This window comes from Mustela erminea, chromosome 3 (assembly GCF_009829155.1).
Source record: "Mustela erminea isolate mMusErm1 chromosome 3, mMusErm1.Pri, whole genome shotgun sequence".
NCBI lineage: Eukaryota > Metazoa > Chordata > Mammalia > Carnivora > Mustelidae > Mustela > Mustela erminea.
In genome coordinates this window covers 114969925-115546640 of record NC_045616.1, presented here as the reverse complement: position 1 = coordinate 115546640, position 576716 = coordinate 114969925, and the positions used below count along the sequence as shown (strand labels likewise).

The window sequence follows — 576716 nt, the reverse complement described above, 5'->3', positions numbered from 1 at the left end:
AGTGTGTTGGAGTACTTTGGGAACATGGAGGAGATATTTAGGATTTTAAGAGCACTTTTCACATCCTCTATTCAGTATAACTCTTAAGGTGCTGAAGTGTATAATATAATTTATAACAATTCCCATCAAAAACAGCTTAAATCAAATAGATTTGATATACACTGTGTCCAGCTTCAGTTAGGTGGAATATTTGTGTGAGGAGAGCACTTTATTTCTTGAAGTTATTGAGTAAATAAGACATTGCTGTGTGCATTAGTATGCTTCCATCTCTAAGTAGTTGAATATCCGACTGGAACTGGTATACAGAAAAAGGGTGCAGCGGAAACTCAAGACGTTTCAGGTAGGGTTTGATCTATAGCTTACTGATACTACAAGGATCTCATTTCCTTCTGTGCTCCAATTTGCTTTCCATGTCCCCATAGGTCTGGCCCACTTAATGGCCACGGAATAGTGGATCGCTTCCTTATTCATGTTCAACAAGAGTTGGGTGGAGAGTAGTGAAGGGAAAGAGAGGGGATTCAGATCTCTTTCCTTAATCATTAAAAGATTCCTCAGTTTAATTGGAACAACAGTTTGTACTGTTTGTATACCCAACCCTGATACGGTAGGGATACTATAGCTGTGCCAGTAGAGATGAGGTTATATGAATTGATTTAAGCCAATTAAAGTCTACCTCTTCAGCCAGAGATTATGTTAATTCCCATGAGCCCCTTGGTAACAAACATAGAGAAATAAATGCTTGCAGTGGTAAGAGACCATATCTACAGCATTGTTTCCTAAGGTAAATATTGATCAACTGGTCTCTGAGCTCCGTAAAGTCGGGAATCATCCCTCTCTTATCCATTGCTATAGCCCCAGGACGAGGAGCAGGGGCTATTATCAGGGGAGCTTAATAATATTTACTTATTTATGAAAAAACAAAAGGATTTTTTTCTGTTTAGAGAAATGCAAAAGATTTCAATTTCATTTTTCTACTTTTTGATGCTCCCTGGTTCCTTGTTCTAGCCTAACAAGAAGCAGGAAGTATAAGCAGCCGTTGTTGCACAGGAAACATTTTCTCCTGAGATGCTAAGCACTACGTCCAAAAACCCAAGAGGGTGAAATCCATTGGAATAAGGCAAGATGAAATCACGTATTTCCCCAATCATGGATATCAAAAAGAAGAGAGAGGAGGAGAAAGAGAAGGGAAGGGGAGGGGGGGAAAGGAAAAGGAAAAGACAAAAAATAAGAAAAGGAAGGAAGCAAAGAAGAAAGGAAGAAAGAAGAAGGGAGAAAGGGGAGGAGGAAGGGAGGGAGATGGAAAGGAAGAGAGGATGGAAAGAAGGGAAGGAGGAAGTTTTAATTAGAATCTGCTTCTAGGGTGAAGACACTTGAGATAGTGGTTAGTCTATGACGTGAATTTGCTGTGTGTGTATGTGTGTGTGTGTGTGTGTGTGTTTCTTTTCCTGAGAGAGTAAACATCAAGCCTAGTCTGAGGCTTTAAAATTGACCAAAAAGCTATGAGAATGTGGATGGCAAGCTATAAATCACCCAGTCACTTGGGTGTGGATAAAAATCCCAGGCCAAATATCTGAGTGTCCACTTCATAACAGGAATAATAAGGCTATGTGAAAACATGACCCAGACCCCGGGCTATAGGTGTTGTTGTTGTTGTTGTTTTTCTAGAAGAATGCCTGGCATGTTTATATGCACATATTAGAATTGTATCCAAGGAGAGGAAAAAATAATTGACTTTCTGACTTTATAGTCTGTCATTGACTTTTAAGGTATTTCATAAAATGAAATAATAACTTCAAGATCAAGGGCATTTTCCTGTGGGTTTCATCAATTATTTCACTTTCTCTTGGCAATGGCCTCCACCCACTTCTTCCGAAATATCACCGGGCTGACATCGCACTGGAAAAACTTACTCCTTCTCTTTGCCTTCCTGAATGCGTGTTTCATACATTAAATTGTTTTAATCATTTCAGCTTTTACTAGAGTTTGGCAATTGGTGCATTGCTGAATTGTGTGTTCTCAATTTAGTGTTTTTAGAATGTATTTAAGTAAGTTCCAATGCACTTAGTCATTGCTATTCAAATGAGAGAACCATATTTCAAGGAACAGGGCTCCGGGAGAAAGATGAGGTGAGTAATGAGTGATAAGCAAAACCCATCTATCAAGACACATTGGAGGCTGAAACAGATGGTGGAGAAATGCCCCTGAGTCCATTCCCGCTTGCCCTGAAGGGCCTACCAGTTTTATTTCCAACAAACATACACCTTGGCTGGCTTCCTCTCATAGCTTCTGGCTGATGTTTCCTATTTTAAGATCTCAGAGAAGTGGGAAACTCACTCGTTTCTCAGACTTCAACTCATAAAAAAGCCAGCCCTGTGGGAAAGATAAAGGCCAAACTTAGGAGCCCCAAGCAGGTGCTGACATTTATCATTTACTGGAGGGAGGGACATTTACTGGAGGGAGGGTTGGCACCGCAGCCATCCTTAGCGCTCGTTTTCTATAGAGTGTTAGGAATAGGACAAAGGAGCAGCGACATTGAGGGCAATATTCAAAGCAAATAAAGCTTGGCCTCTTGGCCCTACTTTTATTACTCATCCTCTAGGGGCCCAGGGCAATTGTGGCCTCGTGATTGTTCAAGTTCCAATGTTGAACTGAAGTTTTTTTGAGAAATTCACTCAGCTTCTGAGATTCTAAGTCTTCACATATAAAGTGGACAGGATGAAACCAACTTCTCAAGAATGATGTGTAGCTTGCGCAAGATAATGTGCATAGAGAACCTCATAGAGCCAGTCACAGGTTAATTGTGCTTCTTGCCCAACATTTCCCCTATGCTGGCCTTTACTTGCAAAATCTGGGGAGCTAACAGTGAGCTTAAGGGTAGGGAGGCCTCTACCACAACTAGATGTCTAGGACCTAAAATTTGGAAAGTAACTCCTTAGGCAGCTTGGCAGTTTGTATCAAATCAACGGTGTAGGTCGTGAGAGCAGTCTCGTCTCTGGGAATTTATTTTAAAGAGACATTCCCCTAAGTTTGCAAGACGCACGTGTAAGGTCCCACATGGCATTGTTGTTTATAATGACAAAGAATCGCACACACCCAAATGACCATCATAGGGTACTGGTTAAATATGGTATATTCCTATAGTGAAACAGTATTCAACTTTTAAAAATGATGGAATAATTCTGTTTTTATTGCTATTAACCTTTGTCCATGTCACACTGTAAAATAAAAAGATGAGTTTACAAACCAGTATGCAATGTACAATTACATATATGAATATATATATATGCACACACACACACACACATATATATATATATATATATAGCTGTAGCCATATTTATAACTATGCAGAATCAGATAGCTACAGAGAAGTATCTGGAAGGATGTTAAACAGGATTTTAACATTGCATTATCTCAGGGTAGAGGCATCAAAGTAAATTCTACTTTTTCCTTTGTACATTTCTACTTTGTGTGAATTATTTTTAAACAATGGACCTATGCCTTGTTTAGTCCAAAACACTAAAAGTAGGTGGCCCCTAAACATTTCTGTGTTAGTTTGAAAACCTGAGCATAGATATTTCTATCTCAAGCTGTGCTTAACTGTAGCTCATCTGTACATCTATCCACTGGTATAATTGCCTAACTAGCTGGTTGTTTTCCTGCTAGATTGGAATCCTAAGACCAGGATTTTACTTTTATCCCAACCTCAAGGCCACATGCCATTGCACTAATACTCAATGAATATTTTCAATTTTTAAATCTAGAAGTATGGTGACCTGGAAATTATCCTAAATTCTGACACAGCCTGGCAGTGAGGCCATGATTGACGTGTTCTCCTGAGACGGCTCATCCCAAAACAAAACTGGAAGGATCACCGAGGTTCCTTCTATGCCTAACCCTGTGATTCTGAAACTGAACTTGTCCAATCCTCATAAATCAAGTGAAATCAAAGAAGACAACATACTTAGATCAGCTTTACAGACTCCAAAATGCTGTAAAAATGTAATGTGGGATTAAAAATTAAGAAAACAAACAAGCAATACCAGTGATAATCATAGTGACCCATTGTATGTTGAGGTTGCCTTAGAGAAAGCCAATTCCAGTAGGATCTGAATGATTTCAGATTGTCCTGCGTCTCTCCCTGCCCTCACATCTGGGCCTTAATTCCTTGTGGAGTTAACACTGATACTCACTTTGGGGATTAAAGCAGGACCTGACCTGCATCTGCTTCACATTGCCCATGCCCTAGATTGAAATGTTAAAGGACTTGGAATAAAAAAAAAAAAAAAAAAAAAAAAAAAAAAAAAAAGTTGCATTTTCAGTAACGGCTTCACAGTAACTGGGGAATTAATGTCAGCCAGGCAGTGATTTCCCAGTGGTTGGGTTTGTAGCAAAAGTCTTCAACTTTTATGTGTGGCCTGTTTGAAGTTGAAAATTGTTGTTAGACTCTCCAAAGTTGTTTGAGGTGTCACTCATCCTTCCCTTTTGTGTTGGGGCGAGGATGTGAAGCTCAGCAGCTGGGGATAGTTCTGTGACTACCACCCCCAAGGCAGGTCTCTGCCAGGGCCCAATCGAGCCCATCTCCTAGGGAATTCAAAGCTTTCGGTGCAATGCAGCTCTGCATCCGTCTACAGCCTTATCACCCACTACTCCTTTGCAGGAACTCTTCACTCCAGGAAGAGGGAGGATCTCATGGCCCCATGAATGTGCCATGCAAATGCACATGCCTGGCATTTTTATTCAACGTGCAGTTTTCCCTCCTAGAATATCGTTCTTCAGAGAGGCAATGGCACAGGGTCATAACAACAAATAATGATCGTGTAGCAACAATAATACCAGCAGCAAATGTCTTATTTAGCCTGGCTAAGGTCAGACACTTCATATAAGCTTCCCTCTTTGGATGGTCTCAATAACCCCACCAGGTAGGTACAAATATCTTTATTTTATCAATGAAGCAATCATGGCCCGGTTAGCTCAAATGAATTCACCAAGGCCATCTAATTAGTAAGTTGGGATTTGAATCCTTGAGTCTTACTCTAGAACCTGTGCTCTTTGTCCTTGTCAACACCTCGAAAAGCCCAGTTTTGACAGCAGAGAGATCTGCCTTTGAGCTCTGTCTTTGGCACTTACATCTGTGTAAACCTGATCAGGTATCTTCACCTTCAAGTCAAGTCTCTGTCACTTAAAATGTAGGGTAAATACTGTTTCCCTTGCAGGGCTGCTGAGAGAACAAGAGTTTACAAATGTCAGATGCCTAACCAATGTATGAGAACAACATCATCGACCTTGATTCATTTTCATCCTAGCCATTTCCAAGGACTGTGCTCTATTGTCTCCCCAGGGCCACTTCCGGCTACCTGAACCCAGGGCGATGGCTCCTTCCTCTTGACTTTGTATTATTCAGTAGAGGTTTTATGTTTGTCCACTGGAAAAACAAAGGGATCTGTGAGGAATCCAAAAATCTAAATCTTAAGTGTTCCTCTGCTCATCAGCCTGAAAAAAACACATATCCCAAGATCTGTGGGCCTGAGGGGACTAAGAGACATGAAACCGCACGCAGACATCTACCCATAGGGAGCAGGGTAGCAATTCCATTCATGGACTTTGAAGGCAAAGTTGAAATTCCAGGTCCTCCATGCTTGGGTGAAGCCAATAGCTCTTACTGTAAGATGGTGTCCTCAGTGCCCATTTCAATGCCCTGCTAGTTTGACATTCTTATCACAGAGGCTGAGAAGCTAAAAATGGCTTTGCCTAGACTCTGTTGCAGGTACGGCATCCACACAAGACTTGGAGACAGCCCTGACTAATGGGAGGTAGTGACTATGTTCAGAGAGAGAAAATCTTCATTGTGAAAGAAGCTTCTTTCTTTCTCAGAGAGCTGTGGTACCATTTCCAGTATCCAGTTGCTAGTGTCAGTCAGATGCACTGATAGAAGGGCAATACGGGCAATGGTATAAGTGGGTTTTTCTCCTGGGTGTGTCTGTATCCAGTTAGTAGTGTGCCAATTCTCTGTACCCTCCATACCAAAGCTCTGGCCCTCTGGGAGCTTCTAGAAACTACATATCTTTTACAGACTTAACTGTTTGAACCAGCTCTAATGGTTTCTGTTCTACTACCAAGAATCTTAACTGATACACTAGAAGTGTTATCACAGATAATTACTTAACTTCTTTGAGCCTCAGTTCTCTCTTCTGCAAAATAATAATATTAAAAACATTGCCTCAAATGAAATAGGTCATGCAAAATATTTATCACAGTATATGGGACAAATGAGCTCTCACAGAGGATAAGCAGGTAAATAGGAAATTAGAATTAGGTGTGATACATAGCCTGGGATGGTAGAATAGAACCTTGAAGTCCAAAGGAGGAACACCAAACACAGATTGTTTGGTCAGAAAAGTCTTTTTGGAAAAAATGAAACAAAAAAGCAGTGCTTAGCTTGAGATCTAAAGTATGAATCCGAGATAGTCATACTCAGATCGTATGGGGAAAGGGAAACAGAAAATGCAAAGGACCATTGAGAGAAGAAAACATACGTTGCTTAAGCAATTGAGAGAGGTTTACTATGACTGCAGGGCAGAGTGTGAGGAAGGCACCGGGAAATGATATAGGTAGACCAGATAGTGAACAACCTGGGAAACAGAGGAGTTTGGAATTCATCTGCCTTCTCCAACATCTCTTCAAAACCATTAGTCTATGGCATGCCTAATTTTGCTCCCTCAAGCCACCCTTTTGTAAGTACACATAACCTCAATCCAACCAGACACAAACCTCTGGAGGATGGAGAATGTGTTTTCTACTTCTAAAGGGGCACTGTCTTGCCTATGTAGCTTCCCCACGAACACTTAATCATTGCCCTTGGTGTTAAACAAAGTTTAATGGAGCATGTACTTTTGCATGGGATATTTTAGAAAATAGTAAATAGCTTTCTATTTAAGTAAGGACCTCTGAGCTCCACCCAACACATATGGAAAGTTTGTTCCCTTGAACTAGCATGCATTCTGTGTGGGGAGGGTGTTTACAAAGTGAAAGACTCATGGACAGGGTCTTTCTCTTTTTTGACTTTTTTCTTTCCTACTATGACATTATTTTCTAGCCAGTTGAGGTTTTTTTTTTTTTAACTTAGAAATCATACGATAAGGTTGAAAAGGTCAAGTACAAATTTGTTTATTTAATTAAGCGCTATACCCAACATGATCAAGTCCCCCCATTCCAGATCAAGAGTCACACGCTCTAACAACTGAGCCAGCCAGGCGCCCCAAATCTGTTTGTTTGTTTGTTTTTGTTTTGTGTTTGAATTTTAAGCTTTTGTTTCATAAGATGGTATTTCAGCATTCCGAAGAACACTCTAGCCTAGAGGGAGTTTCTGATTGCAGGGTGAGAAGCCAGTCTGTAATCACCCTGGTTATTGCCCTGTGGGTTTTGGAAGAAATCCTGGAAGGACTTTGTAGATGTCTGAGGAAGAATTTAGACTGGAATTAAGGGCCATTTGGTGGATAGTCATCAGGTATCTAACAAATGTTGATATTTCTTAGGCTGAAGAGGAAACAAAAATCTTTTGGTCTCCAACAGTATGCTAAAGCAAGCTCATAGCAGCCTATGAAAACTAATGATTAAGTGTTCAGAAATTGTTCAAGCCTTTGTCAAACCATTACCATAAAATCATCCACAGTGGGAGTCTTTACACCATGGGAAAAGGCAAGTGTTACAGATCAGGGCCTCTTCCCTCCCTTCCCTCTCGAAGCTGGTCTAGCCCATCTTGAGGAGTAATATTTTATATATCCAACTGCAAAGCCTGTACATGGAAGCACTGGGAGAAACTGTATGAAGGCTAAATTCCATATGAGCAACAACCATGTGTGTTTCCTTGGAGAATATGTCCCAGGACAGTGTATGACCTTGGGCCTGGCACGTAGTCAGGACTCAGTCAACACCTGTTGAAAAGATGCAGTACTGGGGGCCTGAGGACACCTCGGCAGCAGCAGTAGCTCCGCCCAAGCCAGTCCCCTACCAGAACCCTTCCTGAGCCATGCACCCTCTAGGGTCACTCAGGAAACGGGGTTGTCATATTGCTTGTGTCATTTCACTTTTTAAAGACAATTCTAATGCTCTCCATGTACTCAACAACCACAGTAGACTTTAAGATCTAGGAGGCAGGATTCGTCCAATTCATTACTTTTAACATTGCAGGTGCTCGATAAACTTATTTCTAAACAAAAGAAAAATATGTGAGGTGAACCTGATAACCACTACACTATGGAAACAACAAAAGAAAAATATGTGAATAATGACCTCATAAGAGGATACCACACTTCATGCTGTCTGATGGACATTGCTTTATTGATACCATGGTATCCCTGTGAGTAGGCAGAAATGATCCTTCCAAGCACTAAAACAGTGCTTGGCACGTGGGGGCACTAAATAGTTGTTGAGTAAATTATTAATTTATCATCTCATTTCATAGAGGCAAAAAAAAAAAAAAAAAAAAAAAAGCTTGTGGAAGTTACCCGACATAGTTCAGTTTTCATTTCCACCATTTCTATTTACATTATGTTGCCTCTATTAGTTGTCCCTTAACTTTTAAACATCCCTTATGGGCAGGTATTTTCATTCATGTTTGAGGGGATGGTGATACTGTGGCACAGAAAGTAACATGCTTGGCATCACAGAGGGATTTGAAGGTAAAGCTAGTATAAAATCTGCCTGTCCAAGGATTCTGAAGCCAGGCTGCATATCATCTAAGACTGTGCTGTATTTTACTTGCTCATTCATTCCTTCAGAAGGAGAGCAATTGATCAAAACAGACTAACAAAAAGCACCGTACCACAGCACATTCAGAAATACCTCTGAAATATTGTCACAAATCCCCCAAGTTTGTTTCTCTTGCCTGAGACACCTTAAAACATGCTGATGATAATAAAACTTGTGCTTTGCCACTTAATTTACTGAAGATTCAAGTTGAAGTTTCAAATATAAAATTACAGGAAATTACCTACTTTTTCTTTTGTGAATGGAATCTTGAGTTCTTTTAGTCATCTGAGAAGGTCTTGATTTTCCATGAATATGGAAATTCCATGATTTTTCTTTCCCTAAGACTCTAACATTTCAAAATGGCCACAAGACTCCTGTATGAATTATGAAAAGGACACAGAATTAAGCATGATGACTTTTAAATTTATGTTGTAAAATCCAGTGTTATTCCCAGCGCAGTGCCTCATTTCCGATGAAAAGCATGCTGCCAGCTTCCCACTTCTTCTGTGGACGATATCACCACTCATTTTATTAAAGCCACCAGACACTCATGGAAACATGCATGATGTCGTTTTTTAATGTGGGGGAAAGAATTTTGGAAGTGGGAGCTAGTTAACATTTCTAAAACATGTTTTTTTTATTCTTGCCTTTCCCTTTTGACCTTCCTGAGGATGCATGTGGGTGTTAAATTGTTACCAAAGGGAGGGGCCGTTGTAACTACAACGGGATCCACACACACAAAGGCACACTTTCCCACACATAGGACTTGGCTCTGTTACACGTTAATGGAATGCTGAATGGAAAAGATGCAGGGTGTTTTTGATCCGCAGAGAAATGCAGCCAGGATAGTGTCCATCATTTCTTTCTTCTTTTTTTTTTTTAAACAGCCAGATTAACATTTGGAAGGCAATGTGTGTGAGGGAGTGGGTGTCGCTGGCAAATAATTTTCCTCTCTTTTAAAAATTACAAACACAATATAGTCTGTTTGTAAGCATTAAAATAATAAAGAGGAATATAAAGTGAAAAGTAGAAGCCCCCCTTTCCCCCACCCATCTCCTCTCTCTCCCACATGCAACCATTACATCGTTTGATTTTGTCTGAGCAGAATTTTTCTCTATTAATTCAAGATCCACATACTGAGAGCCTACAATTTGGGTTAGTCATCTCATTCGAGGGTCAGAGTTTGGCACAAAAAAATGTATCTTTATACATACTATCCTACAACTTGCTTTTTTTATTTATAAAAATGTATTCTGGGTATTTTTTTTCTGTCAGAGCAGACTTCTAAACGTAGGCCATTCTTTTCAAGACATATAGAACATTTTGTTGTTTTGACTGTGCCTTATTATTATTATTTATTATTATTATTTAACTGATTCTATATTGATAAGCATTTGGATGGCTTCCGGTCATTCACTATTACTCATGGTGTCTCCTTGCATCTTTGTCTTTACACATTTGGGTAGTATTTCTCTTAAGGCTGATTTCTGGGAGCAGAATTTTTAGAGGGAGCAGACTATGAATAACCATAATGCCAGGGGGGAATGTCTCTATTTAAAAAAAGAAAGAAATTTCATTGAGCAATGCATGGCAAGACTCAGCTGCATATAAAACAAGAATGGCTCCAAGATTTGTCCCTATTGCAATGCTGTCAGGACTGGCAACTCACTAGATTCACCTGGGTCAGAAGAGTCTTTGGAACAACCTGTCTTAAACCTCCACCCTGACAAATGACATCAGAATCTCCGGTGTTAGGGTCCAGGTATATGTGTGTATTTTCTACAGTTTCTTGAGCCAGATTGGGAGCCATTGCTCCAGTGGTAGTCCGCTGATAGTGCCTTCAACATAGCAATGTGTGTGCCATTTGTATTGTCGTTCTATCCCTAAGTATCTAAATATATGTATTAAATGTTCGAGCGTATACATGTATGTATGTATGTACACTTGTACCATGTATGTTTTATGTAGTTGGAATAATAAGATTTTTCTGCCTTTTGCTTGGCTCTTTGGTACATTTGGCCTCAACCGCTCCCAGCTAGCCCAGAAACATAGTATGTGTCATGTACAGTTCTGCATGTAAATAAGGACCAGGAGGATGATCAAAGAGACAAATGGGAACTTTAATGGGGGAGTGGTGAGAAGTCCTAGATGCGATTAAAGAGAAGATAAAAGGGCCATTAAGCAACTGTGCAGAGTAATTTTTAGACTGAAAAATTGTAGACAGTCCTATATAAACAGAATCCATATAGGGCATTAACTACCAAGGTAAATGACCCTTTGTCTTCTACTGTATTTCTTCAACTTACGAAGTTTTGTTGGCAGATGGTGGAAGGAGGCAGGGTATGTGAGTAAGTGTGTGGGGGGGGAGAGTTGTCTTATACTGGATGGGGGCAGTTACTTTAAAACACCATACGTTTATAGTATAGTTTGCAACACAATAATTACATTCATATACATTATTGTATGTGACCCTTACCTCAGCCTTAGAGAGAAGCTGATGGTATCTCCATCATTTAGAAGAAACTGAGGCCGAGAGAGAAGGAATGAGGTCAGGTTCATAATACTAGCACATGGGAGAGCTGGAACAACATCGTACTTTAAATTTATGCCTAAGTTGAACTAACACCTAGACTTTCTGATTCTTAGTCTATATTCTTTATGAAAATACACAAGTGTCAGCATCGGTCAATAGAAAGTGGTAGGCACTGTGGCAATTAACTCTGAAGTGCATTCAAAGTGAAAATGCTTAAAACACTGTGTGAGAAAAAAAAAATCTTGGGCCAGAGTCAATAGACAGGCTTTCAACTGGTGACCATAATTTTAGAAAATCTAAAATTTGGCATCCTTGCCTTCATTTTGTCTAATAGAAAACTAGAGGAAGAATCTGCCTTAGAATTTGACAGCAATATTTGCTAAACACTCCAGTAAGACGTTATTAGAAGCAGATTATAAACATAGATATATGTTATCTGACATGGACACCTTCTAGAATCTTTTCCTTTTTGTGTTTCAAAAATATGTATTAAAACACTAATTTATAAGGCCACTGCCTTCCAATCTCCTTTTGTTAGAAGACCCGGACATTCCTAAGCATGGTTTTGCCAATCCTGTAATTTTTAGGAACGTAACTTCCACGGTGGTCCAGGGTTTGCTATTTTGTTGCCTGGAGAGGGAACACGTTATGACCCATTTCCTCATAAGTTTGGATCGTTTACCCAATTAGTCAGTAATCATCTTGCTGAGAACGCATAGGGCGGTATGTTGAGATGAGGGACCAGTAACTGGGAAAGTTCTGGGGTTGAGAGAGTGGGAGCAGACTGAGGTTGGAAATAGGAGGGAGAGCCAAATGAAGGCAAGGATGCCAAAATCAAGGTAGAGAATGGGCAAGGCCAGTCGGCACAGCCTAGTCCCCAGCCTGAGCTCTGAAGCTGAATTATTTTAACCTTATACAACAAAGAGGCATTTTGTATTTTTTTCTTTAGCATTTTCTTCTGTTGATTTTTCTCAACCATCACATGAATTCAGGGGGGAAGGTAGTCTTAGCTCTAATGTCGAGATTAAGAGCAGCAGAAAATGGTTCAATAAACTGCCCAAGTGCAACATTAATACTGTGGTTGAGACCAGAACTCACGGTTCTGTAGGTAGTTCTTCTGTCTATATCTCATATTTCCTATTTCAAAACTGGGTGGAGGCTGGCCCTGTGGTGGAGTCCTTCTGGCCGCAGACTCTTTAGTAAATGGAAGGACTTGTCTTGTAGGCTCACATTTGGACATTTCGGGTGCCAAGAGGAAGAGGAAGGTGTAAAGGAACTCGGCAGGTGAAAAGGAAAATGACAGATAGTGGAAGTTTTCTGTGTGAGAAGAGAAATTTGTTTCTCCCCAGACTGCTAGGGAGGGGAGAAGGGGGCAGGATATCTCCGTGGGTGTGGGTGTGGACTATGGACATGGATCCCATATTATGTTGTTAAGCAAAGCTGTTTATAATCTTTGAGGCTGTTTTAGGAATGAGATCCATGTCAGAATGCTAAAGGCAAATAAACATTTTAATGATTTTTTTAAACAGCAAATTCTGGGAACTATAGATAGGAACTTAATTTTAACCACACTCGACCAAAATTTAGGACAAGCTGTTGACTAGAGGAGCTTTGGAGCCTGAGCAAAGAATGTGGTGAATTGTAAGAGCAAACATGGGTTCACTAAGAAGGAAGTAGACAAGACTAACTTTTTCCCTTTTAAAAAAAAATGGTATTACCACATTAAGAGACCATGGGACACAAATCAAGTTGATCTGAATGTTAGCCAAGTTTTTTCAGAATTTCCTTTTGGAAAAATTGGTGGACTGCACACCAGATATTAGTTCTGATAAATTTTAAATTTGTTGAACAACTAGTGATTTTGCATTAGTCGCCATGAATTTGAATTCCATCGTATTTTGGGCTTTGGACAAGTCACTATACCTACGTCAATCGTGAAGCCCAATATGTGCAGTCACGTAGTACTCTCCAATACTATTCAAGAGAAAATCATCATGGTCAACCTAGGGCAGGGTCTCTGTTGGCATGCCACTTGATTCTGTCATGATTTGGTTCCATTTAACACGTTAGCGAGTATTTCCCTAAGTACGTGCTTATGACATTTTCAAATGCAAAAAATTTGAGGGGACTATTGATATGATGTTATCAAGAATGATTTATCAAAAAACCATCCGGGGCCACTGGGTGGCTCAGTGGGTTAAGGCCTCTGCCTTTGGCTCAGGTCATGATCCCGGGGTTCTGGGATCAGTCCGGCTCTCTCTGCTCAGTGGGGAGCCTGCTTCCTCCTCTCTCTCTGCCTGCCTCTCTGCCTACTTGTGATCTCTCTGTCAAATAAATAAATAAAATTTAAAAAAAATCATCCATAAGAATTGTAAATAAGAAAATAGATGAGAAAATGAAAAGAAATACATGTCCGGGGGAAGGTGGAAGAAATGAGACTCCCCATGCTTTCCCTCTGTGTGGAGTGAGGGCAAGTAGGTGGTGAGGGCTTTCAAGTCATCCAGCCATGCCTAGGTGGCCCAAGATGCTTTAAAGCAGAAATCTCGGCAAGCACACATTCAGCTTAAGAGTAGCAACATGACTTTGGGAAAGGAGGGGAGGAAGCCACATAATGGTGAAAAAAAAAAAAAAAGTTTTAAAGAAAGAGAGTGTAGGAAGTTGGAAAGAAGAACAGATTTTAGCAGGTGTCCTGAGGCAGATGCTTCGTAAAGGAAGAGATCAACTGCACAGAACTTTGTTTTTTTTTTTTCCCCGAGAGAGAGAAAGAGAGAGAGAGAGAGCAAGTTAGTGAGTGAGAGCCCGTTTCAGGGGGATGGACAGGGGGAGAGGGAGAGAGGGAATCTTGAGCAGGCCCCATGTTCATTATGGGGCCTGAGGCAGGACTCAATCTCACAAACTTTTTTCTTTTTGTTCTTAAGATTTTATTTATTTATTTGAAAGAGAGAGAGAGAACAAGCACAGGTGGGTAGGGGGGCAGAGGGAGAAGCAGGCTTCCCACTGAGTGAGGAACCCGACACAGCGCTCAATCCCAAGACCCTGGGATCATGACCTGAGCCAAAAGCCAAAAGCAGATGCTTAACCAACTGAGCCACCCAGGAACAACTGAACAGAACTTTTGAGAAGCGTTTTAACTGCTATTCCTTTAAAAGTAGAAACTCACAGTTAAGAAGTTTATAATATTTCTCAAGATTTTTGGAGTTAAACAGTTCTATCTTTGAACACACAGAGAACAGACTGGGCCATGTGGGGTCTCAGTTTTGGCTGGTTTAAATTATCATGGCAAGTAGCAAAACTAACTTCCACAGTGATATAAAAATGGAAGAACCTCAGGATTTCATCCTGCCCTCTTGTTTCCTCATCTTACCTCTTTTTCTAGGGTATTCTCCTTAATATCTATGAGCTTCCTACCAAGAAACATACCAATGACTACTGGCTTTATTGCTGAATCCCAAACCTGTCCTCTGAGTTCTAGCTTGGAATTCTGACAGCTAGATAGTTGGAATTCCCAAACACTTCAAGCTCTGCTCGTGCTATAAGGAAAACATCAACTCTTCACCACCTGGAGGGAAAGCCTGTAGAAAAAGAAACACTCAGTTTTCTTAACTGCAAAATGGGAAGTCTCAGTAGTGAGATCTCTAAGGCTCTTTTCAACGTTAACATTTTATGAAAAAAATGGCATAGTCTTGTTCTCCATTGTTCTAAAAAGACCAGGGTAGAAATTTACCAGGAGGCAGATTTAGATGTCAGATTAAAGTGTAGAACTTTTCCAATAGGACAGCCTCTATAGATAGTGAGGTAATTAATTCAGACCAGCTATGGGCATACTATGGGAGGGACTTCTCTCTACAAAGATTATACTGACGACTCTTGATGTCTTTTTAAACTCTAAAAATAATATGTATGTATGTATACACACACATATACATACACACATATAATATAGATTTTATATGTATATAAAATATGTATATATGCATATACATATGTTTTATATATAATTTAAGTTATATAGAATTTAAGCATTTCTTCACACTGCTATAATTATGAAAATTTCTTATATGAACTCATCCCACCTATATGGTAAATTATATAAATTCCTATCTATTTTGTTAATTCCCTTTCTGCCGGGGTGCCGGGGTGGCCCAGCTGGTTAAGCCCCTGACTTTCGGTTTCGGCTCAAGTCATGATCTCAGGGTTGTGACATCAAGCCCTGTGTTCAGCTCTGTGCTCAGTGCAGAATCCTCTTGACATTCTCTCTCCATCTTCCTCTGCTCCTCCCATTTGTACTTTCTCTCTCTCTCTCTCTTTCTCAAATAAATGAATAAATCTTTTAAAAAATTCTATTTGCTATATATTCCACCAACTTAGACATCTTAAGTTACTTCACTTCTGAATCTTTTTATAATTATACACAACAAAGTGGTTCTTTTTATTAACTATATCCCCTCTAAAAAGTTACTAATGGGGTTGATAATGCAGTTCCTACTGTAGCCTACTTTGGTACTGTAAAAAGTAAGGACATGATGCTAACCAGTCCTAGCCTGTCCCAACTAACCTTGGTCACAGGATCTCATTAATCACTATATTTTCCATAGCAACAAAATTGCACATTCAATAAAAAGCAATTGCTCTTAGCAAGAGTGAAACCCCAAGAGATGGAGGAGGAGAGCATTATTTTTTATAATAGCTAGAAGACCTAAGTTCTATTAGAAGAAAATAGAGTAGGAAAGTATAGTATAAAAAATGATGCCTTCCTTAGAGAGGGCTCCAGAGGGTAACTGGGCATGTCGGCTCTGGGAGAGATTGGACTTCCTATATCTTTCAAGGTAAGGGAAAACAGCAATGTTCAGACTCTGATGGTTGGTCCAGTTTGTCACATGGCAGTGTCTTACCCTAATAGTGCAGTGGAAAGTAATAATCATAATGAATATAGTTGAATGGAATTTATTCAGTGCCTACTGGATGTAACAATGTATTAAGCATCCATGCATACTTTATTTTATTTAATCATCATAATAATAGTCTCAGGTAAGTCCTATTTTTATCACCGTTTTTAAGTTGAGTGAACCAAGGCTTCATGGTTTGTCTGCTCTCGTAGCTGGTGGATCTCTTACTCCAAGGCCCACCTTTTCAGACAGTTAGCTATCTTGTCTTCCAAGTCCTGCACTAAAGTTGATCTCCAACAATAGAGTGCTCATTGGTCATTGGGGGAAATCATTATTAAAGGTCATTGTCTCTCCTTGAAATTCATCTGGAGATTTTATAGCTTCAGCTTAACACTCAAAAGCTCATGAAAAAGATTGAAGAGTGTCCTCAGGGGGCCAGAAACAGTAAAGTTGTAAAATATGGCCCCTAACCTAAGACTTATATAGGCTTAGCCACATACGCAACCTGATTAGAAGTAGTTTCTGTGGTCCACATTCTGAGACTTAGGAAGTAACGGAGTTAAACTGAACCCAATTAGGGAGCTTATTGTAGGATGTCCTACACACACCTGTATTGGAATCTAGCCTTCAGACACATTGGATGGACAGACATTGCACAGATGCATTGATGGATGGAGGGAAAGTTTAGATGATGGAGGGAAAGTTTATATTTCAGGGTGACTCCAAAGTTTGGGCAGGATTTGGATAGTTGGATAGTAGTTTGGATAGGGGTGAGGTGTGGGCTTCATTGGCTTGCGTCTCACTTGGCACAGAGGTATAAAACTCAGTTTGGCTACTTCAGTAATATTTTTCTGTTGAAAGAATCCAGTGAGGGAATGTTCTTCCTCTGAATTTCTCATGGCTGACTCCTCACCACTCAGTTCTCAGATCCTCTCTCAGCTCCTCAAGAACTGCCTCATCTCCACACATGAATTCACCCTGGTTCATGCCACTCTCCACTCCATTGCCCATTTCCTGTTCTTCAGATATTTGTCACTCTCTGTATCAAACATATTTATATATTTATTTATGTGTTTATTGGCCTGTCTCACTGAACAGAATGCAAGCTGTCAGGGGTCGGGGGGTTTGTCTTTCCGTCTACGAGGACATGCCCAGAGCTGCCACAGGGTGGATGCCCAGTAAATGCTGGTCCGATGCGTGCTTGAAGGAAGGAAAAAATGGTAACCACCAGGATGTTTGTTAAAAATACAAATGCCTGGCCCTAACCCTAGAGACTCTGATTCAGGGGATCATTTGGGGAGATTTAGGAAATGAGAATTTTGTGAAGCTCTTCATGGGATTCTGACATGCAACTGGGTTTCAGAATGATTACGTCAAAAAAAAAAAAAACTTTTTGCCCTCAAGCAACTTGCAGTCTTCAAGGCAGACAATATCACTGTTGAGGGAAAGAAAGACAAATACCTCCAACAATTTGATCACCACAGTCCCAAGCTTGAACTCCTTTGGCTTTCCTGAATGACAAGGGAGAAGAAGAAAGAGAAGGAAGGAAGGGAGGAAGGAAGGGAGGAAAGACAGGAAGTAGGAAGGAATGGAAGGGAGGGAAGAGAAGGAAGGAGCGGCCAAGGGAGGGGGGGAGGGCAGGCAGGCAGGCATTAAAGAAAAGAAGACATAAAGGAAATGAGAAGAAAGCAGCAAAGATAGGGTAGGATGAGTAGGTACACAATGAGACACTCCTCTCAGCAGTCTGTTAGAACAATGATAAAGAAATACGAAGGAAGGTGCCGAAGAAACAGAAGTAGCTGCCAGAAGTTAAATACACATCTGTTAAGAATGCTCTTCTCATATGCAGGGTCAGAAAAATATGTACAAATGTAGCACCTCACTGACTGACAGAAAAACCTCAGTTCTGGCACTGGGAATCTTGTTTTCTTGACAGCACTTTGTTTTAAAGCTGGAGGCAGAGAAATGTCTTATGCATGTCCTTAAACTGGAAGGCCTTTTGTTCAGGATACTTATACCATTTGCAGATAATGATGTGCATAGCAGTTTCAGCTGTCTGCATATGCATTTTTATGTTTTTTTATGACAGCTCTGCGTACTGAACTAAAAGGCCATTTAGAACTGTCAGGCACTGACAAGCATTACCCTTTACATTTACAATTCTGTTAGCGTGCATTGTCAGGTGGGCTCACCAGACTGCAGAAATGTGATTTCCTTTGAAACCTATGTATGACTTTAATTTAATACAGCAGCCTCAAAAAAGGAAAAAAAAAAAAAAAAAAAAAAAAAGGAAGAAAGAAAAAAAGACAGAGTGTGAGCCCAAGAGAGCTTTATTAAGTATTCTTTTTCCATTAATCTCCGACTTTTTTGTTTTTACAAGACCTTTCCTTTCTTCCTCATCTTCTTTCTCCCGCTTCCTCTTCCTTCTCTCTCACCATTATTTTCTCTCTTCTTCCTTCTCCTCTGTGGAGTCCTTCATGACATGCAGGAGGGCAGGCAGCCTAGGGAAATGCCTTTACCTGTCTGATCCAAGCCAGACCATCTCTTACTTTCCATATGGCCTGGGGTTAATTTTCAGTCAAACCGATTTTTAAAAGATGTTTGGCTCAGTGTATGGCTGGGCAAATAGTCAGGACCTGGAGAGTGGGAGCATGGAAAAAATCCACTTATTCCAACAAATGACTTCTCATTCCCCATTCTCACCACCACCTGTCTTTGGGAGTCCCTTTCCCTCCTCCCAGACATTTATTTCAACAGTACGAAGAGCCCTTCCCAAAAAGAACGCTGACATGGGCACTCTGAAAGTCTTGAAAGCAATATGAAACTGTGGTTTTGCCCTGTAGGATTTTACAGCCCCCCAGGGTGGCTGACTGTGTGTGCATGAAACAGAGAAGTTTCTGCTCAGACGGGGCTGAAGGGAAATACCCACAGATTTACTGCACAATGATGAAGCCTGAGCTTCAGAGAGCTCCCCTCGCTTGTCTGACCCGTATGCAGGGTGGTCGGGAGCTGATGAGAGTTCTAGACACAGATCTGAAGCTGAGTTGCAAACAGGTTGTTTTTCTTACATGAACGCTGCTGATAAATTGCTTAAAGAACTCCCGAAGGAAAAAGGGGCCCGGAATTTTCAATCTCCTTTTTGTAATCTAATTTTGTAATCTGATTTGTATTCATAATTTTGTATTCTTTATCTTATAAAGAGTTCCCCATATTGTGTAAACCTCAGATCTGATAACCTTAGACCTGACCCCAGTTCTGAGAGTAGGTCCTATACGGAGTTCAGAAAGCATGGATCAATGTGGTTTGGGCAATCAAAGTTAGAGTTTCTTTAGAAAGCTAGTCTTCACTGGGCCCTTAATTAGACCAAGGATTTAGCTAGCAGAGAGAAAAGATAGACCATCATCAGTGAATAGAAAGAGTTTCAGGAACAGTATGGAGTTTCCTCAAAAAGTTGAAAATAGAGCTACCTTATGACCCAGTAATTGCACAACTGGGTATTTACCCTAAAGATACAAACATAGTGATCCAAAGGGGCACGTGAACGCGAATGTTTAGAGCAGCAATGTCCACAATAGCCAAACTATGGAAAGAACCTAGATGTCCAACAACAGATGAATGGATAAAGAAGATGTGGCATATATATACAGTGGAATACTATGCAGCCATCAAAAGAAATGAAATCTTGCCATTTGCAACAATGTAGGTGGAACTAGAGGGTATTATGCTTAGCGAAATAAGTCAATCAGAGAAAGACAACTATCATATGATCTCCCTGTTATGAGGAAGTGGAGATGCAATTTTCAGGGGTTTGGGGGTAGGAAGGGAGGGAGACAAACCATAAGAGACTCTTAATCACACAAAACAAACTGAGGGTTGCCAGGGGGAGGGAGTAGGGAGAGGGAGGTGGGATTATGGACATTGGGGAGGGTAAGGGCTATGGTGAGTGCTGTGAAGTGTGTAAACCTGGTGATTCACAGACCTGTACCCCTGGGGCTAATAATACATTATATGTTTATTAAAAAATAATAAAAATATTGAATTATTTTTTTTTTAAAAAGAGTTTCAGGAAAATATTGGTGTACAGATAAGATTTTGAGAACTGATGTTTTCGGCAATGGACAGGTATTTATTTTTTACTTTGTAAAATTGAGATTTTATGCAAAATGTTACATGCACTGATCTTCAGTGCATGACTTGAGGAATTTTTTTGTGTGTGCCTAAAACCATGGAACCACACCCAGATCAAGAGGTAAAACATTTTCAGCTCCTCAGAAATGTCCTGGCTTCTGAGTATAAAAACCATAATTCCCTCCATCAGATTTTTCAGAAAGGCAGGGTTGGATATCCTGGGGAGTGCTAAATGTAGTATCAGGAGATCACCTTTTATCTTGACCTACTGGTAGTATGGCTATTCAAAAAAAGAATCCAACCCTCAGGGTAGGGAGATGCTTCCCCTCCTTTCTTCACCCCAATAAGTGGGAACATTCTGGCACCCTGACGGCAATGTCCAGCTTTATGAGTGGGTGGCAGAAAGTGTTATCCGTTTTCTAGAGGATGACTTGCCATTTCACGGATACCTGCCGATCGCCCCCATTCGGTCCCTATGATTTTGGGCTAAGCACTGCCTTCTAGGTGAAGTTCTTTGAAAAATTGTATTTGCCTCATTCAGTCTGTGAGGGGTGTCACATCAAGTTCCAACACCTTTCTGTGAGTTTGCTAATCAGTGGCTTTGTCCTCTGGCAGCAGAGATCCAGTGAGGCCCACAGGCAGGCTCCTGGGGAAGGGTGGATGTGAGCAAGACGGAGGGGGAACAAGGCAAGGCACCGGGAGTGCAAGGCTTCCTGTCTTCCACACCCAGAGCCGGCCTGTGAGGGAGGCTGGTTGAAGCTCCCTCCTGGAGGAGAAAAGGTAAAAAAGAAAACACAATCCATACAGTACACTCCGTCTCAGCCCCTCCTCTTCTGTCTCCTCTGTGTCACTAACCTCGAATGCCCTGCGGGAACCAATTACAGTATTCTAATGAGCGCAGTTTCCAAACCGCATTTGGCTTTGGCGGGCGTGTTACCTCCTCTTCCGCATGCTGACCAGCCACCCTCTCATCTCAGATCAACTTTCCCAACGACGAAGCCGGCCGGGTGCTTGCTAGCGGGCTGGACATCTCCCTGTAGACTCACCAGGGTCAGGGAGCCATCAGGCCAGCTGTGCGAGTACTCAGAGTTTGCAGAAAGCAAAGGACTGTGGGCCTTGTGGGCAAGGAGTAAAAACCAGTCAGGTTTGTGCCTCGAGACAGACACGGTTCACACCTGCTTGAAATAGTCTCTAGGGATCAAAATGAAAAGGCACTTAAAACAAACAAACAAAAAACAAACAAACAAACAAAAAAAAAAAACAAAAAAACACCTCCCATGACCTGGATATGATTATGGAGATACATTGTAATAATGGTGAAAGCATGGACATCAGAGTTAGAAAGCCTGACCTGAGACTAATGTCCCCATGGCTTCCTAGCTGCGTGACTTCCGGGAGGTTCCCTAATTTCTGAAACAAACTTCAGTTTCACCGCCTACGACGAGATGGGGCTAATAATAGTCCCTACTTTGTAGGGTGTTTGTAAATGTTTAAAGAATTGTGTATGCAAAGCTCTTAGCTTACCGACTAAAATGGAGCTGTTGTTAGTCTAATATAGCTGGGTCTAATACAGATGGAATAAAACACATCTAATAAAAATGAAATAACACACATCTTTATATCCAAAGATAGAATTAAAAAACATGAATTCTTGTGCCTCGCTGGCAAAGTCCTGCCCCCACCCCCTCACTCTGTCCTTGTCTCTGCGGAGGTCTGATCCCAGTAGTGTACTCAGCACTGTGGGGACACCTCTATTCCAGGTAGCTGTTACAAAGCGCATGATAGATCTCCATGGCGCTCGTACTCTCCCAGATGTTTCAACTGAGAAAGGGACATTTGTGTTCACGACATACGTGTGTAGGTGCATACGTAGGTATGAACATGCATAAAGAGGCACACACTATGATTCTCCCAGGTGAGGAGTGGGCATAATGGGAGTGGAGCAGGAAGGGAGATAATTTCACAATTTACTCTGACTATTCCTGGCTTTCACCAGATCTTTTCAAATTAGGTATAGCCAAGCTTTGCTTGTGTCATAAAAAAAGAAGTGCTACAGGTGTATTTGAGTGGTCACATGTTACATGCCATGCTATTGCTGCTGTTTGAGGTCCTCGTGGTTCCCCACACCCTGCAGGGCCTCCCTGTGGTGCCACTCCTCGCCCAGCTCCTGCAAAGGAAACCGCTACCCTTCGCCACGCTACCCCGTGTGACCACTCCTCTCCTGACTGTTCGCAAGAGACTGTCACTTAAAACCTCTGACCCTCTACCCATCGGTTGTAAGGATTCGTGAATTCCTGTAAAGCATCTTCCAAAAAGTAAGAGAGAGAGAAAGAGGGAGAGAGAGAGAGATTGTCTCCCAATTGTTTATAAAGAAAATCCAGGTTTTCCAAAGAGGTAATTTGGAAAGTGACTGTTTCCTTTGTATGGGATGTTGAGAATGTATTGAAACATTATAATCATTTCCTTCCCTTGTCCACTGGACATGGCTGCTTCCTTTTTTTTTTTTTTTTTTAAAGATTTTATTTATTTATTTGACAGAGGGAGAGAGATCACATGTGAGTAGGCAGAGTAGCAGGCCTGGGTGGGGGGTGAGAAGCAGGCTCCCTGCTGAGCAGAGAGCCCCATGCGGGGCTCGATCCCAGGACCCTGAGATCATGACCTGGGCAGAGGCTTAACCCACTGAGCCACCCAGGTGCCCCTATCTGCTTCCTTCTAATAAGCCACAGAAAGGAGAGCAATCGGCCATAAGGACCAGTGCTGGCAATTAAAGATCAAGACCAAATGCAGATAAGCCTTCTCCAGTGCCGAGCCAAGTCTGTCAGAAGCAGCAGTGGGTCTGCGGAAATCTGAAGGGATCTCCTCCTGCAGCATGCTCTCGGCAGTTTGCGCATGTGAACGACCACAAGCCTGTTAAGGTGCTTGTCATCTGCAGGGAAGAGAAGACCAAATCCACAGAGCCACGGTGTGAGCCAAGGGGGTGCTAGGGGTGAGAAGCAATCAACATTTGTTGGATGCAATGACAAATTAACTAAATAATGGAATCAGGCAGTTGCCATAGGCATCCTGTAACAAACACTTACGTTTATAAACCTTTACTTCCTCTGCTCCATCTCCCTGAAGTTCCCCTTCTCCATTTATCCAAATCCTCTTCAACTTCAAGACCCAATAAGAACGACAGGGATCATGACGATATTAAATTACTTCTAGACCCTGTACTGGAAATCACATATACATGTAATCTATCTTCATAACCCTATTCTTACTGTCAAATATCAAAGGGCAGACACTCAAAGATCCTTCAGGAATGCGGGATTCAGCCATCGGCGTCTCAGGCCCCAGGTCTGCCCGGAGAATTGAAACAGTGAGGACAGTGGCCTGGTTCTTTGTGCTTTGCACATGGTGTCTCTTTAATGTGTCTGTATTTTAAGCTGAAGGGCAGTGGCTGCGGCTTCCTTGCTTTTGTAATTCTCTCCAGCACTCTGGGACTCCTGGCCTCTGCTGAGGAGGGAAGAGCACAGAGAGATTCGTTATTGCTTTTCTGATGCTTTCGGTTACTCAGTCCTTGGGGGGTTGTAGGTAGAGAAGAGGCCTGGAATATGTGGTAGCCCTAGATAGAAGGTGTGTGATGGGGTATGATTCAAGGCAGTGAAAGTTACTCTTTCCACCCCCCAAGGCCCCACACCCCCATCTCCCTCTTCATCACAAGCTGCCAAAATACAGTGTGGAAAGGGGATGGTATCCTCAGGAGCCCGTCTATTGTGCACAAGCAGCTCCAGCCGGGTGCTCAGCCTCTCCACTGGCAAAACTGCTTCCTCACCTCCAAGATGGACATAAGAATAATTCACATCCCATAAGGTTTTGAGAGGATCCCATGAAATAATGCCTGTGTGTGAAACCTTCACACAGTGCCTGCTACAACATGGCATTTTCAAAAGGCAGTGGTTATTATTTGTATCTTTTACTTACTGAATGCCTAAAGTAAACATCAGTCTAAATTCAAACCTAGATGTTTCTAATTCCTCACTATGTTCTTTTCACATCAGCCCTGATCAATTTCAGGAGGGTTTGCCGGCACTGTGAACAGAGAACAGGAAAAGGGAAGATTAATTAAGAAACAGTTGTAAAAAAAAAAAAAAATTTTCGCTGAATATCGAATGGATGTAACATTAACATACGTAATTACTTCTCAACTTCAGAAGCTATAATATCAAAGATAAAAATCATGTCAGCTTCAATCTTTTTCTCATTGTAGATTCAGACCATTACATTAATGACTAACTTTCTGAGCTGTATAATTTTCTCTTGGAAATATACCTTTTTTTGGAGCTAAGCACAGAAGCTCCTTCCCAGGCACACCCTGGACTTGAGGGGAGGGGGCTCCCCGTGGAGGCCACTCCCCTCCCCCCCCCCCACTGCCCCATTGTGGCGGGTCACTCCCTTTGTGTGGAAACAAAGGCAATTAATCACACAGGCAGCCAAGTCTTGCCTTTGGCTGGCTGTGGAACTGGCTCCCAGCACTTCACTGGGGGCTGGGAGCCCTGGTGAGTAAGTCCATGGAGTGTGCGTGGGTTCAACACTGCCCCAGTAATTGCCAGCCTCTGGGCCTTGTCTTGCTCCTAGGGAAGAGGTCTCAGAGTGTCTGGAAACTAGGCCTTTGTTCATTTTAAACAGAGGCCCTCACTCCCGCCGCTCCTCCCTTGGCCCTTTGGCAGAACCTTCCACCAGAGTGACAAAGAACAGGGTCTGTGGAAACCAAGGTTTGTAACCCTCTCCTTGGATCTAAGTCAGTGCCTCCTTCTGCGAGGAAAGACAGGAGAGATGTCCTGGGCATGTTTGCCAAATAGGAGGCCAGCAGAACATCCTCCTAGGTTCTACCGCTTACTCAGGATCTCAGGAGAGAATTGGGACAAGAGGGAGGACCCCATTTCTCAGGCATGATATTCTGGAGCCTGTACAGTGTCAAAATTGCTGTTAAATGGATCCAGAAATTAAATGTTCTCTTTGGACAGCCCTCTGAAACAATGCACAGAATGGGAGTAAAACAAAGGTAGTTTGGCTTTTTTTCCCTCTTTTTCTTTACTTTTGGTGCCCATCCTTCCTTCAAAGCCTCTTCCCCCCACTTCCTGTCCCCTTTCCCTAAATGTCCAGCTTTGTCTCCCTAGCTGCTCAGAGCACCCCCTTCCCAAAGTGGCATCTTATCTCCCTATTCTATGTCAGGTACAAGCATTTTTTTTTTTTTTTTAACCTGTCCTCTGGTTCTTTCCTTTTATTAGCTCTGACTCAGCAAAATAATTATGGAAACATAATTTTCTACTTGTTTATCTGTTGCTCCATCACACGAAGATTCCAGTAAGTTTAAGATGGGCTCACTTGTCATTGAGGCTACATAAAATAAAGTCCACAAGACACTGGCAGTCTTTCTGGGGAGCAGCTGAAACGGAGGTTTCTAAAACGGTCTTAGTGATTCCACCTGGGAGAGCTATGCCCCGAATCCTGAGGATCTCTGCTCAGAGAAAATAAACAGTGCTCCCCCCAACCCCCAAATCAAGTCCATCCTTGACTTGGCGCAAGTGTTAAAATGAAGACCCATGTAGTGTACGACCAAATATTTAAGTTGTAACGGCAGCTAACTGTTGAACAAAATCGTTTCCCCTCCCAATTTGATGCATAGTTATTCATAACATTTAATGTTCTAGTTTAAAATTCTTAGACTTCTTAGAATTAAGCATCAGACCACGGGAAAGCAAGACTTGACCCTTGGTGCCTGGTCTCCCATTCCCACCTCTTGTCTTCACACACCCAGTGCTGTCCTACATACACTGTGAGAGGCCCCATGTCCACTATAGATACCCTGGTCTGAGTCTGTTACTCCAACAGCTTCCCCTGCTCAGGGCTTATGATGCGTATGTCTGCACAATTTTCCCACAAGAGAACAGACCAGAACAAGCCTGTTCAGGTATTGAAGGCGAGTTCAGAGTCCCTTGGACACAGATCATTCCAAGGTCGTTGGTACCCAGAGTGTGGTCTAGAAGGAGACATGGCATAGGCTTCAGATGGGCACATTCCCATGTCCTGTGGACAAGATCTAGGGAGCACCCTCTAAAGCTCAGAGCTTAAGGCAGGATTCTGCCTCCCCAAATCTTAGGACACCAACCTAACAGTCAGATAGTCCCTGTTTCATGCATGTTCTCATATGGGTAACTCTAGGTAGGATGCTCTAAGTTGTTTAACTTCAGAGATGGTTGCTTTTATAATGGCTGGTGAGGCAAATGAGTTCACATTAAGAAAGGCGATCCCTCCTGCATAGCACTGGCCAACACATTGTAAGAATTTAATAAATATATTATGGGTGAATAAATGGCCTACTAAAATCTTATAAAGGGTTTCATATATGAAAGAGTGACCAATGGTAGAAATTTCAGGCACTAATAGCAGAAGAGGAAGACTTTGATTGACCTGGAAACCTTGAGAAGAACCTGCTTATTAGAGATGACCCCTCTGTAGAGCTGAAAATAGAATCGGTTTCTGCCCATGAAGAACACATGGCTGCACCCAGATCCCAGAAAGTACACGCATGATGCAACTGAATTGAGTATTGTTAAGGCGGGATTTCTCCACTATTGACATTTGAGGTAGGATCATTCTCTGTTGGGGGCAGGGAGCAGGAGGGCAGTCCTTGTGCTTCATAGGATGTTTAGGATGTTTTCTGAGCTCCTACTTACTAGATGTCAGTAACATTGCCTCCCCCTTGTAACAACCAGAAGTGTCTTCAGACAATGACACGTTTTCCCCGGAGGGGCAAAAAAACCCCACTTTTCCTAGATCAGCATCACCTACCCTCAGCCAGCACAAACACGAAGCAGAACTCACAGCACCCAGATTCATTGTCAGAGGAAAACAAGAGTCAGGGAAAACTAAAATAATGTTGCAGCTTGCTTTGTTTCATCAGACTTTAAGATCATACAGCAAATGGAGATTTTAAGCTGAAAAATGAGAATGGAGAGTAATAATGTTTAAATCTCTTACAGCAAGAGCTTTGGTAATTTCTGTTCTTTGTTTCTTTAGTGCTAAGGAAAGAGCCAGGGTGGATGTGTTAAAATCCCAAGCCTAGAATGAGATAAACATAGGACAAGAAGGCATATGCCCAGAGCAAGTCTACTCTAGCCTCATGTAAGCTCTTTTGGGAGATTCAGGAAAAGGGTTTTGTGGTCCAGAGAGTGGGCTCCATTTCCATGGTCCATTCTCCAGGCTTTTCCCTCCTGCCCATCCTCCTGTGTCTGCTACTTCCTGTGTCAAAACAGAAAGTTGTGACTCAGTGACTTAGTGGTTTGCACATGTGTGCCCGTCATGATTTGCTGAAACCAGAACATCATGAAGTTTCGGGCTGCATGGCTATTCATACGATTTTGGGTCCCAGAAACCCTCGGGATGCAATTAGACATATTACTTGTGTTAGAAGGACAAAAATTATTTATGCATGAGACACAGTTTTGCCTTTTACCCACTTTTTCTGAGCAGGAAAGGATTATATTATTGCCGAATTAGCTTCCAGAATCTTTTTCTGCTGTTGAGAAGCTAGTTAGTAAAATGAAAGAAGGAACTAATTTAAATGATATCATAAAGAGTAAGAGTGGGTAGGGGATAGAAGAGCTACATTGCCTGTGAATCTGCAAGAATGCTTGGAAAAGAAGGAGGGAGAGAGATTTAGGGGGATAGTTGTCATACATGTGTGCTATTGATGGTCAAAAATATTTTTAAAATATTTTTAAATTTAGGTTTTTATTTTTATATTTTTAATTTAAGTTTTTAATTTTAAAAGAATTTGTAGATGTTTCATCACATATTCAGATTCTTTGGGATAGGAGATAGAAGCTCTTTAAATTAAAGCTTTGCTTCAAAATTGAGTTTTTTAAAACATTTGAATAATACAATGACAAGTCTGAGCTATTGTGGGCTCAGGGCTAACTCATGGGCTCAACTTGGAAGTGATTGATTGTAGTAACTTCTCTGTCAGACTAGCCTTCACTCCTACTGTGAGACCATTATTTCATGTCTAGCTCATCTCTTAATTTAGTTCTTTGGACAAGAGGGCTGAGGAAAGATTTGTCAGGTAATGTGTAATCCACTGTATCGTTCATTATATACAAATTCATTAAATACAAATTCATTAAACTATCATGTCATGTGACTGAGATTTGGTGACATAATGAAGAGGGGGACAAAGCTCCAACTCTCAAAGAGCTTACAGTCTTGTCTATAAATCATTTGTAATAAATACATAGGATAACCCACATATAACCTAAATGTGTATTGTCAAATAAACCCGGTATTTTCATAACAGAACTCACTCTGAAACTGTACATAACCTTCTGTAGAATCATTCAGATTTGTAGAATTTTCCAACTGAATTAGATTGGTATATATAATGTGAATAACTTTGTTAGAACTACTCAAGTCCTCACAATTTTTGGACATCTCTAAAATAACAGGACTCAGAAAGATGTTTATTACATGTTTATTACATTTTGTACTTTCCTTGCTAAATCTGATATGGCTCCAGCAATAGAAGAACACATCTTTTTCACATAATGACTCAGACTCAGAATCAACACAGTTTCAGGAGCTGGGCAGGCAGATGAGAAAATACCTCACCCTGATGCATGCCCTCCATCGTGTTTCAGCCCGATGCCACAGCAGACTCAAAGGCTTTCACTGATCTTTAAACTAACCGGGAGAAGGAGCCTTCTATCTATTTTTCCCTCTGGGTCTAGAGACATGTTATAATCCATTAACAGCCTCTCTGATTTCTCATCTAAAGCCCTTCCCTTGCCTTGGATATTGACTAACATTTTCCACTGGTCAGAAACTTTGTTTATACAGCTGATCGAGTTAACGGTTCATCTCCTCTGCTTTGTAAGCACTCCAATTCTACCATCATCATAACTAGGATTGGTTATTTTACTTGGCAGAATTATTTCAGTAATACAAGATAACCAAATTGGATTGGTGATCGATCAGTTTGTTCAGCACTTATTCCAGTAAATAAAACCAACCAGCCTCCAAATGGTTGAATTGCTGTTGCAGTAGAGACATAATGTGAATCAAAGCTTGGAGACCTCAGGGAATTTCATAAAATCCAACCCTGCAACCAGATGATTGCCCTGTAATTGTTACTGTATACCCAAGATCCATACATTTCAGTCTTTCCTGGTGGCAGTAGCTAGTTTTCTGTGTACGTGGATGAGAAATACCGCCATTTGTGAAAGTTGCCTTTGAAAACCACTAGACTCAGGGAGGATTCCAGAGACCTAAATGCTGCTGCTCCCGATAGTTAAGAGCTGCTCATTTTTCTATTTCCATTTCTGTGTAAAACGCTGATATGGAAAGATTTGGAGGGTCATTGTAACCTTTGCATTGATGAACACAGAAGATTGCCTGTTGAGTTAATAAGTGAGTTTTTTTAAAAATTAACATATAATGTATTCTTTGCCCCAGGGGTACAGGTGTGTGAATCATCAGGTTTACACATTTCACAGCACTGACAATAGCACATACCATCCCCAATGTCCATATCCCAGCCACCCCAACCTTCCTCCACACCCCCTAGCAACCCTCAGTTTGTTTCCTGAGATTAAGAGTCTCTTAAAGTTTGTAGTGAATTTGTTTTTAAATATCTTTAGTTTGAGGGGAAAAGGTGATTTAAGGAAAAAAAAAAAAACAAAAAACAAAAAAAAACAAAACCCAAAACATGATAGGAGCCTTACAATTCATTATTAAAGATATAATGGAGAATTTATCAATAACCATCAAGATATATTTTAAAAAATCCCAATTTCTAGAGAGGGTTTTGCCACTGACTTGCTATGTGAAACTGAAAATAGCTTGTTTTGTACTTCTGTTTCCAATAGAATAAAAATCATATTTATGGTTCTGTCTACATCACGATTTATCATGAAAACCAAATAGAAGATTGTATATGGAAGCACTTTCTGCAGTCTAAAAACGGTATTTAAAGCATTGAGACTGCTAACTAGGTTCCCAAATTGTGGGATGCATAGTTGATGAGATGAGAGCCATGCCTAGGTATTCAGGGGTTCACTTTAGGAAAAGGACATTAAGTGATTTTGAACCACATAGTAAGACAGTTAATCCTTTCTCAATTCTCAGTCACTCCAAGAAGCAAGTCTTAGGTGCTAGCATGTCTCAGTACTTCTTTAACACTTGCTAATCTCCCTTAAAAAGAGAGCTCAGGCATGGAGCTTTGAAGAGGCAAATGTATTTAGCTAGGTTTTAATAGCATGGTTTAGTTTTCCTTGCTTGTGTGTTTTTGTGGTAAACTCCTTAATGGCAAATGGTAATGTTTTTCCATTAGTAGCAGTAATATAAAGTTTTATTTCTATGCAACTTTAAGTGCGGGAAAAAGAAGCATTTTAAAGAAAAATATTAAGTAAATAATAGTCAAGTGATACATGAATTTGACAAAACTTGTACAAGTGAGATGAACATGTTTGAAATTTGGGAATGTATGCACTAGTAAATTTGATGCACAAGCCAAAACCTAATGCGTTTGTCTTCGAGATAGTTAACACTTTTTATGTTACTGTGGCTCATCCCTCAGCATCCTTGAACAATCCTTGCAAAAAAACACTGGGGAAAAAAGAAAGGAAATTGGAACTTTCAGCTGCCATTTTAACTTCCACTGATAAGGCCTTCCATTGAGAGAATCCAGGCACTGCAAACCCATTTACATCTTCTGAACTTTTCAACATTAAAAATTGGCCGTGTTGACTAGTGCTGAAGAGATAGCCCCCTCTCCAAGAGTCCAGTCTGTCTCACTAACCTTGGAGAGGGAGCCAGGCACACAGCAAATGACCTGGCGTATTCGGACACACATATGCAGTATATCAACCTCATTCAGAACGGGCTTCAACACTTTGATGAAATACATCTTGCTCCGTCCTCTAGAGACTGTATGAATCCACAAAAAAATGCAATTTTGAAGAAGCTGTGGGTAAACTAATTCCCTGTTTCAGAGTGTTTTCTCACCATTTTCCTCTCTCCTCTCTCTCCCTCTTTCTCCGTCTCTCTCCGTGTCTCTCTCTCCCTCTCTCGATCGGGAAGGGCATAGAAAAATCTTCAAACAGTTGTGTCAGAACAAGAAGGGCATTCTCTGCCATGGAAAATTTGTTGGTGGGTTTTAAAGATGCTATTTCTAAAAATTTATGGATGAGCTCAATTTAGAAAAAGTGGGGAAAGCACATGATGACATTCAGTCAGCTTTGGGAGCCTATTTTTTTCCATATAATGTTGTGATGAATAAAGTCCCAAAGTAATGATTTCCACTTGTTAATAAATAACTCTTGCTTGAAGTGAGGAAGTCTTGAAGGAAAAGAAATAATAATGAAAACACCACCAGGATCATCTTCATTCCTTTCAAATATGTTCAAGTCCAACCTTAGAAAAGTAATGGAACCCCCATCCCAAAATCTAACGCCACTTCTGTGAATTTTTTTAATTGATATATCTTTATTCCTCCAATCTTTTAGCCAGTATTTATATAATTATTGTCACGACGATAGATATTTGATACTTTCATAACATATTATTGCACTTTAAGGAAAACACACCCTTTTGTGCTATTCTTCCTGCCTGCCTGGGTGTAGAGCTCCTCTTTAGAGCAGATGTTCTTGGCTGTTACGAAAGGGCTTTAGAATGCTGGATTCAGATGAAGCTTGGAGGCGAGCTCCAATTATGTCATATGGTGTCAGTGCCCAAGTTACAACACTAATATAACCAGCTTTTTTATTATTTTTAATTTTTTTTTGGTTTTAATTATCCCCATGTATACTTCAGGGTTCTCATTATGGAAAGCCAGGATTAGAATTGCTATTATGTTTTTTTTGCCTGAACGGGACAGAGGATTTTTTTCAGGGTCTGATTTTAAGAGTATTGGGAATTTCTTAAAACAAACAAAACCAAAACAAAACCAAAGACCTCTCTTACTGCTGGGTCACCGATGAGGAAAAGTACATTGATCCCATAGACTTCCAATAAATTCTTATTGAATGAATTAATTGGATAAATAAGCTAAAACCACTTTCTGTCTTTTATTCAGTTCAATTATAGCCTTCCTGATTTCTCCCATTCTGATTTTGGAACCGTTCATATTGATGTTACCTGGAAAAAAAAAAATGAAACTGTGGCTCATTCGCAGAGAGGCTGTTTAATCTTTCCACATTTAGGCCAGTGCTCTTCCCACATTATTATCATCATGAATTTACCTCACATGGAGATAATGGAAATAAATTTATTGAGATTTTTTTCAGAGACTTTTTTGTTTGTTTGTTTGTTTGACTAGAAGGGGGTCAGCCAGCTATCGCCCCACATGCCAGATCCAGCCAGTTCTGTGTTTTTGTAAATAAAGTTTTATTGGAACACAACTATGTCCATTAGTTTATGTATCCTCTAAGCTTTGTCTCCACAATGCAACCAGATAGGCTGTCAAGCCTAAAATAACTACTATCTGGCATTTTACAGAAAAAAAAAAAACAAACCAAAAACCCTTAGACTAAAGGGAATTTTAGGAGTAGAGAGGAGTCTGAACAGTATTACATTCCTTAAATTCTAATTAAAGTGCTTGTTAATTCAAAGGATGGCTTTCTATTGGCTCAAAGCTATATGAGCTTGCTTTTTTTAAAAAAAGATTATTATTATTATTATTTAGAGAGAGCACACATGAGAGAATAAGGGGAAGGGCAGGGGGGTAGGAGAGAGAGAAAAAGTCTCAAGTAGACTCCCCACTGGGCATGGAGCCTGATTCAGGGCACGATTCCACAATCCATGAGATCGTGACCTGAGCCAAAATACAAGCTGGACCTCTCTGGGCTTGCCTTTATAAAAGTTTTGTTATAGCATGGAAGGCAATACATCAGTTCATTAATATTAAGTTTTTACTCTCGTTTTCAATAGTAATGAAAGGAATGATAATTGTAACAAATGCTGCCCTTTTTGACAGAGTAAGAGAATTGGTGAGGTAAAATTTGCATGTATACACCTCAGCTGCAATCTTTCATTTCAAGATTAGACCAAATGTATGAAGGCCACAAAGGAAATCAATGTGTACATTCCTTTCCCCAAGTGGTTCAGTTTCAAATGACAGTATTAGTGAATCTCAGAGAGGTTCAGAAAGTCCTCCTGTTTTCTGGAGATCAGGCCTATTACACCTGCTTAAGTGCTAAGGTATTTACTGATAGGAGTGGCAAACTTTGGTACCCTAAACATGTGAATGCTTCTGTCAGAGACTTGGCAGCTAACTTGGGGCATGCAGGGCAGAGTGGGGGAGGGCTCTTCTGCTCAGAAAATAAGTCAAGTGACAAAGGGGGATACATTTGGTTTTCTCTGCTAGTTCCCTGGCAAGCTGCTTGGATTATTTTTCTCTATTTACCACTCACCTTGGGTGAAGTCTCCTGAACAGTGAGCTTATACCCACGAGGCAGCATTTTGAACCTTGTTGGATGCAAGAGGGAGCCCTGGGCACAGCATTGGAGAGAAAAGAAAGGAGATTGGTCAGAGTAGCCAGCCACCTCACTTGAGAAAAGAGAGTAATAATTAATTACCATTTTATTTGTGTCTATTATATGCCACACTCTGAGCTAATTAAATCTGCCCCAACAATGGCAGCTAATTGAGTCTTACCCACAATCCATTATATGGTTGTAAACCAATCCAGTATATGGTTATCCACATTTAAAGATGAGGAAACTGAGGCTCAGAGAGGTTAACTGATTTGTTCAAGGTCACACAGCTGGTAAGTGGCAGAGCAGGGATTAGGTTCCAAGGACCCTATTCTTCAAAATGCTAAGTGAGGGAATTTTTGCTGAGGATTGGGTTTCATGAGTGGGTGATGTCATTCCACCCCTGACCTGGAGTTGTTCAATATAAAAACCACCTCTTCGAGGAAGTTATACTAGACGACCTCAAGCAGAAAGAATTTTTGCTGTATTAAGTCGAGGAACATTCTCCACCCTCTGTCTGATTTGGCTTTTCCCAGAAACCTGGGTCGCTCTTTGGGGTATGGAAATGCTTTCCCACTAAGAGGCAGAAGAATGCCCTACCATGAGAAGCGCAATCCGGATCACCCTGCTTTTGACAACACCAGCGTCAGGTCCAATGAGGATGTTCAGCAATCCCCAGCTTTTTAGGGGACAGAGCTGCAACTGCAGCGTGTCTGGTCAAGTACAAGACTTCCCAAGCCTCTCAGAAAACCTCTCCCTAAGAACCTATGGCCCTGCTCCTCGGGCCAACCTGTAGGGAATGCCGGCAGAGCATCGACATGGCAAAAAAGGGAATTAAAATGAGCAATGGTATAGGATAGAGGGGAAACAGAGACACACAGTTATTAGATGGAGCCAGAGGGCTTGCCTGGAGCACTGGCCAAGGAGCATGTGTGCAAATAGACTGGGCCGTGCTCACCATCACAGCATCCCAGAGAGGCTGTGGGCTGTGGCTCAGCCCTTAAACTCCGTGTTTGATTGCCAAGTCTTTTGCCTATGGCCGGGGTCTCAAGGAAGCTGCCATTTCAGAGGAACAGCCAGAATATTTTGGGGCCCCTGGAAGAAATGACAAGGAAAACTTGGGGAGAAGGGTCCTAGGAAGGACTTCTGTTCATCAGGATGGACAATTTTTTTTTTTTTCCAGAAGAAAGAAATAGATACAGACTGTCCCCTCAAATAATCATACCATGATTGCAATGTAGTGATTCTCACTTGTCATGATCAGGGGTATTTCAAGATCACCGTGTGCCAGGCAGAGCGCTCTGTGCCTTCCATGTATTATCTCATTAAATCTTCCCGGTGACCCTAAAAGGTAAATGCTATGATATGCTCATTTTGGAAAGAATTACTGAGATCCTGGGCTGCCCTGGACAACTCAGGAATCACCAACCACATGTGACTTCAGAGCACTTGAGCTATCCTGTCAATGTAATGTACACACAGATTTCAAAGACTTGGCACAAAAAGAAAAAAGGGGGAAAAAGCGAAATAGCTTTTTTAATCAATTACTTATTGAAATGAGATTTTAAATGTGTCAAACAAAATCTATTACTAAAATTTACTTAAAAATTTTTTTTTTTACTTTTTCTAATGTGGCTACTAGAAAACTTAAAATGACACACAGACCTCACAAATACGGCTCTTACTCTATTTCTCTGGGAAAACTGTGGTCTAGAGCAGAAGTCACCAAATGATGGCCCTCAGGCCAAAGTTTGGGGGAAATGTGGCCCACAGCCTGGTTTTGTACAGTGTCTAAGCTAAGAATGATAGAATGACTTTTAAGTTTTAAAGTTAATTATAAAATTAAAATGGAAACAAAAACAGCATGTGACAGAAACTATATGTGGCCTGCAAAGCCTTAAATATTTATTCCTAGCTTTTTACAGAATAAGGTTGCTGACCTGGTCTAGAGGACTGACAGAACAGGCCTCAAGGACCACAGTCTCCAGAATCTGTGCTTTATCCACTCTGGATAGTAGCTTTTACTAGACATTAGACGTTGCGTGGAATCTTTACATAGCACACCTCATTTGATGCCAAGATTAAATAATATTTAATTAATAATATTTACTAAGAATGCTCTTATAATATTACATAAGATTAGTAATATTATTATATCCATGTAACAAATGAGGAAATCAAGGCTTATAGAGATTTAATAACTTGTCTTAAATCACACAGCTAATAATTGATGGGACTGGGCTTTAAATCCACTTCTTCCTCAAGGGTACACCTGTTGGCCCTTTACTATCTTGCCCCTAAACTGGTGTTTGATGGGACTCACCTCTTCATTGGTTAGCCCTGAGTTATCTAGTCCTTGAGAGGGTGGTTTGTCTTTCCTCAGAGACCAGCATGCTATGGCCCACAGGGCAAATTTGGTCCATGTGGTTTTGTTGTTGTTGTTGTTGTTTAATAAAGTTTCATAGGACAACACAAACCCTGCCCTTTTGTTTACGTATTATCTGTGGGTTGTTTCACGATACCATAGCAGAGTTCAGTAATTGCGACACAGACTAAGCATCCCACAAAGCTGAAAACATGTATGACCTGGGCCTTTACAAAGGAAAGGTTGAGTTGAACCCCAACTAGAGCAAGGATCGCATTTGACCTACCATGCCTAAAATCGTGTGGGGTTGGTGAGCTCAGTAAACCTGGAGTGGCAAAGTGAGCACATGACTGATGATGGGGAAAGGAGGGTCAGGGCGGTCTCCTCTCCGCCTCCTAGTGCAGACCCTGCTCTCTTGGTGCGCGCACGGACTCACTCCTGACATACTGCATTCTCTCTCGTTGCGGACGTTGGCATTCTCCTATATTCTTTCTATACTTCCTTCCGCAGAACTTACTTGACCAGGGACTTGTTGATTACATTTTACCTCAAATACACAGGGAACTTAAAATTAGAGGAGAACATGCTTGGTGAAATCGAAAACACTTTGCAAACCATCTGGGATGTTCTCTTGTTCGTTCTGGAGCTGAGTGCCACTGTCCCCCATGGAGGAATGATTTTCGCAAAACCTTCTTTAGTTTCAGGACAATGGGACCCTTAACACTTAAATAAAACCAAGAGGAGTGTGCAGGACCTGTCTCACTATGGCTTTGGAAAGGAGTTGGCAACTGACTGGATGTGAAATAAAAGTAGTAATTCAGGGACATTTTGGGGAGAGCCAAGGCAAGAATTATTGTGTGATGCTGCCATGGGCCATTTCCAAACTATATAATAGCTGGGTAATATGTAACTATTACTGAGCATTTCCTATGTGCCCAGCATTTTTGTAAGCACCTTCTACACTTTACCTCAATGAATCCTCCCAGCAACCACACGAGATGGTCCTATGATTGTCCCCATTTCAATTTCAGGAAACTCAGAGTTAGGCAGCTCCAATCGTTTTCCCCAAGTCCACAGAGCTAGCAAGTGGCAGAGGACTTAGACTTAGGACTAGGTAACTCCAAGGCCTGGCCCCTTACCGTTATCCTACACCTGACTGCCCATAAGCCTCCTTAGCTAGGGCTCCCCTGGCTTGTGACCCACAACAGAGCTGGGCATATGGCAAGCAGGTAGCTAGTACTCATTTCTTCCCTTACATATTCAGAAGTAGGTATTTAAATCTACTTGATGCTAGGCACCATGGTAAGTGACAGGTATTTAATGGTGGTCTAAGAAAAATAGATTTAAAAAAAAAAAAAAAGTTTTTAATTAAAAAAAAAAAAAAAAAACAACAGACAGAGTTGAGTTTTGTACCAGTTCTATGTTTAGAGGATTCCAAACTCAGGGACGTTTTGCCCATTTTATTCCCTTCGCTTATCCATCCCATCTTACTTAGGACGATTTATGTTTCTGTCTTGTTTCTCTGTCCCTCTCGCTCTACCCCTTTCCTCCCTTTCCAAAAATCCCAGCCCTGAAACAGTGTACATATTGTGAAAAAGATTTCTTAAACCACAGGGGTGATGTAACTCCAGGCCTGTTTTTTCTCTGTCACACACACAAAATATTGGATATGAGTGAGATTTTTAAAAATTGGTTTTTAAATGTGATGAAAAGAGTGTCCTTTTCACCAGAACAAAACAACCCCTAGCACCGAAGCCTCCTTCCTGATATGGTTGACGTCCAAAGATGAGGAAATCTGTACACTGGGCCACAGCTTCCAACAAAGTATGAGGGACACGGGGAAGCGATAGGTTGGACAGAGCTTCGATGTTTAGAATGAAGCGGGAGGCTCCCTTCGGGCTCCAGAGGCCGTGGTTCAAGACACGGCCTGTATTTAGATGGGCAGAGGCCCAGAAGGCTCAGTTGCAATCCAGCTGATATGACAGGGTTTTTGCCATGGAAAGTGTTCGCATTGGAGCGTTTCTCAGCGACTCACTAGCCATCAATTACTTAAGAGTCAGATCTTGGCAAGAGGCCCCCGTTCCACAAAGTATGTCATTCTGTGTTCACAGAAATGGAGTTTACAGTCCTGCCGCTAAATTAAAACTGGTGCTTCCAAATTAAAAGCAGACAGGACAGATGTGCAGGGAAGAAACGGAGACTCACATCTTTTGTGAATCAGCTAATCATTGTGCCAGAACTTGAAATCAGCTTTTCCTGTAGAGGCCTCAACTGTACCACACCTATGTAAACCGCACTAAATGAGGTGAAATTAACATTTTACCAGATATTTCTTTCACTCCGCCATCTGGAGGAGGATAAAGAGCTCAGTGAAGCCGTGAATCCCAGGGACTCTACAACGTGGGAACGTGGGGTCAGCACCCGAGGGAGACCACATCTACCTGTCCCCCCATGTTGAGCATGATATGGAGCCATTTAAGACACAAGGAGTGGATGAAAAGCACATGAGAACAAGCGGGACACTCATAATGACACAGGGCTGAAGCACTAGCCCAAAGCCTTGGGACATGCATTCCTCAGGGGAACATGATGAAAAATGAGGCTTTCAGGACCTCTGCCTGCCCCGTTAATCTATTCACAATGTAAACATTAGCTTTAATTTATTAAGTACTTATTACATAAAATTTGAAAATTTTCAATATGATCATGTGACTCCCTGCTTAAGGGCTTTCCCTCCCACCGCTCTAAGGATAAAGACCAATATCCTTTCTTGAGTCACTAAGTCCTGTAGGGTCTAACCCCTGACTCATCTGATGCTTCTCCCCTCTCCCCGTGCTCCAGACACACTGAGTTTCTCCCATGAGCTGTGTTTTCTTGCACTACTGGTTATTCTCTCTGCTGCAGTGCCTTTATGGCCATCTTTTTTTTTTTTAAACATCTTTATTGAGAAATAATTCAAATATCATAGATTCACCCATTTAAAGTGTATAATTTAGTGGTTTCTAATATAGTCACAGAGTTGTGCAAATATCACCACAATGTATTTTACAACATGAAAAAAATATTTTATTAGTTTATTTGAGAGAGAGTGAAAGAGAGAGAGAGAGAACATGAGCATAGAGTGGGGGGGAGCCAGAGGGAGAAGCAGACTTCCTTCTGAGCAGGGAGCCCAATGTGGGGCTGGATCCCAGGATTCTGTGATCATGACCTGAGCCAAAGGCAGATGCTTAACCAACTAAGCCACCCAGGCATCCCTATTTTACAACCTTTTTTTCACCTTCAAAAGAGATGTCCTGCCCATTAAAGTTGCTTCCTAGTTCCTCCCAACCTCTCTCCACCTCCAGCCTTAGGCAATCACTGATTTACTTTGTGGTTCTATTCTGTCTCTGACTGAGGACATTTCATACTTACCATAATGTTTTTAAGGTCCATCCACATTGTACCATGTATCAATATTTTGTTCTTTTTTATTGTCAAATAATATTTCATTATATGGATAGACCACGTTTTGTTTTTCCACTCATCAATTGATGGACATTTGAGTTGTTCCCCCTTTTTGGCTGTCATGAATAATGCTACTATGAACATTTGCATACATACTTAAATATTCACATGTGGATATATGCTTTCATCTTTGGGGTTTATACCTAGGAGTGGAATTACTGGATCATACTGTAACACCACGCTTAACATTTTGTGGCAACCACTATCTTTTGATCTAACATTAACTATTACACATTATTTAAGCCTCAAAGAAGTGTCATTTCCTCATAAATGAATTCCTGTCCCTCCATTCCCTCTCGAGTACTCCAGTTACGTCTCTCTTAAAACTTACTCTATCTTTTCTTTCATTGTTTTATCCTACTAGGCTGTTGTATTATATGTGCCTAACAATTTGATAGATATCTGCCTCTCCTGCTAGACTACTTGTTAAATGGCTCTTTAGCTCATCACTTTATCCCCAGAGCTCATGCTAAGGCACCGTTGTAGCCTGCAATATGGTTCCCAATAATCCTACCTCCTGGTATTCATGTTCTTATGCAATACCTTCCCTTTGAGTGTTGACTTACTGGTTTGTTTGCATGATAAGGTGGAAATGACAACATTTTATTTGAAGAACTAAAACTCTTGACTTTCTGTCTCTGTGTGATCATTTGCTCTGGGGGAAGCCAGTGTTTGCCTCATAAGAGCACTATATAGAGGCCCACTTGGCAAGAACCAATGCATCTTACCAATAGCCATGTAACCATTTCATACCAGAAACAGGTCCACCAGCACCAGGGAAGCCATCATATGATTGTAACCCTAGTCCATGTCTTCTAGCAACCTCCTCAGGGATCCTGAGCCAAAACAACCCAGATAATTCTTTGAATTCCTGGCCCATAGGAAGTATTAGGTAATAAATATTTGTAGTTAAAGCTATGAAATTTAGCTTAATGATTATATTTATACTGCCTGTAACATACAAAGAGCTCCATAAATGATGAATGAATAAACGAATGAATGAATGTAAGAATAAGAGATGAAAGCCAAAGTTTTCTCAAAAATAAAGACATTAAGATCTTTCAGATGCAATGTTCTGAATCTGAGCTCATCATATTCCCCCATAAACTTGTCTTTCTCCTTTTGTCCCCATCTTCATGATAGCTGTCACCATCTCTCTGGAGTCCAAGGTAGCAACCTGGGCAACATCGTCAACTCTTACCCCCTCTTTGCCCCTTACTTCATCTGTGTTCAGTCCCTCTCATCTCTTTCCTGGGTTATACCCTTGTCACTGACTTTCCTCCCTCTGCTTCTATATTAATGCTGCAATGACCCTTTAAAAATAAGCCACCTTTTTCATCACCCCAATTAACAACCAAACCAATAAACACTGTTTACTAGGTCCTTCACAATCCATTCTGTGCTTTTCTCTGTAGCTTCCATATCTTACCACCCTCCATTTGAGTAGAATAAGCTTCCTCTTTTCCTGGAGCCCATTAGGACTTTCCATATGCTGTTCCCTTTACTAGAACACTGTTCTCTCCATTTTTCTTTAAAATGGCTAACTCCTACTCTCCCAGTTTAAAAAAAAGAAAGAACTGTATTAAAAGCTGCACTTACTGAACACTTCTTAGATTTAACTCTTTATATCAGAATTTCATGTAATGGCCACATCACTCCTAAATGGTACACATGCTGGCCTACAGCTTACTGGCGAGGAAATGGCAGACCAAAGAAGCTAAGAATAAGAACAGATCTATGTGACACCAAGTCAGGAAAATAAAAAACAATGTCATGCCACCACCTGTCATAGCAGAAGATTGTCTCACTCATTGAAGGGAAGTCCCAAGGCCTGAAGTCCCAGCTCCAAGGTGAAGGCTCGACTCACAAAGAACCATGTCATTTCATGTTCACATTTTTTTTTATTTCCTTTAACTATTAACTTATTTTTAAAAATGTTTTAAGGTGAAATTCATATAATATAAAATTGACCACTTTAAATTCATATAATATATAAATTGACCACATTTAGTGGCCACAATTCCGTGGCACTTAGAACATTTACAATATTATACAACCATCATTTCCATCACCAAAGTATATTAATTTATTTTGGACCTTGATTGCAGAGAGTTGAGTTAGTCACACTTCGCAGTTCATGACACATTAATACCATCATCAGGGCAAGGCTCTTTCCTTAAATCACTTATTTATGATTCCCTTTTATTCCTTATCGTGGGAGCTCTGCCCCCAACCAGGCTAACATGTCTAAAGTCTATCTTATTGTTTACCCATGCTTTGTTTAATAAAATCCTCATGCACTTCCAACTTTGATCTTCAATTTTTCCCCAACATTAAGAAAACAACAGGGGTGTACAATTCATCTGTCATTAAGGAAAAAGCTTTGTTTTGTAGAAAAAGTGCTAAATAAAGAGTCGAGAATCCTTTGTTCTAAACCAGGGGTCCACAAACTATGGCCCGAGGGCCAAAGCCAGCCCTCAGCTTGTTCTGTAAATAAAGTTTATTGGAATGCTCCAATGTTCATGTGTTTATGCATTGTCTGTGCCTGTTTTCTCCCTACAATAGCTGAGCTGAGTAGTTGTGAAGAGACTGCCTGTCCACAAAGCCTAAAATATATTTACTGTCTTGCCCGTTACAGAAAAGAGTGGCCAAGTCCTGCTCAAAACCACTGTCTGTTGCCTAAAACTCTTTGATCATTAGGCAGATCTTTGCATCTCCTGGACCTTAATGTCTAGTCCTTAAAATTGAGGCCATGGTACTAAAACTATAGTTTTTCAGTCCTCTTTTTAAATTTTCTTTTTTCTTTTTTTCTTCTATGTCCCATACAGTAGGATACATATTTTCAAACAAAATATGTATGAGAAAACCCAGTGTGCAAAATATAACAGTGAAATTTCTCTGGTAGAAGCAGAGTCCTACCTGATGGTAGGAACTCTTCTATCTTTCTATTAGTTTCTGAGATGCCATACTGATATGCGAGGGCCCTGGGGACCTCCTTAAGAAAAGCAACCCACATCCAGGGTCAATCCCTTCCATGGCATGCTGCTGTTGTATGATAGAATGGAAAGTGATGGATATAGGAGTTAAATTCCAACTTTGACATTTTCTGTGGGGCTCCAGCCAGTCACTTTAACTTCTCTGAGCCTTGGTGTCCTCACCTGCATAGGAAAATAAGGATAAATAATCCTGACATCATGCTGGTCGTGAGACTCTAAGATAATATTTCTAAAATACCTGGCACAGGAATCTACACTCTAGGAAGGGGAACTACAAAGCATAAAAAATAATATTTGTGAGAGAGAAGCCATGTATGTGTTGCTCTTTCTGTGCATGTTGGCCCTGGGTCTCCATTTAGAGTATAAGTTCCTTGAGTTCCGTGATCATTGGTGTCTTCACTTTTTGGATATTGCCACTGAGACAGAAAAGATGAGCTTTATTATTATTACTTCTAAATATCTATCCCTGTCCCAGAATGGTGTTCATAGTGCCTGGATGAGTACTTGACTTCCACCATTAGTGGTTGGCAGGCTCTAGGCTAAGACTGTGCATCTTCAGCCACATTATGCCCCAGAAGGATGATATGTCAGGCCATTGTTTTCTGCAGGTGTTTAGCTCAAATTAATAAATTTTTCAAGTTTAAGTTATTGAAGGGAAGAGACCTAAATAAGGCTTAGAAAAGGCCCACAGTGTGTGTAACCAATTCTGAAAATACATAGAAGTGAATAGCACGGGCCTTGGGAGGACAGTAGAAAGGGTTCTTCATAGGGAGTCATCCCGAGTTGAGTCAACCTTCATGTCCTACAGGACTACGGCAGTCCCCTCACCACTCTGAGCTTTAGTTTGCTCATAGGAAACAAGGCTGAGAATTCTGACTGACCTCCCAGGGTCATTGTGAGCATTAAAGCCTGATTCAATTCCTGGCAGATGGTGGGCACTCCATCAAGTCTTCCTGTAGGGGTTAGCATAGTGTCACGATCAATATGATGAGAGCAGTTTGAATATCAAAAATTGTCATGTAACACTGAAGCTGTTTCTGCCACGGTAAGAAGCATCAATATACTCAGGGTCCCCTTGAGGGTGCTGGGCACCCTGGGAGCACTGAAAGGAGGAAGAAGGCTGAGGACAGGTAGGGACACATCGACAAAGGGGACCGAAAAACATGACACCTAAGAGAATCTGGTATCCACTAATGGACCCCGAGCAGGAATGACCAGTGGTTTAATCCAAGTCAGAATTGCCGTAAATGAAGTCAGACGGACACTGAGTCGAAAGTAATAATCAGCACCAGAGCCCACAATAGGCACTAACCCTGAGCCAAGAAGTGTGCTAAGCATTCCATACATATTGTCATTTAATCTTTTTACAATGACAATGTGATTTAGGCCCTTAGCCTAATTGACTGTACTGTGGACTTCCCACAGAGTGAGACTGGGGTCCTAGAGCCAGCCCTGGCCGAAGCGCAGTGAGTGGGCACACTGTGAGCCCCTGCCGTGCGGGGGGAGGTGAGAGCTGTGTGCCTCCTTTGCCTTCTTTTCCTCTAGCCACAGGTAGACAGGGCAGTGTCAGAAGAGGGAAAGGGCCCAGATCCCTGAGTTGCCTGATAGAGAAGAAATCCCTCCCCCTGCTTGAACAAGAAATAAACTTTTATTATGCCGAACCCCTAGGCTCTCGAGGTTTATTTTTTACTGGAGCAGAGCTTGATTCATCCTGACCAAAACAGCAGCTAAGGCTTATTTAGGACTTGCTGCTAAGGACTATATATACATATGTATACTTTACATATATTTTTAACTTCATTTCATCCTCAGAGCAGACTTCTTATTTTATAGACTGTGAAAGCAGTATATATTATCAGAGAATGCACAGTGTGGACGAGGCAGACCCCAAATTTGAGCCCAGACCTTCCGATGCGAGAGCTGCCTTCTTCACCACTGCACTTAGTTGCTTCCCTACAGAAGAGAAGGATCGCTGAGAAGTTAAGGAATTTGCCCCAGATCCTGGAACTCAGAAATGGCAGCACCGTGACTCAAACCCCAGGGCTGTCTGGTTTCACATTCTGTGAAAGCTGGCACTCGTCTTTGCACTCTGGCTTTGCAGTGTGGGTCCAGGTCGGTCCAGAGCGAGCCTTCTGTGGCTTTCCCTGGTTTTTCCACTCACCGTCAGGCATGTGGGGCATGAAAATGCTTTGTGCGGTGGGAAGGGTCATGCACACGTGACGTGGGGGCACTTGCAGCATGGGTGTGGCAGGGGCAGGGGCTCTGTCTGGCTCGCCTTGCGCTCAAATCCCTGTTAACATGGGAGGCTGCAGATGCTCCTGCCCTTTCTCTGGCTGCGTCTCCCACTGTTGCGGCACTTCTCTGTGCAGGGCTTGTGGAACTCAGCAGCACCAGGATGGGCAGTCCCCCGAGAGGCCAGTAGTTCTGCTATCGACAGGTAGATTGACTTTCAAAACCACAGTGTTGGAGCCTTGGGGCACTCTGTGACTCATATTTCCTTTCTCAGTCTATAATGCCACAGAGGTTCAGAGAGACAACGGGAAAGTCAGGCACAGCCCTACCTGACTGGGTAATGAGGAGTGGACTGTGGCTCAAAGGGAAAGAAATAATAACACTAGCTAACAATCGGGGGCACATTGCCAGGCAGTGTGGGAATAATGGCATGGAATTCTCACAGTAAAACTGAGGGAGGGGTATTACCTGATCTTACAGGATAGAAAATTGAGATTCAGAGAGCTCTTGTGACCTACCCAAAGTCATACATCTAAGAGTTGGAAAATTATATTGGGTTCCTCTGGAACCAGGCATCTTAATTTGCTTGGCTCTTTCAATGTTCAATTGCCTTCTAAGTGCTTTTCTATGTGGGTTCACTTGACAGTTCTGCTACAATAAATAGTCCATTGGGGTTCCTACTTTGCAAAAAGCATTTGTAAATGTTAATTTACTTGATCCTCACAAAAATTGTGAGTAAGGGAGAATGTATCTATTTCCCAGTCAAGGACACTTGAACACAGAGAGGTAAACATCTCACCCAAGGTCACACAGTGAGCAGCAGAAGGACCTAAAATTGAGATGTTCTGAAGCCTGATCAGATGTATTCCCATAACCCCTGTCTCTTCTTGGAAGCCCAAGACTGGAACGTGGCCAAGAGCATTGGCTTAGTCATGGGGCCATCTTGGATTTGAGTCCTGCCTCAGAGCCCAAGAGCTCTGTGGACCTGTACTATATAAAGTCTTCCTGAGTCCAGGTTTCCTTGGCTAGAAAGTAAAGAATAATAGTAATACCCATCTCCTGGTTATTTTTGAGGATTCAATGTAAGTCCAAGACAGTGTTCAGGAGATAGAAGCTATTATTTTTCTTATACTATAAAATCTCTTCATCTGAATGTTGCTGTCTAGAAAAGATCACACTGAAAAAAATCCATCATGACTATGATAGAGCCTGAGACTCCTACCAGCTCATGTGTGTTTTCATGCTCTCAGATTTCCAGGGAACCTGACTTTGCCAATTTTATGGATTCCATGGGAAATCATGCCATCCGGTCCGCTCCTCTCTGGCTTCTGGCCCTTTAGGAGGAGAGGTTGGGTTTGGGCTGAATTAAAGACCCTACCTACCCGATGGATGGCTTCACTGTCTACACAGGCTTGGTTGCTGCTGTCCCTCTCAGCAGCTTCAGCTGCTTTCCTGATAACAGTGTTATTCTGTTTGGTCTTCTGGGAGTCCCACCAGCATCATTAATCAAAGCACCACGTTGCTTACTCGTACTGAAGTATCCTCACCACCTCATCAATCATAAAAGCAGCAAAGGGTGTGCTTTGGATTTCTAAGGAAAGCTCCAGACAGCAACCAAAAGGAAAAAAAATGTGAGGGGGAGGGGGAGCTTAATTATCAGCTGGTCCTCGGCCCATCACTCACGCTGGAAATGTCTTTACAGCTTTATTTGGGTTGTGTCTCTTTTTAAATCCTAGTAAACAGCCGTTAAGCTAAAAACCCTCATTGCTCGGCACAGGGAGCCCCACTGGTTTTCAAGCTATTATTTTAATAAGGCCTATTTTACAATTAAGGCACCATGGGCTTTAAATTACATATAAAATAAAATGTGGAAATTGAAGCATTAAGTGTGTGACTGCCGTTAGAGAAACAACAGCCGCTCTTTGTGGTAAAATGCTGTCTGGTGTAAAAGGAATAGAACAGAAGGCTGGGGTTATGTACCACCATGATAATAAAAAAAAAAAAACAAAAAAAAAAACAACAAAACAAAACAAAATACACACACACCATGAGAAAGGCCTGTTCAGTCTTCTCCAGGGAGGAGTTGGGGTCTTGACTAAATGGAACTACATAATAATAAGAGCAATACCATGAATATTATTGAAAGCAACACACATTTTTTGAGCACTTTGCTATGTGCCAGACACCAGCTGAGTAATGTCTCCTGCACAGTGCGGTCCCTACACAGAGTGTAACAGGGGGGCGGGGGGGTAAGGAGGAGGAGGGCATACCATTCTTCGCTCCATGACCAGGAAGGACCTGGAGGCTTGGAGAGGACACCGCCTGCTTGAGGCCTCCGTGTGGGTAAGGGACAGAGCTAAGACCTAACCCCGAGTCCCTGAGGAGGTGGTGTTGAAGGTCAAGGGGAAGAGTGAGCCAGGAGATGAGCTGTGCGAGATGAAGCAGAGTCTAAGCGTAGCCCTGCAAGGGAAACGCATTTAGGGACTTCAAAGAACTGAAGGGAGATCATTGAGGTTGCAGGGTGGTGAGAGAGAAGAGAGAAAGAGAAATGGAGGGAGGGAGAGAGAGGGAGAGGGAATGGAGCAAGACACAAGGATACGGAGGCAAGCAAGGGTCTGCCCGATCATGCTGCAGTAATAAACAGGCTTCCTTCTAAGTCTTGGGAGAACTCGAGGCAAGGAGGCTCATGCTCCCATTTTAAATAGACTACTTGGCTGCTAGTGAAAATGAATTAGAAGTGCGCAAAAAGGAAAGAAAGAAGACGAGTCAGGAGATCGTCACAATAGCCCGGTCACCCTCAAAGAGGTGCCAATGGATGTGGACACTGGATATATTCCAACTCTGCTTTGGAAGTGGAAACAGCGAGGTTATTGTCAGCCACCCATCTCTCATCCGAATCCCTGTCGTATTATGGTCTGGTCCTTGTCCTCCCAGGAGAGGTCCTGTTCCCTCCCTCCAGCAAAACTCCATGTTCTAAACCAGTCTGCCCCTTCCTTCCTGGAGGAGCCACTGGTTTCTTAAAGAGCTTTGCTGGTCTTGCCAGCTGCCAACTCCTCCCTCTTGTAAAAAAAATAAGTAAATAAACACATACATGGTACACACACATACACACACCCTCACTTTTTTTTTTTTTTTTTAAGATTTTATCTTATTTAGAGGCACCTGGGTGGCTCAGTAGGTTAAAGCCTCTGCCTTCAGCTCAGGTCATGATCCCAGGGTCCTGGGATCGAGCCCCCCATCGGGCTCTCTGCTCCGCAGGGAGCTTGCTTCCTCCTCTCTCTCTCTCTCTCTCTGCCTACCTCTCTGCCTACTTGTAATCTCTGTCTGTCAAATTAAAAAAAAAAAAAAAAGACTTTATGTTATTTATTTGAGAGAGAGAGAGTATCCAAGCAGGGAGAGGAATAGAGGGAGAGAGAGGGAGAGGGGAAGCAGACTCCCTGCTATGCACGAGCCCAATGAGGGGCTTGACTTCAAGATCCTGAGATCATGCCCTGAGCTTAAACCAAGAGTCAGATGCTTAAGCGACTGAGCTACCCAGGCGCTCGCCCACCCCTCACCACCCACCCCTACACATACACGTGTTTAAGCTACCGTCCACTCCCACCACCCTTTCCATGGTTGACATTTAAGTCCAGGGTATTCAAAAAGGGCTGGAGGGTTATTCTCCTTGTAAATGAGCTGGATACAAATCAGACCTGCTTGCCTCCGTTGGCAGCTGTCAGCAGAGGGTGATGCACTCGTTTGTCACTCATTTGTCTTTACAAAGCATCACAGCCCCACAGGCAGGAGGCATTTACAAAACAGCACTGAGGAATGGATGGTGCCTCTGCCCCAGTGGCCAAGGATACTCTGGTGGCAAGCCTTCCTCCTCCCTCAGATTAACCTTCTCTCCAAGGAACAGAGGGTGTGACCAGCTGTGTCATAGACTTGGAAGCTTTTCACTTCTTGTCCACCAAATCCAGCTCCTGGGTGGTACTGAGTCAAATTCATTAACATCTGACAGCTGTTCAGTGGCTTATGGAAAATGACTTGCAGCTTCATGGTTTGATTCCCAGTTTGGCCCTTTCACAGCTAGAAGCTCCCCTGACAACCAGGACAGAGATCCTGGGGTGGGGTGAAGGGCCTTCTGAAAGGAGTGGTTCCTTTGAACTCTGCTTATGTCTCGGTATTAACGGGAAAAATTCAGAGGCCAATGCTGGCAGAGTGGAGCTTAGAACCTTGCAAAAATGCTCAGTGTAGGGCTTTCTCTCCTAATGCCCCTGCAAGTATATTGGGAAGATTCTAAGCAGAGCTATCTACTGACTTGTTTGTCAGACCCACCTATGTAAAATCTTCCATTTGCAAGAATTGACTCTCTCATCCCCTCAGTCCACATGCTTCTTGTGGGAGAAACAATATTTTTGCAATGGGCTTTCTGCACTGCCTTCAGCTAATGGAAGACTCCCTCCCCTAGGAAAGGAGAATTAAGAGGAAGGTCTCAGTGGAGCCAGTTTCTTGAACAAAGGAAATAGAATCCTGCTGGCTGGGGAACATCAGGTTTTCCTCCAGGTAGTGTTAGGGAAATGACTGCCACCTACCACAATAGACAAACCCCAAATCTCAGTGGCTTAATACTCTAGACGTATCTTTCTCATTCACGCATGTAGGAATGCTACCCGGACACATGGCCTCCAGGTTGTCGTGGCAGGAGGAGAGAGAGCTGGAGGATCACAAGGGATGTGTTTAAGGGTCAGGTTTTAGATCATTTCCATTTGCATTCCACTAGCCTGGATGAAATCAGATGATGCAAACGTAACTACAAGAGAGGCAGAGAAATGGAGTCTGTCTGACTCCAAGGAAGAAGAAGTATTATAGTGATTACGTATTGCCTCACCACATAGGTGAACCGGAAAACAAGGAAAACCAGTCCCTAGAGAAAGGGGGAAATGAAGTAGGCACCTGCTACAAACAGCCTTGTTATAAGGAAAACCCCTTGTGTCCTGAGGCAGTTCAAGGGGTCTCTGCACCTACAGTGAGTAGCATACCAATACAGCCTTTAGCATCCATGGCACAAAAACACTTTAAAAGACTTGAAGATGACATGGCTCGAGGTCAAGGCCAACTCCTCATGGTGATAAAAAGGTGAAGTTCTACACATTTCCAACTCTGGGCTTCTAACCACAAATGACCGGGGAGGCACAGGTGTTCTGGTGCTGTGGAGGTCTGTTGGCTCACATTTAAAAAGATGAAACTTTTCATACCACCAACTGAGAGTGTCCCCTTCAAGGCAGTCAGGGTTTATTTGTTTATTTATATATTTAGAAAGAGCATACTGTTCTCTTGCAAAGGTCACATTTTTTTTTTTTTGCATTTCAGACAGAGGGCTGTAAAGCAAGAAGGAAGAGTGACTCCAAGAGCAGAGCGAAGGAAGCAAGTGCACCATCAGCATCTGGATGGTTCTATGTACAGATAGAGTAAGAGCAACCCGGGCACTGGCGTCACGGGGGTCAGGAGAACCTCACAGGCTCTTACGGCTCATCCTTAAAATCCCGTCCTAAGCACTTCATTTATTGACTTCCATCTCCGTCTTCCCAACCTCATCTTCTTGTCCTTAACATTTCATATTTAGTGATTCCTGTCAATTTCCCCAGACTCCCTCCAGTCTGTTTCTTTCTGTCCTGCTGCACCTGTCAGCTCAAATCGTCCTTGACCTCCTCTTCCTCAAGGAAAATTCCACTCACTTTCCTCCAGCCTTCTTCAAAGTCATCCCTGTGCCACCAAAGATGATCAGATCACCCCCTCTTCTGTGGCATCATAATCTTTACCGTTGCTCTGTCTTGAATTTATTTCCTTGTCAGTTGGTCTCCCCTGGCCCTGTCCAACCCCTAAACTTGAGCCTGGGCACTCCTTGAAGATGGGCTTATCTTACTTATAAACTACTTGCTATGGAGTCACCTATTGTCTGACACAGGGAAACAAGCAAGTAAATGAGTGAATGAAAGAATCTGTAAATCTTGCTCCCAGACTTGTACACACAAACTCATTGATATACTTAGTGGTATGAGAACATTAGTTCCACTGGGGAAGGGACCAGGTTTATCATGCCCATCAGTATCCCTAGTGTGTAGATTAATGCCTGGCATATAGTAGTTTCTCAGTAAATGCTTGCTGAATAAATGAGAGAACCAAAAGATCAATATACATGTGAAAAAAATTAAGTCCTTTTCAATATTACGCCTCTGATTTCTTGGAAAGTAGTCTGGGTTTTTAGATAATACTTTCCCCTGTGCCCTGTTACAGGAGGATGATAAATTGGTTTTACTTCACTTAAAACTCTGATTAGTTGGAACACCTTATTGATAAGAATTCAAATTTGGTTCCGTGGAAAAGAGCACTGTGATTGATTAGTGATGCTTGTCTTGGAAAAAGTAGAAGGAAGTGGTGACGCTCTTTCATCTGCAGACTAGAGAAAATTCCAAGGTAATACATAAGTAATACTTGATCATGTAGTCCTTGCTGGAGACGTCTGTATGAGAAATAAAGTAGGGCTGGAAAGATCAAAATGTCTACAGTTCCCAGGTAACTTGAATTTGAAAAAAAAAATGGCAAAAAGTTTTAAAAGAAATTAGTTAACAAGCTTCAGTTGTATAGGTAAATCAATCAATTTGCATTGCCACGGCACCAAAATATGAGACCGTAAAAACTAGTCATCCAATCATGCAATACACAGACTGAAGCAAGTGCTTGGGTGCCTTGGAACAAGTCACCTTGAGATTCTCTGTGGCATTACATTAGTGCCATTCATTAAGTATTTCTAATATTTCTTGGCATTACATTAGTGTTATTCGTTAAGTATTTCTAGTATTTCTTTTGCTAAGCAAATGATAGGATTGCATTTTCTCTGACTTCTTAAAGTTGGGTGTGGTGTGGTCATAAGATGCATTATTAGCCAGTGAAATGTGAGTGGAGCTGACATGGGCCTCCTTTGGGTAAAAGCCTCCAAGGGCTAGTATATGGTTTGCTCTTCTGTCCCCTTCCAGAGCAACCAGCAAAGCTCCAGATGGTAGGGACTTTTCGTCAGTCTGAATCGCTGAATGAGGACAGCACAGAGCAGAGGCTCCAGCTGATCTGCTGTGGACGTTGAACATGGAACAAGAAAGAAACCTTTGTTAACATTTTTAAGCCACTGAAATTAGGGATTTCATATTTATTGTTACAGTATAACCAAGTCTGTCCTGACAGATACATTTTCCAAATAAGGGAATTTGCAATATGCCACAGTGCAAGGTAGAGATAAGACTAGTCGCTAAGGACCAGTTACTTGGCTAAGCATCCCCTTCTCTAAACTGTGGCTTCTGTTCATCTGAAATATTTAGGAAAAGAATCAATAGAGGGAGAAATGAAAGCTCTACCTCCCACTGCTCCCCGTCATGAACCTTGTGCTCCAGCCGAACAAAGCAATGCACTGTTCTTTATAATCACCCCCAGGCTTTCTCATTTCATGCCTTTGTTCCCACTGTCCTCTCTCCTTAGAAAACCTTTCTATCACCTTGTATCCAAGTCACTCCTGTCTCCCAAGGACCAGCTACAGTGCTGACTCCTCCAAATGTATCTTCCCACACACTAGGAGTGATGTCTCCCTCTTCTGAACTCACAGAGTACTTTACCATTATCTCTCTTATTATGTTTCATTGTCTACCATAAAGATTTAGTGATGATTATGTAAAAGACGCAAGGGAGGGAGGAGGAAGGCAAAAGAGAAAGAGAAAGAAGCATATTCAGAGGACTGTGGGTGCCAAGGTAGGAACAACTTTTGCAAATTTAGGAAATCGGTCTTTGCTTCTCTATTTTGGATTTTCAGCTTCCCTGCACAAGCTACTCCTTCTCTGTGCTGCCCCATTTTTCCTGTGCCCTATCATTACCTCTTCCCAAGTATGCCTTCTGATTAGCTATGATGGGTTGATTGTTCCAATAAGATGTATTCTTGCTAACAGGGGAAGGAACCTGTGATCCCTGCTGATTAAGTTACATGTACTTCCGTTGTTCTTCCTTTCATCCCTTGGTGGTTCATGACACATGTTGATGGCAATTCTACTGTCTCTAGGATGTACAATTTGAAAAATGAAAACCTTATCTACTTTATTGGCCCTTTGGATACAAATTAATTCGCAGTGGCTGGTGCAAAATTAAAATCCTGGATCTCTTGTTCGAAAGTTACTGAGAACTTCAAGATGGCAACAACAGAACATTAAACCTAAGGTGAGGCCTTTCCAGGCATGGGGGTCCTGTATAACTGCAAAGGTTGCATACCCATGAAGTCAGCTCTCTGTGATTTGGGAGCTTTCAATGCCTTCAGATCCTACAGTGTAGGTGGTGGCCAATTCCAGTTATATGTAGATCTTCTCCAAAGAGGCAACATCTTCATCTAGCTCCTTCTATCCACTAGACATGTTCTAACCATTGCATGAAGACATTGACTGCCAGAAATCAATTATCTAAGGAGTCTGACAACCTTCAAGAATGTAGCCTGCTCCTCTTTGTTCTCTGAGAGAAAATGGGATGCATTTCAGCATCAAAGCGGCAACTTCACTCAGCTTCTTCCCATTACCCTTCAAGATGCTGCCATAGATTGAATGATTGTGTCCACCCCAAATTCCTATGTTGAAACATAATTCCCAATTTGATAATATTTAGAGGTGAGGCCTTTGGGAGGTGATTAGGTCATGAGGGTGGAACCTTCACGAATGGGATTAGTGCCCTTATAAAAGAGACCCAGAGAGTTTTCTCACCCCTTTCACCTTGTGAGGACATGGCAAGAAGAGAGCTGTCTACAAATCAGCCATCAGTCTCTCATCAAACACTGAATCCGCTGGTGCCTTGGTCTTGGACTTCCCAGCTTGGGAACTGTAAGAAACAAATTTCTGTTGCTTATAGCCATTCAACTTGTGTAATTCTTTTATAGCAGCCCAAATGGACTAAGACAGAGTCCAAGGAAGAGTTTTGAATGTCCTCATTTTCCTCTAAGAGTTTCTATGTGTTCATCTCCTAGAGCACTTATCTATTTCTTGGCAGAGTTGAAAGTTTGCCCATATCTTCTAAGAACTGTGGTCTTGATGGCCTGGGAGTATGTTTTATTTTATCTTAAAAAAATTTTTTTTTCCTACCTAAATCAAAGGGAGGTTGAGAATACTTTTAGCTTATGTTGTCTAACTCCTCTACAGTTCAATTCCACATCAAGGTAACAGAGAAACTGTGGAATATTCTCCAGTAGGGCAGGCCAGCAGGAGTTCCCAGCATGGATCTGTGATGCTTTGTGATCCACTCACAGCTTTGGAGAGTACACCACACACAGGGGAGGACTAGTCCGCTCTGTTCAAAATTCCGGGAAACACCAAAAGATTGTTACAGGACCTGGAAGTCATATTGCTATTGTCCTTGGCTTGCCTTTGACAAACTAAGTCAGTAAGTTTGGTAAGTGAGTGTTCAGGGCAGATGAGGTCAATGTGGTGGCTTCGGTCCCCGTGGGGCCAGGACCAGGAGGCTCTGCTTGGCGATCCTATTCATTTACAGTCCACATCTGCAGTGATTAGACCAGCAACCACTCTGGTGGATTGGTACCCATGTCATACCAGTTATTACATTTTACTTCCTATTATCCCTAGAACAAACCACACACCCATTTTCAATTTGGTATTTCTACTCTATACCAATGACTTAGAATTACTAGGACACTGGTGTGCTGAAGCCGGCTCAGACCAGCTTACATAACTCCTCCTGACCCCACAATCAGTGAGACAACATCAGTACAGAATCAGGCATAGTGAGAGCATTTACACCACAGAAATCAGCACACACTACAAGTCAGGGCTTGTCTGGTTTGTTTACAGAGAGCCCGCTTACTAACTTCATCACGTCACGTATGAGAGATGTGGGTCTCGTTTGCTTACTTATTCATCCATTATTTCACCATGATACAGTAAAACATTTGTTGCTATATAACTTATCCCTCATACAATGCCATTTTCAAGAGTAAGGGGATGCTATTTAAGATTGTACCAGTACAAGCCAGAGTAAATGAAGACTGTCTTGGACAATCCAGAATGTGTTGGCACCATTTTGCATTGCTTCCATGCACTGTGCTTGTTGTTGAGGATACAACAGCTACATGGGAGACATGGTTTCTACTGTTCTGACATTACTGCCTAGTGAGCTAAAAGAACACGTCGATAAATAGCATTATTTGCTGTTTCGTCTTCCATGAATAGGACCAAGAAGTTGAATCAAATACTATGAAAACAGCTATGTAAAAACAGGTTTTATCTTACTGATCTAACCTGAAGAAATTTTGAGTTATGACCACATAAAGCAATTTGGTTGTCCTAAAAAACAAACTGTAAACACTATCATGTTTCAAGTGATCACCCTAAAAGGCTGTGTATTTATCACAGTGAGGCTGCCATTACCAGAATATTCAAGTCCCAAGGATATTTTGAGAAGTTTTGATGGCAGGCAGTTTTCATCCTTGTAGTATAGATTTAACTTTTGAATTGGAGTGGAAGTCACCTGGCTTCACATTAAGTGTGATGAAGAAAGAAAGTGGCCAAGCCGGGTAGAACACTTTGGTTTAAAGCAAGGAATCCTAAGGTCATGAGATGAAGTTTACCACATGGTTACTTAAAGTGGCTTTAAAAATGGACACTAGTGGGGCACCTGGGTGGCTCAGTGGGTTAAGCCTCTGCCTTCATCCCAGGTCATGATCCCAGGGTCCTGGGATCGAGCCACGTGTCGGGCTTTCTGTTCAGCAGGGAACCTGCTTCCCTTCCTCTCTCTCTACCTGCCTCTGCCTACTTGTGATGTCTGTCTGTCAAATAAATAAATAAAATCTTTTTTAAAAAATGGACACTAGAGAAAGCTTCTAAGTTGAAGTTTTACTCAGTTCATCTGGATAAGTATTCTTTTTTATTTTTTTTTAATTAACATATAATGTATTATTTGCCCCAGGAGTACAGGTCTGTGTATCATCAGGCTTACACATTTCACAGCACTCACCATAGCACATACCTTCCCCATTGTCCCTAACCTAGCCACCCTATCCCCCCCTCAACCTCCATCAACCCTCAGGTTTTTTGTGTGAGATTAAGAGTCTCTTAGGTTTGTCTCCCTCTTGATCCCATCTTGTTTCACTTGTTCCTTCCTTACCCCCTAAAATCCCCACCCTGCCTCTCAAATTCCTCATATCAGGGAGATCATATGATATCACTTATTTCGCTCAGCATAATACCCTCTAGTTCCATCCATGTTGTTGCAAATGACAAGATTTTGTTTCTTTTGATGGCTGCATAGTATTCCATTGTGTGTGTATGGGTGTATATATATATCACCACATCTTTATCCATTCATCTGTTGAAGGACATCTAGGTTCTTTTCCATAGTTTGGCTATTGTGGACATTACTGCTATAAATATTCAGGTGCATATGCCCCTTTGGATCCTTACATTTGTATCTTTGGGGTAAATACCCAGTAGGGCGATTGCTGGGTCACAGGGTAGCTCTATTTTCAACTTTTTGAGGAACCTCCATACTGTTTTCCAGAGTGGCTGCACCAGCTTGCATTCCCACCAACAGTGTAGGAGGGTTCCCCTTGCTCCACATCCTCGCTAACATCTGCTGTTTCCTGACTTGTTAATTTTAGCCATTCTGACTGGTGTGAGGTGGTTTCTCATTGCGGTTTTGATTTGTATTTCCCTGATGCTGAGTGATATGGAGCACTTTTTCATGTGTCTGTTGGCCATCTGGATGTCTTCTTTGCAGAAATTTCTGTTCATGTCTTCTGCTCATTTCTTGATTGGATTATTTGTTCTTTGGGTGTTGAGTTTGATAAGTTCTTTATATATTTTGGATACTAGCCCTTTATCTGATATGTCATTTGTGAAATCTTCTCCCATTCTGTCAGTTGTCTGATGTTGGCAATGTTTCTAGGAAGAAGTTGCTGTGGCTGAGGTCAAAGAGGTTGTTGCCTATGTTTTCCTCAAGGATTCTGGTGATTTCTATCTCACAGTGAGGTTTTTCATCCATTTTGGGCCTAATTTTGTATGTGAAGTAAGGAAATGGTCCAGTTTCATTCTTCTGCATGTGGTTGTCCAGTTTTCCCAACATCATTTGTTGAAAAGACTGTCTTTTTTTCGTTGGACCTTATTTCCTGCTTTGTTGAAGATTAGTTGACCATAGAGTTGAGGGTCCATTTCTGGGACTCTCTATTCTGTTCCACTGGCCTATGTGTCTGTCTTTGTGCCAGTACCATACTGTCTTGATGATGACAGCTTTGTAATAGAACTTGAAGTCTAGAACTTGGGTACCACCAACTTTGGTTTTCTTTTTCAACACTCCTCTGGCTATCTGGGGTCTTTTCTGGTTCCATATAAATTTTAGGATTACTTGTTCCATTTCTTTGAAATAAATGATGGTATTTTGAAAAGGATTGCATTAAATGATTAGATTGCTTTAGATAGCATAGACATTTTCACAATATTTGCTTTTCCAATCCATGAACATGTAATGTTTTTCCTTTTTTTTTTTTTTTTTGGTGTGTGTGTGTGCCTTCCTCAATTTCTTTCATGAGTACTCTATAGTTTTCTGAGTACAGATTCTTGGCCTCTTTGGTTAGGTTTATTCCTAGGTATCTTATGGTTTGGGGTGGAATTGTAAATGGGATCAACTCCTTAATTTCTCTTTCTCCTTGTATAAAAATGCAATGGATTTTTGTGCATTGATTTTATATCCTGACACTTTACTGAATTCATGTATGAGTTCTAGCAGTTTCGAAGTGCAGTCTTTTGGGTTTTCCACATAGCATCATATCATCTGCGAAGAGTGAGAGTTTGACTTCTTTTTTGCCAGTTTGGATGCCTTTAATTTCTTTTTGTTGTCTGATTGCTGAGACTAGGACTTCTACTACTATGTTGAATAGCTGTGGTGATAGTGGACATCCCTGCCATGTTCCTGACCTTAGGGGACAAGCTCTCAGTGTTTCTCCATTGAGAATGATATTTGCTGTGGGTTTTTCATAGACAGTGTGTATGGTCTTGAGGTATGTACCCACTATCCCTACATTTTGAAGAGTTTTGATCAAGAAAGGATGCTGTACTTTGTCAAATACTTTTCCAGCATCTATTGAGAGTGTCATATGGTTCTTGTTCTCTGTTTTATTAATGTATTGTATCACATTGATTGATTTGCAGATGTTGAACCAACCTTGCAGCCCAGGAATAAATCCCATTGGTCATGGTGAATAGTCCTTTTAATGCACTGTTGGATAGTATTTTGGCCAGAAATTTTGGCTAGTATTTTGGCCAGAAATTTTGCATCTGTGTTCATCAGGGATATTGGTCTGTAATTCTCCTTTTTGAGGGGCTATTTGTCTGGTTTGGGGATCAAGGTAATGCTGGCCTCATTAAAGTGAGTTTAGCAGTTTTCCTTCCATTTCTATATTTTGGAAGAGTTTCAGGAGAATAGATATTAATTCTTCTTTAAATGTTTGGTAGAATTTCCCTGGAAAACTGTCTGGCCCTGGGCTCCTGTTTTTGGGAGATTCAATCTTCAATCTCCTTACTAGTTATGGGTCTGTTCAGCTTTTCTCTTTCTTTCTGGTTCAGTTTTTGGTAGTTTATATGTCTCTAGGAATGCATCCATTTCTTCCAGATTGTCAAATTTGCTGGCCTATAGTTGCTCATAATATATTCTTATAATTGTTTGCATTTCTTTAGAGTTGGTTGTGATCTCTCCTCTTTCATTCATGACTTTATTAAATTGAGTCCTTTCTTTTTTCATTTTGGTAAGTCTGACCAGGAGCTTATCAATCTGATTAATTCTTTCAAAGAATGAGCTTCTAGTTTTATTGATTTGTTCCACTGTTCTTTTGGTTTCTTTTTCATTGATTTTTGCTCTGATCTTTATTATTTCTCTTCTCCAGCTGGGTTTAGGCTTTCTTTGCTGTTCTTTATCCAGCTCCTTTAGGTGTAGGGTTATGTTGTGTATTTGAGACCTTTCTTGTTTCTTGAAAAAGGCTTGCATAGCTATATACTTACCTCTCAGGACTGCCTTTGCTGCATCCCAAAGATTTTGAACTGTTGTGTTTTCATTTTCATTTGTTTCCATGAATTTTTTCAATTCTTTAATTTGTTGGCTGGCCCTTTCATTCTTTAGGAGGGTGCTCTTTAGATCCATGTATTTGAGTTCTTTCTAACTTTCTTCTTGTGATTGAGTTCTAGCTTCAGAACATTGTGGTCTGAAAATATGTAGGGAGTGATTCTAGTCTTTTGGTACTGGTTGAGACCTGATTTGTGATCCAGGATGTGATTCTGGAGAGTGTTCAATATACACTAGAGAAGAATGTGTGTTCTGTTGCTTTGGGTTGGAATGTTCTGAATATATCTGTGGTGTCCATCTGGTCCAGTGTGTCATTTAAAGCTTCTATTTCCTTGTTGATCTTTTGTTTAGATGATCTGTCCATTTCAGTGAGGGGGTGTTAAACTCCACTACTATTACTGTATTATTGTTGATGTGTTTCTTTGATTTTATTATTAATTAACTTATATAATTGGCTGCTCCCATGTTAGGGGCATAGATATGTAAAATTGTTAGTTCTTCTTATTGGATAGACACTTTAAGTATGATATAGTGTCCTTCCTCATCTCTTATTATAGTCTTTGGCTTAAAACCTAATTGATCTGATATAAGGATTGCCACCCCAGCTTTCTTTTGATGTCCATTAGCATGGTAAATTGTTTTCCACACCCTCATTTTAATTCTGGAGGTGTCTTTGGTTTTAAAATGAGTCTCTTGTACACAGCATATTGAGGGATCATTTTTTAATCCATTCTGATACCCTGTGTCTTTTGATTGGGGCATTTAGCTCATTTACATTCAGGGCAACTATTGAAAGATATGAATTTAGTGCCATTGTATTGCCTGTAAGGTCACTGTTACTGCATATTGTCTCTGTTCCTTTCTGGTTTGTTACTTTTAGGCTCTGTCTTTGCTTAGAGGACCCCTTTCAATATTTCCTATAAGGCTAATTTGGTGTTTGCAAATTCTTTTAATTTTTGTTTGTCCTGGAAGCTTTTTCTCTCTCCTTCTATTTTCAATGATAGCCTAGCTGGCTATAGTATTCTTGGCTGCATATTTTTCTTGTTTAGTGCTCTGAATATATCATGCCAGTCCTTTCTGGCCTGCCAGGTCTCTGTGGGTAGGTCTGCTGCCAATCCAATATTTCTGCCATTGTATGTTACAGACCTCTTGTTCTGAGCTACTTTCAGGATTTTCCCTTTGTCACTAAGACTTGTAAGTTTTACTATTAGATGAAGGGGTGTGGACCTATTTTTATTGATTTTGATGGGGGTTCTTTGTGCCTCCTGGGTTTTGATGCTTATTCCCTTTGCCATATTAGGGAAATTCTCTACTATAATTTGCTCCAACATACCTTCTGCCCTCTCTCTCTTCCTTTTTCTTCTGGGATCCTAATTATTCTAATATTGTTTTGTCTTATGGTATCACTTATCTTTTGATTTCTCCCTCGTGGTCCAGTAGTTGTTTGTCTCTCTTTTGCTCAGCTTCTTTATTCTCCATCATTTGGTCTTCTATATCACTAATTCTCTCTTCTGCCTCATTTATCCTAGCAGTAACAGTTTCCATTTTTTTATTGCACCTCATTAATAGCTTTTAAAATTTCAACTTGGTTAGATTTTAGCTCTTTAACTAAAATTTTATTAAATTTTAAATTTTCTTAAAATCCCCAGAAATGGATTTTATTTCTCCAGAAAGGGATTCTCTAATATCTTTCATTTTTTTTTCAAGCCCAGCTAGCATGTTGATAATTGTTGTTCTGAACTCTAGTTCTGACATGTTACTAATGTCCATATTGATTAAGTCCCTATCCATTGGTACTGCCTCTTGTCCTTTTTTTTCTTTTGATATGAGTTTTTCTGTCTTGTTATTTTATTCAGATAAGAATAGATGAATGAGAGAACAAAATATTAAAAGGGTGACAAAGACCCCAGGAAAATATATGCTAACCAACTCAGAAGAGACCCGAAACCAGGGGGAAATGTAAGGGCGTGGAGGGAAGATATCTATCTATCTATCTATCTATCTATCGATTGATCTTATATATATAGATAGACAGCTATAAGATATATATAGATATATATAAATCTTATATCTATCTATCTATCTATCTATAACTAGTGAATAGAACAGAGCCATCTACTTGATTTTTGGTGTATTCTGGTCTCTTAGAGGAAACTACTTCCAAAAATTTTAAAGAAAAAAACTTTTATATATATATACATATATATGTATGTATATATATATATAATGTGTATGTATATATATACACATACATATATATGTATATATATATATACTTCTTATTTATCAGTTCCCTTTTTTAGAATCGTATTTGAATATGTATACCCATATATGGGCATGTATATACATATACACATATATATGTATATATATATACATATATATATATAGTCATATTCCATCCCTTCATCATGTTTACCCATATATGTATATATATGGGTATACATATATATGTGTGTATATATATATATATATATGTATATACATGCCCATATATGGGTATACATATATGTGTGTATATATATGGGTATACATATGTATATACACACATATATGTATATATATGGGAATACATATATATGTGTATATGTATATACATACCCATTTATATACATATATGTATATATATGGGTAAACATGAAGGGATGGAATATGACTGTAGAGATGAAAAGCAAATAAGATTCTAAAAAAGGGAACTGATAAGATAAGAAGTTGGCTGGAAAAAGAAAAAAAGAGAAGAAAATGTAATCAAGCTGGAGACTAGAACAAAGACATGCGCTATATTTAGGGTGTATTTTGATCTATTAGAAGAAATTGTGTCCCAAAATTTTAAAGAAAAAAACCCCAGATGTATACAAAAAATAAGGTTAAATACAATGAAGGGATAAAATATGACTATAACAATGGAAGTTTAAAAAAAATTTTTAAAGAAGGTGTTGATAAGATAAAACAGTTAAAAAACATTAAAATAGGAAAGAGAAAAATTTTTTAAAAATAGAATAAGAAAAAATAAAGTTAAAAAAAGTTAACTTTGAAAGACTGAAGGATCATGGGGAAAAAAACCCATGAATTCTATGTGTTTCTTTCCCTTAGCTTTGGAGTTCCAGAGTTCTCATTGATCAGTGAACTTGGTCTTGGCTGGATGTTCTTGCTGATCTTCTTCGGGAGGGGCCTATTGCCATGATTCTCAAATGCCTTTTCCTGAGGTGGAATTGCACCACCCTTGCGGGGAGCCAGGCTAAGTAATCTGCTTGGGTTCACTCTCAGTAGCTTTTGTTCCCTGAACGCTTTCTGTAGCGCTCTGGAGGGTGGGAATGAAGATGGCAGACTCCTAGTTTCTGGTCGGAGGAGCCGAGAGCTCTTGGCCCTACCCCTCAGTGTGCCACTCAGAGAAAAGTAGTCAATCTCTCCCATCTCCCTGGTCTCCAGCTGCCTTTGTGCTCACCTGACCAACTGTTTTTATCTCTGGTACATGGCCCCATTTGGAGTCTCCAAACCCAGCTGACTCCTGCAGCATTCTCCTGCACCGCTTCTCCTGAAGGAGGAAAGAAGGGGTTTCCTCGCATCTGCCACTTGTGAGGTCTCTGCCTGAAGAGTAGTGGCCTGACTGTGCCTTGGATCACGATTTAAGGTAATCCTGAGCTGAGAGCTCACTCCTCAGCTCCATCTCAGCAACAGGCTTCCCTGCTCTGATATCTGGGAGCTCTGCCACACTCAGACACCCCTGGTCTTTTTGTGACCCCACAGGTCCTGAGACCACACTGTCGCCATGACGGCTCCACCCACACTTAGCCTCTGGAGCAATGTCCTTCAGTGGAGCAGACTTCTAAAATTTTGACTTTGTGTTCCACTGCTCTCTCACTTGCTAGGAGCCAGCCCCTCCCCCCGCAGTCTATCTTCCTGTTGCTTCAGATTCACTTTTCTGCTTGTCCTACCTTCCAGAAAGTGGTCTCTTTTCTGTTCCTAGAATTGCTGCTCTTCTTCTCTTTGATCTCCTGTTGAGTTTGTAGGTGTTCAGAATGGCTTGATAAATATCTAGCGGAACTCCTGGGACCTGATGATATTTCAGTCTCCTACTCCTCTGCCATCTTGCTTCCTTGGATAAGCATTCTTAATTTTTAAAATTACCCCAAGAGCTTTTGGTACCACCTTATATAGTTCAGGTAATGAAGAAAAGCAAGGCTGCCGTGGAATGAAAAAATCCAAGTGGTCTGATATTTATGTCATAGATTTACAAAAATCTTACAGATATAAATTTTTCAGGCTACTAGAAGCATTAAAGCAGCCAGTCAGAAGTCCAAAGTACGTATGGCTAATCTTAAAACATTTCTGTGAAGAGAGAATGGTTGCTGGTTTACTGATCTTTAAATGGTGCTCCTTGTCACACAAATTCCTATTAGTAGAAACCAAGCTCAAACCCAGGTACTATCTTACATTCATTCAATCAACACAGAGTGATGGAGCAACCTCCCATATTTCAGGGCTTGGCCTTGGGTGTAGGGCAGTGAGGGAAGTCACAATGCTCCTGTTTTCTTGGAAGGCACAACTCAAAGAGATAGGCTTTATTCAAACAACATACAAATAAGAGGACGCTTTCAAGCTTCTGTGCTAAATGCCATAAAAGGCAAGTTCAGGACCCCCCTGAAAGAGTAGGATCCTCCTGAAGAAGTAAGGTTCAAGCCAGGATGTAAAGAATGAATACGAATTGACTGGTTAAAGGGAGAGAACACACACACACACACACACACACATACACACAAACACACTGCAAGAAGAGAAGCATGTGCACAGCATGTGCAGAAACTCAGGACTCATGTTAGTATCAGGGAGTCATGCTACTTTAGGGATCATGTGACCAAACTCCTCTTTTGATAAGTGAGGATGGTGGAAAGGTCAAGTCTAGAGACCAGATGTCCAGACTCTTATCATTCAGCATGTGTCTCAGAACCTTCCTCTCTCCTTGAATTCCAGATGTGTCTGGAGTGTGCAGAGAACCTAAGGGCTGGGGGGGGGGGTCAATACGTGTTGTTCTTGACATTAGCATCTGGGGCTTGCATACACATACACACACATGAACACTCATATACCCCATGTAGGCACATATATCCACATCTGTACGTGTGTAAACACTAAAGGAAAACTGAATTCCACTCCTGGCCATATTGGTACAAGTCACTATCTCCTTCTATACCTCAGTTTCCTTATCTATAAAATAGGGACAAGTCTTCTGGTCTAAAGAATGCACTGAGTTTTAAAGAGGTACCAATCTGATGATTAACATGAAATTATTAAGTAGACACAGTTCATTGGTGTATTATTATTAAGTAGCCAGAAAATTAAATGATGATTTAGAGAGAACACTTATGTGGTGACACTATGACTTCACTTCTTTCTTTGTCTTTTAGTCTGGAAATTCTTTACTCCGTATTGCCACTTGGTGCAGGCTCTAGAGATCTAGCACCGTGAGAACAGTCCCACCAGGCCAGACTCAAAGCTCTTCTAGGTAGGGTTCAGGGTCATGAGCTTTGGCATCAGAAATAACCCAGATCACTGTCCTGGCTTTGTTATTTCCAGCTCTGTTGTCCTTAGGAAAGTTTCTTAATCTATTTGAGCCTCATTTCCTCATTTGTAAAATTTAGATACTAAGATTTGTGAGATGCAGAGGCTATTTTTGGAGCCCCTGGGACCCTGACTGACACCCAACCCAGTAAGCCTTAGAAAACTGCCTTTGACAGCGCAGTGCCTTGTTTCCAGGATCAGCCTTATACATTGTCCAACACGCAGGAGTCCTGTGCATTTGTAGTGCCGGCATGGATCTGTCATTCTGTGAACTTTAAAAAGTCTTTCAGAGGTACCATTTGTAATTTCAATCTGTCCCATGTCTTCCAGTTGATTTAGTTATTTGTTCATTCATCAAACATTTATTGAGCATCTACTATGTGTCAGACACCATTCTAGGCACTTGGTATACATCGTGGACAAGATACACAAAAAGTGCCACTCTAGGAGGGAGAAGATAGATAATAAGATGTAAATACAACATATTAGTAAATTCTGTAGTATGCTAAAAGTGATGATAGTGGTAGGGAGTGAGAGAGCAGTGTAGTTGTTCAATGGGTATAAAGTTTCAATAATACAAAATGAGTACATTTCAGAGATTCTGCTTTATAATATATTTCCTCTAATTCATACAGTATTGTGCATTTCAAAGTTTGTTGAGAAGGTAGATCTCATGCTAAGCATTCTTGCCACACACACACACACAAAACCCAAACAAGCAACCAACCAAAAACCAAAAGGATACAAGGAAACTACTGGAGATGATAAATATGTCTATTACCTTAATGTGCTATTGGTGTCACAGGTATTTGAATATGTCCAAATTCATAAAATTTTATGTACTCCTTATGTGTAGTTCTTTGTATACTAATTATATCTCAATCATATATACACACTATCTATTATACATTAAATTGTTAGATAACAAACACATATCAATTATATATGAAGCTCTGTATAATGCAAGGAGCCGTGAAAAATTATCAAGAATGCCAAGGTTTGGGTAGCAAGTATACCTCCTCAGGTTGCTAAGGGTAAACTTAACTGGAAAGAGATTACTTCAGCAAAGAATTTCTTGGAGGTGAGAGATTGAGCTTTGCAGCTATCTGGGAAGTGGGGAGGACAGAGAACATTCCAGACAGAGGGAAAAGGAACATGGCTGGCATATGGGAAGAATAACAAGGAAGGCAGTATGGTGGGAGCAGTGTGAGAAGGGTGGAAAGTAGGAGAGGAGGCTGAAAAGTTTAAAGAAAACCAGATCACTGAGGGCTTTGGAAGCATTGTTTAGACTCTGGATTTTACCCTGAGTTTATTCATTTGACAAACATGTATCAGGTTTCTCTTTCACAGACAGCCGCACATTAGAAGCCATGGTGCCTGGGAAGAAGTCAGAAACTAAAAGAAATAACAATTGGTTGGTCCGTTTGCTATTAAAACTAGTGGACAATCAAGGACAGCTATTAATGCACCTTCTTTTGTTTATCTAGTCAAATATAGAGCCCTTCCTTTGATGGTTGCTGGACATAACTGAAAAAAACCAGAGAGGGTCCCTATCCACATGGAGATTTCAGTGTAACTAAGGGTCTTTCCATCTTGACACTATTAACATATTGGCCCATTTAATCCTTTGCTCTGGGTTAGGAGGGGGCCATTCTATCCATGGTGGAGAATTCATCCCTCTACCCACTAGGTGATAGTTACACTGCTCCCAGTTGTGACAGTCGAAAATGTCTCCAGACATGATAAATGACCCCAAGAGGGGGCAGGCAAAATCATCCCTAGAGAATCACTCTTCAAACTGGAAAGATGGAGTGGACTTTTGCCATTATTTTTGGCTGGTAGCAGCTAAACCTTTTCCCTGTTATTTTGCAGTCCTTCACTTTATGAGATTTAGAGACAGGCCAAGTCTTTTTCCATCTACAGAATCTAAAAATACCAGAAAGTTGCTTTCAAGACTCCCCTGTCAACAAGGGCATGCACCTAAGCTTGGTCAATCGTACGTACTTACTCCTGGTTTCATGCCCGAGGATAGAGCTGCAAAGATGCAGGAACTATGGGAAATTCTTTGGCAGTGATGGTGAGCACAGCAAAATGTACTTTGCAGGAAAGCAGAAGAAGGATGATCTCCAGGACTGCCTGGTCCAGGTGTACAAGTTCCAGACAGAGTGCTCAATGCTGAAGAAAGCACAGTCCTGCTCACACCATTTTGTGGTGGGTTGTGGTTCATCTTCCAGGATAGCAGTTTGTTGGTTCCCCCAGCGTTTTATCCTATATCCTTTCGATATATTTTTTTTTTCTGCACAAATCAGCCCTGTTTAATTTCTGTTGCTTGCCACCAAGAACTCTGTCTGAGACAGAAGATAAGACAGTCAACAAACAATAGTTGATTTCTGAAGACAGAGACCCAAGAGGGTGGGTGTCCACACCTTGGTCAGAATGAGGTATTACTGAGTAGTTGCCATTTATTTGAGTGTTCTTGTGTATTTTGATATTTTAACATCTTGCCCTCATGAGTTTTGGATTTTTTAAAAAGAGGACACAATCGAAAGTCTTAAGTGCTCACAGGCACTGCTTCAAGCCTTTCCTGAAGAGAGTCTAACAACTGGGGAGGAAGGGGACAACATGGAGACTTGGGTCATTGCCTGACCTCAGAGGTCACCACTGAATCCCGCCTACCCATAACCCCCAAACGTCTCTTGAACTACAAAATTATTGCAGTGATTTTACTTGGCCATTCTGGTGGTTTGCCTTGGACTAGTCAGTTGACCTTGTTCCTACATCTACTGGTTGATAACTGTTTGAATCTGGCCCTTCATCAAACAGATTCCATGAAAGAATTAAATCCTGATGTCTTAATGCATCCTTTGTGTGTAATGAGTGAGAGATTTATCAAATAATGACGATAGTAAGAAACATTGAGAGCCAACACCAAGCACACTCCTGTGCCAGAGACTATCGTAGGTGCTGTGCACAGACAACTCTTCCCTTAATCTTTGACTTCACAATGTAACGCAGGTACTGTTATTATCTTCATTTTCTAGTTGGGGAAACTGAGGCACTGAGTGGTTAACCAACTTGGCCAAGGTCACATGGCCAATGAAGAGTAGAGCTGGAAGACTGATGATTGATTGATTGATTGGTTGATTGATTTAGGGACACCTACTCCTTTCAACCTAGTGATTAAATCTCCTGGCCTTGAAGCCATGTGTTCAAATGCTCATTCTACTCCTTGCTAACTATGAGAACCTACTTTTAACTTCAGTTTTCTCGCTGTCAAAATAAATAAAATTGTCTAGCTTCATAGGGATATGAGGAGGTTAAATGAGTTACCACATGTAAAAATTTAGAATGGTGACAGGCGCTAAGTAGACATTCAATAAATGTTAGCCAATATTATTATTATTATTTCTTCGGACTCCAGAGCTTGTGCTCTAACTACTACCCTGTATTGCTTTTCTTGCTAGAGTCCATGTCCTCAGTTCCTTAGATGAACGGTTGAAACATATTAAACAGCTGACAAATGATGAAGAAAATGAATTAATGAATAATTGAATGAATTAGTGAAAGATGCACAAGAGGATCGGATCTGACCCTACTGGGTGGTGTTTAGAAGGGAAATACAAACTCTTATTTCTTAGGAAACAAAAACAATCACCTATGCTTACTATCATTAATAGGGCAGGCACCTTCTTTCAAAGGAAAATACCGCTTTGTCTGTAGGGAAGCCAATAGCAGGACTTCAGACCTCCCAAGCACTCAGAAGCGCTGGTCCCTCTCCTACTTTCTCTTTGCTTCTTCATTCACAGTCCCCCAGCCTGTGCTGTGAATTTCATGGCTATAGCTTATGCCAGTAAAAAGCCTTTCATCCTCTGCTAATGTGGCATTTGTTTGGTAATATGCAGGAGAGAGCATTAAAAATAAATCCAGAAATGGCATCTTATAAATTTGGATTTTCTGTTCTCATAATTTATAGGAGTTCATGTTAGAGAGCACTGTCTTATGCATAAACACAATTTCTTTGTGAGCTGATGATGGAATTTATATCAAAGGGGGTCGAACATAGACTTCATGAACTCAGCATCCGCTATTATAAGCTATTTCATGTATAACTGGAGACAAATGATCTCGCCCCCTGTTTGTCTTAACTTAAAATTCAGTTGGTTTGCTCGAATTCATTTCCAAGGCGCAGGAGTGGGGGCAGGGAACCCAAGATTTATACACCTTTAATATAATCAATTCTAAACATATCTTTAGACAAATAATTTAAAAATCTATGCATCACGAAACACCTCTATTAATTTTAGGATACACAGTTTGGTGAATTTTGATGTGATTGTGGCTTTATGTGTTTAAGATTTAAAAAGAAAAAAAAAAATCCGGCGTCTCTTTCCTTCCCCCTCAGAAAGAAATTTTAACAGGAACATTTTGAAATAAAATCCCACAAGGAAACAATCCCCTTAGACAATTAAACTGGGAGAAGTTCCCCTGAGGGCAGACCAAAAAAAAATCCGTAAAAATAATTGCTGTGCTGGGGTCTCTGCTGTATTTTGGCTGGGTGTAAGGAAAGACAGCGGGTGCCTGTGCACTCACAGAAAACACACACACACACACACACACACACACACGAGTAAGTGCGTCCCTCCACGGAGCTGGCTTGTGACACTGTTGTGTATAACTACCTGGCCACACTTGGGGCCTTTCTGGCAAACAGCAGTGATTTGGAGACTGTAGGCAATATAAAATAACAATCAGGTCATTTACAAGGTTCTGCCAAATATTAACCTTCTATCCAATTCTCCTCCAACCTTTCAGAGCCCCTAATGTGAACCAGGCCAGCTCTCACGTCGCTTTACAATATTCTGGAATGGGGGGTGGCAGCAGTGGGCGAGTGCGGGGGGCTGGTACACAGTTGTTAGAATATTTTAAGGGGGTGTGTTTATACCAAGATAATGATGTGGTTTGTTGTTTTGTTTTGTTTTAAGTGCCAGAAAGATTGTTTAATTGCCCTCCTCCTCCTTAGGGGAAACTCAAAGGTTAAGTCGTCCAAGAAAGTGGGGTTTGCGTTTGCCTTGAAGATAACAGAATTACTGGAGCTGTGGTCGAGGGTATAGGAAACTGTGGTTTAAGGCCAGGTGGCCGAGAGTGTTTTGGCAGGGAGGACTGAAGTTATGGTTTTGTGTCCGTGTTAGGGAATTGCTTTGGACGAGAGTCATGCAATACTGTGTTTAATGCCACACTTAGGAGTGCACTCAGACGGTTAATATTGTATTAATATTTATTTTTAACATAGTATAGTAATTATTTTTAGCACTTTAAAGAGATCACAGTTTGGACCGTGACCTCCACTTCTTCACTTCTCATTTTTTCAGTAACCGTCTTTGGGCCCTTACCACGAGCCAGAACACCACAGTTCACCCCTGTTACGGTCTTATTTAATCTGTATGATAACCCTGAGAGGTGTGGATACTGTTGACATCTCCATTTCAAAGATAAGAAAATGCTTTTCCCAGGTCAAAACAGCACTGAATACAGAGCTGGATACAAATTCCCCTGCCCAGCAGCCCAGCGTCATGGGCACTACGTACCTTCTGTCTTAAGAAGGCACGACCCAGCCGTGTCTGGATCTCTTCTGCAGGCATTTCTAGTCTTCGCTTTTAAATGCCAGGAGGCAGAGGCTACAGAGCTCATCTGAACCATGTCACAGAGAACTACACTCAAATCATCTGTGATCACCGAGATTCAATGGGGGAGTCATTCCCAAGTAAGCCCCTCTGAAGGATGGATTTTATTCATTGTCTCTCCCTGCTGTATAAATCCTAGCCAAGTTTTCCTTCCCCCTCTAAAGACTGATCCAACCTTCCTGCTGAAGGCCTTAGAGAACTTCAGTGCCATTTCCAGCTTGAAACTAGGCCAGGGGAAGTCTCGAACGATAACCACAACAACAAAACTGGTCTCTCTGGGTCTTCTCTGGAAATCAGTATCATCACTGGTTCAGTGGAGGTGAGGTGATATTTCTTGTCAACCAAGACACCACATCTTGCATTTAGTTGGTCTTCTTTGAACCTACGCCTGCCTTTGTGGGGTGGAAGGGGACGGGGTGGGGGCCAAATTCTTTTGCAAATGGAGTGTTAGAATAAACAGCTCTGCTTGAATGTTGGGTTGGTGTTTTAAAGCGAGGACCAATGTATGTAGTCAGGAGACCCAGTTTTAACAGCAGGGCTGTTATTTTAACAATAGGTTACCAGATCCATTGGGCAATCCAACTAAAAGCCCATATTTATTTCCCTAATTTTATAAACATTTAATAGGTCCTTATTAAACACATCAGCCAGCATGATTTAATAACACAATCAGTCTAGAAGTTTAAGAAAATTGAAAACAGGATTTGAATGTAATGCAGCCACAATTACTGGAGATTATAGGGAATCATTCCCATATGTCTCCAGTGGAGAGCTGCTAATCTCTGTTTGCGTGGAGGTGATTTCTTTTGGAACCCTGCCCAGCCTTCAACAGCACTAGTGCTGAACAAATTAGATTTGAAAGTCCCCAATTTTATGACTAAGGTAATATACTCTGTGAATTTAGAGAAACACTAAGTTCCTATTTTCACTGGCTCTCAAATGCTGGACAGAGACCTTGATTTCATTTAGTTTGGCTCCACTTAGAATATGGTCATAGGTTTGAAGGGGTCAGCATATGTTTTGGTGTGTCTTTCATAGATACGCTTACTCCTCTCCACCCATAATGCTGAGGCATTTGCATCATGGCTCAATGAATGACGGCAGATCTCAAGAATGTGCTGCAATTAGACTTGGAAGAAGGCCTGCTGTAGGGGCCTGGGGACCCACACCCCCTCCTCTCTGCTTTTGAGCTCCCACCCCATCCCCTGTCCTCTGCTCGTGGGCCCTCTGAGGGTCTTTTTGTAAGCTCAGAGAAGGACAACCTGTAAATTAGGCTTTGTTTTCCCCATCTTTCTTAGCTTTTAGGAAAAGGATGGATTCTTTGACTCTGGGTAAAACAGCAAGGGTCAGTAGGCTAAAAATTAAAGTTCTAGGGACTGCAGTGGGAGGGACAAAGCTGAAAGTAGGTTTTCTAGGAACCTGGGATAAGGCTGGGCAGTCTCTACCTTGATGTTCTCTTCCCATCTTGTCTCAGCTCTTGGTAGCACTACAAAAACAGAATAACTGTGACTTGCAGTCACTCCCAACTACTTCCTCCAGGCCCCCACATTGTAGTATTCATGACTTTAAACCTCATAGCCCGATGGGGAGGTCATCATCAATGACGCTTTAGAGAGGAGGCAGCTGAGATTCCATCAACTTCACAACCTTGCTGTGGTCTCAAAGAAGCAAGGATTCAAACCCAGAGGCCTTCGATTCCAAAGCTCCTATTCTTAATTGTTATTCGGAGCTTGCTTCCAACAGTGATGAAGAAAATGAGATGAGTACAGTGTCTTATGTGTGTATGAAGAAAAATTATGTTTTCCTAGACATCTTCCCACTTGAACCCAGAGTTCTGGTTCACAATCTCTTCCTGACTTTTTTTTCCCCCTCTTTAAAATGGTTTCTTTGGCTTTGAAGATAAGGAAGCAGCAAGAGAAGGAGGAGTCAAAGACTAGAGAAGGAATTTGGGGTAAGATTTAGAAGTGTTGCACAGCTTGCAGAGAACAAGAGGAAATGAGATGAAAATTCTTGAGTTAAGATTCATCGACCACTTACCCTGTGCCTGGCAGTGTTCTAAGCACCTTTCCTCTATTTCCTTTCATTTTAATCCCCCAACAATCCCGTACAGTAGTTCTATCCTAAATGAATCCTTACTTTAACCACATTAAAAAAGTTGTTCTGAGTTACTCATCTAGTAAGTGACAGCATGGGTCTTTACACCCCGGCGTTCTGGGTCTGGTGCCCACTCTCAACACAGTGCTCTGACAGGTGTGTATCGAGTAGCCCCTTCACTCCAAGAAATACAAGTGAGGAATTCATGTTACTTTCTGGTCAGATTTGTTTGTTGAACTGTGTTTGTTTGGCCTCCGCTGGACCCCTTTTCTGAAGGTCTCAGTAGACTTAACTAAGCAGAATGGGACGAAAACACTTATGAGCTGATTTTGCAACTCAAGCCCACAGCCTCCTCCTCATCACACACACACACACACACACACACACACACACACACACACACGCTACAGCTCACAAACACAAACAAATCCCTTACTATACATGTAGGTTATATGTGCCAAATATTAAAATAGAGTGAAGCAAAGTTAAACCCTTCAGGCAATCAAGAACACCAGAATTCTCCATTCACCCTCCATCTCAGAAAGGGATTCGATGACTGCCCTAAAGGCAGGATGTTTGAACACCCAGACATCTGCATATAGATTTTCCTTTTGTTCTTTCCTTTAATCTAGAGCAGTTGGTCCCCAAATCCAGCATGCTTTAGAATTACTGTACAGAATCGAATGCAAAACCAAGGATCTCCACTGAACGTGCAGGACCCTGGGGATCCTGCCTCCTGTGCGGACTGAGCCCACCCCAGGAGGGAGCTGGTTCGGCGGCATATGCTTAGAGGCTTTTGAGGAGTCCCAAACACTTCCTTCTCTGGAGTCCTTTCCGCCAACTCTGGGAGGTAACCTTCTGAAGCCTGGCCTGGTGAGGGGTCCTATTTACATTACCATTTCATTGGTGGTGACAAGGCACCAGGAAAAGTTCCATTTTAGTCAGATGGTGCTGTGCTCTATAAAGAACTCAAACCCAGGGGCGCCTGGGTGGCTCAATGGGTTAAAGCCTCTGCCTTCAGCTCAGGTCAGGATCCCAGGGTCCTGGGATCGAGCCCCGCATTGGGGGGGGATCTCTGCTCAGTGGGGAGCCTGCTTCCTCCTCTCTCTCTGTCTACTTGTGACCTCTCTCTGTGTGTGAAATAAATAAAAAACTTAAAAAAAAAAAAAAAAAAACTCAAACCCACCCTGAAATAGGTTCCTGGGCCACCGAGAGTAACGCAGCATCTTTTATCAACACCCAACTTTCACCATCGACGACTCAAACAGCGTTTAGAGCCACTCAAGATAGCAGCTTGAGTATTTAACAACTTTTTAGAAGAAATAAAAAAAAAATAAGTTGAACTATCTGAGAACAAATCCAACTGAGCAAATAGAGAGGCTTCTCTGTTTTCAAAAGACAATGAGTATCATCCCATTGGGTCACTAACTGTATCACTTAACCAAAGTATTCCAGTGTAGATTTTCTACCAAATCCTCGGCATTAATTCTAATTTCACAATATGGCTCCCTGGTTATATAGAGCATGACCCCCTCCAGGGCACGCCTGCCTGGCTTTGAATCCCCACCCTGCCAACCATTAGCTTTGTGTCCAAGACAAGTTGACTTCATCTCCGTTTATGTTTTCCTGTCTCTAAAATGGGAACAATAATGGAATCCAACTCTGGAGGCAACGACTTAACCATTTTTGCATGTACAGCTTAGTGGTATTAAGTCCATTTTCATAGTGTTGTATAACCATCACCACCATCCATCTCCAGAACTCATTTTATCTTGCAAAACTGAAACTCTGTACCCATGTCTTTCCTTCCCCATAGCACCTGACAACCACCATTATACTTCCTGTCTCTCTGAATTTGACTACTTCAGGTTGCTTAGGTAAGTGGAACCATCCAGTATTTGTATTTTTGTGATGGGTTTATTTCACTTAGCATACTGTCCTCAAGGTTCATCCACATTGTAGTAAGTGAGCAAATTTCTTCTTTCTTTTTAAGAGAAGACTATTCTATCGTATGTATATACTATATTTTATTTATCCATTCATCTGTTTGCAGACACTTGGGTTGCATGTACAATTTAGCTATTATAAAGCAAGACACTACGAACATGGCTGTACAAAAATCTCTTTGACACCCTGTTTTCAATTACTTGGGGGATATAGAAGAAATGGAATTGCTGGATCATATGGTAATTCTGCTTTCAATTTTTGAAGGAACTGCTCTTCTGTTTTCCACAGTAGCTCCATTGAGCACCCCCACCAACAGATCACAAGGACTCTAATTTCTCCACATTCTCACACACCCTTGTTATTTTTCTGTTTCTTTGATGGTAGCCATCTTAATGGGTGAAGTGGTATCTCATTGTGGTTTTGATTTGCATTTCCCTAATGATTAGTAATGTGAAGCGTCTTTTCATGTACTTATTGGCCATTTGTGTATTTTCTTTGGAGAAATGTCTACCCAAGTCCTCTGCCTGCATTTTAATTGGGTTGTTTGTTTTTTTGTTGGTCATTTGTAGAGAAAGACATTGTCTTCCAGAGAGTCATTTTATGGAGAAACTTTTATTTCCTTTCTTCATCAAAAAAATAAATAAAGGAAATATTCTTAACAGAGAGGAAAACAGGAACTGTGAAGTTATTTTTGCACTAGGATGACCTAAAATCTCCCTTTTCCTAGGAGTGGCTTAAATAGAGGCCTTGGGTTAGCAGGCGCAGAGAGGGCCTCTGCTTTGTGTAGCCTCCCCGGCACCCTGAGTGTCTGAGCCTGTGAGGGCCACCAGAGCACAGATGCCTCATGGGCCCCCGCACTTTCAGGTGGCCATCCAGGCCCTCTAGTAAATACTCATCACTCGGGGGACCGTAAGGGCCTGGCAGCTAACCCTTCTCCCAGCCTGGCTAACTCAGGTGGTTCAGGAATGACGTCAGTGGAACGGCATGCTCACACTAACCAAACGCTGTCCCATCCACCCTATAACAGGGGGCCCTGACTCTCTCAAGGCACCTTTTCACCTCAGACCATTGGCCTAATTGCCTTTCTTTTTGCGAGTCTTCAGATAGCTCCTAGGTGAGAAGTGAGCTGGGTCAGTGCCTGTGACAGTAACAGCCTACCCTGCTTTCCCAGCTCAGGGCTGTGATGAGAGCCCAGCAGAAACAGAAGATGGGTTTTTACTAGAACCCAAAGTCTCCCATTTCTTACACAATCTTGCTGCCTGTACTTATATTCCCAAACCCAAGGCTCACCTGGCACCATCTCCTGCTTCCATCCTTGGGGACTGGCAGGATTTCCCTCTTTGCCCTTATCAGATAGATCATTTTGAATTCCTTGCCTTTGGCTTCTTTTATTTAATGCTGTTTAATTCTATTTTACCCCTAGCCTTCTCCCCTTAATTTAATATGCATTTACTCAATCATAGGACTGGATGAGCTTGCAGTGAAACAGAAAAGAGGTCAAAATGTGAAGGGATATAGTGCACAAAGACAAATGGGTAACTTTTCCCTCCTTCTTTTTTTTTTTTTTCCATTGAGGACGAGGGCATGGGGCTGAGGACCATCAAATGTCTGGCAGGAATCTGTGAAAATAACATTCCTGTGGTAATTCCTCCTAATATGCAGTGACCTGAGAACATTTCAAGCATTTTATTTTCATGTCGGCTCCAGTAACTGAAAACAATTTAAAGAAGCAAAATATCAGGGCCAAAATTTTTCAAAGAGATTTTTTTTTTTTTCACCTCTAGCTTGAAAGCAAATTGTAACTTTCTAAGCAAGCAAACAAAAAGAGCTTTTATGCATATCTGATTAGCTCATTTCCTTTGATTTTGGCGAGTGATGTCATTTGGGCCCAGCTGTTGGTATGCTGCAAATGATTTCCCTTCCTGGTGTTTCAGCAAGCCATTTCTGCCCCTAATGGAATTACTTTGACTGGAACCCAGCATTTTTCATGGTTCACCTCTCCTATCAGCTGATACCCAGGACTCCTCTGGAAAGAATGAGCAAAGGCCGCAAAGGCATTGAAGTGCCTGGAAAACAATACTTTCATGTAGACTGTTTTCACACAGTTGGTTTTTTTCAAGGTCTGTTTCCAGTGCCTTAGCTTCTTGATTCATCCTATAAAATAATAGTGAGAGTCTGAAGTAGATGAGGGGGCTCTGAATTCAAGGGTTCTGGGTCCTTAGAAACAGAATGGACCCTGAGCTGACAGGTTAACACAACAAGGAAAGCATCAGAGCCGTGGAAAGAACCAGGCCATGCACAAGAGCACTGGCTCCCAAATTCTGCTGATCCCAGTCCAAATTCCAGTGCTTCACCTTGCTAGCTGAGTACTGGAGGGCTCGTAAGTCCCTGTAGCTTATAGGTAGAAAGCTACTAAAAGTGAGCCCAGATAACGGGAAAAGCTCTGTGTATGTGGGGCAAAGGGAATATAGAAAATCTGTACTTTATGTTCTATTTTACTATGAAACTAAAACTGTTCTAAAAAATAAAATATTTAAAAAAAAAAAAAAAAAGGTAAGCACAGAGAGTTGCTTTGACAGCAGGCCAGGAAAGTGCTCAGAACCCTATGTAGTTATGTGGTAGTCATTATCTACAGCTCTGGTTATCTAATAACCTAGTTGTTACATATCTATCCAGCTAGGCTCCTCTGCTGTGTAAGGGGTTTTCAGCCTAGGCACTGTTGATATTTTGGGCCACTTAATCCCTTGTTATGGGGGCAGGAGGTGTCCTGTGAATTGTAGGATGTTTGGCAGCATCCCAGAATCTCTGGTCTCTCCCTACCAGTGCTAGGAGTACCCCCTCCCCCATATATACTCAGTTGTAATGACCAGATACAGGTCCAGACATTGCCAAATGTCTCCTGAGGGACAAAATTGCCCCTTGCTGAGAACCCCTGTGCTAGCTTAAGGAAAAAAAACAATTGTCAGTGCATTTGATGACCTCCCTTCAATGTCAAGGTAAAAACTCCCTGAGAGTTTTGCTTACTTTTCTCTATAGTATTCAAACCCAATGGCTCAGGTTAATCTCACAACCACATTTGATTCCTTTCCCCACAATCCCCACCCCATGCCTGATTTCCAACTCTCACATCTGGAATGCACTGTCTGTCCCCAAACTCCTGTCCTAACCATTCCTAGCTTCCACCCTCACTGTCTTCAATAAGCAAGCTTCCTGATTCCTTTAAACCTTCTGAGTCATCTTCTCTTCCTGGCTTCCTAGGCTGCCACTAATTCTGCCCTGGCTCTGCAATAATTGCCTTAGAGTGAAGGATTTTAGAGGAGGAAGGGATAATGCAAACCCTGGAACCCAGTGGTCCTCTGGAGCAAATGACCAAATGAGGGCCCCAAGCGCCCAAAGGCTTGTCCAAGGTCACAGTGTGGGTTGATAGTAGAGCTGGGCTTGGAGACTTTGCCTGGCCGCCATTACCCTGGAGAGTGTCATCCTAGAAGTTGGTCTCTGTGTCCAACCTGTGCCTTCATCCACAAATAGCAGCTCCATTTGTAAACTCTTTAGCCACTGCAGACTCATCAGCTGTTCAGAGATATTCAGAAGTCTTCCCATGGGTGTTTGGTTTAAAAGAGTTCTCCTCCTCACTCTCATTGTTCACACAGTAGTCAGAGAAATGGTATAAGCACTATAGTCCTCCAAGTAGAGCCTGCACTGGAATGGCATGAAGGGCTTTTACAAACACAGATTGTGAGGCCCTGCCTCCCCAGTTTCTGATTCTGTAAGTTTGGGTTGGGCCTGGGACCTTGCCTTCCAAGGTGATACTGACATTGCCAGTCCTCACCTCCCTTGGAGCGCCTGATAGAAACGATTAAGAACATGGACTTTAGAACTGGATAGCCCTGGTGGGAGCTCCTGCTTCACCAGATGAGACAGAGTGGCTCAATCTCTTTGAGCTTGTGTTCTCATTTGAAAAATCAAGATAATTAGAAGTACTCATTAAAATGGACTGTTATTTTTCATTAAACATACTATCTTCTATTTCTGGCATTTACCCGCTCTCAGCACATGTTCTGCGCAGAGGAGTAAAAAGGGGCCAATTTCCTTCCATTTGTTTAAGCTGGTGGCTTAAGAGGAAATCACAGGTCAGCTGAGCTCAGGCAATGTGTTTCATTTGGTTTGGAACTCTGCAGAAATCACTGGGTTTCTCCACCATTTCTGTATAGTGGGCAGAATGGCCCTTCTCAGACTCCCTCCCAACCCCCAGGCCCTGTTGAACAGGTCAGAGGAGAGTAATGAGTACTTTGCAAAATATTACTTGTTAATATGATACTGTTTATTCAAGTTTATTCCTGACCCGAAGCCTCTTTCCTGATCATCCTTTGTTTCTGTCAAAATCCTGTGTGTTTTCCTTCCAGTAGGCACTTTCCTCCTCACTCTAGCCTGCATGGATAGCTCCTTTTTCTGACTTGTCTCTGTTACCTAATTGCTACTTAACTATAAGCAGCTTGCTTTGAAACGTACTTGTCTAATGAGTGCTGTCTCCACATCTCTTCTCTCCAATTAGAGTAAACATTCTTTGAGGAAATGACCTTTGCTTCCCATTTCTTTTGAATTCCCCCCAAGTGCCTGGCATCATTCTATGAACAGTCAAAAGACAAATGTTGATTGAATGTCTATTATATAGTTTGCATAGAATTAGTATCAAAGCTTCAACCAGAACGTGGGGAAAATTTTTTTCTGGCATCTTCTACATCTTTTTATTTAAAATGTAGTTCTCTTCATTGTCTAAGTTGTCAGTTCTTACATGGGAGGGATTGGTCATTGACGAACTCCTGGTCACTCAAGTTCGCTACCTACAGAAGGATAACCCCTTGGGTGAATCGATGTGTAACATATTCCTCTGGTAGTGTACTACAAAATCATTTGGCAAGAGGAAGTCACAGCCTTTGGAAATTGAAGCGTGTCTGGCTTTCAATTGCCATAACGCTTTGTGACTAAAATTATAAGAGCATTATGGTGAGTGAGTTGCCCAGCCTTCCCAATTTAAATGGACCAGCATTAAACTCTTAAAATAATAATACCCCAAGAGTACCGGGAAGTAGAGTGGAAAGGAGGGAGTTGAGAGATGAGATGAAGGCATCCAGTCCCACTAAAGTATGGCCATAAAATAAATAACAGGCTTGTTGGAGTGCCTGTGGTTCAACTCATATTCTCTCTTCCTTCCCAAATGTGCCTTACTTTAATAGCATGGGATTCTCCAAAGATAGGTTTCTTTGGGGAGAAGTTGGGAAGAAAACCATGACCATGGTCTAAAATCTTCCAGTAATCTGGAGAAGGTTCCTTGTTGTATTTTTTAGCTACTGTATGTCACTTCTGGAAAACTACCTCATCTCTTTTCATTGTATTCCTCACTCACTCATTATGGCCACATCCTCAGAGAGGACTGGGCATATCAATCCCATTTGACTACTGGTTGTGAAGAAAGATTACTCAGCAAGGGATGGGGCCCTAAAAAGAGACAACTGGGTGGAGGTGATAGGGTCATGGATTTGGAAGAGGCACTGACTCTCCTACAATGCTCTTTCAACTTGGACTAGTGACCCTCAATCATGGGTCATGGCACACGTTGGCATATGGCATCACAAGCCACTACACACAACGTACAGTACCTGTGAGTGACTTTGTCTTTATAAACCCAACTGGAATCAAAGACCTTCCAGGACAAAAGTCACTCTCATGCATATATTCTTTCTGAGTGGCATTCAACCACTGTGCCTACATATGTCTGTGGGAGTGAGCGTTGAATGTCTCATGTTGAAAGTGATTCTAAAAGACTGATAAACATCATATCAAACATTTGCATCCCTTCCTTGTGCCCCAGTATAGTATAGCAAATAAGACCTAGGTCTAGGGAATTCCTACTCTATATGGACCTAGACCAAGCTAATTAACTTTGGGAAATTTTAGATTTTTCATCTGAAAAGTAGGTAAAGAAAATCTAGCTCAAAGAGTTGTCTTCACAACAATTAAATAGGATAAAGTATGTGTTTGTACATAAAAGCCATCAAATGTTAGCAGCCATCAACATTATTATTACTTATTAATATATACCAGACCCATACTAATGGGCCTAGAACCTAATGAAAGCCTAGAACTCCTAGGTGCTATTATTTTCATCATTAATTTTCAAAAAATTGTGGAATATGACATAATTCTGACAAGCTCAGACCTTACATTAGCAGTTTTATTTTCTTTCTTTTCTGTGGATGACCGGGAAATTAGTCAGTAGAACTGTTTCTTTAGTCAGTAAGGAAACTTTTCTCATAAACTTTCTTCATTCCTTCTGTATTTTTCACCCAGGACTTCTCCTTTATCAAGAGAGCATAGATAAAGTGCTATGCTTTTGCAATAAATGTCACTATATAAGTTTCATAATTGTCAAATTCTTGCTGCATTTTGTTGTAATGCAAACCAAAGTCAGTGCAAGATGTTTACTTAAAAGATATTTGTTTTTCCCCTTTCAATCTGTGACTCAGTAGTAATGCTGAATGTTCTTAAAAACCATAAAAACTGTAAAATATGGTGAGTGTTCTCTTTGTGCCAAGCATGATATTAAGTGTTTTCTATGTGGAAGCTATTTTCATCTTCAGAGAGTAACCACATGCATTTGGTATTTACTGCTCACCCATTCTCCACCTGAGAAAACTAAAGGTCAGGAGCCATTGAATAGGTTGTCCTGAGAATGTACAAGAGCTGGGTCCATACCTGTTGGATTCCAAAACCTATGAACTTAACTTTGCAGGCTCACTCTTTAGAATTTTATTAGTAATAGTTATATGTCAGTAGTTCAACTAGCCTTCCCATCACTGAGTTTTATTCTCCTAGACTTAAGCTCTTGGAAATCAGAAACCATGTTTCATTTGTACCTTCTTTGTACTTTGTACCTACTTTGTACTTCTTTGTACCTTCCTTCTTCCTTTTGCTGTGCATAGTGAATTCTAAAAAGAAAAAAATTAAAGAAGTCTCATTAGATACTTATTGGGTGATTTTACAACCCCATCATTGTCAATTGCATCATATAATTACTGTAAATTAATTTTAAAAGCAAGTTACTGCTATTCTTTTGAGGAGATGCAAATGGATAGCATGGAAATAGTTCTCAAGTTCTTAGATCATAGAACTTTATCTGTACCCAAACCCCGCAAGGGAGCAAAAGAAGAATTTGGAGTTGCCTTTCTTCTTGATGCTTCAAACTTCATTTTCAAGGTATCGGTTGATTAACTCTCAAATTATACCATGTGTCCAATGTCCAGTAATGGGCAGCCTCTGATGTGTGAACGAATTTAATTGTGGGCCCAGATGCTACTTTCAGGAGTAATTCACTGGTGATTTGAGGAGGTGGTCCCACACCGATCAACTGGGAAGGAGAAAATTATAATGATAGGTCGAAAGCAATCACTGCCAGGGAAGAGGGTGGCTGAACTATTTCTGCCAGGATGCAGGATGTTTTATGGGATTTAAAAGAAAGGCATACTGTGTACACTTCCCTTTCTAAACATCTGTATTAGCCATATCCCCACTCTCCAAAAAATTAGAAAAGAAGCAATATGAGCCACTCAAGAAGGAGGTGGCAGCATTCTGTCTTTTTTTTTTCTTTTCTTTTTTTAAAAATTTATTTGCCAGAGAGACAGAGAGAGAGAGAGAGAGAGAGAGAGTGCACACATGCTGGGGGGAGGGACAGAGGAAGAAACAAACTCTCTGCTGAGCAAGGAGCCTGAAGCAGGACTGGATCCCAGGACCCTGGAATCATGACCTGAGCAGAAGGTAGATACTTATCTGACTGAGCCACCCAAGTGTCCTGGCTGTGTTCTGTCTTAAGTGGAAACTTAAGGTCACCTTCAAATTTTGCCCAAGCAAAACTAAAAATGTTAAGTTGTTGATTTGCAGACATAGGATCCTAGTTTTTGTTTTGTTTTGTTATTTTATTTATGATGATAACAATGTTGGTATATCCAGATTCTTTTGGTTGCAACTGACATAACTCAAATTGCTATAAGCAGTGAAACAAACAAGAAGATTTCCATAAATCTTATGTAATCAAATAGACCAGCACAGATATAACTCTACCTTGCTGGATACAAGGCTCAAAGTATGTCACCAGGAACTTGGATCTCTCTCTCCATTTCCCAGTGATCTCTCTCTAAGTGCTTGCTCTTTTGTCAGGCTCCACGTACTCATGGAATGGCTGCAATAGTTCAAGGTCCTGTGTTTGCTCTGATTCACTTCTTAAAAGGAAAAGTTGGTGGACTATTTCCAGAACTTCTAGCCAACATCTCACTACTGTGATTGGGTCATTGGCTCCTCTCCAAGCCAATCACTATGGTCAAGGCTGAGGATGTGACAAGACAATGACTTATGCCTGCGTACATGCTTCACTTCAGAAACCCATGGTTTTGGTGCTACCACAACAGATATCCATGATAAATATTAACACCCATTACCATTGACATGTATCCAGAGCTATAGATCAGGCATTACCTAATATTACCCCCACTGCCTCTCATTCATTCATTCAGAAAACATTTGTTGAAGTCCAGTCATGATGAGCAAAAACAAACATGGTCTCAACTCACAGTTCATAAAATTAATGTATGACAGGGTATGTATGACTGCATTTTAAAGATGGGGTGGGCCCCTGGGTGGCTCAGTGGGTTAAGCCTCTGCCTTCAGCTCAGGTCATGATCTCAGGGTCCTGGGATCGAGTCCCACATCGGGCTCTCTGCTCAGCGGGGAGCCTGCTTCCCCCCTCTCTCTGCCTGCCTCTCTGCTTACTTGTGATCTCTCTCTGTGTCAAATAAATAAAACCTTAAAAAAAAAAAAGATGGGGCAACTGAGACTTCCTAGAATTCTATCCATTTCAGTTATTTCAGTTCCTGATAGCATTATAATAACCAAGTGAGACACAGACCCAAACCCAAACGCAGTTACCATAAGCCCATGTCGATAACTGCTATGTTGCTCTAAAATGTTTTGCTTTGGGGAATAATCTGTCCCAGGCTAATATATGTTTGTTTGTGACCATGACCCACCTACCCTCCTGCTCCATCATGAGGATTATCTCATGATAAAGAAGAGAGGGGCAGGAAGGTCGAAGGAAGGTGTGTGCTCCCTCCACCCCATGAGTGAGTCATTATTAGAGCCTTCTGGCTTCTTAAGAAGGAGCTAAGAACTACCAGCGAGCTTTTGCGAATGTGCTTTCATTTAACATTATGTCTCTTCCATGTTTTATAAATAACAACCAATGTGGTCTCAGATAATTGGTTCTGTAAGAGCATCTTTGCAGCTCCTTTGGCAAGATCAGCATTTTCAATCTTCTCTGGCTTCCAAGAATTCGACAGGCCACCTAACACTACACATAAGGAAACGAAAGCTCGGAGAGGTTAACCGACTTGCCCAGAGTCCCTCAGCTGGTGAGAGGCAGAGCAGTGGCCTAAACCACCTATTCTTTTAATTCCTACACAACACAATTATTTCCCAAACTGCTGTCATCCCTCATGACATTTTGGTATGCTTACAACTTTACTTAAATATCTACTCTAGTCTTATTCTAAGCAACAGTATTTGTCAGTTGGTGTTACTGAGTGTATATTTTTCTAAGGTGCATTTCAATAAGCATAAAGCTATCCAAAATGTAAATATTCGCCTGTGAGTCCCTGAACAATTTCTCGTGGACCATTAGCAGTAGTGTCTGACACACTGGAAACCTGTCCTAGGCTATGCAATTTCCTCATCAGTTAGCTGGCTCACAGTTTTAGGGCCGAGACTTTGGCTTAGAGGCAGGCAATAGGCAATTTCCATGGAAAGTTGTTTTTTTCCTTCTCTCTCTCCAGGAAGAGATATAGATATATCAGCTGAATGGAGATGTGATCATTTTCAGCTCCTTCCTGTCCAGTGCCAGCCTTCCCAATCCCAAACACATCCCCACATCCTCCTCTGCTAACTTCCTGCATTTGCTTGTGGGTGAGACACACCTGCTATTTAAAGGCTTACCCAACTTTTCAAGCCCCACTAATATTTGATGGCTTTTTGTTGTTTTGCAACTTGCAGGAATTTCTGTGGTGTACTCCTTTAATGGTCATCACACAGCATTATCGTTCAAACTGAGAAGTATCTATTTTGGAGAGTGACTTTAATGACAGAGCTATTGCCACCTTCACTTTATTTTGTTTTAATTATGTTTGGCTCCCCATAAGTTTTCCTACTGATTTCTGAAGTTCTGCTACCCTCATCAGCCACTTAAGGATGAAATTCAGATCCCAAAGTGCATCTTTATTCTTAGTTACTTGGAAGCAAGGATTAGGTAGACTATCTAATACCTCTCTGTTTGAGCACAGATAATAGGTGGAAGAGAAAAGACCCATTGCATGAGCACATTCCTTCACAAAATTCAAGCTCTTAGAGGCGGCTCATTTGTTTTACCGTTTAACAGTGAAATTAAGGAAGTCTGTGTTTGTCCTCATAGTTATTCTTGGCTACCATGATGCTCGGGGAGATTGGGGCTATTGAATGCTAGTATGCCTTCTTGAGGAAAAGAAGTTGCACATTTATCTGTTTGTTTGTTTAATTTATTTATTTTCAGAAAAACAGTATTCATCATTTTTGTACCACACCCAGCGTTATTCTTTCTCATGAAAGAATCTGTCAAATTGCAAAATAGCACTTCAACTCTCCCCAGCTCCACACTGGGATGTTAACCGGGTTACAGACTGCCACTGTTAACTTCAGACGGAGTTTAGATCCGTTCGCCTACTGTACTAGACCTCAAATCGGCTGCACATTAAAATCACCTGAGATGTGGTTAATATGATGCCCAGATCGCAGACAAACACATTAAATCAGGATCTCTCAAGACAGAGCTCAGGCACCCGTCTGAACATCAGCAGTTACTCTAGTGTGCACACAGGGTGGAGAACCTCTCTTCCTCAGACCCCTGGCTTCAAAGGTCCCTGTAGTGCCATGGTTCGATGCAGTCAGGCAGGTATGGGGTTGAACCCCTAGCTGTGATGTGGGGCTATTCATTTAGCATTTCTAGGCCTTAGTTTTTCATTTATAAAATTGAGGTGATCATGGCTCTTACCTTATGAAGTTGTTTTGGGGTTCATTGAGATGAATGCATGGACAGTGCTGCCCACTTCCGCTGCAGTGACCAGCTAACTAGTCTTTCTGACTTCAATTGTCTCTTCTGCTCAATTCATATCTTATACCAATGAGTCTTTTTTAAAAAGATTTTATTTATTTATTTGACAGAGAAAGAGAGATCACAAGTAGGCAGAGAAGCAGGCAGAGAGAGGGGGGCAGCAGACTCCCTGCTGAGCAGAGAGTCCGATGTGGGGCTCGATCCCAGGACCCTGAGATCATGACCTGAGCCAAAGGCAGAGGCTTAACCCACTTAGCCACCCAGGCACCCACCAATGAGTCTTTTGAAGCATGGCACCCATGCCCACTTAGAAAGAAACAGCAGCCTTTGACATCTGGGAACTGACCTGATATATATAACTAGGACTCGGTGTTGTTAGGAGGTGGCCTGGAACTCAAAGCAGGCCATGATGTCCTTCTTTTGGACATAAACATTCTCACCAAACACTGAGAGCAGACAAGGTCACTCAGTGATCATAAGGAAGTGAGACAAAAAGCAAGGCCACCTCATAATTTTGACTAAACATGAAAACAGGTCACTGTTCAAACAAGAAAGATACCAAACACCTCCTTCCTTCAGTTGGTATGAATACCAGCTACTTCTTTACCTATTTCCAGGTTAGCCTGACTCTAGTCTTCTTTCTTTCTAGATAAAGTTTATTAAAATAATCAATTACAGAATTATACCCACTTCTTGATGTCACCTGATCCAGAGTAAACCCCTTTTCTTTCAATTCCAAGGCCAAATCCTATGATAAGTCCTTTAAAACTCTTCTTACTGAGATTTTCCATGGTTCCCAATGGTGTTCATTCTCCCCCATGGCAAAGAGTAATGAACCCAACTACATGTGTCCTCCTGGAGATCTTTGGCTGGAAGACATTGGCACCAGCCTCTTATCTGAAGTCCTGTAATCCCACTGTGATTTAAAAACTTAAGGATGGGTAACTCAACTTTATATTGCTCTGCAAAATCTTTCAGGCATTTTTCGCTCTGCTTATGTTACCTATCTGATCCCGTTTCATCATTCTCTGGTAGGGCCTTCTGGGATATTTCTCCTTCTCTCATGTTTTTTTGTTTTGTTTTGTTTTGTTTTTTGTTCTTGCTTTTGCTCATGTCATCTCTACACTTTTTTCCCTGACTACTGCCTCTGCTCGTCCATCCTGAAATAATAATAATTGAGCACTTACTGTGTTAATTAACATTAGCTAAGTTCCCAAAGATAACCGTAAATTGATTCATTAAGGCTTTGAAGGAGGTGTCATTATTATGTTCATTTTACAGATGAGGAACAGAGGTTAAAGAATATGTTCACATTCACAGTTGGTATGAGGCAGAATCAGGATTGAGAAATATATTGATTTATCTTCCTAATAAAGTTGTTATAAGGACTAATGAGATAATGCAAGTAGAAGGCTTAATGTTGTGGGCTTCCCAAAGGCATTCCTAGTGCTTAACCTGGTTTTTGAATCCCTATTTTTCTAGTGAAAACATTTCTTTTATGGTACTCCTACAACATGAGATCTGAGTAAATATTGTTGCATATACTTGATTGTATCTTGCATTAACTCATTCATGGATAGATTTCTCTTTGCCCCCAAATTCAAGCAGCCATTGGGAGCTTGTCTGAGTCATTTTTGCCTTTCTATTAAGAAAGTCACATTAATTATCTGCTTATTAATCAAAAATGATCCAAGGAGTTGTTCCCATCCTAGTGTGCTTTATTAAAGATTTATAAAATGCTAACACTCAACTATTTAAAATTGACTTGAAGATACCTCACACATAAAGGATGTTCAGGAGGCCTAATAAATAATATAATAAATGTTATAAAAAGATTTTATTATAAAATAAAAATTATTTTCAAATTATGTAAGATACATATTATAAATATTATAATATAATAAATAATATAAAGGCCTTATAAAATATTGCAAACACCCACTTCGAGAAACTGAATTTTCAGGTGGCAACTCTTTGCCAGATTAATTGATTAATTGGCTAAATGGTTCACAGCTCTCTCTTATGGGCTCAGAATTTATATAAGACAATGGGTTGTCTTCTTCTCTCTTTAATGTAGCAATCAAAAGGTAAGACCTTCTGCATTGCATACTTGCTAGGGACCAATTTAGTTTTCTGTTTTGTTCTGTTTTCTTTTAAATACGTGCTCAGAGGATGTTTTTTGATATTTGTCTTGAAGACAAGAGCTCTACCATTAGGAGCTTACACCCTTAGGGATGGACCTTGTACCTCTAAGGAAAAGGGATTTCAAATGAGGTTGAAATGTAACCATCTCCATTACACAATTTTAACGAGAGTAAGGAGCATGGAGAGAGAAAACTCCTTAGAATATCATTAGAATCCCGGGACCCTGGGTTCTGTGTGAAGACTTTGGGGAACCTAGGACTTAGAAGATTCTGAGAGGATAGATATGTCCTGGAATAGTGAACTTGTATTAGACTGCTTCCCATTTTTGTGTAACAGGAACAAAACCGTATGTGTTCATAGCCCTTCTCTTTCCCTACTCACTATGGGGCATTCTGTCTTTGTATACTCAGTGTTTCTCTCACCTTGCTTTCTGAGTTCTTGCTTTCCAAGTTCATTGGCTGAGGATCTTTTGATTTAAGCCACACAGGATAGGGCAGGGGAGAAAGCTAGGAATGGAAGTCTGGTTTGGAAAGGGATAAGATTCAATCAGGGAGAACAGAAAAGAGTGAAAGGAAGGATGGGTGGGAATGAACCCCCACCACAGTCTTGCTCTCACAGCTGGATATCACAGAAGTCCTTGATTTAGGATTTGAGAGTGAGAGAGAATTTGGGGGAGATTAGGGGTCACCAGTGTGCAGGACATAGAATAACATCAACGGGGAGAGTGTGTTTCCAGTGTGTTTTGGAGACAAATGTACACCTCTTCCTGTCCTTTGAGATTCATTAAAGATTTGAATTTTTAATGTTCGAATGGATTTTGTTGCTAACTTATGTTTCTTGATATATGATGCTGCAGTTGGACCTGGCTACTTTATAAACCCTTTATTTTGGGGTCATATATGTTAGGTTTCATTCGACCCATAAGTAAGCTTGGATCGTAATGTCATGATTAGTTCATGGCACTATGTTTGAAGAATCCTGGAGCTCAACTTGAATGCAGCTGGGAAGATAGAAGACCTCAAAACCACTTCATCTTAGGATCCTTCAAAAGAATTTGGAATGTTTATTTTGGGGAAAAGAAGTCTTGGGACCTAGAGCCATCAGAAGGCATCCCTCAAAGGGATCATCTGATGAGAGATGATGTATGTGTGTGGTTCCATAAGGGAATAGGACCAGTAAGAAAAAGATTTCTTTTCTAAGAAAAGAAGATTTTAGTCCTAAGCTAAGGGAGAACTTTCTGACAGTACTGGCCACAGATGAAACAGCAATGGTTATTTGGCGAGGCAGGGGGTAGAATATTCAATGCAATAAGTTATTCGGGGGGGATATTCAAGCACAATATTAAAAAATGTGCTAAGTGGATGAATATGAAGTCACTAATCCCCAAATTCGAATGATCATTGAAACACCTGGCCCTACCCCAAAGATTCTTTAAAAAGTAGGTCTGGGGTGCCTGGATGGCTCAGTGGGTTAAAGCCTCTGCCTTTGGCTCAGGTCATGGTCCCAGTGTTCTGGGATCAAGTCCCGCATCGGGCTCTCTGCTTGGCGGGGAGCCTACTTTCCCCTCTCTCTCTGCCTGCCTCTCTGCCTCCTTGTGATCTCTGTCTGTCAAATAAATGAATAAAATCTTAAAAAAAAATAAAAAAATAAGAAGTAGGTCTAAAGAATATATATCTTCTTCAAAACACAACACAGAGTAAATAATTCAATACAGTGGAATATTAATCAGTGATAAGAAAAAAGTACATGCTACAAAGGGGCTGAACCCCCAAAGACATTGTGCTAAATGAAGGAAGTCAGTTACAGAGACCACATATCAGATGATCCCATTTATATGAAATGCCCCAAATAGCAAATCTACAGAGAGTAGATTAGTGGTTGCTTAGGCCTGGGGGTATGGGAGGAAAATGGGGAGTGACTGCTAGTGGATATGGGATTTCTTTTAGGGTTATGAAAATGTTCTAAAGTGATTGTGGTAACAGTTTCACAACTCTGAATATATTAGAAACCATCAAATTACATACTTTAAATAGATGAAGTATATGATATATGAATTATATCTCTATTATATATATTTTTAAAAGCAGTCTAGATGACACTGTCTTTGGTGACATTTAGGAACCAAATATTAACCCCAATTTCAAATAGAATCATCTGAGTTTATTTCATAAGATACTAATACCTATGTCCCATTGCCTAAAATTCTGATTCAAATGAGACTAAAGCACCAGTTTCCAAAAAGTTTCCCACATGAATTTAATATACCACTTAGGTGAAGAATTTCAGGAACATATGAACTTTCAGGTCCTCTCTTCCTTGGGGATGCTGTGATTTCTCAAGCTTCTAATTATATTTCAGTGTTTAAGAGCATGAGTTCAGGTAACTGCACTGGCATTCAGCTCTGCTTTTCTGTTAGCTGCCTGACAATGTAAAAGTGATTTAGCCTCTTGAAGCCTCAATGTCCTCATCTGTAAAATGGATGTAATGATAGTACCTACTTCATAGAGCTTTCTAAAATACTAAATTATGTATGTAAATTACCTAATCTTGTGCTTGGCGTTTAGTAAGAACTCAGTGTTAAAGATGATGACGATGACGATGACTTTCTTGCAAGGAGACGAAATATAAATTTGGATGTGAGAGGGCCGCATGTTTCTTAAGACAATTTATGGCCAAAACACAGATCAGGTTCATACGTAGTGGGGTTTTCAGATAAAGATTGTGGGGTAAGAGAGCCAATGGAAGTAAGAAATATTCTTATGTGAATACTATAGGATTGGAAAAGCAAAGAGCTAAAGTTTCTCATTTTCATGATCTTCTTATAAGATGACATTTGGATGAGGCGAAGCATAAACATTGCAATCCTTCCTACTGGCTCTGTTAACCTGAAAAGACAGTTCCTGTTCTTGATGTCTGGGGAAGATGGGTGATATATTTGAGAAAGTCCTCCATTAGGTGTGGGTGTATTTTTAGACTGGCAATGTTTTTTTGTTTTGTTTTGTTTTGTTTAAATATATATTATCAACATACCAACATGGAAAGCCACCATGCATGAGGAAGCAAGACCCTAATTTAAGCCTTCTGGGAGATCCCAGCTCTATCACATACCCACATGTGGAGAAAATAACGCGCCACAAACTTTCTAAGACTTTATTTTCGAACTCTTAGGAAACAAGGAAGGTTGATGATGCTTAACCTGCCAGAGAATCAGTTTCTTGCTGCTCTTTTTCATTTTTAATCCCCACTCTCTTCTCCGATACCAAAAAACAAAATCAGAACTTGCTATCCTAATAGTATACTTTTGGCAGAGCTTGACTTTGGCATTGTCTTGCCAACCAGTGTCCTGATTAGTGCTTATTACTAATCATCTGTGGCTAGAAACATGACCCAGAGAGGAGAAAGACCAGGGGAACAGCATGCAGTGACATTGTTAGAATTATTCACAGTGTTTTCAGCAGGACTCACTCGACCCAAATCCACAACCACAGCAGATGCCTTAGCATGCCAAATCCCAGGCGTTGGCAGCCAGGCAAAGCAGACTTCCCTTTGCACTTGGCAAGATTCCCCTTCCCTTTTCCTGGTATCTGGAGCCCAGTGCTTGGCCAGGAGTAAAGGTGAGACAGGCTGGGGGACTAGGTTTGCTGCATCTGACAACAATGTCTTGATGCCACCTATCTGCCCAAGACACCGTAGAAAATCAAATTCCAGTGAGTAAGCCCATAGGCACACTTGGGCATAAAGGCAAGGGGCTAGGGGAATAGTCATCAGCGTACTTTGGGTTCCAATGTCTCTTTGAGTAATTTAACCTCTCAGAACTCAGGTTTTCTGATGAAATTTATTCACCCATTTATGAGATCAACAAATGCTTATTGAATAGCTACTATGTGCCAAGTCCTTAGTGTTAGAAGGAAGGCAGTTAGGTGAACAAGAGTATTAAAATTTACCACTAAACAAATGACAGAAAGTTACTAACATCTAAAACATTAACTTGGAACTGCCACTGTTGCATGCAGGAGAAACTCATAGACTAAGGTTTACCTTAGTGACTAGATATGATTATATCTTGTTTTCTTTTTTTTAAACCAAGTTTGGAGCCTAATTATTGCTGACTTTGCTAGTATTGTAATTCCTTTTTTGGGAAATATGTCTTTTAATAGTTCATTTTTTCCCCCTCTTCTTGCAAAAGTAAGAAATCCCTGTTCTTAAATTCATGTGGAAAATACAGGGAAAATGTTTTAAATCACTTATCATCTTACCACCTCAAAACAACCACTCTTAGCATTTGAGCATAGAATGTGAGATGGGAGGGCGGGAGAGAGGTTAGACCAGGAAAATATGCCTTTAAAAAAAAATCTTAGGGACGCCTGGGTGGCTCAGTTGGTTAGGCAGCTGCCTTCGGCTCAGGTCATGATCCCAGCGTCCTGGGATCAAGTCCCACATCGGGCTCCTTGCTCAGCAGGGAGCCTGCTTCTCCCTCTGCCTCTGCCTGCCATTCTGTCTGCCTGTGCTTGCTCTCTCCCCCTCTCTCTCTCTCTCTGATAAATAAATAAAATCTTTAAAAAAAAAATCTTAGGTTAATAGATCTGCTTTGTACATTGCAAATTCAGCTGCCTGAAACAAGGACAGAGAGACACCATAGGCTAATGTAAGGATTCTTTAGCAAATGCTGGTTTCTTCCCTGGGTGAAATCTTCTAAAGTAAGTAAACTTTTTTGCCAAAGTAGGAGGGTATGAGACGATTAGAAAGCAGTAGAGCACAAGATGATGGTGTCGTATTTGATATTTTCCAAGCATATTTGTTTAAAGTTGGTAAACACCTTTTCATCTCTGAAGAGAATTCTATTATCCAAGAGAGCTGTAGCTGAGTAATGAGAATGACTTTTACTTATTTATTTAATATTTTTATCCAGTGTCCATTTTGTGTCCATATCTAGATGAGGAAACTGGAAAGTATAGCGGTGTTTAGTTCCGGAGCAAATGACCTTAAGCCAGAACTACTACTCAAGTATCGTGAGTGGATGCCATAAAGAGAAACACAGGTGTTGTGAGATCCCAAGCAGGAGCCCTATCTTACCCTAGATAATGAGAGAAGTTTTTCATCATCAAGTACCCTTTAAGTTCATGAATGTGAAGGCAGGGCATTCAGTCTGGCTCATGGTGGAGACCATTCCAGCAGCCGTAATCTGGTTGGGATTTAATCCAACAGTTCAAAATCACCCCACACCAGCACTTTTGGTGACTTGCTGGATTTTGGTGCCATGAGTATGATTACACAGTAAATCTGGGAGATTACAGACCAGTGTGGTCAGTATCAGCTAACTGACCTTCCTCAGAAGAGCAGGCCACTTCCTGGAGGCCATTTGCTGGAGCCCCACCCTTCAGCATTTGATTTATGGTATCACTTTGGACCCAGTTAAGGAGATACCAGGAATCCCAGGCCATATGCATAAATGGATACAAAAAGCATCAGATAGGTTCTTTGAGTGGTTGTGGCAAAAGATTCGTCATGATTTATGCACCGTACCTCGGGCGATGTCTGATGTGAAGTCAACAACTGGAATCAAATGAATAATTCAGTACGCGGATCAATCGCATCATCTCACTTGCTATGTTATTGCTATTTTTACGTAATTGCAAAGTGAAAAATAAATTGATGTCATAAATAAACAACTGTCATTTGATATGAAATAGATCCTAGCATATTAGGGATATTCTACTTTCAGGTACTACTCTGAAGCTTTTTAGACAATTAAAGATGTGCCCTTATGTAAATATGAGGAGCAATGTCTCTACGTGCTGTTTCAATGCCAATGTTGAAAGCAAACAACGTAGAGTGATGAGGCATTTGATCTCTTCTTCAAAGGCCATTTATTTGCTGATCTTGATCTGGAGGGCATTGCTCAAAAGAAAGCTCTTAGTGTCCATTGCGTAGTGTGGTAGTACGATTGACTATGCAAAAAAAACAAAATGCTAAGATTAATACCTTTCATGTTCATTTTTAAAGTAGATAGATATGAATAGACACTGTCTAAAAGCCAGCTTTCCTTCTCCAGGACTCTTTCCTTGATTAAATGAACAGTAATTAATAATAATCCCTTGCCATATTTATCTTCTGCTTCTTCCAGGGGCACCTGGGTGGCTCAGTGGGTTAAAGCCTCTGCCTTCAGCTCAGGTCATGGTCTCAGGGTCCTGGGATCAAGCCCCACATCAGGCTCTCTGCTCGGTCGGGAGCCTGCTTCCTCCTCTCTCTCCGCCTGCCTCTCTGCCTACTTGTGATCTCTCTCTCTCTGTCAAATAAATAAACTAAAATAAAAAAAAAACCCACAACACATGGTCTAGGTGATCTCTTATCTTAGACATTAACTGTCACCTCATTGTGATCGCTGTTACAGCTAGCTTCTGCTCATAATGACACAAAAAGGATAATCAGTTTAATTAATTGCACACTTATTGGTCTTTCTATTTTTAAAGGTTTTTATTAAAGTCTTGCTTCCCTTGATAAGAAACCTTGCTTCTCAAAAGTGTGAACAGAACTTGTTTTCTCGATGGGACGTGTAAAAATATCTAACATCCAAACTCACTGTAAAAACTAGAACACATTTTTACTTATTAGCCTTTGGTCAAAAGACAAGCTCTAACTTCCTGTTTAATTTTAAAAGTATGTGTTATCAATGGAAATTAATGAATCTTCTAGAATATTATCAACTATGTATCTGCCCTTAACAGGATAGTTATACATCTTTAAACATCTTATCTCTGGAACTCTTTGAACTTCATATGAACATCAATTAGATCCACATAAATATTTGCTGATTTAGAAAAGACAGTCCCTCCAGGCCAAGCAGGCGCTCTGGATATTGTTATCTAACTGTACACGAGGTAGAGTTAGTAGTAGTATGACGAAACAAGTACAGATCATGGCAATATTCTGAGAGCACTGTCTTTTCTCTGTCTTTTAGATAACTACACTTCTCTTTTGTTCATTCTCAAAACTGAAAACACAGTGTTTTGGAAAGCCAAATATAATTTAAAATAAACTCTGGCCTTCTCCTTTCCCAGCTCAGATCTGGGAATGGACAAGACCTAAGTGGGAAAGAATTAGACCTTTTGAACTTTGAGAAGAAAAAGCTTAGGGAGTTTGAAAGCTTGTGATGTTTCTCATCCGGGGCTGGGATTACATCACTGAGTTGCTGGTGTTCTCGACTGCGTCCTTCAATACAGTCGAGCATGTTTGTGCAGCCAAATGTCATTTCATAGGAAAAATCAAACTCGATTTGGTGAGATTTCTGGAGAAGAATGAATCCAGTCTGGGCTGGAATTGACAAAGCACACCAATTATAAAAACGCTATGCAGTGCCCTGCACATGCCATTGTAATGTCTAAAGATGATTGCTTTTAGAGAAATACAATAGTTTTAGCTCAGAGGTGACAAAACGTATTCCCTTTCCCTTTTCTCTTGGTAGAGCTTCCTTTCATAAGGGAAATGAATCTCTATTATGTCCCAGTGATCAGGGAGGAAAGAGAACCTTTGCCAGAGCTGAAAGGCAGAGGAGGTTAGTGACATTGACTGAGCAAATGGAATCCTGCGACTGACAGATTCAACACTGCACATTTGAAGGAATACCATGACTTTGTAAAGTGCATGTTTATCTGAGCCTATGTTGTAGAAACCTGATACTGTTTTTCTCAGAACCAGCCTGAATGATTTTTGTTGCCTAGAGTGAGATGGCTTGCTAGATGACCCCAAGTGCCAGGGGGTCCAGGAGGGTAGGTGGGGCACTGCACCCCTTCAGAACAGTGTCACTCGCTTAGACTGCAGTATGAATGCTGCCCCCTTGAGTAAAGGTAAAGACCTCTGGAAGAGGAAGAGCAGCCCTAATGATCTCCTCATTCAGTTCTGCTCCGCTTAGCTGCTTTTCCCCTCGACCTTCCTCAATGCCAGAATCCAAAAAAGAAAAAAAAAATCGATCAGTTTTAAAGCAACAACAACATGATACATAGATCCATTGTCTAATGGTGCCTCGCTCATTGTAGATTCTCAGTAGATACTTGCTGGATGTATGATTTTTATGCTGTACGTGTCAGTGAATCTCTCTTCACCTCTCAGTCATAACTCCACGAGAGCCGGGGTCAGACCTGTCATGCTCGTCTCTGGCTTCTAGGTGCAGGCCCCAGGCAGTGGCAGACATTGAGTAAGCATCCGGTTGACATTCACTGAGTGAATTTAAAAAAAAATTATAAACCATTATCTCACAAGGTACACATAACATCCCCATTTTACATATGTGGAAACTGAGTTCTCAAAGGTAAAGTGAGGATCCCAAGAGGACTGATGCATGGTGTTGCAGCCAACCCATCCTTCTGGCTTGAGTGTCTAAATTCAGCCAGACCAGGTCAGGTTTGCCCCTTTGGACCAGTCTCTTTGGGTCCATGTATAGTCTATCACTTTTGTTTTTGTTTTTTTTTTCAAATTGATTTGGATTCTTGCATTGAGAGATGCTGAGAGAAATAGCCATACAAAACTCATCATCTAGTATGGAGATATTCTAGAGCACACAAGTAATGACCTACTTATGAAGACTCGGAGATTTCACAGTCCTCTGTGCTGGTAACATTGACTTCTCCTAAGTAACTAGTGGAATTTGGTTTTGTATTATCTTTTAGTGTTTTTGTTTGTTTGTTTGGCAGGGAGAGGTGTTTTGTTTTCATTTTCATATAGACCTCATATAGACTTTATACCTTCAGAAGGTATAAAGATTTTCCATGGTTCTTATGCCCCCACCCATGCATAATCTCCTCTACTATCAACATCCTTCACCAGAGTGGTACGTTTGTTACACTTGATGAGCCTACGTTCACACATCGTTATCGGCCAGGCCTAAAGTGTCCATTAGGGTTCATTCTTGCTGTTGTACATTCTATGGGTCTGGAAAAATGTATAATAAAATGTATCCACCATTGTAGTATCCTACAGAGTAGTTTCGCAGCTCTAAAAAATCTTCAGGGCTCCATTGATTCATCCCCCCTTCCCTGCCAATCCCTGGGACCACTGATCTTCTTACTGTCTCCACTCTTCTGTTCTATACAGAGTGTCGTAGAGTGGGAATCATACACTGTGTAGCTCCTTTAGATTGGCTTCTTTCCTTTAGTGATACGCATTTAAATTTCTTCCATGCCTTTTCCCGGCTTGATAATTCATTTCTTTGTAACACTGAATATACACCATAGTTTACTTACCCATTCACCTACTGAAGACATCTTGGCTATTTCCAGGTTTGGGCAGTCATAAATAAAGCTGCTATTAATATCTTCATGCAGGTGTTTATGTGGCTGTAAGTTTTCCACTCCTTTGGGTAAATACCAAGGAGTGGATTTCCTGGATTCTTTGGTAAGAGTATGCTTAATATTATAAGAATTGTGGGCTTTTCATTTTATGAACAATGTGCATTGTGTAACTGCAATTAATTACCTTTTTGCTTTGTCCACTTGGAAAGTCAAAACCAACTTTGAAGGCCAACTTTAGTTTTGAGTAATAATACGTGTTTCCTATACACGTGTGTTTCTGGCATCTTATAATTCCTTCTTTTCTTAGCATGATGCTTTTGTATGTTTTACTCTTATTGCATTTTAATATGCTATTGCACACTACATGTTATCTTTAGTTTTACTAAATAGAGATAAGAATCTGAGAGAGAACTCCAGTAGACACAAAGTTTGTGGGAGTGGCTAAGAGAGTAGAGAGACCCTGGGTTCAAATGCCAGCTGTACTAGTTGTATGGCCTTGAGTAAGTTACCTATCCTCAGGTTTTCACCTATAAAACAGGGTAATAATAATTTCGACCTCAAAGAATTATTGCCAGGATTAAAAGAGGTGATCAATACACAACACTATTCCAGCACCTGGGATACACGTTACATGTTATTTTATGATTTTCATGTTCCAGCCCACCTCTACACTTCCTACCCAAATCCGCTGACTATGTACCCAAACAGGGATCTTTCCACCCCACACTGTTGACATTTTGGGTCAGATCATTCTTCACAACCGTTCTGTGCATTGTAGGACGTGAGGCAGCCTTTCTGGACTCTACCTACCAGATACCACTAGCACACCCTCAGTTGTGAAACCCATGTCTCCAGACATTGCTAAATGTTCCACACGGTCAAAATCATCCCCATTGGAGACCCACTATTCTGGAAGTCTCCTGCTATATTATCAGTTGTTGGGGACCACTTTCTTGTAATTCTCTATTCTAATTCTCTAGATCGCAGATACGCAGACCAGTCCATGTACAGTTAGGTTCATTTATTTCTGAAATCCAAACTTAGTGGCTCACTTGAAATCTACTAATCATGGGGCAAACATTTACTGAGAACCAGCTAAAGAATTTTGCCCTTGAGGCAACATCATGGCAGGGGCAGTGGCGGGGGTGGTTGTTGGTGAAGGGAAGGTAGCTAAGCCATGTATGCAAACCCTTATGGCACATCCCCGTGACTGCTGAAAGCAAGTGACATGCAAATTCCTGGGGCCCATACTGCACTTTTAGATTGAAAATGCCAGACACAGGGTACCTGGGTGGCTCAGTTGGTTAAGCTTCTGCCTTCAGCTCAGGTCATGAACTCCAGGTCCTAGGATCGAGCCCCACATGATGCTCCCTGCTTAGCAGGGAATCTGCTTCTCCATTTTTCTCTGCCCCTCTGCCCTGCTTGTGTGCTCTCTCTCTCTTAAGTAAATAAATAAGATTCCCCCCAAAAAGAAAAGAAAATGACAGATACATGCTTTGAGACAGGATTTTTTTTTTGGTGAACACTTCAATTTTTGTAAAATATTATGAACATACACAAATAAAATAAGTAGGTAAAAGTTTAATGAGTCATCCTCTTGGAAAGAGGAAATTACCTAAAATTAGAAAGTGCTTAGAAAAACTGGAATATATGACAAATGTCAGAGGAGGGAGTAATTAATTTTTCTAGAACTAGGCAGATAACCTGATTCCTACTGAGGCAGTGATAACTGATAGAAGGTTAAAGTGACGTGCCTTCCTAATGCCATTTACTGTTCAACGTGGGGCCCTAACATGCTAAGTGAGAGTGTGAGTGTATGGGGATTAGGACTATAGAAGTGAAACTTGAACATGTCCCGGAAACAAACTGAAAGCCATCGGTGGGGACAGATAGAGCAGGCAATATTCCCTATAACAAACAAGAACAAAGCAAAGCACATATTAAAAGCAAACAAACAAAACAAAATGAACAAAAACAAGTTCTGGGTCCCTGATGATCTTGGGGATGCTTGCCATGGCCAACAATTACACAAAAGGAGGTAGACAGAGTCCAGTAAGCTCGGGAGGGACATTCCTAAGATGAATGACGGTGCTAGGAAATGTATGAGTTAATGAGAGCTGGAAGAAAGCTTGGCCGTATTCCTCTTAATTGTTGTTTAAAAATAAATCAAGAAAACATGACTTTGGCAAAACTTTCCTCCCCACACTTTCCTCTTTGCACTCCCAGCTTATTCACCCACACACAAACGAAACCACCTCTTCACTGTACGATCATTCAAAGGTGTCCAGAGACATTGTGGAATTTGTTGTTTTTTTTGAAGCTTGAGGCTGTAAATCACTAAAAGTGTTCAATTGTAAAAGTTTTCTCCTGGCTATTACTGTGCTTTCTAAATGTCCCATTTCTACATTCAAGTTTCTCCAAGGACAATGCACGTTAGGACATGTCGTTTCTTTCCTTTTATCAGTGAGACTATGGTCAGTTTTGAAAATGGAGAGAACATGAGAGAGAAGACGAACTTCTTTTTGAGGAAGGGCTGGCATCCGTGTTCTTGCATCAAGTTATGCTATTGAAGGTGCAGAAGACCCGTCATACCTGCTACAAATCTTTTTGCCTTCGAGCATAAAGAGCTGTATAATCCAAATCCAGGACGAGGTGAGAAGGCACTAATACAAACCAGAAATTCATTCTCAATGTGTTTTCTGAAGCTCAGCTTTGTACATTTCTATGAAAAGCCCAAAGATACTTCCCCAGTGTGTATAACAGGGTCATTTTAAGGACACGGTTGTTGGACTTCACTCTCTTGGCATCTGTTCAGGACAGCTAACAAAAGTCAGTTGTCTCCTACCTTCTCATCACCCCCTCAGCTTCGCCCCTTCCACCAACAAATCCCTATAGCAAACTCCACTTGCTGAGTGTCCGCCTATTAGCATAATGGTGTGTTTTAATTTGGAGAAAAAGCATGTGTTTCCTATAAGAAAGTTGTTTTAGGTCTTTAAATGTCTCTGTCAAACACTTTCTTTTTGTTTGGAGAAATAATTACAGATCAGTACTGTTGAAACCAAAACATCAGAGAAATTGCCTGTCCCAGTGTTTCTAATTTGGTGAATGTCTGCTCAGTGAATGACAAAAGTTTAGCTTGGCCATGCCAAGAAAAACACATCCAGTTTGACCATTGCAAATGCTGACTTGGTTATAAGAGATGGCAGTCACTGCACTTGGGTTGCTTTCCTCACATCCAAGTGGAAGAGCTCTCGTCTACACAGACAAATCTGTTCCTGAGACTCCAATGGCAGATCCCTAGTGAGACCATACTGTTGACTGTGGTTGCTGTTGGATGCCATTTTTCTCCTTTTTTTTTTTTTTTTAAAGGTGGTATCTTATGTTGGTCTACAGATACTCAAAACAACCACACTGACAACTTAGTCACTATCTCCCACTGTGAGCACTCCACCCTAGACTTTTTCAGTCCCAGACCTGGATGTGTTTTTGTCATAACTGTCATGGCTCCACTGGCTGAAGGAAAAAATACATGGTTTTGAGAGTCTCACACAGTAGCACTTAAATGGATGATATTTTCAGGGGATAAAGCTGATGTAAGTATATACACACCTATACACATATGTATGTATATAAAACGTTATTTAGAAAACTGAGAAAATTATGGGATAGAAATAAAAATCAGTCATAATCACAGTCCTGAGTATGTACTGGAGAGAGTAGGAAGTAGGTCAGGAGAAGGAACAGATGGTGATCTAGGCTCTACCTTTCCCTCTACAGTTTCTCTCCTTCCTGGTGTTTATATGACAGAATCCCAAATGAGGTTTTATATCAAGGAAAGTTTCTACTGGTGAAAAAGACAAAAATAGAGAAACCACTCTCAAGTCACACAGTGGTAGAGTATACTGACTGTGAGAATGAACAGTGCATAACTACACACAACTGCGAGAATGAACCTCACCCACTTCATGCTGAGCAAAGAAATCAGGCAAAATAGAATATTCCACTCACAGAAAGTACAAAATCAGGCAAGACAAATCTATACTATTTTAAGTCAGGATAGTGGTAATTTACCTTAGAAGTCATGATTAGAAGTGAACCTGACAGGATGTGCTTCTGAGGTTCTAGAACTGTTCTGATGGCTTGGTCCAAGTGCTTGGCTACATAGGTCTGTTCAGGTTATGAAAATGTATGGAGCTGCACTTACATGTGCACTTTTTGTATGTATATTTTACTTCAGTACAAAGGTAAACACACATACACAGAGCCAAAGGATGGCTGTTAAGATAAGGTAGTTATGTATTTTGGAAACCTATTGAGATGAAGAAGGTTTATAGAAGGTCTACTGGGAAGAGGAAGGCAGAAAGAGAAATGTAGAGACTTGGTGTATAGATATGAATGGAGCTGCCATGTGTGTCCTCTGCACTGAACCTCTGATACACCCCAATCTCTGAGGTCCCTCTTTGTTTGTTTGCTTTGTATTTTTTTAAATTAACATATAATGTATTATTTGTTTCAGAGGTACAGGCCTGTGAATCATCAGTCTTACACAATTTACAGCACTCACCATAACACATATGTCCATAACCCAGCCACCCTATCCCCCCGCACCCCTGGCAACCCTCACTTTGTTTCCTGAGATTAAGTCTCTTATGGTTTGTCTCCTTCCCGATCCCATCTTGTTTCCTTTTTCCCTCCCTTCCCCTACAACCCCCCACCCAGCCTTTTAAATTCCTCATATCAGGGAGATCATATGATAATTGTCTTTCTCTGATTACTTATTTCACTTGGAATAATACCCTCTAGTTCTATCCACATCACTGCAAATGGCTAGATTCCGTTTCTTTTGATGGCTACATAGTATTCCATTGTGTACATATACCACATCTTCTTTTTCCATTATCTGTTTATGGACATCTAAGTTCTTTCCATAGTTTAGCTATTGTGGACATTGCTGCTATAAACATTTGGGTGCACGTGCCCCTTCGGATCCCTACATTTGTATCTTTAGGGTAAATACCAAGTAGTGCAATTGCTAGGTCATAGGGTAGCTCTATTTCCAACTTTTTGAGGAACCTCCATACTGTTTTCCAGAGTGGCTGCCACTTCTTGCATTCCCACCAACAGTGTAGGAGGGTTCCCCTTTTCTAAAGGTCAATTTTTACTTACACTTTTGAATCCCAAACATACCTGTCTTTAAGATCCACAAAAGATATTTAACAAACATGTCTTGATCCATGGCTATATGCTAGACAAATAGGGCATTCAAGTAGATAAGAGATATCCTCCTCTTAAAAGTCTTGCATTAAAATTTTTGGTTTGTTAGGAAAGAGCCTAAATGCCCATCAACTGATAAAGGGATAAGGAAGATGTGGGGTGTGTGTGTGTGTGTGTGTATGGATATATACACATACACATTATGTGTATATACATATATATATATATACATAGACACACACATATGTGTATATACATATATATAATAATCATAAAAAAGAATGAAATCTTGCCATTTGGAATAACAGCTAAAGAATATTATGCTAAATGAAGGAAGTCAATCAGAGAAAGACAAATACCATATGATTTCACTCATGTGTGGAATTTAAGAAAAAAAACCAAAGGAACATGGGGGGCAAAAAGAGACAAACCAAGAAACAGACTGTTAACTATAGGGAACAGTCTGAGGATTGCTGAAGGGGAGGTAGGTGGGGAATGGATTAAGTGAGTGCTGGGTATGAAAGAGGACACTTGTGGGGCACCTGGGTGACCCAGTTGACTAAGTGTCTGACTCTTGATTTCAGTTCAGGTCACGATCTCTGGATCATGAGATGGAGCCCCGGGTTGGGCTTCCCACTGCCACTCAGCAAGGGGTCTGCTTGAGATTCTCTCTCTCTCCCACTCCCTCTACTCCAACCCCATTCATGCTCTCTGTCTCTTTCTAAAACAAACAAATAATTTTTTTTTTTTAAGGAAGGCACTTATGATGAGCACCGGGTGTTGTATGTAAGGGATGAGTCACTAAACACTCCATCTGAAACTAATACTACATTATATGTTAACTAACTGGAACTTCAATTAAAAAATTGGAGGAAAAACTTTGGTTTATTAAAGCAACAGTTGGGAAACAATCTAAATGTCCAATAATATAGGTTGTCTCATTAAATTATCTTAGATCTATATGATATAATAGTCATTAGAAACAAAGTTTCAAAGAATATTTCAATGACATATAAAATATCCCAGTATGAATGGAGAGTAAGCAGGTGAGAAAACATAGTTTACGGTGTGAGAACTAGATACTATATATAGCAAAAACAAACAAAAACAAAACACCACCAAAATCAACAACAAAAATACCCCAACCAAATAACCCTGAAAGGACATTCACCGAAGTGTTATCTAGGCATGAGACAATGGGTAATCTTCATTTATTTTTCTTATCCAAATTTCCTAAATTTGTAATCTGGAGCATGTGTTGTTTTTATAGTAAAAAACTAATTATTTTTTTTTAAACTAAGGGTTATTCAGCCTAGGAAAGGAAAATGAAATATAGGTATAAAAAGAGCAATTCAAATTCTGGTGAATACTAAGTGCCAAGTGCAAGCATGATATTAAATTGAGAGCACAAAGGGGGAGCAAATACTAAGAAGTCATCAGAGGTGGTGGGACTTCAGCAGAGTATAGTTTCTAATGTCAATGATAGACTGCATTTGGGCAAAGCTTGTCTCTGCTAAGAAACACTTTGTTAGAATTTTCAATAACCTCATGATTTAAATCCTGGTAGGTTTCCCCCCCCCCTTTTTTTTTTTTTTGCTTTTGTTTTTGTTTATTTAGAAGAGAACCTCTTAGTACAGAGAAAAACAACTTGCCTTAGATCACATGGCTAGTAAGTTTCACCATCAGTACTAGTGGAATCCCCATTTCTCTGATCCCAAAGGCTATGCTTTCCCCACCTTGCCCTCTTCCTTAGAAGGAGAAGCAAAATTCAGAAAATTTCCTTTTCTTTGTTCTCAGGCAGTATGTATGTTTGGGGGTGGGGAAAGGTGGTGGTGACAAAAATGGAACCACTCAAGCAAATAGCATTTCCTCTACCTAATAGCCTTTTTGCCTGATATTAAGTTACAGGTCAGGAAAAATGGAAAAGTTGTTTCTCTGTCTAATTCAGCATAGGAAATCATTATGCAGAGGCTCTGTTGCCTCTTTCAGAATAAAATGTAATGTGACACTTTGGGTTTAACTTTAGAATTATACAGCCAGACTTTCTGGGATTGTTGATATATCTTGTCTTCCAAATTGTCTGCACTCGATTACCTGATTGGAGATGCTCTGCTCCCAAACGGCCTGGAGTCTGTCCTGCAAGTTTCTATAGGAACGTTCTGGGCCTGTTTATCAGACACTTTGCCAGCACTACAAACTGAGGATATTTAAGAGGTGCAATGAGTTTATGCAGGTGGTAAATCTAAATCCATCAAAAATAAGTTCTCTACATCTCTGATGAGATGGATATAGAGAACGCGAGAGGTGTATGAAATGCATTGGCTCTTCTGCTTCATCCAGCTGGAGAAAATAATTAAAATTCTGTGTATTCCTCTGAATGGATATGACACTATTTGGCATATTTGGCATAGTTCAGACCAGTTCAGCTGTGAGATCTTAATTTGTGTTTAAGAGCAAACTCTCAGCTTTATTATATTTTTAAGGAGTTCCTCATACGTGTTTTCTACTGAAAGGTAGACCAGAAGGACACGCTCTGTGTCTTTTGTTTACTAAATTGCAATGTCAGGATAATAAATGCTATGGTTGGAGGATGTGTGTGTTTCATTTCTCTTAGGGAATTCTGTACTTCAAGGGCTTTTCCTCTTCCACATTGCAGATAAAATACTACATCACACTCTTGAGTGAAAGAGACACTTTCTCCTTCAAGATGCCTGTTCAGCTGTTCCACAGCTGAAGAGCTGGGAAGACTTAAATTACATTCTTTTTCCTGCCATTAAAAGAGAATGGGGGGAGGAAGGGAGGGCGGGACAAGAAACTTGCATCTGGTTCAATTTCTTTGCCAAATTCTTCATTTAATTGTTTTGTAATTTGAAGAAAACCACAAATGACAAGATGAAATTGCTAGGAATATAAATACAGAATTTAATTGTTCATGTCAGGATTTCAATTCCCAAACCATGGTAATCTGAGTTGCAGTTTTAGGACCAACAAACAAGAAAAGCATTGGAGGCTGCTGCTGAGTTTGCTGAGCCCTTATGATCCCACCCCCGCATCCCCACCAAGCTCACATACTGTCCTTAAATCAGAGAGAGGAAGAGGGAAGTGGACTTCTCTCGCCTCTGTGGCTCTGAACCCAACAGCTGGATCGAAGTTAAGGTTCCTCAAGAAAAAACCATTTCATCAAGCCCATGATCCAACATAAACCAACACCTAAGTGCTAAGCACTTCATTGATGGGCTTCTGCAAGTTCAGAGCATCCTCAATAACAATGAAGTTCTCCTAAGGAGATACCGTTGTTTTGGTTTATGACATAATCTTCCCTAGGCCAAGAAGCAATTTAGCCTAGTTGGGGTTATTCTGGATTTTAAGTTGAAAAATATGTGTTGTTCTCAGTCACGAAGCTGAATTTATTTCTCTTGTTCCACTGTCTGGGATAGTGTTACAGCTATAGGGCATGCCCAATTAATATTTGTTGAATTAATTTGGTGAAAAAAATGCACAATAGAATGAGCCCTAGAAATCTGTAAAGTAGTTGAGTAAACACATTCTTCGATTCTCTAATCTGTGTTCTTTACAAACCTTACAAAGTTTCCAAATTCTAGCTTTCCAGATCTGTATCTCATTCTGTTAAAGCTCCAGTTTTGGCTACATTAAAATCCAACAAAGTAATTGCAACTAAGACGCTATTGATTTAGAATGGTTTCATTTGCCATCCAATCCAGATAATTTTCTTTTTACCAGCCTTATTTGTAGTCAGAAAGCTCAGGGTCTATTATAGAGTCAATGGGAAACAATCTTGGGGGACAGAAGCGCCTCTGTGTGCCTATAGGCCAACTGATTGCTTTCTTAGAATGTGAGTGGTTAAAGGGGGGAATTAATTCTTAATCTTATTTCAGGGTACATTTTTATAAGGTAATTTGTAGGAGTGATTGGTTATATTATTCAGTGAAGCAATTTGAATCTTTTCTTATATAGACATATTCATAAATCATAGGACAGAAAACGAAGAGTCACAAGAGAGAAAAACCTACAATTATTCAAGTCATGTGGATGATTAGGAAAATATATGATGAAAGAGATGTATTTATGCAGATCTTTGCGAGATTTTAAAGGAAAATGACTTCTACAAATAGACTGTAACATGTTTTTTGTCAACAACAGAGAACAGGCATGCTAAGTACTTAATGAGGTATGGAAGAGTTTTAAAATGTATATAAATACTTTTTCCCTTGAGACAATTACATTCAGTTTGTCCTCTTTACGGACAACAGTGGAAAAATCCAGGTACATCTCAGTTATCCACCCGATATAATCTATACATTGAATCCTACCAATCTATCAAAAATCTTGGTTTCATCACAATAGAGCTCTTTCCCCCCTCAGTAAGGAAAATCCCTATTTTGACAGGTATACTGTTATATTTTTTTCCACAGAATTTAACTTTATTTAACAGATATCAAAGATTATAACACGATTAGAAATGAACCGTGTGGTTCTGGCTTTAATACTCAGATCAATGAAAACAATGGTGTTGTATATTCTTGAGTTATACCATGGTATTTTCCAAAGATTTTCTATAAATTTCACCATGTGGACTGTGAATAGTGATACTAATTTCATAGGTAAGGTAAATCAAAGATTACAGACTTTGATGTGTCGCCACTTATTTGCTTCTCAATTCATCCCAATGTACAATTATATTAAAAACCGTGGCTGTAAGAAATGTTACAAACACCTCCTCTCTGCAGCCTTTCCAGATTAACCCCATTAACCCACCCCTTCCCTGAGAAGTCTTCAGATAGAAATAACTAGTTTAGCTTTGGTGGTACACTTCTCTGGTAGGACAATAGTCATCTTGAGGTATCTCTCTAACCACAGAGCCATCTACTACCATATTATTCCTGGAAACTGCCTGCTTCCTTTCCCCCTCCACATGCATGGACCCCAGGAGCCATTTTCTATGATGTATGACTATACCCTAACAGGCAATTTGGGCCAAAGCTGGACATGACACAAGCAGGGTCAAATAATCCTCTTTCCTAGAAATCTGTAACTACACAGGAGAATAGAGTCAGATTATCTGTGTGGCTAGAAGTCAAACATGTAGACTCAAACTGAGAGTGACCAAATTCAACCACGTGTAACAGAGGCAGAGAAAGTGAAGAAGGAAAACAGGCATACAGAGACAGAGAGAAAGAAAAAGAGGGTTCCTTTCAACTTTCTCGTTCTAATGGCATCTTCAGGTCCAACAGTTCCTGCCCTTGATTCCTATACAAGGTTTCTACATCCCAAAACAAACTCCTTTTTTTACCTTAAACCAACTAAGACTCGATTTCAGTTACTTGCCACTCTAGTGTCTCAATGAATTCAGGTAATTTATCCTTGAGAGGTTTTTAAAATATTGATCTGATCTCCTCCATGTTCTTCTGGGACCAGCAGTCAAGCCTCCTGCTTCTTTTGGATGCTCCCATGGCCTGGTTCAGGAATCTGTCTTCAGCGTTTGCTGCCAAATGTCATGTGGGGAGGGACAGAGGGGAGAAGGTTAAGACTAATGGATTTCTCCCTATATTCTAATCTCTCTGGGGACTGGCTCAGCTCTTCTGAGCTGCTCAGCTTTCTTGGAGAGGGAGGTTCAAAAACTGTGCTCTACTTGTGTTCTTATGCTTCCAAATAACAGGTTTATATGTGAGCATGCTATATATATTTTTAACTAGGATGTTGGTGGGACTCTTCTGACAGACATCATCTGATGGCTTCAGTGCCTGCTGCCGATTATCAAAGGTTTGCTTTGCGTTGATTTGAATAGTCATCCTATGTATAGATACCAACTTTCCCTCATTATATTTCATATTTTATAGTTTGATTTTTGATTTGCTTCAATCTTGGTATTTGGAGAAATTGCATTGCTGCCTTTAGAAGGAAAGTCTTACAACCCACTTATCCGTGATGTTACCCATTGACCTTTGACTACTATTTTCACTGTGGTGGCTACGGTTTTTTTGTTTTGTTTTGTTTTTGTTTTTGTTTTTTTCTGGTGTCTTAGTGGATCAGAATTATAGATCCTTCTTTTTTTCCCCTAACTTTGTCCCATATTTTAAAGTATTCATTCTTTCCTTAGTGAACAGTCATGTTGAGATTCTAGATTAATGGTTCCCAAACTATAGAATGCACCAAAATTACCTGAAGATTTTGTTAAAACACAAATTTCTGGATCCCACATCAGAGTTTCTGATTCATTTTATCTGGGGTGGATCCTAATAACTTGTGCTTCTAGTATATTCCAAAGTGATGCTATTGTTACTAATTGGGACCATATTTTGAGAACCACTGTTGAGAACATGAAAAGAAGAGCTGTTCTTGACTTTTCCCATGTGTTACTCAAATCACCAACTTTTCATTTTCCTTAACACTACCTTAATATCATCATAGTATAGTTATTAGCTGAACCTTTTTCTAATTTTACAATATAGGTCTAGTCCTAAACCTAGAAAGTATCTAATCTTTCATACACTCCAATCTAGACATAACACAGAAATTCATCTGTCCATTTACCTGGGAACTTAATGTATTGGGCCTTGATTGCAGGATATATATCCTATTAGCTCTGCTTCTCTTGATAACCCTAATAACAGTTCCTTCTATCCTTGGTAACACCATGGTAGTTCAAGGATTTTCAATAAAATTTATCCAGGTGGGTTTGTATGGTGATTCTATATTATATAGTTATTAGCTCATTAGAAGGCAGAACATTAAAAAGAATTTGGGCTTTTCATGCCAAAGGGCCTGGATTTTAATCCTATCACCAATTTTTGTTATGCCAATTTACAGATCTTTCTTATGCTATACCATGAACGATATGGCAGAAATTATAGCACCTGACCTGCAGGTCTATAGTAAAGATTTGACATATGTACAATAAGGAATAATACGAAATCCAGCACATAGTGGATATTCAGTAAGCCACATTGGCTGTTACAGTGGTCCTGATATTATGGCTGTCTTGACTGAAGCTGTGAGAGTGTTATGCCTAACCTGGTCAATTTTTCCCTCCGTGCCTTTGTATTTACTCTTCTTTATTTCTATTTGCCCTTTCATGCCCCTCTTTTCCTTCACAACTGTGTTCCAGACTCACCTTCCTTGTCTTTCATCCTCTACTCCAGTTTGTCTCTCTACTCTCATCACCTATTCATGGCAGTATAAACCCATTTATTTGTTTATTCAATATACTCATCAAATATTTGTTGAGTGCTTACTTTATGATAGATGTTAGCCTTCAGCAACAAACAGTACCACTTGAAGTTATCATATTGGGTCAAACATTTAAGCTCTTATGTAAATAAGGGTCAAGATTAGTACTTTTAGGGGGTAGTAGTAGCTACATATAGCATGAGTATGTATTCAATAAATACTTCATGACTTGGAAGACTGCTTAGTATAGTGGGAAATATAGGGCATTTGGAACTAGATAGACCTCAGTTCAAGTCTTAGCATTATAACTGGTTACCGGTGTGACCTGAAATATATCTCCTCCACTTTATGTTCCTCCCATCAGCACCACTGACATATCTCTTATGCTTTAAGGGACAGCTCTGGGAAGCCTTCCCTGACCCCTGTCACTCCAAGTTAGTTCCTCTTCTCTGGACTTCTAGAACCCTGGGTTTCTTTTGTTAAGCTCTTATCACATCTGGAATTGCATGTCTGTCTCCAGGTCCAAGTTTTAAGCTCCTTGAAGAATAGAAAAATCATATTTGTGTTTTTATCTCCAGTCTCTGACATAGAATGCATAGTAGCTAGTGAAGGTCTAAACTGGTTCTGGTGCAATTTGCTCGCTGTCCTTTTTACATTGTCCCTTTCAGTCTATACGATTTTCATTTGCCCTGGTGCATTAGCTGATTTGAAGCACAGCTGAGACATTATTTGAGAGTTTGAACTTCCTAACTAAAGTATCCGCTCTCCAAGGACAGAGCCCCCATCCTTTCCTCCTTGTTTATGACTTCTGCTAACCCGTGCTCTGCTCTGGTCTGTGTAAATGTCCCCTGTCCATATTGTTGACCAAGTGTTGAGCAAGTAACTCTCCAAATGTTAAATCTTTTTAAGAGGTCAGCAAAATCCTTATTTTGCCATTTTCCTTGTTCTTTGAGGACAAAAGAATCCCCCTAGAATTTCTTCTATGCTGTTCACTTGCTGTCAGCCCCAGATGACCTCCTCGAAGGCACAGCCTCTGTAGGTAAAAGGTATTTGTTCATCTTTATGAATGTCAGTCTCTTGACATTCATGGTAAATAGACAAGTTCTCAGTCTCTTGACATTCATAGCAAATAGACAAATCCTTCAGTAAATGACAATGGTCCCCGGCATCACATTAAAAACTCTTGGGGATAAACACTCAAGGGTAGTCATGGTTCAGGCTCAACTTTCAAAGGCTTTGTAATGTGCTTACCTACAAAAAAAAAAAAAAAAAAAAGTCTACCGTCACTTGTTACAGCCTCAACAGCAGCATTTTTAGAGCCCTCATCTATATTTAAACTTGCTCTTGCTTAGTCAGGAGCAGAGATGTTGCCTGCCAGCATTTCCAAACAGCAAGAATGACATGGCAGCTTCCAGTATAACAAGCACAGCTCAAGAGGGCTGCTTCTTCGGTATTCCCTACTGCATTGGTATGCCACAGGATGCTGATCTTATGCACCATCCAAGTTGCCATGTTGTTGGCTTTCTTTCCAATCCTCAACAAACTCAAGAGCCCCGGGCCTCCTAAGGGGTCATTTAAGCAACAATCTCTTCATTATTCATTATTAAATTAATAAATATTTATTGGATAGTTATTTCAACTAGAGCACCTGCTACTGCTTTAGAAGCAGATGTGTATAATGGTTAAGAGCATGGACTCTGAAGCCAAATTCCCAGGGTTCAAGACTCAGATACCCCACTTATTAGCTCTGTACCTATGGGCAGCTTATTTAACCTCTCCGTCCCTCAGTTTCTCCATTAGTCAAAGGAGCATAACAATGTCTTCTTCATGGGTTGTTGCAAATATTAGGAGTTAACATCTGAAGTATTTAGAAGTGGTAATAATGCCTGTTCTTAGTTAGTATTACTACTGTGTCCCTAGACCTGAACAAGGCTTTAGAGACACAATGATGAATAAACTTGATAAAGTTCTTGCTTAAGAGTCCAATGAGAGTAAAAATAATTATACTAATTATTGCATTCAGTAATTACAAGTTTAGATAGGCATATGTTGGAAAGGATTGCAGGAAAGGAATGTGAGGGCATAATCACAAAAACACCTGCCCTGAACTTGAGTATTAGGTGTGTGTTCTACATAATCCCCAAGTATATACCGAGATTGCATGAACGGAGAGAGAGAGAGAGAGTGGTAGGACAGAAAAGAATGGAACAGGATAGCTACAAATGGTTTTTCAAACGATGTTAAAGATTTTATTCTTATCCATTTGGAAAACGGAATTCATTGAGAAATTTTAAATAATTGGGGAGCTGGTGCTTGATTTGCATTTGAAATGAGTACTCTGGCTTCACCTTAGAAAATAGATTGGAGAGGTGCCTGAAAATAGATATGATGAGACTACTTACATGACCATTTTAATGACCAAGGCAAAAGATGAAGGTGGCTTGGATTACAATGGTGTAGGTAGAGATGCAGCTGAATCAACTAGGCCCCTTCTCATGTTACCTGGTATCACCTATCCTTGAAATACCGGCTCTGCCTTTGCCCAAGGTGATGGAGTGGTTTGTTTTTGTCAACCTTCTACTTGATTCTAAATACTACCAGATAGATCCCCTAATGAAAGGGACGGGTCACCAACTGATGTTCAAATATTCAGGAATTATTTGCTAGATGCATTGGATCTTCTGATGGTGCCAAGAAGACACTCCCCCCACCAAAAAAAAAAAAAAATACATGCTCAGAGAGAAGGAAAGGAATGTTGAAAGAAATTATAAATTTTCAAAAAAACAGCGTCTAGTTTCATTGATGTGTTCCACTGTATTTCTAGTTTCTATCTCATTGATCTCTGCTCTAATCTTGATTATTTCCCTTCTTATGTGTGGGGTTGGCTTAATTTGTTGTTATTTCTCCAGTTCTTTAAGATGTAAAGAGATCTGGTGTATTCTGGATTTTTCAATTTTTTTGAGGGAGGCTTGGATGGATGGCTTGTATTTCCCCCTTAGGACTGCCTTTGCCATATTTCACAGGTTTGGACCAAAGTGTCTTCTTTCTCATTGGTTTTGTTGTCATGAAATGAAAATAAAAGTGCTCCAACAAAGTGTATAAGCCACGACTTTCCCAAGGATTCATGAGTTTTATGGGAGGTGCACAGCCCTTGGGCACCTCCACTGGAAAAGCTCATCTCCCTGGATATGGCGAGACTTTGTTCTTGCATGAAAACAGATCTTGGCTAATGTGTCACAGGCCTGTGTTGACAGTTTTCAGATAGGAAGCTTTCAAAGACTGAGGCTTGGAAAATGGGTTTTAGCCAGAGCGCCTGATGCAGGAAGAAAACATTTGGAATTAGATTAGAATCTTTGCATTTACTACCAGGAAATGAAGACAGGATAACAGCTCTTAGGGTACAACACACTGACCTGACAAGAGAGAGAAGATAATTCACCTAAATTCTGAGCATTATTGTATATTAGCTTCTTTACTTATCGGTTCTTACTTAATCTTCAGGACAACATTGGGTATTAAGTATCCTTATTTTATAAATGAAGAAACTTAAGCTCAAAAAGTTAAATGACCTGTTCAAGGACACTCAGCCTAGAAATGCAGATAACATTTGAACCTATTGCCATCTGGTTCTCAAAGCACCCCCCCACACTATATAATATCTCTGTGTTTATGGCATCATTTATTTGCCCAGGCTTGTGGTCTTAACTGGGCTTCTCTATAAGGACTTTCCCCCTTATGCCTCTCTTGAAAGCGTAAGTAGCTCCCACATATCTCTCAAGTTATGATGGACTTACATTCCAATAAACCCACTGTAAGTTGAAACTATCATAAGTTTAAAATGCATTTAATAAAATTAACCTGCTGAACGCCATAGCTTAGCCTAGTCTACCTTAAATGTGACCAAAACGCTCACATTAGCCTATAGTTGGAAAAAAGTATCAAACACAAAGCCTATTCTATAACAGAGTGTCAAATATCTCATGAAAGTTACTGAATCCTGTACTGAAGGTGAAAAACAGAGTGGCTGTATGGGTACAGAATAGTTGTAAGAGTGTTGGTTCTTTGCCCATGTGATCACACAATTCACTGGGAGCTGAGCTCATTGCCCAGCATCACAAGAAAGTATTATACCACATATCGCTGGCCTTGGAAAAGAAAACCGTACTTCAAAATATGAAGTATGGTTTCTACTCAGTGTGTATCACTTTCACACCATTGTAAAGTAAATTAAAAAAAAAAAATCAGCCAGAGACCATCAATAATGAAAAAGCAAGATAAGTAAGTAAGGTAAAATCAAGAACTCTACTAGTTTATTTCCCCAGCACCAGAGCTTAAGGGTACAAGACAAAATACTAGAAGGATGAGAAAGATATTTTATAATAAAATAGTAAAACGGGTGGGAAACATCATCTACTGGTAATTTTTCATAGCATGAATATTGGTACCATGTGCTACTTTATGAGGATCTGATGGATTTACTGAGAGAACAGTGTGATTGAAACGGGCACATCATTCCTTCTTTTTTTTTTTAAGAGAGAGAGAGAGAGAGAACTTGAGCTGTGGGGATGGAGAGGGGGAAGGACAGAGGAAGAGAGAGAATCTTAAGCAGGCTCTACGCCCAGCACAGAACTTGAGGTCAGGCTCGATCTCACAACCCTGAGATCAGGACTTGAATCAAAACCAAGAGTCAGACGTTTAAGTGGCTCAGCCACCCAGGCACCCCCACCATTCCTCTTTCCATATGGTCTCTACCTTGTGCCCCCACAGGCCTGTCTGAGCCCAGCCTCCTTTTGATAACCTTCTTGTCATCAAAATCAGTAACAGTGTTTTCCTCATTGGGGTATTAGTTGGGTTATGTGGAGTGCCAGCATTCTCTAGAAGAAGCCAACAGCTTGAGTCACAGGCAGACGCCATAATCAGATCTCTAACAGCTGTAGCAAGGATGTGCTGGCAAATTATAGTGAAACTGTAGGATCAATTGAATATACACATACATGTATATACATGTATATGCCAGTCCTTATGTCTGAATCTGAATCTCAACCTTATCCATTCCTTATGTCTGAATCTCAACCTTGATCTTTTTCTTGGTCTTTTTCCTGTTCAGCATTAATGAGGAGATCATTCTCTCTTCCTCTACTTCCATAAATTACATCCATAATTTTAGCTATTTCATTGTCTCATCTGCATTAGTGATTTAAAATTAACTTAATTTTTTATATTTAGTTTCATCCCCAACTTATGAGATTAGTAAGTATTATTTGTAGCTATATTTTTCTATAGGCATCAGAATAAACATATAAATATTTGTCCCATTCACCATCCAAATTAACTCCCCGTCAGATAGGTGATATGTGTACACTATTGGAAAAACATCTCCTACAGTGAAAAGAGACTGGCTCTGCCACTTTTAGGGCATGTGGCTGCAGTTATATTCTTTCCCTTTCCTAATATCAGTCTCCCCAGCTGCAAAATGGGCAGGCTACAACCTACCACCTAGAGCCGTTATGAGCCTTCAGTGAGAGAATCAGTTATAGCTAATATTTATTCAGTTCTACTGTGTCTCACAGACCATACCATGCCCTTGGTGTTCATGTTTATTTTTTTTTAATTAATCCTGATAGTGATCCTATGAGAAAAATACCACAATCATGTTCATTTTATAAAGGAGCATTTTAAGACTTTGGGTTGTTATGTAACATGTCCAAGGTTCCTCCTTAATCAAGTGGTAGAGTGAGAATTTTCCCAGGTTCCTGGCCCCTTACTCTGCACCATTGGTGTGTCTGGCACCATGCTGGGCACCAATAAGAGTTCGATAACCATACATGCCTTTCCAGTTGTTTGGAGATACCAACTCGTGTTGTTTCATCAAAAGTGACAGATTCTTTGTGGTCAGAGCTGCCTTCTTCTCCCCCCGGGGCCACCAGTATGATGTCACACAGAGCTGAACCTAAAGAACTGTTTGTGGTTGGGGTAACTGAAGGCTCTGTGATCCCAGTGGAATCACTTCCCACATTTGCCTTGAGGAAGATGATTTTCATATCTCTCTAGTGACTCTGGGCCAGGCTGGTTGTAAACAGAAACCACACAAACCTGAGGCACTCGCCAGCTGAGGAGTTCTGGGACTCAGGTACCCTAGTTTTTTCCATCAGCTGAAGACTTCAGTCTCCAAAAAGAAACCTTTTAGAGACATTTTCAGTTATGTACATTTTTCAGAGTGAATTAGAAATCAAGATGAAGACTTCATAGGAAAGTAGGGAAAGATTGCATCTGGAGGTGTCTGGAGGCTAAAGGCCAGTGCTGAGGTGAAGAAGCATGCTTACAGGAGAGAGACTTTGCCTCCTCCGTAATTCTGCAGAGAATTCTTCCTTAGTCTGACTATCTTCACTGCCCCGATACAACTGTCACTAACCTTTTGCGTTTTGTGATCTGATCTTATGTAAACTGTTGGCCCTCTTCCTAGGAAAATGCATGCCTATTCACACACATGAATTTGCACAAAGTTGCAGGGACTTTGAACCCTACAAAGAATCTATGGAGCTCCCCCAACTCAGGTTAATTACCGCACATGTTCTGGAGACTTGATGAGGTAATTTCCCAAAGAGGACATGCCCTTGGGGTATTTTATATGATCTAAAAAAGTTGGTGTTTGTTTCTTAGGAACTCGAGTTGTTAGTAAGCACTCCAAGTCAACAGTCTTCAGTGTTAATATTTTCATTAGAAAAGAATTACAGTGGGGCACCTGGGTGACTCAGCGGGTTAAGCTGCTGCCTTTGACTCAGGTCATGAACTGGAGTCCTGGGATCAAGCCCTGCATCAGGCTCTCTGCTCAGCAGGGAGCCTGCTTCCTCCTCTCTCTCAGCCTGCCTCTCTGCCTGCTTGTGATCTCTCTCAATAAATCTCTCTCAAATAAATAAATAAAATCTTTAAAAAAAAAAAAAAGAAAAGAAAAGAATTACAGTAACACTGGAATATCTTCCTTTGACCAATATACCGATATCCCATGTTTAATGGGATATCGGTATATTTAATGCTTTACATTTAATCGGTACATTTAATGCGTTAAATGTTTAAAGCATTTAAACAGGAAGGAAGAAAAGATAACAAAAAGAAAGAGATGGCATGTAAATTATTATCAAGATAAAACACTAAAAATCTGAGTACTTAAAAATAACTTTCCTCTGTATACACTGATGCCCAACATAGAAATGCTAACAATGATGAAAGGAAAAACCCAAGTAGCTCTTACAAGGTGCCAGGCATTAATCCACAGGCTTTAACTAGTACATATGATCTTGTTACCCCTTCTTCCATGGAAACTATAAGAAAAAATATTTTCTTATTCCTAGATGGATATACAGAAATAATCCCACTTTAGATAATCCAGGGTAGGATGGAGATTTAAATACTTCTTTAAAATGACTGAAGAATTTGCATTACTTCATTGTGCTGACACTTTATTAAGTTTCGTATCTCTAAGGACTTAAAGAGATCCACTTAACTGGTCACTTAGTGGAAGATCTGCTTAACTGGCCAAGGATTCCCAGCTCTCCAAAGTTCATCTGGCGGCAGCAAGTGGGTTAAATTTCCCAGGTCCGGCATCTTGGATAGGAATCTTGCGAAGCAAAATGTCTTGCTTACTCTCATTGTTCTCTAGGAAAAGTCTTGTTTTCCACCTCGGTTGGTATGTTGCAAACACTATCCCAGAGACACTGGGGGCCCATGGGGAATGGAATGTTGCCCATGAGCCAGATGTTTGTAAACCTTAGCTCTGAAATGTGGCACAATACCACAAACTGTCAAGTTGTGTAAGAACTAAAGCAAAGACAAAAACAGAATGTAATATTTACCAGATGAGATTTGTGTGTGTGTGTAATCTTGCTGGAATTTTGGGAGTATCCAACTCTCATACATTTCAAAACGAGCCTTGTGTCCCACCCCAACCTACCCCCACCGCTCACCCCCAGTTTTTGCCTCCTGCACAGGGAAGGAGAAAGTTATGAAAGTGAAAGGCTTCGTCTGAATAAATAATGAGCTTGATATAGCCCTAGGCAGTTAGCTATACATTGAAAGGTGTATAAGACTTTTTTGGCCCCATCTCAGAGGGAGAGTCCTGACAATATTATTTCTGGAACAGTTTTCAGAATTAATGCTAAACAATGGGATATTGTGTGCATTGGCAATTTTTACTGAGCATGAGTGGCTGAACAGTTATATAAGCTGTGTGTTCATTAGCTTGTCCAAAATTTTAAAGTGTATAAAATAAAACTGGATTTAAATGAAAATTTCCAGGCATGTGCAAGAACATAATTTTCTTCATATGACTATCGATATAATTTCACTATGTGCACACCAATAGAAGATACCTATTCCAAGGAATTTAATTTAGAAAGAATGGGAAGAGTGGGACAAATTTAAATGCATTTGAAACACAAGCCTTCTGAAGAAGCATTGGGTTATTTTGGTTTTAATTTTAAAAAGTAGTTTGAAGAGTCCCATCACAAGTTCTTACTGCCGAGGGGTATTTCTTCTACTGAGTGAGGAAGCAAGAGATTTGATTCAGTGGCTTCATTATGACGTATCTGTGAGTACTGAGCCTAAGACACCAGGTTTGTACCCTCTTACCTCTCCCCGATTACAGCTGGTTAGATCAGGGTAGACTTATGACCCAGGGGAGCCAATCCATGGATTAGGTGGTGACTAATCTAATTCTCTCTTTCTTTTGAGAAGCTGAATTGAGAGGCCCATTGCCTGAGATCAGACAAAGGCAGATCCCTAAATTAAAAGGTCACATTCAGATTGGAATTGGGTGGCCTTTTTCAGCCAGTGGCAAACTAGAGGATTAACAGAGAAAACCAATCTTCCCAGAAAAATGGAAAGTTTGATCAATTGCATAGAAAAAAAAAGGGGGTATAAGATGACACATTTCCAAAAGGAGAAACATGGTAAGCATAGATGCCTTGCAAATGGATGGTTTTCCATTTCCAGTTCATGTAAAATGCAGAAATAGGTCACTCACTTTTGTTTAAGCTAGCTTAGGTAGATGCCTTGTGGCAGCTGGAACTTACTTACATGAGTCCTTTTTATATAGATACTGTTCTCCAAAAACATTCTGATTATAATAGCAAGTTCCAGCACCATAAAGCCCAACACTCGAAGTTGCCAATTATTTCACTTATTCAAGTCAAGAAAAAGTAAAGTTTACATCTTCGCTTACAGAGATGGAGATTTCTAAAAATTTTTGTCTACGTGGTTTGTTTTTTTACAAAAGTCCCTTACACCATTGGGTAACACTGGGGTGCAGCAAAGCTGGTAAGTAGGTTTGCTAAGGAAAGCATAGTGACTGTGCTTGACACAAATCTGCATTTAATATTTGTGTGTGTGTGTGTGTGTGTGTTTTTTAGTGGAATTTGTGCCATGACACAAGGTAGGTGAGAAGATGGTAGGTTTGCAAATAAAGCTGCTAAGAGCTACGTTCCAATTCCACCCTAGATGGTTGATTTCAATTCTTTTTATCCAGCTGTGTTGAAGTAAGTGAAACTGTAAGTGTTAATAGCAAATTAAATGAAATAGATACTGTACATGTGCATTATGGGAACCATAAACTCCATAACATTAGCAGAAGATTCTAGAAGAGGAGAAAAAGATCCCCATGGTATGCTAGCGGATAATTTGAAAGAAACTACCTGACTTTCAAGTCCCACTTTTGACTAATGGAGGCTCTGATGACAAAAGATCATGCTGCCACTTTGGGAGGTCAAGATTCTAGTTTCAAATTGCAATTAAAATGGATTTCGACATCGCTAGCCCCCACCCACCTTTTCTCCAGCACCTCCCTTCCCCAACCTGGTCTCTAGATTTCTCATTTATGATGTGCCCTTCCCAAACATTAAACTGAGAAGGACGTCTTTTTTGCAAATTTGCACACACATTAACAATGAATACTACTAATTGATACTTATTATATGCCAGGAACCTTGCTAAGCACTTCATATATTTTATTTCTTTAATAGTCCCAGTAATTCTGGGTGATGGACATTTTCTTGTTCTCTTGTTTACAGGTGAGGGAAGTGATGCTTCCAGAGGTCAGGTGACATGCCCAAAGCCACACAGCTGTAAATGGTTTCCCCCCAGATCTGACTGCCTGCACCGTGTCATAAACAATGAAGCTCTTCAAATTACATGGACGTGTGCTTGAATATCTTCAAAGACTGAATCTCGGGGTTACCTCTGATATTAGTTACTTTTCCATCAATGACCAGGAACCTAGATCAGAAAGCTAGAGATTCTATAAATCAGAAAACACCACTTCTCAGCTTAGAGAGTATGCTTTTTCATCTGCTCACTACCATAAAATGACCCTGAATATTTTTTCTTATATAAAAACAAAGTCATTCTTTCTAGTAGCCTTATCTATCTCAGCACATTGACCTAACATGTAATAAATGCTTTATAGGTTTTAACTACAAAGGTTATTCAACTTCATATAAATTAATATACATACCTTTAAGACTTTATGCTCTGAGACGGTCTTACCATAAACTCCCATTTCAAGGGACCTAAGACAGATATACCTCCTGCAAAATTCTGTGCGGTAGCAAGGCTTAGACAATAAGATAACAAGAGTTCCTCCAAACAAACACAGAATTCTTTGGATTTGCCTGTTTTGTTTTGTTTTTTTCAAGAATTATTATGGTCAATAGTTGACCTATCTTAGAATAAATGGAGACTCTTTATGGAGACATATCTTTCACAACAACAAAAAGTTCTTGCCTTCTGGTTTCTAGTTCATTTTTTACCTTATACCAAGTTTTTCTCTTAAATGTAATGTTAGGATAAAATTTCCTGTCTAAAACGTGTTAAAATTTTTCGCTGAAGGAGTGAGATGAGAAGGCGTGGTATAGCAGAGGTGCTTCCTCACTGGCAATGGGACATTGGCCTTGGAGGAGACATAGGTTGCCATTCCCCGCTCCACCCCGCCCTGGGCTGTTTCCCAGTGAGGCTTAAGGTCTCACACACTACGTCCCTTCCGAGTCGAATGCTGTTGGTTTTGCTGCTGTGCTAATATAGAAATGGGAGTCACAATTACGCAAATAAATATTTGCTTAATAGAACAAATTGTTCTATTTTGGCTTCTTTAGCTGTGTTGTGTGATTTTTTTTTTCCTTTGAAAATAAACTGACATTGGAAATAAAGGAAATGTAATAATTACCATGGGAAATAGAGTTTGAAGATGCCAAAGGAGCCAAAATAGCAGTTGTGGAAAAGGGAATCAAAATCACTTGATGTTACCAACTGTACTATTAATAGGGCTCCAAGGAGAAGAAGGAATGAGTGAGTTCCCAGAGCTATTAAGATTCCATCAGCCCTTCTCTTGCTTTCAGCAGTTCTGTTGTATACCTTTGATTGTTGGCATGGATTCAAAGCGTAGAAGGATACTTCACTTGGAAACGCTCTCTCACACGAGCAAAGAAGGGTGGGGGTAAATGAATGTGTTGCCTAGAAATGGATCCTGCAACCCAGCACTCAGCCAGTGTCCATGGCTCATTCATTTACCTCTGACCCCCCCATACATACTTAACCCTGCTGCTCTCTTCTCCTCACTTCTATTTTTTTCTGTTTTCTTATTTTCTTTCTTTTTCTCTTTTTTGAAGAGAAAAACATCATCTGATCTGGCAGGAGATGACAAACTTCCAAAGTAGGTATTTCGTACTCTAATGACAAATGTTATCCTGGGGCAGCAAGCGGGGTCTGGATGTGCACACAGAATGAGTTATCGAGTTGTAACAGTGACAATGCCGGGTAACGGGAGAGCTTGGGAAAGGTCTTCCGTCAATAGCTGGGTGCATTTTCTCTTCGAAGGAGAGTCCGAGTCTGCAGGTGGGATTCTCTCGTAGCCTACTACAAAGGCTTGGGGGCACTAGTTAAGATTGCAGACCTCACCCTTATCAGAGTGGTCAGAATACAGTAATGCTAGCCTTTTCTTTGTCTTACCAAACATGAAACCCTGTCTCAAAGAAGGCAATAGGAAACGCTTTGTGATTTCTGGGCTTGGATTGAGTTTACGATGCTTCTCTGAATTCAAAGCGCCTTCCAGCTCGGAGCTACCCTATGCTCTAGGCTGTCTTGTTTTAAGTGGGATTTGGGGCAGGGAAAGGGGGTAGATTTAAAGTCCCTCCTAAGACTGTTGGGAAGGAAAAGTTTTGCTTTTTATTTTGTTTTTGGTTTATTTGGCCCATCACTCCCTGAACGGTCTTGGAGAGAGAACGCAGACTGTAAGAGAAAGGCCTGCTTATTTGGACTTGAGGAGACTGAAACCATGGGCTAGAACGGGCCATGAAATACGGTTCTGTATACAACCTCATACACACTAACATGGAAACACACACATAATACAGTGTGGGGGAAATAAAAATCGGGCCATGAGCTAACGTGTATGATACCTATGTTAAAAATTATATATGTATATACTGTGAAAAAAACATGTCTGGAAGGAAATAGACCTAAACATTAATAGAGATTGTCTTGGAATGGGTCCTTTGGAGAATTTTACAGTCTTTTCTCTTTGCTTATGTATACATATCATTCCTTTTTTTTTTTTCCCTAACACATTTGAACTTTTATTACACGTATTTTCATTTTAAAGTAAGAATTAAAAAAGCAAGATATTAATGAAAAAAAAAATAAGCAAAGATGCCAAAGCTCAGGTCCTACTCATGTCCCCTTCTGCCTGAGGAACCTCTAACTACTGTTCTCACACCTTCACATTCCCACTTATAAAACGGCGATGAACCCTGTGCCCTCCTCACAGGGTAGTTGTGAGAGCGTAATGATTTCACATCTGTAACAGTGCTTTGTAAAGTATATACTTTCTGTCACCACAGAGCTATGCTTACTAAGATTTGGCTTCCTCCCCATCTGGGAAAGCCAAGTCCCTCTTTAAGAATTTTCGGTGAGCCTTGTATGTGCCTTAGGGGGTGGTAGCTGTGTCCTGCCTCCCAGGAGGGTCTCCCATTCCCCAGAGCCCTGCCTTCTGGCTTCCATCTGGCACTTTCTGCATCACGGTGGTGGCAATGGTATGTGTAGCAGAGGCTACTCCCAGACGTTTAGTCAGAGAAGAATGGGAACTGTGTCCAAATAGCCCCAAGCCAGAACTGCAGCTACAAGGGAGAGCAAACAACCCAGAATTTAACCACCTGTGAGACCAGCCACAGAACCAGCCTGAACATGAGCATCCTCATCTGAGGAAGGGAAAGAGCCTGTCGCGGCCTCCCTGGGTGAGAAGGCGCCCTCGGGGGAGAAGGACGACTCCGCACTTGTGGGCAGCCGGGTGGGAGGAGGCACTCAGTAAGTGTCCACTGCTGCGGTGAGTCCCCCCAACAACCCCCGCTAATGACCTTGAACGCTGACTGGGGCTTTCACAAATTATTCAGTAATAGTAAGACCAGTGATCCTGTGCATCTGTTAAGGCCTGGACGTCACGTGAAGGAAATGCCCAACGTGCTGCATACTTTATGTTAATTTTCTCATCTTTTTGGTGTCTGAAATGCATGGACTTTTGCTCCTCTGAATGGTTTCAGGGCTTCATTATATTCTGCCCACAAGTGTTTTCTTGCCCCAACCCAAGAGACTTGGGGAGAAAGACCAGAGAGAGAATGGCTATTGCAGCGATGCATAAATAAGGCTGTAATCCGAACACTCTCCCTACCCAGCTCAGGGCTGACAGCTCATTCCATAGCTTCGCCCTGACTGCCAAAGTCAGAGGCCCTGTCATTCGTTGGAAACTCAGTGAGGACAGTGTTGCAGCAGAGGGCATGATAGGAGGGCCCCTGCCAAGGCCCTGGGATCTATTTGGATCCCTGCTCCTATGTGTCTTAGTGACACAGGTCTGTGCTACCTCCTAAGTGTCCTAGGAATGAGAAACAATGTTATAGAGTTTAGTGTAGTATTTAAATAGAATAGACAATATATTTTGCGTGATTATTAGTACTACTACTGTCACAAAGCTGAATTAAGGAACATGTGTGGATGGCAGTCCTTCCCTAACCTGTGCTGGGCAAACAGTCCCTCGTGTTGGGCTCTGATCACCACGGTGAGAGAGCTAACACACTGAATCTAACACACCTGGTCCTGGAGAAGACCATGGAGATGAGAGCAGCTGTGGGTCGTGTCATGGCTGGCTGTTGTAAGGATGCTTAGTCTAAAATTGAGAGGAAAAGAGACTTCTTTACAAAGAATATGAAGAGTAATAGTGAGAACTAATATGAGTGATCATTAATTATATGCCAGACCCTGTTCCAAATTCATTGCAAGGAGTAAATTTTTTGACCTTCAAAACAACCATTTGACGCTTCCCATCATCCTCATTTTACAGATAAGAAAATTGGGTCACAGGAAGGTTAAAGAACTTGCTCAAAGTCACACAGATAGTAAATTTGGGAACTGAGATTCAAAGATGGACCACCCAGTTTCAGTGTCCATGTTCTTTTTTTTTTTTTAATTTAAATTCAGTTGGCCAACATGTAGTACATCATCAGTTGCAGATGTAGAGTTCAGAAATTCATCAGTTGCCTATAACATCCAGTGCTCATCCCATCACGTGCCCTCCTTAATGCCCATCACCCAGTTACCCCAGCCCCCCTCATACCCTCCCCTCCAGCAACCCTCAATTTATTTCCTAGAGTTAAGAGTCTCTCATGGCTTGTCTCCCTCTCTGATTATTTCCTATTTAGTTTTCCCTCCCTTCCCCTTCCAACATTCATATTCTGCCCCCCATGCCATATCCACTTTCATCATCTAACAGGGTTGTCGTGAAGGAGAAATTAAATATCCTCTGTAACTACTGGGGGTCCAAATAGGACTGATCAGAGAAACTTCAGGAAGATAGATTTAATCTCAAGATTGGAAAGGTGAATGGTCAGCAGTAATTCAAAGACTGGCTGTCACATGAGGTAGTGAGTCTTATGTTATCAGAAGTATTCAGGTAGCTGTTGGACAGCCATCCAGGATGGGACCCTTTCTGAGAGGGTTCTGTATCTGGAAAAAGAGTACAAGAAATAAATCCCAAGTCTTTTCACGACATTGACATTCTCCTGTGCCTCGTGTAACATATTGTAATTGTTTTCAATAAGCATTTCAGTAAGTGAGTAACTGAATGGGGCCCCAGATTGCATCGGGTCAAAGACTTGCTTAATATGTGCAGAGCAAAAATGACCTTTTCTTCCAGATGCCTAAAGTGCTCAAGTGACTTTAGATATGTCAAACAACAATAAAGCTTTTCCTCATATTGTGATATTGTATTGGACTATTTTCTTTGTTATAATTGGATTTTAAAATCCTTGCCAACAGAGCCTTACCTCCTATAAAACCAAGCCCATATGAGAGGTCCTAAATATGGTATTAAATGATGGAGTCAATAGAAAAATACAATTCAGCTTCAGGTGAATATTCTAGATGAAGATGCCCTGGTCGAACTGCTCATTCATTAGTCTACCAAAGTTGATGATTTTGTTTAAATTAACCTTGACTATGTGCCACATGCTGCACAAAGAATGAGAGCAGTGCTGCCATCCAGAGAGGGCCTTTGCTGTAAGAAGGAATAGATAAACCCACAGTGGAGGAAGCACCAGTTATGCCCCCAGGAGCCCAACTGAACTCAGCCTGGGAAACACAGAAAGTTCCAGAACTCCAAAACAAAGACACCATCGATTCAAGACCTGGAGGCAGTTGTAGGGCCAGACATCCCAGAGGCATTTGATGAATCATGTGTCCATTGAATAAGTTGACCTGGGGGTTACGTTGCCTAGGTCAGAGGTTCTCACAATGTGTCCCCAGATGAGCAGCTTCCACATCATCCAGAAACTTGTTCAACATGAAAATTCTCAGGCCCCACCCCAGATCTGCCTGTTTTAACAAGCCCTCCAAGGGATTCAGACACACACTCAGGTGGCTCGCGCTCTCCAGCAAGCAGGCACAAATAGGATGAAGCCAAGTAAATCTCCCCTCCCTCGCGTATCTTGAATGAGGTTGTGGGTAAACACTGGTCTAGTACCATGTCTCAGGTGAGGCAAAGCTCTTCTTTCCGTGGATCCTTTGGAGAATTCTCCCAGTTTTGGAAGGGCAGATGGGCCAAGGGGCAGCATCTGGAGCAGGAATGCACTAGAAGAAGCTAGTACCTGCTGGCCCTGGTAGGCAGCACATGTGCCCTCTCCCATGATGGAACAACATGAAAAATTCCCTCTTGTTCTCACAGGGGTTAATGGCAATCTGTGGCTGATTTCACTGTGACATTCAAGAGTGGGAATCCAGGTCTGCTTCCTGAGTCTCCAAGGACAGCCCTAAGATCTGAGCTGCGAGTTTCTGGACAAACCAAGGAAATAGAAAGTGAAAACAAACATGGATGTTTATTTTCCTAACTTGCCAATTGCAAACAGAATTTTGTTTAATAAACCATGAAATGATTTACAGAGGTCTGTGTATTCTTTCCAAGTGCAGCTGGCTAATGTAGAAGAACCTTTCTCCATGGCCTTTCAGGCCATACACAATTCCCAGGCATGCCAATTTGTGTTTATTTATTGGTGAGACCTGTACATGCTCTGTGAGTCAGAGCATCGGGAATCCTACTGTCAAGTGGGTGCCATCAACCAGAACTGGCAGGGGCGAACAAGATGCTATTCATCTCAGACACTCTTCCTCCTCTCCATGGCTCTCACCACAGCCCAGGTCATCATCTGCACCAATGGATAACTACAAGTCCCTGAAATGGTCCCCCTGGATATCAACACCAGTTCTCTCCAGTCTGACCTCCACACCCAGCCAGAGTACATTTCTTTAAAAATTTGATTATGTCAACCACTTGTTTACAAGAATATCGTCACTTGTATTCTTATACAAATACTTTGCACCTGTAATTGGAATAAAACCGGTGCTTTTATTAAGGCCACCAGCCTTGCCTGTGGCCTTTCCCCCTCCCATCTCCTGTCACTGTAGCTCATTCACTCCAGTGTCCTCCCTCCTGGTTTTCAATTCATGATAATTGCTTTGTTCTTTGTCGCCTCCGGACCGTTACACCATCTTTGGCCTCTGCTGTAAATGGACTCACTTCTGCTCATCACCCAATGTTCAGTGCATTCTTAAGGTCTTATATGAACTGTACGTCCTCAGGGAACCCTTCCTTTCAGCTCCAGCAGAGCTCACAGATAAGTCAGGCCTTCATGTTACACACTGGAAACATTCCCTGGATTGGTACAGCCACCATGGAAAGCTGTGTGGAAGTTCCTCAGAAAATTAAAAATACAACTACCATACCATCTAGGAATTTCACTTGTGGGTGTTTTCCTGAAGAAATAATAATAAAAAAAAAACACACTCCTATGTTCATTGCAGCATTATTTATAATAACCAACATACTCCCATTGATAGATGAATGGATAAAGAAAATGCAGTGTGTATAGATAGACAGAATGTTACACACTATTACTCATTCATAAAAAAAAGATGAAATATTGCCATTTGCAACAACATGGACGGATCTAGAGGGTATCATGCTAGGTGAAATAGATAAAGACAAATACCATGTGATTTCACTTATCTATGGAATTTAAAATGCAAGACAAACACATAAATAAAGCAGAGACAGACTCATCGATGCAGAAAACAAACTGCTGGTTACCAGAGCAGGGTGGGGTTGGGGGCCAGGTGAAATTAGTGAAGATTAAGAGGTACAGACTACCAGTTATGACATAAGTAAGTTATAGGGATGTGATATGCGATAGGGAATATAGTCAATAATATAATGACTTTGTGTGGTGACAGACACTAACTAGACCTATTGTGGGGATCATTTTGTAATGTATAACAATATTAAATCACTATAATGTGCATCTGAAATTAATAGGATATTGCATGTCACTTATACCTCCATAAAAACAAACAAACAAACAAACAAAAAACCTCCCCAGATGACCTGCACAAACCGTTGTCAAAATTGCAAGAAAACAACGGTTTACTTGTCTTCTTTGGGACACAGCTTCAGAAGAACAATAACATTAGTAGTGTTTGGGGTTTGGGGTTCTGACTATCAAAATCAACATAAAGAAAGTGAAATGAGAATTAGATACTGAAAGATGTTAGTTTTCAGTACTTATAAGAGGCAAATACAATACAAAATATAATACAAATTATACAATATTTTATACAATACAAAAATAAAATATAGAGAATTCCTACAATCTATAAATAAAGGAAAAATAACCAAGAAAAAAAAATGAGGAAAAACCTTAATAATTTCATAGAAAGGAAATCTTGGTATAAGTTGGTATAGGAAATCTTGGTATAGGTATAGGTTATCAGTCACTGTCATTCAATAGCCACTGAATGACCCAATGGATAATCAAAGTCTTATAAGGACTCGAGATTTCTGAGCAATCTAAAGGAAGGGAGAGGGATGTGTTAGACTAGGGTGAAGACCATGCCAGCATAGACAAAGATCACATTTAGACACATTTGTAGGCAGAGGACTTGTAATTCAGAGGCCACAAAATGATGAGTGATCACTTGAGAGTGTCCGCACACAGACTCCATTGAGGTTATGGCCTCTGAGCTCAGCTTTCCAAATGGAAGGGCCGAAGTGGAGAACCCCAGCACTGTAACGCAGGATGTATCTTTTCACTTGAAGTTGGATACGTTGTTGAAAACTCTTTATGGTTTATTAAATCAATCTCTGTTTTCAGAGTTCAGAAGCAAGATGATTTCCTCTTGCCATTAGCATTTAAAGGCCTCGATTCCCGTAATATTGTGCTTTCTAGAAACCTCTCCCTTCAGCTGATCCTGAGTAAGGGGGCTCTTTGCACGGGACAGCTCTAGATTTCAGGTGAGGGTGTAGGGCAATCAATGCAGCATGAGATGCAGTTCTTTCGGGTCTTTCGTCTTATCCGTGATTACAGATTTGTTCTGGCCACAAGGAGACAAATAAAGAAAGCGATCTACTTTCAAAGAAGTATTAGTGTCTTGAGCTAAACAAAATGTCAAACCTATACCTTTTTTCAATACACATGTATACATACATGCGAGCGCGCGCGCACACACACACACACACACACACACACACACACACACGGCATAGGACCCCATGTTGCCAGAAGCTTCCACTCCAGACCCGTGACCCACCACGTGCCTCCATCACGCAACGTGATCTGACTCATCACGGAGTGTGTCTGAGCCACTGAAGATGGTGTGGGGGCCCTTTTGTTTTCTCTCCTCTCAAGTATTTTCTACTTAATGACTCGGTGTATGAAATTTACACCATTACGTAGCCTTTCTTTGGGGTAAAGAACTGCTCTTTCTATGGAGTCTTTTTGAATAACGAGTCTTTAAGATTCCATCTAACAAAATAAAAATTATGCTGCCTATCGTGATAGCAGTTTGAGTTGTACAGATCTATTCATTTATCTAAACTGGGTGGGAAAATATACTTAAGATTTGTGCATTTTTTTCCAGAAAGTTTATATCAAAAGAAAAAGTAAGCCAATATTGTACTCTAGTTAATGGTACGCATGTTGAAGTATTTGAGGGAAATTATACAGATGTCTGTAATTCGCCTTGAAATGTGTAAAAAAGCAGACGTGTTGATGGAGAAGGGGATAGGTATATGATAAAACCAGAAATAGTAAGACATGAACGGTCTAATCTAGGTGGTCTATAAGTAGAGTTCACTATAAAATTATTTCGACTTTGCTATATGGAAAACATTTCATTTTAAAAAGTTGGGGGGGGAACCTAGCCTCCTCTGTTTTCTATTAGAGAGCTCTATACATAGTGGCCACTCAGTAAATGGGAGCTGCTATTTGATTAATGAGAGGGCTAGTAGAGTGGTTTTCAACCTTGGCGGCTCTTTAGACTCAATGGGGAGGCTTTTCTAAAGCACACATGCGGGAGACCCTCCCCAAAATTCTGACTTAATTGATCAGACATGAGCATCTTTCGGTTTCATCCTCCAATATCCTTCTAGGTAGGTGGTGTTAGGAATCTCAGACATCAGGCATCAGGTGGCTGACTTGAAGGGCACATCTTGGACCCAAGCCCGCACAGAGAAAGGAGTAGGAGGAAATTCCTCCCACCACCAAGGCCTGAGATCACACCTAGACCCCTCACTTGTGTAATGTAGAGTTCTGCCTTTTTCTCTACCCAGACTATGGCTTTCCTGTTTATAATTCAAGAACTGACAAGGTAAAAATCACATATATTAGAATGAGATGTTTTGTCGAGGTGGATGGCTAAAATATGCCTTATTACTTTCGACTCTGAAAAACAGACATGATAGCGTTGATGAAAACAAAAATCTTCTTTTGTTAACTTTTATTCACCTTCATTTAATTTTTAAATATGTAGTAAACATGATTGTAGGGCTTCTCATTAACTAGGGTATCTTACAGTCATAATTTTTGATACACAACATTACTTACCAATTAGCCTGTCTTGTTCGTTTAAATTTCTTTGCTCATATTTTAATGGGAGCTAATGATGCCTTTGTTGACTTATTTAATGTTATGTAAATGTGGCTATAAACTGTGAAGGGTTTAAGCAGAAGCACTATTTTTGCTTACTCTTCAGATTTTGGAGTGTGTAGAATCCCCAGGAAACACACATATCAACACAATGAACATAAGCTACTGAGGAGACCAAATAATAATAATAATTTTTTAAAACAAGCAGTGAAGGATGTTTAAAGAATGAAATTTTTATTTTCTTCTAGGTTAATTGTTTATTTGGATATTAAAGGAGTTTCAAAGTTAACTTCAATACATTTTTTTTCCCTCTTTTTCTGCTCCCATAATCATGACATAGGTCAACATAAAACTACCTTCTAAGCTCAGGTAGGGACACCCGGGTTTAGCAGTAGCTTTCTTGTTGAGTTTCATGAACCTTGCTCTCAACAAAACTCCATTCTGCCTATGATCAGCACATAGTATTTGAATGAAGAAATGAGTGAATGAGTGAATGAGTGAATGGAAACATACATATAGATAACTCTTCCACGCCAGTGATTACTCAGTACTGTGGCCTTCACTCCTCCAACAATCTTGTCCATTCCCCCGCCTCAACCATTCACTTTTTTGTCAACTTAGACTTTGTCATTGAAAATAACCAAACACCATTTTATTTCACTTCCATGCACCCTACTGTCTTCCTACCACTTTGCAGTTTTCTAGCTTACTTCCTCAAGGGCCCCAGTTTCAACCATCTTTCCCCCCAACCAGGACCCCTGATCCATTGATCCTAATATTTTTTTTTCTCTGTCCCTTCCACCTTCAAGTTCTCTCTTCTCTCCCTTTCCAGCTTCAATTCCATAGTAAAACATAATAATCACCAGCTGGCGTACATCCTTGAATCCCTTGCTTGAGTTTAACCTGTAAAACCACAACTTTAGATAAAACAGTTCTTTTTCTACTTGGTACTTGCACCCATGCAACTGAATGTTAGTGGAAAAAATGATCTTCTGGAATTGTGACCACAAATGTTATGTGGCTCCTTTTGCTCCTGTTCTGCTGCCAATCTCCTTGATCACTTGTTATGGACTAAATTATGTTCCCACCCCCAAAATTCATATGTTGAAGCCCTATCCCTCAGTATCTAAGTGCATGACCTGACTTAGGAAGAGGGTTGTTATAATTATAATTAGTTAAGTTATGACCAGGTCATTGAAGGTGGGCCCCTATTCCAACATAACCTATGTCCTTATAAAAAGGGGAAGTTTGGACACAGACACTTACATAGGGAGAACACCAGGTGAAGATGAAGTTGAAAGATTGGGATGATGCTTCTACACTCCAAGAAACACCAAAGATTGGCAGTCTACCACCAGAAATGGATGAGTCATGGAACAGATCCTCCCTCACAGCCTCAGAAGGAACTCTCCTGGCCAATACCTTGGTCTTGGAATTCTGGTCTCCAGAACTGTGAAACACCACATTTCAGTTGCTTGAGACACCCAGTTTGTGGTACTTTGTCATGCAAACCAATATGTCATTTTATCATAGCTTCTCTAACTTCAAGTCTTTGACATCTCTTTCCTACCCTCACTCCTCTTGACAAAAGACTCTGCTTTATTTTTCACTGAGAAAAAAAATAGAAACTGTTAGGAGCTCCCACCCCCACGTATACTCAGCTGTATAAGAGCAAATACCAGCTATGCTCCTTTCTGCTGAAAGCTGGTCTAATGCACTAGATGTCATCCCCACTCACCTCCTCAAGGATGTTGCCCCAACTAATTGCTCCTTTTTTTCCTCTGTGTCAACTTCTCCCTTTCCAGTGGACCATTCTTTTTTTGTTTTTAAAGATTTTATTTATTTATTTGACAGAAAAAAAGAGATCACAAGTAGGCAAAGAGGCAGCTGGGGGGCAGGGAAAGCAGGTTCCCCACTGAGCAGAGAGCCCGATATGGGACTTGGTCCCAGGGCCCTGAGACCATGACCTGAGCTGAAGTCAGAGGCTTAACCCAATGAGCCACCCAGGTGCCCATCAGTGGATCATTCTTACAGGACTAAAAACATTCTGCTATTTCTCCTAGTTTCTCTTGAAAAAAGAATTTCTCCAAGAAAATGTCAAATATTCTTTTGACTCCCACTTTTCCCACCAATACTGGCTCCTTTTGTTGCCCTCCTTGTCAGTATAACTCCTTGAAGTAGTTACTTATATTCAGTCTTTAATTCCTCTCCTGTCCTTCTCATAAATCCACAAGACCAAGTTATTTTCCCTACCATCCCACAGAAAGTTCTTTTGTTCTTTTTGTTATCCAAAAGTCAAATCTTGGAACTTATCTTGCTTGATTTAATGGCAGCATTCAGCACAGTTGATCAATCTTCTCTCCTAAAAACAATCTCTTCACTTGTTTTGTTTGTTTGTTTTAGGGCAATATAGGATGCCATGCTTCTTAGTTTCCTTGGTTGAATCTTTGTCTTCTCCCTGATTTCTTCATTTGAGGTTTCCCTTTCTTCATTTGAGGTCTCCATCTTTGTTTTTTCTTTGTTTCTAACTATACTCATTCTCCTATATCCCCAGCAGAACGCTTTTTACCACACTTCAAACTCCAATATTAGACTGCTAATTTAACATCTCCATTTGGATGTCTGGTATTTCAAATTCAATCCATCAAAAATTAAATTATTGCTCTTCCTCATCATATCACTTCTACCTGCAGCCTTCCTGTTTCAGAAGCTGATATCTACGCTCTCTCATCTGTTCAGTTGAAAAACCAGGGGGTCTCATCCTTCACTCTACTCTTTCTCTCATATCCCTTGTCCAATCTATCAGGAAATCCTCTTGGGCTTGCCTTCACAACAGATTCAGAACCTGACCATTCATCACCACTTCCATGCTTTCCACTCTAGTTTGAACTTACAGTGGTATCTTCATGATCAACACAGAAGCAAAAGGATTCTTTTAAACTATATCAGGTCACATCACTCTAATCAGAACCCAGCAACTCCATTTCATGCAAATAAGAAATCAAAGTTCCTACAATAGCTTACAAAGCTTTAACTGACCTGTCCCTCCCATTGCTCCCCAACCTCACCCCTTGCTCATTCTTTCCCAGTCCCTTCTTCTCAGAAGTTGCTTCATAGCATATCTGGAATACTCCTCCCACCCCCCAGGGCCTTTGCACCAACGATCCCCTTTACCTGGAAAAGCCTTCCCCTGAATGTCTCCATAGCTAATTCCTTTATTTCTGCCAAATCTTAGCTCAGAACCTCACTTCCCGATGAGACCCTATTAAATATTGCAATGACTCTTCCAAAGCTCCTCATCTCTGCTAACATTCTCTTCTTTTACTTTTTTCCCATAGTACTTGTCAACTTATTGGATACATTAGTTTGCTAGGCTGCCATGACAACATAGCATAAACAGGGAGACTTAAACAACAAAAATCAATTTCCTCACTGCTCTGGAGGCTAGTAGTTCCAGATCAAGGTGTCAGTAGATTTGGTTCTCTTGAGACCTCTCTCCTTAGCCTGTAAATATCTGGCCATTCTCTCGCTGTGTCCTCACATGGTTTTTCCTCTGTACTTGTGCCTCCAGTCCCTCCCCTAAGTCCAGATTTCCTTTCCTTAGGTACCCCAAACAGATGGGATCAAGGCCCACCCTCAAGATCCTCATTTTAACTTAATCATTTATTTAAAGACTTATCTCCAAAAATGATCACTTTCCTCAAAATATACCAGGTACTAGGGCCTAAATATATGAATTTGGGTTTGGGGGGAAGGGGACATGATTTAGCCCATTACACTAGGAAATTTGCTTATTTTTTTTTAAAAGACTTTATTTATTTATTTGACAGAGATTACAAGTAGGCAGAGAGGCAGGCAGAGAGAGAAGGAAGTAAGCTCTCTGCTGAGCAGAGAGCCCGATGTGGGGCTCGATCCCAGGACCCTGGGATCATGACCTGAGCCGAAGGCAGAGGCTTTAACCCACTGAGCCACCCAGGTGCCCCGAAATTTGCTTATTCTGTTAATTATTCTCTATCTCAACATCCTGGCACCAAATTTGGGAAACTAAGCCTATGACCACAAGCACCTTGTCTGTCTTGTTCCCTCCTCTGACCTCCACACTGGGCCACGAAGACTGATACAAAGTGGGCTTCTGATAATCTGATGAGGGAATGACTAGGTGAAAAGTGCAAGTCCAGGGTATTAAGAGTTAAGAGAAATAAGGACAGGCTTTATGGGTCACTAGGATTTGGGAGACCTAGGTTGCATTTCCAGGTATGTGATCTTGAGCAAATAGTTTAATTTTGCTAAGTCCTCACCTACAGGAGTGAGGGTTCTCATCTTTCTCACCAGATGGCTTGGACGTTCAAATGTTATGTGTATGGAATTGCTTTGGGATTCTGGATTTTCATTCAAATATGAATCATTTTATTTACCTTGTCACTAATGATAGTTATAACAGTAATAATGCTTCTTACTAGTCCTTACTGTGTGGCAGACACTGTAGTAGGTGTTTTACAATTCACTACCTTAGTTAATCCTCATAGAAACCTTTGAGGTAGCTACTACCTTCTCCATTTTTCTGACTAAGAAAATTAAATAGTGTTCATTGAGCATTAAAAAGATGTATTTATTTGCTCTATACTATTTGGCAGAAATTAACTTGACCTTTAGAACTTTAAAGAAGCATATGTTTGTGGGTATGCATATGTATCTGTATTTAGGTTAGTATTAGAAGTCTATCCTTCAGATGGTTAACAGTAAAAATAAAAAATCTATATACTGGTGCTCTGTCTCATGACATTAAACTTTATAAAGTAATATGGTGTCCAGGGAATTTCAGAAATGGCAAAATGTCTGGGATTTCCTGTCCTTTTTTTTTCTTTGAACTCTTAAAAGGTAGACATTAAACTTAGAGAATTTGGAAGCACTCTTCGCCCCTCTTTAGGTAAATATAATCTACTGGCTGTCTTGACTATATATATATGTGTGTATATATATATATATATATATATATTTTTTTTTTTTTCCCTAAAGGCTGCATTCCTTTTTTGTTTTTCCAGCATTTTAGCAATTGCTAAAGGTCTGCCAAGAGGGATTATTGCTAAACCTTGTCAGAGCGAGAACCAGAGTAATTTGTGTACAGTACAGTTAAAATTACACCATTACACTTGAAGCTAATATTATCCTAATGAGTTGAAATGGGAGAAGAAGCTCGCTTAGAAAAGACTATAAGTGACTTAGCACTGGTTTCTCACTTCCAATGATAATGTTCTTCAGAACTGTGTTTTGAACACATTATTATAGATTTAAATATTTTAATATTCATTTATTCTAATTTCCCTTTTGATAGGTACCATCTCTGTGCTTGCTTTTCATCAACTCTGACTAGTGACACCACTCTATTTAATGTCTTCCTTGGCCAAATTTCTCGTGAATTGGGAACTAGATTTTAGCTGCTTGAGGTTTTAGCAGCTCCTTTGTAGCTCAACATTTAAAACTCAGATATTAGTCTAAAATCCTTTGACAAGGAATTAGTCGATCCAGAGCTTATGGAAGTGTACTGAGATATAATCTATTGGAGATATTGTCACGATTTGGCCTAAATTGCAACCTACCCCATTTTTAGCTATGTTTGAAATTGAAATAGAAATCTTTATTCTTCAGTGTCAGTTTGGAGTATATTCTAGATATCAGTAATTTCTGCACACAGGAAAAGGCAGCCCTGAAAGGAAATATGTATCTCCCTATGCTGGGCATCTACTCTACAATACCCCCTCAGTCCCCATGGTGCCTGGATTCCCACATCACTGCCTCTCATCTAGAATCAGGTTGCCTTTAGAAGGTCCCTATGAGACCTGTACCCCTGGGGATAAAAATATAAAATAAAATTAAAAAAAAAAAAGAAGGTCCTTGTGAAATGTAGATGTTATCTGGGAGGAATAATTTACGTTCCTCAGGTGTGTTGGTCAATATGAGTTACTGAGGAAATGGGACACAGGAAAGGCAAGTTTTGTTGGAAAAAGGAAATCGGAAATATAATAAGCCCAAGGCTTTCTGAGAAGGGTGGGACCATGTGGATGGTTCCATAGGGATCCCAGATACCAGGTAAGGTCTTCGAGTCCTAGGCATGAGGCATTATTGGTAGACTATGGAGAAGAGGAATAGAAGAGAGGGGAATTGATGTCCTTATGTCTGTGTCACAGGTATACAAAGGGTCACAGTCTTCCTTACACAACTGCCTTACTCAAAAAGGTACTCCTTTATCCCAGGTCTTCACTTAACTCCCTTTTTGTCAACATTCAGATCTTAACTCAAATGTCAGTTTTTTTAGAGAAGCCCTCTCAGACTATGCAGTCTGAAATGGCAGTCAGTCCCCAAATCACATGTGTTAGCTTGGGCTGTCATAACAAAATACCCTAAACTTAGTGGCTTAAACAACAGAAATTTACTTTCTCACAGATCTGGAGGCTAGAAATCCAAGATCGACATATCAGCATGGTTTAGTTCTGGTAAGGACCCTCTTCTTTTCTCCTCAGATGACTGCTTTCTTTCTGTGTCTTCATGTGGTAGAGAGAGAGAAAGGGAGGAAGGGAGAAGGGAAAGAGAGGGAGGGAGTTTGAGAAAGAGCAGAAGTGAAGGGTCTAGCATGGGGCCACTGAGCTAATGTCAAGGATGGCAAAGAAATCTGTCTCCAGAACCCTCATCCTGAACTACTACACTTAATTCCCTCAATAGCATGGAGTTCGAGATTTGGATCTAAAGATTGACTATGACCAAGTCTGTAAAGGACTGAGTCCTCAGTTGTAAGTTATTTTAGAAGGTTCAAAAAGCAAAATGGGAAAGAAGGTGAATAATATGAAGTGAGGAAGCAGAAACTTAAGGAGAGAAAGGAAAAGAGAAGAGAAACACGCCTGTAGTAGAGGGAGAAAGGGCTACAGTTGCCTTCTGTGACACTCAAGTGAATGCCCACCTCCGCTCTCACTTGGTGGTGATCAACCCTGAACCTTCCCGAGCTTTGCTCCCATGTGCAGAGTGTAGAGGATGGTGCAGTGGGGAAAGAATTTGTTTTGAAATTGGACAGATACAGGTCCTCCTCATGGCATAATGTAAGCCATGTTATCATGGTTGAGGTCTTAACTCACTGATCTTATCTTTTACCATTTATAAAAGATATTTGAAAGTTTACTGCCAATATTCAGTGAAAGTGTGTGTGTATATATATATATATATATACACACATACACACACATACACACACACATACACGTGTATATATATACATACACACACATAAAAATACACATTTCAAATATCTGAGTCTTCTTAAAGCAAAACATAGAGAAGCCAGCAAAAATAATAAAATGAATAAAATCCGAACCTGGTTAGCAATAAGCTCATAGGAACACTTGTTTCTTAATCATCTCTTCCTTTTTCATCAGGAAGCCACAAGTTGTTATACTAATTATTATAACTCTTTGGTACTTCAAGAAAATTTTAATAAGAATAAGAGAAAAATATAATTCACATTTTAAAAATATGTTTCCATGTATCCTCAGATTAAAGTAACATGATCTTATAGCTAGAAAATTGGCCTGCCGATGATCAGAACTCCCTCTGGAATTATTTTGTGACCCTAAGAACACCCATTATCTCTTCCCAAATTCAGATGCTCCCATAAATGACAAGACCTGAAATTTATGAACATGTAATGAAAGTAGTAGAAATAATGGGTATAAAAATTCCTTAGGAGGTTCCTGAGTGCCTCAGTGGGTTAAAGCCTCTGCCTTCGGCTCAGGTCATGATCCCAGGGTCCTGGGATTGAGCCCCATATCGGGCTCTCCGCTCAGCAGGGAGCCTGCTTCCCCCTCTCCCTCTGCCTGCCTCTCTGCCTACTTCTGACCTCTTTCTGTCAAATAAATAAATAAAAATCTTTTCAAAAAATTAAAAAAAAAATTGGGGGGGTGCACCTGCATGACTCAATCAGTTAAGCGTCTGCCTTCGGTTCAAGTCATGATCCTAGGGTCCTGAGATCCAGCCCAGCGCCAGGCTCTCCATTCTGTGGGGAGTCTACTTCTCCTTTTCCCTCTGCCTGCTGCTCCTTCTGCTTGTGCTCTCTCTCTCCTTCACTCTCTCTCTCCCTCTGTTAAACAAACAAATAAACTCTTTAAAAAAAAATTCCTCAGGAAAATTATTCTACAGAGTCATATGTTAGATAAGAATTCTGACAGTTTCTGTCCCCTCACCCCACTGCCCCCCCCATGACAGACACATATCTGAAAGGTGAGTTCGTCACTGTAAGCCCTGAGATGAGGGTCAGCGCCAGAGGCAGGAGGCAGAGCAATGAGACCCACAGAGAAGAGGGAAGCAGGGGCGGTTTTCCCAGGTCAGAGATCCTCCACCCTCCCGAGCTGCTGTCGGCCCCATCAGTGAGGGAGTGCTGGCAATCACTCAGCCTTCCTCATTTCTCTCCTGTCTCAGGTCAGGTGGCCTTGCCAGGGTCATCTAGAGGAGATGGTCCCATCTGGGGACGTCATGCTTACTGATACATGCACCAGACACTTGACTCCAACACTCCTCACCTCTTGTCACAGAACGCTCCCCTCATGCTTCATAGCTTTGAACTGGAGCTTGGTGACCCTCTCAAGTGGTAAGTAAAATCACGTGTGTGCGTGCGCTCCTGCGTGCTTTCCTCGGAGTTAAGTCGATCTTTTTCTTCATATCCTTCCAGGAGTTTATCATCCCCCAATTTTTTTTTAAGATTTATTTATTTATTTATTTGACAGAGATCACAAGTAGGTAGAGAGGCAGGCAGAGAGAAAGAGAGAGGAGGAAGCAGGCTCCCTGCTGGGCAGAGAACCCGATGTGGGACTCAATCCCAGGACCATGACCTGAGCTGAAGGCAGAGGCTTTAACCCACTGAGCCACCCAGGCGCCCTATCATCCCCAAATTTTAAGGACGCTCATTTTTTACATATTTCCACTGGGTGATCTCTCACACAGTTTTAACCACCATCCTTAGTGTCCTTCTCAGATGCTCACAGTGTGTCCCCACGTCCACCTCAAGCACAATGCACCATCTTCTTGGCACACCACATGTTCCTCAGCTCAGAAAATCCCACTTAGCTCATGGAGGTGCATTTGTTCATCTTCTCTCCACCATCTCTCTCCCACATGTGATCAGCCACCAACTCCGAGCAATTCTGTCTCTCAAGTTTTCCTTGAGCTAGGTTCTTTTTCTCTGCCCTAATCACCATCTCCCCAGGGCAGGCCTCACCACCTCTCACACTGACAAGTGCAACAACCGCCTTCTTCGTCTTTCTACTTTTGCCGTAAATCCGTCCCTAAGGTAGCCAGACCCTACCAGCTAACACATGGCCTGCTCACCTTTCTACTCTATTCACATGACTTGCCAGGGCATTTGGGACCAAGCCTACCTCTTCTCAAGGCAAATAAGACCCTCCCTGCTATCTGCTTCCTCAGCCTCATTCTCCCCACATCTCGATTACATGTCACACTCTAGTCAAACTGCACAACTCACAGTGTCCCCCATGGCCCTGCTGCTTCAGGTCTCTCAGAATCCTGTCCTTTCCCTTTAGAATGCTTGATGCTCTGCTTTTCCTTCAAGAGTCTGTTGTTTCATCTCCTTCCCCCAGATGTTTCCCCCGACTCTTCCCTTGTCACCTTCCTCATTCTCTCTTCACGCAGAGAGACCATTTATCTTTGTGCTGACGGAACCCTTCTGTGCACTGCCATGGTTGATGACGGACAAACCCTAGTATGTGAAGCTGTTCGTTTCATGTTTGTGCTCCCCGTGGGACTGTGAGCTCCTGAAGAACCTCAGCCACCTTGTAACCCCATGCCCACCACGGGGCCTGCCCCTTAACCAATGCTCAGTAGTGCCTATTGAATTGAAGACAATTAACTGCAAAGAAGGTAGCTGTGCTTGAAAATTAGACTTCCATATTGGCAGTGCAGTAAAGTAAAAACTAAAATAGTGGCAAAGTTACAGTTTTACTCAACTCATTGATACTTAAAATGACCTGCAAATTACTTATTTTGATTTCCAGTTTCTTAATACCCTCATCGATGTTTTCTGTAGATGCCGATATGAAATAAAAACATATCTATTTTAAAAAACCTCTTTGAGAAACAGCAAACACAAACACATCTAAGTAATCAATGACATTTCTGGTGCCATAATTTGTTCCAAGACACTTTATACCCTCCATAAGGATCTGCTCACACAGTCAATGCCAGTCTTCCAGAAATGATGGTCCAGGTTCATCTGGACATACCAATTCTGAGGTTAAGGCAGAATTCTAAGTTGGTAGGAGGAAAGTTCAGAGTAGTTCTGTGAAATGCACTTTGAAACCTATATGACCAAGGCATTGATGCCCCGGACAAAGTACCTGGACGGTACCTGGACGGTACCGTAGAAAAAATTCTCAAAGGTGGATACGCATTTTGGAGAGTCTGTGAACCCCAAGATGAACTTGGCAATTCTACCAGTAGGGCAGTTTCACAAGAGGAGATGTTCACAGCTCATATGCCCAAAGGGGATCTCTGATACTCCAGAGTTCATGAAGCACTTAAGAAAACTTTAGATTTCTTTTTGTGTGATATCTTCTTCTGTTTATGACTATTAATCCTGGTTGGTGGTGGTCATGGTGGTGATAGCGAGTGGGTGGTAGATACCAAGCTGAAGCAATCTGTTCCTCATTGACCAACTTAGGGCTCATGAGTGAGTAATCAGCATAATCTAAATACTCTACAATGAAATATTCTTTTGGGCTCAAAAAATGCTTGTTAGGTTGAAACCAATCAGTAGGAAATGGCTGGTGTTTGTTAGTGTTTGAGAGGAGAGACCAGATTCTTTGCACATTAGCATTCCAATTGGTGCCAACATAAACCTCCAGACCTCCAAGTCACAGAATGTGTTATTGTTTTCATATGAGTGAATCTGGGACAGCTTGTTAGTCCTATTTCCATCGCTCGCTTGAAAAATCGAGCCCATGTTTCCACACTCTGGTGACAGAAGTAAAAAAAACAATCCTTCTAAGGGTTGAGCACTCAGAGAAGGACATTCTTCCTCAAGCTGGTGTAGTCCTGGCTATTTTTTTCATATAATCATGGAGTTGGGAGAACACAAATGGCACGAACACCCATTTGATGGTCAGGTAAGCTGAAGGCTTTCCTCATTGGAACTCAGCCCTCACAGCGAGGGGCCCTTCCTACTTGTGGAGGAAGGTCCCCCAGGAAGGACATGATAGTTTAGGCTTGTTTGGCATTTTTCTGAGAATGCCATAAAATATTATTTTCTAATATACTGCCTATTATATAACAACAATTACCTAGCACTCTGTAGCATATTGTTTCTCTATGCAGAATCTTTGGATTCTGAGGCTTTAGGAAGAGAAATGGTAACATAACCTCCCTTTTATACTCAAGGAAAATAACACCAGTGTCTCTCCAAACCCCAAGGCACTTCCTGAAATGGTGGACCTGAGAAGAGGCCCAAGGCTTGAGGCATTGGTTTGTTCCCATCTTTCCTTTACTAGTGAATACAAGGTTAAGAGTTCAACCAGGAGGGTTCAATAACCAGAGTGTGAACCCCAGCACTTCCGTTTACTAACTGTACCCCTGAGCATGTTACCTGACCTCAAATATTAGTTTCGTAATCTGTAAAATGGCCCGATCATTATATGTGTCTCATAGGACTGTGGTGAGGATTAAATTTTTAAAAGGCATATTGAGGGATGTTGGTGAGGATGGAGTAAGTAAATAAGTATTTTGACTTCCAAAAATCATCTCCACAAAAACAATTAGAAAACTGGCAAAAATTGTCAGAGCCAATTTTGTTGTTGTTGTTGTTGTTTTTGTAGAACTCTGGGAATTAACCAAAGGCTTATAGTACTTCAGAGAACATTTACTAAAGTAAAATGACTGCAGCTCAGTAAGAGGAGAGGCTCTGTGGCATTTCTGGTTGCCGTCTTCCCATACCACACCCACCCCCCGAACTCTCTGGTAGCCTTGAAAACCCACAGCTCATAATAACAGTGAAACCCAACCCCCTGGCAGCAACTGAAGGGGGGCAATATGGCATTGGAGCTCCTTCAGACCTCATTCCCATTATTTGACCTGTCTGCTGGTTCCCTAGAAGACCTCACATGGGAGTTGTCTTTTTTTAACCTAACTGAATGCTTGCTCTGGGAAAAGTTTTTCCCCAGGGCTGTTTGTCACAAATAAATAGAGGTAATTGGGGTTTTTTTGTTTGTTTCAAATTTTTGTTTAAATTTGAGTTAGTTAACATATGGCATAATAGTCATTTCAGGAGTAGAATTTAGAGATTCATCGGTTACCCATAACACCCAGTGTCATCACAAGTTCCCGCCTTAATGCCCGTCACCCATTTAAGTCCATCCTGCTACTCACCTCCCTCCTGCAGCCCTCAGTTTGTTCTCTATAGATGAGAGTCTATATTACGGTTTGCTTCTCTCTTTTTCCCCCTCTTTTTTCATCTGTTTTGTTTCATAAATTCCACATGAGGGGAACCATATCATATTTGTCTTTCTTTGACTGACTTATGTCACTTAGCATAAGACACACTAGCTCCATCCACATTGTTGTAAATGACAGGATTTCATTCTTTTTGATGGCTGAGTAATATTCCATTATGTGTATACATATATATACATACCACATATATAATTTTATACATGCACACACATATGTATACACACACACACACTACATCTTTATCCATTCATCAGTCTATGGACATTTGGGGTCTTTCCAAAATTTAGCTATTATTGCTAAACATCAGTGTGCATGTGCCTCTTCTTTTTTTCTTCTTTTTTTAATTTTTTTTTAATTTTTATTTTCAGCATAACAGTATTCCTTGTTTTTGCACCACACCCAGTGCTCCATGCAATCCATGCCCTCTCTAATACCCACCACCTTGTTCCCTAACCTCCCACCCCCCACCCGCTTCAAACCCCTCAGATTGTTCTTCAGAGTCCATAGGCATGTGCTTCTTCTAATCAGCATTTTGGTCTCCTTCAGATAAATACCTAGTAGTGCAATTGCTAGTTCATAGGGTAGTTCTACTTCTAACTTTCTGAAGAAACGTCATACTGTTTCCCAGAATGGTTTCACCGTTTGCATTCTTACCAACAGTGTAAGAGGGTCCCCTTTCTCCACATCCTTGCCAACATCTGTTGTTTCCTGTGTTGTTAATTTTAGCCATTATGATCAGTGTGAGGTGATATCTCATTGTAGTTTTGACTTGTATTTCCCTGATGATGAGTGATGTTGAGCATCTTGTCATGTGTCTGTTAGCCATCTGTGTGTCTTCTTTGGAAAAAATGTCTGTCTTCTGCCCATTTCTAAACTGATTATTTGCATTTTGGGTGTTGAGTTTCATAAGTTCTTTATATATTTTAGACACTGACTCTTGGTCAGATATGTCACTGGCGATTATCTTCTCCAATTCTGATGGTTGCCTTTTAATTTTGTTGATTGTGTCCTTCACTGTGTGGAAACTTTAATCTTCATGAAGTCCCAATAGTTCATTTTTGCTTTTCTTTCCCTTGCCTCTGGAGACGTGTCTAGTAAAAAGTTGCTACAGCCCATGTCAAAGAGGTTGCTGTCTGTATTCTCTTCGAGGATTTTGATGGTTTCCTGTCTCACATTGAGATCTTCATCCATTTTGAATTTATTTTTGTGTATGGTGTGAGAAAGTGGTCCAGTTTCATTCTTTTACATGTCATTGTCCAGTTTTCCCAACACCATTTGTTGAAGAGACTTTTTTCCCATTGCATATTCTTCCCTGCTTTATCAAAGATTAGTTGACCCCATAGTTGTGGGTCCATTTCTGGGTTTTCCATTCTGTTCCTTTGATCTATGTGTCTATTTTTGTGCCATAGTTTTATAATATAGCTTGAAGTCTGGAATTACGATAACTTCAGCTTTGCTTTCCTTTCTCAAGATTGCTGTGGCTATTTAGGGTTTTTTTCGTGGTTCCATACATATTTTAGGATTTTTTTTTTTCTGGCTCTGTGAAAAATACTGGTGCTATTTTGATAGGGATTTCATTAAGTGTGTAGATTTCTTTAGGTAGTATAGACATTTTGACAATATTTGTTCTTCCAATCCATGATCATGGACACAACCATTTCTTTGTGTCATCTTCAAATTCTTTCATGAGTTTTCTATAGCTTTCAGAGTACAGATTTTCTACCCTTTGGGTTAGGTTTATTTCTAGGTATCTTATGTTTTTGGGTGCAATGGTAAATGGGATTGATTCCTTGACTTCTTTTTCTGCAGCTTCCTTATTGGTGTCACAATTGCCTGAAGAGCTGGATAGAGTAAACAATAGGGCACACCTCTCCTGTGCTGATAGTGGGACAGTAAATTGGTACACACCTCTAGAAAACTGTTGGTGGTATAAAAGCTGAGAATACCATGCTTTCTGACACAATTCCATTCCTAGGTACATATCTAAAAAATATGTGTACATATGTTCACAAGGAGACATGTTCTAGAATATTCATAGCAGCACTATTTATAGTAGCCTCAAACTGAGAACTACACAAACCCCCATCGAGGGTAGAAAGCATAAATAAATTGTAGTGTGTCTACACGATGGAATATTCCACAACAATGAGAATAAACAAACTATAGCTAGGCATAATAAATCAGATACATCTTATAAACATAATGTTGCATGAAAGAAGCTAGACGCAAAAGACTATATACTATGAGATTTCATTTATATAAAACAAGCAAAACCATTCTATGTTTTTGGAAGTCATAATAATCAATTTGAAGAATTATTAATGACTAAAGGGGAAAGAGGGAGAATTCTGGAGGTACTGAAATATTTTGTTTCTTGATTTGATTACACAGATTTGTTTAATTTCTGAAAATGCATCATACAATACACATAGCATGTGTGTTTCTGTGTATATGTTAAGTATATACCTTCCATTAAAAATCTTTGAGTACAAAGAAATATGCAAAGAAAAGAATATCCATAGTCCCACTAACCCATTAACCCCAAGTGACTATGGTTAATATTTTAGATTATACTCTTTTATTCAATATGTATGCATATCTGAATACATGTATTCTTTTTCTTTTTTTAAAAAGATTTTATTCATTTATTTGACAGAGCTCACAAGCACGGAGAGAGAGGGGGAAGCAGGCTCCCTGCTGAGCAGAGAGCCCGATGCGGGACTCGATCCCAGGACCCTGAGATCATGACCTGAGCCGAAGGCAGAGGCTTTAATCCACTGAGCCACCCAGGCGCCCACATGTATTCTTTTTCTTATAAAAACTGTATGCACTGTATTCTGTTTTATAACCTACTTTTCCATAGCGGTATGCTACAACCATCTTCCCATGTCAATACATAATGTCATTGCTAGAACATCTTCAATCTTGTGAATATAATTTACTTAACCAGTCCCCTATTGTTGGGCTTGGTGGTTGTTTCTAGCTTGATCTTTTATGTGAATTGTTAACATATGAATCATGATACTCATCTCTATTTTTTTTTCTAAGAATAAAATTGCTGGTTAAGGAATGTAATCATGACTCTTTTAAAGCCTTTAGTACATGTTTTAAAATCATCTTTCCGAAAAAGTTGTACAGAAACTGTACTCCAATCAGATTTTATGGAAGGACCATTTCCCTTGCCAGGACTGGGAGTTATGAATATTGTTCATATTTTCCATTTGACTGGGCCAAATAAAGTATATCTTGATATATTTTTTTAATTTTTACTACTGCAAGAGTTGGATGTTGTTTGCATATGTGTATTGGCTATTTATATTTCTTCTTTTATGAATTGCATATTCATGTACTTTTTACATGTTTAAAATATCAACCCTTTGTCCATTTCATATTTAAAGTATATTCCCAAGTCTGTTGTTTGCTTATTGATTTCTTCATACTGTTTTGGGGATACAAGCCAAATCTATCATGATTTTCCTATAAAGAATTGATTTGGTTATGTTTTTTAAGTATTGCTTTTTTTAAAATATTTAAAATACTCATCTGTCTAAAGGATGCCTTGGTAAATTGGGTAAAATAAGAATATAACGTTTTGCTTTCTAATAAATAATCATTTCTCTTCATTTATTGAATAATCTTTTTAAGGCTGACAAATTAAAGGAAGCATTTGCTTTTTTTCAAGGACTAAGGAGAGAAATTTTAGGTTAAGATCTTAGGAAACCCTAAAATTCAAAGAAGTAGGTCTCTCTGAAGATTTAATATTTTATTCAACATACTTGAAGCACAATTTTGCTTATCAGCATTCCAATTTGCTTACAAACTCCTTAGTCCATTTAGTCTTTATCTGTTGAGGATGTTAACTGTTTGCTGTCTGATATATACATCAAAATATGTTTCAACTGATTTCTCTCTTCCTGCTTGAGGTAGCAAACTTGGCAAAGATCATTTGATCTAAGTATAGATAAATTTGAACATGCCAAAGCAAATAGAGGAAGTGTTATTGTTTATTTCCTTCACAAATGGAAAGCCAGCCAGGTACCAGGTTTTGTGATGGACAGTGGGGACTGAGTGGGAAAGAAGGCGTATTTCATCCTGCCTTCCCTGAGTTTACGGTCGAGATGAGCATACTTAATACTCTGAGTTCTTTCTATGCTTAGCTATTATTATTGTGTGAGATAACTATATGGAATGCATATATGTACGTATGAATGTATTATACATGTTTAATATATATGAAATACTTACAATGAAGTATAGAAACTGCTTAAAATTTACAACAGTCATCGCATAGCATAATATGTTGACCATCAAGTATTCATCAGGCTTACAAATCTGTTTGCTTGAACACAACCTTAAAATTCATTATTCTATGCACACCTTTCTTATTTGTTGCTTGTGAATCGTAGTCACCAGCTCTTTATCCAAATCAGTCGATAGAACCACTGGTCTAGGCTCAGCTTCTTTATTGTTAGGTCGCTAATGGAAAAGAAGAAGGGGAGGAAGAGGAGGAGAACAGGAGAGGAGAGAAAAAGAAAAGAAAAAAAGGAAAAGAAAAGGGAAACTCCCAAGCTGGGGAAACATAAAAAGGGATTTATTAACTCAGGTAGATGAAAACTCATCATGCTCAGACTCAAGTACTCAGATAATACCAGGAATCTATCTCTGTAAACTTTAGCTCTGTTTTTTTTCATCCTAGGCTTTTCCTTCAGACAAGACCTTACCATGTCTTAGCAGAGAGGGCTGTCAGCTGCTCCAGGGTTTCAACCTTCTACTTTAGCCAACTCTCCAGGGAATAAGAGCACCTCTCTCCTGGTAGTTCTGGCAAATGCCCTATGTGTGTGATTCTCATTGCCCAGTAGAGATCCCCTGTGCATCCCTGAGCCAATCACTATGGCTAGAGAAGGAAGAAATGTTCTCGCTGGCCAGGTCTGTGTCACCTGCCCACACCATGACCTGAGAGTGGAAGTGATACAGTGATACAGTTTTGTCACCAGTTGGAGGATGTTTGCAGGCAAAGCAGGTACCTTAGAAAATTCCAAATAGTTGACTTGGTCAGTCTTGCTTTCCTGTCCCCAAACTGTAGAGACTACCTATAGTAAAAGTAAGAAGAGCTTTCCTATAAAGAAACTTTTGAGAGTGATTTTTTTTTTTAGCACTTTCTTTTAAGGAGGAGAGACTTGCTTCCACTTCCTCCATAACTACTAACACTGGAAAACTTGAAACATTGTTTCCTTGCATTTTGTTTTGCCATATGCCATTGACTGTCACATTTCACAAGTTAAGAAACATGTTATTTCTTTGTTTATTTTGTCAGTCTTTGGTATTCTCTGGAGAGAAATTATATATCTATGTTTCAGTGGAATAAATTTAATCTGGTTGTCTTGTTGTCTCTAGACTCGACTAACTTCTTGTCTTTCACAGTCAAAGGTTTTTCTTTTTTTCCTGACTTGGTGATCAGGTGAATCTGTTCCAGATTCTGGAAAACACAGATCTCTAAGCATACTATGCCAAAGGCTGGACATCACAGATTTCTAAGTATATCACATTAAAGACTTTCCAGTGTAGAAGGCAGTTGTCCTAGAAATTTTATTTCTTGTTCCAATTTTGTTTGAAAGTTGTCCCGTCAATATAATTATTCAACAATGCTAAAGGAGCCCTTGACCTTGTACTTTGGACTTTTCCATCATTCCAATGATACTCTACCTGCAGTTATCTTCCACATATTACATGTCCACTCTCCTACAATCCAAGTTACATTGAAGATGTGTACATTGTACATCTGGAGTTGGGGTTTGAGGAAAATCCTTAGAATGCTGGTTTTCCCAAGTAGTTTGCCTGATTTTATGGGTTGCCTTTTGGTCGATAATAAGGATCAGTTGGGTCATACTAGTTATGTTACAGAAGAGGAAAGCAGTGGACCAGCTGGATGCTTTACTCAATGTGCCACTGGAAGGTTTTTATGAAGACATTTGTTTCCTATCATGGAAAATGTAAGGAAAGTTAGATGCAGTCCTTTATGCTTAAGTTATTCTTATCTTTAGGCAGCCTTATTATTTATTTTTGGGTTATATCCTATATATTGCAAATTCTTCTCAGTCAACTATGTGTGATGTATAAACATCATACATAGTTATATAAACATCATACATAGTTATATATTGCTTGGCATATAAATTTCTCATAACTAGTAATCAAGAATATTAAAGTCTTTGCTAGCTGTCTTCAAATGATCTGGGTTCATTCCCCCTTTTTCCAAAGCTTTATTCCCCAGTGCACATTCCATGTAGCACTAGTTCTGGAGGACGCTAATGAGTGTTACCAAAAGGTGTTGGAGTCCCTTGTTCAAATACATTTGGAAAAAGCCAGATGAAAGCAAATTAAGCCTTTATAATGTCAAATGTATTGTTACCCTCCAGATGACTACATATGTTTCACACACTTAGGGGAAAGTAAGACAAGTCAGATGATCTCCTGGAACTAATGGCCCATGGAATACGACTTGGGAGGTACTCTTTCTGGAGCCATATATCCAATGCCAAAATTTCCTTGATTGCATCCTTACATTCTGATCACTGTTCCTTCTGGAAGGGCTATACAGTGGCCCTCCAGGATTCCTTGAAAGGCATCACTCAGGACATCAGTGGAGCAAAAATCAAGTCCTATGATTCATTATCTTATAATTCATCAGAAACTTGTCTCTGTTTGGATTGCACTAAATTCCCCTGGACTTCCTCTAAAGGTGTGAAATGATGAGGGTGTAGTCTGATGGGTAAGAATTTGTGGAAACTTCAAGCCTGTATAATTTTATCTAAATTAGTATATTGGAGCATCCTGACAAAATCCAGCTCTACTTTGTCTCATCTATTAAGTCATGACCAATAGGAGCAACAAGAGCCATTGTGATATCTGCCACAGATATTTTGGTAGCAGTCTCTCTCACATTGTGACGAAGCATGCTAGGAACACTGTCATAGAGTGAGTTCTTAGCAAGTTCTTATTGAGAATAATTTCTTACATGCTCTGAATTGAGATAGGTATTGGGGAAAAAGATAAAAATATATGACATGGTTCCTGGCCCCAAGGGGAAGGTAATACTAACATAAATGAATGCTTGGCAGGCAGTATAAGATAGTATATTATTAGAACCAAACTGAACGTCGAGTAGACTCTTAACATTCAGAAGGGATTAGTCCAGAGACATATTTGAATCCCCCAATATGTATAGTTTTGTCATAAAAATGCGTGGGATAAGAACAACGACACTGAGTGATGCTCATTAGATGGTCCAGCAGGAACCATAGGACCACCAGGAACCACAGCACGTTTAGGGAGAACTGGCAAATGTTTAAACCAGAAAGTTCCCTCTGTGAATGCCAGAAGTCTCCTGCAACCTTGCCAATACATATCTTCTGCATATCGAATGTTGTGAATGGCTTAGAAAGGGTTAATGGTCATTTTGGGGTATAAGTGTCTGGCTTAAATCATGAGAAATGGAAGTCAGAACAGACTCAAATATTAGTAGAATAGGAAATTAGAACAAGGGTAATCCAGGAAAGGATCAAAAGGAAATGAGGTCGGTCTGAACCCTGTCTTAGGTCAGCGGTGCTCACTGCGGAGGCACTTGCAGTAACCACCGCAGGTAAACCATGTCCTCTCCAGCTGGAGCCTCTTGTCTGTCCTCAGGCCAATTATAAATCGTGTTCTCCTCCATCACAGTTCATCAGCCAGCGTCTGCGCCCCATCTTCCAATCCATATTCTGCCCCGAGGTCCAATTCCCCACATAGTTGTACAGATTACACATTATACAAGAATTTCATATCTACGGAAGCAGAATTCACCTAGTCAATATCCGAAATTGGTAAAATTATAGTGACAACTTTTCTGCAGATGGCAGTAAAGTATTCACTTGGAACAAAGTCAGTGTATTAGAGTCATTTTCTGACCATGGAAAGAGTGTGTCTTAAAGGAAGTGGTGTCATTTTCTAATTTACATAAATGTACTCTGTGGGCAACGGACAGTCTTTGTTATGTTGCGTGGTTGGAATGGTGGACCCTTCTGGGAGAGCCAGTAGCCGAGACTCTCCAGGATCATCAAAAAACATGAAGAAAATGGAGAGCAGCCCTTTGCCTTTACGTATTGGTTGAAAGTATTTCTCAGCTTCAGTGTTGCTCCCCCACAAAGCCTGGAAGATCAAGCATCCTGTGTAACCATCTTGTGCCTAAATTGCTGTTCTCATATTGTAGATGAAGACAGAGTGTATTACCTTATCCATTAATGGTTTCATGCCTCACAAGTTATGTGCAAATGTGCATTTCTCCTTCTTTTAAATTCAACACAACTTGGGCATTCTTCTGCTCTCTTTTGGGATGATAAGAAACCTTGTAGTGAGACTGGGTTCTCAAAGTCAACAGCATCTTGCTGCTTGTAAACCTTTAAATGAGCTATTGCTTGTCAGCCCACCCTTTACCAGCCAGCGATGTCTAACATGCATATCTGTGTATTTGAGGACCACCGAGCAAAATTCTAGGTCCACTCTCCAAAAGCAGATTCAGTAAGCGACCAATCTAACAAGTTATCAAGTGACCGAACACTTTCAAACAAAGACTTTAAACCAGATCTTGAAGGGTCAGGTAGCCATTTGCTACAGGCATTTGACAGAGACCCGCCAAAGTTCAGTGGAGCCTATATCATTCTGTTCTTTGAGGCCTCTAAATTTTCAGAATGAAAACTCCTTCTATATTCTGTTAGGGGCAGTGGGCATTCTGTGAGTCCAGGATGACATAAGCGATAAAGTGAGGGTCTCTTCTAACGCCTTTTCTGAGTCGGGTCTACTGTGTTTTCAACATCTTCTAATTCAATGATTTGTTCAGCTAGCTTGATTAAGCGTGTATCTTGTGTGGAATTCAAATTTCAAATGTCTCAACCATTCAGACACAAAGGATATATATGCCTTTTATTGTTCCATGCTACTTCGCATCCCTTTTTTATTTTTCTGGGCTTGATTTGTTTTCCAAATGGTGGCTTTGTATGCATGTTAATTTTCACCAATCTATGACAACTTTCCTAGTTGCTGAAACTAAAACTTGGAAAAAAACAAATCCTCGAAGGCTGTGGAAATCATGTCACGCAATTTGAATTCTGTAAACTTTATAATTTGACAAATTGGTCGTTCACAATTGCTCATTTGGCAAATTGGTCTGTTTCCCAGGAAGCAGCTGTCCAGAGAGCTTTCCGGCACCTCGATTCCAACACACACACATCCGAGGGCCCCGTATGAAAATGAGACCCCTGCCAGATGAGCTCTACGGTGTGCGGCTGGCGGCGGGGGGCGGGCGGTGGAGGGCATGATCAGTCTGGGCCTCTTCTGCGGCTGCAGCCTGGGTCACATTCTGTGCTGCCACTGTGGCTCACCGTGAATGTGTCCAGCCTCCCTGACACTAGTCCACTTTCTTTGCTCAGCTTTCCTTGGGTCCCGCCTGCTGCCGGCCATGGCTCAGGTGCTGCTTGGTTCTCAAAGTTTGAGGGAGCTGGGCAGCTAGTCAGAACTCCTTTGTTTCACGTTGGTGAGTGGGTGTGTACTGCTTTGAGGGTGATTCCTGTTGTGTCCATTAAAAATCCTTCTTCTTAATTGCTGGGTGTCCAAGGGCTGGGTTTTCTTTTGACCCTTTCTTGTTTCTTGTCTACATGGGAGTCCGCCTGTAACATCGTAGTAAAGGAGAGCTAAGAAGCCTGTCTCTACCTGTCTCTATACCCGCTGCAGAATTAATGTGCAGTAAAGCCTCTGATTTCTGGTGGTGTTGGACCTGTGTTCACTAATCTTGAACTCTGGCTCTTCTGCAGTCACCATAACCATATATAAGGATTACTGTTTTCCCAAGGCATAAAGAAACAGCATATAATTTCCTATAAACTTGATCAAATAATTATATCTCTGGTAGTCCAGAACTTATGAGGCTTCAAAGTCCTTTTTAGTTCCCTCAATTTGGGGTTTACCGTAAAAGTATGGAAAGTGTTAAGGGCAAGTTTTAACTAAGAGGATATTGGGTGATAGAGATTTGTAAAATGTGAATTTTCCTAAAGCTATCCAATTCTTTAAAATCCCTGGTCTATTTCATTTGCGGAGAAAGGTGGTTAGTAGGCAGAACTGGGGTGGAATGGAAGATATTCTGATTTCTCACCAGAACATAAACATGACTACATTTCCAGGGCCTTTGCTCTGCCTTATTGGGTCATTCTTCTTAAGTCAGGTTATTCCTCCTAATAAACTTAAGCTACTCCTATCTTCCAAAAGGGAAAAATGCAGCCATCTTTCTGGAGGAAGAACTCAAGTTGGAGGAAATGCCTCAGACCCCCTAGAAGACACCCACACTGGGTAGATCTTAACAATTAGTTCCCGGTTTACTTGACCATGAGTTAATTGCCTTTCCCAGAAACTGAACTTGCCCAACCATTGACAGAAGGCTCAAGACCCTCTCTCCAGTCGTTGGGTGCGTTTCCAGCGAAGACCAGAGCGCCTGTGTCTCCGGATTGGCAATGTAGGCTGCGCTGCTGTCAGAAATGGCTCGGAGGAAGATGGGGGTGTGATTAGCTCTAAATGAAGTTCTAAACCACTGGTACATGAAATGAAACTATTTTTTCTCTCTCTCTTTCTTTTTCCCCTTTCTTTAACCTGAGCTGCTGATGTAAGTGGCTCTAATTTACTTTCCCCGAGAAAACAAAGCAAAATAAAAGGCGGAATGGCAAAAAGATCCCTTTGCGAAGCGTAGCGCTTCTGCTCCTGATAAAAGGGAGTCATTTGCAGCTTTCATGGTGTCAGTATTAATTTCCTAGCAGTCAAAGCCACCGCTAATTTATTTACAGAACGATCTCCTTGCCCAAGAGCCGGGACTGGGGAGGCAGCGGTTTCTAGCCTCCAGCTTTGTTTGTTGACAGGCTGATTTCCCACAAGGCCATTTCCACCTGTGTTTCTGTTGTTTTTAGTGCGTGTCTCCCTTTCTTCTCCCCCGCCGCTGCCTCCCCAATGGCTGCTGAAGGCCCTTCTCATCTCCGGTCTCTCTCATCCACTTCCTCCCTCCAGCCCCAAGGACTCCTGGCAGGGCTTTGCAGTCACTCCGCGCTTACCCAGAGTCTCTGCTGGCAAAGTCCCAGGGGGCAGTGCATTTCTTTCTTTCCTTTTCCCTCTTTTTTGTTTCAAGGACAGGATTCAAAAGAGCCTGCTACACTCGGGTTGTAGGGTGCACCTTCAGATATGCCTTCAAACAGGGGCTGAGCGATTTGAATATTTGTGCTCCTGGAAACCAGCCTGTAAAATTGTCCCCCAAAGCCCATTAAATTCTGCAAAATCGCTCCTCTTTGAGGGCTTCATTATGGAGTCCAATTTGGGGGCCCTGGCACCTCTCTGCCGAAGCACTCATCTCTAAAGATGCTTACAATGGAAATTACAGCGCGGCTGATTTGGCCTTAGCTCCTTGCATATCAAAGGCTGGGAGGGCGGGGAGGGCGGGGAGGGCGGGGAGGGACGCCTCCGCGGAGCAGTGAGATGCTTGCCGCATGCCAGAGCCAGACAGGTAATATATTGAGATGTTTAAAGCACATTTCTCCTGCATGCGCACGTGCCTGCCTCTCTGCCGTGTTAGAGCTCATCTGCAGGGCGAAATGAGAAAGAAGAAGGCCTGTTTGCAAGTTAGCGGTGGCGCTGCATGGGGACGGGGTGGGAAAGAGGCATTAGAGACCCATTTCCCAGATTATATATTGTTACCTTGTTAATTAAAAAAAAATAGAGAGACATCTATTTTTGATGTCTATTTTTTTTTATCTATGTCTGAAAAGACATCAGCTCAGCTACATAACCCACACCAACTGTTGCCACTTTGGACCTAGGAGGCACTCACCAGTTAAGAAATGTCAATCCGGGAGATGTGCCTTGCCCACCCTGCTCTCCCCTGCCCCGCACCTCCGCACAGTAGGCACAAATAATTTTGTGCCTCTTCTTTTGCAAACGCTGTTTCTCTGGATTTGGAGCACTTTATGACTTTGTTTGTGTTTGAGGGGGGTGGTGTTTAAAATATCCATTTATTTGTAAGAGGAGGGAGACCAGAAGGAAAAGCACAAAACTTTGTCCGTTTGGAACCATACAATTACGCTGTGGAAAATTATAAGGAACTGGAGGCCTCGCAGAGGGAATTTTGTTCTCTTCGGTGGCTGAGCAGAGGAGTATATGAATAAGAGCAGCGGTTTCCATCCCGAGGTAATTATGCAGTCCAAATGAAAAAAGTTTCACGTTGCTAACAAAATCTGTCTGCCTCCCCTGCTCCCCTCGAACTCCAGCGGCTTCTTTATGCAGACCATTTTCCCCCAAGTCTCTGAGAGTTGTTTGCTTACCAGGGACGTGGGACTCCTCACATCTAGAGGTTCAGCCATTTCTGAGTTCTCATTGCTGAGCTCTCGGTGACCAAAAACTCTCTTATTTATTTTGAAGGCAGAAACAATGTCATTTCATTGCCTGCGTGCATAACTCCCGGATGCCCGAAATAATTTTGCTCAAACTTCCTGCCAACTCACTTTTGGGCTGAGACTAAACAGGGAAAGTTTGGGCCCCAAAGGACAATTGTTCAGAGAAGTTGGGAGCAGGTAGAGGCAAAGCCGAGTGATGAAACTCATCTGACAATTGTCATCTGCCCTCTTTGCATCTCCGGGGCTCATTCCTCCTGGTCTCCTGGGGATGCCTCGCTTCCCTCTCCTCTCGATAATGTTAGCCATTCCCACTCCCTTCCTCCCGTCTGCCTGTCCTCTGGGATAAAGCAAACGCTTTAAGCCTGTAAACTGTATAAATTTTCTCCAAAATCAACTTGAAACTCAGTTTAAATTGGATGGCGGGCCGGCCCACAGCACAGCAGCTGTGTGCCCACAGCTTCTGAGGGTGCTCAGGAAATCAGATCGTGGAGCCCTGGGGCTCCCACGTCAGGGGACAGGAGCTTCATACATAGATTGGCCTGGAGACTGTTCCCTGTGAACCTGCAGGGCTGGGGGAGGAGGCCGGTGTTTCCCTCCCTGCCCGGTGGACGATGGCATTCAGAGTGGGAAGTTAGGAGCCAAGCCTCACGATGGAAATAAGCCCAGGCCCCCTGGAAATGGCAGAGCAGAGGCAGCTTGAAGTCCTACTCTTGGGGGTGCAAGAAATGCAAATTGCCCTTTTCCTAAAAAACTGACTTTTGCCTTCAAATTCCATTCCACTGAGGAGGCAGAAACCAAATCTCTGCGGAGCTGGGTCTTCCTCCGTCTCTCCTGCCCGAAGGGGAGTTTCAGATCTGGGCCATCAGCGGGGTTCCCAGACCTTTGGAAGGTCGGCTTCCTGATCTTGTCAACATATTTTCTGAGCTGTCGTGGCCTAGGCACCCTCTGTTGCGATGCAGGCCGGTTGCTGCTGAGGCGTCCCTATTTCTGGCTCATCCGTCAGCCCTGGCATCCGCCTGTCTGCTTCCTGACACCTGAGAGCGGGAGGTTGTTCTGCGACCAGGTTTCTCACTGCACAGAACTCCCGGGGAGGCTGTCCAGCCCTGTCTGCCTCGTTCCACACTGGCCATTCCTTTCCAGGAGCCTTGAGGCAGCCCTGAGAAAGAAGAGGACAGAGTCTTCCTCCGGGACCTCCACACTTCTGCCTCCTCAGGTGCCTGTCACCTCTCCCCTTCCCCAAATCCAGAGGAACTTTCTGGTCTCCAGGAGGAGCCCAATTCTCCGAAGCCTCCTGGGTCTATTCGTGAGACCTTCCCCAAACACTGTGTGAACATCTACAATCTTTGTTTACCTGAGGGCTTGTGGAACAGCAAAACCGGAAAGACACATTATTTTCTTTGTGTCCCATCACAACCATTTTAGGCATCGGTGACCGAGACCAGCGTGGAGGATGATAGGCAGAAGGGGTCATCTGAAAGAAAAAGAAAAATGTATGGCTACTGTTAAACCAACTCTCCTCACTTTTTCACTGTTCGTATTAGACAGCTCAAAGAGCCTGCCCTTTGCTTTGAGGTTGTTTAACTCCTTTTCTATCGGGAGCCAACGGCAGCAGTGTGCGTAGTTAATGGTGACTAGGGTCCTCTTCCTAAGCAGTTCTTTGTAAGTCTTTCAGGCCACTCATGTGGCCAGTTATAGTCTGTGGATTATCACTGCAATTGAAAACATGAGCTTTGGAATCAGACCCAGGACTGCACTTACCTAACCACTCAGGGGCCTTGTGCAAATTGAAGGAGGAGAAGGAGGAGTCACCAGCTGGTCAGAGCCTCAAGAAGTCTCTGGAAAGCATTGGAGGAGCCCTGCCTTGCTTCCTGAGCTCCACAGCCCCTGTTTTAGCATCTCTGCCTTAGAGGGGCAGCCTCTGGGAAACCCCTGCCAGTCATCAGCCCCAGCTAGCCAGTCCTGGGGAAAGTTACAGCTCCTGAGCCACTTGGGCAAGTGCTGGGCCTCAGATGCTCTACGCAAAATAGAAATTATAACCCCTGATCATTCTTCCCCGAATCCTTCCTAACACTTACATGGTAGCAGGCACCACAGCATGTGCTGAAGACACAATATTGGGGGCTGGAGACGTGGCGTCTGCCCTTGTACTACCTACATTCCCATACATACAAGCAAACAAGTAAACAGATATAAAATAAGCAGAGATTGAGCTACATACCAGAATAAAGGAACACAGGACTTTGGGCTAGGGCTTGACTGGATTAGGAAAGGGTTGAAATGTGGAAGATTCAAACAGTGCATTTGGGAAAGGGACATGCAAGCCAAGACCTAAAGGAGAGAAGGTACGAGACATACAGAGAAAAGAAATCCTTGTAGGTGGAAGGAAGGGCAAGAGTCAAGGTCCTGTTGTGGGCAAAAGCCTGGCTTCTCACTGGGATGTAGTGGCCCATGGGGCAGGGGCATGAGATGGGCTTGGAAAGAGAAGCAAGGCTTTCATTATGTAAGGCTCTGTGGCCTAGAATAGGACAGTGTTTCATTCTAACTGGTGGAAAGCTATTGAAAGTTTTCAGATCTGATTTGTGACTTATGGAGACCACACTTGCTGCTAATGGGGAGCAGGATATGAAGAGATCCAGAAACACAGTCAGGAGGCCTCGTGCAGAGCGGCACACATTTCCGAACTTTCAGACTTCTCCAAGACAGCGCAGCTCATCAGGAGAGATGAGCGCAGAGAGGAAGGAACTTGGATTAGTCTGTTTGCTAATTAATTTCTCCTGATCCTTGCAGAGAGTTCTGTCCATATACTGTGGGGTGGATCATTAAATTGACTTCAAAAGTTAGAAATTTTGAGGAACCTCCATGCTGTTTTCCAGAGTGGCTGCACCAGCTTGCATTCCCACCAACAGTGTAGGAGGGTTCCCCTTTCTCCGCATCCTCGCCAGCATCTGTCATTTCCTGACTTGTTGATTTTAGCCATTCTGACTGGTGTGAGGTGATTTGGGTATTTACCCTAAAGATACAAACATAGTGATCCAAAGGGGCACATGCACCCGAATGTTTATAGCAGCAATGTCCACAATAGCCAAACTATGGAAAGAACCTAGATGTCCATCAACAGATGAATGGATCAAGAAGATGTGGTATATATACACAATGGAATACTATGCAGCCATCAAAAGAAATGAAATCTTGCCATTTGCGACAACATGGATGGACTAGAGCATATCATGCTTAGTGAAATAAGTCAAGCAGAGAAAGACAACTATCATATGATCTCCCTGATATGAGGAAGTGGTGATGCAACATGGGGGCTTAAGTGGGTAGGAGAAGAATAAATGAAACAAGATGGGATTGGGAGGGAGACAAACCATAAGTGACTCTTAATCTCACAAAACAAACTGAGGGTTGCTGGGGGGAGGGGATTGGGGAGAAGGGGGTGGGATTATGGGCATTGGGGAGGGTATGTGCTTTGGTGAGTGCTGTGAAGTGTGTAAACCTGGTGATACACAGACCTGTACCCCTGGGGATAAAAATATATGTTTATAAAAAATAAAAAATTAAAAAAAAAAGTTAGAAATTATGTGGGCTTTCTAAAAAGGACATGCTTTAATATTTCTTGGATGTTATCTTACAAGAACATCCCCCCAGAAGAAGAGGACATTTGCCTTTTTATTCAACTCTTTGGCTTTAAAAATCACCTTGACTGGGGCACCTGAGTGGCTCAATGAGTTAAGCCTCTGCCTTCAGCTCAGGTCATGATCTCAGGGTCCTGGAATTGAGTCCTGCATTGGGCTCCCTGCTCAACAGGGAGCCTGCTTCTCCTGTTCTCCCTGCCTGTACTGTGTGTGTGTGTGTGTGTGTGTGTATCAAATAAATAAATAAAATCTTGAAAGAAAGAAAGACAGAAAGAAAGAAAACCCCTGAGAAATCTTTGTTTCCACTGCTCCAGCTGCTAGGGGAGCACAGAAAGGGAATAAGAACAACAGCTCCTACACTAGGGGTGAAGATGGAGACTTCTAGTGCCAGTTCTGCCCTTGCTCTGTGATATTAGGCACAATGCTACCCTTCTCTGAGTCTCTAATGCCATCCCTTCTGCTCCTACCAGCCTGTGATTCTTCGGCCTTTATTTAGAGCAAAGAGCAAGAGGTTGATCATTAACTGCTGATTTTTCTGAGGTAGGCTGGTAGGAAATAGTTTAGTGGTTCTCTTATAATTTTTGGGGGGGGGGTCCCTTTTCCTGAAACCCTGATAAGGTCGAGAAGCTGTGAGTTTTCAGTCCCTTCCTTCCCACCCCCTAATCCACCAGCTGAGGGTGGTCGGGGCTGATGGCCTGGGCGGGCTTGTCACTGTGCCGGCTGCCCCCAGCCCCACCCCTGCGTGTTTCTGGGACTGCGCTTGCTGGTTTCTTCGTTCTGCTGGACACCTCCAGGATAACGTGATCAATGGCGTGAGTTCTCTGGCTGTTCCCGCTGCCCACAAATCAAGCTCTTAATAGCCCAATAAAATCATGAGATTCGGGATAAAAAAGTGATTGCATTGCGCAGATGCTAATGAGGCACATATATCTGAGACAACTGACTAAAGTCTATGGAAAGAAGGTCTCGGTACAACATGCAAGGTGGCTAATTTACAAAGATGTGGAGCATTCCAGATAAGAGAATGTCACGCACCTTTACTTCAAAGAGATGTGTTTAAAATAGCCTGCTTTTCCTTACATATTTTCCCGTGAAATATTGGGACACCAAAGGAGTCGGTAGAGGCAAGATGGCTGTGATTCTCCCATCAGGGTCCTTCTGTCTACCAGGGCATAGCCAAATAACATACCAAGGTGGCAAGCCAAGGGCTTCCACTGTGTTCCTAGAGTGTGTTGTGCAGTCGATAATAAATAACTCCTAAGTTGTGTGATTACATAATGATAGCCACATTCATTCACCTGTCTATCAAAGGAGCCATATTTGAGTTTGAGCTCCTATCCCCTGGGCCCATGAAACATTAGCCCGGAGTCTTTAAAATTCCCAGCAACCCTGGGCTAAGTGCACTGGGGTGGAATGTAGTCCCTTTTGCTTAGTAATCCATTAGCTAATGGGTGTGAGCCCGTCAGTTTTCTATTTATTCCTTAAACCATTAAGGTTCACCTGCTGTGCATGAGACTACACTTGACAAAGAAGAGTGATAGTTGAAATAAAATAAATATCAAGCCTTACGAGATCTGATGGGTATTGTTTAAAATATAACGGGCTTCACGGAAAGGTAAAGGTGAACCAACTATTAGAAGTTGACACATGGCATCCTGGGCATGAGGAAACCAATGAGTCCGTTATGCTGCAGTCCACAGGCGCTCACTAGTGGAAAGCGAGTTATTTGAGAACTGTCTTCCAAGCGCTCCCCAACATTTGTCAGCAATGTCTACCTGAGTCTCTCAGAAGCCGCTCGATAAATTTCTTGGTCAACATTTTAATGGCTTCCTTTTACTCCTTAAATATAAATAATATCCCAAATGGAATCTAAGCTTGTGAGAATGACGGGCTCTTTGAGAGGAAAAGGAACTTTCCTTTTCCATCAATTCATGACTGCTATGAGCCAGGAACAGTTCTAGGCACTCAGATATGGCAATAAATAAAAATATTCACAAACAAATATGTAAAGGAGATAACTCCAGAAAGAAAAGACGGCTCTGAAGAAATTAGGGGCAACTGGGTGGCTCAGTCAGTTGTGTCTGACTCTTGGTTTCAGCTCAAGTCATGATCTCAGGGTCATGAGATCCAGCCCCAAGTCAGGCTCTGCACTGAGTGTGGAACCTGCTTGGGATTCTCTCTCTCCTCTTGCCCTCCCGACCCCCTTCTCTCTCTCTCTCTCCCTCCTTCTCTCTCTTAAAATTAAAAAAAAAAAAAAAAAAAAGTAGTGAGTGGTAGCGTCAGAGAAGATAACTAAAAGGATCTACTTTAATTGGGTATTCAAGGTCAGTTAGGTTCATATGGTCCAAGTTCTATCCAAGAACAGGAGTTGCTAAGTCAACTATTGCCACAATAATGCTGCCAGACCTAACTCATCCTGAGCAAGACATGGCCTTCCCTCGCATCATGTCCATTAACACCCCACGGGTCAAAGCAAGTCACATAGCCAGCCCAACATCAATGGGTTGGGAAACTTCACTCCATCCACATTCTGCTTCTTTGAAGTAGATTCTTAGAGAAGAGTTTTCTACAACCCCTGGCTCTGCCTTATGGGGAACTTTTCTTTCCTTTTTACTCTTTAGTCATTTCTAAAAGGACAAGACAAGGATTTCTTCCTTTAAGCAACTAGACAACATTCTCAGTCTGCTTCCTGTCTATAGAAATTTCAATAACTCAGATACTTTTTTAAATCTCTAACAGCCACAGTCTCTTCTAATTCAGGATGGCTACATAATTGCCAATGCAACTGTCTCAAAAACTCAGTGGGTTGGTTATGTATTTAATTCCAGTAAGTTCCATGCACTGAGGCCATACTTGTAATTCTTTTCAAAAATCCCATTCTCTCTAGATTTAACTGTGGTTCTTAATTTGGGCACCTCAAGCTTGTGTGTGATCTTTCTAGGAGCCTTTTGTACAGCCAAAGGATCTATTTAATCTTTTCAGAGGTCTTAACAAAGGTTGTGATGGCCACACTCTTGATTTAGATGATGCTCCTGGACTTTATCTTAATGGCCATTTTCTTGGCCTTTTCCTTCAGGCTTTATTTTACTTTGAGGATATTTTACTGGATGGAGTACAGAGATGAAAAACGGTATCATTTTCTACACAGCACATCCCAAATTTTCTGAGTTCTCTGTATTTTCTCTCAGTTGTGTGTGGAAACCAGAACATTCCTTTCTGAGTTCATCTCTTTTGTGTGGTACCTTATCAAATGCGGCTACCTACAGCCAGTTCAGCCTTTTACCTTTCCATATCCATATCTCCTCAGGCACCCCTGAGTTCAAGAAGTGCACATCTACTTTTCTAGATTATAATAGGTATTTTAATTGCATGTTTTACTCAGTGTTTCACCATCGCTGATATATATTGTCAGGGTGATTGGTGATGCTGCTTCAGGCCATGGGGCAGTGCAGTTCAGCTGTAGTCAGGGTGGGCTGGTCTAGTCCCACACTTGTGGACACTTCAGAAATGGGCTGAAGCTTCAACAGCTTCCTGGGGGAAGCTCTTGGAACAGCGAATCTGGAGGAGTGTGAGAACCATGGGATACTCTCTACTTCCCAGTCACATCTATGGCCTCCCTTTCTCGTGTCAGCTCATGCTCCATGGACCACGATAAGCCATACGACCCCGCTCAACATCAGTATGATGAGGAGGTATACAGCACTCTGCCAATTTTCTCGGGGGGGCTCTTCTGAACATGTAATCACATGCTTGCTTATTAATTTTCTTTTGTTTTTATGCTGTATTATTGTCCAGTGCCTTTTATACAGAGTTCTGAGAATGACACAAACTAGCCACTTAGATTTTTGAATGAGCGAGTAAAGAAGGGAGAAGTGGTTTCAAGAGTTTTCTTGTTCTGAATTCAAATAGGCACCTAAGAGTCCATTCTGTAACTTTGTTAACCATATCATAATTTCACCCAATCACATTTCACCTAAACCTGTAACAGTTCAATTTTTTTAAATATGAAAAGGGCATAGCAGGATCCCCCAATAAGAAATGATCTACGGGGGCACCTGGGTGGCTCAGTGGGTTAAACCTCTGCCTTCGGCTCACGTCATGATCTCGGGGTCCTGGGATCGAGCCCCACATCGGGCTCTCTGCTGAGCAGGGAGACTGCTTCCTCCTCTCTCTCTGCCTGCCTCTCTGCCTACTTGTGATCTCTGTCTGCCAAATAAATAAATAAAATCTTTTAAAAAAAAAAGAAAGAAAGAAGAAAACAGAAATGATCTACGGATGCGAACATAAAAGAAATATTTCTTGACTCTTGTTCCTGGTGTGCCCATGTGACCCACCTGTCACCTTTATCCTCTCCCATCCTGACCAGCCATGCCAAGCCCTTACCCTGCAGATGCATTGCCAGAGTTTGCTTCCTTAGGCATGTGACAATATTCAGAATAATTCTTCTTCTTTCCAGTCTGGAGCTCACTGGTACCTTTCCTGGCACTAAAGTACAATGAGGAGAAATTATTTGGGGGATAACTCTTGTTTTGACTGTGCTTATGACAAGCAGCAGTCACACATCATCTTTGGTTTGATATGGGAGCTGTTGGAAACATGTTCTTTTGTTAAAGGAGGAACCCTTTCTTTGAGGGTGACCCTTTGGATGCAGGGATACTATATAGTTAGGTTGTGAGAAGTGAGAAACACTTGCAGGAATTTTATTTTTTTAGACAAGGATGTCCATCATAATGTTACCTATAATATCAAGAAAAAAAACCTAATGTCTATCAAGTTGAGATCAGTTAGAGGTAGTATGATATATCCATCGATGTATATCTGTATCTGTCTGTCATCACACATGTACATGGCCACCCTGGAATCACAAATGCTAATATTGACAGACTAGCTAATATGCCAGGCACTGAATGATAACTCATCATGGAGCTTATTTTATTCACATCATCTTCTTAGTATCTTTCAAGAGAAATACTCCTATTGTTACTTCTTTTTTAATGGATGAGAAACTAAGGATTGGAGAACGTGAATGATTTTTTTGAAGTCACTTTCCGTCTCTACTGATTATTAAGTTAATACGTCCCATGGATCTACTGACCATTAAGTCTATATATGTCAAGGTTCGGTGGGGACCACTGTCCTCATACAAAGTTGGTGAATAATTCATTTTTAATTGAGGATAATATCCCCTGCATTACATGGTCATTGAGAATTTAACAAACAAATTTCTATAAAGTTACTAGAATATCACATCCTGTAGAAGTAGGCCCCCAACAAGGGAATGCCAACTGCCATTAGTACTATTTCCCTGTTAAGTTTTATTCTCTCTTCTAGGTTCTCCTTAAATGTAATTAAGCAAATTGGCATCTTCCTGGACATGGGGGTGAGTCATAATATTTTGTGACTGTAGGAAAAAAAATGGGGCTGAATGTGGGCCTTTTTGGTCGAACATTTTGGGCTGTGGGTGTCTCTAGGGCATCAAGAGTTGGGTAGGGGCAATCTTGGGGATTTCTGATCTTTCAACTGATAGCAGCTGCTGCGTTGAAGGGAAGTTGACCATGTCTCTAGAATTCCATGCAAGAAACTCCTAGGGCAGATGGGAGTCACGACAAAGAGGAGAGGTCTGTCTGGAAGGGTATGGAATGGCTCTGCTTGAAGAGCAACCAGGGAACCAAGCACTGAGGAGTGTTGCATAGACAGAGATGAAGGAAACAATGTTAGCACACATTTAAAAAGGAAATGAGAAAAGGAGGAGAGAAACTAAGAGGGAGGAGCATTCTGAGGGCAAGAATTGAAGGTATTAGTCCTCTGGTCTATTGTGGTCTGTTACCTTCACTTAGAATGCTCTCTCCTCTCCACTCCCAGTTCTTTCTTGCTAACTCCTGCTCCATCAGACCTTCTCTCAAGCATGAGCAGAAAGCTGCTTCTTGCTGTATGTGCTTCTGGCTTTCTATTCTTGCTTCTCCGAATGTAACAGGTCAAACATTCACAAGGAAGTATTTATGGACTCTCCCCTCCCACAGCCTGCCAAAGGGAATTACATTTGGCTAGCCCCATCTCTACCCTTTACCCAGCTTCCCTGAAGAGAAAAGATTTTCTTTTGGGGGTGGGGGGGAGACTTCACTGAAAATAATGCATTGAGAGAGATGGGGAAAGAGAGAAGGAAAAAAGAAGAATCATGCAAACTCAGAACAGGTTTTTTGTCAGATGGATTGAAGAAACCAGTATCCGAGTAAGGTGAGGAGTAAGGAAAAGGAGACTAGAAGAGAGAGAAGTTTAGTAGGTATTACTATGGACTTTACATTTAGATTGCTTTCTAATGGCCTTTAAAGGATTTAAATTTTTTTTAAAAATCCATGTGGAATTTGAGAGACAAAACAGAGGATCATAGAGAAAGAGAGGGAAAAATAAAATAAGAAGAAATCAGAGAGGGAGACAAGCCATAAGAGAATCTTAACAAAAGGGAACAAGCTGAAGGTTGCTGGAGGAGAGTTGGGTGGGGGATGGGGTAACAGGGCGACGGGCTTTAAGGAGGGCACGTGATGTGATGAGCACTGGGTGTTATGTGCAACCGATGAATTATTGAACTCTACCTCTGAAACTAATGATGTACTATATGTTGGCTAATTGAATTTAAATAAAATAAGTTTTTAAAAAAAAATCCCATCTCTTTCTACCTAAATTTGGGTGTTGAAGTAAGCTTGAATGTGCGCAGACATAGAGCCATATTCTCTCTCAGATATATTAGGGTTATAGTAATATTGCTCACAATGTGAAATTATATGTTTATGTGATTGTTTGATTCATAGTAATGGAAGAAGGAAATGTGTCTATTTAAGACACAGTCACCCCCCAACCCTTTGCACAGTGCCTGACAGAAAGAGGGCCCTGAGTAAGAATATCTCGACTAAACAATGCGTTCGAGAAAGCCAAGGCTATTGCCTGGTTCCAATTCCCTTCCCCATGCATCCCCTTCATTTTATGGCCACTACTATCCTTGCCAGGATCCTACCCAGATCTGTGCTATTGAACAAATGAACTTCATTGGGACTCCCTCCTTTCTGTTGACATTTTGTCCACTCCTTTCTGGAGTCCTAGATTCTCCTTATAGCATAATTCCCTGTACAGGGTATTTCCTGCAGAAAGCTGACCTCAGACCTCTGGTTCATTCCAGGGTTCGGAACTTTCATTCTTAATATAGAATGTGGAAATTCTACAACCGGTGGGAAAAAGTATGCCAAGTAGATAAAAATCAGTCCCACTGCAACATAACTCTCCAGAGAGAAGAGATAAAACTGCTTGATGCTTAAGTTTAAAAAAAAAAAAAAAGTAACAAAATATTTCCAGTTCCAGAAACTGAATTTTATTCCTAATGTAAATATAGAAGCCTCTGGAGAAGATCATAGTTGGGACAGGGCAGGAAAGCAAAGGGAATAGTAGTAAGGGATTTCACGATCCAGTTCCGCAGCGTCATAGCAAAGAAACCACCTGAGACATCACCCATGTCTTTAATAGTAGTGACTCCCTTCAGAAAGCGGAGTTTGATTTTGACTTCTTCCTCTTCCGCAACCCCCATGTTGCATCAGTTGCCAAATCCTGGTGGTTCTTTCTCCCAAGTCCTTCTCTATTTTTTTTTTTAATGATTGAGTATACTTGACATATAACATTGCGTACGTTTAAATTTCACAGTGTGCAATGGGTTGGTTTGCTACACTTATGTATTGCAATATAAGATTGCTATCAGAGTGTTAGTTAATAGGGCCATGGTGTCTCATAATTGCCATCTCATTTTGTAAGGAGAACAAATAAAATCTACTCCCTCGGCAACTTTGAAGTATAGGCTACTTGACTATAATCACAATGTCAAATATTTCTAATCCTATCTATTTTCTTCCTTTAACCCTCCTAGTCCAAGCTATTCATTTTTTTTTTTTTTTTTTTGGCCTGGAACATTGCTCTGGCCTGATAGGTCTTCTCCATTTACCTGTTGCCTTTCTTCAGTTCATTCTCTATGCGGCAGTGAGAATAATACTTCAAAAATATACGCTTGATCTGTTGTGTACAATGTCTACGACTCCACACTACTCACAGTGACAGTAAACGTCTGTTGTCATGTAGATAACAGGAGAGTAGAGACAAAGAAGGAAAGACAATGGGCTTGGAGGACTCCCGTCACAAGACTTGCTATGAAAGGGAGCAGGAAGACAGCAGATTGAAACCACAGTGAGGTCAAATAGTTTTTTTCTTTCTTTTAAAATGTGATCATATTGTAGGTTGCTAAGAAAGTACTACTGAAGAAGGGGAAATTGATGACTTTGGAGAGAGAGGGTAATAATTCCAGGAGCCATATTCTTGAGATGGTGAGTGATGGGAAGCATGCTAGAGTAAGCATAGACTTAAGCATGATGTGTTGGAAACATTTTACTTCTTTCGAAGTCTACCTAAAAGTGAATTCAGCTATGAGGCTCTCTCTGCAAGGCAAAAGGAGATTGAAAAAGAAAAAAAAAAAAAAAGATGTATACATTGTATACATTTTTACACTGAGTATGACCTTTGTACCGTATAGGGATTTTTTTCACAATTACATATTCCATTTTCCCATATCCTCATTCCTTTCCATTGACCTTAGGTACTTTTTTTCACATATAGCCAGCTCCAAAGGCATTGACCATGGCCTTCCATGCCCTACTTTCCGTTATCTGCTTGGAGAGTTCCTATTCACACCACTCAGGCATTCCCTCTTTGCAGTGTTCCTTGATCTCCATGGAGAGGGCAGATCACTCTGACCCTCAAATCAGGCTGTGTAAACATCTCCTTTAACAACTTGTCTTTTGGCCAGAAGCCCCAAACTAACATTCTAGAGGCTCATGGATTTTGTTTGCCCAATGCAGTGTTTTTAAAACACTATTTTTGGATGAGAGGACAACATTTACAAAAATGAAAATTTCACACCAAAAAAAAAAAAAATATTCCAATAATATATATAGCATTCTTGAAAAATGAAAGACGAGCAACACTAGGTCCAAATTCCCATATGGGAGCAACTGCCTAGAGCAAGCGAGGTGCTCAATTTCTGATTGCACCCAAGCCCACCTCCTCGGGCTTTATTAGCATAGCTCCCGTGGACAAACACAAGGCTGTGAATTTACCTCGGCGATGCTGAGCCAAGGTTTGGGCCCAATGGGCAGGAATTGTGATCGGTTTCCCTGGGCATCCTAGCTTCTAGTACAACGCTAAGAACACAGTAGGTGCTCAGGCTGTGTTCTGAGTTGAATTTCCCATGTGTCGTAGGGTCACCTTGCACAACCTTGTGCCCCCCTCACACGGCCTTTCTGTTTCCGAATGCAGGTATCCAGCCCCAAAACTCAGATTCTTATCCCTGCCTTCATCCCTGCTGCCTGAGACGCCCACCGCAGCTGCTTACGGAATCCTTCACGTCTCTGCTCGATGTCACTGTCTCTGGAAACCTTCCCCAGACCTTCAGGTTAAGTCAGATACCACTGTTAATATCCTTCCAGAGCAGTCTACACTCTCCCTCACTGCCGTTGTGGGGTTGCTGCTATTTACTGGCTTGGTTGCTTCACATTGGCTTGCCCCACTCCACTCTAAGCCCCATGGGGGCAAGCCCAGCATCCCGGCGCTCACTGTGGAATCCGCCACCCCTCCCTCAGTGGCCGGGTGCTCAGTAAACCTTCAAGGTGTGCGTGAATGAATGAATGAACAAACGCTTCCAGGAAATAGACCTTAAGGAAAGTGGAGGCCAGTGGGAAGACCTGTGGGAAGGCCAGTGGGCGTCGGCTGTTTTCCGTGGGGTGCTGTGGCATGCATGTGTCACTTGAAACTTCCTAAACTGTCTTGAGTATAGACTTGTCTGATCGGAGGCTGTGAGCACCCTGAGGGCAGATGGCCCTTATTCTTTTGTTGGATTATCTACTTCTAATACAGGGACGTGCATCTACCACTCGATTCCAGAAATGTGTATTGAATGACCAAACTAATGAGCGTAGACTCTCTTTTTAAGAAAGCGATGATAGTTTCTTTGCTTATTAACTTATTCATGCTGCTCTTTCATTACTTCAGGTTGGGCTGTGTTCCAGAGCCAAAGTGTATCAACAATGGCCACCACAAATGATCCAGACGGCGGCTGTGTGATGCCCTGTTAGTTCTGATCGTCAAGTTTCTGTGGTCCCTGGCCTATTTGCTAAGTTTTTGAAGCATTTTACAAGCATCGTTAACCTTACCTTGTCCAATAATTGCAAAAGCGGGGGAAGCATTGAAGGAACAATTGGAAAGTCTTATGATGATGATGGAGCTTAAAGTGAAATCATTTTACAAGAGAAGGTACCTACTGGGTGTCCGTGGGATGTTTGACTCCAGATAAAGTTGGTTTTATCCAACAGGGAGAGTGCCTTATCCACAAAGGATCTAAAACTATAGATCATGGAAGATTCGGAGTTCACACATGCCTCCTCATCAATGAGCCAGGGCACATAACTAATTGACCATAGGCTCACTGGGACTAATTAGCAGCTCTATGTGAAGAGCTTGGTTCAGACTTGTAGCACAGAGGATGGCATTCTAGAATGGCCAGATCCCGGACTCACAATTCAGTCACCGCAGGGAGATCGCTGTTTGGCTGGTGAAATGGTTGGGGCTCTTGGCTCCTCTGTGGGCCAGTGCGCACAGGTGCGCATCCATCTGCTGCCGGCAGAGGGCAGCAGTACGCTGTGCGTGTGCGGTTTGCATCCCAGGTTGGCAAATCCCCAAGGATTTACAGAGAAAGAGAGTGGGTGTCCCAGGACTACCCAGATTTCTTTTCTCTGGGTGTCAACACTGGTCTGAGTAATTGCAAACACAGACCTTCTACATATGTTGGACTTTGGCTCATCTGAAATTCTGAAATGAATACACAACTAGAAGCTGCCATCACAGACAGGAAGTAACTTTAATTAAATATTGTGAAAGTTGAAAAGTTTTTACAGCTTGAATTTTTGCAAAAAAAAAAAAATTATAACAATCTCTACAGTAGTTAGGTTCTCTAACAATTGAACTGTACAGTGTGTGTCTATTCAAAAAGTTTGATAAGAAGGTGAAAGGTTAGTAGATTCAGAGATGACTTTGTTAAGCTGCATCCTAGTACAATGTGAGGCCAGGGCATGTCAGGCAATCCAGTCATCCAGAAGCTGTATTTTTCCCCCAAAACTGAAATCTTAATTCTGTTTCATTTTCTTCTTAAAGCCATATTCTGTATTTAGGGGAACATCTTTTACTTGTAGAAGTTTTGTGTAGAAGAAAGAGGGTCAGAGGGCCAGAACATCTTTTCATCTAATCAATATAAATAGAGGCGACAGAACACAAATTCTACATATTTTAAAGGCTCTTTGGACTTTCCAGAAAAGTTCTAACCACTATACATGGCTGACAGACGGGTGGCGCTTATTGTCAGGGTCTGAGCCGGACTCCTCGCCGGCTGACCATTCCTTCACAAACAGTTAAGGGGCTCACCAGACAAAATATGGCTTTAAATTGTATACATCTTCAGGCCAGCGCTTACCACACGAATTCAGACAACCTTTCTGAGTACCGAGAAGCAATGCGTCCACCTTGCTTACATTTTCCAGTTTTTTTTTATTATTATTAATCATCATTATTATTATTTCTCACCTTGAAAAATCAGCCTTCCTCCCCTCCCTTCCCTCCCACAACTCCCCTCCCCCACCCGCCCCAACCCATAAAAATCGCACTCTGACAGTCTAGTGAAAACCATTGCAAAATCCATATGGGGGCATGCACAGTTGCAGCATTGTTGTAAATTTCTTGCTCTACTAGAAAAAGTTACATTGTCTTAAGGTAACAAAACAGTTCTTTTGTGCTTTTCCATTTCTTTGTTTTTTTTTTTTTTCTTTTTTCTTTTTCTTTTTTCTTAGAATGTTAGTGATGACTGACAGTTCTGGTGCACAGTTACAATGTACAAGTGAAATGAATATGATTTGCATTGTTAAGGCATCCAATCTGCTGGTTTATATTTATGTGAAAGACAGAGGAAATATACAAGCAGACTTAAGAAAGAAAGTATGTTCATTGATTTCTATGAAGTTTCTCCCCCAAATTTAATGCACAAAATGCGTCACTCCAAAGGGAGAGATTCCATGCATATTAATAGAGTAAAACAGCATTAGGGGTTTTTTTTTTTTTTTGTAAGCTTCCAAAGCAAAGGATACATTTTTTTTTTAATCTACAGAACTAAATGCTACAAGAATAATATGCTACTATTTTTTTTTTGCCATATATTGGAAAAAACTTCTTAACTTACAAATAATACAAAAATAAACAATGGCTTTTGGGTGGAAATAAAAAAAAATTGAAGCATGGTTTAAAACAAAACTAAAAATAACTATAAATGAAATGTTTAAAAATCACATTGAAACAGCTAATACAACTGTAGGTGACCAAACAAATACGCACTTTTCACATAGCAAACATACACAATAAAATAAACCGGGAGTGGGAGGAAAAGGAAGAAGGGGAAAGCAATGTACAAATTCCAAAGATAAATACATTATTTATATGGATATTTTACAAAAATCCCCTTTAAAACAAAAAGCCTTTTAATTAACTTTGCAAGTATGTGCAAGCTACAGGTAGTGAGCTTTTTTTTTTCTTTGCAAAATATGCAGTAAAATCTTTTTGTGATATTGAAAAACTGTCTTAAGACATTAAAATGTATAAATAGAACAACGACTTTGGCAAAAATCACAAAAAATCTACAGTATTTATAACTACATACAAAAACACAACAGCAAAGGAAAAAATATCAGGCAAATGCATCCTCAGAGCTTTGCTGCTTCTTTGCTATTTATTCTTACTTTTAAGAACACTTCCCAGATGGTGAGAGCAAAAAATTCCATAGAACAGAAAACTACATGTCGGAGCTCTCAACCTCCTTCTCCTTTCTCCCAGTTTTCCTTTTACTCTTGATTCCAAAGCACTTAACCTGTCGCTCTAATCTATTATGTTACAAACGGTAAGGGTCACCCATAGAGGCGCGTTATCTCAAACGGGAAATCTGAGCCTCCCGCCATGTTGCTTTTGTCCGCTTTGGGAGGATTGGTAGGAAGTCAGCATTTAGGATGAGTACACTCTACTAGAACTTGCAAATGGCGGCATGAAAGTGGGATTTTGGCTTGGTAACTGGAGGGCAGAATGTGGAACTCTGTGCCTGGACCCTGTTCCATGAAGTCTCCTAGGAGATTCGCACACAGTAGGTGTGCCATCAAGCTCTCGAGAGGCCATTGGCTTCAGAAGAAGTTGACACAAGTGAAAGAGAGAATGATATCGGGTTTAAATATGCAGTTTTAACAATCTGTCTAGAGGCACTGGATTTTGGAGTAGAAGGGGAAAATGTGATCACTTACATCACTTTTTAACTTTCCAGGCTGCATTTATTTACACAGTTACTTAAGACAACAATACAAAAGAGATAAATAAGCTTGCACTGCTAAGGGATGGCATGTTAAGTTAGATATTGAAAATGCACTGTCTGAGCTAACTACCATTTGATATGCTTTAAGGCGCAAAAGCCGACCCTTAGTTTTCTAAAAAATCTAACTGGCATTCCTATTCTGTCCCATACAAGCTTTTTTTTTTTTTTTTCTTTTTTTCTTTTTTTCTTTTTTTCCTTTTTTTTCTTTTTTGACTTTTTTGTAAATATCACCACTTCATTCTCCCTTTACACAGCTTTAAAAACATCATAAATTAAAACATGGAGTCTTATTTATAGTGTCCCTTGTATACAGCTTTACGGTTTATAAAAGACAAATGATTGCAGAGTTAAGCTTAAAAAAAAAGAAAGAGAAAGAAAAAGTGGATTTGCTTTTATCAACAACACAGAATAAATATATCCCCCCAATACTTGGGAGGTACAATTTTTAACCAACACTCTGCACTTGCAGATCCTTTCCAACTTCTGTATTTGCAAGGTCGGTGATATTGTTTGTTTAAAAATCTGCAGTTACTGTGATTCCTCTTAAAAAGGCCTGAGTTAAAAGTTCCACTCGGGGACTTGTATCAGATTACTCTCTGTAGCAGAATCCAACCTCTTCATTAATAAAATTCTTCAAGGCAATGCTTTCACATGGGAGGAACAATCATGCCAGATATCGCTGTGGAAAGAGAAGACAAAAGTCAATGGTTTTGCATCCAAACTTCTCACTTGGGGGGGGGGGGGATGGGAAAAAACACCCACACACCATTATGTTGGTTGAATATTAGTCACAAATGTGCTCCCATCTCCCCTGGAGTAAGTTTTTGTTATAAAATGTACATGTACTTTATTAAGAATGCTAATCTATCAGTCTGTGTATGTGTCTTTAACAGAACAGAAGAGGCTAAACATCCTCCAAGTCTGATTTCAATTTTGAAACATAACTGGAAAGTTGCATAGTTTGAATACCGCTGGGAAAGTTACGGCCCCAAACCTTGCAGAATAGTGAGAATTTTCAATTTGTCACTCTTTTTTCCCCCTCCCCTTCACTTCCATAATATAAAGTTGAAAAAAAAAAAAAAAAAAGAAAAAAGAGAAAAGAAAAGAAATTGGTTCATCCCAACTACAGAAAAAACCCATGGCTCGGTGTTCTGTGTGTGCACAAAGTCGGGGTACTGGGGCAGCAAGCTGAATGCCTTCATGTCAGTCGTCATGTCCGGGAGAAGCAAGGGCCAGCCACCGTAGACCTTATTTGGGGGGCAAATGAAGCTGGGGAAGGCAGGGGAGGGAAGGCACGTTTGCATGGAACTGAAGGGTATCCCCTATACTATGGCTTCACTCAAGATTCTGGAATGGTCTGACCACGTTCCTAGAAAATTATAGCCTAGGAAAGCTGGGGTAAGATCCTGGGGTAATCAAAAAAATCTTTCAAAGTGTTCTGAGTTCGGAGGCCGCACGCAGTGCTATTTAGAAAAGCAGGGAATCCGATAGGCCAACCTTCTACCTCCGCTTTCCTGCTTTCTGAGTAGGCTGCTCCCCTTCCCCGCCCCCTCACCCCCCTAGGTAGTTACTTGTTTCTTTGAGCCTCTGCCTCCTCAGCTAGAAAATGCAGTTCAGGATGTTTGTAAGAGCAGTGACATTTTTAGGGTTGTTGGGAGAGTTAAATAAAATAACCTGTGTGAAGTGCTTGGCCCAGAGTCAGTTCCCAGTAAAGACCGCATAGAGGTTAGCTGCTATGACTTTTAGTCCATCCCTGTTGCTGTTAAACTAGCTGTGTGACCTCATGGTAGCTGTTTGATGTCTCTGGGCTGTGTTTCCTCTCTATCAAATAGGCATCACCTCCCACAGCATACTTCACATGATGAGCATGAGGAATGGAGGGATGTCTGTGAGAAAGTTAAGACGGTACAGCATTTGAATTATATGAGCGATGCGTCCATTAATAGCAAGAGGCAGCCATCTTTGCTTCCCAAGAGGAGAGAGAAAGTCTGTGCTTTCTCCTCATTGTTAATTCTAAATTTAAACTGATGTTCTTGTCAGTGATGACTGACACTAGGAAGTGGCCCTCTGCGTGTCCCAACTCTCATGTCCGGAAGAATGTGCCTGTTTTTAAGCAAACCCCAACTATCACAAACCTGTTGCCCACATAAGGAGGCTAGGTGAGGCCCTGAGCCCCGCAGCCTCCGGTGTCCCTTCCCCCACCCCCAACATTTTAAATTCAATTAAAAAAAATGTATTTTGCCAAACACTTTTTCCGTTAATTTTTAAACCCATCTGTATTCACAGGGAAATTTAATCCACATGTTTCTGATTCATGTACACGTAAATCATCCAAATGTTGTTTTGCAAGAGCCGTTTTGCAGTCCAAAAGCTCCTGGAGTCTTTTTCGTAAGCCCTCATAAGCCATTTTTCTTAGAAACAGGAAGTGTCTCTTGCCAAATGCAGACCAACTTAAACCCCCAAAGATTTGGGATCAGTTGGAAAAGCAGTCCCCCTAAGATTCAAGTGAGCCCTAGATCTGACTAAAACGAGGAGCTCAGACTTTTAACCCAAGCCTTAACAGGAGAATTCAAAATGCTGCAACCCCAGAGGCAAGGGAGTTGAGTGGTGAGGGGAAGGGGTCTCTGCACAGTGACAGCTCTACATGGCTCTGCCTCCCTAAGGATCTTTCATCTAGGCCAGAGGTGGGTCAGAGCACCCTTATGGAAGACAGGCCTTTCTGCAGGAGTTCCAAAGCTCTGGCAAGAGAACCAAGTCCTAGTTTTGCCCTCCACCCAAACCCACTTTGTGAGCGTGGCATTAAAGGGCAACCCCCATGGTCCAGCCAGGCAGCTCAGGCTGCATCCGCAGGATGCAAAACGGAGAACTGACAAACTTCCTGCTAATTTGGTCAGTGGGACAGGCCAACATTTATTAATTGGGCCCTGACAACATCAGGATTTTTTTGTTTTTTAGTTCTGGATGGCCAGGAAAAAAAAATGTTTTTTAATTCTGGATGGGCAGGGGGAAAAAAAAATCTAGCAGTGTATTGTACCTGAATCATGTGCTTGATTAATTAAATTAAACCTCCACTTGGGCCCCATTAAAAGTTATAAAGCAAAGCTAACTGATGTGCTAGTCCATAGCTAACAGCGCTTCTTAATCTGGAATATAGGGGTCCCAAATTCCAATGCCCCTGGAGCACAGACTGGGAACGTAAGTGAGCAAAGTGCACCAATAGGGACAGAGGGGCTTCTGCCAAGGGCATAGCAAGCCTCCTCTGGAGGGGGCTCCCCCAAAGCTGCTGTGCAGAAATGCCTGCTCACAACCACCAGCTCTTCTGAATTCTTGCAGGAGAAGATGGAGAGGTGAATTTTTTAAAATACAAAAGAGCCCAGTTTATACATCCTAGCAAATGATTAAAATTAAAAACAAGCCAACAGACATAACTGAGGGTACCCAGCGGGCAGTTTTGGTCTGCTCACACTTTCTTACCTTGCCTTTGTTGGCCCTCAGACTTCTCTTAGAGTCCAATGGAAACCATGGGATCTCATTTGTACCTACACCCCAAACTCCACATATTAAATCAGGGTCACAGCTCCTTGAGTCTCATCTGTGACTTCCTAAACTCTAGACGCAGAACACTTAATGATAAATAAGTTTTAGGAAAAGAATTCTGATTGCAGAGTCTGAGTTGCTCTACCTCTAAAGAGGACTTTTTATAAAGTAATCCCTGCATGATTCCCGGCATGATTGCAGGGAAGCTCCTGGGTTTTTAGGAGCTGTTTTTCTTCTATCTGTGCTGCAATCCTCAAGATTACTTATGTGGGTGAGAGGGATGGGTGTCTGAGGCTTGGAATGTTCCAGAAATGCTGCTGGCACACTGACTTGCCCAAGTGGGGGCCATGAAGATTTCCATGAGGACACAACACTCTCAAAGAGCAGCACATGCCAAACATCACAAGACATCGTAAGACCGAGGTGGCTCCGCCATTTTCCCCGGCAGCTGGGGGATTACGTTCTCTGACAGGAGGTCAGAAAACTATTGGTTCAAAAGACCATGCATTTGGCATTATGGTTTTCATGTTTTGATAAGAACAAAGACAAAATGAAAAGTTTTGCAGAGCTGGGAGAGTTTGGAGTGAGAGGATGGAATGTGGTCTTCCTCAAACCACCATATGTGTAAGAATTATGAGCTAATCGGGAACAGAATGGGGCGGGGGTTGGGGGGAGAGATCTTGCACAAACTGAGCATGTGCACAGAGAAAAGACAACTCCATGAGATCGCCGCTGGACTACATGATATCGAGAGTCGGGTGGGGCCAGCCAGCCTGAGCTCCAACAAGGTGAGAAAAACAAAAAACAAAACAAAACAAAAAAAACCAGTGTGTGGGTACAGTTTCTGTGAAATCACTCTGGTCTTTTGTTTTTAATTTTTCATTGCAGGGACTGTCCAGGACATGGCTAGGGTTTAAAATCACTACACTGTGGGGGAGTCCAATGGCATGCTGACAGCCTCCTTGGGGCTGCCTCTCTCTTGATTAATGAAGTCCTCTGAGGCCTGAAATTGCATAGAATCCATGCTCTAGGGGGCATAAGCCTTTGGAGAAGGGAGAGGACGTCTCCAGGACAATGGCTGGGCAGAGTGGGTCACTCAAGTCTTTGACCTATGAAAATAGACACACCTGGGGAGTCAGCATCAGGGTTTATCACTGACTTTACCTAGATGGAAATGGAAGAAGATGTCTCTGCATTTTCTTTTTAAATCCAAAATATAGCCACATTTTCAAAAGTTTTTCATGGGATGTTAATTGGTCTTAACATTCAGAAAAGGGTTCTCTGGGCGAATAAATTTAGAGAACTCAATGGAACACTCTTTGTTTGTTTGTTTGTTTGTTTGTTAACTGCAGGATGTCTGTCTCAGAGCTTTTAATAAACTTAGCTGTGTTGTGGCTCTCAAAACTGGGAGTCAGTAAGCACCAGTTTCTACATTTGTTTGACCACAGAATTTAGATTTTTTAATAGCTTATCTGTGAGACTCCAGAAGTGCTGAGATAAGAGTTGTTTTATCCTAAAAAAAAAATTTCTCAGCCATGTGGTAATTTGTCCAAGGTTTTGGGAGAGAAAGCCTGCCACAGGAGAAATTGTGAATTATAATACACCTGGAAAGAATGGAATTTATGACTTCCACATAAGGACCTCCTCACTGAACCTCATCCCCACTCCTTGGCCTCCATGCCCCAGCATGCCAAATGGCCTGCTGGTTACTGCACGTGACTCTGTGGCTCCCATCATCTTCAATCATCTGCTTCAAACGCCCTCTCCCCCCATCTCCCTCTGCCTGAACCCCCCTTGCCCTTCATCCGAGGTCCAGCTCGATGGCAGCCTTCTCCATAAGGCTGTTCTGAGTTCTCCCTGAACTTTCCCTCCTCTGAACTTCCTCAGGTGGGTGCCCAGCCTCTCCCAGACAGATCTGTGTACTTTACTGTGGTGCTGTGTTTCCTTGAACACAGCAAAGATTTGAAGGCCAGGATTTTGAAGTCCACCAGGGCCCGACCCAGTGACTTCGCGACAGTATGACCGTAGAGCATAGGGGCTTACACAGTATCAGTCCGCCGGGTTTTAACCCCAGGCTCTCCCAGTTTGCTAGCTGTGTAACCCTGGCTGAGCCACCTTAGCTCGAAGGCTCAGTATCTGCATCTATAGAATGGGGAGCAGCCTACATCAAGGGTGGTTGGGAATGAGATGATGCAGAAGCCTGGCTGGGAACAAGCCCTCCTATGTTAGTAGCTTGTGACCAATGCCATCACCATCATGTGAGATTGCAACGGGGTGTTTGTTGGGGAATAAACGTACATGCAATCACTAGAGGAGGCCAAGATGGGGCCCCTGGGGTAAAACGTCTTTAAGGAGCTGGCTAAAAAGACCCAGAGTGATGTACTATCAGGAGAAGGGCAGCTGGAGGTACACAGGTCTTTAAAACCCTCAAACAGCCTAAAAGCGTCACCTCTGATCTTATTTATACAGTCCATTTGCTTAACCAACTCTTCCTCTGTCACTTGCCCTGTCTTAATGGTCCCAGTTCTGAACTAGGTGGGTCCAAACGAAACCACTGTAACAATGAGACGTAGAAAAAGGAGGTCCCCCCGCACCCTGCCATTCTATAAACCTCCCATGTACTTTCTCCATAGACAAGCAGAATGTAGAAGACTAATGATGAGGTCATTCTTTAGCTGCAGGTCTAGGAGCCCCTTGTCCCAATGTTCCTTTCTTCAGGGGAACCCCAAAGTCTCAGGCAGGAGCCCCCCAGAAGCAATTGTATAGTGCACTCTGGGCAGCAGGAATGATATACAGAGGGCCAAAGGGCAATCCTAGGTGTGTGGGCCCTGCCTGGTGAGAGTGGCAGGAAGACAGACAGGACAGCTTCAAAGAAAACGGTGTCAGTTAATTCGACTTTAATTTCTCTATTCAAACCTCCTCCCCTGACACCCCTCCACAGCTGTTTGGTACATGATGGTATTGGAAAAACAAAAACCAGCAGAAAGACTCTCCTGGACACATGCTCAAACAGAAGGTAAGGGCAATGTCATCCACGACAGCAAATCCAGCACAAAGCGTGTCCCTGAATTTCACCTTGAACTCTCCCCACTGTGCAGCTGTGTGTGAGAGATGTGATGGAGAGATGGCGATCCTGCTGCTAAGCAGAATATGGGGGAACAGTCTCTGTACTTTTGGAACCTGTGCAGACTTGGGTTAGAAATGCCGGGTGACAAATGAACAAATTTTGCATGAGTCCCTGTCTTGAAGCCATTTCATTATTACTTAAGAGCACCTGCACACAGACGCTCATGCACGTGCATACACACACACATACACACACACACACACACACCCCACCGGATGTTCTCTAAACCCAGGACATTCTACTGTCTGGGCTGAGTCCCTGTTTTCAGTCCCTTCCTGATCTCTCCTTGGTGCACACGCAGGCAGAGATGCGGGGCCTCGCAGAAGGGCTGCCTGCTTAAGTCGCCGCAGGCCGGGGATCTGGCTGTGGACCTCCCAAGAGCTGCGGGCCTTTGCTTCTCACGTCCCACCTCTCAGCTGCTGATTCCAAACCCCTTTCTATCTTACTTTGATATGAAATCTATGTCTTAACGAAGGTTGTGATAGGCAGCTCAAGAATGGCAGATTGCTATTTCCATAGGTTTTATCCTCATTTAAACCCATTATAAGTCAGATTCACTTAAGCATTATATCCTGAGTAGGCCAGCCAGAGGTGTACTGAGGGTGACAAAGCATTATTTTCAGCTGAAAATGTCTGAGATGTGTACGAATGGGTGGCTCCCCTCTGTGTCGGTGGGCGTGACCCCTTGTGAGGACTGTTGCCTGAAATGTAGCTCAGATTATCTTCCTCTGCCCTTTGAGATGGCTTTCCCAATGCTGTTCAAGGGAGGGCCACCAGCATATTATTCCGGGCATGACTTTGACTGTGCTGGCCAGATTTGCCAGCAGGTTTCTGAAGAATGTTTAGCTGAGCCTGTGTGGAGTCAGAAAGTCAGAGTCATTAGGAGCTCAGGTTCTGGAATCATGCAGTTTGGGTTCAATTTTGGCTCTATCAGTACTAGCTATGTGACCCTGAGCAAACTGGGCCTGAATTTACCTATCTCTATAAAGGGAATGGTACTGACTTCATAGGGTCTTTGGAAGAATTAATGTAAGATTATAGCAAGTAAAACATCCAGTCAGAGTACATGTGTGCTCTGTATAAATAACATACATATATAACATACAATACATAACACACATATACATAAGAGACAGGGCTGAGCGATTCCAGGTGGGTATGCCGGCCTCCTGACCCCTCCCGTGGCTGACCTCCATCAGTGAGAGTGGCATGATGACCACTGCGGGAAGGCACTGTGGGGAGCCGCGTAGCCCCGAGCTACGGGCTCGGGGGCACAGACCCTGTGAGGTTCGCATTCATCTTCCCCATTTAGGGGCAATGCCTATAGGCAGGTATTTCCTCTCCTTGTGCTTCAGCGTTATCATCTGTACAATGGATCATAACGTCCTCATATTTCACCAGGAGGTGGTGGGGATTAAATACGAGAAAACATGGTCACTGCTGAGCACAGTGCCTGACACACGGTTCAGGGCTAAATAAATGGTAGCTGATTATTCTATTGATCTTATTTCCCTGCCAGCTACCTTGGGAATCCTGGGTGCATCTTTTTTACCCCCTCTAAGTAATGCAGTGCTTGGGAGACGGAAGGAGGAGATGAAGTTTTGAGCCTGAGTTTGAAGCCAGCTTCGACCACACGCTACTGCCGGAAGTCAAACAATTTCATAACCTCCCTGACCTTGAGTTTTCTCATCTGTAAAGTAGGGGCTTCGAAAGCCCAGAGCACACATTCTTGCTGTGAGAGAGGAATGAGTTTGTGCAGGTCAACAGTGCTAGCACAAGAGAAAAATTTGAGATGCAGTAGCCCTGTTTTTAAAAGGGTGGGGTTCTTTTTCCTCAATGAGTAGAGAGGTCACCTCAATTCTTGGTGACTCTTATTTTCCATACTCCATGATGGGGACCAAAATTGAACAATTTTAACATGAACCAGAATACTCTGGTAACCATCTAGGGTTTCTGGTTCCCAGCCATCCGTCTTGGGGCCTTTGGTCTACAATGCTCTAACCTCAGGGTTCTGGTCAGGCCATGGCTCACCCACTCCCCATAATCAGCCCACACACGTTCACTCTGACACAGGCAACAGGAAGGGAAGGTTGAGTGACCTACTTCAGGAGAAGGCCAGTCCCGGGAGAGACCCTGCAGTGGAGAACTTGCTAGAGTCCACAAAAGACTGGTCTGATTATGGCGACCACAGGGAATGGAAGAGGAGAAAAGAGAAATGATGATATTAGTAGGTGGAAATAGTATTCTTAAGCAAATCCTGGGCCTGAGCAGAATTGCTGGAGTTGGGAAGAGGACAGCTCAGACAACTCCAGCAGAGAAGGGGTGTGTGGGGCCAGGGGCCAATGAGAGTGAACACAGAGGAACAAACAAAAGGAGGGCAGAAAGAAGCAGGCCAGCCTGAGGCTGATCCCTCGCACCGTGACCTATCTGCTTCAGGCCCTCGGAGGGTGAAGTCAGGGCATCCTATTGGCTTGGGTGGGGCTTACCTTGCAGGCTGTTCCCATTGGTGCTGGTGCAGGTGGGAGGCGGGGAGGTCTGGGGTCTGACGACTGGCGCAAAAGCACTCTTCTGTTTCACCGCGGAGACCATGTTGGCTGGTGAGAAGGAGAAGATGCCCGAGGAGCTGCTGCAGTTGGAGGGGAGGCTTGTGGAGGAGGCCATGGTGGGGCTGGATGGCACAACTGGGTGGGGCAATGGGAAAGGAGAAATCAGCATCTCTCCTGGTGTGCTGAGATGAGGCAGCTCAGCTCTGCCCTTCACCTAGCCACCCTGCTCGGGCCTCCCTGCCAGCATGAGCCTTCCCTAAACTCTTGGAATCTCATCTGCTTTCATCACTTGGTACTCAGCACCAGCTACCTTTTGTTGGTGGTGATCTTCTGTGTCTTCTACACGCCGGGCAATGTGCAAGGCACTGGGGCTCCCAGGCCATGGAACAAAAGTGCTCTTATAAGGGATAAGGTAGCACAAAATAATGACAAAGGCATTGTCATTGAGCAGGACATGAGCATGGCCAGCTCTGCAGAGGCAGGGAAGAGAACCAAGGAAGTCTTCATGGAGGAGGTGTTAAAGGAAGCATTCCAGATGGGGTCTAAAGGGGTCTAAGGTTCTAGCAAAGATGCTGGGAATATGAGGCACAGGAGGAGGCCATCCTGAGACAGAGTGGTCAGTGATGGGATGAGAGGTGTGAGGAAGAAGGGTAGGTTGAAGGGAATGCCAGGATTCCAACTTAAAGCACTGGCAGAAGGCAGTGTGTATGTGTCCCTGTTCCGCCTGTGAAGCTACGAGTTCCTAAAGGACACAACTGTGCCTGAATGCTTCACACACACAGATCTAGGTAGGGAGGAGGCCAGGTGGATAGACAGATTGCCACAGGCAATATTTGCGGATAACGCAGAACGACAAGCCAAAGTTCCAAACTCTCTATCTCCCATGGAGCGGCACATGAATGCTTGTGAATTAACGAGCAGTAGGACAGGAGCCTTGTGTAAAGGCTCCCCATGTAGTAGGAGTGGGGATGTGGATTGTCAATGACGGGGGAATTTTGGCAATTCATGGAGGGGGAGAACCTAGTTGCTTGGAGATATGGGTTTTGTGGCTGCACGTCCTCTACCGACCATGGTCCCTTCAGCCTGGCCGTTCCTATTTTGTTAGTTGCTAATAATCTCATAGTTGCTTCAGGAGACAGAGCTTTCACACACAGTGAGTCCTCTCCACTCAAGACCAGTATTTTCATACACTCACCTTCTATTTCCTCCATTTCCTCAGGAAATGTATGGATCCTGCCCAGAAATTTTCAAGCATTCTATTTAAATTCTAAGTTCTTCCTGCCACTGGATGATTTTTCCCATGATGTAATAAACATTACATGTTGCTTTATCATTCCCAGGAACCTTCATGTCTTTTTCATCTTATGTCACTGTCAAAGCGACCTCAAGTGGGGATCTATTACATCCTTTTTACACCTGAGCAAGCCGAGCAAAGTGAGACTCAGAAATAGTTCAGTGCCCTGCCCGCCGAAGGTCCAGAGCCGGAATGTGGTGAAGCTAGGAAACAGACCCAAATCCCGTGTCTTCTCCACTACACTCCCCTGCAAAAGAAACCAATCACCAGGGGAAGAGGCCCCCTTCCCATGAACCACCAGGGTCTAGACTGCTGGGGAGGGGGCTGGCTTCCCTCGGCCTCCTGGCTGTGGAAAGAGGGAAGTGGAGAATGGGTCTGGGCGGCAGCTGCCATCAGGGGGAAATGACCCCGTGGAATCAGCGCTTAGCACTAACACAATCTAAAGGCGCTGGATGCTTGACGGAGCAGAACCCCAGGCCGCCATCCTCAGAGTTTTCACAAACATGTTCTACACGGTACTTTTTCTTTTAATGAGGCCAGCATTTTTATACATCTCTTAGGATTTGTAAATGTGAAAATACGCTCAATAATAACACCCATTTAAATTGCAAAACTCCTGCACTGGAGGTTTGATTTTTAAATATTCGTAGACTTGAAATCCTGCTGGTTCACTGAGGAAGGCAATTAATCTCGTTGGCAAATGCGATCATTATGTGTATTTAGAGGTGGGGAGTTTGAGGGGGGTGGTTAGCAGAGGAAAGGGTGAAATATAGTCAAACAGCTCCATTTGTTATAACATTATTAGTTATCAGCCACCACACCACAAAGTGTGTTCACCAGCGCAATGTCTTATTTTATTTTTTATTCTGTTCGGAATTTTTCAACATGAGTGGTTTATGAATAATTAAATATTATGGAGGCAAAAATTCAAATCAGCTGGGCTTTGTGTTTATTGTTTTATTTGCATTTATGCAGATAAAACCGTCCCATCTGAGAGCCTATTTGAGAATTTAATACTATATTTGTGAGCACTGAGGAAATCAATTAATGGAAATTAAATGTTGGAAGTTTCACAGTCTGACAGATGCAATCTCAGGCTGAAGTTGCTGGGCGTCTGCACGGGCTTGCGAAGACAGCAATCCCAGCCCCTAAATTGAATTGCTACCATATAGCAATTAGTTTATTGATTTAATTAAGAATGCCACCTTTTAATTTTCAGGTCATGATGGAAACATTTTCTGATTGAGTAGATGGCAGAACACTGAAATGATAGATCTATGAGAAACAATCTTTCAGTGAATCAAAATCCTGAAACTGGTTCCAGCAGGCAGACATGATGTATGCAGATTATTTGGGGGAATTTTAAACATTCACAAAGCTGCTGATTCTGAACAGATAAAGTGGAAATATAAAATTTAGCACACAGTGAGCGTTAAAAATTCACCAAGAAAGTAAAAGGCCCTAAGTGTTACTTTCAGAAATAACCTCTCTCTCAAAGGCCAAGAATGATCTTTCCTCTTTCAAAAGATTAGAGCACTCCACATTTCCACTATCAGAGACTGCATGGTTTTTAGGTTCTTTTAGCCAAGACTCTTCTTTAAAAAAAAAAAATCATGAGCGTTCTTCCATTTAACAACACATCTTCTATCATTCCACAGATGTCTAAGAGTTTGGCCTCATTTTATAAAACAGAAGAGTTACCCACACTGTCTAAGATGAACTTGGTTATCTATGTACAAATCCTCAGAGGGAGATGGAGAGATTATACAGATAAAACCCGGGACATTTTATATGTAAAGATGCCTTTAGATGCAACCTCACCTTCGTACCGAAATTCTTGAAGCTAAGCTTTTTTAAGGCAAGGGCAAGACAAAAAAATAAATAAATACATACAGACAGACAGACAGACATAAATTAAAAAAAAATGTGTATGTGTTTTTTTCATCTTGCCAGTTTTTTGGAAAAAATGAAGTTTTTGTTGCTGTTTCCTGTTGTTGCTGTTTCCTGTTGCTGTTGTTTGTTTCTTAGTACATATCAAGCAAAAAGGGGAAAAAATTCCAAGCATTAAAACAACAACATCATCAAAGGAGTCCTATTCCTATAGGGAGAGATGTTAAGTCTTAGCTTGTGCTGATGCTGCACTAGCTGCTTCTCTTACCATCCTTCCTTCCGACATCCTGATGATGAGATTTCCTGACTCCGTCTCTTGTGGATCAGGCATCAGGACAAGCTCATTCCATGCATAACTTTTTCTTTTCTTTTTTTTTTTTTTTTAAAGATTTTATTTATTTATTTGACAGAGAGAGACCACAAGTAGGCAGAGAGGCAGGCAGAGAGAGAGAGAGGAGGAAGCAGACTCCCTGCTGAGCAGAGAGCCCGATGCGGGACTCGATCCCAGGACCCTGAGATCATGACCTGAGCCGAAGGCAGCGGCTTAACCCACTGAGCCACCCAGGCACCCCATGCATAACTTTTTCAAAGTCTCATAACTGTATGGGGTGGGTGTTAGTTCCCTCTCCATTATACAGATGAGCAAACTGAGGCTTGGAGAGGAGAGAACTTGCAGAAGGCTGCCAGTTGGGAACTGGGAGAAGCTAGGGTCAAACCCATCTCCATTCCAACTTGAAACCTGGGTTCTGGTGATGACATCCTACTGCTGCTTTGGGTTTTAGCCAAGTTCTGACAACAAGGGAGACCTTGGGTTGAGGAAGGTGAGTAGGGGGTGGGAAGCAGAGATTCCTGCAGGAGACAAATGACATCTTTCCTAGCTTCACCTGGGTGGGGGTCCTCAGACTGAGGAGACCTGCACAGTGGGCCACACCACACGATGCCCAGTTCTTGGAGCAGAAGCACACAGAAATGCAGGACACACAGATCTACTCACTGGCATAGGGCGAGTTGGCAGCTGAGCCGTTGAGGAAAGTTGGGGAGCCGCCCAGATTGGACATGGCGGCTGTGCCGTATCCATTCATGCTCGTGCTGACGGAGTTATAGTTGGTCTGCTGCGGGGTGGTGCTCGGCACGTACCCATGTGGGGACACGCTGCTTGAGTTGCGGGTGAAACCTGAGGGGTGGGGGCAAAGCTGGGCATGAGGGTGACAATCCGGGAAGGCTCGGGGACAGGAAGGTCTCTGGTTCTTGCCCCATCGCCGCGTCCCAGAGGGAAGGGGCCGGGTGATTCATGGGCGTGGGCTGGTGGCACTAGCTCTGTGATTAAAATGGGAAGCGAGCAAAACACACATTTCTTAGGAGATCATAAATACTTAGCGGGGCCGTGAGAAGTGGCAATGCAGGGCCTATAAATTATCATTTTGGAGCAGAAATAAATCCCAATCTAAGAGATGTACCCTGGAGTTAACAGGTTCCTATTCCCTGGGCGAGGATGATGTGCTTTGGCCCCTCAGAACTTTAATTCCAGCCCTCTTGGCGATCTGTCATTCATGGTTTACGGTGAAAAGTCAAATGGAGAGGAGGCTAAGTGCATGCGTCCTTCCCAGCCTCCGAGAGCACACTGCCAGGCGTGACAGCTATCCCCCCGAATCCACAGCAGTGTCTGATACAAACTAGGAATCCCCCCTTTGGGAAAAGAAAACGTTTTTAAATAACAACTCTTTTGTGTCAAATAAATGGCGGGGTCTGGGGGCCGGACGGGAGCATGACAAAGTCTGAGGTTGGGAAGGGGCAGGGCCATGGAGAGGGAGGAGGGCAGGTCCCTGACCCTGGTTGGTGGCCTGCGATGCCTCGGAGACGTTCACAGCCAGCTGTCCACTGAAGGAGTTGACGCCCATCATCCCTGCGTGGACCGAGGTGTTGGTGAGGGCCGGGAGCTGGCTGTGGTTGCGGGGGACACTGTACAGGGCCTCCGCGATATCAGCCGCTCTCTTCAAAATAATCTCCTGCAAAGTAAAAGGAATATCCCCTTTAGCGACGCCTAGTCATCCTCCCAGGAAAACCATCCTTTCCAGTGTTTATTCTATGCCAGACTCGGTGCTCAGGGCATTAACTTCCACACCTCTCAGCAAACCTGGAGCAAAGCTGGGACAAGTGACATCATCGTTGGGCCCATAGTGCACATGGGGGAGCTGAGGCACAGAGAGACGTGAAGCGCTCACACTTAAGGACACTTGCCTGTGTAAGGACACAGCTGGGCTGCATAACCTTGTTTGCCTGACTTCGAAGGGCCACTGTCTGAGCCGTCCTTCCACACTGCCTCACTGCGTAGGACAGCGTGGGGTTTCCCTTCGTGGCCAGTAACACACAGGAACCCCCTGACCCGTCACACACACACACACGCAGAGGCGGCTTCTCCTCTCCCTGCTAAAGTTAAGGCCGGGTTGTAAATGACTCCTTGTGTCCCTGACTGTTCATGGAACTCTGTCCTCTGGACACTGATTCAAGGGACACAAAAAAAAGAGTGAATGATTGCTCAGACTCCTCGTTTCCAGAGCAATGTGAATCCTATATGGAGACTCGCTCCGTGACTAGAAGCAGACAATTATATTCAGGTCTTATTATGCGTTTTAGGAGAAGAAATTAAACCCCCCTCCCCTTTCCTCCTAAATTTGCTTGAAAACCTGAGAGGAATAAAATAAAACATCAGTAACTCTCTTCCTCAATTATGAAGCACGCTCCCGCGGAAGATTCACTTTAAACGGAGTACCTTTTCTCCTGAGGAAAATGATTCCACAGAAAAGGCCGTAAAAGAGGTACAAAACAGGAGAGAAGCACTGATTAGCCTGACGTGTTACGTCGGGATGGCCCTGAACTCACGGCAAGTGGCTTTCATCTTCTTGGCCCTTCCTCGACGCACTGTGGACTCTGCGCTCCTCCACGGAACGTGGAGGCCCACGCAGGTCCGAGCCCCCGGGCCGCTCACCTGGTTGTTGTGTGGCATTCCGTAGAGCGCCTCCACCAGATCCGCGGCCCTTTTGAGGATGACTTCCTGTCAAGAGACAAGCAGAGGCAATCTTCCCAGTGACGGCCAGTTGTTGTTCCCTTTTCACAAGATCGCGCTCCGGCTCCCTCTGGCCATACTTGGCGAATACACTGCTTTCAAGGCAGTTAGCTCGGGGAACCCCAGAATGGTGTTAAATCACCAATTTATCCCTGTTCACACACACACTTAATTGAGTCAAAAGGTGAGCATCATTGGTACTGCAAGATAAAATACATCACTCGATAGTCTGCCATGGGCACGATAAAGCACTCATACGTTTATTGCTGAATACAATTGCGAGGTCATTTACTAGATTACTACAATCGATGTCATTCAGTGCATGTTATGAATCCCTAAGATGTGTTTATTTAGTACTTAATTGCTTATTCCAGGAACCATGACCTTATCAGACGGGTCATTTTCGAGGGATTTCCAATCAATCTTTGGCTACTAGAAGCATGTAGCATTAAACTTCTTTTGTTTATCTCCCTTGTGTGGCAGAGCCAGGATATAAGGGAGTGATGGAGTAAACCCACATTTCTGAGGCAATGCGCCGTTGGTCAGAGGCCCTTACAAAAGGAGTCTCCTGCCCCCGGAAGCTCCCTCTGCACCACTTTTCATGACTGGCAGAGTCTGTTTCTTTTATAACAATCCTTTGCTGTTGTTTGTCATTTCAGGATTGTTTGTCATTTTCCCCATTTGTTCATTCACTCTTATCCTAGATATACGCTCTGCTTTTCATTCCAGAAGAAAAACTCCTTCTTTTCATCGAGGTAGGCTTTCATATTTAGCCTGCATGCTTATTTCTTTTTTATTTTTTATAAACATGTTTTTTTATCCCCAGGGGTACAGGTCTGTGAATCAGCACTCACCAAAGCACATACCCTCCCCAATGTCCATCACCCCACCCCCCTTCTCGGAACCCCCCTCCCCCCAGCAACCCTCAGTTTGTTTTGTGAGATTAAGAGTCACTTATGGTTTGTCTGCATGCTTATTTCTAATAAACAGCCCACTCTACAAAAGTGTGTATGATGGTAATTTTTGTCTTCAACCCAAAGAAGTCGCTCCCTCTTTGTTCTGCCCTTCCTGCAGATTAATTTCTACTGGAAGATGAAGAGGAAAGTAAAGCTTGTGAAATGGAGGCTTATCAGAGAAGCAAACCTAAAGGTTCAGCCTGATGACCAGAGGGGGTTTGTAAGAAGTTATGTTTACATTTTTTTGGTGGGGGGGGAGCATAAGTAAAGTTTCAAAAAGAAGTTTAAATTTAAATATTTTACACAGTAGATTTCCACATGGAGAAGCAACGGAGTTCAATTTTCATATACTGTAGACGCTGATCATAAAATAGGGATATAATTACATTCATTTTGCTGTCACCATAGCCTCTTCAAAAATCCTCGAACAACTCTTGAAATGACAAGCTTTTAGATACATATTAGCATTTTTCAATTTTAAATTTTCTATAAGATAAAATAGTTGTCATACTGCAGTATCTACCTATGACATATATAATGTCCTAAATTCAAAAATGAGATAGAGGGGTTTTCTCTTCTCAATAAACATTTATGCTTGCCTTAAGTTGCTAGACCCCATTTATAAAACAGTTCAGTTATTTTTCATGTAAGGAGTCAAAAGCATTATATAATCAGTGGAGTTTGAATCAATATATCTGAAATAATTTCTTTATTTTTTTAATGCAAGCTACAAGATAATTTACCACTTTTTGTTCCCAGTATTGTCTGACCACAGCAGTTAATAATTTACTACAGTATGGCCACACTAAACCCTATCCCCATATCAAATTCGGCCTGTGCTGCTTTCACTAAAACCTCATGGCTTTTTCTGGCTCTTAGGAAAGATTAAAACAAAATAGGATCAAGTTAGTTTATTTACTAAGATTTGACTTCTCTGTGTCTACATTCATTTATTTCTCCAAATAAATATTTATACCAGTGTTTGGGTTTGGCAGTGAAGGTATTTTTCTTTCTTTTCATTTTAGGGAAAAAAACAAAAAACAAAAAACAAGTCTCCTGTTTGTCACAAGCAAGATGAGGTGCAGTCGGAAACGGCACTTGTAAATTTCAGTCTTGGAATACTATCCCCGAGGACTCTGCACAGTGCTTATTTTAATTAATTAAACAGAACCAGGGAGGAGGGAAATTCAAAATAAACTCTAAAAACTTTGAAATTTTCATAAACCTGAAAAAATTCCAACTGTTTGTGTATGCTATACATTTTACTCTCATATATTTTTGATGACAAAGTTTTCCAATGACACAATCCAACTGCTTCTTTTTCTGCTTATGCAATACTGAGAGCTCTAATCACCCTTTAATCCTTTGAAAATGAAACATGTGAGTCCTGCTTCATAAAGTTACATCCTTCTTCTACCCAAGGAGCTGGGTCACACTTTCCCACTAGGCACATGGCCATAGGAGAGTCATTAACCCAACATCATTTCAGACCAGTGGTCTTATGGAGAGTGAATCTGCATTTTTGTCCTGAAAGTGATTTCCTTAAATGGTACCTTGCCCCTACTAAAATGTCCTTTGCTGAAGAATCGACATAAGGATTTAAGGAATAGCCCACATTTGGTTCAGCTTTGCCAGTGTGATTCAGCTTCTATTAGCTATTTCTGCAAATAGGAAGAAGAAAGGAAATTTCTGGGTCCTCTATGAGTTAGTGCAATGGACCTGCAAGGTGCTTGGATTTTGGTGACCAGAAAATTGCTCTCACCTCCATGTCATTACGCTCCCAGTGAACTAGCCCCCAAGCGTGTTTGTGTTGGGGATCTAATATATTGCCTTTCAATCAGAGCTGAGAGCCACTGAACACACAGACAGAACATGACGAGCAGGTCAGGAAAGCAATAAAGATTTTACAGAGCTGTCCAAGGTGCTAAATTTACTCAATAATGGGTTTGGCACCATAGTGTTAACCTCTCATTTACTACCAGTTTGAGGGACTAAATTGAAGTAGCTGACTTCATTTACCTTGAAATGTATATTTTATGACATTATGTAAGTAGATTGAAAGGGCACTGCAGTTTTAACAATTTAAAGGCTAAAGCATGTTTAAGATGAAACTTGAATATTTATTGTATATTGCACTTAAAGTATATAGAATGTTAAAATGTATTGATTAAATTTGTAAAAGGCATTATAAAAATGACAGGTAGTATAAAAGATGTATGCCTTTTAAAATCAAATTGATAGTGTATGCTATCTCTTCTGTGGTCACAAGTGTAATTTTTTCGCAGTTTTATATGGTAATTTGAAAAATCTGTAATTTCACATTAGGAAATGATTGAGCCTGAGATGTTAAAAAAAAAGAAAGAAAGAAAGAAAGAAATTTCCCATAAGGGGAAGAACTGGATGTTTCATATAATCTTTTGTCTCTGAAATTGTTCCTAAAGTCTTATTTTTTGTGGCATTAGGAGAGAGTATAGTATAAGGATCCTTCCATTCTAATGTGCAATTTTAATATTTCTGAAAAGAAAGAGCACTTGACTAGTACTAATATCTAATTTTTCAAGGCATTTATTTGTCAGGAGAGATTTTCTCTTCTTTTCATAATGTTTAAAACATCTCCCAGCTTGCAGTTTAAAAGATGAAGGTAGAGATTAGATTCTTCTAAGATAATTAATCCTATCCTTGGATTAAAAAAAAAATCCCAGTAGGGAATAAAGAAGACAAATACTACTATCCTAAATATTGAAAAGCCCCAGAGTCTCCTTATAGAGCTAATGCTTGTTTTCCAATCTACATCCTTATTCAGACTATTTTTCTTTTCATGGCCTTGGATCTCCTCTCTTAAAGAAACAAAAAATGTTTATTCCTTAAAAACAACAACTTTCACTGATCTATTTTCTCTCACAGTTAAAAACTGGTTTCCCCTGTCCTATTAGGACCACTAGTTTATGATAATGTGAATGGGGTTCTGCAAAGAAAAAAGGGGATAAACTATTGAGAGTCTACAGAAACACTGGGGAAACCCAAATCTGACAAACAGTTAAAGCATAATTGTTATGGGTTTTTACTTATGCTTCAGAGCCTTTATAATAAAGATGCTGAATGGACTACAAATTCAGAAGGAAGATTCATCTTTACTTCCTATGTTGCAACTCCATCAATTGGTAAATAATTTTTGAGCTTCCCGTTGCCCCTATAGTCAACAAAACAACATTGCTCTCTAGCACTTTCCAAGGCAGAGTATCCTCCCAGAATTAAGGTACAGGGTTCTATGGGGTTACAAAAGATTCTCCCTATCATCCGGTCCTACCGTCTTTATCCAGTCTCCTCTCCCTACACATCTGAAGAACTGCTCTCTCTTCTGGTCTTGCTAGTCCTCCCTAGCCTAGAAGCAAAATGTTGGCTCTTTCCCATCTCCAGACCTTCTCTCCTTTCACCTTTTCTTTATTTGGAATGCTGACTTCAACCCGTGCCCATTCACAATGCCTCCTCATCCTCCAAAGCCCGAGAATGAAGGTGGTGTTGGTGGTTTGATTAATGATAAAAATAATTGTTGTTTATTGAAAGTGGAACATGAACCCATCCAGTCTTCACAGAGAGCCTGTTAAGGGGCTGTTTATACCACCATGTGGCAGAGGAGGAAACCAAGACTCAGAAAGGAGGGTCAACTTTCCTTGCGTCCACACAGCTGACGACTGGCTGAGCAGGGATTTAGTCTCGGGTGCTAGGTATCACAGCCTTTGCTCTGGAGAATTATGCTCTTCCATCAGAAGGAATTCTACCCTCACCCAGCTTCTAATCTCTCTCATTCCTCTGAGAAATGGTGCTGACTGTTCCCTCTAGCACAGCACAACAGTTGATGCTGTGGGCTCATTTTCCTCTGATTTTAACTGTGTTAGTCTTCACTCTCCACCGCTAGACTGTAGGCCCTTTGAGGCCATGAGTATCTGATCGCCTTCCCTAAGCCCCTAGCATAATGTCCAGTAGACCATGGGCCTTGAGAAATCCTTGTTGAAAAGTTTATTCTGAGATAGTTTCTGATTTTCAAAAGTACTAGCTTGATTTATATGATGAAATGACAAAGGCATATATTTGGCCTGGTTTTTAAAAACAGAAGACTTAAATTTGGTGTTCTATTTGGCTCCAGACCTTTTAATCCAATATATAAATTCCCCAAGGTCAAGTCTTGATCACTGTGGGGTTTTTTCATGACACTTTTTTTTTTTCTTTTATGAATTTGCTCTTTTACTCCTGCTGGCTTGTGCTTACATTTTAATTTTGTGATTAATATAATGAATCATGTTGGGTACAGACATTATCTCAAGTTATAGGCTGCTAACAACATGAGGTTGGTCTTGATGCACATCAGCCTTTTATTAACTGTACTCTTAGACCCTTAGAAATACTTAGGTATTTGCATAGTCTTGAGAACCAGGCATATTGTGTCTGATATGCAGATACGGCTAGTTCGTCTTTCTTTGGGGTTCATGATGGTGAAAACTCTGGGAATTATTCTGCTGCTATGTGAATCTTCTCCCCAATGTCTGCCCTCAGACGTACAGGCAATAAGCTCATATTCACTGGCCACATCTAATCTTCTAGGGTGAAATGGACGTTTGTCTAACTGCCCAATACGGCATCTGTTTATAAACCCAATTCAGTGTTCCAAGTAATTCAAACCCAGATGAGCAGGGGAGATGGCCTGAACTTTCCTTCATTCATAGCACATACACCAACTCATAAAGCCAGTGGAATACCCCTTTACCAACACAACATTAATTTCCAAATTTCTGAATCAAATTTTGAAGACTCTGGAGACCCCCTATAATATTAAGGCCCAGGGATACTTCAGCAGTTTGGGAGGACAATTTGTACTTGGCTTTATGCTCCCTCGGGCGGGAAATGTTTTGCAGGACGTAGAAGAAAACAGAAGCTAAATTACAAAGTCAGGTTGACTTGGGCGATTCCTGAGAAAGAAGCAAAATACCTTTCTGTCCCTACACATTTGCCTGACACGCATTTATTGTCAATATGCTTTGCTTTATCAGGAGATCCAAGATATAATGGCCCCAAATACCAGCAACATAAAATGGAGTGGGGTGGCAGGATCACTCTCGGGTTAGAGGCGATAAACATCTGTCAATGGCATCAGCATTCATTTTATTTGCCTCCTCACTCCAGAGTTTACCAAAGGGTCCAGATTTGGCAGAGTATACCCAGCTCACTAGCCTCTAAGTTCTAGCTCTTTCCCTGCTTCCTTCTGAAAGTCTGGGTGACACGGCTGATCGGAACGCCCGCAAGCTGAAAAACTGATTGGAAGTTCCTTGTAGCCCATTCCCTGCAGAGACTGATGTACAAAACGATAAATACTAGTTGTACTGAGAGGTGATTTCTGAGCAGGGTAGTTTTCTGTCCCAATGTCTTTGGTGTTTATTCAGCCTAATGGAAAATTCCACAATGGCAGACTTTGCATTCTAAAAAATCATATCATGAGGGCAGGGAGGGAAGGAGTAAAACAAACCCAAATAATACTTGAGGACTGTTTAGTTTCCGATCCTCTGAGACATTCCTCAAATTTTTCATTTTTCTGGTAATAGGAACTCAAAAGAGAGCTGACCGCAGATCATTAGAAACCTTTCGTGTCACACTTTAAGCACTCTTTACTCAGAAGCCCTATGACTGAGAAGAGTCACTTACATTTAGCATAGATATAATTAAACATGTTTCTGTTGAAAGGGGCATTCTCATTATGGCTAAAGACCACTTTAGAGTAAATTGAAATGGAAGGGAGGAGCATAGATGAGGTGTAGGTAGCAAGTGGTTATTTCTAGGGAGGCATAAAATGCCAAATGTGGAACAATTATATTTTACAACCCTGCATCCTAAAGACTTCATAGTATTTTACTATATAAGAAGTTTCAGCTGAAGCTTACAGAACGCTCGAGCACATACTTATTGCCCACAGTCTTTAAAGAAAAATAAAAGTCAAGCCACAATTAAAATCTGCAGAAATTTTCAGAACAAAGGAATTCAGTAATCTGAAAGATTCTACTGCTCTTAGTACAAAAGGCATCGAAGGCGTTCTTGTTCAGTCTAAAGAAAATGTGGGGGGTCATCAGCACCTTCTCTAATTTTAAAGTCGGTGTTCTCTCCAGATTAGATGAGAGCCCTCTTCCTACGCAAACATATCACTACGCACTATCATGCCACGTGGCCAGAGGCACGTCAGAGAGCTGTGCCTTTGTTACAAACATGGCATAGAAGACTTCTGAATCACATGAAATTAAAGTAGGTTGTAAGCTAAGGCAGCTATATCAACGTAAGACATACTAACTTACATGATTGACTTTTACAGTGGAAAGAAAAAGGCTGTTTTCAAGCAGCCGTTACTGCCTCAATGGGGAAAAAAAAAATCAATGGAAGTGAAATGAACAAGAGATTTTGTCTGAGTTGCAGTTAATACCACTGAAGAGCTATGGATAATAAAAGGTCAACAAATAAATTAGCCAGAGTGTTATGAAATGAATGATTTGGCTTCTAATTTTATTGAGTGAAAATTGTTCGCTGCCTATTAGACCAGGTAATTTTTATCTGGTGCCCCAATTCCTGTTCCGTAAGCAATAATATAGTTTCAAGAGCTGTCGGTTCGATCGCGTGACCTCTGAGAAGCCGGCTCGGACAGCTGACTGCTATGATGGATAACTAAGCTTGGTCTCCACAAGGTGCCAACCCTCCCTTTCCTACAAGGGGATCTCATAAAAGAAACATTACAGCTTGATTCATTTTACCAAAATGTTCGACTTTTCAAGTGTCAGCAGTTAAGTATAAATTGTGAAACCAGGTATTTCTACGAAGAGTTATGACAATGGCTTTCCCCCCTCTTTTTGGTCTCCTGGCATTCTCTTCTAAATGGTGTCATGGTAATTGGTGAATGGGAGCCTGGGGTGCTTCCCGCCACAAATACAGTGAAAGATGGTGTCTGCACCCTTGTGAATATGACCTGCTTGGAGGTACAGAGCTGAACTCGGTAACCTCTGGCCGGCTCTTCTTATTCCAATTCATTGTACTGGTTTAAGACCGACGCTCTGGGTTAGGTCCTGCTGAGTGGCCTTGGAAATCGACTTTCTGATCAGGATAAAAGTCTCTGCTTAAAGAGAAGGCTACGGACAGAGGTGCCTTTTTCAGGGGTAGGTTGTAAAGTCAGCACATGAAACAAAAACTGCCTAGAGTCAAAATTACCCTTGAAAATCTTTAAAGTTGCCCAAGGTCTGGGCTCCTAGAAACACAAAGGCCGAAAATTAACTACTTCTGTTTCTCTTTGTCTTTGGGTTGTGGATTCCCTTTCCCTGGGGCAAAGCAGAATAAATGTCTAGTTGGAAAGTAGAAGGACCACTGAGTAAACAGAGAAATTTATTGCCGTACCTATGTATCCGTACTTCTGTGTCTATGCGTTTGGGGTGTGTGTACACAAATGTACGTGTATATTTGTATTTCTGGACAAGTACATATCGTTAAACTTGAGTAAGTGATATGTGCATGCTGGAGCCCTGTTGTACTTCAAGGATATCCAAGGGAGGCAAAAACAGAGTTTGCTTTGGTTCTTAAACTGTCGAACATCATCGGCTATTATATGCACCTCCAGACGAATGATATCTGTAAATTCCCAGGGCTTTACAGATGGTCCTGAGTATAACTGCAATTAAAATCCACTGCCTCGAGACTGCCGGGGCTGTTCTGATTACTCTGATGTTTAATTGAAGTGTAACTCAAGGCTGGAAATAGTGAGCAAGGTTGAAGACCTCCCTCCTAGTGTCTGTTTCTAAGGGCTTCCGTTTAAGAGGAAGGTTTTGGATGGTGGGGAGGGACACAGGAGTTAGCCCCTTGTTCCTCCTGTGACTTCTCCCTGAACTGAGGAGTAATCATATTCAATGCCCCTGCCCACAGGGTGCAATGTGAAGTAGGGTCAACGTGATCCTCCTCCTCAAGAGCTCAGAGCTAAAAACGAACTCGGAAGAGTTTCCAGAATTCAGCTACGGCTAACTGCTATTACAGGTCCCAACGACAATGACTCTGCTGCTAAAGAGAAAAAGAATGATCTCCAGTGTCCGTATGTGCATGTGTTTAATTCACACTGCCAGCTGCCACTTTTGCTTGGCTCAGCCCTTTCTGAATTAAGTTCAGTCCATGCTACCATTTCCCTCTTCCTCCACCTCCCACCCCCACCCCAGTCCTGGACAAGCTTGAGGATGTTTTTAGGACTGGAAAGCAAAATCACCTTTTCTCTTAAAATTCCTTTTTCTTAGTTCTAGAACACAGTGCTTAAGGATACTAGCTCTGGGGCTCAGCATAGTTGGCTCAAATCCGTGCTCTGGTACTGACCAGCGGTGTGAATGCCTGCCTCGGTTTCCCCATCTGTAAAGCTAGGTTGATACTCACACCTGGCTCAGCAGATGTATAGTCCGTGCTTAACTGAGCCGTAGCCAACACTAATACTGATAACCATCGCTTGTTTCCCAGAGAACTTCTGCAAATGATCTGCATTCTTAGAGTCAATATGCACTGTTAGATTCTGAACGGACTACCAGGGAGGAAGGCAGGTGAGGTAGAAAACCTGCATTTACCAGTTGCATAAGCTTGAGCAGATTACTTGGCCTCTCTGGGCCTCAGTGTCCTCATCTCTGAAATGGGCCCAATGCAATAATGACGAGTGGAATAACGTACCAAAAAACAAGTCGAAGGGAAAATAACAGCTCTTGTGAGGATCATGGGCTTTTTAAATGAAACTACGATCTGTCTCCCTCCAGAAATGCATACTCCTAAACCCGCCCCCCCAAGGGTTCTATATTCAGTCTCGGGGGCGTACAGGACAAGGCTAAGCTCCCCCAACACAAGAGGCATAAGTTGAGGGGCCACCAAGCCTCTAACTTGAGCATATTATCAAAACAGGTTGTGGAATTTGCTTGTGAGGTTTCTGGCAAACACAGGGGAGAGAGGAGGAAAGGGGGCTGCATTCCATAATTTGTGCTTTGACAAGAGAATGCAGAGACAAAAATGTTTCTTGTCCTCAAACTCAAGTGTATGTTTTCCAAGAGTTAAATACACCATATGCTTTGCTTTTGTTTCTGTATTTTTGTCTGCGTCGAGTCATTTTGGTTCCTGGGTAAAATGCTAATAGAGTTTCCTCAAATGACAAACATAAATGAATGACCAAGGTGAGAGGGTGGCCAGTGTCACAGCGTGGAAGTTACAGATGACAGGTTCTTCTTTGCTCTTTCCTGAAACCCTTACTTATCCCCCTTTCTGCTAACAGACAACGTGGTTATGCAAAGATTTCTTATTTGTATTTTCACCAATGCAACTGCAGGTTTTGAATCACTGATAGTCTTTGCATAAAGACTAAAACAATAAAAGCATAATTAGAATACATTGTATACAGCCGACTCTAGTTTTATTTTGCCCCAGCTCTGTATTTATGATAAATCGCTAAACACAAACGCTCTTTAGGGAGGGTGATTTTGGGTCTCGTCTCTCCATTGAGCAAAAACAGTGCCTGTGAGTGGAGTCTGAATTTCCATTCTGCGAGTGTACAGTTGAACTGAATAATATTTGGCACAATGCAGTGCACAACCGAGCCACTAAATGGCTGATTTACTAAATTATTATTAGATGAGCCCTTGCTGTTCCAAATGAAAGTGCAGTCACTGTCTTCCTTCATGGTGTGTTCAAATTGTTCTGTGTTTAAATATTCAGCATGAGGCTAATGTGAACTGATGAACTGAGACTATAAACATTCACTTTCAATACAGATAGAGCGACAGAGATGCAACATATCATGTGGCCCGCGGAGGTGAAAATGATTTATATTTAAAGATGTTGCTGCCTACTTCCATTACTTTAAGGTACTCTTAATTAGCATGGTGTTGGAAATGACTAATTCCCACGTACAGGAAGAGCAGGCTCATGGAGGCTGAGATTTTTCCGCATGCCAATGAAGGAGAAAAGACCATAATGGATTGGCTGCCTATGTAGTTCAGAAGCCCAAGTCTTATCTGTGTCAGGCTGCACCGCACCAGCCGAGGATAACGCGTCTCCTGGAAGAACTATGGTTTTTGACATTCAATGTTTGTTTTTGTTTTTGTTTTCCCTAGACCTTCCCGGAGGGCCTTTAGTGCTTCCTCACTTCATCCGTCCCTCTGCAATCCACACACCTTCCGACCCAGGTCGGCTACCCAGCCACCCCGACATCTCTCCCCCACTCACCAGCTTCTTTCCTGACACCTGCTGGAATGGAGAGCCGCCCTTTGCTCCTTGGAAGAATACAGCCCTTCTTCCCTCCTCCCCTTTGAGGGCAGTTAGAGGCAAGCACTTAAAATACTGTGATCACTTACAGTAGATTAGAATTTTTTATTGGTACCGTGTTGCCATAACAACGTGAAGACAGCAGATGACTTAAGCTAAGCTTGCAAAGCAAAAGGCTGCTCATCTGGCAGTTAAAATGAATACAGTTCATTTCACAAGTTTCCCATATGGACTCTTAGTGTATGGTAATGAGGAGACCATATGGTGAGAGAAAATGCACTGAGAACAATTGGGTTCCACTGGCTGAGTGGGAAGTTGGGAGAGAAAACCCGGGTGAGAGATTCTGGTGTGTGCGCTCTCTGGGTTCAAGGTTTGCTTGAGGTTTGTTTTGGTGTTTGTTTGGGATGGTTGTTTTCCACAGGGGTTTGCGTTTCTTCATCCACTCCTTAATATGTCGGCTGTGCGAAATGACAAACATCTTGCAAATTTTGCAATATCATTCATCACAAACTGTCAGCAGTGTTTGCAAATCTGACTTGCAAGATCTTTTAAATGTGTTGTTCTTAAAAGGCAACAGAACTAAGTTTTTAGACAAAGTGCAGGAAAATTTAAGCACTTCTGACAAGCAGAAACATTAACAGTAATCATTTTAAAAACACTCGCATCTTTTGCCTGCATGTTTAGCTGTAAATAATGCTAGAATGTATAAAAGCTTTAAAGTAAAAATGTAATAAATACTTTTTATTATGTTTCATAAAGGATAAAAAAAAAAATGCCGTGAGCCATGTGTATGCGTTATCTGTATATGTGAACACATAGAGATGGATAGCTCGTCCTCTCCTTCCTACTAACCAGATTGGAGACCTGGGAAGAGCAGCTTGAGAAAGGCTCTAAAGTCAATTCTGTACTATACATGCTTCATAAAAGATGAATATAAATGCATTAGTTAGACACGGTGAGCTAAATTAGAAGGTCAGGCAGGGCTGGGAGGGCTGAAAAATCACACACCCAATGAGTGTAATTACTCTTTTTTAAGTCTATTAAGTGGTGTTGTTCTATCAAGGCTCAGGGGTATAGGACAGGAAGAACAAGATAAAGTAATGTGTATTTATTACTCCCACTGGATCAATTTACCAGATATTTTCAGCTCCATAAAGCAAAATACACAAATGCCGCCTTTGTTACTTTTCTCAGACGGCTTTATTTTCTCTAAAAGAGGGACTGGCTCTCGCAGGAAAAACCGTTGGCCCCATGGAGGTCCCCACGCCAGCCCCTCTCCGTGGGGGAATGAGAGAAAGCTGGCAAGAGTTCCAGTAGGATAGGGGTGAGGTAACAGGCGAGGGACAGGAGAGGAGCCAGTCACCTCAAGAAAGAATTATCTGGCTTTCCAGATCTGAAGGCAGAGTGGGAATAGGACGCAGTGGTAACTGTGAGGCGCTCAGGCCCAAGGACTCACATCTTCGGTCTCCCTCCGGCTAGCTGTGTGGCCTCCGCAAGCCGCTGGCCCTCTGGAACTTGGACTCCCGTGGAATGGGGAGGACCCACATTGCAGGGTCTGGAGCCTCCATGTGCTAAAGTCATGCTAGATGCCAGAGGGGGCCCCTTGCAGAAATTCTCTAAGGCCCAACAGCAACCTGTCGGGGCCACAGCAGGGAGGAGGAGGAACAGGGGCTGGAGAGGCTTGCGCCACCGCACAGCGCGGTGGATCTGGTTTTCATACTCCACGTCCAAGTGGAGAGCTCACTCTCTGGGCCTCTGTACTCTTTGAACACCTTGACAAAGCAGGGCTGGCCCCAGGAGAGGCACTAAGTAACCTTACCTGCTCCCTGGGCTGGCGGCAGGGTCCCCTCTCCCTGCCTTTGCGCTCATGCTCGCTGAGGAAAACTTTCAATAAACCGGAAGGGGATGGAGACACCTCTGGCCTTCCAAACAGTGAAAATTCTTGGCTCAGTGTTTCTGGATGACATCGTGCATGCCAGCGTCTCGCAGTCTCTGACTGACCGCAGCCCCCACCCCTCACTTCCACACTACCCGCAGAGTCAGCCTTCACCCCAACGTCAGTCACATGTTCCTCTCCCTCCGGCCAGGATCCAGAGAGGCAGGCAAGTTTGTATGAGACAGAACAGAATGCTTCCCTTTAAAATCTCAGCCCGCCCTTCTCCCTGTGTATCAGAAAAAGGAAACCAAAAAACACCTGGGCTTCGGATAATTACAGTATTTGAAATTTGTGCATACGGCCCCTGTCACTAATGGTGACCTTCGGGGACAAAATGATTTACGAAGAAGGATTCAGCTCACTCCTGTTTCCTCATTTGGTAAGTGGGAATGATGTCTGCTCTCCCGACTTCTCTCCGAAGACGGGCTCCACTAAAACAAAGCATGTACAAGTTCTTTGAAAAAGCACAAGCCAGTATACAAAGGCATATTATTATGGAAAGCTGTCTGCTTGGTCTTTGGAGCAGTTTCATTTGACAGAATATGTGGGTGGTTGTATGAATCTAGCTTTGTCTATTCACAAACACATGGGTTTAATAAAGTGCAGTTTGTTTTTTAAGGTGTGTGGTCCGGGGCTCACTGAAACACTCCTGTCTGACAAACACTGACCATGATTCTAAGAAAGGCGGAGCCCATGTTTAATCCCCCTAACAATGGACAGCAGGAGTGTAAATCTCTCAAGGGCACAGGAATACCTCGAGCTGGCTCCATCCGCTGCTTCCTGACCCTGATCTTGAACTCTCACTCCACCTTAACGTTCGGAGCCAGGAGGACAGCCCTTGTGAGCTTCCTGGGGTGGGCTCCTGCCAGAGCCCTTGCACAGCTCAGTGGCTCAATGCAGGCTGCGCAGTGTTTCCTTAACACACAAATCTATTGTGTGCTGATGACTCCTCCCAAACCCAGGAAAAGAGGGCTAGGAATTCCACCATGAGGCCACCGGGGATGAAATGACACGTGCCCGGGCTGTTCCCTCAACAGAGCTGAACGGGATGTGGGACTGGAAACAGGTCTTTTAGAAGTACACAAAACTCAGTCCTATGTGCCTCTTTCTCTTCTTTAGGAATAAGACAAGTACTTCCTGACTTCTTGAGACCTCAGTCTTTAAACCAGATTTATCTTCTATTTTTCGATCAATATTTACTGAGAGGCAACGGTGAGCCAGGGAGCTGTGCCGGAGGGCACCCGCAGGATAACCTCTGTATCCTTACATGTTCCCTGTGAAGTCAGCACAGTTATTGTCACCACTTTTTAGATGAAGAAACTGAGGCACAGAAGATAAATCACCCGTGCAGCTGCTCGCCAGGGTTAGACGTCCTGCTCGGCAGAGACTGGATGGCAGAGACCTCAGAAGCAAGAATGCCATTCTCACTCACTGGCAAAGAATCGTAGCTACCCTTTGTTGCGTGCTCAGTGAGCGGTTAAAACGGCAATCGGAAGAGGTAGAAAATAGTCCCATCTCCATTTGGTAGAGAAGGAAACTGAGGCACGGAGAGGTAACGAATTGTGGAGAAACAAGAACAACAACAAATTCTGATCCCAGCTGCATAGCTAATAAGTGTCGCTGGTCCGAGTCCCACCCCTGCCAATCTGACTCTCCAGTCCCTTTAGCAGATTCTAGAGACATCAAAATGCCAAATGTAACATGAAGACTGTCCCCAAGTGGAAAAAATAAAAAAAATCTGGCATTGTGGCCATGCCTTCTTTCCGCCACTGAGACACCTAAGGCACTGACCGGTGGGTGGACCTAACATCATTCACATCACTGTGCTATAAAATGACCAATTACAGTCCCACAGGGAATGCATGGGAGCTAGGATCTTGCTTGATGGAGGAACTTAAAAGTCAATCTCTCCAAGGCACATCTTCATTCTAGAAGAGACTGTGGTTCACTATTACCATTAGATTATTTAATCGCTCACCAAGAGTAAGTCAGGGTAGAAGAGAACGGTGTGTAAGACGGAGGCCCGCTGCAAAGACCAGGATGCGAACAGACCAACACGTCATATGACTTCTTCCTCTGAGGTGAGCTTTACGGAGGGGGATAGCAGGAGGCTGTGCTGGGAAGCTGAAGGTTGAGGCTGAAGGCTGTGTGGTTCTACCCCAGGTATGGGCAGAGAAAAGCCGTTCTTGCTGGTCACTGTACCTCTCATCACTCGGGTGACTCCTGACTGACTCTCCTCATCTGCGCATCAGTTGGGGGGGACACCCTTCTCCTGGGCAAGGCCTTTTCTGACAGGTGGCCTTGCTGCCCAGGGCACCTGACCTGCAGGGAGCATGTGACGATAGACGAATACCCCAAAGAAATCTGCTGCGCTAGGAAGGATGCCTACTTCATTTTTCTAAGTGTTTTACAAGAAGAAACAGACCTAGAAAGGACGTGTCTCTAGCCCTGCTCTGGCAAGAGAGCACCCTCATCTACTCACTTAATTTACAGAAGTTTTCATTTGTGTAGTAAATGAAACTTCATTTTACTGTCAGTAAATGGCAAATGGTAGTTCCACTAATTCTCTGAATGTCTTCAGCATTTAACTGCTCTCTACTTGGGAGTCCTTGCAGAACTCTGGTTGCACTTTAAATGTGCCCATTACTTCCCATTGTTGTTCGTTGAGCACGGTGATCTCTTTGCCGCAAGGCCCACAGTCCTCGTACAGAGATGGGAGCACTGCCCACACTGCCAACAGGTACAGAGTAGAAGCCAATACATGTGAACTTCCTACTTTCTGTATTGGCAACTAACGACATATTGCTGAATGGCATATATGACTCGGTCCTGAATTTTTGTTTAGTTTCTCACATGTTTGTACTATATTTCCAGTTAAGTAGGATGCGTCTGGTGGTTAAGAGGCTCTGTCTTATCTGGCAAGTTGTAAGATCTGCCCATATGTTTCTTTTGAGCTCTAGCTGCACCGGGGATAAGTGTAAATCCTCACATAGCTAGAAAGGCAGTGTTCTCTTTCCTCTTGAGAGTTGGTGTGAGGCAGGGATTAATAACCTGGACTTCAGAGTCAGGCTGTATAGGTTTGAATCTCAGTTTAGCAATTGACATGCTATGTAATCTTGGGCAAATGATTTGATGTCTCTTTGCTTGATTATTTTCTTCTCTAAAATGGAGGTAACACCTACCAAACTCAGAGGGTTTTGAAAGGAAGAAATAACATCATGGAGGTAAAATCAGTATAACACTTTCAGTATTGTTTTGGTATTGTTTACCTTGTAGTACCAAGCACACAAAGCCCACAAATGTTGAGCTGTTTGTCTATGAACTAATTTTTATCGACAGCAAACTTTTCTGCTAAACACCTAAACCCATGTGTCCAGAGACCATAACCCGATAAAGAGATATCCTGACCTTTGGTAAACGCTCAGGGTCACCAGGGTGCCGAGGAATGACCTTCTGTAACCTCTGGAAACCATAATCGATGGTGGGTTCGTTGAGCGCTGCAATGAAGAAGTCACATGATTAGAACAATCTCAGGAAATAAAGTAGACCACAACACTGATGGCATGGAAATAAGCAGGAGTCCAAAGTTTAATTTACACTTCTGAATTAGATCATGAGATGATCAGATGCTCAATTCCCTTGCTGAACATTTCTACTGTCTACTTCTGCTATTGACCATGGTAGGCAGTGATTTGCTCAAAAGAACAGTAACAGCAGGTCCCAAACTCTGTTTTTCTGGCCAAATTCCATATTCCTTACATAACCAAAAATAGAAAGTAAAATGGCATTCGATGTGAAGTTTTAGGATTCATTGGTGAGCAGCTCAGGTCAAAATCCTCAAGGGCTTGACTGAGGGTAGCTCTGAATTATAAACAGCAGGATGACAAGTACTTGCTTAACTGAAAACTCTCTGGTAGACCTCAGCAGGTACATCTCAGTCCCTCTATGGCAATGAAGCCTGTGACCATGTGGTGAGGGGCAGGGAGATGCAATCTTCTCAGCATAGTAAGCCAATTCTCCCCTTGGATAGAGTCTGCAAGGTGATAGGTGTTGAACATGCCCTTGATACAACACCCTCACATCTAAAGTGACAGCCACGTTCACCAACATTAATATTATTTCAGGAAGAAGACTGGCCTCTGTGGAGCACTAGCTTGAAACAGCGGGGTCTCCAAGGAAAATTCTTCAAAAGACTAGAAGAAGAGCAAACCTGTAATAATATTTGGAGACAATGGTCCTTATTATATGCATACTGTCCACACTCTCTTCAAAGCAGACTTAAATTAAATGTGTGATACGCAGTGGACTCTGGAAATTTTTAAAAATTTCTTCCCAAGATATGAAATATGTTCAGCCTTCCTCATCTGACCAGGAAAAGATGGCAGATCTGTTCTCTACCCACGTCCCCCTTATCCTTTAAGTGGTAAGTAGGTGGGTGGGTATTTTTCTTCTTTTCTTTTTTAGTGTAACGAACGTTTTCAACCACATATTTTCTCCCATACTGAGTAAAAAGACAGTCTTTGTAGTTCTGACATTTAGCTATACATTAGAAAACAAGTTGCCACATGCTTTACTTAAAATGCATTTCCATTAACCTAAATTTTAAAAGTAAGATTCATACTACTACTAACTTTAAAAAACTGTATTAAATTCAAATAGGTCCCAAGGCTAATGGAAGCAATTTGTATACCAACCCAAACTGACTGGCCCACTTTTCAAAATACAGGTATGATAATCTTGTGGTTTTAAAAGGACATTTAAATTGAAAGACTGTGAATTTAGTACATAATTATACCAATAGAACCCTTTAACTTGTCAACTTGTAAATCTAAAAGGCTATCAATCATTTCTAAAGAGGAAATAAACCTTAAAATTCCTTGATTGACAGTGCTTACTTTTTATGTAACGAAAAAAAAGGCAAAAAAAAAAAAAAAAAAAAAAAAAAGCTGTGTAAAGTGGCCAGAAATCCATTTACAAAAGTACATTGTTTTACATAGGTGAGTAAAAAGCCAGTAATTACACCTCCAAAAGACACATAAATCAGAGTAAGTACTTTTTCCTCACTTGTATATTTTAAGTTGGAGTGAACTTCATGTAACTTTTTATTGAAAAGATTTTTTCCCAAATGCAATGGTTATTGAAGTTGTTAATAGAGTAGCATTTTCATTTAAGACAATGTAATCATTTTTGCAAATATGAGATTTAGGTATCTTCTTTCCCCTTCCCCCACTTCCAAACAGTAAACTTTCAACCTGTCTCTTGTGGAAATTAACTAAAATTATACCCAGGTGTACCAAATTTCTCTATCTATACTAGTATATGAGTTAAGGCACAATATTTATTATTCCTCCCATTTTATGAATTACTTTCTAAACCCTTGAGAAGAATTCTTTTTTCAAATTAGATGTGTAGAGAAAAAGCCATAGAACTCTTTATGCAGGGAAGCTGTTACTCATAGAATCCACAGTACTTACTCAAGAAATGCAGGAAAGAGACAGGAATGGGACACCTAGGTTTAAGTTATATATCACATCCATCCCCCACCCATAATACTAATTGCCATCAAAGATGTTTAACCATAAAAATAGCTTTAGACAATTAAATATATCATTTTAATATCTGAAGACATAATTCAGCATCCTGAAAATTCTAATTCTTGGTTTTATTATTTTCATCTAAGCCACCATTAAACTTGAATTGTTGACCTGCTCCTACATTTGTTTGCATAATAAATTAATTCCTGCTGTGTCAAGAAACCTGTCATGGTTAAATGAATGACTGTCTGACGTACAGTGGGGAGGATGTGTTTCTCTGTCCATCCAGCCAACTCACAGCACAATGACAAACACTTAATATCTGCAATTAAAAGAACCAATTCAAATATCATATGGACCTAATAGCTAAAGAGCTGAGGAGAAGTCATTCTGCTGCCACAAAGAGTAATTGGGTTAGATATATTAAGCCCATTATTCAAAGGAAAACAAGCATCCACTCTATGAAGTATACTATGGGAGGGGGTATATTTCAGATAGTAAGACAAAAAACGGGTTCCTGAGTGAGAGGGTCCATCTGATAAAAAGACTGTTACTTACAAACAAAAAACAAAACAATTGAAACCAGATTAAATGTCTAGGGAGAAGGATGGTTAAATCACGGCATACCCGTGGAATGGAATATGATCAGTCCTCAAAAGCAATGCCATAGGGAAAAAACAGTTACTGACATCTAAAATATTGCTAGGCTAACAAACAGATTACAGGAGCATATGTACAATATGGTTACTTTAAAAAACAAAAAAGACCATATTTATTTATTTATTTGTCAGAGTGGGAGAGAGAGCACAAGCAGTGGGAGTGGTAGGCAGAAGGAGAAGCAGGCTCCTCACTAAGCAGGGAGCTCGACAGCCTGATGCAGGACTCAATCCCAGGACCCTGGGATCATGACCTGAGCCAAAGGCAGATGCTTAACCAACTGAGCCACCCAAGTGTCCCACAACATGGTTACTCTTAAAAAACTGAACATACATAGAATGTAAAAATGTGTCTGTGTATAAACTGCCTAACAGTAGTTATTTCTAAAAAAGTGGATCTTGAAGTGCTTTTCTTCCTTCTCTTTGGCTGTGCATTCTCCGAGCTTTCCACAATCAGCATATATTACTTTTATAATCAGAGAAAAAGGTTAAAAGCAAGAAATTGTTGCTGAGATGGAATTTGACCTCCTTGTATAAAGTAATGACATAAGAAACTATGCCTTAAAAGGGGTCTGTATACCCTTTAATAACCTTGCATAGGTTATTACAGACCATAAGAAAAATAAGTAGTATACTTTTGGCCAGTTGTATAAATATGTGACTATTCATAAACTCTCTGAAAATCAACAGAGAGGGTAACGAGGAGGAATCATAAAGAATGGTATATTTATTTCATCAGTGGGGGTAGTTGTACCTCAGGGACATACGTCTACTCTGCAAGAATGTAATATAAAGTTAATCCTCCAACAAAGTGACCTCATTGTATTCAAGCACAGGGATCAGGAGGCACCAGTAGAAATGGGACTAATCAATTTTCCCCCCTAAAAGTTGGGACAATTCCGAGAATCTAGTAGAGAAAGAAAAAAAAAAAAACTTAATTGAGCATAATTAACTACAAATAAAGAAGCATGAGCATCTTAGGTTGAAAAAGGAAAAGCAGATGAAGCTATAAACTACAAAAGGAATGCAAGGAAGAGATAGCCTTATGTGACTCTGCTTCCAAACACCCCATCCACAGTGTCTGAAAAGGGCTGCGGAAGGTGTTGTCCTAAACCAGACACTGACAGTAGCAGAATAAGGGACGCTCAGAGCATTAGGAAAATCTGGAATCCCACAATTAAAAAGGCCCCATTTTAAAATCATCAGAATAGAGTGGAAGCAATGTAGGTATTTGAAAACTTTCACAAGAAAGTATATACTCCATCGATTCAATCATCAGTCCCCGTGCTAACCATGTGTCCAGGTGGCATGTGTAGGAATTAACTATTTGGTGTCACGACACCAAAAACCCTGGAAAGGAAACTTCCTGAAAGGTGTCTGTCATCCAACCCCAGCAGAGGGATGAACTACTCTGTAGAGTCAGAATGCAGCTTCCCTCCCTTCAGAAGTGTACCCTCTTACCCTCCTGAGGTTCAGTTGGTGGGTCCCCACCTCTGTTCCCGTTTTGTAGGAAGCATTCACTAGGGTCACACTACATACACTTCACAGGACACATGGATTTAAGAGCAATCAGACTATTGAGGGACCACAGACATTTGACTTCAAGTTGTTTTCCACTGTCCTGTTTAAACTTGGAGATAGATACAAGTTAGCTGAGTAAGTACACTAGGACTCTATGGAGCTGTGTCCATATGCCACAACCGTAAGTCTGAAACTTTCCTATAAATGCACAGAAAGCAAGAGCAAATTCCTACAAAGGAAAGCAAGTTTCCAGGCAGGTGCACCGGGGCTGAGACTGTAGAAGAGTCCTTTCAGAGCTATGGTATGTTACTGGGGAGTGGAGGTTGGTAGAAAGCGTCTGATATATGCATGGAGTTAACATGTCAGGGACATCAAAGTCATTACTTTTCTTTTCTTGTCTTTTTTTAAAGATTTTATTTATTTATTTGACACAGAGATCACAAGTAGGCAGAGAAGCAGGCAGAGAGAGAGATGGGGAAGCAGTCTCCGTGCTGAGCAGAGCGCCCGATGCAGGGCTTGATCCCAGGACCCTGAGATCATGACCTGAGCCAAAGGCAGAGGCTTAACCCACTGAGCCACCCAGGTGTCCCCAAAGTCATTACTTTTCAAAGAGTAAAAGTTACTTAAATGGTTAAAAAAAGTCAGGGGCACCTGGGTGGCTCAGTCAGTTAAGCATCTGACTCTCGATTTCTGCTTAGGTCATGATCTCTGGACCCTGAGACTGAGCCCCACACTGGGCTCCGTGCTCAGCCAGATGTCTGCTCTCTTCCTCCGAATGTCCCCTCCCTCTGTCTCTCTCTCTTCCCCCCTTCTCACTGCCCTTGTATGTCTGCTTGTGTGTGTACGCTTTCTAAAATAAATAAATAAATCTTAAAAAAAAATAAAAACAAACCCCTACATCTGGCCTTGTGCTTATCAATGGCTTTGGGTACCTTCCCAATCTCACAATCTCAGACCCTCCTAAAGCAAACCAGTAACTTTCTAGGCAGAACCAATCTAAGCAGAGCCCTTCTTCAGGCTTCAGCTGAGGTCCTGGTCTGGACGGAACAGCTCTGGTTATACAAAACTATTGTTTACAGTGTCCAAATGTTCACACAGCGTGAAATGCTATATGCAAAGAACGATAAAAATAATACAACTCGATTTTATGCAGTAATACTAATGACAAGATTACAAAATCCATTCAAAACATCTGGGAATGAGTAAATCCTAACTAAATATATGTGCCGTTTGTGGCCTTTTCATGCCTTTAGTCTCCCCCCCCCCCCAATCCACTTCACAATCACATCAAATAAGGAAATTCTCTTTAAGGGGATTTATGTGCAAATTAAAATCGTGTAGTCAAGAAGGATGTATTCTCAGTTATGAAAACTGATTTTTCTCTTTTCAGAGTTTCTTTTCAGAGAAATCACTCCTCCGTCCTCCTTAACTTCTCAAATTCGTATTCCTGGAAACAATGGAAACGAGGGGCTGGTGAGCTGGGTTCACAAACAGCACAGGAAAAGTGCCGTCGGTGCCATTCCAATGTTAGCGCGCAGAGTTCCCCTGCTTTTATAGCTCAGCGACTCACTGCAGTGCTTTAACATATTTCTGGGGTTTTAATTTCCTTTTTTTAATGGTTGTGTGACATGATGTCATTTTGACTGGAAATAAAAAGAAATGCAGATATTAGGAAGGTAATATTTATATTCTATTGCCATTTAATGTCCAAACAAATATCTAGACTCTATGCCAAGTAATAAATAAAACCTCATAGCAGAGGCAATGATAAAACCAGCACCTGGGTCTCCAAGCTTCCCTGGTGACTACTCTATATTTGAACTAAAGGAGTAACAGCGGAGCATTTCCCTTCCAGGCAGATCCATTCTGGGCATGAGAGTTATTACATATGTGTTAGGCGAGGCTTTTTGTTCCATAATGGCCCCATTTTTTCCCTCAGTCACTAAATTAACAACCAGAGGTAAACAATAAAACAGCAAGCTATCTTCACAAACCTATCTTTAAGACTGACTTTAAAATATATAAACCGAAAAATCAACCACAAACCTAAACAAGAGCCAGAAATATGGTTAATGAAGAAATTGGTTGCATTTCCAGCCACTTGGCTATTTCATTATCTTCCTAGATGTCTAGAGCATGGACGGTGTTCTGGTCGTCTCTTCTGAAGAAGGGATGCATTCCCAAAGAAACCTAGAACCAAACCCCTTGCAAGAGGAGCCCTGCTTCCCATGTGAAGTGCCTGCACTGCCCGGTGCCCGGTCTCAGGGAAGAAGCTCACTGAACTGCAGAACGCTGTCCCTGAACTCAGAAGGGTGTCAGAAATGAGGCCAACATGGGCACAATTTACCAACACAGGAGCCAAAGGAAAATTTCTAACCTGGATTTATTTGAACGTGCCATGACTTCTTATTTGTAGTCTTCAGACTTCTGGCTGCGTGGCAACAACTTTGAGATTCAAAGATCTAGTGAAGGAATGACTGCCTCTCTCTACCGAAGGTGCATTCAGAGTGACTAGGTGGGTTCACGGCAAGGAGTGGAGCTGGGGGAGCATGCAAGGTACAGACTGACGAGAGAAAGTGAGCTGGAAAGAGGACCGGGAGCAGAGCCCAGGATGTTGGAGCGCAGCGGCTCTTGGGAGAAAGAGATGGAAGACGCTGAAGCCTGGCAGCCAGAATGTGAAGAACCTGTGTACACTGGGGAACTAATAACTCTTCCAGAAGCAAAACAATCAAGAACAGGAAGAAAGAGTTAAGAGTGACTTGGTTTTGTTTTTTAAAATGGAAACAGTTTTACTACTTCGCTACATCTAAAACAAATACATTCTTGCCGTATAAAAAAATACAAAAGAAATCCTATTCATATAGAGTCATTATTTATATCAGTATATATGCTTTCAGACATTTTCACAATACTGTTTTATATAGATATAGGTTCTATACATATTTATATCCACCTCGTTCTTTTTAAGGGTCGTAATATATTGCATTATATAGATGGCCATAATTTCTTTAACAAATCCCCTGTTAATGGGGACTTACGCTTCCTCCCCTCCACCCACCAGATTTTCACTGATTTAATGAACAACACTTGGGTGAAATTCATGGATAAAAGAGTATGCACACTTCAAATCTTTTGATATGTGTACTTCCTAAGTATCCTTTACCAAATCAACGCTAAATCACACTTTGACAGGTTACAACTAATTTTTAAGATTTTTGCATCCTAAACCTCATGTATTCTCTAAGTTCTAAGGACCTCTGAAGATTTTTAATAGATGTTAACGACCTAATGATTAGTTGTTGAGGTGTCATTTTTAAACATACCTTGAGGTCATACAAGACCCTTTTCCCAGTAATATCAAGGGCTTAATAGACTTTAGCACAGTGATTCCTTCAAGATGCCATCACACGGAAGTCAAAAATCACTACTCCCAATTCTAAGGTGAGAAACTGAGGCACAGACAGTGCTGGCTATATAAATCAGAACAAAAGCCTCACTGCTTCACTTACTCATCCAGAAGGACCACTGTATTTTCATATGGATGAGTCCCAGTTTGCAACATAGTGACAAGTTCTGCTCGCACATCAATTCTGCTCGCACATAGCTTCTTTCTTGCTAAGTTTCTGTGAAACAGAAACCCAGCCTGGGGAAGAACTCCGGTGCCCCAACTCCTGATTTCGTGCAGGTGAACGAGTCACTCAACCCGACTTCTTGACTTAAAGCTCACCATCAACAAGCACAGACCTTCTGGAGGAGGAGGCCACCCTGGTATTTTAAACTTTCCCCACCAGTGATCAAGAAATTGTTTTCTGTCAGGTTTGAGTTGGGCTCTTGGAGGTTGATCTGTCTTTTGGGGAAAAGAGAACATGGAACACTGCTGAGCTACATCATACCCACTTACTTCCTATCACAATCGGTAGGTTATTTTCTAGATGATCCTTGGTGAGAAAGTCACGAGCAGAAGTAGAGCATCTCTTCACAAACAGACCCCTTCCTTGCCCTGGAGGGTTACACTCTATCTAAAATGGGAAGTAGGTGAATGTACAATAATTAGGGAAAACTGTACTGCTCTCTAATTGTAATAAAGTTGATGAGAAAAGTTGCCCCTGTTATTGCATATGATGTGCTCTGAACGGCCTGGCCTTTCAGGAACCTTAATTTAGATTTCCAAATTTGATACAGGTTTAAGACTAAAATTAAATCCCTCAAGCAAACAGAAGCTTAAAGATCTTCATGATTTTTTTTTTCCTGGCCTTTCAATCTTTCTACTTTAGAGTTAAGAAAAAAAAAAAATGGATCATTTATGATTAGGTCTCAAAGCCAGATTCGCTCATTTGAACTCGAAGAGAAGGATGATTTTCGCTGGGTAATGGATGACGGTGTTTAAGTATCGAAAGCCAACACAGTCTGTCTTTCTTAGCATTTAAGGAGAAATCCATAATTTCCTTCCCGACTGGCATATCTTCTGATGTAACAAGAATAATATTCTCTCTATAATTGTTCTTCAGATTTCTTCCCGAAGAGTTTTGACAATAACTGTTATCAAGGGGGTAAAATCACCCAGCCTGTCTGATAAACATGTTTCTTTGCGTTCCCACCCCAGCGAGTGCTTGACACCGTACTTTTATCATCCAGTGTGTGTTCAGAATGAGCTTAGAACAGCAATTGCCGGGAATAGGCAGGCGATAAACCGCATTGATTTAACACATCTTGTTTTCAATCATGCTTGGATTTTCTGAGCACGCATTTTTCCTGTACTCTGGCTTGTAGCTTTTATCTGACGAGCTGATCCCTTTTCACTGGAAAATGAAAAGGTCGCACAATAAGACACGGTTTACTGGAACTTGAACACGCACCAGGGAAAGTATTTTAGATAAATACTGTCAGACATAGTGGAGCTGAATTTCAACAACACAATTGCTAAACAACAATACTTATTACTCTCCTAGAACAAGCTACCAGTAACTTATGGCTCTCAGCAGGGAACAGCACCAAGTCCAGACTCCAAAGCTAAACAACCCTTCGCTGAGCCCCGCGCTAACCAAGCACAGAGTTCTGGGCTGAGGTCCTACTTGTGATTGTTAATATCATGGTTTTATGAGACAACTCAAAAAACTACTCCCACTGTTCACAGAGCTATTTCCTCTGAACCAGCAGACAGGTTTCAGAAGAGCTGGATAATGAAGTTATTAAAGCAGGGCTCTGTAGACAGACCAAGAGGGGGAAAAAGTGCCAAGAAAAGTGAAATAAAAGTGACTCCAAACAATCCATTAATTCCACTAATAAGACAGGAGTGTACTTGTAACTGGGATTAGGGATTAGAGGATTAACTGATTATTTGGTAATATTTTAATAAGTCAAGGCGTACTCATAACAAGTATGTTATGTAGAGAGCTACAATGGCTTTACAGATAAGCCTGGACATCATTATCAGCCTAAACTCCAACTAAATGGCATCTTGATATAAAATAAATGAAGTCAGCCTTTTTCAGTATTGACCCAACCTACATGATTATTATTGCTGTGTATCGTTAGCATTCGACTCAGCCAGAAAGTCTCCTCTACCTGAATGGGAGTCAGAATCCTTTTCTTTTTAGCCTTAACACACATTCTCATTGTATCTTTATTCATTATCTACTCCAAAGCTTCTCAAATTTTCCCCATGCACAGTTCCTTGGGCAGCTCAGCGATCTTTTTTGCGATGCCTCTAAGAAAAAAGAAACGCCCAACAGCTCTGTTTATTAACTACTTAGGTCCAAACAGCCTAATATTTATCCTAATAAATTAGCAGCCATTTGAAAAAAAAAAGAAATTGGAGGACAAAATAATATAGTAATATTTTTCTTTCATTCTAAAATAATCACTATTGCTTTCTAATGGGATACTTACATGTGCTCCTGTTGAGCACTGTGTAACTTCTCAGATCTTGGAATAAGATTGGATATCACCACCCTCTTTTCTCTTCTGCATTAATTTTTACATGAGACTTCCTTCTCATGTAATTGCTGATAACTCAGCTTTGCAAGGCTACGACACCATCAGAAGGATTGCAGTGTGATCTAATGGGAAGCTATGCGCTACCTTGGACTAGTCGTTTGTGTGGTATCCAACAGACTTCATGTTACCTGTTTCTCTCAACCTGAAAATATCCCAGGGTGCCCCTGTGATGCTAAGAAAGAAGAATCAATTGTATTCATCCATGTATGTTTTTTCCTCTAATAATAATGATCACAATAGCAACATCAGCTAAACATCTCTGAAGAATTTACGAAGTGCCAAGCACTTTACATGACTTAAACTGTCTAATCTTGACCACAACCCTGAAGGAACAACTCCTGTTATTCCTACTGCACAGAGAAAGCAACCGAGACTTCGAGGAATTAAGGACCTTGCCCAAGTCCACAGAACTGAGGAGCAAAATACCAGGGATTCAAACCCAGGCAGTCTGGTTCAGAAGCCCTGCTCTTAATCTCTTCACTAGATCAGACAAGTCAGGTCAACTAAGAAGCCTCCAGAACAGGCCTTTAATAATTTTGACCTCCCGGAATTTTCCTGTGCCTTTCTTGCTCCCCATATCCCTTTCTTTTTTTTTTTTTTAAAAAGATTTTTATTTATTTATTTGACAGAGAGAAATCACAAGTAGATGGAGAGGCAGGCAGAGAGAGAGAAAGGGAAGCAGGCTCTCCACTGAGCAGAGAGCCCGATGCGGAACTCGATCCCAGGACCCTGAGATGATGACCTGAGCCGAAGGCAGCGGCTTAACCCACTGAGCCACCCAGGCGCCCCCCATATCCCTTTCTTACCTGCAATCTATTCTAGTCCTTTCTTTTGTCTTAACATTTATCCCATAGAAAACTTTGTCACCTACTCCAGACTTCATTTGACTCCCATTTCTCTAACAGCACACTCTTCTTCCCTTTGTGCTAACCTTTTTGAAGTGAACACAGCTAGATTTCATCCAGGCTACCTTACTGACCAGTGACGTGCCCTTTAGGAATATCACTTAACTGTCCCTTTTATCTATAAAGGCAAGATTTGATGCTTTCACAGTGCTTAGCACATAATAAATACTCAGCAGGCAGTTATTATTACTATTAATAGGATACCTGCCATGTGCTAGAATAGGGGCAGATGTGGGGAACATGGGATTAATTAGACTATGTATTTCCAACTCTCAAGGAAATACAGACTCTAGAGGGACAGAAAGACATAGCCATATTTCAAAAACAATGTGATAAATGAAATGCAGTATTCTAGGAGAACATCAAGGATGTTTCACTTGTCCCTGGGGTTCAACCTTTCTTCCCCCACTTATAGTAATTTGAAATTGTAGTTCAAAGAATTCACCACCTCTAATTCTCAGATATTACTCCAAAATAGAGCTCTACCTGGAGTAGGACACAACTGCTTTAAAACACCATAAATCCTATGACCAGATGGGAACAAAGAAAAAGGTAGGAAACACCTAATGAAGATGGGATTCTTTCCCATATTTGGGATATGTTACTTTGCTTAATTCAATAAAATTGGATTCTCGCTGTATATAAGGTATATGATTAAGAAGATAAAAAGAAATAGAATTACAACCCAGGTCCAATTTCCTGCATCCAGGTCAGCACTTTTCAGTTGGAAAAACTCTTCTCGGCAACACAATGTATCCTTGAGGAGGGCATAGTCCAGTGGGGAACCAGGCCTATATATAATCAGCACAGAAGATGGAAAAAAATAATCCTCTGTAGTGGAATCAGGTACACATTTACCAAAGAAGTCGTATGTGAGCCAGATGCAAAAGATAAATAGAATTTTTCTATAAAAAATGGTGGGAAAAGCATCCCAGGCAGAAGGAACAACATGAGCAAAGACCCAGAACTATAAAAGCACATGATGTGTTCTCATAAGGCTCAATAATATGGTTTGGGGAGATCACAGCTTATGCACTGGGAGTAGAGTACTGAAGAGTAACCTTGAGTATTGTATTAGCCTTGAGTGCCACTGAAGACTTTATCTGGTAGGCAACAAGGAGCTATTTCAGGTTTCCCATACCATAAGGGTAACATAATCACATCTATATTTCAAAGACCTAACCAAAGGAGTCCAATGAAAGGAGGATTTTAAGGTCAGTACTTTTGTAATAATCCACATGTAAAGTGAATGACCACCTAATGCTGGCATGGTCATGGAGAAAATGTAGATTTCAGAGGTATTTTAGAATAAAATGCACATGACTTCAGTAACATATTAGGTGTGAGGAATAAGAAAGGACAGAGAATGACTGACATTTCTAATTTATCCAAGTGGCTAGAGTAGCCACTCAACAAGATAAAGAATGCAAAAAGAAAATTGCAATGAAAGGGAAAAATCATGAATTTAATTTCAAACATGCTTTTTAGGTGCCAGTAGGACATCCATGTGAAAATCTTTAGTAGGCAGTTAGAAACAAAGGACTAAAACTCAGGTAAAAGATCAAGGATGAAGCTGATATTATAGGTAATGTCAAGATACAGGTAACAGCTAAAATTACTGGTATGAGAATAAAACCAGGGACAGACAGTGCTACTGTAAACACTAACATTTAAGGAAATTAGAAAAAAGATTCAGAGGCAGAAGGACAAAGCCAGGTCAAAACAGTAGAAGGAATACCAGGAGAGAATAATGGGACTGAAATCAAATGTGAGGCTTAAAGTGAAAGGGGTCGTCCGCACCATCTAGTAGAGCAGGTAATCAACCAGGAGATGGCAGAGGTGAAACTGTCAAGGTAGACCATTCCAAAATCGTCAGTGTAGGTGGCAAACACAACTTCAGGAGACTCTTGAATGCCTTAATCCAGAGGCTCCAGTTTTCTTAACAACCTCCAAACAAAGATCTGAGTGCACAAAGAGAGTAAGGGCTGTTGACAAACCTATTTGACCAGGTGAAGCTTAGACAATCATGAGAGGCAGAAGAAAGAGTCGAAGACGTTTAATTCAAGATTGGAGTCAACTCAGGCCTAAGAATACTGTAGAATTTCAGGTGCCCTGAGACAAAAGTTATGATGCGAAATTCACCTTCAGATCTGATCAATTTCTGTTAGTGTAGGAGTGGGGGGGGGGTGTTGAGGATGAAGTGATTTCCATGACTCTTTTTTTTACCCCTGCTCCCAATTTTGACACCTGTCTTTTAAGAAGTAGATGGAACTAAGTGAGTCACACACTGGTCACCCCAGTGAGGTTCTACTACTTCTAACCCACCCTAGATTTGGACTTGTAGACCACAGAGGAATGGGCCTCTTTGACCCAAATATTGACAAAATACATCAGTATATGTAACCAGAATTTAATCTTCCTTGGATGCTGGTGGTCTTAATATTGGTCCCTGATGACTTAAAATCAATAGATGTTTAGTTAAGTAATTCACTTGTTTTGGAGTAACAGTTATTGTGTGGGCAATGGGTATGTGGCCACTTCCTCAATAACCCCATGTCTCCTGACAGAGTGAACATTACAATCACACATTTGTTGCTATTAGCTCATGAGATGCTGGAAACCAATTTTGAAAAGCAAGTAATAAAGCACCACATAAAAAATAATGGTGTAATTACTTCTTGGTCAGGTTAAACCTACTATGACGATAAAAACCAAAGGGAGCAGCAAGCATCGTAAGTGGGTTTGCTGTAAATTTGACACTGCTTCTGACCTTCAGAAAGGAAAAGGATTGAACCCACCCACCTAAGCCAGGTGAACAGAAGACTATTTGTGTTGTCTCTGAGTCTCTGTTTAAAACCCTATGCCAACTCTTTTTTTTTTTTTTTTTTTTTTTTTTAAGCCTATGTCAACTCTTAAGAGCTAAAGAGAACGGGCCAGTCACCAAATTATTGACCCAAAGCCTTTCAGATTCCTATTTGAATTGAGGCCCCAAAGAGAAGGGACCTAGAAAACTGCATCAGAGAGCGATCACCATGCTGGTAGGGTCTGTTCTCTAAATACAGAGGGAAAAGAAGGAAGTGAGGATCTAATTGGAAAATGGACCACAATGTCCAGGAGGTCAAGGAAACACTGGCTATTGCTGATAATCTATGGGCAAGCCACTAACATAAACACACTCCTCCACTTTTAGGCTGTGATCCTTTTCACTTCTGATCCCAAGAGCCTGAAGTCTTCCCTAATCTGCATAAAATACCAAGGATAGGTAGGTGTAGGGGGAGAGAGGCTTAAAGTTATGCCAAAAACCCTTAAGGATGGTATGCCACAGCCCATATTTAAGGATATCATGATTGTTTTATTATTGAGTGAGGCTTTTCTTTATTTCCAGCTCCTGGGAAGAACTTTAGCTAATACTTCTGTTTAGCCCTTCTAAGAGCTGCAAATGGTTCTTCTAAGATATGTGCATCATGAATAGACTTTATGACAGCATGCTGTTAGAGAATAGCATTAGTCTGCTGAAGGACTAAGCTCAGAGACTAAATCATCATTGAATTCAGAGACATCCCCCAGAGTAGGCCTGGTGGTCACACAAACTACTTGGAACAAGTCTATTTTTCCAAGTGGGCACAGACCCACACCAGGCTTGTCAGCCTTCAGAAACATCATCTCGTGTGTCAAGAAAACACCATTCCTGCTCTGACTCCCCAGGACCTTTTTCTTCCTTCAAATTGGAAGTAGAGACTGAAATTCTCCATACTGTATCTCCTAATTCTCTCTAAATTGATGGGTGGGATAGAGCATTTTAAAATGAAAAAATGGAAACAAGATAAAAGAAGTGATTTCCCTTCCATAGTCTCTCTCTACAACCTCTCTGCCCCTATTGGAGGCTGGCAAATCTAAAGGAAATGAAAATACATATTTAACTCCATCTGTAGAATTCACTTTGTCTGAGGCCACTGTGTCAGATATTGTTGCTGGGTCTTTCAGAGGGTTGGGACATATCTACAGGGGCAAAGACTAAGCTTAATAAACCACTGACCTATTCTCAAATGGAAAATTTTTATGACTGCCTTGTGACAATAGGCACCGTGACCCTTTAAGAACAAAATCAAACATACTGGATTGCATTTTTCAAAAGCTACCAAAACAACTTTTAGGTAAGTATACATTCCTCTAAGTCTCCTTTCTAACTCTGGAATTAACAACTCGATCTTGATACAATCAGGAAAGGGGCACATCCATTCAACCAGCTTCAGAACTTCAGTGCTGCAGAGATCCCTTCTTTTCCAGCAAACACACCCCAAGCTTAGAGACCCTATCTTGTCAATGCAAGATAAAACCACCAGTTAACTGTTGAATCAGAAGGAAAACTCAAATGTTAGAACCCATTCTACCCTAAGTCCCCTGTATCAGTCCTCCACGTAAGCTTGATTTAAAACAACAACAACAAAAAATACCATTGATTGAGAAGTGGTCCTTGGCATTCTACTTTTGTTACCTTATTTTTTTTTTCTTCAACAACCCAAGAAGAAGATCTTCCTATTTCACAGATGAGAAAACAGAGGCTGTTAATCTGGGGTGAGTGAAAAAAAGTATGACGGAATCGCACCTATGGAAAAGGACATCAGACCTGCCCTTCAGACAGCAACATCTTCAACAAGATCCATCTCCTAGAACCGCTGTCCATTCCAAACCCAAATGGCCCTGCCATTTTATCAAATGAACACTAACTACAAGGAAGACCAACGAAGGCTCCTAGGATCCTGAAAGTATCATGCAGCATGTCTATGAAATGTCCACACATTTTTTTTTAAACCATGACCAAACTCTCTTCAAGTCTGTTTTGCAAAAAAAGCCCTGAGATTAAAGATGATGTGCTCTGACTTGACCTAAATTCTTGTAATGAAAATGTGATCATAGCTGTAGCCCATAGTAACTGGTGCGCAGTTGGAATGTACCAGAGACTCTGCTCAGCCCTATATTATACTATACTATATATACGATATACTATATGTATATCGTGAAGTCCCAGCCATCCCTAAGAAGTCTCTGTTGCTACCATCACCGTTTCTACAGCTAAGGGGAGTCCCTGGGGACCAAGATTCATACTCAGGCTGTCTATCTCCAGTGCCCACCCCTTACTCCACAGCGCCCCTGTGGAAGTGTTTAATACATTGGGAGATATGGTGTTCTATTTCCCTTCAAGGCAACACAAAAGAAAACAAACAATAAAAGATGCCTCCAGAAAAACAAAACAAAACAACACTTCAACTTCAACATGAAAATACAAATGCCCATCTATGTTGTATAGAGACTTGACTCCAGTAACAGGTAAGGTTAAAAATGTAAATTTTCCAAACGGGATCATGCTAAAGCCCAAACCCATTTTCTGTGAGGTGTATGGTGGTGATGTCACCCATAAGAAAGATGGGAAATCTTTCACACACTTCTCCATTATCCCCTCCTAGCTTGTTTATCTCACCTGACAAGTTGTTCTTAATCAAGTAACTTAAAAATTTGTATGGACTCTTGAGGCGGGTCTGGGTAAAACGGGTGGAAGTCGGATATGCTTTCTTCATTAACTGCTCAGACCCCAGAAATGAGAATAAAGCCTCTCTTCCTGGGGAGTCTTTTAACTGAAAAAAATAACCCTTATCTTAATTGAATGCACACATCCGTTAACTATCCTTGGATTCACAAACCATGAATGCCCCATTTTCGCAGGACGTCTTCCTCTGTCTGATTTGTTGAAAGGCAGGCGCTCTCAGGGCTGTGCTTAGAGGACAGGGAGATTCAGCAGGATGCGGAAAGAAGGGAGCACATTAAGCCCTCGTCTTCACAAGAAAAGGAGCATTCTGGGGCTGAGCAGAGAGAAGAGCGAGCAACGCTGTCCTCGCAGAACTGATGTCCTCCTATCCCTGCTCTGAGAAGACTGCAAGGGAATCACAAGTAATGTCACTCTGCCCTCAGAGTACCAGTAAAGCAGGCTTCAGATGTGCCTACGGAGGGAAGACAAGACTTGCAAAGAGAGTTTCGTGGATGTCAAAAGAGGGTCTGATGAGAAGGGAGAGGGGTAGAAAAACGAATTGCACATTTCTCTCCAGAAATATTGGGCCTGTTTCAAAGCTCCACGTGTCTTTCTCTCTCCAAGGCAGAAAGATCTTAGCAGGGGTTGGGGGATGCCCCCAAGGACTCTTGTCAGGTTGCTCCCCGTGGCCTGGCAAGTCCCTGTGGAAGAGACCTAAGGTGAAGAACCCTTCTATGCCAGGGGCAACAAGCCTCTTGCGAGAGAAATACGTCAGCTGTACCTCCTACTGAGTGTGTAAGTCAGAAGGGTGTAAGATTGTGACTCTGATGAGGCAAACATTTATCATTAGATTTGGTAAAAGACAGAAGCACGCTTATGTTCTCACGGCATAGGGAGTGATCTGGGATCTATCGAACTTTTAAAAAAAGTTGTCATGAAAATATTACAAACTATCTGGAAGATCCATTTCCCAAAATATGCAATGGCATCTTTTTAGCCTGATTTTGTTTTTGAAGTAAATTCAGAATCTGACTGTGTTTCCTTGGCCACGATTCTGAAATGAACACAATTCCATGAACACAGAAAAGATATCTTTGACTCACCAGAGCCCTGACCTTGGGGTTTTGCTATTGAAGGCACCAACCAAGGTCATTTAAGTCCCACACGAACGACCCTGCCATGAAAACCACACTCAGCAGGAAACAGTGTGAATGTGGGGTTCCAGTACACCTGCTAGGAATGCCATTAGTTGTGACATAAGTCAATAAGCCTCCATAGAGTTTAGGATTTGGAGAAAACAAAATAATGGTATTACATGAGGGAGATAAACACACAGTGCATAACAGAAGTTATGAGTTTCCTTTACGTGGCAGGAATATTTTCTTGGCTGTGAGATTTCAGATGTCAACAAGGGAGGCCGGGCATGCCAATTCTCTGAGTTTCATTAGCCTGCCAGACTATTTAGAGGTCTGAGCAAGTTAAACCCACTCTCTCATGTTTGTGCTGAAGGAGAGATGCTACAGACCTGTCCTGATCTGACTATTAAATTCTCTTAGCTCGTGATGACACCAACAGTGAAACTCTAGAGGAGTGCTTCCTTTATAGTCCGCAGTATGGGGCACTGGATTTATTTCCCTTTGGACAATGAGATTGTAGTTAGCATAACGCCAGTGGCTCCAACATCAATCCTCTGTCAAAAATAGTTTTATGCAGGCCAGAGAGAGGCTGGGCATAATAAAGGAGGCACACCCGGTTGCAGACATACAAACACTAAAAGAGAAACCAAAATCAATTCTGTAAACAGAAGTCAAAGCTTTCCTGGGGTCATTAAGGACCTTCATTTTAATATTCCAACAGGAGGATGTTTACTGAAATATCAGATCAATTCTTAAAGGAGAGCTGGTCCCTGTGGAGTTTATGTGTGGTCCCCTGTCCAACGTCCATTAGACAGGGTCCCCGTCTTTAGTAGAGTGGATCCAAATAAATTCAAAGGAAGGAAATGGATTCCATTCTCTCTGTTTACTTTATTACTATTGATTTCTAAATTCCCTCCAATCTCTTTCCTAACTGAGCAGATAATATGCATTTAGTACTAAAGGTAATTATTCCAAAATGAATCCAGGTTGCAGCTGGGTGATAAAAAAGAGAAAGGACACTGATAGATTAAATACTTACACATTAAAATGTACGGCTGATTGTATTAATATGTACAAGAGCTTTAATATGCTCACTTTATAGCTAGATATAATTTCTTAGGCTAATTGTAAGTTCATTTGTAACATTCAGACATATTTTATTTCCACTATTCTAATATTTTTTGGCATTATTTTATAGTGCAAATGCTAAAATAACAAAACCAAAATCATTTGAAAGATATATTTTTAAGTCTACCTTTTATGAAAAGGAAACACTGAGGACAATTTTTTAAAGTATTCTAAAAGGGTTAGGATATTGAGTTTCCAGAAATGAAATGTTTTTAAAGCATCGAACTTAGAAAAAAGAACAAGAAGTGTATCATGCGAAGAGTATATGTAAAACAACATAAATATCCAGCACTAGAGGAATAGATAAATTTAGTAAATCCACACCGTGGGAGATTATGCAGCCTTTTAACATTATGTTTATGAAGAAGTTCTAATGCATGGGAAAATGCTTAGTAGGCTACATAAGAAAGAAAAAAAAAAGCAGGATGTAAAATGGTGCATGTGTGTACACATATATAGTACAACCACAAATATGAAAAAATGTTTACATACGTTTGTTATTCGTAGAAAAAAATATGAAAGTAGCAATGAAAGTGTTAGCAGTGGTTCTCTCTGGGTGATGGGTAGTGGATGATGTTAATTTCTCTTACTCTGTCCTGTTCTTCTCCAGATTTTCTCCAAACAGCATCCATCTTGGCTCAAAATTATTTGAGACCCCTCACATGCCAGGAGCTTCTGTACTGACTCCTCTTTGAAAATCTGCCCACTTACAAGCTGAGTACATTTTCTGCAGAGTCCTACCAGATGGGTCTAAGTGCTGGATATCCAGGGATCATCACATTTTTAGTAAAGGTGAGACTACTTATTAAAGACAGTACAACGGAGCAGTTAAGGGGCTATGTCCCAGAGCCACACTACCTGGGTCTGATGATGGCTCCTCCACTTAGCACCTGATTTGCTCTGATAAATGACTTTATCCCTCCATACCTATGTTTCTTTAACTGTAAAATCGGGACAATAAAATACCTATCTCATAGAGACATGAAATGCAATGATATTTGTAAAACACTTAGATCAGTGTGACACCTAATAAATAATAAAATTTGTTAAGTGGCATAAACAAAATTCTCATTTGTGTTCATCAGAATGAAGTTACGAATGCAGAAATGAACATGGCTAAAATACATGTAAAACTCTTGAGCCTTTGTAAGTTCTTTGATAAGCTCATCTGGGGCAGAAGTATAATTTTCAGTTGAATTCAAGTCAGTACTCTAGTGGTTTTAAATGTTTCTGGTTTTTTTTTTTTTTTGTACTTGCCAAAGATGTGTCCATCTATACATTTCTTAAATGTTAATGATGGTGCTAAGGTTCAATGAAATCCTTCCTCTGTGCCAGGACTGTCTGTAATGTTTTGTTTGCTACACTATACAAGACTTTAACATAAGACTCAGAACCAAATAGGTGTTCAGTAAGCATTTGCTGAATGAAAAAAAAAAAGAATGAATGAAGTACTTCACCAGGGCTGAGTGAAATTGTCCAAATATGGGCATATGTCCACAATGGGAAATAGTGAGAACTAAGGTTTAAGTGTTAAATTTCTTAGAATCTAAAATGTGTTGTTACTGTTATAATACGGAGACAAGGAGATGGCAATATCAAAAGAGCAAAGGAAACAACTATTTATTCTGAGAAAAATGTTGCCTCAGCTCAGCGCTCATCTATCCTCAAGGACTGGTTTCCTAGGGAATCCGTAACGATGGAGGGAGCCCTGGGAGCTGAGATACTCAAACAGCAATGGTGGCACCAATAAACAGAAACAGTGTGTCTGGCTGGTTCTGTGGTTTTCTTCCTACCAGGTAAGGCGTGACAAGAGAATGTCAAAGAAACTGAAATCAGAGACAACACTTGAAATAAGAACAGTATATAATGGCAAATTTTACTGTAATAAATTCCATTATTGAGAGCAGAAATGACTATTTTTAGATATAGTCCATTGTTTTGTATGCATTTCCAAGTTACTCTTTATACAACTAATTTCTAAATTCATGGTATAACTTTGAGTGTTTGGCGGAGGTCTTGGCTCCAAAGCAGTGAAAGAGAAGTGAAATGTCCCATGGTTGTAAAATCTTGATAAGTTCTCAGTGTCATTTTTTAAAATGTGGAACTGCTCAAACCACATAGATAATTATAGATGACCAGATTGTAACTGTTTTATTGCTTCTTTTTCCCCATAAATTTTAATTTTGGAAAGTTAAGTGAAAAATGTGGTTTCAATTTCCTACAAATTGCACACAATTTGGTTTTAACAAGAAAATAGAAAGAAAGGGTATGTTCTTTAAAGTGAATTATGAACTAGAGTTTGTTTTCGCTCGCTCAACACCGCAAGAATAATAAAGCACAAAATTCAGAAAAGATGCCTTACAAAATGGAAATCATGAACTGTAGTAAGAAAAGCATAAAGTAATTTTTTATCTAAACATGGTTTAAGCAATCTAACAGGATAACACAATTGGGCTAGTCTTTCTCTCTCTGGTGAAGCAAGCTCAAGTTTAAAAGGAAAGGAAGAAAGAATGAAAGGAAACAAGAGTAGAAGCTCACAACCTCAATGCATTGTATAACAGGAAATCTCTTAATGAGGAAAGGCTGTGTACATCCCCAAGCTACTCTCCAAAAGTGCCACCAACTGCAGAATTATTAGAAACAATTAATAGTGAAGTCACTGAGACACACATCTAGAAACAGAACAAGAGATAAGAAAGAGATTTTTAGTAGAAAGAAGTTATAGCTATCTGTTGGATTCTGGCTACCATCTTAAACCAACACGCTTTCCTTATTCAAGGTACTGGTCAACAACTAGCATGTTAAAGGCAGGAAACCCGTGATGTGTGTCTACCACCCCAAAACCACCAGCTGGAATTCAAACAATGAAGTCAATCAACCAGCTGGGGTTTGTTCCCCCTTCGAGCCAAACTTTGGGTTGAATGTGTTCTTTTATTCCTCAAATTGACCATGTTTTTGTCTTACTAGCTATGTAGATTATGTCAATGTGTTGGGCACAATAAATTATTCAGACAATAAACAATATCATCAAAATTGCCGATCCTCATTGATCACTCTCTCCAGGGTCCATATTACTTAGTAGTACCACATGGCTTCTTCAAATTTCTACTTCCCAAAATGTTTACTTTCATACATATTGCAACCACCACAGAGATCACCTGTATTCTGTATCCTACAAACAAAGCAGACCAAATCTAGCACAAGTATCTGGTGTAACATCAATATCCCTGTTTTCTTTTTTGGCCAAAATGTAGTGTTTGCTGATATTTTTCTATCTGAGATTGAAGTTGCAAGTATAGTGCCTCTGACTGCTGGAACACTAAGTTCTGACTTACGAAGGTCCAGCTATAAACTGGGACTTGGCAAACTTGAAGCATTACTCACTGACTAATAATCCTATTAGTCAAAACTGTAAACTTCTGGTCAACTGCATTTTTTGCATATTACTGCATGAAGCTCTAGCTGAAGTCTGCTATCCAAAATGTCCTTTGAAGGCGTCACCATTAACAAGACTTAATTTACTCTCTTGAAATATGAAAGCTGATTGTTGCTGTCCAAAAGTCAGTAAATCTTTGCTGTTGGTGAAAGGCCATTCCCTACCTGTAGTAATCATGTGACCCAACCCTCGGGCAATGACTTTTCATTGAGCACAGACCAGGCTGACCACAGTGTTCACATGGATCTCAGTCTCAACGATTTAACTGATGATGTAGTCTGAACAAAATAATGGTGCAATAAAATAGGAGGATTTCATAGCAAAATGCTCAAAAACTGCAATAATCTAGCTAGAGAGAAATCCACAAAAGGGTATCTTAAAATGAGGTTTGCTCTTAAATCAGGGCTGAGGTATTCACTCATTCGTGTATTCTTTTATAAATGTATCCATAAAAGCCCCCTTGCCCATGCCTCCCCTTCCCAGGCCTGTTTCCAAATCCATCATCCTTACCTGACCAGGGCCCCAAGGTGTTTTGTTCGTTATTATAAGCACTTATTGCCCTTTGAAAAGTGGAAGGCCCTGAATGAAGGAAAAACCTCTACTCACTTCAACACAAGTTATTGTTCTTACCAAAAACTGATTTGAAGTGAGTGTTTGGAATTTTTCATAACAGGATGAATAAAATAAAAAATACCTTAAGTACCGTAAAATCTCCCATGGTGGGGAGGAGATAAGAGGGCAGAGAAGAAGAATGCAAATGATGAACTTGGAAAACTACTTGCATACGGCTCCTGGAATCCTATACAACATATTCTAACTAAGAGATGAAAATAATGGGAGCTAGAGAGATGCAGCAGAGTTTCTACAGTGTCTTATGTTATATAATTTATGCATGCCTATTTTTAAGATGATAACAAGGGGAAAAAGCAGGAGACTGGAATTCAAAGGCATCCTACACTAGCAGTACCCCAGGCAAAACCACTCCCCAGTCTCCAGTTCCCTGGTTTCCCAGGCTGGTTTCCTACAGCCATTTACCTAGATTTCCACAAGAGCATTTAACACTTGGATTTAGCATCTACCAACACAGCCTGCCCTCAGCTCATTTCTGCTGCCCACCTGATCCATGTTTGTATCCCACATTCTTTGCACCACACTTTGCATATAGTTGGCACTCGATACAAGGCAGAGAATGAAACTCAAAGAAACAACAGGCTTGCTTCTGTTTTGTGAAGTTCGTTTCATTTTTAGACCCCTAAAAGCTTCTCAGGATTAGTTAGCTGAAGGCCCAAAGGCCAGAGAAAGGACAGGGACTATGAGGGTGTTTTGAGATACTGGCGGGGGGTGGGGGGGGGGGGGATGGAAGTTTCACAGAAATGAAAACGAAAAGGCTGAGACTTGTAACAGACCTAGTGAACGCCTGTCACAAGGCAAGTGCACACTTAGCAGCCGAGCACACACACACACACATCAGTTGTGGAAGCAAGGAGGGAAGAGCAGGCCTTCGTGGGAAATGGCTGCCGTGGGTGGGTGTCAGGAGAATCCCATGAAGACCGATGAGAGAGTCTGGGACAGGGTCTACAAGTGGATGTGAACACCAGTACCCAAATATTCCAGCCATAGTTTGGTGAAAGATCACCTGACGATCACGTAAGGCTCTAACTAAGAGTGTCTAGATCAGGACAGCTGGGTGCTTCCCTATTTAAAAAGGCAAAGTGTGAAATCAGTCTCTCCCTCTCTCTCTCTCTTTTTAAGGCTCTCTTCCTGAAATTTCTAACCTGACCAAAATGTCTGTGGTACTTTAATAGGGCAGAAAACTTAGTAGTGAACCTTAATAAGTTTTGGAGTCAGCCCAGAGTCCTAACTTACTGAGGGTGTTTTGTCCTTGAGGTGGGTTTATACCATCTGGTCATGGCTGAGCCTCTAAGATCCAAGCTCTTCTTCTGGCAGGCTCTTCCCCTTCGGCCAAATCAACCACAGCTAAACTTTCCCAGCCTCTGGAAACAAAATGTTTGGGCTGTCTTCTGACCAAGTGTGAGATAGTTTTTGTGGGTTTGCTTTTTTTTTTTTTCTGTTTATGAGATAGGCCACGGAGCCTTTCCCAGGATAATCAGTCATCTTGACTGGTAACAGGCAGAGGCAGACAAAACTGGGAGATTCTAGATCAATGGCTTTTCTTTTGTAAAAATCACTGAACCCTACTGGGATAAATTTGATTTGGTTTTACTTTTTTTGTGTGTGTGTGCTTTTTTATTGAATCATTTACTCATGCTTCAAGAATTATTTTGAATATTTTGCTTGAACACAATCCTAATTAAAAATAATCTCCTAAAGTTATAAACACAGTTCTCTAATTTTCTTTTTATTCACTCACCCATCAATCTGTCCAGTCAACAACCATTACTGGACTTTTCACTCTCCATCAGGCACTGTGCTTAAGGTGATCAAAACCTAAAATTTGTATGGAATCAGAAGAGACCCTGAATCGCTAAGGAAATGTTGAAAAACAAAAATAAAGCTGGGGGCATCACGTTAGCTGATTTCAAGCTTTATTACAAAGCTGTGATCACCAAGACAGCATGGTACTGGCATAAAAACAGACACATAGACCAGTGGAACAGAGTAGAGAGCCCAGATATGGACCCTCAACTCTATGGTCAATTAATCTTCGACAAAACAGGAAAAAATATACAGTGGAAAAAAGACAGTCTCTTCAATAAATGGTGCTGGGAAAACTGGACAGCTATATGTAGAAGAATGAAACTCGACCATTCTCTTACACCGTACACAAAGATAAACTCAAAATGGATAAAAGACCTCAACGTGAGACAGGAATCCATCAGAATCCTAGAGGAGAACATAGGCAGTAATCTCTTCTATATCAGCTACAGCAACTTCTTTCAAGATCTGTCTCCAAAGGCAAAGGAAACAAAAGCGAAAATAAACTTTTGGGACTTCATCAAAATCAAAAGCTTCTGCACAGCAAAGGAAACAGTCAAAAAAACAAAGAGGCAACCCACGGAATGGGAGAAGATATTTGCAAATGACAGTACAGACAAAAGGTAGATATCCAGGATCTATAATGAACTCCTTAAACTCAACACACACGAAACAGGCAAACATATCAAAAAATGGGCAGAAGATATGAACAGACACTTCTCCAATCAAGACATACAAATGGCTATCAGACACATGAAAAAATGTTCATCATCATTAGCCCTCAGGGAGATTCAAATTAAAATCACATTGAGATATCACCTTACACCAGTCAGAATGGCCAAAATTAGAAAGATAGAAAACAACATGTGTTGGATAGGATGTGGAGAAAGGGGAACCCTCTTACACTGTTGGTGGGAATGCAAGTTGGTGCAGCCTCTTTGGAGAACAGTGTGGAGATTCCTCAAGAAATTAAAAATAGAGCTTCCCTATGACCCTGCAATTGCACTCCTGGGTATTTACCCCAAGGATACAGATGTCGTGAAAAGAAGGGCCATCTGTACTCCAAGGTTTATAGCAGCAATGGCCATGGTTGCCAAACTATGGAAAGAACCAAGATGCCCTTCAACGGACAAATGGATAAGGAAGATGTGGTCCATATACACTATGGAGTATTATGCCTCCAACAGAAAGGATGAATACCCAACTTTTGTAGCAACATGGACGGGACTGGAAGAGATTATGCTGAGTGAAATAAGTCAAGCAGAGAGAGTCAATTATCATATGGTTTCACTTATTTGTGGAACATAACAAATATCATGGAGGACAAGGGGTGTTAGAGAGGAGAAGGGAGTTGGGGGAAATTGGAAGGGGAGGTGAATCACGAGAGACTATGGACTCTGAAAAACAGTCTGAGGGGTTTGAAGTGGCGGGGGGGTGGGAGGTTGGGGTACCAGGTGGTGGGTATTATAGAGGGCACGGATTGCATGGAGCACTGGGTGTGGTGAAAAAATAATGAATACTGTTTTTCTGAAAATAAATAAATTGAAAAAATTTTTAAAAAATGCAAACTCTGTTTTTCCAGGGGTCTTTTTTTTTTTAATTCCCCAATAAATATTTGGTAAATAAAGAAAATGAGGAATGAATGAACTAAGTAATAAGGAGAGCAAGCCAGAACAGAAGAAACAAGCAAAGGGGAGTGAAATTTACACATGTGACATAGTCAAACACACCTACAGATTCTTGGGAAATTCTGCCACAGATTTCAACTGTGGTCCCTGATTCTCCTGGCCCTGAGGTTGAGAGACAGGATGCAAAAGAAGCAGGTGGTAGGACTTCTCTGTGAACAACATGACTTCAGACCCAGATGCTCAGAAAAGTTAAAAAGGGCTCTTTTTACATACCATCACCGTCCCAGGCTGATCCAGGGGCTTGTCTCCTCATGGCTAGGCTGGAGCAACACCTGGCTCAGCACTGACCCAGAGGTCTTTGTGGTACAGATGGCAAGACCACGTCTGCTCACAGAATTTGAAAGCAGCGGCATCTAGGGCTTCAGAAAAGCATGCATCCTATACTTTCTAGAGAGTGCGATGTATGTTGGGTAATAATCACTACAACGCCACCCTAACGGTCTCCCCTTCGGGCTTACCTTTGCGCTCTCCTTTGTGCAGCTGTGTACAGCTGTGTACAGCCTTCCTTCTAGTGCATCAGGTAAGACCTATCATTCTAACAGACACCAAGGGAAGTATGGGATGAAATGAAATCTGGGAAGTCAGACGCATTAGACTGTAATCTCCATGAGGGTGGGGACTATCCTCATCTTACACATGGTACCTCCAGTAACCAACATATGGACCATGATTAGTAAACATCTGTTGAATGATCATGGCGTACTGCAACATTTCACATTACCTTTGTACCTAAATGTTGAAGATAATGCCGAATGCTCAAAACTCTGAGGCCAGTCTGCCTGAGCTCTCACCCTGGTTCTGCCACAGTCTAGTTGCATGACCTTGAATAACTTAACTCCTCTTCGATTCAGTTTTTTCATGTGTAGCATGGAGATAATAATAGTACTTGTCTCATAGTGGTTTGTTTTTTCTTTTTTAAGATTAGATGCTTGAAAATATATCTTTAAAACAGTGTGTGGTACATAGCAAGGGCCTTTTAAGTGTTAGCAGTCATAGCCATTGTTATTTATGAAGGAGAATCTGGGGACTCACTCAGTCAACAAACATTTTTTTGAGCATCTACTCTAGGCCAGCCATAGCACTGGGCACTAGAAATACACTGGTGTACCAAGTAGAAATAGACTGTCAGAAAATCAATTCACAGATTGAGAATGACTTGTGGTCATCAATAATAAGAACTACCATTTCTTGAGTCTTTAATGTGTACCATTTATAATGTGCTAAGTGCTTTACTCATATTATCTATTTTAATCATTACAACAAACTAGTCAAGAAGATATGCCCATTTCCCCCATTATTCAGATACGAAAATTAAGGTTTAAGTGGCAAAGTAACATGTCAAAGGCCAGAGAGCAGGGCTTTTATCTATCCACTCATTCTTTTCATCCACACATCCATTCAACATCTACGGTATTGCTGCGTCCCAGACTCGGTGCTAATGAGAGAGAACTATCTCACACAAATGAATCACAGTGACAGCCACAAGTTTGTTTTTCAATAATCAGCCTGTCTCAAATCAAAAAAAGCAGCCGAAAAAAAAAGATGATAATAGATTAGCTATGATATGACATTTATCTTCATGCATTTGGGACAACACCACAAAATAATCAACAGCTCATTTTGACAAACTGTTTGCAAACAAGGGGAAAAAAATAAGTCTTTTAAAACAATTCCAATGCACCTGCCATTTAAAGACATCAATGAGTAAAAAAAAAAATGAGCTATTAGAAAAGTTATCTTAATGTTCTTTTTAATTCAGACACTACAGAAGCTAAGTAATCATTGTTGCAATTAATTGCTTTCTTGTTGCTTGCCACTTTCCTTTCATTACAAGAAATTAAAGGGGGGAAGCAAATGATACAATATATATTTACTCAAGCTGAGATGACTTGACATCATTTATTGTATTTGTACTTCCCAAACACTGCCTGGTTATTCTTTTAAAACTAAAATTCCTCTAGCTCCAAACTGACTTAGCACATTCCCCGCAGTGATACACTTGATAATCATGACTCAAAAATGTGGAGCTAGAAGGGGCTGAGATAATATGTTGTCACTCCCATATTTATCACCACATTTCCTGAATCATCCAGCTCCGTAATGATGATTTCTTTCCATTCTTTGCACTGTTTGGCAACTACATGTTTTGTGAATACCTAAGAACGCTTGTAAATATTCTCCTTCCTTGCACCCAATAAATCTTTAAAATTAAAAGACAAAGTTAAAATGACTTCTGCACTTCACCAACGTCTCCACTAAATGAACCATACATCTCGCAATTTCAATATTCACAGTTTAAGACTCAGTGATGACTTTCAATCTTACTTTGTAGCTAAAGAAAGAGGGGTATGTTTCGCAGTTTATTGAAAGCTATTTTGGGAGTCAGTCTTGATGGTTCGATGTTTTATTCTTTCTGCTTCTCCATCCTTCCCTCTCCATCCACCTTTATTGACACCAAGTATCAGCCTCTTGTTCCGTGAAACTTTTTTTTTTTTCTCCTTTAGAGTCAGAAAGGGACAGACAAATATTATAGAAACAACAATTTCAAGGATCTGGTGCAATGACATGGATCAATGCTTATTGAAATCTCAGGGTGCTCGATCTGCTGAGCATACAGTCAGCCAGTGTGGCTCATATTTCTAGATAATGATCACAGAGTGACTGGAGGATAGGGTAGGGAAAGTGAAGCTTCTGAGCAAATGATAGCATGACTTTAGCACCGGGCAAAATCGCTTAGAAACAAACAGACATTTAGAAATAAAAACGTGTTTGTCAGCATGATGTTGTGTGGTCTCCAAGTCCTACCCATTTGTATGCTGTGTATATTCTATTGTACTAATTGCTACTTAAAGAAACCGTTTTGCCCCAATTACATTCTACCAGATCATCCCCCTTATTTCTTTCATAACACTCTAACCAATTTGAAAATTATCTTTTTTCCTACTTGCGTATTGCCTTCCTTCCCTTCCTAGAATATAAGTGTCTTGTGGGCAAGAACTTCACCTCTCTGGGTCACAGAGCCTAGAAGATGCCTGAAACATAACAGGTATCAAACCTTATTTATTAAATTGGAATTTGAATATTATCGCACCCTCTCTGCTTAAAAAAAAAAAAAAAGTAAAATGAGAGCAAAACCAAATTCATGTCTCCTCAATATTATTTATAGGATAATCTTAAAGTCTAGACAGAACCTAGAATTCTTCAGCGATGAAATACAGTCCGCCATTTTAAGGAGTTACTGTGATGCCTGCACACATTGCCAAATCAATCTGTCAGTTAACATCTTAGAAATTCTAGATAAACTTATAAATTCATGATGTGTGAATGTGAATTTCAAGGTTGCAGGCCATGTTAAAGATTTTGCTCAGAAACAATAATATTCCTGCCTCGTCCAAAAATAGTCTGACGATATAAACCCATGCCACACACAAAAGCTAAAGCCAGCACTTCCCATCGTCCAAATGGTATAAATGTATTGTTTTCAATTTAGTGACCTAAGAAGGAACACAACAGATGCATGCTTCTTCAGCCAAGACAAGAATGCCTTCCAAACACGGGAACCCATTATAGAAGATGAAGATCTGTTTGTTTCCTAAACGAACCACACAGTATTGGGATTGTCATTAGCTACTCTAAGGCAACGAAGAATTTAGAAAATCAGAGCCAATGTGTTATTAAGACCAGGCACTGTGGCTTTCAGGCCATATAGATTTCTGAGCTATTTATTTATTTATTATTATTATCACATGTCCCACTGTCCCAGCTGCAACAATCCCAACTCTGCAGGGCCCGTGTAACAAGGCGATAGTATCTGAGAAATAATGAGCGAAGGAATGCTGTTCTTTCTTTCAGAACAATCTCAGGTGCGATCTCATACCGTAAAGGACTAGATCAATACTCCCAGCAGCGAGCCGCTCGATACCCCCTGAATTATTGCTTCATTTTTCTTCTTATTATAGATGAGTTGTGTTATTATTTTCCCCAAATCGATATTTTACAACCTTTTTTATCCGTTTCTCCATAAATTTTGTGATTACTTTAAACTGGGAATTCCGGCACACTAAATAAGATCCCGTATCTGAAAGGGACGGGATGTACTGACATGTTTTTTGTTTTTGTTTTTGTTTGACTCCTTCCAACACAATGCCTTGGTTAAAGGCACATCATAATCAATAGCCAAAGGAACATTTTCACCGAGAAAAGTTTAACATAACCCTGCGCTTGCAAAATGAGAGTGCAAATCCTTTAAAATATCAGCAGCCCAAACCACACAGGGCTGAAAAAACACAAAAGGAGGCTCGATTGATCAGCACTTTGCATCTGAAATTTCATTCCTAATGCTTCTTCTCCCCTCCAGTTAAAGGGCCAATGCAATTCCCTTAAATTGTTTCTCACAAAGGAGATAACTCTGAGCACCTTGGAGAGATTTAATTGGCTTCTATAGCTGTCTCCCGCTAAGTGTTTAAAACATCAGCAAATCAAATCATGTAAACTCATACCCGGTTCGGCTGTCGGTTTGTTCCAAGCTTGATTATTTAGATGTTAACATTAGCAGCGCCTACACTTAACAAAAGAGATCGGGAATAGGACTCTCTCCGTGAGTTCCGGGATGACTTGAGTTAATTCTAAGCTTCCTATGAAATAATGTGTGTTATTTGGCAGGGAATGCTCAGTGGTAACTAAATAATCATTACAGTGCAGCCAGTGGTAATTACATGGTAATTCACATTAACTTCATAATAAGCACTGTATTTTTCACTATATCCATCTGAGAATGAGGCAGAATCATAGTCTTTCATTTCTTTCTAATGCCACCAAAAATAAAAATAAAGTAAAATCACTTTAAGGGCAGGAGGACAAGGAATATAACCCTGACGAGTTAAGCTACAGATTTCATTAAAGAAATACTTAAATCCATTAAGTCTAATTAGACATGACATCCCCGAATTCACAAACAGTAGTTCTAATAAACTCATTAAAAATTTTTGGTGGCTTCTTTAGAAAATGGGAGAATATTATATTATAGGCTGTTATATTACATTAAGGTTTTATAATTTTATATGGGCTCTTCTCTTTTTATGTAAAAGCCCACGAAACTTTATAAGAATAGTTCTGCTTAAATCAATGAGTCTTAAACAACAATGTGCTTCTTGTAACATGCACTTAATAATGCAATAAACTATTCTAAGTAGCATAGAATAAAATGGGAAACACTTCATTCTGATAGGCTAAAAGGTATCAGGATATAGGGACTCAATTCCTTATAGCTTTGCAGGGCACGAGTGACACTCAAATCTCCATTTACATACATGTTATTTAATTCAGGCAATTATGATGTCCTGAAACTGCTCTTCCATTACAGCCTGGACCCATGAAAGGATTCACACCATGAATGCATCATATATAAGTATACGAAAAAGTCTTCTGAGAAGAAAGCAGTGGGAACAACTTTAATTGAATACTTATATTAGTGGATTAAATTAGGTCTGTTTTTAAATGAGCCACCCTTAATTAGCTGCAGTTAGGAAAGTGGAATTAATATATTTTACATTTTACTCTACTCATTACATTTAGCAGCAATGGACATCTGGCCCCTTTTTTGCTTCTCACCAACAATTGAGTGCCTTTTTAGGAAGGTCTGAAGAAAAATCTATTTGAATTCTAACACAAACCCCAAGGAAAGGTTTAGAGCAGGAGCACCTTATATAATCTGGATTTTTTTTTTTTTAATGAACTAAGGTATGCTATTGATACAGTGATACTGTCCTCACTGATTACTGCAGGACACACCTGACAGCAACTCATACATTCATCCATTCATTCATTGTCAGCCAGTCAGAAAGTAGAACAAAACTCCTCACTGTGCCAGGCCCACAGCAGAGATCTCTTCCCAAGCAGGTTTTCATCTTGTCTCTGATTGCTGCCATCTTGCAAATCTCTCTCATTGATCCTCATGATGATGGTTTTGCCTTGCGACCCACGAAGTAGATGATCCCGAAATGCGACAAAGCCTACCACATCTTATCACCTCAAGGACCTCGGGGAACTGAGATTTAAAGTCAGAATGGGAGGGCCCACAGATGCCCCATGGCTAGATGTGAACATTCCCATAAATTTCCAATGGGTGACCATGCCTTCAGGTGGACCCCACCCAAGACCCTTCCTGGTGTATACCTTGAAAAAATGACCCTCTAGTCCTAATGAGGTCTCCCAACAGCCTTCTGGTGTCTGACAGATGTTTCTTCTCACACTAGGCTCTCCCAAAAAGAAAGGCTGAAGGAAATGTCCTTAAATTCCATGACTCTGCTTTGCCAGTGGTGGCAGTGGCACATAACTCTTCTGTGAGACTTTGACATACTTGGAGGTAAAGAAAAGCTCTTTCCTCTTTTGTCAACAGAAAGACAAAGATGTAAGAAAACAGATCAGAACGGTGATGTCTGTGACACTTAAAAAAAAAAAAAAACAAAAAACAAAACGGATCATATATTGGAGGCCCAAGGAATTACACATGGTCTACAATCTCCCCCTTTTCTTGGGACTGTACTCGAAGATTAATGACCTAAAAAAATTTGAAAAGAGACTGCCATGTGACCAGAATGATGTTGGCTGAATGATTTTCATATACGTTCAAAATTGCGGTGCTTTTAAATATTTGCAAGTATGCAAGACAATTCACAAAATAATTAGCAAATCCATTTTTATATGATTTGTTCTGCTTATACATGTAAATCAATCATGTATTGGTTTGGAAAAGCCTCCTTTTTATGCAGAGCCTTAGCTGCCTCCTCGACAAAATCGGAAAAATTGGCCCAGGCTATTTCTGAGGGACTTTCTTTCTCTAAAATTCAGACTTATAGGAATCTGTTCTCTCAAATCCTTTTTTGGTAAGATCCACCACTAATTGAGTGCTTACTAGATGCCATGCACTCTGCTAAGCTTTTCATATGCATCATTTATTTGAATCCTTGCAGCAATCCTAAGAGATATGATCCCCATTTTACAAAGCAGAAAAGGAGCCTCAGATTTATTAAGAAACCAGCTAGAAATCAACTGAGCCAGGATTCAAACAGGGATCTGTCTTGACTCCTGAGACCTGTAGTCCTACAGTTTCTTTACAACCAAATGAGCCTAAGGGGAATACACATGGTGTAGAGATCAGCTCTTGACTAACCTGTCAAAGAAAAGGACTCTGGTATAAAGATCTACTACTAGCTAAGTGACTTAAATGAGTCTTTTAAACTCTGTAAGCCCAGTTATCCTCATCTATGAAGAAGTCAACAACTTGGGTTAACTAGGTCATCTTTAAGGCTCACATACCAAAAATTTATAGCCAGTTTCTCAGCCATTCCTTCATAGGTTCTTCCATTCATTGATCTAACTAATATTTATTGAGTTTCCCCACTCTTGCTACGTACAGTACTAGGCACTAGTATAGACGGACAAGGATCCTGCCTTCATGGAGTTTATATCCTAGTGAGAGACACAGACTATACACAAGTAAACAAAGACATAATCCATATCATATCAGCTGATGGTAAATGCTACATATAAAATACATGTAATTAATGTGTCAGTACCAGAATGGCAGTCTAAAACTCTAGAAGCCCCCAATCTAATTAGTGAATTATGTCCATAGAAAGCTTGAAAAGAGAGAGAGAAAAGAAAAAATGGAGTAAAAGTAGTATGAGTCCATATTGTAGATGTAAAAAGATGAGATACCTTATAGTATAACCAATCATTAGGAGTAATAGGAATCTGATATCAGCTCTATCACCAAGTGACCTAAATGACTTTAAATATACAACTTCACCTCCCTCTAAACCCCAGTTTTCACAGTGACAATGAAGCTAAAAATACCTGTTCTTCCTACCTCACAGGTTAACAGAAAAGAATTGAATGGAAAAGGCTTGGTCAACTGTAAAAACTGCACTGAAGTTAAATTGACTTAATTACATAGACATAAGACAAAGCTGAGACATGCAGGGGCTCAGGAGCCCAGACTAACTTGTATTTCTGCCTTGACATAGAACTTTCTGACAAGTCACATAATTTTTTAGCTTTGGTGTTAATAATTTTATAAATTTAATTTTCAAGCTTTTAGATGAGATTCCTGTGTCTTCTGAGCTAGCCAATGCAAATGATTCATTTTTCTAGTCTTGAAGAAACTGGAGAGATACAGATGTATAACCTCGCTCAGAACAGATCCCCCAGGGACTTTCTGGGACCCAAACCTTCCAATAACCTCAAAGAGGCAGCTGTGTCTCACTGAGTATTTTAATAATCAGTTAACACTACAAGGGAACAACATACATATGTAGAACCACTTGGATGGCCTTATTCCTTGCAGATATTTAAATGTGAATCTATTTTTGGCATTAAACAAAGATCTAAGTTAACTTCCCATTAACTGGATGGTGGGACTTCTGGACCGAAACCGGGAAGCTAATCCCAGGTGGCTCTGCCAAGCTGGTCAGGTCTTCCACCCAAGATGTAAAGAAGTGAACCCCTGTTAACATTAACAGGAAAGAGATGAACATTGACATTTGGAGGCTGAAAAGCCAAGGACACAAGGAGAGTCTGCTTTCCTGTCGCTGTTTCTGCCTTCAATTTAGGGAGCCCCAGCTTCTGGCTGCCCCCTCACCACTGACAAGTTTGGGCAGAGATTCTTCGACCTGAAAGGAATGGGATGGTCTCCACCTGCACATTCAGGACCTTCAATAATAGGAGGCCCACTCAGAAGGCTGCACAAATCAGACATACTGTGGGGTTTGGTACTTAATCTATATCCAAGAACCACACATGACATATGACCCACCAACGGGAAAGGGCTGAAATAGGCGGAGAGAACATGCCTCTCAAAAAATAATTCTCTTGGGGGGCGCCTGGGTGGCTCAGTGGGTTAAGCCTCTGCCTTCAGCTCAGTGGGTTAAGCCTCTGCCTTCAGCTTGTGATCTCTGTCTGTCAAATAAATAAAATCTTTAAAAAAAAATAATAATTCTCTTGGGATGGATTTCAGTATTTTTATTTTTTTTGAAGATTTTATTTATTTATCTGATAGAGATCACAAGTAGGCAGAGAGAGAGGAGGAAGCAGGATCCCTGCTGAGCCGAGAGCCCGATGCGGGGCTCGATCCCAGGACCCTGAGATCATGACCTGAGCCGAAGGCAGAGTCTTTAACGCACTGAGCCACCCAGGCACCCCTGGGATATTTTTTTTTAAGATTATTTATTTATTTATTTGACACAGAGAGAGAAAGATCACTAGTAGGCAGAGACACAGGCAGAGAGAGAGGAAGGGAAGCAGGCTCTCTGCTGAGCAGAGAGCCCAATGCAGGGCTCGATCCTCGCTCCCAGGACCCTGGAATCATGACCTGAGCCGAAGGCAGGGGCTTTAACCCACTGAGCCACCCAGGCGCCCCAAATATGAAGGGATTTAAATCTCTCTGGTTTTCACAAAAACAAACAAAAATGCTGATGTCTAAGTCTGAATAAAAGTGTAATCCTCAAAGTGGAAGGAGTTGTATTTGTAAATGTTGTAAATTATGTGTGTGATTTCAAATATGCATGTGTCACTAAATTAATGTGTGAAATATTATTAGTAGACATTTGATAATTCATTTGTATCTACAAATATGTACACAGTTCACTTATTCCTAAAACTGAAAAACTTTATGTTCGGAAAATGGGGGAATGCCTTATATTCAAGACCATGTTCTACTCTGACACAAACACTGTTAAAAGTCCTATGGAAGAAAAGATGTGGCTATCCAACAGTAGGGAATGACTAAGTAAATTATGATGCAGCCACAAAAGGGACTATTGTATATCTGATAAAATGCACTTAGGAAGAATCGGAATTAGCAGAGGAAATTTTTTTTTACCATTTAAATTAAAAGAAGGATGCAAAATTATATAAACATCTTGTGATATACTGATAAAAATTCATAAGAGTAACACAAAGATATTAGAAAACTAAAAAGTATTAATACTGATTATTTCTGAGGGGTGGGATAATGGATCTCTTCATACTTTCTGTGTTGATAAAATTTTCTGTATAAGTATGCATTACATTCATAATGATGTAAAAACAATACAACTTGTTTAAAACATGAAAGGCTTCCTTTTTCTGTCTCTCTTTAAAAAAAAAAAAAAAAGAGGGGTGGGTGCATGGATGGCTCAGTTAGTTGAATCAATGGTGAGATTGAACCCTATATGGGGTTTCAGGCTCAATAGGGAGTCTGCTTGGGATTCTCTCCCTCTCCCTCTATCCTCCTCCCCACTCTCTCTCTCTCTCTCTCTCTCTCTCTCTCAAAAAAAAAAAAAGTATGTATAGAAAAAATATATATATATCTATATGGCTTCAGTTCCTATCAGACCTCACATGTCCTAGCAATACCTACCGTCTCCCATCACCAACAATCAAATTTGAGGGGATCACATAATTCCAAAAATGAATGAGCTGAAGTAGCAGCCCAGGAGGTTAATTGCCATGCAGGCTCTGGTTTCCCTTGACCAGGGTCCAAATCCTGGCTCCTCCTTTCATCAACTACATTACCCTGGGGAAGTCACTTTATCTCTCTAAGTTTTCTTATAAAATGGGCTAATAATAGAGCCGGGCTCATGCAGATTCTCAGGGCGGGGAATGTTTTACTTTTCAGTAACACAGAGAGGAAGAAGATTGAAAGAGACAACAGTGCTAAAAAAAAAAAAAAAAAAAAAAATGTGGAAAAGGAGGGGATGATAAGATAAAACTGAAGAAAGGTTGTCAGAAGGGTGAAAAGCCAGCAGTGAGAAAAGAGAAAAGAAGAATTCAAAACTCTAGCAAGGAATGCTGCTATCCTGGGGAGGGGGGCTGCTGGGAGGGACCTCAATTTCCTACACAACTGTCATTATTTTGGACTTGATTCAACTTCAGAAATGTTAAGCCTCTTACATAAGTTCCCATTTTTAGTATGGAAAGTATGGTACTGCTTCATAGGGCAAGGGGGCAAATTTATGGAACTCATAAACCCGCAAGTTGAGTTTAAGTGGAAAACACACAGCTCCACATTCTGTAGTTGAATGAGCCTCGGGGAGCTGGAACCAACCTCTGAGACATCAGGCCCCCCAAGATATGAGGCCTTTGGAGCAATGTACATACTCATTTGGGGTTGGCTGGTGGGTCTCAACCGATGTGTACACCAGGGGCGCCTGGGTGGCTCAGTGGGTTAAGCCGCTGCCTTTGGCTCAGGTCATGATCTCAGGGTCCGATGTGTACACCAAAGAATGCAGTTATAGGACTACTGATCTGTGCTGGGGGTTTTCAGGAAAAAAAGAGCCCACCAGAACCCAAATTCAAGGTATCTACGCTACAACAAGATAAGATTATGGAATAAGATTCTACCAAGAGTCTACCAAGATGTGGAATGATTATGAAAGGCTAAAAGTTGTTTTTAAATTTATATCACCTATGTTTTCTTACACATGTTTCCTCCATATTGCTAAGTGAAGAAATGAATCATGCACTATGATGTAAGGTCTCACCCTATTTTGATGATGAGGCAGATATATGCATACGAAGAAGAAAGATATAGGCCATTAAAAATATTAACCGCTAATACTTACTGAGTATTTAATGTTTAAAAAACTGGTAGAAGTATGAGCGACTTTAATATTATTTTAATAATTTTTCAATTAATATTTCTGAAATTATCTGAAATCACTAGGTACTACGTTGTAATAAAGAAAAAAAACAAGCTTGAATGCTCTAGCAAACCCCATATCACTTAATTAACAAGGAACAGAAGACTAGCACCCACACCACTGTAAACATGGGCAAAAAAAACAAAAACAAAAACAAAACAAAACAAAAAACAGAAAATAACCCTCTACCAAACATTTGGAATAAGCCTTAGAAAAGGAGAAAAAGAAAAAAATTTAATTTTGTTACCCACTCCACCACACCTCCCCCGCCAAGGATGTTAGAGAAACTTACAACATATACAGTTAAAAACCTGAAAGGTTAATTTATCATGATGCTGGATAAAAACAAAAACAAAAGCCTTGAAGACCTCCAAATAGTTTATTGGCTTTGAAAACCAAATCATGTTATATCATGCTAAATAGATTAGAGGTTCAAGACTCTCTAGTGTTGCATTATGTTGGCAAGAATACATATAAAACTCCGTCCCTACCTTTATTGTTAATAGCTTTCTAATCCCTGACCAGAAATTTATAGTTTAGAAATGGCCACACATCTTAAAGATTAAAGCCATGTGACAAATAGTTCATGTCCCTTAATAACCAAATCACATGCCTTAGATTGGGGCAGCTTATCTGCCTTTTCCTTCTATATGGTTTCTTTGGTAGGAAATACTTTATATCCCTATTACATGAATGATGAATGGGGCCGTTGGTTATGGTCTGTTATTTGCCTGGCTGTAGTCAATATGTTTTCTTTGGACAGGGATTTCTGTGATTTATCTCTCTCCCGGCCTTATCACTTATTAACTCCGGGTAGACAGGAAAAAGCCAAGGTTGTATATAAGGCCTAGTGGCCATTTAGACTTCTAATGTCAGTGAAAATATCCCTTTTAATGATCCTGTTACACTAGCTACTCAAGTCCTGATTACACTCCACTCCAAATAGGAAATAAAGGTCATATTTCTTGGAAAGTATGTACATAAAATATGCAAAATAATATGCTTCCTTCATACCAGCTTTATTCTTCGCAGAAACGGCTTTCATTTTATAGATGTCACAGAAGTACAATGGGTACTTCTAGTGATTCTTGTTGCCGTTGTCCCTGTTATGGCACCAAGAGTGTTTAACTTTACGAATACCAGAGGGTTCGGGATCACCAGTCACATCAGCATACATCAGATCAGGGGCAATCACGTTTTGTGAAAAAGCTCCCTTCTGCTGAGGAGAAGAGGTTTGGGATTTGCCCTCTGGATCACAAAAGCAAAAAGAATAAATATTCTCTCTGCCTTGAATTCTTTTCTTTGTATGTGAATGTCTCATTTAGAGTAATATTCAAGACATGTGGACAGGAGCAGCCTGTTAATTTTTCTTTCTTCTTGAATCTTTTCCAATTAGGACACTGTGAAGGCAGAACTGCTAGTCCGGTGTTCATGACACAGCCCTCTCTCAGGGCTGAGAGAGTGAAAACAATCTGATAGAAGAGAAAACACACTCATGCCTTCCTTTCCCTGATTCTCCCTGAGTCTGCCTAGGCCTGTCTTCCTAACAATTAACATATGTGTAGAAATTACCCTTTGCAGAACATTTTTATACCCATTCTTTCTTTCAGATACTCATAAGACCCTGGGGATGCCCAGAGGAGGAATGGCCCCTTCATCCATTAGGTGGAAGAAGCCAAAATCCTGCTAGCCTTAAGCCCTCTCTCTCCTCACCCTTGTGTCCAACCCAGCTCCAGGACCAGTCTACTTCCTCTTCAATGCCTCTTGAATTCTCTCACTTCATTCCATCTCCACCCATTATCACCTGAATTAAAGTCATCAAATCCCTCTCCCAGACTACTGCAGTGACCTCTTAACAGGTCTTCCAATATCCATTCTGGGTTTCTATGTGCCATCCAGCCAGAGATTTTTGCTTTTGTTTTTTCAAGACGCAGATCTAGTCATGTCCATTGTCCTCTCAGATGCTTCAAGGACTGCCCATTGTTCTGAAGATGACAACTTAACTCCTCCGCATGGCTTATAAGACTGCACAAGCTTGCCCCTCCCACTTCTCCAGCCTTCTCTGTCATTGTTCTCCTCTCTCTTAATCTGGCAGCCTCACTAGAATTTTTCCAGCCTTCCAAGATGCCACATTTGCTCCCATTCAATGCTTTCTTACATGTCCTCTATGCTGGAACACTCACTCTCTTTCCCCAACCTCTCCCACTCTCCACCTACCGTCAGGTTAACTCTTAATCATCCTTCAAACCTCAGCTCATCTTTTTCTGAGGAAAAATATCTCTAACTGACCAGTTTGGGTACCTTTTTAAAATATGCTTATTAGAACTCAGTTCCTACCTTTTTGGACACTTAACTAAATTTGAAATAGTAAACTTAGAAATGTTGACATTCCCTCCTAGACCATAAGGTCAATGAGAATAGAGATCATGTCTTGTTTGGCTCAGTGCTGTTTTAGAATATTGGCCAAACTGGTTTAGAACATTGCCTAGAATAGAACAGGCAATTCAAAAATATTTATAAGCTAAATGAATGAACAGAAAGAATCACTATAATTAGAACACAGATCTTTGATTCCTACTCTACTGATTAGAAAGAAATAACTTCTTTAATCATGATGAAAGCTGACATGTATTTAATGTCAACCCAAATTTGCTCTAATGATTTTCGAAAGAAACACTATCTGCTTCTCTCTTTTTGAGTTTACTTTTAAGGAGCACTCACACTGTACCAGGTACGATCAGCACTGCATTACCTACATTGATCCATTTACTTCTTAGATAAAGGTACTATTAAAATATTCCCATTTTACAGGCAAAAAAATGAAGAACATTTATGATACAGATCCAACCCTTTTTTCTTTAACAGAAACCCCAATACTGTGTTCTCCTGTGTGTAAAACTTCAAGTGAAAGGGAACAGATTCTTAATTAACAGCTCTTATTTACATTCCATGTCATCTAGAGCACAAAAATCAATGAGGATCCATTGATCCTGGGCAATATGTCAATCAATTATTAGAGAACATCCATTGCAAGTAAGATACTGGGTCATGTTGCTTCAACACAGTGTACGAAATAGTATAAGATCAGGGAAGGAGGACTCTTTCCTTCCAGAGCTTGTGGACTTTTTTGTGATTTGTGTACCTAGGAACAGAACAAGAGATCTAAAGGCAAAGGAAGTGAAGGACAAATGAATGGCTTAAGCACATGCAACAAAAGACATCCAAGGATACGAACTCTTCTAGTCAATCCAGATGAGCCATAGGGGACATCAAAGTTGCCTAGTGTAATTGGCTCATTTTACATGGAAATAACTAGAATGTGGACCATGGGAGCAACGTGTCCCAGTCAGCAGCAGAGCTGGGGCTACCGGGCCTCCTTGTTCCCAGTCCAGTGCTCTGTCCACTATACTAAAGTGGCCAGAAAACACTTCAGAAGGGCAACAGAGTTTGAGCCTGATCTTACAGGGGAATTACCATGTCCTGCATTGCTAAATACAAAGTGAGCCCGAGGCCTAATGAGGAGACTGGTTTGAGTGATGCTGAGAGCACAAGAAGCCATGAAGTTGGCCCAGCATGGGGGCTGGGCCACATATCACATACACAGGGCAGAAGGGGAAGCTTTCTATGCAGGGTAATACCATGACAGTGGCTTTTCCGAAACCTAACCCGATGATTATTAGTGTGGGAAGAGGCTAACAAATATGAGAGTCATTAGGTATGAACACTTTACTTTCCCTTACAACCGATGACTTTGTTTATCCCCAGGGTGGCAGCCTTCATTTCTGGAGAAGGTTTTCAAGAACTAGAAACAGAGCCTTCTGGCCTTGAAACTTTTGAACCTGGAATTAAAGTGATTACATCTTAACCACCTTTGTTGAGGAGGCTAGTGATGGACCTACCCATGTTACCATGGCCTCCAGAGGAAGAGCTGGAATTTGAATGGAAACAAGAAGAAACGTGTGTGTTTTTCCTGAAAAATCAGTGCCAGAGAACTTTATAAATCAGGGCTGCCTTATTAAAATATTCGTTGTTTGAGGCTATTCTTGAGAAAGTATTTGTTATATCAAAATTGTTATATTCATATTTATTAATCTCTTTTTCTTGCTACCTTATTCATACTTTGCTATTTTTATTTGTGGTTGATTGCTGTTACTGGTTTCTTTTATTTATGGATGTCTACTGTTTTATTATTAAAATCCTAAAGGACCTCTCTTAGACCTCTAGGAAATGATGGTGAAGATAAACAATACACGTAAAATATTTACACCATGGCAGGGACTCAGCAAGAAATGAATGAATTAATGTAATAACAATGGCCATCATCTATCAATAGAAACTACTAGTATCTGGCTGGTGCTCATACTAGCTCATGAAAAGTGCTTTACATATATTTCCCTGATACTAAAACAAACCCTGGATTATTCCCTTGCAAAGAATAGGCAACTGTGGTTCAAAGCCATCACATGATGTCCCCAAAATAACCTCCATAGTGAGTGGTAGAGCTAAGTGTTCCAACTACCCCCTTCTAGTCTTGAACCCAAGCCCTTCATCACTAGGTCATTTTGTCTCCTTGGGAGTGAGAGAGGAAAGAATGGGAGGAGAAAAGAAAAGGTGGGGAGATGGAGAGAAAAAAAAAAAAGGAAGGAGAAGAAAATAAACAGGGAGAAAAAAGGAAAACTTGAAAGACATGGTGCATCAAGTCCCATAGAGTACATTCAGCCAAGGTGACCCCTCCTACATGCAAAGCTGTCTTGGGCATGAGGTACACACAGGAAGTATTTCCAGGAAGATTTTTCATTTCAAAGTTAATTCTGAGACTAACATACAGAAATTGGAGTTAGTTTTTCCACAAGGGCGGGAAATTTGGTGAAAAATCCTTAGAACAGTGGAACTTGGTGACAGAATGATCTGAGAAGTGACCTAACCACATTCACTGGGGCTTTCCCCAGCTTGACGGAGAGCAGGCATCCATAGCTCTCCATGCCCACCTGAGCTAGTCAGACACCGTCCTGGTGGCTTACTCTCCCCGTCACAGTTTCTCCAAAGATGTCAACCTTCCCAGTGGAGAAAGAATAGTGATGAGGCAAAACTGGATTTGGCCACTTCTCATCAGGGAAACCAATTCTAGAAGTTAGAAAAAGCATCTTAAAGGCTTCTTAGAGTCCTTTATCAGCTCTTGAGGTTGCTTAAAGCTTCGCAGGAGAGATTACAATTCTAAAAGATCCAAGTCCCTTAAAGATGTGGCAACAGCAGGAAAACAAGCTGGGAGAAGAATAAAGGAATTGGGGAGACCTTTTTCCATGGCACTGGGGGGTTATGGTGGATTTACTTCCTATAGGACTGATGGACCAGACCCCAGAAGAGGGCTTTGAAAACAGTCCTGTCATTAGAAAGGGGTTTTGTTTCCTTCTATCAGGAAACATTATTTAAAATTTAAACTCAGCTTTGTCCGGAATTTACAGAAGAATAACAGGACACAATAAGCAGGATCTGGGAAGTACTATTTGTTCTGATCAAGTTGGGATTCACTTTGCTCCCTCACAGACTGGGCGAACCCAGAGACCTGCACATCTGGCGGCTGAGAATTCCCTGTGTCCCCCATCTGAAGAATCGATGATGGAGAGCAGCGTTCCCACTCCTCACAAGTGGAGCCAGCTTGCAGGCAATCTGTGTTTAGTCAAATTCTTTCCTCCCGTCCCAAAAAGTCTGCCTTTATTTGCATAGATTAGGCCATGCTGTTCCTGTCTCAGTTTTTTTTTTTTTTTTTTTAACAAGTATGGATTTTTTAGAGACTTCTACATGCACACACCCAAACTCCCTCACACACTCAGCAAACTGCAACAGTGCTTAAACTGGGGTTGTGAGTTTTCAGTCCCTGGATATCCCCCTCCCCCGCCTTTTTTTTTTAAGGGAAAAATTCCAAGTGACATTCCACTAAGAAACAAGACGTTGGCTCAGCCCGTCCAGAAAATCAAGCTTCACATCTTGAAGTGCTATGGAAGTTAAAGAAAATGAAGTGGGATCTTTTGTGGGTTGACAGAAAAGGATGGCTGCACGTTCACTATGGCCTGAAGGGTTGTTTGGATATAAAGAACAGAAAGGTTTTATGACCATCTCTGCCTTGGTTGGTCAGTGGTGACAAGCATAGAGGTAAACTGAGTAAATCAGGAGCACCCACCAGCTGTGAACAAGTGATCCTAGGTAGGGGCATTCAATGCTAATTAAGAGGCCACGTGTAGCTGACAAATTAACAGAGATTCCCCTACATTAGAAATGAGGTAATGTCCCAGCAAGCTAACAGGTAACTCCATCAGTGGAGAAGTTTCTGTGCTAATTTCTTCAAAATTTTCTTTCTCCAATGCGGAGGGAAGTTAAACTCTCCTAGAATGCTTAATAGAGTACGTCTTCTTGTCTGTTTCCCACAGTTTAAGGCAAGATCAAAAGAAGCATGTTCTCAGACTTTAAATTTCCCACACACGTACACACGTGCATCACACCCAGGATTTCTCTTTCATAGTCCTAACTATTTTACTGGACTTGCAAATCCATCACTTTTTACCTTGGATCCTAATTCCTGTATGATACAGGTTTTTCAAGACGTTATTTCTTAAATTGAAAACAATTTTTTTTAGTGGTTAAAAAAATTCCAAATCATAATGGGTCCCTAGCTATTTTCTTTTGAGAACTTAAGTAATTTAGTGGGGATGATTTTTTTTTTTTTTAAACTTTTACGGCCAGGTGGCTCAAGGGGATATTTTGTTGAACACTGATTAAAAATAATTTCTTCTAAATGAGACCTGACCACAAAATGGAACCATTAATGGGCAGGGATGTTGTCACCAAAGCGGAATCATGCCTGATTACCTCCTGTACCTCCCACCACACCGGCATTTTCTTCTTCTTCTTTTTCTTCTCCTTTTTCTTGTTCTTAATAGCAGAGTAAATAAGCAGCCAGCAAAGCCTAAATGTTTTTGGCCAAAAACAGAGTCCAAACTCCTCAGAGAAAACATTTGGCCTCTGTGGTTTTGTAATATGTTCCAGAACACCGAGTTCAGTGAGGAACATTGTGAAAAACTCCCATCCATTGGAATGATGGTGGGGAATGTTACAGTATCAGAAGTTTCAATTGGTCCTTTTCCTGCAAGCCCATAATGAGGCTTGTAAAAAAAAAAAAAAAAAAAAATAGTGCTATGTGGAAGTTCTCATGGGAAAAATGAATGGCAAGAAATCCTAGCTTTAAAAGAAACAGCTAATCTGCTAGTTTGATTGTTCTTCAAAACTTACGCTGAACCAATGAGCCTAATTAAAAACACTTGGCCTACTTCTATAAAGCATCATAGCTTTCTCTATGCTTCGTTTGTATACACCACAAAACTCCAGATAGACTATTATTTTTTCAAGTGCTCACTAACAAAGTGCTGACTTTGTTGGGATGGCTGAGCTAATTTCTTGAACTCAGTGTGAAACCTTAGCTAAACAAAATTGTGGTAATTTTCCTTAATTTGTAAAAGTGATTGGAGTGCAAACAAAATTTTCCTCTTGGGTCAATCCTATAATTTTCAATTAACTAAAACTAATCGTCAGGCAGGCACCAAACCTGCATTTTGTTTAAAGGGCTGGGAGGCATTTCCAAGGGTCAGAATACATTAGTTGTTTTTATAATTTTGAGAGAGAAGGAGAGAGAGAGAGAGAGAGAGAGATTGAGACGAACAAGCATGGTTGGTTTTGTTCCTGGTATTAAAATACAAAAAGGAAAGATGCTTTGAGGTAAAATGTCACAGCAAAACAAAATCTGTCCATTTAATTGTATGGCTATAATTAGGATGTGTTAAGAGAGTTCTCTCTTCACTGCTCTGGATCTTCTTCGTGTGGAAGAAACCTACACTCCATACTTAGTCAGGCCCTGTGGTCCTCTATTGAATGAAGAAGGAAACGTGGGACGAGTTCTTGGAGACAGTTACCTGGGGATGACAGTCGTAAGCAGAGGGCCTAGAATGTCACTACTCCCAGTGAGGCCCATGGACCAAGATCACAGTCTCCCCTGGGAGTGTGTTAGAAAGGCAGCATCTCTGGTTCCACCCAGGACTACTGAATCAGAATCTGATTTATAGAAAGATCCGTGGGTGTTTCGGTTAGCACATTACAATCAGAGGATCTCCTGACATACACAACGGACGCTTGGGCTGCGTGCTTGCATTTCCACGGGGAACCTGCCTGGTTCTCTCCATCTGATGGGGTGGTCAATTTGCCTCCACTCTGCAACCCTACCTTCTTACCACAAGGCAGATCTGTGTGTGCCAAGGCTGTTTAGGGAGGGCAAAACACACTTTATAGGAGAAGGAAGTATCAACCCAGAATGAAATAGGAAACTACCAACTCCCCAGCTATGACCAGACTGAAGAAAGTTGTCCTGTTCATTAAAGCACATCCGTACTCCATAAAGCAAATAAACCCCAACACAGATGGCTTAACGTACAGAGAGACTGAACTGCCTACCACTTCTTCCCCTTTCCTTACTTCTCAGGCTGCCCCTTAGGTATCCAACCAATTTTTTCTACCAAACCTCTCATTCAACATGGACACCCAGATGAAGTCTTAAATAATGATATACTAATACTAACAATAATAGCCAGTCATCTGGTCATCTATATGGTGAAATGGACAAAGAAAGACGGTCCTGCACATGAGATTTTAAAATACAATGCCCATGTAGACATACAAGATAAAGCAAAACACACACAAATCCGAGAAAAAGCTCTGTGTCCACCATCTGCAATGGTTCTTACCTGTGTAAATGAATCTTCCCGGTGTCCCTTTGCAGAACTGTTTCGACTTGTAGGACAATGTGACTTCTACAACACCAGGGATGTGCCGGGGAGGAGTCTGCACGCGGATGGCATGAGGCGTAATCAGCTGGGGAAGACAGTGGGGAGAAAACTGTCACTGCGATATGTAAAGGACTCATTTCACAGCCTTCCCATCAGCTCTCAATAAACATAGCTTTAAAACACATAATTAACCTGTCAGTGTTTACACGCTATCTTGATGGAACCTGTATCAAAGACACTGACAATGATATTTACAAGCGCTCCGAGCACAGCCACAACAACTTTATCTGAGTTTCCCTACACAGCAGGCACGCGGCTTCCTGGATTGAAAAGTGAACCTGGCCTAATGGAATGATTCATCTACTACGGGATATCCTTTGGAAAATCTCTGTTTGAGGCAGACACCCCCATCAGAGCTGAGCACTGCCATGCCTCTCCAGAAGCTGGTGGGCCTGGTGTTTGAACTGAGCCCTTGAACATGTGGAAAACACAGAAGTAGGAAATCAGTGGGCCAAGGCACTCTGATTAGCTGCAGAGCCCATGTACGAAATACCCCTAAAGACCATTTGGTGCATTAACTACCAGAGGCGCAATCAAAGAGCTTTAAAGGAGAAACTGCCTCCCTGGAATAGCTTAGAGATCTGGCAGAACTAAGGACTGTCCATAAAAGGGAAGTGGAAGTTTGGGGAGGGGGCGGCAGAATGATTCCTGGTCCATTATGCAAGGCCACGTGCACAATGAGAACGCTCATTTCTGAACCCTGTTGGCAATCAGATTACACTGAGAAGCAGAATTTATTTTTTATTACTCTTATCTTTGTTTATGTAACTGGAATGTTATTAATGGTCATAAAACTGGCATTATCTGGTTCTTTGAAAAATCCAGCCCTGGCATTTGACTGCTTGACCTCTGATGGTGCTGGATTCTACATGTTCTCTCTCTATGGTTTCGGTCACTGCCCACTTCTTGACTCCTATCAGAGTCATTTGGTTCAACATTTGTGGTACTGAGTCAGTAGACAATGGATTAGCACTTGGGTTTGTACTAACTTATGAGGATAACTTAGAAGAAGCTTTTTTTTTTTTTTTTTTTAATAGGCAAACCAGACCCAATGCAAATGTTTTGCCCAGAAAATTACAGGTGGCACTGTTGAAATAACCACAGGCAACACTGTGAAAATCAAGGTATCAGCCCTTGGGGCCCACCTGAGTAAACTGTCCTAGCACCAAGTCCCAGGGAAAAGAATCGGAGAAAGTTACTACTGTGAAAGTCCACGAGTAATTTCTGTCAAATGCTCGGTTTTGATTCATAAAGAAAAGGCCATCTGCATAAAAGTCATTTTAACTTAGTAATTAAAAATGTCTATCCCTTTCTGTAGAATGTATGGAGTCTTCGCTTATTTGCTGGAAACACTTGAAAGATATTTCAAGAAGATCATGCTTATGTGGAACCCCTGGAGACTGAGTTCATCTCCATGGCTGAGTGTTTTGGATGGCTAGAGTTTTAGCCAGAAAAGCACACAAAAAAAGTATTTACTTCAAATTTTGTCCTTTTCATATTTAATTTCTTCCAAAATCATTGCATTTTTTCCCTAAAATAAGCAAAGTATATATACTTCAAAATTTACCCTTGATGAATCAAGATCGTCATTTGGAACACTCATTATCTATTGCTGTATTATAGAAAAGCCTTCTTAGTGACTACTGAGGTATGAGGATCTATTTTCCCCTGTACTAAATGGCCTTAGATAACTACAATTTTTAAGTTATTTCTAGTTTGTTCACTTTCTTGTCTTTTTTCTCCTGGTGTGCTTTGCACCTTCTAATCTGCACTTCTAATCTGTAAGCATCAAAATCAGGAAATCAAGTTTACTATTGTACAGAGAACAGAAGAAAGAAAGAGGCTCTAAAGGGCAGTAAAAGATGATAATTCAAAGTCAAGCACATGTTTAATCGCAACTTGTCAAAGTGTTTTTGCAATGGTGGGAATTCACTCTTGATGAGCCCTTAGGAGGTATCTTCCACATTGCTGAGGAATTTACACATAGACACTAATTTGGCCAGATCAATGACCATATTATTGTTACTGTTAGTATTATCCCTTTTTCTTTTTTCCCAGATGTGAAAATGCAATCCTAAAATTGCTGAGTTGCTTGCACAAAGATTACCCTTGTTAGCACAAGTTAGAGCAAAACACGACACTGATACAGCTCAAAAAATGACCAGGACAAACCCTTCCTACCTAATCATAGAGAAGAACTTGTTCATATGGAAACTTTTTATTTTTTTTTATTTTTTTATTTTTTAATAATATTTTATTTATTTGACAGAGGTCACAAGTAGGCAGAGAGACAGGCAGAGAGGAAGAATTAGGCTCCCTGCTGAGCAGAGAGCCGGATGTGGGGCTCGATCCCAAGACCCTGGGATCATAATCTGAGCCGAAGGCAGAGGCTTTAACCCACTGAGCCACCCAGGCGCACCCTCATATGGAAACTTTTTAAAGGAAGTAATAAACTCAAATTTTTCAGATCCCAAGATGGGTGTGGGTGTTTTTTTCTATCCCCATTCTATATCCATTTTTCATTTCCTGCCTGACCTTTGCTATATTTTTGATGATGGAAGTCGCCATATTGCTAGATTCCAAATAGGCCATATGCTTCTATTTTTAAGAGTTACTTAGGATGTAGAGTTAGATCAATTCACAATAACACTTAGGAGAACTTATAGCCAGTTAGAAAATACTTCACCTGCCTTCCTTTTCAGAAGAAATAAATTTTAAAAGGTGGAAAGTTATTAGTAAATAGATGAATAGAAACATCTTCTTACATAAAAGGACTTGCTACACCAAGCAATAGAATTCATGGGCTTTCTGAATTGATTATATAGGACTGCAGTGAAACTACTGACTTAAGAGTGAGGTATTGGCATAAAGCAGTAGGCTCAGGAATTGAAACATTTTCATTTACGATTTCACTTTCAATTTTAATCAATCACCTTAACTAAAGCAGAGATTCCTTCTTGAAATAACTACCTTTCACAAATGAGGTAGATTATGACTTATCATTAAAAAATGAATTTGTTGATGTTTTCCTCACCGTTGATGTTAGTCTGCAAACAGCCTCTGGCATTGACATACTTGATGACATATCGATGCCTTACAAAGGAAAAACATTTTTTCTAACTTCTATCAATCTGAAAGCATAGGGTTATTTACTAATCACTCAGAGAATCGTAGACTTTATTGCTGGAAGGAACTCTAGTAATCATTTAAAACTAACCCTCTCGTTTTAACTTCCGAAGACACAAAATTCTAGAAAAATCTACAGGCTTCAAAAATTGACCCAACAACTGAGGGAAAGAAAAGGGTCTAAATCTGTAAGTCTAGAACCCAAGACAAACACCATTACCCCACCACTGTCCCAGGATGGATAATTTCCCACACTGTTCTAATCTGCTTGAACCGAGGTCGCCATTCCAAGAAACAGAAGGAGGAAGAGCTCAGGTGAATCTAAAATTTCCAAACTCCCGTTATTGGAATACCACTTTCTCAGTTTGGTCATGACTGTATACCACCTATACAATTATATACTTAATATTTTAAAAATCAATTACTTTTTCGTTTAATATAACTTAGTTTTAAGGGAAACTTCATATCCCTCTCCCAGCTGGATAGCGGGTATCCCTGCCAAAATAAGAAGGTAGTACAGGTGGTAATTTTAAAGTTAATATGATATTCTTAAATTCTAACTAAATAGTGCTCGCAACCTGAAGGAGTTTACTGAAAGGGGAAACCAGCCAGTGTTAGATGCTACAGACTTATTTGCCCCAACTGAGACTTACTGCCTTAACATTAATCTGAAGATTAAAAGACAAACAAAAAAAAACTACTTTCTCACTATGTGATTCAGTTCTGCCTGATGTCTGTGTCAAACCCAAAGTTCTGTCCTGTCCCACCAGAGACACGTGCTCCATATTTTGGGAAATGTTGTTCTAAGTGATTAAAGAACAGATTCACTCTTGACTTGACTTCCTTAAATCCCAAGCCAAATGAGTTGAGCTAAAAATAAATATTCTTATGAAACTGTAGCATCTGACACTACTTTCTCCCTTATTGGAAGTCTCTACTTTCCTCACTTCTGTGACACTAATTATAAGACTTAAGACTTGCATGTCTGATGGTTTACCAAAACACTTTCACATTCACTATCTTTTAAAACCCATTCTTGTAGGATATGTATTCCAGATGAGAAAAGTTGAGGGTCAAACAAGTTTAACAAATATTGTTTTGAAACAGTAGGAAGAAAACCGGTATCTTCTACTTGTAAATAAGTGTTTTCTAGAGTTCTTCTTTTATTCATTGGTTCCTGTTTTCCTCATATGCCAACTTTTCCTTTCTGCCAACTTATTAACTGTTGAAATTTTACAAATTCTGTTCTATATTTTCTTCTCTTTTTATTTGCCTAACATTTCGTGAGTTTACTCATGGGCTCAGCCACCTCAGTTAGACTGACTTCCAAATCTACACCTGTAGATTTGATCTCTTTGGCCACACACCAAACTTTTATTAGCAACAGAGTAACAGAATCTCCCTGAACACATCTAATTGCCACCTCGATCCCAACATGACCCAAGCTAAATTTATCATCTTACTACTTATAAATGTATTTTTTGCTCCCATGTTCCCATTCTTGGTTAAGGGAATGCTATTCTTTGAATCACCCAAAGTAAGATCATCTTCATTTTTTCTCCCTTCCAGTTTTTCTTTTCTTTTTTTTTTTTTTTTTAGTCATTTTGATTTTTCCTCCATTGGCCTCCACTGGCTCTTTGCTTTGCCACTTTCTTCTGTTCAAGTTGTTACCATTTCCTACTCTGAGAATTACAATAATGGTCTCTCTCTACTTCTTCTTTTTCTATCAGAATTATCTTTTTCAAATACAACTTCATCATCTTGTTGCCTTACTCAACGAATGTCCCTTTTAAATACAGTATATGATCCAAACTCCTTGGCACAATATTCAGGGTGCCCCAAGGACTGACAGCTAATTTCCCTTTCTAATCTTACTTCCTACTTTGCTTTTCCCCATGCTGGAGAGTAGGGCATGAGGATACATGAAAGCACCACAGCTGTGCTCAACATCTTTGCTTTGTTCGTGTCATTCCTTGCCTACACATTCCCCTACTGATATTCTACTTATTCTTTGAGACCATGTACCCTCTCTCTTCCAATAAGTTTTACCTGATCTTAAAAGTCAGAGTTACCTGCACCTTTGTAAGAATTTATATAATTATGGCATTTATTCTATAACACTTAATATCCTATTTTGTTCTGTGCCATAAAGATTTTCCTACACATTTTTCTCTCATTAGCTAGTTCCTGAGATCAGTGACAGAGTCTAATTCATATTTATATCCCCTAAAGTATTTAACTTAATGCTCTACATACAGGATATTTCCAAAATATTTCTGGAATAAATACTTACATAAATTAGGCCATAATTCTACAAGAGGTTCGACTCCATTAGGCATAGTAATACCTACCCATAAGAGTTCACTGTTCCTAACCTGATAATATTTAATTCTCATTCCCTAACTAAATTGCTCTTAAAATGAATTATCCAACTGGCTCAGCACAGGGGTTCCTGCTTGAACCAGACTTCAGACTTCATCTAAGTGGTAAAAGAGAAGAGGATTTCTAAAGGTCTCTGACTCCTGTGAGAAGGAACAGAGGGAAATAAAGGAAAGAAAAAAAGGTAAGAAAGTAATACTAAGAAAATAGCCTACACAAACACAATGTTAAATGTTAACTGTTTATTTCTGGACAGACGACATGATATGTGATTCATCTCCTCTCTCTCTCTCTCTCTTTCTCCGTGTGTATGTGTACGTGGGTGCACATGTGCACACACACTTGCATAGGAAATAAACAATTAAATAATTCTGGAATAAATAAATTTCTACATTCACAGGTATTAGTTTAATTATGAGAAAAATTTTACTAAAGATCAAATGTAGAATAACATCAGTTTTATGCAATATGTGCTGCATTTAATTATGTAAGAATTAGATATGTATCTGCATGGAAAAAAGACTAAAAGGAAAATTATCAAAGTATCAGGGACAGTTTATAAAACTATGGGTAATCTTATTTTCCTCTGCGTACCTCTTTGAATTCTCTAACTTCTCAACAATAAGAATGTGTTAATATTATAATCAGAAGAAACCATTTTTAGGAGTGGCATTCTAATGGAAAGATACCCATGCTCTCTGCAAGGCCCCAAGAGAGGCAGCCAGCACACCCAGGACATACGGCAGCAGGGATCACACTCCCTCCAAGCTGCTGGTGTGAGCATTCCCTCCTCTCCAGACTCAGAAGAGCCCTATGCTGGCTGGCAAGGTGGGGCATGCTTGTGCTGAGAGATGGAGTGCAAACATGGGGGAGGTGGGCGGGCCTCTTTTCCACAGAAGTAAGAGAAACAAGAAAGAAGAGTTCCTCTGTGGATAGACCAGAAGGGGAGGATGGTGGCGGGGGGCACGGAGGTGGAGGCAAACCTCCAAAGAGGCAGTCTGTCTGCAAATTCTGAAAGTCCAGAAGAAGGGCCTGGGAGTGGAGAATTCTTGAAATAGTTTTTATAAAATTCTTTTCACATGTTCAAAAGCATGACCCATATGGGAGGGGAAGGAGAGTACCTAGTATTTAAAAATGTTAATGGAGGGGCACCCGGGTGGCTCAGTGGGTTAAGCCTCTGCCTTTGGCTCAGGTCATGATCTCAGGGTCCTGGGATCGAGCCCCGCATCAAGCTCTCTGTTCAGTGGGGAGCCTGCTTCCCCCTCTCTCTCTGCCTGTCTCTCTGCCTGTTTGTGATCTCTCTCTGTCAAATTAATAAATAAAAATCTTAAAAAAAAAAGTTAATGGAAACATGTTGCAGAATCTCAGGTAAGAAGAGCAAGTCTTCAGAGTAACTTTCTTCTCTGAGAGCCAGTAGCACTCCAACTCATGCTAAACAGAAGATGGTGGGGACCTCCATGGTGGCTTCTACAACGGTGGCCTTTTGTCGTCATCTGACTGTGTGCCAAGCGCTGTGCAAGACTCCGTCAGTGACTCTGTCCTGCACACTAGGAGCAGGGATGGGCATGAGCTGAGTCACAGATGTGGAAGGTGCAGGCAAGTGAAGTAACATGACCAAGAAGGGACCAATCTGCCGGACTACAGCCACCACTGTACAACACTCGCTGTCCCTCCTGACTGCTGTTCATGGTTTCTCCATACTTGCTATTACAGGTGCTTTCTACCAGGTCTCCACTATTGACAGGATAGAACGTGTCCCAACTTCTACATCCTCAAAGGTGCTGGGAGCACAGTAGGTACTCCGAATAGCCTTTTTTTACTGCCGAGAAGCTTAGCTGAGAATTATTTCTTGGCAAAACAAAAAAGCAACTCCAAGATAAGCTTTTATGTGCGTTGTCTAACCAATGGGACTATATGAAATAAATGCAACTTGAAGTTCCAAGCCACAAAGCCAAAAAAATAACTGGGATTACTAGAAAGTACACTAGTGAGTTCTTCTTACTAGCCTTAGGATTTAATATTTTAGCCTTGATCATTTTCAACACACACAGTCCAAAGAAGCAAAGACTTAAAGAGAAGGGGTGAAAAGGAAGGGAATTTCTTTTGGGGAGAAATACTTAACTGTCAAGACCAGAAAAGGCCTTAGGTGGGCTCTGCTGCAGTAGTCTTCAGGTGCCACCCACCCAAGGGTCTGGATTCTAACATTACACTGGCCCAACCACCCATTGCCACTCTCTGTGCCTCAGTTTACTCATCTCACACTGCACTGGTCTATCTGCTCTGTGGGAGTGCTTATAATAATGTTAAATATGCTTTATGTTTGGGTAGAGCTTCTCTAGGGGCCCTAAAGCACTTTCCAGATTAATTTTTTAATTTATGTATTAATAATTCTCACAGCATTCTCCCTTCTCCTCAATTAGGTTAATAACATCCATCTCTTTTGAGATAGGCAGGGGGTGCTGAGTGATGGACAGGAAGCAGACATTTAAATAAGAAAACTGTAACATAAAAACATAATTAAAGCTTCAAAACCAAATTGACTAGGGATTTTTAAAGAGACACCACAGTTGTAGTGACCAAACAAGCCAGCTTATTTTTCCTCCACTCTGGAACATTCGTTTTTCTCTAGTTAAACATGGTGTTTAAAAAATATTATTTTCAGGAGCTCCTAAAGGAAGTTGAAACACAAAAAATGTATATTCGTGGCGACCGTACTGGTTAAACCTCCACAATATGTGTCTGTTCCCCTGAAGCGGATACAACATAAATCAGGATGCCATCTCTCCTCCTGAGTCCCTCAGTGAATTCTGGTTGTTCCCTAATCAGAGTTCTCCGGGTTTCGTAACACAGACTTCTTCATTCCCAAGAATTGCCTGTCTCAAAGGCAGTATATGATTTCTCTGAGAACGTGAGAGAAACCCAGTGGAGGCATTTACTGTTTCACAAACATTCTGGTTTCCTTTTGTCCTTTCAAGAAAATAACTTTAAACCAATGTTTAACAAAATATGTTGGGTCACATGAATTCGCAAAGATCAACTTTATGTATGAAGGTCAGAGGAGACTTAAAACTAAAATCTCAGGAATTGAGTTAAATAAGAGATTTACAACAAGTTTTCAAATGGTCCTTTGCGCTACCTGAAATTTCTCTCATATGTAGAAATAGACACAGACACATAGTAGAGAGATAGAGATATATTTTCCTATTTATTGTCTGCAACCTCAACTAGAATATAAGCCCTGTGAGGATATGAGTTTTGTCTTTCTTGTTTTCACTTCTAACAGTCCCTGGGAAGCAGTAGGCAGTCAATAAATACTGAGTGAATGAATACCATAATACTATGTACCACCACTAATAATTTTGGATAAAGAGTCAATAAAGTCACGTGTTAATCTACAAAAAAAAAAAAAGAAATAATCAATACCACTTCACTCAAAAAAACTATCTACTAAAAAAAAAAAAATCTGTTTACATTTACCCCTCCCAGAAAAAACCTTCAAGCTTCCTGGTATCCTCATTAAACATTCACAAAAATATACTACCCAATTCTTCTGACCAAGAAACTAACCATGTCCCTAAATCAATGCAGTTAATTGTACAAAACAGCAACAAGATCATATTTCAAAATAGCAGATTTGGGAGGAAAAAGGCTAAAATAAATACATTATACTTCAACTACCTTTGGTTTTGTGGGTTGATTTATTTATTTATTATTCAGTAATTTATTTTTTAAATAAACTTTCTCTAGCTCTTTCCCAGGATGTAAATCTTGTGCCAGCCGGGCCCCATTAAAGACTGGATCCCATCCTGACCATCTGGGAGCTGGAAAAGCATTGGTGAGTTCCTGAGGTCCAGAGTAGTCCAGAAGGAGAGGACTGGACACCAGTAACGCCAGCCCCTGTGGTTTGAAACTGCACAATGAGCTCTTTCTCAAGGTTTGTTTTTCTAAATTCAGTTAAGAAGGAACATCATTCCCTGCTCGGATCTGACTTAGGGTCCAGGGTTGCTGCTTGTTTGTCTGAAAATTAAAATATAAAAGAAAAGGCAAAGCCAGATACATTTATGGAAGAGACTAAATGTATGTTACCAAAGCTGGCAGTTTGCAAGGCAGAATCTTTGCCTATATGGAATTAGGAAGGAAAAACATAAAAGCCAAAAGATTGCTAGATGGGGTAACAGGGAATGAACTCACTTTTCAACAAAATACTTCTAAGGTCTTTCCAAGTTCCAAGAAAGGAGTATCAAAGCTGTAAGGTACTAAACAGAGTTGACTTTGAACAGTTTTTGTGCGTGTGGCATAGTTCACATTTGCATACTGCATACACTGATACTTGCACATATATTTGGTAATTCCTCATTTAACATGTCCCTTCAGGAAGTGAGCTGCATGGAAAACCAGAGCCAAACCCCTTTTAATACCGTGCCACGACAGCTGCTTTCACTGGGAGTCTTTTGAGGATGCATTACACACATCTTGATGTTTTAGAGAGAATATATTGAATATAATTGCCATCTCTGTCTTGATGACTCAGGGCCACTGTCATTATGAACAGTCATTAATGTGCCACACAGTAATATAGTTCTGCGTCTGCTTTTTAGGTTTTCCATTTCTGCCCTTGACATTAAGCTGTCATTTCTGCTGTCACTGAGCCTGCTTCTAACAACCTGCCTCTAGCTTGCTCCTTCTGATTTGCTATGACCAGGGAAAACAGATAAGATAATTTGTTAAAAATTGTTGTTCTGGTTACCTAAAGTCTGTTATTTTCTATATTTACTTTTTTTTTTTTTTTTTTTTTTTTTGAGTTGAGGTTACTTAACAGTGTCTCTGGGTAAGTGTAGTTTTACTCCATCCTTACTAGACAGCTCAAAGATGGCTCTGGAATCACAGAGATTTTGGTTCAAGTCCAAGCTTTGCAAATTACCAGCTGTGGAACCTTTGGAAAGTCACTCAACCTCTCTGGCATTCAGTTTCATTACTTGAGAAGAAGGTGGGACAAGGGAGGAGGCTAGCTATCTGATGAGTCTGAGGGTTCATTGACATAATGCCTATAAGGAGTTTAGGAGAAGGTCTCACTGGTATCAATCACCTAGAAAGTACTAGTTTTCTAGTACTAGTACTAGAAAGTACTCACCATAACCAACAGATTTACACTAAGGTAATTGTGTGCACTCCTGTTGCACAATAAATAAATCTAAATATAAACTGCTTAACCACACATGCATTAACAAAAACTAAACTGTAATCTACCTGGTACTGACACATTGAAGCATCATGGAATACAATAGTTGTTAATAAAAAACATTTGTTGGAAGGAAGGAAGGAAAGGTGTCATTCAACATTATTCTGTGTAAGTGTGTATAAATTAATGCTTCTGATATGTGAGGATCTGGGCTAATTCACTAAGGTGAATTTAGCATGGGTCCTGCCTTATGAGAGAGAACATCCCCTTAAATCACAATAATTAAAGATAGAAAGTTATAAGGAACATAATATAATACAGAGAAGACCATGTAGGAATTTAGGATGAAAGGAAATATTCACTATCTACATTGTAAGGAAAGATTTCCCAGACAAAAGTGGCATTTTACTGGATCTTAAAGGGCAGAAGAATTTGCACACAGAGAGGAGGGAAAACATTGTGGAAGAAGGAATGGTATACGAAAGGCCAGAGTGCAGAGGCAAAAACCACTCCGGGTATAAGGGGCCACTAACAGCTCAGTGTGACGGAAAGCCAAAGTTAAGATGAATGGTGGGCAAGAATGTTAAAAAGAAAGGTCAGAGCCATCAGGGGGTATGCTTGAATCCCAAACTAAGGAGTTGTGGTTTAGGAAGGAGGAAGCCAGTACGGTTGTGTACGGAGGAAGGCTTTAGTTCAGACCATTAGGGAGCCATTCCAGTGATCTGACTTGAGTGCACATATAAAATGAAAGCAACAATATATAGTTATCCATCTTCTTCATAAAAATCCAGAGACTACAGCCAGGTGTGAATTTTGTCTTTGATTTATGTTAAAGTTCGAAATGCATCACACTTGCCTGGTTTCCATTTTCAAGCAATGGGCACATACGTGTGTCTCCTGAAAGCACTGTGAACAACTCATGGATAATGTCATCTTAAAGTCGTTCCTAACCATCCCATAATTATCAATGTTGAGGATAGATTTCAAGTGCCTTAGTCATTAAAAATAAAAATATAGGGGCGCCTGGGTGGCTCAGTGGATTAAGCCGCTGCCTTCGGCTCAGGTCATGATCTCAGTGTCCTGGGATCGAGCCCCGCATCGGGCTCTTTGCTCAGCGGGAGCCTGCTTCTCTCTCTCTCTCTCTGCCTGACTCTCCGCCGACTTGTGATCTCTCTGTCAAATAAATAAATAAAATCTTTAAAAAAAAAAAAAATAAAAAATAAAAATAAAAATAAAAATATAGACTAAAGCCTTTTTAGGAATAAGGTGAGCATGATTGTAACTATGTGACCACATTAAAGAGGCCATTAGAGTATTTTTAATCTGTTTTTTTTAAATATGCTGGCTCATTTAAAAATGATTCCCCATAAAATAACTTGGGCTTGAAAGGTGTTCTTCAAAGTCACACTCAACGTTTAATGCAACCAGTTCAGACTGCCTCTTTTATTTCTCACAAATAAAGTTTATGATTTTGCATTAAGCATCTTCCACTTGACAGGTGATCGATAAGTAGAGGTTGCATACAGACTTGGCAGCTTAGATGCTTAGGACAAGTAGGAAACCTTGAATTAAACTTATACATGTAAGCCTCGATATATGTAAAATAAATGACACAGCCATTTATATACCATATCGACATCATGAAATTTTGAAAGATATTTGTGATAATGTCTTTCTCTGCCTTTCTTAATTGTATGTTTGATTTGAATGGAACTGTATTGCATACAAATGTGATATAAATAAGAGTCATTAGAATGCCAATGCCATCATGTATAAAATTTGGGAGGGTTCAGCAAATATAAGGTAATTTATTAAAAGACTAAAGAAATACCATGAGAAAACTGGAGCAAGAGAGAATTGAATAGGGGGTGAAGCTGGTGTCTGGAAAACTGGGCTGTGACACCGGCACTAAGAAGCAGCTAATGCATTCCCAGGACAAGTCACTGTATGACTCTAGAGCCTCTTTTTCTTCATTTCCAAAAAACAGCTGCACTCGATGACTGGAAAGGTTCCTCAAAGCCTTCAAAATTTTGTGATTCTACATGTGGTTCTGTGAAAATCAAGGCCAAACAAAAAAGCCTGGGAAACTTCCAGTGGGAACATGTATGAGTTGTAGCCATTCATTTTTTAATGTCACAGAGGAGCAAATGCTATTTTTTATTTACAATCCTTCCTCTGAGCTATGTGTATAGATGAGAATGGAAAGTAGAGATAGGAAAGAAGAAAGAAGTCGGGAACTGCATTTAAAACGGTGTTTTCCAGCTTTGGGATTAAAGCAGAAAATCATTTCTCAGCCCCCAAACTGCCATTTATTCACCCAACTGTATTCACCCACATGTCTCCTTCACCTCACCCTCCAACAGAAGTTTCTTTGGACTTCCCCTTATCTCTGGGAATGCAGTTGAAGAAAACATCTGGATGCAAAAGACAACACGTAGCCCGTGTGTGAGGCTCACTGGTTCCTACAGTTATGAAACGGCCTTCTCCATTGGAGCTAAGTGGTTCCGGCCATCTTTAAATGTAACTGTCCTGTAAAATCACATGGCATCTAGTGCCAAGTGTGCAGTGACTAGAACCAGATGCAAAATATGAGAGAAATTCTGTTCAAAGCCTGCAGCATTAAAGAATAATGACTCTACACATTCCAGATCTTATCTGAATAACACTCTGCAAATACTTCAGATGATTTTCTCACATCTATCCCAGACCAAGTGCTTCATGACTAGATTTTATGGCTTTGCTTCATTAACATGAAATCCAGCCATCACCAATATATCAGGTTCTGTGGTCACAAAAGTTTGGGACGTGTCATACACTTCATCTCAGGTATTCACCGTGCATGTTAGTATCTCAAAAGCTTTGCAAAGCCCTAGAACGAGGACCAGTTGAATTTATTTGACTCAACATTTCCCAGACTTACCAGGAAAAACCTCCCTCCACCATCTTCCATGGGATACCTATTGATATCCAAAAAAATCGGTACATTCCACAGAACTATCTGGAAAATGAATTAGACCAACATTGTGGTCTAGGTCTCCTATTTATATCAGATACCAGGACCTGAAGCGTAGAACATAGAAATACAGAATAATGATATATCTATAGGGAGATCCAATTTTGTAGCTAATTAAATGGTTTTGATGAATCCTTTTGCAAATAAACACGATATTGGTATCTTGCAAGTGTGTTGTAAAAGTAAAGAATAATAGTGGAAGAAAAGAAGCTACTTGCTACCGATCATCACTTCGTGCTTCTTACTTTGAAGGAACTCTTAAGGGAATAAACTCTAGATAAAAGGCATTATAAAATTGTAGCTGATTTCAAGGAGGATTTAGTCTAAGTCCCTCATTTTCAAATGGGGAAACTGAGGCCTGATGGCCAATACTAACTAAAATCTAGGTCCTCTGACTGAGCAATAGAAGGACTGCACCCACGTCTCCTGACTGGCTCCTTGCCCACCGCCAACCCTTGCCATCTAAACCCTTGCTTGGATGATTGTTCGCCTGAAGTCCCCTTCATCTCTGCTCCTCACCAATCTCACCATTATGCTTTCCTTAAAGGCATTGTAAATACCTTAAGCTGTATAAATTCTCCCAGAGACTGCTGTGATTAAATCAAAGGATGGTCAGAGCCTAAAATGCCTAGCAGAGAGAGGCACCCGTACATCACAGGAGCTTGGCTGGTTATTTGAACAGCCTACTTCTGCCTGTACCATTCTCTGTGCCTTCGAGGACCTTGCTTTGAATTTTAAGCTAGTCATTTAACACTGGATTATAAAAATATATTATGTAACTCCTTAATCTGTTTCATGGGAGCAAGTTCCTGTTCCAAATAAAACACCAGAGTCCATAAAGGCTAATCGTGATCACCCGTAGTACCTATCTCAGTGCTAGACACCAAGAGGCAAGCCAAGCAGTACTCATTGCTTAGCAATTAGAGCAGTGCAAGGAGATATTAAAGGAAGTATTTGCTCTACAGACCAGTAGCAGCAGCCCCTCCCCCCTCCAAATCACATGTTGATGGAAAAGCAAAAACAACCAAGAATATCTCTGATCGAGGAAAAAACTCAACCCACATTAATCACGAGCACACATCAATCCTGTTGATTTTTCCTGGGTTTATTTATAGCATATATATATATTTGTTAATTCTTTTGGGTAAAGGCAGGCTAAGAAGCCCAAGGGTATCAGTATAGTAATTCGCTTTCTAGAAAGAGAGGAGAAAAGGCAAGAAATGCTAAGGACGAAGAACAAAGATGGCAAACCAAATTCACAGGAAAGCGAGGCAGTTCCCCCCCAAACTTGGGAGCTCACAGAAGGCAGCCCTGAGTGAGGAACAATGGAGTGCCACCTTTCTTCTTCCCAACCCTCAGGGGGCAATCAGGGAGCTAAGCTGAACTACTCATTTGCAGAAGATTGGGTTGGTAGGGAAAGAGCACAGAGGAGGGTAAATTAGCCAGCCCTATTTTCTCTCACTCTTTTTAAAATTCTTGAGCTAAAAAAAGACTCCAAATAATAGCATCAGCTGCTAATCTAAAATGTTATCTGCTTGTCCTGGCCCACCAGCCTGCTTCCTGAGTGCTTTGGGCTATAGAGTGAGGAAATGGAGAAGAGATAAAAGTCTACTTAAAATTAGAAGTAACCAGGTCCTAGAGGTGGCACAGATCATGTGGCCAGGGCACGAAGAGTCAGATAGATAGGGGTCCTATGTAGAGATGAGGCCCAAACAGGTTCACTGTCCTACCTAAGTTCTCTATGTTGGCAAGGAAGAGGTTGTCTTCTGCCCCTCACACAAGGTAAGTATCCTTCACATGGATACATTCTTCCTAGAATCCAATGGCTCCATCCACAAGCATATACAACCAGATAATGAAGGGATCACTCTTACTCCTGCATCCCAAGTCTACCTCAGCCTGGAAGGTGATAGCAATTGTTAAGATGCCCATCCCCACCTCACCAGAGCACAAGACATCAATGGCAATGGTGAGCATCACACCCTAGTCTGATGTGATAAAACACTAGGGTAAAAATTGGGGCATAGGCTAAATCATAGACTATTTAGAAGGTGAGGCCCTAGAGTCGGGCTGTCTGTGTTCAAATCCCATGTCCCCCCTTTGATCACTGAATGGCTTATTTAACTTCCTTAAGTCTCAATTTCCTCATCAGTAAAACAAGAACAACATGGTAGACAGATGTTGCAATGCTCACAGGAGAGCCATACCAAACACTCAGCGTGGTACCTGGCAGGAACCAAGTACTCAGGGAATGTAGCTGGTATTAGTCATACTACACATTTGTTCCACAGATCTTTCACAGATATCCTCTCTTAAATTCTCACACTATTGAGTTCTGATTCTATCCAATGGAAGCCTGCAGAAATGGTCCAGAACTGGTGGATGATTTTTGCCTCTACCAAATGAAAGGCATTTATGTAATTTTATGTGATTAAAAACAACCACCACAGTCACTACTACTGTCAGTATTACTACTAGCTCTCCTCTATTACCTGGATTTCTAAGCATGTTTTTTTCTTTCTCCTATTTCTGTCCTGTTTTCCTCTCTTATGTGTCCGTTTGCCCTCTCAGTAACTTGGGCTTTTATTTCTTTTGTAAAAAAAGCCACTGTAGTATAAAATGCCGTCTCTAGCACTATCTGTGTGACAATGGGTAAGTTTCTTAACCTCTCTGATGCCTGGTTTTCTCATATGGATCTAATACAGGGCTATCAGGAGGATCAAATAAAGTGATACCCATAAGTGCCCATGCATGATAAACCCTTCAGAAATGTGAGTTATTTCTTAATTTCTCAGTATTACACAATGGGTTTTTGGAATTGAAGCAGTACCAAATTCTCTCCCTTCACTAAAAGGGAGAGAAAATCATGTCTGTATGAAATCTAAATATATAAATAGTTTAGAATATTTATAAGAAGTTCACCTCTGCAAGGCTCATGTTTCTGAAATGTCAAGAAAAATAACAACCCATATCAAAATCTTCCATTCAGACTCCCACCTCTATTACGGCAGAGGATTTACTTATTTTAAAATAATATCTAATTTTGGAAACTGCCTGGTAGGTTTCCACCGGAAAGGGTCAGAGTTGATTTATGACATAATCACACATGAGAGCAGTTGGGCAGGAGGTGGTGGGCCAAGAAGGAGCACGCGTCCCCCACCCTCACCTCCTAGCTGGACCCAGGGCAGTGGAGGGCCTGAGGAAAGGGGAGGGCAAAGGTATAGCCTTACTGGGTTGTTTTTTTTCATGACTTACATTGGTCTTGTTGTGTGGAAACAGATCCTTTGAAGTAATTTGGATAAGTCTAAATGAGAATTTAATCTTCCTTACCTTTCCCAAAAGAGGGCAAGAATATGGGGGAACCGAGAGGAAACCCAAGGACCTTGACTAGGAACAGGGTAGGGGTACAAATTAATGATTTCCTGATATATCAAAGTCCTTGTTCCATGACCAATATAGCGTTGGGCAATGATTGGATACAAAGTTTTAAAGGAAGTTTCAAACTAACCCACCTTATTCTCAGAGGTTTAGTAAGACTTCCAACCAAATCTGAGTCCCACTTCTCAGGCCTCACTTCGACTACAGTAATATGGAGCAAGAAGTGCATGTTATATTTATTCGTCCCTCTTCCAACTTCCAGGATAAGCAACAGAATGAGAGATAGAAAGGGATGAATATGTAGCCCACATGATCTGGGAGAGGTTGTCCTTGTGAGGACTGCTGTCCCCAGCTGCGATAAAGACACCAGACTGACATGTATGTGATGCTTCTAATTTTACAACCCAACGGTCCCAACAAAGAATGGGCACAGTCGGCAGCGGGAGCTCAGTCCACCTTTCATGCTGGGATGGCCCATCCACCTCAGATAGCAATCAGTTCAGTGCACTGAGAAGCCCATCTCTGATTCAGTTCTGTGAGAGCTTTGATTTTCAGACCATGCACAGGCCACTAGTCAGGAGTATTGGAAACACAAAACCAAAGGCAGCACAGGCTGGCAAGGGGCTGGCCAGAGTGGGTTCCTGGCAGTAAGACGGGCACATAGAAGACTTAAAAAGAAAGACAGGCTCTGCGTTGGGAAGATAAACATGCTCAATGATTAGCCTTAACTCTCTGATTACCCAGCAGCACACCTAGAGATAAGACACAAAATATCTACATGGTCTGATCAGTGGTATTATGGGAGGACAGATAGATACTGAAATAAAAAAATCTGGGTTCTAGCTTCAGTTCTGCTACTGACTTCTCTGTGTGGCTACATACATACAATCCACACTCCACAGGCTCCATGCAGCTGCTTTGGAGTTTTGTACCTATTTATCTCTAAACCTTAATGTCTTCATCAAGAACAGATATGTGCTGGATGCCTTGATGGCTCAGTGGGTTAAGCCTCTGTCTTTAGTTCAGGTCATGATTTCAGGGTCCTGGAATCAAGCCCCACATCAGGCTCTCTGCTCGGTGGGGAGCCTGCTTCCCCCTCTCTCTCTGCCTGCCACTCTGCCTACTTGTGATCTCTTTCTGTCTGTCAAATAAATAAATAAATCTTGAAAAAAAAAAAAAGATACGTGCTAAGGGTGCTAAGAGGGAAGGATTGAGATGATCTGTGTCAAGGGCTAAGCACAGTGCCTACTGTACAGTAAGTTCCAATAAAGCTTAGAGATTCACACAACTGCTTATAAAACAAGCAGGATGAATGAGCTCAGCAGTACCTTATAGCCCTAACATGGGTCTTATTCTAAACTTCGGGGAAGTGAAAGAGAAGGGGCTGTGGGCATGCTGGATGAGAAGTCTAGGCTCAGAATACAGAAAGAAAACAAAGACATGTTTTCCACGACGTCTATATAATAGTGATGCTTATGTTTTATAATCTTGAGCTAACGTTGATTATTGCCAGGCAAGTCAACTGACAGGTCAAAATAATGATCACAGTGCTTAGAAAACACTACAGACATAGAACAGAGTCATTTTCATGTGGTTGGGGTCTCATACTAAGCTGCCCGTGAGCTGTAGATTCTTAGGGCTGGAAAAAGCCTTTGGGTCTTCGAGGTTGCGCTGGTCAATCCCTCACTCTTGGATAAAGAATCCCTGAATAATTCAAGAACCACCTATAGCTGCATTATTACCGCCACATGAATGGTACTCCTTGAGGAAGGGTCTCCAGTAGACCCCATCTACAACTGTTCATGGATTACTATCTTCTTGAAGTCTGAACAGGGCTTTTCCTATATATTTTGTGACTTTGCATCTCCTTTCCAATTCCCAATATACAATAGGACCTCCACACCAGGGCTAACATAAGAGGACAAATGACAAAACAGAAGCTCGGCTGGTGCTTACAGGCCAGAGGATGGAAGTCATCCCAGTAGAAAGTAGTGCCTCCAGGTATACCCAACCCATGTCTCCCGGTTTCTCAGAGTTCTGCACACTAGAGCTGGCCCACCCAGGGTGGTACCACGAAATTCTACACACACTCTATTAGAAATTCAAGTGTAGACAGTATCCTCAACTAGACCAACCTATTAGATATTAATGTTCAGACAACACCTACCTCACTCCAGACCAGCATGGTACCGAATATGACCTGTAACCCATCAAAGAAATTGTCCCCTATGATGATCACAGTCGCGCCTCCCGTCGTCCATCCTTCACTCGGGCTGATGGCTTTGATACAGGGAGTAGCTGCTTTTCAACACACATGAAAAAGAGAAGGAGTCTGCTGTTAGAACCAAACTTTAATGATGGAGACTTGAGAAAAAGAAAGAAAAAATATCTTTTATCTTTTCACTAACAGAAAGTCCCCCAAGATCTCAGCATTTCCTAGCTGCTTTAGGATCTGAAACCTAAGGGTGCAATTTCAGTTTTTAAAAGCATCTGTTTCATTGTTTCTATTGACATACATATATTTTACCCAATCATTTTCAAACCTGAAAGCTTATAAAATAAAACACAGAAGCAAAATTTAATTTATGAGATGCTAAAGATAAAAAAAAAAAAAATTGGGTGGCTTTTTGGAACACACTGGAAACCTTATTGAATTGCTTCATAATTAAACATACTTCCCGAAAAGAAAATCGATAGATTTTTAGATAAGCATTTCTGTCCAAAGGGAAGTGAGAAAGGAGGCCAGAGCAAGAAAATATTCTTACTCCATGCCTTCTATCTGTAACACTAACACAGACACATTCCTCATTAGAAATCATTACGATTTTTTCAACAAATGTCATGGATCCCATTTTATAGATGTAAAGTTTGCAGGTCACTCGGGGTGAATTATGTAACCAAATAGCTGAGTCAGGGCTAAACCACAGAAAGTCCCATGACCTTTGCTTTGTTGCCATTCCCAGGCATAAAACTCTAGAATGGACTTTTAAAAAAAATTCGTATCTCTTTTCTTTCCATTACAAATGGCCCTTGGAGATGGGAAATAATTTGCCAATACCGTGATTCTAAACAGACTGGAGGTGGCTTGCCTGGTGAGGATGGCATAATTTCAACAGAATTGCTAGGCGTAAACATAATCGCAGGATTATGTTTTTGAAATGGCTCAGAGGACACCAAGGATTTTTAACTCCACGATGCCATGTTGTTGTTCTCATTATTACTTTTATGAACAAGAACAAAGCAAAATTCTAAAGCAAGGGAGATATTGCACAAGGAGAGGAAACGAGACCCTTCTCTTAATAAAAAGTTTATTAAGTATCCAAGACTGACTTTCCAAATATTGAAGCCAATGAGAGCACCAGTTAATTTTAACGGGAAAAAAGCTGGAAAAAAAAAACTATTGGACTTTGTCAAATTTGGCAACATGTCATGCTTTAACTTTTGCAAGAAGAAAAGAAAATATTAAGCCCAGCCCGGTGGGACCATTGTTCACGTGCCACCACACAAACAAGTAGAATGGGTTTGATTTTGATTCAAATTCATCTTATAAAATAGCACAGAGAAATTAGGAAATATCCAAACTAAACATTTCATGTTGGCTGAACTCATAGTAATGCATTTACAACTAAAACTGGACAGTTCAATGCCTTTTCTCTCCTTCACTTTCTCCCCAAAACAAAATAATTAATCAAGAAAATGTAAGTGATTCATGACTTGAAAATTCTTGTCCAGTTTTTAACAGACATAAAAGTTGTGATCAATGCTCCACAGGCATAGGACTTTTTCTGAAGCAGAATTTTTCTTTGGAAGTGAAGATGTTTAAATGCATTATTGAGTATTCCCAAACCAATGGCAGCGTATGATGCATGATTTCAAGAAATGTGTAAGAGAAATCAAGTACATTTAACAACTATGTAGAATTCCTAACATAAAAGTAGTTTGGAAACATTCTAGTTAATGTCTCAAAATCTCAATTCTTAATTTCTAACTCAGAGGCCTCAGTTGCTAATGTAGAGTAGAAAGAGCACCCTATCTCCAGATACTTCTGAGAACAGGATCTTGGTTTAACTGAACTGGTCTTCAAGGAGTCCAGCCTAATGGTGAAGTGTGAAATCCAATGGCATCATTAAATGCTGACCCTGTGACTACCCTCATAAACAACAAGAGACTTGATGTTTATTATCTGTATGAGCTTTTATTTTTAAAATTTTATTTTTGTAATAATGCAAATTTCTTTTGATAAGTGTCTTTCTTTAGATATTTCTTTAGATAAGAAGGGATTCCTCCAGGCTTACTTATCAGAGTACAAAGGCAGCAGAACAGTGTTGGTTTATCTTTGAGAGAATCTCCTGTAGTAGGATGTTCGGATAGCACGGTCAGGCTGCTTTCAGCCTTGATCCCCTCCACTTCTTTCCATTTGTTGTTTGTAGTATAAAGAAGGCATGTAAGTGTGCGTGTGTGTGTGTGCGCCCGCGCGCGCGCTTTCACACACTTCCTAAAAAAAGTGATAATGTTTTCAAATTCTGTGAGGGACCAACCAGAAACAAAGTTAACTATCAACTAGCCAGAGGAAAGAAAGATCTTCTTCAAGCTTCCAGAGATAAGCTGCTGTGGAAACACTATGTGACACCACCTTCTTAGCTTTTTGGAGAAAAGAACCGTTGAAGGAAGTACTTTGAGAAAAGAGTGACACACCCCTGGATTGTCCTACCTCCCCACTCAACCATCCATTATCCCCGCTTAGAGATTAGATGCCAGTCATAGAACAAGGAAGTCATGCACACCTTTCTAAAGTTGGGCTTCAAAGCATTCTATAGGTGCTTCTATACATTTGTGTGTCATAGAAGTCTTAAGAGGAAGCTCTGTTGTATTTCCCCACTGTGAAGTTTGGAAAACATGTAAAGGACTCATGGGCTGTTCCACTGAGAGACAGAGAGATGGGGGAGGGATGTTACTGGCATTTAGCGCCTGGAAGTCAAAGGTGCTAACTAGTCAACAATGCATGGGATAGTTTCCCCCAAATGAAGAACTCTAAAATGTCAATAACACAAGGTAGAAGACACTGTGACTAGCTAACAGAGGGGGCCCAGGAGTGGTTGTTAAAAACTCACAGGTCCATACAGGCCAAGGCAGAAAACACAAATGAATACAGCAGCTCGGAGTCTCAGAACAAACATGAGATGGGTGACCCTGACACTAGGAATTGGGAAAGATCTAGCCACTCATTCCCCCACACAAATGCAGGCCCAGTGTGGTCAGGGTTTCTATCTTTTGAAAGAAGCTGGGAACCAGATTTTTATGTGAATATTCCAATCTTTACATGCTGGCAACTGATTTAATTTTTTTTTTTTGGAACGTTTAGGCTGTAAGCAAAATATTTTTAACTCTCAGGCCACCGTTTTACACTTTTATCCTAGTCACAAACAAACCTGCCAGATTAAAAGCAGCCCAGGAAATACTTGCAAATGTACCTAAAACTACAGGTACCCAAAAGTCCACTGCAGTATTAACAGTAAAAATATTCAAGAGTCTAGGTGCCTCTAATTAGAAAGTGGCTAAATAAATTATGGTATATCCACACTTCAGGATATTAGGAGTGTGTCATTAGAATGGAAGAGAAAGACTTCTATAAACTGACATGGAAAAATGTCAAAGTATATTAGTACGTAAAAAAACAGTTTGTAGTCTAATGAACAGTGTGATTTTCTTTACTTAAAAAATGACAGGGCGCCTGGGTTGCTCAGTGGGTTAAAGCCTCTGCCTGCGGCTCAGGTCATGATCTCAGGGTCCTGGGATGGAGTTCCACATCAGGCTCCTGCTTCCTCCTCCTCTCTCTCTCTCTGCCTGCCTCTCTGCCTACTTATGATCTCTGTCTGTCAAATAAATAAATAAAATCTTTTAAAAAAAAATGACATATAGGAGCTTGTATATGCCCCTGTATATGCACCTATATATAGTTATGTGAACAAAAGTCTGGAAGGAAATACAACCACTGTCCCCAGTGGGTCCATATGAAACAGCCACGTGGTTGGAATGGGGTTGAGGGGGAGGGAGACCATTAAATTTTACTCTGTAGAAAGCGGTATGGTTTGAATGTTTTCAGTGAGCACGCGTGAAGGTAATATGTTATCATAATAAGAATTAAGTAACAGAGCATTTAAGTCTGTAAGAGATAAAGGTTGTACTATTTAGAACAAATGGATACTAATTTAAAAAAAAAAAAAATTGTCCAACGGTGCTGACTAACAAATCCTGAACCTCTCCTTCTCTCTTCTTTTTGGGTAAGCTTTACTCTGAGAAAGCCCAGACTACATCTGAAGCAGCCAAGGACTTGTTTTTTCTTTCATTCAGCAGAGCCAAAGAGACACCAAAAGGAAGAAGAGAAGAAGAGGTCATTTTTAATAGCCACAGTAGATGTGTTCCATAGAATTTGAAGGTGCAAAGATTTATAAATGATTCAATTCAGCCCAGGACTGTAATAATCAATACAATCCTATCTCTATGAAAATATTATGGAATTGGGGAGGGGAGAGGATTTGATTGAATGCAAAGCCACTTTCACCAGCCAAGTCTTGATTTAATTAATAAAAGATTCTTCCTTCCTCACCAGTGAATTTTCACACTCTAGGTAACCACAAAGACAGAGAGCCAATTCCTGGTTCTAAAACTCATTAAAAATTAAAGTTGAAGTTGATGTTTTTTTCTTTTTTTTTTTTTTTCACCTCTTCCCCCACCCCCAACAGCCACCAAAGTAGAGGAGATTTTCTTTCCTTCAAACTATGACAATAACATGATTACCCTACCACAGTTTAGCATAATGGCTCTGAAATGCTCGTGGCACATTGCAGAGTTAAAGTGGAAATTATTAGGTAGCTCTTCTTTGTTATAATAATGATCACTCCACAAATAAAAGCTCTTCTCCCAAAGGTACTGCAAGGCACAAAATGCTAATTCTGAAGATTATGTGTGTGCTTTTATTAAATATTACCATGCCCTGCCTGTTTGAGGGCTTCTCTGCTCTGATTGTTTTATGAGTACCCATGTTAATGTCATTCCCATCTTGCTAGCAGCAGGCACACATTTTAGCGTTTGTATGAGAGTTGATCAAAGGCCACGTGCTGGGGGAATTGCTGAGAAAACACGGACAAGCGATAAAAATCTAACAGATTAATTGGTTTAAATTTCATTTCAGGGTGTTGAACTTTGGCTCGGGACTCTAATACTACACCGTGAGTCAGGGCCTAATTACCAGATTTCCAATTTGCTTCTGAACAATGGTCGTGGTGAGAAGAAAAAGAGAGGGAAGGATGGGGGGGAGGGGCGGAGAAAGAATGAATGAATGAAAGAAGGAAGGAAGGAAAGAAATCGTTTAGCCTCCAGTAGATATTTAACAGCTAACGTTCTGTGCGCAGACAATCCAGAGCCTTTACATTTCCTTCTGCTAACCACGGAAGGCAGAAGAAATCACGGATGCCCTCAGCAGTTTAAAATTCTCAGATTTGCCACATCAGTGTTACAAGGTTCAAGTGCCTTCTCACTCACACCGGTAGCATCAGGCTCTTTACAGCAAGGTGAATTTGTAAGTTAGAACCGAGCCTCAGCCTCCGATAGAAATGATCTATTTCACTGATAGAAAGCAAGGGCCAGGAAAGCCATGTTTACCTCGGGGTTTATGGGTGGCCTTGGGGATAAGGGTTAATTGAGCTCAGAGGTGCCTGCCCATTGAGGTGAATTAGTGGTGTGTGAAGCTATCAGCAGGGTCCTGGGGCTGCTCTTGCTTTTGCCTCCGAAATCTCTTGTACTGTGATCAATACCTCGCTTGTTTGGGGTAGCTCTGTAGATGACCTGGGTGCGAGATTTATCATTCCTTATCACCAAAATGAGGCACTGGTGACAGTTGAGGTCCTACTATGGAAGTCTCATTAGACATGCTTTGTTTGGCTCTTCTCTCCATTCCTGTTATTTTAAATATGCTGGGGAAACAACCCTTCCTCGGTTGGTAAAATGTATAAATTGAGAAACGTTCTAATCCCCTTCTCAATCTCAAGATAAAATTCCACTAACATAGAGATGCGCTGATTTGCCATCTCCGTTGTGTATAGCGTGTGAAAGGAGGTACACTCTCCTTCTCCAGCATCCTATTAGCCAGATCTCTCGATTAATGAGCATTTCCACAGAGCAGATAACTGATGCTTACAATGGAGGTGAAAATGCTGGCACCAGCCCTTACTGCCTCCCGAATAAAGACAGCAAGAGGCAATTGTGTTAAGTTGATTAACATTCAGAGTACTACAGTATTTGCAAATGGGCCACAGCTCCAGCTGTTCAAATTCCACCTCTCTTGCTCAGGGCAACCTTGAAGCAGTCACTTAGCCTCTCTAAGGCTCTTACCCTCTCAGAGCAGTGGTTCCTGCTCACAGACTTGTGGTAAAATGCAGAACGTGTCTGCTTGTGTTTTGTTGTTTTCCGATGTGCCAGGCACGGCTTGTTGCTGCTCTAAGAATTACTGTTATCACCAGTTCTCCACAAGCCAGAGTTTACTCATTCACCAGAATCCCCAACAGCCTCATCACTGCAGGTTCTGAAGTTTATTGTAAAACTTTCGTAGGAACTTCCAATCCAGGGACTTGCTACCTAGTCAGCTAAATTGACTGAGGAGCTGGGTGTGGCATCAGTCCCTCTAAGATAGGATTATTTTTAAGGCTCTCATTTGCCTGGAATGACTATTAAGGGTGATCTTTTCAGAAATAAGAAACTGACTTTATTGTCATTGTCCCAAAGTTTGAGACTTGTGAAACCTAGGAGCTCAGCCCGTTTCTGTGGGGTACCTCTGACCTCATAGAATCTCAGGTCCTTATCCCTCTATCTATTTGATTTTGGTGAAGTTGTGCTTGAGACCAGGCCTGTACCCAAGAATGACAGGGACACTAAGTACTCCTACCTGGGACTCAACACACAGATACTTGCCCTTCGTGTTAAGTCAAGACGATCATTCTCGCTGTGTTTTTTAACTGAAATGACAACTTTCTGGTCTACCCCCAGATCTGCAGCACCAACACCTGCATTCTGTGATCCAGACAGCTCGTAGCTACCGGCCAGGAGGGAGGGCAAGCAAGTTTGTCCCTAGTGGGGAGACTGACCCTCTATATCTTCAACCTGGACGGGATTGGAATCTCTTCTAGGTTCACCAACCTTCCAACTGGATGCCTGGAACCAATAGCTGTGATGGTGTGCAAAGCATGTGCAAATTTCCCTTTCAGAATGCTAACTTCACCACAGACCCCTAGTCAGCTAATAAACAAATAAATAAACATAGCTCTCAAATACAAATAAACAAACAAATAAAGCTCTTGAATTACTAGCTTTATTTCTGCCTTCCTTAATTTTTTTTTTCAGTAATTGCTTTATGCAGTTAAGCATTTTATTGTTTATTAGGGTCTTCATTTTGTTTGTTATTGGTCTGCATTTATTGCCCCATCCACTAGTATATCTAGATGCTACTTGGCAAAGAGATTTGGCCCGTGTCTGTGTCTGCGCGCGTGACACTTTGAAGAAAAATGTAACCCATGATACAGAGACTTCTCAATACCAGATGCAATTAAATCTATTAAATATTAAATGAGGAGATTGAGGATTTCAAGTGTTTTTCATCTTTTATTCCGAAATGACTTGATTTGGCAGAGCCCCTTGCTTTGACAACATTAATGGCTCTCGCAGAAAAGGAGAAAAGGAAAAAATCCGTAGTCAGTAGATGGAAATGTAGACCCAACATTCATTTGCATTAAGGGACTGTTACCCTAACGCGGATACCTAAGCGTATCTTTAGCTAAATTCCAAATTATGCTGTTGGCTGAATGCAGAGACGGCCCAAATTGTATATGCTTCCTCTTTAATTTGCAGGTTTACTTACTCTATTCTGAATCAGCAAAATTCTTCAACAATCCGTGGACAGAGAGCGAGCCGAGCAAAGGAAGGACAGAAATCCTAGTGCAACAATTGTAATCTGCACTCTGGGACAAGCATTTTTCGGTTTCTGAGTTTGCCTATCTGAGATCTACCACCATGTGCAGGATCTGTACGCAGGGTTATTTAACAATTTAGCAGTGAAAAATCTTGACATTTTGATGTACCTGTAACTTCTAAATTACACTTGAAAGACTTGTTGAAGGCTTTTTGATTCAATGACAGGCAACATAGCATTGTTTCATAATATGCAAAATTTGTTTGTTAACACTTCGGAAGCTCAGAATTTTATAACTCAGTAGGTGAGAATGTGCTGTTTTCCATTTCACATTGGCTCTGCCAAATCCGAAATTAAAATGTACAAAATATTAATCCTACAACCACCAACGGCAAATATTGCCACTGTTTTTTGGTTTTTGTTTTCTTTTCTTTTTTTCTCTTGTTCTGTGATCACCAGCCACACCATTGGGGCGGGGGGGGGGGCGGAATATTGTGGAAGGTGGGACAATCCTCAAAATGAATTATGCATGGATCCAATTGTGGTATTTGTTGCAACAATAGTAAGTTCACTTGCCTCTCATTATACAATAAGTAAATAACTCTTTTCTTCCTGACAAGGAGAACTTTCACGCACAAAATTTATTTTTAGCTCAATTCTCCTTATTATCCTGTTGTAAGAAAAGTTCGAGATATGAAAGCTAGGGAAAAAAGGGAAATGAAATTAACTTTCCAAAAACAGACAGCCCATATTGGGCAAAGAGGAAACAATTTTCAGGTTAAAAAAAAAAGTAACATGGAAGTGCTTCTTCAAGGAATACTCAAGTCTTTATTTGCAGGCAATCTTCCTGGGCCTGGAAAATCATAAAGTCAAATACGAGCAAGTCTAGTGGAAAATCTGTGATGTTAATCTTGGCTAGAGTCGTATTTTTAACAGGCCTTGAATGTGTGTGCTGGATTATGCAGATGGTCATACAGGAATCGGCCTGATAGGATTAAACCTTTATGCTGAACTCTGCTCCATCTGTTCGCCAAGGTTTGCCTTTCCTTATCTGAATATGAATTTTTAGCCTCCTTGTGTCTGGGAGCCGGACTAAAGGCAACACTGAAAACATATCTGTGTGCAGATAATTTAACATTTCATTAGTCTCGGTTGATATCAGCTTGGTCTTCTTCTAGAAAACATTTTTTGCAATGAATTTTCCTAAGAAGGAATTTAAAACTATGGCGGCTCTCTTGTCCTATTGCTCGAGGGTTTATTTAGTCTTTTTCCTACTGAATTCTAGGACTCATTCAATACATTGTCATGACACGAGGTTTACCCTGATATTTGCCCTTAAATATCAAACAGGAAGACTTGGTACCCTCCCTGCAGAATCTGACTGTGAGAAAAGATGAGACACACTTAGATGAATGACCCAAGGAGAATATATTCATGTATTTTTTTTTCCATTACAAGAAGATTGGTATTCGTCATCATTTGATAAAATTAGCTACCCCAGCCATTTCTGTCATCTTCTCTAGGATTTCTATGTCTGCAAGGAGGCTCTTTTAGGAGTAGGGGTTTGTAACTCAGAGTTTTCATCATGAATGAAACAGGCTAACATTTATTTTGCCCTCCTGTGCATACCTCCCCAGAAGAGGTGAAGTTACTTATTTTTCAGCGGGAAAAGTTGGCTGGGACAAGTTCCAGGGCAGAGGCCAGTAAGTAACCAGTAAGCCAGAGCCTGATAGATGGCTCTGGGGTTTCCAACCCTATGACAAAGGAAAAGGGAAGGCTGTGACTGCTGGGCTCAGCGAAGCAAACAACATGCAAATGAATGAATTAGTGGTGTAAAAGAAAGATCCTTTAGAATCCTCCTTTGTGGCTGGTTTATGGCAATGCAATCATTAGATGTGTTCCACATAGGCTTGTGATGGAAACGCAAGAGACTGCAGCTCTCCGAGCCTGAGTCTTAAGATGTGAGATCCCTCTAGCAGTCGAGGAGGGCTCCAGTGCTTTCCACCATCCCCTTGGTAACACTGGCTCTTGGCTCTGTGTCATTACGAATGGCAGGGGCCAGCAGCTCATCAAAAAACTTAGGCTCTTCCACACACAGGCCTAGTTATTAGGTTTACAGAGTACCCTTGACTGGACAGCCAGAGGGCCAAGAGCAGTGAAACTTTGGATTGAAGCTTAAGGTGACTTACGTATATTGGTACAAACGTACATATGACGTCTTATACAACATATGTCTTTGGCGTATGTTTTTGGCAAGAATTGTAGCCGGGAGGTCCTTTAAGGAAGCAGGTGATGAAGCTCACTATAAGTCATCTCTTGTAAAATGAACACACGGCCCTAGTTATCGACTCACCACACTTTATTGTAAACTAGGACACCGGATGTTCAATCTCATTACTGAAGCCTGCTTTTGCCCAATATGGTAGTCACTAGCCATATGCTGCTACTGAAATTTTTTAATTAACTAAAAATTCAATAAAAGTAGAAATTATTTCTTGGTCATACTAGCCACATTTCATGTGATCGATAGCTACATGGGACTGGTGACCATCATCTCGGACAGCACAGAGACAGAACATGTCCATAGTCACAGAAAGTTCTGTTGAACAGCACTGATCTGAGGAGCGAGTTTAAATAACTGAGCCTATAACTGATAGAGAATAACCAGAGCTACCATTTAGGAGCTACCTTTCCTATGCCAGGACTCGTGCTAGGAATAATGAATCCCTAATCTCTTCAACAGTGATCACAAAATCAAATGCTCCCAGAGCCAAGAAGGAAAGTAACTCAAGATGGGCTAGGGACGACACCACAGGACAGGTGTGGAATGCGGTTAACCAAGGAGTAGTGTCTGCCCCACCCAAAAGGGACCCAACTCCTCCATCTGACCTAAGTGTTGCCATTTGAAAACAGGGGTCCAACCCTGCCAGCTCTTCTGAATATAAAGAGAATTTGCAGATCTCCATGTTTAGGTAAAATCTCCTTATTTTTTATTGTAAAAGCAACAAGTACATAGTTTCTGAAAGCACCATGCGACCCAAACCTAAATACGGCTTCAAGCTAGACTGAGCCCATGATGTGATACACAAGTATGTACCTTCTAAAATTCTGAAGGGCCCAGAATCATCTTTTAGTTATTAATTTCCGCAACTACACAACTAATACTGCCACTGGCTCATGAACAATAAACCCACACCACAGCCACTGCCCCTTCTGCCTCTGATGGTTAGAGGCGTCTCCCATAACAACATGCAAGACCACACCCGACTAGCCTACCCACGCTGTGTAGAAGGTTTTCTGCAGTTTGAGAGACGAGCTCTCAGGTCCTAAAGGATTTCTACTGTCATCATGCAACACAGCATAGAGAGTGAATTTTTAAGGAAACTGTGTTTTGAATGTGAGCAGCATCTCAAAATCAACCTTGCCCAGCCTTTAGTAATGCACAACTCCTGCTCTGGGCTTCTCAGAATGGTAACGCTTCTATTTCTCTTCATGACCAAGGCTGCTACTGCTCACGTATTTGACTGAATTTTTGTTATTGCGAGCCTTATCGTTTGGAGCCAGTTTCCTCTCCTCCCTGACACATTCAGGGACGCTGCGCTCCAGTGTTTTGTTATAGCCCAGATGTTTCCGTGGTGATGATTAGTGACGTCACAAGCACCGGAATGTGTATCATCAAATGTATCCAGACAGAGGAGCAAAGTAGAGGGGGACAGATTGACTGACTCAACTTCCTCAAAAATTATTCTTTGGAGTCTGGGCTGTTCAATCCGGACTGCAAAGAGCAAACACTCATGCTTGCCTGTTTGTCATTCATTTCTACTCTCGGATTATTAATTATGTGGTAAATCTTGTCTATGTACCAAAAATCCAAATTAACCTTCCTCACATGCCAGCTTTCAGAATGTTACTGCTCTGCTCGAAAGCTTTCTGTTGTTTCCCCTGAGCCTACAGGACCAAGTCCGCCCTCGTGAGTCTGGCCAGTTCTCCCCTTCCAACCTCATTCCCCATTTCTCCCAAACTGGAAGCAGGACTTGGCAGCAGTTGGGACCCCTGGCTCTGGGTTCGGAAGGCCTCAGCTCACATCACAGCTTCCCTTGGGTAAATTGCTTTTCATAAGCCTCAGTTTCTATCACTTTAATTGGGGGTAACAATTTTATGAGAAGCCATCTCATGAAGTTGTTGTGAGGTTTAAATAACTTAATCCATGTGTGCAAGGCTCTGCATGGAGAAAGCAATGAGTAAATGTGAGAGAGAATGGAAAAGATGAGATGTTGCAGGACGAGGAATGGGAATATAAGGAAAAAGAAAATGAAGATGAGACGACAGGCTCTTCAAACATGCTTTGCACATTTCCATCATTTCTTTTTCAGGAAGACTCTATCCAAACAGTGCTCTATCATAAAGACTTAGGCCTTCATAAAGACATAAAGGTCTTCGGCATGAAACCATCTCTTCCTAGGCCAGCCTACCAAATGCTCTTTGGTGAATTTCATATCTTCCCCATTCAATTGTCACGAGTACCTTCCCTTGAACTTTTAGCTTGATGTGTATGAATGTGCAGAACTGGGATTACACATATGAATGCAAATTAAACCCCCAACAGTCAACACATCCCCTGCAGGCAGGGACCTCCTTCAGTCACAAACTGGGGAGACAGTACCCTGCACTTAACCAGTACCTGACAATTAACTAGTACTGTGAAGTCTTCAAAGGGTTTGCCCATGCATTATCTCAATTATTCTTAATGTCAACCCTGAAGAGCAGGCAAGCAGATGTCATTCTAAATTCCACTTGACAAACGAGGTAACTGAATTTGAGAGACTCTCTTAAATTTGAGACTCTTGAGAGTCCACACTGGTTGATAAAGTCAAATATTTAAAACACCCAAACTCCCCTTCAATTTTGGTATTTATCTGAAATTTATGCTCAGTTTGGCTAAAACATTCATTTCAATCATGTAAATACTACAGCCAAAGTCCCATAAAATCTTAGTTGTGCAATTCCTATTCCCAAGATAGAGTGTAGATATTTATTAACTTTACAGAATATTACTACTCTATTTCCAAGTAAAGTTATTTTCCCCCTAAGACTCAGCCCCACATATGAATTATAGTAAAATCTCTCTCTACCTTCTTCTATTTCCAAGTTCAAAAAATGGCATCCTAATATAATACCACAGGTGCCAATTTAAACACAGGAACACTGGAAATACTGCCAGACTTCCAGGCTTAGAAGTGTTTCTATTGTTACAAGTTGGGCTGCTAAACACACAGAGTCTGAACATCAAATATGAGTGTAGCAGCACTATGGGAACTTACATTTTTAAAGTGTAGAGCAGTTCCCCTTAACTTTCTTTTTCAATCTGGACATTATCCATCTCAGTGGTGTTCATTATAGAATTTTGCACATACAAAGAAAATAATAAAAGTTCACTGGCTAAATAGGTTATCTTAAAATAGTACCTTAATAACATTTTCCCCAACTTTTTTTTTTTTTTTCCTTTTGAGCAACAAGGATTGAATTCCACAGGCTTTCACTAACCAAATCAAGAAGAGTTTCTATGATTCTGCCAAAGTTGAAAGGTAGAGGAATCTGAGGTCTGACTTTATTGATTTGTTGCTCATAATAGTTACTGGAAGGGCACAGCTGGTTTGATGATTCAGCCAGAAGATTTTAGCAAAGAACGACCAAAATTGTATTTTCCTTCTCTACAAAGAAATGATAAAATACATTGCAACTCCTGGGACAGAGTCCCCTCATCCATAGTCCCACACATAATATACCTAAAAACATCTGCCTCAGGCCCCACACAAAGTAGGTGCTCAGCATCTGTTGAATTCTGATCTGTGCCCGAAAAGTAGTAGACAAATAATAAAGAATTAAAGTTCTCAATTGGTACCAACCACATAAATTTTAATCATTCTCCTAAATAACAGCCAAAGTCTATTGCTATTTGCACATATGTTGCATATGCTCGTCTCTTGAAATTTTTCTTGCTTTGCCCCAAGGTCAATGAGAGAAACTGATGTGATGAAGAGAGGCCCTAAAGCTGACATTGTCTGTACTTCTATTCCCCATGTTCTCCTGCCGCATGTCTCCCCAGAACTACGGGCAGAGAATGTGGGTTTGAGTAACTGGTGTCCTGCTGATTACAACGGTCAATTAAATAACCCAGAAACCCAGGAGCATATGTTCACATATACAATATTGATTAATTTTGGAGATTGGGGTAAAAATATATTAGTACTTGGGTTCCGCTTTCATGCTTAGTGGTCAGATAAGTATTCGTCCAATTCAGATCTATTTCTGCACCCTGTGGGCTCTAGAGTGTTACTTTTGTGTTTCACTTTCCTTTTCCTTCTCTGGTTACCGTCTGGTTTCCCATGTCAGTGCCTCTACTATGACTGACCAGCAGCATATGTTTAAGCAGGATTTTAATTACTAGGCCATCTCCCAGCCAACTCGCCCAAGGCAGACTGGCAGAAAAGTTCTACAATCCACGTCTCAGACTCTCTCTTGCTCCTCTCCAGGTAAATGTCTTTTTTTCTGAAGATGCTAAAATCATGCTGATGGAATCATATTCATCTGATAAGGATGATGACCACCTAATTTCTATAAAGTTTCATTTCTGTCCGCTGAGTATTTCAAGTTGCAGGGCTGGCACAGGGAGATTAAGATGGGGTGCCTGATAGTGTGACGTGATACCAGGATTTTTTTATCTTAACCCAGAAAAGCACCTTCCCATATATCACTGCACATGCCAACTAACAAACCCTGGGGATTTAGCACAGATCTGGCTTTTCAATTTGCCTTTGAGTAACGTCATCAATTTGCTTCAATTGAAGCAGGAATTATATTACATGATCAAATAGCAGTAGAATTTCTCTCCACCTCTGAAGTCCAACGCGAGGAGATTAGCGCTGACTAAACAGTGGGAAAGAACAGTGGTGATGACTGCCTTGTGTCAGCTAGCTGGAGGTCCAAATGCTACAGATGCAAAAACCAAACATTTTCTATTTGGCCACAGTCAAATCTTTGAAGGATGGCCTCAGTTTCCCTCATTTGCTATATGGAGAGAATAATAGTAGCGCCCTCCTATGGTGCTTAAGAGTATTAAAAGAGATGGTACAAAGGGCTTTAAGCACTGAACCTAATGGGTGAGCAATGCTCAAGGGTCCCTATCATAACAGCAAAACCATCATCACTCAAAACAGTGTCTAAAACTAACACTTTACTGGGCAAAGAGTTCTGTTAGCTTATGGTTAAGAAGATGCATTGGACCCATATCTCCAAGTCAAAGAGAAACCAACCTATGGAAAATTCTCCAAGTTATTTTTTCAAAGAACGGATCTCAGACTAGCTCGCCTTCCCTGTTAGCCTCCTCCTAAGCATCTAATACTTTGTCCCCACATGGAATTTGGACACGATTCTCCCTCCGCCAAAATTGCTCTTTCCTCTTCACTTGACAAAACGCTACTTGTTTGTTTCCTAAGTTTTAAAAGTATCCCTGATTTCTTCAGACTTGGCTGAGTCCCCTTGTTTAAAGCTCTCGGAGCAGTCTGTATTTTCCTTTTGTAGTGCTTACCATCATTGCATTTAAGTAATTTAAATTAATTATTTTTTGCAATTATTTATATAATATTTACACACACACACACACACACAGGACTATATACCTCAAAATGTCAAGAGCTGGCCTTGCCTTGTTCACCTGTGCATCTCTATTGTCTTACACAATAGTAGCCAATCAATAAGCATATGTTAAATAGATGAATGGATGAATGAGGGAAAGAGATAGAGAAGAATCACTGGAGTTGTTAGGATAGGAAGGAAGTAAACAGAGTAGTTTAAAAGTTGACACCTCTTCCCCTTGTCCTTAACAATCATCGGTACATCCACATTGGGCTTCCTAAATGGATAGGCAGCGGCTCCTTGGAATCTGTTTTCCTAATTCTCCTAGGCTGATATGGCCCCCAGTCCAGCAGCAGGGACTCTCTGCTCTTGGGGGCTAAAATTAGCACCAGTAAGCTCCTCCTGCAGTGGGCTCTAATCATGCAAAGGCCCAGGTGGGCCTTGCTGACAGATGTTAAGGTTAGAAGGAAGGGTAGCAGCCAGATGAGAAAACAGAGCCACCCCCTTCCGGAGGTACCAGCACTTCCTGTCTTTAGGCCTGGCTGGTTCCTGCCGGCCCACCCCCTCCCCCATGCATCAGTTTCAACACAGTTGCTGCTCTTTCTGTCATCTGAACTCAAATTCTATCTCGGAAATTGATGGGCGATTCTGCCCCTGACAACACAATGTCAGCTTTGCTCAGTGTCCAGCTGGTTCCGTATATATTATCATAATGTGCTGCCTGGGTGGACCCTGGCTGATTCTCTCCCTTGACTCAAATCCTCCTTTCCACACTAATTTCTGCCCTCTGACATGTAGACACTACTTGTTTAAAAATAAAAACAGAATTAACAGCTTGGGAAACATTTTGATTTTTAAAATCCTATAAGGACAGTAAACATATTCTAATGGTAAACTGAACTAAAAAGATTTTCTTAAAAATTTAAAAAAAAAATTTTTTTTTTAAATTTGTTTCCCAGGGTCCTACCCTGTTTCCTGATGACTTGAAAGAATTATTACTTCCCCAACCCTTAAGCCCTCTAAAACACTTTCCCAAACTTCAGTCCTGATTTTGTCCGATCCCAGTATCACTTATGCTATGACTGCCTTAATATTAACTAATTAATCTAGCTGCTATTTTTGTTTAGATTTTCTTTTTCTTTAAATTCAGTCTTGTCCTAAGCAGTGACAACAGAGATCATGACTTTGGAGTGCCATGTTTTTGTTTGCTTACTTGCTTATGCATCAGGATAGACATGTTAACTCTTTAGAAAAAAATTTTTTTGGTAGTGTTTTCCCCTCATCACGTAAAATCTTCACACGTACTACATGGAAGCCTACTCTAGAAGCTCACTGCTAACCATCAAGTGGACTCAATGCTAGCACCTCTGCTGAAGAAATTCAGAGAGAAGAATGTCAGGGAAGAGCTACCTAAGTGATGGTGTATGCGACACACTGTTAACCTCTTGCAGAAATGCTCAAGGTGAAGGGAAGTTGGCCTTAGATCTATCCTGTGGAATGACCATCACCTTGGCATTGTGGTGGCCACTCACCAGGTGTGTCTAACACCTCAGGGGACAGGAGACCTCTCTCACAATCAGCTGGATTCAAACAACAAATCATCAGGACTTGAAGGACTCTATAACTTCCTCCTTTAATTGACGAGGAAATCTAAGTACACACTTGAGGTCCTGAAGAAAGGTAGAGGCAGACTCAGTTTTTATTGATTTCTGAACGTATAACTAAAAATGTCCAAACAAAAGTGTTTCAAACCCATTCTTGGCCACTGACCCTAAATATCTCCTCTTCAAAAGATTAATGACCAGTACACAGAAGCTTTCATTTGCATGTTCACATCACTTGAATCCTCTGAAATTCTCAAGTGAGTGACGTTCCTGTTTGGAACAATCAATTATGCAAATAAGCACAATTGGAAATATAATGATTTTGTAGCCAAATATAAGACAAAAGCAATAGGTTTTTAAAAGTTCTGTCATTGTGGTCCAAGATACAAGCAGAAAGCCTCACTCCTTGCCTCCCACCATGGTCTTCCCCACATGCTTTGTGCTCATTAAAATAAGTTAGGTGTGGCTCACTCATTTATTAGGTCATTCAAAATACCAAATACTGGACGTTTCCCAAAGTTGATGGGTTTGTCAAGAAATTCATATAAGAAAATCCATATCAGTTTCCCATGTTATTTGTAGCAAGAGGTTTAGTAATCCTTCAGCACCTTAACAAGGAGACTGTTAGTATCCCAACAGTCCTTTAACTCATGGTCTCACAGCTTTCCCTTGGTCTCCTTTTTCTCTCCCTGTATACATGCCAAGGAGCCCATATGGTCAACAAATGATTTCTACAGAGATGAGTTAGAACATCCTTGCAAATAAATAAAATATTATCAGCCTCCTTCTTATCTTGCCAACCCCATAGAAAACATACCAGTCATCAAATAAAATGCATGTTTTTTTTTTTAATTTGACTAGCAGAATGTGGTACAGTCATGGGAAAAATAGGTTATTGAAGGAAAATAAGCTGTAAGGTAAACATACGCAGTATGCCATTAAAACGAAAAAAAGATACGCTCTGGGCTAACTTTTGAAAGGTCTACTTAAGATACCAGCATAAATACCTTCCTTGTACTGAGGAAAAGTAAGAACAGTGGGATAAGAGATGGAAAGAGTTTTAGCATAATATACAGAGCAAGTGGTTGAAAGTACAGACTCCAAAGTCAGGCTCTCCAGGTTTGAACCTAAGATATATACTACTTATTTGCTGTGCAACTCTGGGAAATGTATTCTACTTCTCTTAACTCTGTTTCCTCATTTTGACAAGGGGTGCCTCTAGCATTACGTGCGAAGCAAAGGAAGAGCTCAGTGAGGCTTACTGTCCTTATTCTCAGTACTATTAATACGCACAACTACGTGGGTAGGTAGACGAGGGGTGGAGCCCCGGGTCTGATTCTAATTTGTTCTGGGGTTTGGGTAAGTTACTGACCCTCTCGAAATCCCAATTTTCTCCTCTATGGGATGAGAAATGGGATTATATTGCATTATATTTTATATTATATTAAAAATGGGAATAATAATCGTTAGAGCTCATGAGATTTGTTGAAGTATTTTATGATGTAAGTAACATAATGACTACGGTACTAGCACAGAGTAACCGCTCCATAAATGATAGCTGAGAAGAGCCCTCAAATAGCAACAAGGGCAATTCTACTACTACACATTACCCCCTGGCCTGGTCACCACCAAGCAGGGCAGCAAATTCTGAGCAGTATTTCTACTTTGCCAGCAGTGCTGTGTGCGGGGTCGGATTCATATAAGGAAAACACAGATCACCTGCTTCGCAATGACCCGTGGCTCCCAAACTCTTTCATTCGCCTCACACTGAGTGCTTGCTGGCTATCAAGTCCCCAACATTAAGATTTCTAGTGTTACCCACTCTACAGACTACTCTGGGTATACTCTGAAAATCAGTCTTCGCTCACGTCTTTATTATCTTGACTTCTTGCTACGTCCTTTTTTATTGCAAGGGAAGACAAAAGACAACTTCCCCACTGCTCAGAGAAAAAGACCCGACTTGAGGCTTGAAAATCGGGCCCCTCTGTGCTCTATTTTTGTGACACATCTGGATATTCTTAGCCCTAATGTTCCGCCCTTTCATCTGTCTTGCTTTTCCAAATAGGAAAATGTAATGTTCCCTCTACATAACAAAGCACGGCATCAGTATTTATCTATGGTAATGTGGACCCTTCACCAAAATGCTCTTGCCCAAGTGGGCGCTGCTGGAGTTCTGCACCCAAACAGGTCATGTGAAGGGCCACCGTCTAAGTGTAAAGTTCTGTATTGTTCATTCTCAGCCCTTGTGTTTTGAAAGCATGTTTCTGTCAGGAAGCTGGAGATATGTTCCAGACCTTCCTCTCAGGATCTTCGGGAATCCCAGAGAGACCGTTGCAAACCTACGCCAACTTGAACTGGAAAGGCATCACAGTGGGACCCCAAGTCACCCAACCTGGTTGGGTTGGTTGATCCAGCAACCATAAAGTTATGCCCCTCCCCCCCCCCATTCACACTTTACAAGCATACCATGGACAAAGAGCACTAAATGGAGTCTGAAAGAAACTATGTGAATGTGAGATTACATCCTATCACTACTAGGTCTCTGTTTCTTTCTCTGGGAAAGAAGGGGATGTGTTAGATGACCTTCTATACTTGCGATGACTCTTCACATGCCATGAGCTCTCACCGTAGTGAGGGAGGAGAGATAAATTGGGTTGGTACGTTTCTTTGTTGTTTAGCTCATCCAGTTTGAGTTGGTTGGCGTTAGACAAATAATATACCTTTCAGAGGCCACATGCAGCCCTCCATTCAAAAGGCCTTAAGAAAGTCTCTACAAGTTCAAAAGAAGTCAATAGGCAAACTCTTTCTAGGCTACTTATGCAAAAAGTAAATCGATAAGCCAAGACCATCTGGAAAAAGGACTCTCAAAATGTTTGACTTTCTTCCTATTTTGAAGACTTGCACTATTGATAGAATGAGGAGCGATCCGGGGGAGCCCTCGCCGGCACAGCTAACTCCCTGGTGAGCTTCCAAGGACCGGCAGGAAAGAGCAAAGTTATAAGCAACTCAGAGTGATCTTGCCCTGGGCTTTTACGACACACTAGGAGTCCATGTAATTGAAAATGAGTTCATCAAAGCCCTGCCTAGCCCCCCACACCATTTCACAATTGCCACGGACCACGGTCTGAGCATCTCACATGGGCCAGACTAATCTGGTTCTCGGAGGCTCTCCGAACCTCAACTCCCGCCATCCTCCCAGTCACTGGGAGCAACAGGAGTCATTCCAGTCTCTCCTGGGGTCCTTGAACTCGCCGAAGCAAAACAGCCCTTGCATACCCTGTCCCCTCTTCCAAGAAATTTGTGTCTGTCCCTTTAACCTAGTGAAAACTTACTCAGCTCTTAGGTTTTGGCATAAATGTGATTTCCTCAAGGAAGTCTTCCCTGACCCCTCACTCCTCCCCACTCCTTTTGTACAAAACTCCCATGAGTTGCTTGTAAGCTGTGCTTAATATCTTTCTTCCCTCTTTACATCATAAATTCTGTGAAGACAGGGACTGCATCTGCCTTGTGCTATCGCACCCGAGCTTGGTGTCTGGCCTGTACTGGATGCTTAGAACGAGTGAGTGAAAAAAGGAATGACTGGAAGTCCACCTTACTGACACCTTATTCCTTGGCTAGAAAGCCAAAGAAAAGACTACACCACAAATAGCCAGTGCATTGCTTTGTTCCCCTGAAGCCCCATTTCTCCAAAGGCACCTCCAGACGAGGGGAGGCATGTGTCAACAGCTTCAATTCCGAGTGCCCAAAATTGTGTGTGTTAAAAGGCAGTCTAGGGACACCTGGGTGGCTCAGTGGGTTAAGCCTCTGCCTTCGGCTCAGATCATGGTCTCAGGGTCTTGGGATCGAGCCCTGCATTGGGCTCTCTGCTCAGCAGGGAGCCTGCTTCCCCCCTCTCTTTCTGCCTGCCTCTCTGCCTACTTGTGATCTTTTTTGGGGGGAAAAAAAAGGCAGTCTAGAGATGACCCACCCCTGCTCTCACTGAACACATACCAAAGGGAGGCCATGGAAGCCAAGTAACCGGCCCAGAGTCACACAGCTAGTTCCTGGCAGAGTCGGGTCAGAAATCTAGCTCTTCCATCAGACAGCCTCCCCTCTCTCCGTTAGATCCAACTGATGCCTACTAACCACCTCTTAGGGCCTCATTACACAGAAAGGAGAAGAGGGGGCCTCTCCTTTCTATGGGAACCTCCATGCTGTCTCTGAGTTTGGAGTAATCTTCCCAAGCCTGAATCATCTTTCTCTGCATGTCCATAAAACAACAAATTTAAGTGCAGCTGGGCACAGGGAGTCAATGGGGCTGGATACCCAGGGGCAACCAACAGAAGCAAAAGCTGCTTCTGTCTGGAGCAAAAGGATTAAAGAAGGTCAAATGCTAAAGAGCAAGAATAACACCATATTGTCAGGGACAGCTGGAAGGGGACACTACAATGGAGAGGTCAGAACTAACTGGTGGTGGGGAAAATAGGATTCTACTTCTCTGATGCCATAATTACAGCAAGAAGATGGGCCCAGGGACTCTATCGCCAAACTCTATTCTACAAATTAGTTTTAGTTTGACCAAACCCCACTTTTGTGTAGATTTGTTTTATTTTGGCATCCTGGCCCATTTATACTTCATGTCTTTATCTGTATAATCACCTTGAAGGGAACTTTAATTCGTTTGTAGCTGATTCCCACAAAAACTAAATTGTGCTTTATTCCCAATTTTAAAAAGCAGGGATGTTTTAAAAGATCTATATTTGAAGCCAAGAAACTAAGTAAGACCTCAGGTTCAGAACTCGTGAACATTAAAATGTCCACCATCTAGAAACGGATTGCTCAAATAAACATGATGCTTGTTCAAATTCATACTGATTTTTAAAAAAGAACCTAAGTATGAAAAACACCGGAGAGGGTGGCCTACTGATGACCAGCTGAGCTCTGTGACCCATTCAGATGTCCCAGTGATCATGGAGGGGGCATGTCCTCCAACAGCCCCAAAAAGCGAGAGTGTGGAAGGAGGCAGAAGAGGGGAAGGGATAAAACACATGCATGCCAAAAAAAAAAAAAAAAAAAATCTCCTAGAAAAAATGAGCATTTAAACTGCTTGTCAGAAGGCTTCCTGACAAAGCCACTAGAGTGTATTCACAGGCATTTGCATAAATGCTGCCGGTGAGTTCACCGTAGCTGCTAGCGCTAATGGTACATAAAGTAATTTAGTCACTTCTCCCGGCATTCTATGTCAGAATGATGAGCGCCGGCACTTTGCCTTGTTGCATATTAGATCATTAGATAATAAAGTGTTAGTGCATGAAAGCTGACAGGGTCCCCGCACTGTAGCTCTGTGAGGGCACCGCATTTTGCCACAAATAGAGAAACTGATGCCCCAATTGGCCTTAAATTTAAGTAAACACAACCTGAAACTCAAGAGAACAATAATAACAATATCAACACTCCCAAGCCTTTAAAGATCCCCAGCATAGGGTCCTCACTAATTTGCCCAAGTGACGGGAAGTTAGGGCAGATGCATAAGCTAGGACGGCACATTCCCGTGGGTGGGGACGATTCTGCTGCTTTGGCTCCAAGCCCAGGCTTCCCAAAAACTGAAACCCTGAGAGTAGTCACCTTCTGACACTACCTGTCTCCACAGTGCACATCTTCCACAAAGCGATTGCTAACTTAAAGATGAAACCTCACTAGCCTAAACTCTCCCATAAATATTCAGCCAAAGAAAATCTCAGTATTTGAAGAAAAGAATGGGGGGGAGCAACTACCATGAGCTACAGGACGCCAGGATTCACCCTCTTTGGACCATGCAAGATTCTGTGCAATGAATTTACCTTTGTCAACTCTCCCACTTGAAATACAGGGGCTGTGACTTGAGCTTGGAGGTTTGGAGGTCCGTGGGTCACACAGGGATGACTGTATGCATGAGTGTAAAGCGTGGTCTCTTTTTCTACTTATATGCAGAAAGATGAGCTACGAAAGGGAACTTTCCTCCAACTGTCTGACAAGCAGCATATAAATAGAGATGTGCAGAGTTGCTCAAAATAATTCAGGCTACCTGTAAATGAGCTGGTAAAAAGCCCAGAATGAGGGAAAATGAAGGCTTCTACAGGTCACCTACGAGGTGAAAATATCTAGCAGTCTCACTGAGTAGTGGCTGTCTGAGGCGGGGGTGAGGGAATACAGTGGCTGAAGGGTAGGGACTGGGTTCTGGAAGTCTTAAACAGGGCAGTTTCAAACAGGATTTTTCAGTGGCAAAGTTAAGTATTACCATACCCCCCAAATCAACATGCATTAGCATCTAAGTCGACTCCCACACATCCCTAAGGTAAGAGCCCAGGAGTCACCCTTTGCTGAGTAGATATTTATGTATCAGCTTGAAGCGTCTAAATGAGTGGGTGGTTTTGTGTGGCTGGTTGATTCATGTGTTCAGAGAAGTAGATTTTCATGCATTGTCATTAGAAGGCACCTCAAGCTATCTCCCTTTTTATTCTACTGGAGAGAAATGAAGTAAGGCATTGGTGACTGCGAGCCCCCCCTAGCTGAAGAAGATAAGACACATCCAGACCCTCAATGATGCTTAACCATTTATGAACAGGGAAATGTCACCATATTCTTGAACAATATGTTAATAATCACATGGCCCCTTGCGGACTGGTGAACTGGAGAGGAGGAATAAAACATTGCCTCTAAAACTTAGAATAATATGATATCCCACTCGAAATATTAATATGTACATGTAGAAGCAAGACTATTTTTGAGTTGGGAGGAAGCCTAGAGGCCTTTTGGTCTGGAGACTCAAACTGTTAGCCCATGGCTGTCTTCTTCCTAAGTACATTTCCTCCTTCAGAGGGTTTAAAAGTTGTGTAATTAGTTACCAACAATTAAAAATTAGGAGTTTTAATTCTTGCCAAACTAGAACATCTGTCCCCAGGGGCTCTCAGTCGCTTTGGCCTCCACCGTCTAGGGCTGCAGGAGGGCAGAACGCATACTTGCCCTTCTTCTGCAGTTTCCATCCAGCCTACTTCCCCTATATATATGACCTGCCCCCACTCAAGCCACACTCTTTCTTTTTTTTTTTAATCCCCCTACAGATCATCACCTTCATTTTACCAAGAAGAAGACAAAGGATCCCCAAAGGTAAGATGACCTGTCCAAGGTGACATAAAGGCCAGAGGTGAAACTAAAAAACTGAATTTAGGTTTCCTGGCTCCTACCTAAAGATTCTTTCCTCCACATTATAATTCAAAATAATGTTCCTGACCTCTAGGCTCTAAAGGTGTCCTTCTGGCAGGTGGTTTCTGTTGGTTTGTGCTGTTTTTGTTTTTTCTTTTTTCCTGGTGGAGATTATTTGCATGACGTCATGTGGTCCGTCACTGCCTTCCCAAAGGCAGGAATGGGAGCTGGCTGTGTCTGCATTTGGAGCCCATTTTGGAACTGTGAACCCATGACTGGTAGATTTCAAACTGACAGTTAAGTCTGTCTTTGGACAAGACAGTAACCATTGCAACTAACCAAGCCACAGTGGAAAACAAGACTTCAGTTTTTAAACCACAGCTTTCCAAATTGTGCTCACTGAGTATGTACCTAGTTTTTCTTCCTCCTTTCCCCTAAATACTTCTAGTAATACAATGCCTTAAGTGACTCCAAGGGTATTAAAAAGGCAACATTACTGTAAAATGAGGATCAGAATAATTTTAAGTACAGGAATGGATCTAGGAATGTAATCACGAGCAGGTGTTTCAAATGGCCTCCTGCAAAAAAGTAATATCCATCCATCTCAGCACTAATGAAACCATAAAGAAGCAGCTTTTGAAAGATGATGGTTTACTTTAAAAAGACTGTAAAACTGGATGTGGTGAAGGATCCCTTCTTAGAGTGTTACATCTGGTTAATTAATAAAAAGTACAGTTTGTGTATTCCTTAAGTGCAGAAAAAATCAGGCAAAAATAATGATAGTGGTGTGTTTATTAAATTAGAATGCTGGCAGGGAAGGGAGTTTTCTACCTTATGAATTATGTCATGAACAGCTCATGGCCCTTGGAAAAAATCAGGCAATCGGGTGGTAATTTGTACAGTAGTGTTTTTAAAAGAATCCTGCTGATGTAGCAAACCGGAAAGTGAAGTGGGGAAATGGGTCTGGAGTTTAATTTGGAGGAGATAAGAGAAAATCCAGAATGGTGATTGGTATCCAGTATAGTCTCAATCATTGTTTCTTGGATGGATGGATGGATGGATGGATGGACTGATGGAAGATGAATAGATGGGTGGATGGACAGATGTATGGACAGATAGATGGATGGACAGATGGATGGACAGATAGATGGATGAATCAAGGGATGGATGGACAAATGGAAGGATGTATACATTATATATACACGTAGTACAGAAACGTTCAGATGTATATTCAATCTGGCCTGTGGCTCCTTTGAGTGCCATTCACTTTCCTTGATTCAAATTTTTATCCGGTTTCCTCCAGTCCTCTCAAAGATACCACTGATCAGCCAAAAATTCAAGACAAATGTGAAATCTCCCCCAACAAAACCCACCCATAGTGAGCAGACTCTATCACATGGTGATGAGGGGAACATCATGCACAAGGCACAGGAGAGATATTTAGTTTGGGCTTCATCTTAACAAATGCCTCTGACCTAGACATTGGACTTTATCTCCAAATGAAGTTCAATATGAAGTTACAGAAATACACCAGCGGCATTGTAAAGAGGATAGAGTTCATTATACAACCAAGTCAGCTGTATACTCAAAATGTACCACAATATTTGTTACCCTGCTCTGACCCTCCTTTATTTTTCAGTCAAGCTGTAGTTTAAAGTAAAGTGGTCCATGTCTCCCTCCCTCTCTCAACCAGAAGGAAAGATGCATCAACCATTTCCAGGATAGAGAGATGTGCAACAAGAAAGGGTGGGCCTCAAAAGTATCTTCCTGTCTTTAAATATTTGCTTTCAGCATCGTTTCAACAGCACATTGGAAATCAGAAACAGTAGGAAATGTGGTGGAGTTGGAAGAAAGAAACCAAATAGATTCACAGTTAAAGTAGCAATGCCAACCAATGAAAATGATTTGCCTACCATGTTCCAGATAAGAGGGCGTACCTTCCGAGGGGTCAAGCCTCCGAGCCCTCCGCCCATGCTTAGAGTTATTATGGACAAACATATTATCAGAGACTGCCAGGACATGGCCATCCACATTGACTGTCGTAGACACCACGACCTGGAGACAGAAGAGAGAAATGAATGAACATTTTAATATAAAAGCATGGAGGGTAATAAACTCAAGTTAAATAAATAACAGCTGGGAGCTGAAGAAAATTGCACAGCTATTTCACATAATAACTGGTGCTTATGCTGTACAAGTCTAACAAGAGGAGCTATTGATGAGTGGGTCTTTGGCATGGAACGCTTTTGATGCAGTTTTAAGTAAAATTGCACAGTTTATAGTTATACAGCAGAAGGTACACTGTTAACCATAATTTTAACAAGAGGATCTTTATTAGCATATTTTTTTACACAACGGTGGTTGTGTTTCACCTAAATTACCCTTCAGTTTAGACACTGAAGCAGATATCACAGTTGATCATGCAAATAAAAATCTTTTGAATCTTTAAAATATTTCCTCCTCCCACCCCCTTCCCCCACCCCCTTCACCCCCCCCCACCCCCCACTGTGTCAGGGTTAAGAGGACAGAGAAATGAAAAAGAGAGGTTTCAGTGAGAGCTGGGAGGCAGCTTTCTCTCCCGGGTGCCTTTTTGGGGTTTCTTGTACTTTTCTCTTCCCATATTACCTCAATGAATCAGACCAAACTTCCCTCCCCCTGGCCTCACCACCATCACCACTACTAACCAGACCACTCCCTCCCCAAAAGATCCCTGCTGATTAAGGGTCTTAGCTCTGTTTCACAGCCAAACAACAACAATAACAACAACAAAACAAAAACAAAAAAAAAAGAAGAAATGGGGTGGCTCGGTATAATTCGGATACGCTGGCCATCTCATAAACCCACTCTGAGCCTAGTTTGCCAGAAGGGACACGGGCAGAGGTGTTTTCTCAGAGAACTCTGACTAAAACAATGAGAAGAAATGACCTACACTTCTCCTTATATTAAATGGGGGAGAGGATTAAAACTGAAACCCACAGAGATATGTTTATTCATGCGACCTCTTACAACCAAATATAATAATTGTCTGTAATTGCAGCCTCAGCTCCCACCTCGTGCTTTGACACGGGAAACAGCAATCAGCCAGCTCCCGTTTAATCCACCTATTATGTTGACTAATTAACTTTCCTCGACAGTTTATTTCTTCCTCCATTATCAGCCCCTGTCAGCCGCAAGCACCCTGCAGCAGAGGGGAGACCTCAGGCTCTTTGATTGATCACCGATAGATTGACATGCAGATTAATTTAATTAGAATCACCTCACTTGAGAAATGAAAGACAAAGGCAAGAGGGCTAATAGATCTGCTCTCATAATGAGGCAAGCCTCCAGAGCCAAAGCTGAGGATTTCTGATTTATTTTGCTCAATTCCCCAGTTGCTTGGAAAGACTCTCGCTTTAATTGTTCTTGGTTTTGAGAGGCATTAGCCTCTGAAGAGGTGAAACGCTTTACAAGGATTGGCACATACTGAGGCCCCAGTTTCTGAGGAAGCCTTTTCTCCGACTTCGAGTCTTGTGCAATGCCTCAGTTTCATCCCCTGAGTTGGGCAGAGGGCAAGATGCTGGGCCTTGCCCTGTGCTTGCAAACTGTCAGCCCTGCCTTGGCAAAGGGCCCTCCTCAGTAGCCTCCCACCCCCCACCAATGTCAGCCATACTGAAAAGTTCTACCGTCGACATCTTTGATCTAAACCCATTAGGCCAAAACATGGCGGAGTTCCTTTCTCGCGGCCTCAAAGATGGTATAGAACTCCAGCCTGTGAAGCTCTGCTCCCAGTACTATCGTGGGGTTGATTTCATTTGATCTGATCCCATTTGACTTGATCTAGTTATTAGTTTTTGTTTGTTTTCTTCCTTGCCCTCTCTTACACAGACCTGAGACCCTGCTTTTTAAATGGAGCCTCTACAGTCTTTCAGACCTGGATGCAGAAGTCGGGGAACTCTGGAAACTACACACTTGGTCATCCCACCCTGGGGTCTCCCAGGAATGAGTGCAGGGCAAGGCTTCTATGGGGTCCTTCTTAAGGGTCCTCTCTCAAGGTCTTTTCCATGACTCCCAGCCAGACCTGGAGCCTCCCCTGATTTTATTTTTTAAATCTATTTTATTAAAATACAAAGTAAACAACTGAGAGTCCATTCTGGGACTCGGGTGTTTGCCTCAACCATTGTGAAAACCAAAATCCCAACTAGGGCAAGTAATTGACGGAAGGACTCAGTACATTTGAAGTAGCAGTTTGCAAAGTGGTTTTTCTCTTTCTTCATGATTGACCAACCAGATCTGACACAGCCTGAAGGTTCTGTGTATGCCTCATCAATTGTAGTTTAATTTAAAAGGAGGGGGAAGAGAAGAAAACGGTCTATTCTTTTATTTTCAAAAAGTATTATGTACCAATACAGAGTCCATATTATTTAAGGCAACAGAAACTCACTTTTCTTTTTAGTTAGGGAGGTGGGACATTGACAATTATATAACAAAGCTGGGTCTTTCAAAGAATTTTTGATTTACTACGAGACCACAATTGAGTGGTCACTGGAGTCGTTAGCAGAAGAAACTATAAAAGGAATCCCAAACGGTATCTGTTTCCAGTGTCAGGAAATGCAGAAAGTTGTTATTCTAGATGTCTGTCTTAAGAGGAAAAAAAAGCAATGGCAATTCTCCATGCACCTGTAAGATGAAATGCTACAGGCTTAAGCTTAAAATACTCAGTATTTTTTAAAGATATTGTCATCTGATTCCTACATTGAACAAAAATCACAAAAGCAGTTAAATTAAAAAAAAAAATACATCCTATGTGTTTTTTTTCTTGACAAAAAAAGGATCACCAAGACCACATGTGTGATAGAATCATTTCATTGAAAGTTCCCTTAAAATTGGAGTAAGATAAAACAGAATCCTCGTGTCTTTAATTTCTAGAAAATAAACACCTAATGTTCCTCACAGAAACTCATGTCTAAACATTTTAACTTCCCTCTCTTCCAAATAATTTCTCTCATTCCAATTTGGAAATGATCAAGATACATTTAAATGAAACATATGCTGAAATTAATCCACAGAGCAACTTGTAAATTTTTTAAAAATCTAACTGTGAGATGCAAAGGGGGCACTGAAGTGTCCTTTAAAAATAGGCCCATAGAGGGAAGGAAAAGGGCCTTTACAGTTTAACACAAGATTAATGAGGTGCTGACACATTCATGCAGGCAAGGGGACAGACAGGCCTGCCAAATCTTCAACCTTCCCAAATTTTGTCAACAAAACACAGCTTGAATTTGGGACAGGTAAACATGGAAAATGATTTTACATTTGGACTCAACACTTCCCTCTCTAACCCCTTCCTCACTCTCCTGCCCTGGGAAAGAGATGAAGGGAATATGAGGAACAGGTATACTTAGAATTTTATGATATCTGTTAAATTAAATCTTTACTCTTAAGAATTGTACAGTACAATATAGGAACCACACATGTAGTTATTTAAATTTAAACTAATTAAAGTAAAGTTTTAAATTCCATTGTTCCTGAGTCTCCATAGCCACATTTCAAGTGATTAGTAGCCACATGTGTCTAGAGACTGCTATATTGGACAGGGCAGCACAGAACATTTTCCTCATTCTAGAGTGCTCTACTGGACAGTGCTGCTGTAGAATGGTTTGGAAATAAATGGCTCAAAGTGATTCAGGAGGATGTCCAAATGATATCTCCTGAAATAGGTATTAGTGTAAGTGGACATGTTTAAGGTTATATACAAGTATTTTTGATGACTATATTTTTTATAGAATTATTCTATTTAGGACATAGCTTTCTAATATAGCAGTCCATAGATATATCGATGAACATGCAGTGTGTTCCATGATACCTTCTATCTAGGTCCAGCCCTCCAAGTGAGGGCATTCAGCATGAGAGGATTAAAAAACAAACAAACAAACAAAAACACAGAAGAGAAATCTGCAGGTATCCATGAACTTTGGAGATTGTACACTAACATTTTCAGTTTCTTGCCTCATCTCAGTGGTTCAGAATGTTCTGTTTTATCCTAGACCTAGCTATCCCTAAAGGTTGTTTTTTTTTTTTTACAATTTTACCCCTCTACCTATTTAGGATTAGAAACAATTCAACACAAAATTGGTGATTCTTGACACCCAAGCTTTCCTAGCTGATTTGACTTTGACCAGGTTAACTTGACCTTTAGCCACCAAGCTCCTGCCTCTCAAGTGGAAATACTAACAACAGTGCCTGGTTGTGTGAGGCTTACATTACTGAAAGTGGCCAGCAGGGTTCCTGGCTCAAACTGAGCACTCAACAAATGTTAGTAGCAGTAGTAGTATAGCTGTTACTTTGTTGGTGATACTGACCAAAAGGTTCAAGTTAATGTATTGGGCTAATCATCTGAAGCCATAAAGAGGACCCTGTATAAACTGTTATTTTAAATCAAAGGATACAAAAATTATCCTTAATATGTTCACTGCTTTATCAGTCTAACAATGAGATTGCATAATTCTAAAGACTTTTGTGCTCACCATATGTCACTATGTAATTTAGGCCTCATGTAAATTGTAAATTTCACTGGTTTATATAATTTTCCTTTCTAGAACTCAGTGACAGATTTTTTGAAAAAAATCTACAAATTAGACATCTTATCAATACAGTCTTGTTTTCCCAATATTTCATATGAATGAAGGATTCTCTGAGAGTTTTGTTATTGGTTAGTATTTCCTGCTACCATTCTTCAAGCTGTCCCTCTTTTCTTCATATCAGGCAAGAGACCTTGTATGTCCCCAATAAACTAAATTATCTAAGATTCATGACCCATAATCTCTGTCTCATGAGCATATTCTCAAAAAGACAAAAGCAGCTAAATTCAGTCATGAGTGCAAAATCCCATTAACAAAAGTAGCAGCTCATGTAGAAGAAGGGGTTATGACAAAAGCAACCGAAAGAGTTAAAATCTGTAGTTTTAGGGGTACCTGGGTGGCTCAGTGGGTTAAAGCCTCTGCCTTCAGCTTAGGTCATGATCCCAGGGTCCTGGGATCGAGCCCCATATCGGACTCTCTGCTCGGTGAGGAGCCCGCTTCCCCCTCTGTCTCTCTGCCTGCCTCTCTGCCTACTTGTGATCTCTGTCTGTCAAATAAATAAATAAAACCTTTAAAAGAAATAAAAAATAAAAAATAAAAAAATAAAATCTGTATTTTTAAACATTTCTATAACAAATCTGGAATTAAGAAGAAGATTAGACCACAAAAATGATTGCAATGTTTAGATTTAGAATATTTTAGTAGTAAGTATCTCCCTCCAAGAAATAACTACTTTAACAACTTAATTTTGAATGGATATAAAATTATAAACTTGGTCTTCAAAGCTAATATATGGTAACTCAGTGTAAGGAAACTGGTGCTAAAGTTGGTCTGTTACATGACTTTCTCACCTCTGGGTTTAACGTATTCTATGTCCGCATTAATTCAGGACCCCTAATATAAGGCATTAAATGCACTGGCTTGGAGTACACGAAATAGAAAGGCAGTGAGTGACATTCCATGGAATAATAGTCAGCAATAAAAAGAAACAAACTATTGATACACCTGGATGAATTTCAAGAGAATTATACTGAGTGAAAAAAGCCAGTACCAAAATATTACATCTTGCATGGTATGGGCTTATTCCCTACCCTCTTCCCCACCAAATTTACATGTTAAATACCTCATCCCTAGTACCTCAAGATGGGCCTGTCTTTGGAGACAGGGCCTTTAAAGACATGATTAGGTTAAAATAAGGCTCTTAGAGTGGGCCCTAATCCAATCTGATCCATGTCCTAAGAAGAAGAAATTTGGCCAAGCAGAGAAACACCAGAGTGTATGCGTGAAGATGAAAGACCATGTGAGGACACAGCAAGAAGGTGGCTATCTATAAGCCAAGCAGAGAGGCCTCAGAGGAAACCAACTCTACTGATGCCTTGATCTTGGATTTCCAGCCTCCAAGCCTGTGAGAAAATAAATTTCCATTTTTAAGCCACTCAGTCTGTGATGTTTTGTTATGGAAGTCATGGAAAAGTCATACACGGAGTAATTCCATTTACTTGACATTCCTGAAATTTTAAAATTGGGGGAATGGAGAATGGATTAGCACTTGCCAAGGGTTCGGGACAGAGGGAAGGTGGATATGGCTACTACGAAAAAATGACAGGAAGGATCCCTGTGATGATGGCGATGCCCGATATCGTCACTGTGGTGATAGATACATAGACCTACGCATGATAAAACCTTACAAAACTAAAAACATATACCTATGTAAATGACTACAAGCAAAACTAGAGGGATTTGAATAAGGTGGCAGATTTATCAACATTCAAATCCAGCATGATTATTGTATAATACTATGTAACATTGTACTATAGTTTTGCAATCCATTACTATTGGGGTACTGGGCAAACGGTGCACAGGGTCACTCAGTATTATTTCACACAACTACATATGAATTTACAATTATATCAATAAAAAGTTTAACTACATAAAATGTCTCATTAATTAAGATGCCCTTCCATAGGTGAAGGGACATACAAACTGATAATCCATAGAAAGGAATATTATACAGCAATAAAAAGAAATGAGTTATCAAACCATGAAAAGACATGCAGTTTTAAATGCATAGTGCTGAATGAAAGAAGCCAATCTGGAAAGGCTATAAGCCGTATGATTCCCACTGTGCAACATTCTGGAAAAGGTAAAACTATGGAGGTAGTAAAAAGATTTGCCAGGAGTTTGCCAGGGGGAGGGAGGGAAAAACAGGTGAGGCACAGGGGCAGGGAAGCCATTCTATCCGATACTGTAATGGTGAGGACATAACACCATGCATTTGTCCAAACCCACAGAATACAAAACATACAAATGAATCCTAGTATAAACTATAAACTTTATACTGTGTTATCAAAACTGTATCAATATGGCACATTACTCTAATAAGTATATCAAACGCATGCAACATATTAATATTAGGGAAAATGGGGGAAAGGATTGAGGGTTTCTATGAGAACTCGTTTATACTTCCTCCTCATTTTTCTGTAAACCTAAAACTGCTTTACAAAATAAAGTCTTTATGTCATCAAATTTCTGCCCTCCCCCCTACACAGGGGTGTTCTACCATATTCTCTACCCTATCTGCTGAGCCATTCTTTACAGACTCCTTGAACATTACAGTCAAAAGCCCAAGAAATCAGCCAACCTAGTAGCTTCCAGCTAAGAGTTTTCAAATGTAGTAATAGGAACAACACAGCAGAGTGGAAACGCTAAATTTGTCCTTAGGAAGGCTGCATTCTAAAGCAGTCAGTTTCCTTTGTCGCTATAGGATGAGATCCTCTGCCTGGAAACACTGGTTATCTCCTGTCTGTGAGAAGCCCTGAACTGATGGATTCACATGACTCTGAATAATTTTAAAACAGTGTGTGATTCTTAATAACCGTCATCGGGGGGCGCCTGGGTGGCTCAGTGGGTTAAAGCCTCTGCCTTCTGCTCAGGTCATGATCCCAGGGTCCTGGGATGGAGCCCGCATCTGGCTCCCTGCTTCACGAGACCCCGCTTCCTCCTCTCTCTCTGCCTGCCTCTCTGCCTACTTGTGATCTCTGTCTGTTAAATAAATAAATACAATCTTTAAAAAAATAAATAAATAAACGTCATCAGGATCAAAAAATAGGTCATCACATGGGATTCAGAAAAGAAAATGATAAAAAGAAGTCCTCAGTAGTCATGACACTGCAAATGGGTCTAACACCTCTCTTTGAGGCTTGGAAAATTGAGGCCCAAGAGATTTAAAAGCATCCTCAAGGTCATAGGACAAATTAAGAGCAGAGGTAAGCCTGGAGGGAAACTTTCAGACTGTAGGTCCAGTTCTCACCCACCGCGGCCTCTGGCCTCTCCACACAAATGCTACAAGTTGTGGCTGAAGTCTATTCTCCCCTGACTCTGCTGGTGTCTCCCAGGACATAGAGCTGGGATGTATATGACTGACTACACTCTAAGTATTATATACATAAAAATGTCTGCCGCAGTTAGGAGTCAGGTCTTCATTAACTTTGTCCTTTAAAATATCCTTGACTGATACGGAATGAGATAGTCTCTGAAAACTGCCTGATTGCTAGTTTCTATCTGGTTGAAAGATCCCAAATAAGTCATTAAAAATTATGGAGGACGCATGAACCTACAGGATGTAACAGAGTGGAACTTCGAGAGAAAGGGAGAGAGTGACGGAATTAAATCCACTCTGTAAGGCTCAAGGCAAAAAGATCTCTTTTCTTAACAGTAAGACAAAAGCAGACACTTCTCAATGCTCAGATATGTATGCTAAACTCATTCAGATCTTTGGAAACTAAACTCAGCTTCTGTTTCCTGAACTGTGACACATGCTCAACATAAAAGCTCATCAGTGACCCGAACCTTGGTCCTCCCTCTGTGGATCAGGAAACCTTTGATGACTCTAGATGGTGTCACTGGTATTTAATGGGTACTCTCTATGTATGTGTTCCCACTGACTATTTTAAGTAGCAGCGAGCCAAAACATACAGAATTGCCATGTCTGCTCTCTACCAATGAGACCATCACACGTGGATGAGAAAACTGGGAGAAAAAAAAAAAAAAAGCATATTAGTCAACAGCTCAGATTCTAGGGTCAGAGAGTCCTGAGTTTGAACTCCAACTCCATCACTTACCAGTTTGTAGCCTTAGATAAGTCAATAGATCAGAGGAAAGAGTTGTAAGCCTATTATAGTCCAGGCATTATTCTAAGGAGAGGCAGCAATGAACAAGACAGATAAATTGTTTGTCCACCAAGAACTGAGCACTTATCAGAGGCAAAAAGGGGTTTTCAGACAGTGACTAAGCAATGAAAGCAAATTTCTGAATGTGAAAAGTTCCAAGAAGAGAATAAGATGGGGATGGAGTGATACCTAGGTGGGAGCTATGTTTGACTGGGTGATTAAGGCAGGCATCTCTGAGGAGGTGATGTTTTTAGCTGAAATCTAAGTAAAAGAAGTAGCCGGTTATTCAATGAAGCTGCAGAAGAGTTTCCGAAGCCAGAATAGCAAGTGCAAAGATCCTGAGGCAGAAGTGAGTTTGGTGTATCCGAGGAAGAGAAATGAAAGAAATTAAGATAGGCCAATGCACTTGTTTGGAGGAGAGTAAACAAGGGAATGAGCAGTGGAAAAATAAGATTATCCATGCAAAACACTTTGTACGGTGTCTCATATGTAATAAAAGCTCAGGAAGTTACAACTTAAAAAGTGAAAGAATATCTTTTGTTGGTAAGTCTCACTAAGTAGAGGCATCCCCAGAAGCAATATCCACTGGCAACCCTGATCTACACCAAACACTTTTAAACATCTATCCTTTCACGTATTTTACATTTCTTCAATAGCGACTGTACTTAATGTAGAAATTTATTTCCTCGAAATGCAGAGCCACCACTCATCAAATCGCGTTCATAAGGATTCCTTCTCAGTGATGCATATTTTCTGCCAAAGCCCAGCATAAGGCTCATGCCAAGACACATATTTGCCCAACAAGCCATAATGGTTTAATATATCAGGTTGAAAATCCACCATTTGTATTTACCATGTTATGCGAATTAATCCTGTATTCTGAAACTATCATTAGAGCTGCTTTCAGTATAATTAATCAGTGTGCTGCATCTTGAAATTATTCTGTATGAAGAGAGTGATTGCAGCTCGGGTCCCTAGCATTCTGTTGGTAAAGAATTTAATTGCAAGATGTGCTGTTTGTCAAAACAATGTAACGGGAGTGGGGGGTGGTAAGGGACAGTGGAGAGAAATAAAAAGGATACAAATATTTCTTTCTTTATTTAAGTGCTTTTAAAAGCAGACTGAAACTGCAGAGGTAGGACATGTATTTTAAGAATTGTCTGATGATCTCTTATAATATATTGATTCAGAGCCTCTGGAGGCTTTTGAATAAATAACAAGGATTCTCCAAAATTTATAGAATTCACCAAAAACAAGAGCAGAGAGTTGCCTTTTACTGTCACTTCCTGGGCCATCATTTTTAAAAGAACACATCTTTGGTGGGGATTTGGGATGGTAACCTGGTGGTTTCTCCTTGTATTTCCTTTCCCCACTCCAAGTGACTAGAAAGTGAAGGAAGATTGTTTGTCTCCTCCAATAAACGCGAGATAAGCATGAATTTGGAGCTGGCAGTTCTCTCCGCTCAGAAGACTCTGCGGACGCTTCTCAGGATGGCTTATTCGTACCCTTTGGCTCAGAGCTTAAATATCACCTCCTCAAAAGTTTTCCCTGGTCACCCACTTTAAGTTAGGCTCCTACCCCCCATCCCACATGTGTTCTCTCTTATATTATTAATATTCTTTATAGTAATAATGAAAAGTTTTGATGATTTGTAATTACTCATCTGTACACATCGTAGCAGCTGGTGGCACCTCTTACCCGCACATCCGTGTTCTGTCCCGTGTGGGCCATACAAATAGACATTTGCAGGTTGCTCTGTGGTTATACATGGCCAGGGGACAGACTTCTAGCCCATAGAATATGGGCATATTTGACAAGGGTCACTTCTAAGAGCGGGTTTTTAAGAAGTTCATGAGTCCCCTCTATATAGTCTTTGCCCTTCAGTTGGATGGACAGACAACAAGGCTCTAGGGAATGGCAGAGACACAAAACAAAAGGAGCCCTGGCCCCAAGTCACTTTATGTATGAGACCTGTTCACCCACCAAGAACACCTGCCTTGTACCTTGATGTGTACAAGAAATGACCTGTGGTGTGGGAGCCATTAGATTCTTTGTTCTATGTATTATAGCAGCTAGTATTATCCTAACAAATAGACCTCAACTAGAATAGGAGCTTCATTAGGACAAACACCCTGTCTTTATTGTTCCTGGCAATGTGTTTACCACTTGCCATGTCAATAAATTCTACTGAGTGCACGCACACATGAATGAAGGAGTATATCTTAAATTTACACTCATCCACAGTCATGCATCTAACATTTATAAATGAATATAGATTTGTAGTCTATGGACAAATTTTTGTTGAAGAGATAAGATGAATTTGGAAATGTATACCTTACTTCACAGTCCACAGTCATCTGCCGTGATGACAGCTTGTACCCGATTCATGTTCCCTCCCTCACCCTCCTCATTCTGCCAGCCCCAACAAGGAAACCTATTGATAAGGATTTAAATCTTCACCTGGAATGGTCTAGCTCCTGTCAGTTAAAAACCAGACCCAAGACATGGTTTTAACACAGTCCTTCGACATTAGCATCTTTTTAGTGTCAAGATGAAGAAACAGGCTCATTTAGTCACAGTGCATTTCTCCCTGTCATGAGCTGCTTCCATCCCAGCTTACCCCCACTTTCCTTCTTCCTCCCCACTTCCTCAAACCCACCAGGACTGAATGAAGCCTGTATCTCCTGTTGTCTTTAAGCAATTTTGTTACCCTAGCCACAGCCTGGGGATTTCAAAAGAAAACATCCATCATAAGTTAAGAAGAAGGAGGGGGGGAAAAAAAAAAGATTATACCAGATTTTCTACAAGGTTTATTCCATAATGCCTTAAAGTATGGACACAGCCGAGCTCTGCGGAAAGTGATTAATTTCTTGAAAACGCTAAGGTCACACTAATTGACATGACCTGTGTAATTAAGTAGTCTCTGTTTACACACCAGAAGCTCAGCCGCTGTGAGGCTGAGTTTGCTTGACAGAATGTCTTTACATGTCAAGAGATCAACAACCTTTCTTATGTCCTCCTCAGTCACCTACACAGGCCCCTGATTGCTGTTCAGAGGAGACACGCTCTGGCGTGGCTGTATGAAGTTCGGGGTGGCCTGGTGAGCATACAAAATGAGATGAGAAAAAAACGGCAGCCACGCGTGTTGGAGAGAGCTCACTTAATAGTCAGGAGAGCACGTTTTCGATCAGATGTCTCTAGGTCTTAGGTTTTCAATATAACTGAGAAAAACCACATTGAGATGTCAAGGATAGACCAGAGTTTTCTGATGCCAAAAAGACACTTTCTTATTCCTCCTTAAATGCGGTCGCAACAGAAAACCTACTTCTTACTGGGGTACTATGAGAGGAATGATGGAAATTGTGTGTCTTCTTCACAGGTGACCTTCAACCAGTGTCTCTACAACACATTGCTTTCAGCCAGGGGAGCTGCAGGGGAGCCTAATTTCCCCCTTCTTGGGCAAGTCCTAAAATTTGGGAACTTCCGTATGGTTTCTTCTAGAGTTCTCTGAGATATCAGAGGTTACTTTACTCATGCTTCATCTATATGATGGGTCTTTCTTGCTCTGGAGAAGGGACCCAAGCCTCCATAGGTTAAGTAAAGCTAGAGCCATCTTCTGAGTTAACAGCTTCTTTATCTAAGGTTCATACAAGCAAAAAAATGGCCAACACTGTAGCTCTGCTCAGAAACAATGCTCATGTTCTTTTACTTCCATGCAACTCCATTCTGCCTGACGAACTCTGGTGGCATTCCAATAGTCCTCAGGCAGATAGTAGCTTCAGGCTTGTTATAGGGCAAACACCTCTCCATGGCTTTCCTGAGGTTTTAGCACATATTCATGGAGAGCCACTCTGACTCTCAGATGTTGAGAGACCTCCTTATTTTCTCGGCAATAAGTGTCCCCCTACAGATTCTGGTCAGCTTTTTTAGTGTTCCACATTAGGTAACATCTGAGCCAGATGGTTGGGTTGAATCATTGCCTCTTCACTACCTAGTAGATGTGTGACTTTGAGCAAATTGCTTAATTCCTCTAAGCCTCAGTTTCTCATGTGTAAAGTTACATTTTATAAATATAATATTTGTACACTCCTAACAGGGACATTGTGAAGATAAAATGATAATTCATGTAAAATACTTAGCATGATATCTCTCACATAATAAGTACCTAATAAATGTTGGCTTCATCATTATCACCATCATGGCCAATGTCCACAGATGTATGTCAAGGCACATGTATGGGCACGTATATTTATATACACCTACGTGGAACACATTGAATGTAGACACAGATATAAACAGTCATCTCCCCAGCCCTAACATAAATGGAAATAGACCAAGATAGGGAACACGGAAAGAGAAGGCAAATTCTGATGGAAGCACAAAAAAAGAAAAGAAAGGTGATGACAATGGACTTTGGGGTTCAGTGAGTTGAAGTTCCTGGAAGTTTCCAACTGGCAGCTGGAGAGCTAGGTCTGGATTTGGATGTCAGGTCTCAGGGAACCTGACTCAGGAGTTCTGAGTGTCCAAACAGTGGTTAATATGCTGAGAATGAAGGAGATAGTTAAGAGATTCCTACAAAGTGGGAAAAGATCTGGATCTCAAAAGAAAACTTAGGGAATTTCAATATATACAGGAGAGAAAACAAATAGCATCCCTTTAAGAAGGCTGAGAATGAGTGAATGGTGGTGTGGAATCCAAGGAAAAGATGGGCTCAAGAAGGATGGGATGGCTACCAGCATGAGATGATGCAGAGAAACATACAGGACCATAATATTAATGAAAAAACACCACTGGGGAAAACAAAGAAAGGTTTGGTAAGGATATTTGAGGTACTATTTTAACCCATTCCTCAACTGCATAAACATCCACATGCCTACATGCATAAGACCATGTGCTAATTGTGGAAAAATTATAATTAATTAAATGTGTACCCAAAAAAACCCACAAAAAAAAACCCAAAAAACCCTGAGTTAATGTTCTTTCTGCCATAGGCTCCCTCTATCCTCTCCCAGAAAGTGATGATGGGGTGATGGGGACAAATCTGCTTAAATCTGAGATCCAGTAAGGAATTTGTCCTTGCTGATGGACAGAGCTCTTCTTCAACTCAAAAATTAGCTCTGTAGTGGCCAAGGTTGCTGCCCCTATTTAGAGAAGCCTACCTACTTTAGGATGGTTGGAGACTCACAAGGAAGAACACATGTATTTGAAGGACATATGGACCTTGGGTCAGGCAGTTCTCATGCTTAATAAAAAAAGAGCACTCTTTGGGACTATAGCACTGTCACCAGGAAGAGGCTGTCAGAAACCATTAGGTATAAGACTAGACCAATGACGCTCAAGTAGGGGTAAGTTTGCATCCCCACCCCAACCAGAAAACATTACAAATGTCTGGAGACATTTTGGGTTGTCATGATTAGGCTAAGGGCTGAGGGAATTTCTCTCCTGGCCTCTACGGGTACAGGCCAGTGATGAACTATTAAACATACTACAGTGTGTAGGACAAATCCGCCCTCCCACATACAACAAAGGATTGTCTAGTCTAAAATGGCACTTGCGCCTCGATTGAGAAACCCTGTACTGAAATACTGACCCAGTTTTTGTGTATTACAAGTACTTTCCCCAAAAGCTAACATTTCTATTTATTATTTGCAAATTAGTTATGCATACAAATGTTGTCATTTATATATTGTGAAATAAGAAGAATCATAATTTTTATTCCATTTTAGAGCTGAGGAAACTGAGGCTCTCCAGAAATTCAATTCATGCCACCCCTCATCTCAGTAGCCTTTCTACTAAATGAAGAACAACTATCTGCAAAAATAAAGCTTTCTAGATACTCAAAAATAATAGACTGAGGTGGTTTTTCATCTCCTATGAGAGCTACATCTCTATAATTTAAGGCTTTCAGACATTTCACTAACAGGTCCATTGAGGGAAAAATAAGGCCCCAGAAGTCTTACAAAAATACACTTAGATTCCCAATGTCACCAAAGTGCACCTCTAAGTCTGTTGCCCTGAGAAGCAGAGCAAAGTGAATCCTGATATTCATAAGGCATGACATGTGTCTACTGGACATGTTTATTAGACATGAATTGGTTCGTGCCTGGATATGCCTTGTTCCTAACCCAAGCTTGGTCAAGGGACCAAGCTATGGCTCATCCCAAGACCAAAACAAGCTGCAAAACACTTTATAGTGAAACCCAACCTCATGTTGCAGGACATGGAGCAACACACTGGGGCATCATATGTGTCGTTTAGCAGCAAAGCCAACTCCATCTCAACACACACACAAAAAAGTCCTATGTGGGAAGGAGATTACTCAAGTCTTCTAACTTGGGGTCAGTAACTAGCCAGGAGAAACATTTTCCAGGAAACTAGATTCAGGGATTCTCTGTATCCATCTCTGTCAAGACAATAGGTGGTGAGGCCAAGATGATTTTACAAAAGTGGTACAGGTTCTTGGGAGAAAATGTCTTCTTTCTACTGAATTTGTTCTTTTGTGAGATCAATAAGTCTCACGTCTTAAAAAAGTATCGTCTAGGAGACAAAGAGATCTTGACGTCTGAAAATCAGTGTTCAGAATCATCCCATAACCTTTCCCCCATCAGAGGGGGAAGTTTTTCAAGATCCTCTCAGAGACCATACATTTCAATCTACACTTAAAGCTGACTGGCTATACCTAAGAGTATACTTTCAACACCAGACTGTTTTCACTGAAAGACCATATGGGTGAATACACACGTCATTACTCTGATATATTGTACGACAACTAACGTTGACCATGCAAATGAGTTACCCATAAAATGAGATGGAAAGCAACACAAGTCTAGAACCTTGCTCTTCAAAGCACAGTCTGTGGCATTGGCATCGCTTGGGAGCTTGTTAAAAATGGAGAGTTTCAGGCCCACCGGAGACCTCAATTAGCAGTTTAACAAGATCCCTGGGGGGTTCTTGACACTTTCGATTTTGAGAAGCGCCAGTATCTAGAACTTAGCAACCTTTCCTAAAACCTAACTACCATTTTGTGCTTTCAAAATTAACACTTTGCTTTCACATCTTCTTCTGTCACTAAATGTGTAATTATATGAGGCAAACACACCCCTCATGCTTTGAATGGTGGCTGATGTGACTGGTGCTTGAGAACTTTCACACGGTCTATCCAAGGACATTGCTGACACAGAACTGAGGGTCACCCATATTACACTCTAGATGTGCCCTGCTGCATCAGGGGGTCTGTTTTTAATAGACAATTACTGTGACAACTTCCAAAATTGGGAGAGGGCAACAGAGAGAAAGGAAGGAAGAAGAGGATGTAATTCTAGAAAGTACATCATTTCTATGTACTTTACTTAACCTGCAGTGGTTTAAGTCTGTGAGTCCATTCAGGAAGCCAAACTGGGCTCAGAGGACATCACTGTCTCAATCAATGACCGCAGGTGGTTCGGTCCTGATGCTTCCCTAATAAAAACAACTCCTAGAGTGCAGAGACCGGGGGGACCAGGAGTCTCACCTGCTCCTCACCTCTGGGGAAATAACTAGACTCTGTATCTTCCTCTGCCTAAGACTTTTTGTACCCTCTGTTGATATTTGTGCCATTATCAAGATTTAAGAAAGACAAGACAAACCCACCTGGAATCTCCGCATGTCACGTGGGTTTCCTGCATTCTTTAGGCAATTTTGGTTACATTTGAGGAAAAATTTCAAGAAGAACCTGTGAAGAAACAAATCATCACGGTTAGCTTTTCCATCCTGACACAGAAGGGGAAAAAAAAGTAGTAAGTCACATCTAGGTTATACGTTCTGTTCTCCACGTATCTTCTGAAATGTTTAGAAAGGTGTTAGACCCAATATTTTATTTGAAGCTTTAGCCCTTGTTTTGCATCTAAGCTGGACTTTCTCTATGAAGGAAACACTCTCAGTGCTGCCAACAGATCTCACAAAAGAATTAAGCCCCCAAGAAAGTATTTTTACTCAGAGGGAAGGTCTTCACCATAATTTAAGGTAGTTTCCAATTGGGTATAATTGCCTGAGAATTACTCATGGTTCCAACAACATGTAATTTAAGCCCCATAAATTCACAAATGATGAACCAGCAAAATGCATGTTAGATGAATATAAGGAGATGGTAAACACTTTTTATTTTAGCACCTCCAAATAAAATACCTTAATTAGTAGTACCCACAAGAAGTAGATAAGATTCACATACTGACTGAAGTCCTTTGACTTCTCAAATATTTCCTGCATGTTTTTCTTATATTGCCTACTGTAGACAAAAGCTATTCGTGATTGAATAAGAACTTTGTTGCCACCTTGGTACCTGAATTTGTTCTAAAGTGAGATCCATGTGTTTTACTTGCTAGAGTGATCAAAAAAAAAAAAAAAAATTTGCCAGGAACGAACCTGGTTTACACCGGCTATATTAGGGGACGTATTAATAGTGTCCACTTTAACTCTGAAAAGTGCCCCATCCTGGGTGATAAATTAGATGGCCACCTTATAGGTTTCTGAGTTATTTCTTTTTTTAAAGATTTATGTACTTATTTTGTGTGTAAGGGAGAGAGGGCATGCGGGCACATGAACACACACATTGCGGGGAGGGGAAAAGGGAGAGAGAAACTCAAGCAGACTCCTGGCTGAGCAAGGAGCCTTGCATGGGACTTACTCTCAGGACCCTGAGATCATGACCGGAGCTGAAACCAAAAGATGGATGCTTAACTGACTGAGCCACCCAGGCACTCCCTGAATTATTTCTTATGTTGTAATTTTTAAAGTCCGTCACAGAAAGACAGCAGGTATCAAAGGTCCTATTAGGACATTCATGCTGGCATTCTACTCGTTCTCCACTGACCCATGTTTGGGGAAAGAAGCATTTTAAAAACCACCCTGAGGGGTGCTTGAGTGGCTCAGTCAGCTAAGCAGCTACCTTTATCCAAGGTCATAGTCCCAGGGTCTTGGGGTCAAGCCCCATGTCAAGCTCCCCGCTCTGGTGGGAAGTCACCCTCTCCCTCTCTGTCTACCTCTCTCTCTACTCATGCTCTCTCTTCCTCTCTCTCTCTTTCAAATAAATAAAATTTTAAGAAATAAAATAAAAATAAAAACCCACCCTGAGTTCTCCATCCCCTTTTACTTTTAGGCCTATGGCTATCAGGCCCACGTATTTTCCAAAAATATTAGAACGCATTAAAATACTGGGCAGTTAAATTCTTGTAGGGATTTTCTTTTCTTCACCTTTCTCCCATTCAAGCCTGTTCTGGAGTATAAAATTCCCACCTCGATACACGTAATCTGTGAAAAACTATTACGCCATGATGCCTCAGTCTGAATTTAGCTCTGAGCACAAAGTCTATTAAGCAAATAACACAGCGGTCTTCAGAAATGAGAACACAGTACAAAGTTGCACTGAGTTTAACCGATTTCTGAATACTGAACTGAGTGTGGTCCCAGAATTTCTGAATACTGAACTGAGTGTGGTCCCAGAAGAATCTCTCTCCTCCCTGGTCCCTGATGGAGCCCCACGTCAGGCTCCCTGCTCAGCAGGAAGTCTACTTGTCCCTCCCTCTCTCTGCCCCTGCTCATCTCTCTCTCTCCCCCCCATAAATAAAATCTTTAAAAATATATATAATGTAAACGTTTACCTAAAATGACTCTTTTTCAACATGATGCACCATTCAACTGCCCATCAACAAAGGCAGGCCTCTGAATAATCATTTGACCTTACTTTCAGGTTCTCTCCACAGAGGCCAAAGTTCATCAACATTCCGTACAAGAGAAATGACTCATGGGACACCACTGAAGCCCAAATTTGTAAAATGGAATCCACTCTGTCCTTCCCTGGGGCCATCAGCTGATCCTGACTCATGTCCCCTTTCAATAGGACAGTCTTGGAAAGGGAAAAGGTTTGAGGAGGAGTCACAACCCTGAGTGCCTCTGTACTGTCCTTTCCTCTGAGCTCTCAGAAGGCCAATGCTGGGTGGCCCTGTGATCAAAAACGGCTTTCAGAAGCTAAGGTGGTGGGGCGCCTGGGTGGCTCAGTGGGTTAAAGCCTCTGCCTTCGACTCAGGTCATGATCCCAGGGTCCTGGGATCGAGCCCTGCATCGGGCTCTCTGCTCGGCGGGGAGCCTGCTTCCTCCTCTCTCTGCCTGCCTCTCTGCCTACTTGTGATCTCTGTCTGTTAAATAAATAAAATCTTAAAAAAAAAAAAAAGAAGCTAAGGTGGTGAAACCCAAGGATAATGGGTCTGCCATCTTACTAAGGTTCAAGCCAAAGACATCTGAAATGTGAAAACTAGCTTTCAAGTAAAACCAGTTGGAAGGGCATTTTTAAAAGCCACACCAACCCTCAAGAGAGGACTCTTTGTCACTAAAGTGACAGTGAGAATCCGTAACCCACAGCCTTTAGAAATACCCAGAATGGGGTTCATATCCCAACTTTGACTTGCGTGATTTTGGATAAGTAACTGAAGTTCTCTGTACCCCTTCTCTGTAAACTTAGAGTGACAGGCTCAACCTTATAAGGTGTTTGCAGGCATGAGCTGTGAGACTGCCAGGCATCGGTAAGCATGGTGACTATGGCAGCAATAACATCAGCTCCCATGTATTACATACTTAACCTGTGCTCAGCACAGCGCTAGGAACTTCAAACACATTTTCCCTAGCTAACCCCCCAAGTAACCCCTTAATCTTGTTTTATGGATGAAGAAACTGAGGTTCAGAGAACTTAAATAACTTGCCCAAAGCTTAGGAACTCCAAGCCTAGAATCCAAATTTGGTCAAAGCCTGTGATCTTAACCACTAGGCTACAGTAGTTTTAGTAATAATTGAAGTAGTGCTGTACTGATATTAGTACTAATGGTACCATTGAGAGTCATGGTATTACAATGGCATTTATACTAATAAGTGTGTGTATAAGTGTAACCATAGAGATAAGAATAATTTTGGCATTATGATTCCCTACCAGTAGCGTAAATACCGTGGAGGGAGACATCATGGACATCCTCCCTCCAGGGGCCCCCACCCCCAGTTCCTCAGGGTCAATAATATGGCCGCAGGGGTGTGTTGAAGACATTTGAGCCCAGACCCGACAGCCAAATACAGGCTGTGTTAGAAGGAGCTGTCAGCACACCCTCTGGCATCTTCAAGTCAGACAACTGCTAGCCACCATGAGGGGAGCCATCTGGTGCCAAAATGGATTTTGAAAGACAAGCAAACAGGACACTGGCTCTGCCAGAGAGAAACAGAATCAAGGGAGCAGGGGATCTTCTGCCTTAACGATGAGCAGGGGCGCGGCGCCTGTCACCAGCCCATCGTTAGCACAAAAGCTATGCTGGGCACACCCCAGATCCCTGTTACCCTAAGCTGCCCTGTCACTTGGCATGCTGGCAGAAGCTCCTGCCCGCCCTCTCAACAGTGGATTGCTTGCTGAAATTGAAGTCCTGACCATCTGTCACAGGGAAGAGACGGCATCAACGGGCGCCTGGGGCCTCACACAAGCCCTTATGTGGCAAAGACGCTCTGAAGGGCCCGTTCTTTTGGGGAGAGCCAGCCTTACCCCAGGGGGAGCGTCAGGAATTCTTTCAAAGTTTCCCCTAAGTAGATGCCAAATGCCTGACCCTTTCGGATCACACTTCCTTAAAGGAACCAAGAGAAGTTAGAAGTAGGAGTTAAAAATATCCCCACTGAGAGACAGAGTTAGACGTGGCACACACATTTGGGGGATGATTTATCAGGCTGTTTTTAAGGCATTTTTAAACGGAGGACCCACACATGTCTGCTGACCTATGGAGAGGATCTCAGATTCCGAGGGGGTTTTCAACAAAGCAGAGATTATTGTAACTCAAAACCTCACTTTTGTCTCATGAATTACCACATTTTGTGTGGCGGGTGTGTGTGATAAAGTGTTGTCAGGAGAAAGAGTGTGGCAGCCTTCTCCCGACCGTGGGAAACAGACTGGAGGCAGGACAAAGCCCCTATTGACCCTGTGGAGTTCCAAGGAGTTCCAGAAACTCCAGGAAACAGCCCAACCAGAACCAAACTCCAGTCTTTTTTCGGGGATGGAAGGGGTGGGGTAAGAAACCCAACACCTTTCTGTTAACTTTCAATATGAATCATATCTTCTGTTCATACGGTGTGTTATAGGATTCAAAGCACTTCTATCTCGAGGGACTCACCAAATGCTCCACAGAAGTCCTATAAATTAGGCATGCCAGGAATTATCAACCTATTTAAAAGGCAAGAAAACTAAGACTCAACAAAACTAAGATATTTATCTACAGTCAAAACTAAACTCATACCCTATATTGGTCAAAGAACTTCTTACAGTATAAGGTTTTTTTCCACGAATTACAAGACTTTACAAGTGACCTGAACCGTCACTTGGTATAACTTTTTCACCATGCATATAAGAAAATGGAGAGATCAGGAGACATGATAATAGCCACAGTTATAATAGTTATGATAGCTAGAACTACAGTCCACATGTCTTGGCTTCTAGTCGTATGATTTTGTTTCAAGAGAATGTAAGGTTTCCAAAAGCCAAGCCAATAAGGGCTCAACATATGAGCTATTATTGAGCTTTCAGTCTACTACCTCCATTAGGGAAGTGACAGTCATAAAACTCAAAGTGACATCCTATTAAAAGTTGTGTCTAGGTTCATCAATCAGGCTAATGTAGGACATTAGCCCATCATTGCACATTAACTGAACCAAACACACACATTTGTAGAACAAAACTGTTTATTCAATGGTTTACTTGTATCACATGTTACCAACTGATAGTCGGTATATTGAGTATCCTTCCATTTGACTAGCACAATACTGGGTATCAAAGTTACCTCTAGGCTCCCCCAAAAGGAAAATTCATTGATTAACCAACAGAACCTACTCCAGCTATATGAAGATATAAAATAACAACAAATAAAAATCATCTCTGTATACCTAGCACATGACACAGAATTCAGAACCCAGTTCTGAATATTGAGTTTTCAGTTAATCTGTTCAGTTAAACACAATCCAGGACCTCCAAGGGGGTAGAAATGAGAACTTTCTACAATAAAGATGGCAATAGAGAATGCTGAGCCAGAACTTGGGTTGGAGATAAGATAAGCCTGAATAAATTTCTGCAGTTCCCTGAATCTCAGTGGCCTTATTAAAACATCGGGATAACAATACTTCTCTCCAGCACCACTGTGTGGCATTCATCATAATCCTAACTTTATTGTTCAATTAATTATATGACTTTAGATAAATTACTTAACTTCTCTGAGTCTCAAATTTTGCATCTGTAAAATGGGGAAAATAACAGAACCCACTTTAGAGAGTCATTGAGAATGAAATAACATATGTGAAATGTTTAAATTGTACCCAGCATAGAAAAAGGGATCATTATTTATTTCTGGCAACTGCTCACTACCCAGCACTAAGAATGTTCAGGTTTTCAGATACAAAAAGGATTCTTTTCTCTTGGAATGTTAAGGTTAAGAAAAGAAGCAAAGACCTATGTGACTGACAAGAACTATAGGTTTCATTGAATGACCTACAAAAAGGAAAAAGAAGAAACCAAGGAGAGACAATAATGACTAGAGCCGCTTTACCCAAGGCCAAGACACATAAAGGAGGGAGGTAGCAGCTTAAATCATGGAGGACTCCGGCTAGTCAGAACTGAAGGGCGCACACCGTAAAACCGACCATTAGGCAACAGCTTGTACATCATTAAATATTATGCAAAGCATTGCAGTAGATCTAGGGTGAGCAGGTTGAGTTTTTACCTCCCCCACACAAATTCTGAAAAAATCACGTTTGGATGTTTCAGCTGCTGTCCTAATATCTAGGCTGGAAAAGCAAAGCATCAAGGCACACCTAAACCCAGACATAAAACCTCCATTTGCAGTCTTAAGGCTCCCCAAAAGTTTCTCTGACTTATGCCCACAGATGGTTATGTGGCAGATAATCTTTCCTAAAGATATTCAGGACACGGAGGCTCGCTCTGCCCCTGCACAGGAAACAGCTATGTGGAAACAACTGTGGGGTCCTTTCTGTGTGAAGTTCAAGTTGCTCCCACACATACTGACTGGAGGGTAGAGAGGGAAATGCCTCACAAATCAAAGGGCCTTTTTGGAGAAATCCTTTCCATAGACTGTTCCATCATCTTCGCCTCGACAACATAGAACTGCCTGCCTTCACGACCAAAGCTACCGCCCAGATACAACCAAGGAAGACTTTCCAGGAGTACAAGTATTCTCTCAAATTGAAAATGTTTAACCATAAAGCAGCTGTTGCTACCCAGACCTCTCATGCTGCCAGGGGCTGTTTCAGAAACACCATCACTACCCCATGAGCATTTTCCATGGAGAGGTAAACAAGAGTCCCATGGTCACAACCATGAAAAACAGATCTCTCTTGAAAACAGGGGAGCCCAAACAGCTAGAAAAACAAACAAACAAAGAAACAAACAAAAACCTGTATTTTCAATGTCAGCACTTTTGGGTTCCTGGTACACAGAAGATGTTGTAGAGTACAGTTCATCCATGTGAAAATATGATACCCATAAGTCTGCCAAAATCCCAAGGATGCCACAAGGGCGGGCTGAGGAGGCCAAACCTGTATAAGGGCAAAGGTTTCTCACCACCGGGCTGACCTTCTTTCTTTTTCTGATATTAAAATGCACTATTGGGAGAGGATCTGCCTTGACTCAAACCCCTGCAGGTCTGTTTGAGAGGCAAGGAAGGAAGGAAAGAAGAAAGAGAGAAATATGATGACGGAGGGGATTCTTTGCGGACGAAGCAAATTCTCTTCTCTCTCCCCACAGTGGAAGGTGGAGTGGTACCAAGTTGTGGCACTATCTTGGGGATCCCAAGGGGAGAGCATGTGGCTACCCGTATTACTGACCACTGACTTCAAGGAGTTTACTTTTTCCCCTGGCCATGATCCCTCAGATCTTGGGCATTTCTGGAAAGTGTTCTCAGTCTGAAAGGACGAACATGATCAACGTGTAAAGCATTCGTTACCTCAGAGTTTGGCCTTGACGGAAGAACATAATTAGCGGCAAGAATTTACAAAAAAAAAAAAAAAAAAAGTGTTAGGATAGAATAGCAGCAGACCCAAGAATTTAAAAATAGCTTTAAGAAAAAGGATTCACGGCAAATGGGTCTCCTCATGCTAGAAGTCAAATCTGAAAGCTCGGAAAAAGCATCAGGATGGTGAGAAGGGAAAGACGGGAGACAAATAACCAATGGCCAACAGGGAAAGAATAAATCGCAATTCTTTAGAAATGACACGGGGTAAGGGGCGGCAGCTTAATAACCTACTGCTGCAAGGTCTGACTGGAAATTAAGTGAGAAATTATGACACGTCCAAGGAGTTGTAAACTTGGGAGTTGTAGAAAAGGCGTTCGTCTTCAGGGATACTCTTATACAACGATTACTACTCAAGTGCCAAGTGTTTCTTGCCTAAAATGTATTAAGGTACAAACACTGGCCCTTGGCAGACATTTGGAGTCATCCTCATAGACTGATCCACAGCAGGAATGAGGCAGAAAACAAACTCAAGGGTATATTTGTCCTTCTCAGGGTTGGGGACAGACTAAGGTCATAAACGGCTTGCATTACAAGGAACATGATCGCCAAGGAATCACCCAGCACAGAACTCCTGCAGACCAAGGGACAGCATCTGAGACAGGCATCAGGTGTGGGAATCCTGGGTCACTAGTACAAATCCTCCTCTAGGCTGGAAAAGAGGTAAATGCAAGTGGCAACATTGCTTTAATAACAACGACACACTCCGAAAAGCCAAGCAGAAAAACTGAGATAAGAGGAGTCTCAATGCCTCGACTTAGTCATTATTCCAGCAAACACCCACCTGAACATACGATGTGGAGTCCCTGTTCTGAGTGCTTTACATGTATTAATTCACAACGACACTAGGAGGTACTAATTCTATTCTTATCTCAATGACCGTGAGATACTGAGATAAAATACTTAGGTAATTTGCCCAGGATTCCCTAGCTCTAGTAAGTGGTAGAGCTTGGATTTGAATGTATACAGTTTGGCTTCAAAGACCACATCCATTAAACTACAGTCTTTTGTATTCATTCAAATTATATTATGGCAGTACAGATCATTGGCCATATCTGACTATACTCTTAGTATCATTTCCAGATTCATTCAAAATTAGAGATCAAGTCAGCATAAAAATGCCTCGTGTTGTCACTGGAATATTCCCCATTATAAATTTTGATGTTTCAATTTTGCCCATGACCACTCTTGCCTATTTCGAATGCATCTGAACTCTAAGGAAGACCTAGTCCGTGGGTGGATCTGGTAATAGAGCCAAACCAAATCGGGAGAGTGATGGCTAAAGCAAAACCAATATAATCTGAGTCTCTTGGGAGGAGTCAATGACATTTCAAGAGTTTATTTATACATTATGTAGATACCAGTGTCATAAGTCATTATCTTTGAATGTCTTTTTTGCAGACAGAAAACCACAGGTTGAAAATCAAAGGCTTGTGACATCCCTCTGTTTAACACCTACGTGTGTAAAATTTTAAAGCAGATACATTTAGAATCTCATGTTAGAATTTCACTTTTCTTCCTGAGTCCTCAAAAGGTTTCAATATGAGTGTGCCCTGTGGAGGTGATAGACGTCAGAGAGAGATCAAAAAGTTCAAATTCATAGTAACTGAAGCATGTGAGATTTTTCTGGACACGCCATCTTTCTTCAAGATGTTATCAAGTATGAACAGTCAGTGTCATTCATTAAACAACCAACAAATATTTCTTGAGCCTAACGTGTACTAGGTCCCCCTTCATACCAGTTGTGTCAAGATCACAATTACTCTGGTTCAAGTTTTCCTCCAAAAGAAAAGTAAAACAGGAGGAACACACTTAAAATCAAACTTCCAGGAAAACTTTTTGACTGTGAGGATGATGGAGTATTTGAGCATTTGCCAAGAAAGGCTGAATACCCATGAATCTCTCAAAGTTCCTATAGATGGCAAGATTCTTCCTTTCCAGACACACTGGACCTCCTCACCTGCCAGCACTCTTTGCGTCAGTCCCATTGAGTTCCATCCTATACCCTGAATGTAAAGTTTCCTTCCTGCCTTCACCACAGGCTGCATTCCTGGGTCTGAAATGCCTTCCCTGCTTCTACACCATCTCAGCTTCCTATAATTCTACTTATCCTTCCAGGTGCTGCTAACATGCCCTGAGCCCATGAAACCTTTCCAAATACCCCAGCTAGAATTAACCACTTTCTCCTCCACTCTGTTACAGCTCTCATCACAACTGGTCTTCACATCTCATACTCCAGTTACTTAAGTAATCCTGTGACTCTCCATGACACTATAGACCCTTTTAGAGTGACATTCTGTTCCCCACAGCATCTAGTATGGCTGTATACAGAAAACAGAAAATTGAACATCTGACTTCAATTGTCTATAAATATTAATGGCAGTAATTTTGAATTATAGCACAAAGATTCTTTCTTCTTTTGATTTTTTCCTATAAGTAGGATTACTTTAAGAAAAATAAACAACTTTCTTGTTATAAAAATTGAAGTATCATTTAGCACAGAACCTAGGGAAAGTTGCTCTCATACTGTGATGGATAAATTAAGAACTAAAAATGAGTGTCTTTGCCAAAGTCTTTATCCTCTAGATTTGCCCGTTAATTCAAATGAGAATAGTTAAGAGCTATCCATCTCACACTTTATAAAATGTAGATCATTTATTAGTTTTACATATGCATAATTCATAAAAGACTATCAACTGGGCAGATTCCACACCAATGATGTCCTCAATTTCCTACTCAAAAAAATTCCCAACATCAAAGTTTAAAATATTATCTGTAAGTTAAACTTGCCATTGTTCTTAAAACACTTAAGCATAACCCAAAGGGACAAAAGGACATGTAACTAATAATATGAAACGGATCTCTTCTCTCTAAAATTCTACATACCCTTCTGATGACTTTGTTGAAATCCCAGTGATCAAAGCTCTTGATGGTTTGCTATTTCTTGGTTCAGCCTACTTCCTTAAGTCATCCATTTATTCATTCAGTAACTTTCATTCAGTAAGTATTTACTAAGTCCCTACTATGTGCTAAGCAGAGGCACAGAGACAACTTTGTCCCTGCTCTTATGGAAGCTTACCGAAGTATACTTCCTAGGTCACCGGCATCAGAATTATCTGGGAAACTTGCCTGGTGGCAGTAAGTTAGGGAGTAAGATATTCAAATAATTTTCATGTACATTGGAACTTGAGAATTAATACCTACTTTATTTTTTAAAAAATCAACAGTAATGTTGTTGATAGTAAGGCAGTTGATAGTGTTAAGCATCAGAAATAGTGAACTGCAGAAAAGAGATAAACAGCTTGGGGCACCTGAGTGGCTCAGTGGGTTAAGCCTCTGCCTTCAGCTCAGGTCATGATATCAGGGTCCTGGGATTAAGCCCCACATCAAGCAGCGAGCCTGCTTCCCCCTCTCTTCCCTGCTCATGCTCACTCTATCTCTGTCTCTCTCTTTCAAATAAATAAAACCTTAAAAAAAAAAAAATCTTCATGTGTCACTGAAACTAGGCACAGAAACATGTTAAATCACCTCTGAGTAAGAAGAAAATTTAATTTCCTCAGCCATCCTACCTCATTCACAGCACAAACCACAGAGAAGAAAGGAGTTTCTGGTTGCCAGAGTAAGCTGATATTTGACAAATTTTTGCTTCAAAGAAAAGAAACAAGCTCACTTTTCTACCAAAAAGATAAAAAATAAAAATGAAAAAAGCCATCAGCTGAAAAGCTGTGTCCCAGGAGAAAAAGCGTAGTCCTGCCAAAGATGAAAACTCTTTTTGAAACCTGCTGAAATAATCAGCACCCTGTCAAAAATCCACTCCATTTGTCTGCTCGCTTTTCGGGACACACCTCCCCTGGTCCCCATCTCAGCATCACCAGGTGCTGCCTCCCTTCTTCTGTGCTCACACACTATCAGGGATAACAAATTTAATTTGAGCAATGGCTTTCATGGAAAAAAATCATCACATTCCTACACATCACGCAAGCCAAGTTCAGACAAAAACAAGTGACTCCTTAATTTGGATTTAAAGCTCAGGATCAGTCTCCAAATAAAAATGACCAGTGAGCATCATACCCACAGAGCACAGACAATAATCTCATGAGCTCCAAATTATTCCAGTTTATATTATAATGATCCAATAAGTCTGCGTGTTCTAGTCCATAAAAATATAAGAAGAAATTTATCATTTTAAAATCATAATGCAAAATGGAGTCTGACACTTTATTAAGCACTATTTATCATGATATCATAAGGATGGTGATGGAAAATGAAACTAAAGCAATACTGTAGACGAACAATGACACAATTTGGTCTTTCTGGGGGTGCTTTGTAGTCACAGGTCATACTCCCTTGCCCTCCCTACCATGCGTCACTCTTTAACAGCTTAAATCAGAAACATTGGAAGTGAAACTCCAAAGAAACTTTTATCATGAACATTGGTGAAAAAAAAAAACAACTTAATAAAACAAAGAATACTAGAATGGGATGAGACCTTAGAAATTTTCTAGAGCAGATATTCTTAACCTAGAGTCCATGGATGGTCTACTAGGGTTTGAACCTGAACACCTGAATGTTGTATCCAAATTTTTTGCACACACTTTTCTGCAGAATGGGTCCATTCTGAGAGTTTTCACAGGTTGATGAAGGAGTCTGTGAGTTGACTGTCCAGAATCCGTCCTTCTCCACTTTCATAACTGCCTTCTATCGTCCTTTTGGAAAACACTTCCTCCCCGTCACTCAAGAGTCCTTATACTGCAGCAGCACAAGCTCATTGCAAGCCTGGACAAGAGTGGTGCTTGTCATCCAGGTCTGGCCCCTCCCAACATCACATTCCCCAGCTGTGCGATGGCTCTAGAGATGGGCATGTGACCTAAGTCCAGCCAATCAGGCCCAATCCAAGCAAGTCACTGGCTATTTGTCTGAGGGGCTAAAAACCAGTTGAGTCCTGGTCTACTCGAGTTGAACCCAGAAAGATATAAGGCTGGGTTGCTTATAAACGCTAAGAGATGAATCTGCAATAGAATGTACCCCAGGGTATCAGGCAATTCCCTCCAAATAAGGTGGAAACGTGAAGAGGGAGCTGTTGACACAATGATGGAGCTGAGAAGGGAGCAGAAGGGTGGGCCCCTAAAAGGTGTGTGTGTAAAAAAAAAAGAATATTCCATCTGCCGAGCCCTGGTAACTTTAGTTTATACAACAACCTCAACGTCCTATGGCCTCCCCCTTAGTCACTAACATATAGATATACCCACACATATACATAGATGTGCACACACCACCTTGTCTGCAATGGACAGCCTTGGCTATTCTCCAGCCAGTTGCCTGCATGGAGAGCACGAGGACAGTTTTCCCAGAGCTTCCCACTTCAAGAGAAGCTGGAAACACAGATTGCTAAGGGTGAAACTTGCCAATCTTCCAGGCGATATAAGGGTCAGAAAAAACAAATCTGGAAAAGGGGGTCCCAGTTTGCCTCTCTCGTTCTAAACTGTAATCACCAAAGGAACAGCAACTCATTTGTCTGTGAGCTCAGGGCTGGGCCTTCTTTGTGTCCACCTTTGAGTTTAAAAAAAAAAAAAAAGAAATTATAGTAAGAGAACCTGCTTCTCCATTCAGTGGGCCTTCTCTCATTAAAATAACAAAAGTACTTCTTGCTTTTAAAGCAGTAGCATGTTTTCTTTTGTTTTGTTATTTCTGAGAATCTTGTCACCTGAAATCCAGATGGGGTCAAGCTGGATTTTTCTCCCAGACCTTGGGCAGCTGACATGTGGGTGAAGGGAGACGTTGGGAAAAGTGTCCGCAGCTGGAGGCAAAAGTGAAGGCGGTGCATGTTCACCAGCATGAGGCTGTCCGCAGACAGTGAAGACAGACACAGGGAATGCCTCCCGTGCCCTTCTCTTCACAGCTGGATTTCCCAGGGCACTTAATTCAATCAGAAACTGTAAGGGTTAGTAGCATTTTACAACCAATTAAGCATGCAGGAAACAAAACACCTGACTCGGTGCCTTCCCCCCCCCACCCCCCCCCCCCACCCCCCCCCCCCGGCTTCTGAAGAGTCTGTGGCCTCAAAAGTCAGCAGTTTGGAACTTCCTCCGTGAAAGAAGACACCATCAACCCAGTATAAACAACTCTTATCCCTTCTTACATTTACTGGGAGGACCCTTGAATCTGGTCAGGCCTCATTGACACAAGAATCACTCCCATTTTCACGTAAGAAGCCCCCATTTCACTCAGCACGTGCCAGACGGGGCATTTATAGGAATCAGTCCAATGAGTCCTTACCACAAACCCATTAGTTAAGTCCTAATAATATCCCCATTTCATAGATGAATATATTGAGGCCAGAGAGGCCCAACTGTAAATGCCAGAACTGGGATCTGAAATCAGGATCCATTTCATAACAGAGAGCAAGACTGTACCGTTGGGCTCACTGCTTATCCTTGGACGCAGTTAGAAATTAAACTGTGATTAGAGTAGGCTTCTGGTATTATAAGGATAAACCTCTTCCGATGAAAAAGAGTTATCCAGTCTTCTCTAAATCAATAATAAAAAAACAAAAAACAACAAAAAAAAAACAATAACAAAAACAAAAAACAAAACAAACAAACACAGGCTATAGTTTTAAAACCATGCTTCACTTAGAAAATATTTATTTTCTAACTTATTCAATTAATCTTCAAGAAACCCTTGAAGGATGTGGTAGGGGTAGGTAAAGTCACCCCCATTTGACTACAGAGGTTCAAAGAGGTCAAGTGACACAGCCAAAGCCATCCAGCTGATTAGCGGCAGCCTCTGTTCCAATTCCTAAGCTCTCCAGCCATGGGGGCTTCCTCTCACCTCCAAAAACATGTCCAGCTCTTCCCCACCCTAGCCCTGAAAGGATCTGGCCTAAGTTCTTTCTCATCTTTTAGGTCTCCCACAGACATCACCTCCCCAGGGATGCCTTCCCTGCATCCTGCCTCAATGGGCCCCCTCCAGTCCCTATCATTTTTTACCCAGAACCTGACAGTGCTTGGCATCTGGTAATCAAATATTCGCTAAATGAATGGACGAGTAACTGTATGGATTCCTGAGGGATTCCCAATTTTCTGATTTTTTTGACTTTTAATAATGACTTAAGGGACAGGATTTTCTCCCTAGCATGTCTAGCCAGATCCTCTTGTAGAGGGACAGATAAACATAAATCTGGTCCCCAAAATATTTAAGCACCCACCTTGAGTTGACTTAAGACTACGATGGGAGCTCCCTGCCCAAAACAGACACACTTGGTCTTTAACGTCTTTCCTAACTGACTCAAAGCTAGATTCTTAGGGATGGAAAGAAGACCCACACCACAAGGGAAAGAGAAATAAAATGGTGATAAATGACTCGTTTCCCACTAAAACAAAAGGACAGTTATGCTGAGAAAAGTCTGCAGGTGGGTATGAAAGGCTGTAGGAGAGGTCCCTGGGTCTTCCCCCTGAGTTTTCATCTGTCACTCCAGGCGCTGCTGCTGATGGCAACCATGTGAAACCTGATACAATTCCCCCACCCCCAACTGGGGCTATGAGCTGTGGAGAGAGAGCATTGGGTCTGAAGGGACTTCAGTCTACTTCCAGATCCATTTCCCTGAACCCAGAGCATATTTTGAGTCTAATTTTAATAAAGAAGGCTCTTTCCTTACAAAGATAATGGTGATGATAAATTTTCCTCAAAGGGACCCACAGCCTGGGAAAATAGGAGATTGCCTGTATTTTTCCTTGAACTGTGGATGGGATCAAGTTTGCGTGCAAGCTCTAATGTGATGACTCTTAACCAAGATGACTCAGGGTACAAGTTTCCTTCTGACCATGGCTGACTTTCTTTTTAGGGTGAAGACTGCTCCCAAGTAGCCTAGTTGAATCCTTTACCAAGTGTTAGGCTTTAGAAGAAGTAATGAATAAAAGCATAGCTACAGTTTATTGAGTGGTTACTATGTGCCACATACTGTGTTTGGTGCCTGCTTTGTTTTAATTCTCAGTGTAGCCTTGCAATCCCCCCCCCCACCCATCCACCCTCCACCGCCACCCAGTTCGCCAAGGAAGAATACAGCTGAACCACAGAGAGATTAGATAACTTGCCTGCCAACCGACAGGGCACCGCAAGCATCGATAAGATTTAAATGCAGTCTCCCTAGGCAGCTTGTGTTCTGAAAGTGAGAACAAGGCTCTCTAGGAACCCAGGCTCTCTGTGCAGCTGGGAGGTGCACCAACGGATATGCTCTGGCACCTCCTGGATTGTTCTCAGTCCTTAGACATTGTGTGCTAAAAATCTGTGCACGTGCCTCTCCGTAAAAAAAAAAAAAAAAAAAATTAAAGCTTCCTTCCACTTCTGTAGCACCCCTTTCCTTCATGATCTGGACCTAACCTACCCCTGCGACCTTCTTTCTCCTGGGTCGCCTCCCAGCTTCCACGACCACGACACTGGACCACTTTTCCTTCCCCTCCACACTGTCTCTGCTATGCCAACTCTAAATCTTTGCACATGCTGCTGCTCTCTTCTAGCCTGATTCCTCTTTCCCTCTCCCATCCTTCTCATCCAAACAGCTACTCAACAGTCAAGACCCAGTTCAAATATCCCATGTACCGGGACACCACCCTGGTGTCCCAAATATCCCTAAACCTCTCCTCATTTCCTCACCATAATTATCATGTTGTAAACAATCAACTTTTGTTTCTCTGTTGCCCTAACATAAGTTTCTGCTCATAAATGTTTGTAAGATTAAAGTCCTAAAGTCTGAAATTTCACCAACATTCCAAGTACAATCTTTTTTTGGTGCGATCAGTCGTTGTACCAGAATCGTGCACTGGGCTATTTATACTCTTGAATTGCTCACATTTCTTCCCTTAGGAACTAAACGTAAAAGCAAGTGTAAGTGCTTCTTTGCCTCAAGTAAGACAGTCCATTCACCAACAGTCTCATGGCACTACACTAAACATGGAGAGCGTAAAAAAAAAAAAAAAAAAAAAAATCCATTTAACTATGATTTCTTGCTTTTTGCTAGAAAGCTTTATAAGTTGCTTCTCGGTCTCACCTAGTGGAAGGGTCACTGCTTTAGCTGGGATTGTGACAAGCCTCTGCAGAATTAGAGTACTTTATTATCGCATTAGTACTGGAAAAAGTCACATAATTAACAGAATTTATCCTCATTTACTCTGTAAAAGCACTAATATTCAATCTCTCTGCCTCTGTTTAATTACTTCCCTTAACACAACTTTTTTTTCCAAGTTGACCCTTCCTGGGCTCATCTACAGAAATGTGTTAAAACTTTTTCTCCCTCTCCTCCATTTAAGACGCTAGACTTTATTCACTCGAATAAGCATAAAAGGCACACCAGGGTCTGTCATAGTTCACACAATGCTTTTGAATTAGCAACCGTAACGGTGTCATACTTTTGTGGAGATCCTCTGTTCAGACTAAGTGATGACAGCCACCAGAATTGCTGTTAATTGTAATATGACACTGGCATTACACTCTGTGCTATCTAGTGGTAAACTAGCATTAGCTCAGGTGCCTAAGAAATTCAGAAGCTGAGACACCACAATTCTTTAAAAAGAACAGTAGACCCGCCTGACACAGGCTGCCTTCTCAAGTAACGCTTCTTCAGACCTGTTTGCTCAAGAGGATGGGAGGAACACACACACACACACACACACACACACACACACACACACACACACACGCCTGCATCAAAATAAAGCTACCATTAGACAACAAAGCCATCATCAAATAAATCGCAAGGTGCCGTACTTGCTCTCTCTCTTGATTTTTTCTTAGAGGCAGCAAATTAATAAAGTTAAGAAACTAGACAAACAATTAGGAGAGGCTGAACTTCTGCTCCCGTTTTCCAAAACACAGAGAAAATATTGTGCCTCTTTATTTCATGTTGGGACATCCATAGCCTGGTCAGAAAGTCGGAGGCTAGAAGGAAAGAAAGGAACAGATCTTGGGTGTTGAGCAGTTGGTTCATGTCTAATAGAAGGTAAGCTCTCCCCGATGAGGTCAGGGGGGTGGAGGGATGGCTAGTGAATACCATGAGACAATGGGTCAAATGGGCCATTGTCCTGGTTCCTTAGATGGGGAGTTCCAGGCACTGAAGATACAGACGGACTTCTCCTGTCTGGGACACATGGATGGTCAGAGATATCTACAGCAATCATCTTCCCCTTTGTGTGTCTATTAAGAGAAAAATCAGCCCCACTCCATTTTCTCTACAAGAGACACATCTCAGCTGTCATACAAAAAATAGAACACGAGGAGTCCTTCTCATCTACCCTCCATTTTATCCAAGTGACATGCAGGAAACTATATCGGTCTTTATCTCAAAATAGAATAACCTTACGAGCCTGTAAACATAATATGTATGACCCATGTCCGCTGGGAAAGAAGAGTCTTCTCCTACCTTCAAGTTTTAGTTCAATCTTCCCTTTGTCTGTAACACCTTCCTCACCCTCTTAAAGTCCCTCCAGGTCTGGCTAAGAACTCTTCTTCCAGTAAGACTGCCCAGAGTATCCCATTTGGAGTTAATGCCATGTTCCTCCATCCATCTAAGGCATTCAAGGTCTGAAGGTATCTTTCTTATGGTACTTACCAAGGTCATTTCATATTCAGGTTATCTACGCATGAACCTGATTGGATCACTTGGCTGTGAAACAATGTGAAGGGAGTCCAAGGGCTAAGGATTTGCCTAACCTCAGTGACTAATTGATTTTTTACTCCAAAACTGCCCTTCACTTAACTTCTGTTCAAATGCCTCATCATTCCCTGAAAGTTTGCTAGCTAATTCCCACCTCTAAGCTTCTACACATACTGTCCCCACTGCCTGAAATTCTGTCTACTCAAAGGAAACAAAATCCATTCTTTAAGGCTGACAACCAAAGCCTCCTTGACCACATTGGCCAAAATAGACCATCTAGATTCCCACAGCCTCTATTAATACCACACTGGTCCCTTATCACCTTGTAATTTCTTATCTGCATTTACAACTTTTATCTGCCCAGCTAGATTATAAGTGCCTAAATGGAGATACCATATTTTATATAACCCTGTTTCCTCCATGGTGTTCAGTAGAACCTTGTTTGTGTATCATAAATGTCCACTATATGGTAGATAAATGAACTTTAGTCCTGTATTTTACTTTGGCATCTCCTGAGAAATAAGATGAGTATGATTGATAAACTCCTACAGTACTGGCAACATTTTTGCTTCTGCTACTACTGTGAAAATATCATCATGATTACTATCATTCTTGTTCTTATTAGAATTACTGTTGAGTGCTTACTATGTGCAATCTAATTTGCCAAACACTTTACTAATATTATCTCATTGAATCTACACAGTAACCTTAAGGTAGCAACTTCTTTTTTTTTTAAGAAATTTTTTTTTTTTTTAAATAAGATAGATAGTATTAGTAGCCCATTCATCTGAGTCACATATCTAGTAAGTGAGAGAGCCTGGATTCAAACTCAGGTGTGACTAAGGTCTATATCAATGTTTTTGTTCACTAAATAATTTGTATCACTGTTCAGAATATGTTCCAGATGTTTGTGAATGGTGCTTTTCCATCTGCCTGCCTATTCACCCTGATTCTCAAGGACAGGCATGAGGATCTAGAATATAAAAATGGCCCCACTCAGAGTTTAGAGACAAGCCACCCTTATGTGGAAAGGAGCCACCTCTCATAGTTTCCACTGCCAAGAGACTTAGCCACCATCTTGGCGTGGTGCTCTTTGGTGCCACTGAACCCTCCTCACCTTTAGGAGGACAAGAAAACCCTCTCAGCCTTTTGACTCCCTCGCTGCCATGCTTTTCTCAGTCCACGTGGCTAGCTGGAACTTTAAAAGCGTTATTGCTTAATGTTTTGCAAGACAGACAAGTGACATTTCTGATTGCTCAGGGTCACCTGCTCTTGCTCCCCTTCACTCCTAGCCCACGGAACACCCTGTGTCTCCACTGCAGGCATGTCTCAGGGTGTAAGCACCTTTGCCTCAGAACCCTAGCATTGTCATCATTATCTCCGCCCCCAGTGCCCTGTACAGAGGCAAACTCGGGGGCCTCTCACACTCAGCTGTTCCACCCTGTCAGTCTCACAGGCAGCGGGACACACATTCCAGAGGCGGGGGGATTAACCTCCAAGATGACACTCAGTTTTAGCTTTAGCCTCCCTAAATCCTCAACAAAAACTTTAACAGCCAGATCTGATTTAGGACCTTAACTGTAAATCTCTCTTCTCATGCACTCACTAAAGGGATGAGTAGAATCAGCTCAGACCTTTTCTAGTCATTTGTCCCCTATGTTTCCTGGAGAATTCAATGGGTGATGGGTAAGAACTTTCGACATCACGGAGCCTTACTTAAAGGCAAGTTAAAAAAGAAAAGAAAAAAGGAACTGGAGGGTGGGGAGAAACATTAATCAATGCCTCCCATGACATAGTAAGCACAGAATATGAGACACGGATGGGAATTTATAAAAAGATGTGAAGCAACATCATTCATTTTCAGAAACGAAGCCAACTTGCTTGAACGGGGAAAAACAGCAGTAACCGAATTTGTTCGCAATTCTTAGAGCCTTGTTGATCAGCAACTGAGCCCTGCCATGAGAACAGATCTCCTTTTCACTCAAGTGAGGATCTGGAGGGGTATTTTCAAAAGTAAATAAATGGCCACAAAGAACAAAAAAGATCAGTAGAGAACTGAGTCTCTCAAGAACATCCCTGACAAAATAAACCCCATGTTTATGTATACTCCCTCCATTGGCCTGAGCCAGAAATCTCCCCTGCAACTTAAAACCAACAGCACAGGAGTTGAGAGAAATGTCCGGAATTAGCTTAGTCAAATGCTGCCTTAAATAAACGCTCTTCTGGAGCTTAACAAGATGCCAATGCCAAAGCAGTTTAGTTTGACCGTAGCAATTCCCATTTTTTTGCCATCATGCATCACATTATCTTTTCTTTGGTTATATGGTACCTTTAGGTACCACTTAAAAATTCCAGTTGGTATATTTTAAAATAGTGTCTAGCTTTTTCCTGATTATAAATGTTGAGTCATCATTTAAAAAAAAAAGTTTAAATCCTCAAAAGTCATAAATAAATAAAAACCATCTGTACCTCATCTCCTCCCAGTCTTTCCATGTATATACAAATTTTATAATATACAGATTTTTATATTCTTTTTTCATCTTAAATAATCTTCAAAATGTAGGGTTTGTGGGGGTTTTTGCTCTATAACATTTCCTCATGTAGAGTAGACATTCAAAAAATCTATTGTTTGATTACTTTCAAGATTTTGTTATTATAAATAATACTTTGGTGAACATCCTTGGACATAAAATTTTATTTGTCTATCTGAATATTTCCTCACAATAATTACCTAGGACAGGTCAAAGGGGCATATTATTTGAGAACGAGTGTAAAACAATTTCATTTGAAAATGTTACTGTGGGTCAGAGTAACGTGCGTGTCAGCCAAAGTAGGTGGGGGAAACTTCAAAAAAAAATGACCCTTGAGTTGCCCAATGATACAGGAAAGTTTTGATAACTTGGGTCCCAGGGTATCTGCATTTGTAAAAAAACAAACTAAACAATGAATACATTGCATACCCACAGGTCCAACTGTGTTTTCACCTGTAGCCATAGAATGTATAAATACCCAGGACAACATAGTCATCATCTTAAGTTAGAATTAACCACAAATGAAGGCAGCCACTAATACTGCTCTCACTGCGCCTGTCACAGGGCTGAGAAAAGGACTCAACTCCAGCAAAGTCAGTTACATACTGGACATAGTCAGGGTTTGCCTCAGGCCCATGGTATCACCAAGATGTCATGACCAAGAGTAGGGTGAGAGAAAGCCCATTTTAAGAGACCTTTGCCTAAAGACTGAAGGGAATCCCTGATCCCTGAGAAACTGCATCTTTGGTAAAGTAGGCATCGTATCACGAGCTTACACTTTAAGGAGGATTTAAAGCAAGTGACCTATAATATGGCTATCATTTTCCTAAAATCATACACGGAAACTGTTCAACAAGACTGTCTCAGCAAGAAAACCACTGCTTCATTATACCAAACTTCTCCAAGTGAATTCCACAGATCCTACCTCTGATGCCAGAAGTTACTCAGTTTTCCTGAGAGATGTGCCTCACATACAGCTGACAGTGTCTCAACTTTGTACATGCTCTCTTCCCATCTTCCCATTGTCTCGTGCCACAAAGGCCACCGCTTCCGACCTGGCCTCCAGCAATCTGGTCACAGCTACATCTCATTTGAAGTCCGTTATGTTCCTTTATGCTAAAGAAATGGATTTCCCAAATCCTCTGAGCTCTCTCAGGCCTCCTCAAATGCTATTTCTTCCCCCTTACATAGATCCCCACCCTGACCACTCCTGGTCTAGAAGAATCCTCTGTATTTCCACGAAATTATCACAAATGCCTTCTCTCCTCCTGAGAATCCTTCCCAAGTTCCTCTAGGAAAACCCAAACCCTTCCACCTCAAGGTTCCCACGGCACATTCCTCTAGGACCATATCTATCTACCATGCTACTTAGTGACTACTTAACTACTGATCTCCCAACTAGAGAGTAATATCCTTGAAGATAAGATCAATGTCTTCATCCCTGTATCCTCGGAACCTGGGATATAATTTATAAATATATGCTTAAATCTGAAAGAACAGTAAGCAGGTAGGTAGCATGAAAAAACACTACCTACAACACAGAAATAGCTGAGAAACCAAAATAAATGAACTGAAGGCACCAAGAGCCCCAAGACATTCCAGCTGTGAACTGCGTGTGCAGAGCATGACGACTTATTGTAAGGAACCACATGCTGGAATGTTTGCAAAACCAAATTGTGCTAATGAAAAACATCCACAGTTTTTTACTATGTGGCAATAATCTTATTTTTTTTCTCAAAAGGGAGAATATCATCTAATGATAAACACAAGTTCTGTAGAGTCTCACTGATATCATCCAAACATTTTCTTTGGTGCATTCTAAACATATTTGATATAAATGATGCCAGAATCACATGCAAATACACATGACCCCAAAGACGAATGGCAGAAAATGTAGAGAATTCCCAGAGTTAGGAAGGGAGAAAATCAAAGCCATTGAGTCAAGGGTTATCTCAGATCTGAAGAGAGTACTGGTTCTAAAGAGACCAAGGGCAGGTATTGAGGGTTTTTTTAAGCTCTCAAACACTCTCTTGTCTTTCCGATAAGGCAAAGAAACAAGGAGAGCTACTGCAACACCTCGATGCTCCTGGGCTACAAGAATAAGCAAGAACTACAGGGGTCATCTAGTGTAGCTTCCCACCCTAAGAAGGGATCCCTTTCCCAATGTCTTTGACAAAGGGGGGCTCAGGCAACTCTATGCCTGTCCTGGGAGCTGGAGATGAAAAGCAGAAGATGGGAAAGCTCTCTCCCCTCATGGACCTGGCATTCTCATGGAAAAGGAAGACAAAGAGCAAGAAAACAAACTCATAACTAAACATAATAATGTTGATGATTGATCAGAGCTACTGGAAGAGAGAAAATGGCAGATGGGAAGTGACTGCAGGGAGGAAGGAGGGATCTTTTAAACTTCCCTGGTAGTCAGGGAGTTCTTCGAAATGCTCTTCTGGCTGAGACCAGCAGGACAAGAAGGAGCCGGCCATGCCAACATCTAGAGGAAGAGCATCCCTGCCAGCACAAAGGCCAGTGTGACTAGAGAGTAAGCGAGGAGGAAAGTGATGTGATCGGTGCCGGAGGGGAGACAGCATCAAACAGGATCGTGAAGGTGTCCCATCATGGGGTGAAAGTGCCTCCCATCCAAATGGGACAGCACTGTGAGGATATCCCCTATGTCCCAGAGCTGTGTTCTGCCTTCCTGTCATTTACCTTCAGAAACTCCCACATTAGCATGAGTCCAAAAAGCAACACTCCCTTCTTCCCCAAGAAAACACTTCAATAATTTAAAGTGGCCACTTGATCTTCTCAGGCCTCTTTTCCAGAAAAAGCAAATCTTTTTCTTCTACCACCTCAGGACATGATTTATAGATGCTTAACCTTCCTAGTCATCCTCTTCCAAATAATTCTCTCATTAGACAACATCCCTCCTGAACCATCCCTTCAGAAATGAACAGGCCCCCCGACTGCTAGGGGCACTCGCAGGGTGCTTAAGTTGTGAAATCAGACAAACCAGGTTCCAATCTGGGCTCTACCACTTATCGGTTGTGTGACCTTAAAAAAAATCAATTAACCTCTCTAAGCCTCTGTCTCCTCATGTGTGAAATGGGACTTATAATATCTGCATGGGAGAATTGTTGTGAGGATTAAATAAGAGAATATGTGTAGTAAAGTCCACAGGGTCATGAATAGCATGTAGTAAATGTTCAGGAAAGTTTAGCTGTTTCCATTATCACTAGTTGTTGTTGTTAGTATTAGTATTAGTATTAGTATTAGTATTAGTATTAGTATAGAATCTCTGTCAGTCTCCATCTTGGTCTAAAACCTCTATCAGTTAAAATGAAGGCTAAATAAACATTTGTTTATGTTTTTCCTAGCTTTGTTGTGTTTGCTGCAGTGGGGTCCAGGGAACAGTTCGGGGGCTAGAAGCTGTGTAAATGTACACTAAACCTCTTTCTCCCAATGTCTTTTGCATATAATACAATAGCCCTAATCTGATCATGGGAACAGAGAAAGATGAATGCAGCATTAAACCATAACATTGGGATGCATCTAGCCTCCATGCTCATATGACACAGATAATGCTGCGTATAACTGAACAACGTCTGATCGCCTTCCGGGGGGCAAGAGAATGCTCTCCCGCATCCTCTCAGTCCTCATTGGAGCCAACACAGAAGTCCTTAGTAAACACTGAGGAGTGAAGGAGGGGAGAAGTCGCTGAGAAGTCTACCTAGACTTAAAGGATCACATCTGATGATGAAACTCACGCAGTCTTGGCTCTCAGAGGGACCCAAATGGCATACATCATAGGCACAGAAACAGAGACTCCGAAACATGGAAAAGGACTTGCCTAAGGCCACATCCCTAACTTGGGTCAACCCTAGGACTCTTAATCTCTTCCCAGGAAACCATGTTAGCGACTGACTCCCAGACAGTCCTCGCCCCCCGCTTCAAAGTCTTCTTGCAGAACTATCCTATATGACAGAGGAGAGTAGGTTTCCCCATTTCCATGGTTTGCATCCCTAGCTCAGGTGAACTCAGAGTTCCTTTGGGAGTAGAAAGTCAAGGCTGGCATCCCCAAAGCTGCATAAATCTCTCACCTAAGGAACATCATCATTTTTCTCTTGTCACAACTCTTCCAGCCTAATATTTGACAGCTCCGATCGGGTACTGTCCAAACATTTATTAAAACATTTTAAATGATGAATATATCCAATTATTACTATTAATGCAGCTAATACTGACTAATGAGGGGGAAACGCAGGAGCTGGTGTCCCGCAATTCATTACCCCTGCCTTGTCAACAATTCAAAGCCCGAAACCTAATCATCCATACCGGGTCCTGTTATATTTCACACGTCACTTTTAATAAGTCACTCAGTGCCTATAAATTAATGTAACATGTCGGCGTTTATGAGTGCGGCTTTGTCGCTGTTAACAAATGATGTTCTGGCCCATTCTACAACAGCTAGGCAGTGACGAATGATGGAAGATGATTTCTTTCCAAACTATAAACTATACCCTGGGGATTCCAGTAATACATACATACATATATACATACAAATACATACGTGTGTGTGTATGTGTGTATATATATATATATCTCCACATATTGTATACATCTAAGCACATACAGACATACCCACACAAACTAACAAAGCATGCCAACACACACACACACACACACACACACACACACACACACACACACACACATAGGCACAAATGTGGAATAAATGTGATGGATAATTTGTGGCAAAGAGCTGTGCAATAACCCTTATACGTTCTTCTCCAAAAGATTAAATATACAGCACTGGGAACCATGACAGTCCCATAAATGTGGTCAATGTCAATTTCAAATTTGTTATAAGTTCGGGTCTGTTGCTCCTGGCCAGGTTTCAGGACAACCTGACATCCCAACTAATAATGAAGGCCCAGTGGTGTTGATGAAAAAGGGAGGGTCAATGTTATGATGAAAATACCAGCAGTTAGAGGAAGGGTCCACATTTTTATGTCAAAATTGATGGTCGCTAGATGTTGGGATGGAAGAGAGTACTTATTGGCTTCTAAACAGATCTGGATAATTTATATTTCCTTCTAAGCCATGACTTCATATTTCACAAAATCATTAGCATGTAATTTGGGTGTAACCCAACCTCTGTATTTTCATTGGATTCAAGAGTCAAGAAGAGAAGACACATCCTTAACAGGTGTCCTTTTCTGTTCCCTTGCCATGCCCGAGGCAACTCTGGCACTGACAGAAGAGTCTGGATCCTCACACATGTGTGTTGAGCACTACACACAGTGACAAAACTCTAGGAGCAAAGAAGGCCAGGAATTTCCCTGGTAGTTAATCTACATTCAAGGCCACAGCTTTGTGGGCTGAGTTCTTCGTGTAGACAACAACTCTCTCCACTTGTCTTGATTTTGGAAAAATACAATGCGTGCCACTTTTTGGAGTGTACTAAAGCTTCCAGGGAAATTCAAAGTGGGAGAAATCAGAGAGGAAGAAGAACCATGAGCGACTATGGACCCCGAGAAATAATCTGGGGGTTCCAGAGGGGAAGGGATGGGGGGAAGGGGTGACAGGGTGATGAGTATTGAGGAGGGCACATGCTGTGATGGTCACTGGCTGTTGTACTTAAATAATGAATCACTGAACACTACATCGAAAACTAATTAGGTACTATATAGTGGTTAACTGAACAAAATTAAAAGAAAAAAAGATTTCTTTTAGAGGAGAGAGGGGCAGTGGGAGAGGGAGACAAGCAGACTGTCTACCCACTGAGCACAAAGCCCTGACACAGGGCTCGATCCCAGGACCCTGAGGTCAGACCTAAGCCGAAATCAGGAATCAGACATTCAACTGACTGAGCCACCCAGGTGCCCCCATACAGTTATTTTTTTAATTATTATTGTTTTCTTTCTCTCTGCCATCCCATTTTAATTCCAGAAATTGATTTTTCTTAATAAACATGAAAATTAACAAAATTTGAAAAAGTATGCTTTTGAAAAGTTTGAAATGGATCCTACAGTGTCTTTATCATACCTCCTCTATGATAGACTTTCAGCCATTTACTCTCAGAGCCCATTTTCACTCATCTTTCCCACTCACCTCCAAAATTCAGAGGACACCTTCACCCCTGACTATACAAACCCTACAAAAAACTTTAAAAAAAAAAATTTCCCCTGAAGATTGTATCTATCCCTGAGAATTCTGTAGTAGTTTTGTGGCAAGGATTTAGCTCAAACACAGTGACCAAGATTCAAATTAAAGTTATGTGAGAAACAAATAACAACAAAAATAGATACTACAGATCTTTTGCCCTACTCCCCAATCTACCATTAAATTAATATTCATAAAGAAGAGCTTTAATTTAATGGCCTAAACAAAGATTCATGTTTTGCAAACCCAGAGTCTATAGAATTTCATATTACTCATGGCTCAGAGTTTAATCTGTATCCAAGAAACACTGGCCGTTCTGCACGTGCTGCTTGTTTTCTCTCTTTTGTTTCTTTTTAAAGGAAACTAAAGTAAATGGTGCAAACATGTTTTCATTACATGTTTATTACAAAAGTATCTGAGTTGTACTTAGCTCGGCAGGGACCGCATTGCCCAATTTGTTTTCCTGGGGTCTGCAAATGTCTAAGTCAAGTCTAACACCCTCCACACAGCCCCAGAGAGTGGAGAGACACCGAGAGTGATGCAAGGGCACTCTTTCTTGTTATTTGAAAATTGGGCAATGTGTGATGCTCAAGAAAATGGTTGGAAAGTACAGTCTGGGGTCACATACCACACAGCCAAGTGGAAAGGCTGGTGGACCAATACGTTGAGTGATGACTTGGTGCCCCAGTCTACTGGTGTTTGCACAACTTTGGGGCAATAAAGATGCTGGAAGAGCGGCAGAGCAGGCAAGGGCCATGGCCTTACATTGCCAGGGGTGGGGATAGGAGTGGCATAAGTGAAACTTGAGGGGATTTCAACATGTGTGATGTTGAAAGCATTCCCTCATAACCTACTCTTGAAAGGATTCAAAATGACTTCATAAAGCCAACTCACAGCCACCGAAGGAGGGTTTATGTTCCCCCGACAAAGAGGGAACGGGAAAGAAAAAAAAGGATGACGTGTAATTTTCCTTCAGAAGCCTGAAGGGAGGCATTTGACTTTATGTCCTTCCAGGGCTGATGTCTTCTGGAGTGTGTCAGAAGGAAAAGGCACTTGGGATGTGTGTGTGTGTGTGTGTGTGTGTGTGTGTGTGTGTGTGTGAGAAAGTGAGGCAGAAATGGAAGACACTAGAACTCTGGGCACTGTGTGGAACAAATGTAGAACACTGTCTGCTCTGGTCGCTCTATAAAGATATCAACCCAGGAGGAGACAGCTGAAAAGCGCTTTTCCCAGCAGAGGACTTCACAAGGCACAGCAAAATCCCTCTGGGAATACGGAGAATTTGCATAACAATGTGCTGTTGCTTATCAGGGGACCCAAAGGATAGGATACCCTTAGAAAATGTACCATACTTTTCAGTCCAGCTCATCGCAGAGAAGGGCGCTGCCATTCAGTTGTCCAAGCAGAGGAGGGTAGACCTCCCCCCTCTTTTAGTATTATGTTACCACACAGAGTCGATGAAATCCTCATAGTTCCTCTTCCAAAACATTTATTTGTGTTGCCATATTGGTGGTGGCCCCCCCCCTTTTTTTTCCAACTTTGGCACAGGTCCTCATATGCACCCCCCAAATTTATTTTATTTTTATCTTTGGGTCCCACCCAATTCCAAAGTTTCCCTATTCCCCTTTCATTTCACTATCCTGCCTTTTCTTCTAGGCAGTAACTTAGAATCACGCCTGACACATTCAGTTCTCCATCTTGAGAACACTGGAAAGATTGTCTTTATTCTTTCATGAAGATGATTGGAGGGTCTATTCTCTGCTGCACTAGGGGACACCTATTTTGTTTGCCTTTCTTTTGAATTTGAAAGAGGCACCTCTGAGGGTGATATTTATTCCTGCTGTTTTGTTTTGAGGACCAGGTAGAGAGACTGATGAAGAAAGCCCAGAGAAGGCAAAATTCTAATTCTGCAAAATGCCAAGCACTCACAAAGGGCAGGGTTTCGTGCTCCAAAGGTGCTAACTGGTGATCAACAAGCATTCTACCTGGTGCCCGATACACAGTTTCCTTCTTTGCCCAAGCACATTGGCAAGGGCTAGATACAGAGGGCTGAAAGCAAACGTGCACGCCCTCCACTTCAACCCAAGGTGAAGTAACATGTGGCCACATTACCAGAAACACAATGTATTGGGAGGTCTGAGGTGCTGTGAAGATCCCCCCTGCTCTCTCATGCACTCAGGCCTCCTAGAGCCCCACATCATTTCTGGAAGTCATAATTTAGGAGAGACAAGAGGGAAAAGTCAGTAAGAGAAACAATAAAACTTCATTTAGCATCTATTATAGACCCTGGATGATGTTCGATGTTTTCCAATATTATCACCATTTTAAGGATGAGCAAGCTGAGGCTTAACCGCGTAGCCCATGGCCACAGAGCAAGGTAAGTAGCATATCTGGAATCCAAACTGATGTCTGGTTGGCCCAATGCCCTTGCTCTTTGCACTGGTCTATGTTTAGCATCGAGTGATCAAGAGGTCAGAGGACTCGCTACAATGTTGAGGGAGACTATCTGAAGGAACATTTAGTCTGAAGAGAAGCCTTGATGAGACAAGATAGCAGTGCCCAAATATTTAAACTATTTGCTCTGTGGTTAAAGCAGTTCTGTCCTCTTTTAAAAACCTATTAGAAAGAACAAGGACCAAAAGACTAAACATTTCATCAAGCAGATTTCTGTTCAACAGAAGGAAAGTACACTGTAATGGTTCGAGATGGGCTGCCTTATGAGAGGATGGGTTCCCCATCACTGCCCAAGTTCAAGAATAGACCAGACACCGTTTGGCAGAAATATCAAAGCAGTGAGGTGCTCATAGAGCCGGACATTAATTTCCCTTCAAGTCATGAGTCTATGACCAGCAAAAGCTTGCAGAATTTCAACTTCTGACATGCTGATCGCTGCAGAAAACAGATTAAGAAATCAGAATCAAACACCAAGTAGTTAGAAAAAACAAAGTTCTACAATTCTTCATTACCCTCCACCCTCTTCTTAATGAATTATGTTCTAGATACATTTGACCCTCCTGAAAAAATGTCCCACAACCAAATTAACACAATTGTTGCTATTAAGAGTAGTTAATAATAATAATAATAATGGTAGTAGTAGTAATAGTAACAGTAATAATAATAAACACAACCATCCAAATAGGGGGGAGATAGCCAGCAAGTCATTCTTGTATAAGATCACAGGTCTACGGAGACATTCAAAAGGTATTCAACAATCAGTCTTGTTTGCGTTATGGCAAATAATGTTCTGACTTTATGAGGGGGCCAGGGATCTGAAGCCCATCACCACAAGTATGAACAGGGAATGAAGGAACCACAAAACGTGAGGACAGAGAATGACGAATTTAATCATCTCCTTCTACAGATGGGGAGACCGAGGCTTGGGCAGCTTGATGGACTTCCTCAGTAGCACACATTTCATTAGCACATTTCATTACCACCACCTTCCCCAGACTTGGCCCTGTGGCCCAGGACCTCTTTCTCTAACAATGCACCAAACGCATCCTTTAAAGCTGGATTTCAACAAAGCACAAGGCACCGGCTTGGACTAGTCAGAACCAAGGGGATAAAAGCCCAAAAGAAGACAGACAGTTATCAGAGCAGGAGCACAGGTACTCGGTAGAATTGCAGCTATGTCCCTCCATAATATAGATCATGGGCTGAGAAAATTTTTTAAATTCTTCACAACTCAATTCCATTGCCAAAACAGACACTAACAAGTAGCCAGAAGGGACACAGTTTTCCCAGCCCCAAGGTGGCCTTAAGCTTCTTACTGTCTTTAGATAGGATTCCCCCCATCTACCCAAGCAGAAAGATTTTAGTCTGTTCTGATTTGGGTGATAGAATGGAGGTAAATAAGAATGTAAAATATTCACAGCTGAATTTTAATTTTAAAATCTGCTTAGCCCACAACTCAGTCTTGTCAAGTGAGTTGTCACAAGCTCCTAAGAACTATGTAATTTATTCCTGGGCCACCCCCCAGTGTACAGACATGGGCATTTACTCTGCAGGATATACTGAGTAAATGAAACAGTGATCTAATTTCATCTTCAATCATATTTCTCTTTTCTGTGTGTATATTTTTAAGGAAATATTAGTTAATCAGAGCCCTCTTATCTAGCATTGATTCAAATGCAATGGAGACGTGCTAAGCGATTATGACATGCCAGTTGCTATCCCTGGGCAAAGCCAGAAGTCTCCCGGAGCACAGCCTCTTTAGATACCAAAACAAGCTAATATTCTGGCTTTACTGAGAAATGTAGCTTGTCCAAGGGCTCTTCTGTAGAGAATGATACGAATTTCCTATCCTCCTAGCAACATTAATCGACAAAACCCACTGGCGTGTACAGCATCCTCCCGGAGCCGTCTAAACTCTCATTCATTCACAGTCTTACCCCCTGCACCATTTTCCTATGATGGAGAGGGACTCTTGTGACTTTAGGAAGACTTTTTTTATTAGTACATGTGGATCTTCCGTTCGTAAAAAAGGAAAATTGAGAAGAACCCCATTTAGTGAGTGGAACTTACACAACCTGAAGAAAAAGACAGTTGAACTGCACAAAAAGGACTGCCTTCCCTCCTTCCATAATTTCAGTTTCTACACCCTCTTTGTACCTATTCCCTACCCCTGCCATTCTCTTTGGCTCTATTGAATCCCCAGCTCTCTGGAATGATTCACCCCGGCCCTGGCCCTACCCTAGTGTTCTCTGAACTTCAGTCATTTGTAAAAGCACGTTCATAATTTTTGCCATGTTTACATAATACTTGCATTTTTTTATTTAATAATTTATGGATATTGACTGGCTTCCTTTTACTACCAATGCATTTTTTTAAATGACACTTGACATCATTATAAACACAAGCCAATGCCACCTGCCTTAGCTAGAGGGAAGCAATACAAATAAAAATAAATGAAAATAAAACAAAGAAAATTCACTGAATTTTGACTAAATGTTGTTTCCTACCAAAGGGCATTTGTTGAACCCAGAGATGAATTAAGTTTGAGAGAGATATTAAAGATAGAGTTGCACCCAACTGGGACCCTGGCCTGATCAGAAGGACTAAAAGAAGTTTTACATGAAGTAATTTCCTGAAGTCATTACCTGATCCAGTGTGATGCAAAGACACAGACAGATACCACCTCAAAACTCACGAGCCTGCCAACTTAAAATCATCCCGCGCCCCACCAGTGGCACACGGGTGTATTTTCAGAAGCAGTGAATTGGCTGATCGAGGTGTAGCAAAGTGCATATCACACATAGAAGGGAGGGCAACCTGTGTGACGGAAAGAAGGCTAAAGGGAAAAGATTGATCAGTCTTGGGACAGGAGATGGAGGAAGGTTTGTTAAATGATTTGTATAGAGTTGGAAGTCCCTAAACCAGCAGAAAATTCATGAGTTTCCACTGGTGCAGGAGAGAGCTAAAATATATCAGCAGTAGGTTATGAGCTGCCATGAATTTTTCTATCTGTGTTTCCTCTTTAAACATGGAAAATGTCAGTGAAATACCAGCAAAGCACGCTCCGTGGTGAGTCCAGCTTTTGATACTGATTAACATTAGCATGTACGTTTGAAACTAAATAATGCAAAAAAAGGAAAGAAAGAAAGAGGAGCTACAACTACAGTATATTCCCACCCTTGAATAAATTTCAAAACAGTGTGATGTATGTGGAATAGAGATCAAGTTGGCAGAAAAGAGAAAAGAGCATTAGGAAGGCAAAATAAATAAGTGCACAGAAACTGTCACACAACTGAATTGAGACTCAGTATTTAATTAGGGACAGCAAGCCTGAAAGCCTCCTTGGTAAATGTCTACCCAAAGCAACCACGTGTTGGTTAACACTGAGACATACAAACTGATCAATAGTACAAAACAAAAGGGCTCAGGTATGCATGTAGAGTCATACATCATTTCAATAAATTATGCTGTGTGTAAAGACAGGGGGTTTTGGGGGGGGTTTTTTGTTTTTTGTTTTTTGTTTTTTTGTTTTTAAGAACAATCATTCTGGGATCAAGAGCTAAATCATTTCAGCCACATCTTGATTTCTGCAAAACTCGGCAGGAATTATAAGGCTTAACAGCATCCTGACAATTAGCATATTATAAATACAAAAATGATATATTAAAGGGAGAGGAGGGAAAAAAGGCCAGCGTTTTACACCTACAGTAATATAATTCCACTACTTAATGCAAAGTAACAGGCCTCAGAGTGTTTGGGATCCTCTCGTATGGTGTTATCTTCTCTATCAGTAAATGAGACTATGTGAACAGTACAACCTATAAATAATTCAAGGCCTGAGATGGCAATTATAGAACCATGCACAACTAGCATGAATATTTTATGAAGGCTAAAACAGCCCTCAGAATGAATCATGGTGAGATGAACATACACACACACACACACACACACACACACACACCAGGCAGTTTTGGCCAAATTGTATTCCAAGACAAGGCTTCTCTTTGATCCCTGGCACACCTTTATTTTACAGGAACAGTGCCCATAGTTATATATTTTTCCTTTCTTGAATTTATTTCTTAAAATTCAAACACAGAGGATGGGGGAGAGGTTTTGCCAGTAGGGTAGAAGAGCTTGAAATAGAGGAAGAAAGACAAGCCATTTTTAACCCGAACTTGTGCTGAGAATTCTGAGCAATTTTTTTTTTTAACCTCTCCAAATGGACTCTACAAAAAGTGTAGAGTTTCAACGCATCAAAACTGAAACTGAAACCAGTATCCCTTTTTTATGACTCAAGCAGAAACACATCCTACTCGAAAACTTCCCTCGTATAAATAAGCTTTTATTTCTAATTATTCCTTGAGGAATACCTGTAATCCCCGCTTTCACTGCCTTTATAAGACAAAACAAATATTACTGAGCCATAAGCCTGAGCAAACAAGGTACTATATTTAAAGGAACAGCCCAGATGTCATACTTTACTAGGAAATGAGCAGTACTCTAAGTCTTGAGCTGTTTCTGTAACCAAAGGATGTGCACAGCTTTACAAAAAAGAAAGAAAGAAAGAAAGAAATCATGTGAATTCATGTCTTGATTTCCCTATGCAATGTACTTGTACTATTTGAATAAGAGTTAATATTCATTTGAATCTTGCAGATTAGTATTCATTTTTTCACCCATCTTTTATTTACACATACTCAATAATATACATGTGGTTAGAGAAAACACTACTGCCTTCATAGAGGCAATTTTAGCATAATCCACTTGCTTAATTACAACTTAAAGTTCTCTGACTTTTCTTAGTTTCTTTACACAAGATCTCTAGATTTATGACACTTTTCCCATGACTATGTGCATTTCCCTCCCGGTTACAGCAAAAAGAACTTTTAGAACTCTAGGATCTTAATACAAGATAGAATCTCAGATGTCATCTGGTCCAACTCTTTCACTTTGCAAATGAGAAAAGTTTACAAACTAGTTGAAACAATAGGACTGATAATAATATTAGATATAATAATATTGGAAACAATACAAATGAGTAACAACTTTGAATATTTACAGAGACCTTGCAATAAAAGCAGGCACAGTGCTTGCAGACTTTGCCTCCCCTGGTTCTCTCTAATACCTCGACTAGTTAGGCCCTATTATTGTCCCCATTTAAAGATGAGGAAATGCAGGGAATGGAGGCTTGGGGAGGTTAAGAATATCTCCTACTCAGTCCTGTGACCCTTCCCATCTGCGGCATGCTTTGGGAAAGCACGTCAGAATTCCGTCCTTAAGCCTCAGCTCTTAGACGTTTTTATGATATGGAATCATTGATTTTTACTGGAGACTTCCTAAATGAGAGACACACTGATGCTTTCCATTTTACTCTGCCTGCTACTTCATAGGACCTCAGAGGGTGAAGAAAAAAAATAAAAACAAAACAAAAAACAGAAGCTCCTACAACTTACATAGAACGTCAAGAACACATTTCCAGAAAATATTTGGCATTCCCTTATAATTCCGTTTTTAAAGCTCTGAGCTGTGGCCCTACTGGGTGCCCCCCTCCTGCTGGATTGAAGCCAGAAAAGACCTCGAGAGGATGCAGCCCAAGGCAACAAACTGAGACACAACCTACCACAGAAGCCAACAGGCAGATCCCTCTGGTGTTTTGATAGCCTTCTTTTGTGTTTTGTTAATGCAAAGGAAATACAAAATAGTATGATTGCCCCCTCCCTGCTCGTGCCCAGCTCTGGATGTTAACATCAGAACAATAACACATGCAGGTCTTTTTCTACTAGCGCATGAAGCTGATATAACAGATGACCCTGTTTGCTCTTTTCTTTTAAGTGTTCACTCCAAAATATGCATGACTTTAGGCCCCAAGGTCAGAGAAATGCCATGATGTTGTAAGAGTGTAAGGACCTGAGTAAACGAATTGGCTTCGGGCATGCATTTCTTTGAGACCTCTCCCTCTGCACCTCCTTTTCCCACTGCGCCCAGATGTCAGAGCTTCCACCCTGTAGTTCCAAACCCAAGTGGGAGAAGGTGTCCAGAAAAGAAAATCCGAAATCACAATAAAAACCAGTCTCCGGACCCTCGCCTCCTTTCTTCGTGGAGACTCTAGGGAGCTGGAGTGTCATTTATTATTTACACGCAACTGAATGGGTTAATCTTTTCTTTTCCTTATTTTGACAACCATGTTTATCTTTTGAAAAGGCTAGCAGAGGCTCAGTGTGGCACTGGAGCGCTAACTGCTAACACATGGGCTCTGCTACGTCTCGGCAAAAATGTCTTTCATACTTGAGAGGCACGCCGGCCAAGATCAACACCCTGAGTTTGATTTTCTTCATCATGAATTGACAGCTTATTTATCTCCATGGAAGAACTTTTTAAGCCCTTTAGTCATCTAGGCAACTTAGGAGGCATTCAGCTGACTGTTCAAAAATATTATGATAGCTTCATAAGAAATAGAGACTAAATTATTTCATTCCTGTTAAGCCATTCTCCCTTGAAAGAGACATTTTGGTGACCCTGACTTATAAGAATAACCAAATATTCTAAACGCACGTGCACGCACCCCCTTTTCAGTTGGTATTCTCTTTCGAAGACCTTTGTAGACCTAATCCAGTGCTGAGCATACCAAGTTTTGTGATGACGCACACATGGGTTCACTTTCCAATAACGCTCAGGAAGCCTCATTAGAATAATTGGGGAAGAAGTCATTTCTGTTTGCCATATCTTGGTATAGAAATAATAGCTTCTGCTGCCTGTGAAACCAGCAAGAAATAGAATGCAAAATGCCAGCTCCTGAGTCACAGTGGAAAAGAACATTACCATGTGACTGCTATATGGAACCCAAACCAAGGGCAACTCTGTCAGGCCTTCCGGGGGGATTGCTGCTGTTCCTGGGAGAAGTTTAAATATATTTGCAAGCAGGAAATGACCCAGAAATACTAACAAATTGGGTATGCAAATGCAGAATCCAAAAAGTATTTTCACTAGTAATAAATCACCAGCAGTTTTGCAACTAACAGCAGTGAGAGTACTGACCTGCTATGGCATGGAATGGCTCTGTATTTATAACTGTCAGGAAAAAAAAAAAAACCTGTAAATAGGTCTGAGAAATTGGTGTGGGGGAAGAGAGAGGAGAGACCCCAATGTTTATTGGATAGATTGGAGTGATTTCTGACTACAGAGCCTCCCAAGTCAAAGCTGGTGCCCCACTCGTATGAGAGAATATCAACTGAGACACGGGTTTCAGCAGTTATGAATTCCACCTAATAGTAGCAACAATAAAAAGTATTTTTTTAAAGATTTTATTTCTTCATTTGAGAGAGAGAAAGAGAGAGAGCAGTGGGGTGGGGCAGAGGGAGAGAGAGAGAGAAAAGCAGATTCCCTACTGAGCAGGGGGCCAATGTAGGGCTTAATCCCAGGACTCTGGGATCGTAACCTAAGTCAAGGGCAGACACCTAGCCAACTGAGCCACCCAGATGCCACAGCAATAGAAAATATTTACTGAATCTTTGCAGGAGCCAGGTGATGGATGTGCTAGATGCTTTATCTCATTTAACCTCATTATCTCATTTCATACCCTGCAGAACCCTATGATACAGGTTTCTACGATTATTTCCTTCATTTCTCAATGAGGAAACTAAACCCCAGGTAAGTTAAGTCATTTGCCCAAGATCACACCTTTCTACTACTAGCCAGCCTAAATTTCTTCACGTATTCCTAAACTCCAATACAGGGAAGAAAAGAGATCTCCATCATTCCAAATCTGAAATTAAAACTCCCAGCTTTTTCTGTCCACTCTATGTCCCATTATTCATGGTTTCCTGAGTCCTACCATCTACTCTGCCTTATTACTATCAGACAGGTGCCTTCTGTTGCTGAATGTTTAGTGCATAAACATTGGATAAGATGGTTGGTTTGTACCGCATGAAACTGGGACTTAAATGTTACCAGTGATCACGGTGGAGAACCTATAAACTGGAGGCACCTTTTGTGGAAAAATACGATTCGCTTCTATGTAGCATTTGTAAGCACATATGCTCAAGGGAGAGAATGCACGTATCCAGGTGAGCTAGCAAAGAAGCTGTCCCGAGAGAGGAAAGTTCAAGTGGAAAAGCTCTTGTGTATGTCTACCTGAATGTTAATGAAAGTAAGAAAAGAAAGGCCCAGGCACAAATATTACAGAGTTGCCAAGGAAGAAGCCGTGCAGAAAAGGACATCAGGTGGCAGGCAAGATTGAGAAAAACAAAATCATCTTCCAAAGTTGTAGGAAGTTTATTAGTGAGGAGAGAAAAAAACAGAGAGGAAGATCATCGAGCCCTTGATGAGCCCCAGTTCTAGAACGTGGTATGAATGTAAATAATTCCCATGGCCTCAGTAAGTTGGTGAAAAGCTTGAGGATCGAGACTGGGCCACATGACCTTTTTCCCTCTCGCTCCTAAGCCAGCCTTTCTGGAACATTAGGGCAGGGAGGGTCGTTAGAGAATACCCAGTACCATCACTTCATTTTATACACGAAGAGCTGAAAGTGCAGACATGGTAAATGACTGTTCCAAAATCACACTGCTAATTAGCATAGGAAGCCCAGGCACCCCTCGTAATGGCCCGCTGACCTCTTTGCCCTGCACACTGTTCAAACGGCCTAGGTACCTCTGTGAGGAGGTTCTCAATCATTATTCACCAAGCACTATCGAACTCCGGGCTCTCTGAGAAAGGAAAGAGAGGGCTGTGCTGTCCACATCGGACCTCAGGCAAGCCCGGGCATGCCACCATGCTGTCCCTGTCATCCAAACCTTGCTCCACAGGCCTGCAGACAAGAGAAACTGCAGTTCTAGAAAAATCAGTGAGGATACCATGAAAACTCAAAGTTAATGATTCTTCAATGAGGAGGGCTAGTGGGAAATGTGGAGGAAAAAAACGCTTGAAGGATTTATTACCAGCCTGGCCGTAAAGATTATTAGGTAAGACACGCTGTATATACACACACTTGTATGTTCCCACACTTGTACGCCCAGCGCTGTATTAACATATGTACATATTTGTTCAACGGAATCCTTCAAAGTCCTCTCCCTTAGAGTCATTTTCAGACATTTCTCAAACATGATGCAGATCAAAATGCAATATACAAAGTCAGGTAATGTCCCCGGCATCAAATTAAAATAGCTAACCGGCCAACAGATGGCAGCTAAAGCAAATCACTTGCCGATTTAAATAAGAACGGCGTTCAGTTCGGTTGCGCACGTTTTTCCAGACAGAAGTTGACTGGCTAAATGAAATCAACTTCGGATCCCAGTTGTTTGTAGTAGGAAGGGGCAATCCCCCCCCCCCCAAAAAAAAAGAAAGAAAAGAAAAGAAAATACAAAAACGCCTCCTTTGTTCCTGGAACCTGGGGTGATTCACAAGCATGGACATCCCCAGGTCTTTTGATTTTAAATCACTAAGGTGGAAATGTCATTCACCCAGGAGGTTATTGATTAAAATAAAGAACAGGAATGTTTTCTGCATGAACCTCACTTTGGCGGGCAATGTTACATCATTTAGATACTGAACGGAGAGAAGGAGGAGGAAACAAACAAGGTTCAGAACAGTCACCGACCGGGAATAAATAACACAAAGAAGCTTTCTGGCCTGAGGATAGAGGCAGAGGTTGGCATTATTTTACATTAGAAACACTTCGTATTCAAAACGGTAATTGATAGCAGGAAAGTGTTGGGGAAAAGAGCCACTTGCGTTCAAGCAGGCTGCCCTGCCAATCAAACTCAACCTTTCTTTGAATGAATAAAAGCTTCATTGCCCTATTATGCTGATACAGTCAGACAGGACTAAAGTAGCCTGTTTGTCAAGTTTATGTGCACTGCCCCAAGCTACTTAGATTCTGATGCTTAAATAATTCCTTCCAAATCAGCGATGATTTTGGATACAGTTCTCTTTTTTTACCGACACAGTGTAAATTTCACCCTGGCATTGCCCGTGCCTGGCCACGGATGGGGGAGGGGATGTATGTCCCCCTTCTTTTAACACAGGGAGGGCATTTGGCTGTCTTTTGTTTAGAATCTGTGGCGCTGAAGTGTTCTGCACACGGTCTGTGTGTGTTGTGGGCTGTCTGAAGCCTGCAGACGTCGGCCAGATTCCGTCTTCCCAGCTCTACAGGAAGTCAGCATAAAGACGTCTCCCCATCGTCTCTCTTGTCATTAGGGATTTGGGGTAAATAGCACCAAACCTTGCCTGCTACTAAGTGATCAATGAAAACTGAAGGGTTGGGGGGCGGGGGGGGAGCGGTTTGCTACTGAAATCCCAATTCTTCTCTGCCTCCTGCAGCACCTCAGTGCTGTGGGCACCGGAAGGACTGGAGGTTACACAGCGCCCCCGTACCAGCAATGCAGGGATCCTGCGCGGGGTCTGTAGACATGGAGGGTTTCAGATGCTCAAGAGGGCTGAAAATGAACCTGCCTTCAGAGCCCTGGGTGTCTTTGACTTCCCGGTTGCTTCTGCTTAAAAAATGCATGTGACAAAACTGCTTTGTATTTGCGAAGAAGGAGTCGTGGGTAACAATGAACATGCAATTGGGCTGGAAATAGATTTATCAGGCTTCAAGGATTATTGTTTGCAGAGAGATGGTACACACATTACTATTTCACAGTTCAGCTATGACATTATTAACCTACTGTGCAAGGATTTTATTGCCAGATTGGTCCATTTATCAAAAATAAGAGAAACTCAAAACCCCATAAGGAAGTTAACATTTCAGGCAGGCTTGGCTTTCACTTAATGCCATTAATCTATCTATTTACACAAGAGCAAGAAATGTTCATTTAGTAACGTCTCTCCTTTTGGTATAAAAGCTGCGTGACGGCACTGGATGCAAGCATGTGAATGTCATGCTCATTGTCACAGGAAAAATGAGTGTTTTCTCCTTAAAATGAGTTTGAGTCCCCAGGGCCTGCCACATATACTGGGTTGCCATGTGCTAGAAGCTTGGTGCTCAACCAGCGAAGAAAGGACTAAGTCCAAGTAGAAGAACACTTAAATGCCCAAGCTAGAAAGAGCAGCATGGAGGAAGGTGGACACTCCGAATTATTTTGTGACAACACGCAAGATAAAAACACATGAAGTTTCTCAAAGGAAAAAAAAAAACTTAACCAACCTTATCACAACAATGAGCCCCTATAATAAAAAGGGCAGGAAAGTGATGGCAAACATCTCAATAATTCATAGAGATGCAATTGATTTGGGACTACAAAGATAGTGGTCTTTTGACAAATCTTCTCCAATAGGAGGCTTCCATAACACCAGGATATTCATGGAGCAATACCCACGGTCGTGTTACACATCATCGAGTACTCAGCCCTCTCTGTCCATCCTGAGATGTCACATAGCCTGTAGTCATACATGAATCCACAGGACAGTGTTAGAGATTTACTTATCTGTGGGTAAAGATGCAGACCTTGAAAAAAAAAAAAAGGAGCAAAAACGAATCTTTTTCCATTTCTCAAACTTTCTTTCGTTTCTTCCTTCATTCTTTTTGTTTTATCATTTCTTTATGGAAGAGAAGACAACCTCCAAGCTCATAAAATGCCAGCAACCACTAATGTTGATCCTATCCATCTTTTCGTTTTCAAAAAATATATATACAATGTTGGAAAAAGTGAAGGGAGGCCATTGGGGGAGAGAGAGAAAGGCTCTCATTTTTGGTATGTTTATCTGTATGTGTGTATACATGTATATATGTGTATGTTGTGTACGTATATGTATACATACACACATTTCAAGAATGACACTTTCAAAAAAAGATGCCTCTTGTGTCAGCCTCCCTTCACTTTATAATGTACATATATGTATGCACACACATATCAGTATAAATAAACACATTTCCAAACTACATGGATAGTTAAGAAAACACTTAGCAAGTACTCCTGAGCCCCCTATAGAAAAGGCACCGTGCTCAGTTCAGTGCTAAGTATTCCGTAAATGGTAGCCTTGACTCAGCACCAAGACCTATGCTGAGTGCCTTACATACATTACTGCCTTCAGTCCTCAGAACAATTCCGTAAGAGTAGGTAGCCCCATTTTAGGAATGGGGAGACTGAGGCCTGGGCTGGCTATGCAGCCTGCTCAAGCCCCATAACTGATCGGCTTCAGAGCCTGGGTTCCACCTGCTCTAAAGCCCACACTTCCCCCTACTGTGGCTAATCCCCCTTCTCTGGCCCACCGGAGGAGCCAGGGAGAACACAAGGATAAGGAAGTAGCACCTGCTGGGCACCTGGGTGGCTCAGTGGGTTAAAGCCTCTGCCTTCAGCTCAGGTCATGATCCCAGGGTCCTGGGATCGAGTTCTGCATCGGGCTCTCTGCTCGGCAGGGAGCCTGCTTCCTACTCCCTCTCTCTCTGCCTTCCTCTCTGCCTACTTGTGATCTCTATCTGTCAAATAAAATAAATAAAATCTTAAAAAAAAAAAAAAAAAGGAAGTAGCGCCTGCCCTGGCAGAGTTCACAGTCTAGTAGAAAAGCCACATCCACGAGTAACTAACAAGACAGAAGCAAACACCATCATCTCAGCCAGGTGGAAATTGAGGGGGCCCAGGGCAGGCACAGCACTGCTGTGGCGCACAGCCGGGGGGGGGGGGGTCTTCCCAGAAGCTGTGCCCTCCGATGTGCCTGTCTGTGCGCACACACACACACACACACACACACAGTCTTTCCTCTGAGACAAACCTGCCACAACAGGTACACAAATGCCCTGCGCCTTCAAGTGGCTCTGGCACAACACCGTCGTTAACCTTTTCTCCTCTGAAGGCTTGCGTCACTGCTCTAATGTTTTCAAGCAAGTAGCGTCTTTTGGTTTCTGAAACAGAAGAGCTGCAGTAATACTAAACCAGATCTCGTCCATTTCCATTATGATGAGTCACCTTAACCAAATACAGTAAAGCGAGGGGACATCTACCGTTTGGGCTGATCAAGCTGGCTGGATGGTGGTTCCATTGGTTCTGTGAGCAGTTAATAACACACGTGCTCCAGGGGAGCTGTGTGGGGTAGAAATGGCACAGGCGATTATCATCTCCATATCATCTGAGGTCTGCGAAGCCCCGGCTATTGGCCAGGCACACAGGTCACAATTTGCCCACATCTGCTCATCAAATCCTCATAACTGGTGTGTGGCAAACAGACGGGTTCCTTTACAGACCAGGAAACAAGGTCCTCAAAATCTGGGCGAGTCACCTACATGTAGCACTACTGAGTGGCCAAACTAGGATTCAAACCCAGGTCTGCCAAGCTCCAGAGTCTGTGTTCTTCATTGTGATTCTCCACCATGGTGTACTATGTCTTTTTCACCTTCCTCTTCCTAGCAGGTCACAAAAAAGTGTGATTGAATCTGGTGGGTCTACTATGCAAAGTACCAAGTAAGTACTTTGCTTATGTCCTCCCAGTGACTTCCCAGACCTCGCTCCAAGCACAGTTTGGAGGAGATTGCTCCAAGGCAGGAGGAAGAAAGGCAACAGGCCTAGGAAGCTGGCCTTGCTGGCAACGCTCAGTATGAATGGGAAGGTGTACTGCAGCCTGTGCCCAATCCTCCTGTCCTAATCCTTAAAAACGACCCATCGATGCCCATCTTCCAGATTACCTACAAGGACCTAGCTGTTATCTTTGCAGCCTGTTCAAAGAAGAGTCATAATTTGAGGTGTTGCTGTCATCAGCATGTCACACTGGAAAAGCAGTGTGGACCAGCGGCTAAACCACAAATTTTAGAAACCCAACAGACATGCGTTGCATTGGCATATCAAGGGCTGGTCTGAAGCCAGACGCTCTGTGTCTTCCAGCAATACTCATCAATAACTGACAAATTCCATGCTATTTCTGACGTATAACATTCCAAGTTAGATAGATGGGTGTTTGCTTTGCATTGGTGGATTCGAGTCCAAAGGATTCACAAACATATTGCTGTACAAAAGCATTTCTGTATGATTTGAGGATGAAAAACAATGTTTATTCTGGTGAGCTCCAATCCCACCGCCCACCTCTCTCTTTGACTAATTTAAAGTAAGTCATTTTCCTGTTTCTCTTTCAAAATAGAAAAGATTAAATCCTGGCCCAGTACCTATATAAGATAGTGCTGTTTCACTAGTAAGAGATCAATATTTAAGCAAAGGCACAGCCACTTTGGGAAAATGAAAATTTGCTTTAATTACAAAATGTAAGAAGGATGGAATATTCTTTTTTATAAAAGAAGATTTTACATTTCAGAAGGGGACACCATAAAAGTAGAAACCTAGATTTATCAAAGATCCCAATTTCAAATATTCAGCCTCTTTCTGCCACACAGGTTGGCAAAAAACAAGCTTAATAAACTTTTACTTTAATGACTGAGCAAATAAATGGCTTGTTCTGTTCTGTTCTCCTCATAACTTTTTTTCAGACTTTGTAGACCGCAAAGTCTCCATTTTTATTTGAAAAATATGGTCAAGAAAACTAATAGGTGCACTGCTGTCTGCAGAGTGGTAACAATCCAGCCAAAGATACAGCTTTTTTTTAAAATTAATAACATACAAAATCTTTGATCCTAAAAATAAACTGTAAAATCCGCTATAGTTTGATATCCCTGATTTCAAAAATAGATTTCACTTTACATATAGCTTCCTCAGAAACAGTCTTTGTACCAGCTAAGGTGGGCCTGACGCAAAGGCTCATCTCTGGAACGCCCGGTTTCTCAGGAGTGATTGTAACCCAATTTTCATATGTAATATCGCAGGTCATTGTCCTTACAAATATTTGCAGACAACCCTTAAGAAAAACCTATGCAGGGGGAGGTACGGGAGGGTGCCTTCGTGGCTCAGTTGGTTGAACGATCAACTCTTGATTTTGGCTCAGGTCATGATCTCAGGGTGGTGAGATGGAACCTTGAGCCTCTCTCCGGGCTCAGCAGGAGTCTGCTTGAGAGTCCCTCCTTCTCCCCCTCTCTTCGCCCCTCCCCCTGCTCATGCATGCTTATACGCTCCCTCTCAAATAACTTGATTTTTTTCTAAAAGGGAAAAACAAAAACAAAAACGAAATAACCCCGTGGAGGTGTTACCATTTTGAATGACCACCTTCCTGGGTAGAGACACTACCTTCGTCCTCACCTGGAGGCTCTGTGGTTAGAAGCCCTTCATACTCCTCTAGTTACGTTCACTCTAATCTGGTATTCCAGAAGTGATTTTCACTCCATTCCATATCGCCCAGTAGGATTCACTTCGATGGGAGATTGGTTTATGAAGCAATACGTTTCAACATCTCATATTTGTAACTCAGAAAGAAAGAAAAGATGTAACCTGAAGCTCTAAAAAGTTCGCCACCAAATTTCCAGGTCCGAGGTGAAGAATTATTTCTGTTTTGCCTCAATATGAATTGCAAAATTCAAATGATTAACCTCACTGCTGGGCTCTCTGTTTCCACCGGAAATGGAAAACAAAAGGTTGGGTTCTCTGGTTGAATCTCCGAATCCGACTCCACGGAGTCATGCTGGCAGGAGAAGGCTGGACAGGAGTCCCATCCTTTCGTCATCAAAACCTTACAAATGATGTATTTAATTGGGAAAGAGAGCCACAAAAAGGCAACGTATACTGCCAGTTACTACCTCTGAATTCTTTTTCCATTTTTCCCTGTTGGTGAAGGAATAAGAGGCTCTTAAAAATTCACTCCATTCTTTTCTTCTTGTTGTGTATGTGTGTGCTTGCTTTGTGTGCAGAGTGTGGAATCAATGTCTCGGGTTAAAATAACAACATCAGAGTATTGACCATGGCTAGTATGTATTCCAGCTAATAAAATATAACTGAGCCAAACCGTTCTCAGAGAAAGTTGTATACATTCCTGAGGGGCAAGGACGTGAACCAAGTCTGTAGGCAAAAGGTTAATAAATGTACACAGCTACAGACAGTTCTCACACCCGGTATGCTAAATGTGTTCAGTGAGTTGGCAGAAAACATGTTCTAGGACTCTATCTTTTGAATATAAAACATATACCTCTCCTAGATCCCAATAAAAATTGACAAATTATATTTAAAGACCATAGAACTGGTACTAATAAATTTTGAGTAGAAGGGAAAGTCTGCAGTCGGAAAAAGAATTAACCGAAAGGGTTTGGTTTCTGTCTCTGCATGAATTTGCTTCTGTGTATTCGTGCCACTTCTCCACCATTTCTCGCAGAATGAAATTCTCCTGAAGCCTCTATCGCCCCGGGGAGATGCTCCCACCACCCGTGGACCTAAGAGTCTCTCCCTCCTTCTTTCTCTCCACCGTCCTGCCATATTTTCTTCCTGGTGTCTCTTCTAAAACAGATGTGCCCTTCTCCTAACCAATGCAAGTAGAATTTTCTTTTATTTCTCCCAGCAGTTCATTGAATAATTATCTTCCTTTCCTGCCCTTATCTCACCAATGTCTTTAGTCATCACATTCTTACTGACTGTATTAGTGTTTTTCACCTTACTGAGAAAGATCTGTTCATATCATTAGCAAAGCCATCCTGATTTCCCATAACTACAAATCTCACCTTTTAGAAAGTGGCTAGCATTCGGTAATGTGAATTCAAACAGTGAGATATATCTGGCCCATGGAAGGCAATCAGTAAATACTTGCTGACCAACCACTAGTATCTAAATCAAAAGATGGGGAAAAATATTTGCAAGCAGAATATGGCTAGGAAGGAAGGACCCTCAAAAATTCTGCTAGAGACAGTATTTAAGCCTAGCTTTTCAGTTGGAACAGTTAAGAGATTCATACTGTCGTTCTATTTTGATTTCTTGAGGTTAAAATTTTAAAGTGAATTTGTCCAGCTTCTAGTAATTTCTCTACTGCCTAATGTTGTATATGGGAAGGGCGTGGGGGAGGCTCTCTCAAAGATGTTGGCAAAGACGAGTAAAAAGCCTGAGAATAAATGCATCTGAGGCAATTATGACGTTGAGCCAAGAGAATAAAATTTTAAACTCTGCTATCCCTAATTCATCAGTGAAACCTGACAACCAAAGATTCCTAGAATTTAGAGCTGAAAGTCCTCATCAATTATTTGCTCAAACAATTCCCATTTTGCAGATTTGAGACCCAGAGGGATTAAGGGCCTTTTGTGAAAAGACAGAATGAACTACTGGCAGAGCCAAGCAAAAATCTGGATCTCTATTCACTTTTTCTACTCTGTTTCTCCTCTGTTAATTGGATATAATATTACCCTTCTAATTCCCCAGGGTGCTGTGAGAATGACAGAATGAAAATATGTGCTAGGTGCAAGGCAAAAACTCTCACACAAGGACTATTATAAGGGATGGAACAATACTGGATTTTTTTTCCTAAATGTTATACTTACATGATTTTTAAATTGTTTAACTTGTTTAATCCCTGCTGTTCTGGCCACAGGAACAATGTGGTAATTAGGCCTTCCCACAAAGAAAGTCAAAGATCATCTCCATTTGCACATTCATTTAAAAAGCCCTTCTCCCCACCGTTGACACCTGAGCAAATAGCCATCAGCCACTTCTGCATGCCTCTTGGAACCATGCAAACTTCTCAACAGGCCCCTGTTGGTTTTTTATTTTTCTTTTCCAAAGACACAGACTTTTTCCCTGTCTAACGCATGGGACGCCCATAGCATTATCTTGCATACCTCCGTCATTTTTTCTTTCTCATTGTTATAAATGGAGACAAGAACTGAAAGCAGCATTACAGTAATTTCCTCCAGGTTACTGTATATTCAATACTGCTATTTATACATTTCATTTTGTCTGCTGCCTTTGTTTTTGGTCCCTCCTCTCGCCCCTGCTCCCCTGCTGCTAAACCGGGTATCAAATAGACGAGTTTTATATTCTGTCGCTGAGATTATGCCATTTTCTCTTGACTTGGGGATGGATCACTCTTGCAGGTTTTCTTTTTAACATTTTTAAATAAAACTTACTAGAGCTTTGATGGCATTATTTCTGCCCTTCTTTTAGCCAACTCTTCATGACATGATTTACTGTCACGGAGTCCCTGCGTTCTTTCTCTGCATCTTGGGCTAATGTCTATCTTATTTTGGCATTCAAAGGGCCACTCTCAGGTTTCTTTCTCCTGCCTAAAATATTAAGGACAAATGAAACCCCTTGAATCTTGAGCACAAGACAGACTTTCTGTCCATTCAGGATGCTAATCCTCCAAACAAACTAGTCCATTAGTTTCTTTTTCAAGCTACTCTAAAGTTAGGGGACATTAAAGCTCAGAATATTCCACAGCGCACACTTAGTTTTGAGTTTGGGTTTGGGCTTGTTTTTGATCGAATACAACAATGGCTTCTAAGGGGCGGGGACTGGAGTAGCATTTTTTAAACGCCATGTCTCCCTCCCTCCGCTTGTTTTAACTCTAAGACACCCCTCCTGCGTTTTGCCAACTTCTGAAGTTAGAAAACTCAGTACAGTGAAACTTGATTTCAACAGGAATTGCATCTCTGTAACCGTGGGAAGGAGCTCATCTTTCTCTTGAGGTAGCAGAATTCTCTTCCCTTCTAATTGATATGTCTGTGTATCTTTCCTCTAATGCTCACTTCTCTGCAGGCAGAAAATAAATCTCCAGAGCAGCACTCCCCTACTATTTCCTCGGGAATCAAACAAGCCCAGCACTAAAGCTTTATATTGTCACATCCACCACTCTCCTGGGTCTGAACTTTGGGCTCATCTTTATTTCTGATATTGTTCTATCCTGGAGCCAGCGAATCAGTGTGCTTGTGTGCACACGCACCGCACATGTTCGTATACATGCAGATGCATGTATATGTGCGTCTACATGTATAAACATGTTTGTGCATTTCAGAGGTGTTTCTCTGTGTGTGGACGTTCATGTGTATGCCTGGGCACACTATATACACACCAATAGTAATTAGCTACTCTGGGCTTGGTAAATTCTCCTTGGCAACACCTTGCATATTCAACTTTCTCTAACTCCACAGCTTTCCAATGTCTATGGACTGGGAATCTTTCCAGGATTTCATTCTTCTTTCTTCTTATCTCATGGAAACACACATGAAGTCAAGGTCAATTAATACTGGCTATATACACATATATACATATTTATAATGCATACATATATACAATCTATATTATTTATTATTTTATTTTTCTTTATTGTTCAACCAAAAGCTCCCCTTGTTCAGTATATATCGTCAGCACAGCCTATATTGACTTCATCCACATTTACTGTGATTGTGCAACACACCAGGGAATACCAATTACCAGTTCTGGTAATTGTCATATTCTGTTCAACAATATTTCCTTCTTTCACCTATCTACCAGGTAACGTAGCATAAGTGATAAATATTATTTTCCCACTTCAACAAGTAAGAAGGGCAGAAGCTGGAGTGGAAGGATCTATAAACAACTTGGAACTCAGCTAGGGTTGGCAACTGCTTCTTTGGTTGCATAGCAAGGTTTAAAATTCCCATTCTGATCAGACCTTATGATACAACTTTTCCTCATAAGATGCTTTATAACAACAACAACAAAAAAAATTGGTGTGCTCAATTTCAATTCTTTATTATCCTTGATTTCAAGCCGTAATGATTTTGTTTCCTCAGCATTTATTCCAAGGTCCCCTCTTACCTCAATTTTTTTCTAACCCTTACTTTATACATAAGGTTATTCCTTTGGTTTTATTTCCACCAGCTTGACACTTTTCCTCTTTGCTGATCTTTTCTAAATGGTTTATGTCCCACAATATCTATTCGTCTCCCCCACACACCATTCATTTTCATTACTCTTCCATGATTTGGCTCTACCCATCATTTCTGAAACAGAGAATGCCTGAACTTCTTTGAAAATCCACATGTCAAAATGTAATAAAAATGTTTTCATTGCTACATTGTTTTAAGAGAAATGAATGGCCTGCTCAACCACCAATTCCAAATTTATATTCAATTTTAGGAATACATATTATTAAGCCTTTTTCTCTTTCCCTGGTTATAAAAGACTCGAGTCGACTCTGCAGTCTTGCATGGCTGGGATTAGGAGTTAAGGCATTCCTTATAAATCAGTGTAATCTTTACAACAGGACATTGCTGTATTGAGAATTCCTCTCTGTATTGTGCATTTTCAATTATGTTACATGTTTCTACTTAGTAAGCCAGCTTAATTCTACGCTGTGTCACAATATTAGAACATGTCCAGGTTGGAAAAGGGAGCAATCTTACTTCTCTTGTAAGTTGTTTAGCCTTTGGCACTTATAAATCCCCCAAAACACTGGGGAAATCCCTTTTCCTTGCTTTTAATATGTCTTTAGATTTATTACTTAAAGAATCTGCTCACTTAATCCTTTGCTGAGGCCAAGCCTCGTCAACATTCTAATAAAGGTTTGACAAAGGGAAAGAAGAAAACAAAAATCACAATATCAGGTGTTCAAAGAACGCTTCAGACTTAAAACGAATTTCCAAGTATATACTCCATAAGAAAGACAAGAATAGGCAGGAGGCTTTAAATTACTCTGCATAAATCCAGCCCCATTTATCTTGGGCTTTATTCCTAGACAGTTCAGTGAGAGCAGGCAGCAGGACAGAGGCCGAAGGGCCCTTCAGGGACCAAATTACTGTTTCAAAATGGGGTTTGTGTTCCAGGTGTAGGACAATATTACCCGAGAAATGTTGCAGAGATACGGTGTTCTTCAAAGAGCCCTATTAAAACCTTTAAAATGATCGACGCTTATGTCATTAAGAATAGGGAAGAAATGAGAAGCCTGATTTTAAAATGTATTTTTAAGCCAAAATACTAAAAATACTGCAAATGACCAAAGGAAAAGAGTGACTAATAAAAAAACTGACCTGATATTTAAAATGCAACATCCAAGTTCCTGGCAAAAGTAGCAGGGTTCTCAGCGTATTTATCACATAAAGAAACAATTTAAATTTCCCCATGCAATTCTGATGTAAAAAACATAATGCAGGGAGATTACGTATCTGATTTCTGTTCTTTTCTAAGCTTGTATGAAAGAAGAGGGCATTTAATTTTTTCCTTTGGTTACTGAAAATCATCTATATTCACAAACATAAGGAAATATAGGATAGAGGGCAGAGAAATGAAAAATAAAATTCTCCTAATAACTAAGTGTGTCTTTATCCTTTTCAGGTTTACTTCTTTCTCCCCCCACCATTTTTTTTTTTTTTTTTTTTTTTTTTTTGCTCACACCTCCTGAAACTATTCATAGTTAAGTCAAGAGGCAGATTATTCTCCATGACACTAAGAAGGTCCCATAGCAGAAGCGTTAGCCCCTCCCCTCTGTAGTTATTCGTGGCATCCGGAGAGTGACCCATCCTTTAAAGCCCAAACTCAGTATCACCTCCTCCATGGTATTACTGGCAGGATTAGTTGTTCTTCCAACATCATAGAGGAGAGCAGAGAGTGTGGTAGGAAGAACACGGGCACTCAGCCATTTACTATGTCGGAGGCGCAGGTCATCTAACTTCCCTGAATTTTCATTCCTTCACGTGTAAAACCGAGCTCAAGCCTGCCTTACCCAATTCAACAGACTTGTTTTCAATCACATGGGATAATGTACACAAAAACATTTTAAGGCACAAATTCCTCCACATTGCTAAGTCTCTTACCTGCCCACTTTATGGAATCAGATCTATTTCACAATTTAGAATTCTTTAGACTTCAGGGAGGTAATACAACACACATCCCACCATGTCGTGTGTTAGGTAACGCTCTGTCAGTGAGATGTAGGAACATGAACATTAAATGGAATCAACAAAGATTATAATGAATACCAAAATCTATTTCGATCTATAAGAATCTCGTCCAAATTCTCTCACTTGACAACTGAAGAGAATGGATTATCATTTTTATTTATAGGACTCTAACCATCAACAATAAGTCAGATGCCAGTAGGAAATGTTGGGCATCAACATTATTCACCAAGCACTCATTATGAACAAAATACTCCGCACAGCAGTTTGAATGTATTAAAAAGCAGTAAAAAATAATATTTGGGAGTATTTATAATCATAAGTTAATACAACCTCAGTTAACATGTACTGAGTGCTTCCTTTGGACCCTAAGCATTTTACATGCATTATCTCATGTGACACAACAATCCCAAGTGTGATGCCCCAACCGCAGATGGGAAGAACTGAGGCTTAAAAAAGGGAAGTCACCACCCAGTCCTGGTATTGAAGATGCTGCTTTCATTCTAGTGAGGGACCATCAAGAAATAAGATACGTTCTGAGAGGGTAAGAATAAGCAATTCGAATAGGGAGGAGTGATCTAGCCAAGGGAGATTCTGAAGTACACTAGCTTGAGCTACCCAACCTACAACCTGGATCCCATGAGACAGAGATGGAAACCTCTCCCTGTCTGTAAACATATCTGAAGTTTGAGTTCCCCAACCAGCTGTTGACATGCAACTTCCAAGTTCTAAAAATAAAACTCCCAAGATCAGCCACATTTCACGTTTGGAACTATTGAGACATACAAATATTTCTTCTTCTGATCCATGTTCTTGATGCGGAAAAAAGAAGAGGGAGAGAAAACGAGAAAAAATGGCAAATAAGAGGAGGGGTTTTTAAAAGGTGGAAAAGAAGAGAGAAATTCCAAATTAGTCTACACAACAGAGAACCAGTAAAAGAAAACTAAGAGCAAAGGCAGGTTGAACAAGGAAAGATCCTTTAGATACAGAGACAAGAAAGAAGACAACAATATGAATTGTTCACCCTTCACAGAAGGCAAATTCCAAATCACTTAAATCAAAATAATATACTCCTCAGTCACTCTGTGATAGAGAACTTTGGAGGACGATGGTGCAATCCTATGTCGAGGTCAGATCACAGACTACTCATTTATTGACTGTTCAGTACTATTTGCTATATTGGTATTAAGTAGGTTGCACTTTTTTTCTTTATCCAGATTAGACAGTAAGCATCCAGAGGACAGGAGCTTTCCCCCCATATTTTATTGTATTCCCCTTAGGCTTTAAACACATCTCATTCAATAATAATAGTTTTAGCTCCAAATTCTGAAGACTCATAATGCCCCCATGTGTCTTCAGAATCCTCTCATTTAGTCTTGTTTTCAGGGAGTATTATTGCTCACAATTTCCTGATGAAAAACCAAAGTTTAAGAAGCTTGAACAGTTTGCTCATGAGCATACAGCTCAGTGCCAGAGCTGGAACTTCAACTGTATGATTTAAAAGTTCTTCCTTCTCTAATGCCGTGCATATGTGTTGTATGTCCACATGGGTGGTTCCTTCGTTTTCCATAATCTCACCATCTCCTTTCATTATTCCATCAAACTTGTCTCTGCAGCCAAAATGACTCTAATAAGCTTTTAAAAACCTTTTGTAGGGAAAAAAATCCAAATGCTTTTCAGCTTTGACATCCGACTTCTCTCCCTGGGAAATCAGGAGAAACCTGGGTGTCTCCCCCTTGACTCAACCCATCTAGGCAGCTCAGCTAGAGCTTCAGAGAGGTGCCAAGGTCACACAACAAGGCAGTAACAGAGATGGGGCTAGAATATGTGCCTCTTGACTTCGGCCCAAGGCACGTTACACTCAAGAGTCGTTTTGAGAAGTCAGTCTGTATTCACGGAGAGACTATTAGCCACTCAGTACTACGGTGGGCAACTAAAATTGCTTTTGTTCTTATCTAGTTCAAGAGAAGAGCTAACATTCACATGAAATTAGGAAAGGAACTGTTCAAGTTGACAATACTAGTCACATGAAACAAAATTTCAGAAGAGCCACCACCCAATGTTGGAAGCAGCACTGGCCCAGAGCCACAAGATTTAGCTTCAAGTGCAAGTCCTGCCGCAGTCTCCACGGGTGTTTTGGCCAAGTCACTTTCACTTTCCTCTTACAAGATGATTAGCTTGGGAAAGAAGAATGATGTCTTGTCTCAACCAGTGAAGAGTGGTGTGAGCTTCAGGAGTGGAACATGCGGATATTAATAGTACCCCCACCAGAGTGCAGTGAGGGAAAAATGAGAAAACTCACAAAAGGCGGCAGACAAGGTGTCTAGAGTGATTGACAAACACTACCTGCTACTATTTGTGATTCTAAGGTCATTGCCAATTCTGAAACTGTGTGAAAGGGAGTATTTTGTCAGAGTTCAGTTCCCAGAACACTCTCATCTCTTGCTATTTAAGGGCCATGAGATTAAAAGAAAGTATCAAATATGGTGTTATTATATATTTGTGTGTAATCAGCTACCGAACACCAGAGATTTTCATCTTGGGTCTGAATAGCCCCTGGTTTATTTGCTATCTCTAGGTGCTCTCCTTTTATCAATATTTGCATCAGCAACTGTTCCACATCATTACTAAACATTTGACATCAGACTTAAGAATTTCTGACGCTGGCAGAGAAGTTCCTGCCCCTCACTATACTTTCTCAGAAATTACTCATTGTAGGCAAATGTACCCAAGTCCTTGGAGCATAGCAGGTGAATCACCAACCAGAATCAGAAGTTCTTTCCATCACTGAGTCTTGAGGTACTTGCATTCATCTCACGCTAGGACATTTCTTTTAATTTTCATGACATAATTTTTATATTTTTCAGACAACTCCAAATCAGAGATTTTTATAAGTGGAATATTTGCCAGCCTTAAAGGTATAGAAGACAATGCCGAATATAAATTGACATCACCTTTTCATTTTCCCCACTTCTGCTATTTTCAAAACCTCACACTTTCCATTGGTCATACTGTGTTCAGGGGGGCTGTCATGCCCACATTAAGCCATGGATTATGTCTTTTGCTTCTCAAGAGCCAGAGCTGCAGAAGCAACTCCAATGGGCAACTCTACCAAGATACACACAGGAACAATGAAGCTTTAGAAGGATCCCACATCTCAGGGCACTGAGAGACTGTCTGAGGTGGTGAAACTACCAGCTCTGCAAAAAGAAAACTCTTGAGATGAAGCTTTAAGCACCCCTCTCGACAGTGACACCCCAACCCACTCGCAGTAGACAGCAGCAGCAAGGTTTCAGCACACAATGCCTCGCCCCAGTCATTCCCCTAATGAGTGCAGAACTACCAGCGGCCAAAGATTTTAGACTTCTAGCATTCTCCCGATATTGCTGAACATGGATATAACTTCTCAGTTCCTGAGCTAAACCATCATGTACCTGGATCATTATGTGAGATTAAAAATGATGTGTTAAACGATTCCAACAGGTGCCTCTTTAAAATTAAAACAATCTCTGTCTTGCATACACCCCCAAAATACTGCAAGGCTTAGGAAGCTAAAGCACATATACTAAAATAAAAATAAAATACACAACCATTTCCTGGCACCTAAAACATGTCACACCTCCAACTGTCCTAGATGCTTATGGACTTAACATAAAATCTATACAACTGGGTAAAAGATAATCCTACTGTGTTTGCCATGTTGCTTGCATTAAGTCTGTCTGTCAAAGAGCAATTTTGAGGCAGAAAGACATTCCTGAATGGTGGGAATCACATGAAGCAATAATCTCATCTGGAATTTAATAGTCCTTTTTGTGTGTGTGATTTTGATCATTTTCCTTTTATGAGAGCCGTATGCACAGACTCTTGATTGCTTCTGCAATGGAAAAAGAAGAGGATGTCCCTCTGAATCCCAATGATCTACTTTGGCCAAAATCAGACACCAAAGCTGTTAATAGGAAGAACACTTGCACTCCGGGAAATCCTATAATGTAATGACCAAGGCAGTTGGTTAGAAACTCGGTACACTCCCAAGTTGACGGAAGACGGCGGTTCCCGCTGGCAATTACACAGCTAACCCTCTCTGTCCATTCTATTTACACCAAAGAATGAGAAAGACATATTTAATGGCATAATTTTCTATACATTCTGGGTGGTCAGAGCCATGTGTTTTAGGATGTTTTTTCTTTTTTTCCATGAAGAAGGTGTGGTTTTGTGGGCAAACTTTTTAAACCCCCTTCCCCACGCCCCCTGGGCCATGTCACACAATTAAAAACCGTGGGTGGGAGAAGATGGATTGCTCATTGCCTTCCCACTCTGTGCTCCGTCTTTTGGATGGCATCATCGGACCCAGATGACGAGCCGGGAGGCGAGAGGTTTCCAGCAGCAGCATCTGGCCCTCTGGCAGATGGTCAGGCCCTCGGGTTCCCGGCTTGGGCTCCCTCCAGATGTGGCTCATGCTTCCTCGGCTTGTGAGCTCCCTCCTTCCTCTGCAGGGCATTTTTCACACCAAGTCATTTTGGACCAGAAGAACTGGCAGGTTCCTATCTAAGAAGAGGATCCTACGGTCTCTTCCCCTCTGAGGTTATATTTTCCCTAAAGATGTGTGGATCCAAAGGCATGTAGGAAAGGAGTATCAGAGCTCTCTCCCCGGAGACCTGGGGTGCTGGGCAGAAACGTGGGGTGCAGAAACGCATCACACTGTGCCCTTCCTCCTCTATCACTCTCCACTCCCATCTTCTCTTTCCTAATGAAATCCTGCTTTAGTTAACACTAAGGGTCGCTCAGAGGAGGAAAACAGTGAGAAATGGATTGTCTGTCCCCTGAGGGAGAGCACGCTGGGTGGTTCTGATTTGGTGATGACATGAGCACTGGGCCTGGACATCAGCAGCATATACACAACACTTAGTTTTTTCCAATAAGGCAGCTACCACCTGTTCCCTCCCCTAACCCCTAGCTACTCTGTTGACTGACACCCCAGTTGTGTCCAAGCAGGGAGGGCCCCCTGAAGCAGAGCCCTAAGGTGACTGCTCCCAAGCTTTGGTGATTATAACAGTAAACACAACAGTATCAATCTCTATAGCAACTATCCTTATTGGACATGAGGTATGATTCCAGGTACTTAACAGTTAGGTACTTAAAAAGTCTGAGTTAATCTAATGCTCACATTATTCCAGTGCATCTACCTATCCCACAGAGGAGGAAAGGAAAATTGAGAGAAGTCAAATAAGGTGCCACAAATTGTAAGCAGTAGATCTGGGATTTTTAACTGCCGTCTATCCAATCCCAAACCTGTGTTCTCTCCATTCTACCACAACACCTCCCCCGTTGCTACTTATGGAATATCAGAAAGATAATAAGAGAGATCTTCATCTCCCAATTAAATAATAGAAAATCCTAGAATCTTTGCACTGGGAAAAATCTTAAAGATCATCTGGAGCAACCCTACAGATTATGTTAGGAACATCCCTCAGATTCTGCTTACTGTCCTTGTCTAATGACATACTCAGTGCCCTCAAGGCAATCTGTGCTGCTCATACACGACTGAACAAGAAGTGTCTTAATTAATCAGAATTGAATTCGACGTCCTTGTTAACTTCCACCATTTGGAAGTGGTTCCTGCCCTTAGGAGTAACACAGAACAAGTCTTTCTCTTGCACAACTCAACTCATTGGACATTGGACCTCGCACCCACTCTTTTCTCCACTGGGTTGACTGTGGGATAAATACCGCTGGTTCTATTACTCCCCATACTCACCTGGCACTACTAAAAGTTACCATCTGAAAAATCACCTTGATTATTTATTGAACTTGCTTATTATCCGTCTTCCTCCACTAGGATTTAAGCCCATGAGACCAGGGATATTGTTTGTCTTATTCATGGCTACACCACCAGCTGCTACCTGGTACAGGTAGTCTACGACAAATGGGCACCACATCTGTGTCTTCTAACCCAAGTGAATTCATGCATTCATTCAATTATTTGTTCATCCATTCATTCACTCAATATCCAGCACCTAGTAAGCACATCTACCAATTACATGCCAGGAAAAATGTTAAGTGATAGGTTCAATCAGTCCATAAGCATGTACCATAATAATAATAATTATAGTTAACATTTGTTAGGAGTTTACCAAGGTATATGTTAGATATTCTACTTAGGTACGTGATTTAGGTATCTTTCTGACGTCGCTTGTAGTGATATGAAAACAGAGGTTTAGAGAGAGAGTAACTTCCCCAGGTTTATATCAACATCAAATAGTAAAAAAAAAAAAGGACTTAAAACCATGCTTTATGATTATAAAACTGACACTCTTACCCCAACAGTACACTGCCCTCCATTTGTTGAGAATAAGGAGTGCCCGCTTATGTATTATTTTATCGTTATGGGAAAGGAGAGGAAATTCTTCGGAAGTTAACAGGGACTCACAAATTAAGACAACCACACAACACAATCAAAACTCTACCTCTAAAATGATGACAGATCATTTATAGCAATACCCTTGCTACAGAGCAAGGGTACTGATGGAACTCTATGCCCAAATCCTAAGCCGACTTAGGTAATGGAATGAATAGTCAGAGTAGAGAGAAGCCAGAAAGACTTCTTGTCGGAGCAGACCAGATTTTAGCATGGTGACACAAGATTGTTTGCAGAGGAGACTTGTCAACGCTTCCAAATGGACAGTGGCCTGACCCAAAGCCCAGAGACGGGAATGGCTCTATGAGAAGGCAGTGAGGGACTTTGCTGGGCTGGACTGAAAGAGGAAAGAGAGGAGGGGAATACGAGGACATTCAGAATGCACGAAAGACATTTTCCTGAAACAAAGTAGATCTCATACGTTCAAAGAGCAGAGATCTTTGGGTAACAAAAATTCAGAGGACAAATTAGCACCACCATTAGGTTGAGACTCTGGGTGAAGAGCCTTGGCTGTCAGCAAAAGCAGAGTCCCTGCAGTGAGGAAGCCTGTCATGTGGCCTTGTGATTATAACCCACAAAACTCCCCTGCGCCAGGTCTGCTCATTCATTTATAAATAAGAAGATTACTCACTGCCTACATGCTTAAACAGCTTTCTGCATCATCCTGGGGGTATTTTCCCTACACCTTTGCCGTGAGTCTCTTTTCTCTTTTCCTCTTCAGATGCTCAGTGTGTCTGGGTCATGAGGAGTTTCTCCTACAAGCTAGCATCAATTAACAGTTCCAAGTCAGGCCAGCCATGGCCTCCCTCTCTGGCTTCTCCAAAGGGCAGTTCCTTCATTAGGGGGTGCAGAAGGCCCTGGCAATAGGGGGCCTTCATGCTCTGTCCTCCCTTTTAGGAGCCTGGCAGACAACGGGCAGGGTTTGGACTATTAACTCCCATTCAGGAGGTGGGTCTCTCTCTCTCCTTCTCAATCTCTCACTCTCTTTCACTTAAAATAAATGCAGTCTGCTAACTTTCCAGCCATTAGTGGTGGCTGATTAATTTTCAAAGTGAGTTCACTTTTAAGCCACTTCTACAAATAGACACTTTATTGAGTCAAAGAGTCAAGAAGGGATTGTTTTTTAATTGTATTTGATCCAAAGACAATCAACGGCTTCACAATCTCACCTCTCTGTATCCTCTGATTAATTATGAACACTCTTCCCCAACTTGTGTTGACAGAGTGTTTCATAATTTTCTATGTTCTTCTGCACTTAACTCCTGATGGTACACCTTCCCATACCCTGGGAGGTAAAAGGGGCAAGTAGTCTTATCTGCGCTTGATAAGGTGAGACGTGCAGGCTCACAAGGTCAGGTAAAGGAACCAGACTCCCATGAAGAGGGCAACTCCAAAACCAAAACCCAGCTTGCCGACCCCCATTCCACTTTACTTCCTGTTGGGCCACACCAGCAAATCATGGCAAGGGAATTTAGAATAGTGCTTCAGAGCTCACAGAACTGATTTCAGTTCAGATCCCGCCTCTGTCTTTCGGGGTCTCAGTTTCCATGTCTGTAAAACAGGAAACATGAATAGTAGCTACTCGAAGCACAGTAGGGGGGATCCAATGAGGTAAACCACATACAGCCTGGGACAGAGCCTGGCTCCCCAGCAAGGTCTCAACAGATGGGAGCTGTCATCTTCATCCCTGCCACAGGCCTACATGCTGTCTGTCACGGCACATGTGTTTTGTCCTGCTTTGGGCCCTCCACTAAACTGCATAGCAGTAGTCACAAACTGAGCTTGTGGCCTTAGAAATATTTTTGGTTTTGCTTTTTATTGGCCAGCATTTAAAAATTGGGAGCTTTCACGGGAAAATCAAGATGTCCCAAATTTCTTGAATACTAAGACATTCCAGCAATCCTAGGCCTCCATCCCTGTTTGGCAATGATTAGCTGAGACTTAGCAGAGACTGTCCTAAGATAGGGCGCATGCTGGCCAATTTGCCTCAGTCCCTACCACTCCCTAATGCCTTCCTTGAACCTTACCACTCAAGTTACTTATGTATGTGCCTCGCTCAGGCAGTGTCTAAATTTGCCTGTTCCCCAGCACTAAGACATAGAAACACCCTAGAGCCAGATAGATGACTTGCACTGGCCAGTACTGTGACTTCTCATATGAACCATAATATTTCAGTGCATTCTCTTTACCGCCCCGGCTTCTCCCAAGCAAATCTGCACAGAGGGAAGAAATACATTCAGCCCATTTTGCTGCAGAAAACTTGAACTGAAATCAAACTGGAATAAGCTGCAACTAAATGAGGATTACAGAGTTAGGCCTCGAATGATAGCTTCTCCTTTCCGTAAAAATCTCCCAATTTGCACCTATTCACATAAACATTTCTGCCGTGTGACTCCCAACTGTCCTCAAAATATATTTTGTTACTCGGTAATCAGATTTGCTTGTGCCATAAAACGCCCTAGCTCCTATGTGAATATTTCTTTAAAGCCAGAATTGAGGAATATTGACTATTATTGGAAAATTAGAGGGCCTTGCACTCTCTTAATCACGAGATGAGTTGATTAAACGGGCAGTTTGTTCGAGAGTTCGGACAGTGGCATTCTGGCATCATGGTATAACTGTTTGAGGATTAAGTCATTTCTCAGCTTTCCCTGGCAGACTCTTTTATTATTTACAATATTTACTTCAAGGAAATTTTGGCGTTTGTCATATTTATCTTGCTGAAAAATGGGCCCGTAAATGCGTATCACTTTTCGAACAAAGCCAAACGTGGTGCTGCTAATTTGGTTCATGAAGTGTGTAATTCAGTTCCTTTGCACAGGGACAACATTTGTCTCCTGCTTTTATTAAACTACCATAAAACAATTTTTCTTGCTCATTACTGAAATATGCATTGCCAGGGCTGGGGCAAGGAGGATTTAATGACTCAAGTTCTAAAGGCATTCCGGTGGCACTTCCTCTGTGTTCTGCTGCTTGTCACCGGAAAAATTAAGAAAACAAGGAACCTGTAAGGAAACCTTTGCCCTTTTCCCATTTGGTGGGTAGCAGGAAGGATATAGAGATACAGAGGATGGGAGCAAAATAAAGCAGTCATTTTTATGAGATTATTTCCATGAAACACAGGCCCTCACAGAAGCTATTTGTATATCGCTCCTGACTGATTTTTTTCATTTCACCGAAGTATTTGTATATCGCTCCTGACTGATTTTTTTCATTTCACCGAAGTATACTTTCAGTCTCTTCAAGGTTAATTAACAGTATAGAAACTTTGCCACAGACAGAGCAAGGTTCCAGCTTTGCCACCAGGCAGAGGCTAATGCAGAGGGGGGAAAGGGGTAATAGCAGGATCAGTATATAATGTGCCTCCACCCAGAGCTCCCCTCTTTGGCAGTCTGGGTGTTGTTTCATGTCCATTCCATACCAGAATATCGTCAGTGACATTTTCACGATCCCACCTGTAACAGGTCACTTGCTTGGAAGGAGGCTGCCTGTGTGTCTGACCCCGGCAATGCAGAAAGAAGGCAATGGACTCTGGGTAAAGTAGATGTGGCATTTTAGAGACCCATCATACACACAGAAGAATATTTTTATCCCACACAAAAACAACTGCAAGTTCAGTTTAACAAGACCTGCCACCAAAAAGACACTGTCACCTGCCTGAACAGCCTCGGTATTTGTCACATGTTGGAGAAGGAAGAGGGGGGTGTGGGGAAGGAGAAGCAGCAGCCGACACACCAGCTACCTGTCATGGAGCAGACACTGTGCCCTGCCCTGTGTCTCAGGGAATCCCGGCACCAACCCTGTGAGATAGATGCTGTTTTCATCCCCATTTTATAAATGAGGAGAACGGAGAAAGCTGATAGTGCAAGGAACGTGGCCAGGCTCGCAGAGCCGGGAAGGAGTCTGAGTTGACACTACAGAGCGATTGGCTATTTGCTTATATTCCATTTAGCACTTGATGAAGTTCTATCTTGAAAGGTTTTCTAGGGCACTGTGGGAAATTCAAAGAAATGTTAAAGACCCTGTCCCTGCCCTCCCCATCTTTACCATCGGCAAGGGAGCTACTATAGAAGCGTATGACGCTGGCTAATTTTAAGCTGGAGCCAAGTACGATTTTCTCTCACAGAATTCTGTAACCTCTGTAGGATGAGGAACTCTTTTATTTACATAATATTGATGAGCACTTATGGGCCAAGGTTCCCTGAGACAGGTGGACTCCCTGGGGTTGGAACCCGCAGTGCTAAAACCAGGAAAGACCCAGGCAAACGGGGCAGCTGGTCACCCTAGCTGTGCCTAGAAACTGGGGGTACAATGGAGAACTACACAGACATCATCCCGGCTTTCTGTGAGCAGTTGGTCTAAGGGGATCCAGCCAGAGAAGGAGTGGGGAAATAGGACAAGGAGAGAAGTACATACAGTACAGAGAAACAGCATAGATGTGCAGGATGCTGTCTGCATGCTTCTTATAAGTCTAAAAAATCATCCAGGGGCGCCTGGGTGGCTCAGTAGGTTAAGCATCTGTCTTTGGCTCGGGTCATGATCCTGGGATCCAGTCCGGGGATTGAGCCCTGCATTGGGCTCCTTGCTCAGCCCAGAGTCTGCTTCTCCTTCTCTAGACTCTGCCTGTTGTCTGCTGTCTGCCCATTTGTCTGCCCATTTGTCTGCCCATCTCTTTGTATCTCTCCGTCAAATAAATAAATAAAATCTTTTTTTAAAAATCCAAATAAGTAAAATCAGAGAGAAACCAATAGATTTTACAAATAATTTCAAATGTACACTTATCAATGAAGTAAAAAGAAGGCCAAGATGAGGTGAAGCCAGACACAGCTTAAGAATAAGAGAAAATGTTGCTGTGAAGTGTATAAACCTGGTGATTCACAGACCTGTACCCCTGGGGATAAAAATATATGTTTATAAAAAATAAAAAAAAATTAATCGATAAAAAAAAAGAATAAGAGAAAATGCTTATGTACCTTAGAATATTATTAAATTATCAATCAACATTTAGAGCCATTTTGTAACATATGTACCCATCTTTGGAAATGTCCTACGTAAAACTGCATAGGTTGAAAAGTGAAATTTGGGGGTACCTGGGTGGCTCAGCAGGTTAAGTGTCTACCTTCAGCTCAGGTCATGTTCCTGGGGTTCTGGGTCCCTGCTCAGCTGGGAGCCTAATTCTCCTTCTCCCTTTGTCCCGTGCTTGTTTTCTCTCTCTCTCACTCTCTCTCTTTCTCTTTCTCTCTCTCTCTCTCTCTCTCTCTTAAATAAATAAATAAATAAAATACGAAAGAAAGAAAGAGAAAGGAAGGAAGGGGAATTTTCTGAACATAAACAAAAGGTAGGGATGTCAATACATTACCAAAGCATATTTCTATCTCTGTTCTCATGAGTCTCCTGGTTCCATGATGAATTACTGAGCAATCAACATTGTTTGTTATTTCAAATGAAAAAGAACAGAATCAGTTCACCACCAAGTGTATCTTTCAAGCAATTATTACATTACAGTGGCAATTAATGTCAACAATGTAAAAAATATCAAATGATCAGAGGTTTAACCAACCCAAACCAGCCTAATCATCCCCGGAGTGGATGCATACTCTTTTGTTCTCAATGCATTTATCAGGTAAGCAGTAGATTCCAGAAATGACATCAGTGGAAACCCCTCCCACCATCATTGTGTGGAGGAAGGTAACAGAAATTAGAAGCCACGTCAAATTTCTCAAAAGGGTGACTAAATAATTGCAAAAATAGTATCCAAGAAAACGTTAAGAAAATGAGATGCTCATCTTCCCCCCCAACACCATACCACCAAGTTTAGGCAGATGAAGATAACTGAGCTGGAGTTGCAGCTGAAAAGCAATGCATAAATCCTGAAAACCAGTGTCCATGGAAATTCTATGCCTCCTCTCACTAGCCCCTTCTTTACTTATAATACACATTACCATGTCCACTTGCCAATTATTTCCCAAACTATTAGTGGGACACATGCACACACATGTACCATATTATCTTTACGCACAAACTAATCACCTTTGTACATGTCGCTCACAGTCTTTCTGTGTGTCTCCACATGTTTGCACATGATTATCTTTGCTCCCAAGAGCTGTAGTTGCAGGGGTATTACCCTAACATGGTGTCTTGGCCCCAGCAGCATCACTATGTTCCTATAATTTTTTGTCCTCACAAACACACCCCAAGCTAGACCCTCATCTCTTTCCATCCCCATCTCTTGGAGCTCCTCTGCAAGTTGAGTTTTCTACTAACTCAACCCCAGCTGCAAGTTCAAGTTTCACTGAGCCATTTCTGGGCCCCTTAATAAATGAACCACTCTGGGTCCTGGAATTGGGAAGGAGCTTCACCACAAACATACCGGGCATTCCAGTCAGGTTTGCCTTGTTATTTCCACCCTGGAGCATCCTAACTTAGCTTGAAATAGGGTAAGAGGCCTCAAGAAATGCAGATTTAAACTCAAAGAGATGCATTTGCACCTCCAAACACAAATTGCATGAATCAGGTGCTCCAGCCAGAGCCAGGGATGAGGTGGTGTGATTATTCTCAGGAAACCTGGTGGATGGGAAGCCTACTCCTTCTGAGAACCGGAACTGGTTGGCTCTTTTGAACCATGCAGAACGCATGCCTCCCTCCCCTTAAATAGAGGCTGCTCCACACTCTACCTGTCCAATGAGGCCGTGGTCAAGCTGCTCCCCTTGTCATGCATCAATGCCACTTTGTTCAGACCGACTGGCTCTCCCGACAGTGACCCTCCTGCCGTCTGTATTATTTAAAGGAGATTTATGGTTGGGTGTCTCATGTTGTGAAACACGAGCTGTGACCCCCGGGCTGGAAAGCCAGCAGGGAAAAACATTAATATTATGGCACATGGGAAAATGAAACTCATAGGCTGCAGCGAGAAAAGGACAACAGAAATACGAGAAGGGAAATGAATGGAAGCACCATAAACTGCACCAAATTGGATTTTCTCTCGATGGAACCCCAAAATGTGCTCTGGTTAGGGTGGCAGTTTTTAAATCTCATCTTATTTTTATTTGTTTTCTTGCATTTTATTTTGGAAGACAGAAACAACTGCCAGACAATGGCTTATATGAAAAAAACTTTCCAGCTTACTAGAGCACCAAGATCCCTGGTTGCATATTAAAAAGGACCAGAGAATTTTATGACCATCAGGACCACTTGAAGTTATGCATACTAAATTAAGGGTAATCAAAACTCATGCTTAAGGGTACACTCTGATCATCTCAGGGTCAGGAAGAATTCACCCCTCCCCTGACCCCTTGCTTTTCAGGAGGAATGGCACTTGGCAATGTGAGGGGTTTTGTGGTTACAGATTAGGTAAGAAACAGGGGAAAGACCAAAACCAAAAGCAGAAGAGAAAATTTTAGGGTTTCTAATACAATCAGACGTGTATTTCCTGATTTCCCAATTGCATACATTTGAAATGAGGAAGCATTACCATCCTAACTGAGCTGTGAAATAAGTTGGACCTTTTATTACCAACCCTAACACTAGCCAACAACAACTTATTTGTCCTCCTTTGGTCTCAGGGTCCTAATCTGTAAAATGGTAATACATATTCACCATGCCAGGCAGAACCACGGTGGCTACCCAGTGAGCCAGAGAGGAAAAGGACTGTTTCAGCAGCAAGTGGAATGACAATCTTAAAATGCCTTTCACATGTTGATCTAACTTTCCTAAGAGTGTAAATTTCTGTCAATATTTCTCTTAGCAAAAGACACATTTAGCTTCCATTAATAGTACTTAGGAATTTGTGGAACAGAACAAGCATAAAGATATGTTGAGGGAAGTGGGGCACCATTATATCCTAAACATACCTTTCACTTGGAACATGTCCCAAGGACACCCGCGAGCTTCAATTCCTTTCGTGAGATTAGAGCCTACACTAAAGAAACAGTTACATTTAATCTCTGCAGCAAAGATGGTTCCTAAAACCATGTATTTTATTTAGATGTGGATTTCCTTTGCTCAGTGGAAAATGAATTGATGCATGCCCTCAGACTAAGTTCAGAAATACTTGGCAATCTTTTTCCCAACCTTTAAATATTTCTCAAAACATGGTTGGGATTGTCATACAAACAGACACGTATATCAATGGAACAGAATAGAGAACCCAGAAATAAACTTATGCATATATAGTCAATTAATTTACAACAAAGGAGCCAAGAATATGCAATAGGGAAAGGACAATCTCTTCAATAAATGGTGTTGGAAAAATTAGACATCCATGTATAAAAGAATGAAACTGGACTACTATCTTATAACATACACAAAGATCAACTCAAAATGAATTAAATATTGAATATAACACATGAAATCTTAAAATTCCTACACAGGCAATAAGCTACCTGACAAAGGTCTTAGAGATGAATTTTTTAGATCTGACACCAAAAGCAAAAGCAAAAATAAGCAAGTGGGACTACGTCACAATAAATTGTTTCTGCCCAGCAAAGGAAATCATCAACAAAATAAAAGAAAATAATTGTAAATTAGGCATCTTATGAAGGGCATGTTCCCCCCTTCAAAAATAAAAAAACTCATACAATAGCAAAAAAAAAAAAAATTCAATTTAAAAATGGGCAGATCTGAATAGACATCGTACCAAAGAAGACATGCAGATGCCGACAAGTCTGTGAAAAGATGCCCGACAGTGTTGATCACCATGGAAATGCCAATCAAACCCAAAATGAGATATCACCTCACATTTGTTAAAACTGCTAACACGAAAAAGACAAGAAATAACAAGTGTTGGCAAGGGTGTGGAGAAAAGGGAATCTTTGTGTCCTGCCAGCGGGAATGTAAGTTGGTATAACCACTTTGAAAAAATTATGGGGGGGCACCTGGGTGGCTCAGTGGGTTAAAGCTTCTGCCTTCAGCTCAGGTCATGATACCAGGGTCCTGGGATCGAGCCCCGCATCAGGCTCTCTGCTCTGTGGGGAGCCTGCTTCCCTTCTTCTCTCTCTACCTGCCTCTCTGCCTACCTGTGATCTCTGTCTGTTGAATAAATAAATAAAAAATTTTTTTTTAATTACGGGGATTCCTCAAAAAAATTAAAGACAAAATAACCATGTAGTCAAGCAATTCCACGTCTGTGCATTTAGCCATAGAAAGTGAAAATGCTAATTCAAAAAGATATATGAACCCCATATTCATTGCCGTATTATTTATAATAGCCAAGATATGGAAATAATCTAAGTGTCCATTAACGGATGAATGGATAAAAAATTGTGGTATATATATTCAATGGAATATCATTTGGTCATAGAACAAAACGAAATCTTGCCACTGGCAATAACACAGATGGACCTTGAAGGCATTATGTTAAATGAAGTAAATCAGACTGAGAAAGACAAATATGGTATGATCTCTTTTACATGAAGAATCTGAAAAATACAAAAATCAAAAAACCAAGCTTATGGATAGAGTTCAGATTAGCGGTTGCAAGAGGTTTAGGGGAAATATGGTGTGAACTGTTGTGGGTGTGGGTTTTTGGGCGGGGGGAGCAGTTAAGAAACTGAAAAATTTTAAATAAGTTAATGTTTCTCAAAAACAAGGCCCGTGTAGTTTATGTAAAGACCTGGAGAGCATGAGCGCCCTCTTCTCTAGATGTACACCACAGCAATTCATGCAGGATTTAGGGGGTACTGGAATACCCCCCAAACAAAGGCTGGCTGAAGCTTGTTGCAGTGATTTAATAGGATATTAGAAAGTCCAATTTGTGTCTCCCAAAGGAAGCAGTTTTCCTCAAGTAATCAACAAAATTCTATTTCCAATTAGCGTCCACTGAGCAAGAGTTTTACATTCGAAAGAAAAATAAATCCCCTATATTTTAATGTATTGTCCATCTGACTACAGGAGGAGTTAGAACAGGTGCTCGTAACCCAGCAGAGAGAACTTCCTTCTATCTTCAGAGATCTAAAGCACATCCCGAAATCCCAGCAACTGCCGGAAAACTTTCCTCAATGAGTCACTCATCTGAACAGGGAGCCTCTACATGTCTCCTCCCTTTCATTAAACCCCTGAATGCTAAACCTACATGCAACACCCAATTCTACACAAAGTTCAGTGTTGCTCATTCATCTATGTGTGTTTCATGCCTAACTCAGGATTACTAGAGCGCAGAGACGCAACCATCGCATTCCATCTCTAACCAGCCTGACAGCTCATTAGTTATAACAAGATGATGAACAAAAAAATGTTTCGTGGTGATGGGGATTTTCTTAAATTGCCTGTAATCCTCAGGGTGGAAAGGGAAAAAAGAAGAAGAGGACCTGTCTTTTTCTCCACCTTTCCTAAAACCAACCTATAACCCATAACAACCACCACCTCAAGAAACAAGGCATTTTCACCTATGATAGCAGGGAGTATGAGCAAATCATTTCACTCACACCATTGCACCTTGTGCAGGCTTGGGAGTGCCTCAAGTAAGAGAGTAACCCTACTATGCCCACTCTAATCCTTAGCTGGAACCACTGGTTGCTGAGAGCCTCAGTACCCACTCCACGTGCCCAAGGTGGCAGCTGAGATGTAACTCTTAAGCAACACTGATATTAGATTGGATGATGCTGCCATCCCACTGTTATCCAATTTATTCTACCCTGACATGGTATGGAGTGGTTCTACGTCAATAATGGTTAATAAACACAGCCGTACCTGAGCTGTATCACCATTCCCATGTGCTTTCACAGACAGGAAACTCCTCTCTCTTCCGTTTCTCCAAGTTTATGTCTTTAGTGAGTGAGTAATGACACTTTCACCTCCAGGATCTACTTTACTATCAAGAATGTTCACAAAATGACCTAGATGTTTGCTTGAAAAGCACATGCTGTTGGCTCAGGGTTCATCTGACTAATCTGGGTCTTACTTACCTTGATGGGGGTGTACCTGCCCTTCCTCCTGGATCCTTCTGGATGGACCCATAGAAGTCCTATCTCTTCACCAACACTGGAAGCATCATCAGCAGAACCCAGTGACTTATGTCTCCAGAGTTCTAATTCCAGAATGTGGTTAATGCTTAGAATTCCTATAATCCAGAGATTTTCCCAACTTAAAATTTGGTGTGATGTGTAGGTATGGTCTTGGGACTACTTTTTAACTACTTTGTGAGTCTTGGCTCCCAAGAGTACCATATTTTGGAGGGCACTTAACATATTGTATATGCCTACCAAACTTGTGAGAACCTAAAAATCATCCAAGCCCCACCCCCTGATCTCCTGAATTGGAATCTCTTGGTGGAAGGGCCTGGAAATATGTGTATTTAATTATTCTCAAGTGATTCTGATGAACAGGAGAGTCTAGGAAACAGAGAGGTCTCAGGAGATTTTTCCAGGAGGCCCAGGAAGAAAGCAGGGCCAACATACAGGGAAAGCTGAACTCCAACAAGGGGAGATGGGGTAACACGTGGTCCCCCTGAAATTTGGGAAGAGACAATGTGAAAAACTAAAGCTTTATAGATATTAAAAAAAAAAAAAATGGAGCTCAGAGAAGTTAGGTCCCTCCAGTCTCCTTATTTCTGTTCCATTAGCTCTGTATTGTGTTTTATCCATCACTCGTGTTCCTATCCCCTCTCTAGATCAGTCCCCATCGAATAATACATAGCACTTTGGAGATGACCTAGAAGTTTTTCTTGCATATAGTATGGATGTTGACTGCAAAAGCCATTTCTGAGAAATTTCCCCCAATATTTCCCGAGGATGCTAGGCACACTCATGCCTATTCTCCATTCTTGGCCTTACTTTTGGTTCTCATTCTGAGATCATCAACATTCATTCAAGAAAGCCTCCCTCTGCTGAGGAGTTAATCACCAGAAATACTGTACATGAGGACATAATACACAAAATATCTGTATAATACAGCTTCTTAAGCAATTATCCTACACCACTGGGTCACATTATGCAATGTAATATTTCCCATAACAAAAGGAGAGTTAAAGGATTGTTTTTAATGCATATGCTGTTAAGTTTTACTTTAATCATTTGTGGCATTCTTTTATATTATTTTACTATTGCATGTCAGCAATCAGTGACAATTAAATTTTTAAAAACTCGCATTGAAAATTAACTCTCATCAGAAATAGGATTAAGACTGAGGTTTTCATGGTTCTAAAGCTGAACTAAGTGGAAGAAAAGATGTTACACGGGGGGGAAATTTCCCTTGACTCAACACACGCCAGTGGGCTTGAACGATTTCTGAGAATTTTCTGTCTGTTTCTCTAAAGTAGCCTTTGGTGGTCTGTTCTGTCTGAGTCGTTCCTAATACTTCCAGCCAGGAAGGGCTGTACCCCCAACAAGGGAATGCAAGATCCTATGTGCTCCCCCTGAAATTCAGGGAGAGACTGCGTGGAAAAGCAAAGCATTCATCAGCCTCTACACCAGTTCTGATTTCTGTATGGCCTGGTAGGGGCTGGGGAGCAGCGGAAAGGGCCCCCCATACGGGTTTGGCAAGGCAGCTACAGGCCCTCCGACTCTGCCTCTCGGACACCTCCCAAGGACACAGCGCCCATTCAGGATTCGAGTTTGTGGAGGCTTTTCAATCAATAACATATGGCCACGAAAGCACTAGTGCTATACAAACAGACTGAAATAAATATGCTCAGCAAATAAAATATCTGTATGTGAAACAACAAAGCTTTTAGTTTAACGGCAGAAAATGAAAAACAAGTCTACTTGAAACCAGGCTAAATGAGCAACCAATGTGAATTTTTGGAGATGAATGAGCTGGCAGATGCTTTCCTCGAATCATTAAGAACAGATATCAATAATTTCTAAGAATTGGAGACAAAATTCACCGGAAGCAACTCAGTGTGATTGGGGGCCCACCCTTTTTTTTTTTTTTTCCTCCCCCGCAAGGACAGCTGCAAGGAACGCCGGGCCCTATCCGCTGTTTCAAAGGCCAAGTGTCTCCTTCCACACCAGTTTGTTAGTCTTTATCTTACATGCGTTTTTTTTTTGTTGTTGTTTTTTGGTTTTTTTTTTCCCTTCCAGATTCATGATCTCAGATTAGGTAGGTGGTGGGGGAGCCTCTGTATATATACCTTCCTGTTACCCAGGACCTGGATCAGAGAAGGTGCTTATTAATATCATGGAGATATGATTTTTAATGATCTCTGAAAACAGCCTATATGGGTGTGAATAATGGCACTGTCTCATTGCATGCGTGGTTTGTGCTTTTGTCTCAGACAGGTTCATTTTTCACTGGAGGGGAAAGGTTCATGCCGCACGAGGGGGGTAACCAGTTGATGTTACAAGGCTGACTATTAGGCCCCTTGCTGTTCCACATGTCACAGGGAAGGACTCCAGCCGGCAACCTTAATGCCTACTTCAGCATCTTGAAGAAATTAATGAACACAGCTTCTATGGCAAAACATTTCAATCAACCCTTACCAGCTGTGCCTACATTTAAGAAAAAGAAAAGGGGGGGGCAGGGGGAGATGCCCAGGTTTATCAAAAAAGTTTCTTCGAAAGATCAACCGTGGTTTTGGCTGTGTGCAGGGCCGTGGGAGGTGGGGAAAGGAAGAGCAGAAGGAATAAAGGTAGAAGGGTGCCAGCACCGAGTGCCAAAAGATGTGCTCTGGCCCCTGTGTTTGTTGAACAAATTAAGCACGTTCTGGTTTTTCACCTGCTGAAGTAGCGGCAGTGCATATGGCCTAGAAGTTAAAAATAAGGAAATATGCATACATTACCATACTTAATGGACGACCCTCTCCATTTAATATGCAAATTTCCTGAAATATTACTGAATGCCGTCTGTTCTAAATGAATAAATTTGAATTGCAATTAGAATAATCCTTTATAATTAATGAAAACTGTCAATTTTAGTTCATAAGTAATTTGATTAACAGGATGATGGGACACTTATGAAATTTGCTGGACTGCTAGGGTGTGAGACAACTGACAGTGAGAGCGGGGCGGGCCAGGCACTCAGGCTCCACCGGAGTATCATCCTAAATTATTGATAACACAAGCTAATGAACTTCAGAAAGTGAACTCTGGGGGCCTCATTTAAAGGGACAGCATCGGAGGGTGATGGGCATCATGAGATGGAGATCTTTCAGAACGCGCCTTTGCTGGTATTTTTGGCTCACAGGAAAATAAATGTTTAGAAATGCCAGGGCAAAGGGAAACATTGGCTCAAAACACGAATTTACCGTTTCCAGCTGTTGCTGGAACAAAAGGAAACAATAGTCAGAGGATAAATGTAAGAAGAGACAATGCAAAAACATGTGGAATGAAGTTCATGGTAATGCATCACAGACGGAGGACATAGTGGTTCCCTTCACCGGGTCCTCCTTTGGAGAGACCAGGAACAAGAACTTTTTAACTGGCATTAACCGGACAGTTATATGAAGCAACGGAAGGGGAGGGAAGCCTTGGAGACATACACGGGGGACTCTTATCTGTGGCACTGTAAGGGCCTCGTGTGGCCCTTAAGGCAAGAGATGCTCAGTCCCTTCTCACTGAGGAAAGCAAGGCTGTCAAGAGGAGGGTTAGTGATACAAGAAAATGCTGTCCTTCTTTTCCGTTGCTGTTAATTAACATGGAGACACAGTCAGTAAAAATAAGAAAAGAAGCTATTAAAAAAAAAAAAAACCCTACTTCATCTTTTCCAGAAATTGATTCCAAAACTCAATGCAGAAGTGCCAGTTGTATCAAGATTCGGTCCCCATTTGAGGACTTTCACACTCACTGGCAAGTGTGAAAGTTGATTAAGATTCTTCACGTGGAAGTCTCTGCAGAACGAGGGTCTGGCTTTGCGGATTCTCAGTGTCCTGGCTGACCTTACTCTTTCATGACTTCCATACCTGTCGCTCCTGACAAGTCCAAGGGGACTTCCTTGCTGCCCAAGGGGGCTCCGAATTTGGTTGATGATGACAGAATAGAATCAAATCACAGTTCTTTACTGCTTTACTCTGACATCTACTGAGAGAGAAGTGCCTAATTCCAAGAATGGGAATTATCTCTCCGAAAGACCTCTTATCCCTGAAACCTTAGATTCTGTGTGGTGTACACCGGTCATGGTAATCTCAAGATCAACAAGAAATAATTTTTCAAGAATAATACTAGCCTTAAGTGTGCATCATTGAAGAGGTACACCATGAGAACTCCTGGGAAAACACCTGAGACTTACCAATCTTGGTTCCATCCCTGTGGACCACCCACCTACACCACTCAGCTCATTAGATTTGACAGAAAACTCAATAAAACAAACCCACTGCATAATCATGACAATGATGGTGATAAAAGCAGTACTCACCATTTATTGAAAATTATTCCAAATAGCTGACATGGTGCAAAGTTCTTTGCATCACTAAGTACTTAAGGTGGCCCTGGAAGTACACAGTATGCCCATTTGACAGGTGAATAAACCAAGGCTCAGAAAGATCAGGTACGTCCCCCAAGGAAGAAATCTCAACCAGGAAGTGGCACAGTCAGGATCTGTATCCGGAGTCTGTCTGTCTTCGGAACCTAAGCTATTAACCTAATATGTATTCTAGACTGACTTCCATTTTACAACAGTGTGCTTAAGGGCCGGGCATATTTAATTATGCTAGAGTCGCCCTCACTTTTCAATTACATTTTCATTTCCTTGCTCTGGACCACCATGACTGCTAAGTTGCCCGTGCCATTTGTAAGCCAGCTCAGTGGGTATATGTTTGGAGTCATTATCTCCCCCTCACATGGAACAAGCAGGTCATAAACACTGCCTTTCATTCTGCAATGTGTACTGCAAACAACGCTTTGGCTTCCTCTCCCTCCCACAAAGAGTCTCCTGAAATCTGTATATCTAGAGCTAGGTTTTCAAAATAAGACAGGCCCCAGGTCAGGTTCCTTCCTTGGACTCTGCCCTAGAGCCCCAGGTAGCCACCATCTTAAGCAGCCACCTTCAGCTATGGGAGACCTGTGATGAAAGCTGTTAGCTCTTTGACACTCAATAAAAGAAACAAACAAGAAACCAATGATGTTCTTGGTTATTAAGCTTTCTATTAGACCTAAATAAAATTAAGCAGCTGGTGGCCCTATGTCTCCACCAAATTAATATTAAAAACTCTCTTTGAACCATTTAGAGCCTTTGTGCATATACTCCAAGCCTCCAGCACCCTCTTTCTTCCCAGAAGTACAAGCAGTTTTGTTTTTTGTGTGTGTTCTTTTTTCCCTCCAGGCTCCCACTAGACTTTCACATGACTCTAGCACCCAGAGGATTTCTTTGTTTTTCCCTATAACCTGCCCCCACCCACAAATCTCCAAGGTAATAACAAGAGAGACATACCTGGTTCCTAACCCCACTGAATACTAGAGCAGGGAGGTCTTTTGGAGATGTCAAGTTCAATGTTTCTCAAGGGTCATGCATGCACAGCTGGTGTTAGGTGATATACTTTTATTATTTAGTGGTTACATGTATATTTTCATGTGTATTAGAAAAGAAAAACAGTAAGAAGCATGTCAAACTTGTGGTTTCACATAGAGCACTAATAAGCCCAACACCTAAGTGAGTATCTAGATACACAAAGAGTGAATAAAGACAGACACGGAGTAAAAAATACTCCAGGTGGTACTCATTTACAACAGAGGTCACAAGGGTATTCTGTGAAGGACAGAATGTCTGGAAAACCTGATCTAGCTTCAACCCTTCTTTGTCCTCGAGGGGTGGACTGGAGCTTAAAGAGGGCCGGGCAGTGCGGCAACATGGAAGCAAGGCTGGAGCTAGAACTCAGATGACCTAGCAAGGTCCCCTTTCCTCTACCCACGGACCTAGGTCTTTATCTGGTTCACGTTGGGAAGGGAGAACAAGAAAGCTGCAGAGCTGCCCTCTGGGGCCATTGAAAATCAAGGGAGAAAGGGGCAGTTCGCAGCACTCTCTTCTTCTTCACCAGAGCAGCTCCACTTGGCTTAGGTTTAATTTGACAGTTAATGTCTGATTTGATTGGAAGAAAGTGTTTTACGTAAGATTTTTCAAATGAGTCCATCGATGCAATGATTAAAGTCCTCAAACTACTGGAAGCTCCAGGATTTGGTCTTGTGCCATTCCACTTTGCTCACAGGGAGGCAAATCAGTCCATCAGCGTGGTCCAGCTGTACCCGAAATATGGCTCCAGGACCATGAATAAGAGAATTTCTGTAAGTGGGATGTGGCAGGTGACGTAATCTGTTAAGATGCAAATATCTGGGCCCTGCCCAGGACTTTATAGAAACAGACTCTATGAATGAAGTCCGATAATTTGCATTTTAACTAGCTCCCTAGGTGACTGGACTGTGAGGGAAAACCTAAGAACCAATATGGTAAAATGATGGATTACGAGCAGGGCTAAGAGAGAAAGAGCACTGGTAAGAGATAAAGAGATGGTGACTAACACAGACTGAGAAACTGAGATTTAATAATTTACTGATCCCTCAGTGAAACACTGCCTCTGTGACTAAGCCATCTTATGATAAAGTTATCTTAGTACTTAGTAACTAAGCCTATCTTTCACCAACACATCCCCATCCCCACACTTAACCCTTCCCTTACATGCAGTTTCTTTCTGAAGAGAATGGTGTAACCATGAAGTTCTGACTTACTGACCAAATACCCTGAGGCCCATACTGTGTGCTGGGTGAGGCATTTATACAAAAAGAAGACGGTTCAATAGGCAGCCCCACTCTGGTACAAAGCGAACACATTCATTTGAAAAATCATGCTTTCTCCAAATTTAAGTTAAGGGTGGTCTTGTGTATTGAAATTAGCTGCTGATAGAGTTTGTGTGGCCTTTTAGCTTATGCATTCATTATCAATGGAGCCAACTCTCCCAATACACCATGGCCCAGAGTTCTTTGTAAACGGATGTTAAAATTTTTCGTTTGGTGGAAGAACAGAATACATTTCTTGGCAATTCAGCTCTGGATTCAGACCCCATCTGTTTACCACTTGTCGGACCCTGGGAGGATGTGCAGACACCCTCCAATGCTAACATGGGTGGTCACCTCCCAAAGAGCAAGACATAAACCGGCTTTCATTAACTGCTGGTATTTATGAGGATCCTACAATGAAATTAAAAAAAAATTTAAGGGCAGTTTAGACTAATAGCAACCTTGGAGGGGAAAATGGTAGTCATATTACCTGGGGAAATATAGTCTAAGTAGCCAGACAGGAACCCCCTGAGAGGGTTCTTAATCTCATAGATAAGATCGCCCCATATCTGAGGGGCCAGTGAGCATCACCTGGTGTCTGCCATGCTTATCAGAAACATGGGACAACACCAAGTGACGTGCTGGCAAATAATGAAGAAACATAATGACACCAAATGGGGAAGCAGATCTTCCTTCAACCTTGAGAAGGAGAAGTTACAAACTGTCAGTGTTTCGAGAAGATGTGTATTCCAATAAGGGTACTCATTTTTCAGAATGAGACAGCAATGAACTTGGAAAAAGATTTGAAATAGAGCTGCACCTTCTCTTATATACCGGAAACTAATGTAACACTGTACATTCACTATACAGGAATTAATTTTTTTTTGAAAATTAAAAAATTAAAAAAAAAAAACCCTCTACCTTTACTCAACCAAAGGCTCACTTGTGGCATATGGGGGAAGAAAGAGTAAGAATGTTCTGGAAGCAAAGACAATAGGGCTATCAAACACCTATCAAATGCTAAGGCCTATATGCATCTATTATCTCATTTAATCCTCACAAAAACAAATTATGGTAGGCTTTACCCCAATTTACAAATAGAAATGTGAATTGTATTAAGATTAAGTAACTTCCCAAGTGAAGAGGGATTTAAAGATAGGACTCAAATTTCTAAATTGTTACCTGCCATAGAAAGAAAGATCTAGAAGAAAAAAATGGCATTTAAAAAAATGTTATTCTCTAAATTCCCCATAATGAAAAAACAGCCACAATTTCCGAACACCTCTTATGCTGTGTGTGTGTGCATGTGTGTACATACTCATTAGTCCTTTTTATCCACCCTGCCAGGTGTTAAGATTCTGAAGTCACAGACGAGGCCACTGAAGCCAAGAGGAGTTCAGTTACATGCTCGAATTTACACAACGACTAACCAAACCGGGATCTAAACTCAGACCCATCTGATTGCCTGTGCCCTGTGCTGTCTACCACTCTCTTCTGCCTTTCCCTAGGAGTGAATCTTCCTTTTCCATTCCTTTCAATTGGAGATGAAGGCGAAACAGAATCTTCAACTTCAACTATAAAGAGGCTAAAAAGAATGTGTTCCTGCCTGCTTTCAACACTTCATTTTGTACCACTGGCACCCAGTAGGCTTTGACAGTCAACATCCCTTGTGAAATTGAGGGGCCTGCAAGCCATGAGCAGCGAGCAAACGCTCTCCCCAAACCACTGGAACTCTTGCAAGCCAGTCGCGCATATGGACTTGCCTGCCCTTTTCCTTCTAATGCTGGCTGTCCCACTGCTAGGGCTCACTAACACCCACCTAGAGAAAGGAAGGACAGAACTAGAGAGAATGCCATGAATATGGAGGTCCTTGAGTTTTAATTTGCCTAAAAATCTGTGTGTTGTTCAAACAATGTCGAAATTAGCCATATGGGAACCTAGCTTGGGTACATATCTTCATCTGTCACCACATTTGGGGGGAAAGCACTACAGAATCATTGTAGTGTTCAGGCTTGTAGGGAGGGAGAAAAGTCCTCTTGGAAGCAAACTAATACTGAACACATGTTTATGCTTCTGACCTCACAATATGGTAACTAATGATGGTTCTGCAAATAGACTCGGGAAAATAAATGGATGATTGCAGAGGGGAGAACCCCAGTGAGGGTGATGAGCTTCATTTCACCTACATTAGTCCTTAATTCTTAATAGGACAGCCAGCGCAAATTCTATACAGCTTGCCTTAAATAGATGAAATCGACACCTTATTCTGAATTCAAATCTTAGACCCAGTGCATGTAATACAGTGCCTTAATAGCTTCCCAAACTCTCATTTGGCCTCAGTTATACAACCAGCTGACACTGAAAATAATTAATGCCCTTTAGGACTCGCATCTGCTCCTATGGTTCCAAGTCAAGGTTTTTAATTGGGCTATTTTGGCATTTGGAGACAATGGCAAGGTGAAATAACCTTTCTTTAATATTTTTGAGGTCAGCAGATAGTCCTGCCAAAGGTCATCCTTCAGGTTCACAAATGAGTCATTTGTATCACCTAATGCAATCTGTGACTTGCAAATTGCGCTGGGATGTGTTAGCGTGCATTAATTAGTCCATGTGATGAATACTGAATTCATCATTACTAGCCGGAGCTTGTAGAGATGTGCCAATACTTGTTTTGGCGGTTTGTGGTTGCTTATTTCTATTTTACACTCCACTTCCAGCCCCAGTCCGAGATCTCCAACCCCTGGAGCTGAGTAATTGGCACACTGGAGTTAACCCCCTCCCTCTGGCATGGCTGGAACCTGGGAAATGATGCCTTGGCATAGAAATATTCCAAGGCAGGAAGCAACCACAGTCTCCCTGTCTTTGGTCTGGTTACTCTGTAAAACTCAGCATCAAAGATGATTCCTTTTCTCTCTTATGATGCAGAGCATTCCCAATCTCCTGAGAGGGAGGAAGAGAATAGAGAGAGGCCCCTGGGTCAAACCCCGTGCTCAGAGCAGTGCCCTGAGTTGCGCTGGGTCCTCTCAGCTGCTTGGCAGCTACTGCCTGTAATGAAGGCATTATTAATTTCAGTTTCAGGGGATAGAAAATCAGGATGTGGACACTGTATGGCTATACCATCTGTGCAGTTGACATATATTGATTCATACCTTCTTCCCATCTGTCCTTGACACTGTGCAGCAGCAGAGGTCACAATGTTCTCTTTCCTGGAATTTCCCCCAAAAGCAACTTTCTGCCCAGTATTCTTCTGGTGATTTCCTTTGGTTGCTATTGTGTGCTTCTAAGGAAAACTGGTAGCAGAGTGTCTGCGCCTGTCATCTTCCAGGTGGGTCCCTTTGACCCAACACAACAATAACCAACCACATCAAAAGGGTGTAGGAAAACAATAGCTCCACCACTTTCCTTTACAATGGATCTTCCAGTTCTTCAGAGTTTTGTGGATAACAGAATTAAGGCATCACTGTAGAAATTAACACATTCATTTTATACAGAAAGCTACAGTGGCTGATTAAATTATACACAGCAGATCAAGGGGTTTGGAAAAGTAGATTTGTGGAAAGTCATGAAGCCGAAAACCAGCAGGCAGGTGTACCTTGCTCAACATTAAGGACACCAGGAGAAAAACAGTCTCCTGTTCATGGAATGTTTGTGTATGTTATGTTTAATACACATTTTTTGAAAAAGGAGAACTCTCTATTTCTGTGATAGTCACTTGCAACGTGACAAAGCCTGAGCCAGATTTCAGAGGGAATTCGTCTCGAGGATTATCATGTATTATATTTTATTTCTTTTTTCTGATTACACTCTACCCAGGTGAAATTGGACACACAAATAACTGAATTCACAAAGGACTTTTTGAGGATTCAAGTGGCCACTTCTATCTGTAAAGTAAGAAGTAAGTGGCTAATTGCAGCCCAAGTGAACGGCTCAGCCTACAATTAGCCAATTAGGTTGCCTGTTAGGGGGAGGAGCAATGGCAATGCAGAAAGCCTCTCCACGGAGCCCTGAGGTCTTTCCTACAGACTCAGAAACCGCAGAAAGAGTGTTAGGGGACTCCATCAGAGCAGATCTAGGCTGCTCAGAATCAGAGAATTGACTGTTACTAGTTTTTCTGATAGCTCTAAAGTTCTCTGGTCCAGGTAATAAGCACTGCACCATTCTTCCAATGGGGGAGACTTTTTTTTTTTTTTTTTTTTTACAATTTTAGCAGGTGCCAGTAAACATCCACATTCTAAACAAAGTAAATGTCCAGCCCTGCCTTAGCTATAAAAATCTCCTTCTTTCTCTGTCTTTCTCATAAAATTACAGATTAAAATGTCTCTGACATTTTCAGCCCATATTTAATACTGAAAATGAATCCATCGTTCAGTTATTCCTGCGAGAAAATAATGCAGCTTTCAAAATATTTTAAGGAAATTTCCCTTGCTTTGGAGGGTGGATCTCAGATCAGGCAGCCAATTTGATTTCAAAACAGGAAATTTCGCTTTGATTAAACTGTGTGGCTCTGCTGGCTTCTGCAATACTGGGCAAGAAATGAAAGAGTTTGGTGGGGGGGGTGCTGGATTTGAAAATAGCCCCATTATACCAAAGGGACACGCTATTAGCTCCTTTAAGTCTGCTCTAGAGGAAATAGCATTGAATCAAGAAGGAGTGGACAAATCACAAGCGTTCTGGGCCCCAGATTGTCCTCATGTGTAAAATCAGAGTCTAGTTCATTTTAAGGTCTAGTTCATTTTAAGGTCCCTTTCAGAGCCAAAGCTCTATGATTCTGGATCTACAACACTCACGGTTCGTGAGGTAGTGATAGACCGACCCATCAAACCCCGGCCTCTGGCAAACGAAAGAAGATTCAAAAGCAATCACCTCTGAGCTCTAAGCCAGATCGGCCCATGGTTCGACAGCACTGCCTCTTTCTCAGGGGCCTTTGGGTGCCAGCATCATTTTAATGATCATACTAGAAACTGAGTTCACACAGCCTTGCGCTGTTTTAATCACTTGTTGTTTTAAGCTCTTGAGACTTTCCCCATAGCCCAGATGTGTCATTCACAGAACTATCCCTGGTGAGAATTACAAGGGAAAATCATATGTTCTTAGTTATCTCACTTTTTCGTCCCCCAACTTTCTGTCACTGGGTTCACCCTGGGGCCCGGGAGCTCATTAACGTCTACTGTGCCCCATGATGGGGGAATAAACAATTGGCCAAGAAGATAGATTTTTTTGGTAAATGATAGCTTCATTTTAGGTCGTCTCTCTGCCTTTTTAGTGTGAATGCTCACTGTCCTCTTTATGCAGGGGCACTGCAGACAGAAAGGTGATTTTAAAAGTGGTTAAGGTGCTTCGTGTCTCTAAACATACAAACGTTTCAGTGTGTTGGTAAAATCACACCAAAAGGCCCAGAAGAACACAATCTCTGGATGCCACTGGGTAAACAAATCTCCTTCACTTGCTCAAAACAGACATGAGAAGCAGAGGATACATCCCTCTCTCTTTATATCAGCTACAGGAGAAGGGTCCAGTGTCACTGGTCATTTGCTGTTTCCTCACAGTTTCCAGAATGATCTTTTAAAAATGATTAACCGAATCACAAACCTTCCTCCCTAACCCTCCAAATGGTCTCTACTGCTTTTAGAATGAAACCCAAACCCCTTACGATGGCCTAGTTCCTGCCTACTTCTTCAAGCACACCCATGATATTTTTGCCCCACTTTCTTTCTGACCCTCAAATTTACTGAAGTCATTCCCTTTTGCAAATGCTGTTCTCACTGCCTGACATATTCCTCCCCATCCCTCACTCATCACAGGTCAGCTCTGTCTCACTAAGTCAGATTTCCAGGAAAGACTCCCTTGACTGTCCAATGCAAAGTAATTCTCACCCTTGGCCATCAGTCAACGCTCTATTATATCAGTCTGCTTTATTTTCCTCAAAGCATGTATCACTTTTGTCTTGTTCGTTGTCTAGTTCCCCCCGGAATATAAGAGCTATCAGAACAGAGACCTTGTCCGTCTTGTTCACCTCTCTATTGTCAGGAATAAAGCAAACATATAGTGAGTGCACAATATTTGTTGAATGAATAAATGATGAATAATTGGATGAGTGAATGAAAGGAAAAATGAATTATTTTAATCAAGGGATTCATGTATACCTGGCTTTAAGAAGTCCTTGAACTCTCTCAAATTGCATGTAAAATTCTACCAACGTGTATTTTTCAGATGAGAGGTTCTATAGCTTTCATCAGATTCCCAAAGGGTCTATGATTCCTAAAAGGTAAGACAGACTGTGGCAGAGCCTATTAGTAATAAGACCCATGATTTTCAGCTGATCACAAAGATGCCCTACATTTTCTGCCCTCCCATGTGGCCATGTGACTACTTCTGTCAAAGGAGATGTGCAAAGAAGTGTTAAGTGTAACTTCCTTGAGTGCCTTAAAAGGAAAACGGCATGCCCTTCTTCTGTCCTTCCTCCTTCCACCAGCTGTGATGTGGAGGTAAAGGCTGGAGCTCCAGCAGCCATCTAGGACCATTAGGTACTTTGTGAATTGAAACTATGCACAGCAGAGCCACAAAATAAAAACCATGGAGCTCTGGACTATCTCCAGGCTTCCTAAACAGAAGGAAAAAACACATTTCTATCTGATTTAAGCTGCTGTTATTTGGTAGGGGTGTGGTGGGTAGAGATGAGAGGGTATTACTTGCTACCCAATTAGTTATCCCATTGTTTGCAAAGTAGGGGAAGATGATGCTCTTAGAAGAGAATTAGTATGTTAACACAATATGAGCAGACACGGTCCGAGGTGCCGCTGCCACTACTTGCCAGTCCAGAAACAAAATCTAGTGGAATAGAAGTCGGACAAAATTAGAAAATGTATCCAATGGTACAAGAGGAATTTCTTTCAAAGCCTCAAACTTGGAGGCTTATGAGAAGGCAAAACCATGAATGCAAGTAAGACTTGTTCAATACATTTTATTTACACTTCCACCATTAAAATGTGCCTCTGATATATGAGGTACATTTCTAACAACAGCTAAAAAAATCCTTTCTAGAACTATTTTTTACAAAAATAATGAAGCCTACCTATACATATTTGTCTGCATTTCAACGATTATACCAAGCACTCTGGCTCATTTTTATTCAGGTCAGCCTATAAACAAATGGTGATACTTTTTGTTATATAAATGCATCTACATGGTGTCAAAATTTAAAATTAATTTTTACATGTTGATTCTGAAGGTAACAATAAGAAGTAATGCCATCACCATACAAATTAAGGTTATTATATTAAAATGTTCTAATCCTGTGTATCATTAGAAATAACTACCATAGTTAAATTAAATTATTGACCCACGGCAATGAAAATGCCCAGGATTTATTATACATTATTTGTGTATGATAGATTGTTTAATAAATTTGTCCATAGAGACTGTAGTAATTTATTAATTGCAACTCAATCAATACAACCACCAATAGAAGACATTATTTACAAAGGGATGGGCCAATGGAAAAACAAGTCTTCCTTGTTGATGTTAGGAATGATGAGAAGTAAAAGTAATCCAAATCTCTTGACTCCTTCCCTCCCCCCATACCTTGGGGTTAATTTCAGGAAGCTGCACTCTGTGCAGTAGGTCAGGGCTGAGATGAGAACATGGAGAAAGATTCACAGTTCTGTTTCCTTGGGCAAGTGACTTAACTTCTCTGATCTTTCCTCCTCCTCAGCTGTAAGTAGGGATAGTACTAGTTCTTATCTGTAGAGATATTATGAGCCCTGAATGGGATAATCCTGCAGTGCCTGCTGAATCGTAAGCACTCATTAAATGTCAGCTACCATCATCGTCATTGTCATCCTCATTGTTTTTCCCTGTGCTCTTTTCTTAAATGGATTTCCTATAATGAACTCAAGAGATTTCTTGAGACTTGTTTTAGTTCATAAATCCATGAGGGTGGTGCCACCGTTTTGTCCTTCTTTCTTTCTCCTGGAGCCCCCGGTGTGGCATCCTGTGCAGTGCTTTGCTCATGCATGTGGGCTGAGCACAGGGGGAAGGGGAAGGCTCTGCCCCCCGACAGGTACCCAGCTTACCATTCTCTGAGCCTGCATCACCAGCCTCCTTCTAATAATGTAGGAATTTAAGTGGCTCAAAATGCCTCTTACCTCAATACCAGTAGGCACAGCCCATATTATGCTAAAAACCACTCCAGGTCCTTCCCAGAAAGCACTGGCAGCAGCCAAGTTCCCAGAGGCAGTCTGCACCCAACAGATAAGATGGGGCAAAGAAAATTGCACTAGATGGGACAGATGACCTTGCTGGCTTGAGTTTAGCTAACAGTAAGCAAGGCTATCATTTACTGATCACTTACTATGTTCCAGGCACTGTTCTGAGCACAGATTCTCTCATTGAATGCTTGTGACAAATTGTACAAGAGAGTCACCATTATTATTCTCTCGGTGGAAACTCAGGCTCGGAGGATTTAAATAGTTCACCTAGAGTCAAACACAGCTAGAAAATTGTAGATCTTGGCTTCACACCCAGACGACCTGACTAAAACCTATTTCTCAGAACACCATACTATGGTATTCTAAGAAACTGTTCTAAGCATTTAAACATGCATGGATTCTACCACCTTCTATCCGGGGCTTCTGATGGCCGTATACAGAGGCAACCCGCACAATGGTTAATTGAGATCTCAGAATGTCAGATACACGGGGGTCCAATCCTACATCTGCCCCTTACCAGCTTGATCTCTCTGTGACTCATTTTTCTAATCTGTAAAATGGGGATGATAACAGGGCTTCCATCCCAGGCTGGTGGAGATTAAATGATATGTTTGAGTAAAGTGCTTTGCACACAGCAGGGCACATAGTAAGTACTCAGTGTCTAACAAGTCTTTTGATTCATTCATCTCTTCCTCCTTTAAAGACACAATAATAAAAATAAAAATAGCGCCCTGTAACTTATCCTAGGCAGACTCAAAACCCTTCTCCTCACATCTGGATGATAAAATGTAATTCTTATGAAAAAAGATAATTTTTCGGCACGATGTTCCCTATCTGCAATTACATCAAAATCACATTAATTGAGCTATAACACTGTCAGGCTCAGCAGCTGGAAAGCGCATCCATACATTCTAAAGAGAAGGCCATTAATTCAGCTCTCTACAGCGCGGCAATGAAATTGGGATGTCCGTTCTCCAGCATGATTTACTGTCTTTCAAGCTGCTTAAGTGGGAACCTCTACAAAAAGATTTAAGTTAAGTGACTCTTGTGCTGCTCTGAAGCTCATTTATTATTGAATTAAGTTTTCATTTCGTTTAAAGGGAATAAAGAAATATAGTTTTATTTGAAACAAGGTAAAACATTTAAAAGAAATCGGCTATTATGATCCTGGAAGCTAGTTTATATATCTGCAAATGATCTCACTCTGCTTATGCTCCGCTGAAAAGCCAAATTTAAACTCATAAATATTACTAATATGCATATAATTTGAGACTTTTGCATGAGAGCTCATCCTTACTTTTCCTACTTTATCATTCCTCTCTTAAAAAAAAAAAATAAAAATTAAAACCCAAGGCAGTTAGGGAACAGGCTGGAGAAAACCCGGGCAGAAATAAACATGCATTTTTGAAAAGTCTAGATTTTCTTTATGACGTGGAGGGAAACATTGGAGGGAGAAGAGACAGTCAGGGAGATACACGTTATAGGTTATCAGGCTGGGGCAGAAAAATCAAGGTGCGGTAGGCGTATAGCATTAAAGGATTTACAGCATCTTGGTCCACAGATGAATTGCGTGTAGCAGGCAAATAGAGAATAATACTCTACTAGTGGAGGAAGCACAAGTTCAGTGCCTAAGTTATCAGCCTTTATACCAGGCACTGGACAACAAAGCCCCTGTAGAATCAGTGATCCATTCTCTGTCCACCGTCTGGATGAAAGAGATGGTATATTTCCATATAATGTTTCTTCTTCTAAATCTCATGCAAAATAGCCAAGAGTAAGATTCCTTATATGAAGAAGTCCCTAAAGATCTGAGCACTTCTCAACAAACTATATTTTTTAAAAATCTTCTAGGACCCCTATAATGGTGTCATTTACACTCCAGTCACATGTGTCTACAGCACAAGACCCTTCATAATTAGGTATATACACTATACCAGCTCACTGCCTAATTAGCAAATTATGTTGAAAATAGCATCCTGCTAATTAACGGTTATTATGGCATTTCTGAAGCTGAGGCTTTAATTATCACCAACCTAATGCTTGTGTACAGAGAAAAAAAGAGGCCCCCCCTTTTTAAATGATCAATAAGTGCAAGAGATTATTATAAGGCAAATCTGCTGACAGCTGATTAATTTGTTTGATGCAAAGTTGCTGTGTGTTTCATATTATTTTATAGGAGTTGCAGGAAAAAGGTACATAATTTGGTTTCATTAGCAACCTCTGCGATTTATCACTAGAAAATGCACCCCCCCCTTTTTTTTGTTGTTTGTTCAATTCCCTCTGTGTTTTTGCCTGTACCAGCATCAAAGTCAAGAGCAGGAAGTTTTAATTAAGTGACACTAATGAGGTCGTTGAAAATGATACTTCAGCAATTCAGCATGCTGTTAAATGTGTTTATTCTATAATGTCATCAAAGGTGATTGTTTTCCCTCGTAATAGATAAAATTCATTACCATAAGCATTGTACTTTTGAGTGCTAGAAATACGAAATGCAAGTTAGTCAGGTGTATCTGTTGCATTTCTTTTCTCTGGCTGCCAATTCAAATTACTGGACCTCCAACAAAACTTCAGCAAACACGACTCACTCTGCTTTATTTTCCTTCAGTCTCCCCTCTTTAGTAATTAACAGACCTTGCCAGTGAGAAACGGAACAAAAATGAGCATGCAAATGACTAATCGAGGAATGCTGGAATCAAAGGGAGTGATGAGGGCTGCAGAGAGGTTCCTCTGAGCCTGGCCAGTGTGCCTGCAGGCCCGGCTGCTCCGCCCGCCCAGAGTGGCACACCTCCTGGCTGGATGGCTAAGCCACTCCACCGCCACCAGCAAAGGCGCCTCCATATTACTCAGCATTTGATCTGAAATGAGGACATTTTGGATACTTTTTCCTTTAAAATGATTCCAGCCTTCCAAATACAATTATGGTCATATGACCCATTTTGGGAAACTAATTATCACATTGTGAATTTCCACACTTCCTAAGAACTGAAAATGATTTTTTCACATTTCTGAGAGATTTGGCAGGGTGGGGTAGTAATAAAAATACTCCATTTTACAGATAGGGAAAACAGAACAATGTAATTTATCCCAGGGCGGAGGCAGAGCAGACAGGAATAATCCCTGCTCCTCTTCTCATCAAGTTATACCACCTCTGCAACTCAAAATACTCATTCGTGATTTGTCTGGGTTACTCCATAGCCTATTTTCACATCTTGGACAAATTTGAAAGTTCTACAATGTTTCTACAAGAGCCTGTTTTTCTTTGAGTGAGACCATCACTAATGACAGTCTTCATCAAACTAGCAGCTCTCATGGCTTATCTGGACTTGGACAACAGTAATTATTGCCAACAAAACGTTCCCCATTTCCAGAGTTTGTTGTTTAATGCCAAGGGAAACCCATTCTGACCCACCATCTTTCATAACTTCCAGCAGGAACTTCTGACAACTGTGCTGCTGGTGACTGACAGTGAAGGAAGCAGACTCTGCACTTCTTCACTGACTGACCAGCCACAGATCAAGAAAAACAGGTGTTTGGGTCACTCTTAAGTACTATGACTGAGAAATGAAAATTGCCTTGCTTCTTTACCCTATCCCTAGTTTGGGCTGATTGGATCCTGGGATAGAGGAATGAATTCGATGACCTTGTGGAATTTTTCACAGCACTCTCAAAGACTGTACTATTAGCCAATTCTCTAAGACATCTCAAGAAAATTAAATATTCAGTATTATGGAGCAAATCAAACTTTGACTTAACTTGTCATTTTTCAACCCGTTAGTCTGCTGAGGAAACTCAAAATGCTCTGGCAATACAGGGAAGTATAAGAGATCACTTATAGTTGAACACAGGGAAAACACAGAATGACTTAGAAGTATTAGCAAGGTGGTAAAATGTCTAATTCCCTATCTAAGGTGAATTAGTGAAACACAGGAACATACATCAAGAGGCTTAGGGGCAACTAGTAATCTAGGAGGCTGCAAAGTGTTGAGGTACCTTCACAGGAGCAAGAGATCCTCTTCTGTGAATTAAAGACAAAAATGTTTCTGGAAGAACCAGAATGCCTTTACCAATTTTGATTTATCGTCTGGAATTTAAACTTCTGCTTCTCTTTGTGGTTTCCCCCCTTAACTTTAGCAAACACCCAGATGCTCCTTAATAAAATGGCAAAGACAAATGATAGCATTCAGGGCCAGTGAGGTACAGGGAGGCGAGCACTCTCACCCATGGAGGAGTGGGGGCAGTGGAAACTGGCACAGCCTCTCAGGAAAGCACTTTGGTATTGCATTAAGAGTTTAAAAACATTCATATCCTTTGATCCCATAATTGCACTTCTAGGAATCTATCATAAGGAAATCAGAGATACTCATCAAAGCATTATTTATAATAATGAAAAATTAAAAACGTAAATGTCTAACACTGGCAGATTGGTTAAATAAATGATGATCTATCCACCCAATGTAATATTATGCAGTCATTAAAAACATGTTCAAGGAATACATGGTAATAAAAGTAAGAACAACAAAGAATGCTAAAGATGTAATTGAAGCATTTTATATATATATATATATATATATATATATATATATACACATATGTATATATATATCCCCACATCCATAGATTTCAAAACATCTATTTATGTAAGCATTAAAAACAAGTACAAAAGACATACCAAAACGCAGACAGCAGTTTTCTCTGGAAGTCTGAGTAAAAGGAAATTTAAATGTTTGTCTTTATACCATGTAAAAATTACTCATTTAAGAATATTAAAATTAGAGAGTCATTCAATAATACATCTTCTTTAGAATGCACCCTGTCGGCATGAGGAATTTATTTCACAGTATACTTTATAATTACAATATTATATAATTTATTACATAATCAGTCCGAACATTTTTTTTCTATTAACTTCATAATTTCCAGCTCCCCGAAGCTCAGAGAATATTAAAATGCTGGCAACTACCATTCCAAGGTTGTTGGTACAGGACTCCCAGAACACACCTTTAAAAGGCACCCTCGCATTTCATGACCATCTTAATCTCAGTTCGTATAAAGTTTCCTGCAGATCCACAGAAGGCAAAAGTGCAATGTTGGAAGTCTCCAGTCCTTTCATAGCACCGTCTGGGATCCCCATGGATGGATATTGTTCTTACAAGTTTATCACTAATTTTACTGAGTTACGGACATTCTTGTCTCAGATTTCTCCGAACTTTCGAAGCCACGTTCTGGTTCTGGCAAGGTAAAAGGAGTCTGTCCCCAGCTCAGGACAGACAGAGCCCCGGCTTAGTTTCTGTGGGTCTTTTGTCTTTGTTGGTGGTTGTTGCTGCTGCTGTTTTGTTATTTTTCATCATCTATGACGAACAATATGTATGTATGGGGTATTATTTAGATTTTGAAAAATAAAAATTCAAGGCACAGAAGGGAAATTTAATTTGACATTCAAGTCATCTTTTTTATAAAAAGGAAGGTTTGGAACTGTTTTCCACTGGAGGAAAGAGGGGTGAATCCAGCTGCAAGGGTGAGAACATAGTACAATAGGCGGCCATCATCCTTCTGAAGGATAACATAATTACCACAGAAATGAAGACACGGAAAGAGGTGCCCAACAAGCTACCTTGTCAGCCAGAGATGAGGGAATCAATAAATTGTTTGCCTAACATTTCCCAGTCACATTCTTAATACAACAGGACTTACTTGGGCTTTGCGGATACTCAGAAAAATAATACAGATTTCTCTTTACTGAGGAGTAAATAAAATATCTTTAATCTACTCATCAAAGGACTCATGGATTGTTCATTTGTTTGTCTTCACCTTTTCAAAGGCATGAGCTAGAGGAAAGAGAGCTGAGAACAGAAAGACCCAGGACTGCGTCTTTGTGGGGTTGCTTACTTGTCCCATTAGGCAAGTGACTTAACGTCTCCGCATCCATGGACCCTTACCTGTGAGTGGTTTTTCTCAAAGTGTGTTGAAACTCTAAATAACCTAATACCTGGGTAGAGAAATAATAAGTGCTTGATATCTTTGGGATTTTTTTTTTTCATTTTAAGGTAACACACAAAAACAAATAAATTGGGTGTATGCATGTCCTCAAAAGAAAGACCCTGAATGAATACATTTGGATCATGGATCTTTTAAGAAACACAGCACCTCCTCTCCTTTCCACCCACACGGAAGGACAATCTCTAGTCATGTCAGAAAGTTTTAAATACTCTTTCTGTGTTTGGCTTTCACTGAACCGTTAAAAAAAAAAAAAAAGAACAAAAAAACAACTTGTCGTTGTTCAGTGACTATCATCCCGAAGAAGACGGGACATCAAGACAATAATGTGGGACCACAGGGAGATCTTACCTTGTCCAGAGCAGACAGAGAGATGAGAACATATGCATGCTGGGTCTTTGAGTGTGTATATCATGTATACGGTGGCATCACCGAGCAGTAAGGCTGACCCAGACCCTCCTGACTGGCTTAGGGAAGCTGAATCACACTTTAGAACCCTGCGTCCTTTATGTGCATATTAGCACCTTCCCTCCTTCCTTCCGTGAGTCTTCGCAACGCCAGGGGCAGTGTCGTGTACACCACACACATACACACACCCAGGAACAGCCCTACCCTTGCCCCACTGCGGGGAATGGGCCCCTTAAGGTCACCTGAAAAACTAGACGCCACCTTGCTTTGTGGAGGGATGAGGAGGGGTAACTTAGAAGACGGAGGCAATGAGAAGCTTCCAGAGGAAAAGTTCCTGGGACTCTCCTTTATCTTCCTCTTCACTCAACTCTCAAGCTCGAAGGTCTTCCTCAGTTCAGATAAGTCATTGAATTTCAACAGGCCTTAAAATGGGCAGTTTTAAACACCTGGACAGAGCGCCGTTTCCTCTGGCGTGGTATTTAAATTCAAATCCCCAAGTTATTTAACACTCTCAGGGCTCAGCGTCCTTAGTAGCTGTCATCAGGATGATACCAGATAATGCCAAAAAGTGCTCAGCGCAGTGCCTGACATACAGTGTTACTGAATGTCGCTGCTGGAGGAAACAGAAGCAAAAATTCGCCTGGCCCTGAGTTAGATGTTTTACACATATGGCTGACTATACGCACCACCAGTCTACAAGGTAGGTGTTATTATTATGCCCACTTTGCGGACGTGGAAACAGACAGAGGCCAAGGTGCCCAAGATTCATCAAGGAAGTAGCGGAGCTGGGATGAAACCCAGGAAGGCCGGCTCCACAGCCTGAGTTGTTAACGGCTACACATTTTTTTTATGATCTCTAAGTTGAAAATCTGCTCCTTCCATTAAAAAGAAAAGCTGACCCTAGTGTTTCCCTTGAGCAATGAGGGGCCCAGTTTTTGCCCGGCCACAGAACAAGTCCCTGGGCAGGCACATGCCCTTCGTCCAGCTCCCTGACCCTCCTTCCTGCTCCCCTGCCCAAGAGCAGATGAGAACGAGGAATCTATCTGCCAGGGGGCACCGAGGAGCCAGCCGTCCGTGGGAGGCCACGCTCCAAGGTCACACTGAAAGGTGAACACAGAGAAGCGCAGCCCACGGTGCCAAGGAGCGGAGACACATTCCAAAGCCAGGACAGACACATGCTCGCTGCAGCTCGGGCAGCCCACGTGCCCACCGAGCCTCCTGGGAGCCACAGGCACTTGCTGAGTTACACAGAAAGAGTAAGGAGAAAACTAGATCTAGCCCCCCATAAGGAGGGGGCTAATACTAATTAGCTAATGCTGTTTTTTTCATTTTAAGCTAAATCTAGCCCCTCACAAGGAGGGGACTGATACTAATAACTAATACTATTATTTTCTCCCCTTTAGTGACTGTTGAAAATGATCACACATTCCACTACTACAATTAGCCATTTCTTCATTGGAGTGCGCTGTGTGTAACTGAATAGCTCTCAGCCCAAAAGCTGTCAAAGTCCTGAGAGTGGTGGGCACGTATTTAGGTAAACGAATGTGTAAGGAACACCTACTGTGGTGTAGTGAACACCTACTGTGTGTGGCCACACAAGACAGTATCAGCATGACACCAGAGATCTGCCAAACACCCAGAGGTTTTCCAAATAGACGGATGATTCATGTCTCATTTTTAATTCAGCTATCTTTGCCCAGATGGCCATTTTCTTCTGCACCCCCGACCCCGTAGGTGGTAAGTCAAGTAGATGGACCGAATGAATGTACGTGATACTACTGGATCCTTAAAAAATAAATAAATCAGTAAAAGAAAGGAGAAACCCAATATTCCATCCTCTCTGCCCAGTGGCGCTTGTAATAAATACGTATTTGTGTGTGCTCCCAGGTTGTCTGACAGTTCAAAACACTTTGGGGATCCTGTCCTTGCTTTTTGTCAATACCAGCAAAGGACAGGTGACCTGGAGGATGGTATGGGGAGTGTCTTTCTCTCACCGACTTGAGAGTCTTCTTCCCAGCCCTTCATTTCCCCTGTCGGCTGATCACCCAGGGTAGTAATTGTTCAGAGCTCAGCGGACAGGGGAAGAGACCCAAGGTGAAGCAGCTCCGCTCCAGCTCTACCTCCCGCCACCTTTGTGACGTTTTAGATCCTTCACACATGGTTCCTCCTCCATCAATGCAGACGACAGTACTATGCAGAATTATTGGGAAGACTTAATGAGATACATGTACAAAGTGCTTAGCCACTGCCTGGCACACCCACGTGCTCCACACACACATTCCTGGGCACCGACTACAGGAAGGGTGCGTGCGAGGCATCCTGGGGGATCCCCAGACATCCCGGTGAGTGGGACAGCAACCCCTCTTACAGGCGTGCTCTCCCAGTCCACGAGGGGGAACGGTGTTCTATTCCAAATCACCCCCATGCCATAAGCCCTCGAGCCTGTCTCCACTCCAGCATCTACCTGTGGTTTTGCCTGGCTTCCTCTCCTAGATGAGAAACTCCCCGAGGGCAAGAATTTTGTCTTGATGTTTGACTCTGTGTTGGTCTTCCTCTTACCCCAACGTACACCACAGATATCATGAACGTAACAGGCACTAGATAAATGTCTGCTAAAGGGGTAAATGAATAGACTAGAGAATAGGAAGTAGCACCAAAGCAGGCACCATGAAAGTGCTATGAAAATTCACAGGAAGGAGAGATGACTTTAATCTGGTTATAGCAAGGTGGGGGTGGGGGGTGACCAGGCAGTGTCATAGGGGAGTGAACCCTAAAGCGTGACCTCAGAGAAAAAGACGGATTCATGAGGCCAGTGGAGGAGGGTCAGTCCCTCCATGGCCTAAACCCAGGCGTCCTCTGTCCCCAGCAGTACAGGGAAGTGCAGGGGCACGGATATCAGAGGACTGGGGTTGCACGGGGCGGGGGGGTTGTCCTGGGATTCCAATTCTTTTTCCTCTGAAGTGCCCAGAGTCCTAGCATGCGGGGTTCCCATCAACTCTGTCTCTCTGAAAGATTTTTATTTTCCACCCAACCTGGTTTAGCATCATTGAGAAAGTCTTTCCATATAAAAGATGAATAAATAATACAGTTAGGAAGCCTAGGATTCATTCTGGGCCCTTCAGTACCCCTGAAAGAAATAGGCAAATTGGACAGAAATCAAAGGAGGGAAGCCACGAGGATTAAAGGGAACAGCAGCGGGAGCTACTTACAAGGGTTCCCGCGGCACCAGCCGGGATAAGCAAAGCTCGGGGAGGACAAAAAGGCCTGAGGATCAAATGCTCTCCCCGAGCAAGGGTGCAGGCGCACCGATGAAGGGAAAGAATCGCGCGGGGTCACGCACAGGGGTAGAGCAGAGAGGGAAGGGATGTAATTACAGAAAGGAAAACTTGGGCTGAATATCAGGGTAACCTTCTTAAGCACGGGCTCAATTCGAGTGCGGAATGGCTTCCCCAGGGAGGCAGTGGAAGCCCCATCGCTTGAGGTGCACAAAGCCACTGGACAACGAGCTGAGAAAGAGAGTGTGAGGAACAATCCGCCTGCACGGGGGGTGGGACAGGTGACCTCACAGGGCCGCATGGCTCCGCACTTCAATGACACGTCAAGATGCATTTCATCAGGCACCCACCAGCGAGAGCCGAGAGCATTGTACCCCCCCGACACACACCCTTGGCCATTGTGCTTTCTCAATACGCCACTCTGGAAACATTCCCATTCACTTCAAGAGACCCTCCACCGCTCCTTGCTGCCAGCAAGAGCCCTGAGAATAATATCTCGTGTTGGACCCTGCATGTTCACACTTTAAGGCAAAACAGGGCTTTGAGGGAGAAATTTTTAACTCTGACTCCGGTGCCTCAGTCTTTGCTCCTAGAACTGGGATGTTGTTATTTTGTTTTGTGTAAGACCCTTTCAAAATCAAAAGAAACTCCTTACCCTTATTACAGAATCCTGAATGGCCAAGTGTAAACCTGTGCTATTTTCATATATTCTCCAAATGGCTCAAATGGCTCCGTCTCCTGCCCCAGGAGAGGTCAGTGCATCTAACAAGGACCATAGTACTGCAGCCTCACCTCTCCCCTTCCCAGCTTCCTCTCCCTCCCCTCTGCTACACCAGTACGTTCCTCTTAGAGTTTCCCAGACACCTTGCCTTCTCTCCTCCTCCAGGATCCCATCCTTGTTGACTCTGTCCCAAGCCCTCTCACACTCTCCCTCTCTTCATTGTTGTAGTCATCCCCTTAGGCTATCATAACAAAATGTCACAGTTTAGGATGGATTAAACAAAAGAAATATATTTCTTACAGTTCTAGAAGGTGGGAATTCCAAGATCAGGATGCCAACATGGTCGGGCTCTGGTAACTTGTTGGTCACCTTCTTACTTATCTTCACACAGCTGACAGAGAGCGAGCTCTGCTCTCTCTCTCTTTAAATAAGGATGCTCATCCTATTATAGAGGCTTTACCCTCACGACCTCATCTAAACCTGATCACTTCCCAAAGGCTCCTCCTCCTAATATCATCACATGGAGGGTTAAGGCTCCAACATATAAGTCTGGGGGAGACACAAATATTTAGTCCAGAATGTTCTGCTGTTCTTCTCCATTCAGAACATAGACTTAAATGTTAGCTTTGATACGTCTTTCCTGATCTGGCAAAGACTGGACTAAGGCATCCTGGGCATAGTTCTGTGAGGTCACAAATACAACCTGTGTTTACTTGTTCTCCTTCTCACCACTCTCACTCTCTACGGGAGTACAGAAGCTGCACCCACCTCACTCTCTGCTGTAACTCAGAAACCTGGCACACTGGGTGTTCCTAGCTGCAGTACGTTCATCAAGAAAGAGCACATTAAATGAGGTCCGTGGGGACTCGGTGCTCCTCACAGACTCAACGCATACGTGAGTGCTTAAGATGTGTAGGACAGGGGCTGGGACTTCTGGGGAATGCAAAGATGGACTTGAAACAAATCCTCCAAGACTTACAGACTAGACAGGAAGAGAAGATACACAAAAAATCACTTGACCCTAAGGCACAAAGCTAAATATGCCGTGAGACACAGAGCTATGGAAATTCAAAGGCAGGACACACATTTCCAGCTGGGTTGGGGGAATTCCTAGATGAGGCTGGTAGAACATGAGATGTGGAGATGACATCCAGAAAGTGGATGTACCAGAAAGACAGACTGGAATAAGCAAAGGCACAGACAAGAGGCTGAAAGTCTCTTCGGCTCAATAATGGAATCATACTGAAATTCAATTCTAAGGAAGCTACCTTGATCACCAGTATCTTGAATACAAGACTTCAACCTTATTATGTACATAAGGGCGTGATACCACCAGACTTTGCTCTGTGGTATGTGATTTGGTAGGAAGTGGACATTTGTGTTACGATTTGTAAGAAAACCTACAGTCTTCTACTTTTCAAGCAACCAACTAAGTATTCTTGGAGTGTTAAACATGTCTTCTATCCCGAGTGATGCGAGGCTACAAAGTGCCTCTTTGAAATTGTCTAACCAACAGCCGTTGTGGAAATCTGTCCTTCTTGGAGCTATGGAGCCCAAGATCCTGTAGGGACGTGACAACCAAGTTAACATAAGCTAGATAATGAAATCTGAATATTCTAATTTGGAATTCTGGAAGAGTCTCAGGGAATTCTCTGGCATGCCCTCTTATCACTTTCCTCATTAAGGACTTTGCTCAGGGGCTTTCTTAGCCCCCATCTGACTTCCAGTCCTCATGCCTTGTTTAGCTGGCAGGCAGCTGCAGCTCCTGACCTTCCCCTGATGCATTCTGGGAGGGTTTCCTTTGCCCCCACTTCTAGTTAGTATCATTGTCAGGTGCAGTCCTTGCTGGTGAGTGAGCCACAAAGCAACCAGCCAAAGGGTGATGTCGGGACAGCACCTGCAAACAGCTTCTCCTGAGAGGGGAGAGACTTGGATACTGTGCCCAGGATGTTTACTCAGCACGAAATCCAAAGGGGAGGATTTGCCAAAGAATGAGAGGTCCCACATGAGATGGGGTGAGACAAGGGAAAAGTGATAACTGGGACAGCATCTACTGCAATTTGCAGAACTATAGGATTTTAGGCCATCTGAGTATACTTCCCTCTAATCCTCTCAAGACAGAGTGATATTAGCCGAATGTGAAAGCTTGGGAAACAGAAGCATAAAGAGGCAAAATGACTTCCCCGAGGCCAGACATCTGGCAAGTGGTAGAGTTGGGATTTGAACCTAGGTCTGTCTGACTCCAGAGTCTAGGATCTCAACCATTTTGCCATGCTGTTTGGTTGCTCTATTTCTTGGAACAATCTTGGGGGGACAGAGAGGGCAGGCTGTTTCTTAGCAGGGCACCCTTACTTACCTCACAGCCTATTACAAAGGTGGGAAATGAAGGTCAAGTCTTCTCACACAGCTAGTCTTCTGCCCCCCACTGGTCAAATGGACTCTGACAGGAAGTGACTCCCCCGTCAAGGGTGCTTCCCTGTGGACCAACTCGTATAAAACCACTCCAGATGAAAGGATGGCCCATGGATGAGTTGAAACCACTTATTATTATAATCATTATCTGTGTAACATTTGGGCAGGAGGTAGCTCCTGACAGTTTCTTGTGAGAAGTTATGTCTGTCTGACTGAGCAGAGTTTAATTGAAAATGTCAACCACCTCGAAGATCATTAAGGTGAAGCTCTTAGCCTCAAGAAAAGACAAAACTGAAAACAATCATCTGTTGCAGCTTACAACCAGCTGTATTGGGGTGGACAGAAAACAAAAACAGTGAACATATGGCACTTGGGGCTTTTTGTAAGCCGTTCAAGCGCCAAATCCTCAGGTTTGCTGTGAGAGAAAGAGATGCTCATTCTACACACACGTGTTCTGGGAAGCATGATAATGTGAGGGGTTGGATCCACGCAATCAAGACGTCAGGAACACATACAAATGCAGGGACTCTCATCTGGAGAGTGACTACTTGAGGTATTTTCCTGCTTATTCTGACACAAAGCAACCAGTGAATCAGAACCACCTATAGTCAAAGCCTAATAATATTGCCAGTGGCTGTGGAGAACAATCATTCATCTTGCCTTGCTGTTTGTGTCCCCTGCTCCTGCAGACACATACGTACAATACACACGCTCTGTGTACACGAACACACACCCCCGTGCCCACATGCACACGTACAGCATCAGGGGTTGCCCCTCAGTTATACAAGCCCAGCCAAGGACCCCAAGATCTACTAAGAGGCTGGGATCCTTGGTATATTTATAAATAGTTCCTGTCTGGTATTTCTTTACTACTTTCTGAAGCAACAAAAAAGAACATGTCACTCTTAGAGAAAAGATGCATTTTATACATATGGGATTTTTTTTACTACCAATATTAAAAATAAGAAAAGGAAGATGTGGATAAAACTCAGATATTAATACATGGGATTTTTCTGAAAAAACTGGGGTCCTTAAAATATATATATGGCACCACATAAAATCTTTTCTTTCCATTGTGAAGCAGATGCCACCAAATTTAGTACTGTATCACTGAATTTTATAAAACCCCATCTGGTGATACACAAGGTGTGTCAATAACATAAACATCAGGAATGGGCTATCAAAGGCTCTGTCTATGGAATCAGACCACCTGGGTTCAAATCCTGGCTCTACCACTGACCAGTTGTGTAACCTTGGTCAAGTTCCCTTCCTTCTTTGAGTCTCAGTGGCTTCATTTGTAAATTGGAGATAAAAGCCAGACCTAGAACCCCATAGGGAAAAAGCACTCAGCACGGTGTTTGACACATGGAAAGCCTTCAGTAAGTGGGAGCTGTGCTTAAGTTGCAGCGGACACTACGTCTGGGAGAGTGCTAACAGATGACCTACCAGTTATCTTGAATGTCAAACAGGTGTCCTGTTTCATATACAAGGGAACCGGGAACTGTGAAGTTTTCTGAAGGAGGAGTGGGATGATAAAAAGGCCTGTAAGGAAGCTGAGACAGTGGGGTGTTATAGATATAAATGGAGAAATGCAGAGTGCAGTGGCCACCTAGGATGTCTGTCTGACCATGCGCGGCTAACTCCATCTGTCTCGGAGTGAGAAGGGTAGAAATGGCAAAGGCAAGGAAAGAGCCTTAAAAGAATATTTTTAAAGGAGGACGAGGAAGAGGAAGGGAGGAGAAGAAAAAGGAGAACAGGTAGAGGAGAAAAAGGGGAAAGGGGAGGAAGCAGGGGAGAGAGGCAGGCAGAAGGAAGGAAGCATGGACGAAGCGAAAGAAGGGCAGGAATGAGGGAGGAGAAAAGAGGGGAAAAAGGACTTTTTCTGTTTTGATCTGTTTGAGAAAAAAAAAGAATGGCCGAAATGACCGAGGTTTTGTCATCATTCTAATATGTCCTCATTCTAACTCGACAGTCTTTAGGGATGCCTCAGGGCTGACTTTCAGAGTCCCAGAGTTTCCTGACATCCATTCATTCAATTTATTCAGGAATTCCTTACTGGGTAGCCACTATGTAGACATCATGCTAGGTTCTGAGAACCCAATGATGAAAAAAAAAGACAATGAAATGGCCCTTTGGGAGCCTACAATCTAGATGTACAGAGAGCTATAAAAACAATTAACCACAGAAATAAGTCATAAATACCAATTGTACTATGGGTTAAAACTGGGATCCCTGACCAGATCCAGATCCCTATGGAAAAACTTCTAGACAGACAGGTGTCCCTTACAGAATCTGAAGAGAAGACTTCCTACCTAACGTCCAGAATTAATCTGTCTTCTAGAATCAGGGGAGGTGAGCTGAGTGGATTTTACAGAAAGAGAATGTTCAGCTTATTGTCAGGAGCAGCCTATAGGCCTGGGAAAGCTTTGAGCCATCTCTGAAATGTCAGCTGAAATGGGAAGCAGAAAGGGAGGGCGGAGGAGAGCCTGGAAGCGGGTGAGGAAGGGAAGACGTGGAATATTCTGTACAGCGGAACTGCTGTAAGTCATGGTCAGTCAAGTCACTTAGAAGCACTTCTCTCGTGATCTAGAGAAAATAAGAAGATTAGGCAACGTCAGCAACAGAAAATACCTGACAGTACCCGCTCCTCCTCTCTCTGTGCTGGGAATAACGTCACTGCTTTGTCACAGCACTGCCTTCTTTCTATGCCCCTCAGCAAAGCAGGGCGGGCCGCCACTGGCAATGGATTTGCGTAAGTAGGAGAGGCAAAACGGATGTTAAAGTCCTTCAGTTATTGGGGTCCTTCGTAATCCACGCCATGACATCTGTAACTCTAGAGTCTGCGGGGGGTAAGCAGAAGAATTGCAGCCCGTAGAATTTGTCGAGGATGAGGAACCATGTCAGGGCAAAGCTGCCCATGAAAGCAGAGCTGGAAAGGGAATCCTTTCCCTCGGATGTAGGAATGGGGAAGGGGGCCCCAGGAGAATTATGGCAGCTTGTTGTAAAAGCCCTTCACTAAATGGGTGACTCCATTAAAACCCAGCTTGGTTTATAAAGTACTCGTTCTCTATTTTTCCCTAAAACGGCAACATGAAAAATCTTAGCATATGCTGAAGAACTTGCAATGATCCTTAAAGGAAACAAATCCTTCCTTTCTAGAGGATGGATATGCTTCCTAAGGACTATACAGGAGCTGAAAGTGATAGGCTGTCGTGGGGAGCAGAACTTCCAGTTTCCTGCATGGCGGGGGGGGGGGGGGCGTGGGAGCATGGAGGGCACTTTGGAAACATCCCCATCATTCTCCCAGGGTGGAGCCCTCATTCCCTACTTGGCTCTGCGTGATCTGCCTTCTTCTCACACATCTGCTCCTCTCAATGATGTCAGGGGAGGACTGAGGGCAGACCAATGGCAGCTTCTGCTTAGCTAAAGGATCAGGAAGCTAGTTAACTACAAGATATACTTAGAGCAACAAAGACCCTAGTGGAGGAATATACATTGTGAGGAATGTACATGCTTAAAAAAAAAAAAAAAAAAAAAAAAAGTATGCCACTGGAGCAGGGGCATTACACAAGTATACTGAATAAGGGCCAAAACTGCTTAAAATGGTTCTCAAAAATATAAGTCTTTCTGAGATTGCTTCTCGGGTATGTTATTTTTATCTATTCCACTGGGATTAAGCATGGCCTAGAATCCCAGCTTGAAAGAGAAGAGCAAATTTTGCACTAGCTATCTCTCCGTATTCATCAGTACTCATCAGCAATTTGGATGTGGACACCCTTGACACTAAGACAGCATAATTAAAGCCTGAGAGGAGGCCAGTCTGAGCTCCACCAGAGCCAGATGGACCCTACGTGGTTTCCTTCCATCTCAAGCCCTGCTCGGGAGCTCTGCCTTTGATTGACATGTGACATTCTTGTCTTCGTGGACAGAGAAGCCAACCTCTTGATGGTTATCGACAACAGAAAATGTCATGTCTGAATATGCCTCAGCCAGACCTTCCTCCCTCACTTCATTTCCTGCCTCCTGCCCCTCAGTTTATTTTAATTATACAATGAAAACTCTCTAGTATGGAATGGCTGCCTGCTGTATCACACAAACCCTTAATTGTACTCTGGAGTTGGATCGTGGCATTTTATCACCCTGCAATGGTAAAAGGCACATTTGCAACAGGAGTAGGTCATGGAATATTTTCCGGAAATGCCAATGGATTTCAAGACCCCTCCTTTTATATGCCAGACATTTGTGATTTTGTCTGTGCATCCAGGAGAACGGTAACTTACATCCCCTTTTATACCTCTTCCTACTCTCCTTGAAATCCTATACAATTCCCCAATTGATTGATGAATATTAATGCCCTAATCCATAATCACTTGTCTCTAATTCACAAAAGCAGCTGAGCAGATTTAACTTGTATATTACCATAGTTCCCATACCATGATTGTGTGCAAATTTGTAACCCTTCTTGCTCTTTTAAAACATTTTCATCAGTAGGAAGACAAGTTACAATAGAGAAATTATGTTCAGGCTTTTCCCAAAAGAGGCCACCTCAACAAGTAAGATAATTTCATGGAAGACAAAAAAGTGACCCATGCCCAATCTAGACATGACTGGTCAATCTAGAACTTGCGTTCAGCTGTCCTTTGATGCCCCTCTTAAAAAACACAGGCCTTTCCCCCATTGCATGTATTCTGTAACTTCCCTGAGTTTCCCCAACCATGAACGTGCTCTGGATCGAATGCACCCCCCACCCAATATGTAACCAAGGATCTCCACCCTTGAGATCTCACCTGTTGAATACTTATCCCCTAATTTACACTAAGCACAAATTCCCTTCTGGTAACCCCATTCCCTAGCTCAATCCAGACCTCCAGGAAGAAGGGTTCATGTGTTCCCATGGTTTATAAGTCCTGCTCCCCACAGCAGTATTTTTCACTTGACAGATTAATGTCGTATCACTTCTAAGCAATTCTCAGTGGTGTAATGGTAGTGCCTGTTCACAGATGTTTCGCTAAAACTGCTACGGAAAATGAAAGTTTTCAGGCCAGCTTCCACGGAGGCAGTGAGCTAAGGAGAAATGGATTACGGATGCTTTACCGATGTTTCCCAGTGCTTTTCTGTTTCCTGGCCCAAAGGTGTCTGATTAACACTCATGAACCTAGCTTCTCTTGGCGCTCCTAACTACTTCCCCTAGATGCTATTCACTTCAGGACTTGGGGAGAAGCAAGTTCTATGTAACAACCCCATTCACTAATCCTTAGTGAGTGAACTTGAGAAAAGGTACTCAGGTCAGGCTTAAGGTCCAGGGTCAGGAGCCAACAAAGAAGAGCAATCTGTTCTTCATACTGTTATTTCCCAACAAATCTCAGACCAAGTGAATGTTTTACTAGTGTAGTCCAATTCATGTGCTATCATCTGGCCTTTATGGAACTAAAAAGGACCTGACTGATGTGGGACGTGCCCGGCCAGTTTCTTGCAAAGAGAAGATGTTTAATGAACTTTATTTTGAGGTTTTAAAACACAAACATATGCACACACGCACAAGATGTCTTAAGAAGCTCAGAAGCTGGTGAAATTGCAGCGACCTGAGGATCACGCAGAAATAGTAATGCTATTTCCCCAGTGGCCTAGCAGACACCCCTCAGGTATGACATCTTTGAATCTGAGAAACGAAAAGGTGACCAATGACTGATGTGAACCACCCGTAACGTCATCATGGCTGAGCTCCTTGGGAGTGTTCAGAGCTAATTTGGTGGAGTTTCTCCAAAAGTCAGACTTCCCAGCCCACTCTACCCCATGCTCATGCCCACTTCCTCCCCCTGTGCCGGGGTAGAAACCAGGCAGGTGTACCCAGGAGGGGAGAGCTAGTCCAGGGTACCTAGCTCCAGCCAACTGTTGCCATGTGAGAATGGCATCCCCATGTTGCTAGACCTTCTGACTTTTTAAGAGAAGATGGAAATTTGGATTTTTACATAAATCTCCCAATTTCTAAGTATTGACTCAAATTTAAAAGGCGAGAAATAAAAGCCAAACAAAGCACATCGGACTGCGGGCTGGACCCAGTGCACAATTTACCATTTTACAATCCCTGAACTCTTGGATTCATGTGGCACTGAACCACACACAGCTTTTACATTATTTCTCTTCTCACTTAGCAAGTTGTGACTTTCCAAATAGACTGTAAACCCTTTTGACCCCGACACACTTTTGGCCGGGTGGGCCCGGAATGCCATGCGTTTACTAAACAGAAACTCTATTATATATTGCCATGTTGAACAATGACTATGGGCAGATGTAGCGTTTCCCAAAAGAGAGAATTCCAGACTAAAAGAGGGAACTGGGCATCAATGTGAGTGAATGCTCCTCCTTCTCTCCTCCATTCTTTTTTCTTCCTGGCAGGTGCATGTTCGCAATGGTGATTTCTCATTTAATTGCTAAGTATTTCCACGGCAGAGTAAAATCCATCATGGACTAGACATGAGAGTATGCTAATTCCCCATTTCTTTGGTAATGCACAGATTCAATGGGGTCTTCTTCCCGCCAACGTGCGTTCATAAATGCCATTAATAGTAATGGGAGTCAAATGCAAAATATGACTGAGTAAGTAGGCCCTAGTGCATGAAATATATTCTCAACCACAAGGACAAGCTGCCGCACAGCTCACTGCCTTGTACTAAATTAGGAGCTGGGGATTCTCTGATTGGGACCAAGATGGTGATAATGACAAATAAAAAGAAAAAGCCAGTCCCTGTTCCCTGCTTATCCACTACGAAGACTATCCCTGACTTACAGGTCAGAGACAATGAGGAGCTTTGAAGCTTGGAAACAGAGACAGGGCGCAGAAAGATGCAAACTCCTGGCCTTGCGGGGGAATTAATGAAACACAACTAAGCCGGTTCAACACTGCTGCCCTTCAGTCATCCCACCCACTAAAAGACACTGTTAAAAACCCGCCAGCTTTTATTAGCAGAAACAAACGAAGTCGACTACCGAGCACTCAGGAGTTTTTCATCCTGAAAGTCCAGGATGGCTTTGGCATAATAAAGGTCATATCTCCTAACCACGCTAATGTTCACAGAGCAACCTGAGCTCCAGGCAAGGGCCAGGCTGGTTTCTCAGTATTCCCCCTGTAGAAGGTGTTGCCGATTAAACTATCACATTTCAAAGGGCTCCTTACAGTAAATAGGAAAGAAAGGAAAAAAGAGATCCAGGGCCTTTTGTTAGTCAAAAAGCTAGGGAAAGGCGATAATTAACCCATTTTTGTAGAGAAATCATTTGGACAAAAGTCAAGGGATTTACCACCCTGTCAATTGTTAAGTCTAGATAAGGACATTATACTCCACTGCACAAAGGGTGGCTGAGATGGTGAATGGAAAGTAGGCCACTACTACTACTTTACCTCACATCTGAAAAAAGACTTTTTTTTTGTCCTCCTCGTGCAGTGATGGACTAAAGGATTTTTTCCCCCCTTGCACTGAAAACATAACTTCAGAGCCTGGCTTTTGCATTTTGTTAAATATTCAAAGGTATTGTGCAATTAGCATGTCATTAATGAATAATTAATTACAGCTAAAGCAGCCTTCAGATTTTTGCAGCTAAATTATTTAAACAGCAAATATAACAATACCATGCAATGTTCTCATTCGGTTTTCTGTTATTGCATTATTTGAAAGGAACGGCAATATTACTTTTCATTAGTTGCAAGAATTATGTGCAACAAAAGCTGTTTTCATTTTTTTTTTACCTAAAAGTTGCTTCATGTGCCCTAAAAGGGAAAATTAATTCAATTCAGATTGGATTTCCTAAGAATTAATTAGCTGCAAATATCTGAAAACTGTGGCTAGGGATATAAGGCTTAGATATCTGAACTTGAAAGAAAAAAGTAAACCTATTTAAACCTGTCCTTTAAAAGGACTCCTGCACAAAAGTACCCTTTTCTAGGTATTTGGTTACCACTTCTGAAAGAGGAAGCCTGTTAAAAAATCCTTTTGTTTTATTTTTTAAGCAAGAGACTCTTACAAAGTTACCCCCAGCAAGTAGTCAAGAGTTACAGAGAAAGTAGTATAAGCTGCATGAGGACACACATCACCAGGAAGACGTGAGTTCATATTTATAAGCTGCACATCTGGGATCAGTTGACTTATCCATCTGCTAACTACATCAGTAAACAGTATGTCTGGGACCCTCAAATCCTTGCATCCATCACAAATTCCTGCTTTAATTGTGTGTTTACATGGCAAACCTCTGCTTAAGTATATTTTAAGACTGTTTTAAGAAGTTGTAATTGTCCCTTTCTTCTTCCTATTAACTCCAACACATTTTATTTTTACCATTATGACAGACCATGATTTTCCAAGTCTCAAAGATAAATAAATGGCAGTGATTGTCCTGCCCAGGGGAAAAGGCAGCAGAAATGCAGAGACTGAGGGCTCTAACCTGTCAGGTCTGAAGAGCTGGGGACTCTCTCACAAAAGTCAGTGCCTTGGGTCCCAAGTTCAAAGCTCAGTAATGACAGCGTGTTTAAAGCTCATTCTCCTAAATTCAGGAAATAACAATTTTACACACCTCTCTAGAGGGAGAAGGAGAGGAAGATTTGGGGAGAAAGATTGAATCACAATTTGGGAAGATAAGATGCTGCCCAAGGCTTCCTTCTTTTTTCTTAATTAGTTGGGTACCAGTCTGATGCTAAGACCCACCTCCGTTTGAGCATTACAGGGTGGGATTCTCAAGGCACTGGAGGAGGCCACAACTGCTGAGGAGCCCAAGGGTCAAAGAAGAGTATAGCCTGTGGCCTTGCTAGACATTTAGCCCACGATTCTATAACTGAGTTTCATAAGCACGCTGAAAGCATGGGCTCTTTTTTTTTTTTTTTTTTTTAAAGGAGGGGAAAGCTACCTTCCATAATTAGGAAAAAAATATGCACAGTGTTCTGCCCAAAAGGGGAGATTTTACTGATTTTTCCCAACCTGCCTTTTACATTTCTGTGTGTAGCAGGATGTCAAATTTCACATAACCTCGTGAAACCACTTCTTGGGTTTGGGGAACTGAAAGTCTTATGTGCCTGTGTATTATTGTGCTGATGCAAATAGTTAAACTTTTCTATGCGACTAACCATCATGTTCTCAGGGTCCCCTGTACACAGCTTGCAGTTCCCAGCTTCGCAGTAAATGTGTAGATGGATGTGTGGCTGAGGGGGTGGGGTGGGGAGGTGCAAAACCACACACACACCCCGAAGCTTAACAGTCCTTCTGGCACAATCTAATCAAAGGATGGTACGGCAGTAGGTGCTTCACCCAGGCCAAGGAAACTACGGCTTGTCAAAAACATTAAAATCCAAATGGGCCAACAACGGTGCCAAATCGACACACAGGTCTTGCAAACACAGAATCCAGACAAACTGAATTAAATTGCAACCAGTGTATAATTAATTCATTTTTGAAGTTTGTGCCATGAGAACAAATATGCCATCCATTTGCCATGATTCGTTCTTAGGGGCACCCCTACTTAATAATGCCTCTGTAAGCAATAGAAACATCCATTGGCATTGTCAAAAAACCTAAGGATGGGGTGAGCAGGGGAAGGAAGATTCCAGGAAGTATGACCTTTCTGTCAACCTAAATGGAATCTGGTAGCCGTGTGGACGTGGCGTGGTCCCCTGGCCTTCCTGACCTCAAATGCCAGCCTCACTATGCCTAAGATGCTAAAGTTAGAAACCTACTACTCTCTGTGAGGTACTGCCCTTTCTAGCCACCATCTTTTAAGGACACATGCTCACAGAAAGGGTAAAAAGAATAAGAGACCAGGGTAGTAATGCTTCATGTGAATTTAATCTCAGATCATTATTCCTAGGACTTCAGGAGCCAAGAAACGTCAGGATCCTGAGTATATGGGGAAAGGAAACTAAAATAATACAAAAAGGAGAAATATCCTGAAATTTAACATAGAATATTATGTGCCAAGCAGTTTTTCCTGCAGCCCTTGGGGGCACATAAAAATTTACAAAGAAGTAAGAGTAGATGAGAAGGGACACCAGGGTGGCTCAGTGGGTTAAAGTCTCTGCCTTTGGCTCAGGTCATGATCTCAGGGTCCTGGGATCATGCCCCACATCTGGCTCTCTGCTCAGCGGGGAGCCTGCCTCCTGTTCTCTCTCTGCCTACTTGCGATTTCTGTCAAATAAATAAATAAAATCTTAAAAGAAAAAAAAAGAGTAGAGAAGATTGAAGTAACAAGCCTTAGGATTTATAGCTAGTAAGTGGCAGAAGCAAGATTCAAACCCAGGGTGGACCGAACAGCCTGGGATCTTAGCACTCTCCTCCTCGTATCACCAAAAGCCAGATCTCACCCCCTCTCTTTCCAGGACACAGAAGCCAGAGTGAGACTTGACATGTGACTGCTTTTTAAGCAAACGAGAGTTCACGTCAGAGTGAATTCCACCTCATGGCCGCCTGTTGCTTTGGGACACTCAGCTTGAGAGCATGAGCAGCTTCTCACTGGATCCAGGCAGAGTTCTGAGTTCACCTCAGTGTACCCTTCCTCACAGGCACTCACCATTTCTGATCCAAAATGGCCTCAACAGGCTGATGCTTTACACCAACCTTGGCACCAAAGTGCTGCCGACTGTTTCCAAATCTCAGAATAGCCCTCAACGAGTGGAAGTGTGCTACCACTGAGAGCATTCATGAGAAGGGGCTGCAAGTTCAAGAAGTGGCTTAGAGGAAGAAAAACACGCTTAGCAATGCCATTGGTGAAGGAAGAATGACTGTGGCCATAGTGGTTGCTCATTCATTCATGCAATGGATACTGACGTGTTACAAGCTCCTGCTTGAGTGTACCGGTCACAGAACTAAGCTAATAAACATAAATACATGCGTGGGCCTTTAGTATTTGGAAGCATGTCCCACGTCGCAAGTATAATAAATGACAAAGCCAAGATTTGAACCCAGGTGGAACGCCAACACACACGCTCCAACCCACCTACTATTCTGCCAACAAGGCTGCTAATTTGGAGTGAGGATGGCCATAGTCCCTCACAGGCCTTCCAGGGTCAAATTCCATGGGACAGTCTCCTTTCACTGAGTTGCAGGCTTGTGGTCTCTGCATGTGCACACCAGGAGCAGAGTGAAAACACCTACCTCTGAAAGGACATCCGTGCCGTTAAAAGGAAGAGATGCCGTGAGAAAGAAGTTCTAGGGGCTTTTCACTACTGGAGTTCAAAACTGGAATTTTAACTGGAAGCTTAATTAAAGGTCTTATCTTAAAACACACACACACACACACACACACCCTATCAGATATGTCCTCTATAACAACCATTGAAAGTGTGTCTCAACTCATGACCTCAGGATCTTCCAAGTTATTTTTCAAACACCCAAGTTCTTTGGAAGAGACCATCTACCAAAAGAAGAAGCGTAACATCTTAGAGAAAGATTCCAATGGAATTACCAAGAACAGAGGTTCTAGGTGTTAAGCACACACACTCACTGACATTCTACTGACTGAAAATACTCGTAGCTCCTAAATGTATGAGGGCCCTGTGCCATGCTCTCTGCTGAGGTCTTCACATTTGTTATGTCATTTATTCTTCTAGAAGCACTCCGTGGGATGGGTGTGATTATCCGTTTTACCGATGAGAAAACTGAGGCTTTGAAAATTTAAATATTACACAAAGAACTGATCAAACTAGAGGAAAAGTTTTTACCAAACCTTCTGTGAGGAACTTCAATGCTAAGCATGGGGGTGAAGGCTAGAAAGTAGGAGATATTGACCCTTTCCATCCAGGGCCAGGAATTCAAATTGCAAAGATCAAGACACATAAAAAGAAGCAAATTGATGAGGCAGACCTAAACAAGAAATCCCAAGGAGGCAAGAACCAATTCCATATTGTTGCAAATTGGGTCCCTAGAGCTGGGCACAATATTTGGTCTTTCAACAGGCTGAATAAACAATTATTGATAAATGTAGAAAATAGTGAGTGGCAAGTGAGTATTTGAGAATTCTCAGATGATGCTGCCTCCTGAGCATTTGGTTAATCGGGGCTTAACGGAAAACCAGTCCTGACTGTACAACTCCCCTCTGAAGACCCCTGATAGAAGGTGCTTCCGTGAAGCTGGGCCCCGCTTTGATGGCATGTGCCTCTTATTTTGATTGGGCTGGGCACCAGGGGCCTAGAAGGCTTAATCGGAAAATTTCCATTTCTCTTTGTCCATATTCTGCCACGGATGGTTCCTCTGCCAAACATTTCATAGTTACCTTAAAGCCAAACAATATTTTTCAAGGGAAGTGACTGGCAAACAGCCATCACCTCTGATGCAGAAAAATACCAACATCATTCTCAGGCTTAAATGCCTCCAAGGAGACCCCTCAAACGAAGGAGTCTTTACAACCAATCTGATTTTTTTTTTTCATTCCCCTTTTGTGGAACTATCTTTTACACAAGGCTTAAAGGAAAAAGGGGGGGGGGGCGAATAAGAAGAAGAAAAAGCAAAGAAAAAGAAAACCTGCCTTAAATGAAAAATTCCAATCTTGCCTTTGTAAAAATCCTCCAAGCCCCAGTCAGCTGCCCCTCCCCCTTTATCCAGGCCTCTGTGTTTCCAGGCAAAGGGGTTAGAAAGCTGTTGAAAAACATTCTCCTGCTGTATTGAGACTGACATCTGACAGAGCTCCGTGGTGTCCTAACTTGGGTGAATTTAAATGACAAGCTTGGCTTTATAAGTAAGGGATCCTCTTTTACAATAGAACAGCATGATTGCTTCATGGTCGAGGGGGAAAAGAGGAAGAATCAAAGTTTTCTTCAAATCCCCAGTGGTGCCATTGACCTGTCAGAAGGTTGTGACCCACTCCTGTTAATCCATGCAAATCAGATGCCTCCAATTTGTGCTACTGATTGGACTACTACACCTTTAGATTCAGGAAGCGGCTTTAGAGTGAGGTCCCTATCACAGAGTTCAGTTCACCTCTCATTTTTTTCTTCTTCAAAAACATGATGACAGCTGACTTCCTTCCCGCCCTGCCCTTGCTCAGTGAGGGAAGACTGTCTGATGGTTTCCTGATTAGCATCAAGGCAAAAGCAGCATGTTTTTCATAGACTAACGCTATTACCTAAATTATAGGCCTGTTGCTCTCAGCATTTTCCCCCCACAGACAGGTTAATATACACATCCCACTGGTATTATTGCTTTGCTAACAGTCACCCAATCATTTTTATAACACAGGGGGGTAAAGACCTGGTATTCCCTGGAACAAGCTTCGGATCCAGACGAGAGAATCTTATAAAACCAGAAACGCTCTTTCAAATCATCCCATTCACATCGTAACAACACTCCCCAGGTTCAATGCTGTGTGTATTTGCATTTTAAACCGTGAGTAATTTCAAGCAGAAACATTCAGAAACAGGAAATGTAAAGGCTGGTATTTTGGATATCAGTCGTAAATTGGCCCATGTGATTCCCACATCACTCAAGTGGTCCTGGTCATTCTGAACTGATTATTTATACAGTGTAAGTGACCAGAATTTTTGTGAATCATAGCAAGGTAATTTGAAATCCTAGGGAGAGGAGGAGGTCTCTAAAGGATGTTAGTAAATTTTCATTTTCTGAAACTTGGAAAATTACTGTCTTAAAGGACTTCTGAATATCATATATGAACAATAAATAAAATAGTAATAACTATTATTGCCTATATTTTGGAAAAATGCTATATACCCAAAAGCAAAAAAAAAATTTTTTTTTAAATGATAAAATGAACAGGTATAAACACAATGAAAAAATAAAAACTCTACTTAAGGATATTAAAGACTAGAATAAATGGAGATACATATATATCCATACATAGTCACTCATCTATTCATTCACTGTAGGAAGGCTTAATATAGTATAGATGTCAACTTCTTTGAACTTTAATATAACTGATTCTTGACAGAATTATTTTTTATTTAACTTAAAAAATGATTCTATAGTTTATATACAAGAATAAGCAATAATAGTTATGAAAATTGAAAAGGGTTATAATATTAAAACCTTATATATAACTACAGAAATTTAAACTGTGCAGTAAGGGAATCAGACCAGACAGACCAATCAACGGACAAAATAAGAAGCATGTGCTTATACGTCTTTAGTTAAGGTTGATATTCAAAACAGCAGAACTGACAGCTACACTGGCACCAGAGCTCCAGTCTGGGGGTCAATACACCCACCTTCCTCAAGGTATCAGGAGAGGTTCTCTTAATTGCTAAAGAAGGGTCTGTTCAACCATAAAAACAAGGCAATCATATCATTTGCGACAACATAAATGGACGTTGAAGGCATTATGCTAAGCAAAATAAAGAAAGACAACTACTGTATGATCTCATTTACATGTGGAATCTTAAAACAACACAAAACAACTCAACTTCTAGAAAAAGAGATCAGACTCTGATTACCAGAGGCAGAGAGTAGGGGGAGGTGAAAATGGAGGACCATGGTCGAAAGGTACAAACTTCCAGTTATACGTAAGTACTGGGGATGTCATGAACAACATGATGACTATAGATAACACCGCTGTATGATACAGAGGAAAGTCATCACCGGGGAAATCCTGGCCGTCTCATCATAAAAAGAACAGTTTTTTTCCTTTTTTCTCTTCTTCTACCTTTTCTTTTTATGGTATCCATATAAGATGCATATTAATTGAAATTGAACCTACTGTGGTGATCATTTTATAATATATGTGTATCAAACCATCATGGTGTACACCTTAAAGGTATACAGTGATGTATATTAATTATTTATCAATAAAACTAAGGGGGGAAAAAGAAAAAAAAAAAGAAGAAGAGGGGTCTGAACTGAGCGGGAAGGAAGAATGTGGCCGGGGACTTGGAGTAGCAGCTATCTACCACCTAGCACAGAAGCATTTTAAGATTTTAATAAGTATAGGATTAAGAGACAAATATAGGACAATTTTAAAATCTCTGAGTATAAAAAAATTAAAATTAGAGGACCAATAACAAACTGGAGGAAAATAATTTGAATGGCATATTGTGAAAAAAGAAAAAAAGGTAAGCTCGATGATAGTTTTAAATGGTCCACATGTTTTAAATGGCATGAGAACACTCAAGCAATCCTAAAAGGCTTGTGCAGCAAAATACCGAGACTCCCGCCAACAGCCTAGTATGTGCTACATCTTGGTGGCAGATCCCCAGTTCCAGTCAAGCCTTCAGATGGCTATCACTGTTCTTGAATTCCTAGAGGTAATAAATATTTATTATTTTTAAGCCTGAGTAAAAATCCACGAGAAAAAAAATAAAAAGAAGGAAAAGAAGAAAATGAAGAGATAATTCATAAATAATAAAATATATAAATGAGAAAAAAACACAAAGAAAGATATTCAACTGCATTACTAAGTACAAAACACAAATTAAGATAAGAAGTAGATATTAGCAGTTTTCAGTTTACTAAGTTGACAGAGATTTTGAAGTGAGAAAGTTCTATTGAGGATGCCCATAAATGGAATTCTCTTAAAATGGCGGTGGGAGTGTAACTAGGTAAAATCTTTCTGGAGGGAAGTTTAGTAACATGTACCAGAAGGTGTAAAAATATCCCTATCCTTTAATTCAAAGATTACACTTCGAGGAATTTAATCTAAAGGGGGAAAAAAATCAAATTGCAACCCAAAGATTTATGCACAAGGTGGCTCATTGCTCTATTTTAACAAGCACTAAAAAATGAAAACAGGCTAACTATTCCATAATGGGGGCATGGTTAAATAAGTTATATCCACAGATGGAATGCTACACAATTATTTTTTTAAATTATGAGATACATTAAAATATACACAATATATTAAATGAAAAAAGCAAGATACAAAACAGTATAATTCAATTTAATAAATACATAGTTTTAATATATTCATAGAAAATATTCTGAAACAAACTACAGAAAATGTTAAAAAATATTTTTCAAGTCTTTGGATAAAAATAATTTTTGTTCCCTTGTGTGTATTCTCTCCAATTTTCTACAAAAAAAAACAAAAACAAAAACAAAAACAAACATGTCACTCCTTTAATTTAAAAATTATTTTTTAAAAAATTATAAGAGCAAGAAATAAATGACATGCTTACCACCCACCACCCCATAAAACTCCCATCTGTGGAGGTTGTTTCTATTTAAAAAATAATCTTTTTTTTTTTTTGGGTGAGATTCTGAGTTAACTTCCTTAAGAGAGAAAAATGAAAACCCGAAGTCCTAGAATGTCTCTTTCCAGACGGAACAGGAAAACCCTGGTACCTTCTGTATAAACCTGAATGGTTAATGGCACAAACGCACTAATCTTATTTGCTTGTGCCTTGCATCTGGGCCGATGCACAGACTGATTAACCATCTTTTCATACAAATGTTGAAAGTTGCCAGTTGTGACAGATTTGGACTAATGCTGATGGTCGCACGGGGGTTGGTTTGAGTGATTGGATAAAGCCGGCAGCAGCTTGAGGGGCGGTATGCTTCCAAGTATGTCAGCAGCACTGCCAACAACCAGCCCATCCCCAAAACGTAGCTCCCTTCTCCGATGTGTTGAAAAGAAAATGGGCATCTCCAGCTGAACCTACTGTTAGGTCCTAAACAAAAAGAAAGATCAGGGGAACCTCAGAGCTCCTGAGGCAAAAGCCCCTGAGACCAGACCAGTCATCTAAGCTGCTGGGCACGGCAGGGACGAGGGCAAGTACAGATCATACCGCGCATCTAGAAGGCAGCAGCATCCCTCGGCCAGAAAAGTGCTTCCTCGAGCCAAATATGATTACAGCTGCAACTCTGAGTCCACACACTCCCTAGGAAAATGTTTTGTTATGAGGTTATAGAACGATGAAGACCTCAGTGCTATAAACCAGCATGCCACTAAGGCAAAGTATTGTTTTATCGGACAAGGGCCTGTCACATCCTATCTGCTCTCCTCAGTTAACAAGCACTGCTTTCTGAGGGGGCTGATAGGAGGGGAAAAGCACATGCTTCTTAAAGCACACATAGAGACCCGCCATATAGGGTAAAGGACCATGAATCACAGGTCCCAGGACCAAGTGTGGCACTCTCTGTGGGACCCCCTCGCTCTGGGACTTGGGCCCCCAGACTCATCTCTGGGATCTCCACTTTTACTTCCTTAAGGAGGAGGTTTTATCAAGTTATAAGTTCCTTTCTATTCAAAAGGCCCATCATTCTATAACTCAGGAAAACAGCCCAGGCCTTTCCAAGAGTTAATTCACATCTAGCCCAATGTCCTCTGGCTCCTCTGCTGCATCTCCATACCCAGACCGTTTCTTTATCAAGGAAGACAAAGAAATTCTTTTATACCAGCAAGCCGGAAAAAATTCACAAACCACTCCATTTCCCTGGCCTTCTGGCCAGCAAAGTTTGACTATAATAATAATGTGTCTCGTTAACTTCTTGGTGGCCTATAGTTTGCATTTTCACTTGCAGACTGTGGAGGTCTAGGAATGAATGATATTCGCTGAAGAATATTATCCCAGATGTTTGTTTCACCACTGGACAATTATGGTATTCCACCAGACTTGAATTTGTAAAGAAAGGTTCTCTGTACACCACTTTTGAGTCTTAAAAATGTTCAGAGGCTTACCACAGAAAACAAACATTTTTCAACAGATTTGCAATGATACTTTGCTGTTAACTTTCACAGAATGACATTATAGGCTTCTTTGAAAGTCATCTCTTACATGAGATTATAGCAAGTATATCTTTAGAACTGACCTCCAAGACACACCACAACTCAAGCTTAAAGAATACTCCGAAATCCATGACAAAGACTTTCTCTCCAACTGAAAAACAACTTCCCAACCTCTTCTTCTGATTATAGGTTTCTGCCTATGTGCAAAACACATTTCAAAGCACCAGAAGAGAAATCACCACAGAACACCACCAGAGAACTAGTGTTTTTAAAGGTGCTACTAGATACAGGGTAAGTGGTGGTCAACGAATTTCTGTGGAACCCAGGTGATTTTGCTTTGTGAAAAAAACAAAGATATTGAACCAAAACATTAAAGCTGGATATAAAAAGGCACCAATGGGCACCTGGGTGGCTCAGTCCACTGGGCATCTGTCATGGTCCCAGTGTCATGGGATCAAGTCCCACATCAGGCTCCCTGCTCAGCCAGGAGTCTAAGGCAGGGAGTCTTCTCCCTCCCTCTGTTCTTGCGTGCACTCCCCACCCTTCTCTCAAATAAATAAATAAATAAATAAAATCTTAATAGAAAATAAAAGGCCACCTATCCAGCTATTAGGGAAAGATAATATATCATAGAATAGCTAGCCAAAGAACATTAGGACACTCTCCCTGCACAACTTACAAGACTGAAAATTCTTATCCTGTTTTTGCTTGTTTGTTTTTGTCTTTCTTTCCTTCCCTCAACATTTACTGATTTCCTCCTTGGAACCAGACATGGTAATTAGGAATAGGAATACAGTACGGGGCGCCTGGGTGGCTCAGTGGGTTAAAGCCTCTGCCTTCGGCTCAGGTCATGATCTCAGGGTTCTGGGATTGAGTCCCACATCAGGCTCTCTGCTCAGCAGGGAGCCTGCTTCCCTTCCTCTCTCTGCCTGCCTCTCTGCCTACCTGTGATCTCTGTCTGTCAAATAAATAAATAAAATCTTTAAAAAAAAAAAAAAAAGGAATAGGAATACAGTAGACAACAATGACAGGTTCCCTGCCTTCAAGAGGCTCACCAGTGAGGGAGAGCTATATGGTGAAGCATCACTGTATTATGTGAAAAGTGCCATGAAAGAGAGTGGGGTGCATAATCTATCCTAAATTAATGGGTCTGCAGAGTCTTCCTTGAGAAACTAATGCTGAACTTAGTCCTGAGGAAAAGGCAGAGACAACCAGATGAAAGCTGAGGCAAAGAGAAAGCTAAGAAGGATATACCAGTTATTGGGGAAACAGGTGCAAAGACAAAAGCCACTTCAGAATGCCTGGCTAATTTGTGTCAGTGAAAAGTGTCCCCGTGTAAGGAAGAGAGGAGCAAGAAACAAGACCAGGGGAAATACTGCATGTAATGCTAAAAAGCTTAGACTTTTATCACCAGGGCAATGAGGAGCCAGGTCATCCAAATGACAGTTTTAAGCAAGAGAGTGAGGTCAGAAGGGTTTTAGAAAGCTCATTCTAGCTGCTCTGTAGGCAACAGATGGAGGCAGGTCAAGGCTGGAGATCAGGAGATCGCCAGGAAGTTAGCGTAATAGTCTGCATGATAGACATTGGTGAGCTCCACTCAGTCACACAAGTGCAAGGAAAATGGAGAGGGAAGAATGAACACGAAAAACAGTGAGAGGGTCCAGAGGCATGAGGGTGCTTGAAGGGGTAAACCTGGTAACGGACTTCCAGCTCAACATTCTCAGCCCATAGCTTCCCTAATCCCAGAAACCTCACGTGGTCACCAAAGCCTAAGGAAACTCTGAACTTGGCAGCATGCTAATAACTCCGATGTAATCCTTTCAGTTCCTCAAACAGGTGGTGACCCACTAATAAGCAAGTAACCTGATTTTCCTCCCTTTGACTAGACCAGTTATCATGACAGAATATTGACTCTGGAGTAGCAACTTGCCTTTCTTTACTACACACATGACATGACATCTGCCTACAAGAAAAAAAAAAAAAAAAAAAAAGAATATGAATTTTCAAGTAGGGGAAACGCAGCACACCCTCAAGATGTGTAAGAATGTATTTCACATTTGTCAAACAGATCTGACTTCAGCAAACAGAGATATCTTAAGACCTGGTGTGTCGAGCAAAGTCATCCAACATGTCAGGATCCTTGGTAACCAGACTAGAGACGCTGTGTTGTTCACCAAAAACAGCACAGGATTGTAAGTCAGAAACTTTGGTGTTTAACTCTGGCTCATCACTAACTAGTTATGGAAGCTTTGTGCTCCCTTGTCTTAATATGAGGGATATATGGCAGTGGCTGGCTGGCTCAGTTGGTGGAACATGTGACTCTTGATCTTGGGGCTGTGAGTTCAAGCCCCAAGCTGGGTATTGAGATTGTTTAAAAATACAATCTTTACAAAAAAAATAAAATAAAGTTAAGAAACTTTTTAAGAAAATGAAATAAAATAAAGAGGAGGGATATAGAGGATGAAAGACTTTTAAGGTTCTTTTCAACCTGAAGATTGTTATCAAGTTCTTTGTTTTTTTGTTTTTTTGTTTTTTTGTTTTGTTTTGTTTTGTTTTGTTTTTAACTGCTGAGGCAGAGAAACTCTGAAGTGACACTTTGAACCTTCCATCTTCTTTGCAACTACAGCAAGCCTCTTACATCTTTCACACATATTATTTGTTTAAAGAAAGGTTATTAAAAGAAGAAAAAAGCTTGTAAACTTGTGCTCAACGGATTTGCATAGTTCCTTAAAGTTCCCAACTGTACTCTCATTCTCCTCTAGGAAGATTAATATTATCCAGAAGTTTAGGGTTTAACGGAGAGTAAAGATTGTTCTGCAGCTTTGGATCTTTGCATTTTTTTTTTAAATCCATACGGTTAAATCACAGTGGTTCACAGATGCAAATTCTATGTTTATCCCAACCTCTAAGCCTTCTGTGGCATTTGAGTTTTTAACAGCTTTTGTAAATGTTGATTTAAGATTGGGGATTAAAGCAGGAACACACCACCTGTCTTAAAGTTGACATAAATGTTATAAAATGGGATGCTACACTTTTTCTAATCCTTGTCTCCAACCAGACCCATATGTAAATTTCACACAGTAGTATTTAGTAGCATAATTAATCCCTACTTTATGTTATGAGTAATATTTCCTATTCCCGACCCTGTAACGTCCTTTAAGAAGATCCATGTTCCAATTAGACTAGCCCATCGGCACTCTTTTAATGAGCAGATTAATCATTCAGATGGGTACAACGGTGTCATCACAGGTTTTAAATATGATAATCTACATCCTAATGGTGCTGCAAAGCCCTGGCTTAGAGCAAAAAAAAAGGTAGACAAAATTGGTGAGAGTTTCATTTTGTTCTCTGTCTGGGACCACTCAGGGCACAGGAAACCTTGAGTAATGCAGAGGGTAAGATTTAGGAAGGACTTCCAACTCAGCTACAACAATTATTTCTGGGGGAAATCACATCAGCCAGCTCCCTAAAAGCACACACTGGTATGCTCAACTTTGACCTGGGGGAAAATTTTCATATAGCTTTGCTTTTAGAACTCTACTCCCAACCTTCCCTTCCAAGAAAGGGTAGAGGAAGAGAATTTCCACACGAGAGCAGTTTTAGAAGAGTTTTCATCAAGCCTGACCCATATTGATCATATTGATCATATGGCTCTATAGAAGCATGACAGGGAGGGCCCTGGGTAGCTCAGTAAGTTAAGGTCGCCATCCTGGAGTCCCAGAATCAAGCCCACAATGAGCTCCCTGCTCAGTGGGGAGCCTGCTTCTCCCTCTGGCCTTTTCCCTCTCATTCTCGAACTCTCTAGCAAATAAATAAATATACAAATAAATAATGATTAATAAATAAATAATAAGAAAGAAGTATGACGGGGGAAAATGTCTTTCCAATTTGACAACCGCCTTTTCACACAGGCTGATAGAAAACTACTTATTTTTCTCTGCCTTCATTTCTCCACTCTACAAAAGCAGCCTTATAGCCAAATCTCAAAGAGCATCAGTTCTCTGGGCAATCTAGGGCAAAACCATTGAAAAATAGGCTCACAGAAAGAAATAGCAATAAACCAGAATTCACTATAAATGATTCACCCTGACAAAAAGTATACTCTTAGAAGGCAACTAATAGACCTAAGAGTCCTCAAACCAAACACATACTCTCTTTTCTGTACTTCTTAGGGTTTTATCATCAGTACCCTGAAACCAAGTTCTCCTTTGAATTCTTAAACTGATATCTAGCTTCCCCCTTGGTTACACTTGTCCCCCAGAGACAGGCCCCTGGCTTGGTCTTGAAAAAAAAAGTCTGGAGTCATCTTCTCAGACAAGTAAGGCATGGCTGCATGTTTTTTTGATTGAAGTATAGTCAACATACAATATTATATGGGTTTCAGGTGTAGGACATAGTGATCAACAATTCTATACATTATACTACGCTCACTGTGGTGAGTGTATTTACCTTCTGTCACATGGTTACATTTTTAATACAAATAGCCGAAGGCCAATTCATCTGTATCCACAGCAAGGCTTAGCTGCCAAGAAATCTCCAAAGAGAGCATAGCCCGACTCAAGCAGCTAGTGAAGGATAGTAACTTAGGGCAGATGTCAAGTATATGATAAAGGAAGATAATGGGATGGTACTGTTAATATGCTCAGGGTAACCCGAGGTTCATCAGCAGCATCTGTAATAACAACTCAAGTTTCTGGATCCACACAGATAAAAAGCCCTTTCAGGAAATAAGACATTGAGAGGGAAGTACTTGAATGGGGGCTGGGGAGCACTGTGTCATCGCTCTTCCGTGACGGTTTCATCCACTCCATCTAACGAATGCATTCTGAGCACCTAGAAGAGCTAGATACCATATACACAGTGGACGGGACATACCCAGGGGTCCCTCACAGATTGTTCTGGATAGCTCAATTTCTGTTTGAAAGGATAGGACAAAAAATATTCTTATTTCAGAAAGGTTGAACTGAAAGTCTTCACTACCATCAAGATCCTTGTTCCAGGACAAATATCCTCTTAAGGACCATGCCAACATCCATCACCTAGCCTTTCACCACATTCCCTATCAAAACCTGCTCTTAAAAGGAACTTACACTGAAGTCCAAGTACTGAGTATCTGTTTGGAAGGGGAAAGAGAGTTGTGTATTTAGTCAGAAGCCAGAGAATCGATACACTAGGATTTCAGACAGCAGCAAAACTGGAAAGAAAAATTTAGATGGGAAAAGAACAGTGTGAGGTGGTTTTGAGGAGTAAGAAAGGGAGGGGGTGTTTCCTTTCCCAGTACCCTAGATTTATCATGGCACACATTAACTCTGCTTCTTGTACATGGAGATACCACCATGAATAAACATGAATTCCATTCATTTCCTCCTAGGATAGTAAGTCCAAGAAAACTACAAAAGGGCCAATTTCCAAAACTCAGGAATTCCAAAAGATTTGGGAACAAACACTGATGCTATTAAGAATGATGCCTTAACATCTGTCCCCGAGGGAAATAATTTTTAAAATCTCAAAGATCTTCCCTAAAATGTGAATTACAAGTGCAACTCAAATGCGCTTCTCTTTTCTCCAGTAGGTTTAACTCATCCCTGTTAAGTACCACATCATGGAAAAACACATGTCAACAACTGCAAATAATTGCAAAAAAATAATTATAAATTAGTTCTAGATGTCTAAGTCTGTGCTATTCATTTAATGCTTCCACTGAGATCCTAGTCCAAGAAGAGTTAATCAAGCATAGCGGCTTCCTAATCAGAACAGTGAACTAATGATCCTATTTCTGAGTAATACCAGTCAGATAAAGCTCTCAAAAGGTAGTTAACATCACTTTGGTGGAAGGGAATGACAAGTGCAAGTCCTAGTAGGGGTAATGCATCATTCATGCCTCTCTCATTCTGACATTTTAACGTTATCTTGTTTTACTGTGTCGGCCTAACACTGCCACTGCTGGCAAATTAAACTGTGAACTTACAAAGTGGGTGGCAATAAATACAAATTATGAGAGTTCAAAAGATGTCCCTGGAGGTGCACTGCGAGACACAGAATGTCTCTGGCTTTTCTGTCACATAGCAATAGATGAGAGACAAAGTAGAACAGGCATGTTTGGAGGTAGGAAAAAAAGAGAGAGAGAGAATTGAATTGCTGGTGATGAAAATAAAGGAAAAAACACAAGTTTTAGAGACTGGCTTGGAGAACACACCAGTGAAAGAGGGAAGAAATCCAAAACACTAGGTAAACATGAAAAGTCTTAGTGTATCAAGTCTTTTATGGAAAGAACTTTGAAAGTCTATTTTGCAATTGAGGATGGTACCTAAAATTAACAGAAATAAAAGCCAAGTATTCTTAGTAAAATTTGTAAAGAGAAAGTACATTGTTACCATGAATCTTGTCCATTTTGTAAAGTTGTTGCTAAATGAAATCTGAACCTCATTTCCCACCTCCTTTCCCAGCCCAGAGAAGAAAGGCAGAAACAGAAAAATTGCTTCTTTTATGTAATTTTGGGTGGACCAGACTAGCAAGGATGCCACTGAAAACATAAATATCAAGCGTACCACGGGAAGCAACTGTAGACCAAGAAAGAAGGGCTCTCAGAAGTCTTAATGTCTATAGAAACTCCATGTGCTTTTCTGGTCAACGCACCGTCAAGGGTTAATGAGCAAAATTAAGGAGAAGAGAATGAAAATTAAAATGTCTCTAGAAAGTCTGCTGAGGGCTTTGCCAACTTAAAGTGGTTACCATGATGGTCAGAAACACCCTGAACAAAAGAAATTTGCCCTTTTTAGACACATTAAAAAAAAAAAAAAAGAAAGAACCAGACCTAACAAATACAATCAGAGATCAGATTTTTTAATATCGCCTGACACTGCGACTTTTGCTTCCAATTTGGTCTAGTTCCACTAATGAATCTTATAAAATATTTTATCTGCCTATTCCATGCCCACAAACCACTCACAGGAGACCGGGAAATCATCATTTCTTCCAGAGTGTACATATCAGCTAGGCCATATGCAACAGCGGTCTGTTTATTTTTCCCATAAACCACTGGTTTCATAGAAACTCATTAGCATCACCTGTGTTAATTACACTAGCAAACCAATCAACAGCTCCTTCTTAATTAGGTTTTCTTTATTAAAGCCGGAAATTGCCAAGGAGACAAAAGTCACCTGGGGAAATTATGTGAAAAGGAGTGTTTATGCCAAATTACACACTAAAATAATAATAAAATAGCCCGGTTTGTTTACAGGAAAAGGAAACAATATTAATATTCAAGGTCACTGGCACACTCCTTATTAATTATTCTCATTATATTAAATTGTGATCATTTCTGCTTCAAGAGGGTTGGCTTATAGAAAGTCTTTGTACTCAAAGTTGACTCACATCAGCTTTTAATGGCTGTGGTCAGCGATTATGACTTGCTTATTCCATAAACACGAGCACCCACAGGTTAAAACAGTTAATACTAATTTCATGAGCTCATGTCCCAACTGTAACTCAAAATCCAGTATGTCTGTTAGTAAACCTAGGAAGGCATATAAAAATCTACTATGAAAGGAAAAGATACACATGTGATTCTTGGAATCTGAAATTCACCTACAAGAGAAAGGGAAAAAAGACTTCCAAAGTATTCCTCTCACTTCCAAGAGCCTTTCGAGGTGGGGCGGGGGGTGGGGGGGTTGGTCACAGCACTGAGAACACAAAAGCGACTTTTTAGAAGGAGGTTCTTTCTCCAAGGTTAGACTTATAGGGAGTTTCCCCTGGGACATTTAAAGGAAGCCAGGCCAAAGAAGTAGAAAGTAGATTGCTGGGAGCTTCCTGTTCTGGTTGTGCGGAGTAGAAAGGGAGGGGCAGGACTGGGCAGCCTAATAGGCCTTTTCATCTTCAATTGACTGTAATGCTAAGTACATTTGTCGTGGACTCAAAAATCTATCTCCAGAATAATGAAATCTGGGCACACCCATCTATAAAGTGGGGATAACAATGCTTCACCTGATTCTTGCAAGAGAAATTAGTTTCTATTTAGAAAGTACTTTGGTGATGAAAATCACTGAGTGAAAAATACTTGCTCTTCTCCCCCACCGGTCCTGGGAAATAGCCTGTCCAAGGAAGCCTGAGAATTCTGGCTCTTGGCGGCCAAATGAGTGACCTTAAGAAGTCAGCTAGGTTTGGGAGCTGACCTTGAAGGAAACTAAACATGGGCTTTAAAAAGCAAACATCAATGAAATTGCTTTTCAGCATTAAGTTCCCGGACCCGGTGGTACTGGCTCTCGATGGTTCTCTTCTGAGGGCCTTCTTTGCTTTTGCTTGGGTTACCACACACCTCCCAACTCAGGTCAAGTCCTAAAGAGACTCACTAATTGTGCTTGATGAATATTCCCTGGGAAACAAGAAGGAGAGTTTGCCCCAAGCCTCACAAGGACCTCTTTGTTTACTAGAACAAATGCCATAGAACGGAATTGCCAAGGAGAAGACCAAAAGACCATGAGCAAAGACACTGCAAGTGGGCCCAAAGCCTGAAGAGCTACAAATACCAGAAGGTTTGGTTGGGGCCTCTACAAAGTCCGGCAAACCAACACCCATTCAGTATCACCTTCAGGAGCTAAGGAAGACTCTAGAGATGCTCTCTCACCGCCACCCGGTAAAAGTACAGAGAGCCTGGAGTCCCTAACTTTGGAACTGCTTTCTAGTGTTGAAAAATTAGTATCAAAGATTGATGTCAAAGGAATATAGCCATGAAGCTAGAAAGGGAAAAAGAATGAGGACACTTCTGTATGGATAACATAGTATTTAGACATGAACAGCAAAATATTTCTTCTTCTTGATCATCTTGTTAATTGCCACAGTGCTTTTTAACCTTCCTTTTAGAGATCCCACCGGCTTCTCTAAAGAATGAAACTTCAGCTTGCACAAAAGCCAAGGTGTCTGAGCTGAGTCCCCATGACTGACTGATGACCTTTGTGAAAAGGTGCTTATCCTGACAGGCCATTGTCTTGCCTGCCCACCTCAATCTGCATCCCTGGTTGCTCCTTGTCCCTTCCCTCTCTTTCACCCTCCCAGCTGGGGACCTTGTCACTCAAAATTCAGCTGAGTTTATTTCATTCACCCTACCAAACTGCACACATGCTGCATATTTCGGTATAGAATTGTCAATCAGATGGTTCAGACAGAATTTTAGCGATATGGTTATCAAAGCAGACCCTTAACAGGTGAAAAGGATTTATTCCAAGATGCATTTTTATGAATTAAGATCAGCTGAAAAATCCTGTTTGTGGACCTGAACTCTAAGTTAGAATTTTAAATTCTAAAAAAAAAATTTAATATTAAGTTGCAGTGGTTTTACTGTTTTACTCAGGAAACACCAGAAGACCAGGAAATGCTTCCCTTTGTTTTAGGCTTTATTTGTTTACCTTTAATGACTGGATGAATATCTTTGTCACTGCCTGAAAACCTCATCTATTTCTCCTCTACTCCCGATGGCTTCCCCTCTCATGCAGAGTAAAGACCCAAGGTCTTCATGTAGGCTACAAAATGGGACCAATATGCCGCTGGCAGCACCACCTTCTACTGTCTTCCTTGCTTGTTCTATTCCAATCACACTGTCCCCCTTACTCATCCTCAAGCCAGCTAGACACACTCTTCCTTTGGGGCCTTGGCTTACTGCTTGGTCTGCTCTAACTTCACTTCCCCTAGATATCTGCCCACTTCCTTTGTTCTGTTGGTCTTTGCTCAATTAACAACCTATCAGTGGGACTTTTTCTGGCTACTTTATTTCAAATAACAATGCCAATCCCACCCCCAAATACTCCCTTTCTCCATTTCCTGGATTATTTTCCTCAGTAGAATTCATCACCATCTGCCATCCTATATATTTTACTTGTTTACTGTCTGTCTTCACCCACAAAAATGTAAGCTCCATGTGGGCAGGGAGCTGTTTTGCTTTGTTTTTACTATTGCATTCATGCTGGGTCCCCAGGGCTAGACTAGTGCTTGAATCCTAGGAGGAGCTCAATAAATATTTGTTGAAAGAATAAAAGAATGAAGGAGGAAAGGAAAGGCAGGAAGAAAGTATATTATTCCTACCCCAAGGCCCTGGCTGTATCCTTTCACTATTTACTCTGTTTTCTTTCCCTCTTCCGTTGCACTTTCCTCCCTAGAATATTCTCCTACATCCTGCAACTTTAGTGTCACTGCATTCCCTTGCTTAACCTTCCTTCTTCCTTCACCATCTTCTTGGGCATTTCCCAGGCCTCCTAAACCAGGTCAAATCACCATACACACTCCCCCACCTCCACGAGACAGACTCTACAAAGTCAACCAAATATTTGGTGTCTTGGGGGTATAGCTCAGTGGTAGAGCATTTGACTGCAAATATTTGGTGTCTTCTCTCTTACAGACTTATCACATTATAGATTTCACATTCACGTGTGAGACTTTTTTTCATTAATGTCTGAGCTCCGGGCCCCCAATCTGACTAATACTATATAATAAGTTCAGTGAACACTCTATTCCAATTTACTAGCACACCGAAGTCATGCAATAACTATTTGTTGGTTGAACGAGTAAAAATGTATCCTCTGAAGTAAACAGTAAGTCACATACTAGTTGTAGCTAAATGCCCCCCAGAAAAGCCTTGTAATGGTAGTGGGAGTGGTGCCCGTGTTCATCCGCATTGTTATCATACACAATGTCATCTTTTGGTCCTTACCATCTCTCCTACCTGACCCAGCACCCTTGACCATTTGCAACCACCTTCCACCCTGAGGAAACTTGCGGACACCTATACCTTACAAATTGCAATCCCATTCTTATTCCGAAGGCACGTTCCTGGTTCTCCCATTCTTCCAGGCTTCCTTTGTAGAATTTACCGCTCTGAATGTATCTACAGTTTTCCATGCTCTACAAGGTCATAAATGCAACTGACTCTCTTTATAGCTCTAGTTCCTAGCACAATGGCATATTCAATAAAAGGCTGAATAAACCAACGCGTAGGTGCCCTATTCTGACTGATTTCAAGCCTCTACGATTAGATGGCAACCTATGGTTCAGAGACAAAATCAAAGCCTCGTCTTTTAACTTTCAAAAGCATATAAGCTTAAGGAGAAAAGTCTGGCAAATCACCCAGATCTGCTGTAACCTATGTTCACAGTCTCAAGTAAGGGCATAGCCAGCAGTTGTGACCTTTCACATCCTGGAGTTTCTCAATTACCACTTGAGAGACATTTCAAAAATCCTCAACTCTGAACGGTCTCACTTGACAATCTGATTTGCATAATTTTTTCCAGTATATTGGTACAAAAAAAAATCCTCATTAGAAACATACGCAGCTTTGCGATTTATTTTGTTTTGTTTTGTTTTTTGTCGATAATTTCTTGAATACATACACACATTATCTCCTTGATAGGCAAGAACAGCTCTTTAAGGAGCTCTCAGGATCAATCGTAAAAATACATATTTAGAACACTTTTTAAAACATGTGTATTATACAAATGTTTTCAAAATGAAAACTATTTACCCAAAAGACCAGAATGGTTCTGAAGAGTATTTTGTAAATCTATATCTGAGGTTTTAAGGGGGAAAAAAGATTTCTGACCTGGGAGATCATAAAGACTTCACTGAAGCCATTAACATTTATTGTCTCTCAAGGGTTAAAATGTTGCTGGGAACATGTTTCCAGGTTAGAGGAAAACACAGCCCATCCTTCTAACAAAGGGTCTTAGATGCTTCTCTCTGTCCTGTCCCAAAGGCTGACAGACACCAGTCCATTATACTAACTAATGGCACACTTAGAAGAAAATGCCATCCAAAAGATGTTAGCCCAGGGACCTTGACTAATGGGTACTGTCTAATGTTCAAAGACCCCGTCAGCTCTGGTCACTGATGAGACATTCTCAGAGTAGTGCATTAAGACCTTGGTGGAGAAAGTCACTGTGGGAAATCCGATAGGATGAATTGGATATTTGAGGACAAAAACACCCTTTATCCTCTTTGTCTCAAGTCTGATTTTGGAGAAAAGAGATGATTAATAATCTCATGTAAAAACCTGGTGTCCTACACCTTGGGTATCTCCTTCCTCATTCCTGACCAAAGAAAATGTATGAATAAGAGCCCTTAGCCCTTGTACTTACTACTTTCTGTAGGCTATGTTTACTAAAGCAGGAAAATGAAACATTTCCTTGCTAACAGGGAAAAAAAATCCATTCACTTCAACATGACACTGAATATTTACTTTAAGAGATGCGAGGGTCTGGTGAATGGTAGAAAGGATATTGCATCAGTCCCAAATCTGTGAGTCCTATATAGAGTCTTCATATTTTTTTTCAAGTCTGAACAACAACAACAAAAAAAGGTTGTTTATTTTGTTGTTGTTGGTTTAAGGAAAAAAGCGTTGGGGGACAGGCTGGAAGAAAGCGCCGGGAGAGAAAGAGAAGGAAGGAGAGGGAGAAGGCAGTGGGAGGAAAAACATCATTAATATCATATACTAAGAGCAGGCCTAAAGCAAAATGTCAACAGGCGACTTATAAACAAAAAACAAAAATGGAAAGACTGAGAAACTTAACCGCAGCCACAGGAGAAACACTTGGCCACACATAATTGGGGTAGAGGCTGAAAGGGGGCTCATGTGGACACATTTTTCACTTTTGTGTACTACGGAGCTCACAAATCTCTTCTGCGCTTCCTCAAACGCGTTACCTGTCAGGTCTGAATGACCAGCTGGGTTGGATCAGGACAGCAACGCACTCCCGCACGGGCGAAACCTGGCTGGGGACGACCGGACTCAGCTTTTATGCGAAAGGAAGTCCCTAATAGTTAATGAAACAAGCGGATTCCTCTTCTTACACCTGAAATAACCTACCTCCAGAGCCTGCCCAAAATACTGTCTCTGAAAGCAAACAGACCCAGCTAAGAGTTCCTTCAAAGCTAAGCTTTCATTTATTGTCAAGGCAGACTCAAATTGGTCCTTTTTATGTAACACGTAAGTTAGGCTGACCTACCCATTCATACATAGCAAAGTACTGGTTCATTGTGTTGGCTTTATTCCCTTTCCTGTAATGTAACAAAAAGAATCTAAATACTCAAGAGTTCCTAAGCCCCTCGATGACAGTACTTAGAGCTCACATCAATGGTAATGGGACTTAAACTGAGGCATTTTAGGCAGAAAGGATTTCTTTGTTGGGTACTTTTCCTCTCTTTTCCCTGAGCTTGATTTCACACCAGCTATGTTCACAAGTCCATAATAAATCACTAGGAATGTAAAATACACTACACTTTCCCCCTCAAGTTGGCCTGGGTCATTTATCATTCTGTGGATTTCAAAAAGATGGTAGTGTTTTTATTGCAAAGGCCTTGTCATTACAGAAACTAGAAAAGAAAGTATTGATCACAATTAGATCGTATATTAGCAGTCCCTGATGCCTGGACTGCTGAGGATTTCAACCTAGATCATTCTCCCCTCTGTTAAAAGTCTGGACAGCAATTTCTTTTATGTTAGAATAACTAGTATAAACCCATAAAATGTAACCTAAAAATGTAATTATAATTGCCATGCCAAAAGCAAGCCAGTCAATATCTTCGAGATTCTAATAGTTTCAAGCACTATTACCTTAACGGTCTCACATCACAGTACTGATTAAAGAAACATTTTGTCTTTTTATCTGTATGGAATGGCCGGCGTAATCACCGAAGCATAGAGAGCTGAAATATTTATTAGTGAGTATACATCTTGGTTCAGGCAGTGAATGTCAATTTAGGTGTGGAAACTTACAACAGAGCTCTCAGTATCAATCCAGGTTCAGGTTCTTCTAATGCTCCTGAGGTGGCCACCCCAAGCAGAGGAGATCTTAGAATCTGCCCCTCCACCTAAGTGAACTCCTCCCGCAGATTTTCCAGAGAGAAGCTCTTCTCAGGAGCTTTCAAACTGGTCTTCAGTTGGCAGTGACTATCATGGAACGGAACCACTGTCAACCGACAGAGACAAGCCTGAAAGGAGAAGCACTGAGTGGGCGGAAAGCACAAGGTAAGGCCAGGCTGACAGCAAGTCCGCTCTCCAGCCCACCCTTCCTGACCAGCAAAACAGACAAGCAAACAAAACTATTCATTTTCCCTGTATTGATTAAAATAAATGCAAACTAAAATATGAGAATCAAAGCCTATCATTTTCCCACAGAACACATCATCTATAATTTATATCTTGAAAGGTACCTATCATCCCATTCTAGCCAATTACCAAAGGCAGAATTAGAAGGGACGTGTCAAAGGGTTTCCCCACAGGAGTCACTTAACGCTGTTTCTTTTGCCAAACTATACAATGGAATTATATAAACCTGGGATGTGAGAAATATATATATATATATACACATATATATGTGTGTGTGTGTGTGTATATATATATATATATATATATATATATATATATATATATATTTTAAGGCTTTTCCAATGAACAGCATTCTCCTGATCATTTCTCTGAGACATGAAAATAAATTTCCTTCCAATTCGTCCAACAGGAAGAAAACGCAGCGTCCCATCAGTTCAGAAACATCAGCGCAGTGGTCAACTAACAATTTCCTACCACATGATGTGCACAATTAACTTCACAATCTGACTTATCTGCGTAACGTGTGTTTCCAAAGCTGGATACCTAATGGGTGGAGAAAATCTGCTTCGTTGAGGGAAACACACCCTGTGACTTGGAGAAACACAACAGCCCTGCCCTCCCAGGGGGCTGCTATGCAAAAGCATCCATTCTGACTCTTCACCACCTCTTAGGTGAACAGGGAGTCAGGCCCCGTGCCATCCTGCCTCGTGCAAGCGGGAGAAGAGCGGGGAGAGACATAGAGGCTTAAAGGGATGGGAAACCGGGGCCATGGGCTCCAAAATGAAGTGAGAATGCCAACTGCGTCATCTTGGGACAGCCAGACAAAGGGAAGAGGCAGCGTCGCACCGACACAGTCTACCCATGGGTTAACTGGCATTTCTAATACTTTTCACCTAGTCTGACTTGACAGATGCCTAACCTTAGCTACTGAGTGGAGACAGGCTGATGGGACTTGGCCATACAGGGGGAAAATTTTTGATGCTTCTCACTTATGACATGATTGATTTTCTTTCAGCGGCCCTTCACTTTGGGAAGTGGCGAGGGCTGGCTCACTGCGCCCCGGTGCGCCCTGACCCCCGACACGCGGCCGCTGTGAGGCTGGAAACCGATGACGGCAGAAACCTAAAAAATCAATAGGCCCTGTCAGTCAGAGGCGAGGCGGACGTCTTTTAAAAACCCAATCACGACATGTATTTGCTGCATGGTGCGGATCTACTGCACACTTGAGAACACACTGAATTTCCCCTTCTCCTTATTTATTTATTTATTTGGCTCTGCTTTACTCTTCATTTTACCTCTTTTTGAGGTGTGTTGGGTTGGGGGAGGAGACCCTACCCTTTCAGGCAGCTGAGGAAAGGGAGCAAGTCATTTGGTAAGGTTGGTTCGTTGTGATATTAACAGGGAAAATTCCCTGGAAACTATTTGAATAGTATGAAATAAATAGAGCACCTTGGGGCTGCCAACATAAACAGTGACATCATTTTTTTTCTACATTATCTGGAAAGAATTTAGATATAAGACTTCTAAGTCTAAAAACACATGAGGGTCAAGCTGCTTAATGGACATGGTCTTTAAGGAACGAGTATTGTTAATTTTTCTTCTGGGGTTTCTTTAAGGTGAGAGAATTGAGGACACACATACACACTCTATAGCTCTCTGCTGGGGAAAAGCAAGCACTGGGAGAATCGTTCCGTTTCCAAGCAGGGTCAGCGTAATATTCTCCATTCAGGGTGGAAGAAATATCAAATATGCATCCTTCCTTTGGGAGACAGATAATGCAAAAGATGGCATTTAGCTTCTTCGTGATCTGAGGAGGGGGGAATAAATATCAACTATGACAACCCAAAAAGATAAGAGAATACCATCCCCTGGAATGCTTCCACACAGAGAAAGAAACCCCACACTCACACAAAAAGAGAAAAGAAGGAAGTGGAAAGGGTTCAGAGGCTACGGATAAACAGGGAAGCTACCATTACGTACAATTAAAATGCCTACTCGGAAAGCTATGCACAAGTATATTTCAGAATTTCTGTGACACTCTTCTTCTTTCTTTACAGAGAAATAGATAGGTATATCATGCATCCTCTTAAAACCCACCAAGGTAAATATCATATATTAAAAAAGAAAACAAATAAACAAAATCTGTGCCTGAATTCCCAAACTAAGCCCAATTAAAGGTTTCTTTATGGCTGTAAACCTGACAAGCTACAATTTCCCCCTGTTGCAGTGGGTGTGTGTGTTTTAATGTAATATTAATGAGCCAGGATGGAGGGTCATAAAAAGTGATAGGTTTTTGCGATGGTAAATTATAAATCGGTATTGATTTTTCCCGGCACTAATGCAGCCAGCTTATTGTAAGACACCACAGGCAAAGTGCACTTTATCAGATTAGACTGGGGCCGGTATCAAATATACATGAGAATAAGGATGCATTTGTGAGTTAGACTAGACTTTTCTTCCCTAACAATGCATGAAATTTTTAAGGAAAAAAAAAAAAAAAACAGACAAGGATACTGGGAAATTCAACATTTTTTCTAAAGCACAAATTTCCAGAATTGTTGCTCTTGGGACAATTTGTTTCCCAATGAATAGAGGGCAGTAATAATACTAATGAAATTATAAATAGTTTTCTTTAAAGGCTGTTCTAAGTTTCTCTTGTTTAATTTGTAGCTCCAGACTGCCAACAACAAAAGGGCATGCTTCTGGTCTCTCCACCGTGTCCACCCTCCGGGTAACATATCATTCTTTTTCCCTCTGCCCACAAGTCACGTTGAGTGAACCACGGTGGAAAAGAAAGTGTTATGTTTTCAAATGGCTGAGGTTCCTCTCCATGGACATTTTGTACTCATAAGGACTTGATTAGATACTTCAGTGTCAAGAGGAAAGAGGAGCAGGAGAGAGACTAAGAACAGGAGAAAGAAAAGAAAATGACTGGGCCCTGTTTCCCTCAACAAAGATGGGATTATTTGTCCTCTGTCCAAACATGGGTCAGCCTCTGACTCAAGCTAATGTCAACAGAGAAGAAAGTCCTCATCCTGAGTGAGTGTGTGTGTGTGTGTGTGTGTGTATGTGCGCGCGCGTGCGTGCGTGCGTGCGTGTTGCCTTTTGTTCTTTGGAGAGACTTCTCCAGCTTTGTTGGGAATGCTCACAGCCCTGTTTCCAAACACTTCCCGACTTCGTCCTTAAAGCTGCTAGCACACACTCTGTCAGAACCTGCCGCCTTCCTCCCGGCACAAAGGCTGAGCCTCTGCCACGTGATTGCAACCGTGCCCAGCTCCCGAGGCCGGGTCCTCAGCCAACACTCCAATCTCTGTCTCCAGGGCGTGAACAGGAATTGGAAACCAGCGCGCTCTCCCCCCAAAACAGTCTTTTATTTATTTTTTTTTTTTAAGAAGTCGGGAAGAACATGTGTTTATTGACAGTTCATTAACAAACATCAACCCCCCTGCAAGCTGTTTACTAAGGAATGTAGTGAAGTGAAGAAGTGTGAATATAAATAACTAACAAAGAAAGAATGGAGAGAAAATATCTCAGGGCGGTCCCCTTTTAAATGCACTTTGAATCTGTTTTCTTTTCTGCCTGGAAACATGATGCTACTGAAGGTATACCCCAGGCACCCAGGACAGTAAACGCAGGACATGTTTATGTACTGGTATCTAGAACATTTCTATAAAACTCCGCAAAACCAGAGAATGCCATTCCTCTTCATTTTCTCTCTTTGCCTTTATCAAGAGATTTAAACTGTTTTTTAAAAGGAAAAGTAAGCTAATAAGTTCCATAATAATAAAGTTAAGGCTATGATACTATTGCTTATTTCTAAAATATGAAGGATGTCAAAACCGCAGCAGAAGTTCACAAAAACCAGACTCCAATCTCAAGGAGCGTAAAATCTAAGTTAGGGGTAAGCAAAATCAGCAGAGAACATATAACATTCAATAAGGTGTTTCTCATTTGTTACATCAATACTCAAAGTGGACCGTACTGTGTGAGGGGAGCTAACTATTTCCAAATGTTTAAAAAAAAAAAAAAAAAAGGTACTACAATATCCTTGCATCAAAATGACTCCCGCAATTATGGAAACAAGAGAAAATGTTTTGAGAAAAGAACAAATCAGGTAAAACCTAATAAAGCCAAAAGGAAATTAGAAAAATAGAAGGTTGTTTTCATGGAAGTTAAATCTTTTCACTGAAAAGTGATCTTTATTATATGTCAAATCAACATTTCAGGGTTCTTTTTTATAAAGTTTTGAAAGTGAAAGCATATATTTTTACCTATGCTAATTGAACTTTATTAGTGATGTCAAAACCCTCATTTACATTTTTCATAAAATTATGCAGCAGTTCTCTCCGCTTTAGGGATAAAGCTAATAAACAAATACATAAATTAGTGTATTTTAATTAAACATTATCCCATGAAGTAATATTGTACACCACTGTCTAATACAAGAACAACTTTCTTACTTAAGATCAGTACAATATTAAAATATTAAAACTCATTAAAAATTAATTTAAAAATACTTTACAAGCGTTCAAGTACTCTGAGTTCTGTATTTTTAAAGATTTTATGTTGTTGTTGTACATATGATATAATCCCTAAGCTCCTAACAAAATAGTGCAAGAATCTAAGGTTACTTTGCAGAAATGCACTGACAGACTTAAAAAAGATTTTTTTTTCCTTAAGAAGGCTCCATGCCCATGGAGCCCATCATGGGGTTTGAACTTAGTACCACCAAGAGATAGAGACCTAAGCTGAGATCAAGAGTTGGACACTCAACTGACTGAGCTACCCAGCTGCCCCCAAAATTGCTATTCTAAAAAATATTTCACCAAAGCAGTGTTGCTAGAATCTTACAAAAAACAGAAACAAAAACAAAAACAAAGGGTCCCGTAGACACATTTAACAAAACAGGATCTGGGATACTTGATTCAAGATTTAGCTAGGAAAGGCTGTTCGATAATATCATTTTAAAACTGTGTCTGGGGCGCCTGGGTGGCTCAGTGGGTTAAAGCCTCTGACTTTGGCTCAGGTCATGATCCCAGCATCCTAGAAGCCCCACACCCACATCTCTCTGCTTAGCAGGGAGTCTGCTTCCTCCTCTCTTTGCCTGCTTCTCTGCCTACTTGTGATCTCTGTCAAATAAATAAATAAAATCTTTAAAAAAGAAAAAAAAACCCGTGTCTATTTCACTCAACCAGAACCTATTTGAGCACCTACTATGTGCCCTGCCTGAACAATGTACATGGGATTCAACTGTGAATTAATAGTCTGGGGAGGAGAATTCAAAACAAGTTACTACCAGCCTAGACCAAAGCACAAAATAATTGAAACTCTCTATTGATACACAGTTGGTAGATTTTGGAACATGCCTAGAAATGTCTTTAGAAATCCTAGGTCAAATAGAAAACTGCCCTGAGACAACAAACTAATGAGGGCAAATCAACTGATATTTATTAAATAAATATTAGCCACTAGAGTTGTTACTAGTAGTATTATTTGCATAGCAAGGCTCAAAGGTACAAATTGACCAAAGTTTCAAAACATAGATGGAGATGATGCGCTTGTGCATACTTTGTATTCTAGTTAACAATTGTGTTTTGAGGGACTATTGATTGTATGTTGGACACTGGGTTAGGCAATGCAAAGAGTAACAGGATTTAACTAAGTTACCTGAGGGCCATAACTTTATCTTATTTCCTGCTCTGTCTCCAGATCCTGGCATACTGCCCAACACACTACGGATACTTGCTAAGTACTTGTTGAATACATGAATTAATAACCAAACAAAAAACCCTATTAACAAGGTGTTAGTTTAATTACCTTTGCCATACTGGGATTTTTCTATCACAAATCCAGCTTGCTGTCTTTGAAAACTGGTGTCTAGCTACAAGTAATTAAATAAAATAGTCATGATCACTTGATTTAGGGAATATAATCCAAGCGGTATTTAAGGGAAGAGAGGGGTTTGTGATCTGAATAGGGCCAAACTCCTACCCAGCATCCTATGTATGAGGTTCTTGATTTAACCAGAATTACCCTGAAAGGAAATTCAACACCACAAATGGTCAGAAACACAGCTTTGTCACCTCGTGGGGTTGATTCTTCACAGGACCTGTGGTCCCTGGCCCCTGACTCCATAGACCACACTGTGTTGGTAAACCCTGGATACACATCACGGAGGCTCCTGACTCCCTCAGTCTAGTGTCTCAGTCTTACGACAGAGCTCTTGTTAGAAAAATGGCAGCTTTTCCTTTTAATCAAATGACCATGATGGCCCAGAATGTGGTAAAAGCATAATAGCTCCCTTTGGCAGCAAGACTTTCAAGCTGTATCTTCAATTTGGTTGAGATTCTTTGTAACCCGAAGACATGAGAGGAGAAAGGAAGACCAGACCCCAAGGAAACAGGTAGGGGCTCCCTGTATAAATAGTGTGTTTCAAGAGGCAAGTTCACTTAGCAAATTCTCTGGAAGTATGACTGACGTGGTATTTCCAATACAACTAACTTACAACACTATCTGAACTCTGCGGCATCCACTCGTGGACGCAGGAGGCATCTTTTTCCAATATTGGTGGAATGTTCTCTGGAGCAGTATTGATTGCACAGTGATGGGAAACTGCAGGACAAACCTGAACTAATTAAGCAATAAGCTCAGACTACCTACCTTCGATACTGTTTGAAGGCACATTTAATTACTGCGTGGATGCAACGACATGAAGAAGAACATGCCATTTAGGTAAATGTATCAAAGAGTATTGACCGAATGACTAAGACTCCCTATCGGCTCTAATGCCTTTGGAGAATCAAAGGGAATAAGAAGCAGATATTTCCATTTGGAAAGAGAATGCTACCAAGTGCGCGGGGGTTGGGAATGTGGAGGCAGGAGGCAACGACCAAACCGGGGATAATGTGCTCAACCAAAACCTAGAATAAATAGATTCCAGGCTGAGCAGAGGCCATTTTTTTTCCTAAAAACTGAAGAGTTTTAGTATTTTATCTGGGCAGAATCTCATCCTGCACCTTTGTGTGTGGCGGCAGGGTGCGGCGGTGGGGGGCAGTCCAACCAAATAAAGAAAATAGAAATATCTCTTCGAACAGAATTTCAGTAACAAAAATAGAATTAAAATGCTGATTACAATTATAATATTTGAGTCCTCCAGTTAGCATCTAATTTCCCATGAATCTTGTAAGGGTCCAAGTCATACTTAGAATCCCAAAAGAAGGGGTCAAATAGCAAAATGTACCAACCCTTCAGCACCTCAAGCTCCTCTGAATGCAGCTGGTTGTTTTAGTCAAGACCACCCCCAACAGAGTGTGACTAAAAATAACACAAATAGCCAACATCATAAATGTGAAAATCTTCAGCTGGTTTGAAAATTTGCTTTCAATGATCATGGGCATCATTACTTCAGTTTTCTCATGTCTATCTTCTAAGTTTCTCAAGTCTCTTGCCTGAAGACCAAAGTTTAAACTTCATTTTTCTATTTGGTGGGTACCTGACCCCCCCCCAAAAAAGAGTATTTTGCTTGTAAGTACCGACCATCACATCCTCAAGGTAAAGAAGCTGTACCAACCATGTATCCAGGACTCTTTCAGTGGTGCAAGTGCACGAGTATCAAGTAACAACAGCAAATCACATATTGAGAAGGTCTGTCCCTTTTCGATTTTCTCTTTGTTGTTCTGATGAAGTCCAAAAAGAGAGCCTCAGTTTGGTGCCGGCATTTCTTGGACACCTGAGGCTCACCGGGCTCTGTGTGGAGCAGGGTCCCTGGCAGGCAACAGTCTGCAGCTACATCACCATGCCGCAGCTCTCTTTTCCCTGCATGCCCTCTGTGGCTGCCTTCTTCCGTTTACTGCGGGAAAGGCTGAACTGCCACTTACTGCAGTGCTATAAAGTCTCCTTTTCAAATAAAGTCAAGTTTAAAGGGTGAGCTGATGTGAATAAATTTATTTGTAAAAAACAGTACAGACGGCACGTGGATAGGACAGAATTGTGAAAGAGGTCTCAGGATGATATTGGCAAGGTTTCCGGAGCTTAGAAACTGACGACCTAGCTTTTGAGTGGGAGCTTTGCCACTAAGCAGCTTTGTGACTATTTGGAAGTGAGTGAACATCACTTATCTTGACCATAAAGGGAAGGCTTTAGGTCAGTGTTTTCAATCTGACTGTGCACTACAATCACCTCCAGATTTTTTTAGAAAACACCGGAGCTCTCGCCCAGACCAATTAATTCAGAAAGTCCAGAGGTAGGGACTGAACATCAGTATTTGTTTTAAAGATTCTCAGGATATTCTAATGACAGGTCAGAGCTGAGAACTGCTGGGAGAGATGATTTCTAAAATCTTCTGACTCCTAATATTCCCTAGGAAGGGTAGAAGACCTGCAAAATCTGTTTTCTCTCTGCCCATACTTTTTCATTTTCTTTTTTCTTTTCAAAACTTCCCTCTCTTTCTCACAAAGTTCTAGATCCAAATATACTTTCTGAATTTTGCTAATGTGACACCTCTCAAATCACCATCATCCACAAAAGCTATTCATGCTCTATTTCTCCTATTCCCCAGATCAGGAAAAAAAAGCCATTAAAAGAGAGGCATCAGAGTCTAAACTTGGAAATTCCAGAAAGACCATCCAGATTTCTAACCCCTAGCTGGTGTCTGGGAGAAGGAGAGGAGGAGGAAGCTACAGTGCCTTGACCTGGATGCCAGTGAAGCCCACACAGCTTAGCTCCTGAATCCACTCGTGGGCAGGACCATGGATCCAAGCTCCCAGGAGATGCAGATACTGCAGGAGCCCAGAGCATTAGCTCTATGGCTAGTGTTCTCCATATACCACTTAAGCCCCTTCATCAATAACCACTTACCCCTGGAATGGCATATCAGCAAAGCCATTCCGAGCAGCATGGTTCTTCCATCCAGCACAGTCCCCAGGTCAGGGGCCAAGAGCATGATAAATGCCCAGCCACACGCCGCACTGTCTCTTCCAGCCCCTGTCTCCGTCCCCAGCTTAATTAGGAAACAACATGTTTCCCGTCCCTCTCTGGTTTTCCCTTTCATCTCCCCTTCCTTATTCTGCAGTGGGGTTGGGGGTGGTGGGGCCTGTCTTCTCCTTCACGGTATAGCTGGTGCAAGTGAATACTGATGATAAGACCTGGATAAAATTAGGGATAGGTAGGATCTCAGGTACCTTTCTTCCTTATTCTTTCTTCCTTTTCTTCTTTCCTCTTTCTTTCTTTTTCTTTCTTTCTTTCTTTCTTTCTTTCTTTCTTTCTTTCTTTCTTTCTTTCCTCCTTCCTTCCTCCCTCCCTTCCTTTCTCTCTCTCTCTCTCTTATTAAAAAGAGTCAATTCTATCTCCTCCCCTAGTTTTCCCAGGCTGACTTGGGTGATTCTCAGGCAGGGGCTCAAACTCCCACAGGAACACCCAAGAGGGTTACGCACCACCCCTACGTAAAGAAAGGAGTTATCATCAGCAAAGCTGAGAGTTGCCAGGCAGGTGTCTGAGCCCATGGTTAAATATTCTCCAATTTTTTAAGAAAAGCCAGATATACAAATTTAAATGTGGACTCTTCCAATTTCCTGTAGATAATGTAGACCCAACCAAATGCATCTGAGAGCTGAATTCAGTCAGGCAGCCACAGGTTTGGGAACTTCTATAAGCTGTGAGGTTGGGGGAAGGAAAGAGCAAATTCCTAAGAATGTGATCCCTTTCATTTCTTGCGATTTGCCAAACTTACATGACCCTTGTCTGGACCTAAACTTAGCGATTCAATCACTCAACATCTAATTAATAATGATTATGATTACTATTTTTACAGTGTTTCAAAAGTACTTCTGCTAAACACCTTCTGAGTAAGGTACTGTTATCAGCACCAATTCACAAAGAGCAATCTGAGGTCCAGAGAAACTGAATAATGCACTTAGCCCACACAGATCCGACGTGTTAGACATACTTTAAGCTGAGGCTGCCCGGTTCCAGCTCACACCCTTCTATCCCTGCCTTAACCGCGCAGCTTCCCATCCCAGAACTAAGAGATCTTGAGAAGTATCACTAGCCAACATTTATTGGTTCTAGCTGGGAAGATAAAACAGACAGATTTTCAGTAACATCTAGGCTTCCCATGTATACCAACTATGCACCTTTGGGCCAACTATTTTGCTTTCCTAAGCCTCAGTTTCTTCTGTAAAACTGAGGAGGTGCTACGGTTTCCCATATAGGCTAGTCAGGTGGGCGTTACATGAGCTCATCCATGTACACCCTTAGCATATTGCCTGAAGGATAATAAATGCTGGATAAAGCTGGGCTGCTATTGCTATTATTTTTATTTTCTTTACTATGAGTCATCACTCCTCATATTCAACTCTTTACCCTGAAGCCACAGAATCTCAAGACTCCCCTGGGCTTTAAGAACAGTTTCAACTTTTCAAAGCCTTTTAACATCCATTATTTCATTTGATCCTCCCAAGAACCTGATGAGGTAGTGGGGCAGGGATTACCTCATTTGACCGATGAGAGAATGAAGAAGGCACAGAGAGGTTCAGAAGACTTCCAAAGTCACACAGCTAAACGTAGGCTCCATAACCCTGAGGTTTCTTCTATATTGAGATATTTAAGAAGGCAGTAGGAGGGAAGACCACCAAAAGTAGAGACAATATATGTGTTCTTGGGTGCCTGGAAAATTAATGGGGATTAAAACACAACTGCCCAGGAAAAAAGATACAAGAACACTTCTGAAGAGGCATAATGAGTTGGAAATAATAAACTACAAATTACACAGAGGAAATATATCCAGGAAAATATTACCAGAAGCAATTACTAACATGAGTAGAAGCCAGGGTGGTAATACCTGAAGAACTTCCCAGAGGACAGTAAGGGACCTAGGAGCCCTTCTAGATCTGCTGCAAATTGGAAATTGGAAATTTGGAAATCTGGAATTGGAGAATTGGAAATGGTGTCCTAGGGGCTGACTGGAGCAGCACTATGGGGAAAGGACATCATTATCCTTGACTCCTCTGTCTCTGGAGTGCATCTTATGACATGGACAACTGAACTATTAAGTATTGTATTATCAGCGTCTAGCAGGTTATATGCCCTATGTTGTATGTTATATGTTGGTACTCATAGTGGATGGATAGATTGATTGATTGAATGAGCGAATGGATGAATGATTCTGCCCAGGAAGATGGAAGAAGCTGTGAGCCCATCTGAAGTGGACCTAGCCCATTCTAGTATATGTCTGTCATTTTTCCTGCCCAATCCCTCCACCACCTCTTGTTGTATCAGCTGGTACAATTCCAAGAGCCTCTAAATAGCTTGCTATTCCTCTGAGTCTGTCTCTCAAGACATATCAATGATATAAATATAGAGAAGACATCCAAAACCTATTAGAGTGGTTCCAGCTGATGCAGAGGAGAGATACCTGCTTTAAATATTTTGCTCCATTTCTCCCCATCTGGCTTAGAATTGAGCAAAATAGAGCCAATGGAGTGACAGAGAGAAAGAGGAAAGAACACCTTCCAATGGGTCTTCTCCCTCTGCCACACTCAGCAGCTAGAGACTCCAGCGGAACCAACTCCCACCCAGTTCCAACAGCAGGCTCTCTGGCAGCCACTGGTCTTTCCTACCCTGGGATTAGACCCTCTTTTCTGCCCGGAAGAAACATAGTTAACATGTCCTGCCCATGTTGCAAACACTGCTTCCCGCCTTCTGGGGCACACCAGGAGATGTGTTGGCTTCCTGGTTCCCCAATATGAGGGAACCCTCCCATCCCCCCCAACACCCAGCTGAGCCACAATCCTCTCCTCCAGTAGCTGGACAGCTGTAGCCTGCACCTCCCATTCCAGCAAGAAACAGGAAAGGATGAGCTGGGGAAGGACCGAGGTCCTTCTGCAAATCCTCCTCTTCAAACCCCAGGTCAAAAAGCTGGGATTCTTTATTTTTAACAAAAGGCACCCTTGGACCTGAATGCAGACTGTGGGGATGGGAGATCACTGCTCCTGTGCCAAATGATGGGCAGGTTCTCATCAGACTCTAAAGTGGGCACAAATCTCTTCACATCAGATGATGGGGAAAAAATGGCCAGCAGGCTCTTAGAAATCCTCAAAGTACTTAGTCATGGTGAGCACTGTAATCCCCCACCAACTAAAACCAAATGCGGGCGTCCTCAGGATCAAGGCAGGGAGACACTTGGAGCAGTGGTGCAGCCCTTCTCATTCAGTCTTCCTCCCTTTGTGGGCAGCTCCAAACCTACCTCACGGCCATGAGAGTGAACCAGCCATGAGCACTGAGAGCAGGACAGCAATAGTTACTTCAGATCTTCCCCTAACAATGTTGGAAAAGTCTATGAGAGGCCGAGTGCCTATCCAGCCATTCACACAGATGCTCATTCATCCGACACATAGTAATTTGTTATACCAGCACCCAATATGTGCTGTAACTCACTCCTTCCCTCATTCAAGACAACACCTACAGGCTGCCTACCCGGGTTGTTGGGTTGTCGTGCTAAGTGCTACCAGGTACATTAGTTCTAGGCCAAGTTCTAGATGGCACAGCCCTTGTGGAGCTTCCAGTCCTAGGAGGGGGATTAAAACATGAGAGAAAAACGACCAGAACACAAGGTGCCAAGTGCTGAGTGACATGAGAGAACCCGACAAAAAACAACAGAACGGTAGGGAAGCCACCAGAGAGGGGAGCAAGAGACAGAGGGGGACACCTCAAGGTGGAAGCCAAGCACGAGCCTCCTGGCACAGGGTGAGAGTGATTCTAAACTCAGGAGTGGAGTCTGGGCATGGTGCAGCCCAAGGGTGGGGAGAGCAGTACAAAGCACATGCTCAGGAAAACACCACACAGCACCCCGACGTGCTCTGCTGCCAGACTGCAGCACCCTGCGGAGCCCGCCGGGTGAACTGGGCTCTGGACTCCTGTCGGGAAGGCCATGAGACATCACTGCCCTCTCAGCTCTGCAGGACGAGGGGAAGTCCCCTGGCTGGAAAGGGGCCAATCAGCAGTGCATAGTAAAGAAGGCTTCCCCGGCTGCAGCGTGGAGGAAGAGATCAGACAGAGAGACAAGCGGGGAGCCGAGGGCAGCCGGGCGGGCCTGAACTGGGATGGTGAAGCCACACAGTCCGTCGTCGTGCGAGGACAGACTCCCCCTGTGGTGTCACTAGCTCAGTCCTGGGAAACAACACACCGGGCTTGGTTTGAAGAGGCAATGTGACTCCACACAAAACTGAGCTCCAAGTCGAGATGTCTGGTTTCTAGCACTAACACAAGCAAAAACTAGCTGTGTGACTTCAAGCCGAACCCTCACCCTCGCTGCACCTTGGTCTCCTTGTACTTCTGTATCTGCCATCACCCCTGAGGAAAACCAGTGTTAGCTAGGGCAGATGGGAATGTATTTCCACTCTTTGGTAGCAACTGTAAAAACATAGGCTAAATAACAGAATTACACTCTTTCTAGGAGGCTCTAAATTTTCTTGGCTTCTAGGGCAAAACCTAACTCCAAACACCGGCTAATCTCAGTGAAACCCCTCACTTTGCATTTTTCTCAGTAAGCCTGGTGGTACCAAGAGCCATTGGAATGTAAGAGTACTCCATCAACAGATCCCAACCCCGAGCCTGAGCCCTGGGACCCGCCATGTGTCTCCATGTCCCCTCCCTACAGAGTGGCACGGTACTGATGCCGGAGGGATAGAAGAAAGGAATCTCAGTTCTTGCTATTACTGTGTAAGCCTGAGCAACCTCCTACTCTGCCTTACTTTCTCCATCTGCAAATCAGTGTTAATAATCTCTATCACCTAACACTAATGAGATCATTAAATTAATACGTACAGTGCCTAGCACAGGGTAAGCACTTGATAAATACTGGCTATTATTCATTGTTATTGTTACTATTGCTGACATAAGAGACATTGTTTCACTAATTTCAAACTGTAATATTTTGCATATCCTTTCTAGGGTACCAGAGGGATTCTTTAAAATTTCTGAATTGCTTATAAAAACAGTTTGAAACATTCTATTGAATAAGTCACTGGTTTATTTTTTAAAGTTGGAAAATCTCCTATTTTATGCAAGATATACCTTTCAGAGATGGTCTTTTTAAAAATGCTACCACATGTTTTGCCACTACTTCTTGACAAAATATTTTTCAAGAAAAGAGAGAGCACACGTGCGTGCACACATACACACACAATTGTTCTGTTGTCAAGAAAATGTATCAAGCTTGAGATGTGAATGCTGCCAAAAGATGACAGTATTTGGCTGGCCTAAAAATGTTTGTCATCTTAAAAGTATTTATGTAAAAGCAGAAAATAAACTCTTCAATATTTTAGTCACTTTAGGTGATTAAGACAAGTCATTAGGTTTTGGTTGAAAACGTTCTTGAAGGAGATTCACCCTTCCCCAACCCAGCTGGTTTTAACCTTCTGCATATAAAATTTCAACTGTTTCTTAAGTTTTATCTGTGTTAGCTGTGGAGTTTGGGGCATGGACACAATGCAAGGGCTAAAATGCCTTCCCCGCCTACCCAATCCAGCCCCTCCAGTGTTTCTGCAACAACTTTTAAATGAAAAGCATTTACCAGTTCTGAGACCTTGAGCAACTTACTAATTCCCCAAGTTCCAGTTTCGTCTTTTAAAAAGTTGGGTGGGGGTAGGGTTGAGGAAGAATATAAACCCTGCCTGCTCACCAAGAGAGAATAGATCTGAAAAATCGTTTTGTTAATGGCAAAGCTGTTTAAAAGGAGGGGGGAGGGGGCGTTTAAACCTATAAAGCTAAAGCTTATTCAACTGAGACTTTCCTCAACATTTTCCTGCAGAACCCTGAAATAAATCCTTGTAAGGACAAAAAGGTGTCCCTTTCGCCTACATGCAAGTAAACACTGAGTTCATATAGAGGCAGAAGCTAAAATGCTCCCAATGGCTTTCCTTAGTGATTATTTTCATCAGACTTAAAGAAGTATATACCCTATTGGAACTATTTATGAATGTGTATCTTGTGAAGTTATAAATACATTTAGATCCATTTCTCTTTCCTTCTTATAAAGACATTGATGTGTTTTTTCTGACATGCCTCATGAACTCAGTCAATCACAAGTCTTTCTTAATGGAAACCACATGTCTGCCCAGAACTGTGTAATTATAATGCTAGGATTCTTGGCACTGCCAGGAAAAGGGGCATTGTCAAACCAATTAAAGTTTATTTACTTACATACCATTTCTGGATCAGAATGTTCTTTTTTTCATGCTGATGCTGAGAAAATATATATCTCATCAAGTTGTTGTAATTGTTTTTTTTGGACAGAATTACGTTTCTTACCAATTATATTCCTGGTTTTCAGTTCCTTTGCATGTAACTAAAAATTTCTTTAAGAAGACATCTGGGAACAGCTTCATGAGATATTCTGTAAATAAGTCTTTGCACATTTTACACCAAAATTACTGTGCTTGGCTATTTTGCTGCTGAAATGTAATTTTATAGGATTTATCTCCACTAAGGGGTATATTAGGAGCCCTGCTACTTCCTCTAGACTTTTCAGGGACTGAGCATGGCCTACAAAGAGGTCTGGGCTTGGAATCTGGCTCAGCTACTGAATTGATGGATTACCTAGGGGAAAAAAAAAAAAAAAGCTTATTAAAGTCTCAATATTTTAAGGCTGAAAAATAGGAGTAGAAATTCTATTCAGAGAAATAACCTTGATAATGGGAAGTACTAAGATTAGCAGGGAAAGCAGTGGGGTAAATATTGAAGGCAGACACCAGCTAGCTGAATGGCCTTTTTTAGCCAATCTGAGCCTTCTTTTTTAATCTGTAAAATGGGACAGGTAATTCTTACCCTGGGAGCCTCACAGAATTGCTTTGAATTTAAAAATTAAAAAAGGAAAAGGCATCTTGCAATGTGCAAAGCAATGACTCCTGCTGCTGTCTCTGACTCCATTCAGTCCTCCAGGCTCAACTGAGAACCATGATCGCAAACCAGCAAAAGTAAAACTAAGCAACAAATTTAGACCATGGCCAGGACTAAGAGGTGAAGGGGTTAAACCAACCAGACTGAAAATCTCAAATTCCAGTCTACTTGGGGAGAATAGGGCCAGCCGAAGAAAGTCAGGTGGTCCTATGGAACAGGAGCTGTCAATGCCTATGAACGTCACCTTCCACTGTTATCATGGGAGAGGAAGGACCCCACTTTGTTGTCAAGGCAGATGGGAAGATGGAGGGCGTTCCTTGGGTTCTCTTCTCTCATTCTGATGCTGGCTCCCACACTTCCCATAAGAAGGTTTACAGATGCAGCATTGGGAAAGCCATTCAAACTTTTGGTCAGATGGGCTTATCTATCCTGCTGGTGGGCTGGTTTACCAATCACAGAAAGAGAAAAACATGAGTTGCCTCTCTCATCTCTTGGGTCCACCAGATTAAATGACTGTGAGATTCCTCTTTAATTCCCACCACGGAAAAAGCAATGGGGAATTCCAACAGTATGACTAGATTAAAGCGCAACCCAATTTCCTGCAGGCACCATATCCAATGTGATTCCAGATATCACTTGGCTATTGTTGTAGAGTGGCTTTGCCTGAGTCCAACAGGTAAGCCAGCGTTAGTATCTTTAAATTCTTGCCCTTAAAGTCAAAGGAGCTTTCATCTTACAAAGTCCACCATGAAAAGGTCTGAACAAGGCCTGCTACAGGGGTCTGTGCTAACACAACCACAGGCAACCCAGTAACACAGCCTGTAAAGACCATTTTCTGGAACGAGCGTCGGCTCTGCTGGTGACACTCTGGAAACATCGCTTGGAGTCTTTTCAAGTAAAATACTATATTTCTTGGAACTCTATGTCTAAAGTTTTGTCTGACCTTAACATTTGTGTCATATTAGTTTGGTGTCTCATAACGAGAATGACTGATCTTGCATTACTATTTTACATCTCATCATTTGAATGGTTATTTTTTCAGAAATTCATTTCTACCTCAAATCCCAAATACACCATTACACTAAAAGACCAATAGGGAAGAAAAAAAAAAAACAGTTTTACTCAAACTAATAAAGCAGAAAATTCATGAATGACTCTTTTCATTAAGTAAGAATTCTTGACTCCAGACAGCACTCAGTGATAAGCTCCCTAGTTCATTTTGATTTTTGAACATTTAAACTAGCAACGCAGAAAATTTAGAGTTGATTTTTCTCAGCATGCAGAAATCCTTAAGTAGAAAACAAGTTCTTGTAGTTTATCTTAATTTTTGATAATTTATTCTGGATTTAACACTTCAGAAATGCACAGATACAGACAAGAGGCGCATTTTTGGTGCTCAGCAATACACTCAAGGTGGAGAGAGCCCTCTGATGGGTGAATAGCCATCAAGTGAGAGAAGCCAGGACCTTCCAGTTGATTATCCCACTACCAAAACACATATTGTCCAACAAGGCACCCCCCCCCCCACCTCCTGGCCAAGCTTTGAAGATAAGTCAGTTTCTGCTTGGCAATCCTCTCCTACCTGATCGGAGAATTCAGGGAATGGAAACAAGTGGGATGAAACTGGGGAAAAGGAATGCCAGGGCTATCCCCAGGAACCAGTTTCCCTTTTTTCTTCTCCCCAAAATTCTATTGTCCTTGGATTCCTACATATAAATTGTATAAAATAGACTGAACCTTTATCAATAGCATCTTCCTGGGGTCATATTTTATTTAACAAACAAGAGACTGAGGTTCAATGTGGAACAGTCACTGAAGGGGAAAGTTTCAGGCAGAGTGACAGATCAGAGATGGGGAGATTCTCTCCAACTATGTTTGGCTTAGACCCAGTGGGAATGCGGGAGCAGGCATGTAAGCCTCAGAAGGACTCTGTGACCGTATAATCTCCAAATGCCTCTGAGCCCTGCGAGTCTCAGGGGCTGGGTGACCTCCCAGTGTGGGGCCACTTTCGAGGCCCTTCAGTGGGATGCTCAAGAAAGAGCCTAGAACAGCCACCATATGACACAGCGGTATGACTCTGGGATCTACCATTTGTGAAGTTCTGTGAGCTTGAATATGTTCTTCAGACTCTCCAACCTTCTTGCAGAGCTGTTGTCAGGGTGAATTAGACAGTTAAGGAAAGAAGCCAGCACCCTGCCTGGCCCAGGATAACTGAATGATAGAAATCTTAGTTCCCTCCTGCTTCATATCACACTGCACAGACATTCTGTACTACTCCACCTATGGGTAGGGTGGCCCTAGTTAAGAAACCATGAGCTAAGAAAAATGATTTCATCTTCAGTCAGAGACACGCAATGCAATTTTATTGCATGATGCACAGAGACTCCCAAAACGTGTTAGCTCAAACCTACTGGATTCCAGGGGTGCAGTGATGGGTCAAGTACTGCAGCAGAGGACACAACCTCCCTATGGACCTTAGCCCTGTTGTTGGCAGTCTGGCCTCCAGCCTTCAAGAATATAAACGGCTCTAGCAGATTCTGGGCCCCAAATCCAACTTTAATTTACTGGTGACCTCATGGCTTTCAGGAGTATTACACAGGACTTATCTGGAATGCACTCTTTCCTACGCCCTTTCTTTTATTGGATAAATCTGATGATCATGCTGATTTCTTGGATCCTTTTATCTAGAAAGGAATTTTTCTGGAAGTACTTAGTATTTTTTTAATCAAATCAAGAAAGATGCCCAGGAATTACAAATAACTTATAAACATGTAATTTCTTAATATACTTTCTTGATAAATTAGTGATGTTTTACTATAATTTTTCCTAATTTTTAATGAAATATTTTAATCGACTCTCACTTTATAGGTTAATCACAAAGACTTTTAGATGTTGAATTTGGGAAGTTGTGATTTCTGTCTTTTATTCCCCCCCCCAAAAAAGTGGTATTTTCTTGACTTTTTCCAAATCTGCTTTCCCAAAGTGATTTCAAAATGTGAATTTGTTCTTAACTATTTAATTCAATTTTGGACGTGAATTTATGAGGGAATGAGGAGGTGAAAGACATGGGAAAATGATGGAAAGGGAAGCAAATCTTAATATAATTTCTCAAAACAACAATACCACCCTGCAATTTAGTAGAAGTCTGTTTAAGTAGCCTTATAGGAACTGAACATGACTACTTATTACTGAACACGACTAATTATTACTGTATTTCTAATTTAAACACAAAACACATAAAAAAATTATGATACCCAGGCCCATCCCTAATAAAAGGACACTCATACTGCATGTCTAAATATGTTAAAACCCTAAGACAAACTCTAAAGGAGATGTGTTGTTCTCCCTATCTGGATGATTATTCCTCCATAAAAATCTGGAAGGCCACGTTTGATATTAGAATACTTGGACTCTTTGAAGTTCCACTCAAGAGCTTGGTGTCCCAGGGAGTTTACCCCTATCACATGCTGCCTTGGCCAACCCTGGCTCAGGTTAGCCACCTTAAGAGGAGCACACCAGTCCTCACATCCCATTTCCTTCCTCATCCTCTACAAATAGCCCTTTGTCCACCTCTGAAGACTAGGATACACATACGTCGTAAGATGCTCTGGGAAGGTTAACCGAGAGGAGAGACCCATGTGGGCCTTCAAAAGTGACTCAGGACTTCGGGGCATCAACTTCCTGGGTGCCAAGAACTCTCAGGGTGATCTAAAGGGTATGCATTTTCACACTGTGGACCTCTCACCCCATAGGGAGTGATATGGCTGGGGGAGGTCCAAACTGAGGCCCTCTGAAAAGCAGAATCCAGAGGAGAGGACCCTCTTAACTGAGTGGTACTGAACATTCAGCCACATTCTCAATCAACAGAAAAACAGCATTCTATATGGTTTAGAACTAAGTATTCTACAGTTTCAAATTCTCTAAAATTTATTAATCTGCATATGTAGTGTTGCTCACCCTCCATCTTTTTCTTAAAACCCCAGAATCCAGATACCACCACTAGGAATATTTTCTTACTTTTGCACATGCTATTTCCTCTGACCTCCCACCATCTGCTTCCTCTGATAACTCCTCCCCATTCTGAAAGATTTAGGTCAGGGCCACCATCTCCTCTAGGACACCTTCCGTAACTTCATTTCTGATTGCTTGGGACAGCCATTCTCCTCCCCAGTGGTACCAAAGTAACCCTCCTTACATCACTACCTTGCCCTCCATCCTATGAAATTTTAATTATAACATCTGCCCCCCCCAAAGCTGAGCTTTTCTGACCAGTTGTATTTCTATTCATATTGCAGAACCAAACACCCAATACATGCTTGCTCATATGAAATAAACTCAACCCATAGTGCTATATGCTCAAACGTAAGCTTCTCAACAAGGTCTTCCCTCAACCTCCTCTAAAATGGGAACTTCTCCCAGCACTAGACCTTAACCTTTCTTTATTTTTTTATAACATTAAATACTTGACATTACATTATGTATTTATCTTCCCCATCCAGGATGTGAGTTTCACAAGGGCAGGGACTTTGTTTATGGGATTGACTGCTGAATCCACAATACCTAGAATAGTCAGGCATTCAATAAATAATGCTGATCAGTAAATGAATGCACTAAACAGGTTTGAACCATTTCAGCTTCCTAAAGCTTCCATTCGTTATATATCATTTTGCCAATATACCTACCACTATTATCATGTCCTTAGCAGTTTTACTTTTGAGTAGTTTCACAGTTTCATTTAAATAAAGTTATTTTCAAAGGAAGTTATACCCAGAAAACCAGTAAATTGAAGAAAATCATGAAAAGAGGCATATGATGATTAAACTAAAAATGTCCGTGTATCTCCTAAAATCATCTTATAGACCAGTACTGTACATACATTGGTAACTTACCACTTTGGGAAATGGTGTTAACTTGATCAAACAGCCTTTCCATTCCCCAACCGTGCCAGATCGCAAAGTATGTTATGCATGCTTTTCACCTACTACTGAAAAATATCCACAACCTGAAAAATTTAGTGCCTACACCCTGAGCATTTCTCTGTCATGGAAGCTTCAAAGGCTCAGCCCAAATACCATGCATCTCAGATTGCAGTGAATGAACCTCAAGCGCACACAAGAGTTTTTCTGTTTCATTTTCTCTTTGAAAGAAAAAAAAACTTCTCACAAGGAAAAGAAACAGAATGAAAGACCCATATTGACAGCTCTTGCCCAGAGACTCAACTCTGAGATTTATCTGAGTTGCAGCATGAGACATTGGCAATTTCTGAGTCTGTGTGATGCTCCAGAAGAGGAAATATGGCCAAGAGTCATTCCAAACAATGGAGGGATAACTTTTTAAAAACATTAGTACTGATGATCACTTTGCATAAAAAAAATTCCAAATTTTCCTCACTGCAACAAAGTCAGCACTCTTTTATAAGAGTCTTTCGAAATTAATTGCTAAGGTCAGTTTTTTAGGAAACTCCATACATCTCGTTGAAATATCGGTCTTCAAACCTTGTCTCTCTTGGCTAAGAGGGAACATGGGATGTTTTTAGTTAGAGAAGAGACATTTTTCCAAGCATTCGTGAGAAACTGGTGATTTTTTTTTCCTCTTAAAATGGTATAACTATACACAAATATTTTAAATCTCTTCCAAGTAGCTTGTCTTCAAGATTATAAACAGACAGAGAATGAGTATGTTCCAACGTTGACATGGTAAAGAGAGAACTATGTTCAGCCGTCACTGATGGCTTCGGAAGTATGCTCTCGGCTGATGCAGAGTAGATTTTTGTTCTTCCTTATTTGAAATGAAGCACAAAGATTTAATAAGAAATAAAAACCAACCAACATATTGTTTGTTGTTATAGACATATGTGTATGAAAATATGCATTAAAATTTTATTATAAGAATAATACTCTCCAGCTCTTTTCCTACTGTTTTGCTGTCCTACTGTTTGCTATTCCTGCTGTTTTGCTCCAGAGAGCTGCTCATACATCACCAGAACTTTTAAGAGATAGTTCTGTGGAGTACAGCAGTTCTCAGATGGTCCCAAGGAATCCTGAAGGTCTCTGAGTCTCTTCTGGGAAGCGTGTGAGGTCAAAACTTTTTTCCCAATAATACTACTGGGCTGACATTTGAATGAAAGGTGCAAAAGCAATGATGGGCAAAGCGATAATGATGGTTTAGCGAGAATCAAGACAAAGGCACCAAACTGTAGTTGTTGGTTTTTTTAATTTTTTATTTACATATAATGTATTATTAGCCCCAGGGGTACAGGTCTGTGAACCACCAGGTTTACACACTTCACAGCACTCACCATAGCACATACCTTTCCCAATGTCCACAATCCAACCACCCTCTCCATAGCCCTCTCCCCCCCCCCGGCAACCCAACTGTAGTTGTTCTTGTCACTGTATTCTACACTGCTGTGAACTCACAGTAAAGACACAAAAACGTACGCACACGATGTGAAAACCATTCCATTTAAGAATATTCCTGATGAAGTAGTAAGAAATTATTAATTTATTAAGCTTTATGAAAATATTCTATTTTATGGAAGCTAATCCCTTGTTACATTTTCTTAATAGTCTGATTCCCAATGGGAAATACAAATAAAGCTTTCTGCTGCATGTTCAGGTAAAGTACTTGTGCAGTTGTTTGAACTGTGAACGGACCTTGTTGTTTTTTTTGGCAGAACACCATTTCTACTTGCAAGTACAACTGACAAACAATGGTTATTCAGACTTGGATACTTGGCAAGCATCTTTTCAAAAATGAGCAAAGTGAGACTGTCACTTCAAGGAAAACAATTGACAATCATGTATTGCCAATGATAAAATTCCAGCTTTCAAATTAAAATAGGAATTTGGTAAAACCTGTATCCACCAGTATAGCTTGACTACTTACTAATAACTTTCCTGTTGAGATTTTGATTATTGATGAATATGAACTTTTAATATCATACAATAAAATATGTCCTGTAACTCAGTAAACCAATATTTTCCAAATAACCAATGCAGGATGTTACAAATTCATGATAGATAAAAGATACATTTAAAGTGAAAGATATACCAATGGATTTGAATACAAACAGTGCAAAAAATTCATTGATATGGTTTCAGATTCAACATGGCAACTCACTCTTAAGAAACTACCACTTGTTGAGTTTTAGTGTAGTATCAAAGAATATTTACAATTATCTAAAAAAAAAAAAAAAGCCTATTAAAATACTCCTCTTTTTTCCAGACTATGTGTATTTATAAAGCTGGATTTTCTTTCCATACTTTAGCCAAAGCAACATGTTAGCAACCTATGTAGAAGCAAATTTGAGAAAACTGTCTTCTATTAAGTCAGACATTAAAGAGATTTGTAAAAATGTAAAATCATAAGTCTTCTCACTAAATATTTTTGTTGCAGAAAATAGAGTCAGTTCTAATTTTAAAATGTTATTTATGTTAAGATGTGATGGGTTTGGTAGTGTCTTTTTTGAAGAAAAATAAATAAATATATTTTTAAATTTCTCATTTTCATTTACAATACAGTGAACATGACATAAGCTACATAAACAGAAGTTCTTTGGAGTCTCCATATTTTTTTAAGAATGTAAAGGGGTTGTGAGGCCAAAGGATTTAAGTGCCGTAGCAATGAAGAGACTCAAGCCTGTAGTTAAAAGAAACCTACAAATTATAATGAAGCCATTCATTGACTATGTGACCCCCTGCACAAGTCATTTCACCTCTGTGAACTTCAGTTTCCTTATCTGTAAAAGATGTTTCCCCATCCGATCTCATGGGGCTATTATGAGAATTCCATGAAGTAAAAGGCTATGCTGTCCTCAACACACGATAAATTCTTCATATTACTAACTGCTGATACCACCTTCATCTCGTCCTTGTAGGCCACCTTAAGTTGACACATGTGAAAGCTGTTTAGATTTTGAAGGAAAGCAGAAACTACCCCCCAAAAGACAGACAAAGGTGACCTCTCATGTGTAATATGGTCACATGGCTGTTTGGCCTTAGTCACAATTTACCACAATACTACCTGACACAGTGATCTCACCAGGCCAAGCTCTCTTCCTACCAGTATGTACTAAAGGAGAGCAAAAGCCAAGAAAGGGAGAAAATTCTGTCTCTTCCACCGAAGTCCTCTCCATTATCAATCACCAGTTGTATGGGTGTGTGTACACGCGTGAGTACACATGTGTAGCCCAAGGTGAATGCTCATAGTAGAGTAAACCAATCATTTCTAATTCACTTTTGTGATAGTCTGGGGGTTCAACTGCAGTTAACATAATCTTTGAAACTTTTTGTCATGAACTTAGGGAGAGTCAAACAGCACTGTAGAATGAGGTAAGAGACAAGAAAACCTCTTTTCTTCATCTCATTTTCCATTTATTCTTTAAGTCCTGTGGGATAGGCACATAAACTACAAAAATAATCATTTCTCTATTTTCCCCTATCACTTTTTTCCATAATTTGAAAACATAAAGCTCTTTTCACTGGCTGCCTTTCTAATTCTTCTTTCTATTCTTGTTCCAGTGCAAAAAGGATTTTGCCAACGAAAGTGCTATAAACAGCCATGCCCTCACTGAAAAAGGCAATATGCCGTCAGCCTGACATATACCTCGCTTTTCCGCTCATTGTCAACACTGTGATTGATGGTGTAGTTCATTAATGTAGGACGATTGTCAGCTTTTCCTGAATAAATATAAAAAGAAACAAAGAAATCCCCACCCTTTTCAAGCCCCAATGAATTATTTCCTATTTTCCAGGCTTAGGTTTAAGGATCCATAGGGCATTCATCTTAAAATAAATAATGAACATACCCTTTAATAGAAGAAACTTTAGTTTAGGTTCAGGGCTGAAAGAGAAAGAGAGAGAGAGAAAAGGAGGAAAGAATGTTCTTGAAAAGAATGAAGTCATTTTGGCACCTGAAACTATACTTACTTTAAAGCAATATTTCATCTTTAGTATACACAGTCATGTAAAATGCAAGAAATTATCACCTTTGGAAACCTGCAAAGTAAAAATGACCTGTCATGTGCTAAGCAGCATGTAACAAGAATCCCAAGGAAAGAAAACAACAGAGTGGATGGATAGTTAGCAGACTGATTTATGGGTGGATAGGAAAGTTGACTAATGTCAGTCTACATCAAAAGGAAATTTTATGGAAATAACTAAAATAGATTTTCCTTTCTAGTCTTTTACTCATAATGCAAGTTAGGAATGTTTTCTTTGCCAGATATATACATATATATATATATTTTATGCCGAAGAAAGGTAAGATAGCAACATCTTGGTCACATTTGCCCTTTTACCAGGAAGTACATCTCCTGTGACTTTTCTCTGCACCAGCAGCCTTATCTTTCCGCCTGTTTGAACTGTCCTAACTGGGTTTTTGCTAACTCTGACAGTCACAAGATCAACAAACACCATTGGGTGTGTCTTGCTTTTTGCTTTAGTGTACAAAAAGCAACAACTGAAACAAAAAACATCTTTGTACATACAGTGTTCACAAGTAGATGTACACAGCATTTCACTCTGGGCATTCTGCTCCTGTACAGATTTTCTTGGGTGGTAATGTGCTAATGACAATAATAATTTATTCTGAAGATGTGCTAAATTTCTTGAGTCGAATTGTGAAGTATTTTGAATACCACTGGAAGGCCCAGGAAACTGAGAACTGCAGGAAAAACTGGCATTCTGCCACTCCTGAAAGACCCAATCTGATTGGAAGAGAAGGTGATTATTGAGGACTAACCTGTAGACCCTGCATGATTTCTCCTTAAAATGACATCTTATCTCCTAGAGCACAGCTCCAGGACTCTGTTCTCAGGACATTCTAATTCTTAAAAAGGTAGGTAAAAAGGGGTGCCTGGGTGGTTCAGTGGGTTAAAGACTCTGCCTTCGGCTCAGATCGTGATCTCAGGGTCCTGGGATCGAGCCTCACATCGGGCTCTCTGCTCAGCAGGGAGCCTGCTTCCCCATCTCTCTCTCTGCCTGCACCTTTGCCTACTTATGATCTCTGTCTGTCAAATAAATAAATAAAAATCTTTAAAAAAAAATGTGGGTAAAAAGACTCGAACTCTTAACAACGGCTGACTGTGAGTGCTGACTGTGAGCGCTGTCAGGACTGTGTCAGACATAGTTACCTCATTCACTGCAAGCTCCAACTGCTAGGTCTAAACTATCATTACCCTCATTTTGAAGATGAGCAAGTCAAGATTCAGATTACACCAGTGACTGATTCAAGGTTACGTCTGAGTGAGTGGTACCACCAGGAGACTCACCCAGCTCCGTCTGACTTCGGAGTCAGAACTGTGAGCACTAGAACATGTGATTTCTGAGTAACACTTGAGATGTCGGGAGGGTTTTGTATCAAGGAAAAGAGCCATCTCCACTTGGCTTTAGAATGTTTCTTGAAGTGATATCCATTTGAGTTCTCATTTCCTCTTCACCTTAACCACAGTAAGTCAGCAGAGCAGATAGTATGTTCATTTTACAGATGAGAAAAAGAAAGTCCAGAGAGGCTAAAAAAAAAAAACTGTCTTAAGGTTCAAAAGCCATGACTACAAGAGCCGGGACCAAAATTTGGGTCTTTCCATACACCATTCTTTTGCTATAAAGTGGCAAACCAGAAAAACAAATAAATAAATAATCAAAGCCACTTGGTGGGAAGGTAGCTGTTGCCATATTTCATTTTGCAACTGCTTTGCTTGTCATATAATAAATGTAATATTCCCTACTAGCAACCTAGTGTTTTAAGATTCTCCAGATCCCTGTGTGCCATATCATCTCAGTAGTTTCGGGTGAGGGGACCCTGGGCTTCTCAGGACACGGGAAGTCTCTACGGGTCCTGAAAAGTTTGAGATGGAAGCGATAAAACTGCTTAGAATCAACAACCCGACTCAACACAGTGTTGACTTCTGTAGGTGGTCAGTTAGCACTGTATCTGCCCGTACTTCTTGAAGAGTCACAGCAATACTCCAGCATGTCAGGGAATAATAAAAATCAGTTGTGGGAAATAAGAAATTTTAAAAGGAAAGAGCGTGCTCCTCTGAACTCCAGGTTTTACATGTCAGAGAACCCAGAGACTACAATGCGAGGGCTCCCATAGCCTCACAGCACATTTAGAGGAATGTATTTTTTTGGAACCTATCAGGTCAGGCCTTGACAGTCATTCAGAATGCCCCACAAAGGAGGAAATAAATCACAAGAGCAATAAATTTCTCAGTCAAATCTCATGAGTGCCCCTAACGGATAATGCTCACTTTAGAATTTCAGAATGAAACTTCATCTACCATCTCTTTGACTCCATGAACCCAACTCACAGCAGTTCACAATGTGTGTGCCCTTCTCCTAAATATTAACAACTGGGACACTGTGTGCACCTTCTGGTTCTCAAAGATGTGTTGAGTTGTAGGCCAAGGGGAATATAATGAACCAACACTGATAATGTACATACAAGGAATTTATTCTGTATTCCAAAGGACTCTTCCTTCCTATTTTCTCCCCAGCAAATTGAAAATTATATTTGTAACCTGATTTTAAAGCACTCTAAATGTGCATTTCTCAGAGCTATTAACTGAGTTTGGATAGCGTTTTATATTTCTTTCCTGTACATTTATTATAGGACATCCAAGACAGAGAAGAAATTGAAGATCAAGAAATATCAGAGTTATGCATGCTTTTGTCTCTTTTGCATAAAAGGAAACAGAACATCAACTTTTGAAATAAAACATTAAAAAATGATGAAGGTAGAATGCAGTGGTTCCTTAACCTTTTATGGGCTCTGGACCCTTATGAGAATTTAATAAAAGCCTTTCCTTAGGAAAATGCCTATTACTTAAAAAAAGATGTTCCATCCATTGTAAAAGTTTCACTGCTTCCTGCCCCCTGAAATCTAGTCTTGAATGGCTACAGATTAAGAATCCCTGAATTATAATCCCTAAAACCATGAAAAATCAGTTCATCTAATTGACTTGTCCTGTGTGGTACAGAGAGTGTTCACAGAGAGTATTCATAGTTTAACATTGCAAGTGCAGTGGCTATTTAAATTTTACTGGAACCCACACCTCCTGACCCCTCTCTTCCTATCTTCTTCACTGGATGCATTACTCAGTTTATGCATGATTGTTTAAAGGAGAATTGAATTAGAAACACTGTCTGGAGAGCTGTTTTTTGCATCTCTGCCACTTAAGATGCAGACCTGAGTGAGGGGGTTTCACCATCAAGAAAAAGCAGTGTGCGTTCTCAGGGCAATCAAACCAAAAGGGTCACACTTCCAAGAGATAACTGGGGCTGAAAAGGAAGCCATGCTCTTTGGGGAGCTGGGTGACACCATAAATGAATTATGTAATGATTTCCACTGGAGACTTTCGTGGGGCTGACGCTGTGAGTCCTTCACCATTGTCCCAGGGTGGTGGCAACTGTGTCCATCTTTACAATCTAATTTTACAATAGATTAACTTGGAAAAGGCTGGATGGCAAAGAGGCTGGATGGGGCATATGAGCGGAACAGACCGATTCTGCCATTAGTGAGTGCAGCACTTGGATTCCCTCTTTAGAGAGAAGAATATATCTAGAGCCACAATCCCTAAATCACAAAGCAGCCAGGGACTCCATTTCAGGTGAATGCCACTTTTAACACTGCCTAGGAGTTTGCAATTTCCCAAACTCGTGCAGGTAGAGCCATGCCTAAAGAGGCCTATCCTGGGTTCTCCCTGGTGATGAAACTCAAACACCGAATTGCTTTGTCAGACATATACCCAACTATGCCCAACACATAAGAAAGTTTGGCTCCAAGCAGGAAAACAACTCTAATTTTCTATTCTCTATTAAGAGAAGGTTTCTGCCTAACTTGTTCTCTGCCTTATAAAGCCGTAGAAATGAGTCTGACTTGCAGAATTCTATTTTTAAAAACTCTTCCTATTTACATATGCTTTACTTCTCAAAAGAATGTCACCTTCCTATTAATGCAACAGTTAACAAAGGCAATGTCAGAAACATGCCATTGGTGGGGGCTTTGTTTCTCCCTTGCCATGTTTTGATTGGGATCTGTGTTAATTCATGTACCCTCATTGTGAGACAACTGAAAATTATCATTGTCAATACAGTTTCCTAACAATCTCAGAACCCAGGCAATTAGGTATAAATAAGTCATTGTCAGCAAAATAAAAGAATGCCGTCTACCGTCTCAGATGAATAAAAGAAACAGCTGGAAAAGGAAGGAGAGAACACAGAGAGAGGAAGAGAAAATGGACCCAGAACTTCTTTATGGGCTCCAAGTAAAAGGAAAAACTTTATATGACTAAATAAAGACACCAAAAGAAAATAAACATGCTTAGAAAATCATTATCCAATATACTTTTAAGCCAACTCCTAAAAACAGCTTTTCTGAAACACTTTTGGATGACTGTTTATATGTTAAAATCAACATTTAAATTGCGCTACAAAGCTTATTGTGCACTACATAAGCAGTTCTAAGACCTCTAGAACAACATAGCTTTGGGTCTAATCCACTGAAAACACACTCTCTGCACATGAAAATTTTGTTCGCTTTGGTTGGGAAAAAGTGAGGAATGTGCTTGTCTCCAAGTTAGAAGAAGGTCAAGAAAGCATTTTTAAAATATATTCCTCCATGAATGACTAAGTAGTCAGGGCCCCTTCATGCACCTGAGAGGTTTGCCAGCCAAAATGCAGATCGATTCCTGAAAGAAGCATTCATACCCTAAATATGCATTTAATGCTCCCCCAAAATGCACAGTTCCAACTTTTTTCCCCAAAATTAGGAGTTCAGAAATGAGGGGAGTTGGAAACACACAAGTTCTGTTTGCTGAAACCAATGGTAAGTATCATAAGATGTTAAGGAAAGAAAAACCTTAGCAATCAGATAGATCTCGGTTCTGTGGCAAATGTTAGCATTGATTTTGCAGGTCATTTTCTCCAAATTGGAAAGCAACTCCTTGCCACAACGTTCAATGAGGAAAATGATCCATTTAATAATGACGTAGGAGGTAGAGTTTATTCTGTAATCTGTAAGAACAGCTTTATGTTCATTATTTTTCAGAACATTATTTCACCTAACGCACCAGATTTCTACATATAAAAATAGGGTTTTGGTACCTGGGGGGCTCAGTGGGTTAAGTCTCTGCCTTCGGCTCAGGTCATGATTCCAGGATCCTGGGATCAAGTCCCACATCAGGCCTTATGCTCAGCAGGGAGCCTGCTTCCTCCTCTCTCTCTGCCTGCCTCTCTGCCTACTTGTGATCACTCTCTCTGTCAAATAAATAAATAAAATCTTCAAAAAGAAGAAGAAGAAGAATAGGGTTTATTTTGGGGTGCCTGGGTGGCTCTGTCCATTAAGTGTCTGACTCTTGACTGGGTCATAGTCTCAGGGTCCGGGGATCAAGGCCAGGTATCTGGCTCCCTGCTCAGTAGGGAGCCCGCTTGGGATTCTCTCTCTCCTTCTCCCTCCCCCCACAACTCGCACATTTGCTCACTCTCTCTAAAATAAATATTTTTTAAAATTTCAATATCTAAAATCCAGGCCATCTTCAAAATATTAGCCATTGTACCAAAATAGCAGATACAAATACTTTCAGATCTTCCGTTAATGTTGGAATCATCTTTAAATGATAATGCCTGGTGAGCAGACAAGTATATGATCCAAAGAATAAACTCTAATTATTAAAACAAAAAACCGAAGACACACCGGAGCATAGCGTGAAAAAAATTTCCATAAGGTATTTGACCAAGAAAAGTCATAATATCCTTGCAGATGAGATGGGTGTGGGTGGGTGGGTGGGTGGGTAGATGTGGAGAGGGGGCGTTTGCAGGACTCAACTCTGGATAAATCACCTTACCTAGAAAAGTCACCTCAGTCTCCGTTTGCAAATGTAAAACCGACTTCTGTTCTGACAGCACCTTCAACATCCTACCTGCCTATTCCTTGTAGACTTGTTTCTTCATGTGTTCTATTGTTCCAAAAATTATTTATCTTCTTGCAAGCAAAGAGGAAATGGTCTATGTTAGGTTTAAAACCCCGGAAAATACTCCCCCAGAAGCATGACTAGTTTGCATCTTTTGGACAGCCAAGATCAAAGTGATTTAAAATGTTTATTTTTAAAGTAAACCATTTACACTGATCTTTGAAAAACCCCTTTCACCCTTTAAGAACTGTATTTGTCTCTACAACTCTTTCAGAGACACACCAAAATCATACTTCATTCAAGGCAGCAGAGCAGAATTTGTCATGCCTGATTTCTCTCACACCATCTCATCAGGCCAGCCCCAAGGAACAGTGACCCAAAGCAGGACAGGAAAATGCAAAGGGCTGGATCATCAGCCCAAGGGCCACCATGAACCCAGTAAAGGGCTGCTGTGTGCCACACGGCTCTCTAATTGAAAAAAGCTGCACCGAAACAATACTGAAGGGGGAACTCATAAACACTGTTTCTTGGGATCACTTAAGAAAGCAACGTTCACGGATCTCCCACTTCTTTCTACAGAGAAGGAAGCAAAGAACTTCAAGTCCAGCTCTTTCCAAACTCTAGGCAGAAACCAAAACTAGTCAATACCAAACACCACCAAGCACTTTGCAGGGGGTGGGGGTGGGGGGGAGCCGTTTCCTTCTTTGAATCTGGAGCATGATTTGAATTGCATCAAGGTCACTGTATCTGAGGGAGCTTTCCCAGCCCCTGACTTTATTTCGCATCTCAGACACAACCCTTCTTTTATGAAAGCCCAGTTTAAATATTAATGTGTGTTTTCTTAAGGAAGTGGAAGGCAAATCAACTTCCTGGTACCCAGGGTATCTGATTTCTAAAATGGTCTAACGCTGATTGTCACAGCTCTACCAGATGTGAGGGGTGAAGCTCTATAAAAACGGAAAGGCCGGCTTTCAGGCTCACTGCTGTGCAGGTCCCACGCCTCCCTGAGCTGCATCCTCTGCGAGTATATTTTTGTTAGCCGGCTGCCGGAAGCCCTCAACTGCCCCCCAGTTGTTTTGCGATCCTATAAGGACCTTCCCAGCCCTGCTGTCAGCCCAGACGTTAAGAGTGTGTTTATGTTGGTAAGTTTCGGGGGCTGGTTAAAATAATAAGAATTATCATCAGCATCACCACCGCAACAGAATAGAGGCGGGTGGGGTTCAAGAACCAGGCTCCAAAGTTTGCTAAAAAGCCTATTTTGAGAAAACCTTTGTTCTAAACTCTCTTGTTTACCTCCTGCACCAAGAAACAATGCCTTTTGTTACTAAGCCCCCCTTCTTTGACTGTTAAGTTTGTTTACTGACATTTTCAACACCGGGCAATACAAAGAGTATTTCCTCGTATTAATTCCAAATGTCACAAAGAATAAAATTCGGTCCCAAAGAAGCCTGTCTAACTAGATAAGATGCCCTCAGTTAAGAAAAAAATACAATGAAAATAAATGTTGCTCCGAAATGTGGACCACATAAGCTTAGGGATCCTATTCTTTGCCTTTCTCACTATATTATTCAGAAGCTGCCTGGCTTGGCATCTCTCTAACCAGGCCAGGCTGGGCCGCAGTAACTCTAGCGTCTGCTTGGAAGATGCTGACATGTGATGTGAACAGAAGCATTCCATGTCAGCTAGAGTCCGTGATGCCCACCAAACAGCTGCTAAGATTTAAAAGAAGAAGAAGAAAAAGAAAAGAAAAAAGTTGTTTATAGGTAGGTCTTAGAAGTTACCAGAGGATGACCTCTACAGATAATCTATTGATTTTCAAATACATTTCTTCTGCATATATTTGTTAAGCACCAGGCCAAGCCCAGGGGATATGGTGAAGAGCCAAAGCAGACACAGTCCTTGCCTTCACTGGGCTTATAGAGGAAAGAAAGAGGCAGACGCACACCAAATTGTCACCTTGGAAGCATTTTGTTACAGCCCAAGATGTGTGCTCTGAAGAAAAGCAAGAGAGGAAAAACCAAGAGGCTTTCTTGGAAGAGGGGTTTGAAGGATGAGAAGTAGGTGAATAGAAGGCAGGAGATGCTCCAGGCAGAGGGGATCGAATTGCAGAAGAACCCAAGGTAACAGGGAGCATGAATGTGGTCAGAAGGCCAGCGGTGCTGGGCCAAAGAGGTGGGGGCCGAGCGGGGTTGCTGGGGGTTGCTCAGACCACTGGGGCCTTGCCTTGCACCACGGACTGAATCCACATGGATTCAACCAGTCAGGTTCCACTGAAGGATTCTGGCTTAGCACGCAGTGTGTCCCTATCTCCCTATCTTCTCAGGATCTGGTCCAAACGAAAGGTATGACACTCTCTGTCCCATGCACATAGCTCTAGCTCACACAGCTCCCAGTCGAAGGTGTTGAATATTAACAACAGTCTTCAGTATTCCAAGATCAAGTGGAAGTCTCTAGTTGAAAATAGATGTTTCTCTCCCAAGCCAATCTAACAAAGTGAAAACCAGGATAGATAGAGATATAGATCCAGATGTAAAATTTCACAAGTAATCCCTTCCTTTAATGAGTAAGTCCCAAAATTATTTTAAATTATGGTTATATTGATACTCAGCTTTCTAAGCACACAATGTAAAATTAAGCTTTACAAGAAAAATAGACCATCTGTGAGAGCATCCGGAGAAAGAAAACCCATGTAACACTGTGTTTCTTGATTTCTTCTCCAAATCTTTTAGAAGTTGTGATCACCAAATCTTACCACCCCAGCCTGACGGGAAATAGAGATTGAACTAAGGCTACGTGGTAGTCGAGAGATTCAAAAGTATTATTTAATCATGAAAATAGGACGTGAAGGAGAAAATGTAGAAAACAAGCATCTCTCTCTAGTGACTATGTTACTGTATATACAAAATTAACACACACAAGACAAAGATTAGCCACATTAAATTAAAAATAGCTATGATATTCTGAATAATGTCAACTATGGGCCACCATGCTAAATGTTTTCCAAAGAGCCTCATTGCTTCCTCATAGCATCCTTATAGTTATGATCTACTATCATCATCATTTCCATTTTACAGGTGAATCAAGAGGAGCTGAAGTGATTTGTTCAAGGTCACTGTGGCAACCAAAGTTGATTGCTGACCCCAGATAGTCTTTTCTTCTTCCTCTGAAGTAATAACATTCCCAGTATTCATCTGAACACATGACTTTCCAGAATAAAATCTGGAAATTTCCCAGACTACCTTATAGCTTAGGTAATCATGTGACCAAGTTTTGGCTAGTCAGATGCAAGCAGAACACTATATGCAATATCAAAGTCATGAAGGGAAAGGAATCCACCATGCCCCTGCCTCCCTCCATTCTGCCCTAAGACTGCTACTGAAACAGCCATGGTTCCATTTTTGACAGGGGGGATGAGGCCACTCACCAGCTGGTGGAAGAACATGGTAGAGGGAGCATGGCTTGAGAGCTTTGTAGAGCAGAGCCTCCGCCATAGCCCTGGGCTACTCATCTCACTAGGCATCAATTACATAAAAGTAATAAACTTCTATCTTATTTAGATCACGGTTTTGTTTTGGTTTTGGAGGGGCAGGGGCAAGACACAGGCTCCCTTGTTTGCAGCAAACTGTAATCATGGCTGCCACAGTCCCATAGAGACAAGTGTGAAACTCTGAGGAAATTATTTAACCTCTCTGTTTCCTAGTCTATAAACAAAATAGGTCATACCTATCTCAGAGTGTTGTGTGAATGATGACAGAAGATATAATCATAATATTTAATGCAGCCCTGACATATAATAAGCCCACTATAAATGTTAGCTACTACCGCTATATTCCTCATGCAGGAACTCACAGTAAACTCTCACAGAGTTGATGAATTTCACAAAATTCTCTCCATAACAATCACCAGAGTTCCAACATTCAGCCTCTACTTTAAGTTGTGGGCTGCATAATTGATGCTGTTGGAAGTTACAAGGGTTCGTCTTGGAGCTGATATTGAAGATCCTTCTAGAGATAACATGAGTGTGCCTCAAGTAATGCCAAAACACCTGAAGGGAGCTGGAATTAATGTCTGTGGATCCATGAACCTAGGCAACTATGGGGTCGAGTCATCTTCCCTTGCAGACTGCCTTTTGTTGTCCTCTCCACTTCCAGATAATGTCTCCCCTAGACTGGCCAGCCCTACACTCCTTAACTCAAGAACACAAACTATCTAAGAGTCACTGGGTTTTCTCCCCATCCCACCAACCTCCTGTAAGCACGGAGAGTGCTGGTTAATGATGGTAGAGCTCTGTGTCTCGCCCCCTGGAATCAGGCACTAATAACTCTTACACATATGAAGGAGTTACATCTTAGCCAGGAAGTCAGAGCCTAAAGTTAGCATGAAAGGTAAAAATCACACAAATCAAAATTACCCTTGAAAACCCCTCACATCATCCATAAAGCATCGTGTAGGTGGATCTGTGCTTATAACCCACCAGAATTTGAGAACGACTGAACAGGACTAAAGAAAGTCTCTATGCTTATATCTGGGCCTTCAAACTCTCCTGCTTTTAATAAAATTCTTCAATCTCTTATAAGTTTGGGGGTAGGAGGAGACTCTGAAAAGTTCTTCCTTTGCTTTCTTGGTATTAAGCATATAAAACCTCAGTAGAGGTACCAGATATGCTTTGTGGAGTGAGAAAATGAGATAACGTTTATGAATACATTCCTAACAGAACCTAGCACCCAGCAAGAGGATCAATAACATTTCCTGGATTTGAATCTAGTACTTGCTCGATTAGACCCACAGACAGTATTCTCTGAAAATCTGGGGAGAAGAGTCCAGCAGCTTCCCCTCTCTCCAAGTTGGCATTTCTAGTCATGGCCTCACTGGCCTGCAACCCAGCCACCACCTGTTGTTAGTGGGAGCATCGCATGACTTCTATGGTCCAGGTGACAGCTTACTCTTACCTTGGGCAAATTTAAAGTGTTTGCTTCTTTTTTCCAGCATAAACAAGCTTTTAAGCAACTTTAAGGCAATCAAAAGAACTGTGGTTCACAGAAGTTCACCATTTCTTCTGAAGAACCTAGGTACCAAGGGCTCTGTACCCATGATTGGGATACCACTTCTGGGGCTCGGCAGAGGCAGGGTGTGGAACAGCTGGTACACACCAGCCAGCCCTCCAAAACCTGAACGCAAGGCATGAGATCCATTTGTAAATCTATCCTTCATCAAAACGGACCTGGCTGGAGCACTGACAAAAAAGCAGATCTTTCTTGATCTTTAGGTTGACCTAAGAAGGAAGAAAGTTCTCCACAAATGAATAAGTTTATGGACCTTCATCCACAGAAAACCACAAACACAACTGAGATCATGTCTTAGTGGGAAAACTCAGCTCAAACTCTAGAGCAGCATGTCCACTAGATATAGAATGAAAGCCGCAAATGCAAGTCATACACACCAGTCTCAATTTTCCAGTAGCCACATTTCAAAAGATGAAAATAACCAGGTAAATTAATTTTAATAAGTATGTTTTATTTAATTCAATATATCCACAATATTCTCATTTCAACATGCAATCAATATTTTAAAGATACTGCTGTATTTACGATCTTCAAGACCCAGTGTGTCTTTCAGATTTAATATCTATGTTTGAACTAGCCGTTGTGGAGGTGCTCAACAGTCAGGTCTAGCTAGTGGCTACCATATTGAACAGTGCAGTTCTAAAAAAAAAGTGACAGACTAGCAACCCACAGACTCATTTGGTTTTGGCTTTCATAACGATTTAATTTTTTAATGATTTGCCATTGCTTAAAGTCAAATTTCACATGAAAATATCAACTCCTGGCTTCTGTTGAAAGACCGTATCTGGAAATCCTGGGAGTCGATGCCCCAATAGCAAGGAGCAGATAAAGCTGAGATCCTGCCCTGGCGCCTCCCCCTGAAAGGAGCATTTGCTTTCCAATTGCCACTGTTCCTATCCATCCCCATTGCTCTAATTCCTTACACTTCCTGCCTGGCTATACCCCAGTAGGCGAAATAAATAGCACAGCCACCACCAGCAGAGATAACATCAAAACTATTGGCTTGTTTAATGTGGTGAATTTTGAAAAAGAAATGTATTTATGTATTTGTACTTTATTTGTTTTCCTCCCACTTGCCATTTATGTTACCATGAACCCTGAATTTAAATGGGGTCATATACACAAAGAAGAAACAAATCCCTGCTTATTGATTCAGGAAAAGACGGAAATCAGCCTAGGGAAGGAAGGGATCCTGTTTACTCTGCTTTTCAAATAACTGAAGACACAAGACGGAGAAGGCTACGAGGAATCAGGGCACCTTGTTATTCAAATACTTCACTAAAAAGACCTTGGTCTCTAAAAATACTAGGATATATAAACATTTTTCTTTCTGTGTTGCTTATTTCCCACATGTGGCTAATTGCCCATCAGTCTCCTCTCTGTGGCTCCCGTTTCTCTGAGGTTGGTTTCCTCTCTGCCGCCAGCCCTGTGAAGACCTCTGGGAGAGGGATCGTGGTGGCTCCCAGCATCTCCCAACTTCAGTCTCATCTCCTCTTTTCTGTCTCCCTCACACTGGCCATTTAAAAGTCTTCTACCACTTCTCCCTGCTACCTATTTCCTCACCTTATCAAAATCCTCCAGGGACATCCAGATTTATTCCAAGGTCTCAACTGAAAGTTCAAGTCTTTCCATCAGCTACCCTTCTGGTTTCTTCACATCAGGCCAATAATAACATTAGCCACACAACAACAATAATAATACGGTGGCTTCAGCTGTGGTGTGGGAGTTCGCTTCTAAAGTCAGTGTATAAAATTAAAACTACACGAACTCAAAACAATCTTTGAAAATCCCTTAAGCTACACATCGAGTGTGGTATACATGCATTTACAACCTTACATGTTAATGTCTATATACAAAGGTCTGATCTGGCAAGACTTACATTTACAGCTCACTCGGGGGCATATACACAGTGGGATGGAGAACACTACTTAAACTGTTCTTTTCCTCTTAGCTTTCTTTTCTCCTTTTTATTTTTTGTTCAACGACATATAGTTGAAATCAGGAGGATAAAGGTAGGCACAATGAAAATTGACTATGATAATAATTTTATAATAAATACCACTAGCTAAGCCCTTATGATGTATCGAGCCCCAACCAAACACTTTATAAATATTCTTTTATAATCTTCACCAAAAACTCCCTGATTTTTTTTTTTCATTCTTTTACTCCTTATTGTATAGGAACAGACTTGGAGTGGTCAAAGAACTTGCCCTAAGTGTTGTAGCAAATAAGGAGCAGGGTCAGGAGTTGGACCCATGTCTGTCAATGAATCCCTCTTTTCAGTAATAAAGCCAAAGTCTGCAGCTTCCTTCCTCTGGTCTTCTGACTACATACTGAAAATATATCTATAATTCCCATCAATTGAATTGGAGCATTCACTCACCTCCTTTCCATAAGGCTCTAAGCCATTGCAGATCTTGGACATGTCCTACATTTCCGTTTCTCCAAACATTTCTGTGTCTTCTCCAATCAGGGAATGTCCAGTAAGTGTTTACAGATGGCTAGTGTTTAGTACCAAAAGTTCAGAAGACACCCAAACGAACCATAATTCCCACGACTAAGGAAAAAGTTTTTAAATGTTTATTATTTAGCTGGGGGAGGGCTCCCCCATTCTCTCAAGACTCCATGAGAAAACACTTTAGTAAGCCACTACATAATTTACATGTTCTCATCTTCTTCTGTAAAAATTATAAATCTCTGTATAATTTCCCACAACATTTAACAAGAGAATATTTAAACTAAGAAATGTCTTGTGGATATAAATGTCATGCTCATATAACGAAGTATGTCACGTCATATAACTGAATAATATCCTAATCCTACACTTTCTGTGTGTATCTGGAAATAATACTGTAAATATAAATGAAAAAAAGTAATAATTTATGAAAACTGATTTGCATTTCCAAATATAAAATGTGTAAAATCCAACTAATTAGCAAGAGTCAGGACTGAGGTGTTTCTATAGCAACTATAAAAACGCTAAATTATTTTTTCTCCAAAGTGTTTCATATCTGCCTCATTAATGTTTGTTTTTCTCCTTTGTTTTGTGGATATTTCCAAAGTGAAAGGTTTCAAAGATTGCAAAGATTCTCTGCTTTGCCACCAAGTTCAAGGAGAGGTTTCCCACTGGAAGGGTCTCGAGCGCCGACGGCGATGTTCGTGAAAACTATATTTGGTAGAACATCTTTCATACCACTGGCTCCATCCTTTGTTCCTAGCTTCCTCCTAAATGCTCTTTTTCTCTTATCGCCCCTGATTGTTCTTAGAGCATCTCTGCTAAAGAGATGTGAACCTAAGGTCAGTTTTTCATCTTGCACCCTTTGCTGCCACCCCCATAGTTCCTAAGAGCACCTGACCCAGGCAGCAGTGTCCATTCAGCTGAGGATGATAAAGAGCCCGTAGGAATGGCTGTGGGGAACTTGGGCAGTGACCTTGGCCGCTAGGTCTCAGTTTCCCCTTCTGAAAATGAGGTGGATGGACAATGGACGGACTATCTCTCTCATCCTCTGCAGGTCTTTTTAGAGGCTCCCTGTTGCCTTCCATGTCAATCAAATCCCTTTGCCAGGCTTCTAGTCCTCCCCCCCACAACCCAGACAAGCCCCATCTTAAATTTATAGTCCAGAATTTCCATGAGGCAGCAGTTCTTAACCTCGGGTCATGGAATCAACTGATGGGCTTCAAAGACACCATTAGCTCCTTGAATTGCATGCAAACAAATTTTTATTTCAGTGCAACAGTGCGAGAGATTGAGAAGGCAGTACTAGGCTCTAAATTCCCTGAGGGTAGGACACTGACTTACACGCTTGTGTCCCCAGAGCCCAGCACAGCACTCAGCAAGACAAGATTCTGCCTTAACCCAGCGGTCTTTTGTGGAGTTCCCCAAACCCATTCTGCCCAATCCGCCTGCAACCTTTCACGCTCTGCTCTCTGGGGATTGGGGGACCCTCTGCTTTCCCCTCACTTCCTCCTTGCTGCCTTGCTCTAGGCTGCTGCACATTTACCATATACACTGTATCCCTTCCTTAAACTTGCATCAGAGTCATGACCAGTACCATATAATGACTCTGAGCAAGGTTATCTTTTCTGCTGTCGACCCTTCACAACCAGATTACAAACTCCCTGAGGCAAGAGTCATGCCTCATAGGATTCCCCTCTCCCTTGTAAGTACCTAGCACAGTACAACTCACAAAGTGAGTAGATGCTCAGTAAATGTATCTGACCGAGGCAGACTAGGGCGGTTTAACAACAAAAGTTACAACAAAAATTACAATTATGTAATTGTGTAATTAATAGGAATAGGAAGAAAACACCCATGCATAGCATAATAGTCACAGTGACATTATCAAAACACAAATGATGACATATCAAAACACAAAGATGAAGATACTTAATACAGCAACCAACTTGAGCTTATTGGCAATGACCTTTGATCCCTGCCTGAGAAGCAGGGCCCTCCTATATGCTTCAGTCCTCTCTGCCTGTGTTCTGGTTATTAATTCATGCCTTGTTCATTATTCAAGTTCAGTAGCAACTTTGAATTTATTCCCAATTTCTCTTTGTAACTTCCCTGCTTTAATTTAAATTTGTTTTCAATTTTAAAACCAAAGACCCTAATATTCAATTATTCTATAAAGGAGTTTCCCAATGTTTGACTGGGTGTTGGTGGAGCTAAAATATGTTAACCTTGGGGCGCCTGGGTGACTCAACAGGCTAAGCGTCTGACTCTTGATCTCAGCTCAGGTCTTGACCTCAGGGTTATTGGGCTCAAACCCCACGTTGGGCTCCGTGCTCAGCATGGAGCCGAATTAAAAACAAACAAACAAATCAACAAACAAATAAATAAATCATCTTAACCTTGAAGGATATTCATTTAATCTCTCAGCCAAATAAAGGGCAATCACCCGGGGGTGGGGAGGTGGTGGAGAGAAAGACAGAGACCGCTGTGTGCTGAAGGTTATAGCTTGCTCTTATTTCTTAAAACCTTGGATTCTAAACAGAATTCTCTCTTCTGATGCTCTAATCCCCTAAATTCTGCCCAGTGCCAAACAGAACAATCACACAGAACAATGCAAACAGCCCTGACTTATGGGTCCACCTGTGCGGGGGTAACCAGGCAACAGAACGCTGTCACGCGCAGTTCATGAACACAGACCATCCTGTATGTGAGGCCACAGGCATAGGGACGTGTGTGTAAAGGCAAGTGGGCTTTCCCTAAGAACCACCCAGCTCCACTGAACTCGAAGCCAAGTTTAATCAAATACTAATTCCCAGTCTTTTTGTTGGGTGTTATTTATACTTTCAGTAAAGCACATGGCATCACGTCTAAATGATCATGAACAATAAGGATATCCTTAAAGGACTGTACTGTTGACAAAGAGCATATACAACCAACCCAGCTGGAAGGGATTCGCTCAGAATGCCCCTTTAGCAATAGCTGTAATAATTTAATACCATTAGTCTCCGTCTCAACTGTAAATGGCCTTAATGGACCCTGCAGTGTTCCCTCAGATTATATACCGATATTGGGGCACAGCTTTTATGCTCACATTACCGCCGCTAATTGTAAAGCCCTTGCGTTAGATACACTCGAGTGTTGCAATAAGTGTCTTCGGTTAACTTCTTCAGGGCACCGCTTTAAAAGGAGCATTTGTCAACGCGGTAGGAAAGGCAAGAGAATGTTTCATCTGTCCTCAACATCGAGGGGGATCCTGAAAACTCTGACTGCCTCGTTCCTCACTTCTCGGCAACAAGCACTGTTGCTTCAAAACTTGTTCGCAGCCATCTCCTCAAAGGATTTATTTTGATAGTTCATGAATGTGTTGTCACACAGCATAATTAAAGCTTACAGAACTATTATCAAAACACAGAGGAAATGTGCTCAGGGAGGCTGATGGCTACCCGGCCCCTGTGTCGGCTGCTTCCCACAGGATGTGCGCTGACTGACCAGCTGGCTTCCACGTTCTGACACTAGGCATATGGAGGAAAGCAAGGCCTCGGGGTAAAGTGCGCGGGCAGGCTTCAGTGAGCAATCAATTACGAGTAACAGCCAACCCCCTCTCGGTGACTGTATATATTCCCACCATCACACACTGCCAGCTTGCCTCTATTTTGAATGCAATAAAACTTGTAGGGAGCCGGCTCATGTGAGACTCTTAAAGATATATGGTAGGGATTAACCATAAAAACACTAATTAAGGATGGGCTAAGGAATTAGAGGACAGGCACAAAGGCTTTCTGCCTCGCCATTTGTAGATAATGAAGAAGGAAAGACTAAAAACGGTCTTCTCTGCTTTTCTGAAGACTGGACTTTTGGAAGAAGGGGCAGGCTGCTTGGCAACACGACGTCACATGTTTCCCAAAGCACGTCGTCCCCTCAGTGGTATTAAATGAGATGCGGATGGGCAGATGGACACAGAGGAAAAGAATAGAACATGCAAGAAGTTTTTTATTCGAAGGTTTCTCTTTTTTAGCGTTCGACTTTAAAAAATATTTTGTAATTCGCTGAATAAAATATGAAAAGGAATTGTGAAATTAAATGATTCTGTTTCCAAATGGCCCTGAATCTGGACCTTGCCTTCCCGCCTCTCCCTTCAATATAGCAAAGTTCCTGGACTTACTTCTCTGCTTTGGGAATTGTGAAAGCTTGGGGCCATTTACAGAAATGAAAAGCTATCCTTCACTTGTAGAAAAGAGAACTCTTAAGCAAATATTAATTTATTTTCTATATCAGTGCCAAGATTGTCTCACTAAAAAAAAATACCGAGTTTGTGCAAGTCATTTTTAGCAAATAATTTTAGACAAAAGAAGAGAATGAAGAGACCATTGAGTGCTCATTTTATCGTGGGATATGATAGTTACACGATAGATACAGTACTAAAAACACCTACGAAACAGGAATTATGCCTATTGTACAGATAGGGCAGTGAAGCTCTGACTGAACAAAGTGAAGCCTCTGACTCATAAGGAAAATGCTGAAACTCAAACCCAGGCTATCTGATGCCCGAGTTACTTTCTCATAAGTCTTCTCATTGTCTTTCTTCCTTAGACTGATATGATATGCACGAAGCCCGTTATGTCCTGGGCCCTGAAAACATATTCTCAAGGAGTTAAGTCTTTGGGACAGAGGAGCCCCTTCTCTGTCATATTACATTTGTAAAGGTAGTAATTTGTATGGTTCGGAACATGTTGATGTCGATAGGAAAGAATTGGGCTTGATCTTTACCTTACTTTGCCTTTTACTCACAAAAACAAAATTCTGGATGCTAGTTTCTATACACCCCCCACTCTGTTCAAATTTATAGGGAAAGCCAGAAGCATCCTAAAAGAACAGCCAAATGTATTACTTACTATGAAATAGCATGAAGTAGGACCGAGAGACCCCACTGATAGGAAATCAATCCATTTAAAAATAATCAGGCTTTGCCATCTAAATAAAACCATTCTAGGTTAAACGTGGAGGTAGAAAGAGAGCAGGGAATGGGGGAGAGGAAAGACAGACACATGAGAAGGAAGCATGTTTTCTTAACAATTCACAGCTTTCTGAGTTTGTTTCTTTGGAATCAGAATTCTTTCTTTAGATTGCTCCTGGGATTACTCAAGAAACGAAAGATGAATAGTTGGTTTAAAAAAAAAAAATAGTGGTCTAAGGTAAGAATTTTATTTCCTAGCATGGGAAGGCCAACAGTATTCAGACAAAATCTCCGTGATTTGGGCCACCCCTGATGTTGAGATCCTAGAAACCTCCAGACCCCACAAGCCAACTTCCAAAGGCTCAACAGATTCCAGCAGAGAAGCCACCAAGGTCACTTTTCATAGATTTATAATTGCTTGCTAGAAGATGCTTCCTGAGAATAGAAACCTCACCTTCACAAACTTTAACCTGCTCAACAGTTGACAACCTGAACTATAAAATGGTACAGCTGCCTACCGGAACTTAAACCTTGGCATAACCATGCAATTTTTCCAATTTAATAGCTCTTGCTTGATAGATTTTTGGAATTTCTCTTTTAGAAATTTCCTTGTAGTCCTACCACAAATAAAACCAACCAACCAAACAAACAAAAAACCTATTACTCATACTTCATAACCGAATGCAACAAAGAAAAATCACCCAAGGTTATCACTTGCTTGATTTCTAACGTTCGGCTCTTTCTAAACACAGCCGCCAAAAATGAAGATTTATCTCTATCAAGGATATTCAAAGTAACATGCTTCAGACTGAGGGCAAATCAAAGTTTAAAGAAATCATATAAGCTCATGGCTTCCCAAAGGGCAATTCCTCAATTATATGTGTAAGTGGGGATACACTTCTTTAAAAAATAAATACGTCAAAGGACTCCTTGCTATTTATGCTTCATAGAATCACTTTTAAGTGAGACCGATTGCTATTCAGAAGTACTCTCCATGGCCCCTGGGTCTGGAAGTAGACATGAACGATGAAAGTGAGGCTCATGAGCCAGCTGAAAAGGCCAGGGATCAACCACTGACAACTGAGCCAGACCCTGAACCTGGTATTTACATACCAACATAAGTAAAAAGAGCCACCTCTTCTGCAAGACTTCCGTCCCCAAGACTTTGCTTTGGCCAAATGGCAAGTATCTACTGGTGTGAAGGCATATCAGGTGCCTTGTCCTCAGGCTCTTGTGCTACTTATAGGAAATATACAAAAGACATTGCAAAATCCTCTGGCCAACAAAGCCGTGCATTTCTCCAGTCAGCTGGGCACACTTAGCCCACACAGAAGGATCTCTCTGACCTCCCTTTCCAGAGCAGAGGTCAAAGGAGACTGAAGGTGAATCACCTTCTTGGTGTGGTAGCTTATAATGGCCTTTCCTTGACATCAGGTGCTAAGCTCCCCTGCCTCTGCTCTTCTTATATTTTACACTCTCTGATTGATGTTAGAGAATTCTCCCACAAGGAAAGCGATTAAGTGATTTCCAGAGAGGAAAAGGGGCTACAGAGGTCTCTAAGTGAGCACGAAAGATGCCCAAGGAAATAATCTGGGATGTCCCAGTGCAAAATTCTGTAACTATTGCCTGAGTATGTGAGTTATGATTTTTGTTTTTCCCGCACAGTGTATACATGATGTGACATGCTTTATTTATTGGAGCTGATTTATCCATACTGCTTTATTGTTGACCAGCTTTTATTTCTTCCTTAACCTTATTAACCCTTGCTAGTATTTGACAGCTTAACACCCTCCATCACTCGGCAACATTCACTCTGAGAACCGACGTGGAACTAATAGCAGCCCTTTTATTTCCAATCTTTGAGGTCACGAGCAGCTGCCCTAGCCTGAACCCTGAAAGATTTTTCTATAGGTAGTTCTCTTTCAATGGGTCGTCTCCTTAATGTATCTCTACAGGTCTGTCTGAATGTTTGAAATGAGATGTGATTCCTGCTAACTTTAGTCACCACCAACATGTACGTTAGGAGAGGAAGAATATGTTTTACCTTTGGAAAAAAAATGCCCTGAGATTTCAGGGGAAACCACTTGGTAATTTTCTTCTTGGGCCTTTTTTCACTTTTCTAGTTACATCCAAGGAGTGTCCATTTGGGTCCAACCTTTGATTGTCTCAACAAAATCCACTAGTGAAACAAATGCACAGACTTCCATTACCCGGTGTAAGTGTGAATGAACCAGAGCATGGTGGGTGGGATTTGCTGGCTCCGATTCTCAGCCTGGATTGATTAACTCTAATAAATCCAGGGAGGTGATGTCAGATGATGCCCGTCAAGCTGGATCTTACAGCTCAGTTGTTTATTATTTCACACTGCCCCGGGCTCAGTCTTCGACATTCACCACCCTAAAAGGTCATGAAGTCAAATTCTACAGCCAGATTTAGCAAGTATTTTGGTGAGCAGGCTCCTGCGTTAATGAAGACTGGTTTTCTTACCATTCAGACCTAGGGGAAAAAATTCTAGGTTGAATACAAATATCCCCAAATCAGTAAATTCACACTTTTAAATAACCAGGTCAGGATAAGAAAATTAAAGACCACAGGAGACGGAAGAGGATATAGAGGGAAACCAGTCAGCACTAACAAACCAAGCAAACAGAAGACTTAGGAACGATGGGGGCAAAAATAACATTTCCCACCAGCAAAGATGGGAAAACCTGAGACAACAGCTAACAGAGTCCATGGCACAAGCGCTCCATTAAAGGGCACTCCTAGGATAGCCGCCATTGTTCTTACCATCCCAAAGACGCTCCAGGATTTTGTTCCCCGGCATAAAAAATGACCCAGAAGCTAAGCTCACAGTTCTCCATGCTCTGTGTAAGTCAGAGCTACAAGCCTTAGAAGCAATCCACATTCCCAAACTTTTCTTTCCCTAAGCTTAATACAACACTAGGTAATTGAAATCAATGACATCAGACCAGCATTTTTTTTCCCCCTAGAACTCCTACTTAGGAAGAATACAGCATGAGAGACAAGCATAAGGTCAGTGCCACTTTCTTTCTTTTCTAGCCATCAAACCTTCCTTTGTCTGCCCTGCACCCTCCCTGTGTCTCTAAGATAAGAGAGGAAAATAGACATCTGTCTACAGCACACACAAATTTCCACTGGGGGGAAATTCAACAAAACAAAAAATGAAGAGAAAGAAGAGATAGGGTCTATTTCATTTGGTTTGGGCCCTGCCAAATTTCCATTAACCTCACCCAGTTGGCTTTTCTGGCCTCAAGCAATCTATCTGGACCATTGGTGCCTATTCTCATGGCTGCCCCCATCCATTTGCCCCTCCATTAGAAAACAGGAAGAGGGTATGCCCAGCATTTCAGCAGAAACAGCACCACTGTCTACACAGCCTGTATTTTTTTTGTAAACAAGAAATCCCTACTTGCACACTACTCCCATCCTTCATTGTTGAGTAACATATGGACATTATGCTCACTCTGATGACCTCAATAGTTCTCAGAGACTTACTAAATTCTTCCTCCTACTAAAATATGGTTTATCCTAGACAAGGCCTAGACCCTACCCCTCCTAGTTAGACCTACTTCTCCAAGTCACTGCTGAAGTATCACTGCTTTGAGGGGACTTCCCAGACCACCACTCACTTCCTCATCAGGTTAGGCTGCCTGAGATACGTAACAGTCAACGTTCCATAGATGTTTACCAACATTCTCTCCTGCCTTACCAGCCTTATGTTTTGTAGGCCTGAAAATGGAAGAAAAAAAAAAAATCCTAAGAGGAGCTTCTTGAAAATGTAAATTCTCAGTCCCATGTTCCTAGAAATTCTGATTCTGTCAGAGGCTTGGGAAACTTCATTTGGCCAAAGTGATACAGAGATTCCAATACAGGTGATCCTTAGCACTACCCTAAAATGTTAGCCCCGTGAGGGCACAGTCCATGTCCTATTCAACCTACTCAGAATTATGCCTGGAATACAGCTGGCACTTGATAAACACTGAATTGAAACAAGGACATTCTGATTCCAGCTTCCTCCTCTAGTCTTAATTTTGCAGCCCTCACACAACAGTTGATCAACAGGGTGGAACATTGCTGAATCTCAGATCTTTGCAGCTCCCGAGTCATACAAAGTACTTTCAAGGTTGTCATGCTCAGGGTTCCCCCAGCTCATATGGATTTTTCATTTATTCTCTTTTGGAAGAATGAACTTCAGCCCATTCCTTTTCCAAATAAAGGTTGCAAGGGAAAAACTGACATGAACTTGGCAAATAAGGGTTTCTATTATTAAAAGCAGGTTGAAGCTGGAGCTTTGTGCAACTGTTTCCTACTTTCTGAAGTATCTCTATTTTAAGTGTGTGGATAGTGCTTGAAAAATCCCAGCAGGCTCTAGATGAGAGACGATCATCCTCATTAACACTAATGGGAGCTGGGCTCATGTACTAAAGGAAGAACACATCCTCTGGGCCAAGCCTAGTGGGTGGCAGGATGGGAACAGTGAGACTTGGGGTGGAGATGGGGGAAAGAGAGAAGAACACTTCATTTCATTCTATGCAGGCACTAAGTGATAAGATAGAGAGAGAAACCAATTAAAATGGACTTCTAGGCTAAGAAAGTTTAAGCTTCTAAAAAGATGCCCTCAACACTCCATGCAATTGAAATGATATTATATTGGGGGAAGAGAGTATGTGAAACACTTATTCACTCATCAAATATGTATTTAGTGTATGCAGGGCTAGAATGTAATGATGAGCAAGATATACGTGTTCACAAAGAATTATCATTCTATGGCTGGAAGGGAAAGACTCATACCATTAACAAGGAAACAAATAAGATATTTCGATGAGAGCGTGGCTTCATCTGTTTTGCTCACCACCATATCCCCTTAGCCAAGTAAAGTAATATGGACTCAATAAACATGAGTTAAAGGATGAATGGAGGGTCGGATGGATGGATGGAAGGACCGAAAGGAAAGTGAGAGGAAATGTGACCAAGAAAGGTTTCTCTGAGAAAGTGACATCTGAGCTGAAAAGCAAGAAGAAGCAGTCATGATTGTTCTGCAAGAAAAGTTCCAGAAGGAAGAAATACCAAGTTCCCAAGGTATGAAAGGGTTTGGCCTGTCAGAAGAAGGCCAAGGAGGCTGCAGTGTGGTAGAAGCGACCAGGGGCAGTGAGGACAGCGGGAGGGGTAGCGAGTGGAGCCCAAGCAGGGACACGATGAGGACCAAGGATGGAAAACAGCAGGCAGTTGTGATAGTAACTTTATCTATACAGCTAGCGTTTTCAGAACCTCTGATGCATAAATGACTCAATGCCAGTTGCTGTGGAGATTACAAAGCCTCCTTTACCACAATGGGCTTAACCAGAGTTTTGTAAGAATGAAATTTTAGGTATTCATTTTGCAAACGAAATGGAAGAATCAATCACATGTGTTTCCCAACCCCAAAATATGTAGAAGACATTATTTTTTATAGCTATTACTTTTATTATATAAAGATTTAAACAAACTGATTATAAAAATACTAAGATTCCTATACAGAGATCCTCAATGAGAAGGAAATGCAGAAGTCACAAAGCAGGACATGTAAATAACAAACGCGAACATGGAAAAATGCACAGCCACGCTGGTCATAAGAGACCTACACACCCACGTGCAATTTTCATGTATTAGAGTATGAAAAAGTAAATTTAATGATAATGCACAGTGTTGGCAAAGATCTAGAGAAACTGGTACTCACACGAATAATCAATAGAATTGCACACAGGGAACCCAAGTTCTTGGAAAACCACTTGACATTATGCATTGAGAACCACGAAAATGTTTGTAATGTCTGAAAAAGTAATTCTTCTTTTGAGATTTAGCACAAGGCTTTCAAAGTATTTTCTACAAAGCCTTAGGGCTCTGCGGAGGAGCCCCAAGGCCTCTGGCAGTTATGAAGCAGGGAGAGGGGATTTAGGTTCCCTACCCATGATAACCAGCAGAGTTTGTTTTATATATTCGAGATCCTTATAGAACAGAGTTTACTTGAGAAGAGATTTCTGATACTTAGTTTTTTAAAACCTACTGTTTTTTAAAAAATACAGATTGTAAAAATAACTATAAATATGAATATGCACATCAGTATTGTTTATAATAGTGAAAAATGAAAAAACCCAACTTAAACAGTAGGAAAATAATTTATTATCCATTAAATTTGAGCTAGTTAGAGAGAGGGAAAATGATGTATAAATATATATGACAAATACCAGGTTCATATACATAATGAGAATTTAAACAAAGAATACATGACTATAGTTATACCAGAACTTTTTAAAAGTCCACATGAGTTAAAAATGCAATATGATGAGTAGAGTTGGATTGTGGAGTTTTCCTTTCCTTTTTTTTATTTCTCTCCCAATTTTTCAGTAATGTAGTTAAATTACTGTTATAACTTATTAAAGAAAAAAATGTTTAAAAATAACCTTGATGGGGGCGCCTGGGTGGTTCAGTGGGTTAAAGCCTCTGCCTTCGGCTCAGGTCATGATCCCAGGGTCCTGGGATTGAGCCCCGCGTCAGGCTCTCTGCTCTGTGGAGAGCCTGGTTCCTCCTCTCTCTCTGCCTGCCTCTCTGCCTACTTGTGATCTCTGTCTGTCAAATGAATAAATAAAATCCTATAAAATAAAAATAATAATAATAATAATAACCTTGGTGGCCAGGGGCCCATGCATTTTTATTTCTCTCCACATCTCAGCATCCAGCAAAGGAATGGCATAGAAGAGATACTCCATAAGTACTGGGTGAATAAATAGATAGATTTTTAAATTAAAAGCCAACCACAAAAAAAAGCAGTAGAAAGAGGTAGGAGGGATTCCTTCTGGAGGGGCTAGAGGAAGACTTCCTGCAGAAGGAAAAGGTGGGAAAGGTAGCCGGGTAGAGGGAAGAAGGGAAGTCAGAACTTGGAGATGGGAAATCACGGACATCAAATAAGGCCATTGGAGGCTACAGGTCAAATGACTTCGGCTGTATCTGGGGAGCAGAGGGCTCCAGCAAACACCTGTGAGCCAAAGTGTCATGTTCAGAAGAGGACTTCATGGATACCAACGTGGCTGTCATGTGCACAGAGACTGGGCATGGCTCAGGATGGTGAGAAGGAGGGCCCAGGAGACCAGCCGGAAGGATCCCGAGGGAGCAGGGACTGATCAAGGGCCTGAGCTGCAGGAATGGAGAGCCGAGGACCCCCGGCTGAGAAGGGACTGTCACCACAACATGCCTGGAATCCATCCACTGAGACCCAGAGTCCGGCCTTCAGAAACCTGTCCATTCCGGGGGAGCAGTAACTCCCCGCTGGCCTGGCCGTGCCGCCCAGGCTTACTTTCGTGCCTGAGTGCGTGTTGCACATCCAACAATTAAAGCTTCGCCGTGTCTCACGTTTGTTTATTAGCAGTCCCAAATGTTTCCTGTGCTATATAAAGTTTACCTTTGACCGCCACTGGGGAAGTGAGGGTGGGGCGGGGAGAAGGGGAGGAGGCAGAAATCGGCGAGGGACGCACCGGCGGGCCGTCGTTCTAAAATAACGCAGTAACTCTGAAGCCCAAATCGAAAGGTTGCAAACCCGCATAAAGCACGGGTGATTTAGAGCTCCCTTCTACACACAGTTCAGCAATGCATGGAATGTAAAAATACAGGGAAACCACAACACAGCAGGAATCTTGCTGGGCTGCTGGCAGAGAGCTCCGTTTCCCACACAGGCCCTAAATCTGACCCAGCGATGAAACTTTTAAATCTGTAAAAATAGAACAGTTGGGAAATCTTGGCCACTTTTAGTTAAAATAAAAAAACAAAACCTCCATATTTGTGGGGGTTAGTTGAAAATCTGCCATACGCCCCCCCACCCCACCCCCGCTCTCTGAAGGAATTTTAATGGTTAAATAATTTTTTTTTTTCAATGTCAAACTGTGTTTTCCTTTTAGGTTGTCTGGCAAATACATTGTTGGACGTTCCAGAACATGTGGACGGTAGTTGGTTTAGAATCTACACCAAACCCAGACCCAAAATGTCCAATCAACACCAATGGGTTCTAACAAATATCCCTGCTTCACTTTCTGATGAAAAGTAATAGTACATCTACCACTCGTTTATACATTATGGGCCAGAATCATCTCCTGTAATCCTGGGTCCTCAATCCATAGCGCTGGGAAGGTAGGTACCCCCCACTGTACAAATTAGAGAAGTAAAGTAAGTCAATTAACTCGCTCAGGTCCCAGTAGTAACCAGGACTCAAACCCAGCCCCATCTGACTCCAAAGTCCAGTCTATTTCCATTATCTGTATATTGTAGGAATGAAGTTCCTCATCTACCCAAAACAGCTATGTTTAGAAACCAAGACATATCACTGGTCCCTGATCAGCTTCTAACTAGTTTCCTTGGACTCTTACATAAAGCTGGCAGAAAACAAAGTGATATTTCTAACGTCTTCAATCATTCCCTTATCTATATTTTATTATTCTTGAATGTGGGCAACTCCGGTGCCTCATGGCAGGGTCCCCATGTTACGTTACAAAAGAATTTCATGGCAAGAAAAACTGTCTGTCTCTCTATCTCTCTTACACCACCACGTCCTTTTAAAGTGTCTCACTAATATTTATTTTGGAATTGCCGTGAACAGTATTATGACACTGGCTTCCTTAAAAATTCAGCATTCACAATTAGCCCTTGGAATGAGTATATCCAGAGAATGCATTTGGTGCAGTGCTTACAACCAAATTATCTCAAGAGGCTATCAAGGGCTCTCAAGTCATTTGGTTAACTATGTTCTCCATTTAACTGAGCCCCACACAGACAGAAAGAAAGCAAGACTGAAAATGTCACATAAAAAAAAAAAAAAATCAAATACTCTATTCCCTCTCTCTTTCCTCCCGTCCTTTCTCTACCCTCCCACATCCGCCCCACCCCCAAACTAAATATAGAGACCAAATACCAAAAGGCAAACTTAAAAATTCCCCCAGTGATCATCAACAAATCATTTTCACGTGGGATGCAAAGATTAAATGCGATGCCCAAATTCGCATGAGCAGCCACATGGAAGACGGGAAGTGGGGCACACCTGAACATGCTTTGGGAAGTTCTGTGAGCTTTGCAGCCTTCTCTTCCTCCCACTCCACAGCACAGGAAAGGCAGATTCTGAGGCTAACACCAGAGCCCTGGCTTTTCCTACCATTAATCGTAAGATTAGATCCTGGATACAGAAATGTAAACGATCAACAAACATAAAGTTAGCACTGAATTCAAATGAATTTTTTTTCCTTTCCCTTTCATGGAAGGGAGAGAAAAAAACAAAAGCTTCACATGGCTTCCTTTTCTTGACCTACAACAAATTCCATTAAACTTCAGAAACAATGCTTTGAGATGCTGGAGGATGCGGACAGGAAACTGAAGAAAAGACTTTACACAAAAGTTAAAAACATCTTTTTTGGAGGGAGGGGTGTAGCCAGGCAGGGTTGCGATCTTGACAGTGAGAGCTTATGGCAACCGCTAACATAATTAAATTTGGATGTCATGTGGTAGCGACTGGGATGTATAGCACATCAAAACGGATTTACCATTCAGTCAGAGTAAAAGAAATATGCAAATACCTGTAAATAATTAATGATTGCCCCAAAGTTTACAAATTCAAAAGATGCCCTACAGAAGAAATGCCATAGCATTTTCAAGTTACTTGAAATCATCTTTTTTAGGATGAATATTACCATCATCTCTCCGTGGTTAATTCATTTTTAAGACAGAAGGAGTCCTCTTCCCACCCACCCACTCCCTCCACAAACACACCTTTTGTTTCCTGGGACCCTTAATTTAAGAGCATTTAGTACAACAGGATAAGCTTCCGAAAATGCTAATAATAAAACCGGGCTTAGATGTCGCCATTAGTGAGTCTATTATTGTAAAATGCAGTGTTGCAATGAGAACCAGGTTCACATCCATATTTCATGGCCATCCATAAAGTTCGGGGCCATTGGAAACTTGATTCAAATGATTCCATCTCAAGCTCCAAAAAACTGCTTCACAATTATATTTGGCAGTGATTTTATTGGGCTTATTTTGGGGAGCACTCAAGCAATGTTTTTTTTTTAACCCGATGTACTGGCCCCAAAATGCAAGAAGGCTTAACCTTGTTTGCAAAATCAAGAAACAAAGATACAGGCCTATTGTGCAATAATCAGCCCACATTTCAATGAATACATAATATTTCTCACAAACCCAAGTTAGATAGTGGATTTATTTAACCTCTTGGGGTCAGGTAATAAATACTAAGTGAATTATTCAGCCCAATGGCTAATCAATACAATTCCATGATATATTTTTTGTGTTTCATAAAAGGTTGTACACTAAAGGCAGTGAGCAATTATGGAAATTGGGCCAGAGCGCCTCTCAATTCCTCTCCGGCTTGAAACCCCAGCAGGCCACCTTGACAGCAAATCGATTAGTGCTCCAGTGAAGCGGCTCGGTGACCTCTGACCCGCTTCCAGCGCGGCCTGACAGAGGAGAGAGTATTTTATATTTATTTTATTGAATTAACTCCATCTTGCCTGTACCAACGCTTTACACATATTAGCCGGCAAGCTACAAGCTACTTCATTGTCGTTGTTTTCCATTGCTCTTGCTAAGCAAGCCCCACCCCTTGCCCTGCGGATTTCTTTGTCCTGGTTTTCCTTTCACTTTTGGCCTCAATATAGGATTTCAATCCACCCTGAGACTCATGATGGAGCTCCAGGTAATAAAAACCAAGAGCAAAGCTCATAATCCTCCCGCCCTACGGTTCCTACCTACCTGGTCCACTCAGGACGCTGCCCTATCCCATTTTCTCCCCCTCATAAAAACAAAGGCCATTCAATAAAATCCGTCTCAACATGAAGCTCTTTTGGAAACATATGCAAGAGAACATCAAGGAATGAGGAGATTTCCTACTAGAAAATTCAAAACAAACCAGAAGCCTTAGGTATTTTCTATTTTTGCCACTTAATTATATTATTGGCTCACTGAAGCCATCAAAAAGAGAGGCAGAGACGGAGCCGGAGAGAACCAAGCCAGCTGAGTTTAGGACACTGTTTCATCAAGGGAACAATAAATACAAAGGCCCATCAACCACCAGCAATGAAAGCTTATGAGAAAGGGAAAGTTCCTAAATCGCTGAAAATTTCTCAGCTTTACTTCGGCTGTATAGAGCATCAGTAAACACCATCGAAATAAACGAAAAGTAAATGCCAGGAGAAACTGTGAGTTCCAACTGGGGAAATCCAGTCGGCAGCTCCGGGTATTAAACAATACTAAAGGCTAAATTATCAACACAGTTTGATGATCTAAATCAAAGGAGTGAAGGATCTTGGACCACCTTTGAAGGATGCTATAGAGAATAGTGGTTTAGTATACGGACTCTAAAGTTAACCAACTTAGATGTAAATCCCGGTGTTTCCACCAACTAGTTGCAGACTTCGTAGAAGTCACTCTGCTTCTCTAAGCTTCAATTTTCCTCATCTATACATAAGGATGTATAGATGATACATACATACAGATGATACATACATACAGATGATAGACCATGATAGTCTTGCGTGTAGTAAGAAATGTTGGCTACCCTTATTATTTAATCAGATTCCAGGATATTTTACATGGGTAGGTAAGAAGTAATTTTTCAGCCTCATTTTATGAGTTGGGAACTGAAGGATATGGGTGATCAGAATTTACCTTTCACATTATCAGCCTTCCCGGTTTTACATATACAGGAAAGTATTGTGATAATACTCTTTTCTTGGGTTTAGAGGACCTTGAATTTTACCGTTAAAGATTCAGGCCTTGGGTTAATCTCCCCAAAGACCTAAAATGAAGTTCTCCTCCTCTCCCCCTTCTTCACTCAGTGGTGGAGAATATGAAATCATTTCATTCTATTCCTATCACCTTGCCCTGGTCAGTAGAGACTTGGGCCCTGGGGAGCACTGGCTTCATGGGAGACTGAGTTTATAATGCAGGAAAGAAGAAAGAAAAATGGAGTATGAGAAGGATTGCAGAGTTGCCCTTCGACGGCTCCATCTTCTCATCAGGGATGGGTCAGCCCTTCCAGATAGGAAGTTCATCTCTTGAATCTCCTAAGCTTCCACGGCAACAAGGACTACTGTCACCTACCCACCTGCCACATCAGACATCCTTAGAGCTAACAAAATAGGACTAGGGTCCAAGGCCATTTGCAAAGACTGCTTCTGCATAAATGCCTTCCTCTAGGCTCATGGGCAATGCAGGAGTGATAAGGAAGGATCTGCTGACTGCCAAAGCTATTTTTGAAGGACTTACCACAGTTCCTGGGAACTATGGTAGGAAAGCATCCTGATTTTTCTCCTCATCCTTCATTGCTCTTTGCTCTCCTAGGAATTCATGATCTCTTCTTGTCTCAATAGTCCTTTCTCTCTTAGTTCATGACTCACTGCTTACTATCCCTTTTGGTAGACAGAAAGATAGACTCACCTTCCTTTTCCTTTTACCTATAAACCTCATGGCAAAAAGTCAAAACACCATGGGAAGCATGAAGGGAAATGAAGAGGGAAACCCATCCCCCACCTTCTTCACCCACCACTTAAATCATAGCCCAGATATTTAGAGCCAATGAAAATAACTTTTTATGTATACATTCTTCAATCAAGTTGAACTTAGCTAATCACTCCAACAAGAGATACAGACTCAAAGCCAAAGCACTTCAAATTGAATGCACTGGTAGCTCAGGAATATCAAAGAAAAGGAGCTTGGGGCATGATTATTATGGGGTCAGGGGAGTTAGAACACTTGTGCAGAAGCTCAACTCCATGCAAGCAAGCACCGTTTTTACTCAGTGTACATTTATTTGAAAAGGCTTCGGAGGGACTGATAGAGATGAAGGGAGGGAAACCAAGTCTCCCCCAACACCCATCCCCCTACCCCTGCCCAGCCATTCCTGGGTACTGCCAGTGACCTAATGATTCTTGGTTTGCTTTGAGCTATGGGATCTAATTATATCAGCGAGACTGATGGCAGTACTTTCAACGCTGGCCCAACCTGGTGCCTGTGCACTCAGAATTGTCTATGAAAATCTCAGGCACTGCCAGACTCCTGAGATTGGGTAGAAAGAGATCCTGTCCAGATACCTACAGACTGTGTGACCCTAGGCAAGTCCCATCTTCTCTGGACCCCCACATATAAAATGGAGAGGCTATTTCCTTTCCATAAACATTATGGGATTCAAAGTGGTTTGTTTATCTGAATGTGTGAGAAGCCCAAGATGGAATGTTTACTTCCTTTGGAAAATTGGAATTTGACAGCCAAAAGAGGTCCCCCCCCCATGCAGAAATAAAAAGGAATCCAATCTGCTAAACCCAAAACAAAAACAAAGAGTCTCCATGGTATAAATAAGTTAGCCAAGACTTCTGCACGCATTCACTCCCAAGTCAGCTGTGTTCCCTGAGTCTTTTTGCAAAATGGCACAGCGTATTCTTCCCAGTCCCACAAAAAAGAAAATGCTTCACACCTTTGTATAACTCTATGCATTAAACCATAAATTATTCTTCCCCTCCCTTCCACTTTCAGAATCTATACAAAAGTGATTACCTCAGTCATTTTTCAATATTACTTTCATAGTTGGAAAATGCATTTTCAAAAAGTTATTTATTTTTCACAGCATGTCAGGTTGTTATATTGTACTAGTTAAAATAAAACTACTATATAAACTACTGTATACTTTTGCATGCATTATGTTTCCCTACAAATGCTGTGAAGTGGGATTTTCTCACAGGTTCTAGGTATATTTATTTTAGATATTATATTATATCTTATTTTAGCACTCTTCCAGACCTTAAGGAAGAAATAGGAAAGCCAGTTGTTGCTAAAGTAACTTAGCTATTAAATAACTTTCTTACTGAAGTTCTCCATTTCAAGAGAAAAATTATTTAAATATTAAAAGCGGTTTTACCAGGAAACTTAAAACCAACTTATACTATTATTCCTTCTCAAGAGCTCTTGGAATAGCTAAAAAAAAATGTCTCTTTGGATTTGATTCATGCTCACCTAAAAGCAAGAATCGGGCAGAGAGTAGAACATGTAAAGCATAAAATACTGAACCAGTATTTCTAATAATGAGACCCACGGGTTCTGAATGTGTATGGTAAGGTTTAAAATATTTCCTGGAGTATTTCTAAAGGGCAACAAAACAAAACAAAACAAAACAAGATTTCCTTGAGGGAATCCTAAATTTTATGCCTGCAATGGTTTTCTGCTGAATATAACATTAACCATTCTCTAAAGTGCCGGGAGCACCTTTAAAAGGCCACGTCAATTAAAGACTACGCGGAAGGACATGGGTCCAAGTGCTTTCCTTAGCTCTTACAGTTTTGACCATGGGTGTCCTCACAGGCAGGAGGAGGGGAGCCGGCTGCAGCACAAACCACCAAAACAAAGCTGGCCCTCAGCTGTCAGCCCAAGGAACTCCGGTGGCACACTGGTACCTCACTGGGCTTAGAAAATGCTGCTCTCCGGCTCTCTCTGTGGCTGAGTGAGCGGCAGAAAGAGAAAACGCTTAAATATTTAATAAACGTTTCTGCAAAGGCTTTTGAGCCCTGGCATGAAGAGTCTGAAAACAGTAGCTACTTTACGTCCACTGAGGACACCACCAAAATGGCTAGCTATGATCCAGATTACAGGCGACTCCCGAAACTAGTTTCTTTTCCCATTTCTTCTTCTGAAGCTGAGCTGGCAGCAGCCTATCTTGAAATCTTTCAGAATTGCTTTAATCTCTCATTTTCGTTTTGTCTCGAGTGACACAGAAGGTGCACCCTCAGTGCCCTAGAGGTCACAGGCAGCAAGTCCTTGAGCAGGGAAGGCAGGCTCGGAGAAATACAGAGCCCAGGAGTGGGTGAAAGAAAGCAAGGATACTCCATATGTATTTTTAATGCCACCAAATTTAGCTAAAATGTGCTCCCTGGTAGTGCTTTTAACTAACAAGCTGGCAATATATTGCACTGTAAAATGTTTTATTTTAACACCTTACAGTTTTTTAGCTCTATGGCTGTTGAAGGTATATCCATTAAAAGCAACACAGACCATAAATCAGAATTCCATACCTTTTCACAGCATATGAATCTATTCTCCTGCTGGTAAGCACACAGCTTTCATTGATGCCGATGGGGGTGACATATACTTATGCAGGGAAGAATAGACCACTCTATACCTGTGAATTTATGCTTTTAGACAGGTGGTTGTATGTAGACAAGAGACACCAATAAACAGATTTTATTGGAGCTGTTTAGAAACAGATTCTGTTTCTAAGAGGAACAGTCATCTTTTTCGAAGGACATTACAGAGGCAAATCCTTGGCAGAGTTACGATCTACAAGTTCACTACTACAATGGGGTACCCATCCTCACACAGATCTACGGTCATTTAAGTCAACCCTGACCAATCCTCAATGCTTTAATAAGCCGATAGTACTTCTGAAATTATGCTTATTCTAAACATAATTGCCATATCCCTCGTCGCTGCCATGAAAATACAGCAAACATGGCATGGCAGAAAGCAAATGTTAACTTTTTAAAACTCTGTGCAATATACTTACCTATGCAAGCATGGGCTCTAGGTTTTCAGAGGAATAAGTTTTTCATGCAGCATAAATCTTTTAGATCACTGCCAAAGGGGCCAATGCACTGGCTTTAAGGGAATATCCCTCTTGCGTTTAAAAAAAATAAATAAATACCAAGACAGTACGGGTCACATATGGATTCTATGTGGTTATTCTCTCTATATATTAGTTTTCTTTGAACAATATTTACTTTGATTTTCTTTCTGCATTTTTGAGACTTCCAAAAAGGGAACTCAGGAATAATGCAAGCTACAAAAACAGACGTAGAAAATATTTTTAACAGTCAGCTTATATTTCCATAATTTACAGTAGATATTCACACTCACACCAAGGGGCTGACATTCAGCATACGCATCTAGTTGTGTGTGGTGAACACACAGGATATATCCTTTCACCTGGATAAAATACCTATTTTCAGAGGTAAGAACATGAGCTAGAACAAACCAGCTCCCATCTTCAGTTTCTTTCTGTCCTTCATTTGAAAGACAGCTTCCTAGAAGATACTGGAGGGGTCAGCTCACTTTTATCCACTGCACCATATGTTGCTTATGATTGACACTGTCATGTCCATCTACTGCAGAGACTTAAAGGCCACGACAATATTTAACTACTCACATTTGCTTGCATGACTGTGGTAGAGGGAACCACAAAATACTGATCTATCCAAAAGAAAAAAATTAGAGAGTGCCACAGTGGAATTTATGAATGAGAGTGCTTTGGCTGCAAAGCATTCCCATTATAGCCCTCAGCCACCACAAAACTGCTGTGTAATTGGAAGAGAACTTTTTCCCATGCAAAGGAGCTGGTAGTGAGCGCCAGCCCATCAGGCATATTGGCGTTAGGGGATGCACACCTGCAGTCAGCCTCGCCCCCTCATGGGGACCTGGCCCTTGCCTACACCTGCGTCGCACCAAGGAACCTCGACCTGAGAAGATCACAGAGGCAAAGCCTGAAGGATTGCTGAACTTTGGAGGCCATTTCATCCACTCACCTTAGAGGTGAAGAAACTAAAGCCCAGAAAAGCAAAATAAACAAGTCTTGGGTCCATAGCCAAAGGTGAAGGCAAAGCCAGGACCAAAACCCAGCATTGCTCTTGCTTCCTAGCCTAGAGCTACTCCACAGGTGTAAAAGGTGACTCTATTTCAGAGTTTATTTACCTAGGACCATGATGGACCAATTCAAATGTGATCCCGCATGTCCTTCTGGTTGGGAAAAAACTTCCTCCACATCAGTTTAGGAACTGATGTGAAAAATAATTTCTTTTTCTTTGTATGTTATGTGTGTTATAAGCTTGTTTTTTTGGTCCCGCAGCAACAAAAACCATATTGAAGCTTAACATAATAACCATCTTTTTTACTTTCAAAAAAAAAAAAATCTGTCTTCAAATAGAATTATACCATAGATCTCACAGGCATCCGTAGCTTAAATTTTGAAAAGACTAAGTTCTTCAGCTCAATAGAAGACTCTCACCTCTTGATTGATTATATTTCATAGGAGAAGTGTTACATATGCTATTTTTTATTACCAAATATGGACAGTAAAAAAAAATTGAAAGTTAAACAGGATGTCATGGTAGGGAGGGGCTTTAGGTTACATGGTCTGGAAAGGCCTCTTTAAAAAGATCTCTCTGGAAAGGATAAGGCCTCATTTACATAACTCACAATGTGTCATAGATGAAGTAATAATAGTAAGCCCCTACTATCTAACTGAACCAAGCATCTAAAAAACGTATTATCTCTACTATACGAAACAATCAAGCAGGATGGATATTGCTATTTCTATTTTTCAGATGACAAAAACCTACATTTCGAAGACAGGAGGCTACTCACCCAAGGTCACACAGAGGTTTGGAACACTTACCTCTCTGGTTACAGTATCTGTGCTATTTCTACTCTCTGACACTGTGCTCTGACTAAAAGGAACACACACAGAGAGAGATTTGCTCTTGGTCTGATCATCACTTCCCCGGAGGTATGTTCTCTGACCATCCCCCTTAGTAAATCAGTTCTCCTTCTCCCTGATAGATGCACCCAAATCATCCTCCTGCACTAGCCTTCACAGCACTTATATTTATGTGATTCTTTCAATTTCCCCTTTATTTATATGATTCTTTGAACGGCTGTCTCGCCTCCTGGACTATGAAGTCCATGCAAGGTCTATAACAGACTTTGCTCGGCACACAATAGGCGTTCACTGAATGAATGAATGAGCCACCACTTCAAGCTTACATTCGCTATAATTCAGTGCAAAATACGTAACCAGGAGAGCCCAGAACAACTACCACTGTCTTCTTGTTCTAGCCAGATCTGATAATAACCACAATTTACATTCAAATTATGTCTTTCATTTAAACATCTCAAAGTAAGATAAAAATAAACAGCTGGAAATAACCAACAAGAAGGAAAGGGAAGAAGCGGGAGATGGGGGGAGCAGGGGTGGGAGGGGAGAGAGACAGAGAGACCAAAATAAGTTTAGAACTCTGCCAAAGGTCTTGATGGTAACAGAAAAACCATTAATGTCTCACGGCACTTTGTATGCCATGAGAGCTTACAGATGGAAATGATATCAGTTCCATTCTCTGCTTCTGCTTCAGCTCACCAAGGCACTGCTCCAGGAAAAGGTGATGTGATTTATCCTGCATTCTATCATCTGAACCCTCTACTAACCAGCACTTGCACAGCCACAGTACGATGATAAATGATGGTCATAATTATGACCCTAATTCACAGCAAGTCACTAAGGGATCCTCTGGATTATAGAAAAATGACATTAGATGAGAAGTTCTTTCAGAGTAGAGACCATGTCATACAACTCTCCCAGGGGCTTTCTACAACACATAATTGTTGAATAAAACTCTATTGATCACAACCAATGTTATTGTATCTGAAAATGATGTTCTGTGTACACCATATGAAGAAATTCTCTACTTATCCAACTGTTTCACTACACAAAACACCCGCTCCTGTTTGTTAAGAGAAATCTAATTCACCCTAAGTAGAAAGTGACCATCTCAGTGGAAGATATTTGACCCCAACATCCAACTAAGATATTACAATATCGGGACTTCCAAAGAGCTCTAAGTACATCAAGGTATTGTGGGTGATGGTGTTATTGCTGTTGCTGTTGTTTTAATCTACCAGACATGATAAATGTCTGGATATTTAAATTCTGATATAATGAAACAAACCAAAACTCGGAAGAAAAGTTTTGATCTATTTTCACAAGAGAACCCTAACTGGGGTGCAGGAGAGAGAGGAAAGTTCTCAGAACCAGCCCAGACCCAGGACGAATACAAATTCACTGCATTTTTAACATCTAAACTAACCAGTCCCCTCCTTTCCCAATTTTCCCTCCTTTCCCAAGTGGGAGAAAATACATCTGAACATGGACATTGTCACACAGAATATAAAAATTGAAAGCGAAATTACACTTTCTGAGAGTATGGAATCCCTGAGATTTTTATCTTTGAGTCAAATAGGTAGCCTGTTACTCTTTTATTTTTTTTTTGTCATTTGTTCAGTAATACTTGGTGTTAACTAAGCAATGGAATACAGAGAGCATAACAATTGTTAAAATATTTCTTTATCTCATCTCCTCTATATCTCTTTTCTCATTCATTCGTATTTGCAAATTTCTAACGTAACTTCTGCCAGGACCATAAGGGAATTAGTTAATTTTTATCAACAAAACCACAGGAAAAAAAAATATCCTCAATGTACCAGAGCTCAAAACAAAGACTCAAAAGAAGGGAAAAATATTAAATAACCTTAGGACCTTACCAAATACATTTAATCCTTTGAATAACTCTATAAATATTTGAGTGTCTTTTATTTATGTTTTCTTTCTTTTTATTATGAAGATAGGCTTTATAAAGTAGTCCTCTTTAAAAAGAGGAAAAAAAGAAACTGTGGTTTATTATTTAACTTCCGAAAAGCCAACATCAAAGGTTAGACTTTTGGCCTTCAAGACCAGATCATTTGTAATTTCTTCTTTTTTTATTATTTTAAAAAATCTTTATGTAGAGGAGAGTCAGAAATCTCAAAAACTCTTATTTGGAGGCCTCTCTCAGCCAAGCTGAGTTGATGGGAATTGCTCTTTTTTGCCAAAACCCAAAAGAGAAGCTGTATACATTCCCTCCCTCCATTGGCATCTCTCTCTACTACGACCCCCGTCCCTTCTGACTCAACGTGAAAATATTGTTATTCTTTTTTCTCCTTGCATTTAAAGAAAGGGAAAAAAAAAAAAGATCCTAACTGTATTGGGATGGCAAGGTTACAATTTTATTACATAAAAGAAATGATCTGAAACTCCCAAATTTATTTAACAAACCCACAGTGTTTGTTTAGGACTAGTTGAGGGGTGCTTCCTATTTGCATATGTTATCCTGTGAATTTACCACATACATAATTTTAAGGTGCTTAATGAGTAGTTCAAATAGAAATGGAATTAAGTTCCAGACAATGAGAGTAATGAAACTCAGGGACAATAAAATAGAACGCAAGTCCAAAGCTGTTTGGCTAAATCAAATTGTGTAGCCTACAATCCAATTTCTATTGAAACTGCAGCAGCTTGAGATAAAGTTGTCATAAAGTCTTATCAAGATTAGTCAAGATAACATGATCATTAAGAAACCATATTTAGATCACTTCAATTCTCCCATCTTCCCACCACAAAAGTGGAAGATGGGAAAATGATCTGGGCAGTTCTCCTTGGTTCTTCTTCTTTTAAGTAGTCTCCATAACTATAACGTGGGACCTGAACTCATGACCCTGAGATTAAGAGTCACATACTCCATCAACTAAGCTAGCCAGGTACCTCAGTTCTCATTAGTTCTATTCCCCATCACCTCCCCATAACCAATCGGTTCCCTGCCCACTCTCCTCTATTCCTGCCACCACTACTACTTACCATGAATTCATCATCTCTGGGCCTTACTCTCAGAGAATTTCCTAACTTGACCTCCATGCCTCTGGGCTCCACTCTCTACAGCAGTGTTCATCCCCCCAACTCCAACTCAAATATCATTTCTCCCTAGCTTTCCCTGAGCCCACAGAGGAATTAATCAGTCCCCGATATGGGTGCTCCCTGATACTCTATCACAACATCTCACACATCTTATTGGTTAGCACTCTGCATATTTCTCTCAATGGTACAATCTTCCTGTGAGCAGGAAAAACTTCTCTTTCACTAGCATGTATCCAACAGGGTCTCCCATGAAGGACATCCTCAATAATCTTATTGAATTGAACCCATAAGGTAGATTGTGGAATTCAGCCTGTGCCAGGCTGTCCATGATGACAAGGATCCTGTTTGATAAAATATGCTTCTACAACATGAGGATAATGCGTAAGAGATTGGCCTATGTGGAGTGGCGGACAGAAAGAGGTCCAAAGTGGATCAAAGAATCACTTCAAGATCCCTTTCTGAGGTGCATGTTAGGTAAGACAGATAGCATAACCTACTAGAATTTTTTAAAATACAAATGTTTATTGAGTTGGACACTTTGTTACATGCTGACAACTCAAAGCCTAATCAGATATGGTCTCTGCCCTCCAGAAAACTAAGGATAATAACTCAATATGAAAGGTAAGTCTGAGAAACAAAAGATTTAGTAATAATCATGACAGACAAGATCAGCTGTTCTGGTAAAGTGGGTGGAAGGAACCCTACTTTGAAGAGTTTGCCAATTTCCATGGTGTAAATACTCCCACTGTGAAGATTTTAAGCTACCAGTGTAAGCTTACTGAACAGAGGTGGGAAAAGATTCACTCAGTTGCTTCTTATAAGTCAGGGCAAGCCAGTTCCCGCATTCCATTGGACAGGATCTCTATCTCCCATAGCTACACACCAAATTCCTACCACCCAACAAATCATCCGATAGACATTTATTAAACACTACTATGTGTCAGGCACTGTGCTGGGTAGGGATAAAAGAGTGAACAAGTGGCCCCTGATGTATATACTGACCCAGCTGGGAAAGTCAGTGCAAGAGTCTCTGAAAATTAAGGGAAAGGAGCCAGGATTTGATGGATGAATTGAACTTAAGTGTTCAAAGAAGGGAGGGAACATCCGTGACAGAAGCAATGGGAACAGCATACAAGGAATTTGCCCTTTATCCTTAGAGCAATAAGAAGTCACTGATGGGTTTAAAACTAGGGAAGGGCACTATCAGACCTCAATTCTAAAAAGCTTACTTTGGCTCCTGTGTGGAAAGAATGGATTCTAGGGAGACCAAATGGATGCAGGACCCTGGTGTGACTTATAGCAGGAGTTGGGAGTGATATAAAGAAGACAGAGTTGAGAGACAACTCATGTGACTGTGCGGATAAGTGAGAAGGCAGTGGCCAGGGGTTCTATCACTAAAGCGATAAAAAAAATCTATAAGTAATTTGAAGAAAATGACCAGTTTTGGGAAACAGAATTCAGAGTTCGTGTTCAGACCCTGAGTTTTCAACCTGGATTTTACATCCCCAAATTCTGTAAAAATGGTTCCCTCCAAAGGAAAAATCATATCCCTTAACATGGCCTTCAGGACCCTCCACACACTGGCTCCAACCTTCTTCCCAGCCTCCTTTCCCAACAGTTGCCATGCACTGCTATTTCCCTCCCCTCACAGTATCCCCGAAGCTTCTAGGAGATCCATGAAATCCTATCTGTATTTTTATCCCAAATCCCCCCATCAAAACTTGCTTTCTGATCCTTGCTTCTTGGTAAAAGGCAAACACGCAATATCTTCCAACACCCATGCCAGAACTGTATTTAAGGCTGTATTTAAGGCTGAAGGCACAAAGTGCAGATCATGTCTCGTTCATCTTTGTATCTCTTGGCCAAGAGATAGGTGCCATATTTCCGTATCTTGGTATCATATTTTTCCAAGCCCCAAACCACAACACCTGGTCTGACAACATGAACTCACTTAGATGAAGAAGGTAGACTGGTCTCCAGACATACAACAAACACTCATCAAACACTTAATGTGTATGCATTCATATGGTCATTGATTGATTCAACAAACAATCACTGAATGCCTACTATGTGGAAAGAGACAGCAAGTACTCCATAAGGAACAAAGGATGAACTCTCAGGCATCAGAGACTTCCCTCCCCGTAGGTACTTCCTACTCAGCTTCATAGCAGATGCGTCTGATACCCGTCACCCATCTCCATGGTCCAGTCTGATTTCAGCCCCATATCTCACCATCCATGTCATGCCAGCTCTGAAGGAGCTGCCTGGTCTGCACACAAGCACAGCCTACCAGGGTCAAGGTGTCAATGAACCCAGGGACAACCCTCCACCAGGGGGGTATAGGAGCCAGGAAATAAATGCTCCAGACTCTTGTCCCTAAGAAGCATAATTCTAGGAGTCATATTTTACTCTGCTTCTTAGGACATCCCAATGGGATCAAGAATTTCTTACCTAAGCAGTGACTGATAATGCATGACTGTCTTGGCTATTCTGCCCCACAGAAACCACCACATCCAAATCCCTGTGGAAGGTCCACGTTCAGGAACACTTCACACTGAGATGGAGTCCAGTGGAAACTGCCATTTCAGGGTCCATGAGAAGCTAAAAACAGAGACTTTAGAAACTCTTCCAGTTCTGTTGCATATGAGGACCATCGGTGGGAGGCTGCAGTGAAAAGACCACAGAGCAGCTTCTAAACACATATCTTGTGGATTAAATCCACACAAAAATCCAGCTTCTTCACTGAAGTAAAGAAGACATAATATATGTGGCTTCCCAGGTCATTGGTTTTGTCACACCATTCCTTCGAGTTCTTAGAGTTCAATTTGGCTCTTTTTTCCAACCTTAGTCCACAATGTTCAAACATATTTATCAACATATTAAATGCTATTTAAACTTCCTAAAATGATCCCAGAATGATGAAGAAATGGGGAAAAAGTCTTCTGATTGAAACATACTCAGCTATCCATTAGCATGACAAAGTCTGCATATTATTTAGACATTGCCATTAATAATGAAATGATGTATGATTTCCACTCCTGCAGCTCTTCCTTCCTTGCACAATCAATTATACATTTAAGAAAATACTTAGTGGATAGAAGGCTTCTCTAATTAACATCACTTGGGGGAGTCTGTAAGACTCTTAAAACTAGAAAAGATCTCTCAGATATATAGGATGATAGAGGGAAAAATCCACTTAAAATGTTTAGAGTCTTGATTAGAAAAAACATAAACTTTCACATTCTGAACTGCTAAATAAGGAAAAACTCAAAAAGACATACATTTTTTAAACCAATAAGGACTCCGAGGTGAACTAAATATTCTGCAGAGTATAAATTTTTTCTCTCTTTGTTCCAGCTAAGATGCCAGGACTAGCCTGAAATTAGATCTTTTGGGTGAGACTCAGCCCTAGAACTGCTGCCCCTTAGACAAAACAGTCTTCTCTGTCAAAATCATTGAGGATTTAAGACAGTTCTTGGGAATTCTGGACATTTTCCAAAGCGAGAATCAAACAGAAACAGTTAACATAAGATTTCCCAGAAGGCAAAACTAGGATGGTTTTTCTCACTAAAATTACTACATATCACATCCTGTTGTCAGGAGGGATGCTTATCTTGGGATAATCTCCCGCATGAATTTGCATCCTGGTTGTCCTGGAAAACTAACTCTCTCCAACACACCACAGCAGATTCATTCAATTTGGCAGGTCTTGAGGCTTTCTCTTTCTCTCCCTCTAGAGGCAGAAAATGAAGCACTAAATAAGGCTTGATTGCAAGGCATTAAGAATAAAACTTGGGAGAAGCCACTCCAACAGGAACAGAAAGCAGGCCTTGACAGGAGATGAGGAGCGTGTGAAGAAAGTTGCATAGAGAAGAAATGGGGAACAGTAGCAAAAGGAGGGTGAGGAAACAAGGTGAGGTGCACCTTGTCCGACACCCTCCTCTGTATCCACCTCCTTTTCCTGCCCTGTCTCCTCCACACCTTCCCTCTCTCCCCCACACTCTCAATAATTTCTCTTGGGCGCAACTGTTCACCCGCCTTTCCTCCCTCCATTGCTCTGTCTCCCTCTCTCTCTCTTTCTAACTCTCATTCTCTCTTCTGCCTTCTACCCTTCTTGTCTCTCCAGGACCATGGAACCTTCTGGTTCTGGAACAGGTCACCCCCTCCTCCACCTGCCCAGACAACTCCTCCTGCAACAGGAGCAATCCATGAGCTTCCAGAAGGGGCTCACATGTGGTGTGGGTGTGACAGCCATGTCCCCAGAGACAGCAGGTATCCCAGGCCACCTCCTTTCCCCAGAGTCCGTCAGCCCTGGGGCCCCTATAGTCACAGCTCTCAGAGCACTGGAGCAGGAGCAAGAAGAGTAACTTCCTGCCCACGTGCATTAAGCAGATGTTTAAAATCCTGTGGATGAACAAACTTCTGACTCTGGATGGACTCCTTTCCTCCTACCTCCTGTCCTCCGCTAGCCTACCCCTCTGTGGGCCAGGAGCCCTCCCGTAGGGGCCCAGAAGCCAACGGAAGGAATCTCAGAATCTCAGTTGCAAGAAAGAACTTTCTCCTGGGAGAAGGGAGAGGGGACAAAGCTGGGCGCCTGTACTCTCTTTAATTCCACATTTTGGCAAAAAGAAAACCTCAGGTCTGACTTTAGAGCCTTTGACACATAATTGGTAGCCAATTTTCCTAAGTGGTGAGTCAATTTTCTGCTTGTGAAATGTAACTTTACCCTGGTGCACACCAGGCCCCAGGGTTTTCAATGTGGCTTAACAGCAATTATATGAATGTTAGAAAGGGGGGAAGTGTTAAAGTCCCTACATTTACATTTTTCCTGTTTTTACCTCTTAAAGGGATAGGAGACATCTCCTAACCAACTAACCCCTGAAATCCCACCCAAAGACAGACACAGGATATCCTGAGAAAGAAAACCATTGTAAAGCTGCACCCCAAAGGGGGTGTGTGTGTGTGTGTGTGTGTGTGTGTGTGTGTATTTTTTTTTCATTCTCTCCAGTATGCAGACAAGCAGGGAGATGTACTGGGTAGGGACAAAACAGGGAGGGCTCAGGGCATCCCACACCTTATTCCCCTGGTGTTATTTTCTTTGCTCCCACCCTCCCCCCATCCTCCCCCCAAACAAATGCCCTGGTGGGTGGGTGGGTGCTGGGCCCCTCCGCCTCAGGCTGCGCTCCCCCCAAACCCCCCTGCAGCCCCAGGCGGCCGGCGGCTCCCGTCCACATGTGCGACTCATGTTTCGGCTTTCACTGGCGACAAACTGGAGCCGGGGCCTTTCCGTTTAGGAGGAACTCGCTCTGTGTCGCTAACAACAACACAAACACCGCAGGCCCTGCTCTGTGCTTCGCTGCCCACAGTGCGCTCGGCACCAGGCTGGATTTATAGCCAAGGAGCCCGACTGTAAGAAGTAATTCATGAGTCCCCACAATGCCACTACTGAGAGGCGTTGAGAGGGGGGAAGAAACATCCGTGGGCTCACTGCGTGGGCCTCCATCCCAGCCCATCTCAAGGTGCAGTTGTGCAGCTGCGTCCATTCATTCCGTGGTCATTTTTACTTTGTGAGGGGGGAGAAATAGTCTCCCCCACCTCCTCTTTATCATAGCTTGTTAAAAACCCAGTAGATTAAAAATATGCTCTTATTATTCGTTATTCGTTGCAGGAGAGAAGGCAGTACATCTGTATGTTTACACAAACTTAGGTGGCATCTCTCACACACACACACACACACACAGGCTCAGAATACAGTCACATGCCAAAAAAAAAAATCCTATCACTATTATGAACTTACCTGGAACACTTAGTTTTATGTTTGCTTCAAAAAGACATTATGATTTTACTAAGTCTGACTTGGGAAATATCTACAATGAAAGTCTTAGAAAGATGGGAAACAAAACAAAGCACCTGATGTTAAAAATCATTTAGCGTGGGGAAAGAAATGTGCAATGTAAAAATTCCATGAAAAAAGAAGAAATCAAATGTCATGTAGAAAAAGATTTATTGTTTCATAGCCCCCAGAAAGCTCTTAACTGTCCCAAGCAAAGAGGAAAGTATTGCACAGGAAAGCTACCCTTTGGACAAAAATCAGACTCGATCCTAAAAGATACAGAAAAAGCCCACAGAAAAATACACACATGAAACTTTGTACCAGCTTCTGTATTAAAAGTAGGCTTGTCGTGAATACTGCCCTGGTCTGTGGTTACCAGGTTTGGGATTCGGCCTTCTGCAAATCGGTTTAGGTTTCTCTAACTCTGAGCCACAGTCCGTCAAAATGAGCTCCTACAACAGGAGCCTTTTCAGTACCGTGGCTTTGTTTTCCCCCGAACTCTCAGCTTAATTGTCTTCAAGTTCCTGTCTTGGTCAGCCATTCCAAGCTGGAATTAAAAGACCCGACAGATCCTTTACCCCGAGAATTTGGAGCTGGGAACCTTCGGGAGAGGCCCAGAGAGGGATAATTGTTTTAGTGAAGCTCACTGCCTCATCAGTGGTCCCGGTGACCCTGCTGAGCGTGGCAGCTTACCTCTGGCAGTAACCCAGGGCAGGTTCAGGAAACCGTTTCGTGTTCCTGCCCTTAGCCTTGTGTCAATGAAGCCTGGCACATCTTTTTTGTGGTTGTAATTTAAATGAGACAACCAACTGCACAGCTGTCTCGGTCAAATTATGCAAGGCCATGTGGCCTTTCTTCCATCTTTAAAAAGTCCAGGGCACCTCTGACCATGTTTGAGGAAAGCCCAAGGGAGCAATGACCAACAAAAGGAATAGCGATTATGCCAGCAAAGGATGGAAATTTGCCTAAATGAATATATTAAAGGCTGCACTCGGAAAATGGAAATGTTAGTTTTTAAATAGAGGCAGAATGGTGTCGTGATTAAGACCCTGATCTTTGGGGTCCGACACAGCAGGGCTGGCATCCCAGCTCCAACACTTAATAGCTGTGGTGACCTTGGGCAAGTTATTCAACCTCTGAGTCCTTGTTTCCTCATCTAGAAAATGGGAGGAAATAAGAATACTCCCTACGTGGGGTTATTGTTAAGGATTACAGAGAGAATACTTACAAATATGCAGCTTAATCAATGTTAGCTATTATTATCATCATCGCCAGTAATTACAGTAATTACAACAGCAGCACCTAGAACATGTAAAAGCCAATGCCAGTCACCACGCCATGGGTCAGGTGTACCCCAGAAAAGACTAGTTTTACTCAGCTTCCTGCTTCTTATCTTACAGACCACAGAACCATGTCTATGACCTTGCCAAGCTGCAAGTAACACTGATATTTGCTATATATGAAGTTGATATAATCCAAATTTTATTTTATTCTGTCTGTACTCCATTGAGTGTTTTAACATCTCTCTCTTTCTCATTCCCTCTCTCTCTCTCTCTCTCTCTCACACACACACACACCCCAGACACAGGAATATGATTATAAGCATACATGGATGCAGATTATACCAATACAAGCCAGGAGTTATGTGGATAGAAAATCAGTACACATGCCCCAGAATGAAAGGAACATAATTATCAACTTTAACAACTCTATTCAATGATACTCAATTATGAATTGAATGGCAAAAATAAACCACTCTTTAAAATACTGAGAGCATGACCCATTGTATCTTTACTCCTAAGGGTCCTTTAAAAACTGAGGTTAAATTATAATCAGATGGCAAAAGGATAAGGACCTCACCTCAGGGCACTTCTTTGGGATAAATGACCCATTCTTGTCCATGTTGGAAAGGATTGTTGGCCCAAAGCACCATGGGGCTGGTGACCCCTTGCTGGTCATTAATTGTTACCGAATTCCCTGGAACCAAGGTCATTATCACTAATATAAACTTAAATAAAAATTCCAGAGACATATGGATTTCTTTTAATAGTTAGTCTTATTTCTTTTGGTCTTTATAGGGCATTACTATAGAATTAATGTTCAATACATTAGCTCTGTAGTTGGTTTGTCTTAACACTTGATCCTGCTTAAAGTAAAGGTTTATTGAACATAAAATAAGAAATGAAGGAAAGAAAACGAAAAACAGGAAATCCTGAGAGGGCCTATTCTGTACCTGGAATTCTCAGAAAGTCATTATCCATGGGACTGACAAGTTTGTTTCCTTGGTAATCTGCCAAAATATTATAATGTTTACATGTATGGGTTCAAGAATTTCACTTCAAATTTAAAAATATACATATGCAGATATATGCACATATTCTGCATATATAGACTCCTGGATGAAGTTTTGTTTCTTGGTCTTTCATTTCCTCATGTCATGAAAGAAAAAATGTTTTTGAGATTTTGTGAGATTCCTATTTCTTTAAGCTTAAGGGATATACAGTGTATTCTCATACACAGCCCCAAGCCCAGTATGCTAGCAAAGCATATAATTCCATAGTTTTATTCTAAAGATTCTCAGTTATTTGGTCTTAAAGGGAATTATCCATCTGGGAAGTACAGATATGAAGTAATATCTGATGGCAATTAACAATCATTTAATAAGCATGTGCTATGTGCAGTTCAGTCTATCAACAGTTAGGCTGCTTCTTCTGGAAGAGTCTAAACCCAAAAATCTGGTAAGAGGCACTGGGGTATCATATGGGTAGCCTCTGCTAACAGCCTTCGGGGTTGCACGTAGGTAATGAGCTTGTCTCCATGACTCATATTTTATAAGCCTACAGTTTTTCTTGCTCACTCCCTTTCCCACCTTGCCCAAGTTATGCTATCAATAAATTTTAATATACCAACTCAATTAATCCTTAAGGTACATCATCTAATGACCTCACCCAATAGCCCTCTGCTTTAACTAGATCTTAGCAATAGATATGGGCCTCGCCCTCTTCCTACCTACCGGAAACCTGGGACAAAGTAACGAGGGAGTGAGGGTTGGTTGAGGATACGGCTGGTTGCTCATTTTGTACAGCTGCTGTGCAAGCAAATGTGTAAGAATAGGCGAAAGTCCAATGTCAGATATAAGAGATGACCAGATTTACAGGAGTATAGAAGATTAAAATCATTGAGAGAGAGGGAATCTTACAGATGCCAAGTGTCCAATTCTCTCGTTTTATAAATGGGAAAACTGAAACTCAGAGAAGTTAAGGGACTGACCGAGCCTCACGTATCTAAATAATGGCAGACACGGTATTAAAAACCAGGTCTCCTGTGTCCTAGTTCAGCATTCTACACCAGGTTGCTTCTCATTTTCATTATAAACGAAAAATCCAACTTCAGCATGAGCGATTTAACTTATCAGCCCTATAACAGTACAAAAGCAGGCCCACTCCTTAACAGAGGAATATTCTTAAATTTGGGTTTGTAATGGAGGTAACATTATCTTGAAGATCAAAAATTAATAGAGTAGGACATTAACCTGTGCTGAATCTGATGCATAATGAGTCACTTCATGAACATGAGGTGGGGGGGCCAGGTGATGAGGGAGAAGGATGTGATTCAATGGAATTGGTGGTGATTTGGGAAAGAGAAAGGGATGCTATACCGAATGTTCTTTCTGTTATGAGTGAGGGCCCTGGAAGGGCCATATGGTACCTCTAGGGTGGTGGCCACTCAAGAAGAGGGGCTACATTTTATGTCATACTATAGATGCTTCCCAAACATTAAGTGTAACATGTCGGTTCATCTTCCCTATTTGAGGTCAGCGATATCACTGGATGTTTGTCTGATTGCCTCCGTGAATGAAAACAATGGATCCCAAACAAGAGTCCACCCCATCAAGAAATAATTTTTAATAGGTCAAGCAAAATTATTCTTTCTGGGTTCCAACATCCAAACACTTGGGAGCATAAGAGAATTCAGCTTGTAGAATGGTTTGTGCTAATATGAGAAGAGGAGAAAAAAAGAAGAGAAGATATACAAACTCGAAACTCTATCTTTTTTAAACTACGCAATGGCCCCCAATAACCAAATAATGGATGCAGGAGAAAAAGACTTAACCCTTAGCTAAGGGGCAGTCAGTCACGTATTTGAACCAAGATGGAAAACCAACATTCCTCCAAATCAGCCCAATCATTTTAGGCAGGCCAGATAGGCATATAATGCAGATGCTGAGGTTTCTCCCACCTCCTGAAAAAGTACGGAAGCTGCTGATTATCCACTCCAGGCTCCCGGGTGAATGCGCCTTTTGGAGTCACTCTCCTGCAGTTCAGATGGACGCTACACCAGGGGCTACTAATTTCTCTCAGCACCACACCCAGGACTTCTGCCCCCTCCTTGGCAGTTCAAGAGGTGTGACAAAAGTGCTCAGGCAACATGGTACACAAAGGCATTTCTGAGTAGGGGGAAGTTCGACGTACTTTTTCCTCCTTCCACTACGATTTCTTCAGAATTAGTTTGTACAACAATACCTCATTTCCTTTATTATTATTTCTGGAAAGGAAGGTTTATTAAATTTGTTTAGGTTTAAATATAAGATAATTTTTAAACTTGGGACTTGCTTTGAAAATCGCCAAGTTCAATATTTACATATGTCAGTGCCTTCCAGAGAAAGATAATAGTCAGAGACAACTGCTCATGATGAGATGTCTAGAATAGAAACACTTATAAAATCCTCACTGAAAGATGACTATTGATGAAATATCTCTGACAAATATAAACAAGTATTGCTTTTTTTCTGTAAATGTTATGACATAGCATAAATAAGCACAGTTACCAATGAGTGAAATATGTAAGCATCTAAAAATAAACTAACATTTTTATGATGGGGTTTTCTGTAGCTTTTTCCTCCCCAGGACTGTTATAATTTCTTAGGAGAAATTTAACACATGCTCCTTGTATGTCCTCTGTACCATTCTGGGCAGTGTTAGAAGGTATGGGACGCATGGGTTTCCCTAGACCCAAATCCAGAAAATACAAGTTATACCCTTCCTTAAGGCTGATCTCACATAAGGTGAAATAAAGAGCAAAGAAGGACCCAGATGGCCAGAGTAGTAGCAGAAAAAAACCCTGGAATCAGAGCCAGGGACTTGGCGTTAGGTCCTGGCTCTAAGGCTAATTAGATCTTTGGGCAATGTTACTGAGCTTCTGTTGGCCTCACCTTTCTCGTCTGTAAAATGACAGGACTGGGGACTGTAATCTCTGAGAGTCTCTTCAGCTCAAAGGGAAACCTGGTCTCTTCCTATTCTGAAAACCTTCCCTTGAGACCTGGCTAGGTTCCTTATCACTTTTATGAAGCTAAACTATTCATTCTCTCCATCTGTGAAGTGGGTACAAAAACCCCTACCTATTTCACAGTGTTGTCATGGGAACTAAAGCAATGTGGTGAAAGAGCTTTTTAATCAAACACACTGAAAAGAGCTGAACACTGTAAAATCTTTATTTTATTCCCTTAGAGGTAGATGAGGGATCGAATTAAAGTGTTAGCCTTCCCCAAGTTATGTATGTCTTAGGAGAGATCAAAGGCTCTTAGCTAAAGGGATGAGAGTCTAAGAGTAGAATGCCAAGCACCAACTAGTCTGGGATGGGAAAACTTTGCATTCTTAAAAGTTCTGCAAGTATTCCTTATTGTTTTTAAACCTGGCTATTTAACCAAACCTCAAGAAGACTTTTCTGGTGGAACTCAGAGTCTTGCCCAAGCTACCAAGGATATCTACACTGGGGGGATAGAGGTATATCTGTACTGGGGGGAAAGAGGGTCAGTAAGCAAATGTTCTGTTAATGAATAAAGATCCCACATTTCAATCCTGAAAACTCTCATGTTGTTTTAGGCCCACCAGCACAAGCATAAAGCTAGCTTAATAAACCATAGGATGTGAAAAATCCACTGTGATGGGGCACATCCAAGAAGTCCCCGCTGAAGGGGACCTGTGGGATGCATACAGTTCACCCACGGCCCTGTCTTGAAACCAGACAGATAAAGCTGTCTGCTGGAAAACTGAGATTCCCTTTCACTTTTCCACAATTGCAAAGTTGTTTGTGGGAGGCCCCCGGAATCATTTATAAGTGAAAGAAGAAGAGAAGCCACCTTCAAACTCCAGTTTCAATAGGTCTGAAATCCTTCTGGAAACCCAAAGCGACTGCACCATTTGCTATCCCCAGAGAATATGAGCAGCAGATAAAACTAATCCAACCCAGTGGAAAGAAGGGTCACTGGAGAGCTTGGACTGACTTCTTAGTAACATTCAGCCGCTGCCACAACTTTCCTTTCCCCATCATTTCCATGTACCGTAGAGCTTGAATTCATAATTCATACCCTTGTTTTAAATCCCCACCTTTAAGGGAACTTGTAAGAAATACTGACACCTTTGTATCAAAAACAACAACAACAAAACAAAACAAAACAAAAAACCTCCCAAACTGTTACAGGGAAAGCACTGAGGTAGAGTTCTTTCCCCAACAATCAGAAGGCTGCATACCTGGTTTATATGAGCTGCTAGTTCTCATGACCTCCTATTCCCCAGTGAACACTCCAGGGACATGGCTATTCCTACCAGGGTAGCCACATTTCAATCTGACCTCCTCACACAACTTACACCTAATTTCTACAATATCTAGCTGGCGAGTGAAGCCCAACGGGGACTCATAGATACAAACAAAGGCTTGCTACAACCACTGCGTGCGGGAAACTGAGGAATACCGACGCAGTCTTCTCGGAGCAGCAGACAGAAAATACAAAGACATAGACTGTAACACGGTTTCCTGAAATTCAGTATACCAAACTTCCATGATATATCAAAGAATCAGACCTAATTCTGCCCTTATTATCTTGGGTATGTCATGATTAATGTTGCAGAAACATTTTTAAGCCACTGTCTATCAGCAATTTGGTGAAAGCAAAAACTAACGTCTCACAAGTAATGTTGAAAGCACCGTGATTTGAAAGAAACTACTATTAGTAAACTAAACTGCACTCTAAATAAAGAAAATTACTGCTGTTAAGACGTACTGTTCTGAGAATTATCAGGAAGAATACCAAAACGCGAACACTGCTATATATAAGAAATTATTCAAGTATGCATTTGAGTAATTCTGCATTTTAATTTAACCCTTTGAAACATTAATCAAACCATGGCTAATTATAGGAATTAAGGAATTAAACGATGGAATCTTCTAAAAGATATTATTTAAAAGGCAGTTTATACAATTACTTGTATAGATGTTTGCTTTAAAGAGGAAAACAGTTCTACTGTAATGAAAAGGGTCTTAGAAAATTAAATTAACAAGGGGGGACCAGGCTGATATGAAACTAAATTAGCATCAAATGCAAATTACAGGGTACTTAATGGTAGAAACAGGTGCAGAGAAGAACCCTAAATGAGATAAATGAATAAAACATCCCTCTCCACAAATGTGGAAGCTGACACAAAGTCAATGATATGAATAATTCAGCAGCCTCCACACTGCTGTTGAGGTCAGCCTGCCTTGACCTTTGAAACAGGAAGTAAAATTCAGTTCAAATTTGAGTGACTGGAAATATAACAGTTATTTGTTTTTTATATTAAAAAACCCACAGAATTTTCCTTAAATACAGATATAGGAAAATGCGAGAGAATTACAGTTTAAACTAAAGAGACATTACATAATCAAAGTAGTTGGTAAACAAACAGAAAATTTAAAAAATTGTTAGATAGGATTTTACCCAAACCATGTTTCAAAATATGGAAATTCTAAAAATAAAACAAGTAAAATGGGGCTATATACCAGGGCTGGGCTTACTGATCAAACTCCCTATAAGAATAAATTTCTAAATTTTTAAGCTTTCTTCAAGCTATTTTGTTGTGTTGTTGTCAATGTAAAAAATATTTTTAATTAGCCATGTAGTCTTATTAATAATACAAGGGAATCTCTCACATTTGTAAGAAATTTTTGTTAGATTTTTTAAAAATCTTTATGAAGCTGCTGGGTTTTTTAATCCTTCAAACCCTGGTTTAATCAATGCTGCAGCCCCGAAAATAGTTTATCTTATAAAAATGCAACCTGAGTTCTAAAAACAAATCATTCTCCTAACTGCATGTCTACTGTGAATTTAAGTCTTTTATGCTTTTTTTTTCTTCTTTGCAGGCTTCAAAAGTTATTTTGTACAGTCAACTAGTTAAAGTACTTTTTTCATTTCAAATTGAATTTAGTGCTGCTAGAGATTAACATGGAATGACAACAAACCAATTTCTACACGCAAGAAAGACAGCAAAATATATATGGAATATCACCTCATTCTTATTTTATAGGATGGCATAAAAGATGTTTGATAATAGCAGTTATCTCTGCCCTCCAATTGGTTCTATTAATGGGACCCACAACTTGGCTATCTACCTTTCATCTATCTACTGTACTTGTCAGATGAAAGATTATGTTGAAAGATGAGCTTAATTTTATTTTCTAGATTTAGAGAGGGTTAAAGCCACAGACACACACACAGACACACACACACACACACACCAGCCATCTATGAGAGAGCAATGGTAAACTAGATCTACAATATAATTACCATAGGAAGAAGTTTGAGCTATGCTTCTGCTAAATCCAAGTGTTCAGCAGAAGCAAAATTAAAGATGCAGGGTGGTTTTTTTTTTAATTTTATTATTATTATCATCATCATCATATCGGCCAAATCACTCCTCACTCAACGTTTAATAAAGGGTGATAGACCAAACATTGCTGATTTGGGGCTTGGCGTAATGACCGACCTGAGCAAAGGTTTGTGTACAAAGTGGCTCCCCATTAAATGGGACTCTGTGGAACCAGCTGGTTCTCATTTTGAAACAACCAGTTTCTCTATCCCCAAGTGCTAAAGAAAATAATCCCTGCCATCTATGACTACACACTTTCACAGAGGCAGCAATGAGAATTTGATTGTGGAGATAATTAAAGTCATTCCTGGAACTTCCATGAAAAAAGAAGTGGGGGGGAGAGGTGGGTCGAAAGAAAGAATAGTCAATGATAGTGTTTGAAATTAAACTATGACAAATCATTCGGAGTGCAGAAGAGGGAGCTGGAGCCCCCCGCCCCTCACAGAATTTACTTGAACCAGCTCTGTTTTCTCCTCCACTCGGCTGCTCCAGGGGGAGGCCCGAGATGCCATTAGTCAGGGCCACAGCCCCCAGCGTCCAGCTTGGACACAGAAGAATTGAAACCCAGCCCAAGAAACTCCCTCTGGCTGATGATGCATCATGAGGAGATATTTCTTTTTTAAGTTTCAATCTTAAATAAAAGAGCCAGAGAGGAATCCATCTGGATTCTCCAACAGTCACCCTGGGTTGAGCCGAGATTGTTTTAACATGAAAAAAAAAGAGAAGGAAGAAGAAAAAATCAGACAGTTGAAGGCATTCCTCTCAATCTCAGGGAGAGCTGGTTTTTGTTTTGTTTTGTTTTGTTTTGTTTCTGTATAATGCCATGCTGTTCCGTAAGAACCCACGCTTAGATGGCCCAAATGACATTCAGCTGATCCTACAGTAGATCCGCCTGTAGATTTCATGGGCTTTGGGGGGAAAACGAAAGTACATGTAATCTGTCTGTCTGCACTATCTGCCTTTAACAGGAAGGAGAGATGGGGTCAATGAGGACGATCTGGGGCCTCTCAATTAATCTGATTAGTTCAGCACCTTGCTCTCATGAGTGGCACCTTATCTTGGAAATAGGGGAGAACTTCCTTCCTCCAGTAGACGCAGGACCCCCCCTAAAGCCATAACGATACAGCCTATCGAATGTGAGTGGCCTCTGCTTCTCCTCCCTCTTGCCAGCTAGCAGGTCAGAGAGCCCAGCAGACGTGCTGCCTGATTGGATTTTGTGTCCTAAGGACAGGAGGCAAGCTCCCGTCTGCCCAGGTGGCCTTGGAGAAGGCTGGGAAAAGGGATGCCCTGTGGGCAACTTCAAGCCCCTTCTTTCAGAGTCAACCAGGCACATGATGGGATTGAGGTGGGGGACAAGGGGGTTGGGGGAGGGAGAGAGAGGAAGAGAGAGTGGGGGGGGTGAAAAGAGAGAATTCATTAACCCTTCAATCACTGGAGTAACATGTCAATTTTACCTGCCTAAAAGAAAAAGGGGTCAATTCCTAAGTCTTCTAACATTATATAAAATGAAGACACCGCCAAAACGTGTTACCCTAATACTGACTTCACCTTTGATATAATCATGGGAATCAGAAAAATTGCCATACAAAAATAAAGCTTTCTCCCAAACTCTCTGAAATCCGCTTGTTTGTAAAGGATGCCCTACGTGTGTGTGTGAGGGTGTGTGTTTTAAGTGCACGTTATCGTGTGTAACAGACACAGTAGTTAACAGACTATATTCTTGAAAATGTGCTTTGTGAGAATGTCAACAGCAGGGTTTTTCACTTACTTGTCTGCTCTGTGATTTACTTGATCAATTAAATAGTTAGGCAACGAGGGGATTTGCATGGTAATCGTGTGAAGATTAACATTTTTAAGTGTAACAAATTTAATATTTTATCTTACATTTTCTGTTTCTCATCATTCTTTAATGGCAGTGCATTTTCACTTTATTGTGTAGTTATAACAAGCCTGTCTTTATGCAGAGCGATGAGACCACCAGCTTCAACAACCACATTTCGAGCTCCTTTCATTCTTTCTTTCCTTTCACAAAAACATACCCCAAGCACTCCCTACCCGGCAGTGGGGCACTCACTACCCGGCAGTGGGGCACTGTGCTGAGTGCTGGGGATGTAGCGGTGACCAGCGCACGCAAATCATGGCCCTCTGGGGCTTACAGTCTACCTCCTAAAAAGTTCACCTGCCTCAGCAATACCAGAGGGAACTAAAATTACAATTTCAGAGCTGGAAAGGATCTTAAAGAACTCTTCATTACAGCCCTTGTTTTAAAAATAACGTCCATCTTCTTTGAATATGATCTGTGTGTCAGGTCCTATGCTAAGTACCCTCCATGAGGCTTCTACTTATTCCTCACCACAACCCTGTGCTAAGTACCCTCCATGTGCATGGACTTATTCCTCACCACAACCCTGTGAAATAAGAACTACTGTTCTTACCCCGGTCTTACAGATGAAGACACTGAGGCTTCACAAAGTTCAGTGATCTGCCCCGCAGCCCGAGTCAGCAGTGGCGGAGGTGGGATTTGATCCGAGGTTCTCTTGACTCCACAGCTTGTGGTCTTAACCAGTGTGTAGACTGCCTTGTAGGTTGTGATAAAGCCCCGAAGTTTGCCCAAGTTCAATACCACTGAGTAAAAGCTAAAAGGCAACTTCAATGCAGGGATATTTTTCCTCTGATCATGATCCCCATCTAAGATAGCAGTCTTCTATTTTTTTTTTTATTAATATTCTTTGTTTACCATTAATATTCTAAATTATTGGCTTTTTTCCAACTCGGAGGCACTGAAAGCTGCATGAGGGCAGAAACAATGTGTATCTGATTCACAGTTACATCTCCAACCCTGAAAGCAGTGACTGGCATAGAGAAAACACTCAATAAATTCTTGTGGAAAGGAAAAAAAAAAAAAATGAATGAATGACTCCTCATCCAAGAGGACTTAGTTACCATGATAAACTAAAGTAAGGCAATTCTGCTTGTAAGAAAGTCCCATGGCAATCACCACATTAGGAGTAACAATCCAAAAAAAAAAGGAGTAACAATCCACACAAAATATATTATGTTTGAATTGCAAGCACCTGATAATGACTTTAGGCACCCCGCCGTGGGCTAGCTATATTAACCCTCACAACGCTTCAAAACTGAAATGACTCTTCCCATTTTAAAGATGGGAAAGCTGAACCTTTCTGAACTTTCTGAACCATCTGAGGCTCAGGTACTGGTAAGCAGCAGTGAGGAAATCTGATCCTCAGCTAACGGAGTCCGGAACTGATGCCTGTGCCATCATACCCTGCCCTGTCCCAGATTTCTCTTTGCATTAGTGCCTGTTCCCCGCCCCCCCACCGTGAACCACACAATGTTTTATTCATCAAAAGAGATGAGGACATGAGAACTCAAATATTGTCCCAGCCATGGGCTCAACAATTTACAAGTCATATTATTATTATCTTTAATCCCAAAGTTAAGTGCCAAATCTCCTAAAGAAAAATTGTTTAAATGCAAAGGTTTAGATTAATGCATGGGACCAAGGATGAAGGAAGGATACCAAGAAAAATAAGTGAAACTACATGAAATACTGAAAACAGATTTTTTTTTTTTAAACTAGACAATTGAGGAGGGGAAACAAATCAGGCTGAGCACTGAGAGAAGGGATTTCTAATCACTTACTTTTTGTCACTAATAAATTTCCTTGGGCTGGATGCCTCAGTTTACCCACTGTGAAATGGAGTTAACTTGTGCCCTCACATTTGTGCAAAGAGGACTCTCTGAAATATTATTCCATAAACATCCCTAAATCTTTCAAGTACCATTCAGATATAAGGAACTATGACACTCTTAATTGGTCAAGGATTTTGTTTTGTGTTACAATTCTTGTAGGCCAGGATTCAGAAGCAGGTCTCTAAGAGAATATAGGAACAGCCAGAATAGGTCATTCCCACTCCTACAACCACAGAAAGGACTCAATTTTTTAAAGATATTCTGAGGGACACCTGGGTGGCTCAGTTGGTTAAGTGGCTGCCTTCAGCTCAGGTCATGATCCCAGCATCCTGGGATAGAGTCCAACATCAGGCTCCTTACTCGGCAGGGAGCCTGCTTCTCCCTCTGCCTCTGCCTGCCACTCTGCTTGTGCTCACTCTTTCTCTCTCTCTCTGACAAATAAATAAATAAAATCTTTTAAAAAAAAGAAAATTTGATAGAAAAAAAAAGATATTCTGAAATATACACCATTCATCTGAGATTATAATCTGGCTTTAAGAAAACACCGAAATTGTAGAGAAACAAGAGTTTGCGACATTGTAATAGTTTCAAACATAACTTTCTTTTCTAAAGAACTTTCTAATGAATACAAGAGACTTCTCATTTTTCATGTTTGTTTTTGTCTTTGTAAAGACTGTGTGTGTGTGTGTGTGTGTGTGTGTGCGCACACGTACTTTGGGGTGTGAGGAAAATCAAACCTGATACAGGACGAAGGTTCTTCAAACTAACTTTACATTTTGTGAGGAAACTTCACCTTCACATCCAAGAGTACTAAAAATGGTGTTCTAAGACACCACTAACATCAGAATACCAATAAAAGAAAAGCATATTTGAAAATAGAAAACTATTACTCCATAGAACAGCAATAAATGAGTTGCAAATAGGATGATTATCTGATATTCAGATAAAGTGGGGGGAAAAAAGCATTAGTCAGGGGCACCTGGGTGGCTCAGTGGGTTAAGCTTCTGCCTTCGGCTCAGGTCGTGATCTGAGGGTCCTGGGATGGAACCCCACATCCGGTGCTCTGCTCAACGGGGAGTCTACTTGCCCCTCTTTCTCTGCTTGCCTCTCTGCCTACTTGTGATCTCTGTCTGTCAAATAAATAAATAAAATCTTTTTTAAAAAAATTTTAAAAGCGTTAGTCAAATCATGGTTGCTCTGGAAAGACGGAGGAGGAAACAACTTCTGACCATCTGAAAAGTTGTCAGCCTGAGTGGAGAGCACCGTCCAGGGCAGGCAGAGTACTCAGGGCACTGGCAGCATCCAAGGCCATACAAAAAAACAGCAGCTAACCATGGAACAAAATACCCTAATGTTTCCCTTTGCTAATTTCCAGTTCATCGATTAAGAAAGACGAGGAAAAGTTACTTTGATCCCGAAATGCCATGTTATGAGTATTCACACCCTCCAGTAGGGCCCATCTGGTCCACCCACCCCACACACATCATACCAATATATGGTCAGTCGAGCAGCAAGTGAGCAAAAAGTTCTTGAAGGATTCTTGGTATTGATTAAAGGGCATTTTTTCTAAACCACTACAAACTTTCCATGAACCAAAATCTGAGACTCTCGCCAAAACTCTCTACAATGTGTACAGCGACCGTGTCCAAGTTAAAAATGCAATGTGCAATTTGATTGTTATTGTCTCTTTTTTCTCTGCCCTGGCACGGAAAGTGTTAAAGAAAACAATAAAAGAACAAGTAAGTGTACAGGGTAGGATTTACTGGCATTTACTTTTAATCTATGGTCCTTCACTCTGTAGCGTATCGGGCCTCTGTCAGTCCTTTTTCCTCCTTTATACTTCACGAGGAGCCCCCCATGCTGCTACTGAGAGACAGAGCCCAAGTGTCTATAAGCTTTTTGTCAGGTAAAAAGAGAAGAAAAAGGAAAGGAACAAGAGGAAAAGCAAAGCTAAGAGGCATCTATTAGATGTCACTAGGCTTTTGTATTCATGTCAATGATTCAGGATTAGAGTATTTGAAATAATCTTATTGAGAGGAATCAAAAGGCCCACCGAGTGAGAGCCTGCTCTGTAGCATATGGCAAAGGCATGAACAATATCTTATTAAAGATGTGTTGGCTAACACTATTACTTTATATTATATTACAAAACTATTGTGCCTCCAACAGTTAGCGGGATGGTATAGTTACCGAGTGCCATTTTGGAGGTTATTGTGTGGGATCAAGCTATATAATTTGCCAGCTTGTCTAGTTAAGTCTTTCCAAGTAGGGTTTGCAGGCAAGTTTGGAACTGAAACGAAGCACTTCACCTTCAAAAATAAAAATCCCCAAAGCACAGCGAAGACCACTCGGTTCCCACTGAAAGTAGAGTATGTGTTACATGGATGAAACGCCGGTGGCATTCTTTTCCCCCCCCCGAATCAGGTTCATTAAGTTTGCATCATTTACCATATGTGACCCCATCCCCCATTGAAAATATGCAGGGTTTTTTTTCTGGCTTGATTCCCCTCCCCATGAAGAACACACACACATACGCACACACACTCAGCTTCACACTTTAGCAGGATTAAGGCAATTAAAATTCTATTACAATAAGTACTATAACATTAAAACCTTCATTTGCTTCTGGACAAAGGCTTGTAACTGGAGAGTTTGCAAGGAAGATTTATCTTCATCTACCCACACCTTTAAAGCCAGTAAGCTACCAAAAACAAACCTGTACTGTTCACCATATTTCATTGATTGCAACTGGAGTATTTAGGTCGCTGTTATATTGTCCAGAACAGGATAAAGTTACCCAGTTTGTAAAACGAGGGCTAGGGTGGGGGAGAAGAGAGAATGAGGAATTAGCACTCGATTTCAGATAATACTTCCCACCAGTTAAAATGACCAAAATACCATCTCTTTATATGAAGGAAACTCTAAATGGACTTTTTAAAATCTGGTCAGGTCTTCTTAGAGAGTTTAGTCAGGTCCCGGCTGTTAGAGAGGAGTGAGGGGAATTTATCAATGGAAAGTTGCCCTTGGGGAGGGTTTTGGGGTTTTTTTTTTTTTTTTCATTCTAAGCAACTTCGGTTAGAAAAGTAAAAGCATATTTAATATAATATATTCTCATCACAAACTGACTATGCAAAGTTGCTAGATGACACACAGGGGACTTTGTACTGCTTTTCTGTATTTTTCCAAAACTGTCACAAAAGCAAAGTTATGAGGACATGGGATTAAAAACCCCCACCACAAGCAGACGCCCAGGCCAGTTACACACATACATACACACACACACACACACACACACACACACACACAAACACACACTGCTGATTCTCTGAAGCTTCGTTAAATACATTTCTTGGAAGTTGCTGCCATTACTTCCTTTACAGGAAAACCACTGTTGTTCATTATACAGTGTCTGCAGTAGTATTATACCATGTAAAAGTACTTTGCATTATGATATATTGTCAGCATATTTGAAATGCATGTTAATGCATCCTGGCTGTGTATTTGGGAATAGCTGATAGCAAATGGAATACAGACTGCTATTAGCTTATTGTATTTGCTATTTTCTTATCACGGTAGCAAACTGCACACAAATGTACACGGCTCATCTCATATTCAGAATGGTATTATCTGATATGTGATAAAATTTAGAGTGATACTCTCTCACATAAGTCTCATCACTAATAATCACATAGGAATTCCCACTGAGAAAACAAATGTTTAAATACACTAGGGTTAATAAACAATCATAAATTCAGGCTCCATGTCAATGCTGGCTTCTCACGTTTGGAAAAATGCAAACCTCTCTATCCAACCGAGAAGACAGCAATTATCCTGCCTGGGGCAATTTTAAAGGGTGAAGTCCTCCTCCTTTTATTTTAACCTAGCATTCAAGGTTAAGAAATCAGATGGTATAAAGACTTATCAGAACTCCAAGAAATGCATTTCTACCTCTGCTTGTTCATGCCCCAGACAGCAGTTTGTGTATCTTACATTGCGATTATGTGCAGTGGCTGGCCCTTCTAAAAACTGGGTAGAGGCCAAAATAATAAGAGTTGAAGGGTCAAGGAAATGAAACTCTGAGGAAAAGCCTCATTTGCAACAAAGTATATGTTATGTTCACAGAGCTGAGGACTTGATAACACACCCCACCCAACTCTATGGGAATTCTAAAGTTTTACTGTTGTCTTCCCGTTATATAAATATATCGGGCCAATTTCATCAGGAAATTAAATGTCAATAAGACAATACTGGACTTTTCTAAAAAGTTCGGTCATAGTATTTAGACCTCTCCGTTGAAGAACAGATCTTGAGAAAAATTTCTTCTCTGTACAACCCTGACATTGGCTTTTCATATGCTGTATGTCATGTAAATTCAACAGGTAAAATAAACATTGTATTATTTTCACTCCTGAACATTGTATTTAAGACAATAATCATAAAGCAAATCCAACTACTGTTCCTTAAATGAAAGTGATTGAGATATGGAAGATCTTTAGATAATCCTGGAAAAGACAAATACAGGCTTTTTTTTTTTTTTTTCAGGACCCCCTTGGGTCAGTGTGGCCTGAAGAGCCTTAATTCTAAACAAATTGAGTTTTTCATGTTATAAAATTCATGTATTTTTTTAAAAAAATGTATCACAAGGCTTACATCTCAAACATAGACCCAGGGATCTTATAAATGGAAAAGAAAAACAAATCTGTTAAAGTTATAATAAGCAAATCCAAAATTTTTATAGATATATTAGTCAACAGGCTTTAAAAATCCATGTTTATAATACCAGCCGCGGAGGAACTCAAAACGTGCAGGCTACTCAAGCCCTGTTACATCTCAAAAGGACTATGTCTAAATTCACATGAGAGAGGAAAACATAATCTGAGGAGGAATCTCACCCTTTATTATTTCTATCTATTAAAAGAAAAAATTCCACATGTGAACAACCCAGGATCCACAGTGCAAGGACATGAAAAATTAGGCACTTATTTTGTTCCTATACTTACTGGTCTATTTCATCAGTCACACTGATCCTAAATTGAAAAACCAAACAAACAAACAAATATTGAGCCGTACCCTATCCTGCCCTACCGGAAATAAGTACAGCTAATCTGGCCGAAAACTTCAGGGCTCTGTGCAAAAGGAATCCTATCGTATAACTCATATAATTTGGAGAAAGAAATGTTTTTGTAGGACCATCTGTATTTGCCCGTATCATTGCTCAAAGATAGTTTAGTGAGTCAAGGATAGGAAAATAATGAGTTTTGTGAAGCAAATCAAGAATGGACGGTAACCCTAACCAACCAGATACAGTGTAACAGTCTGCACACTTACTATATTCAGTTCAAGTATTTATAAAGAAGTTTCTATGTAGAAATGGGAAGATTTTTTTAATAGATTCAGAAAAACTGGGTTCCCAATTCAGACTACCCTGTGTGACTTTTGTCATTACCATCTTTTCTGATTCTTACAAAGTAAACCTAATTAAGAACCTCCCTCATTAGTCTTCCAGAAAAATTAGCACAGCTTATGCTAATTACTCCTGCAAAATTTAATAAACTCGTTGAAATGGGAATAGTCTAATGAGGTTTTATTTATTGAACTAAGATAACTCCAAGGAAAAAGGTTAGGACACAAGGATATCCAATGTGGTAATAAAACTACAATTTATTCAATTTCTAAACATGAATTTTATTGCAAACCTTTTAAATTCAAATATGAGTTACTCAGTGAATATGTTAAATCAATCTCCACCTTAATCTAATAACAGCAAGTCAGTTTTTGCTTTTTACTTTAACAATAATTACCACATTTACCTCAATGATAATGAAATTTGCTGTTATTAGTTCCTGGTCATCGGTTATTAAACGTAACACACATGACTTTTTCCATGTCTATGCAGCCCAAATATCTGGATCGCTGGGCACATCCTGGTCTTTATAATTCTTAATCAAGCCATTTGGCATCAGGCCGAAATATAACCTGGCAGTCAACTCCACAGGCACACTTTCTACATTTACAGAAATCTTTCTCTAAACTTTTTGGGAGTGACTTCACAAATTGTCACAAATGTAAAAAGAATTTGGGTCATATTTTTCTCACTTTGTGGCATGCTCTTATAAAAGAAGGAAGGCAAAAACCCACTTTCTAAATCACAACATGCAACTGCTGATTTTGTTAATTCTACCTTTTTGATAGAATACACCAAGCTGATGTCCCCAAATCACTGGCAGCAAAAAATACAGCCAAAATTTAACACAGAAATAGCTTAGCCTGCACCATTGCCGTATGACCAGAAAACCTCTTCTATCTATCCTATAAATAGTTTTCCTGAATAACCACTGCTAAAAGTCTTTTGACTGATAAAAATAGCAGTGTTCTTCCAAAATCCGAAGGACAAGCCAAGGGAGCTAAAAATTATTGGTGCCCAAAAGGTGACTTCGTGTTAAAACTATGCTAAATCCTAACGCAGTGATTGCCTGTACCTCAAGCTCCATAATTGCATATTGTGTGCATCTTGTAAAAACAGTTACTGTTGCTACTGAATGCAGGCCCCATAACCTATTTTTGCAAAATATGCAGAGATTCACATCCATAAATCTGAAAGCAAATCAAACCCTAAGCACGTAACGCAGATATTATGCAATCGGTAATATAGAATCAAATTGGAAACTATGAAATTCAAACACGGTTGCCATCATTTTTTTTTCCCTTTGCTGCAATTTTATGGAATTGAAAAATCTTTTCTATTTTGCCCTTCCTCGTGTGAGTTCTTTTCTTGTTGTTATTTTCTTCTCTCATTGTTAAAAATGAAAGTTTCACATATCAGCAGAGACAGGGTTGGAGCTTTTAAAAACCTTTGGCAGACTCAAGGACAAATAAATTCTGAAAACTCGGATGCAAATAAAAATAGCTAAATGGGGTTTTGCATATCAGCTGGCATCACTGCTTGAAAAGACAGTTCATGGGAGACAGTGGCAATCGCCAGCAAATAAACATATGTTGAGGTTTCTGCAGATCCACTAGGTTTCAGCCGGTTTTAAAACACTCCTCTCTTAAGAGACCAACATTGGCTACACAGTTTTCTACTTTGTCAAACCAAAACGGGAAAAAATGAAAAGGAGAAATGTCATGAGTAATATCTCTCAAGCCACCAACAGTATAAAGTGCATACTTATTTTGCCTAAATTGTTTGAACTACCCCAGCCAAGGAAAGGTTTTAAGTACCCTACTGGGACAGATGCTAGGCGGCAACAATAGAAGGCACACTAATGCAATCCAGGTAACACAATCCTGTTTCAAAAACACAGGCCGGGCTAATTACAGCGCTGCTGAGTCAAGTTTCTTATGCCGTCGCAACCCACAAGAACAGGTCAAAATCAAATGTTATTCAAACCACAGTCATATCAACCTTCCATATCAGAGTCACGGCTTAAAACCAAATGAAGAACTTAAAAGCTTAACCCATTCACAAGCAAAAGAAGTGTTTTCATTGCGGGTGGCAAGGTCCGGTGCTTGTCATCATCTACACCAAAAGAAACTATGCGGCAGAACAGAATGCTGATAGTTTCAAAGTTTGGGGGACTATTTGGGCTGGTCCTTTGATCAGAACACTTTCTTTTTAACAGAAGCATTAAGAAAAACTTGCCGAAAATAACAAATGGTATTTCGAAGAGATGGCTTTAAATAAAACAAACAGCATAAAGGTTATATTTAGTTTTGACCTTTTTCATATGAAGACTTCTCTTCCATTGCAGAAAAAAAGGAATTACTCGAATGGCCCGTCTGCTTGCGTAGATAAACATACTGCTCCAGCCCTACAGGTGGCATACGACCTCACTGCACACGAAACGTCCACGTGTATTAACTTTGAATCGAGTCTATTAATACTCAGTTATCAAGCAAAGGTGTATGTTTGGGGTGAACATCAGAGAGATACTTGGTTAAAATATCTGATTGATATGTAAGCTTTCTAAAGCTAGTTGGCAATCAAAATTGGGTTGAAGCCTGGAGAATCACATGAATCAAAATCAACAAATCAATGTTTTGACATAAATTACGATGAAGCTTTTTCTGTTAACTGAAAAACAATAAAGTAAACCCCAAAAGGTAAAGAATTGGGAACACAGATATATAGGAGTTTTTTTGTTTGGTTTGGTTTGGGGGGTGTTTGGTTTTTTGTTTTTTTTTTTGTAAAAATCATTGTTACCAAACCCAAAGAGGAACTTTTGTTCAGCTGTTAATTTCCTCAACGAGGGATCCGTCAGTCTAATTTGCAAGACGCTTTTCCAGCTAGTGAAGGGTGCGAGCTCTTTCCCTAGCTGACAACTGACTATATCTATAAACCTTCCAGGCCATTTAACTCTCAATGAATAATGCTATGTAACAAATGGCTTATCATACATGTTTCCATACAATGAATTTCAATAATTAAAATGTAAAATGAATATTTGGAGTGCGACTTCGCATAATATGTGCACACACTGACTCCAAATTGCACCAAACAACTAAAACAGATTTATTGTTCTACAGTGATTTACTTGGCCATGTCAGATTAGTAATATGGATCTGTTTAAAAACACAATAATTAAGACAAGCAGGATAAATTAATCAACCTACAATACAGTAGGAGCTACCATCAAATGCCGGGAGATAACAGGAGAAAGTCTTGGTTCACAGATCTCTTTAAAACTGCTTTTATGCATAAATAAAACCTTAAAAATGTAGATGGATTACGTCCAACAGAACTACTGTAGCTAAAAGTGATAATGATTCAAACATTTTTCAAATAGAAGTTAAATATTTATAAGCACCCAACCACATTTCATAAATCACAAACTATTATTATTTTATTTCTGTAGCTTCCTGGCACAGCATGAGGATTGAGCCACAGAAAGTCAGGAAAGAAAAAAAACATTCCTTTAAGAGCATGAATCAGACAAAAAACCGAAGCAATCCAAGAACACGGGCCTCCAAAGAACATTCCATATGGTTTTCCCAGGAATCGCAAAAGCTCGACGCAGACTCACCATGACCAACAGGCACATTTCGGCCACGTGCGTTCCCCACCCTGGCCCATGAGCGACACAAGGCAGGTGTTTCATTATAATGAGGAATAAGAATCCAGTGAAAGTAGAGTGGTCCCTACCTGTCAATTATCACTGGATCTGAGGGAGTCTCATTTCGGTTGCCACAGCTCTTCTTGTCACAACAGCGGCTATGGAGCAAAAGCGAAAGGATTTAGTACAACCATTACAATGTAAAAATCATCATTTAGGCAGACAGAAGGCTCAAATTGCTGGGTTGCAAATGCTAGAATTACCACAAAGCCATACCTGGCAATCAACGGATCCCTGGGACAGAAAATTCTATGTGGGTCGTCTATGGGTTAATGGCCAGGCTTAACCTCTCCCCGAACAAAGAAGGAGGGAGGAAGAGGGACTCTCCTGGAGCCCCGACTGACAGCCCTAAGATGGGGTCTCCCCATCACTGCCCGCCCTATTGAAGAGTTCACTGTGAAATGCATTATTATTACCTCTACCCAATGAGAATATTCAGGGTTGTGGGTGGCTCAAACGTTCTTCCCTCAAGATCACACTAATTGTGTGGAACGCGTCAATAATGAGGTATGAGTGATTTCTCCCCCTCCAGTCATTCTGTATTAAATGGATTCCTTTTTCTTCTCCTTTCCCTTTCAAGGGAGACGTTTCCTTCAACCTCAGCCTGCCCAAAATCCTAAAGCTGTAACTGTTTGCTTTTGAACCATTCTCATGAGAATAAAAGTACAACATAATAATGAAGACGAAGAAGAGGCGAGATAAAAGAAAGTGGAGATCCACATGTTGTCTGGCTTCTGTGTCCTGTGCTGGACACCATTTAAGTTTTCTGGACGTATTATGGACAGTTGATCCAAAGGCTAGCACAGACCTCACAATGGAGGCCCTTAATTAGGTTAGAGAAAAAGCAGCCTTGAGCAAGAAAAGCACCCACTATCAAAATCCCACCCCAGCTGTGACGAAAAGACTGTCCGTTTCTGTAAAACTGGGATGCGTCTGGGGGAGGGGAGCAGAATTAAGGTTTTTTGAAAATTACCCATGGTCAGTGGAAAACTATCCATCTGAGACTTGTTGGCAAATAAAATATGTGCACACTGGTCAGTCTACACCCAGGGGGACACTATAAACCTCGTGTTTGATCAGTCAAGGAAGTGAGGAAGTTATCCAAGGGTTATACGTTACCACGTGCCACAAATAAAATATGCACTTTTCTCCCTCTTTCTTACACAGGCACGTGCATACACACACACACACACACACACACACACACACACACACATTTTACTTAGTGAGTCATAGGGCCTAAATTTAGAAAGCTGCTGGAGAGAACCAAACATTGAATTGAATTTCATTTTCAGGACCCAGAAATATACTCCTGGATAGAGAGCCTTTCACCAAAGTTGGGAAGTCTCTTTCCTAACTATATATCTGAGAAGAGAATCAGCTTCCAAATTTGGTGTTAATTCTCTTTGTCTCTCATATCTTCGGAAAGCAGTAGTTAAGAACCGTATCTCCTTTGTCAAAGCCCCAGATGAAGTTCATTCCATCTACCTTTCGGCCTTTCCCCTTCTGATTCAAAGAGGACTATTTTCTTTTAGGCTTACATTTAAAATACCAGGACTATGGGGGCTAGAAAGCCCAAAGTATCCCAGTGCCCACAAAACAGATGAGGAAACAAGGGAATGAGAAGCGCAGTCATCGGAATGCTTGCAAAAAAAAATAATAATTTAAAAACGAAACTCCATCATCCCTTAACTCTAATCCCCTACACGTACACTTCAAGGGCCTGCCAGAAGACAGCACGGTGGTTAACAACTCTGGCTCCAAAATAAGACAGAGCTACCTGTGCCACCTTAAGCAAGGTAGTCCACCCCACAGAAACTTCATTTCCTCATCTGTATGATGGGACAACCACGGTGTCCACCTCTAATGAGCAGGGTGCAGATTCAGTGCAGTCAGGGTATAAAGCTGGGCTCTGCGACTGGTCCTGCTAAGTGCTGCATGAAGGCCATCACCACTCCCTGCTCCTGCCTCCTCCGACCTCCTCTTCCTCCGAACCTGAGCAAAGCTGCTCCCCAGCTGCCCCAGAAGCAGCAGGTCTCCAACAGCTGCCTATCAACACATCCCACGTCCTCTTTACCCAGGGACAAAACCAGCGGATGGGAAGGCCTATTTCTCCTCATTATTTTCCATTCCCCCCACTTCTTTTCTCAAACGGTGAGTGGGCCATGCAGGTTCCCAATGGTGCAACCCTCACCAGGTCCTGCCCAGACTCAGTGTCCTCCAGGGGCTCGACCCCCCAGGGATGGCTGCTTCCAAGTAGAATCTGCATGTCCTCCCTGTCTCTCTCTCTCCTCACGGCCATCACCCCCATCCACGTCGCTTTCATTCTTCACTTGGACTTCTGCAGTAGCCTCCCATCTAGCCCTGCTGCCTCCACTCTTTACTTCCTAAGACAGCCAGAAGGCTCTTTTCAAAATGTCAATGGGACTGTATCACTTCGCTGCCTAAGACCTCTTAATGGCTTCCCAGTGCACTCAGAATAGATCTATGGTGAGCCATGATGCCAGACTACTGCCCAGCCTCCTGTCACTCTCCTCTGACCTGTGACGCTCCAAACACACTGGCCAGTTTCAGTCTCCTGATCTGCCTCGCTCAGTCTGATCTCGGGCCCTGGTGTCCCTGCCTGGACGGTTCCTCCTCCAGCCCCTCCTTGGTTGGCCAGCCTCTACTCCCTGCTCAGGCCTCAGCCTCTACGCTCCCTCTCCAGGGAGGCTGGCCCTGACCCCCTTGAGGTTCCTTCTGTTTTTTTTTTTTTTTTCTTTCAGGACATGTAACACAATGCAAATGATATTCTTACACGAATGTTTATTTGGTGACTCTCTCTCCTCTCACCCTGCTCTCCCACGAATCTGTATGCTCTGTAAAGGAAGAACCTGTCCATTTTGTTTACCTAATGAGTAGTGTAAGGACTGAAATAGAATGGAGAAGCTCAAATATTGATTGATTGATTGATCGATCGGATGACTTCAAGAATGATGTAATGTACTGGGGGAAATACGATCCAAGAAAATGGGAAGGCGACAGATAGGGGAAGCCAAGCCGACCCTCAGATCAGGCACGGCTGACGCTGACGGAAGGAAGGTTCCCTCCCACCCCACCCTTGCCCAAATCACCCCCCCCCCCCGCAAGCAAGTGCCACACTAAGCCTGAGATCTGTCCTTTGACTTAAGCACTGTCTTTCTCCATCCCCTTAAAATAAAAATGCCCTTGAGCACAGCCAGATGAGTTGAAGCACAGCATAAAGGAGAACCACTTCTCTCTGCTAGGCCCCCAAGGGACCCAGGGGAAAAGGCAGATGTGAAGAACAGAAGTGGAGAAGGAAAGACAGAACAGGAATAAAGGAGGTAATGAAGGAAAGAGGAGAAAACAAAATAAAGGGGCTGAAGGTCGCTTACCATCCCAAAAAAAAAAAAAAAAGCCCTTTATGCAAAGTATAAAAAATGGCCTCCCCACAGGTTTCTTGTCTGCGGGGTGGGGGTTGGGGGTCATGCCACCACCCCACACAGTCGTCATTCCTGAACTGGGACTCTTGGGCTCTGCTCCGCACCTGGAGCAGTGACAAAATAGCATCTACAGGATGAGCCCTACTTTAAAGAGCTATAGATATGCACATATGTGTGTGCACACATCTACATGCGTGTGTGTGTGTGTGCATGGTCATACGGAATGATGTGCAGCATTAAAAAGGATGAAGATGGGTTTTTACACATTCTCATGGGAAGAAGTCTAAATCAAATTAGGAATCGAGAAAGCCAAGCTGCTGAATAGTGTATATGGTACGGTCTTATCTCTGGGAGGAAAAAAAAAATGAAAGCGTAAGAGAGAGAGTGGGAGGAGGAGGAAGAGAGAATTGGGTACGAGCCAGTTCACCCCTCACTCCACTCAAATCTCTACACAAAGTCGCCACCTTAAAGAGCCCTTCCTTGGAGAACTGCCCCAGAGCCCTCCATCAGCCTGTCTCACTTTTCTCCCTAGCACTCATCGCATCCTATTTTATATTCATTTTCTTCTATGTTGTCTGCCTCTCCATGAGGACAGGCTCTTGGACCCTTTTGTTCCAGACTGCAGCTAGAACGGAGCCCAGGGCACGGTAGACCCTCAGGAAATAGGTTTTTGAATAAATGAATAGAAACTTCCAAGAAGTGACCTGTAGGGAGTGGAACAGGAAGTGGGAAGGAATGGAGGGGTATACATTTCATTTCCATCCTTCTGTAGTCTTCTGCTCTGCGCGGCAATACTACTTTCCCATTCGAAAACTGAAAATCAACCTTAAATTGGGGAGCAAATGTCTTCCTTTGGACTGAACTGACATCTACCCACCCCCTCTTCCTACTTCTGAGCCCAGAGCCAAGCGGAGCAGGAACCAGCCCTTCTTCCCCGTCGCGGTCTTTCCTCACCTTCTCTTTCACCTCTTCTCTAAACCTAGCTGCCTTCTAGTTCCTTCTGCTGAACTCAGAAGGACCAAGAAAGGTAGGCCCCACCTCCTCCACCACACACAAGACAGGCATTCACCAAAAAGGACAGGATGAAGGGAAAACAGATTCGCTTAGGTTGAAGGCAGAAGAGCACTCAGGCGAAACCAGCACCGCACCTGGGACCACAGACGTGAGAGCATTTTAAGGGATAAGTTACTGTGTTCATGAAAGAAATCACAGTGACAATTATGCCCTCATCGCTTATCTTCATCCACTGAAAACTGTTTCTTAGGTTCTTATTATACCAGGCACAACCCTGGCCTTTGAGCCCCAGAGTGGGCACGTTTCAGGGGCCTTGGGGTTTCCTGACTGGCTTGGTCACAGAGCCAGAAACCCACGATTTCACATCCTTCTCAACCTGTAACTCAAGTGACAGGAGAGCATATTGGAGTGGGTCAAAGGAGTGGGTCCCCAGCACTCGGTATCTTACAAACACTTCAGACTCAAGACAGCATCCCTTTCCCTAGCAAGAGCATGCATCTCCCAGATAATTCCACACACCCAGGGAAAAGTGAACATATGAGTGTCCTCCTTAGCAGCCTGACACGGGGGCTTATCTCCCGTGAGCTGACACACAGCTTCCTAATCCAGGGCAAGCAGTGCTTACATGTTTCCCTTCCCAGTCATGGGACCTGCAGATCTTCATGACAGGGACGTGGAATCTCTTCCTAGAAGCAGAGGCTCTCTCAACTGGGGAAAAGCATCCCCTCAATCTCTAAACTTCACCGCAAAAAACAAGATTATCTTTCCTGTTTAGCCCAACTGGCTATAGAATGAGATACACGAATTATCTGAATAGTCTGACTAGTGATAAGTTTACTCCTTCCCTTAGCTTACAAGCACTGTCAAGTTGTCCCACTTTCTTAAAAAAAAAGGGGGGGGGGCACCTGGGAGGCTCCGTTGTTACACATCTGCCTCCAGCTCAGGTCATGATTCCGGGGTCCTGGGATCGAGCCCCACATCCGGCTCCTTGCTCGGCCGGGAGCCTGCTTTCCCTCTCCCTTTCCCCTTGCTCTCTCTCTCTCTCAAATAAATAAATAAAATCTTTAAAAAAACAAACAACAACAACAACAAAAACTCCTTTTCTCTTGAGTTAGTTTCTTCACTGCCCACTTTTCTCTTTGCCAGAGTCACCACCATTCCTTGCCACCTAATCCCATAAAATCTGGTTTCCAGGCCTCAGCACTCACTTGAATGTCCTCTCTCAAAGTTCACCAGTGACTTTCTGGTGTTTTTCTCTCTTCAAGTCCACCTGGGTCTTCCCAGGACTTATCATGAGGATGGCCCCCTATCTTGGAAACACCCTCCTTTTATTTCGATGCCCTGTATGCTCAAGGTTCTTTCTCCTAATTCTGGAACATACTCTCCCTCCTGGCTAAATATGACCCCTCCCCAAGCACGTATCCATAGTCTCCCACCTTTTCCAATCCCATGGAAGCCCATAGCTTCGACTCCTCCTCTGGGAAAAGACATTTCTGATGCCGGTTATCTTTGCCCTGACTCTCTTCCCAGCTCCAGGCCTTAGCCCACCTACCTGCAACCCTGTCTTCCCACAGAAATCCCGCCAGACCACCAACAAATGGGCGCAAACACTTCTTCATACACCCTCTAAAATTCCTGTCCTCTCCCACCCTCCTCGTTCCTGTGGCCACCGCCCACTTTCGGGTATGGCCTCCCTTCTCTGAATAGCCCCAGTCCCTTGCTTCACCCCTCATCACAGACAGCGCAGTCGGGTCATCTGCTGACAGGTGCCCTCTCCCAGGCTAACCTATAACCTCTCGTACTTCAGGACCAGTCCCTTGGCTCTGTGTTCCACAGTGCTTTTGCACATAGTAGGTGCTACAAGAATGAATGAAAATATCCTTAACCACCATACCTCCAATGAACAAAGTGTGTTAATGCTGTAGGAGGCACTTCACTTCCCTCCAATGTTCTCTTATCATCTTTCACTCTGAGCAGCTATGTACCAGGTACTTAGCTAGACGCGGCAGACGTAGCTGTTACTAGTACTACTACTTCTGTTTCCACTGGTGTTACTACAAATACTACTGCTCTTCCTATCACGAATAACAATAGACACTTGGTACGTACCATGTGTCAGGCACCGTGATAAGTATTTATGGGGATCATAGCATTTAATCTTAACAATTACCCTATGAGAGAAGTAACATTTCCCCCCACTTCACACATGGGACAACTAAAGCAGAGACGAAAGCTGAGTGACTTCTCTGCCTTCAAGGAGCTCTTTGCTCAGCAAAGCAGGACAGGACCTGGACACACAGTTACAACGTGCCAACTGTTATGTAGGAAAAGCATGGGATATAATAGGAGTGCATAACCAGGAGACAGAACTCAGGCCAAGGACCATGGACACTTAAAAACTATGCTTAAGTAGAAATCTGAAGGACAAAATCAGAACAAGACAGCAAAAGAGGAAGAAAGAACAGACTATTTCAAGAGGTTGCCCTGCACTTGCCCTGGGAACTCATGGCCCTGCAAGAGGCTGGGCACTGGTAATAGAAAAAAATGTTTTCCTAAACAGAGCACCCATCCCCTGCAACCGTCCTGTGCACTGGAAAGGGAGAAAATTGACTTTGGCCTGCTTGGCGGGGTTGGGGACTAGGGCTCCCCTACCAAGCATAGGTCCTATTTTCCATTTACATTTAAACATAGGACGCAGTATAATCAAATCCCTATGGACTCCTGCTTTAAAAAATCCTTGGGGTGGCATATTTTTTAAAGAACTTAACCACTAAGTATTAGCAAAATATAATGATAATCTGTATGGTAGATCCCAATTCACCAAAAATGCAGAAACCTTCTCAGAATTCCAGAAAAAGAGTTGTACACCATCAAGTCAAAGAGATTTTACCTCAAAGAGAGACAGTAAGTACAATCCAATGGTCATAAGTCCTTTAGCCAGCTCAAGCAATGGGGTTACCCTCTCAACAGAACAAAATAATTTTTTTTTTTTTTAATTTGCAACCAACTGAAACACAGCCCCCTGGTGTTTTTCAGATTTTTTTTTTCTTTTTCTTTTTCCGCTGCCTGCAACAAAACAGAATCATCCAAGCCCTTTCTTGTCGATCTAAATTCTCTGTGTCTCCTTTACCATAGCTCCAATGTACTATAAATATACAGCTTTTGTGACATAAATGCAAAGTTTTATTGTGCCGTTAGCCTTGATAGAAGGCACTGCAGAAAGTTGTTTAGAAATTAAATATCTAAAACAAGCTATTTTAAAATCCAGGGCCCTCACTATTTCATGTCTGCAATGAAGAAATTTCATCTTGGGGAGAGCAAGCTGTCTTTCACACCATATGGCTAATGGTGGTGCATAGCAATTAGCCAGGCTGATTAATGGTGAACAGACTCTAATTTTATGCTTATAATTGAGCCTGCATTTGCACCCCTGGTGCAAATTCAGCACATCCCAACTTCCACTTACAACAGGCAAGAAATCAAGAGAAATAGGATGGTGAGGAAAGTGAGAATTTTTTTCCAGAAGCCCCCTAAAGAGCATCAGATTTGCAATTTAAAAGACTGTTAGCCACACAATAGATGACAGGTTTGTGTAATAGGGTCATGGCGGCCTGGTAAACAAACAGTACCCCTTACACATCTACAGGCAGCCAGGAAAACCGTAATCTGTAACATTAGCAGGATGACATTTTGAATATGGCTTTTCCCTCTTAGCCACACAGTACAAACATCATCATTTGCCTTCAGTGGCTTGAGAATTTTATTTTTGCTATTTTTATGTTTCTGAAAAATAGAAAGAACGTCAGCAGTAAAGCACACCAACCGGCATAATAAAATACTTTGGACCAATGAATTTTAAAAACAAGAAAAAATATAAACTGCGTTAATAGGGGGTAGGCTTATGTGTGAAAGGCATAATATATCTTTAAGTATTTCAAGAGTAGAATTATTTCTAGCATAGTCCAAACATGTACAGATATGAGATGCAAATCTATGATACATAGACATTAGTTGGCCTATTGTTCGAGATCCATCTTCCTGCCTGTCCACTATTTGCTAGAATCCCATGTAATAGAACATGGAAAATTCATTCTAATGACATGCTAATTGCAGGAAGCTAAAATAAGAGATATAATCAGAAAAATAATAATACAAAGGAGGTCTTTTTTTAATGCTTTTCAAAATGATTTTATCCATTTAATTCTGGAAAGTACAACTCAGCTTTAATGGTCTAATCATTGTATACAGTACACTAATTTTTGCCTAAAAATATCTTCCAAGAAACTGATGACTGTATTTTCTGTTTCAAAGGTAAGGAAAGGCTACCTGTTTGTGGGATAATTACCAAGATTTACAAATTGCTGAAGTGAAACCTGTGAAACTCCTGAGGAATTTAGAATACTCTATTAAAAGTGTGTTTTTTAAAAAGGAAAAAAAAAGAAAATTTTATAGGCATACATAATTATACTGATAAGAACAGATACTACACTTGATCTTAGCCAAAAGGCCGAGAAGCGATAGGTATGTATAGGCATACATAATTATAGATATAGAAGTTAATATTTGAGACTTCCCAAAGAAAACACATTAAGCCCTTTTTATTTTATTCCCACCTGTGGAGTTTAAAGATTGTTTTACCCACAAGTCCGGGAGCAGCAGATAAAGCCCACGCATGGAGAAGTGGCAGGGGAAGCCTAAAACAACTGGTCAGTAATAGTCAGGAGCCAAGCCTGCTTTGTGCCAGGGAAAGCCTGCATGGCTAACAAAGCAATTAGTAGCCTTTTCCTGATGCATAGTGGCATCTTCATGCTTTATCCAATTACTCAGAATATATCAGGTGTTATTCTAGAAAGAATAAGAATCCTACACTGCAAGTTTAAAGGCTGTCCTCTGGCCTACTCTCTCACACGTGGAGGACTGGCTGGGGCCATGAAAGAGAATTTGGTTTGCTGGCTTGGTTTCCAATGTGGCTTGCGTCTGATTACAGGCAAAATAAATACACTCGTTTGTGGATGAGATGAATTTTTATAACTTTCAGGTGTAGACATTTGCCATCCTTCCAAAAGCTCACTGCTATGGAGAAACATTAGCTACATCATCACAATTACATACAGGATAACTAAGATTGAGAGATCAGAGGCAAGGGAAGGGGGAAACCCACGATCAGTTTAAGGAGGAATAATGCCTTTGTACCGATGGTCACATTTTTAAGTGGCAGAATTAAAAAGGGGAACTATAACATTCTCATCTTATCCAGAGGCTTCTGTTGACATCAGTAGAACTCTTACTCATTTTACTAGCAATGTAGTTGAGCGCATACATTAACACTAAAAGGATATATTGTATTTTATTCGATTGAAAGGAAAAAGGGGAGGGCTCTGTTTTGTGGCCATTAGAAGTGTAATATCAAAATGGAAATGTTTGTATTTCAGGATGAAATCTAATAAATAATCAAGAACCACTGAGATGTCTGTGAGCCTTACTACCAAATACTCCTTTTTAGATTATCTAATAGAAGTAAGATAAATACATACCCAACAATCGATCTGAGCTCACCTGGCTTTGAAATATAAATTCACCTTCTCTTTGCTAATTAAAGGAAGAGAGCAAGGTATTTCTTACCTGCACATGATCTCGTGTGTGAGCAAGACTCGGCACATTTCTGGGTTCTTGTCTTGGCCTTCATACACTATGGCCTGCAAACAAAGACATGATTTGAGCTAAAAATGGAACCAAGTACCAGAGAACAAATTCTCGCAATTGAGGGCTTGAGCCCTTCAATATCACTGAGGCCCAGTTAGCTCTTGGGAGCCCAAGACCTCACGGAGCTGACTGCTTTGAGATACATTGTTAAGGATCAACCCAAATCAGGTAGAGGGCATATGCTCCTCTCTGTCCCATCAACCACATTCTTATAACACACACCTTTGGATCAGTGTGTGAGATGAACTTCTGTTGTCAAGACAACCACAATTCTCCTTTCAATTCAGAATAACATGAATCTAATCAATGAGGAGGAAAAACCCAGAAGGTTTAGCAGATTCAGATGCTAGTGATTTAAAATATAGAAAAGCACGTGGATCTGACTTTTAAATATGCATTCGTCACTTCATTTTACTACTTCCAGCCCCAACATTTAGTGTTCTAGAGATGAGTAGCAGAAAACAAGTGGGGGTATGCTTAATGAGTCCGTTCACTAACTGTGTCTTCTTTGAGATGATTCATCAATCAGGGAAAATCCTTCCTCCCGCCTACAGGCTGAAAACATGTGCTCTCCAGGGTGTACACCCACCCAAACAGTAATACGCCGGCACATGCTGTGTGTGTGGGCTTAAGCCATAGAGTTATCTCCCTAAACTGAGAAGAATTACATGTGACTCCCAAAATTTGGACTCCAAACCACCTCATCAGCCAATACGCCTTTGTCTGTTGTCAGTAATGTGCATACAAACATTTTGCTTAAAATCACCCTGAAGTTTCCCTGAGACCGCAGCTTCCTGGGAAATCGACTCGTTAATACCTGGGCCAAAGAAAAACACAGCCATTGGTGGAGCAGTGCTCTACCTCAGGATACATTTTAACTAACTTAACACAGTATCACTGCATAATACAAACACAGCTTCAAATTATTAATAAAAATTATTTTCACACATTCAGATAACTCTCAATTTCTTGGTGACAAAACTATTTAAATAAACCAGAGACTATCTTTATTTAGTACACAGAAATGCTGCAGTAACTAACTTGTACTTGGCTCTAATGTGCTTTGTTTATAAACCTGGGACTTTTAGAACCTGTAAAGGATCAAGACAGCTTAAGACACAGTGTGTACAGACCCTAGGGCAGGCTCTAGGTATGAGAACTAATTCCATTACAGAACAAAAATTGCAACAAATAAAAACATGATGTAAAGTACTTGAATAAGGAGAAAACCTTTCCCTACCACAGGCCCTTCAAAATCATTTTTTATGGTTATCCTTCCATAACTCTGTATTTTTTAAAGTTTTATTTTGACACAGTTTTAGACTTATAGAAAAGTTGCAAGAATATATAAAAAATTACAAGAGAGTCTTTAAACACATTCCTCAAATGTTTACACTTTACTAAATCTGCTTATTCTTTTCCATTTTTTCCTGAACCATTTTTAAGTGAACTGCAGACATACTCTAAATATTTCAGCATGTATTTCCTTAAAACAAAGAATTCTCTTCCTTAACCACAGAACAATTATCTGAATTAGAAAAGTAGCACTATACAATAATCTAATCTACAGACTTTATTAAAATTCACCAATTACCCAATAATGTCCTTCACAGCAAAAAATAAATAAATAAACAGAAATTCCATAAATCCAGTATCAATCATTGCATTCAGTCATCATGTCTCCTTTAATACAGAACATTCCTGAGTCTGTAGTTCATGATATTGACATTGTTAAAGAATACAAGCCAGGTCTTTTGTAGAATATCCTCAGTTTGGGTTTGTCTGATGTTTCCTTGGACTTAAACAGAAGTTACACAATTCAGGGCCAGAATACCACAGATGTGATTCTGAGTTCTTCTCAGTGTATCAAATCTCACTGTCAGCTACATCCACTACAGGCTGTAAGCTCTGACCATTTGGTTAAGGTGGTGCCTGCCATCCACCAGAGATCATCAGCCAGATCTCCCCACTGTGAAGTTTCTACTTTACTTTATGTAATTCATAACTCTTCTATGGAGAGATAATCTGCATTATAGTAATATCATATTATCCCTAAAATTTTCATCCACTAGTTTTAGCCTACACAGATGATTCTTTCCTGTATTCTTAAAAGACCTTTTCAAATACCCAAGAAGTTGCTTTATTCAAGAAAATGTTTTGAGTAAATCGAAAACATTTTGAAAACCAAAAATTATATCTGTCTGCTTTATTTATTGAGATCACTGCTGAAATCAAAGGAACATTGTAAGTAACAGATTAGGTCCCAAATATGGTGCTAAAAAATTCTAATCATGCATGTTTGTGATATCCTATTATCACTACATGTTTGGGACATTCTCTTAATATCCCTGATAACCTCTGTTTCAACTCCACTTTTTTGTCGTGCTAAACTAATACAAGTAATGTGGTAAATATATTCATAGATATTGGTAGGGTTTTCTTTCCCATAAAAAAATAAGTGTTTTGTTTTGTTTGTTTTTTTAAGAGGAATGTGTATCAGTTACATCAGGCCTTCTCACTCTGATTGTTTCTAGGTGATATTATTTTTGTTGAGGCTGCTGGTTCCACCAAAATAAGTGGATCCATGATGATAGTCAATAAAGATATGTCACAATGCAGATATTCTCACGACTCCCCTAAATAGGAGATGATCCAAGGATGCCCAGGGATCCCAAGCTTTTATCTTTATTCACCACATATCATTTGTGGAAGGCCCAGGGCCTCTGTAACAGATCTCTTCACCAAATGCCAAACTGCCCCTTCGCTCAGGCAGCAGTCAAAAGGAAGACTCCTTCTCTAAATCAAGCACAGAAAAATAAAAGCATGAGTTTGGATTTGCTCAGAAATAGTTAGGAATTCTGGAGAGAAGTGAATGCCTAAAGTTTCTGCTGTCCCTCTTTTTGAGGCCCCACCAGAACAATACTTTTTAGCACATACACACAGAGAAAGAAGGGTGATTTCTGTGACTTCTAAAATAAAAGCAAGAGAACCCGGGAATCTTTTGTCTCTCCTATGAAGTAGAACTAAAATCCTGGGAGTATAGTAAGCTAGAACCTCAGTGTAACTGAATCAGCTCCAGAGTAGACCTTGGTCACAGGCAGATCTACCTCCAACCTCACCTGTGCAGTATTTGTTACTGAAAAGCCTGCTTAAAACACAGACAGACAGACAGACACACACACACACACACACACACAATCACATAAAAGAGATGGGCCAAGAAATCAACATTCTGTTGAAATCCAAAATGGGGAAATATGATAAAATTATTTTGCTGGATCTCTCTGAAGAAGAGTGTCCACAATAAAACAGACGTCTTAAAAATGTCCCAAAGATCTCCATCCAGCTTACACACACAACCGATGGTCTCACATCCGTTCTCTACCGTGCACATCTCACACTCATCAAGATGGCTTCACAGTTCAGCAAACCCAGAGTCGAAGCCTAAAAGGAAAGGGATCTTCTAATGCCAACTTAGAAGTTTCTGCTTTTCTTACTAATTTAAATATAGGCCTCTGTGCGGTGTGAATAAAGCTCCCTGAGACAGGATCAGCTGGGAGATCACAGAAGCATAGAAACAGCATTGACTAGTTTAAGTGAAACCATTTTAATAGACAGCTGGTTTAGGGCCCAGACAATGGAACACCAAGAAGAAGGCTTATTTTCATCCTCCCTAGTAAATCATGCGTCTGCTCACTGTGAGGAAGGTAGTCTGCTGTGAGAGCGACACAGACAACAGTGGCTTAAATAAATCAATGTGTTTATCAGGAGTAAGGACTGGAGGCCTGTTACAGACATGGGCAGGCGGGGGAGAGAAAACATATAAAATACATTATTTAAATAAATGAATTGATGCCAAAGCAGTTCAGGTTTTAACCTAAGAAATAAAAAAATACAATATCAGGCATAAAACAATATGAACCTTAATTCTGCCACTGTCAATTATATCCCTGAAGATGGCAGGAGTACTTGTGCAGGAAGAAAGCTAAAAGAATACACAGCCCTAATTTCATCTCAACTTTAAAAACCTGGTGAAATTGATGAAAAAAAAAAAAAGTTGTCACAACTTGACCCATGTGGAGCAGACTTAGTTTCCTGATATACTAGCCTCCCTTTCCTTAATGTCCTCTCCTCATAAGCACAAAGAAAATATCGAAGTCTCTCCATTGATTATCAGATTGAGGGTTTTTTCCAGAATAGTTTTTTCCAAAAATGAGGGAAAAAATAGGAATTCTTAAACTTACATACCCTAATGCAACAGCAATACCTGAAGTTTTACTGTGAGAATAAAACGCCATCAATTTCAAATGCTCAATTATAAATCCACCTATACTGGTCTTCAAAAAGGAATAAATCAGTCTATCCAGAAAATCTGCCTCAGTAAGCACTGTTTTAGATGGCATCTTGTAAAGTGTGGTTCATCACTCCTTTTCTAAAATATCACTGGGTCTTAAAAGTTAATTGAAACTTCCTATGGATGAAGACCACACAGATAAGACAGAAAAACACACAGTGCACAGGCACCAAGATCACACTTCAATAGGATGCCAAAGGAAATACAGAGAATTGAGCATGGCTTTTCTTTGTTTACTCTTCTAATAGTTTTAACTCTTTATGTTCTAAGCCAAAATAAAGAGGGCAAGGAACATAGTTTTGACTTTGGTTCTTCAAAATCCAAAAGGGTTTTAGGAACAAATGTTTTCATTAGAAGACTTTTTGGTTTATAACCAAACAATAGGAAACTTGTCATCGGAAGGAAGGAAGGAAAGAAGGGACAGAGGGAGGGAGGGAGGAAAGAGGGAGACAGAGAAAAGGAGGGCAGGAGGAAGAGAGGGAAGGAAAAAAGAAAAAAGAGAGAAAAAGAGAAAAAGGAAGAGAGATGGGTTATCCATAACTAACAAAAACTCCTCATTTTCCACTTAACAAGCAGGACCCTTGAAAATATGTTCCTTCTTTTTCTACATACAAAATAAAGGCCAAACCTAATTTATCACCGTCAAGAATAAGTTCATGAATGTACAAAGTACCTCCTTCAACCAGAAGTAAAACGTCCTCTAATTACAGACTGTCAACAAGCCTTTGGTAGCAAATTACCAAGAATCGGAATGAATCAAAAAATAATATGAACACCTACAATATCAATGTACTAGAATATTAATCACTGCATTCGACCACCAAGTTATATGCTTGTCATTTAAAAAAAAAAAATGCTAGCTTATGTGATTCCAGAAATTTCCAGTAGGTGAAGGAGCCCTAGTTAAAAATTAACCTGTGCCAAAGAAAACCCTACAAAACTGACGTTTCATAAACAATTGTGTCAAACAGCAATCCAACATTAATAGTGGAATAAAATAAAAAATTATTTTGCTTCAATTAGCAGCTGGGCTACTGGTGAACAAATTATAAAGATGTAATTTCAGCTTAGCAGCTAAGAAGGCCTGTTTTCAGAACTGAATTAGGAAAGTTGCAAAGGAATGATATCATATTCAGTATGCTGTTCAGTTACATCACAGCCCTGAATAAAAAGAGAATGTGTATCGAAAGCAATTAGCTTTAGAGTACATCTTTAATGACTCAAAGAAACAAACTGCCTTATATTATTCAAGCACCAGGATAAAAACTGAATCACTCTAACAATTCCACACTGTACTTCTTTTTCTAACAGTAGTAAGAGATACTTCACTAATATGATAACTACATGTACATCTATATTAGTAGATACAGCTGGCTTTGTGAACCCGATGGGACAATAATAATAATAATAAAATAATCAAAGCAGCTAATGTATTAAGCACTTAATATATGCCAGTCACTATTCTAAGCATTTTACATGTAGGAGTCCATTTAATTGTCACAAAAGAGCTTCAAGGTAGGTGCTATCATTATTTCCATTAGTTTGATTCCAAATGCTTACGTGCTTTAATTACTCACTGAGACCAAATCATTCTTGCTCAACAACTATATAAACAATTCGCCAACATCCAAACACTCCTTCATTCCCCTCAGCAATGTAAGTCAAAACATAAGAACAGACTATTGGTGTAGTCATAGGAGTTCGATAAATGCATCACTACTAATATGTTCGTTTTTAATGCTGTTCAAACATTCACATGGAAACAGCTCTAGCGTAAATATCCCCGAACAAATGGCTGTATATTATCCAGGAGGGAGCAGTTGGACCGCCAGACTGGGGAAGTACTAGGCCATCTGGCTCCAGCAATCTCTCCAAAACCATCAGCTTTGTTTTCACCCCCAGACTCCAAACAACACATTTTCCACTGTGATGAGTTTACATTTTCCCAAACACAGGTCCTGATCATGCATAAAAATTCCAAACTTCTTCATTCCTCTATGTGCAAGGAAATTTAAATCACCTGCCTTTTTGACACGTTACCAAAGGAGAGAGAAAGCTGCTGAAATGTGGCTCCTGACTAGAAACTTGCCTTTTTTGTTTGTTTGTTTCCCCAAATGTATGAAAGAGCCTTTCTGCTGGCCCGAGTGAATTCCTTTGGAACTTATTGATATACTAAAAATGTGTTTATCTACCAATGAAGAACCATGAACTGAAAGGGTTGTTAATCAAATCTACGTAGCTGTGGCAGGATATAATGAAACAATCAATAGGAAGAAATGTGCTAGCATCAATAACTTAAAGTACCAGGAACATCAAAACAAATATATAAAGAAGACTAGCTGGTAAGAGAAAGAGGACAGCATTTTTGATCATTGTACTTTGGGCCTCCCCATCTGCTAAGCTTGGACCTTTTTTGGGGGTCCCCTCACCACACCAACTACCTTCAAACCCATACATGACAAGGATTATGTGTTACTTTTCCCTTTCCAAAAAAAGAGCTTCTCTCTGCGGACAGGAGTATTTTGCTTTCGATAACTTTATGGAATTTGGTACTCTTTGAATTATAAAAATGTCACTTTTTTAAAAGCAAGATGGTAGGAGGGAAGGTAAGGTAAGGCTTTTTTTTTTTTTTAAACTATTTAATGTTAACTCACCGAAGCAATCACAGAACATAAACATATTTCAAACACTGCATGAAAGTCTGAAATGAGGCACATTAAACATCAGACCTCCCCCACTGGGTTCATTTGAGCTTCTGCAGTAGATAGTGTTTTTGAACTCAACAGCCATAAACTTCTAGGTCCTACAGGCCTTTCTGCATGCTCACTAATGGAATACCAAAAACAGCAATGACACAAAAACAACCTATTTTTAGTCCAGCTAAACTTGGTTTTGAACAACCCTTCCCAAAAGCAAGCCTCTCATTTTCTAGTTGGTGGACGAATTTCTTAAATATCATCATATCCCTTGTGTTTTATGAGAGAGGCATACGGATAAGGGGGCTCTCAGATCCTTCCACATTCGCTTGTAATAAAACTTCTTTTCTCTTGGTTGAGTCCAAAATTAAGAGTCATTACCCAAAATAGTGTAATGAGACACTTTGAAAAGTTGTGAAATACTGTGTCATATTAACACATCTTGGTTGATTAAGTACATTTCTGTTTGATTTCAATGCTGCTAACTCCACTCAAGTTGAGGAACATCCTATGAAAATGGAGAGCGCACAGATAGTTTGGATTTTGCTTGCCAAAGATTCCCTTTGAGTTTTAACCCCAGCTTCTGAGTCAAAGATAAGACATCAAACCCAAAAAGCTGCATCTCTGATATAAAAAATGTTACAAACAGCTTAGAGAAGACACTTGAATGGTGACTAGGTATTCCCTCCAAAATTTAAGATGTAATTAGAACGTATCACATCATTGATATTATCCTATTCTGTACTCTAAATCTCAAAATCCTGAGTCTATCTGGAAGAATTTCATGAAGGAAAAAAATTGTAATTATTTAATCAGTCATTTTATGTCAAGCCTTACTTCTGATTGAAGGGGTCACTGCATATGTAACAAAAAGAAAAAATTTAAGAAACTATAAATCAGACTTGGTAGTTAATTATCATAGAATAATCTCAAGCTAGATGAGAATCCACTGTTTAACTCATGAAGACTAAAATATAATCATTATGTCACAACCAGGAGAAGTTATGTTTCTTCACACTGATCTGCTTTCTGAAGACTACTGTATTATCTATGTCTACAAGAATCTAACCTATTTCCTAAACTCTTTCAGGACACAATCAACAAACAAGCAGATAATGGGCAGGGATTGCCTTTCAAAGTGAAAACTACACAGAAGGCATTAGAAAATTACTAAGAAAGCAAATAGGTATGTCTCAAAAAAACAAAAACAAAAACAACATAAAAAAAACCACACACATCTTCTCTTGATTATTTTTGGAATCAATTCAGATAGTTACTTAAACCTTTCTCAGGTCACTCCCCACCAAACTATATAATTGCATACATTTATAATTGCAACTTTCAGTGAGATGTCACATTATGGCAATTGACTTTCTGAAACCTGTTATTATTAAAAATAAACTGCATCTTGTTCTAGTCTCCCACCCCCAACTGATAGAATTTCTAATACCATGCAGTCAACGAATGCCCTAAACTGCAGTTTTTCTTAAACTCTATGACCTTGTTAGTAAAATGATTTTTGATGTATTGCTTTATAAAAATCAAAATTATTCCCCCACCATATGAGACTGTGTAAAGTCAGTTCGTTTCATAATGGAAAAATCAGTTCTTGGTGGCACTTTTTCTTTCAGGGGTCTAAAAGTTTTGAAAGTAGTTAATCTCTTCAAACATGTCCTAATTTTGCACTCCTCACAACTGTTCCTTTCATAGTGCTGCCTATAATTTAATATGTAAGTGGTCAATGTTGCACAAGCAGATAAGCCTTACATTCTGGTTTGTGGGGATTTTTTATCTTTTAAAAAGTGATTTCTAATAAAGATATATGTAATATGTATTACAGTTCGTACTTTCCCCCTCCCCCTCTGCTCTTTTCTTTCCTCTGATGAGAATGGCAGGAAAAGGTATCTAGGGTATCAAAGACAATTTTTTAAAACAAAACTCCACTTAGGATATTTTTGTTTTGATACAGTAAAAGAAAAAAAAAAGTTACTGAAATCAGGCGTTTGTGTTTCTGTGTGATAGGGAAAAAAATTTTTTTGCATAATACAGTGTGTTCAAATGAAAGGGAATTATCCTATGTAAGAATCAAAATGAGTAAAGAAAAAATAAGACCAAGATTGGAAGTACAAATGTGCATTTACTCTGACAAATAAACCAAGAAATGAATCTTGAAGAAAGTCAAATATTTTAGGCAAATAACTTAAAATAGACCTCAGTAAATATTTATTAATTATTTTTAAAACTACATTTCATACCATCATGTTTTCTACTTAGTTCAAAATGAAATACAAGACTAACAATCAAAATCAGCTATTGGGGAAAGGTTCTTGCTAAATAGATTTCAAAACTTCCAAAATCTTCTGAATGTGCATTTTGTAGAACATATTTAAGCCATGCTTATCTAAAAATAATTTTTAAATTGCATGTATACCCTAATTTGAAAACTTACAAGTCAGTATCTATAAAAGGAGATCACCCTCCTTATTTTAAAGAAAAACTATTTCTAAATTGCAATCAAGCAAATAAGCTTTATTCCTCTTACTAAATTGGTGGTTAGTACACAATGTATAACTTTGCTCTTTGTTCTAGTTTCTTTCCCCCACCCAATAAAGCTGGCTTCTTTTTTGTTACTAAGTCCTCCAACTACCTAACCAGCTACTTAATTCTGAAACTAAACTTTTTCTTAAAATTAAAAAAAAAAAAAAAAAAAAGGCTCCTGTGCCTCATTAAAACGTCAGGCCTTTTTTCTGATTCGGCTCATAATTGTATCTTTTAAACCATAACTCAACCTTAATGTACGCTGCTTGACACCCGCATGTTGGGGAGTTGAAGAAAATGCCGCCTATGTACCTTTAAGACCACAAGCTCACTCATGCTGCCTGGCTTCTTGCCAAATTTGGAGGCAAAAGCAGGAGGATTTTTGCAAAATATCCTCTAACAATTGTCGCTCCCTCTTCCAACAATACCACACTACCACCTCCTTTTTAAAAAATCTCTGGTGTGGGTCATCTGCGCTCTCAGCTCCTGTCACCATTCCTGAGTAAGGTACCTAGGCCCCCCAACACCATTCCCTACCCTAGATCTCCCAGGAGTGGCTGGGAGGGTTCGGGTTTCACAAGTTCAGCCCACTCTACGCCAAGGTCCCTGGGCACCTTTTGCGCCCCCTGGGACTCCTCGGCCGGCCGGGTCAAAGGAAGTTCAGCACTTACTCTCGCCTCTCAGCACCTGTAGTCTTAATGCAAGAGGCCTGAGTCTTCCTTGGTGGGAAGGAGCCGTCGAGCCATCTTCCCACGAGGTGGGCTCTAGGGTATGTATCTGCACTCTAGGCTGCGCTAGAATGAGGTCTGAGGTCCGCCCTGGCGTTGAGAGTTTGAGCCCCAGACCCCGCGCTAAGGAGTAGCCAGCTTCTTGATTTCCCCAAATTTCGAGGCCCTCGAGTCACTCCGCCGCGCGAAATTCAGAAACTTACTTGTTTGGTCATGGAGTCAATGAGGCGCACGTAGAAATCTTGCTCAGTCCTTATCCCTGGGGCAAAGGGGAAGGGGATAGGGGAACGAAGGAAAATTAAGTGAGAGAGGAACTGCCGCAAAATTAACAAACAAACAACAACAACAACAACAACAAAAACAAAGAATGGGGCTCCAAGGCTTATGCAACGCCTACTGTCCCAGAGAAGCACAGACAGGACACCACCACCCCCACTTTCCCCAATGTCTGGAGAGGGCCCAGTCCCCAAGAAACGGCAGCTGAGAATGTTGCAGGACCCCCCACCTGGCTTCTCTCCTTTTTCTTGGAGGGAACCCCTCCGTGCGTTCTCCGGGAGCCATCAAGGCCACGGTCGCTCGAGCCCCCTGAACCCAAAGGACTTTGGGCCTAGAGCCGGAGCTAAGCCAAGAAAACAGGCTCTAGGAATGGGAGGAAGAAAGAAATTGGCCCTTTGAGGGCCGGGGCTCCACACCTGACCCCAGGTGTGCTCGAGGCCGCTACGGCCGCCTTCCGGCTACTCAGGGCCTCCGCGGGTGAAACCTCCTCAGGCGAAACTTAGGAGAGGACGGGTCACCCCGAGGCCGGGGGACGACTCTGCGTGCTCAGGGCTCTGGTCCACCTGGATCTTCCCGCGCACCCTGCCTCACCCAGGGCCCCGGGGTGCCGGCGCGGAACAGACCGGAGCCTCACCATTGCTGTAGAGGAGCTGGAGCCGGTAGTGAATCCCGTTATTGGTCTTTTCGCTGTTGGCTTCCTGGGTTGCGGCAGGACGCAAAGACACAACAAGAGACGCAGGAAAGAGGTCGGCGTGAGCGAGTGGACCCACTTCGAGGCAACTTTCCCGAAGACGGGACCCCCGGCCGGAAACCGGATGGGCCCGGGAGCAGCAGAAATTGCGGCCAACTGTGATCCCTCTGCCGCCCTCCCGACCCTTACTGCTCCCTCTTCCCTTCCAGAAAATTCCGTGGGGCCTGGGGGCTCGAGCCTGGGTCAGCAGAGGCAGGAGCCGCGCGTGGTCGCGCGGTCGAGGGCGGGTTCATCCCCGGCGCCCTTCACTCTGGAGTGCGAAGCCGGGCTCGCCTCTCTCCAGCTCTGGAGCCCCACGCGAACTTTTTTGGAGCAGAACCTCATGGATGAGGAGCCCGGGTTCGCCCAGGACGGGAAGTGGCTTGGGGGACCCCGCTCAGGAGTGTGTTAGGGAAGCTTTGCACTCGCTGAGGAGCGCGCCTCCCGAAGTGGCTGGGCCTGCTCCCCAGCCAGGGCGAGGGGCAGCGGCGCTGCGCCCACTTACTTTTTCCTTCTCCACGAACCCCACAAAGGCTGTCCTCTCGATCTCCACGGGCTGGCCCTGTCTGTCGTAGAGGGCCAGGACGAAGTGGAAGAAGTTGGATTTCCGCAGATTGGAAGGCGGCTGCTTCTCAAAGTGAGCCCGGGCCAGACCCACCCCGCTGCGGCCAAAGACGCAGAGTTAGACGGCTAAGCTGGACACCGACGCGCGACCCTTTGTCACCCCTTACACAGGCGAGAACCCTCAAACATCAACCTCCTTTACCCCCAGAACACCCAGTGGGCGGCCTACACGCCCCCTCCGGCGCCCGGAGCCCACCCGGCGGCGGGACATGCGTGTTCTCGCGTGTCCAATCCACAGGGCGCGCCCCCCGAACTCGCGGAAGAGCCCTGAAAAGTTTTGTTTGGATTTTGCGCAGGAGATAAAACCCTGCAGGCATTTACTCCGACCTGACACGCGCTGCGTGGGAAGAAAGAAAAGTAGAGGTGGATGCGGCGAACCCGCGTTCGCGGAATACAGCTGGTCGTTTACAATTTGGAGGGAGGAAAGCATGGGAATTGGTCCCCGCCACCCCCACGAATCTCCCGCCTCAGCTTCGAGGGCAGGTGAGGATGGCTGAGGAACAGGCTCAGCTTCTGGAAGCCGAAGCCATCCTCCAGGAAACGTCAAGTGCCCCAGCCAAGCGCGCGCGCTTGGCCTTGGGAAACCGCATGCCCCCTCCCCAAATAAAGCTAGTGAGAAAAAGGATCTGAGGATAAGGGACTCAGAGCTGTCAGGGGTGGTCGCTGTGGAACATGGAACTGGGGTGTGTTTTTTTATTTAAAGACCTGTTCTGACAAAGTTTCGCCGCTCCACGGAAACCCTCACACTCATTCCAGAAATCCTACGGACAAGGGGTGCCCACTGAGCGCGCCCGCGGGGGAACTGGAAGCTCCGGTGCCAGGGGCGCCGGGAGGCCACTAACAATCCGACCTGCCCAACACAAGGGCGCTCTCTCTCACACACACACACACACACACACATACGCACACACACGCGCACACGCGCACATACACACACACTCTTTCGCTTCCAGCCAGTTAACCCAACTCACTCTCACTACTAACCACCCCCATCCTTGTACTCAGCGGGGATGGGAACCGTGTTGCAGACACTTGTCCCCTGCCCGGAGAAGATGAGGATGAGGTAATTAGTCATCTTCCTTTTTCCCCTTCCGCCCTCTGAGTCGGATAGGGCTAGTGGCCGCCAGATCTCCTACTCCCCCAAGCCCAGCTGGTGGTCTGGGGGAAAAAAAAGACCATTTCTCACTTGGGACTAGGAGTCCCCAGAAAGGGTGATAAGAGTGCCCAGAAAAGTTCCCCCACGTCAATCTCCAAGGGCAGTGCCTCCTGGCCTCACAGTCTAACATCTCAGGAACTGAGTGGGAGAGGGGCTGTAAGGGACCATGGTGACAGAGGGTGAGGAAGCCTTTTCGGAGATGTCAGAATTAAAGTTGGGAGTTGCTGTTCTACCGGTGGACCAAGAAAAACTGAAAGCTAGAGAAAGAGGGACAGAGAACCAGACTAGAGAATTAAGAGAAGGTTCTGGGGAGGCATGGAGAGATAAACGAAGAGAGAAAGGGAGGTAAGGGAAAGAGTAGAGAGGAGGGAGGAGTGAAGAAAGAGGGGAAGAAGGAAAGAATGAAGAAAGCTAGGATAGAAAGAGGAAAGAGAGGGAAGGAAGGCAAGGAAAAGAGAAAAGGAAAGGAAGTAAAGAGAAGGAAGAAAGAAAGGAAGGAAGAAGGAAGGAGGAAGGAAGGAAAGAAAGAAGAGGAAGGGAGGAAAAGAAAGAAGAGAAGGGAAAAAAGTTTAGAAAGGAGGGAAGAAAGAAAAAAGGAAGGAAAGAAAGGAAGGAAAGACAGAAAAAAGAAAGGAAAGAAAGGAAGAGAAAAGAAGTAAGGAAGGAAAGAAGGAAAGTAAGAAAAAAGAAAGAGAAGACTGCCAGCGGGAAAGAAAGAGCAATCACATAAAACACAGATATCCAACATCGTGCTGGTGAGACGCCTCTTCTGGCTTAAAACGAAATGAAAACAGTCACAGGCGAAGCAGGGGAAAGTGCCGGCAAAGCGTGGGCTCCTCGCAGGCAGCTCCAGGCTCTCTCCGGCCGCAGGCGACCAAGGCAGCGCGGCCAGGGAGCGCGGAGACCCGGAGGCGAGCCGAGCCGAGCGGCGGACTCTCCAGCACCGCCCGGCCCCGCGGCGGCCGCCGCCACCGCTTCCCGGCTCTTCTGCTTGCGGCTCGCCTCCCCGGCCGCGGTCCCCGAGCGGTACCCACCTCTGCGCCGCCGTGTTGGCGTCCAGCACCCCGGCGCCCTGCATCCACGTCCGCACCGCGTTCATGCCGCTGCCCAGCGGCTCTTCCTTCATGCTGCTTCCACTCCGTTGGATGCTTTCCTGAATCCCAAACATGAAAACAACCTTTTCTTGTGGAAAATCTCCTCCCCCTTGAAAATATTGAAAAAAAAAAAAAAAAAAAAAAAAAAAAGGAAAGAAAAACGCCAGCCAGAGATTTTTTTTTTTTTTTTTGAGACGATGAACTCGTGCTGGAAGATCAAGGCGGGCTGGAAAGCAAATTTTTAAAAAAAATGTAAACCTTCGCTCGAAACTGAGCGATAACCAAAAAAAAAAAAAAAAAAAAAAAAGGAGAGAAAAAAAAAAAAAAAGAACGGAAAATCCAACGAAAAGACCAAAATAAAAAAATAGAGATGTATGCTTGGCTGTTGGGGGTTGTTTGGTTGGTTAATTTTTGGTTTGGGTGCTTTTTTTTTTTTTTTTTTTTTTGTTTTTTTTTTTTTGCTTTTTTTTTTTGCTTTTTTTTTTTTTTTTTGTAATGATCACAGGCCGGTGGAGGACAGGAGGGGCTGGAGTTTCCTTTTGTAGAGGTACCCTTCACTTGAAGAAGCAGGAAGAAAAAAAAAAAAGCCCTGATGGCAATTTAAGAAACAATAGACTCAACTCGCGCTGCCGGCTTTGCTACTTGAAGTGTCATTTTCCACAACCAGGCAAGTTTTTTCCTCTCTCTCTCTCTCTCTCTCTCTCTCTTTTTTTCCTCCTTCTCTCCCAACCAAAGATGTTTCTTTCCTTTCAGTGCGTATAGATGAGGAGGACGCTGGTTGCCGTAGACAGATACACTAGAGAGGAAGAGTGGGGTGGGGGGAAGGGGGGGAAAGAGGGAAAGAGGAAGGGGGGGAGGGAAAGACAGAGAGAGAGAGAGAAAGAGAGAGAGGAGAGGGAGAAAGAGAGAGGGGTGGACCCTGCTGGATGGAGATTCTGTTTTCTCCTTGCTAAAATAGAAGTGATTTGCAGGCTTTCCCTATGGAATCCAGTTTGACTCTCCCCAGAGCTAAACACAGGCACACTAACCCCAAAGGGAGGAGGCGGGGCTCGTGCCTCACAGGCCTGCCCCTTCATTTGCATAACGTCATCCTTCCGCCTCGCTGCAGCCAATCGTGGCTCAAAGAGCCTGCTGGCTCGCCGCGCCGGGCCACGCTCCCTCATTAACATCCCTCTCCGGGTGGCGCGGGGGAGCTAGCCAAAGTTCCTCGCAAAGTGGCGAGCGAAGGATCGCTGAACACCGGCGTCTATGCTGGGGAAGAGCTGGGCTGAGCAGGGCAGACCCGGGCTGGAAAGGGGAAACAGACGAAAGGGAAGGGCGATATTTTTCTCGGGGATTTGAGCTGGGTTCTGCATCCTGGTCGTTGCGGTCCATTTAGCATCCTCGCCACGCCCTGAGCGCGCTCGCGGTGCACTGACTGCGCACTCCCTGGGCTGATGCTGCGTCCTGCTCCGCTGTTCTGGGACGTCGGGGCAAAAGAGGAGACGGGAGAGTCCGGGCAGAAAAAGCAGGACGCGCGTCCCAGGTGCCCACCTCTTCGCTTTGAGGAGGGGGTGGTGGGGTGGAAAAATGGGTGCTCGAGGTTGGGGCGGGAGGTCGCCGAGGGCACTTGTCTCCTCGCGGGGAGAGGTGGGTGAACCCCGGGCCCCGGCAAGCGGGGCTCTGTGGGTTCCCCAGGGAGTAGGGGGACCCGGACTCTGCCCGTAGTCTAGCTTACCAAATGGTTCTCGCTCAGTCGCTAGTCGAGGCCGCCGGTGTTAGGCACTATCCTCAACAAGCTCAGCTATCTCGAGTAATCCGCGGGATATGTAAACGGTGGACTGAATGCAATGCTGTCACGGAGTTGTATCGGGATGCATTTTAAAATTTATTAAGATTCAATTCCCAACCCCTCACCCTTGTGCCAAAGTGTTTTTTTTTTCTTTAGAGTAACTATCAAAGCAACAACGTCTCTGATTACTTCGTTATTCGATGTAGGATTTCTCTGTTCCTTATTCCTTCTGTTAAAATGGGGGACTTGAACAAACCCTCCCCATCTTCTGCTCCTGCCAGTTGTCCAGAAAGCAAGAGATTGGGTTAAGAAGGTGGGGGATGAGGGTAGGAGAGAGGGAGGGAGAAATGCTCTCCTATCTCAGATCTTTCTTTATATATGCTTGTGGCTGGCAAAGAAAATAGCTGGAAGTTTCTGGGTAATGTGCCCCATCATTTTTTAGCAGGTTGTAACCTCTAATAAGCACATGGTGAACTTCTGTTTCATTGCCCTCAAAGGAACTCCCTGACTGCAGCCAAATCTGCTAAGGACTCCTTAGGGGAAATTCTCTGCCAGAAATCCAGGTCCCCTTTCTGCTGGCCTTCCTTGGCCCTTTGATTTAGGAAGCTCATGGGGTCAGTGACAGAACAGTACACAAGCCCATGTTGAATGGATGCAGACCGGCAAGAATTATGCTTTGTGTTCTTGGCAGAGCAGGAAAGTGAGAGCCACTTCCTGATTCCTAAAACGGGGTGGGGGGGGGCTGTTTCAGGCTTGTGAGTACATGGCCACTGTTTTCAAACACTACTTTATCTTTGTGCATAAAGCCTGTCCAGATCCCATACCATTTATCGGGGCCATTAATGTGTTGAGTACTTTGTCCCTGATAATAATTAATAATTTAATTCAATCTCCATCAAGACACTCTTGAAGAGATCTGTCTGAATCATCAGGATTCCCGTAGCATCCACCAGAGTTCCTGAGACATAGCATGCTTTCAGGATGGTTATGTTGGTGAAGAGTTTGGAAGGATTATAGGTTTGTGGGGAGAGCAAAGGGAGAGTTGGACATTCTTCATCTCTATAGAATTTAAATGCATAATTGAAACTGAGCCTGCTGAAAACTTCCCAAAGCTCCAAGATTAACCTCCAAGACCTAAAGAGTCCCCAGAGCCAATCTCTTCCCCTTCCTGGACTATCAACTGCCTTCTCTAAGGGGATCCTTCATGCAAGGGAGACCAGGAAGCAGATGAGTCCCAAACACCCAGAGCAAAAGACTCAAGCCTCCCTCTCCTTAATTGCCGGAGCCTCCATTTTACTCTCCAGTGAACTATATTCAGGACTCAGGACTCCCAAGTTGAGTCTGGTGAAGTACATACCCCAGTGATGATGGGAACACACATTGTGATGGGGATCAGATCACTGCCAAAGGGAAGCAGCAAAGGTACCAGAGAAAGGAGAGACACATCCACTGTGAGGACCAGAATCACTGTGAAACACAAAAAAGATGGATTTCTAGGGGGTCAGGCAAAATCAAGAAACACTCTGCAAATGTTGTGTTTGTGGAGGGGCCTGAAGATCCCTGTTGTGAAAGGGAAATTGGCCCAGAGAAAGAAGACTTCAGCAGCCCAATTCCTGCCCCAGTGTAGGTACTCTCCAGAAACTAAATAAGAGGGAGGCCATCTCCACATCGGCCAGGCCACCAAAAGAAGAAAAACAAAAGAGGGCAGGAATATTTTGATAAGACCAATTCCCTGTGTCGGTGAGAAGCAGCAGATACTTCACCTGGGAGGATGAGTGACTTTCTTTTAATCAAGCAGAGTGTATTCATAGCTTCTCTTCTGGGTGTCCTAGTGCGTTCAACCTGGCTTTCTCAGCCAGTAATAAATGTTTAAGTAAGAAGGAAACTAAAGAGTAGGTAGAACAGAGACAGAGAGGGTGATAGAAAACTGGGAACAACACCCAGGCCAGCAGAGTAGTAAGTTTTTGTGGACTTCCTCTGCTGAATATTGAACTAATGGTTGCAATTTTAAACTTTGAAAAATTCCTTAAAGACTTGTCAATCAGCCCTCACGTGGGTTAGCATCACCTCCAGAAGGCCAAGCGTGTGTGTGGACGGGTACTATAAAGTTGTACTGAGACTAACTTCATCTTTTTAATATTACAGTCCAGTTCTGTGAAGAATAATACTGTATGTGTAGCCTTGCCCAGACTTCATAGCGTATCTGTGATATGACTTTAGGGTGGCTTATAACAGTAATCCCCAAATCCCTCTCATCAGCCTAATCATATGGGGAAATGCAGATTTCCAGATATTGTCTGGACCTCCAGAATTAGGGAGGAAAAAGTGTGTGTGGAGGGGGGAACTTGTGCATAAGAAAAATATAAAGCAAAATGGATTTACATGTGGAACAAGCAATTGGAAAGGCTTGATATTTCCCCTGGAGTTAAGTGTCCCGCTTCTCAGTGTTCTTCCGAAATGAGAGTTAGGGTCCCCTCAGTCCTTCTTCATTGCTCCAAACAGTAGACAGGGCTACCCAGGCCTCAGGGCCCTAGCGTTGGACAAATCTCAGACCTGGGGAGCAAGACCATCCTCCACCCCGAACTTTGAAACCTTCTCACTCTTGACTATCCCAACCCTTTGAAGTCACAGGGTATCAATGCCCTTTCGCAAGGGCATCGGTTGCCTCAGTAACTTCCGGGAGGCGCAGGTGAGAACACACTCGCCCCTTCTCTTCCGCGCACCCCCCCCCCCCACCCACCAAAAAAGAGCAGAAAAGAGATCAATACAGAGGAACTAGAACTAGCGGGACGTCCCTGATAAAGAGGGAATAATCTCGGCTCGTCTGCCCCCAGGAGGCCAGACTCGGGATCTGTCACTTTAAAAATTCCCTCCGTCTACGTTTCCCTTCTGAAGACGCGCCCCCAGAAGGGCCGCCTGGCCGGGGAAATGCCCCCTTCCTTTGGCGGCTAGAGAGCGAGACGAAAGAAAAGACGAAAGAAGGGAAAGGGAAAGGTGGGCGACCTAGGTCAAAGGCTCCAAGTCTCATCGGCAGGCGGCTGCTCTGAAGTCTTCGTCCAGCGGCCTGGAGGGGCGGCCGGGGTGGGCAGGGGTCAAGGCGCTGCCCGCGGGAGGAGAAGGCTCCGGGTGCGTGGGGGCGCCGAGCTCTGGGAGAGCGAGCCCACGAGCGGGACGCAGCGGGGCCCGGGTCCTGAGCCGCACCCAGAGGCCGGGCCCAGTGGCCCCGCCACCCGCCCGCGAAACCCTGCCGCTGCCCGTCTAAGACCTTTACGGGCTGCCCTCGGAGAATGTGTAGGAGCAGCAGGTCAGGGTTCCACCGGAAGTCGGTCTATGCGACGTCCTTGCTCTGAGCCTTCTGGGCAAGCGGTAAAGGGAGGGGGGCATTCCTTCGGACCCTGATGCCTGTTTCAGACCCCCCAGTGCTGCAGAGGCGGCCGACTTTGCTCTCCCCGTCTGACTGACATTCCCAGTCCCTGGAACGCTCATCTCCCCCATATAGTACTGGCGGGGAAACTGAGGCTGAGGGACAAAGACACCCACAGACAACTGGGACAAGGGCTTGGGGCAAGAAGCTCGAACCAGCCTTTCCCGTACCGAGCCTGCAAACTCGCGCGGGTTTCCCCTGGGGCGGTCCCCAGATAATAATAGATAGCATTTGTTGAAGGCTTTACGGGCATAAACTCACTGAATTCCCACAAGACAAAGAAGGCAGGTAAAATCGCCCCCATTTTACAGGTGAGGAAACTGACCCCTTGTGATTGAAATGAAACAACCTGTCCATCGCCTCGCAGCAAATAAAGTCGCCAAGCCCAAATTTCCCGTCTGTGCCCTTAGGGTAATATGCAAACCACCTACCCAGCAGAGGCGCATTATCTCTGGAGTTTGCCTTGGCGCTTCCCTCGCCCCCCCACCCGCCCCGCCTTCGCCACAGGGCTCGCAGATTCTGTGGCTTTTGAGCCCCTGGGTATCCCGGGTGACAAAGGAGCATGGGCTCAAGTTGCAGTCCCAGCAGAAGGGAGGAAGGAGGGGGAAACGGTTCTGCAGAGTTCTAATGCGTGGGCTGGGCGCACATCTCGGCAGGCAGATACCCACACGCGTCTTTCCCCGCAGACCCAGGCGGGGTGCGCCAGGGTGGTGCCAACTTCAGCCCAGGCTCTGCCGTTTTTGCTCTGTGACCTCCATTCAGTCGCTTCTCCTAGACCTAACTGAGGTCTTAGAGCTCCCGGCGCATGCAGAGTCGCCTAATTGATCTAGACTAAACAAGACTTTTCGGGGACGCCTGCGACACCCATCAGAGAGCCGAAATCTGTACACCTGCGGATGAACTTTAATAGAGGAAGACCATATGGCCTTGGCAATGACCAAAGACAGCTAAAAACTGAAATTATTATGAGCCGGGAGAATACAGTTGGAGACCCAGCCGAAAAGGATCTCCCAATCCGAGGCTGGGGCGCGACCCATACCCCACCTTTGGCCCTTCCCCCACAGTCCTCCAACCCTCTCGCTAGGAGTCTGATCAGCGAAGAGCCATCGCTCCTGCTGCGGAAAGAGACTCCAGGATGCTAAAAGGGGGAATCCCGGCTGTTTGGAAATTAGTATCTCCTCGGTAGTTCAAACTCAAAAGGAAGAAACTGAGGCCTGCGAGATTTGGAGGCGAAGAGGAGATATAGGTCTGTTTACTTAGGGGAAAGTAAGAGAAGAAAGGGGAAGTCTTGCAAAGGAGCTCGAGATGCCTGCGTCACAAAAAGTTCACACTTTTATTTTCTTTGACGCACAATCCATTACATATTTAGGCACCGTTCGACCCTTCGAGGTCTTTATTGGCCACCGAGATGCGAGATGAGTGTGATGTGAGCGTGCAAATATGTTTGTATAAAGGAAGAGTGGCTGCATGTTTGTGGGCCTGTGCGGTACGCTGGAGTGTATGCCAGTGAGTGACAGCGCGCACTTGGGTGCGCGTGTGCGCGGGTGCTTGAGCAGGATTGCCGCACACAAGCGTGAGTTCCCGGGAGCATGTGAAGAGCGTGCGCATGTGTTACGTCTAGATGTGTCTCATTTATGTGTGTGCGCGTGCAGAATTACTGCGTGTGCGAGAGCATCGTACACTTGTGTATGAGCCTGAGTTTACACGTGGTTCGTTTTTCCGTGTGTGCATGTGAAACCCAGCAAGGAGGTCCCAAAAATCTCCGGTCCGTCAAAGGAAAGGCACAGGCAGAAACGCGGACTGAGCACCGGAAAGCAGAAGCCGAAACTGCTGCGGCTCCTTCGGCCTGCAGGTAGCAGGGAGCCGCCTACCGGGCGCGGGACTGGCCCGGAGGCCGTGGGTTCGCGCCTGGCTCGGCTCCGGGCAGGCAAGGCAGGTTCCCTCTGGGGCCCACAAATTACCGGAACTGCGCTCGCAATGATCCCTGCTGGGCAGTTCCGAGATCTTAATTGTTCCTCGCGGACAGTTTCTGATTATTGATGCCGTGTGTCCTAAAAGAGACCGCTTCCGGGTTATTTGCTTATGTTTTTATTATCTTTATTGCCGTCATTATTTGGTGGCTGAATGAAGACGGTGCCAAACCCACCGACACAGCCCTATCCCGCCTCTCGGCGGCTGTCCCCCGCGTGCGGGAGCCCGCGGACGCCCGAACCTTCCCTTACATGGAGCCACAGCGCCACCTCGCGATCCCCAGCCTCCCTCCTGTCACTGCCACCCAAGGCAGAACCTCTCCTGTCTAGGCCCCCAACTCCCAGTACTGGACGGCTTGCCATTCGCCTTCACCTCACCAGAAAGTTTCACTTCTCTGGAGCCTTGAGATTCCCCAAACATACGTTGCTGAGCACTTTTGTACACTGCCGGAATGCCTACACCTTTCTCCACCTGGAAAAGTTCTGCTCTCCTTTAAACCACTAGCACAAAAGCTCACCTCTTTCATGAAACCCTTCCAAAGCCGGTCTAGGCAGTGCCGATTCCTGACTTCGGTAGTGCTCCTATCACACTGGACAGGAAATCTTGTTCAGGCGTCCCTTTCCTCTCCCTAATGAGGGAGCTCACCTACAGTATTTTTTGCTTATAGCAAGAACAATAACAGTAAAACCTGCTATTAACCGAACGCACTCTGTGGAACATTATATGTAATGTGCTATGTTAAACACCTTATCATCTCGCTTTATTTTCCCAGCAAAACCATGGAGTGAACATCAATATAATTCCCCAGTTTTCAGAGGAGACTAGAGTTCCTGTCCAGGGTTGCATTGCAGAGCTCAACCCAAGGTTGTCTGATTTTTCTTAATCTCTCTCTCTCTTTTTTTTTTTTTAGATTTTTTATTTATTTACTTGACAGAGAGAGAGATCACAAGTAGGCAGAGAAGCAGGGGGGAAGCAGACTCCCTGAGGAGCAGAGAGCCTGATGTTGATGCCAGGCTCCATCCCAGGACCCTAAGATCAAGACCTGAGCCGGAGGCTCATTCAGCCACCCAGGTGCCCCCTTAATCTCTTTTCTTAGCCTCTGTGCCTTGCAGACTTACTCAGCTCCGTATCCACAGGCTTTAAGACAGGACCAGGCACAGAGTGGACATTCATATATTTATGAATAAATGAACCACAGCCAATATAACTTTTTCTTCTCCAATGGAGTTGGGCTAGAAAAACACTGGACTTACCAGACACCTCGATTGAAATATTACCCCAGTGCTTTATCCCGAAAGAGTGTTCCACCAGTAATGAGCTAGATGACCTTGGTCAAGTCACTTCATTTAGAAGTAGGTTGGCTGTATTAAACGAGGGGGAAAAGGGAGATACTTGATATAAGCACTTGTTCTATAATCAATATGCTTTACTTTCAGTAAAAGTTTAGTAAAAGTTGGCTATTCATATAATCATTAATGATAATTCTAGAAACTAAAACACCAGACACAAAATTGACTTACCCCTAGTCACATAGAATTCACCATACCTCTGTATAAAATTATCTCATTATTATATCTTCATTTTCATCTTGGACATAAAATATGTAATAAAATATGTTTAGTTTATTGTGGTTGGGGTGTTAATGTTAACCCTGCTCTGTTATAAAATTTTAAGGGGCAGGGGGGAAAGATATAATTAAACAGTAAATCAGCAGGCTTTGACTCACCCTTTCCTCCTGTTTTGTAGCTTTTTACCAAGAAAGATTTAAAGAAAGACTATAAAAGTGCTTATTATTCTGGAAAGTACAAAACTCTATTTTTTAATTCAGGGGACATTCTGAGCTCGTTTGAGTTTTCCCCATTTGAAACACTTTGCTGCTAGTAATACACCAAAGTTTAAAAATATGTATCTAAGCAAATCATATTACCTAAATAAAAAGCAAATGAAGTTTGTTTAAACATATTCCAGACATCAGGCATTTCCCCAAAAAGCTAAATTTTAGAGGTTCTGGTTCTCTTTTTAGAGTGACTCATTAAATAATTACTGCTATTAACAGTTGAAGTGAAAATGATCTTTTTTATCTGATCAGGTTCTAACTTTCCTACTATCAAATTATTTTATAAAGACTATTAACCAGTATAGTTATGAAACAAAAAGAGTCTGATAAAATCCACAAAAGGCATAAATGTGTCTCCCCATGTAGCTGGCCCATGGTGCATTTCCAGAAACTTTATCCCAGCCCCAATTTATTTTAATTCATTTGTACCTGCTTCCCATTCTATGCAATACTCTTGTACGTGGATGAAGAAACGAATTCAGGAAACTTTACCTGCAGCAAATTAATGTGTTAAGACTTTATTGTCTAGCTGACAGTTACTATCCTTGATTGGGGATTTGAGTCATACTGATGGTGAGACATTGTCTTTTTGACATTTTGGGGAGGGGGCATGTCTGTTCTGTTTTCCTCTCTTCTTTATTTCTAAAACGGTAGCCATTAGAGATGTTCACCAAAATTATGGCTTTCCTTCTTCTGGGTACTTAGTAAGAGTAGAATATTCTGATTCTTCTGCCTTTAGATGTGACCCTGTGGTTTGCTTCAATAAATGAGGAATCATCAGTGATATGTGTTATTTAGAGGCAAAAGCCTTTAGAACCAATATGCAAGTCACCACATCCCCTTCACTGGGCCATAGCGGGGGGCGACTCCCATATGGGGTTTCCTTCCGCCGGCTGCTCTTCACAAAGCTAATATGGAGGAGAGACCCCTCCACCCACAGTGAACATTTAACATGACTGTGAAATAATCTTTTGTTACTGCAAGTCCCAGAGAATTTTTTATGGAGTGTAACTAGCCTTTCCTGACTAATATGCCTAGGAAGTTAACTCATCTTTCCTTTCCATTTCTTTCTTTCTCCGTATCTTTATTTCTCTTCTTCTCGGTCTCACTCTTTCTCTCTTTCTTTCTTTCTTGGTTAAAACTATTCTCCCAGAGTGAAAGAGCTCCCTACTTAATTAAATAATCAGAAAATGCAATTAATTCATCCTGTCTCATTTTTTTATTCAATCCAGACTTTTTCCTGTAGGTCAAAACATCATTTAGAAAACTCTGAATTAATAAAAAAAAAAATTAAAAAAAATTAAAAAAATAAAAAAATAATAAAAAATAAAATAAAAATAAAAAAATTAAAAAAATTAAAAAAAATTAAAAATAAAAAAAATTAAAAAAAAAAAAAGAAAACTCTGAATTGGGCAAAACAACTGAACTTCAGAAGTCCTGAAAAGGAATCTCAGAATCATGACTGGACCTCCCCAGGAATTTCTGGGGGGCCCTTTGCCCACCTGCAGATACACAGTGAAGGGTCTGCCAAAGGCTCCTATTCAAAGAGATTTTTATTAGCGATTCTGTGAGGGGGCAGAGAAACATCACTTCCTTCAGTGTGTTCATTTCCATAACTTCAGTATGGTGAAAGGGAAAAACATTTGGCTAATCAACTTATATTTAAGGAACATGACCCAGGGCAAGTTATTTAATTTTTCTAGAGCTTACTTTCTTCATCTGGAAACTAAGAGTGTAAGACAAGATCATCTTCAGGACGCCATCCAGTTCTATTAAGCTGGAATTCTGAGAAATTCGAGTGATAGCGGTCTCAGGAGCTGATGCGACAGTACTAAGAATCTTCTTCTGTTTCTATCCTCAGAACTTGTTTGTGAAACATTTTCCATTTTCATGCTGATCCCAACATAAAACAACTGCTTCTTGGGCAAGATAGGTAGTGTGTTGTTTTTTTTTCTTTAACCTCAATTTTTCTTTTTTTTAAAAGTGGGACATATAGATTTGGGACCATGTCAATTTCTAGCCAAGAGGGAAAATCTGCTTTTTTATTCAAGAAGTATTCTCTTCAGGTTTCATTATCAGACTACCTAAAGAAATTTCTTGTGAATTTTTAGGAAACTTGTATGACAAAATATGGATCGTATGACACATGCTGTAGGGTGAAATCGTTACTACCTGTTCTTTATCATTAGTGTGGTATGACTGTCAGAAACAATACTATTACCTTCCTTTGAATAATAATTTACAGCTGACAAACAGGTTTCACATCATTTATTGCCTTGATTCCTCTCAATGAACCATGCAGCTGACATTTCTCCCCCATTTCACAGAGGAGGAGCTGAGGGTTAGATTTGCCCATGTCGCGTGGCTTGCAAGCAGCAGGGTTTGGCTAGAACCCAAGAGCCACCGCTGCCTATGAAATTAAGAAAGCTTTGTGCAACTTTACTGGGGAAGAAAGTATTGAAACCAGGCCACAGGACACTCCCTTACAGAAAGATGCAGACAATATTTCTGTCAACCAGTTCCTGTTTCTCCTTGTCTGGGCACCCCAAAAGACTGTAGTCATCTCCTTGAACTTAGGTATGGTCATCTGACTTACTTGAGCCAGAACATTTACTTCAAGGTAAGAGAATCAACAGAGGACTCACTCCCCTTGACCAGGGAGTTATTGAGGGTAGTTCCGTCAGTGTGGGCCCTGCTGCCATGATCACAATGAACAGAATTCTTCAGCAATATGCAACAGATCGAATGTAAGCAAGGGCCACTGGGCCTTTAAGCCACTGGGCCTTGGGGCTTGTTTGTTACTGCAGCTTTCCATAATCTATCCTGACTGGTCCATTCGTTACCGCAGTTTTCCATAGTCTATCCTGACTGGTCCAGTTTTCTAATTCAAAATTAAATATTTTGTAAAAGAGAGCTATCTCTGTTGGGTGGACTCTTCTAAACTTGAGTTATGGACACATACCTTTTAGAAGGAAAATATTCTTCTGGATCTCTCATGTCTTTATTTAAATTCATTTTATGAGGGTTAAAGGGTGATGGGCGTTAAGGAGGGTACATGTTGGGATGAGTGCTGGGTGTTAAACGCAACTGATGGATTGTTGACCACTGCATCAGAAACTTAGGATGTACTATATGCTGGCTGACAACAAAATTTAAAAAAAAAAAAAGAAAAAATTTGTTTTAGTATCTTATTTAAATATGCACAAGCATAAAACTAGGGTCACATTCTTTATGCAGATAATATTTGAACAACTGTGTGAAAGCAAATTACAAAATTAATGAAAAAGAAAAACTGCACAAAACCAAAGATTTATAAGTGAAAGAAAAATAACATGTGCTAGATAACATTCTGTAGAAACTAAATTGCCACTTAAATATCAACATAGTTCTGAGTTCAGTAGATTCTTTTGAAAGTGGCCTGTCTATATAATTATGTCCTGTGGAATGTTTTAATTCTTCTGCCACTTTTCTCTTTTTTCTTGAAACCACCTCAAAGCATTCCTGAATTGTGTAGGAAAAGCTTAACAGAGTCAATTCAATATCAAGTCTGTTTCTGCCCTTTTTTTAATCAGCCTAGACAATTAGAAATCACCATTGGCATCAATAAACCCAAAGTAAAATTTCAGCTTGGAAATTTTGTGGCAGTACTCAGTTTTAAGGTAAGTATCCATTTAAGTCTTAACTTTTTTTTTTTAATTTTTAATGTTTTATTTTTTATAAACATATAATATATTTTTATCCCCAGGGGTACAGGTCTGTGAATCGCCAGGTTTACACACTTCACAGCACTCACCAAAGCACATACCCTCCCCAATGTCCATAACCCCACCCCCTTTCTCCCAACCCCCTCCCCCAACAACCCTCAGTTTGTTTTGTGAGATTAAGAGTCACTTATGGTTTGTCTCCCTCCCAATCCCATCTTGTTTCATTTATTCTTCTCCTACCCCCTTAAGCCCCCATGTTACATCACCACTTCCTCATATCAGGGAGATCATATGATAGTTGTCTTTCTCTCTTCACTTATTTTGCTAAGCATGATATGCTCTAGTTCCATCCACGTTGTCGCAAATGGCAAGATTTCATTTCTTTTGATGGCTGCGTAGTATTCCATTGTGTATATATACCACATCTTCTTGATCCATTCATTGTGGATGGACATCTAGGTTCTTTCCATAGTTTGGCTATTGTGGACATTGCTGCTATAAACATTCGGGTACACGTGCCCCTTCGGATCACTACGTTTGTATCTTTAGGGTAAATACCCAGTAGTGCTACTGCTGGGTCATAGGGCAGTTCTATTTTCAACATTTTGAGGAACCTCCATGTTGTTTTGCAGAGTGGCTGCACCAACTTGCATTCCCACCAGCAGTGTAGGAGGGTTCCCCTTTCTCTGCATCCTCGCCAGCATCTGTCATTTCCTGACTTGTTAATTTTAGCCATTCTGACTGGTGTGAGGTGATATCTCATTGTGGTTTTGATTTGTATTTCCCTGATGCCGAGTGATATGGAGCACTTTTTCATGTGTCTGTTGGCCATCTGGATGTCTTCTTTGCAGAAATGTCTGTTCATGTCCTCTGCCCATTTCTTGATTGGATTATTTGTTCTTTGGGTGTTGAGTTTGCTAAGTTCTTTATAGATTTTGGACACGAGTCCTTTATCTGATATGTCATTTGCAAATATCTTCTCCCATTCTGTCAGTTGTCTTTTGGTTTTGTTAACTGTTTCCTTTGCTGTGCAAAAGCTTTTGATCTTGATAAAATCTCAATAGTTCATTTTTGCCCTTGCTTCCCTTGGCTTTGGCGATGTTCCTAGGAAGATGTTGCTGCGGCTGAGGTCGAAGAGGTTGCTGCCTGTGTTCTCCTCAAGGATTTTGATGGATTCCTTTCTCACATTGAGGTCCTTCATCCATTTTGAGTCTATTTTCATGTGTGGTGTAAGGAAATGGTCCAATTTCATTTTTCTGCATGTGGCCATCCAATTTTCCCAACACCATTTATTGAAGAGGCTGTCGTTTTTCCATTGGACATTCTTTCCTGCATTGTCGAAGATTAGTTGACCATAGAGTTGAGGGTCTATTTCTGGGTTTTCTATTCTGTTCCATTGATCTATGTGTCTGTTTTTGTGCCAGTACCATGCTGTCTTGATGATGACAGCTTTGTAATAGAGCTTGAAGTCCGGAATTGTGATGCCACCAACTTTGGCTTTCTTTTTCAATATTCCTTTGGCTATTCGAGGTCTTTTCTGGTTCCATATAAATTTCAGGATTATTTGTTCCATTTCTTTGAAAAAGATGGATGGTACTTTGATAGGAATTGCGTTAAATGTGTAGGTTGCTTTAGGTAGCATAGACATTTTCACAATATTTATTCTTCCAATCCAGGAGCATGGAACATTTTTCCATTTCTTTGTGTCTTCCTCAATTTCTTTCATGAGTACTTTATAGTTTTCTGGGTATAGATTCTGTGCCTCTTTGGTTAGGATTATTCCTAGGTATCTTATGGTTTTGGGTGCAATTGTAAATGGGATTGACTCCTTAATTTCCCTTTCTTCTGTCTTGTTGTTGGTGTAGAAAAATGCAACTGATTTCTGTGCATTGATTTTATATCCTGACACTTTACTGAATTCCTGTACAAGTTCTAGCAGTTTTGGAGTGGAGTCTTTTGGGTTTTCCACATATAGTATCATATTATCTGCGAATAGTGACAATTTGACTTCTTTTTTGCCAATTTGGATGCCTTTAATTTCCTTTTGTTGTCTGATTGCTGAGGCTAGGACCTCTAGTACTATGTTGAATAGCAGTGGTGATAATGGACATCCCTGCTGTTTTCCTGACCTTAGCGGAAAAGCTTTCAGTTTTTCTCCATTGAGAATGATATTTGTGGTGGGTTTTTCATAGATGGCTTTGATAATATTGAGGTATGTGCCCTCTATCCCTACACTTTGAAGAGTTTTGATCAGGAAGGGATGCTGTACTTTGTCAAATGCTTTTTCAGCATCTATTGAGAGTATCATATGGTTCTTGTTCTTTCTTTTATTGATGTGTTGTATCACATTGATTGATTTGCAGATGTTGAACCAACCTTGCAGCCCTGGAATAAATCCCACTTGGTCGTGGTGAATAATCCTTTTAATGTACTGTTGAATCCTATTGGCTAGTATATTGGTGAGAATTTTTGCATCTGTGTTCATCAAGGATATTGGTCTATAGCTCTCTTTTTTGATGGGATCCTTGTCTGGTTTTGGGATCAAGGTGATGCTGGCCTCATAAAATGAGTTTGGAAGTTTTCCTTCCATTTCTATTTTTTGGAACAGTTTCAGGAGAATAAGAATTAGTTCTTCTTTAAATGTTTGGTAGAATTCCCCCGGGAAGCCGTCTGGCCCTGGGCTTTTGTTTGTTTGGAGATTTTTATGACTGTTTCAGTCTCCTTACTGATTATGGATCTCTTCAGGCTTTCTATTTCTTCCTGGTTCAGTTGTGGTAGTTAATATGTTTCTAGGAATGCATCCATTTCTTCCAGATTGTCAAATTTGTTGGTGTAGAGTTGCTCATAGTATGTTCTTATAATTGTTTGTATTTCTTTGGTGTTAGTTGTGATCTCTCCTCTTTCATTCATGATTTTATTTATTTGGGTCCTTTCTCTTTTCTTTTTGATAAGTCGGGCCAGGGGTTTATCAATTTTATTAATTCTTTCAAAGAACCAGCTCCTAGTTTTGTTGATTTGTTCTATTGGTTTTTTTGTTTGTTTGTTTCTATTTCATTGATTTCTGCTCTGATATTTATGATTTCTCTTCTCCTGCTGGGCTTAGGGTTTCTTTCTTGTTCTTTCTCCAGCTCCTTTAGGTGTAGGGTTAGGTTGTGTGCCTAAGACCTTTCTTGTTTCTTGAGAAAGGCTTGTACCACTATATATTTTCCTCTCATGACGGCCTTTATTGTGTCCCACAGATTTTGAACCATTGTGTTTTCATTATCATTTGTTTCCATGATTTTTTTCAATTCTTCTTTAATTTCCTGGTTGACCCATTCATTCTTTAGAAGTATGCTGTTTAGTCTCCATGTATTTGGGTTCTTTCCAAATTCCTCCTGTGGTTGAGTTGTAGCTTCAGAGCATTGTGGTCTGAAAATATGCAGGGAATGATTCCAATCTTTTGATACTGGTTGAGACCTGATTTAGGACCGAGGATGTGATCTATTCTGGAGAATGTTCCATGTGCACTAGAGAAGAATGTGTATTCTGTTGCTTTGGGATGAAATGTTCTGAATATATCTGTGATATCCATCTGGTTCAGTGTGTCATTTAAGGCCTTTATTTCCTTGTTGATCTTTTGCTTGGATGATCTGTCCATTTCAGTGAGGGGAGTGTTAAAGTCCCCTACTGTTATTGTACTATTGTTGATGTGTTTCTTTGATTTTGTTATTAATGGGGTTATATAGTTGGCTGCTCCCATGTTGGGGGCATAGATATTTAAAATTGTTAGATCTTCTTGTTGGACAGACCCTTTGAGTATGATATAGTGTCCTTCCTCATCTCTTATTATAGTCTTTGGCTTAAAATCTAATTGATCTGATATAAGGTTTGCCACTCCTGCTTTCTTCTGATGTCCATTAGCATGGTAAATTCTTTTCCACCCCCTCACTTTAAATCTGGAGGTGTCTTCGGGCTTAAAATTAGTTTCTTGTAGGCAACATAGAGATGGGTTTTGTTTTTTTATCCATTCTGATACCCTGTGTCTTTTGATTGGGGCATTTAGCCCATTAACATTCAGGGTAACTATTGAGAGATATGGATTTAGTGCCATTGTATTGCCTGTAAGGTGACTGTTACTGTATATTGTCTCTGTTCCTTTCTGATCTACCACTTGTAGGCTCTCTCTTTGGTTAGAGGACCCCCTTTCAATATTTCCTGTAGAGCTGGTTTGGTGTTTGCAAATTCTTTCAGTTTTTGTTTGTCCTGGAAGCTTTTAATCTCTCCTTCTATTTTCAATGATAGCCTAGCTGGATATAGTATTCTTGGCTGCATGTTTTTCTCATTTAGTGCTCTGAATATATCATGCCAGCTCTTTCTGGCCTGCCAGGTCTCTATGGATAAGTCTGCTGCCAATCTAATATTTTTACCATTGTATGTTACAGACTTCTTTTCCCGGGCTGCTTTCAGGATTTTCTCTTTGTCACTAAGATTTGTAAATTTTACTATTAGGTGACGGGGTGTAGGCCTATTCTTATTGATTTTGAGGGGCGTTCTCTGCACCTCCTGAATTTTTATGCCTGTTCCCTTTGCCATATTGGGGAAATTCTCCCCAATAATTCTCTTTAGTATACCTTCTGCTCCCCTCTCTCTTTCTTCTTCTTCTGGAATCCCAGTTATTCTAATGTTGTTTCGTCTTATGGTGTCACTTATCTCTCAAATTCTCCCCTTGTGGTCCAGTAGCTGTTTGTCCCTCTTTTGCTCAGCTTCTTTATTCTCTGTCATTTGGTCTTCTATATTGCTAATTCTTTCTTCTGCCTCATTTATCCTAGCAGTGAGAGCCTCCATTTTTTATTGCACCTCATTAATAGCTTTTTTTATTTCAACTTGGTTAGATTTTAGTTCTTTTATTTCTCCAGAAAGGGCTTTTATATCTCCCGAGAGGGTTTCTCTAATATCTTCCATGCCTTTTTCGAGCCTGGCTAGAACCTTGCGAATTGTCATTCTGAACTCTAGATCTGACATATTACCAATGTCTGTATTGATTAGGTCCCTAGCCTTCAGTACTGCCTCTTGTTCTTTTTTTTTTTTGTGGTGAATTTTTCCACCTTGTCATTTTGTCCAGATAAGAGTATATGAAGGAGCAAGTAAAATACTAAAAGGGTGGCAACAACCCCAGGAAAATATGCTTTAACCAAATCAGAAGAGATCCCAAATCGTGAGGGGGGAGAAAGGGGATAAAAAGAGGTTCAGAAAGAAAGAAAGAGGAAAAAAAAAAGAAAACGAATAAAGAAAAGTATAAAAAAGAAAAAAAATATATATATATTAGATAAACTAGTTAAAAAACGTTAAAAAAGGGTAAAAGTTAAAAAAATTTTAGCAGAAGAAGAGAAAAAAATTAAATTAACTGCAAGACTAAAGAATCATAGGGAGAAAGCTATGAGTTCCGTGCTTTGCTTTCTCCTCCTCTGGAATTCTGCTGCTCTCCTTGGTATTGAAACTGCACTCCTTGGTAGGTGAACTTGGTCTTGGCTGGATTTCTTGTTGATCTTCTGGGGGAGGGGCCTGTTGTAGTGATTCTCAAGTGTCTTTGCCCCAGGCGGAATTGCACCGCCCTTACCAGGGGCTGGGCTGAGTAATCAGCTCGGGTTTGCTTTCAGGAGCTTTTGTTCCCTGAGTGCTTTCTGTAGAGTTCCAGAGGAAGGGAATACAAATGGTGGCCTCCTGGTCTCCAGCCTGAAGGAGCCGAGAGCCCAGGGCCCCACTCCTCAGTGCGCCCTCAGAGAACAGTGCCCAGTAACTCCCATCTGCCTGACCTCCAGCCCCGTTCCAAGCTCACCGAGCCTGCGACTGGTTCAAGGTAACCCCGAGCTGTGAGCTCACTGTCGGCTCTGTCTCTGTAGTCGGCTTCCCCGTTCTAATACCTGCAAGCTCTGCGACACTCAGACACCCCCGATCCTTCTGTGACCCTGCGGGACCTGAGGCCACGCTGACCCCGCATGGGCTTCACCCCGCTTTAGCCTCTGGACCAATGTCCCTCAGTGGAACAGACTTTTAAAAGTCCTGATTTTGTGCTCCGTTGCTCCGCCTCTTGCCGGGAGCCGGCCCCTCCTCCTGGGGTCTATCTTCCCATCACTTTGGATTCACTTCTCCGCCAGTCCTACCTTTCAGAAAGTGGTTGTTTTTCTGTTTCTAGAATTGCTGTTCTTCTTTTCGATCTGCCGATGGATTTGTAGGTGTTTGCAATCTTTAGATAAGCTATCTAGCTGATCTCCTGCTAGCTGAAGTAGTCTCAGCCTGCTACTTCTCCACCATCTTGATTCCTCCCCCCAAGTCTTAACTTTTTAAATGACTTCTCTGTAATGATTGAGCTGTACTTAATAGCTGTTTTGAGGAACAAGGAGGATAGAGTGAATGGAAGACTCTAGGACAGTACCAGTCTGGGAGAACTGCTGTATGTTTTCCTCTTGGACCACCAGGAGACTGAATTTCTCAGTTTTCCTAGCACCTACTCTGGCTATATGGCTGAGTTCTTGACAAGAAAATGTAGGTAGGATTGATGGAAGCCATTTCCAGGCATAGTTCATAAAAACCTCCCACACAGTCTTCCACTCCTTTTCTTCCCCCTTCTGGAGGCTGAATCAGAAAATCCAAGACAAGATTCCAATGCTATAGGGCAAGGCTCAGAAAATAATCTGTAAAGATCCTGATAGGCAATATTTTAGGTTTTATGAGCCATAGAGTCCCTGTTATAAGTACTGCACTCTGCTATTCTAGTGTATGAGCAGCTATAAAGCACAAGTTATACATGATGAATAAGTATGGCTATGTTCCAATAAAACTTTATTTTTAAAAAAATGTGCAAAAACTGTAGATCAGATTTGGTCCGTGAGCCATCGTTGGCTGACCCTGCTCTAGAATATGTCAAAATCAGAAGGTAGAAGGAATCTAGTCTTTAAATGACTGCACGAGGAAATAAAATTCATACAAGCAAGAAATAAACTTCTGTTATGTCAAGTCATCGAGATTTAAGAGTGTTTCAACATTAACTGAGTACTCCAATATTGTTAGAAGAGGTCATCCAGGGGACATGACCTCAAGTTGACCCATGAGCTGGACCTAGGCAATCAGAGGCTCTCCTCATCCCCTCCCCTGCACTATCGTTCCCACAATAGGAACTCTTTTCAAGGATGCAGCCTTGAAACTTAAGGTTCAGGTGGGTGGGTGCAGAGATTTACTTGTCTTGTTACCTCCCAAGGCATGCTCATGTGTAAGTTCCATTGTTTATGAAAACTTCCACCTCGTAATCCAAGAGCGTCACCTACCAAGAGTGGTCTGACTCTTCCTTTGGCTTCTCCTCGCCCTCCATGTGTGGGAGCCAGCGCTAGATTTCACTCAGAACACTCCTGAGGTTTCAAACCAACCAATATAGTACCTGATCACATAGACGACTTTCTAAAAATACTAGATTTATAGACATTCCTTTCTTCCCCACGTCCCTCTGAAGACAGGCTTATTTATTTGTCATAGAACCTTCCCAATACATATTAATGAAATAAATAAAACACCTCCAGATCAATAATCATCTGTGTGAAGCATGCATATCATGCAATGTCTATGATATTCCCGTTGTCACTGTCATTGCTCTCCATCCCGCCACCTAAATGCACCTGGAGGCATCTCTGAATTGTGTTGTGTCCCCTTCCAAATAACCACAGACTCACATTTGGGGACAGTTTGCACTGGGTTCGCTTTACGTGAATATTCAGTCTCTGGGACACATTGCAGCGTGAGCATTGGGTGGTTGCTCTGCTGCTGCGTGATAGCCCTCGACCGCCCGTCACCTGCAACGCTGCTAATATACCACCACTGCAGTGCAGCATTTTTACTCCTAATTTATAATCAGGGAGC

At 41.4% G+C, this 576716-nt stretch overlaps 1 protein-coding gene and 1 pseudogene across 7 annotated transcripts; both read right to left on the bottom strand.

Annotated features, from left to right (window-relative positions):
• Nucleotides 1–169345: 169345 nt before the first annotated feature.
• EBF1 (EBF transcription factor 1) lies at nt 169346–557137 on the bottom strand. 7 transcript variants are annotated; one of them, XM_032337160.1, is made up of 16 exons: nt 556060–557136; nt 553751–553907; nt 553150–553213; nt 552443–552498; nt 541843–541916; nt 531793–531861; nt 312870–312951; nt 296428–296569; nt 270321–270454; nt 250977–251103; nt 203957–204045; nt 187283–187348; nt 186125–186302; nt 185291–185470; nt 181053–181247; nt 169346–172581 (listed from the first exon to the last, which is right to left on the bottom strand). In XM_032337160.1, the coding sequence occupies exons 1-16, from the start codon at nt 556191–556193 to the stop codon at nt 172550–172552; spliced, it is 1779 nt and encodes a 592-aa protein (XP_032193051.1). In that variant the 5' UTR covers nt 556194–557136; the 3' UTR covers nt 169346–172549. The 7 variants fall into 7 exon arrangements, with proteins under 7 accessions (XP_032193051.1, XP_032193053.1, XP_032193054.1 ...); XM_032337162.1 differs by having other exon boundaries at nt 296452–296569; XM_032337163.1 differs by having other exon boundaries at nt 270321–270451; nt 296452–296569.
• On the bottom strand, nt 540633–540739 carry LOC116587288 (annotated as a pseudogene).
• Nucleotides 557138–576716: the final 19579 nt, after the last annotated feature.

What these genes read in the sequence shown, in the direction of transcription:
- EBF1 (XM_032337165.1), bottom strand. Translation starts at nt 556,193, where the DNA reads ATGTTTGGGATTCAGGAAAGCATCCAACGGAGTGGAAGCAGCATGAAG. An exon ending in CCAGCTCCTCTACAGCAATG is followed by an intron (nt 552,499 to 553,149) that starts GTGAGGCTCCGG and finishes CCTTTGCCCCAG; the next exon opens with GGATAAGGACTGAGCAAGAT. An exon ending in GGGAAGATTCATTTACACAG is followed by an intron (nt 204,046 to 250,976) that starts GTAAGAACCATT and finishes TCTTCATTGCAG; the next exon opens with CGCTCAACGAACCCACCATC.